Source organism: Dryas octopetala, chromosome 7 (genome assembly GCF_963921425.1).
Source record: "Dryas octopetala chromosome 7, drDryOcto1.1, whole genome shotgun sequence".
NCBI classification, from domain to species: domain Eukaryota; kingdom Viridiplantae; phylum Streptophyta; class Magnoliopsida; order Rosales; family Rosaceae; genus Dryas; species Dryas octopetala.
Window position 1 is genome coordinate 968,256 of NC_141372.1, and position 464,693 is coordinate 1,432,948.

A 464,693-nucleotide genomic window follows, 5' to 3' on the forward strand; every position below is an offset into this window, starting at 1 on the left:
GATGTATGTGTGTTGTCCTACTAGTTGGGTCACTCTCTCGTATGGTACATACACATGTTGTGAACCATCGACAACCTTATTGGCTTATATAATCTTCTTTTTTTAATTAAATGACACACATATATATGTATATAATTCCTGCCGACGTTTTATGTGAAGCTACGGGGTTGGCAGGTAGTTCCTTGATCCTAAGATTCCCAACTATAAACTGAGGAATCCAATAAACTTTTCTTAGGCTCATATTTTGTAGTAAATAATAAGCTATGATGATTTTTTTCCCGTACGTGTTTGGTATACAAGAAAATTTCATTTTTTACGAAAGAAGTTTCATTACTACGACCTACGGTACTCTCGATCTCTTTTATCGATCATGCAATAAGTACTTAAGTAGTTTGCTGACCCCATTACGTACACTACTAAAACATGGTGAAAAAATGACTTTGAATTCGACTAGAGCATGCATTGAAAAGTAAATTGTCGTTTCTTGTGTAACACCACGCAAAAATCAATGGGCTTGCTTATGATATGAGACCACCTGCTTCGAGGGTACGTGAAAAAGTAAAACTATTAAGCAATTATTTGTCGTATACTCGTATATATTAAAAGCTTGCATGGATCTATTAGTTGGCACACCCTGGCCTGATTTATATTTAAAGTTTAATTACCCATTTTGTCATCAAAGCTTGTCTGTGAAGAAATCGAAGGGTGGCTTAATTAGTTCAGATATCCCTTTCGCTGCTGACAAACTGTACTGCTCTGTTTTAACTTTTAACAGAGCATGTCTGTTTTGAATTATGGCAGATAAAAGTATTTTGCAAAAAAAAAAAAATAGTGGAAAATTGTTGGATATGTTTTTAATCAATTTTGCCAATTCAAACAAAATGAGACCAAATCGTGATCCAATTATTTATTGTATTTCAATGATATATTCCTTTAGTTTTATTATGATGGTTGTGTATCACGTTTGAGGCCCAATGATCAGTAATCTTTGATACTGTTGGCTAGGCACATCAATTGATTCAATTCTTCCAATAAATTAATTTATGATATGTAATCTGTTGTGATCTTATATACTCTTTCAATGATGAATAATCCATCTGGGCCATCGGGCCAATTTCATCATTATCATATCATGCTGAATTAGTTGAGAGTTGAGATGTAAAAACAAATATGATAACATTCTGCGTCTGAATATTTTTAGATCAGAGTCTTAATCGACTCTTGTGCTAAGTTTTATCACCTAAACTTTTTATTTGCACCAATTAATTAATCTATTTTCTACTAGCTAGTAGTTCTTGGTGTTTGTATATTCTAAGGACTAAATTACCATAAAAAAGCTCTTAATTCATGAACATCCAAATAATTAGCCATACATGAACCTTTGATTAAATTCAATTGATGTAATTCAATTGGTGACCAAATTAAATTCAAACCTTTGATTCATGAACCTATAAGCACCAGAGACATTCAACCATTCTGTTGTATGAGCAGCAGCCAAGCATATTTTGGACTAAACTAAAGTGCAAGAAGTATTTTTTAAAATTATTTCATGCTTAATTTCAAATATATATGGATGTATTAAAACGTTTCCTACATGATAAGCCATTGTTTTTCTTTTTAATTTCCACTTTGAGAACCTGATCCTAAAGACATATTCCAATCCTCTCACAGCTCAGCTGCATCATTTTCACAAACATATAATATATATATTATACATGTTGATGTTAATTATGTGATATCATAATACACAAAGTCAGCATCTTTGTTTTTTTTTTTCCTTTTGTTTGGTCCCCTTTGCTTTCGCTTTGAAGATTGGTGCTTCAGAATAGGACTGGTATGTTTTGGGCTTTTAGCCTTTTGGGATTAACTAGAAGAGTTGGCGCAATATTTCCACCCAAGCAACAAGGTTCAACTTGATGAAGTAATTAACATAATTATTAAAAGGAAAACCGATTCCAAACGTCTTATCCTTTGCGCTATCTGGATTTCCTGGCGTATCTGGTTTGAATTCTTCTGCATCTCAAGTCTATGACTTGTTCTTTTGGAATTTACCTGCTGAAGTGGTTGTCATTATAGACCTTTTATGACTCTGAATTCATATATTTGGGATACCCAGAAGCAATTGCTTGGGTTGAAAGCATTTCCCTTTTTTTTTTAGTTGGCTCGAAAGAGATCGATTTATGACGGGTTTAAAGACCTCCACGGCTCCACTAATCACTATAGAAACATTAATCTTAAATCTTAAATCTTAATCAATAAAGATATTCGGCTTTAGCCTAATTAATCAAGGCTTATTCACACCATTGCCTCTATAAGATACACTTTTTTTTACTTTGTCCCTTGAAACTTAAATATTCTCTCAGTTTGCCACCTAAACTTCACACAGTTATTGCAAAAGACCCTATACCGTCAACTCTGTCAATTTTTTCGTTAAAAAAGCTAACGTAGCGCTTATATGGCATGAATGAGACCATTTTCTAGCTATGTAAGATCCATATGGACAAAAAAAATTATAAAAAATTGACATGAATTTTATTATTTTTTGGTTTTAAATTTTTTTTTTTTTGTCTACATGTATCTTACATAACTAAAAAAAGATTTCACTCAAGCCATATAGGTCTGTCAGCTATTTTATCGGAAAAATTGACAGAGATGACGGCATAAGGTCTTTTGCAACATCTATGTGAAGTTCATGTGACAATTTGAGAAGATTTAGGGTGCGTTTGGTAACGTTTTACAAAACAGTTTTTCATTTTACAAATTCAAAAAATGACAAAAATGCGTTTGGTTGTCGTGTTGAGAAAACAGTTTTTGAAAAACACAAAATATAATTTCTAGTTTACAGTGTAAATTCAGAAAACGACTAAATGATGTTTTCAGTGAATTTAGAAAATATAGAGAATACAGATACAAATAAAAAAAAATTACAACTGAAAAAAAAATAGAAAAATGAAAAAACATGTGATATGCACCTCCTCCCCACCTAGCCTGACCCACCTCCGGCGGCAGCCTTACCCCTCGCCGCTGCCCACCTCATCCATCTCTCTTCATCTCTCCTCTATTCCTCTATTTATTTCTCTCTCTCTCTACCCATCTCTCAAAATATATACTTTGTAATCTCTCTATAGTTTCCAATTCTCGTTTCAATAAACGGATCAAGACTCCCCGTAACATTCATGGCAGGAAGTTCACGAGCCTTAACAACTCTTACATAGAGAAAATACATCTGTTCAACTAGATCATAAGTGCTTGCAGTCTTGTTTTCATTAATAATACGGTCACCAACAACTCTTTCACCTTCAAGGTAGTCGCGCTGGCCGAAGTGGGTTGGGTTTTATGAAACTTATCTTTTTTTTAACGGATTAATGTCATTTTGCTTCTCAGACTATTACATATGTATCAATTTCCTCCCCAGACTTCTAATTTGGAAAATTAAGGACCCTGACTTTTTCAATTTTGTCAATTAAGGTTATTCCCTCAATTTATACATTTTTCATCTAAAATGTCAAGATGATCAACCAGAATTTAGCGAGAAATAAAAAAGGAAAAATGATGCATAAAGAAAAAATGATAAGATCTAAATGGAAGGGACCATTTTGCCCTCAAAGATTTGGATAAAAAATGTGTAAATTGAAGGAAGAACCTCAATTGGCAAAATTGAAAAAGTCAGAGTCCTTAATTTTCTAAATTAGAAGTATGGGGAGCAAACTAATACAAGTGCAATAGTCTGGGGAGCAAAATGGTATTAATCCCTTTTTTTAATTATATATTTTATGAAATTGGTTAATAATAATTTATAATTAATATATTTTGGGAATATAATTATTTGGTTGTAATAATTGGTTAATATCAAATGTGTTTTCATTATTTTTGTTTTTTATAATTGTTTTTCAATTACGCTACCAGACGTCTTTTTATATTTTGATAATGCAAAATTTAATTTGTCATTTTCATTTTACAATACAGTTTTTAGAAAATTGTTATGTAAAACATTACCAGACAGACCCTTAAGTTTCATGGAGTAAAGTGAGAAAAAGTGTATCTTATAAGGGACAATAGTGTGAGTAGGTCATTAATCAATGATGCCTCTTAAATCATCATGTATTGAAATTTATGTCATATAACGCATGGCATACAACTAGATTTTTTTTTACTTTTTGATGTTTATGAGTTTATCTTTTCACTATTTGGATACAAATTTTCCAACATTAGATGTGATAGTATGTTATACCGTAACCATACCAAAAGCACGTTGTATAAAATTCTCCAAATTAATCATCTTAATTATGAACTACTTAACTGTTAGGCCGTGAACATAAGAAAATTGATTGAAAATGAACTTTGTAATGGAGGGCTTTTAAATTAGATTTTTGGTCCAAAATTTTTGTTCTGGCCCACGATTATGAAGACAAAGTCGGATTGTCAATATAGATCTGAAAGCTAGAGAATGATATAGAAGAGCACATGGGATGCTTAAGGACGACACTATCACCCCATTTACATCAATGCAATGCACATCCCAACCGAAACAAAATGGGGACTAGTTTTTTAGGCAAATGAACCACCCGTTCATCTACAGTTCTACACGATGTTACAAAGCAATAAAACCAGCTACACACACACCATTATTAATGGGACCCTTGGGTACAACATTTGGCTCATGATTTGAGTGGAAGGTTTATCTTAAACATGTGGGTGCCTGATGGAAAGAGGACTGCTTAGAAACCTTAAGGATTGCTTGTTCATTTTTAGAAAACCAGATGGTTCAGATTATGATTTTACTATTTATTAGCCCATCTAATTTTTAATTGCGAGTGAAAATTTTATATAAAGGGTGAAATGAGCCCGCCTCATTATATAATTATGAAGAGAGGGAAAAGTTAGGGTTGTGAAATTCAGAAATTATGTGCAACTTCTTCCATGGCTGCATTTTGTGATTAAATAATATTGAAAAATATTTGAAGACTGATGTTGGTCCACCAATAATCAAGAATGGTGTCTCTTTAATTTTTTGTGTAAACTATTCAAAACCGTTAAATTAGAGCTTAGTTATTTCAAAACCTCCAGCTTTACTAAAGTTAATTCAGAACCCCCTATTAGTTATTTAAACTCTTCTAAAACCCCCTGGTCAACTAACAACCAACTGGATTTGATCCCAAATTTTTTTAATATTCCAATTATAACCCCAGCTGGTCACTTAATCAGTTAATCACATTTCTCTCTCTCTCACATTCTCTTTCTCCTCTGCGTTCTCTCTCTCTCTCTCTCTCTCTCTCTCTCTCTCTCTCTCTCTCTCTCTCTCTCTCTCTCTCTCTCTCCCTCCCTCCCTCCCTCCCTCTCCGCGTAATCAGTTAACCACATCGTTATCGTCCCGGAACAGTGGCCCTTCGGTAGGTGTTTGATTAATTCATTGTTCGTGTTGTTGAATTTCTTAAATTTTGACCTTTGCCCTAATTGAATTGAAATTGAATTAAAATTCCTCTTTATGAATGCAACAGTGAAATTCGGAAGTACCAGAAGAGCACAGAGCTTCTGATCCGCAAGCTGCCGTTCCAACGCCTGGTTCGTGAAATTGCGCAAGACTTCAAGACGGACCTGAGGTTCCAGAGTCACGCTGTTCTTGCTCTTCAGGAGGCTGCAGAGGCATATATGGTGGGTCTGTTCGAGGACACCAACCTTTGCGCCATCCATGCCAAGAGGGTCACCATAATGCCCAAGGACATTCAACTTGCTAGGCGTATCCGTGGTGAACGTGCTTAATTTGTTTTTCTGCTTAGTAATTTTCGTTTTCGGTAATTAGATGATTTAGGCAAAGACATTGTGTAGTTTAGAAAGGAAGAATATGGAAGAAGAAAACCAGAGTAAATTAACGTGGTTCAGCAGCAAGTTTTGCTGCCTACATCCATGGTGCAAAGAGGAGAGTTTCATTCATAAGAACTCAGGAGAAAGACACTCCTGATATAAGAGATACAGAGCTACAACAATCAACTACCTCATTAAAGGCACCTACAACCCAAATAGACTTTATGATTTCCAAGACAGACAATCACCCAACAACACACTAAATATTGCAGCCACCACAATTAAATAAGAGCTGCAGAGAAGACTAATAAATGTAATTCATTTATCAACACTCCCACTCAAGCTGAGCGAAGATGTCAATGCAGCCAAGCTTGGAAAGAATCTCCTGAAATTGATTCAGCGGCAACCCCTTGGTGAATATGTCAGCTAATTGTTCACCACTTCGGACAAACATTGTTTGAATTATGCCAGCCTGAACTTTTTCTCGAACAAAATGGCAATCTACCTCTATGTGCTTTGTTCTTTCATGAAACACAGCGTTAGATGCAATGTGCATAGCAGCTTGATTATCACACAACATCTTCATGGGTTGTAAGGAATTGAATCCCAAATCTTTTAGGAGAGCTTTGATCCAAATTAGTTCACAAGTTGTAGAAGCCATTGCTCTATACTCTGCTTCTGCACTGGAACGTGCAACCACATTCTGTTTTTTACTCTTCCAGGTGACTAGATTCCCACCAACAAAAACACCATATCCAGTAGTGGACTTTCGATCTATTTTACATCCGGCCCAATCGGCATCGCTGTAGCCAACAATCTCAGCACTATTATTCCTCTTCATCAATATTCCTCGACCTGGAGTTCCCTTGCGGTAACAAAGAATGCGATCAATAGCTCTCATATGACATTTTCTAGGAGCATGCATAAATTGGCTGACACGACTAACAGCGTGAGTGATATCAGGGCGAGTGATGGTAAGATAAATAAGTCGACCAACCAGCCTTTGATACCGCCCAATGTCAGTCATCAGATCTCCATCCAAGCCAAGCTTATTATTGTTGTCAATTGGATTACAAACTGGTCTGGCACCAAGCTTTCCAGTTTCTTTTAACAAATCCAAGACATATTTCCTTTGATTCAGAAACAAACCCTTTTTTGAATACGCAACTTCTATTCCGAGAAAGTATTTTAAAGCACCCAAATCTTTAATGGCAAACTTCTTATGAAGAAGAGACTTGAGTGATCTAACCTCTTCCATGTCACTCCCTGTGATAACAATATCGTCAACATAAATCAGTACAGCAGTAGTTGTTCCTAAAGAACTCCTTTTAACAAATAATGAAGAGTCTGCAGCGCTTCTCTGGAAGCCTGGACTCAAGAGAACAGAGCTTAGCTTTGCATACCACGCTCTGGGAGATTGTTTCAAACCGTAAAGAGCCTTATGCAACTTGCAAACCATACCCTTTTGAGATTCTTGTGGATGTCCAAGAGGAATGGTCATGTAAACTTCTTCCTCCAAATCTCCATGTAAAAAAGCATTTTTTACATCCATTTGGAATAAAGGCCAATTATTATTGACTGCAATGGATAAAAGAACCCGAACAGTGTTCATCTTAGCGACTGGGGCAAAGGTCTCTTTGTAATCTACTCCATAGGTCTGTGTAAACCCCTTTGCAACAAGTCGCGCCTTGTGTCTCTCAATTGATCCATCACTTTTATATTTAATCTTGTATACCCATCGACATCCCACTGGCTTCTTTCCTTTCGGCAGCTTGGTAATGGTCCATGTCTTGTTGTTATTAAGAGCTTAAAGCTCTTCTTTCATTGCACTTCTCCATATTGTTTGAGAATTAGCTTCTTGAAAGCTTGAAGGTTCTAAGCCTTTTGAAATATTGCACAGAAAAGCAGAATGAAAATGAGATACATTATTATAATTTAAATATTTTTGAACTGGGTACCTCACAGTATGATAAGTAATGAAGTCCTTGAGCTTCTTTGATTGTTGGGGGACCCTTGATGATCTTCGTGGAGCAAAAGGAGCTGGTGAAACAATAGGAGCAGCTGGTGGAACTAGGAGAAAATCAGTATTTGTCTCATTGTTGGTAGAAACTTCATCAAGAGACATATCTGTTTGTGTGTTTAATGATGCATCTCTTAAAGAAATAGAGTCCTCCGCACCATCAACAATTGGAAGAGGAACTACATTGAACAAGTGCTCCCCCTTAGGTCTAGTCTGCAATTTCTTTTCAAAGTAAGCTTTTCTTCTTCAAAAATAACATCACGAGAAACAACCACCTTCTTTGTTATTGGGTTGTAGCATTTGTACCCCTTTTGCGTACTTGAATATCCAAGGAATACACATTTTGCAGCCCTTGGATCAAATTTATCACGATGCACAGATTGAATATGCACATAACATAAACATCCAAAAACTCTTAAATGAGAGATATCAAGCTTCCTTCCTTTAAGAGTTTCCATAGGTGACTTGAAGTTAAGAACTCGACTGGGCAGCCTATTGATTAAATATGTGGCTGCAAGAATCCCATGTGACCAGTAGCATTTTGGAACATGCTTTTGTAGCATAAGTGATCTTGTTTTTTCTAGAAGATCACGATTTTTTCTTTCTGCGATTCCATTTTGCTGTGGAGTGCCAACACAGCTTGTTTCATGAATAATTCCCTGATCAGTCAAGAAAGTTGAGAGTTGACCTTTCATATATTCAGTCTCATTGTCAGAACGTAAAATTTTAATTTTAGCATCAAACTGATTTGCAACCATTTTACAAAAATCTTTGAAAATTTGAGTAACTTCAGCTTTAGATTTCATCAAGTACAACCATGTGGCTGGAGACCAATCATCAACAAAAATAACAAAATATCTAAATCCATCATAAGAATCCAACGGGGCAGGTCTCCATAAATCTGAATGAATCAACTCAAATGGCTTGTTGGTTCTTGATAAAGAATGCTTGAAAGGCAACCTGGTCTGCTTTGAAAGATGACAAACTTCACAAGAAATAGGATCAGCAGAAAATTTAGGAAAGAGATGAGAAAGGGCAATACTAGAGGGATGGCCCAATCTCTTATGCCACAGATCTCTACCTTGAGGTGCCTTGACTTGAAGAGCATTTGCAAAACTAATGGGTTGATACAGCAAGTAGAGACCATTTATAAAGACCCCTTCACCAATCTTCTGCTTTGTGATGCGATCTTGAAAAATTACATTTTTAGAGGAGAAAATGGCATCACAGTTGTGTGCGGTAGTTAGTTTTCCAACAGATAATAACTGTATAGGAAATGAAGGGAGATAAAGAACTTCAGAGCTAATATTGGAGCCAAAAAAATGAATTTCTCCATGACCTTGAATTGGTACAGTAGCTCCATTAGCCAAAGACGCAGACTGCTTTTGATTTGAAGGTTTAAAATTTTGAAGAGCATCTTTATTACTTGTCATATGATCTGTAGCTCCAGTGTCAATAACCCAAACATTTGATTTTGAAGCAATAGATGCAAAAACACTTAACGAGGCATGAAGAGAACCTGGTTCATAGGTAGAAGCTGTGCCATCAATTGATAAGTTCTCATTTTTGGTGAGTTGTTGAAGTAGTTGTGTGAGCTGTCCGATGAGAACAGAGTGAGACATTGCTTGATTCACTGAAGCTTCAGTTGCTACTTGATTTGCTGCCTTTTCAAGTGAACCTTTGTTGTCTTTTCCACCTTTTGGCTTCAGGTGAGGATAAAGAATCCAGCAACTACCTTTAGTATGTCTGAGTTGCCCACAATGATCACATAGCACAGTCTTTCGTCCCATGAGAAAAACCAATAGAAGAAGACGACACAAATTTATCAATCAGTTCTAAGAACCTGGCTCTGATACCAAGTAGTTTAGAAAGGAAGAATATGGAAGAAGAAAACCAGAGTAAATTAACGTGGTTCAGCAGCAAGTTTTGCTGCCTACATCCATGGTGCAAAGAGGAGAGTTTCATTCATAAGAACTCAGGAGAAAGACACTCCTGATATAAGAGATACAGAGCTACAACAATCAACTACCTCATTAAAGGCACCTACAACCCAAATAGACTTTATGATTTCCAAGACAGACAATCACCCAACAACACACTAAATATTGCAGCCACCACAATTAAATAAGAGCTGCAGAGAAGACTAATAAATGTAATTCATTTATCAACACATTGTTATGCCTTCTGTATAGGAGTACACAGGCTGACTTTTGGGCATGAATCTCATACAATAGATGTAATTTGCTTTATGTTTTGGGCTTATCAGATTGTTGTGTCTGCCTTTTGGAATTTAAATGTGTGATCAAAGTGTTTTTTTATCGATGTGGCCTAGCATATAACCTTGAACCCAATTCTGGAACTGAAAATTGAAGGCAAATTGTAAATTGAATGCGCATGGTTTCAACTTAATTACTGGAATGTCTATTACATTATGGAATTTCAGTACCTGCATGTTCGTTTTCAGTAGGCATTACATGGAATTTATTCCATAGATGACGGATTAGGGAGATACATGAATTAATACTCGTTTACACAATTCGTCCACCTTTCATTTCGACAATTTGGCAACTTTACGTACATTATGAATTTCGTTTGATCTTCCAGCGATTTGGATCCAAATGCCCTCACTTGGAATTTGTTGGTGAACCACGGATAAAATATAGTAGCCAGGAGGTACAAGATTAGCTGAACTAGGTGTCGTAATCTCAATATGAAACTCTGATTTCCCAATGGTACTGACGTTCTCAGAAGCAAGCGCCAATAACCTTTGATTCATTGAGAATGAATGTGTGTGCCATCATCGTTACTGAGACCATATTTTGTGCAATTGTTCCCGTGACTGAAAATTGGATGGCTAATTGTTGTCCATAGTTGAGTGTAGCTTGAGATTGGGGTGAAATGATTTTCGGTCGAGCATTTGTGTATTGAGCTTCCAAATAAGAAGGGTAAAATGCCTCTAAGCTTAATTCTGTCGGAAAACCGTGTTGGTGAACTCGTAATATTCATGAGGATTACTGCCTCTGACAAGTACCCTCCCAACTCTTAGCAATAGCGCTGTGGAATGGTACATCCGTGGTATCGTGGTCGGGTTTTGTAGTTCGAACCATGACCCGATTGCATTATCAGGTCGGTAAATAAGCGGGTTCAAAACAGGGTTCCGCCCACATTCCCACCCGGCTGTCCCTGCTGCTCCACCATTAATGATGAGAACGTTGCCGTTTGGAAGCAATAGCATGATGAGAAGATTTGCTATTTTGGATTTGAAAATGACAGAGCATTGGATTTTGGGGCTGCTCTACTGCTCTAGTGGTGTTGTTCCCTTCCAAATAAATGAAGAATTGAATTTGACAATCTTATATCATGTGATCGAGCACATCATTGCTGGTCTGCGTGCACATGTTTTAAACAAGCAAATTAATAACCTGAAGTACCAACGGGGCCAATATAAATTATATAATTGCTGCTCTGCATGCCTTAAATAAAATTGTTATGATGCAGGGCAAACAGGGCCAACAGGCCCGCAGTTAGGTCTCCTTAGTTACAATCCTTGTCCCATATATGAGGGAATCAAATAAAATTATAGAGAAGTGAAATGTCGTTGTGTGTACAAGAAAAATTTCAAATTTTTTTTTTTTTTTTTGCAATTACGATTCTCCAATGATTGCTGCCAAAATTAGGTAGATTGTTCGGCTTGTGACCCGCGATCAATGACACATTTAATGATCAACAAATCGTGATGGTTGGTGCAATGGTTGGAGATAGTCCTAAATGTGTGATGAAAAACAAATGCATCCACAATATAAATAAAACGATTCAAAATTTTGGTCGTCAAAGTCTAAGTTGGGAACACAAGTCCATAAGTCGTTCCATCTTTTAGACAAAATGGTAGTGCGCTGTGCGCACAACATATAATGTTAGAAGGAACGAAAATATATTGTTAGAAGGAACGAAAGTATGTGACAAAGACCCCCCCATTCGGTAATTTATTGATCATATCTTCCATGCTATCAAACTCTAGGCTCGGTAATAAACTTGTTGAAGAATTTGATGGGTTTTTAGATTGGATTTAACCAATTTATTTATACAAAGTACATGAGAGAAATAAATAGAAAGAAGCATAATTATAGGGCAGGCAAATAATTAGTACACTGATCGATCCTAATCAATTACATAATTACAGTATCAATTAATTGCCTATTCATACAAAGTACATTAGAGAAATAAATAGAAAGAAACCTAAACCCTAAAGTACATTAGAGAAATAAATAGAAAGAAACCTAATTGCTGGGCAATCAACAGAATCAAATAATTAGTAAGTAACTAATCAATCCTAATTTGATAAAAAAAAAAAATCAATCCTAATCAATTACATAATTACAGTATCAATTAATTAATCAATCTATCTATAATGAAGATAATAGAGGAGAAATTTGTGAGTGTTATGGTAATAGAGGGGTTGTTGAGGCATGATTTTTTTTTTTTGGTCATAAAAATACTTCATTCTAAGAGAAAAAAACATACAGCGCTGCAAATTAAGCAGGGGTGCAGGCATGATTTAACAGTAATCTTATGGTCCTTGTTCCTATTTGTGGTTTGGAGTAAAGAAAATAACCCCAGCCCAAGACAGGAGAGACGTATAGTAGATATCAACGTGGAGTGAGCCCATGAAAATAGAAATTGTTTGTTTCGCAGAAGACGAAAATGGGCTTTCTGGAGAAGCCCAGCATATTCGAGCTAGAATACTTTTCAGGTCAATCTTGTCTGTGCTAACAGAGGTTGAAGAAAGCATGAGAAAACTAAGAGAAACCAAGAAAATGAGGCTCTGTATTGATTGAATGATCAAAGTTACAAAAGAGTAAGAGAGCTCGAAACTCATATACAACAGAAGACCAATCTTGCAAAACTAACTAAAACAGAACCACACAATTCTAACAAAGCTATCCACATGTCACGCAGCTATTGAACATCTTCTAACAAATTCATTAATAAGAGAACCAATGAAATGCTGACAGCTGGCTGTACACTTAACATCCCCCCTCAACCTCAGCAAGGGGACCGAGCCCGAGGTTGCAACAATGGTGGTGATGTAGAGAGCTATAAAGTCCCTTAGTGAGAACAGTCAACTTGAGAGAAGTGACAGTACTAGTGAACATGAGGTGCCAACCTGTTCCGAGAACATTTGCTAATCAAAGAACCATCATTCGCATCAAGTTGTTGCAAGGACACAGTGAACCAGATGACTAGTGTGCTCTACTTCTTCAACCTTGCTTTCAATCGACATAACTACACTCCTAACCAACAATCTTTGCACCAGAATAATCACTACCACACAATCAACGACAACTACAACTCCTTTACAACTTCTCAATCAACTACAACTCAGAACACAATCACACGACTTCATCTGCAACTTCAATTTCAAATTCAAATTCAACTACAACTTCAACCACAACCACAACTTCAACTTCAACTTCAACTTCAACTTCAACTTCAACTTCAACTTCAACTTCAACTTCAACTTTTTTTTTATTTTGTGTTTTATTTTTTTACAACTAACAACTTCAACTTTAACACAGAACTCAATCAACTACAACTGCTTTGCACAACAATTAACAACAATCCAACTTCTCAACCACCACACAACGATAATACGTCCACAACAATCCAAGAAGAAGCACACAATCACCATAGCACCAGTCAAAAACAATACACAAGAACACAAAGAATGACCCCCAAGATTCATAATTGAACTCAAAGAACAAAGCACCAAATACACCAAATACACCAAATTAAGGACAGAGATTACCCGATTAACCAGAGAACCTCAAAGAAGCACCAAGAACTCTGATCGAACCCAAGAAGACATCCAAAGCAAACCCACTTCCCAAGACTAACCCATGAATCTGCCTCCCCAGAGCAAGCAAACTCATTTGCGCAGAGGCAGTCAGAGCGCTGACCAAAGTCACTTTGTCAGGCCTCGTAGACCCATCAACCAGCATTTTATCAAACACCTGGAGACCATCCCAGTTGCGATGGTTTAGCAAGTACCCAGAAACAACGGCAGAGTACGAACAAGGAAATAAGACCATTCTGAATGAAAACGTCGTCGTCAAGCCGAGTATAAGAGTCAAAAAGTGAAGCTAATGAACAGAACCAAGAAATTGGGGTTTTCAAATTCGTGAGATTAGGGATTTCATTTTATCAATGCCTAAACAAGAATTATGAGTAGAGAAACCAAGAGACGAATCTAAGGTTTGAAAAACGCAATTGAAGATGTCAGATTTGTAAAGAACAAAGGAGATAGCAAGAAATCATAGAAAAAGAAGACTGTCTGGATACTAAGAAAATAGGAAACTGCTTGCAAAGAAAAAAAAATATAGGTGAAGAGATAGAGACGCAGATGAAGAAAGCATCAAAGATCAGCAATCGAAAGACGCAGCAAACTATCCAAATTCATCTAAGAAGCTTGAAGGATCGTCAATGGCGCTAGCCGATGGCTCTGATACCATGCTAACAGAGGTTGAAGAAAGCATGAGAAAACTAAGAGAAACCAAGAAAATGAGGCTCTGTATTGATTGAATGATCAAAGTTACAAAAGAGTAAGAGAGCTCGAAACTCATATACAACAGAAGACCAATCTTGCAAAACTAACTAAAACAGAACCACACAATTCTAACAAAGCTATCCACATGTCACGCAGCTATTGAACATCTTCTAACAAATTCATTAATAAGAGAACCAATGAAATGCTGACAGCTGGCTGTACACTTAACAGTCTGAACATCAACTCGTGACAATGGACTGCAATCCTAGCCATGCAGCTTTAGCCCATATGAACACACAGACCCGTGATCTAGTAACCCGTGACGCGCTAGCTGCCACCACCCCAGCACACAATTTTGCAAAAACTATGATCTACTCGCACGAGTCTTTATCTTGTTTTGGAGACAAGTTTTATCACTTTTGTTTTCGAAATTGTCAATTATGTTCTAATTTGGTCTTATGATTCAGATGAATATATGACATACATGCACGAGCATCCTGTGCTACTGCATGGAATTTATTCCCATATTGGTTCTACACCATGTGATGTACGTGGTGGGCTTATCTGATTTCGATTTTGGATTTTGTTTACTTCTTCAATCTTAATTATTTTGTACATTAGTGCTTAATTACATGTGCCGTCTTCGATTTTTCTTACGCACAGACAGTCATTAGAATTGGGTATCTGAAAAAGATTGGATTATATATTTTTTCCGTCTTGATTATGATTATTTTTTGGTATCTGAAAAAGATTAGATTTGAAGTTTTCTGTGATAAAATCTTATGGGGGGGTTGGTCCAAAGTATAAAGAGCAGGGATGGAGGGATGGTTTTAACGTGCGAATTGATAGGAAGCAACTTGAGAGAGAATAGTTTTGGAGCCAATTGCTTTAATTTGTTTGTTTCTACAAATTTATAGATGAAATTAGATGCAAATTAACTAGAAAAACAAACAATGAAAGGAATAGATTGTCGATTGGTATAATTGGCATACTGGCCAGCCAGTCAGTCAGTCAGTCAGTCAGTCACTACCCCAGAAAATGTCGAAACAAGTGACATGGCCTGATAGATATAGGCTTGGTGTGCACATAACATATATTTTTAATGTGACATTTTGCTGAAATGGGCTAGGAATTGAAAATGACTCCAATTAGGTCCCATCTTTCTACATTTTAGACGCTAAATCATGAAATACAATTGCTTTGATGTGGAGGGTGATCCGGTGATGCATGACTTACCCATGCAGAAATAAATTCATTGCAACTATAAAACTATTTGGCTTGCGTTGAAGCTTGATTAGTTAGCTTACTAATTAATTCTCTGAACTGTCCGTAGCGGTTCAGTCGTGATGAAAATGATAGCGTGAATTGTACCCAAAATTTTAAAATAAATTGGGCCAAGAAAAAATGAGAAACTGACAGAAACAACGGCAATATTTCATTTGTTTATCGCGATAGAAATGAGTAATGCTATTAAAACCATTCACTACAAGAAAAACATGTTTGGGCGACGAACATATATTCGTCGCCCAAAGCAATTTGGGGCGACGAACAAAAACATTTGTCGCTCAATGTCATAAAGTTTTGGGCGACGAATAGGTCCGTCGCCCAAAAGAGGTTTGGGCGACGAATAACACGTTCCTCGCCCAAAGTTACTTTAAGCGACGAACTTATCTCGTCGCCTAAACTCATGCGACAAACAATTAATTGAGAAATACATTGGGCGAGGAATATACATGTTCGTAAATTGGGCGAGGAATATACATGTTCGTAAATTGGGCGAGGAAAACATAAATTAGGCGAGGAAAACGTAAATTTGTCGTCCAAACATACTTTGGGTGACAAAATATTTCGTCGCCCAAACTCATTTTTGGGTGACGAAATTCTGTTCGTCGCCCAAACTATGTTTGGGCGAGGAATTTGTTCGTCGCCCAAAGGGTCATTCCCTTTTTTTTTTTTGTACAATTATATGTATGTTAATCATACAATGCGATCGTGTTTCCAACGATCCGAACCATTCAATTTTTAATTTCTCATTGAAAGCTCAGCATTGCAAAAAATTAGGATTATTGGAGATGTAAAAGTTATGTAACGGTGCTCAAATGTATGAACGATCAAGAAATTGCTAATACTAATCAATGGAGTAGATGAATTCCGATTTGGGCGATTTTTTGCAGGAATGATGTTTGAGTATAAACGAATAAAATGAATGGCTCCGATGGTTGAAATTACAGTATAGTCTTCACAATTCTTGAATCGACAAAGTTTCAACGAAAAAACTATAGAATTATACTCTTCAAGTGTATTTGTATGTAGTAGATCACTTTTGTATTGTGTTTTTAACGATCCGAACCGATCATTCCTTAGTGCCCCACTCAAAGATCATTCATGCAAAAAATTATCTCAATTGGAGATGTAGAAGTTAGGTTTAGCATTTAGGATGTATGAACGATCTTGATTCTTATAATAATAATCGAATGGGTAGATGAATTCCGATTGAGCCGATTTTTTTCAGGGTTGATCTTTGAGTATGAACATATATGATGAATGGCTCTGATCGTGATAATCACGTTGTGGTCTTCACAATTATTGAAGCTACAAGGTTTTAACGAAAGAGTTAATAAAATTTTATTCTTCAAGTGCAAAAACCCGTTCATTTATATGTACAACCTCATATGTCGATCATGTTTTCAATGATCCGAACCGTTCATTTATTAGTTTCTCACTCAAATATTAATCTTGCAGAAAATTAGGTCAATTGGAGATGTAAACATTTGGTATCAGAGCTCGAATGTAGGAATGATTGTTTTGTAATAATGGTTTGGGCGAGGAACTTCACATTTCGTCGCCCAAAGTGGTTTTGGGCGACGAATTTATAATTTCCTCGCCCAAGATCACTTTGGGCGACGAAATTTGTAGTTCCTCGCCCAAAGTAAGAATACTTTTTTGTTTACAATTTTATATATGTAATAGCATACGATACGATTGTATTTCCAAAGATCATAACCATTCATTTTTTAATTCCCCACTCAAGGATCATCCATGCAAAAAATTAGCTCAATCGGAGATGTAGAAGTTAGGTAACGGTGGTTGAACTTATGAACGATTGTGAATTTTCTAATACGAATCGAAATATGAGATGAATTCTGATTTAGCCGATTTTTTGCATGGATGATCTTCCAGTATAAACGAATAGAATGAACGGTTCCGATCGTTGAAATCACATTGTAGTCTTCACAAATTGTTGAATCGCCAAAATTTCTACCCAAAAGTTAATATAATTATACTCTGCAAGTGTATTTGTATGTAGAAGATCACTTTTGTATTGTGTTTTTAACGATCCGAACCGATCATTCCTTAGTGCCCCACTCAAAGATCATCCATGCAAAAAATTAACTCAATTGGAGATGTAGAAGTCAGGTTTGGCATTTAGGATGTATGAACGATCTTGATTCTTATAATAATAATCGAACGAGTGATGAACTCCGATTGAGCCGATTTTTTCCAGGGTTGATCTTTGAGTATGAACATATATGATGAACGACTATGATTGTTGTAATGACGCTATTGTCTTCACAATTATTGAATCGACAAGGTTTGCACGAAATAGTTAATAGAATTTTATTATTTAAGTGTAAAATCCACTGATTTATATGTAGAATCTTATATGTCGATTGTGTTTTTAACGATCCGAACCGTTCATTTATTAGTTTGTCACTCAAAGATCATTCCTCTAAAATATTAGGTCAATTGGAGATTTAGAAGTTTGGTATTGGAGCTCGAACGTATGAACGATCATAGTTCATACCAAAACTCAACTTTGGGCGACGAATGATGCGTCGCCCAAATTCTGAAATTGTGGCGGGATAAAACGGTGCCCTAAAGTCAACGACTTTGGGCGACGAACATTATTCCGTCGCCCAAAGTATCTTTGGGCGACGAAATAATTAATTCCTCGCCCAAAGTAACTTTGGGCGACGAATTCATGTCCTCGCCCAAAGTCTTTCAATTTAACCCATGTCTGGGTTCATTTCTGCATTTCCCTCGCAGCTCACACTCCCTCTCAGCGCCGTCGCCTCCCTCCTCCTCCCTCCTCCTTCCCCCGAAACCCAAAACCCCCCCCCCCATCGGCAACCCACCCCCCCCCCCCACCGAAACCCACCCCCCCATCGGAGACCCACCCCCTCCCCTGAAAATCCACCCCCGCCGAAACCCACCCCCCACCGAAACCCACCCTCCCCCGAAAACCCACCCCCACCGAAACCCACCCTCTCCGGAAAACCCACCCCCACCGAGACCCACCCCCCCCAACCCGAAACCAGCTCGAACCCCCCCTAAACCCGAAACCAGCTCGAAACCCCCCCTGAAACCGGCTCACCGAAACCCTCAGAGGTTTTTTTTTTTTTTTTTTTCAATTTCTGTTATTTTAATTAAATTTTGTTATTTTTTGTTTTTTATGTTTTTTTATATTGTGGATTTTGCATAAATTGGTTGTGAAATTTCTGATTTTAGTGGTAATTAGTTAATGTTGTGGGTTTATATTTTATGGCCAACCCGACTGCAGCAAGCCCACCCGATTGTGTGTTTTCTGCTCATCAGCTTTAGTTTTTTTTCAGTGGGATCAAGTGCAGGTGGCCAGGGGAATAGTAATACCCAGGGAAATTTTTCAGGTCAGACTTAAGACTCAATCGCTCCTTTAATGTTATTTGACTGGTGTTTTTAATTTTTTGTTCTTAAATTTGTTTATTAGTGTTGAATAAATTAGTTTAATTCTGATCATTGTTCTTAGTTTGCTGATATTTTTTTATGTTAGATAACAAATTAGTTTTCATATAAAATTAGTTAGTTTTATATGTTTTTTAATTATAAAATTTATTAGGTAGTTTGTATGTAGATTAGTTAGTTTGTTAGTTTTTAAATATAAAATTTAGTTTAATTACAAAATGTAGATTAATTAGTTTGAGAAATATAATTTAGTTATAAGGTGAAAGGCGATGGAGTCAGCTCCCAATGATGTAGTTCAGCCATCCTCGAGTACTGGGAGCCCCTCTATGCCACGGAGGGCCCGTCGATCTCACCGCTCTAGTCAGGTCACCGCTTTCGCTTCCGCTTCCGCTTCCGCTTCATTTACTGCGACGTCATCCACTGCGACGAGGGGACCATGTAGTGGGTTGAAGTCCTCTCGAATCGTGCGCAGTACTGGGGCGCGGATTCCAGTCATGTGTGTGCAAAACGGCCGACGACCGTTAGATCCTAACGTTGACAGTTTGTTCTCGCATGATGTGGGGGCTATTATTCGTGCCGAGTGCGCCATGGTTGCAACCACTTGGAAAAAATTTCCGGCAGAGATTCAACACAAAGTGATCCGCTCCATCTCAGTGAGTATATAGCTCAATAATTAATTCAAAACGATAAATTTGATCATTCATAACAATCTAATATTTTTTTCAGGTTAACTTTGACATTCAGATGGATGATCCCCTCACTGTCACGTACATGACAGATTTACTCATCAAGTCCTACAGGCAGTGGAAGCACGAACTACACGTGCATTTCAAGGGATTTTCGTCGGCAGTTGAGGCATTGGCGAACCCCCCTATGGAGTTGGTAGAGCGGTCTGACCAGTGGCGTTTTTTGTGCGATCATTTCATGAGTCCGTCGTTTTTGGTACGTTTTATCATCTTAAGACTTTAAAAAATCGATTATTGTTTTGTTATTCTATTATTGTATACATACACTAACATATTTATAATTTGCTTAATATTTAACAGAAGAAGTCGGTCGCCAACGCCAGAAACCGGAAATGGAAGCCGTTTAACCATCATAGTGGTCCGACGCCCATCTCATATCGAGTGGAGTCGCGACGCCGAGTACGTCATTATTTAATTTAATACATATATATTCTTTAATATTGGTTGGGTCTTTGACAAAATTATTTTCTTTTTCAGCGTGGGTCGCAATTCCCGGAGATAGACACTTTCGGAGATATCTATGTTCATCCCGGTTGTGATGCGGCCAAGGCAAAACATGTTAGTTTTTTATATTTTAATTTTTTCACAATTTTTTATATTTATTTTTCTAATTGGTTACTTGTATATATAATATTTTGAAGGATGAGATGGTGGCCAACTCGAGAATATATTTGGAGAGCTTGGCCGAGCAGCACCCTCCGGGTACTCCGTTGGAGTCGATTCCAGTACCCGATCCCGATGTCGGACTTCGTATTATGATAGACTCACTGGGTGTTAGGCCCGGTAAGGAAATACGCGGCATGGGATATGGGCGGATTCGTGATGTTCGATCCTCGTCTTCGTCTTCATCTTCTTCTCAGCCATCTGCAGTCGTCGCAGGGTTGTCCGCTCAAGTGAAGAAGTTGCAGGAGGACTTACGAGCTGAGAGAGCGGAGAAGGAGGCGTTGTATGCTGCATTGACCAAGGCGATACCTGGGTTTGTCCCGCCACCATCTTCTCATCAACCTCCGTCAGATATGAATGATGATGATGCTACTAGTTTAGAATAGATTGACTATATATTAGGGTTAATTACTACTTTGTATGAATATTTTGATATATAAATTTATGAATTTTGTTTTATATAGTTTTTGAATAAAGAATTTTTTTTTTAAATATTAAATTTAAATAAAAAAACAATTTTTTTTTAAAAAAAAATGTTTGGGTGACGGAATTTTCGTCGCCCAAACATTCTTTGGGCGACGAAAAATTTCGTCCCCCAAATCATGTTCCGGCGAGGAAATTAATTATTTCTCGCCCAAAGCATGTTTGGGCGAGGAATAGCTATGTTCGTCGCCCAAAGTATGTTTGGGCGACGAAGAATTCCGTCGCTTAAACAGGATTTGGACGATGAATAATATACTTTAAGAGATGAAAAAACTCCGTTGCGCAAGGTGTCTTTGGGCGACGAAATTCGCCGGTTCGTCGCCCAAACTCTTGGGCGTCACAGATTGGGCGGCCAAACTCTCGACGAACTGAGTTCGTCGCCCAAACATTTGGGCGACGAAATTAGACTTTGGGAGAGGAACTAGGTTCGTCGCCCAAACCTTTTTTTCTTATAGTGATTTTAACTCATCCACTCATGTACATGTACGTAGGTTCTAAGTGAATTTCATCGCTATTAGAAAGATGGTGCAGAAAATAATCAATGAAGATGATTCAAATACTTATATTCAATAGATATGCATATATACATTATCCGACAACACAAGGAAGTTTCCTTGGTGCCGTGTCACACATTTCGATTTACATACTATTGGTTTTCTTCTTTCTACGACTTCTATACCGTTGGCATCGCATAAGTACGTACATGTACATATAGCTTTTGATGCATCATCTCATTATCAATGTATATAACAACGACAACATCAATTATTCGTGGGTAGCCAAAAAGAAAGAAAATCCAAAACAACAACAGTAGTAATTATTATAAAGTTGAACTATATGTATGGTTTTTCACAATGTTTACATGTTCTATGCGTGTATGCATCGTCTACAAATTTGTCTGGGTTTTTGTACTATAAGTGTAACCTTTTCTTTAATAAAGATGTTCACACGGATCTATATTTTCTCGTAATCAAGCTTATATATATAGTCAATTTTTGGTGGGATTTCATATTGTGAGATGTAGCTGTAAGTTTTCCTTGAATGAACCCAAAAACTGATGTTAATTAGAGCATCCTACCTTGAATACGTACATTGAATTTTCTTCACCCTAGCATGTTCATGTATTTTAATAAATTAATGAGAAAATAATTAAAATTTTAATATCTGATGTAAAGCCCAAGCAGGAAGGAAATTTCCTCCATCGTATGTTAATAAATCGCTTAATTCTCAATTAATTAAAGACGTGTTCAATTAACAACGTGAGAGCAGTATCTCGTAAATATATACTCACAATTTCACAAAAGGTTACATGAACAAATACTCGTGACTTTATTCAGTCTATATTAATACCCCTTGTAATCTTCATATATCATAAAAAAAAAAAATAAGTACAATTGTTTTTGAAAAATAAAAAGAAGAGAACTTGTAATTGAAACTGCATGTGACGAATAATGGTTACAGAAAGAAATTGCAGTATTAATTTCTAGCTAGAATAATTAATGGCTTTTTTGACAGATAATTATGTCTAAATAAATGAAAAAAAGATAGAGAAGGCATCTAATCATCTATCTAGCTATCCCTTTATATTGAGAGTAGTTTTGCTCACCTCCTTTAACTCAGGTGTATGCTCACCTCCCATCTAAAATGCTGTCATGTGTTTAAAAAATTAACCATGAATTAATATATTGTATTTAATTATTTGTGATATTATAATGATGAGAGAGAAAAATAATTTGACAACTCTTTTTTACTTTTATCCTTATCTTTTATTACTCAACTTTTTTCACTTTTTTATTACCTATTAATTTTTATTTTCTCTTTTATTTAATTATTTCTAATAATTTTTGCTTCTTTTTTTTTTTTTTGCTCTTCTCCAGTATGCCTCTAGTATCTAAAAAATCACATGCATTTAATAATTTTTGCTTTTTTTTTTTGCTCTTTTCTAATAAGCCTCCAGTACCCAAAAAACCACATCCAATTTTTTTGGGTCGATTTCTCATGTATACACCTTTTATCTATTTTTTTAATTAATTAAAAAAAATAATCTAACAACACCTTTTTTTTTTTTTGCCTAAGAATTCTTCTTTCTTGTCTCATACATGACCTTTTCAGATCAAACAAATTCTTAGGTCAATCCACGGTGTTGCAGCATTTGAAGAGAGAAGAATAGTTGCAACGACATAATTTTTTTTTTTTTAACTCATGTAACTTTTTTATTGAATTTTCTATGTATGTAAATGAGTTGTTTTAGATTTTTGTTTGGCCAACATTTTAGATTAAACTTTGCAAATGAGTTTTTTGTTCGAATTGCAAATGTGTTGTTAGAATATTTTATTTTTTAATTAATTAAAAAAATAGATAAATGTGTATACAAGAGAAGACCCAAAAAAATGGATGTGATTTTTTGAGTACTAGAGGCGTACTGGAGAAGAGCAAAAAAACAAAAAAAGTAAAAATTATTAGAAATAATTAAATAAAAGAGAAAAGAGAAATTAACGGGTGATAAAAAAAAGTTGAGTAATAAATATTAAGGAAAAAATAAGAAAAGAGTTGTCAAATTATATTTCTCTCTCACCATTATAACATCATAAATAATTAAATACAATAGATTAACTCATGGTTAGTTTTTTAAACAAGTGACAGTATTTTAGATGAGAGGTGAGCATACACCTGAGTTAAAGAGGTGAGCAAAACTGCTCTCCTTTATATTTTCATTTAATTTTGTGACGGCCTCAGAGGATTTGGACCCAAATGCCCTCACTTGGAATCTGCTGATGAACCACATATAGAAGATAATATCCGGAGGGTGCAAGATTACCCGAAGGCGGTGCTGTAAGCTGAACTTGAAACGTCGACTTCCCTAAATTGGTGACCTTCTCGGCAGCCAGTACCAGCAATCTGTGATTCATCGAGAACGAATGTGTTGTGAAAGACGGTGCCACCATTGTCACCCACACCAAATTCTGTGCCAGTGTTCCCGTCACTGAAAATTGAATTGCTAGCTTCTGTCCGTACTTGATCTTTGCTTGAGATTTTGGTGCAACAATTTTGGGACGCAGATTTGCGTTTTGGGGGTCCAAATATGTTGGAGAAAATGCTTCTAATCTTAATTCTGTTGGAAAAACCACTTTAGGGCCGAACTGGTACCCAATATGAGGATTGCTACCACCAACAAGCACTCTCCCATCTCGAAGCAATATTGCTGTGGAATGGTACATCCGTGGTATGGTGCTCGGGTTTTGTTCTTCGAACCTCGACCCGATTGCATTATCGGGTTTGTAAACAACCGGGTTCAAAACTGGGTTCCGACCGAATTCCCACCCGGCAGTCCCCGCTGCTGCACCGTTGATGATCAAGACGTGGCCGTTTGGGAGCAATGTCATGTCACCCATGACTCTAGCAAGGGGCATAGTCTCCACAACCCACTGCGGGTTCGGGTCAGTTATTTTGATCCGAGCGCATGTCTTTAAAGCTTGCACAAAAGTGCCCTTTGCTGCCTGGTCGCGAGACCCTTTCGGAGCTCCACCACAAATCAAAACCTCAGCCACAACAAACCGAGCCTGCAAGTTCTTCAGGGGCAGCAACACTGCGGACCCGGTGCTCGGGTACGACCTCGGGTCGCCACCGGGTATGGCCGGGTACGTCTTGAGGATGCTGTTCTTAACGTAATTGAGCGATATAGCTCGATTGTTAGCGAAAATAAATAAGCTCCCATCGGGCATGAGAAAAACAAAGGGGTACAAATTGTTCTCAATGTTGGGGTCATTGGTCTGCAAAAGGAATGGCAAACTGTACACATTCGAAGACGACTGGCTTTTCGGATAAAACTCGTAGTTGAACTGTCTCCGTCCGCCGATGACAATCTGCCGTCCATCTGGCAGAATATGACTGGTCGCGTACCAACGGCGAGCGGCCAAACCATCCCCAATCTCCTTCCAATCACAACCCGCGCAGGGCTCGAAAATCCTGACCTTGCGGTCGCCGTCGTTGAAACCACCAGTCTGGATAAGACGGCCCTCGGGCGCGACGGCGCCGGAGGAGCACCAGACGTTGGTTTGGACAAAGAGTGGTCGAAAGGAGTTGGTAGCGACGTCGTATTCGGCGGAGTGAGCGGTGCAGTCGACTTTGAGGACTTGTTCGGTGGGGTCGTTGCGGCATTTACCGTTGGGCAGCAAGAGGTTGGATTTGCCGAAGTCGGTGCGGTCGAAGATGACGACTCTGTCGTTGTTGAGGAGTTGCATGTGCATGGCTACTATGCCGATGTTTTGTTGGAGGAGTTTCCATGTGCCGCCACCGGCAGCGTGGGTCAGACTAGAGGGGCCTTGGTACAGAATAAGGAAGTGAGATAAGAAGAGGAATGAGAGAATCAGAGTGGGCTTCATTCTTTCTCTGTGTTTCGGTCTCTTGGTCTCCTTAATTTCTTAATACTTTGTTGCTTTCTTTTGTTTTGCTCTCTGCTGTGGTCTGTGGGTGTGTCTCAAGTGCTACCTGTGCCTCTCTTTAAATCCTGGAACAAAGACACGGAGAGAGAGAGTATCAGAGTACCCACATGCATGTAAACGCGTGGGACGCGGGGCCGGTCAGTGAAAGCGACCGCTGTCGCTAGGGTTTTTTTTTTTTTAAATAGCTCGTTAAAAAGCTAATAAACAAGATATTCAGGCTAATACGATCTAATTTTTTGATTTTCACGCTGATACAATACAATTTTCTAATTTTCAAACTGATAGATAAGATATTCACGCTGATACAATCTAATCTTTTTATTTTTACGCTGATACAATATTACAATCTAATTTTCTAATTGATTTTCACGCTGATAAACAAGATATTTGATCAAAAAATTCCAATTCATTGTAATTTTTGGATTACTTGTCATGCAACCCAAGATTCCTAGGATTACTTATATCGTTAGGTTTCTTGTGTGTTAAATTTTTTCTTGTATCGGTAGTTTTAAGTCCTTTATAAATATGTAATTATTACTCATGCATGCATATTTCTACACCAATTACTTAATTTTAGTTATCAATGTATTTGGTTTAAGTGCCGCACTGACACACAAGTGAGGGAACATAGATTTTACATTGAAAAAATATAGTCTTATTTACATAATAGAAAATTATGATTAAATATCAAATATTAATAGTTTTTCAGTAAAACAACAAAATACTAATTTTTTTAGTTTAGGTATATACTAACCTAGAGCAAAACATTTTGAATTAGGTTACAAATTGGTTTGCTATACAATTGTGACTGTCGAACAGTCATAACTAATTTATAAAAATTCAAAATTTTTAAGGATTTAATGCTTTTGATTTAGGTTTGAGGGATGAAGTCCTATAACCTAGAGATTAAACATTAAAGTAAGCCTTGCAAATATTAAAAAAACAACAAATCAATAAAAAATTTAGGAATATTAGACAGTCACAACTCGCTATAATCATGTTTTTTAAAATTAGTACTTAAATTAAAATTTAGTATTTAAAGTGAAATGACATAAACGTTTTAGTAGTTAAAATGAAAAAACATTACAATTTGGTACTTAAAATCAACGAACCTTTTACATAATAGTTTTTAAGGTGTTGAGCATTTCCACTTATTATTAATTATTTTTCAGTTAAATATTCCAATTTCTTTTATGATATTACACAAAACCCAAAACTAATTACGTACAATAAGTGAATAGGTCTAACACTAACCACTGTATAAGACCATATTTTTGTAATTGGGTTCTTTCTCTCAGCAAAACTGGCTTGGTACATTGGATTCCTCCTTTGTTTTCAGTTATTCATTTTTCTTTTGTTTTTTCGTTAATTTTTTCGTTGGCTGATGAAATCAATTTCGTTTTTGCCTGGTAGGTAAATGGGAAAATTTGATCATTTTAAAGAGTCAAGATTGGATGCAGAACTTGTATTACTGTTGGTCAAAATATCGAAATTCTAGTCCTGAAGAGTGAGAACATTAGTACAACATGTTTGAAATTATAAATATTATCCTTTAGAAATTAGAACTTTACTACTACAGAACCTTGCGTAGTGCAGTGATATTTAGTATTGTAGATTGAAAATAATAATTACATGCAGTGTACGTGGTATATGTATTCGATCGATCAATTGGGAGCTGACGTACTTTTGAGGTCTTTCCAATTGAATCAGTAACATTAAATGCTTATCACGAATTTAAATTATATAGATGGTGACTTGGGAGCGACCTAATCAAGCATGATTAATGGTTCTAACTAACAATAATGTGCCATCAATCAGTTTTATTTTTCTAATTGATTTATTTTTTGTGGACATCTTTTTGATATATATCCATTTTAAGAAGTGAGTGGCGTAACTAAATCTTATTTTGGTCAAAGCTTAATTAAGCTAGCATCCAATGATGAAAACTTTATATTCATAATTTTCTTATACATTAATTCATTTGTTGGTAGATAGTCATGGATTCACTTGCATCATTGGATGCAGTGCTATATATATATATATATATATATTTGTCTTAATTTCCTAAGACATTACTAATGATACGATCAGAGATTCTTTTTATATGTAAATTTAAAACTTTTGTTTTTGTCCAATTGATGTATGTGTGTTGTCCTACTAGTTGGGTCACTCTCTCGTATGGTACATACACATGTTGTGAACCATCGACAACCTCATTGGCTTATATAGTCTTCTTTTTTTAAAGGACACCAGTATTTTCAAAAGCGCGCTTCAGGCGCGTCTCAAGGCGCGAGTCATTGCGAGGCGGCGGCTGATTGCGCTCGACATCGCTCGGACTGTGTAAAATGACTGAAAGGTGACAGCAAGGCGCAGATAGCATACGCCTCACGACGACAAGGCGTTGAAGGCGTGAATGGCGATGCTCTGCGTGATTTTTTTTTCCAAAATCAGTCCTAAAACGATCAGTCAATTACTCCAAGTGATATCAGAAAAGAGGGAGGGAGGGAGGGAGGGAGGGTTAGAGATGAAAGAAAAATAAGTACATGTTCCTTCAGCTCCTGCTTCCATGCAACCATATGAGACATGATTTATTGCCACATCTAGCCTCCATATAGTCATATGTGTTGGTCACATGATCAGTTAGGTTTTATTTCTTACAAATGAACATAGTTACTAAAAGCGACAAGAGAACAAGGAGAAAAGGGGAGCAAAGAAAATATCGGATAGTCTGCAATGCAAATTTTGTGCCAATTGTTCTGGTCCTTTGGTGGTGAAAAGGAAAGTAAGTTTGGCCCTTATTATGGAATTTTATTCAAGTTTACTCAAGGGAAGAACTAATGGATCAATTTTGTTGGTTTGTCAACATCTCCACACAGACCCCCTTCATTATCATCATAATGCAGCCTTGGCGTCATGTAAGCAGTGCATAAATGCATTTTCAGTTTTTTCACAAGAAAAGTCTTCAAGTTTCACCTTTTGTGATGCCCTCGGATCTTATGAATGTTGTTCTTGCTTTTACAAAGAAGATACTTCTTTCTGCATTTTTGATCTAGAACAAGACTACCTATATATGAATGACAATTAATGCTATTTTTTAGCTATATAATTTTTTTTATAATTTTTGTATGCCCGAAAGGCTTATGCTATACGCGTCAAGGCTTACGCCTCGCCTTGCGAGACTGCAAACGCCTCGCGTGACGCTTTTACGTCTGAAAACACTGAAGGACACACATATATGTGTATATAATTCCTGCCGACGTTTAATGTGAAGCTACGGGTTGGCAGGTAGTTCCTTGATCCGAAGATTCCCAACTATAAACTGAGGAATCCAATAAACTTTTCTTAGGCTCATATTTTGTAGTAAATAATAAGTGATGATGATTTTTTTCCAGTGTTTGGCATACAAGAAAATTTCATTTTTTATGAAAGAAGTTTCATTACTACGACCTACGCTACTCTCGATCTCTTTTATCATGCAATAAGTACTTAAGTAGTTTGCTGACCCCATTACGTACACTACTAAAACATGGTGAAAAATTGACTTTGAATTCGACTAGAGCATGCATTGAAAAGTAAATTGTCGTTTCTTCAAAAATCACTGGGCTTGCTTATGATATGAGACCACCTGCTTCGAGGGTACGTGAAAAAGTAAAACTATTAAGCAATTATTTGTCGTATATATTAAAAGCTTGCATGGATCTATTAGTTGGCACACCCTGGCCTGATTTATATTTAAAGTTTAATTACCCATTTTGTCATCAAAGCTTGTCTGTGAAGAAATCGAAGGGTGGCTTAATTAATTCAGATATCCCTTTCTGTTTTGATTTTTTGAATTATGGCAGATAAAAGTATTTTGCAAAAAAAAAAAAAACGAAGTGGAAAATTGTTGGATATGTTTTTAATCAATTTTGCCAATTCAAACAAAATGAGACCAAATCATGATCCAATTATTTATTGTATTTGAATGATATATTCCTTTAGTTTTATTATGATCGTTGTGTATCACGTTTGAGGCCCAATGATCAGTAATCTTTGATACTGTTGGCCAGGCACATCAATTGATTCAATTCTTCCAATAAATTAATTTATGATATGTAATATGTTGTGATCTTATATACTCTTTCAATGATGAATAATCTATCTGGGCCATCGGGCCAATTTCATCATTATCATATCATGCTGAATTAATTAAGACGTAAAAGCAAATATTATAACTGTTTGCGTCTGTATATTCTTAGATAGAGTCTTAATCGACTCTTGTGCTAAGTTTCATCACCTAAACTTTTTCTTTTCACCAATTAATTAATCTATTTTCTACTAGCTAGTAGTTGTTGGTCTTTGTATATTCTAATTAAGGACTAAATTAATTATACATGCATCAACCATAAAAAAGCTCTTAATTCATGAACATCCAAATAATTAGCCATACATGCTTTTTGACCAAATTAAATTCAAACCTTTGATTCATGAACCTATAAGCACCAGAGCCATTCAACCATTCTGTTATATGAGCAGCAGCCAAGCATATTTTGGACTAAACTAAAGTGCAAGAAGTATTTTTTAAAATTACTTCATGCTTAATTTCAAATATATATGGATGTATTAAAACGTTTCCTACATGATAAGCCTGTGTTTTTCTTTTTAATTTCCACTTTGAGAACCTGATCCTATAGACATATTCCAATCCTCTCACAGCTCAGCTGCATCATTTTCACAAACATATAATATATTATACATGTTGATGTTAATTATGTGATTTCCATAATACACAAAGTCAGCATCTTTGTTTTTTTTTTTTCCTTTTGTTTGGTCCCCTTTGCTTTCGCTTTGAAGATTGGTGCTTCAGAATGGGACTGGTATGTTTTGGGTTTTTAGCCTTTTGGGATTAACTAGAAGAGTTGGCGCAATATTTCCACCCAAGCAACAAGGTTCAACTTGATGAAGTAATTAACATAATTATTAATTAGAAAAGGAAAACGGATTCCAAACGTCTTATCCTTTGCGCTCGATCTCTGGATTTCCTGGCTTATCTGGTTTGAATTCTTCTGCATCTCAAGTCTATGACTTGTTCTTTTGGAGTTTTCCTGCTGAGAGTGACTGTCATTATAGACCTTTTATGACTCTGAATTCATATATTTGGGATACCCAGAAGCAATTGCTTGGGTTGAAAGCATTTCCTTTTTTTTTTTTTAGTTGGTTCGAAAGAGATTTATGACGGGTTTAAATACCTCCACGGCTCCACTATAGAAACATTATCTTAATCAATAAAGATATTCGGCTTTAGCCTAATTAATCAATGATGCCTCTTAAATCATCATGTATTTTCTAGTACATGTCTATCACGGAAATTTATGTCATATAACTAGATCTTTTTTGACTTTTTGATGTTTATGAGTTTATCTTTTCACTATTAGGATACAAATTTTTTACCATTAAATGTGATTGTATGTTATGCCATAACCATACCAAAAGCACGTTTGTATAAAATTCTCCAAATTAATCATCTTAATTATGAACTACTTAACTGTTAGGCTGTTAGCGAACATAAGGAAATTGATTGAATATGAACTTTGTAATGGAGGGGTTTTAAATTATTTTTTTGGTCCAAAATTTTTGTTCTCTGGCCCACGATTATGAAGACAAAGTCGGATTGTCAATCATAGATCTGAAAGCTAGAGAATGATATAGAAGAGCACATGGGTAGGAGAATGACGACACTCTATCAACCAATTTACATCAATGCAATGACGTCCCAACCGAAACAAAATGGGGACTAGTTTTTTAGGCAAATGAACCACCCGTTCATCTACAGTTCTACACGATGTTACAAAGCAACAAAACCAGCTAGACAGACACCATTATTAATGGGACCCTGGGGTACAACATTTGGCTCATGATTTGAGTGGAAGGAAGCCAATCTTAAACATTTGGGTGCCTGATGGAAAGAGTACTGCTTAGAAACCTTAAGCATTGCTTGTTCATTTTTAGAAAACCAGATGGTTCAGAACTTCAGATTATGATTTTACCATTTATTAGCCCATCTAATTTTTAATTGCGAGTGAAAATTTTATATAACGGGTGAAATGAGCTTGTCTCATTATATAATTATGAAGAGGGGGAAAAGTTAGGGTTGTGAAATTCAGAAATTATGTGCAACTTCTTCCATGGCTGCATTTTGTGATTAAATCATATTGAAAAATATTTGAAGACTGACGTTGGTCCACCAATAATCAAGAATGGTGGCTCTTTAATTTTTTTAACTTTCAAGTTTCAACCATGGCCGGCCTTGCAAAGAGAGATCACCCTGTCCCAGTATGAGAATTTGGAACTGGGTCTGAAAGCGATGGACCTAATCTACAAGAGTGGGCCTCTTCATGTGGGTCTGAAAGCGAGTTTGACGCTGATGTACAGCATGCACCCATCAATCACACTCGTACACAATCACTGGTCCAAATTTTCGACTTCTATTTTTGTCTTGAGTTTGGTCCAAGTGACAGAAACATTACTGGACAACCTAGCTTAGTTGGGGCTAAGGCTCAGTCAGTTTTTCAACTCAACATAAGCCGAAGCCCGGACCCAGTTATTGGTTTTGATGGTCTAGCGAGGTTTTTTTTTATGTTACTAACTTTCTTCTTAATTTTTATTTCGGCTGAATTTCCTTATTTTCAATGTTAGATAAGCCCAAACCCACAATGAGAATGCTTGGGTCATATGCAATAGGGGTATTAAGCGAGCCCACTTTCATTCATGAAAAATGCTTGGCTCATTGCAATGATCGATCCTAGTTGAGCCTATAGGCTCTAACAGAGGTTCTTATTTCCTCTTCTTCTTCTTTTTTTTCTCTTTCAAATTATTTTCACAGCTTTATAGTTATAACTATACTGATTCTTGATGCTCTTCTAATACAGTACAAGTCAACACAAAATTATGTCCACCCTGGGAAGCCAGTATAATAAAGATCATATAATCAAGTTTGAGGAGGATAGAGTTCCCAAAGTCCCACCGTTGTGTCTTCGGATGCAGAGGCCATTAGCTTACAATCTGCTGAATAAGAGACAGCATTACACTGCAATAAAATGCAAATAATCAGGCCCTCAATAGTGTGTAAAGCATCAAAACCAAAGAGAGTATCTATCCTACACAAAAGCAGGCCTTAGAAAGATGAAGCAGCCCCAAAATGAATAATAATATCTTATACAGTGGAATACAGCTCTTTTGTTTATTTTGTTCTTTGGACTTTTAGAAAAAAAAAATTATATATATATATATATATCTTATAACACTATACCGTTGCGTGGTGATACTTCAATATTGCCAAAGCATTTCCTTTACGATAGTTATATACCCTCACTCTGCCATCAAAGAGGAAAAAGAAAAAACAAAAGACGTAAGAATGCAGATCATGGGAGATTAAAATATGATTTTTCTACAAGGTGACTCGTAAAGAATCACTGCTAGGCCTGTGTTTGCAAGAAATTAAGAGAGTTTCTGAGTTTTTTATTCCCTGTAGTATATGAAACTGGATGATATGCATATGTCCTTGTAAATTAACACTAATAATTATAAAAAAGTACAACATATCATTTAGATCTCAAACTTAAGGCTATGTTCTCAACCTGTGGTCCCAGCCAGCTGTTGCAAAAATTTTGCCATCAGGTCGAATGGAGGTGCCTGATACTCCAGGTCGTTCCAAAATAATTTCTTTCTTGATCACACATGTACCCTAGGCAGTAACAGCAAACAGAAAATCATGGGTATACATTATACATAAAGCTTGTGTGTGTGTGTGAGTGTGTGTGTGTGAGAGAGAGAGAGAGAGTGAGAGAGAGAGTGAGAGAGAGAGGGAGGGAGGTTGAATGATTTCCTTGTTTTGATTCAAAGTATAAAGGCAACATATAAGTGAAGATTATTAGATTGGTGATGCCACCCTTTGCATGAGCTGCCCAGGAATCATCCCAGATAGACTTGGTTGGCTTTCAGCTTACATATTAGCAATCAATTTTTGTAATAATAGCCATTAAATCAAGGAAAAACCCTACAATGATATGAAGAACATTCACATTCTTATGTTAGTTCAACTTGAAGATTTGCATACAGGCCAAGTTAAAGATTTGCATACAGGCCAGTTAAAGATTTGCCTATGAAAGTGTAACATTTTCATCTATATGTTAGTTCAACTTAAACATCTGCCAACCACTTCATAGAGGCAGGGTGATGTAACAAGTTTAGTAGTACAAACTTACAAAGATAAGTAAGTTACCATGGAATGATCCAAACTATACAGCAGAATTTTTTCATCTGCAGCTCCTGAGATACCACCATTGCATGACCCATCAATGCATAGGCTTAGAACTGCAGAAAAATATGCATGATGAATATGCCTTGTTTCAAATGAAAACTGAGAAGAAAAGGAAAGTATATGGGGGTTCTTTGGATTCAGGGTCCCACACCTGGCTCTGAATGAAACTTGACAGAGGTCATTGGAACTCCTGGATTTCTAATATCCCACCAAAGCATGGAACCATCCTCATAACTGCACCATGTAGAAAACACAATCACATTACATAAATCAAACTGATGAAAGATCACAAATTTCGGCTACAAATTTCAATTCTCAAAACCCAACACTGCTTCAATGATTATAACATTTATGCATATGGGTGGTGCACAATCACAAACTTTGAGACATGATGAATATGCTCAGTAACACAGACACACACATACAAAGATAGAGAGAGAAATGATCACCCAATATATCAATTAGTACCAGTGTTTTTTCTAATATATACTAATATAACTTTGCAAACTATAGCAATACCTCCAGTGCAGTCATAGAGATGCTAAATTGGTAAGGTACTGAATTTCATAAAACAAAGAAGATGAGAAAAGAAGAATATACCCAGCCAAGACATTTAGGAACCCCTGTGATTCAGATGGTGAGAATGCTTGAACTGCCATGCACATTCCTGCCAAGAAACAACGGCTCTATGTCAAATAGATGAAAATGACAGGAAAGAATGGACAGAACAGTGATAGTCCAAAAGACGTAGGTTATTACTGAAGTATTAGGAACTGACCTCTTTCCTTGGTAGAAATACCTGAGGAGCCACCAGTGCAGCTTTGAGGTAGTCGTGCGAACCTTTCTGCAGTATTAAGATCCCAAATCTCAACCTTTACACATCAACCACATGAAGATAATGAGCAATTGGGCCTAAAACATGAAAACAAAAGTAAACATAATCAAGATTGCATACAGACCTCGGAAGGCTGTTCCCCTGCTACAGCGACATAGTTAGATCCATCAGCTTGAGTATTTTCTGTTTCAAAAATTTTTGTCTATCATTATTCTAGTTTTCAAATTATCTTAGAGCAATAAACACAAAAACACACTAAAATCCAAACTCCAATACTAATAGATATATCTAAGTATAAGCCCTTGTCTACTAGAAGAAAATAGGTATAGTGCATATACAACTTTGCTAATCAGACTATAAACTTCAACAAACCTTCAAGGGTGCCAGATTGCTCGGGCAATCCTTGAACCTTTTCTCTGCAATCATCCAGAGTATCTGCATCAGTAGTCTCCCTAACCCTTCTCTCATCTTCGCCATGATGCTTAGGCCCGTCAACTCGCTTAGAACACAAATGAGACCTCTTCACCAAGGAAAGCTTACAAAAGTGGTAAGAGTTTGTCTTGATTGTAACAGAGGGACTCCTGCCAAGGTGAGATCAAGGTTCAAGATTGATGAGGCACATGCCAAAATTGAAAAATAAAAAATATGCAGTAGACAACAAAATCTAATAGTTATAGGCTAGAGTCATGAGAATTAGCTAAGAACCTGGATAGACCTCCATCTTCAATATCCCAACACTTAACCGTTCCATCCCTTCCCTGGCTACACCAACATTTTCATGTTGCCATTTCAGCTCAAAAACGAAACCCAATAAACGAATACAAATAGAAAACAAGAAAAAGCACCTGAGAACTTTGTTGGGTCCAATTGAAGAACTACAAGCAACAGAAGCAATCCCATGTGCTGCACTATGCACCCTGCAAATCAATTTTCATTTTTTCTTTTCAAAGCCCAACTTCATAATCGTATTAAAAAATAAATAAAAGAAAAACAACATTCTTATTAATGGAGTACCCAGCTGAGAATATTGTCCGATGCTGGAGAGTGTCCCAAATCCGCAACTCACCGTCAGCAGAACTGAAGCGAAAAGTGCATCAAATTCAATCATATTGGTAATATTAAGAAGGATAATAAACAGGGTAGGCTACATGAGTATTGAAATCGTACCCGGTGAATATGATGGGTTGAGAAGCGTGAAAACAAAGGTCTGTGACGGAGGCACGGTGGCCTCTCAGCACAGCCACTGGGTCCGGTGGCCGTCTCTGCTTGTTCATTGCTTATCCAAGTGAGCAATGAGAATGAGCTTAAAGGGTAAACGGCGCCGTTGCAGCTTTACCGGGAAGTACAAGTATTTTAGCACAGCACTACAGCAGCACACGAACCGACGGGGATGAAAGAATAATAAACCAAAAAAATAAGGGCCTGTTTGAAGTGCCCATAAATTAGGTGTACTAACTTGTTTTTTTTTTTTAAGGGATAAAAAACTTTGATAAACCATATTGTAGAATTTCTATTTTTCATAAAGATATAGGAGAAAGGGGAAAATAAATATATATAACCTTTTTATTTGACAATGATGATTCAAATTTGAGAGCAAAAGCAAAATTCCATTAAGAATGCAAAGGTTACAACATAGAAACCACATCCCAACTAAAGAATACAACCAATCCAGACATTCTCCTATCTAAGAACAAGTAGTTGAACAGTTCATATCAAATTAGGCTAAACGATGTGCTACAAAATTAATTACACTCTTGGGGAACAAAAGCACAAAAAAAATTAGAAAAACAAGGCCAAACCTTTTTGGCATCCTCCATTAAGTGCCCATCGCAAGTTAGATTGTCGTCCAAACCATTGGAGTCTAGAAAATAAATACAAAAAAAAAGTCTAATCTATTAGCCAATTTTCTAGAAAAAATTTGAAACATTGTCATTCTTGTTCTTATATGGACCATGGTTGAGAAGTGGTTCAAGCCCATAAATACAATTTTAATTATTTATAAGTTTAATTTATTAACATAGCACTAGCAGGAGGTTGAGAAATGCTTCAAATTTTTTTTAAAAAAATTCAAACATTGTTGTTCATGCCGTTGTATAGACAACAGATGCAACAAAAGGAAAAATTGTTGAGTGTAACCGATACACCGTTATGTAGTGTAACCAATCCAACATGTAAAGATATTATTTGACGATATATTTATATTAATAGGGTATAATATTAATAATATACACCCGTATTATGACACGTTAGATTTGTTATACCACGTGACGGTATATCGATTACACAACTTACACAAAATAATTTATAAAAAAAAAAAGTGGTTCAAACCCATAAATAGAATTTTAATAATTTATAAGCTATTTCTGAATTATTGACCTAGTGTTGGTGATAGGTTCTTACCATTTATGAAAGATTTCGTCTATTCTTCCTTCTCAATATTTGTAAAAAAAATCAAAACATTGTTATTCTTGTGGTTATATATGGTTGCAACAATAGAAGTGGTTCAAACCCATAAATGAAATTTGAAACATTTATTCTTACAAAAATTGTAGTTATTTATAAATTATCCCTAACTTATTGACCTAAGTACCGACACAAGGTTTCTATTGCTTGCGAAATGTTTTGTTCGTTTTCAATTCAATTTTTTTGAAAAAATTTCAAATATTATACGGATGACGGTTGCGACAACAAAAGTTATTTTAATACATATTAAAATTTTAATCGTTTATAAATTATCTATAACTTTTTGACATAGGATGCGGAAATGTTTTTATTATATGAGTGAAAGGTTTCTATTATTCGCGGGAAAATTCTTATTATTCGCGCGAAAAGTTTTTATCATTTATATATGATTGTTAACTGCCTTTCACAAAAGGGTTTATAAAACAAATACTCATTTATTAGCCACTCTTACATTCAATGGAAGTCCAAACAACATAATTTACCCATTCAGAAGATGGAAAAAAAAATCAGCTAATGATCAAAGCTTATTATTCATTTAGAAATTGGGGTGAGTGGAAAGAAAACAAATTTGGTGGGAATAGAACTCACATAATAAATTAAAATTAAGTGGTTCTCTCACCCCAAAACAAAATTTAAGTGGTTTCAAACGCGATCTCTCCGTAGTCTGTACTCTGTACTGATTCCCAAAAGTTTCGTCTCTCACTCCCCACACACACACGAATCGTGTCGGGCGAAAAAGCCCTCGTCAGTACGTTTCCCTTTCTTTTCTATTTTTCTTTTTATTTCACCATATTTGATTTCTCCCCGCGGCGCACTTGACCTTCGCAATTCCACAACGGGGCGCTAACGTACGCAGCTCACTCCCTTCGACAAATCCATTAACGCCACCGTGTTGGAGCTTCAACGAGCACAGGTCTGACATCCCAATCCTCCATCTTTCTTCCTCTCATTAGGGATTAGTTGCTCTATTAAAAACCCTAGGCAGAATTTGTCTTTAATTCCATTTTTTTCTTTTATTTTTTCAATATTAGATTTTATCGATTGAAGTAGAGAAAGGCCATTGACAGAACGCGCACAAGAGCTTACTCATTGAAGAAACTAACCAGGATTTGATATCGTATTTGTGAATATCTGCGTTTTGATGGGTATTGGGATGGGAATTCTACGTGTGGCTTCAAATTTTCTCTATTGTAGCTGAATTGGTTAAGAACGAGGTGCATGCGAAACATGAGCTTTAATTTGTTGATAATAGAAAAGTGGGAGGTGATGATTGGTTTTCCCGATTGGAGCACCGAAGTTGGGCTAGGGTTACGAAAGGGTGTAATTTCCTGAGAGCTACGGTTAACAAAATGGACGGAGAGGAGAAAAAGTCTGGATTTAAGAAAAGATCAAAGTTAATCGAGGTTAATCTTGATTCAAATGATGATGAGCCAATTGGGTCACTGTTGAAGTTGAAGAGGCAGCGAAACCCTAAGAAGGTTAAGCTTGATAGTGGCGGGGAAAGAGGAAAGAATGTTGAGGCTGAAGGAGAGGATTTTGGGGGGCTGGATGATACCTTGGCAAGTTTGTGGAAAAAGTTGAAGGGTCCTAAAAAAGATTCCGGGACTGGAACTATGAGGGGAAGGAGTTCTGCTTTGGATGTTGTACAATCTTTGGATTGGTCCTCTAATGAGCCTGTGGAGGATGGGGGGTCGGATGAAAAGTCATTGTCAAGGATTATAGATAAAGGTCCAGTCATGGGCGATGATGAATCCGATGTGACGATGGATATAGAGGTAGAAGACAAGCTTAAGGGAAAGGTAAAGAGATCCAAAATTTCAGGGTTTCTGGGATCTGGGGAAGGTTCTAATAGCTCTTTGGATCATCATTCGGAAGATTCATTATCAGCATTTTTCCGGAAGGCACAGTCTGGTTCGATTAAGAAGTCTCGTAACTCTTCGAGTCTTAAAGAGGATGGGTTGAACCTTAGTTCGGAAGGTTTTGCAGGAAACACTATGCCTGTGCCTGTGCATAGACATAGATGTACTTCTGCCTCAAAACTGGCCCATGAAAATCCAGAATCTGAAGGTAGTTTGCTATTTGTTTCTGGTTTAATTCGGTTGGATTCAGCCTCTGATCAGTGCAAGGCAGAGGAAAATCAAAGTTTTGCTGATAAATTTTGTCAAGCTTCTAGCTGCAACAGAGATAATCATGAGACAGTTCGAGGACTTCCTTCTGTTCCTGATGTTTCGGATGAGATGATGAGAATCAGTGATACAAAGCAAAATAGGCCTTACAAAGTTGTTTCAGAAGATCAAGCTCCTAGCTCCTCAACTTCAGGATTTGATTCCAAAGTGATTAACAATGAAGCCATAGTGGATCCTTCTGGTTCAAATGTTCAAGAGGAACCATGTAGCTTCAATCAAGTTAATGATGGAGAAATCAAGCATTTGTCACAAACTCGAACTGTTGTGGATGGATTGAAGCACTGTTCTATGGTAGACTCAAGCACACTAACGAATTATGTAGTAGAAAAGCCTAACTCTATTCCTTATCCCAAAGAGATGGAGGATATGCATGGGGTTAGTGATGGTGACTCCAAAGGAGATTTTACTGATGCCTTTTCCATCCAGTCCAAGGATGTTTTAGCTAGATGCACAACAGCTGCAGACTGTGAAATTTCCCCAGCTGGAAAAGAAATTCGGGTGCCTTATTATAATGATGATCTGCTGAACAAATCATGTGAAAATATGTCCGAGGACAAAAATTTGGTGGTGTCCTCATTGCATCTACCACAGATTTCCTTGGCATGCCGTGTGAAGGTTGAGGATGAGCTTGACACATTGAAGATGGAAGAAACTCGCATTAATTGCAATGGTCTGTCTTCTGATAAAGCATCCAAAGAGAGAAATGTTCCAAATCATGATTGTCTTATCACTAATGATGAGGCTGATGGAGCCTCTCCTCCTTTGTTTATAACTCCAGATGAAAATGAGAGTTGCCCAGAAGACACTTTATCTCTACCTGATGTTGAAAGCAAAGACACTAAGCTATCAGCTGCACAACGTGTGGGGCGCAATGCTAGAAAGCGTAGGCATGGAGACATGGCTTATGAGGGGGATGCTGATTGGGAGATCCTGATAAGTGATCAAGGTTTTCTTGAAAGTCAGCGTCCTGTGGATAGTGACAATTCATTTAGAACAAGAGTGAAGTTTGATTCCTCTTCAAGTATTGGTACAGAGGCTGAAAGTGGTGGGGCTGCAGCAGTGTCTGCTGGGCTTAAAGCTCATGCGGTTGGTCCTGTTGAGAAGATCAAATTCAAGGAGATCTTGAAGCGCAGAGGTGGGCTTCAAGACTATTTGGAATGCAGGTTAGTTATTAATTCTGATACCCGCCTGTAAAATAATGCAGTGTTGTGTTAAGGTAATAGTATGAAGGTCAATTTGTTTTTGCATTATTTGCAGTTGTTTTAGATTTTGTTCCTTATTTAAGTGGTCTTTTCCAATTTTATGAGCTCTGGTCTTTTGTTCTATTTGAATGAAAAACTCATGAAATTTTTTCTGAAGATCCCATATTAATTTCTTGCGGTTTAATTGTCTTTCTTGATAAGCTCTATGTTGTTCAGTAAAATTCTGTTGCTTGGTGCAATACAGGAATCAGATCCTAGCTCTGTGGAGTAAAGATGTTAGTCGAATTTTGCCTCTCACCGACTGCGGGGTAACAGATACTGCTCGCACAGATGAACCATCTCGTGCTTCCCTTATTAGGGATATTTACACATTTCTTGATCTCAGTGTAAGTTTGTAAAGTAATCAATGTATTTTTGTATTTGTTCTCGCGTGCCCTTGTTTCTTGCCTAGATTACTCCTTTTTCAGTAATTTTTGTTCTTGAATTTCCTAAGGGAGGATATTAATAGCTTGCCTCATTTTAAATTTTTAAATGTAAACCAATTTTGACAGGGTTATATAAATGTTGGAATTGCTTCTGAGAAGGATAAAGCAGAACCTGGTTCTAAGCATGACTATAAAATTCTTAGAGAAAAAAATTTCGAGGAAATTTCTGGGGTTTCAGTTGCTGATTCAGAGGATGGAGTTTCCTTTATCATTGGCCAGGTTAAGAGTTCTAAAACTTTGATTGACGCAAAGAGTGGTGTTATATTGAATAATGAAAACTTGACACATGGAGCCACAAAAGACGATGGGCTTGTTACTGCAATGACATTGGAAATATTCAATGCCACAAATCAAGCAGAATGTCAGGCTGATTACCTGGAAAACAGTAGTGGTGATGCAAGGTTTCAAAATAGATTGGACAATATGGATGTTTCAAGTAGCGATCCATCTGGTGAGACATTGGATGGTGGAGCCGTCCCTGCTGCAACTCCAGAGATAAAGAATGAATCACATAGTATTCAATCTGCATCACATGATCATGCAGTGAGGAATAATAATCTGCAATGTGGTCCAGAAGTCAGAAAGGAAATCATTGTCATAGGCGCTGGTCCTGCTGGCTTGACTGCTGCACGCCACTTGCAACGTCAGGGTTTTTCAGTCACTATTCTGGAAGCTAGGAGTAGAATAGGGGGTCGCGTTTATACAGACCGGTCATCTCTATCAGTTCCGGTGGATCTTGGTGCTAGCATTATAACTGGTGTCGAGGCTGATTGGGCAACTGAAAGAAGACCGGATCCTTCCTCATTGGTTTGTGCTCAGTTGGGCCTTGAGTTGACTGTATTAAACAGTGATTGCCCTCTTTATGACATTGCAACAGGTCAAAAAGTTCCTGCAGATCTGGATGAAGCATTAGAAGCAGAGTTCAACAGCCTTCTTGATGATGTGGTATTGCTTGTTGCACAGAAGGGGGAACATGCAACAAGAATGTCTCTCGAGGAAGGTTTAGAATATGCCTTAAAGAGGCGTCGAACGGTACGATCAAGGACTAATTTTGAAGAAAAAGAACTGCATGGCTCAATGGATGGTTTCAGTGATGCCAAAACAAGTATTAATGGTAGAGTTGCTGAGAAAAATTATTCTAAGCAACAGCTTTTGAGTCCTCTTGAGAGGAGGGTTATGGATTGGCATTTTGCTAACTTGGAATATGGTTGTGCTGCTTTGCTTAAGGAAGTATCTCTCCCCCACTGGAACCAAGATGATGTTTATGGTGGCTTTGGAGGAGCTCATTGTATGATTAAAGGAGGTTACAGCACTGTTGTTGAGTCTCTTGGAGAAGGACTTCGCATTCACTTGAATCATGTAGTCACTGATATTTCATATGGCACCAAGGATGCTGGGATGAATAATAACCAGTGTAACAAAGTCAAAGTTTCCACATCAAATGGCAGTGAATTTTTAGGAGATGCTGTCTTGATTACAGTGCCTCTTGGGTGCTTAAAAGCAGAAACAATAAAGTTTTCTCCACCATTACCTCCGTGGAAACATTCGTCTATCCTGCAGCTTGGATTTGGAGTTCTTAATAAAGTAGTTTTGGAATTTCCGAATGTCTTTTGGGATGACAATGTGGATTACTTTGGAGCAACTGCTGAAGAAACAGACCTGAGGGGTCAGTGCTTTATGTTCTGGAATGTCAGGAAAACCGTTGGGGCTCCTGTTCTTATAGCTTTAGTGGTTGGTAAGGCAGCTATAGATGGGCAAAAGATGAGCTCTTCTGATCATGTAGACCATGCGTTAGTGGTTCTTCGTAAATTGTTTGGAGAGGCTTCAGTACCTGATCCAGTTGCATCGGTTGTGACAGATTGGGGTAGGGATCCTTTCAGTTATGGTGCCTACTCTTATGTCGCTGTCGGAGCTTCTGGAGAAGACTATGATATACTAGGGAGACCTGTTGAAAACTGCCTATTTTTTGCTGGTGAAGCTACCTGCAAGGAGCATCCCGACACTGTTGGTGGTGCGATGATGAGTGGGCTCCGGGAGGCAGTGCGTATAATTGACATACTGACTACTGGAAATGATTATACAGCAGAAGTAGAGGCAATGGAGGCTGTACAGAGACAATCAGACTCTGAAAGGGATGAAGTTTGGGAAATAACAAGGAGACTAGATGCAGTTGAACTTTCCAATGTCCTTTACAAGAACAGAGAAACCCTACTTCAGGACATGTTCTTTAATGCAAAAACCACTAAAGGACGGTTGCATCTGGCCAAAGAGCTATTGAATCTTCCTGTTGAAACCTTGAAGTCCTTTGCTGGCACCAAAGAAGGGCTGACCACACTCAACTCATGGATACTGGTATTTTTGCATCCATTCTGCATTATCTATCATTCAATCAATATGAATTTGAAATACGTTCATGTATATGGTCTTGGCTGTTTACAGGATCTGATGTTTGTTTTTTAGACAAATTTTCTGAGGGTATATATTTTGTAATTATAACAGGACTCAATGGGGAAGGCCGGGACTCAACTTTTGCGGCATTGTGTTCGGCTCCTTGTGATTGTTTCAACAGACCTGCTGGCTGTGCGATTGTCTGGTATTGTCTACTCCTTGTTTCTGGATTCAATCTAGTGTATTGCCTTTGTGCATGAATGTTTATATGCATAGTGCACTACATGTGTGCGGGCAGACGTGTGTACTGAAAATAATAATTAAATTGATTTATGCTTGTGAACTGTGTGGTTGTAGGCCATTTCAATTGGATTTTTTGAATTATCTGTACTTCCACTGTCAAACTGAGGCATGCTGAATTAGTATGTGTAGAATTGCAGTGTCTAGTGTTCATGACGTTCGATTAGATATGAAAGTCATATTTCTTAGTGTCAATTGTATATGTACAATGTACACATGTCTGTATACAATACACATGTGAATAATCATCACATATAATTTATAAACTATGTTAGGTAACTTCTTTCTTATTGATAAATGTGATGTTTGAAATGGTTATCATTTTTTTTGGAAAAGAAGTTTAATGGTTCTCATTAAAATGTATTTAAAGTTAGCTAATCTTTCTGTTTGTTGGTTTAGGCATAGGGAAAACTGTGAAAGAAAAAGTTTGTGTACATACTAGCCGTGATATACGTGCAATAGCAAGTCAGCTGGTTAGTGTGTGGCTTGAAGTCTTCCGCAAGGAAAAAGCTTCTAATGGTGGATTAAAGTTGTCAAGGCAAGCAACGGCTGTAGATTCATCGAAGAGAAAACCACTTAGAGATTCATCTTCTGGCAAGCCGCCTCTCCACACATATCATGGTGGTTTGGAGCACAAAGGTAGCTTACAGGATTCTGCATCTACTGGATTGCCTTTGAATGCAAATGTGAAGAAAGTGAATGGCAAAGCTGTTAAACATGAAACAGCAAATTCTTCAAAGTCGGAGATCAATTCATCTCGGTCTCGAGGTTCAACAGGCCGACCAGATACCAAACTAGAGGAGAGGGACTTTACTATGACTGATGAAGAACGAGCTGCCATTGCCGCTGCAGAAGCAGCACGTGCAGCAGCACTTGCAGCTGCTGAGGTTTGTTTCTCTTGGCACTCTTCTCAATGTATACTGCTTTTCTATCTTTTGCGACCTCTCTCTCACTCTCCCCCGTCCCCCTCTGTGTTTGTGATTTTGTTCCGCATGAACTCAGTTATCGTTGTACAACTTGTACATTGTAGGCATATGCATGTTCAGAAGCCAAGAGCAGTACGTTGCTTCAGCTTCCTAAGATTCCCTCGTTTCACAAATTTGCTCGACGGGAGCAGTACGCTCAAATGGAAGAGTTTGATTTTAGGAGGAAGTGGTCTGGTGGTGTTTTGGGTAGACAAGACTGTATATCCGAAATAGATTCAAGGAACTGCAAAGTTAGGGACTGGTCTGTTGATTTCTCTGCTGCCTGTGTCAATCTTGATAGTTCTAGAATGTCAGTCGATAACCTTTCACAGCGTAGCCATCCAAATGAGATTGCTAGTCAATTGAATTTCAGAGAGCACTCAGGAGAGAGTGCTGCTGTTGATAGCAGTATCTATACAAAAGCTTGGGTTGATACAGCTGGTAGTGTCGGGATAAAGGACTATCATGCCATTGATATGTGGCAATCTCAAGCAGCTGCAGCTGACCCTGATTTCTTCCATCCAGCTCCGTATATAAAGGATGAGGAAGATTCAAATACGACTTCAAAGAAACTCAGCTGGAAGCATGAAGGACTAATAAATGAGAGCTCTGTTTCACAAGTTACTGTAAACAAGGAGTCATTAAGAAATCATCATCGAGGAGCAGACCATATTAAACAGGCCGTTGTTGATTATGTTGCATCATTGCTTATGCCCCTTTATAAAGCTAAAAAGATAGATAGAGAGGGATATAAGTCAATCATGAAGAAAAGTGCTACCAAGGTTAGTTATTTTCCATCACTTCTCCTTCTTGTCACACTCATCATGGTTGCAGCTAACACTTTGTTCCGTTTTGTTGAACTGGGGTTTGCAACTATTCCCCTTTCTCTTTTATAGTCTTAAATTTTTATGGGAATTTTAATTTTCAGGTCATGGAGCAGGCCACAGACGCAGAGAAAGCCATGGCTGTTTCTGAGTTTCTTGATTTCAAGCGCAGGAACAAGGTATTCTTCCATTTGTTTGTTATAAGATATCAGGTCTATTTATCCATAGTACTATGCGGATTTTTAAACAAGGTTTCCCATTTATTAGTTTTTAAGCATACATACATGGGCTTTATTGATAACTAAAAAGCGAACTTGCTGGCTGAGATATGAAATATTTTTAAACAGAGATTGGCCTTCTTCACCCAAAAGGGAAAAAATAAAAAGAATAATGGGTGGCACCTTAAACCTTTTATTGAAAGCTTTGTACAACTTATCCTGAAATTTCTTTACTGTACATCAATTTCCTGACAAATGAACAAAGGTTTTTTCTATAATAGCTGTTATTATCTTTTCAAGGTCTTGTAATGTCGGACATTATTTTCTTCTTACCAAGTTTCTCTTCAATGCCTTAAATGTGCAGATTCGTGCCTTTGTGGATAAATTGATTGAGAGGCACATGGCAGTGAAGCCCGTTGTGAAATCTTGATGATCCTGTGGGTTGTTTGACCTGTGCTTTTCTTGCACTTCTGTACAATAAATGCAGAAGTCTGTCTGTTGTTCCTGGATGAATTCACAGCATAAGGGCATGGGGGCACAGATAGCATCGAATCGGTTTCTCTTTCAAACTGCCAATACGCTTTTGATGATTTAGAAGGTACAATGGAAGAAAGGGCATGGTTTGTTGCTCCTCGATCCATATTTGGTGGGCATCTTGAAATGCAATTAGAATTGACCAAGTGTTTGACAGGAATAACCATTTTTGGATGCAAACAGTACTTAAACGAATTAGCTCAAAGCAAGTTGCTTTGTTCATTTCACTAACAGGCATCAACATGGTATGGAGATGATAGCAGGTTGCTCTTGGAAATTGGCTTGTCATCCATCATGGACATATTTTTAAGGCTGGAAAGTTGAGACTTAAGACCCTATTTTTTATTCAGGGATCCTCAATGAGGAGACACTAATTATTCTTGACTTTCTATCATTGTTTTCAATGTGTACAGTGTAGGATTGTGTTAGTGAAAACTAGAATATAGAACAATTTTCCATGGTGGCTAAAGTACTTTGATGTGTTACAATTACTTTTTAGTTTAACATCAATCACTTTGTTCCCCAAGAATTGAGCAAAGGAGTTACATATTGCATTATTAGCAGCCTTCGAGGGCTGCAATTTCTGCTTTCCGGATTTTGTTCTCTTTGACTGTATTCCTTGGGTGGGGAGGTTTTTCTATGCTTGCATGTATACTCTTCTAATTTCAGCCTTCTTTCAGCTTCCAAGTAGTAATTAATTTAAAGCATCTATATAATTGATGTATTACATTGAAATCCAGAAAATAAGTGGAGGTATGGATGTTCATTTTCTACAGGTGATTTATTCAGTTTTAGCTTCAAGTATGGTTGGGATTGCACAGTGAAATGCCGGGTTTCATCTATTGCATGCATGAACACGATCAGAAGCTAATTGAACATCCCTTCTGTTTCATCCATTCTATTGTTTTAAGTTGCTGATTACACCTCTTTTTGGTTGTTGCTAGGCTGGGAAAAGTATTTTTGGCTGTTCCGAGGAAGAGAGGTATGCCCTCTATATCTTCATTTTTTTTATATTCTAATCAATTTTGGTGGAAAAATGCAATTGGTAGAATTCTCTGACCAATCGGTGGCCTGATTTACTTTTAATATGCCTAGCTGTTGGCTCTGATCATGGACTGGAGTTGGAATAGGCCAATAGGACTAATAGACATGCTTATTTAACATTTTTAGGTGTTCTTTTTCCAGGACATTCAGATATAGTTTCTCTTGAATTAGGATTTCAACTCATAATATTTGTGCATGTTGCTTTGACAATTGGCATGAGCTTTTTCTTGAATGGCGTCACCCAGTTAAGTTTTTAGGTAAAAGTTGATATCAATTCCATTTGAGTGATTATTAAGTGGCGGACGACATTACATATATCTTCCACTTTTCCTAGCATTTGAAATTTGTCATTCTATTGAATGCCAATGCTAAATGATTTGAAGATAAACTGTATAGTGTCTTATCAAAAAAGATAACCTATTTAGTGACCATCTGTTAATCTTATACCTCAGTGAGTCTGACTGTTGGAAAAACATATTCATTGCTTTTTTCTTGCATGTAACTCAGAAACTTCTGGTAAACAAAAGAAGTGGCTAAAATTTAAATGTGCTTGCTGTGTTGTTGAAGTTGAAATTTTCTGCAAGTATCATCTCATTCTTCAATTGCTTAATGTTACTTCCTCACTCAAAAACCCTTCATTTGCTCCTCTGCTGGTGTCACAACTAGTGCTGATGGGTGAGTTTTTAGTGTTTTTCTGTACGGATGCTATGCTAGGTTATGATTCATGCCCCAGGGATAATATGCATGGTTATATCCGACAACCTTAGTTTTGAACAATAAAAAAGGTTAATGATTTCATTTGAAATGTGCATCTTAAAAAATTCAAAATTTGAGAAAAGAATGTTAAAAGCTTTTATGGATATTCAATTATGTTTTATATATTCATAGCTTCGTGTGTGTTTCCATTGGATGGGCTGTGCCAAACTAAGTATTCACATCCCCTTAAACCTAAAATGGTGAATCTTGAAGAAGGCTCATGAAAATGGCAAGCCAAGTTTTATGACATGCAGTTGAAAAATATTATGTTTTTTTCCTTTCCACGTTTGAGACCCAAACTCTTACTCGTCCCCAACTTGGTATCTAAACTTTTGTTTTGCTTATAATTTAATTTAATTTTGGATACCAAGTTGAGACGAGTTAAAATTTAGGTACCAAAAATTATAAAATTATTGTTGGGTTGTGGTGTCGGGTGAGTACCGTAAGGTTTTTTTGTCAACTTACTGTGAAAAAAAGAAAAGTAAAAATAGAAGTTGGGCTACGGCCACTGGACTAACAGATGGCCCAATTTTGGATGTAGCCCAGAAATTTTACACACACACTTGGAGCCGCTCGTGACGCCGACGCCCTTTAAAACGGGGGTATAATCGTAATAACGCGAGGTTCCGGTTTGAGGCTGAGATCGAGAGACAGACGCTTAAAGGCATTGATAGGCACCTACTAGCGTTGGCCCTTGGTGAAGAGGAGAAAAACGAGAATCCCCCAAGTCAGATCCGATCATCTTGTCCGTAAATCGAGAAGAATGTCTTCAACGTTCAGCGGCGATGAAACGGCACCGTTCTTTGGGTTCCTTGGCGCTGCTGCTGCACTCGTCTTCTCCTGTACGTTCTGGTTCAGATCTAGGGTTTGGTTTGGTTGATGTGGATGTAGGGATTTGATCGTGTGCGCGGTTTTTGTTTGACAGGTATGGGAGCTGCATACGGAACGGCTAAGAGCGGAGTAGGAGTGGCGTCGATGGGAGTGATGAGGCCGGAGCTGGTGATGAAGTCGATCGTGCCGGTGGTTATGGCTGGAGTGTTGGGTATCTACGGTCTCATCATCGCCGTCATCATCAGTACGGGTATCAACCCTAAGGCCAAATCCTATTACCTCTTTGATGGATACGCGCATCTGTCCTCTGGTCTCGCTTGTGGCCTTGCTGGGCTCTCTGCTGGTATGGCTATTGGCATTGTCGGTGATGCTGGTGTCAGGTATATCTCGCTAGCTCAGAACATTAGCGCATATAATCTCCTTGTTAATCTCCTTGTTAATCTGTTTTTTAATGGTTTGAGAGTCTTGGTATTGGTTGAGGATGTTTTTATTTGATTTGCATTTTTAATAGTTCACTGTATAAAGTTGGAAAATATACCTTTTTTCGTGCAATTATTCTCCTAAATATATGATAAAATCATAAAAGCGCTAATATTGACTACATCCTGAAATTTGTTTAAATTGGGTTCTTGCAGTGGAGTGTCGTTTATTTTGTTTTGTTTGTATTGCTTTTGATGATAGCAATTTGTTGGTGATATGCCTGATCAAAGACTTATTTTTTGAACTTAAATTTTGGGATTAATAGTGAATGGAAACACAGTAAACCAAAACTTCAAATTTGGAATTTGATGTTAGTGAAATAGTGATAAAACAATGGATTGAAGTCGTACTATTTAATTATAATGAGCTGATTTTGAATGGGGTTGTGTTTTTAAGTATTCACATGATATTTTTTCTATTTAGCTTAGGATGCATCTAAACTGTATTCTTATGCAAAAAGCACCGAACTATATTTTCATAATTTACAAGTAAATGGTACTCTTGCCGTGGTTCTTGCCTTTCGTAACAGTCGAATTTTCCGCTGGAGAATGCTTTGGCAAGCAATGTGAAAATTATCCGGAATTGCTTAATTTAGCATGTGATAGAGTTGTACATTTATCTTTGTATAAAGTAACTACTGAATGTATATTTGTACAATGCAGAGCCAATGCCCAACAGCCCAAGCTTTTTGTTGGGATGATCCTCATCCTCATTTTTGCTGAAGCACTTGCTCTGTATGGTCTCATTGTCGGCATCATTCTCTCATCTCGAGCGGGCCAGTCAAGAGCTGACTAAAAGGTGTGTCGGGTGGTTTTGTGGATTGCTGCTATTCATCAAGAACTACTTTAATGTTTTGGAAGTGTACTACAGACTCTTGTTTGGTGTGATCAATGGTCTATCAGATGGATTGGTAGTGTTATGTGCCAATGGTAGAGAATAGAAGTAGCAATTAGTTTTACCTCAGAATAAATGAGTCGTGTTTCATTAGTCCATTCTGTATGAGTATTTAAATTAACATTAATTTGTTCAAAATTATAGTCTGTATCATTGGGTTTGTTTTATTTTTCCTCTGGATTTGCTGGCTGGCCCATATACGGACAGTTTGTACAACTGCTATATCTGTATTTACTGTTAAATTTCTATTTTTCTATCTTCCATTGAATATTTTGAGTTTAGTGCGACAAACAGTTGAGATAGGTCCAGAAATCCATTGAAATAGCTATTTTCTCGACAACGAATCTCTATATGCATGAATTAGTAGGCAAAATTAGCCATGTAAGGCAAGTCTGGCCTAGTAAACGTGAAGTACTTAAGTGCCCCAACAATGCTACGATAATGAATGACTATGCTGTGTAAGTTAAAATTTTTTGCATTTTAGTACCAAAAAAAAATTGATGTTAATTTAAGTTAATTACCGATAAGTCCCCTCAGAACAACCACACTAGAAATAAAAATTCACACTTGACGTATGATACGATATGAGAAATTTTTATTTTCGTTTCTTTAAGAAGGATCGATGGTCTAGGAGACTAGGACGCTCGATTTGGTATTTGTAAACTCAATCCAGATCTGTAATAGTTATCAACCAATAAAATATATTTAGATTTTAAATAAATAAGGTTTCCAAGAATTGCAAACAAAAAATTAAGGTACTACTAAGAAACGAAAATGAAAATGAAAGAGAAACGAAAATGAAAATGAAAGAGAAACGAGAGAGAAAGAAACTGAGAGAAAATAGACTTCCTGTGGTTTTCTTGATTGAATGATACAGTAACAGGATAAGCTATATATGGCCTCAACTTGGCAATCAACTAAACCAGACTTAACAAACATATTTGGCATCACAAACTAATCTAACAGAAATACACGTGACTAATCAAATGAACCTGTTGACTCAGCATATCTGAATCAGCATACACAGCTAACAAAAAGGGAAAAGAAATATTCCTCCCACACTTAGAAATGATGAAGTAATTTACAAAATCTTAGGGGCCGTAGCATGAGCAATGACGAGTAGCTTGGCCCATAAGCATGTGTTTTTTTCTTGGTCAAAGCTCATACGCATTTGTGTCTGGACGCTATATCCCTTATTGTAGGTAGAGAAGAAAATATGTTTGGACTTGGAAATTGGAATTCTTGTCCAATGTTTGAATAGATCCACAATTTTATTCACTCAATTTTCATTTTTTACCCTACTTACTAAAACAGATGATTAGAATTAAGTGTGACTATTAATCAGATAAAGGAATTTGAATTTGAAACATTTCTAATATTATAGAGAAAATTTTCTAACATTGTAAACAAAAATACAAGTACACTAATAGACAATTGTTGATTAAAAAAAAAAACCAATAACTAGTTGATTCATTGGACCCACTAGAACAACTTTTTAATGATAATTTGGAGGTACATTTTATTTCCCAAAAAAAAAAAAGAAGAGATAAATGTCATTTGCTCCTTACACTATTGTTCATTTTTTCAATTGTGGTAATTTTGTGAATTGCTCGCTTTTCATCCAAAGTTTTGTTTACATAAAATCAAATTTTCATCACAAAAAGTTTTTATTGATGGAAAAATAGTAGTCACATGGCTATCACTTGAATTATCTCAATTGACAAAATTGAAAAAATTAAATATCTTAATTTTCTAAATTAGAAATCTAGAGAACAAACTTATACAAGTACAATAATTCAAAAAACAAAATGACATTTATGAAAAAAAAAAAAAAAGATTCCACGGTAAGGACTAGGATCCTCTGCCAGGCAAAGTATACCAGACTATGTGCCTGACTTTTGATCTCAGTCCTTTAATAATATTGTATGGCTGAAATCTTACCACATTTCTAAACTACTTCTTTTCTATTAAATAATATTAAAAAAATTAAAAATAAGAAAAACAAAAAAGCATCAGCCCAACTCATCCCACCGCACCACCTCGGGCTCTCCAACCACCCTCCCCAGTACGGCAGTCCACATATCATGATGGTGTAGGCGGTGTTGCAAGCAGAGTCCCAAGGTCCAACCCAAGGCGGTGGTGCAGCGGCAGCCGGCTAAGGCCGTTTCTGTTTATCATATTTTTTATTTTTTTAATATTATTTAATAAAAAAGAAGTAGTTTAGAAATGTAGCAAGATCTCAGCCACACAAGGGCTTGAGATCAAAAGTCAGGCACATAGTGTGGACCGTGTGGTATTCTTTGCCTGGCAGAGGATCTAGGTCAGGTCCCGTTGGTACTTAGTAGATGTTCTCGGTTCTCATTTACTAATTGGTTTGTGTTTCCTACTGGGTTCTCTCTCGATCTACGTCATTGCCAACGTCTTAATTTGAGTGATGGTCACACCACGGAAGGAACGATTCACATTTTCACACGTGGCCTTTGGTCGCCTTCGAAGTAATTGCAACCGTTGGTGGTGAAAAGAGCGCGCAGAGAAAGCGTCATCTATAAATTAGTAGCGCGTGTCGGTTATTGCTAACAACACGAAAGCGTATGAACCTGCGTCGAATTTCGTCGAGAATGGCCGAAGAAATCAGCAGGTCCGCCGATCTTGGATCCTCCGCCGCCGCTGTTGCTGCTGCTACTTCGCCAAAATCAAAATCGAAATTCTTGTGGCCCTCTGTCCTCCGTTGGATCCCCACCTCCACCGATCAAATCATTGCCGCCGAGAAGCGTCTCCTTTCTCTAGTCAAGTAATCACCTTTCTCTATCTTGTCGCAAAATTGTTAATTGGTTGAATAAGTACTGAAATGGAAACCAGGGATTTTGTTGCCGTTAGTATGACAGTTTTGAAATTTTAATTTTTCCGGAGTTTCTAAATTTCATTCGTAAGTTGAAGTGGCCCAACTTCTCACATTTCCTATGAATTTTGTTTGATCGCACCCTGACGTTTCACTTTCTTCAATTTATTGGATGGTTTGAAAGGTTGAATTTTGAGAAATGATGCAAATTGCTCGAATTTTGCAGGACTCCTTATGTTCAAGAGCGGGTGAATATAGGATCTGGCCCGCCGGGGTCCAAAATCAAGTGGTTTCGATCCGCAAGCAATGAGGATAGGTTCATCAACACGGTTTCGTTTGACAGCAATGGTGATGCTCCTACTCTTGTTATGGTTCACGGATATGGTGCTTCTCAAGGTTTCTTCTATAGAAATTTTGATGCCCTTGCCAAGAAGTTCAGGGTCATAGCCATTGATCAACTAGGGTGAGCAATATTTTCAATCTCTTGCAGTGTTGTTCTCAACTTTGGCTCGCTTTAAGTTCATTCCGTAATGTGCAGCCAACCTTAAATGCATTGAAGTTATCTTTTGGTTTCTTTCCCTTTCTTACAGCTGATGTTGAAAACTGCATAATACGCATAAGTTTCTTGTTATACTTTGTGAAATAATTTGTGACTTTTGTTCTTTTAAAGGTAGATACTGCCTTTTGGGGTCTGTTATTTATGAGAAACGTTTTGTGCTCAAGTTCTTTGTTTAATCTTCTATGCAGTTGGGGTGGATCAAGCAGGCCTGATTTTACATGCAAAAGCACTGAAGGTGATTTTACGCTGTCATTGAATATTAATATTTACACCATAAATGTGGATATTACTTTTTTTTTCAATAAATGTCCATATTACTTATTGTGCCAATTGTCTATGGTTCATTTTTGTAGTTGATATGTAAGTATGGAGAATGTAATTTACTAGAGTAACAATAAATTATAGGGAGACTTCCATTTAGGTTCTTTAATTCTACAACAATTTACTGACTTTACCTTATGGCTTTTAAAATTCTAACTAAAGTCCAATAATAATGTAATCATTTCATGTTACATAATATTGGTCTATTAGTTTTTATTTTTTTCACACATACCAGGCTCCGAGCGCTCGTCGGTCATTTTCAAGTGTTCGGTAGTATATTTTTACTTCTTCCTCAAGCCCTAGTTTGACGGAGTTAAAACCTAACATGCAGCCTCCACAAACCTCCTTTTATACTCTAGGAAGGTATGAAGTGAACCGGTACCTTATACCCTAAAAAAAAAAAATAATAATAATGACATTTCTTTGACAAGACAATGGTCAAAGGGCTTTATTTAGAAAAAATAAGGTTAATTTTACCTAAATTGTTAGAAGGACTAAACTTTAATTTTACCATAAGGTTTTACTTAAATTTTACCTAAATTCTTTGACAAGCCATAAAATTTTTGTCCAAATAAGAAATGTTAGAAGGACTAAACTCTAATTTTACCTAAATTGTCCTTTAATTTTACAATTTACTAACTAAAGCCTTATGGCTTTTAAAATTCTTACTAAAATCCAATAATATTGTAACCATTCCATGTTAAATAATATTGCAATTGGTAATGCAGAAACTGAGGCATGGTTCATTGATTCCTTGGAGGAATGGCGAAAAGCCAAAAACCTCAGCCACTTTGTATTACTTGGGCATTCATTTGGTGGGTATGTTGCAGCTAAGTATGCACTGAAGGTATATCTTATTCCATATTGATCATTGAATCTAAGCATGACGATGGCATTATCTGTATTTGTGATCTCGATCTTATTTATGTAATAGTATCCGGAGCACATTAAGCATTTAATTTTAGTGGGATCTGCTGGGTTCTCATCAGAGTCAGATGCAAAGGCTGAGCGGATTATGCAGTTTAAATCCACATGGAAAGGAGCAATTTTTAACCATTTGTGGGAGTCTAATTTTACTCCCCAGAAGCTAGTCAGGTAGATATATATTTTTACTCTCCTTCACCCTTACTTTTAATCCAACTTGCAAAATGATATTATGCATGGTCCATATTTACATTTCAATAATTGAAGTTATCCTTTTCATGCGTAGTCTCTGGTTATGGATGCCGCATTCTGTTTAGGTTTCTGAGCTGGTATTTGCACACTGAGAACATTTACCTGCACATGATGCAAGCATTACTTGTGCAGTTTCCCCTGTGCATAAAGACATATATCCACAACCATGCACAAACAGAAAATGTTAAGGGTGTAGTTGACATTTCTATATCAAAATTTGCAAAGAGAGTTATCTTTATTATAGTGAAGATGAAGGTGATTTATAAATTTAAAAAATTGGAAAACTTCTCTATGTTTCTGGTGTCATGCTGATGCACACTTCATTTTATGTTTGGTCGATAAGGTTTTAAGGTCTTTGAATCCTTTACCATTATATGTCTTAGAGAGCAATTAATTTTCCTCATTCACACTATGCCTTTGGGGCCATTGGTGCAGGTTGGAATCTGTTCCTTCCAAAAGATTAGGGATGAAACAGAGAAAGAGGTGGTTCATATTATATAAGTTCTTAGATCTTATTTTTTTAACTATTTTTGCAGAGGGTTAGGGCCTTTGGGTCCAAATCTTGTTCGGACTTACACCAATGCTAGATTTCGCGCTTATTCAGAAGAGGCCACACTAACTGAACAGGAATCCCGACTGTTAACAGGTTGCTTAAGATCAAGTTGTTTGTGTATAGCACATTCATATCCTACTTTTAATATATCTGATGGTTTTCTTTTTCAATTGAAGATTATGTGTATCACACTTTAGCAGCCAAAGCTAGTGGAGAGCTCTGCTTAAAATATATATTTTCTTTTGGAGCGTTTGCTCGGATGCCCCTTCTTAACAGGTTTGATAATCCTACTTTACACTTTTGTGTTAAATAAAATTGATTTGGTTAAGTTGCAATGTTAAGGAGACTTCCTTGGTTAGTCCTTGTGAGTTTATCAGAGCCCATGTTGTACCAAATAATTGAACTGTTTGAGATGGTACATGGGTTTATTGCAGGCAGAAGGGAATTAAAGTCTGGATCAAAATGTCAACTGTTAAAACCCTGAGTCGAATCAGATTTATATTACATTCCAATAAAATGTAGTGGAAACTAAGAAACTTATTGTCTTACAAACCTTTCCTAGAACATGATGAACATCAATTATGTTTTTTTTTTCTTTTCTTTTGAGCCAATTTCAGATACGATGTTGTTGAACAAAACCTTAAACAGCCATGCATTTAACTACCTCTGAAGTAAAAAACTTTGGGCTTTTTTTGGGTCCATCTTCAACTCAGAAGAGCTGCAAGTTCGTGAACTGATTACATGTAGCGCTCTTTTTTATACAGTGCATCAGAGTGGAAAGTGCCGACTACTTTTATTTATGGCTATCAAGACTGGATGAACTACCAAGGGGCTCAAGAAGCTTGCAAGCAAATGAAGGTCCCATGTGAGATAGTCAGGGTTCCTGAGGTCACTCTCTCTCTCTCTCTCTCTCTCTCTCTCTCTCTCGTGCATATGATCCATTGGTTTTGATAAATAAAATTTTCTGATAAATAATTGCAGGGCGGGCATTTTGTATTCATAGACAACCCCAACGGTTTCCTTAAAGCTGTTCTTTATGCTTGCCGTAGATTACTTTCACCTGACCCTGACAGTGAATCCTTTCCTGAAGGTTTGACATCTGCCTGAAAAGAATATGTAGTCGTTTTCTCCTTTCCTTTGTACATACTAAACAGTCACATTTTAAAATGGGCAAATTCATCGTTTCATTCTTTGATAGTGTATCTGTGATACTCTTGTATGCATAAATACCTACAGGTAGAGTAGGTCTGTACATTGCTATAGGAAAAACGAGGCAGGTTTACTCTACCACCATTTTTATAAGAACAAACTTCTGCACATGTGGTGTTTGATTTAGCCATACTCATTTGTTGTATTATACAATCGTGATTTCGTAATAGAAGGCATTTTGTAAATGAGGGACTGCTACTAAATGATAACTGAGGTGCCATGAGAGCATGTGTTTGCTAGGTGACATACTGACATTGATATAGAGGTAATACGAAATGGGGTCCTCAGTTATCTGTGGTGGTCTGTATTCTGGATTTGAGATATTGAGCTGGTGTGATTTAAAGATGAAACTTACTTAGTCTCAACTCTCAAGTCGGGTTTCATTCATTCCCCTTAACTCGAATTGGTCCGTGATTTTACAGTTGATACGAGCCTGTGACTATATCTTTTGTACCAGCTTTTGGTTTTTTTGTTTTTTATAGTATCAGCTTTTATTACGGTAGATGAATGTATAAATAGACAGCAGCTTTGTGTGTGAGTAGTAGTTCCCAATTCCCATAAAACCACTGTGGGTCAGCACCCGACCCAATGCAGATGTCAATCAGAGGCCTGACGGGTAAGGCTGTCGTAGGGGGCTGAGTTATGAAATGAAAGCGAGAATGACATGTCTTCATAGTTGAATGGTAGTATATACTACTATATACTGTTGCTTCTGTTCATTTTCATGACCCGATTAAATGCGGTGTCTGGTCTCATTTCTTATTTTATTGGGCAAATACTCAAATCACAAGGACTTTTCCAGTTTACTTTTCACACTCACAACTGTTCACTCATTCACGTACTCTGCAACATACTATTATCATCTGTGATCTTTACTACTCTACTCAGTGATTCAGTCTGATGCAGTGGGACCCAGAAGCATACAATCTCCCGTGCCATCATATTATTGCTTCACAAGTCACAATATATGAACATACCCTTCTTAAAGAAATAAAAAATAAAAAAATTCACATTAAGTGACAATCTGGCCAGTCAGGGACCACGTGCTGGTCAACACTTTGCTAATAAAATCCGACGTGCAAGGCCCAAAGAATATAAGGGGTCCGACACATCCACAGATCCTGACGCCCCCTCACCTTTTCCGATAAACGTCATATTAACGGCTACTTTTCCCACTCTTCCGAACACGCCACGTGGCTTATCCCGATTAAATATTATCTATTTGGCGGGAAATGAATAAAGAATAAACCCTTTTGAGTCCTCATAAGTCATAAGTCATAACTCATAAGTCACTGCCTCATGAGGAAGGTGGAAAACTTTTAGTTTAGCCATGGAGTGGTCCCTCGCCGCCGTCAGGTCAAAGTTATGTAGTTGAGCAAAAGTAGGAAAATGGAATAAACACCAACCAATCGTAGAAATTAGAACTCAATTAATCAAAAGCGTTAATGCGTCTTTTTTGTCACAAAAGAAGAATAATAATAAAAAAATCAGGCTGGTGAAGGCAGTGAAGTTGGATCAGCCGACGATGGGATGTCAGGTCCGACCCGGCAACCTTCAAGCATGAAAACGACGTCGGCTATGGATGGTCTATCAAGCGGTTCAGGAGCTGTGCAAAGAAGCCCCACTTTCACTCCAAGCAAGAACTCTTCCCACTCCGATGACTCGGGGTCTAGCTCAAGTAGCCCAGGCTCGAGCAGCTCTGAAATTTGACCTCTCTGTAACTGCCCTTTGACCCATTTCACAATGTCTTCGTCTTGAGTGAACATCACTGGCTTCCTCCCAGTTAATATCTCCAACAACACAATCCCAAAACTATACACATCGGCTTCTTTTGTTGCTTCCCCTGTTAATGCTGCTTCGGGTGAGACATAGCCTAAGGACCCAATTGGGGTAGAAGATGAGGAGGCTTCTGCTGGTGTGGCTATGGTTAATCGGTCTAGGCCAAATTCGGATAAATGGGCTTCGAAATCAGCGTCGAAAAGAACATTTTGCGGCTTCAAATCGCCGTGTACCATTGAGACAGAGTGCAGGAACGTCAACCCACGAGCAATGCCAAGTGCAATGAGGTGACGCATTGGCCAATTTAGTACATGACCATCTTGGTGAGAGGCCTCTTGGAGTAATGTAGCTAAGTTTCCATTAGGCATGTAATCGTATACAAGAAGCCTCACATCAGGAGGACCTGCATAATAGCCTCGCAAAACTGTCAAGTTCCGATGCTTCACCTTGCCAAGCTCTTCGGCCTCTTTGCGAAAAGCCCCTTCATCAAGAAAACCATCGGGAAGGCGTCGAATTGAAAGCACCATTCCATCTTGGAATGAGGCCTTGAATACCAGTCCATATCTTCCCCTACTCAACACATTTTCCTCATCGAATTGTCTCGTTGCTTCTAATGTCTCTGCATGCGTAATCCTGGTACTGAACATGACTAGTTTTGGCCCTCCATTTTCGCCACTTCCACGACCCCTTTGAGATCCTCCTGAGCTTGCTCGAGCCGGGCTGCTGCGCTTCTTCTCTCCCCCAATTACCATTTCTCTAAGCCTCTTACGCCATCGCAAGAGGCTGTAGACATAGCTACAACAACACAGTGCTAGAAGGCAAGCTCCACCCACAGCCACACCAATTAACAAAATCAACTTGTTCCTTTTTCTCCTTCTCACATCTGCACATTCTCTATTCAATGGTTTCCCACATAAATTCCGGTTCATTGCAAACACAGAAGGATCATTGAACTGAGAACTCAGTGGCTTTGGAATCTGGCCAGCAAGGATGTTGTTAGACAAATTCAAGTACTTCAAGTGAGGGATGAGAGAAATATTTGCAGGGATGGCTCCACTCAACCTGTTGGAGGAAAGATTTAACACTGTAAGGTTCAATAAATTGGGCAAAGAGTTTGGTATGTGGCTTGAAAGTTGATTCCCATCCAAAACCAGAGAAGTCAGAGAAGAGCATTTGTAAATCTCTTCTGGGATTTCACCTGTCAACTTATTATGACCCAAATCAAGCTCTTTCAAATGAGACAGGCCAGAGATAGAACCTGGAATTTTGCCCCCTAATTGATTAGAACGAAGCTCAAGCACTTGAAGATTCCCAATATCTCCAAGCTCTTGTGGGATTGTACCCGAAATACGATTTTCGGACAAAGACAGAACAATTAATGACCCAAGAAATCCGTATGTGGCCGGAATATCACCAGTAAAGGCATTGGAAGAGAGGTTTAGATAAGCTAAACTAATCAAGCTACTAAAACCTTGAGAGACATCCCCAGATAAGCGATTCTCTTGCAAAGCAACCACTTGTAAACTTGGCAACCCAAATATCTCAACCGGCAACTCCCCAAAAAGCTTTTGTTTACTCAAATCCAGTGTGGCAAGCTTCATCAAAGTTCCAATACTTGCAGGAACGCGGCCTGAAAACCCACAATTACTCAAATTCAAAACCTGCAAGCTCCTCAATTCTCCTACATTTTGCAGAACCTCACCCGAAAACTTGTTATGACTCAGGTTTAGACTAGTCAAGTTGCTTAGTTGCATGAGCCCATCTGGAACTTTCCCGGTCAGATTATTATTGCTCAAATTCAACGATTCGAGCTCCGAAAGTGTCCCCATGCTCGACGGAATGGTACCAAAGAACAAATTCCCACCCATAGATAACACCTTCAAGGTCCTCATTCCTCCCAAAAATGCAGGAATTTGACCCGAAAATCGGTTACCTTCAAAATCAAGAACCTGTAACAAACTACATTTCGCAATCTCACTAGGAACTTCACCGCTCAGTGAATTATTTGCCACCCGAAATTCCTCTAACCGGAAAAGACTGCCGATTTCAGCAGGCAATGTACCTAAGAACAAGTTTCCAGAAACATCTAGAAGCTTTATGGTTGTCACGTTTGTCAACCAAGCTGGGAACACGCCGTGAATCTGATTGCCTTGTAGGTCCAAAACCTCCAAAATACTCCAACACCTTATTGTGTTTGGCGGCTCAGCGATGCTCGTGAGCGCATTGAATCCGAGCTCTACAATCCTCAGGGAAGGAGCATTGTTGCCATTGCACAGCACAGACGTGGGGACCGACCCTGACAACTCGTTTCGTGACAGCGAAACCACCTGAAGCTTCGGCATCGCTCCGATCGTCGTCGGAACCAAACCTCTGAGCGCGTTGTCGTCGGCGCTCAAGTGTATGAGCGAGGAACAGTTGGAAATCGCCGAAGGCAGTGTACCGTGCAACCGGTTCGAGTCCAGCCATAGATACTCGAGCATCTGAAGCTCTCCGATGGTCGCCGGAACCCCGCCGGAGAACTGATTGAACGAAAAATTGATGAGCTGGAGCTGCGAGTTGACGGAGAAGTTCGCTGGAATCTCGCCGGCGAATGCGTTCGACGAAAGGTCGACGTACCGGAGGCTCGGCGAAATGTCGCCGGAAATTTTGCCGGAGAGGAAGTTGTGAGCGACATTGAGGATTTGGAGGTTGGTGAGGTTGTTGAGGATCGCCGGCGGGAGGTTACCGGAGAGTGAGTTTCTGTGCAAGTAAACGGCGCGTAGCAGAGCACATTGGGAAAGAGAGGGAGGTATAGAGCCGTTGAAGTTGTTGCTGTGGAGGCTCAGCTTGCGTAACTGGCATAGGTTAGCGAGGTGGTCACTGAGTCGGCCAGCGAGGTGGAGACGAGGCAAGCGGAGCTCGCGAACTCGGTTGTTGTAACAGACAACGCCACGCCAGTCACAGGGAGCTGATGGCGTGGACGAATCCCAGCCGTCCAGGGCGCTAAGAGGGTCGTGGAGATTGAGCTTGAAGGACGTTAACGCTTGGATCTCTGATTGCGTGTCACTACTTGGTCGTTGAGCGCACGTTAAGGTGGTGGTGAAGGAAGCCACTGCGATGAGCACTAAGAATAAAGTAGCCGTTGCCATGAGGGAGGTCGGAGGTACTGGAAAGAAGAAGTGAGAGTGGGTTTTTATTTTTATTTTTCTTGTTTTTGGGATTGTGTTTGTGGTGGCCCTGGTGGGGTTTTTTAGTGTTGGGAGTGGAGTTGGGGAGCGTATGGTGATGATGCATGAAGAAATGGACCGGAAAGAGGTTTTGGCAGAAACGACGCCGTATGCTGCGGCACAGGACCCAGGTCCCAGGTGTGTGTTTCTGTTCCCTTTCCCTCTCACTCTATCTTTCTAAGGATTCTAAACTCATTTATTTGTTTTGGACGGAAAGAAAATGCATCTCAGAGTCTGAAAGGTTCTTTCTGCGCCTTTCTTAACTTGTTCTAATGGGCCAGGGCCCATGGGGTTCAGAGTCACGAACTTTTTCTGAATTTTCATCAATTTTGGAATTTGATAATGTCACCCCACAATTGCCATGTTGACTGGTTTCTGGGAAATTGATTTTTCACTTTATTGTGTCATGGAGGATCATGTTGCATAATGATGCCTTGAGGACTATTATATAAGTAATGGGTTAAGGATAATTGTGTTATCACTTGCTTTAATCACGAAATAGAGGACTGAGCAATGATTTTATAGCTTTTTTCTTTTTTCCTCATTCTACGTAGTGTGTATAGTGTATTGCTAAACTTGTGAAATTATTCTATTAGCAAAATTAGTAAGGGCAATTTTCATGTAAAGCCAAATTTGAAGAAAGATACAAATAGTCAAATATTGGAAACTCCTTAAATATCAGTATTTAAATTTATAAATATATCAATTTTAGTAAACATTGGTGTCAAAAAAGTTGCCTTAGAATACCAATATTCAGAGAAATATTAATCTTAGTTCATATTTAAATATTAATAAATGAAATTACGAATATTCCAATGAATGTATCAATAATATCATGTTTAACAAAAAAGAAAATATTTTCGCACCGTCTAATTTTATGTTATCACTTACCAGTTGATATATATGGGATGTCGATCAATCAACTACTAGCTGCAATCACTTACTTTTGTACTGTGATTGTACAATTACATTAACATAATAGATATACAAAAATAGCAACTAATTATTGAATAGCTTTTTTTATTGTTAACGATGCTAGAGAGGTAATGAGCGAAAGTAACAGTAGTTTCAGCGATAACGAAGAATAGCTTGTATTTTTTTTTTTTTTGGTCGAAACGAAGAATAGGTTGTTGATAATCGACAATCTCTTGAAACAAGACCACACAACACTTAGGTGATCATGTATTACCTTGATTATCTAAGATCCAGTACTTAGTTGGGCGGGCCTGATTCGTGATATAACAATTAAATGGCAAAAAGAATTCCGTTGCCGGGACTTGAACCCGGGTCTTTCGGGTGAGAGCCGAATATCCTGACCAACTAGACTACAACGGATTTGTTGATTGAAGCGACAAAAACCATATATATCAAAGACTACGAGAAAGATCTTACCGAAAAACACCCAAAAAAAGAGACTACGAGATCGAGAAATGTAGGCGTGTGCAAAAATACCGAAAAACCAAGTTTCGAACCAAACTAATCGGATCGGTTTGGTCTAGTCTTTTTTTTTTTTTTTTTTTTCTTTTCGGTATATCAAACCAAACCAATCTGAACTTTGTGGTTTGGTTTTCAATATATAAATTTTTTATTTTCACCGAACCACTATTGATTATATGTATTAATTTTTATATATTAATTGTTCTATATATGATTTTAATACTTATTAATTATAGAATAAACTAGATTAATTTTCATATTGATATATTAATTTTTATATAATAATTGTTTTATAGTTTATATATTTTTGTAATTTCGTTTACTTATTGCTGTTGGTTGATGTGTGTTGAGGCTGTTCTGTTTTGTTTACTCCTTGTTGCGGCTGATGTATTTTTAGGGTTTAATTTAGTCTTTAATTCTTATGGCCGGTATTGTATTTTAATAGGACTAAAAAAAGGTAATAACTTGTCACTTGTTTATTTTGATGGCTATACATTATGTTTTTTATGTTGTGTAACTGGTTGTAACTTGTTACTTGTTTCTTATAATATTTGCAAAAATTCTCATTAAAAAAGAGACGTAAGACAGTAGAAGTCGTATAACCAAATAATACAAAAACAAAGTAAGAAATAAAAATAATAAGTCTTCATATAAGTTATGAAAAATGAGATATGAAATAAATTAGAAAATATGAGCTGTTCACGAACTTTTCGAGCCAAACATACTAAAGCTTAAATTTGGCTTATTTCTTAAACGAGCAAGCTTCTGCTTGACTTATATTTTTTTTCAGATGAGCTTAAACGAACCAAACTCAGTACAAACTCAAAATGTATGGAGCCAATTTACAGCCCTAGATGGAAGACTGTTTAGCCGCGTTAGCGTACACTTTTCGGTTTAATTATCATCTTAAGTTTAAGAATTTCAGCAGTGATTGAACAGTTAAAAACAAAAATAAAAAAGAAAGAAAAAAGGGAAATGAAAGTCTCAAACCCAGAAAGAAGCAAAGGTTTTAAGGCTTATTAAGGCTTAAGCGCACGAACACAGCACACTCTGCAATGGAGACCACCTTGAGACACTTGGGCATTGGCTTCTACACTTCACCAAGACTCGTCCCTTTTCTACACCACCAAAGAAAACCCCATAAGCAGCAGCTTAACCCCACCACCTGCTCCGCCAGCAAATGGGCCGAGCGCCTCCTCGCCGATTTTCAATTCATCGGCGACTCCTCTGCCTCTTCCTCAGACCACCACAAAAACCACCATTCTCTGTCAGCAGCCACCGCCACTCTCGCTCCTCCTTCTCTGCTTCCCCGACTCGCTCCCCCCGAGCGCCACGTGTCCATCCCCATCGACTTCTACCAGGTACTGGGCGCCCAGACGCATTTCCTCGGGGACGGCATAAAGAGAGCTTACGAAGCTAGGGTTTCGAAGCCGCCTCAGTACGGCTTCACCCAAGATGCATTGGTCAGCCGGAGACAGATTCTTCAGGCCGCTTGCGAAACCCTAGCGGACCCTGGGTCCAGAAGAGAGTACAATCAAGGCCTTGTTGAAGACGAAGACGGAACCATCCTCACCCAAGTTCCTTGGGACAAGGTAACTCATTTCACACTCCCACTCTCAAATCTATAATTCACTTGTGTTTATGCTCTATTTGGTTGGTGTGGAAGTTCAAAAATCGAAATTGCTGAGAAGTTAAGAGAATGTCGTGTTGAAGTTTAAATTTTTATTACTTTCATCTACATTACTACTTTTTCTTAGTAACCAAACAGAAAAATATGGTCTTTACTGGTATTGAGCTATTTGTAGGTTCCTGGAGCTCTGTGCGTGCTGCAAGAAGCTGGAAAGACTGAGTTGGTTCTTCAAATTGGGGAGAGTTTGCTAAGGGAGAGGCTGCCCAAGTCGTTCAAGCAAGATGTTGTTTTGGTGATGGCACTTGCTTACGTTGACATGTCAAGAGACGCAATGGCTTTGTCACCACCTGATTTTATTCAGGGTTGTGAAGTGCTTGAGAGGGCTTTGAAGCTCTTGCAGGTAAAGCCCTCATTACCTAGTTCTCTTGGCTCTTCATTTTTCTTAAGTTGTTGAGTTTTAATTTTAATTCTTTAGTTATTGATATGTGGAATGTATATTATTGCACTTCAGACCACTTTAGGGGTTCTGGAATGCAGGAGTTGCTAATGACTGATGAACAGAATCTTCCTGTAAAACTGATTGAATGCTAATAAGAAGCAAATGTTTTAAGGGGCTTTATTTGGAACAGTTTTTCTGAATGTTACTCTGTTTGGAAGGTGGAGTTGTACTATTAACTTTGCTTCTTACATATATGATGATATCATGTGTGATTTTTGTGCACAGTTTTGTTTTTACATAATTTGATGCTTCAGTAAGACTGATCTTGAATGTGTAGGAGGAAGGTGCCAGTAGCCTTGCACCTGATCTTCAAACACAAATTGATGAGACACTAGAAGAGATCACCCCACGCTGCATTTTGGAGCTTCTAGCCTTACCCCTTGGTGATAAGTACCGATCAAGAAGGGAAGAGGGGCTCCATGGTGTTCGCAATATATTGTGGTCTGTTGGAGGAGGGGGAGCAGTTGCTATTGCTGGGGGATTCACTCGGGAAAAGTTCATGAATGAGGCCTTCTTACGTATGACTGCAGCTGAGCAGGTAGCTTCATTGTTTTTGTCAATTTCCTTCCCAGGTCCTTTTATGCTTCCTGCTCAATTGTCTAAATTCTTTCTAATTTTTGTTTTGTTTTTCTAATTTTCTGTTTCTCCTTGAAAGGTTGATTTATTTGTAGCAACACCAAGTAATATCCCTGCAGAAGGCTTTGAAGTTTATGGAGTGGCACTTGCTCTTGTTGCTCAAGCCTTTGTTGGCAAAAAACCTCATCACATTCAAGATGCTGATAACCTATTCCAGAAACTTCAGCAGACTAAGGTAACAGCTCTAGGACATTCTATCAACATCTATACAACCAAAGAGAACAGTGAGGTCGACTTTGCTTTAGAGAGGGGACTCTGTTCACTTCTTCTAGGGGACCTTGATGTGTGTCGCTCATGGTTGGGCCTGGACAGTAATGATTCACCATATAGAAATCCATCCGTTGTAGACTTTGTCTTGGAGAACTTGAAGGATGACGATGACAATGATCTTCCCGGACTTTGTAAGCTATTGGAGACGTGGTTGATGGAGGTGGTATTCCCCAGATTTAGAGACACCAAAGACATAGAGTTCAGGCTAGGAGATTACTATGATGATCCAACAGTCTTGAGATACTTAGAAAGGTTGGATGGAACTAATGGTTCACCCTTAGCTGCAGCTGCAGCCATAGTGAGGATTGGAGCTGAGGCTACTGCAGTTCTTGGTAATGTCAAGGCCAGTGCAATTCAGGCATTGCAGAAGGTATTTCCTCTGGGTCACAGGGATGAGAATATGACACGTCAAGAAGATCATGAGGTGAATTATTCTCTTCTACCTGAAGAAAGTGGAGATCCTCTAGAAGAATCTGATGAAGATGATTCTCTCCATGTAGCTGAGGTTTCTGGAAGAGACGGTTCTGTTGGAATACATGAAGAAGAATTGATTACTGAACAAATCAAAGATGCAAGTGTGAAGATTATGTGTGCTGGTGTGGTAATTGGACTAATGACTTTCTTTGGGTTGAGGTATTTACCTGCTAGGAATGGCTCATCCAATCTACGTAAAGAACTTAGTTCAGTGACTGCATCTGATGTCACAAGTGCAGGTATGATTTTAATCATGCATTACAGCATTTAACAAAGCCTTACTTTCACCTATTAAGGTCTGAAACATGAATATTTTTGGTCTCTTAATGAAACATGTTATTTCACTCAAACCGAAAAAAATTTCTTGTGTTTATGACATGTCTAGTTTCAAAGTGGACATGTTCAATGTGGTGTTTCATGTCATGCAAAAAACTCATTTTCTAGAAACTAATTCATATTATCATGCAGGGTTACCAGGAATTGAAGAATCTGCAGAGGAATTACCCAAAATGGATGCAAGAATTGCAGAATGTCTAGTTCGCAAATGGCAGAGCATTAAATCTCAGGCTTTTGGACCTGATCATTGCGTGGAAAAACTGTCTGAGGTGAGGAATTCCTTAGTTTTTGTGGATGAGATACCATATCCGTGAGCTAGTTACCAGATCTGGATGCTATGTAAACTGTAAAATGTAAATTGATCATTGTCGACCACATCAGAATAGTCCGTTCTCTCCTTTTAAAAACCATCCCGGTGAGTTAGAAGTCCTTATATTGCCATGATTATATATTTTACATCAAGGAGTAGGAAACTGACTTTATAGGACCATATTAACTGAGGCTGTCCATAACTTATTGGAACATTTTGTGATTAAGTTGCAGTAGTTAAGGCATGTCATTGTTTCTGTGATTCTGTGAACTTCCAATTAATCATGGCTTGTCAAGCAGTAATATTTGTGTGTCATTATGCTTGTCCTGACATTGCAAAAACTGCCAGGTTTTGGATGGTGAGATGTTAAAGGTATGGACAGATCGTGCAACCGAGATTGCAGAGCTTAATTGGTTCTATGACTATGCCCTGTTGAACTTGAGCATCGACAGTGTGACTGTATCGCTAGATGGACAGCGTGCTTTGGTGGAAGCAACACTTGAAGAGTCGGCCCACTTAACTGATGTGCTCCATCCAGAGCACAATGCCTCAAACAACAGAACGTACACCACAAGGTACGAGATGTCTTGTTCGAGCTCAGGATGGAAAATCACTGAAGGAGCTGTCCTCCAATCATAAACAATTTGATGTAAAATATGTTGATGCTCACGTGTAAATGCTATCTCCTAGTAAACTCTTGGATCTCTTTTTCCTCTAAATTTTAGTTGGCAAATTATATGAGAAATGGTAATATAATTTTAGAAATAAATGATGTTCAAATTAAACATTATCGAATAAGTTGATATTCAGAATTTTATGATTCAATTGAATAAATATAGAATTACTGTTCCCATGGAAAAATAAAATTTTGGTAAATCCTATTTGAGCCTGAAAAAGTCTGAGTCACTCTTTTAAGTTTTATTCCCCATAACTTCATCCTCCCTTTCTTCCTTTTTTTTGAAAATTTATTTTGTATAATCGATTACTGATATACTCTATGTGTTATAATATGGATAAATGTTATTAATTTTATACTCTATAAATATAAACATGTCATCCAACAATTAGTAAAAGAAAACATTGAAAATAAAAAGAGATAACAAACTAGTAAATAAATGAATAATTTCATTAATTTTTTTTTTGTTTGTTTTTTTTTTCCTACACGCTGTCAAATAATATCACACAAAAAAGTGTCTTGTTGACGGCAAGTAGGCACCTTTCCTAGAGAAATCGACCGTTTCTAACTATAGTAGACTCGTGTTCTTGTACACAAGTACACAATTCTCCGCATCGCCGCCGGAGAGACCCTCTGACTCCTCTGTTTGCTTTGCCTCTATGGCTCTATCTGCCCGCCGACCCCTCTCGCTCCTCTGTGTGCCTCTATATGAACACCAATGATGCCCATATCACATGAACAATACGCCTCCATACTCCAGCTAAAAGTTTAAACTCCATTTTTTTTTCTCCCTTTCCTTCAATTAGCAACATACATCACCATTGGAAGGTATCAGAGAATCATAGTAAAATTGTAGATTGTCCCTTTACAATCAGTATCTCTGAATCACGTGGAAGCTGGACTTAAACTGTATAAGCTGCTAATTAATTGGAGCTGAACTGAGGTGAAGTGAGGTTGAGGCATCACTTATCCCATACAAAAAAAATCTATACGATCCTCCTATGGAGCTGGAGCAAATTCTATAGGGTAGACATGGAGTCTCTCCAGATGGAGGTTTTCTTTATGGGTCGGGATAAGAAGCTGAGTCCAAGTATCTCCTTGGGAGCTTCAAGTGGCTCAACAAACCCAACCAACTTTGCAACAAGGGCAGCACTCTCCCTTATGTGGCCCATGTCCATTGTGCTTGTCCATAGGAAGTTTGCCAACTGTAGGCTCCTCTGCTTGGTGTTCAGCCTAATCCCCCACTTCTGGTAAACCCTTTCTCGTTCCTTTTTTGAGAACCTCTTGTGCACTTTCTTGCTTAACATTTCTCTCTCGCGCTTAAGAGCCTTCATACTGTTTCACATCCAGAATTAAGAAAAAACAGAAACAAGTGTTAAATTAGAGACCTCCCAATTTCAAAGTTAGAGACCCTCCAGTGGAAGTCTGTGAGTCTGTTTTTTAGCCAAAAGTGTTCATAGTTTCATCAGTTCTAGAAGACGATCAAAATATCAACATTTCAAATTTAGGTGTGTGTGTGTGTGTGTGTGTTGTGTTGTATGTCCCTTGTGTGTTTGTGTGTCAAATGAAATCTGAAAGACTACCTTGAAGCTGGTGTGGGAGCTTGACTGTCTTTTACATTACTTCCATTGATGAATGTGTCCTTGAGAATGGACAACCTTCTGAGCTCTACCTCCAAGTACAGAGAGTCGGAGGGGTCACTTTTATAAAGAAGGAAGAAATGGGTTCTATGGACCAATGGCACAAAGCAAGCATCCCAGAGTGCAATTATTAATCCCCTCTGTCTCTCAAATTCTAAGCGCCAATTAGAATTGGTTCTGAAAGCACGTTGCACTGGATCCACACGACCATGTCTCCTCGACGATGCTGCATACATTTTGTCTTCATTTTGTTCCTCAGCAAAATTGAGAAGACTAACGTTATCCTCCAAATCAGACTCTGAGAAGTTTTGGATAACTTTCCAAGCCATGGGAGCACTCAAAACAGAATCTAATTGAGAACTCGTTCTGGATGGCTTTCCAAGTTCGGAAGCAGGCTTTGACTTAAAAAGACTCCACCGAGAGCCTTTTGAAGTTCTAGGCAAGTCTAAAACAATATCCTCTCCACCAGCTGACTGTGTCTCCAAGGGAAGACTGAAAAGAGAATCTTGATCAGAATCTTTTCTGGTTAAATTTCCAAAGTTGACTCCATAGTTTGATTTAGAAATCTTTCGCTGAAAAGCTTCTGGTTTTTTGGTGTCATCTGTGTCCACGAGACAACTCAAAACTGAAGCTGGAAGATCTTCTCTGGATGACCTTCTACTATTGACACCAGGCCTTGATTTGGGAAGCCTGTGTCTAAAGCCTTCAGCAGGTGTTGCGTTCTCGTTTTGTTCTGCCACCTTAGATGGAGAAGCCGAGGGATTCATAAGATTTGCCTTGCAACTTCTACTTCTAGGCAAACCCGAGCTTCCAGCGCTAGCTTCAGACGAACAAGGAGAATGATCCAAAGAGGTGCCAAGACTGACAAGGGTGTTAATTGTCTTTTGCATTTCATTAATTTTTTGCTGCAGTGCTTCAACTTGCTGCGAGGAGGAAGCCGCATCTTCATGCATGGGTACTGTTGTGGTTAAGTTTCCTTCGCTTTCTTTCTTGTCGTCCATGCTGGTTTCCACCATTTGAATGCATGTAATTTCCTTGCAGCTCTCTTCAGATTCTGCATCACATCTTTCTGCAGCATCTTCAGCTTCTGCATGACTTCTTTGTGCAGTATCTTCAGATTCTGCAATATCCTCCAAACCCTGGAACAGATCAAACCCAATACTACTGTCCAGCAGAAAGCTTTCTTCAGAAACCTCAGAAAGTTGTCGGTTGTGCTTGCTGGAAGATTGGTTGTGTGATTCTAGTGACTCTGATCCCGAAATTTCACCCATTCTTGGAACTTGTCCTTCTTCAGCTGACTGTAGCAAATTCTGAACCCGAGATTGAGCAAGATCACGTTGCTGAGTCAATTCTTTTATCTCTCTATCCATCTGCATAAAAAAGGAAAGGAAGGCATGAGCAAACAACTAACTGCAACCAGGATTTTGTTTTCCTGTATTGTAATTTAAATTTTCACCCAACAACACGTTTCAAATGTTGTGCTGCACACTTAATTATCAAATTTAAAAACCGTCCTGCACACAACTTTTAGCAATAACAATAAATTTTCAATTATAAGGCAAAAAGAAAAGAAAAGCAAGCCTTTAAATCACCCAAGTTCCTGCAATGCTCATCCTGCCTAATATCCTGGCACAGGATTGAAGAAACAAAAAGTTCATTGATCACAATCCCCATGATTCTAACCCTCAATGAACTCTAGTCGTACATAATGACCTAATTAAGTTTGCAATTCATAATTAGTCTGGATAAAATATCGAATCAAGAAAATTTTGGCAAACAAGATCTCTGACCAAAATCCAAGAAAATATAACTTTCTTTTCGAAAATTCTTTTTCTTTTTCAGCACAAATTAGCATAATCATATGTATACAATGAGTCATAAAGGTTCATCCCATCACCTGTTCTAACAGACATTCTTTTTCTTTCAGGGAATTTGATTCTAAGCTCTTCAATGCTTTTTCCATTTTAGCCAATTCTTTCTGCAATTGCTTTACCAATGCCTTGTCCGACGTTACTACATTGACCTTTGCATTAGTAGTCACCTCTTTTGCACAACTTGCAAAGAACAGGGTGTTTTTTGATTGCTCAGCATGACTTCTTGCAGGGCTCATAGTGCAAATGATAGCTGTCCTGGCATTGCCTCCCAAAGAGTTTTGCAATATGCGTGTTAGTTTAGATTCTCTGTAAGGTACATGTCCATTTTTCCCCTTGCTGCAACCATCGATGACATCAAATTGATTAAGAAAACAAAAAAGTTTCAATAAACATGAAACTGAGCGCAGATTTTAGAAATAAGCACTCCTCTTGAGTATATGGAAATTATTGAACCTTAATTTGCGAATTACAGTTCCCAGGGTCAGTAAACTTCGATTTATATGGCAACCTTCTTTCAGTCTTGTACCAGTTGATAATGCCTGAGAAACACGCTCACTGCCCGCAAGATCAACAAAATTCTGCACAAAGAGTCTCATTTCATTCCTAAAAACACCATCCTATTAGATCATTGGAAGAAGTTTTTCATCTTTTGCTAAGGCAAGAGAAGTACTTCCATACCACAGTAGCTGCAAGGGTGCCTGAACTTCCAAAGCCTAGATATTCACGAGCAGAACTTTCAACTGTCTGTTAAATCCAAAATGCGAAAGAGAAAAAAAAAAAATGAAAAAGAACTTCTCATGTCAAATAGGAAAGTAACTACTTTAGTAATGACAAGCATACCAGTCGCAAAATTTGATGAGATCTGGAGCTAGTTTCATTCAGAGAGGTCTCTCCTATCTTCCTTTGAGCTGCAAAAAATTAAATACAAATATTTTCCATCTATTGAAAATAGAGCTAACATGGATTCCATGTACTCCAGGGATACATAAGTAATGCATTTACCTTCGCAGACGGAAAGAAGTTCCTGCAGGTGGTTCCGGTCACTCAAAATCTCCTCTGAAAGTTTCTCGATAATAGTCCCTTTCTGTTGGAGTAGTATTATTAAAGATACTTTTGATCATTCAATTGAATTATACGTAAACATGTGTGTGTATGAAAGGAATACACTATTCACCTCTGGATCATCTAGGAGCCTAAGTTGAGCACTAGTATCGGAGCCGAGGAGGTCTCTGACAGCTTCATTATAGATCTCCATGGCAGAGAACTTCAACACAAATTCTTTGTCACTATGCTGAAACACAATAAAGATTCAAACTATGCCAGTGTCAGTAAAAACATAGCCAACTTTATATAAATTGGAATTTAAGATGTTAAATATTGTACTTACTTTCTTGATGTAATCATATATATCTGTAATCGCAAATTCAGTAATTCCTTTCATGGTGTATGTTTTTCCACTGCTTGTTTGTCCATAGGCAAAAATGGTTGCTGGACAGATATTTCAGTAAAAATAAGATTTTTGTTACACTTAAATATCGGAAAACATGAGATTTTTCTACGAATTAGCAGATTACTCACAGTTGATGCCGCTCATGACTGAAAGAGCAACCTCTTTAGCTCCATGCTCGTACACCTGCCTTGTGGAAGAGTCCCACCCAAATACTCTGTCTATCCCAATACAAAGAGAAGGACATTAAAACAGCATTCGGGGTCTTCAAATATTAGAAAAATCATTAATTTCACAAAATGCAATGTCAATTCATAACCAAAACATATGAGTATATGACAATGACTATTTGGTATAGTGGATGACACCTAATCTTCTTTTGTCAGATGAGGTGCTCAAATCTCATGAACAATATACTCGTCTTAATAAGAAAAAAACCAGAAGAACATATATATAAATAGGCATTTGTTTACCAAAAGCATAAGAAGAAGGAGTCATGGTACGGTCAGGTTGGTTGCTGCTGAAGAAGACGGTGTTGCCGAGGCATTCCCATTCGGAAACATCATTCCCGGACACTTCCTTGTCATTCAATGGCCTCACCCTAACCGAAACGAGAATTCTTTCTTCCTTGGGAGACTCCACCATAGCCATTGTCCCAACCAAAACCCAGAACAAACAAACCACGGAAACTTCCGGGCCGCTGATATTTCTCTCCCACACGAATATGGGAGAGACTGCGCTACAACAATCAAAGCATTTGAAGAAGGGACCGTTCACAGATGAATTGAATTTCTTCACCGTTGGCAATTTCGACACCGAAATCTCCCAATGCAGCTTGTATAAAATTTTCAAACTATTGTTGGAATCAACTCGCCGTCTTTTCAGCTCCAAAAGGCTTCCTTTTTCTGATAATTGATGTCCTGTAAGTAAAATCTGAACAATAAAAGGTTCAAACTTGAATTCCAAGAAAGCAATAATCACAGAAAATTCTAAAAAACTTGAGAAATTGTCTCACCCTGTGCAATAATTCTCGGATCAAATGCAAGGCAAATCAGAGAACACAAAAGAAAATATCGCAAAAACAATTATATTTTCTTTTTTCTTTTCAGACGGAACAGCCAAAACGTCCAGATAGATAGTGAGTGCAAACTCAGATTCGTTGATCAGAGATATTTTGGCCGAACCGTGAAAACCAGAGGGCTGTGCCGTTCTGGAAATGAAGGCAAAGTGAGAAGGAATAGCAACGGCGAAAAACCGTTGCTTCCCTCTCTCTTGCTCTTATTTGGATGGATTACTACCGACCTTTGATATACAACCGCCAAATGCTTAAAGGAACGTCTATAACTAAATCCAACTTACTATTTTCACCTCCAACTTACTACATATTAACGCGGTCATTATAGCTTAGATGTCAAAATCTTTGGTTTATTATAATTTGCAATCCAGTCACAGTTGGGCACGTTAAAAATTGCACTAATGATTGGTTAGTCCATTTTAGAGGTCTCTTTAATAAAATAATTTACACAAAGTACCCGATGTTTAAAAAGTCCACTTAATTTTGCAATGGTCGGGTAGTCCAGCTGGTAGAGGCGAAGCTCTAGGGAGTGGGTAAGACGGTGGCTCTTGGGCGCGGGTGACGTGAGTTGCGCGTGGTGGTGTCTCAAAGGTGAAGCTCCGGGGCTTAGTGGTCGGACCAACGCTGAGTTGGAGTTGCAGCAGCTAAGTGATGGCTGAAGTTGGAGTTGTAGAGAAAGAGAGGGTGAAGTCCCAACCACGGTAACCTACCACACCGACCGACACATACCACATTTGAAACTGTCGGTGACTGCCGTTGTAGATAGCGACAGACGGTTACAAAGTTGGCAATACCGTTGGTGGTGGTTTGGTGGTCGATTGTGGTTTGTCGGATCAGTTACTGACATCAACCCAACCCTAATTTTAAGGTTTAACTTGTTAAGTCGCTCAACTCATTAAAAGTGGACCGACTTGTATTAAACATCTTTGTATCCGCCATCTTATCCGTGGACGCTTTCATTTGGGCCTCAAAAAAACACTCAACATAAAAACTTGTATGTTTACATCTGGGGTTTTGTGAAACTAAAATGGATCACATAGTTGGGCTGCAACGAAGCCCGATTGACCCGGCACGTTAATCAGTATCCTAGGCTAGCCAGCTGGACAACAGTCACAACATGTTTCTTTTTGGAAAAGCAGGCGTTACCCTCTCTCCAGGCTCCAGACCATCACCAAAGTACATAATAATAAAAAAGAAAAAACTAAGAAAATGAAACTTGAGAGCCCCATAGGGCCCCACCACCCATCAGCATGACAGCATCATTGATCACTTATTCATTCATGAGGAGTGAGAAACAGATGATAAATAAAAAAATTAAACAAACAATTAAACAAGAGAGAGAAAGAGAGAAAACAAGAGTCGTCTCCCTCTTCTGGTTATCTTTCGGCTTATCCAGCCAGATGGCCCAGATCCAATGAAAACCAACAAAAAGACAGTTGGCTACAGAGCCTACAGTACACAAATGAAAATGAAATTAGAAAGTGAGAAACTCCTCATATTCGTAAGTTCATAACAAGAATAAAAACCCAGATTAATTTATTTAGCCCATACCTTCTCTTTTTGCCTTTTTGGTCCCTCACTTTCCATTTTTACCAATAACATTTTACATTATATTATTAAATCGGTATCACTCGTCTTCTCTTCTCCTCCCTTCTCTTCTTCTTCGTCTTCTTCTTTCCAAACCCTACAGAATTAAGGGAAAGGTATAATGGCAACGAGAGGGAGCAGATCAGAGAAGGTGAAGAGGATTTTCCACCAATTCGATGAAAACCACGACGGAGGGCTCAACAGGGACGAAATGGCCGCGCTTGTCGTGGCCGTAAACCCTAGGGTCAAGTTCAGTGACGAGCAGATCAATGCCATTCTCGACGAGGTGTTTCGGACTTACGGCGACTTCATTGACGGCGAGAAGGGCCTCACCTACGAGGGCCTCTTGCGGACCTACGACGATGGAGCCGGTGACGTGGACCGTGACTTCGACGCGCTCGGTTTGGAGCTCACCTTGGACGAGACCAAAGGGGCTTCTCTGGCCGCTGAGGCCTCCTCGTCGTCGATAGTCGACGAGCGCGTCGTGGCGGAGTCGCAGAAGAAGCAGCGGACGGCGGCCTGGGCGGTGTCGCCGAACCACGGGATCGTCTTCGATGACACGTGGAAGATTGTGGACGATTTGGAGATTCTGGTGAAGCGGTTGAAGGCGAAGCAGGCCAAAGATGGGAAATTGAAAGCGGACAATACCGACGCGTATTCGGACGCCGGTTGGTCTAGAGAATTGGGACCTTCTTCAGAGATTTCGGAGAAAAGGGTATTTTGGGAAGAGTCCGGGCATGACTACGCTCTGTTTGTCAAAGAATTGGGGGTCTTGAGGAGCCGGGCCGACGGAGCAAGGTCACGTGAGCAGGCTTTCGATGGACACATGGCGATTGGGAGGGTTCTGTATGAGCACCAGCTGTTCAAAGAGGCCTTGGTGAGTTTCAAGAGGGCTTGTGAGTTGCAACCTGTGGATGTGAGGCCACATTTCAGAGCTGGGAATTGCTTGTACGTTCTTGGCAAGTATAAAGAAGCCAAAGAGGAGTACTTGTTGGCGCTCGAGGCGGCGGAGGCCGGTGGCAACCAGTGGGCGTATTTGCTTCCACAGATTTATGTGAATCTCGGGATTGCGCTTGAAGGTGAAGGTATGGTTTTAAGTGCTTGTGAGTATTATAGAGAAGCTGCAATTCTTTGTCCAACTCATTTTAGAGCTTTGAAACTTTTGGGTAGTGCTCTTTTTGGTGTTGGAGAATATAGGGCGGCTGTCAAAGCCTTGGAAGAGGCAATTTTTTTGAAAGCAGACTATGCCGATGCGCATTGTGATTTGGCTTCGGCTTTGCATGCGATGGGTGAGGATGAGAGGGCAATTGAGGTCTTTCAGAAAGCCATTGATTTGAAACCTGGTCATGTTGATGCTTTGTACAATTTGGGTGGGCTGTATATGGACTTGGGTAGGTTTCAGAGAGCTTCGGAGATGTATGCTAGGGTTTTAGCTGTTTGGCCGAACCATTGGCGTGCTCAGCTTAACAAGGCTGTGTCCTTGTTGGGAGCTCGGGAAACTGAGGATGCTAAGAAGGCTTTGAAGGAAGCACTGAAAATGACCAACAGGGTCGAATTACATGATGCAATTGCACATCTGAAGCAGCTGCAGAAGAAGAAGGTGAAGGGTAATGGGGGTGCCAATGGGGAGGGTTCTTTTGTAGTTGTGGAAACCACGAAATTTAAGACAGTTGGGGAGAGGACTACATTGAGGCAAGACTTGGCCAATGCACTTGAGATTAGGGCTTTTCAGAGGATTACCAGGTTGGGTCGTTGTGAGGTGGAGCAGCTTCAAAAGGAAATGAGTGATGGTGAAGTACCGGTGTCGTATTCAGGTACTGGTGTTCCCCAGAGGTCCATACGCAAGCCTAACTTGGAAGAAATTCTCCGCAGGTTACTGAATTTCCTAAAGCCTGAGACTTTCCAAGGAGCTGTTAAAGCCATAAACGAGAGGATACTCTCTGTCTTTGATGATACAGGCTCTGGCAGGGTGGACTTGGGCATGTTTTTTGCTGTTCTAGCCCCTATTTGCAGTGGCCCTCCTGAAAAGCGCAAACGAGTTGCATTTGATGCACTTTTGTGGCGTCCTGTGAACGAAGGTGGTGGTAATCAGATAAGAAAAGTCGATGCCACTAGATATATTAAACTGTTGAGAGCTATATATGTCCCTTCCGATGGGGTTAGTGAAATGCTGGAACTCCATGGAGAAACAGATTCTTCAATGGTGTCTTATACAGAGTTTCTTGTCATGTTTGATGACCGAGATTGGGGTTTCGGTATCATGTCTACCCTGTTGAAGCTTGAAACTGGGGACAGGAACCGCCATGGTAACCATGCCTGCTCAGTTTGCCGCTATCCGATTATTGGGTCACGTTTTAAGGAGATAAAATCTCATTTTAGCTTGTGTAATCAATGCTACAGTGAGGGAAAGGTGCCTCCAAGCTATAAGCAGGCAGAATACAAATTCAAAGAATTTGTAAGTGGGACTGAAGCGATGAAAGACAAGTGCAAGTGCTTTACATTGCAATCGCATAATTCATAGCTAGAGTGTTTTTCTGTTTATTCTGTATAATTCCTTCTTGATGTTCTAGTTGTTCAGTGTGAAATATATAGCTCATGACTGTGTTCTGTGGGCATCATGCCCTTGTATAATACATTGTTTCCACAGGTGTCTTTGATGTCTCTCTGCCAATCTCATCTGTATAACTTGCTTCTCTGTTCCTACTCTCTAAGATTTTGTATGATATCATTACAACTCACTGTCCTCATTATAGAGGTGCTTTTTTGTATTCTTTGTTTTTGGGGAGTTTCTTTAACTGCTTAATCCAGATTTGTATTATGCGCTATTGGCTTTGCATGTTGGGTATTGTTGAGTTTGAATTTTATTGGGGTGTTACATAGAGATATAAATTTCATGTGGGGTGTTGTTTACTTTGAATTTATTGGGGTGTTACCTGGAGATATGACTTTCTGCCTTTTGCATTATCTTATTATTTATTATTTTAGGAATTGTGTTGAAAGATGCCTTTATTTGCTGCCCTGTTATGACTTCTGACCATGAATCATTGATATAAAGAATTTTTTACCTGTCAAACTAAAAGGATTGATTAATAATTTGAGACGACAATATTTTAGTCATAGCTTTGTTTATCTTTGTTCCTTGGGATCCCAAAATGAGTTTTACCAAAATGGGATCCCAAGTCTGGCCATGAACATGTAGAAAAATCTCTATAAATTTGCCGCCTGAGATTGCGCCTTACATTCTTGCTACTCTTCGCAGGAAACAGCAAAGAGATGGGTACTGTGAGCAAATTTCCCGGTAAATTTGGAAACACCCTTTTACAGTTACTGTTGAGAACCCAACTTCATTTTTATTTGTACAGGCCCATCTCCCGAATTGGACAAGTCTTGTACCAATGCCCAAATATCCTTCCCTTCACTAACGCCCAAATCCAATATCTTCAACGCAACTAATCTTCACTCTTTAGTGACGTTGCCATGGTTGATTGGATGAAAGATATCTCACACATTTCAAATATGCGAGCAGAGTTGGATGACCCGCAGTGTGGCTCCTCTGCTTCGAAGATGCAACGCCAGGTCCAGGCTCTTGCTCAATCCAAATGTTGCAACTTGTGACATGCCAACTAACTGGTCAAGCTTCTTTCCAGAAACGTAAGTAGAAAAGTGATCAGTTACGCCACAATTAATTGCTACTGTTGGGCTGTTAGGCCTCCAGAGATGTATATAAGGACATATCTGTCAAAAAATATATATACCTACGCCTTCAATTTGTTCCATGAGCGCAGAAACTGTCTTCGAATGCTGTGATTCGTAAGTTTCTTTTGTATTTGGTCTTGGAGAAAAAGAAAATGTATGTTAAGTAGAAGGGCAATTGATTAGGTTTGCCATTCTGTTTAAATCACTAAACGCATGCAAGAAACATGGTAAGTCATGCATCGGGCGTGAAAGGAAGAACCAATTTAATTTGTTTAAACACTACTACTAGTCTACTACTACATAAATATATATTGAAAACACATTTTTTTGAGGTTTAAAATAAAATAAACAAACCTTAAGTACCACAGAATAGATCAGTTTAAGTTTGGATCTGCAGCTAGCTAGCGCAGAATCATCATCATCATCATCATCATCATGCCCACAGTAGCAGGAAGCTCAGCAAATAAGCACATGTTATGCATGACGATGATGATGTCTATTATTATGATGATTGTATTTATGCCCACAAGAGTAACAGCAACGCCATCACCACCATCGTTTCTTCCTTTCCACCTACTGAAAGACCAGGTGCAGCAGGAAGGGAAGAAACACTACTATAAGGCACAGACGACGTCGGAAATTGTTCTGGAAGACTACGGCATTTGGGATCCCACACCCTATTATGGTGGAGGCGATGTGGCTCCCATCCCCCATTGACAACACAACACTATTCTTGTACTTGCCCTATTTTTGCCTATTATAAATGAATAAATAAACTCGTTTCATGCTTTATTGATCAAAAATATAACTATTCGTTAGTGCTTGGCTATGTCGTACTAAATCATGAATCTTTAATCATATGTATATTTATTTGTTTTGGTTCATTAGTCATACACTATGTCTTTCATACGAGTCAATGATGATATGGACTCATCGACTGGTATGACATTGTTCTTACTAGTATTGTTCCTTTAATGATTTAAGAGTGAGGCTATGCACATTAACCTTAGTTGTTGAGTTGACCACTCTAATAAATTTTTTTCAATTTTTTTTTCTATTTTATCCTTTATTGCAAAAACATGATGAAATTACCCACATCTATTCGGTGGTCATTTACCGAAACATCCACCAATGTTATAAGTGTCAAATAAATACAAATATTTCGGCAGATAACTGTCGAATGCCTTTTTCATTTCCATTCGGTGGTTATCTACTGAATAATCCACCAATGTTCAGCAGATAACTGTCGAATAACCATAAATATTTCGATAGATAACTATCGAATGACCCGACGAGCAAAATTGAAATTTTTTGTTCCAAGAGTAAAATTGAAATTTTAAAATAAGGTGGTTAACTCAGCAATTTAGGGTGGTCTGGCCATGATTTAATCAATGATGCTGCACTAGTTCTTTTGCCATTTTCTCCGTTTAAAACCATTCAAAGCAAACAAAATAACCAAATTCTTACTGAAAAGTAAAGGCAAAAATAACCAGATAATGAAATATATTAGAAAATTATAAAAACAAAGTCTATTATCCATGCCCAGTAGCAGATCTTAGCCTCGTGCTACATTAAATATGCTTCTAAGGAGCAACTCAACGCGTATCCCCATCTGTTGAATAAACATCAAAAACCAACCTCTCCAAACATACATTTGAATAAAAAGAGATTTGAAACAATCTCAACATCAATAAACTAATATTCTAGCTGCTCAAATTCAAGGCAATGAGGATTGAGCATACAGCGCCTTGTTTACCGTGGTTGGTTGTAGATTCATATGTAAGTACTTGTTGCTGTTCAAAACTATGCAAGCTCATCCAGTACTCTCTCAAGTCTTACCTACAAGGAAAAAACAAACCAATAAAGATATAAAGCAATTGCATAAAAGAAATAAGGATGTACTTCGAAGAAAAAAAAAATAATAAGGAAGCAATTCAAATTACCAAGAGATACATTTTGATGATCAGCACAATCACATAAGATGAATGGAAGGGGGGGCAGATATAGCAGCAACTCTCTGAGCACTCTGTGCCTCACCCCTGTAAAGTCCCTTCATTTCTTTTTTAGTACGCCGTGCTACACGCCTTTCCTCCTTCACAGCAGCCTGAATGCAGAAATCTTCATGTCATCATCAAAGAACCAGCAAAATTTACCAAAATAACAACAAAAAACAAGGTAGGGTCCCTCAAGTTATCAAATGCCAAAATCAGTGGCTTTGAGATATGTGGATGCAAGTCCTTCACTTACACTGGCAGTTTCTAGATTTTAACTACCATAAGGTGGCATGTTTATCTTTGATCAGTTATAGAATGGAAAGGGAAGATGAATCAATTGGCATGCACAATATAATCAAACAACAAATAGTCAAATAGAAAATAGATACCTTTCGCTCTTTCTTCTCCTCCTTTGACTCCTGACCATGTTGCTTCCTTTTCAGCTGCTCGGTTTTCAGAGCACTCATATCTTTCACCTTCTCTGTAGCAGGTTTTTTATTATGAGGCAAGAAGTCCACAGGCAGCTTCTCTTTTCCTCGAAGGGTTATCACATGATTGGTGGCATTCAAGGATCCAAAAACAGTTTCAGAAAGCTTCTTCTTTCTGGTTCCTCCTGGAGCTTCAATTTTCCCAGGGTGGTTATCAAGATTTGAATATGTAGAAACAATGGTCTCACAGTCCCACACTTCTGATTCATCGCTAGATTCCTCTACAATTACGACTTCATCTTGATCCTCATTCTCATATTTCTCACCATATTCCGCACAGCGTCGAATAATAACACTAGCAGAGTCCACTACCTCTTTCTTATTTAGTCCCTCATTATCATGCAACAAATCTGCAGGAGCCTTATATTTTCCATCAAGTTCTAAGTCATCCTTCACAGGGTCATCAAGGGTGGCATGTTTGAGCTTATCCGTAATGGATTCATCTTCTTCAGCTACATACCCGTAATCATCTTCTTCATCATTATTGCTGGCATATTCCTGACATAGCTGTTTTTTTGGGACAAAAAAGTAAGATAATGGAGACATAAATGAAAAATCGAAGAATACAATCAGCACATCACGAGACTCAAACTATAAAGTGTGTAGAAAACTCACTAAATCAAATTGCTCGTCCAAAAGACGACGAACTCGGGGCTTTTCAACCGCAGAGTCATCTTTTTCTTCCTCCACGCAATTTCTTTGAACTCCATCTGCTTCATTGCTAACAATTTTGTTCTCAGATTGCTCAACAAAATTTGACCCATTATCTACAGGCACATCCTCCTCCGCCTCTCCTTCTTCGTCAAGATTAGCCTTAACCACGAAATCCTCTTCCAAGTCCTCAACATCGGAGCCAAACCGCGAAACATCACTATCATCAAGCAATGCAGAAACTTCTGGATCAACAGCTTTCTGAACCCTCACATTAACCGTATTAGCCGCCACATAAATCGACTTCTCACTAGGAACCTCATTTTCAGAAATGCGCAATCTCGAAGCATCATATGCCTGAAAATCCATACCACACTCTTTTTTATTCTAACTGAAAAATGAAAAAGAAAGAAATTTTCCGTTTTTCTCTTCTCTTTACCTCAATTTTCTCACAATCCAAACACAATGTAAAGTATCAAAAACCAACCTTTACATCGCGCGGAAGCTGATCAAGCTTAGCCTTGGAATTCTCATAGAACGCGGAACCACCACCAGTATTCCTAATCTCCCTCAAATGGAGTAAGTAATTGTAACCGTCATCGGGAAACCCTAGCTCCAGAATCTCCTTCCTCGTCTGCTCCGGCAAAGGATGAGCTGCCGATGTCGCCGCCGAGTTCCCGAAAGCTTGGTGATAGTCCTGGCTGCCGTCGTCGTCCTCCGGCGCATCGGCGAATATCGAATTGGGATCCTCGTTGTATGGGCCGGTGCCGGAGACGCCATCAGGGTTATCTTCCTCCAAAGTCTCGAGGGAGTAGCTGCTGTTGTCGACTCGGACGAAGACCCGGTCGCTGCCAGGTGAGTCGTCGTAGTTTGGATCGGACGAGTCCCGGGCGAGTAACTGGAACGTAGCCGATTTTTTCTTATCTATGAATTTCTTCTTTCTCCCCATTATTATGGAATCAAATAGGTTTGAGAGGAAATCGTGAAGCGGTGTTTGGATTTCGAAGCCTGAAGAAAATGGGAGAGTAGTGTGTAGTTAACACATAAACCCTATCCATGTTTCTGTTTGTAAACCCTGGACGGTAACGGGTCGATCCACATGGCCCAAATTACCAAAGCCCAGGCCCAAGGCTTAAATTGAAAACTCTCAAATTAAAAAGAAAGGCCCAATAACCTTTCGGCCTGGTCTTTGAGATTAAGACCACGTGTCGGTCGCGAGGAGTCTTCAATTTCCCGCGAAAAAAGCCGTTACGGCAAAGTCGGTGTTCTGGTCTTTGAGGAATAGGCGGGAGGAGTAGTTACTGTGCTTAAATAAAGGATCTTGTGGATGACAAGCGGTCGATTGTGATCTCAGTTCATTTCAATACCAGTTCTATGTTATTACTGAATGAGAATCTTTCGTTTGGTTAAATTGAAGCCGTTGTTTCGGTTTGAAAATTCGAACTTTTTGCGTTTTCGATGCTCTGTGAGAGGTGAAGTGGAATCAGCAACCATGGAGACCTCGTTTCTGACGCAGACGCACAGATACGCAGCGGGTGGCCTGTTCGCGCTCGCGCTTCACGAGTCTCAGATCCACCAAACTCGGTCGTCAAGTCATTTCCTCACTCTCGACGAAGAGACCATCGGCGAAGGTGCGAGCGTCGGCGGGAGCACTTCGGTTTCGGACGATCCAAGTCTTTGGATCCACGAGAATTCTGGTTTGCTTTATCCCGTTTTCAGGTACTTTTTGGTTTCGATTCGAACTACTTGATTGAAGTTTTGATTTCTTGAACAGCTCTTTTGCGTGATTTAATTAGTGTCAATCACATTCGAATTCATAGTTTTATTGGTTGAATATTTCAGGTTTTTAGGAGTGGATGTCCAATCCTGGAAGGGGCTAAAGGAAACTGCAGGATCTTCTACACAAAGTAGGCATCACGTAGGAGCGGTGTGTTTGATCGCCTTGAAATTCTTCTTTTGGGGTTTTCTTTATATATCTGATATCAATTACTTGCTTTTAATCTTTAAGAACTTTAAGCCATCACATTATTGCTTTGGTTGCACCAATTTTATCTCTTGGGAGCGATATTAATTTGTTTGTTTTATTTCAGTTCATGGCCTTACTATCAGAGAAAACTGATGGCCCTTCTTCTGAAAAAACAGACAAGGAATTTGCTTTGACAAAAACAGTTGATGTCATGGCTCTTAGTGAGGAAAGCTCTCCTGTGGATCCCAATGAGAATTCTGAATATGAAAGTAAATGTCGCCATAAAGTATCCGATAAAGAGACAAAATTAGTGTCTACAGTAACTGCAATGCCTATTGCGAGCACAAAGAGTCCAAGTTCTGAGACATCCACTGAAGAAAAAGCTGCAAATGAATCTGGACCCCTTGAGGAACCTGTGGAAGAGGGAAGGCTGCTCAGTTATGAGAGGAAAGTAACAGTTCTTTATGCGCTTCTTTCAGCCTGTGTGGCAGACAATGCTGAAGAGGAAAATAAATGTTCCAAAAAAAGGAAGGGTTATGATGCTCGACACCGCGTGGCATTGAGGTTGCTAGCATCATGGCTTGGGGTCGAGTGGCTAAAAATGGTCTGTCTATTTGAAGTAGTTCTTTTTTAGCAAGCTTCCTTTTATATGATAGTTGTGCCTTATATCTTCTATTTGATATTTTGATGAATGCCTGCCCTTTATGCTTCAGAATAAATAAAAGTGTACCCCTAAACACTAACTTCAGCAGTGGTCATTCATTTAAGTGTACATTAATAAGTACATTGAGCCATCTATGAGGAAAATTATATTTTGCAGGAAGCTATGGAGATGATGGTTGCTTGTTCTTTTATGTCTTCAATAAAAGAAGGTGTTAATCAAGAGAAAAAAGAAACGTCAGAAATCTCATGGGATGAAATGAAGCGTGGAGGTCTAATTGGTGCAGCTGCTTTAACAGGAGGAACCTTGATGGCTATCACTGGTGGTATGAGATCTGTCAATTTCAAAATATCAGATATCTCTCCTGCGATACAATTTATGATAGAACCAGTAGTCTTTAATTTGTTGACTTTAATTCTTTTCACAGGTCTAGCTGCTCCTGCAATTGCGCAGGGATTGAGTGCTCTAGCTCCTGCATTGGGTGGTATTGTCCCTGCAATTGGAGCAAGTGGCTTCGCTGCTGCAGCCACTGCCACGGGGTCTGTTACTGGTTCTCTTGCCGTTGCTGCATCATTTGGAGGTGCAAAAGTGGTTTTTTTTTTTTTTTTTCTAATATTCTGTGTTTAGACTTAGGACATGAGATCCTGATGAAATAACTTTAAGCAAAACCTTTTCTTGGCTAAGAACTAAGAAGAATGAACATGAATACTGAAAAGACATGAGGTAGGCAAAACTGTGAATTTAGAGATAGGCTACTTTTGGCACAACTACACAGATAGATGCATAGTCTTGTTATGGGTGCAAACCATATAATCACATCATCAATTCTTAACTTATTAAAAAACAAGAAGGTGGACGTTGGAGTTGATTGTTGTGACACAAGGTTGTAGGCTCAACATTCCTCTCTTGTTCATCCAACAATATTATTGGTCTTCAATCTCACAAAAGATTAATGTGTTTCAATTTTATTACTTAAATTCCTTCATACATTTAATCTATTTTACTCAATTTGATTTCCTCTTTTTCTTTATTTAAACCTTATCACTTTATTAAGGTAATAGAAAACCCTCTGCTCTAACAAAAACAAAAATCACAATTGTTCTCCTTCTCCACAAGTCTCAAGTTGAGCTGAGAATTATATTTTAAATGCGTGTTTTGGAAGATTTTGGATTTGCTTCTGTCCAACATGTTCTGAAGTGTGGTAGCGTCTGCATCAATGCATGTTAGTCATAGGGACACTTTACACTGGACCCTTAAGATTTATCTATTCTATTTGTTTGGTTGTATTTGCTTTGGCCTTTGTGTATCTCAGCGTAGCAGGTGTTTCTTGTATATATGTAATATTACATAACTACTTTTACACATATTCTGAGTTTAGAAGTTGGAAAACCCTGTCCATTGTTAAAGCTTTCAGTCTTTTGAAGTTTGCTCATTTATGGATAAAATTACTTCAATATGCATGATGTGTGTGACGAGAGAGAGAGAGAGAGAGAGAGAGAGAGAGAGAGAGAGAGAGAGAGAGAGATGAGCTTGTATGATGTTTTGAAGTTTCTATATAGCTTGGTCTTGTTCATACATAATTGCAGTGTCAATTAAGGGCAGGGGGTGCTACAATCCAAGGTTTAAAGTATGTGGTTATTTTGAAACCAAATTCAAAAAGACCACTGTTTCATAGGTTCTATCTTAAAAACCTAAAGAGAAAAAAAGGTATGAAGTGGATACTCAGCTACTCATTCTTCGGGAATCTCAGCTGCTGGAGCTGGACTTACGGGGAGCAAAATGGCTAGAAGAACCGGCAACATTGAAGAATTTGAGTTCAAAACAGTTGAAGGAAATCATGATCAAGGAGTGAGTTCATTTTGACATTTTAATAATCCATACTTTATAATTTTTGGGGGGCAGGAGGTGCGAACTGTTACTGATGGAATTCTATTGGCATGATGATATAATGAGAAATAGAGAATTTTTGTTGAGCATGACTTCTTTCTGTATGAATGAAAATGCTGACCAATTTCAGAAAACTCTTTTTCAGCGCCTAGCAGTGGGAATAATGGTTTCTGGACTTGTTTTTGAGAATGAAGATTATATAAGGCCTTGGGAAGGTCACAATGATAACTCAGAGAGGTAAGAAAGACAATAATGCATCATTTCTATTGATTTTCGGATTCTTCACTTGAAAGTATCATTTCTTTTTGAAGCCTTAGATAGGATCTGAATTATTATGACTGGCTAAGTAATTGATATTAATGTAGTGAATGTATAGGTATGCACTGTTGTGGGAGTCTAAGAATTTGATTACATTGAGCACTGCAATTCAAGACTGGCTTACTTCAAGTACTTCCATAACCTTATAAGTACTGTCTGTCACCTTATGTGGACTATTGGCATATTTATGAGTCTATGAACAACATTATTGTAACCTGTTGCAGGAATTGCCTTGGAGTTGATGAAAGAAGGTGCCATGCTGACTGTATTAAACGCACTTGTAGCAGCATTTGCTGTGCCGGCAACATTAGTTACAGCAGCTGATATTATAGATAGCAAATGGGCGATTGCAGTGGACAGGTAATTTTTCATTGGTTGGAAGGGACTTTATGTGGATGGATAATGGAAATATACTGGTTTCCAGTTTCAGTTTCTCATATTATTCATGTATTCAGAAGTGCAATTGTCAAACATGGCAAGCGTGGTGGCTAACTGTTAATGTTTGTTCCACAGAGAGAGAGAGAGAGAGAGAGAGAGAGAGAGAGAGAGAGATCATGTTCAGTCTGCAATAGATTTGATTTGTAGGCCATCTGCTCAGTTAATTACTCTATCAGTCTTTGCTGGTGTGGTTATTTCAAATAGTTACCATATAAAGACTCCGTTGAGGAGAGTAAGACGGCCATCTAAGATTTTACTTTTATTATAATCACGTCAGAAATTGCTTTTGGACTCTTATGAACTTTTTGTTAAGCTGCCAACACTCAATATACATATAACAAACTGCATCCTGATATTTTGAATGAAGTTAATTCATTTAAGGTCCCAAATTCTTCCTGGTCCCTCTCATTTTTTTGCTAGGCCTAAGTCTTCCTTGTGATCATGTTTGATTCGTGACAGTCTTCTTCTCATAATAGCTCAGGTGGCACTTACTTCATGTACTTGAAATTGGTATTTGAGTGTTCATTATGCATGCAGTGGGAGACTGGGAATTTGAAATTTTAGTATCCCCTTTTTCTTGGTCAGATCAGATAAAGCTGGGAAGCTGCTTGCTGAAGTGCTGTTAAATGGACTACAAGGAAACAGGTAGAAGAACCTCATATCATAAAAAGATATGTTCCAGTTCCCCCTAAAACCATCAGATGTATCATTCACTTAAATCCTTCATGTATGGTCAGGCCTGTGACGCTCATAGGATTCTCACTGGGGGCCAGAGTCATTTTCAAATGTCTCCAATGTTTGGCTGAAACAGAAGGGGATAATGGTAATTATCACCATCTGTTTCATCCTATTGTGGACAAGTAGAGTGGCTATCTTATAAAAATAAAAAATTTGGTTTCTGCATTTGTGCAGCTGGTCTGGTAGAAAGGGTTGTTCTTCTTGGAGCACCAGTTTCAATTGAAGATGAAAATTGGAATGATGCTAGAAAGGTAGTTGAATTTATGTTTATTCAATTTTTAAGTGGCTTCCAATGTTAGTTTTGTCTGTGCTGCTAGTAGGTGTGCTCTACTTACCCCCAATTTTTCATTGGTTTCCTATGCAAGTTTTGTCTGTGCTGCTAGTAGGTTTGCTCTACTTACCCCCAATTTTTCATTGGTTTCCTATGCAAGTTGTCTGTGCTGCTACTATTTTTACAAGTAACACCAAACCTATTTCTGGTTCACAGATGGTGTCCGGGAGATTTGTGAATGCTTATTCTATAAATGATTGGACACTGGGAATTGCCTTTCGTGCCAAGTATGGATCATTTATGCGTTTTTTAGTTTTAGCATTATCCGAGAATGGAAGAATAACAATTATATGCTCACTACTGATTCTTCAATACGCAATCGAAGATGTTTATCAGCTTATGGTTTCAATAAAACTGAATTAAGCCCACCACATGAGGGGAGGGGCTTGGTAATTACTAATCATTCAGTTAATTGTCTGAAGAGGATTTCCCACCATCCATATACATAATTGTAGTTATTAATTCATTTGAATGTTCTGGATTAGTGCTACATTTAATCAGATTAAGCTTAAGCTATAAATTTGATAGGACTAAAAGTGGTTTCCCACGTACAGTTTACTTTCTCAAGGTTTAGGTGGAATTCAACCTGTTGATGTTCCTGGGATTGAGAATGTAAGTTCTCTAATTCCCAATCCCTTTTTATATTTGCAGTTGTGGTTAGTACTTGTATTACATTGTTTTTTAAACCAATTATTTTCTCATAATTGGCTTTGCAGGTTGACGTGACGGAAATTATAGAAGGCCACTCTTCTTACCTTTGGAAGGCAAAACAAATCTTGGACCAGATTGAACTCGACTCTTACTACCCTGTTTTCAGAACAACAAATACCAAATCCAAGGAAGAAAATACCAAACCCCAGGAGCAACAAATACCAACAGATTCGGCCAAGAAAGAGAACTAGACTCGTACTATCCTGTTCTCTAATTCCTTATATATTTCTAATCCAATTTTCTTTTCGTATCTCTAGCATTTAGCTGCTTAATATCTGTGAATTTGCAATTAATTGAGAAGGTCTATTGGTTTGTGATGATGAGAAACGACACTCACCTGCAGTTGCAGCCACATCTAATATGGCAGGTCATATTTTTGAGGTAAGTGATTAAGGCTTCTCTAAGAAACGTAACAAGTGCAAAGACAAGATTATAACGGCAGTTAGATGCTAAATTAATTGGTTTAAGAAACAGGACTCTTGGACACCGAACCCTCAGACATCATAACATCATTACCTTTTATTTGTAATTATATTTTTGCATCAATTTGTTGGTTTGTCTCTTGACTCTTGCCTTAGTGGGAAGGCAACAGAGTCACATGCTCTTTGCTCGATCCCCTTTGTGGCCGAGCATTTGGTTCCTAATTTAAATGATCGTTTTTACCACCAAAGCTGCTGGACACTTCAGAAAAAAGGTTCAATTATGGCAAGGCCTAAATTGTTTTCTTGAACCTCTGTTCCATTTTTGTATTTTAACTTTATAAACCATTATAGTCAGTAAATTATTATTCTTATTTACGCATGAAGCATCAGACCGTACTGTATACAAAGTATTTGAACACGATTGGTGAGACTTTAAAGCTTTTTTACTCTGTTTTTGTTCCCAAAACCAAAGCCAAAGCCACAGCAAAACCAGAGATTGCAGATTACTATAATCAAGGTGCTTAATGAGACCAAATTAAATATGTATCTTTCTTTTATGTTGTTTATTTAAGTTAGTTAAAATGGATGAGTTGGAGCATGACGGCAAGTTGGCATCACATGTATTTGTGGGCAAAAGGCATTCCTGTATCCATCTGAAATCTATACCATATATGTGGTATAAGTATTTATCAATATGACCCCACCATACGCTTGATTACTATTGGTACATACCTTCTCCCATTTCGAGACCTTTTTTTTTTTTTGGTCAGTCCCATTTCGAGACTTAAAGGCCAAGCAAAAGGCAATAAGCACAGTAATCACATAGTAGGGCAGGTACTACATGTTTGGTATTAGAGGTTTTGATATGTAGTAATTAATTAAGTAGACAGGCTAAAACAGAGCGAATTTTGGCTTATTTTATCTAATATCGTATGCAATAGAATTAGGAGGGAACCATCAATCATAACTGTCTTAGCAATTCACACCCATCATGACATGAATGGAAGTATAAGTGCCTGTGGCAACAGTTATTGTTGATCCCACTATAGGGACTTGAAATTGTACAGCAATTATGGTGAGCATTTGATCATCGATGGGCTAGTATCATGATTCATCTATATTTGTTGCATATTCGAATCCTCCCAAAATAAGAGCATTAATTGATCCATATTTAGTCCAAAAAAAAAAATGATTGGATATACTTAGTTATATGTAGTCTTCTATAATGTGTCACACAATTTAACCCACATGCAACTCGATCTCTGTGATAATGCAAATTAGCCAAAGCGATGGTCTTAAAGATTGATTAAACAGCTTCTCCAAAAAATAAAAAAATATTGATTAAATAGCTTAATTAATTGTGGTCCCAATAAGGCTAGGATAAAAATACTAGTATAGAGTTAATTTATTGATGAGAATGTGAGACGATGGAGCTGACTAGCTGAGAGGGAAGCATGCAGGGGCGCGCATGCCAAAGTGGGCGAGGGTGGTTGCTTAATTGCGATGGAGGCTGTGCAGAATGAATGCGCAGACCTACTGCTAAGCATCCAGTCTTCCAGCCTGGTGTGTTATAAGTCACTGCAAATTACAAGTGGGGACAAAAGTGAGAAGTAAGGCATCTCGATCCTTCTTTCTTTGCTCTTCAAATTAGTTGAAAACTTGATGATCAAGTGGGGACAAGGTCTAGTTGTCAATACCACGACTCATATCAAATATTCATGGAAGCAGAGTTATATATATGTATATATATATATATATATAATGAAACCATATGCTTACGGCCCAAGTACATATATATATGATATTTCCATCTTAATCTCTGACGTACATCGTCCTATACATGATGGTTACACTAAGAAATTCAATATGGGTTGTCTTGTTTATTTCCATGGCCATTGTTGGTTTGGAAGGTGATGGTAAGTTGGAAAATGATACTTCTAATTATAGTCAAGGCAATGCTAGTTCTTTAGCTCTTGTTGAACTAGTTCCTTCAGGAAATGGAGAAGTAAGAAACAAGAGTTCTTACAATAGTACTACTGAAGTTGTTATCGACAACAAAAACAAAAATTCTTGGATGCATAGAGGAAGAGGAGGTGGTGCTGGCAGTGGTGGAGGAGGAGGAGGTGGTGGAGGTGGCGGTGGAGGCGGTTACGCATGGGGATGGGGTGGTGGTGGAGGTGGAGGAGGAGGAGGAGGAGGAGGAGGAGGAGGTGGAGGAGGGTGGGGATGGGGAGGAGGAGGGGGAGGGAGTGGTTGGTGGAAATGGGGTTGTGGAGGAAAAGGAAGAGGAGGAGGAGGAGGGGGAAGAAGGAGAGGCAGCAATATTAGACATAATGATCATCATGGTGTGAAGGGGAAGGGGAGGTTCAGCGAGGATGACTACAAGCTTGGAGAGTTCGCACAATGCACGCGTAAAGGGCGTTGTGAAGGCATGAGATTGGACTGCCCTCTTCACTGTGGAGGACCTTGCTTCTATGACTGCCAATACATGTGCAAGGCTCACTGCAATCGACCACATCGACATCCATGATTCATTCCTCGATCAAGTCCTGTCATAACAGTCACATTGATTACTGATCGAAGCATATATTAAGAGAGACTGATTTAGTCATTCCTGGTTATTGGATTGGAATTAATGTTCTGTATTTGGCTTCATGTAGTGCTCAAAAGTCAGAATCTTGGTTTTCTTTTCTTTTTTTGTCTATGTGCTCCTCTATTTTTCTTTTCCGAAACAAGGGTTTTAGCACTTGAGGGGTCACCACATTATTATGTAATTGAATCCATAAAAGAAGACTGACCCTGCTACAACAATAATCTTGAGTCTAGCTCATTTGTTAAAATTTAGTCCATTAAGTCAATCTTTGAAGTTGTGATAGTTGATGCACCAGTTCTGTTAATTAATATAGCATTGCAGAATGGGGTCTGCTTCTCAACCTTGACGATTGATGAAAATAGCATTGTTTACCATGTTCTTATTTTTGTCTCTTTTCCTGTTTTGAGTCGAGTCTCATGTTATGTGGTGTGGGTTTTTAACAATATTATATCTGGACATGGTGCCTGATTTAGCTCTTCCTTGTCATCTCCAGATCTTCATGATATGTGACCCTTTAATTGATCTTTTTCCAAACTGAAACTTCTGTTTTTTGTCTTGGATTATTAGTTCATGGTTGCATAGACTTTACCATGTCCTGTTAATCCTAGTAATGATCAAACTCTTAGTTAGACACGGTTGCCCTAATTGGAAAGCATTTCTAGTGTATGGTTGGTTATTAATGCATACTTTGCACCTGTGCTGTGCAAAATAAACACTTCTTAGCTTCAACTTGGTTTTCTAAACAGGGCAATGGGATGGCAAAAAAATAAGATAAGATAAAATAAAAAAGGTGTGCAACTATAACCAGCAGAGGGCCAGATCCAGAACATTCAAAGAATTAATAACAAAAATAATGTATATGGATGGTGGGAATTCCTCTTCTGACAATTCACTGACTGATTAGTGATTATCAAGCGCCACTCATGTCATGGGCTTAACTCAGTTATATTGAAACCATAGGCTGATAAGCATCTTCAATTGCCTCTTGCAAAATGAATAGTGAGCATATAGAATTGTTATTCTTCCATTCTCGGGTAATGCTAAAACTAAACAACACACAAATAATCCATACCTTGCCCGAATTGCAATACTCAATGTCCAATCGTTTATAGAATAACATTCTCAAATCTCCCAGCCACCATCTATGAACCAGAAATAAGTTTAGTGTTACTTGTAAGAATAGTAGCAGCACAGGCAACTTACATAGGAAACCAATTATTATTATTATTATTTTTTAAATCCAACTACCTTTCTAACATCATTCCAATTTTCATCTTCAATTGGAAGTTGGAACATATGCTCCAAGCCGAACAACCCTTTCTACCAGACCAGCTGCAGAAATGCAGAAACCAAATTTTTTTTTTTTTTAATATATAACATAAACCACTCTACTCTTCTACGACAGGATAAAACAGATGGTGATGATTACCATTATCCCCTTCTGTTTCAGCCAAACATTGGAGACATTGGAAAACGTATAGGTTTTGTTCTGTTAATACAAGTAATGATCAGACTCTTCGTTAGAAACAATTGCCCTAATTGGAAAGCATTTCTTGTGTATGGTTGGTTATTAATGCTTACTTTACACCTGTACATTGGAAATTCAACACTTAACTTCTCCAGTTTCAACTTGATTGTCTAAACAGGGCCATAAAGAAGGCAAAAAAAAACACCATACATTTCTAGTGTATGGTGTGTTATAAGTCACTGCAAATTACAAGTGGGGACAAAAGTGAGATTTAAGGCATCTCGATCCCTCTTGCTTTGCTCTTCAAATTAGTTGAAAACTTGATCAAGTAGGGACAAGGTCTAGTTGTCACTTGTCAATACCACAACTTATATCAAATATTCATGGAAGCAGAGTTATCAGTTATATATATAGAGGTGGTGGTGGCCGCGGCGGTGGCAGTGGTGGTGGTGGTAACGGGGGTGGAGGCGGAAGCGGTGGTGGTGGTGGTGGAGGAGGTGGGGGAGGTGGAGGAGGGGGAGGGAATGGTTGGTGGAATTGGGGTTGTGGAGGAAAAGTTCAGTACTCTAATTTTTCATCCAATATAGTAACTAGCTGCTAATGCCTCCGCCATGGGCATGCTGTGGTAGTCTAGGAACTGGTGTCGGCCACAGTGGGAGCACAAATGAGAAGAAGCGACAATTAGTATTAAGTCTGGTCTTTCCTGCAGGTAACTTAAACCACTTACTTGTACGAATGTTGCACACAAACACATCTCCACCGATATTTAGATACAAGATATCCTCATAATTAGGGTCAAAAGCTATCAACTGAACCACCAAATCAATATCATCATCATCATCTGGAAACATGTTTGGGTCTAGTGAATAAACCCTCGTGTGTTTCAAACAAAATTTGCCAGCTCCATCGACGACCATCTGATCATGATCATCTTGTTCTTCTTTCAAGTTGTAAACAGATAGAGTATAGTTAAACCACGACCTGATATCGGCCATCCGCACAAAATCTCCGCACACACCTAAACTCGCAACTGTACTGATCGCACCGTCCTGTCCAGCTATAGCTGGGTCATTAAATTTAACTATATGAAATTTATAATGATCAGTAACATCATCACCATTACTACTACTAGTACTAGAACTGTTAATGTTGTTGATCATGAACGGATCCAACCCAAGAAATCGGTTGCTCTGATCTTCAGCAAACCAATACAACATTCCATTGTAAGCAAAGCTTAAGGTGTGATCGATCCACGTAAATCTTAATGGAGATAATACAACTGACTCTCTCCATTCACCAGTCTCAAAAGAGAAGATCTCCACTTTCAATTTGAAGGAATCATATTTCAAATTATCTTCAAACCGATGAGGAGGAAGAATTCTCACAACCTTGCACTTATAATCAGCATTAACCCGGATGGTATATCCTTTCCAATCGTCTTCCTTATAGCTACAATAGGGAATATCACAGATGAATCCCACTGGTACTGACGCTTTCCATATAGTAGGGGTAGGAGGAAGAGCAACCCATTGCCCGGTGTATGGATTGCAGATGTAGTAATCACGTTGATAGTACTCTGTTGCACAACACAAAACCAAGTCATTATATGTCCCTACCACTTGTGGCTGTTCTTTCAAACCGTGGACAGTCATGAGTCTTTCGAACACCGGACACAAAAATCTAGTAAGGATTTCCTCCCCTTTGGGATTTATCAGAGTGTGTTTTATTGGGGTTTGTTTATCGATTTGGAGACGCAGAAAGAGGCCAATCAAATAAGGATTGGAGATGAGAGTGCACCAACGCTTGGACACACACTTGCATTGAAAAACCAATTTATTGCAAGGAAGTCGACAAAGGATTTCAACCAATACATCGTCAGGGAGAGCATCAATATTAATATTCAACATCGTCAATTTTGATGATCGCCTTCTTGCTGATGGCGATGATCTTTTTGATCTTTTAAAATGGTGAATATGATCAAAATACGGCGCTTCAAGGGGCGACTGGGATCTACTCCTTTCTTTGGCAACAGTATCACCTCTCATGACGGCAGAAACTTGACAAAACTAAGAATCCCCACATCAATATCAAGAAATAGGAAAGAAATCAACTAAGAATCCCAATAACTAAAAAAAGTAGATCATGAAACTATCATACTGAAATAGCATTGACCAAAATTCCCACGTAGAAAGTTCCAATTTTTCAACAAATTTAGCAGAAATTCCTAATTGTTTAACAATCTTAGCAGAAGGTCTCCATTTTTAACAAACTTAGCAGAAAGTCCCAATTTTTAACAAACTTAGCAGAAAGTCCCAATTTTTAACAAACTTAGCAGAAAGTCTCCATTTTTTAACAAATTTAGCAGGAATTCAATCCGATCCCAACTCATAAATAGAAAAAACAATCTGGAAAATAGAGAGAGTACCTGGGATAGAGACGAATGTAATTCACCATCAGGTGTCGGAATATCTAGGACTAAATTTTAATACAAATATGAGAGAGGGGAAGAAGAGGACGGAAGATTTGGAGGAGATATGAGAGTACGAGACGGGAGAGGAGGAGAACAGAAGAACAGGGGATCTGATATGTGTAACATGTTTTAACTATAGTTAACCATGAGAGAGAATGGTTAACTATTGTAAAAGGGCTGAAATCAACTTTGAGAGAAAAACTGAGGGTCTGTTTGGTATAAACTATATATATATTTTAAATATTTTAGTTAAGAAAATATGTTTGGTAGACTAATTTTTAAAAGAATTTTAAGAAAAATTAAAAAACAAACCTCTTTTTTTAAAGGATAAGACATCGTTTTTTTTTTTTTTTACAATTCCTTGTTTCTTTGGTACTATCATTTTAAAAAATTTTAAATTATTTTTAGGCATAAATTCAATTTAGACACATAACTATATAAGCTATTTCAACGGGGTTCATGAACTTTAAAATATTTCAAATATACACCCGATCTATTATCTAAATTGAAAAATGAATTTCTGTCCATTGATTCGTTGAGAGATCAGTTAAATGACAACTTAGTTTTTGCTGATCGGGATTACTTAGCGACGAGACGCTATCTCAGCAAACATTTCCCGCCAAATGAGCGACACGGGCCCACAATTTAATAATAATAGAGAGAGAGAGAGAGTTTGTGGGCTCGTGTCAGGGGTTAGGTGGACCCGTGTCGTTCATTTCCCGCCAAATGAGCGACACAGGTCCATCTAACCCCTGACACGAGTTCACAAACTCATCATCTCTTTCTCGCTCATTGAACACAAGTGAGAGATTTATATTTTAATTTGGAGAAAAACGTGATGTTTTTTGGAGACTAAATGGTCAGGAGACCGTTCGACGAGCGGGAAAGAGGTGATGGGTGTGTGGGGCCGTGTCAAGTGGACATGTGTTGCTCATTTGGCGGGAAATGTATGCTGAGTTGGTGCCACGTCGCCAATTAATCCCCGTTAGCAAAAGTCAAGCTGACATTTAACTGATCTCTCAATAAATTGACGAACGAAATTTCATTTTTCAATTTACATAATAAATCAGGTGTATATTTGAAATATTTGAAAGTTCGTGGACCCCGTTGAAATAACATATATAGTTATGTGTCTAAATTGAATTTATGCCTTATTTTTAAATTTCATACCAAATAAGGTTTTCAAATTTTAAAAATTGATATTGAAAATTCACATTTAAGTAGGATTCCAAACATGCCCGAATCGATTACCAATTGTTGGTGGTGGTGGTGGTGGTTGATGACGTAAAAATTTGGAGACTTCCATATATGAGCGAGAAATTGAGAAGAAAGTAACGTGGAGGAAAAAAAAAAAAAAACTGGTGCTTTGGTAATTAGTGGTGGCTAATATAGCATTATAGCCTATAGGTATGTGGGATGTGTTTTATTTTAACATTTTGATTTTTTTTTCACCTTATTTTACCAATTTGTTTCTCTAAAATGAACTAGCCTTAAGTATAGATAGTTTTAGGTTATTTGAAAATTTAACTTTGCTTCCCCTTCTTTCTTTATATAGAATAAATTTATATAGATATAAATTGAGTTTATTTTTACTCACCACAAAAAAAAAATTGTGGTAAGCATCACCATTATATAATAGATAAATAACATATATAAAAAAAAATAGAAAATTAGGATTAAAGAATTTTTTGGTATAGCATAAAGACCATATAATATTTCAATTGAACTACTAAATTTAAATGTAGTTTTTTAGATTAGGTCACAAATATGTTGACCTTTTTGATTTGAGCCTTTTCTATTTGATATTTTTGTCCTTTGACCCACATATGATAGGTCTTAGTTAAAATTTATAAGATTTTGACAAAATTGCCCTTCAGGCTTTTATATTATCTTGAAAATTTGCTAATGTAGTCTCAACTTCACATTTAGTTGTGACTGTACGATACTCACAACTTCAAATTTAGTTGTGACTGAACGACAGTCACATCTAAGTTGTGAAACAGTCACAGTTAAGTTGTGACTTAATTAAATTTTTTTTTTAGAGAAATTATACTATAATATAGTATAAATATATGTCAAAACAATATTTTTACTCAAAATAATACATAGTATAGTAGTGTGAGTTGTCTCTTTCAATTTACCAAGATAATCACAATTAAGTTGTGACTGGATTGATTTTTTTTTTAATACAATATAATATAAATTAATGTAATATTTGTGATGTAATATTATTTTTATTTTTTTTTATTATAGTGGCATTGATGTAATATTTGTACATTCTAATACCTTTTATTTTATTATTTTGTTTAACTTTTCAACTAGTATCTAATCTAAAAAGTTATTTAATTTTTATAACTAAATTAAAAAATTATTAAAATTTAATAATTAAAATCAATAAACAAAAAAAAAAATTAAATAACATGTATCACTCATCACCACCGTATAATCACAATGCTCAAGCAAGTGAGCAAAAATGAATCGCATATAATCAAGGGTTTAAATTTTGAAAATTTCGCCGAAATTTCGCCGAAATTTTCGATTTGAGGAGTGGGCGAAATCGAAACCTAGTTTTGTTAAATTTTTGGTATAATTTCGGTGAAATTTTTGAAATTTTGCCGAAATTCTCGAAATTTCGCCGGAGTTTTCGCCGGCGACTGCAGGGGGGCGCGGCAGGGGAAATCACAGCCCAGGTGACGAACCCCAGCAGCTCCTCAATCATAGCCATGGCGTCCTCCTCGGAGCAAGAGTTCGTAGCCCAGTACCGAGCCAAGCTCAACCGCTTCCCTCGCTCCCAAATCTTCTGGGACGCCAAGGTCGCCTCTCGCGTCGGCGACAAGCTGGGCCTCCGCCTCAGAGAGATCGGCGTCACCGCCGTCGAGATCGACCTCGCCCAAGAGCTCTCCAGACCGGTCCACCACCGCCTCAGGGTCTTGCCGCTCTTTGACTCCGTCAAACGAGCTGGTGTTGTTGTCGATGGGGCTGAGAAGCTAGGGCTTCGTACAGCCTTGATTGATTAGTTTGATTGGAATGGACGGTGAGGATGGGCAAGTGTAATTGGTTTCGGTGTGAGCCAAGTGACACATGTTTTGTGAGGCCTATAGTTTATTTTAGAGAAAATTTTTCAAAAATGCATTAAAGTTAGTTAAGGATATGAACTATTAGTGAAGGAAAGAAAAGAAAAAGAAAAGAAAAGAAAGAAAAAGGAAAAGAAAAGAAAAGAAAAAAAGAAAAGAGAAAGGAAAAAAAAAGTTTAGAATTGGTTGAGGACTTGAGGTTTGAGATCTTTGTGTAATTAGAAAGAAAAAAAAAATTTGGGATTTCATTTAATTGTTTTTAAATTTTAAATCCTATTACATTTTTATATAAAAATAATTAAAAATATCTTAAAGAGCCTAAACTTTAATATCTTATACCATATCCTAAAGAATATAGAATACACATTATAAAATATATAAAATTTAGTGTATATATTATAGAGTATATAAGATTTAGTATATAGAGTATATATGATTTAGTGTATAAATTAGAGTGCTGCTATTTGCACACCCTTTTTTTCTCTTTGCACACCCTTTTCCTAAAAAAAAAAAAAAAAACCTCAAGGGAAAAGACCCTTATACCCCATCTATTTTTCTTTTTGCACACCCTTCCTAAACAGAAAAAAAAAAAACACACCCCCCATCCCCCATCTCCCCCCCCCCCCCGTACACACTCCCTCACCCACACACCCCATCCCCACCTCTCCTCTCTCCGGCACCACCTCTCCTCTCTCCGGCACCACCCCTCCCCTCCACCAAGCCTCAGCCCCGTCGCACCCTCCCTCCAGCCCACCTCCTTCCCCTCCACCCAGCCCCGGCCCCACTCTCTCTCCTTCCCTCTCTCTTTCTCTGTTAACACACCCGCGCAACACCTTCTGCACCACCCTGCTCGCAGCAGTACCACCATCGGACCTTCCTCGCGCGCAGGCCGTTCGGTAGTCATCCGCCGAAACCGGCGGGTTCGTTCGGTAGCCATCCGTCGAAGCTGTCAGTTTCGTTCGGCAGTCATTTGCCGAAACCATTAGTCCTGGGTCCAGTTCGAGAAGCAGCAGTGGGTCTGGTACCACAAGAACCAGAGCACAACTTAGTATCAGAAGGAGAGCTACCAGGCTTTGGGGGGAGAACTATGATGGTGAAACTGGTTCTTCTTCCAGAGAAGGGGATAATGACTCTTCTGATGGTGATTCAGGTGCAAGGAGGCGCAGTGCGCGCATCCGACGACGGACAACACCGGACAACCAGAACCAGCCATGATTGCAGGTGTTTGTGGGATCGGTGAAATTGTTATTGTGTTAGATGTGAACAGTAAGTTTGCTCCAATTCTGTATTTAGCAGCCTTGAGTAGCTTCCTGATTATTGAATTCTGATCAAGCGTTTCTGTTCTATGACTCAGGTGTAATAGAAAAGAATGAAATGGAAGCTCGTTTGCTTCTGTCCCGGAATCTGTTCCTTTGAGTGTGGAGCAGTGTTGCTTGGTAGTGCTGAGAAATGTTATGCAGAGTGAAGAATTGTAATTTCCTCAAAACTTCAAATTGATCTATATATTTATTTGGCAACCCCTTTACATTTTTGCTTATTTCTGCTGCAATTTGATTGAATTTCCTCGTCTTTGTACTGGTAAAAACTCAAATAAATTCGCAAGCTTGCTTTGTTACGAGTTCGATTAGAAGGACTGCTGTTGAGTCCCCTTACTTTAACAGAGTTCGATTAGAAGGAGAAAGGAGAAAGGGGCTGCCGGGCTTGGAAGGAAAAAAAAACAGAGGGCTGCGTGGGTGGGTGGGTGTGGTCGGGTGAGGGAGATGAAGGGGGGTGTGTGTGTTTTTTTTTGTCTGTTGATGGGGTGTGCAAAAGAGAAAAAATGGAGTTGGGGTGTGTTGGGTGAGGGTGAGTGTGGTCTTTTCCTTTAATTTTTTATTATTTTTTTACAAAAGGGTGTGCAAAAAGAAAAAAAAGGGTGTGCAAATAGTAGCACTCATAAATTATAGAGTATAAAGAATATAATAATTTTATTTATTTATTATATTAATTTTATTTAATAGTATTTGTCTTCAGCGCGCATTATATTCATTACATATCACATGAAATCTACCATATAATTTGGTTTTTTCAATGTTTTTTATCAATGTAGTAGATAATATGTTAAATAAACATATGGTAAAGTTTCATTAAAATTTTTCGTATTTTGATAACAATTTCCGTCGTTTCCGTCGAATTTTTGTCGAAATTTAAAAATCTTCGAAACCCAAAATTTTATTCCTTGCATATAATATAATAGATTAACGTTTTTTTTTTTTTTTTTGGTCGAAAGGATTAACGTTTAATTGAAGCTAAAGAAAAGTAATAGCTGGATGAGATGAGGACGACGTGGCGGTCAATACAGGGAATTAAAAATAATAATTAATAAGCCTCCAAAGTAAGAAAGTCTTGAAGCAGAATTTGAAAAGAATAGAAAGCTGAACCTCAACACGAAATCTACCCCTCTTCTTCAAAGTGCAAACTAGCAGCTAAGCCTAAGCGGCTAAGCTAATTAGGTTCATTGGTTCATGGAAACAATCAGGAAGCTAAGAGATCAGGTTGCTAAACAACAGCAGGTACTCTCTCTCTCACTCGCTCTTCCATTTCAAGAAGAATAAAAGAAGAAGATTTCATGTTTAATTTGAATACTCTTCTGTTTCTGCAATTGAATCTCTGTTAATCTACATATCTATGAGATTGGTCATCAGCTTTGTCATTTTATAAGTGAGCAATCAATGAATTTAGTTCAAGGTAATATATTGTCCGAATTGAATCGAATAGTATTTCTAAAATGTTTAGGGTGGTGGTGGTGGTATGGGTTCAATGTTGTTGTATTTCTGAATTCTGATCAGCAGGTGATATATATTTGTTAATTCATTTTAAGACTGTATAGCAAACTTGGGTCTTTTTTTATATTTGTGGAAAGTAAAGCACCAAATGGAGGCCAAGCTTTTGATTTATTGTTAACACGGTCAGGCTGTTTTCAAACAATTTTCTGGTGGCATATATGGGGGTTCGGATAATTTTGTCGCGGATGAAACAGAACTCCAGCGGCATCAAAAACTTGAGAAGCTGTACATTTCAACTCGTGCCGGCAAGGTTGCTAGTCTTCTCTTCCTTCGTTGTTGTAATTATGACATAGCATTACCTTCGATCTTTACCTGTATCTTGCTTTTGATCTCTTTAACAGCATTACCAAAGGGATATTGTCCGTGGTGTCGAAGGTTATATTGTAATCGGTTCAAGGCAAGTTGAAATAGGTGAGTTGCTTAAGATGTGTTGTCCTTTATTGGGAATTTGGATATAATTTCATGTTAGTTGTATCAGCTAGTATGCATAAAACTTTTTCAACAGGTACAAAGTTATCAGAAGATAGCAGGAAATATGGTGCCGAAAACACTTGCACCAGTGGTAACACATTATCCCGTGCTGCACTGAGTTTTGGAAGGGCCCGTGCCCAAATGGAAAAGGAGTGTGGAATTCTACTGAAAGCCCTTGGCACACAGGTTTAAGTAAAGTTCATACTATGATCATTGTGTGAGTGTGTGTTCTTAGATAATATGCTCAAACATAACCAATGTCATCCTATAGGATTATGTAATAACTTCATTTTCCATGGTTGTCAATTATATTATCTAGGTTGCAGAGCCTTTAAGAGCAATGGTAGTTGGAGCGCCCTTGGAGGATGCTCGACATCTTGCTCAACGATATGCTAGAATGCGACAAGAAGCTGAAGCTCAGGTATTTGCAGTATCTTCTGTTTCCTACCAGTATTGACTACATTGAGTTTATACATTACATGGTGATCGGATTTTGCTGGATAGATATTTTATTTTCCTATACCAATTCTAGTTCTATCTACTTCTGTCCATTGTAGAGATTCACGGTGACGGTTCCAGATTGCATGCTTTTAATTTTTCTTTTCAAATTTGGAATGGTATTTTATGGAAAATGCAAAATCTTAAAATGTTTCCAATGTAAAATAGTCGAGGTTTCTTTATAATTTGGAGCTTGGTTTATAATTTGGAGCTTGGTTTTTTGTTACTCCTACAACTTTCTCTATATATTCTAACTTGCACCCAGATAGGCTATCGATGTTTCCAGACGCCAAGCCAGAGTACGGGAATCTGCAGGTAGTGCTGATATTATCATGAAACTAGAAGCTGCAGAAGCCAAGCTTCAGGAGCTAAAGTATAATGTTGCAATATTGGGAAAAGAAGCAGCTGCAGCAATGTCTGCTGTGGAAGCTCAACAACAGAGGTTGACTCTTCAGCGGCTTCTTGCAATGGTAAGGCACTCCTTCAAGGTTACAAGTTTGAAAGGAATTTAACTTTGTAAGTATTGTCATTTTTGTCCCCATTCAAGGTTGAAGCAGAGCGCAACTATCATCAGAATGTTCTTCAGATACTTGATCAGCTTGAAGGCGAGGTATGAAATATCCTGGCATAGTCCCTGCAAGCGGCCCATGAGCATGACATTTTTTCTTTCTAATTCATTTGGTTGTATATTATTCTAGTGTTTTGCCACTTAGGTAGTGATGCTTGACACTATTTGTTCAACAGATGTTGTCAGAACACCAGCGAATTGAAGCATCACCCAGTCCAGTTGCAGAGAACAGTATGCCTCCGCCACCACCATATGATGAGGTCAACCATGACTTTGCTTCTGAAACCTATGATGAATTAACTGACCTGAGAGACTATTTCTTAGGGGAGGTATTGTTATGTTTATGTGGTTAATGCTAAGTATTAGTCTTTTTGACCCTTTAATTTCTACTAATTGTTTCTTTTCACCTACTGCAGGCTCTGTACACGTTTCAAGCTGTAACTGATGTGGAGTTGAGTTTGTCTTTTGGAGATTATGTTGTTGTGCGAAAGGTTCTGCTACCATTCCTTCTTGCATGCTTGCATCTTATATAGCTTCATATGTGAATGCAATAATATATGCCTGTACCAAAAAGTATGTGATAAAAATAAAAAATCAGCTGTTATACTATAGAAAAAGCTCTAGAGTTTGAATTAATTGGTAAAACTTATGAAAAAGTACTTGCATGAGAAGCTTATGGGAAGTTACAAGGAACTTTGAGTATACCTTTGAGATGCTTATGGGAAGTTCCACTGTATGTATGAAAAAGTACTTAAATGAGAAGCTTATGGGAAGTTCCAATGTATCTATGCATTTTTCTTTTGTGTGTGTCTGCACACGCACATGTTTATGCAATGCATGCATTTGTGTCATGCTTGATCAATTACACAGCTTCAAATCCCCCAAAGTACTTGTGGGAATTAATAATTTGTTATGTCTATTCCTGAGTATTGAACTCTCATGGCAGAATCTGTTTGTTTATATTCTTTATACTCATGAAAGATAGTCAGGAAAGCTTCTTGCTTGTAACGCCACACTAACATTCCAGGGATTTGAAGTTTTGAGTTTTTTATAGTTACGCAGTGTAGCTTTGCTGCTAATAACCTTGCCACACCACTATACTGGGGGGATCTCTTTCATTATTTAATGTTTCATTATTCAGCTGTGCTTGTTTTTTTTTTGTTTTTTTTTTGTTCTTTTGGAAGACAATAAGGTTTATGGCTTCTAAGAATTATGGTTCAAACAAGTTGGCACTTGCATTTTGGTTGCTTGTAATTTTGCAAATGATCCGAAGAAGAATTTTGTTATATTTAAATGTGCTAAAGACAAATTCCGTTTGCATGGAGGAGTTGATCTCCATTATCGTATTCTTCTTTATATTGTAAATGCTTGAGTGTTCTCCATTCATGTTCAGCTTTATTTCTCTCATATTGAGATTAAATATTCTTGCACTTGAGCAGGTGTCAAACAATGGTTGGGCCGAAGGTGAATGTAAGGGCAGAGCAGGTTGGTTTCCATTTAACTACATAGAAAGGCGAGAGCATGTTCATGCTAGCAAGGTGGCTACAGTGTTTTAAATCTTTTGCTTGTTTGTTTATTTGGCTTGTGTATGTGTTTGTGCGCTGAAATGACCTGCCTTTCCAGATTGTCTATTCAATTAGGAGCCAATGTCAGCTCAATCAGCCTTGTACATGAACCAAAATTGTTTGCACTGCTTTAGACCTGCCCTGGTCAATATAATGTTTCATTTACAGTGTAAGAATCATGATCTTCAGTCATTATTTGATGGTTTTCTTTAGTGTAAAAATAAAAAAAATAAAAAATAATCCACTTCCAGGAGTCGAACCCAGATGTATGAAAATTCAGTTAGCGTTGCTACAGCAGGATCCTTGTTCTTTAGATGAGTAAAAATTATATATACACTATCAAGAATTGTGCAATTTCTACCAGGAGAACATGTGGCGAGTTGACATCTAAACAGTTTCGTATGGATTCGTCCGACCATGACTGATCAGAACATGGCCTATGCACCATGTTGGTCGGGAAGATCGAGTTGGCCTACGTGTAATATTAAGCCATGTTCATATTCATGGTTTGAGCGGTCGGTGGTGATTGGTGAGGCTAAAGAGTAAAGATCAGTACATTATGCCCTGACGTGAATCCAAGCAAGGATTGTTAGTCCTTGACTTTGACCCACCATCACCCACCATCACCATTCACCATTCTCATTCACCAGGGTTTTACGAATATCTATATGACGTGCCTATCTGTGCTAACTTCTGTTTGGGACTACTCTACCCCCTCTACCAGTCAAAATATCCCTTTTTATTATGTGGATTTCTTCTAGCTCATGTACGTTTGCCATGACGTTTGCATTTGAAAGCCCTCATCTTGTGCAATAAAGGTTTTAATTACCGACAACTATTGTTGTGCTGGCTGGTGGCTTATACATATTTCATTATTCTGAGGAGAGGAAACCCACCATTCACCAATACCAAGTACTAGAAACCGAAACTCGTTTTGTGATGAAAGCGATGGTGCACTTGCCCCATACGAAGAAAAGTTGTGCCTTGCAGACAAAACAAAACAAGGCCCCCAGGGCCCATCCCTTTTTGCCACTCTGTGCCTGCTTATCTCATTGCCAACGTCGCCATCACATTGCCATCTACTTCTTCATCTCATCTACTTTCAATTCCATTCCACCCAATATTGTCATATGTCGACATGTCCTTTGGACTTTGGACAAGTACCCAGTACTACTACAACTACTCTTGTAACCTTCTTACTAACTATCTATTTTCTCAACTTCTTGGAAACTAGCTACTTTATATGTTGCAATTTTTCACACATTTTCAACAGCCAAATTCCACGTGAAACTCTTGTAACTTTTCCATTTTCATACATATTCCAAGAATTTGAATGAAAATTGAAAAGCAAAAAGCACGCAGCTTCTGAAAATCAGTTGATATTTACAATGATGCTTCTTGCATTCTTCAAGTACAAGGAAAAAGAGAAGGAAGCTGAACCCCAACTGGATTGTTGAAGGCTTCAAGCTCATACAGAAAGTGGGGAAAAAAATTAAAAAAACTGAAAAAAGAAAAAAGTAAAAGAAAATTACATCCGTGAAAAGTAACTTTCAAAATATCTAAAAGGGTTTGGAAGTTGAATTCTAAATTCTATCAAAAAGGTCTTGACCTCTTGGAGCCAATAGATGGAGGACTGATCTGAGGAACTGTGAAGCAATCATCCATCATCCACATTGATCTGTTGTTGGCTGCTTTCATGTTTGCAGCTGCAGCAGCCTCCTTTGTCTCTTTGAACCCAATGAAGTCACCACCCATCTGTGACTGTGACTGGTGCAGAGGAGCTGGTGCTTGAGGGACCCAAATCCCCATATTCTCTGAAGAGAAAGAGCTCAGGTTGCTTTCTAGATCAGCATCCAAAAACGGCAATACCCCATTATCAGCCTGCCATATTCAATCAAAAGAATGCAAGTTTCAGATCCATGTTGTCAATTAATCAATAATATATTGACTAGAATAACAGAACCCAGATTTGTTGATTTCAATAAAACTTAAAACCAATAGAGGTATAAGGTGATCAATTACTGCAAACCTTAGTGAAACCAAATGGAACAGAAGAGAAATCAAGAAAGTCTTCGACGTGCCAACCCGGAAGCGTCTCTATCAAGTACTCTGATATGCTACTCGTCTCATTTGTTATCGAAATCCCACCAGATTTGCTGTTATTGCCAATTGAAGAAGGTGGGTTTGAAACCGCAGGGGAGACAGTAGCTGAAACAGAGTTGTTGATTAAAGGCTGAGGCTTGGGATCAGAAGCGCGTGTTAGAGTGACTGGGGATGAAGATGTGTAAACTGCAGAGGAAGCAGAGAGCTTAACCCCTGTAAACAGGAATCGATTGTGCTTCAGGGTGTGCTCGTTGGCGGTGTGAATCGAAAGGTCACACTCTCTGCATAGAATCGCTCTGTCCTGCTGACAAAACAAGAAAGCTCTTCTCTCCTACGAAGAATAAGAAGAAACCCAGATCAGACAATCAAAGACAAACCAACCCATCAAAGATTAAGCAGTGGAATCACAAATCAAGAAGGGGTTTGTGGGTTATATATGTACCTGACAGATATCGCAGAGAGGGAATTGTTTGGAGGAGGGGTGGATAAGAGAGAAGCGTTGGTGTTTGGAGGCGAGCTTATTGGCGTGGTGGACTCGGTGGTCACAGGTGTCGCAGAGAGCTGCCTCGTCGGCGGTGCAGAACACCGATGCATCGTCCTTGTTACATACATCACACTGGATCTTCATCTGCTGCTTTAACTTCAATTTGGTCTTGATTCTGATACAATCAATATATGACAAGGAGATAGAGGGAGGGAGATGGGGGCTGGACTACTGTGCAGTTGGGTTGAAGCTTTTAGTTTTAGAGACAAGGGAGAAAATAAGGGTAATAAAGAGAATAAATAAAGGAGAGTAAAGTCTGTAAAGAGTAGTGAAGAGCAATAAAATATTGGCAATGAAATCTGGGAAAAATCTGGGGAACCTTTGTGATGAGAACAATATTTTTAGGTGGTTAATTTCTTAAATTGTTACTCGATCAGTGAATATTCAGCAAATTACAGTTACCAAATTTAACTATATATATCTGGGTTGTCAGGTGGAGCACGGGCAGCTTTGTTTTTCATTTGGGCAATTGGGCATGCAATTTTCTGTCGGTTTAATAAATAAAAAAATGGTTGATTGTGGCATTGTGTGTTGATGTGTTCCCACTTCCCACTTCCAAGTAAAGTAAATCACTTTGGATTATTCCTCTTAAACCCATAATCTGGGACCACTCTTGACCCAAACCCATGGCCCCATGCATGCTGGGTTTTGTTTTGTTTGTTTTAAATTGCATGTTGCCAACTGACCTGATGAAATCTAGAACTTGTTTATCGGAACAAGGCAGCCCTCGAACCTGGAACTTGCTAACGTTGCTAGCACTAGCGGGTTACCACCTTCCCCACTAATCCACACACTAAAGTAAACTTGGAAATTCATAGAAATGTGAATACTGAATTAAACAGCTAATTAACAACGCAAATTAAGACCATCATATCCTAGCTAGCTATTTAGTATTAATTTCGTCTTAATTATTCTCTTGTGCATATGTGCGTTTTTGGTTATTCAAAAGGGAAAGGAATAAATTAAGGATATATCATACTCATAACTGATTTCGAAAGTGATCCAATTGCGCTTTTCTTTGAGTTGGCATTGGCATGAAATATATATATATATATATATTTAACTTCAGAACAAGATATGGGTAAATAAAATACAGTATGCTACACTTACCATATTTTTATACCACAATTTCATACTATCTTACATGACATTCATATATTGGACACTAAAAATTAAAAAAAAAAAAAGGAAATACCCTTCTAGTAAAGTAATAACATGAGATACAAATGTGGGAGAAAAAATGTGGGACAACTAGTATTATTGAATAAAATAGCTAGCTACCTAACTGTTTCAGAAACTGAAATCACAGAAATATTAACTAGACTTCATGTAACCAATAATATATGGAAACTAAGCTACACTCAATTATGTATGGACAGTAGCTTAATCCGGCGTAGCTTTTTACGAAATGATGATTATTTTGTCTATGATATGTCTAGTTCTGGTAAAGTGGTAATTAATGTATAATTTATATAGAAGTGAGTACAATATCATATGTGTTGACATGTTGAGGAGCAATGAGATCTAAAATACTCTTATTCTCTCCGCAATTAAGGGTCATGGGACCTCTCACCTCAATTGCGATTGGGGGCCGGATTCATTTATGGGTGGCTTAAAGTGTGCATTTATGAATTCAAGCAAACAGCACTTGTTTAATTATGGCAGGATAAAAGAGCCTAGAGTCTCGGCTGTCTCGAGGGTTGGGTTGCAAATAAGGGTACGTGTAATAATATTGCTTAATAATGGAGATCAGATGTGTTAAGTTGTTAACTAAGACCTCCTAGTGAAAAAGATTTGTGTTTGATCAGCGTCATATTGTGTGCTATATTGTAGAGTAATGCTATTCATATTTTCAGTTTATAATTATTCACTTTTTTATGTATAATTTAAAGTATAAAATGACAAATTAATTAAGAATATGAATATCAACTGTCTAATTCTAGAATGAAAACATTTGATCTATCTATAGCTAAATTCTATACAATATATTTCTAGGAATAGCAGTATGGGCAGATGCCCGATAACCCTACTATACCCTCGATCGTTATTGGTGGGAAGAAAGAATTGGGAGCACGTATATACAATTGCATTGGGTCATGGAATTATGACAAATCAGGATATATGGGCAAAAGAGGACCATAAGCCATTAGATTTAGGGGTAACCAAAATATCTTAATTATATAATATACATATAATGCAGCTTGTTGCCAGCTTGGTCCGACCCTAAATTAATTAGTAGTAATATATCAAAATTCTTTTGGCATTATTTATAGATTTTTCTGCTAGCTTGTTAAAGTTTTGACAAGATGCTATTTATATACGGATAGAATCTTGACCATACGTGTGAGTAAGAGGGTCACAGTCACCCAGCATTCAGTTGGGGACAACAAGAACGATATGCTTGCAGCTTGTTTTACATTTTGCTGGAATTTGAAGCTTTTGTGCTTTATTCATTCAAATGATATATTATTCTTGGAGTATTATATATTACTTTGCCTAAAAATATCTCCAGGATCACTACTAGCTCAATGATGAGGAAAAAAAAAAAAAATCATTTGCTATATATATGATATATATCACAAATTGATTATGGCCAGCAGACAAAGTTTCGGGATTTGAGGTTCTATATATAGGGCCGCTAGCTAAACCAATTAATCTATTGGAGTGTAAATTGCATTTCATTTTAATTTAGGGAAAAATTTTCAAACAGGACACGTACTTTGGGGTCAATCTTAGTTTAGGACACCAGTTTGGGTTTGTGCTAGTTTAGGACACATATTTAGGATTTGTATTAATGTGGGACAATCCGTCACCTCTGTCAAAAATTCCGTTAAAAATAGACATGTGTCATGCACATGACCTATTTTCAAGGGACAAAATGGACAATTCACCATAATATATTAAAATAATTAAAAATAAAACTAAAACAAAAAAGAAAGAAGAACAAGATGGCAGCGCACCCCTTCTCCACCCAGCCCCAACTCACCTCCGGTGGCCATACTTGCCGGCAGTGACCCCACCATCCCCCCTCTCTATCTCACTCTCTCTCTCCCTCCATTTCTCTATTCCTCTCTTTGTCTCTTTTTCTCTGCAGATCGCACCCTCCTTTTTCTCTCTCTATTTCTCTGCACATCGCCCCAACCACCTCTAGCGGTGGCCTTACCCACCGGCGACGACCCACCCTCCCCCCTCTCTCTCTTTCTCTCTTCATCTCCGCACCTCTCTTCATTATGTTCTTCTCAAACCTCTCCACCTTCCTATCAGCCAAACGCCTCGATGTTGTCTGCAAAAACCCAATACACATATACAAGAAATTTATTCTCTTCTTTTGCCAAATTGAAATTGCTCATCTAGTCAGGCAAAAAAAAGAACAAAAAAAAAGCGAAGTGCTTTAATTATTTTCGAGATGAAACTTGCACTCAGATCCACACTTAACCAAACAAAGGTTACAAAACCCAATACATCAATAAGAATCCAAAAAAAAAATCAGTAAGATCTCAATATAAACCCAGATGAGAAGAGGAGAGATTCAATCATTCAAAGATAACCCAAAACCAAATCTTTTCACAAAAATAGCCTACCATAATAGTCAACATAAAACCCCAAACTATGAAAAACCAAAGACTTCATAAGCCCAAAAAGACAACCAAAAAAAAATGTGGTCGGCGAGGTGGTCGGCGTCAGGTGGCTGGGCCATGTGCGCTTGCAGGGGGCGCGAAGGAGAGAGAGAACAGAGGAGAGAGAGAGCGGCGGGCTGGCAAAGGGGACTGGTCTGGGGGGGTTGGCGCCGACGAGAACAGCTCGCCGATGATCTTGGGTTGTCGGGGAAAGTGGCCGGAGGGGCTGGACTTGGGTGGAGCTGGGTGTGTGCAGGGAGTGCTGCCCGAGAGAGAGAGAGAGAGAGAGAAGAGAGGGTGGGTCGTCGCCGGCAGTAAAGCCACCGCCGGAGGTGGTTGGGGCTGAGTGAAAACGGGGGGGGGGGGGGGTGAGATCTGCATCTCCCTCTTCAATCCTTTTTTTTTTGTCTGTGTTTTTTGTGTTTATAGTTTTAAACTTTTTTAATATATTTTTAGTTTTAATCTTGTTTATTTTTAATTATTTTAATATATTATGGTGAATTGTCCATTTTGTCCCTTGAAAATAGGTCATGTGCATGGCACATGTCTATTTTTAACGGAATTCTTGACGGAAGTGACGGATTGTCCCACATTAATACAAATCCTAAATATGTGTCCTAAACTAGCACAAACCCAAACTGGTGTCCTAAACTAAGATTGACCCCAAACTAGGTGTCCTGTTTGAAAATTTTTCCCTTTAATTTATTATCTGTATATGGTTTCCTCTCTTGTGTGACTTGCAATATATAAAGTCACTTTGAACGAAGTGGGCTTGGTGTGTATTCGCTTACAGCTTAATAGTGTGTTCATGAATAATAGGCCCATGCATCATCGATCTGTGGTTCAAATAACTAATTGAAGATAATATAATTAAGAATCCTTGGGACTTTGGGAGAGAGGAATTAATTCATATATGCTGGTTGATCTTTACTGGAAAAAAATGTTATGGTCAACATTAAAATGATTACTTTAAAGCATTACATGCATATGTAGTTATATATATATATATATATACTTATATCTAGACCCCAAAAAAAAGTTATATATACTTATATCTTATATTATATGAATGTGTTTTTATTTTTTATCACGTATATTATATGATGTGAGGGATGTAAAGAAATTAATATCACTTAACAAAAGACAAATAAAACATTTCTGATAAAAATTAATTAATTAATTTTGAGAGGGCATAGGATTATAGGAAGGTGTTGCCGGTACGTATAATGCATGCTACAGTTAAGATATTATGGACGAAAAGCTGTGTTAATATTTGATTCGAATACCTTTCATTTGGACGGGAATTAATGTGGAAAGTGCTGATCGAGCTTGAATTAATTAATTAATATATGAAACAACAAGGTAGCTAGCTAGGCATATTGTCATAAGCTGTACAGATACGGTGCTAGCTGTGAGGATATATATTCTTCTTACAATTATATTAGACATGTTCAATTTGTAAAGTGATCGTGATCATATGTCTATAAAGGCCATGATCGATCTTCTTCTTTTTCTTACATTACATTGATGATAGCTCACAAAAATAAAAATCAAAAAAGAAAGAAAGAAAGAAAATTGATATTGCATGCATATAAACTAATATTATTGGATCAGGAAGGATCGTACTGATAATATATAGGAGCAAGCTGTGAGCATGCATGCATGGATCAGGGCATGGGCGTGGGAGTGGGAGAGGGAGATAGATGATTGAGAACTAGGATGGGCTGAGTGAGACATAGGATTATATGAATATTGGATCGATATATATATATATATAGCTGCATTCAGACAATATATGATCAAGGTATAAGTATATAGCTGGTTCTCTCCGTCTCTCTTTGTCTCTACGTACCCCTCCCAAGGGTCATAGGGTCAAGAGCCAAGCCTCTTTGCCTCTCCCATATCCCAAGAGCTGCTTGGTTACACGTACATATAATTTGTTCAAACTCATGTACGTGTATGAATATTCAGCAGCTAATTATACTATGTTTAATTAAGTTGTTTTTCCATGTCCCCAATTAAGACCCAAGCAATAAATATAAATATATATATTGGTGGTGTATGCTATCATATTTGAGCATTATTAATCCTATCATCATCAATATCGCAGAATATTATATGTTCACAAACAGAGAAAAACTGGCTTAGAGATCGAAACCAGATCATATAGACAAAGTGTGCATGCACTAAAAATGAACACCTTTTGATCGAAATCTGAATCCATTACCATTCATGGCACTTGTGCAGTTGTGGTATATATAATTCCCCATTTGGTAGTGCTCCATCTTAAATATGTTTAAGCTTGTTTAATTTGGGATAATCTTCAATATATCTTGATGAATGATGGTGCAATCAGGACACTGCCTCACACGATCATCATCGTGTTTAATCGATTAATTCGTCTCAATTCTCATTTCTCAAGTATGTATACAGTATATATATGAATGCCGGCATTCCCCAAATTAATTATCTGGCAAATTGATCATCGTACAATTTATGGAACATCATTTGGTTAAGTTTGAGGAAATACCATATTATCATTCATCCAACCCTCACTGTTGATCCTAATTCCTAAGCAATAAAAATTCCCAATAATTTGTTTCTCTTTTTGTTTTTTGATTAGTAATAAATTAGTAGAATCCTTTAAGCACAATGGTTCAATGAACCATTGCCACGTATATAATTGCTGAAGAGAGGGTAATATTGGCAAGATAGCAATTGTTTCAATTTCATATACATTCGTATAGATTTTTACTTCAGTGCACCGTAGCAAATTCCCTCTAGCACAAGCAAACTGGTTTGATTTTGATCAACTGAGTTCGAATCCCAGCAGCTAAATAAAGTTTTTCTCTCACCCATATTTTATTTTGGACCAGATAATGCATGTAAAAGAAAGTTTAGATAATACATTCCATCAATTTTACATCTTTGTTAAAATCCACATTTTGGTGGACTCTGAAGCTCCTTTGCTTGCATCTGAATTATAAAATTTGGTCGTATCTAATTTTTTTATTTTTTTATTTTGTGATGAAGTTATTTTTATTATTATTTTTTCATATGATCCTCAATACCGACAGAGTCGCAATGGAGCACCCTTTTGCTATAGAGTAATTAAGATTTCCGGTGCAACAATTCTTTCCTATTATTTCAGGTATTGCAATTCACATTCAAGAGAATGGCCGATCATGTAAATTTTTTTTTTTCTTTGAAAAAAATGAGAAGGTAAATGCCTTCTTAGAACACAGTCCACCTCCAACAGTAGTCAAATACAACAGAGAAAAAGTGGCTTAACTAGAGAACCAGAAGGTGCAGAAAAAAATTAGCACATTCTGAGCGCATTACCACCTCCATTCATGGCACTTCCGTTATCATACACAGTTGGTGCTCTTGTGTCAACTCTTGTTTTGGGCTAACCATGGTGATGCTGTCCAGATATTGCTTCACACAAGTTTGGTTTGTCTCAAATATGAATGGCATTCCCCTTATCTGCAAATGAACCATTTGTAGAAAATCATCTGTTAACTTTGAGGAAATTAAATACCATTCATCCAAGCGGTACTGCCGATACCTATATACATTTGAACTTAACTACATCCAAGACCAAACACACATATATTGCATATAATGATATAAAACAGCCAAGAAATCTGCAATAAAGCTAGGGAGACCTATGAATCATTTTTAGTAAAAGGAACTGTAGGAAAATACCTCAATCAAGCAACTGGAACTAAGGCTTACACTCTGTCCAGCGGATACTTCCTTGCTATTTACTGAGATTGAACACTTCCCAAGATTTTTCAGATAGAAAGATCCACCTTTGTCCATATTTACCATTGCCTAACAAATGCAGAAAGAACGAATGCCCTTTTTCAGGTTAGCAAGAAGATGTAAACAGCATAATCTGAAGACACCTAAGTTCAGTTCAGCATATGGTCTTTCATTACTGTTGAGATTTAATGGGCTAATATTATATATATATAATCATACATCTGTACTTCCAAACTTTTTTTAAGGAAAAGGGTAGGTAATTGTATGACTGATATGAATAATATGTTCAGGTGGTCAATGGTAATTTACCTGTCGCCGAGAGATTTTATTACCACGCCCTTCTCTTCCCAAGTCAATGTCAACACTAACATCTTCTGTTGCTCTACCCAGTAAAACCTGCAAAGATAGATAATTATATTCACAGCTTCAACCCATATCTAACTTGGACTAATTGGCACCTTTTTCATTAGCTTCCTCTGGTCTATAACTCCATTGAAAAAGATAAGTTCAAAACCCTTATGCTTTAATAAGGGTTGAGCAAGCTTTGAAATTTAGTAAAACAATCAAAATCTACTACTCTTCTTCCTTTCTTTTTCTTTTCAAAAAAAGAAAAAAAAGAAATTCCTGCTCCATAATGGCAAAATTCATGGATCTCCAAATTCAGTTATGGGGTGAAAACCCACTACCAATCCCAAGATATAGAGAAAAGACAAAAGAAGGATCCATATAGCCAACCCCAAATATGTTGGGTATGCATTTATAGAGCAATGGAAATACCTCAGGCTTCTTGATATAATGCTTAGAACGACGCCCATACAAAATGGCAAATGCTCCATGAGCTGCAATGGCTCTTTGCAAATACGAATAGGCACCCTGCTCCAGTCTTATGATTGCCCTCTTAGTATCCTCATTCTGATATTTTGTGACTGCACATAGAGAACAACTCAAAATTACAAGGCATATGATGGAATCATTTTACATATGTTATTTGGACCAAAAATATTAGTCTCATTAAATGAAAAATAGCTTGACAGACTACTACCTTCCTCACTATAATACAAGTCCTGGTCATCTGGATCCAAATCCATATCAAGTATCTGCAGGTGGAACAGAAGTCAGGGAAACTGAAAGATAAATTAAGAAACTGATAAGCAAAACAAACATCACCTAGATGATCGGAATTTTAGGACTCACCATTGCCTCTATATCTGAATAACATGGTACATCATCATCACTCTCAAAAAGCCCCTCTTGATCTGATGTCTGTGGGTTTACTTCTGGTTCTGAGACAGCAATATGTATGGGCATCACTTCTGCATCTAATGATTGATGGTCTCTAATTGTAGCTGATGCATCAAGTTCCTGCTTAGTGCCACTAGTGCTTGTCTGAGGATAGCTTTTAAAGCTATCATAATCAAGATCTGGGTTCTGCATATGAGACTCAGTTGAGTTATAACTGAGACCCTTTGCCAATATACTTTCTTTAATCTCTTCCTTCAGAATTCCAGGTAGAGGATTTGTGCTTTCATTGGCTGAATAAGTTTGACCCGGACCACTACTAACATGACCTGCTTTCGTAGATGCCACATCAGTGGGGTCAGTCTTAGTATTCTCATATTTAACCCCAAAATTACCTAGTGGAGGTTTTAGACCCATTTGTGATCCTTTAATCGGAGAAGATCCATGAGATTCTCCCGGATTTTTTTGTTCTTTCTGCATAAAGCAGGGTCTTGTGTCACTATTTCCTTGATTACCTGGGAAATCCTTAACAGATGATGATATTGGCTTATTTGCTTCTTGAAAATTCCATTTACCTGTAGAGGAAGTTGATGAATGGGGCAAATGATTTGGTAGAAAAATATCATCATTGCATGGAATATCCCAGTCCTCGGTGTTTAATGTGCAACAGATAACTCCATCTCTCAATTCAGGAAATTGAGAGTTTGAAGCTGTTGAAGATGATAGTACCTGAGTCTCTGAATGGCAAGCCATATGTTCACCATTGGGGGACCCCCTATTGCCCCTATTGTCAACTATCACTCCAGGATATGTACTAGATGGATTAATGGGATACATAACTGGAGCAACAGATGTTTCTGGCTCAGTTATATTGGTCATCTGTTCTTGACTAACATCACGATTTGGTGAACTCAACAAAAGTGAGCTCAGGCCATCATAGTAAGACTTATCAATCACATCTTTTCCATCACCACTCATGAACATGAGTTCCTCCTCATTTGTAAAGTTTAAAAGAGTATTGGACAATTCTGCCAAATAACCTTCCGCACTAGCTGGACTCTTGAAATCACCACATGGCATATTGACTTTCACCTCCATACCCAAGTGAGCATCATACCCTGATGTTGTTGTGTTCTTAGCATCCATATCATCAGGAAGGTCAAAAGCATCTCTGGTGCATATATCATTTTCTGTATGGCCAACATCAGCCGGCATAGCTGGTGCTGGATCATCTCTCCACATAGGCATCTCAGGAAGTGCAGATGAGTATTCCAAGTTGTGAAACGATGCACCACTGTCTGAAATAGGTGATTTAAAGACCCGATTCCCTTCAAATTTGGAGCACATATTTCCCTCACCACCATTAATTTGATCAAGTGAATACGGGGGTTTCATACCTAAATCATCAGCATTGAACAGGCTGCAATCTGGCAATTCGTTTAGTTGACTGAATTCCTCAACCTCACATTCATTCCCTGTGACAGGCAGATTGTCTCCAATAATGTGAGGACTTTCATTATGTATATTATTCTGTTCCATTGGAAAATCTTCTTCAGCTGGGTTCTGGAGTCCTGTATTAAAGGTATCAGCAGTAAAAACACCACCAATGTCAGTGCCACCATCCATCAGATTTTGAGGAAAATCATGATGCATAGTATCCATATCTGACCCCTCAAATCCAAAAGGGATTGAGATGGGATCTCCAGTCATGACATTTCCAGATACAGGCTCATCTCCATTTATAGCATAGTTTCCATTACTTGGTGCTACAAGATAATTGAGCTCCATAGAGTTAAATGGCTCAGTACAGATCCTTTTACGCAGAGCATAGTAACTACTGTGAACACTTTCAGCTTTTCTCTTTCCAGCAACACCTTTGTTTTCCTTCAAATTCCCCAACCTATTAAATTTGGATGGGGGAGTTGGATTGGTACACTCAAACTCAATCATGCGAGCACAAGCATCTGCAGAAACAACTGGATTGTATAGGAGAGAATACCACCGGTCTTGCAGTTCTCGAACAGTAAATCTTCGAGAAAATTGCACTGCACCTTTAGCAAGTGACTCCAAGGAAGCACCAGCCTGCAAACAGAATAAAAGAGTACCAAATCCAAATCAAGTTTTCCAGAATAATATACTTGGACACAAAATCTGATAACAGTTCCAAAATTTTTGAAACAAAGTGTGTATTCACGCCTCTATGGAAACTTACACCACAAATTATTTCAGGTCAAAATCAAAACTCTTAAAAATGCCAAATCCTAACTTATTACTGAAAGGGGACAAATTCCACTCTGAGTCTCTGACCCGACACGCTTAATAGAGGCAAATAGTCGTTAATTAGACTAAGATACCCACCTACGTCAGCAGTTGAAACCAGTGGAAACAATGATTCTAGCACAGGAGAAAGTAATTTCACCTGTATTCACCTTCCGTTATCTAAAATTTGTCCAATTTCTTGATTCTATTTCTTGAATTTAGACTTAAATACCCCCAATATACTTGTAACAGATAAACCTGAAACACCCTCTTGTTCAAACAATTCATTCATGCTTTAACACTAAAAACCCAAAATTTCAAAACCCATAAAAACACAAAAAAATAAAAATCAAAGATTGATTATAAGCTGATAAAGGGCTTCAAACATTAAAATTCCAAGACAATGAAGAAAACATCAAAATTTCACCTCAATAGCGTTCTTGAGCAAAATATCATCTTCGGGAATCCAAGAAGAGAGTGGAGAAAGAGCTCCCATGGCTGCACCCCTCGGTTACTCTCTCACTCTACCATAGAAAAAAGCACGAAGAAAGGGAATGAGGCAAGTAGGTGAAGGCCTTGGATTGTTGGAGGGGGTTATAGAGGGTTTTGTGAAACGTCGACAGCGAATTCGGTGGTCTGGGCCTCTCAGGTGGCCGGGGTTACAATGTGAGAAGTTAGGGCACGTGGCACGTGCAACTCCCTCAGCCCTTTCTCGCTTCCTCAGGTGAGTGGGTGAGTGTGTTGGAGTTTAACTGGACTTGCAGGTTGCCGTGGACTCCTGCTCCGTACTTGGGTTGACCGTTGACCCAAGAATCCCTCCAAAATTATATATTGCTCTTTTAGCGTGAAGATTTTACAAAGTGAATCAAATTCTATGATTGAATCTTAGAAATGAAAAATGAGATTCTGTAACATGATCATCATGGGAAAGTTCTATAGATTATGAAGTTAAGCAATTTTAGTGATTTTTCATTTTATTGATTGTTCAAATTATAATCAAATGACAGTTATTATTTATAATGATAACATTACGTGGCATATTAACATAGATGTTATGAATTAAATTAAATTTAATATGTAAATATCAATATTAATAAATATTGTACACGTATTATAATTTGAGTTGATTAATAACACCACATTAAGAATAATTATTTTATATTACTAATCAACTTATGTTATAACATGTATATATTTATTAATACAGTAGTGCTACATATACCATATTTTTATACCATAATTTCATACCACCTTATGTGGCAACTTACATGGCATTCATACATTGGATACTAAAAAATTAAAATAAAAACCCAAAAAGAAAAAGAAAAACTTTGTCCAATAAAGTAATGACACGTCATATGGTATAAAAATGTGGTAAGTATAGCATTATTCTTATTAATATTATATATTAAAAATGTCAATTTATTATATAATACATGTATTAATAATTAATAACACCATTATACAAGAAGTGGTTGTCAACCAATTCAATAGTTACAAATATCTATATATAAAAAAATGACTTATCTAGCCTTTTTTTTTTTTTTTTTGCATTTTTTATTCAATTTAAACAAAAAATGCAAAAGCAATTATTGAGCACAAATGAAAATAAGTAAAAACCCACGTGAATCTTTGTTTTTTTAAAGTTTATGGTATAGTCTTTAGAATTTAGGGTTAAAGCTCTAAAACCTTAAATATAAAGTCATAAAACTTAAACTCTAAATGTTTAAAACTTAAAATAATACTACATCATTTAACAAATTATAATTCTACAAAATATATTATAAAATGCATATGACTCTACACGAGTTACATTCTGCATCATAACAAAATAAAGTGTAATTCTATAAGAGTTATATACGATGTTAGAAAAAGAAAAAAAAAAGGTTTAATTTTAAACCACTCATATATTGTGGCTTAAAAATAAATAGATATTTTACATAAATTTATGAGTGAAACTTATTTTTTTGTGATTTTTTGCTAATTTACTTTAAAAAAAACAAAGGTGCACCAACCCTAGAATGTATTTGACTCCAAGAGTGGTTGCACCAACCCAAAAGATGGAGTCATCGAGATCACCCACTACCTTGGTCTCGCATAGAATTCAGGCAAGTAACTCGATCGATTACAATTACGTACGTTTAACAAAAGCAAACTAGCTTTCATGAAAACGCGAGGCCAAGGTCGGAATATGATCATGAACAACAATGCCCACAAATTTATCAACAGTCATGTTTGCAAAAGCTAAATGCAATGTTTCATGTTTAACATTAATTAATACATATATGGATAACCAAATGTCCAAATGTCTAAATATTTTCCGCGATGTCAATCTGAGAGCTGCTACTCAAACTCAAAGCAAGGCATAAGTGATATCTGATCCTGATGCCCCACTGTGAAGTTCAGGGTGGCTAGACTGCAGCCTTAGAGCAAATATGTGAGACCCTTCACTCCCATTTGAGTAGCCAATATAAGAATCATAATCCCCTCCATTCTCAACTAATCCATAGTGTGGATCATCCCTTGCATCCTTTATTCAAACAAAAATTAAATAAATTAGTTAGGCCAAAGAAGACTATGTATTATATAATATTGGAATTATACTAGAAGAGAATAATTAATAAGCTTTGCAGCACAGTGCATACAAATTCATGGAGTTCCCTGTTCCTCTGTGCTGCACTCCGTACCTGTGATCATGTAAGGAGGAGAAAAACAGAGATTCCAACAGTCCAACATGAATAAACTCCCAAATTAAAGATTCCTTCAGCCTCCAAAATAACTAATTAAAACAATAAGAACAAACATCAATGGACCAAAAGATTACCAAAGGTCCATTGGCATTACCTTCTTCCTCTGAGTATGAATCTGATTAGAGAGCAGCTTAATCTGTCAATATTTCAGATAGATGTAATTTCATGTTAGAAAGATTGTTTCACAAGTCACAACAACACTAGCAAATTAAGTCTGCTAGTCAGGCTATGGCGCGTACACAAACATGCATAACAACAACTATGACTATATACAGTAGGCACTACCACTTATTGCACCCCCTAGCTTGCAGCTGCCACAACTTCCTGTTATATATCTATGTACTCATAGGTAGAAATATACAATCTCAAATAAAATGTAAAAAGATAAAAAAGGAAATGAAAGAAAGAGCGTGCACATGCACAGAAATTAGAAATTAAGAGAAACTCAGATGGGTATTCCTTGCTAACATGAACTAAAAAAGGGAAGGCCGAAATTGCTGTCAGTATCTCAAACAGTATTCATTTCCTTTATTCTCTCAAATGTGGTCTACATCACCCATTTTTTGATAGAGCCATAAAAAGAGGAAAGGCACTTGATAAGTCATCTGATTGAAAAGATACAATAAAAAGAAGACTTAAAATTATACGCTATCATTAATCCCACACAACTTAATTGACAGAAAATAATGAACACATATTCCAAAGAATTAAAGAAGCAAACTCTCATTTACTATTAATACATTGAGAGAAGCAATATATATATGTTGTGCTTTTTTGGTATATATTTTCATTCAAAAAATATCAGATCGGCTATGGATTTACTTGATATCGTTAATCTATCTAGTGTAAGACAACTACTGCCATTGAAAGGGGAGAGCCCATTTTGGTGATCGAAGTGGTTATTTTGGAAAGACGTACAGTATTCACTTATCCATCAAGAACAAGTTTGTGAAGCAACAAATACATGAGAACAAGAACAAGAATAATAAAGAATGGAAAGCAAAGGAGGTGAGGGGCAAGGATATATATACAACGCACCTTGCGGTTACGAATAACCGTGACAGCTTTTTCCATATCTTGCTCAAGACCACGCAGTTGGTGAAAACTCAGATCGCTCAAGCACTCACCCACCCTATGCCTATCAACAGAGCAAGCTAAATATATATATATACTCGGAAATAATAAACAATTTATAATCAGTAAGAAAATAACTTGTTTATATACCTGATCTGCCTCCGAAGATTCCAATTCACCTCCTTCAGCTTCCTCAATTCCTCTTGCATTGCCTGCACGCATAATTACCGGCCACAAATATATATATATATATATATTTATACAGAAACATATATATGCTTATATAAAATAGAGAGCGAGGGAGAGAGTGTGTGAGGGACCTCATAGTGCGAGCTCCAAAGATCGATTCCGAGATTCTTTTGGTACTGATCGAAGAACTGCTTTGTTCTAATAAACAAAAATTTATTATATAAAAATGAAAAAATGCTTATAGCTAGTACTGATCAGAAAAACCTAGGGTTTTGGGGGGGAGAGAGAGAGAGAGATTAATTACGTGGTGGAGGAGCTGATGAATTCATGGACTTTTCCAGAAGCGGAGACCATGATGAGAGAAACCTTGGCATCACAGAGAACGGTGAGCTCCTCGGCCTTCTTGAAGAGGCCGTTCCTTCTCTTGGAGTAGGTGACCTGCCGATTCGTGTCGTTCTCTATCCTCTTGATTTGGATCTTACCCCTCGCCATAATCTCTCTGCTCCCAAACTGATCTCAAACTGATGGAAGCAATTAATTAGATTTAAAAGAAGAAGGTAGAGATCGACTAGAGACTTAATGTGTAGCTAGATACAAGTAGAAGGCCGTTTACCCAAAATGGAAAGGGTTTGGGTGGGTTGCCATTACGTAAAGGAGGAAGTGAGGAACTTTGGACTTGGAAGGAAGGCTAGAAGCCTAGAAGGCTAGGACTGATACACAAACGTGGCGATGTCATTGTTGCTTTGCATGCTAATTGGTTCGCATTTCGATGTAGGGGACCAATACAAACGTTGAGTATTATGTACACATACACACTTTCCGTCCTTGGCCGTCTGTCTATTAAAGAAAGAAAGAAAGAAACCACCGTTTCCGTTCTAATTAATGTAACATGCTACGGGGTTTGATTGAGGGCTTAGATCGAGCATCAGACTGAGACTGAGTACTGTCTGAGAGACTCTGAGATTCTGAGAATCACAGAGAGAGAGAGAGAGAGAGAGAGAGAGAGAGAGAGAGAGAGAGGAAGGGTTTGCTTTAAGTTTCCTTCACGCTAACCCTAATCAGGAACTAAACGAAACTGAGTAAGGTTATGAAAATGTTAATTGTGGAGAAGCGCGCCAGCCTCTCAACATGAAGCGCGCTTTTCATAATTATATATATATATATATTCTTTCTTAAACTATAGTATTTGATATTTTTTCTACAAATCTTTGATATTAATTAGTTATTAATTTAGTAATCTACAATACGTACAATTTTAAAGGTTCCAAATTGAATCTCTTTTCGCAATTTTGCTTTAAAATAAAAAATAAAAAATTATTTGTATTTCATTTAGTGATATGAGGAATATTAATCATATGTGCCTAACTAGTGGTCAAAAAGAAGACACTGTTGCTAGGTGTTTTAATATACCCTGGGTTTTCCATTGCAGGCACTGAGGCATAGGCATAGGCTCATAGCTGTAGAGAATAGCTGTGTTTTGTAAATGTTAACGTTGTTCAAAGTTCAAACCTCCAAGTAAAGTCATTTCAAGTCTCTCACACGTCTAATCATTGTTGACCCGCATCTGAATTTATCACCTAATGGTTCTGGCCCAGTTGTGTATTGGGCCGTGGGCCTTAAGGCCTACTCTTTGCCGATATCCATCATATTTTATCTGATTTTTGGCCACCATGGTTACAACTTACGAGAGCTTTAAGTTAAAAAAGCACACATTGTATTTCTAGAGCAAGTTTGAACGAATACAATAATACATTCTAACAGTCTTGTATTAGTATATTTGTATATTTGATCATATCAATACAATTCTGTTTTTGACAACCATTAGCTGTTCCAAAGTAACTTTTTGTATAAGAGGAGAAAAAGAGCACCCGAATAATAACAGCAATGTACAAATGAATAGACCAGTTGATTTATAAGATGTACAAATGAAAACGGCAGTGTATTACTCGTCCTCTTCACCGAGTAATGCAAATGAAAAAGGGTAGAATTTGTAACCAGCGCCCTCATAAAACTTGTTCTGGAACTCCACCCAATGAAGCCTCAAGGCATGTAAGAATGCACTTAAGGTTTCCATCACTAGTAGCACTCCAACAGTTGCACTTATGAAAACAATTATGCCAATGATTAGAATAACGACATTGTTGAACCTGCAGTAATTCCCAACAGATTGGTTACTCTGCTTATTGGAGATCTTAAAGTTCAACAGCAAAAAGTTGAGTAAAAGTACTTACCCCCAGGCTAGAAGTAGAACCTTGTCATAGAATACACTGGACAACTCTGAATGAGCCAAACTGAACAAAACAAAAAATGGACAAACAAGATGATCATCATGTAATACTGAAAACTGAAAGAAAGTATTGTGCTCAATGAATTCATTTTCAATAATTAAGACCTATATCACCATCTAATCAAATGCAATTATCTGCAATAAAACAACGATTTTTCTACAAGATTAATCCTCTGTTACTGTAAGATGTTATATTTTTCCATCCAAGAGTCACAATTTTTCAGATACGACATATCCAGTAATCCTTACCCATTTCAAATTCCAATCGTGTACCCATGATAATGCATAGTTGAATACTCTAAAATGTATCAACAACTATTTTTGATGTGCAATTATTCACACTCATGCTGTCATGCATCTTAGATGCCTAATTAAGCATGAATCCTACGAAATGGTATTAAGTTGCTAGCTGCCCACCTGAGAGCCCATAAACGTAGATATGAAGCTGTATTAGACACTGCCCCAAGCACAAACTCTATGGTATGTATGAGTTGGTGTACGAAGACCTCACTGAATTCAAAGTCGTCATGACTATGCAATTTGTGATGGTGTTCCTCTTCAAGAGGGTCATCACCAGTTTCACCACCGTGAAGCAGCGCATAGGATTGACCTTGGTGCCTCTGAGGAAACAGGACATCAAGAGATGATAATAGGGCCAAAAGAAAAATAGAAATGCAATCTAGAAATACAGGATATAGGATGCGAGAAACGTATCTTAAAAAAATATAGATAAGAGCATAGTTTCAAGCATACCTCCTCATGTTGCTTTTTCAAGAAATAAGGCTTTGGAAACAGCATCCATGGCACAGCAACAAGAGCTGATAGTAGTAACAGAATCTGGTAATTAACAGGGCAAGTCTTAGATTAGTGTCACTGTTCCACACTGGTTGACATAATTTTGGTATAATGCAAGGAAATAGAATCAAACCTGAAGGAATGTTTGCCCAAAAAAAAGCTGATTTTCACCCAGATCGTCAAAAGGACTCAGGAACATGTATATCATTACATGATACAAATCAGCTTTTGAACCAGTGCACCATTTCACAATAATTAGGAGTGAAAGGTAGCCAAACAGGCTGTTTAAAAATATCATCTGAGGAACAAATTGGTACCTAAAAAACAGAATCAGTTAATACTTATGAATGATGACTTGATAGTCAACATTAAGGAAGTAACTCATAACCAACATTGTTAGTTATGAAGGGAAATGTACTCATCTAATTTCACACCTAAGGTTGGATGTGCATGTGAGATATACGTACAATATCTCAAACAATCATTCTAGAAGCGTTAAACAAAAGTGAGACAGAGAAAGATAACACCATTCCGGCTAACTATTCTATTGATGATGTGTCACATAAATATGCATTGATACAGTAACAAATACAGGATCAAGTTGACCAATATAGCTTACCAGATATTCAGGTTATCCCTAAAGAATTTTGCATTAAAGTAACTCAATATAATGCCAAGATTCATCTGGGCTACTCCAAGTAGGATTGACATCTTCATCTTCAATGAGTTAAGAAAAGGTAACTCAGACCGAGAACCGTGCCATATGGGGTCCACTCCAAATGGGTAAGTGCCACGCACCTTGGTCAAACCCACCGTAGTAGAATCACTGCAACAAAAAGAAAAAGCAAGTGTAATAAACTGAAATGTGATTGACATACCACAAATATGTTTAATTATCTCAGACTGATTGTGCACCTGCAGGATGGGTCGCGACACCCATAGGCAGATGACCCAAATAATTCAAATGGGACTGAAAAAAATTCATTATATATCAATCCAGTGTAGATTGAGAACAGCGCCATCATCATAATAACATAACGGCCACCAAATGTCATTTCTATTATGTCCCCAAGTTTCTGTTGTCAACAAATTGAGTAAGTAGAACCATGCTATAATTACAAGAACCAAAGAGTCCACTGTCTACTGTCAGAAAGCCCTGCAGCATTACCTGACTAGAAAACTTCCTCTCCCTGATTATGAAATATAGCGTTGCCAGCAACAAGCAAATGCCATGGCCCCAATCTCCAAACATTACAGCAAAAAGGAAAGGGAATGTGACGATTGTGTATACACCAGGATTAGCCTCCTGATACTTGGCAACCCTGAGATGATAGTACCGTTAGACACTGGTTAAAAGAGAGAACAAATAGGTACTTTCCCAAACCTCTCATAACAGAACCCCCCTTTCTCTCTCTCCCTCTCTCTCTCTCTCAACCACTAACTCCCATATAGACCGGGTTTCCTATCTCACAATTCTCCTACCAAACCTGCTAGATCTTGTATAGACATAACCTGCAAACTGACTCACCCATATGCATCAACAATTTCTTGAAAAGCAGAAGTGAATTTGTTTGTGCGAAAATAGGTTGGTGGGGATTCCTTTGTATCCAAAACCTGGAATATGGCCCCAACTTGAGAGTTGCTATCCAAGGTTGCCCGCTGCAACGCATTTTGAATCTGTGAAAAATCAAGCCTAAGTTAATTAAAAATTTCTTCAAAGATACATTGCACTTGCAAATGATTCATGCCAAATTTTATGAATGAATATGATTTTCTACATTTTAACAGGAAAGTGCTACAGGATAAAAGAGCAAACCTGATTTGATGCAAATACAGGACACCAACCTTCTGCAACAAAACACTTTTTTGTCACATCAATGCTGAGCATGTTTAGCGTGTGGTAAATGGATTTTTCCTTCTTCACCTGTCAAGTCATTGAAGAATAAAATTCAGTGATGAAACAAAACTAAACTCAGTGATTTTGACCAGATACAGATGTGGATGGCCATGAATGTATCCATACACACATGAAGGAGAAACTGTAGATAGATGCATAAGCTTTGAGAATGTCAAATAAAAGGACTCAAACAAACCAGAAGGTTCCACTGCTCATATTGATGGCCAATTGCCTGTAATAAACTGCTCCGGTGCAACAATCCAGCATCTATAGTGATCTTCAGCTCTGAAAGTTTTCCAGACACCTAGAAATTAAAGTGGTTATAGAATTCAGATTGAACAGTGACTGTAATTAATAACATATTCGCAATCAGACAAAAAAGCATATTACTGGACCCAGTCCACCAATATGACCAAGATAAGCTATCCTAGCTGTGCAAGTTTCTCAAATACACACGATAACCACAAGACAAAAGTTTTCATCTAAACATAATGTAGTTGTAGTATCCTAAAGCTGTTGATTCCACACCGAAATCAGTAAGAAAGAATACCGCATACCTCTGTGATCATCTGAAATTGTTTTCCCAAGTCATCTGTAAATGGGTAACGGTTTGCTCCAAAAGCTTCACATATTTTCAGAATTTTGTTCTTTGCTCTTTCCCCAGAATAGAAGACGATAAATACATTTTTCTCAACCTGTAAGATAATACTTTATCAATTTCTCTAGAAGAAAAACTCATGAAAGAGTTAAACCATCCCGCATGAAGAAATGAAATCTAGGACATATATGTAAGCAATTAACATGCACGCACGCAGAAAAAATACGTCATGCAGAAAGATAAACCATCATATGTGTGTGTGTGCATACATAAAAGTGCATAAGTAAAATAAGAGGAACAAAATTTCAATCCTGAAGATACATTTTTGAGTGGCAAAAAAATTATAGAATAAAAAGAGCATGCAATGCATGCATGCATACCATGCATTCTCACAAGACCTAACCAAAAATATAATTGGAACTGTTATTGAGTATTAACCTTCTCTCCTGAAACAGGATCAACCACAGGGTCATCGACCACAGCTTGCTTCAGAAACACATTACCCCTGGTTGCACGAAACAGAATCCTTTGAAAGGCCATCGACTTTGCTCTTGGAACAAGACCACTAATGAACCCAAGCTTAACATGCTTTGAGGGGTCTGTTGTCATTTCCTACAGCAGATAAAGCCCTATACATCACCCAAATGCAAGGAAAAAACATTCATCTGAAACAAAAAATGAAACAGCAAAAGTACAAAGCTGCACTTGTTCAAGTAATAATGGACTGTCAATGGATCTTTCACCACTTTGCTGCACATCAAATTCTCTCTGCTGAGCTGCAGCACTGGTTTGAGCTGAAATGAAAAACTCGCCAGCCTGAAATGAGTAAAAAAGGCGACATCAGTTTATGGATCAGATGTAGAAAAGCAATGCTATGATAACTGATCTGATTCATTATGCAAGAAATAGCTCTCTTCCAATAGAGAGAGAGAGAGAGAGAGAGAGAGAGAGAGAGAGAGAGAGATCATAATAGGGAGATGAGGCATCAAATTTCTCAGTACCACATCAAACTAAAATGTAAACCTACTGTCATAACTAACAGCAATAGCAGTAAAACAAGCCATACCTTCTGCAGAACAAGTTTATATTCCAATAACTCACTGTAAGTGTGTTGTAATTGGTTGTTGTTCGTGTTAATTTCTAATAGCTCAGCTTCAAGTTCACCAAGTTTAACCTGGAAACATCCGAAAAACACACACACACACCAAAAAGAAAAAAGTTTATTCAATACAGAACATAATAAGCCCAAATACTTAAAATAGTAAATCAACTTCTCAAACTACCTCCAAATGATCAAGATCAATATCAATGCTGCATGTAGACCTTGTTGAGGGTGACAAGCCAGCCTTCTTCATTTGTTCCTTGAAGAATCGTAACCTGCGTGCCATTTCCCCACATCGCTTGATCTGGATGATGCCAGACACAAGCACACACATTACATCACATAAATTCAAAACAAAAATTTCATAATGAACCAAGTTTTTTCGGCAATTACTCACAAAAACACAGAAACCACGGAAATTATGCGCAGATTGCCAATATTGTGTTGAAGCAAACATGCTAGCAATGTAAATATTAAAACTCGCAACTAATTCATTCCTGAAGATATTCCATACGCATTACCTTTTGACCGATCGCATATTGCAAGAAAATCCAAAATTAAATTATTACTTCAAAATAGGAAACGAACTCACCTGAACGGCATAAGTTCGCTGGAACGGGCTCTTTTCCGCATTGAGCTTCAAAATAACAGAGTTTCAAAATTGGAAGGCAATTAAAAAAACAAAAAATGTGAAGGCAACAATGAACAATGCGAGGGGACTCACATCTTTGAATTGAAAAAGGCCGAGATCGCCGAGGTATGAGATGGCGCGGTGAGACGATTCGACGGGAATGATGAGTTGCACCAATTGCATTGGCTCCGACCGCAGCAGATCCATTGTTGGCCAGCATTCCCATGGCGTCCCCATTTTCACTTTAATTTTTGTTATTTGATCTATAAAAAATACAAAATACAAGAGATTTCTAATGTTCTATGTCTAATTTCTTCTATGTTGTTTTAATCTGATTCTGGGGTTCAAAATGCTTCAGATTTCGCACATTTTTCTTTTGTTTTCGTTTACCAGATACCTACCGTTGCCGCCTCGTGTGTCAACGCTTTTTCGCCTTTTTTCTTTTTTTAACTTTTAAACTCACCGCTTCGGCGTCGTTTTGACGCTAACGTGTCATAGGCTGATAGGCTGACAGCAGTTTTGGCTCGCGAAAGCCGTACGCGCGAAATGGCAACGCTCTGTTTTAGGGAGATCAAATGGAACAGCTGCACACCTGGACCTACTTTGTTCGCATGTGATTTTCAACGTCACAATCACGTTATTTTCCCACCTTCCGGAATCCGGATTCAGAAACGTTTTTATTCCGTTTCGTTTTGTGGTTGCCTGATTGGACACACCAAGTTGGGCCATGAATCTTATTGGACCAACTCTCAACTAAGCCGACATATGAACTCTTGAAATCGAATTTTCACAGTTAACTCCAACAATAGGTTCCAGGGCCACTACATTTTTTACTAGTTGCTATATTTTGCAAAGACAACCTCAGATAATCCTTTTACTATCAATATTTCTGAAATATTGTGAGTAAAAAAAAAAACCTACATTTTTTTTTTAAATATTCAGCCAGTCTTAAGTTTTTGTGGTATCGAGAGAACAATACAATAAGGCTTTCAACTCTCTATGTATAACCACTTGATTTTCTTCATAAGTACTCACAAAAATCATAATTCCTCAAAATAAAAATTTTAAATTGTAATATAAGCCAAAAAGTACTTGAGCCAGCTAATGCCCATTTGGTCTAGTGAATGGCATTCAGTCTCCATATATTATATATCAATTCAAAACTCATAAATGCGAGTTAATTAATAAAAATAAAAAATATTATTTGAGCCTAACCCATATAGAGGCCTTAAACATATTGAGTATTGAGGTCCCAAACAGTTATCACTTAACTCTCCCCGTACTGCCCTGAAAATACACCTTGAATTGGGAATTTGGGATTGACAACTAAAGTGCCCCTTGAATTGGGATGGATGTTGTCATAGGCTCATAGCAGCTCTAGTTTTTTCCTTTCTTATTCTAAGTTTTTTCTTTATATGGTGATACAATTGTAAGGGCAAATAACAAATTCAGTCCATATAGTTTGGCTGTTTTTTTTAATTGGGTTCCTATAGTTTCAATTTTGTTCAATTTGATACTTATGGTTTAGGCCAAAAACGGACTTCATGCACAGAAAATTGGGCCCAAAATGGATTTACAGAAAAACACAAAATTATGGGTTATAGGCTGAAGCAGGGATTGGGTTGGGAAATGGGCACGGTAGCAGACAGTATGGCTTTAACATAGAAAATCACAAGGATTGGCACCACACAATACAGTAGCAGAGAAGCAGAGACAGAGAAAGTTGGACCACGTAAAGTAGGTAGGTTAGCATGTAGCATAGCAACAAGGGCAAGACAATCGAAAGAGATGAACAGCAGCAATTCGCATGCGCTTCTGGCCGCAACCTATTAGCGTGGCTAAACGCTCCCACTGGTCTTAGCTGGAGCCTGGAGAGCCTATCTATTAGAAGCAAGCAATTACCCAACATTAATTAATTCCACTGATAATTTCATAAATTCTAGGGTTTTGCCATCCTACGAAGAATATTCAACTATAACTCCAATTCATGCCCACTTCGTGTCACAGAGTAAGCAGACTTGCTTTTACTGATCGAGTCATCAATTATACAAGCAGTTAGAACCTTTGGCTTTAAAGTCTATATATGAGTCACTGTTCAATAATATTAATTCTATTAGACTATAGGTTACTTAATTACTCATGTGACCCAGCAATTTGTCATAAACTTAAAAAAACTTTTAAATATGTACAAGCTTATGCATGCAGTGATCCTTATTCAAACAGAGAGATGCGTGTTTAATAGTAAAAAGTGGAGGTGGGGTATAAATAGGCATATATTCGGGATGGGATAACTCTCACTCCACGAGAGCCTTTGACTCGTGCCCTGATCATCCTGAGCTACCTAGTTTGCATATATATATATATATATATATATATATTATGCACAAAGCCAGAAAATAAGGGTGATTGATTACTAATAATTATTCTTAACCATTTATGATGGTTCACATTAGTACGTACCCTACCATTATAGTTCACAAGCAGTGCTGGACATTACAGTCAGAGAGAAAGACACCCGCAGAATTAAAATCGTGAGACTGAGAAGTGTAGTACGTGAGCCCTTAATTCAACCCCTAGCTAGCTTCAACGTTCTGTACGTGGCGGGATAGCTACATTGCAAAACTTAATGTTTCATTGTCCATTCATGTGTCAATATTATTTTTGAAAGCAATTAATTTGGCTCATCAGAGCTAGCCATGTTCATCTTGAAAATGACACAACAAAGGTTCCAAATACACATGACCTGATGACCGACCCCATACTCATTAGTAGTTCGATCAAGACTTATGCTTGCTCTTGAATATCCCACATTACAACTTAGATACGTATATACATTTATATAGCTGTAATATTTTTTTACAGCTTTTTTAATATATGTATTCCTCTAGGGCTGGATATAAGTATATAACCCATATATTGTCGATCGGATCGCAACCATATATATTAATAATTAGAGATTTCCTCTATATATTGATAGAATATATATAGAATAATGATCACGAGATTGTTATTTATGTGGCAGTCAAATCAGATGGTCTGACTATCCTATATATATATAAAAATAATAAATATCCAGAGTACTTTAAAGTTTAAAGTTAACCATCTGAAACAAACCATTTTCTTAGACCGTTGTTTGACTGTCATTTTGGATTTGGATATTGTTCTATTACATATTTACATATTATATACATGCAATAGCCTTAGATTGGCATTTTATGCATGTAATTCATACCCCACCATGCATGTATATACATGCAATCACCACTTATATATATTGGCATACGATCGAATTAGAATAGTGCACCTTCCGGCCCCCTCCTCATTTTGCTGTGCTAGCTAAAGTAAGGACACTTTTTGAACCCAAAGATGACTTCCCCCTCTAATATAATGTTGAATTAATCCATTAACATTTCTTTGTAAAAAGCTTCTTTCCCCCCTCAGAATACACCTAAAATGTCTAGAACAATTATTTATGACACTACTAGAAGTTTCATTAATTATATAGATTCGAATCTCCATGCACATCATGAGTTCATGTACAAATTAAGGCAACATATCATATATATGTATATAATCTAATTTCCATATATCCTATGATAAATATCATTTCTTTAATTAGTAGATTGTCCCTATCATCAAAAATTTATGTAAGCAAGCGCCCATAATTAACCATGTGCTTTCAGATAATTCCAACTGTACCTTACTATATATTAACAAAATAACAATTACTCAAGCTAGCACATCGATCTTAAGAAAAAAACCCAACTTTTTCTACTTTGTGATACCTAGATAGATACAAAGGCAACCCACATCATCAAGTCAACTGGTTAATTCCGCATTTCTACTCAAACATCTTATAAGCATGCTTTCCTCACCCATTACATATTCGATCGATTTATAGTTCTGTAATTTTATTTCAGTGATCAAGCCAGTACTTCTTTCTCGTAATTAATATACATAATTTTTCTTATGACCAGCTCTAGCTAGCTACATACTTCCACGATACTCCTATATATGATGCCCTATTAAAGGGGTTATTGAATCTTGTCCATGCATATTTCTTATATTATATATATATATATATGACTGGTTGAATTCTAACAAAATCAAACAACAATTCTATCATAATTAAGCTTAATTGACATACAGCAACAACCCATGAGACGTGCAATAAATCAAGTCTCCTAAACCGAAAACAAAAAAAATCATTAAAAAAAATACTGAAGAAGAGGAGTGTGGTGTTTGAATGGGTACATTGAAGATGAGACTGCAAATGTTAAGGGTCAGATAATACAAAACTATGGAAATTTTTCGAAGCTTTATGTTTCTTTCGTAATTACCAAATATATCTAGCAGTCTATGGAAGCCTCATTAAGATCCTATATATCATACATATATCTATGTACGTACTACCGCCATCAGCCTAAACCCTATATCTCATTAATTAGTTGCATATAGCCTAGATATAACATGTATCACATGCACATAGTTTCAGCTGCATTAAACATTATCAGCAAATTGTGTGCAACATTATTATCTGCATCATCATCATGGCCAACCGAAAGCTAGAGAGCTAGGTGCTATAATGCATGGTTGTCACATCCCCGCAAGTCTATTCAAAATGCTAAATTTTGCAGTTTTGCAGGTAAGTAGTTGGCATAAATGCCATTGTAATTTTCCGTTTAAGCAATGACTAATTAATATTTGCGCATACACATGATCATATATACATATACATACAGTCAGAAATTAAAAGAAGAGCTAGCTAGCTAGCTAGAGAAGATGATCAGGTTCCCTTTTTGGACTGGAATGCCTACCTGCCAATTGGCAATGCATGAGATCATACCTAGAAACCCTTTTGCAAATCTGGACCGTCCATCGATCCCTTCCTTGCTTTTTATTTTTATTTTTTTCGATGTTTCCATAAATCTTTTGCATCTGAAATTTAAATTTAAATTTAAAAACATGTTTGGTGAACCAAACACGAAACCTAGATGTTAGTCTCACTTTCATCCGGCAAAGGAACGGAGAAACGGGAAAAAGCGGCTTCGAGTTCACCGCCACCCCGAAAGCGCATTCAATATCAAACCCAGATAAGAAGAGATCGAATTGAAGAGAATATATACTATAAAACTAGTCAACCAAATATAATAAACAAACAATTTAAATATCTGTATATCTATACTGTATATGCGCACATATCCTAATGCATGCTGCAGCTGCAGCACAAACCACACCCAAAAGGGCCAAAACCAAAACACATTAATTAATTAATTAAACAAATGGTACTTTAATTAATTAATTTAGATCATGAATGGGTCATCGATCAGATCAAAATAATATCCACGAATATCAGAATTGAAATTCGAACAAAACCAAACATCCCCATATATCGTCCTCCTCTTCTCCACTACTTCCTAGGCCTTCTTCATTCTACTACTCCAGTACTAGCTAGTGCATGTTAAAGAAACTTGAGACACCATAACAACAAGGACAACAATATTAGATCGAGTAGCTGATCAGCTGACAAATGAAGATAAGATTTGGTAAAATTACGAAAATAAACGACCAACAACGTACACTAGAGTACTGGCCACGAAGGCTTCTATTTCTAAGACCTCGGGGGTGGGTAGATTTGCGTACCAGCCATGAAAGCATTGAGTGGAGTTGGAAACAGTGAAGGGTCAAGCAACGCCTGACTAGATGGGTTGCTGCTGCTACTGTTAATGTTGGTCGTTGTGGCCGTGCCGCCTGCTGTTATTAGATTAAATTGTTGTTGTTGATGATGATGATGATGGTGATGCTGAGCTCCTGATGAGCTTTCGCCTCCCGTCGTGTAATGTCCGTCGAGGCCTTGATCGTAGAGAATTCCCTTGAACACATGGCCTCCGATGTTCACAGCCGTCTGATACGCGTACTGATCATCCGCGTCGTCCATTGCACTTACTCTCACGCACCTGAACACCGCTGGAGAACTCACTTCAGGTGGAAATTGTCCCAGTTCCAACCCTAGTGTGCTCAAAAAATAGACAAATTAAAGAAAGATAGAATTAATTTCTTTCATAATATTGTATATTTAAGTAAAATTAATTAAAAAGCATATATGATGAGTTGTGTGATATAAGAAGTGAATTTCATGCAAGATTTCGTCAGTTTTACTAGCAAACAGTGGTAGAAGGAAAAGAAGAAATTAAAGGAGGAGAGTGGGTGGACTTTCCCACACGCAAACGATCGATTACATGGATTTGATGGGATCAACTGGTACTCATCGATCATGAAAATCCAGATAGATTTTGCTCTCCATCAAGATCTTATGAATACTATTACCATGTTGAGCCATACAGTTTCTTTGGCAATTCTTGTTGGACAGGACTGGTTTATAATCCAAAAATGGGTCGAAATCCATATTTAAATCTTTGGTGGGTGTTTAATTTGTTTAGAGTTGGGTGGATGTGGATTTTACATGTTTGTTTTTATTGTAAAGTACAAGTTCACCTGACGTGGTGGCGTTGGTGGGTAAACGAACGCAGGCAAGCCCTTGATTCTCTCTCTGCCTTTTGGGATTTTCACCTCGAAACTGTTGTAGCTGCTGCTGCTGTTCTTGTTGTTGTTGCAAAGCAGAGAATTGTTCCAGCCTTTCGCGGCGTTTGGCTGCAGGAACCCAAGTGCTCTTGACGTGGGTTTGGCACTGAAACCCTCGGCTCTTACAACAAGTTCGGCATCTCAAGTGAGGACAGTCTTTCTTGGCTTGGTTCCCGCAGTCCTGACAATTCATGCCGCTTCCTAATCCGCCTCCACTACCACCTTGTCTCATCACCGTTAGTCTCAACACCGATGACTCATCCGCAGAGTCCACGTTGGTGTTGTTGTTGCTGTTGGTGTTGTTGTTGTTTATGTTTTCGTCCAAGTTTCTTCGGCTGTAACTAGGATCCACCCCAAACGAATAGTAGTTCAAGTTTTGGTGTGGCTGGTGATGGTACTGCGAAGGCCATATCTCAAACCCTCTGTTGTAGATCTCTTCGTTTCTGTACACAAACAAGTTCCCTCCTGCTCCTCCTGCTGCTGCTGCTGCTCCTCTTTGATCTTCTCCTTCTCCTTCTTTGTTTGTGGTTGCAGCACCCAATTCTCTTCCGCTTCCGTTTAGACAGAAAAACCCAGCCATTTCTTGCACAGAAAAACTGACACTTCCCCAGATGACCTCAATTTGGGGTAAAAATCCATATCAGAATCTTCCTACCAAGAAATTAATGGCCCAGCTTTGGAAATCTTCAAGATCAGTGTGCCTACCGATTTTGATACCCGGGTTTTCCAGGGTCTCAACTCTGTAGAGAACAAAAAGAAAAAGCTTTTGGGTGGTGGGATATTCAAGAAGAAGACTTTACTTCTTTGATCTCGTTCTGCTTCTCTGAGTGAGAGAGAGAGAGAGAGAGAGAGAGAGAGAAATGAATCTAGGTGCAGTGATGTTGTTATGGGGGTTTTGGCAGCTTTTTGAGAGGCAATTGTTGGTTGGGAATATTTTAGGGTAGAAAAGAAAGGAAGATAGAAAGATGGCTTTGCTAGCTTGCTTGCTTGAATTGATGAGTTGGGTTTTCAATATTTCTCTGTCGTAGTAATTCGAAGCAATAATGTCACGGAATTAGAGCCCTGCAACGCCGCCATGGAAACTGCACCCACTCTGCTACTTAACCCCTCTCATTTAAGACAACTACGCCAACTCCCTCCCTCTCTCTCTCTCTCTCTCAAAATAACCTATCTCTCTGTCTGTCACATATGCAAGTTTTCTCTGTGTGTGTGAGAAAGAGAGAGAGAGAGACTGGGACTGTGAGTGAGTGAGTACTGAGAGAGACTGAGTGCGCAAAACGAACCAAAAAAATAAAAATTTGCCACTACCTCCCTATAGTCTTCTTCCAGTTTCAATGAACCTCATCGAGCACGATTAAATCCTAGTCGTTGTATGACCACCACCCAACGGTCCATATTCGTCCACGTGTCGGAGCATCAGCTTTTGCTTATTCGTCAGTGCACCGGAAAACCCGCTAGTACTTTTTCTGACCACATCCCTATAAATAAGATTGTTTTTACCCATTTTCGATCTACCCCCAAAAAAAGAACATGTCTATCGTCCTCAAGCGTTCCATCACAGACGTCTCTATACATGCCATGTGTAATTTAACAAATCACGGATTTAAATGAGGGGTTCTATGAGTGCCTGTGATTGACAACCAACAGCCATCAGAATACGCGTTTAATTATCCGGAGACTTCCTCAAAAATTTAAAAACATTTTTGAGGCCAAAATTTCGAGCTTTACGTAAGTCTAGGGCCCTGCGTATATTTCTCGTCCAATGTTGCCTCGTATTCCACTCAAAATTCTTCGAGTAATCATTTAGTGATTGACTAATTGATACAAATTTGGTTTTTGTACAGTAGTGTTGTTGAATGTTAAGGAGTAATTGTGGTTTTAAGTTTTAACAAAGTCAACATCTTCGATGTTATATTTAACAGAAATTAGGCTAGAGGGGCTGTTCCTATCTACTACTGTAGGACATGCATTCCAGATCAATGTTGGTTATATGCCAGCAGGCAGCAAATCCATTTTTCAAACTTAACCTTGTACTTGTACATTTTTCGATGATGTTCATAACAATGACATTTTTTTTTTTAATCTAAGCTTAGTGACTTTAGGTAGACACACAGGATAAAGCACGCGTTTTCTCTGCTAAACGTTTTTAACATCAAATTTGATTACTATTTGATCCCAAAACATCTACAACTGTTTCGATTTACAATATTTGAAATTACAATAAATTTTTTATTACGAAATAATAAATGTGGAATTAATCTCGGATAAGCCTTTGCATACTCTCATATATACCATATTAATCTCACATCTGTATATGAAGTGGAGACTCTCTCTCACATTTCGTATCTAGGTTTTGCACCAAGGAAAACTCCTATGTGATTAAATCATTTATGATTCTTGCTTTTTCAAACATTGGTGCCACTTGTTTTTCTATCGTACACTGTTTGTACTTTTTGGTGCATGACCTTTTTGGGTTGTAGCGCAAGGTAATTTGTATTTGAATAGTGTTTTTGCACAAAAATATATGCATAAATGAGGCCCAAAGGTAATATGAACAGTTGGTTTTTAAATGTTAAAGGAGCCAATCCTGCATAATGTTGTGTAAATTTATATATACAACAATCACAATCTATTATTTTCATTTTTTCCCTTCATCGATTGAAGAGTTTTCCTTTTCTCTTTCTTTTTATCACTTAAAAAAGTCCTAAAGTTTTATGAAACTTAGAAACCAAGAAAGATAATGCAAACCTATTGAGGTACAATATTTCATGCTAAATACAACAAATATTTTACCCCACCATACAGAACTTTGAAATGATATATTATTCTAAATAAAAAAACAAAGAATAAAAATAAACTGTAACTCATCCAACTAGTCTTTGAAATTTTGGTAGAAAAGCAGCATAAAGCATTTGACCAAAAGGTAGTTTAGTAAGAGAAAATTGGCTTTTCATCAAAGACAATCACGTGAATCCCCCAAATTAGTGCCCACTAATTATTGGATTTCAATTATATATAAACCAAAAAGGTACAGTCTCCGGCGGCCTTAGCCGTAGTCACGCCGTACACTGCCCTTGACTCTGGTGACTGAGGACCAGTTAAACAAAAGCTTCATCCATTTATCTTTATTATGCTCTTTTGAGAATTAAAAAAAAATAGATAAATTAAATTAATAGAAAATTAAGATTAAATACCAAATTATAATAATTTTTTGATATAACATGAAGACCATATAATATTTTAATTGAACTACCAAATTTAAATGTAGTTTTTTAGATTAGGTCACAAACATGTTGATCCATTTGATTTGAGCCTTTTCCATTTGATATTTTTGTCCTTTAGCCCACATATGATGGGTGTTAATTAAAATTTATAAAGTTTTGACAAAATTGCCCTTGAAGATTTTATATTATCTTAAAAATTTACTAATGTAGTCTCAATGTCACATTTAGTTGTGACTGTACGACACTCACATTTAAGTTGTGAGACAGTCACAGTTAAGTTATGACTTAATTGAATTTTTTTTTTATAAATTATATTATAATTAATATTGTATAAATATAGGTCAAAACAATACTTTTACTCAAAATAATACATAGTATAGTGGTGTGAGTTATCTCTTTCAATTTACCAAAACAGTTACAGTTAAGTTGTGACTAGATTGATTTTATTTTATTTTAATAAAATATAGTATAAATTAATGTAATATTATTTTTATTTTTTATTGTAGTGGCATGTGATGTAATATTTGTAAATTTTAATATTTTTTACTTTATTATTTTGTTTGACTTTTCAACTAGTACTTAATCTAAAATACTATTTAATTTTGGTACCTAAATTAAAAGATTATTGAAATTTATTAGTTAAAATCAATGAATCTTTAAATTAATTCCATCCCATATTTTAGTCAAAAAAAAAATCCCCCATAAATAAGGTAAAAAGGTGGCATAGGGACCCCAGGCAAAGTGCCCTTGCTTGCTTTATTGTCAATATTAACTCTCCCTCAAATCAAATTTTTGAGAGAAAATTACATTAATTAGTAGTCATGCTTTAGTGGTATTTTAATATAATGCAATGAGATTGAGCTCAAGTGCTCAACTAATTAGTGAAAGTAGTAATTGAAATTTTAATAAGGGCCTCCTCCTTGGTATGATCAATTTAATTATGATATGGGGGGAAAGAGGAAAAATAAAGATTGAGAAGGGTTTCCGGAAAAGAAAGGAAAATTGGTGGAGAGAGAAAAGGAGGATGAGGGTTTTAATTGGAGATGAATGATGGATTTGTGGAAGTCCCAATTATTGCGTCTGAGTGTTTCACTCTTTTTCTCTCAGTCTCGAGCCCAGTGCTTTCTCCTTCAAGTTGACTCATCCTCTCACTTTGCTCTTTCTCTCTCTAACTCTAACTCTTCTAACTCTATATGCCGGTTGTCAAAAGCTCAGTTTTTACCAAGAAAGGGAAAGCTGTAGGTTCCCTCAAGGCTCAGCCTCATTCATGCTTAAGTGCTTAACCCATGTGGAAAAAGCTTCATTTTTCTAAAATTTTTGTTTTAAGAATACTTGCTACTTTCTTCAATTTATTTTTTATTATTTTTATTTTATAATATAGTTTAATGAACTAAACCGTTTATTTGTTAGATTATTCTTTATAAATAAAAATTATTTGATCTTGTAACTATTACAAATAAATAAACGGTAAGTTTAATTATTTAGAGTAAATATTGCATGAAAATTCTTTTTAACATGCACTTCTAAGTACTTATCAATTGACCGTTGGTCCATCATGGGTAATATCAAGTGCATGAAAATAAATCTTAAAATTCAGATCCAAGATTTTGAGCAACATGTCACTTTATATGTTATGTTGCATCGCATGTTTATCAACGACAACAAGACAATATCTCATGGAAAGGGTCTTGAAGAAAATATGGACAAGTCTATATTATAAAAGGGTAGATATATAGACTTTCAACCGGATTGCATTAAGGTGTGACAAAGAGGTAATCTTAAGTTCTTAACCTATGCCGGTGTCTTTTACTCTATAAATAAGCCCAAAGCTTTACTTTATAGTCTAAACACTTTACTAATAAAGTTGTATTTGCGTATATTTTGCCATATTTATGTATTTGTAACTATATTTTCAAGAAGTAAATATCATTATATCATCACACTTATGTATTTGCAGCTATATTTTCAGGAAGTAAATATTATTATATCATTTGTTATGTTATTTGGTATTCAAAACTTTAAGATTTATTTTGATAATTCTAGTATTACTACAATCATTGTCTTATCTTCCAAACATATGCTGGAAACGAATGTTAAAAGTAATTCTCTTAGATTTTGGTCATTATGATAAGCTGAATCAATATCCATAAGACCATTGCAATCATAAAAGGGCTAATCTTGAACAGTTAATTTGCATGTGTTCCCAAATGAAAAAAGTTACTACCATAATCGCATGACTTTATGAAGAAAGTTAAAAATAATTTGCTAACATATTTACAGTTTTACACCACTACACAGCACACATAACGGGGTAGGGGTACCCAAATAAAAATTGCACGTCCACGAGGACCAGACACGTACAGTGTGTGAATGCATGGGACAAGTTGTGTGACTACTTACTGACTAATGACTAATGAGTAATGACTAATTGACTATCATGTCTTGCAAATATCCATACCATTCCCTACCCTAATTTCTTTCTTGTTATTATTACGGAATACGGAATAATAAAATGTCAATGTCGATGTAAATAATAGTAAAATACAAGCCGAATACGTAATTACGTATGTAATGGTGGGGCCACTGCTACATACTAGTGGTCCCTATAGTACATGTGTAGGGTGGGTCCAATTTGAAATTGGTGTGGGGTCTGAGTGGCAGTGCATGTGCCCACTGCCCGACATCATGAGAATTTAGATTTTTAGACTGAATATTATACACGGTAGGTTCCCCTTTATAAAGCAGATTATCGGTATATTGGCCGCTAAACTGTCATTATGTCTCATGAAAAGTTACACATCATCCTTTTTTGCCAGAGGCTCAGTCTCGGAGCAAAGAGAAACAAAACGAAATAATGCAATAATGCAAAAGCATACACACAGTCACACACACACAGAAAAGAAGGTAAGGAACTGAAGAAAAAAGGGAAGAACAAAAAGGAAGGGGGAGGAATGCCTGCTTCGCTTTTGGAAAATGTATATCGCAATTTTATGAAAACTGAATCAGACAAATTCCACCCAACTTGGATAATTTGACATAGAATGGTTCAATGTTTTGAAATACAGCAAAAAAATTTGTTTCCCTTCTAATTTTGGGTCTGCGTATCTTGGTTCGTAGATGAGTAGTCTAATTATGGAGAAAAATTTAACTATTTTGGATGCATAATGTACATTATGTGTTTTATCTCTTTTATCACGTATTAGATTACCTGGTGACGAATGACAAAGATAAACGCAATAAATATATACATATGTTACATAAAAATTTTACTCCTTATTGAGAAGCTAAACCCGGAGAAAGAGAAGTTGGGCCTAACTAATTTAGCAGGGAAGCCCAGAAAAAAAGACCGTTGGGTCTGGGTAAAAGGGGTCTACAACGGGCCAGCAGGCTAACCTAGAGAAGGAGGAGTTGGGTCTAACCAATATAGCAGACTGGCCCAGTAGAGAAGTCCAGCTCAAGTCCTAGGAGTCAAATTATAAATTCACGACATAAATTTACAACACCAGAGACTAGTATTTGAATAAATTACAACCGATAATAATAGGATAACAGGTTGAACAATCACATAAATATCACACAAGTTCAACATCAGACAACCATGGCATAAACTTATTACCACCATGATATATTTACAAAAGCGCCACTTGCCTAATACTGTAGTTCTTGAATAACATATATGATACCTCTCCTTAATCTAGTGGTTGGATGTATGCATTGCAGCAACAGTTGAGACCATGGAATCCACCCCACAAACATTATGTCCCCTGCAGATCTTGTAATAGCCTTCCTCTCCCCAATTCTGTCCCCATGAATTCTTTACGATCCAGAAAGGCTTCTCCTTGAATCGAATCGGAGCATAACCCGAAGAACCATAGCCCACCAGAAGCACTCCGTGATCCAGACGCTTTCCGCAGATGTAAGGGCATGACACTCCCCTTATGTATGTTTGCATAAACATTGCATTGATCCCAACTGCACCATGCAAAACAAAAGTTTCACTGAATCATTCTAAATTTCTCTTTCCTACCTAATACATTATTTAATTATTGGATCAAAAACAGAGAGCAAAATGTGAGAATTTGGAGGGATGCTAATTAAGTATGTACCTGCAAGAGGGCCATGGTGGACCAAATTTGCAGCAATTTGATCTTCATCGAGGGAAACAACGCTGAAGTTTGATACGGAAGCAACAACTTTGCTCTTGTCAAATTTGCAGGTACCGCGATCAGTCCCAGTGTAAGGATAGTCCTCCTCTCGCTCTAGTCCACCTGCCTTGAGTGTATACTCAAAGGCATTGGTCATCAGCCCACCACTGCAGCCTGAGTCACATGAACCATATTCTTCTGGATCACACTGCAAAAATGTACACGCTAAATCTATGAGTTCCCAATTTTGAGATAAGGCAGCAACCCAACTGTCCCAAACAAACACTGTCTCTACCACTAGTTTCACCATGAATGTTTATCAGTATATGGAGCCCACATGAGATCCATGTGATCTATTTTAATTTAGGGTAAGCAATGGAGAAAACACACACAAACCGCAACCATATGCTTTTGTTTACAATATCCTTATTTTCATCAAAAGTAAAAAATTTAAATGCATGTTGGGATCATAAATGGAAAAACAAAAGCAAGACAATTTATTCCAATTTCCAACCCAACGTTAAATGAATTGAAAGACGGGACTACTGAGTGAAGCAACTGGCTTCAGCCTTCAGGTTTTGCTCGGCTTAATGAGGAAAGTTTAATACTTTAAGCATACAAAAGATCAACTGAATATTGTATTAGCAACATATGTATAACGAATATATTATAAACATATAATAAACATGGAAATTAAATTAGAACAATTAATGGTAATTATGTAAAAGAGTAAAACCTCATGGTCACACTCCACAAGCTGCTGCTCACTGAGACTGACAAGCTCCCCTGTCGCCAAGAAATGAGCTCCTTCCAATGCTCCCGCCGCACTAAATGACCAGCACGACCCACAAGAACCCTAATTTCCCCATATCACACCCCCAAAACAAATTAAATAAACAAATAATCCATGAAAACACATAAAAATCAATAAATAAATATACACCATATTTGAATTAATGTGTACCTGGTCCTTGACCGGCGTGACAGCACCTTTGTCGCGCCAATCGAAGTCAGTGGGCAGATCATTGGTGGGGAGGATCGGAGCCTTGTGAGCATCGTTGGGTAGCCGGAGACGCTTGAGTCCGAGAAACTGCCGGCGGAACTCCGACTGAGTAAGATCGGAGAACTTGGTGACGCCGTGGACCGCGGTGGGGTCGACCAGGCGGTGGCGCCTGGCTCGGCGCAGGTTGGCCTTGAAGACGCCGAACCGGTAGTCGTGCTCCTCCTGAGTCGAGTAGGTCTTCCCAAACGTGGCTTTGAAGCTGGAGAAGTGGCGCTCGGCGTGGAGGAGCGGGTCGTCTTCGGCGGCGTCGGGTACGACTTGGCGGATCAGCGGGTCGCCAACGTCGTTGGGGGTTACGGTGGACGCGAGAGTAGAGGACAGGAGAGAGAGGATGAGGAGGATAGAGTAGATAGTGGGGCGGTCCATTGTTAGTGTAAGGAGCTTGAAGAAAGGAAGGGGTTATATTGGAGAAATGATATGGGGGTTGTATTGGAGAAATGATATGAGATATTTGTGAAATTGGAGTTTATGGTGTGTGAGTGGGCTTCCCAGAAGATTGTAACTTTGGAAACACGTGGTTTGTTTCTATTCCTGCATTTGTCAGCAACTTGTGCTACAAAACAAATACCAGAAAGAGATGGGATGGTTTCCTTGCTAGTTGCTAACTTGCTACTACTACTACTTGTTGCGACTTTTGGGACGCGCTGATTGGTGACTGCTACTCCATTATTGTTACAAGTCTTTATTAACGTAACAACGACTCTCCCTACAAAATAAAAATTCACCCTTTATTTTTTTTCTTAATAATTATTTTATTGGAGAAAAACTTACATGTAATGTAACGAATGTATATATTTACACTCTTATAAAATATTTTCACATATTAGTTATATGACTATGTATTATGAGAAAACGGATATAACAAATGAAGTGGTGTTGCGAAAAAAATAGTATATACTCTAATTACATGCAAATTTTTCTCCTTTAAAAAATATACATTTAGACCAATACTACCAATATCATGAATAATCCAGGATTATAATTCATAATTCAATATTCTTGTTCATTTATGTTGATGCAAATTCTCGTAAGGTAGATGCAACAACTTAGATAAGTTGACCTGGCTGATCAGGTGCTTTGCTGGATGATGAAGTGGATGCTGGTTGAGATCTTCCTGTAGACAAAAACAAGATCAAAGGAGATGGACCGGTGTGGTACCAGCCAAACACACTCCGATGATGAAATCAGTGGTGGTGTTTGATGGTGGATGAGGAAGAACAAAGGAAGAACTTGGGAGAATGGGAAGAACAAGGCAAATGTTCTGGGTTATTCTCAGCAAGTTGGGTAAGCTCTTTTATGAATGGGAATTTTTGTGTAAGTGTTTTGTGGGTAGATGCGTAGTAGTCGTTTTGCACATATGGGTTGATATATATAAGCAAAGGAAAACCTGATGAGTAAGTTACCTGCATTGTGAATGAATGATTGCCAGAGATCCACGCACCTGGCCAGACCTAGTTGCATGCTCAGCTGCTTGCTTCCTCAGCATTTAATGTTGCATTGAATGCTCCATTAAATGCAAGGTTGGAAGGTCCAGGTAGACTGCTCCAACATTCATGAATGCAGACCTGATATTCTATCTGTCAGAAGATTGTGTCAGGTGCATTCAAGTGTGGCGGTTCGTCCCAGCATGGTCTTCCTGGGAATGGCGGCGGAGAGCCGAGCCGAGCCGATATGAACACATGTTCTCATGCGAAGACACGAAGTCCATATGTGGTCGGATCGGACATGGGATTCCAAGCCGAGCCGGTCCATAGATTGGAGTCTTTCCGAGCCCTAACTGGTCGACGCCAGAACTCGGAAGGAAGCCATCTCCTGTGCCGAGCCGAGCCGAGCTGAACCGGGATGATCGTGGGAAGATGGACACTCGATCCCTTGGAAGGTCATCGGTTCGGCTCGGACCCGGTATGGAGATCCGATCCGGGCTGGCAGAGGCGATGCTGGGTGGTGATGACGTGGAGGTCAAAGTTTTGACCACTGAGAGTCAACTCCGAGGTGGATGTTGACCAACCACGTGGCGAGCTGTGATTGGCTGTTCGGATTGATGTGGATTTTCCCACAAACAGGAGTCCCCCAACTTCTGATCCGAGCGGGCAGTGGTGGATTGGAAGTTGAAGTATAAGGACAATCTCAAAGATAGCATGTTGCTTGATCCGAGCCGAACCCTACGAGCCCACATTCCCGAAGATCCGAACACAAGACGACTTGTGATTGGTCAAAATATCTCAGGGACAGGTGAAGGGACGTTTGATTTCTGCATGGGGGAACGTAAGGGTCACCTCGTTATGGGTATTTTTGAATGTTTGACAGGTGTCAAGATCTGGCATGTGAAGCGCCAGAAATGAAGGGCTGAGATCTGAGTTGCATGGGGTATAAAAGTGGTGGTTTTCTCTCTCTTCCCTCACTTTCATCTTCAGACCTTCTCTTCTTCCTCTGCGAAAACCCTTCCTCTCACCGCAGACTTCTTTCTCACACCGTCGCCTTTGGAGTTGTCCGATCTCGAATCCGACCACGTACGGCGGTAGGCGAGGTGGTTCCGAGGGTGTTTGGGGCGGAAACTTTGGGCGGAGGAAAACCAGTAAGTGATTCTCCTCCTTTCTGAGTTTTTGTGTTTTTCGGGTTTTCTGGGTGTGTTCTTGGTGTTCTTGAGAAAAAGAGCTTTTTGATCCAAAAAGCAAGAGAGAGAAAAGTGAGAAAGTGTTTATAATGTCTGAGACTGACTCGAGTGGTCGGCTCGGCTCTGGAGAAGCCTTTCAAGGAGATAGTGAGGCCGAGATGAGCCGAAGCCCATCTGCGAATGAGGCCGAGCCGAGCCGAAGCCCACCTGCGGGTGAGGCGAGTTGGGACGGCTTGTCCGAAGAGTTAGACGAGGCCGGCTCGGCACTGAATCGCAATCCGGGTGGAGAGCGCCGAGCCCGAGGGGATCAGGAAAACCCTGAGATATTGAGTTCCGACTGGGAACAAGGCACGGCCGAAGGAGGTGATGAAGAGCCTCTCGACGTCGAGCCGATCGCCACTATCCCGAGCAGACTCACTTCAGGCTCGGATGAAAGGGATAGGGGTCATGAGGCGTCGACCTCGGCTCAGGGGGTGACGGGAAGTCCGGTCGACCCGGACTTCTATGAGGAACTGGCATGGAAGGCCGATCAGATCCCCAACGAGATGACCGAGTACCATCTCAGGGACTTGAGGAATAGGTACTCAGTCCCCGACTCTGTGCTGATGAGATTACCGACCGAGGGGGAGAAGCCGAGCCGACCCCCGATAGGATGGGTGACCATGTACCCGGAGATGTTTGAGAATGGGGTTCGGCTTCCCCTGCACACCTTCTTGCAGGACTGGCTCGCGACGATCGGCGCGGCGCCGCACCAGCTGAACCCGAACGTATACAGGATCATCCTGTCCATGCACATCTTGTGGCACAAAGTGCACAAGTGTGTGCCACACAAGGATATCCTGTTCTGCAATTACGCGCTGAGGTCGAAGCAGAGCGAGCTCGGATTCTACAACCTCCAGGCGTACTCGGGGCCACTTTTCGGTGGGAATCCCTCCTCCCAGAAGACATGGAAGAAAAGATACTTCTTTGTTTCTGGGGATTGGGAGTTCGCCGATCCGAACAGAACCACCTCGGCTCGGGTCCCCAGAGCTTTTAGAATTCCAGGTGGGTACTGGGAATTTGGGGCCGATCCGAGGACAATTCGTTTACGTCTTGTTAATAATTGCATTTTTTCTTTGTCTAACTCTTTTTGGCTTCGTCTTTGCAGTTAGCTGGGGCAAGTTCAAGCTCCGAGGCGAGCTTAAGGATCAGATCGCCACGATCAGGGACTCACCAGCAGAGTATTTGTCAACCAAGTTTCTGCTCGGGGAGACTCAGATCCGATCGAGCGGGATCTCCTGGTTTGTGCCCAGGTGGAATCCACGAGCCGAGAGGGGAATGGCGCCCACCGAACTGGAGACTCGCCTTAGGAGGAGGGCGGCTCGGAGCGTCCAGAAGAAAGCAGCGGGGCGGCCCCCTGCCGAGCCGGTCCAGGCTCCTGCCCCAGCGGCAGCCCAGCCTAGATCTCCTGCGCCGAGACCGGTTCGGCAAGCAGAGAAGAGGAAGGCTCCCCAGGCTGAGGCCCCGGTGGAGAAGAGGGCTCGGGCCGAGCCCGGCGGTTCTGGTGCCGGAGCATCTGGTTCGGCGCCCCTGAAGGCGGTGGAGGTAGACCCCGGCCTCGAGCCGTTCGTCATGGGCCTCAAGCGCGTGATGACCGCGAGGGTGCAGGAGGGGCTGTGGGCCGATCATGGCGAGCCGGGCTTCAGCCACCAGGCTCTGATCGCATCCCGCCAGGCCATGTTGGTAAGTCTCTTTTACTTCGGATTTCGTCTATTCGCTCGGTTCGGACTAATGATGAATTTGTTTCTCTTGCAGCTCGCCATGAGGCAGTTCGAAGCTGCCAAGGCCGCTGTCGATGCCGAGGCGAAACTGGAGAGGTTTCGGGCACGAATCCTGGAGCTAAAAGAGAAGCTGGCCGAGGCCGAGCGGACAGTCAATGCCGAGCGTGAACGGTCGGAGGGTCTGCAGTCCAGGCTGGCCGGGAAGGAGGAGGAGGTCGGTCGGCTCGGCAAGGAGCTTGCCTCCTCGGAGCAAAATGTGGCGGACTTGAGGCACTATGTCGGCGATCTTCAGCGAGACGTCGAGGCTGCCGAACGGAGGGTCGAAAATGCCGAACTCCGACGTCGAGCTGAAGTGCCGAGCGCCCAGGCACTGGCTGATGCCCATTTTGATGGGTATCAGGAGCTCTTGGAGGCGATCAAATCGAAGAGGCCGGACTGGGATGTCTCATTCCTTGGCGAGTCCGATGACGATGAAGACACCCAGGGAAGTCAACAGGATGAGCTTCCTCCTCCCGATCGCCAAGTCCGCGCCGAAGTCGAGCCGACTCCGGAAGATCCTCCACTGCCTGCACACGAGCCGACCCCGATTCCCCCAGTCCCCGAATCCGATCCCAATGATGAGATGCAGATCGGTGGGGTTGAGGTGGTGCAGCTCGGTGAGGAGACGCCTGAGGAGTCTACCGAGCCGATCCAGGAGGGCCCTGCCGAGCGATCTGCATGATGGCTGATTTTATTTAATTTTTATGTTGTCTTGTTTTTATATTTCTTTCCGAGCCGAGGTGTGGCTCGGGTTTGACTAATTTTGGAACAGATTGTATTTGGTTTTATGTTACTTATTTATCAGTATTTCTTTTTATGATACAAGTTGCTGTCAGTTCGGTTCGGGAATTAAGCTAAAAGACAAAACTAATAACACATGGGCAAGAAAATGATAAAAGTGAAAAACATAATAAAAACCAAGGCATTTTGAGATCGGCTCGGCATGCCGATCGCGATGAAAATGAATGGTAATGATAAATTAGAAATTGTCTTCGGATCAGCTTGATAAGCATAACCAAGATAAGTAAAAATTTAAAGACCCTAGTCATCTCGGATGGGCTCGGCATACCCATTGAGATATTTAGGGATGCAGTTTTTTGAGAAAAATATTCAAACCTACTTTCAGATCGGCTCGGTATGCACGATGAAAGTTTTGGTTGGAGTGTATATTTTTCTTTTAGAAATATCCTGTTGAACGTTAGGACTGTAGGAAGTCACTTCGGCTCAGACAGGGATTTTTATAGACCTGATAAGTCTGTAATATGCCGAGCATCGGGCCGGAAATGGCGCGCCCGCTCGACACATGAGTTTATAGACCTGATGAGTCTGTAATATGCCGAGCATCGGGCCGGAAATGGCGCGCCCGCTCGACACATGAGTTTATAGACCTGATGAGTCTGTAATATGCCGAGCATCGGGCCGGAAATGGCGCGCCCGCTCGACACATGAGTTTATAGACCTGATGAGTCTGTAATATGCCGAGCATCAGGCCGGAAATGGCGCGCCCGCTCGACACATGAGTTTATAGACCTGATGAGTCTGTAATGCACCGAGCGTCGGGCCGAAAATGGCACTTCGGCTCGGCACATGGGTTTACTATTTTTTTCGAAGGAAACACTTAGATCTTTCCTCTTTGTTAGAAGTGTATAGGAGTGGAGTCCCCAGTGTTTGCTTCGAAAAATAAGTAGGAAAATGAGTAGAAATGTGTTCATCCTTTCATTGATTGGAATGGGTGTTAGATCGGACAGTCCCCGATCCTAACTACATTTTTACTGGTAATAAGTCTTCAAGTGTTCAGCGTTCCAGCTATGCTTGAGAGGCTTACCAGCCAGAGTGGCCAAGTTGTAAGTGCCGGGCTTGACTATGCCCGTGATTCTGTATGGTCCGGTCCAGTTTGGATCGAACGAGCTCTCTTTCATGGCAAGGGGATTCTTTTTCATGACGAGATTGCCCAATCCGAAGCTTCTGGGTCTGACCCTTTGATTGTAGTACTTGGCTACCCTCTGTTGGTAGGCGGCTCGGCAGAGATTGGCGTCGGTTCGCCTCTCCTCGATCATGTCCAGGCCGAGCCGAAGTCCGGCGTCATTGGTCTCGGGATTGTACGTGCCGGTCCGGAATGAAGGAGTCCCCATTTCGACCGGGACAACAGCGTCAGTTCCGAACGCCAATGCATAGGGTGTTTCCTTCGTGGAGTTGCGATAGGAAGTTCGGTAGGACCAAAGTACTTCTGGTAGGAGTTCAGGCCAATTTCCCTTAGCATTATCTAGTTTAGTCTTGAGGGTTTTCTTGATGATCTTGTTGATGGCCTCGACCTGTCCGTTCGACTGCGGATGGTAAGGCGCGGTGAAGCGCAAGTTGATGTTCAGACGTGAACAAAAACTCCTGAATTTCTTGCAGTCGAACTGCTTGCCATTGTCCGCAATGATGGTGTGCGGCATGCCGAACCGGCAAATGATGTTCTTCCAGACGAAGGTCTCCATCCGTTCGGCTGTGGTTGTGGCTAGGGGCTCGGCCTCGGCCCATTTGGTGAAGTAGTCGACTGCTACCACTGCCATGGTGACTTGCCCTTTTGCCTTCGGCATAGGGCCGATCAGATCGAGTCCCCACTGCGCGAACGGCCAGGGGCTGGATATGGAGGTCAGCAACTGGGGAGGTTGATGGGGAACCGCGGCAAATTGCTGGCATTTGATACAAGCGCGAGACAGATGATCTGCGTCCTTGTTCAGTGTTGGCCAGAAGTAACCCTGTCTGATCGTCTTGTAGGCGAGGACTCTTCCTCCAGAGTGGTTTCCGCATATCCCCTCGTGGATTTCTCTCAGCACATCCTGACCTTCTTGGGGAGTGACACACCGCAAGTAAGGCAGGGAGAAACTTCTCTTGTAGAGCTGACCATCGATCATGCTGAACCGAGCCGACCTCGTTTTGATAAGACGTGCTTTATCCCTCTCTGGGGGGAGGATCCCGGAGACCAAGTAGCTGATGATCGGCGTCATCCAGTTCGGCTCGGCCTCTGTTTGCATAATTGCGGCCTCGGTTTCGGCGGTGCTAGGTCTGTCCAGGATTTCGACTGGAACATGCCTGGCGGATCCGGTGTCTGTGGCCGAAGCCAGGCGTGCCAAGGCGTCGGCCCTGCAGTTTTCTGCCCTCGGGATTTGAGATATTTTGTATTCGTGGAAGTTCCCAAGTAGCAGACGAGTCTTTTCGAGGTAAGCAGTCATGCTGGGCTCTCGAGTCTCATACTCTCCCAGAATCTGATTGACGATTAGCTGAGAGTCGCTGAAGATGTTTAGTTTGGTCGCGCCGAGCTCTTTTGCCAATCTGAGCCCGGCGATGAGTGCCTCATACTCTGCTTCATTGTTTGATGCTTGAAATCTGAAGCGAAGAGCATACTCCATCACAACTTGTTCTGGGGAGATCAGAACAAGCCCGGCTCCGCTTCCCATGGCGTTGGAAGATCCGTCCACATAGAGGGTCCAGGTGAGGAGATCAACCTGGCCGCGTTCGCCGATTGTGTTCGGATCGGCTGCTGTTGTCATAGCGTCGGTGCGTGGTGGATCCTCCGTCGAGGTGGTCGACTCACAGATGAAGTCCGACATGGCCTGACCTTTGATGGCCGTCCTGGGACGGTAGATGATGTCAAACTCGCCGAGCTCGATTGACCATTTGATGAGCCGACCCGAAGTCTCTGGTTTTGCCAGGATTTGTCTGAGCGGCTGGTCCGTCAAGACAACGATGGAATGAGCCTGGAAGTAGGGCCTTAATTTCCGAGCCGAGCTAACCAGGGCGAGAGCCATCTTCTCGAATTTTGGATACCTGGTCTCGGCATCGGCGAGGGCTCGGCTCGTATAGAAGACGGGGTGTTGTACACCGCCGACCTCTCTCACCAGAACCGAGCTGAGAGCCGAGTCAGAGACAGAGAGGTAGAGGAAAAGTTCTTCACCTTCCTCTGGTTTGGATAAGATGGGAGGTTCCCCCATGTGCCTTTTCAGATCTTGAAAGGCCTGCTCGCATTGGGGGGTCCATTCTATGCTCTTCCCTGCTCCCCTTAAGGCTTTGAAGAAAGGGAGGCACCGGTCAGTAGATTTTGAGATGAACCGGTTCAGGGCGGCAACTCTTCCAGTCAGACTCTGGATTTCCTTGCGTGTCCTTGGGGACTTCATGTTGATCAAAGCCTGGATCTTCTCCGGATTGGCTTCAATCCCCCGTTGGCTGACCAGGTAGCCCAGGAACTTTCCTGACCGAACCCCAAAGACACATTTGGCTGGGTTCAGTCGCATCTGATACTCCTTCAGGACTCCGAACATGTCTGAGAGGTCCTTGACGTGATCGTCCGCCTTGATGCTCTTGACCAGCATGTCATCCACGTAAACCTCTACGGATTTGCCGATGGAAGATCTGAACATGTGGTTGACCAGCCTTTGATAGGTGGCTCCGGCGTTTTTGAGGCCGAAGGGCATGACCTTGTAGCAGTACATGCCGCGATCAGTTATGAAAGATGTGCCTTCCTGGTCGGACTTGTGCATCAGGATCTGGTTGTATCCAGAGTAGGCGTCCATGAAACTGAGGAGCTGATGTCCTGCTGTTGCATCGACGAGCTGATCTATTCTGGGCAAGGGAAAACTATCCTTGGGACAAGCCCTGTTCAGATCGGTGAAGTCCACGCACATCCTCCACTTCCCGTTGTTCTTTTTCACCATGACCACGTTGGCGAGCCAGTCGGGGTAGTTGACCTCCCGGATGAACCCGTTGTTTTGCAACTTGGTTACCTCTTCAGCCATGGCGGCGTATCGAACCGGATCGTATGACCTCCTCTTCTGACGGACCGGTTTGCATCCCGGGTCAGTGTTCAGCCTGTGGGTGATCACGTCAGACGATATGTCTGGCATGTCATCGTAAGACCAGGCGAACACTTCCGCGTTGGCACGGAGGAAGTCAATTATGGCGGAGCGCTGCTCGGGGCTGATCTGAGTCCCCACTCGGACGAGCCGATCCGGTGTCTCGGCCGAGATCGGCACTTCCTCCCAAGCCTCGGCGGGGAGGGGCCGAGAATCTGAGCTCGGCTCGGAAGTGAAGTCGAATGTCTCCGCCCTCGGCCACCTGCCCGAATCGGCGATAGAGTCAAGCTCCTGCGAGTTCGGCAGCTGACCCTTCTGCTTGATCGAAGCGGCGTAGCATGACCGAGCCGAGGACTGGTCTCCCTGAATGACAATGCAGTCGTCGCCCACCGGACATTTGATGAGGAGGTTGGCGTAATGGACGATGCAGTCAAGGTCGACCAGAGCCGGTCTGCCCAGAATGATGTTGTAGGCTGACGGCCGCTTGACGACAATGAAGTACGTCATGCAGGTCTTCTTGATCGGCCCCTTCCCGAGCGAAAGGGGAAGGTAGATGTGTCCGAGGGGTTGAACCACTTCTCCCCCGAACCCGACCAAGGCAGGTGTATCGGTCTCCAGCTTATCCTCGCCGATGCCCATCTGCGCGAACGCAGAGTGGTAGAGGATGTTGACTGAGCTCCCTCCATCGACGAAGGAACGCGCGATGGTTGTTCCGGCCACCTCAGCGACTATGACGACCGGATCATAGTGGGGGAAGATGATCTCGTTTGCCTCGTTCGGCTCAAAGGTGACCGGCGCCCAGTCCTTCCGCTGTCTTTTTGAAGTGCTGGGCTGACCTGCCTGGATCGACAGGGACTCGTGAGCTTGAGCCGCCTGTCTGACATACTCTTTCTGGGATCGGTTAGAGCTTCCCACGAAGGTCGGTCCCCCGCCGATTGATCCGATGGCAGCATCCTGGACCTCGATGGTGTTGGTGGGCTTCTTCGGCGCGGCCTTGGGCACCCTAGGCCCACCGGCCAGGAATTGATTGATCTTACCCGCCCGGGCAAGAGTCTCAATCCCGTCGCGGAGGGCGTAGCAATCACCCGTGACGTGGCCGTGATTGGAATGGTATTTGCAGAAGACGCCCTCCTTGATTTTGTCTGGGGGTGGTCCCTTGATCTCCCTTGCAACTGGGAGTTGGTCCTTGACCTTGGAGTAGATTGTCTCCAGACCGGCGTTGAGGGGAGTGTACTCCGTGTACTGGACAAACTTGGGTCCCTTGCCCAGAAGTTGGCGTGGCTCCTCGGTCCTGGTCTTCTTGGGTTGGACCTGGGGTTTGGGACTTGCGACCTCTCCCTCCTTCCTTTTGGTCGAGGTCGGCCTGGGATTCAGGGCCTCCACCTGAGCGTCCCACTCCTCAGCCCGTGCCCACTTAGTGGCTTCGGCAGAAAGCTCATCGTAAGTGGAGGGAGGATTCCTCATTAAGTGGGAGCGGAGTCCCCCGGCGTGCAGGCCCTGCATGAGGGCATTCTTCGCTGACCTGTCGTCGCAATCGTCGCACTTCGTATATTCGATGTTGAAGCGGATCAGATAGGCCTTGAGGCTTTCCCCTTCCTGCTGTTTGATGAGCGACATATCGTTCAAGTTGTAGAGTCGTTCGGATACAACCCGATATCTCGCCAGGAAGGCCCTCCGGAGATCGGGAAAGGAGTTGATGGAGTTCGGTTGGAGGGTTCGGAACCAACCCCGAGCCGAGCCCTTCAAGGTCGAAGGGAAGATTCTGCACTTCGTGGCTTCAGATGCCTGGCGGGCCTCCATGGCGTATCTGAAGCTGTCAAGATGGTCGTAGGGATCCTTAGTCCCGTCATACTGGTCCATCTTGGGGGGCTTGGTGTCACGAGAGACCTCAGCATCCATAATTCTGCTGGTGTACGGGAGGGGGAGTTCCTCTCCGTTGTCGGCCCTACCAGTGTACCCCCTGGAGACCTCGACATGTCCGAGCCGATCGTGGACGCTTCGGATTTGGTCCTGGACCAAAGTCCGAACAAGATTTTCCACATTGGGTGGGGTCGGCTCGGCCACATTCTCCCCTGAGCGCTCGGCCTGGTTGCCGAGTCTCTCACTCACCGGCTGACGAGTGAGCCTTTTGCTCGCCGGTTGCCGATCGGACATGATCATGGTAGATCCCAGTCGGTCGCTCACTGATCGCCTCCCCGAGTGAGCTCCTGATGGGGAAGGATCCTGGCTGGCGATAGGGCCGAGTCTATTCCGAATCGGGCCCCTGGTTTCAGTTGAACCGGCCGGACTGTTGGCCCCCAATCTTGATTGGGCCGGGGGTCGTCGGTTTGTATTCGGGTCGGCACGGTTTCCGCCCGAGTTCCTGGGGGCATGCTTCCCGAAAGCCGCCTGTTTTTGCTGAAGAAGACGGTGGGCGTTCAGGCATTCGGCCTGTTCGGCCGGGGGCATGTCTTCGAAGCCCGGGAAGACGTAATCAGAATCCTGCCGATCGGTCTGGTCGTTCGGCTCGGCAGGAATGCTTTGCCGAGAAGGAGACGGTGAAAGGACCTCCTGCTCGGTTCGGGTCCGGCGCGATCGGAAACCCGATCCCCCACTGTTCTCGAGCTGAGCACGATGGCGTGCGAGTTCCCCGGCCAGCTCGGCCTGTTTTGCGAGCAGCTCGTTATTCTGCTTCAGGAGTGCATTCTCAGCGGCCAGGTGTCGCTGACTCTCCTTAAGGAGTTTGTGAGCGGCTCGGATTTTGGAGGAACCTTTGGACTTTGGTGTCCTGGGGAGTTGTGCTCCCCTCGTTTTCTCAGGTGTCTCAGGCTGATGTTGTTCATCATTCTGAGACGCTCCTGAAGAAGAACTGGTGTCCCGAAATATGGTAGTCATGATGACTTGCGTGGAGGAAGAGCTTAGCGCTTGCGGTGATGAACACAACGGCTGAAGTCAGCTTCCCACAGACGGCGCCAATCTGTTGATGCAAATTCTCGTAAGGTAGATGCAACAACTTAGATAAGTTGACCTGGCTGATCAGGTGCTTTGCTGGATGATGAAGTGGATGCTGGTTGAGATCTTCCTGTAGACAAAAACAAGATCAAAGGAGATGGACCGGTGTGGTACCAGCCAAACACACTCCGATGATGAAATCAGTGGTGGTGTTTGATGGTGGATGAGGAAGAACAAAGGAAGAACTTGGGAGAATGGGAAGAACAAGGCAAATGTTCTGGGTTATTCTCAGCAAGTTGGGTAAGCTCTTTTATGAATGAGAATTTTTGTGTAAGTGTTTTGTGGGTAGATGCGTAGTAGTCGTTTTGCACATATGGGTTGATATATATAAGCAAAGGAAAACCTGATGAGTAAGTTACCTGCATTGTGAATGAATGATTGCCAGAGATCCACGCACCTGGCCAGACCTAGTTGCATGCTCAGCTGCTTGCTTCCTCAGCATTTAATGTTGCATTGAATGCTCCATTAAATGCAAGGTTGGAAGGTCCAGGTAGACTGCTCCAACATTCATGAATGCAGACCTGATATTCTATCTGTCAGAAGATTGTGTCAGGTGCATTCAAGTGTGGCGGTTCGTCCCAGCATGGTCTTCCTGGGAATGGCGGCGGAGAGCCGAGCCGAGCCGATATGAACACATGTTCTCATGCGAAGACACGAAGTCCATATGTGGTCGGATCGGACATGGGATTCCAAGCCGAGCCGGTCCATAGATTGGAGTCTTTCCGAGCCCTAACTGGTCGACGCCAGAACTCGGAAGGAAGCCATCTCCTGTGCCGAGCCGAGCTGAACCGGGATGATCGTGGGAAGATGGACACTCGATCCCTTGGAAGGTCATCGGTTCGGCTCGGACCCGGTATGGAGATCCGATCCGGGCTGGCAGAGGCGATGCTGGGTGGTGATGACGTGGAGGTCAAAGTTTTGACCACTGAGAGTCAACTCCGAGGTGGATGTTGACCAACCACGTGGCGAGCTGTGATTGGCTGTTCGGATTGATGTGGATTTTCCCACAAACAATTTATCCTTTTATTTACTGTTTATGCATTTATGGCAGACAAAATTTCATTTAAAGCCATTGGTAAGATGGGTCCGGTCCATCTTAATTATTGCAAAACTAGTAAACATTAATCTCCCATAAAATAATATATTAGTCTGCTGTGAACACTCATAGAATATTATATTTGTCTAGTGCATTATGTATAAAATGACAAAGGAAAGTAATATATCTAGACCAAGAGAAAACAAGAAAAAGGACGTCTGGATTGAAAAAACAAAGTCAAAATAGTTTCGAATAAGCAGGGTATTATCTAACAAGGCACTCAATATCTCCTCCATGGATCCATGATATGTTTTTTGGGATGCTCATAAACAAAATGTCCCACAAATCCTTCCTTTGTTTTTTTTTGTTGAAGTAAATTGGCCCTGTTTGTGTGAGGCCAATGGGCCTAGCCCATTCTTTCTTGGCCAGGTGGTCAGGCCCATCTGGTAAAACAAAAAAACCCAGGCGCGGTCGTTTTATTATTGCTTTAGCGCCTTATTCACAGGTAGTGATCTCGCGCGCTCAACCCTATACTAAAACAAACTCTGTATTGTTGCAGTCAGGAAAAGTCAAAAAACCGACAACACCCTTCTATACTGAGCCAATATTGTACCGACACGTACGCAGAATGCGAAGGTTAAAAAGCGGCAGTGCGTGGTATTAAAGCAGAGTCGCAAAGACAGAGAGCGAGAGCGTCCGTCTCTTACATATTTGACTTGCGGTTGCTTTGGGTCTGGTCAAGCTCTCAGTGATTTGCGATGGACGACGAGCGCGGTAATAGTAGCAGCAGCAACAACGTGGATACTGGGAAGGCAGAGAGTCCGGTGTGGCTGATGAAGTGTCCGGTGGTGGTCGCCAAGTCATGGAAAGCTCACTCTCCCTCCGATCCTCACCCCGTCGCCAAAGTCGTCCTCTCCCTCGATCCCCTCCGCGCCGACGACCCCGACTCTTCCCTCGAGGTCAATTTTCTTAATCTGCTGCTGTTACAATTCCATAGTTCTATGCTTAATTTGCTTAACTAGGGCTAGAATTTTCAAGACTTTAGCAGCAGAATTGGTACTTATTTTTCAGCATAACCCTAATTTGTATTGTGCTGTTCACTGCATTGATTGATTGGAGGTCTGTGTTCTTTTAGAACATTAGAATTTAAGCTAATTAGTGATCTTAGGGTTCAGGCATTCTCTTTGAACCAACAACGTTTGGTCTCAAACTGCTTGCTTCTCTTCTCAATTTCAATTCTCCATTGTTTATACTTTCCAAATTTGTAATCAGTTCACAATGGAGATGGCTGGCTCTGAGACTGCAAAGATTCCGAAAAGTTATTCTTTGAATATGTTTAAAGACTTTGTTCCCATGTGCGTTTTTTCTGAGACAAATCAAGGTGAGGATCAGAAATTAGATTTTCTGACGCATGTTTATATGTTTTATTTGTAAATATCTAATATAATTGTTCTTTTTGTTTAATGCACTTGCAGAACTAATCTTTCAACTTTGTGTTGATTTCAAAAATTTGTTCTGTTTCATGACATTGTTTGTGATTTCATGCTATGCCATGCGGATATTATCTTAGGGCTCATGGAGCTGTGCCTAGATGACTAAGAAGCCAGTTTGTTTCAATTGAATAACTGCACATTAGACAAATGCGGAAAATTGGTGTGTTGGGACATAAGATGTATCTCTCTTTTAGATGATTGACTCTATTTCATCAACTAAAACGATTGATATGAATGCAAGGGAATTCAACCACTTGGGCTAACCTGCACAAATCGTATTCACTAATAGCTTTATGCCTTTATCTATCTAGGACCCATTTTCTTGCCCTTTCTCTTGTAGTTGTAGCACCTTTTAGTTTTTTCCCCTTTTAAATTACCACAACTTTTGCCGTCATTTCAGGTAAGGTTGCTATGGAAGGGAAAGTGGAGCACAAGTTTGACATGAAGCCCCATGGTTCAAACATTGAGGAGTATGGGAGGTTGTGCCGTGAAAGGACAGAGAAGTCCAATTTCAAGAATAGACAAGTACAGGTACCCATTTTCTTCCACATGTTTCTGTTATAGCAGCTCTTGTCGTATATGCATGGTAGATTTATTTTTCTCTCTTGTTGCTTTAATTCATTTGAAAGGTGATCGACAATGACCGGGGAGTAAATATGAGGCCCATGCCTGGTATGGTTGGCTTGATTTCATCCACTTCCAAGGTATCAACTTCCTTCCTATTCATTCTTTTTACAAGTAATACCAATAGTGTTAGAAACATCCTGCTTCTCTTCATTATATAGTTTTGTTTTTCTTGCAAGTTCTTTCTTGTTGCTGCCCACCTTCTTATATGTATCTTAGGAACATGTCTCATAAGTGTGGGATAGAAGCACTATACATGCCTCATGGTTTTCAGTTGCCCTAGGAAAAACCATAGATGTCATGAGCCAAAAAGTAAAATGAAATACATATATTACTCGTCTGGTAGAGTCTAGGTGTAATTATATTGATACAAATCTTAGGGTTTGTTTGTCTTTTAAATTTTATGCTATTTAACAAAGAAACTCTTAGTTGTTTACCCAAACATGCTTATCTGCATGCTTAGAAGGAACATAGGAATAATATTTTAAATCATCTATGACAGGATAAGAAGAAACCTGCACCAGTTAAACAATCAGACATGAAAAGGACTAGAAGGGATCGTGGGGAACTGGAGGATATAATGTTCAAGTTATTTGAAAGACAACCAAATTGGGCCTTGAAGCAGCTTGTGCAAGAGACTGATCAACCTGCGGTATGTCTTTTAGCCGTTTGCTTATTATGCGCACTCAGATTTTGTAACTTCTAAGTGATTAGAAAGTTAGAATTAGTTGATGGTTTTATTAATTGCTCAAATTTTTACATAGATGTCATCACAATGTATTAGAAACTGAATAAATATTGCTTTGACTGAGCAATCATTACAATGTTTGGATGTTTTCTCCATCTGCAGCAATTCTTGAAAGAGATACTGAATGACCTGTGTGTGTACAACAAGAGGGGAACCAACCAGGGTACTTATGAGCTTAAGCCGGAGTACAAGAAATCTGTTGAGGACACAACTGCTGACTAAGTTTTTTCCTCTGCTTATGTAAGCATCATCCGTTTTTTCTTTGGAAAACAGAAAGTTAAAGATGAGTCAGCTCGAAGGAAGGGTTTCCCTCTGGTGTTTGGCAACAGAGTATCACCACAAAAAAAAAAACTATAAGCTAAGAAACATGGGAGGCAATAGTCAACTTTTTTTGTTTAATGTTGTGTTTTTTTTCCTTAACCCGCAAAGGTGCAATAAGAATCTTTCTTTGATCTGACTAGAGAGAGAGGGAGAGGAAAAAAAAAGGCTTCCAAGCCTTCCATAAACATAAACTTACTGGAATAGCATATATCATTTTGAATTAGTTTGTACATTAACACCTTCAGCAAGGGCCATGACCATTTTAATGCAACTTTATACATTATTTTTTGGATTATGAATTTATGATGCACTTGAAATCATTCAACCTATTCCTTTGTTCAACATGTTTGAAGTCCTAAACTGTTCCATCCTTCTGTAGCTAGACTCTCTGCCAACATATGGATAGTTTTGAAGTTTTTTCTTAGGGTTAAATATAAAAATGGTCTACGAACTTTATACTGATTCTCAATTTGGTCAGCTAATTATAAAAAGTGTTAATTTGGTCCATGAATTTTTTAAGTTGTACAAAAGTTAACTTTCATCTAAAAATTAACAAAATTAGTCACATGAAAATATAATGAACGGACTAAAATACTCATGAAAATATGGTAACTTGTTGTGTATATGACTAGATTTTATTAAAGTTTTCGATGAAAGTTAACATTTGTACTGTTTTGGTAAAACTTGAAAAGTTCGTGGACTAAATTGATACTTTTTTATAGTTAGTGGGCTAAATTGAGTATCAGTATAAAGTTCGTGGATATTTTTGTATTTAACCATTTTTCTTATTTCACCCATGTAGAGGCCTGACCGTTGAACACCTGGGCCTGAGGACTTGATGTCATTGTCAAAGTGGTAGCTTCTAAACTGAAATCAAGGATGGGCTTCTGATTTTGGTCCAATTTGTTCAACCGAACTTCAATAGTACACGCTCCATTTATAAATTGGGCTAATGTCTGATCATCCAATATTCAAACCGTCGACATCTGTGATTCCAAAGGGGGTCAACATGAAGAAAATCCACGATGCTCCCAATAATTTTCTATATACAAATTTTATTTAATTAATTATTTTCAAGGACAAAAAATTGTCTGTCTTTAATTAGAAATACAGCCAATATAACTACATCCATATTGTAATATGATTCACATGTAAATTTGTATTCTTCCAAAAACAAAAAACAAAAAAGGGGAGGAAATTATATTTTTAAGAATTCCAACTCGATTTGTGTGCAAATTTCTTGAAGTGAAATGTAACACTCTCGACCAAAAATAAAAAGGAATGTAAAACTCAGTGGAAGACTTCAATTATTGCGAGATTTTCGAATGCGACCTGGCTCAGGCAAAGTCATCGTGTATTTTGTCTTAATATATATTAATTGCATGCCATCTTAATCAATTAAGCTTGCGGATCAGCTTGCAATTGCATGTCTGAATCAACCTTTTATTGTATTTTCAACAAATGTATCATGAGTTTGTGTGAATATGTATTGCAATAAGAAACCTAATTGTTTGAAATTTTATAGCAGCCGCAACTACACCAACATATACATCATGCAATTCAAAATTGTATGATGCCCATTGTATATATTTTTCTCGAATATTATCATTGCGTGCATTATTTCTACGCAATAAAATGCATATTCATGTGAACCAAATTTTTAGAATCTTTTGCTTACATAGATCCATCATGCTAGCTCATGCATGTCAGTTCCTCAATCCACGTAATAAATTTCAGTAGCGTGTGATTGTGACAGATAATATAAACCCTAATCGTATCCTTAAATATTAATTAGCTTTTTAAGACTTTTATCATCGCTTATGCTGCCGTGATTAGACTAGTGATCACTACGGTAGTCTAACGACATTTGCAATTTTGCTAATTGATATTAATAAAGATTGATACGAAAAGTATGAACAATAATGTGGCCCGCACTCACTCGCTAATTAATGCATGAACATGATCATGCCTAGGTAGAGATCGATCAGTGACTCAGTGAGAGTGCTGAGCCCTTGTCAAGCACCAAATTGAGACCACTGATTGAGGTAGCCTACATGTCAGTTCGATGAGAACAGGATCTTGAAATTGACCAACTAGGAATCTTGATTGTCACCTTTAATGTGCTCGAAACGATTCCAATACCATCTTCTCAATTAAAGATTAAAGTTGTAGGATATGCATGATCGATCTGATCAAGTCTCAACTGAGCCAGGTACCAACTTGATGATCGAGGCAGGCCAATATATGCCAACTTCATGCAAATGCTAGTGGGTTGGATTGGGATATATACCCCAGCACTGCATGCTTTGGGACCCTTCTTTCTTTCCATTCACAATAATGTTAATGGTGCAATTGAAAGGGAAGGGTAATGGGAACTCTGTCACTCCCATGAACGTGGATGCCAAAAGTGGCAAACAACTCACTTAATGGAGAGAGAGAGAGAGAGAGAGAGAGTACTCCAAGAAATATATGGTTTTAGTTGGGGATACTAGGAGTGGTCTGCTACAGTGTCTTATAAAAATCATAAATATGATCAAACTTACACCCTACGTACAAGAATAAGATGGTAATGACAACTCGTATGTACGTATTGGCAAAATGCGTCTTCTTGCGGCTCAAGAACAATTTCAACTCTACACGTACATTATTTAATAAAAACACAAAATCAGTTCAGAATTCAATCTCTTTCAATATAATTTTAAAAATTTTGTTATTATGAATGCTATTGTACGTACAGTTTACTAAAATTCCAGTGAAGAGTAAGATCAAAACTCATCGATCAAATAATCTGTCACAGTACGCGTAATCACGTACACATCTCCACTTTCTTTAAAGCAATTCTTGGCAATCTCTAAACAAAGTATAAAGGGGGTGTAAACTAAGTTCTGCCTGTTTAATTAATAAACAAATACAATTTCAAGGCTCTCATATCAGGAAAAAAAAAAGCTACTCGTAGTCTAGTAGGATTGATGAAGCATTTATTATGTGGTACAGTTAAATAACAAAAAAAAAATTAGAAAACATGCGTACGAGGGACTAATTTGTCTTATGCACATTGCTCTTAATTAATGCCTTAATTAATCACCATAAAAGATTTAAATTTCCAGTCAAAAAGGAGGAAACCAATTGATCGACTTTGGTGGATATATAGCGAATTAGTTGAAATTCTTTGTCTTAGACTGCTAACTGGACACGCAATTAAGCCATGAAAATGTACATGAATCTATATCTAAACAATAATCATGATGTGTCTCTTAACAAAAGCACGTATAGTGTTGTCGCGGTGGGTGGAAATGTGGAATCACTTTATGTGCCAAAGGCCTAAAAGTGCCAAACAAAAGCAATAAAGAGCCGCTAGTGGGTTTATCTGCTAGCCTATGAATCTACTTAGTGAAAAATGTGAAAAGAACCAAAACCAACCCACATAAAGTTATAGGGATCTTTCCAAACAAGGGATATATTAATTGGTTTGCCTTTATATCTCACCCCGATTTCATTTACCAAACATTTATGGAGATAGAGTTTCATTATTGCATGTTATTGTTGTACTCTAGTGATCCCATACGTTTTGGAAGATTGCATAACAATTCCAGAATCCAGACCCCTATGTATCACTAATTAATTAACTTTCATATTGGTTTAATTTTGTGGATCAGTCAATATAATCTAGCTATTAGATCAACATCAACTTTCATGTTGACATCGATCTATATGGAATCAGAGTACAACTTGATTCAAATCCACTATATGGTAAATCAGAGGGACAGAGTACTTAATTATAATTTAATTCCATAGCTCAAACTATACAAAGGAAAGGAACCAAACCCAAAATTTCAGCAAATCTGAGTGGGACAATCGCCTCGATCCAGTCACTAGCTTGCGAGTTGCGACATCAAATTATCAACACCAATTGTGTTTAATTTGTTGGATCAGCGCTTTAAACAAGTGGCCAAGTGGGTCTAATTTTAGTTGAGCGGCGGTTCAAATATAATATCTGTCTGATAATTTAGATGCCTAGCAAATATATCATATATGTCTGCCTGCATTTTTGAACTTACAAGGTCAAGACGTACAATAGCGTTGGACTAAAGTGAAAGCACAAAAAACATCCAACCATGATAAGGGTAGGGCACATACAATTGAATATCACCCAAAGGCCAAATTTGTTATTCAGATTCATAGTATGAAAACATGTGTAAACATATATTTTTTTGTAGACTATTTAGTCAGTGATCGAACACTTCTCCTTGTTTGATCCGATCAACAACTTGTTGCTTAAAGACCGGAGGGCCATGATCTCGCCTGGAATTAGCTACAATGTGGTTTGTAACGCTCCATCTTACTTCAATTTCATTTGTTGTTGTGTTGCATGGGTCGTCGGCTAAGTGATCCCCATTGTAATGTTGTATTCATACAATGACCCACACGTACCTATGAGTCAATGTGAAGCTTAATCCCCATGTCTATCCAATCAAGCTCAGAACCTGTGTCAGTTGGACCATTTCAAATTAAATTATATACCAAACTAAATGTCGACATTAATTGAGATTCATTTGGAGGACCCTAGGTAGGTAACACTCATGAGAGCGACTTAAACATTAATTGATCAGAATTAGAATTCAGCAGCCGTTGTGATGGGTGTACTTGATTAGAGAGCAAGGTATGTAGCTATGGAAAAAAAAAAAAAAAAAAGTGATCGAGACAAGACTCATCACTCACGTTGTCTCGAAAGTGCTAAACATTTGGTTAAATTGTGTAGAGGCATGAGGAAAACGACTCATTTGCATTCAACCACTTGATTATTCAAATTTTTCTAAGATCTTACTTATTAATTGGTTTGTTCTTCCCATTAACTTATGTGAATTTGTTAATTAAAGTTAATTAAAGTTAATTACAGCTCAAGAAGATCATTAGTACTAATGATATATGTGAATTAATTCAAATCTTCCTTGGTATGGTTGTATGGTTTTCTAGAATTAGAAGATGTACGATATATAAACACCCTAGCTGTCAAGGTGCCACGTGGCCTAGATGCACCACATGTAATGTTGGTGTCACCATGTAGTACACCAAATCAAATGTAGGGTCGAAATCTTATGTTATTACATGGAAATTAAATTAAGGGGGGTGTCCCCAATTCAGATTTTAAAGGAGTTTAATGGATTTTAAAATCTATAGAATTTATCAAAATCCAAAGGAATTGGGTGGAATTCTTATGGAATTTGTTATGTGTAAAAAATGCATTCAAATCCAACCAAATCCATTAAAATCCTTCACTTAATGAAATCCATAACTTTTTGAGGACACCTAGATTTCATTGGAATCTAAAAGTAAAGTAAACAGAAAGTAGGGTCAGATACACAGCCTTATTAGCAAAAGAAAAAAATAAACTAAGTACTTAAAAAAGGAGAGCACGAGCACTATTTCCCCTGCAATAATTGCTAGATCCACTCACATAAATGCAATTTTGGGCAAGTAAAAAGATCCATAAATGCAAAAGGATATTCATATAGTTGATGCATATCCCCCATAATATTCTTTTCCCAAATTTCCATGCTAAGGCAGTATCATACTATCATATTATAGAACCAAAGTCCACTATACTTATCTGGATTCTTGGATCCCCGCCTTGTTTCTTTCGGCTCAAATATGATCCTTGAAGATAATTTATTTTTTTATTTTTTCTCTCTTTATTTTGTCTTTAAAAAATCAAATTTGAGCCTAATACCAATCTTGCAGAGGAGCAAGTAGGGGATCCAATTTCATACTTTATCTACTCTTCCCTACCCCAATATTTTGGGGTCTCTTACTTTGTGCACCAATATACCAAAAAGGGTAAAAAAAAAAAAAAAACGAGAAAACAAAATACATGTGATTTGACCTTTTTCTATGTATTCGGTAAATTATTCCAAAATTCAGATATTTAATTTATTAAAGAAAAATAAAAGAGAGAAAAAAAATCAAATTCTCAAATTCTCAAATGGGGTTTTAGAAGGAGTCAAAGAAGAAGATGGACTGTAGAGCAATGAATGAGAGGTCTACTCCTACTCGACCAAAGACTGGGTTGGAGGATCCTCTCGTGCAATGGAAATCTAATTTAGCTGTCAGGCATGTAATTATGTATGTGACTGGAAAAAGAGTAAAGAGAATGCAGTTTGTAGGGGAAATGCAATTAAGATCACAACTGGCTTGGTCAGGGTGGTGTCCGACCGGTTCATGCAGGCCGGGTCAGTCAGCTCCTGTCCTTCTCTTATTCCCGGCTTTTGCAATTTAATAATTTTTTGGGGTTGGCTTTTGCAATTTAATATAATTACAAGGCCCTGCTGTCAGATAAAAACACCTTTTAATCACCTAAAATATATTCTTCCTGGGCAGGCCAGGCCAGGCCTTCTTCTTTAGAATTTTAGAATGATGGTGGTCTCAATTGAGGGGAGGCAACATGTCTCTTAAAGTGAAGGGGGTTCATATCACAAGTGGCCAGTGCCTAGTGGGAATATCAACTTAGTGGAAACACTTCATTAGGTTTCCTTACAAGGACGCTTAAGGACGCTTTAACTCAATTGATAAAGATTACCTATATATTTAACTAATTAGTTAAAGATCATTTTTTTTCTTAATTGGGTTTATATATATTCCAAAAGGAAAACGCAGAAAAGATGGATTCCTCCTGTTGGCTGCTACTTTTAATTAATGGTGGACCCTCATCTCCAAAAGAAGACTTTTATTGATCCTATGATCTTCTAAATATTAACCATTTGAATCTTGTTTGGCTTTGGGTTTTCATCCCTCAGGTTCAGTAAAGGAAACTATATATGTCAGTTTGTAACTGAATATTAATGGTGTAACCTCTATATATCCATATTGTTTATATTTCCAATCTTGTGCGAGTGCAAAATGGTGTAATTGGATCTTATCCCGGTCCTTGCAATCGAATAACCAAAAAAGCCAAGTTTGAAATATCGCCAAGGGTAGTATTGAGCCTGGCCAAAAACAAAAGGGTAGTTTTGAGAATTAAAAAAACAAAATTTTCAACGTAAATGTTCTGTTTGGTCAATAACCAAAATCAAGTAAGTGTTTTACATTTTGACTTTTCCATAAGATCAAATTCACTGAATAAAATGATACCCGGTTTTTATGAAAACAATATGTTTACCAAGGTCTTTTTTTTTTTTTTTTTTTCTTTGATATTACATAAGACTATTCATGTCAACTCAATTAACACCTTGGTTTTATTTATGTTTCTGGATATACCATGAGACTATTCATGTCAACTTAATTAACACCTTGGTTTTATTTATTTTTCTGGATATAGCATGAGACTATACTTGTCAACTCAATTAACACTTGGTTTTATTTATTTTTCTGGATATAGCATGAGACTATACTTGTCAACTCAATTAACACCTTGGTTTTATTTATTTTTCTGGATATAGCATGTGACTTATACTTGTCAACTCAATTAACACTTGGTTTTATTTATTTTTCTGGATATAGCATGAGACTATACTTGTTAACTCAATTAACACCTTGGTTTTATTTGTGTAAATCGAATAATATGGTAGAAGGGTAAATAAATAATATTAACTAAAAGGGTCCTTTAGTGTCAAGCATTGTAGGCAAGGTAATGCAATATGATAAGATCATATCAAGGATCGATCGATCCTTCTTGTCAATACATGTGTGATAGCTGTACGGCGAATAGAAATTAAAAGGCAAGCATTATAAAAAAATATTGGTATAGGGAAGAGTAACATTATTACGTATATATAGGAATGATGACCATGTATAAAATATATTTATATATTGGGTAGAAAATCTTGGTCCATAAGTAAATCCAAATTAAGTACATGATCAACAATTGTGTAGAACAAATACAAAAAATAAATAAACTGGTTATAGGCATGGTATGGCCGTATGGGGCAGGGGTACCCACACACCCCTCGTGCGCGCGCTATCTATCATCAATGGCGGCTCGGCCTCACCCCGACCCCGAGGGCCTAGCCTCTTAATTATCATCATTAATAGCGTGATGCCAAAACAGAACCCGTTACCCTTTTCCAAATAAATTTCAAAAAATAAAAAAAACAGAAAAATGTAATTTGAATGAATATGTAGGGTGTTGTACAGAGTTGTAGGCTGTAGATATGTAGATCGATAGTGCGATTGGGCGTGTGTCTTGTCAGCTGAGGAAGCAGAATGTATGTGGGAGACAACCCAAAAACATTTGAAGGCCTAACAACAGTTGACGTTACTTCTTTTTAGGGCCCTTTGTGGGACATACCCTCCTCCACACACACTCACTCAGTCACTCCCTCTTCCAAATCTCTATATTTATATCTCTTCATCTTCTCCTAAGTCTTCACCACCACCAATTGTCCCGCTTCATAATCACTTTGTAATACCACATTCATTCTAAATCATCGATATATCGATCATCAGCAATGGCTGATGTTGTAGGAGGCTCAGGCTCTGCCAAGAGAATGTGGTGTTCGGTGCCTGAAAGGCTTCAACTGCATGGGGCCATGCTGGCCTTGCAGTTTGGCTATGCTGGCTTCCATGTCGTCTCCAGATTTGCCCTCAACATGGGCATTAGTAAGCTTGTCTTCCCTGTTTACAGGAACATCATCGCTTTGCTTCTCCTCCTGCCCTTTGCCTATTTCCTAGAGAAGTACCAACCTCTCTCCATCACTAAACTTTAATTAATTATTCCCATTCATTAATTATCTCTTTTAATATTATACTTAATTAATTAACTTGTTTTTCCATCTTATTCTTTGTTCAGGAAGGACAGGCCTGCAATCACGTTAAATTTTCTCCTTCAGTTCTTCTTCCTTGCGCTTATTGGGTATAATAATAAAAACATACATACATATATATATATAGTTGTATTTTTTGAGATTTAATTTAAAAAATCAACTTAATCAATAATATAAATTTATAGTTGAGAACATTTACACATCCATTTTAAAAGAAAGTTAATTGAAGGATCGATCACCGTAATCTTATTATTTCACAGTGATTTTATTTTTTTCTATATTTAATTACAGAATAACAGCAAACCAAGGGTTCTACTTGCTGGGATTAGACAACACATCACCCACCTTTGCTTCCGCCATACAAAACTCCGTCCCAGCCATTACCTTTCTCATGGCAGTCGTACTCCGGTACGTCATTAATACTTAAGCACATCAAATCAAACCCCCTCGTAATTTATTCCATCATTGAAATATATAATTAATGAAAATTATTCCTTAATTACAGCATAGAGCAAGTGAGACTAAACCGAAAGGATGGCATTGCAAAGATGGCCGGAACGATTTTCTGCGTGGCGGGAGCGTCAGTAATCACCCTATACAAGGGCCCCACCATATACAGCCCAACTCCGCCACTCCAGATGATGATGATGAGAATGAGCAGTAGCAGCTCATCATCTCTGTATACGACGTCGTCACTGTCGGTACTTGGCGATGCAAATGGGAAGAGCTGGACCCTGGGGTGCCTGTACCTGATTGGGCATTGCCTGTCGTGGTCCGGCTGGCTCGTCTTGCAAGCCCCGGTTCTGAAGAAGTACCCGGCTCGCCTCTCCGTCACCTCCTACACCTGTTTCTTTGGTATTATTCAGTTCCTCATAATCGCTGCCGTTTTCGAGAGAGACTCTCAGGCTTGGATCTTTCACAACGGTGGTGAAGTCTTCAGCATCTTCTACGCGGTCAGTTCCATCTATCTCCCTGCTCACTCACATTAATTTCTTAATTATAAATCACAAATATAAACGTGAATTATATCTCTTTTTAATTATATATATATATATGAATTAATTATACCACATAACAGTTACTGTTACAATTCTACGTAATAATTACTTGGAGTGATTAAAAGAGTCAGAATACTGGTCAAAGCGGAAGTGTAATATAATATTTGACTGGAGCTAGATTCAGCTAATAACGACCCCCTTCGATGACAAACACATCCAGCCAATTTAGAAGAAACTGATGCTTTGTCAGTTGGAACCCCGTCTTACTTTTTTTTCTTGAAAAAAGAAAATCAACTTTGATTTAATTGATTTTTCCTCTCTAGTATGGTGTGATGCGCCCTTTTTCCTGGTTAGTTAACAAAGGTTGTCAGGACCAAAAATTAAAGTTTCTCGACTCTTTCATTAGAAATAAAAGGATACACAACAACTTGTTCATGTGATCATGAGAACCATGTACTGCTACCTAAAATTTATATATGACTCATATATATATATATATATAAATGAATTATTCTTTTCCCACATACAAGTTGTTATGCAATAATGCAGGGGGGGTGATGGTATTGAAAATGAAATATATCAATGATACGGATCATTCTCTCTCTCTCTCTCTCTCTTTTTTTTTTTTTTCTTTTGTTTTTGGTTATATATAATTTTCTTTGCTAGGATTTTGATTTGGGTATATATTATTTAATGGAAAAATATAAAATGCATGCAGGGAGTGGTTGCATCAGGGATCGCATTCGCTGTACAGATATGGTGCATAGACAGAGGAGGCCCAGTTTTTGTGGCTGTATATCAACCTGTTCAGACTCTGGTTGTCGCTATAATGGCCTCCGTCGCTTTAGGCGAAGAGTTCTACTTGGGAGGGTACGTATTATGTAATTTATGTGGGTCCATTCCATTCCTTCGAATTTTCATTCAACCCCCTACCTAACTACTATTATTCTTCTTAATTCATCCGTCACTCTACAACTCATGCATCAAACTCCATTATTAATTTGTACCCAACAAGTGCATATCAATCTTAATAGTAGGCCCATTAATAAGAAACCTAGCTATAGTCTAGAATATTCACATAATATACATGGTTGAAAATTAGTCCAAATTAATTTAATGATGACCAAAATATATATCCTGACCTTATTACCATTTTGATCCATCATAACTCATACTGTACAGTACCGTTCAAAAAGGCACATCAATAATTACTCATGAACAGAATTTGATGGAATAAATTTAGAAACCAAATAAGCGCATACAGAATCACAGATATCACATTTTGGATTCATCTTTTTTGTTGTGGTCCTTGTGGAATATATAAATATACATATTGATATTGGATGGATATGAACATTGGACAGGATAATTGGGGCGGTGCTGATCATAGTGGGGCTGTACTTAGTGTTGTGGGGTAAATCCGAAGAAAGAAAGTTTGCTCAAACTCAAGCCAACAGGGTTCCAATTCAGTCCACTCCAGATCAACACGCAAACAACAGGAAAAGCCAAACCAAGACGTCCCTCACTCAGCCACTCATCCCTTCCTCCACCGAAAATGTTTGATCGCAATCATCCTAACTTTCAATTAACAACATGCAGTAGTACCCTTGGCCTTTTAAAGAGGAGGACCGGAACGAAAAACAAAAGTACTGCTAGCTCTAGCTATATATATATCAGAAAGCTTTGTGTGTGTATGAATGAAGGTGTTTTTTCTTTCTTTTCTTTTTTTCACTTTTACTCAATCGCTTTCTTAGTAGGACAGAGTGGGAAATCAATGGGAGAGATCTCAGTGGGATGAATATCTATCATGATCTTTGTCAGCTATGTCGGCCCCAGAGCCTCAAAATTTCATATGTGCTTTAATTATATGTTAATTTATGGTTTGATTTACCAAAAAAGATTGCCTACATGCATGCATGCATTAACTGTGAAGCTATATATATCAGATGTTTACATTCCCAAACGCTAATTAAGAAGATACTCATGATCAGCTCACGCCTATATGATCTCGATAAAAAGATCCAATGGTACGTTATAGGTATTTCTAAAGATAGCTACCCATCTAATTAATTAATTAATAAATAAGAAGATGTTATTGAACCTAAGTTTGTTATGAACATTTGTTTTTCAGTTTTCTCACATGTGATGGTGCTTACATGAGTGGTAATTAATATCATGGTTAAGACTCGTGGTGAGAGTGCTTGAGAAGAAAAAAAAAATGATGAAATAGCTTTATCTTTTTCTTTATATTGGGAAGGGGGATTTGAGATCAACCACAATTTCAGATGTATATATATATATATATATATATGTATGTCAGGCTCTTTCTGTTGAGGTATACCTCAACTTATTTATGTTGAGGTATACTTTATTGGGGCCCACACGAGTCGTTTTGTGTCGATCCGAACCGTTCAATTTTTACATCTCCATAGATAGATCATCCTTGCAAAAAATTAGCCAAATCAAAAATCATTTGCCTATCTAACTTTGATCAAATAAATGGACGAACCAAATATTTTCGATGAAACGGTCAATTTGTTTTATCAAAGTTAGATAGGCAAATGATTTCAGATTTGGCTAATTTTTTGCAAGGATAATCTATCAATGAAGATTTAAAAATTGAACGGTTCGGATCGACACAAAACGACTCGTGTGGGCCCTAATAAGGTCATATCTCAACATAAATAAGTTGAGATATACCTCAACAGAAGGAGCCTGTATATATATATATATATATATGAGTAAATACTCTTAATTACTAAAATTAAAAGTCCCTACAATTCACAAAATAGTTGATTTCAAAAATTTTTAATGTGGTAATCTGGCTATATGATTCTTTTGTAGTTAGCGTAGTGACAAAATTCTAGGTAAGATTTAATACTAGATGATTATCGGATCCCAATATCACATCATTAAAGAGCCTTAATCATAAGGCTCCATAATTATAACGTTAGTACCTTTTTCTGAAAGCATGCATTTCTTTTATATTTATAAGCTGCCTTTTACTTATGGTGATGCAAATGGCATATCTATTCATTTCATTTTCCCCCTTTAAGCTTCGTGTAGTGATCGAATTGGTGTTCACGAATCACGATACAATACTTTTGCCAACAAAGATATTTTTCGGGCCTAGACCATGAAAAGACAAGAAGGAAAAACAGAAAAAGTAGTGTTGCTTACTTGCTTGCTAGTATATATAGTAGCTAGTCATGAATTCATGTTGGAATCCAATGCATGCAGGTGTGTGGAAGGTCACAACTTAATGAACATATGACAAATTACCAAACAAAGAAACTATCCACATTGAAAAAGGCATGAGACAATAATGAAGAAACTAATTAATACACATAATTTTAAATTATAGTAGTAAAGAAATTAATTCGCATACACTTTGAAATTCCACACGCACGCTTGACTCCAAATTAACTCAATTCTTTTTCTTTGTCCTCCCCACCAATATCTCTCACAATAGTACTGGCACCGTCCCTACCCTTATAACGCCAAGAAACCCACAAATAAACCAAGAAATTAACCCCATTAATGGCGGTCAATATCCAATAAAAGTAATCGAGCTTGCTCTTATTTAGTTCATTCCTCAACTACCCTTGTCCTTCTCCACCAGTGGTACCCTCCACAATCTTAACCAGCGCAGTACTCAACCAACTCCCAATCCCAATCCCAATCTCACTCAAAAACATGGCACTGCTAATGCTCCTGGTACCATCCGTGGCTTCATCGTAGAAAAACTCCAATTGTCCGACGTAAGTGAAAACCTCAGCACTACCCATGAGAAAGAACTGTGGAAGCAACCAAAACACACTCATGCTTTTAGGGTTTGAGTGTTGGCGGCGTTTGTTTTCTACCAATGCAGCCGACGCCAGGGCGAAGATGGAGACAAAGAGCCCCACGCCCATTCTTTGTAGGGATGTGAGGCCGCGGTGGTGGCCCGTGCGCTTGCGGATGATTGGGACCAAAAATCTTTCGTAGACGGGGACGAGGATGAGGGCATTGATGGCAGCGAAGATGGGGACGGAGCCAGCGGGGATTTCGAAGCTGGCAGAGAGTTTGCGGTCCATGATGGAGGCTTGGCTGACGAAGAAGGTTGAGAGTTGAGAGAATGAGAGGGCAAGAGCAATGGTTGATGCCCATATGGGCAGGACTCTGATGAAGCATTTCAATTCTTCCACTTGGGTCACTGTGCATACCATCCAACGACACTTTCGATTGCCCTCGGGGTCTGTCACCACAGCTGCTTTGTCCAAAAATCTGCACATATATTACATTTAGACATGTAATTAATTTGATCGATCATTGAGATCTAAATAAAACAACTAATTCACACCTGTATTGTGCAGTGTGAGTTAGTTTTCTGGCTCCCAAGATATCAGACTCCTTGGTGTTGACCTCATACAGGTCAGCTTCACGTGCCACCTCAACGCCTCTAGAATGGTTCCTGAGTGATGCCACAATGACCTGAATAAACCTAGTAAAAGGGCTGCCCATAGGCTTTTGATAACGATAGTATGGAACTCCAGCGGCTAAGATGATGATGGAGCAGACCATGGCCACTGTTGGGACTCCGAAACCCCAAGTCCACCCCTTGTGATCTTGTATTTAAACCAGCAGTGTGATGCCCAACAGAGCCCCCATGTTTATAGCAAAGAAGAACCAATTAAAGAATGTGTATTTCTTTTGCACTTCTCTGCTGTCCGCCTCGTCGAATTGATCTGCCCCGAACGAAGAGACGCACGGTTTGATACCGCCGGTTCCGAGGGCTATGAGTCCCAGTGCGCAGTAGAGGAACGCCGTTTGGCCGTCGCTCGCTTTGTTGCATGGTCGTGCCGTGCATGGAGGTGGACGTAGGCTGTCTACGGAGGCTGATACTGTTAACAAGACCATTCCCTACATATATGGAGATCATCACAAGATGGGCTCAAGGCCCAAGATAAATTTAAATCAGATCAACTTATGGGCTTAAGGCCCAATAAATGGGTATTGGGTTCTTACCACTGCGTAGACGCAAGAGAAAATGATGATGGTTTTGAAGCGGCCCAAATAAGCATCAGCTAAAAAAGCTCCAAGAATGGTTAGAACGTATGCAGCTCCAATCCAATCTGTTACATGAGTCGCAGCATTTGGTAGTGATTGTCGCATCTCAAACACTAAGTAAGCCACCATGTTTACAGCAATTGCAAAAAATGCAAGCCTCTCAGCTACCTCATTCACTGCAACCAACGTAATAAAAATTACAATTAATAAATTTGCAGCAATTAATTAGTTTAATGTAATTAATAATCACCTATGATAAACGGAGAGGCCTCCCATCCTCCAGTTGTTGCCTTGTCTGCAACTTTCCCTCGGAAGTCCACACATCCATTGCTTACCAAAGTAGTACTCGATAGGCTTGCTACCTACAAGTTGATGCTAGTTAGAGAAAAATTTGTGGGGTATTACTATGTAGTTCGTAGCATAACATATATAGCTTAGCTTATAATATTGAAGTAACGTTACCTTTTTAGGTTCGTCAATATCATAATCTTGTTCAAATTTTTCCATAGATGGCTGAATGAAGGACTTTTCATATGGGTCACCACCAGCTGATGCTTCAGGTTTCTCCATTGTTAAGGTCGTCTATCAGAACGTTAATGTGCTCTCTGCAACTGCAAGAAGCTATGTAGTTAGCTCGGAGATCTATTCTGTATCTTTACCTGTAGGATATATGTAATTTAAATAAGGTTGGTGTCCTTAGAAAAAGAAAGGTTTTGTGTGTTTGACCTGTATGATTTGGACGTTTTATATGACAGTAAGTTTGAGCTATTTTTAAGTTTCTGTAGGGGGCGGCAGCCGCGGCACAGCCAAAATCTGACTTATTAATCTCCCCAAGTTGGAGGGCTAAGCAAAGTGTTGCATAATAAGGCAAGGTGTTGGTGCTTACAATGATCAAACTGTGTCATACAACAGAAAACAAATGGGAGTTGTAGGAATCAGTCAGACTGCCGCCTAAGTACTTGGTCAAAGTGCAATGGACAAGATTCTCCTACACTGCATCCATATGGCATATAATAATACATATGCATCCTAGATTTTGGGTTACCTAACGTCGCGGCCCAATAGCATGAGTTCACTCTGAAAATACACAAAAATAAGTTTCATGTTGTAGATCACGGCCCAAATGATGTACCCAATAAACATAAACTAGTTGGCTCACATAGCTTTGTACCAATGATTACAATAGGTGCATATTCGATTGCAACAATGAATATGCCATGTGTCCTTATATCATGTGCAAATAATTTTCTAATTGCATGCACAAAATGACAGGCACTTGGTCGTTTTGACTGACCGTTGGCCTACGTGTCCACAACAACAGTTAATCAATCTATGTGTTCTCTCTTAGTCTCTTCAATTATCACCGTGCCGAATGGGTGACACTTAATCACCTAGTGACATGTGTCACCTATTTTTTATAGTACTAATACTCACCACTTTGTGATGAGCAAAAATAAACTCATTTAACTATACTTCTTTGCTTACCATCCGTACACTCCTATTCTCTCTCGCTCTATCTCTCTCTCTGAGTAAGACTGATGTGCTGAGATTTTGAATAAATGAGGTAAAAAACGGGGTATATTCGCATATATAAAGTAATGTATATTCCTAGACCCATATCATACTTCTAATTCGAAAATATAAATACATTTTAATGAGAGATGGATATAATGAAGCATTGGATGAAGAAGATAGAGATGGGAGTGAGGTGGGACTGTGCCGCGCTTGTAGTGGCTATGTTACTGATTGTTGTGGAGGTTTGTGACGGTGGGATTACAAGTAGCTATGTCAGGAACGATGACTTGTCCCGCGATATGCCTTTGGACAGTGATGTGTTCCGAGTGCCTCCTGGATATAATGCCCCTCAGCAGGTCTGTGTCTAAATTCTAGAAACCCTTCTTTTAAATTACTGATTCATAATTTTTTCATCAAGAATTCATTAATAATTTGATTTCTGGGTCATATATATATATAATTGTTGAAGGTTCATATAACACAAGGAGACCATGTGGGGAAGGGTGTGATTGTGTCTTGGGTTACGCCAGATGAACCCGGTTCAAGTACAGTGCTTTACTGGGCAGACAACACCCAGCTCAAAAATCTTGCTGAGGGCATTGTTCTTACTTACAAGTACTTCAATTACACTTCTGGGTACATTCATCATTGCACCATTAACGATTTGGAGGTAAGTACCTGTCATTAGTCCCCTTTAATTCATTCTGTTTGAATCGAATTGTTGAAGGTACAGAGTTTATGACAACTGCAGTTTGACACCAAATACTACTATGAAGTTGGGATTGGGAATACCACGCGACAGTTTTGGTTTATAACCCCTCCTAGTCTTGGTCCTGATGTTGCCTATACTTTTGGTCTCATAGGTAATTCAATTTCATGTATCAAAATTCCTTGTCTTCTTGAATTGGATCATTGAATTGGTACCAAATAAAGACAATTTCATGCATCCAAGTTACTAGTCTTCCACAATCAGTTGTATTGGTTGGTGGTTATGAAGCTTTTGGACCAAATATTTGTGTTTTGTATCATGTTGTCACTCTGGTGTTCATTTTGAGCAGGGGACCTTGGTCAGACACATGATTCAAATCGAACACTTACACATTATGAATTAAACCCAACAAAAGGACAGACGGTATTGTTTGTTGGGGACCTCTCTTATGCAGATGATTATCCGTTTCATGACAATAACAGGTGGGATACATGGGGGAGGTTCATAGAGAGAAATGCTGCTTATCAACCTTGGATATGGACTGCAGGAAATCACGAAATTGATTTTGTTCCTGAACTTGTATGAGCCTTATTTTTGTTTCTTTTCTTGTTCTTGAACTTTTAATTTTGCCAAAAGGTTTTTACTGATAAAGTATTACTTCTAACTGACTCGTTTTAGCACAAATGCTTGCCTCAGTTAGATTGATTCTTCGTATTGACTGGTCCTTTATTCTGCAACAACTCCTACCATGATAAAGCATAAGAAATAATTGCAGTGTCATTGCAGGGTGAAAGTAAACCCTTCAAACCATACGCAAACCGGTTTTTTGTTCCATACAAAGCATCACATAGTACATCTCCTCTTTGGTACTCCATCAAGAGAGCTTCAGCATATATCATAGTTTTGTCCTCTTACTCAGCATATGGTAAGGATGCTTACTTTTCACTTCTGAATCTTCGATTTCATTCGGAACAATTTCAAGGTACTACAGTCTTTGTTTGGTTATGTATGCTTGTATGTGTATAAATTGTAGTTTTATATGCAGGGAAATATACTCCTCAATATAAGTGGCTTGAAAAGGAGCTGCCCAAGGTGAACAGGACTGAGACACCATGGCTTATTGTTCTTATGCATTGTCCGATATATAGTAGTTATATACATCATTATATGGAAGGAGAAAGCATGAGAGTGATGTATGAGCAATGGTTTGTGGAGTATAAAGTAGACCTTGTCTTTGCTGGTCATGTCCATGCCTATGAACGATCTGTAAGTTCACACTTCTTCATACATGATTGGGATAAAGGGAAAAATATTGATCTATATGAGGAAATGAGTGTTAAAACACTGTGCTCTCAAATAGCTAAAAAAAGGGATTTGTCAACAATGGATTCTACAACCAAATATGTTTGCATCACAGGAACGGATTTCGAATATTGCATACAACATTGTGAATGGAGTCTGCACTCCCATAGGTGACCAATCAGCCCCAGTTTACATAACCATTGGAGATGGAGGAAATCTAGAAGGATTGGTTACCGAGTATGTTTAATAATTTTAACATTTGTAGTTTATGATGATTGTTACTATTAGTTTTTATATTTATGAGCAGCCTTTTGTACTGGTTTTTTGTTCTGCAGAATGACAGAACCACAGCCGAGCTACTCAGCATTTCGGGAAGCTAGCTTTGGTCATGGGATTCTGGATATAAAAAACAGAACTCATGCATTTTTTAGTTGGCATCGGAATCAAGATGGGTATGCGGTAGAAGCTGATTCTTTATGGTTACAAAACAGATACTGGAACAGTATTTTGGAAGAGTCATCCCTAGCGGCATTATAATCGCCCAATTGTTAGCCCAAGAGAAATTACTCAAAAAAAGTTTAATTTCACTTCCATTGGACCACGAAGCTACACAAGGTCATCTTTCTGTCATATTCATACCTGATGACATGTAATTTAAAATGTAAAAGAGGTTTCAGGGGAAGAAGGGTGAAGGGGATGATCATGTTTTGGTTGTCATTGTAGAATTATATAACATCTTGCAAAGTTTGACGATGATCAAGAACAAGATAGTAGAGAATGTTTAGAAGACTAAATAAAGATTAAGAGACAACCAGACTTACAGAAACAGAGATAGAGGTAAAATTAAAGTCATTGCTGCGCTGCCTCACTTGTCTTACACTTATGGATAAGTTCATACTTCAAACTCCAACATTGCCTACAACATTGACAATGTTACATTATGAATGGAGTCTGCACTCCCATAAGTGATGTAATTAGGGGGAATTCGTTTTCTACTTTTCTTTTTAGCAAAAAACAAAACAATTGCGTCTGCCGGGAGTCGAACCCGGGTATATTTCTTGGAAGGCAATTATCCTAACCGTTGGACTACAAACACGGTTATGCCAAGAAATTCTCAGTTCAGTTGATATAAAGAAAATTATTCACCTCAACATCTCAAATAGAACCCTTACCGGTTCTTTCTAGATAGAACAATTTCTTGAGCTGGTGAAGTTTGGAGAGGCAGAATTAGAAACATACACATACTCTTAACCTTCTCAAGGTTTGATAAAGAACAAGATAGTAGAGAATGTGTAGAAGACTAAATAAAGATTAAGAGACAACCTGACTTACAGAAACAGAGATAGAGGTAAAATTAAAGTCATTGCTGTGCTGCCTCACTTGTCTTACACTTATGGATAAGTTCAAACTTTAACTCCCAAGTTTAAGAGAATAATTTGCATAGCCACCACTGAAAAAGCAGTCAGTCCTACTGAGAATAGAATAACTTTAATATGTGTACACTGATTGTACTGACACATTCAAATCTACTGATAAAATTCTGTCAGTACTCAAGAATCACACATATCTAAATTTACTGATAGAATCAAGTAACGACACATCTAAATCTACTAATAAAATCCTTTGACAGTATTCAAAAGTAAAAAATTTGTCTGTATTACATACAATATTTGTATGGTAAATTTTTTTTTTTTTTCATAAATAAGATGGCAACTTTGAATTAAAAGTTCGAACCCTCAACTGGGAAAAGGAAACATAGCCGTGGCTAAGCTCATGTGAGCAAGGCTGACGGAAGTTTGATTCTAACAACAAAAGGAAATTTGAAAGCGAATTCACATAATATATTATTTATCTGTGTTTAAATAAAACATTACCTACAACATTGACAATGTTACATTATGAATGGAGTCTGCACTCCCATAAGTGACCAATCAGCCCCAGATTACAAAACCATTGGAGATGGAGGAAATCTAGAAGGATTGGTTACTGATCGAGTAACTAAGTATGCTAATTACAATATTCATATTCATGAGCAGTCTTCTGTATTGATCAAAATTAAGTTGTGAAAATTGCACTGGCCTTTTGTTCTGCAGAATGACACAACCTTTGGAACCAAGATTTGCCCAATTGTTAGCCCAAGTGAAGTTACTTTGGGGTTTCAAAGTAAGGGTGAAGGGGGTTGATCTTGTTGTATGTCATTGTAGAATTATATAACATCTTGCAAAGTTTGACCATCGATGGGTCCATGTAACCGCCAAACAGTATACACACACAAACATACCTATATATATATATATTAACAATTTATGTGAAATTAAATCATATATATTATTCTTCAGATCGATAAAGAAAATAGAAACAGAGAAATCAATTTATTATTCTTGTTCCCCTTGGAGTTGGGTTTCATTCCCCATGTACAGATATTGATAATGGGGCAGGCTAGAGAAACTTATTAATCCATCAATAAAACTAGTGTACTAGTAGCAACAATATCGATCAATTATCAAACTTCTAAATAAAATAATGAAAGCGGCATTGACAAATGGGGCAGGTTCGAGGAGAGCTGCTGACCCGAGCGTCAATACAGTTGGAATGGAATGCATGAGCACATGCCGCGAGAACACGGCAGGAATCGCCATCCATGAAAACCTTGTCGCACATACTACATTGTTGACTCACTAATTGATAACGGAAGTTATTGTAATCTGTCGCCGGCGGCAGTACTTTCTTCAATCCAAATTTTATCCGAAGTTTGTCAACTATGGTCAAGAGCACGAAAGCGTTGTTCACCACATAAAAAGTTAAGTCGCCAATGCTCTTTAAAGTATAGATTTCCTCCCTTTTGGGAATTACCAGAGTGCCTTCTATTGGCGTTTGTTTATCAATTTGGAGACGCAGAAAGCGGCCAATAAAATAAGGATCGGAGATGAGAGTGCACCAACACTTGGACACACACCTACATTGAAAATCCAATTTATTGGTTTTTCAATGCAAGTGTGTGTCCAAGCGTTGGTGCACTCTCATCTCCAATCCTTATTTGATTGGCCGCTTTCTGCGTCTCCAAATCGATAAACAAATGCCAATAAAACACTCCGATAAATCCCAAAGGGGAGGAAATCCTTACTAGATTTTTGTGTCCGGTGTTCGAAAGACTCATGACTGTCAACGGTTTGAAAGAACAGCCACTTGTGGTAGGGACATATAATGACTTGGTTTTGTGTTGTGCAACAGAGTACTATCAACGTGATTACTACATCTGCAATCCATACACCGCGCAATGGGTTGCTCTTCCTCCTACCCCTACTATATGGAAAGCGTCAGTACCAGTGGGATTCATCTGTGATATTCCCTATTGTAGCTATAAGGAAGACGATTGGAAAGGATATACCATCCGGGTTAATGCTGATTATAAGTGCAAGGTTGTGAGAATTCTTCCTCCTCATCCGTTTGAAGATAATTTGAAATATCATTCCTTCAAATTGAAAGTGGAGATCTTCTCTTTTGAGACTGGTGAATGGAGAGAGTCAGTTGTATTATCTCCATTAAGATTTACTTGGATCGATCACACCTTAAGCTTTGCTTACAATGGAATGTTGTATTGGTTTGCTGAAGATCAGAGCAACCGATTTGTTGGGTTGGATCCGTTCATGATCAACAACATTAACAGTTCTAGTACTAGTAGTAGTAATGGTGATGAAGTTACTGATCATTATAAATTTCATATAGTTAAATTTAATGACCCAGCTATAGCTGGACAGGACGGTGCGATCAGTACAGTTGCGAGCTTTGGTGTGTGCGGAGATTTTGTGCGGATGGCCGATATCAGGTCGTGGTTTAACTATACTCTATCTGTTTACAACTTGAAAGAAGAACAAGATGATCATGATCAGATGGTCGTCGATGGAGCTGGCAAATTTTGTTTGAAACACACGAGGTTTTATTCACTGGACCCAAACATGTTTCCAGATGATGATGATGATATTGATTTGGCGGTTCAGTTGATAGCTTTTGACCCCAATTATGAGGATATCTTGTATCTAAATATCGGTGGAGATGTGGTTGTGTGCAACATTGGTACAAGAAAGTGGTTTAAGTTACCTGCAGGAAAGACCAGACTTAATACTAATTGTCGCTTCTTCTCATTTGTGCTCCCACTGTGGCCGACACCAGTTCCTAGACTACGACAGCATGCCCATGGCGGAGGCATTAGCAGCTAGGTACTATATTGGAAGATTTAAAGTACTAAATGTTTATTGATTAATGTTGGATTATATATTTGAGTTATGTTCAGCAATGCACTTGTATTTCTGGTGACTGGATTGTTAGCTTTTATAATTTATTTTGGTCAACTGTTTCTTCCTATTATGTAATGGATCAGCAGCACTTTGAATTTAAATTATTCTGTGTTACCGTTTATTAATTAGAGCTGAAATTTTCAATTTATACATTGAGAGGCTTGAGTAAGTCCAACTGTTATTTAGTTGGATTGGACTTGCAGTAGTTTTGCTGGTACAGTTCGTATTCTGTTTTGGCTTTGTTAATTATTTGTTTCAGATTTCTCGGTGCAGTTGGTGCAATTCCTTGCTCTGGTTCATTTCTGCTTGGAGCTATGCAGCATGCCTAAAGTGATCTGCTTTCCTTTTGGGTTTGTCTAGCTGCAGGTACATTTGGCTTTCTATTAAGACTGAGCCTTGTTTTGGCTGTGTTTAATATATTGATCTCTGGTTTTGCTCTGCTAGTTGCAGTTGCAAACCTTGTTTTTGTTTTTTTAAGCCTTCATTAAGTGTTGAATTTCCAATGGACAGGTGTAAAGTAAGCATTAATAACCAACCATACACTAGAAATGGTTTACAATTAGGGCAATTGTTTCTAACGAAGAGTCTGATCATTACTTGTATTAACAGAACAAAACCTATACGTTTTCAAATGTCTCCAATGTTTGGCTGAAACAGAAGGGGATAATGGTAATCATCACCATCTGTTTTATCCTGTTGTAGAAGAGTAGAGTGGTTTATCTTATATAAAAAAAATAATAATAATAAAAAAAATTGGTTTCTGCATATCTGCAGCTGGTCTGGTAGAAAGGGTTGTTCTGCTTGGAGCATCAGTTCCAATGGAAGATGAAAGTTGGAATGATGTTAGAAAGGTAGTTGGATTTAAAAAAAAAAAAAAAGGTTAATTGGTTTCCTATGTAAGTTGTCTGTGCTGCTACTATAGTACTTATTTCTGGTTCATAGATGGTGGCTGGGAGATTTGAGAATGTTTATTCTATAAACGATTGGACATTAGGTATTGCCTTTCGGGCGAGGTCTGGATTATTTGTGTGTTGTTTAGTTTTAGCATTATCCGAGAATGGAAGAATAACAATTCTATTCTGTCTATTGATTTTGCTAAGAGGCAATTGAAGATGCTTATCAGCCTATGGTTTCAATATATCTGAGTTAAGCCCATGACATGAGTGTCGCTTGATAATCACTAATCACTCAGTTAATTGTCACAAGGGGATTTCCCACCATCCGTATACATTATTTTTGTTATTAATTCTTTGAATGTTCTGGACTTCTGGGTTTGTCCTATGCTGGTTGTAGTTGCACACCTTTCAAACTTGGTTGCCGCCATTTGGATCCAATTTTTTTACGGCTGTTATTTGCACATTTTTATTTAGCACATCCTTCCTAAAAAAAAAAAAATTCAAGAAAAAAGACTTTATACCCCATCTCTTTTTCTTGTGCAAATAACAGCACTCATTTTTTTATTATTAGTTGTTCCAACAATTTAATGAAATGTTAATTACTAATTGTATCATAATGTAAATTGACTGATAAGAACTAATATTTAATTGAAATTTTTTTAAATAATTAACTTAAACTATACTCAACACCATCACTATACCTAATAGTTCTGTATACCCAACATCTCCACTCAATTCTTTAACAAAACCCTAAACTTGACTATAATAATTTTTGTAAAATACTCAGAAGATGTGTTTAGTAGGAAACATCTGTCAATGGTGAAGCTCTATTTATGAGTAAACTGGAAAATCAAATGAGTTTGTGGAAGCTCTATTTGCAAAACATCTGTCTATAACCACACTAGATTAGAATACCATTGTGTGCACATAGAAGACTTTCAATGGCGAAGCAATTCAACCAAAAATTGGAAAACCCTATTTTATGATAGCAAATACCAACAAATATCAGTCCGAAGCCAATCTTTTTAGAGAGTTTATGTTTAGTAAATATGCTACACACTTAAAAGAAAGAAAAGAAGGCACAGCAGCCCATCAGAGTTGGCCTGCCACTGTAGTTAATACACAATTTTAATTCTAACCTATCAAGAACATACCGTACATGTATGTGGGATACTCTCTAATTTTAGTGTTATGCATATTTTTAAGTGCAACGGCAGATCTGATATTTCACAAAAGTTTAGTCTTTTCCTTGGGTGTAACTGTGTAAGGTAAATTCCTTTATCATTTACTAGGTAGTACTTCGTGTTTAATTGTACTCAAAGAACTTCCGCTTTTACTGTATATTTGAGTAGTTATGGCAGCAACAAAAAAATAAAAAAGAATATTTGAGTATTTTGAGTGACTCTCTGTCTCCATTGAATGGCAGCGGCTGGTGGGTAGTGGCTGCTGTTGATGGTGATTTTTGGTGGTGATGGTGTTGGGATTGGGAGGTGGTGGTGATGGTGTTGGGATTGGGTGTGTTTGTTGGGTATAGTAAGTAGAAATTGTTGGATGGTTTAGTTGTTGGTTTTTAGTAAAAGTAGTTTAAGAAAAGATGTTTAGTGTACTAAAGTTTTAAAACTTTTTAAATTGAAGATGAGTGTAAAAAGTGTGTTAGAACTATTGATAAAAAAATTAGGTCCGAATAACAGCACTCTTTAAATTTTATCTTATTTTATCTTTCTTTACTTTTTTTGGTTGAAGCTAAGAAGTGTTTGTTTCCACAGTACAGGTGCAAAGTAAGCATTAATAACCAACCATACACTAGAAATGCTTTCCAATTAGGGCAACCGTGTCTGACAAAACGTTTGATCATTACTTTTCATAGCACCCAATTACTAAAGTAAGAAAGGATTATATTGCATGAACATGCTCCTACTGGACTACGCCAACTGCTGTTTGTAAAAGAGTTAACTTCTCATGGAGAAGCTGCCCTTTCGGTCACAAAAGATAGTTAGATGATGGTGTGAAGTCTATGCAACCATGAACTAGTAAATCCAAGACAAAAGGCAGAAGTTTCAGCCTTTTGGGATGAACTAGTAAAGTCTATTCTATAAACGATTGGTCACTGGGTATTGCCTTTCGGGCAAGGTATGGATCATTTGTGTGTTCTTTATTTTTAGCATTACCCGAGAATGGAAGAATAACAATTCTATGCTCACTATTGATTTTGCAAGAGGCAATTGAAAATGCTTATCAGCCTATGGTTTCAATATAACTGAGTTAAGCCCATGACATGAGTGGCGCTTGATAATCACTAATCAGTCAGTGAATTGTCAGAAGAGAATTTCCCACCATCCATATACATGATTTTTGTAATTAATTCTTTGAATGTTCTGGTTCTGTCCCTCTGCTGGTTGTAGTTGCACACCTTTTTTATTTTCTCTTATTTTTTTGACATCTCATGGCCCTGTTAAAAAAACCAAGTTGAAGCTAAGAAGTGTTTATTTTCCACAGCACCGGTGCAAAGTAAGCATTAATAACCAACCACACACTAGAAATGCTTTCCAATTAGGGCAACTGTGTCTAACGAAGAGTTTGATCATTACTAGGATTAACAGGACATGGTAAAGTCTATGCAACCATGAACTAATAATCCACGACAAAAAACAGAAGTTTCAGTTTGGAAAAATATCAATTAAAGGGTCACATATCATGAAGATCTGGGGATGACAAGGAAGAGCTAAATCAGGCACCATGTCCAGATATAATGTTGTTAAAAACCCACACCACATAACATGAGACTCGACTCAAAACAGGAAAAGAGACAAAAATAAGAACATGGTAAACAATGTTATTGTCATCAATCGCCAAGGTTGAGAAGCAGACCCCATTCTTCATAAGCACATCCTAAGGTGCAACCTGCATCACTGCCAGAAATAAATTAGCAGACTAAAAAATATCTGACCATCACCCTCCCCACCCTCTTTCCTCAATACATGCACACACATTGTGGAAAAAATGTGTGACAATATCATTTTCATAAGCTAAATTCCTTTGAACTGATGTTTTCAATGCAGAATTAACAACTAAGAACATGCACAGCCGGCCTCCTTATGATTCACACTGTGTATGAATGAGCTTGATGTCAACCACTCCAATTTTTGTAATATATCAAACTTATATTATGCCATTTCTAATTTAAGCTCATAACACAATAACACATTCATATACATTCTCAGAATAGTGTTTTATTAATTATTTAAAGTGCAGAATTCACAGATGTTGCTAATATCTTATACAAAACAAAATTGTTTCCAACATGATTAACAGAGTGGCTACAGAATCAGAAAAATACAAAAACTTGTACTTCAACAGCAAATCCCTGTAAAAATTTTCTAGCAATGAGATTTCAATAAAGTCGCTTTTCAACAATTTGTGCATCATCCAACATGTACTGGTGCATCAATAAAATCATGTGTGTATCACATGATTTTTGAAAAAAACTACTAATTATTCCTCTTAAAGATATGGGAAACCTTAGCCATTGGCAAGTCCAAGAGCCGCCAATAGTCATTACCTACATCTCACTTTTTTTTTTTTTTTCCCCATTTAAACTTTTATACACCAAAACTCGACCATTTCAGACTAACCAATGAACATTAAAGCAAGTTTTGTTTAGAGTTTAACAATTTCTTAGTGTCCAGGTAAGTTTTCGATTTAATACAATGGTGGGTTTTGTTAATACAAAAGTTGGTTCAGAACATCTGTGTAGTCCATTCAAACATTATTGCTTTCCAAGATATAAAAAAGTTTACAAAATTTTAACACTACAAGATATTTTCTTCCAATATGAACATAAAACTGACCTGGACAACTTATTTTCTGGAGATCAGTTGATCAAGCATTGCTTGTATTCCAACAAACTGCGACTGCATCTTGTCTTCCATTCCTTCAATTTTCTGCTGGAGTTCTCCAATGGATTCCTTCGTTCCATCATACTCCAATGGACCAGTTTGCTTGGAAATTGTATGATGTGCTGGAAGATAAAAAGAACCACAAGATAATAAAATGGAATGAGGATGGTACTGTTGTTAATATTTCTGACAGAGAAAAATGTGGAACGGAGTTGGTTCCAAAGCTGGGGATCAGAAACTCCGCAATCTATAGAACATTCTACGAAGCTTTGCACTCTCGTGTAAGTATTAAACTGAACTTTTTCAGCGGTTTATTTAACTTTTTTCTCATTGGTTATTCGAAACTTTTCACTTTTTTGATTGGAAGGGTTTCAAGTATTCGAATGGCAGATTCCATTCGTAGAATGTTCTATAGATTGCGGAGTTTCCGATACCCAGCTTTGGAACCAACTCCGTTCCACATTTTTCTCTGTCAGAAATATTAACAACAGTACCATCCTCATTCCATTTTATTATCTTGTGGTTCTTTTTATCTTCCAGCACATCATACAATTTCCAAGCAAACTGGTCCATACTGAAGGTCTTCAAACCTATTGTCTACCACCTCCAGGCTCGTGTTTTAATTGAAATCACATTATATTTATTTTTGACTTCCACCAATCGATCAAATATATCAAGAACTAGATGATTGATTGTTAAAAAGAATGTTAAAGAAACAAATATTCACCCAACAGAAACCTAAAGAAAAAGATTTGTAGTTGTTAGGGTTTACCTAAAGACACCACTATACAATCAATCGGAGGGCAAGAAACCTAAAGAAAGAGATTTGTAGTTGTTAGGGTTTGCCCCCGGTGGCGTCGCCAACAACCATAGCCGAGTCTTGCTGGTCATCGCTACCCCCAATCCCCAGGGTCGGGTCCTCCTACTCGTCGGAAATCGGCATGCCACCAAAAATCGGGGTTCCGGTTTTGGAATCGTGTCCAATCCATTGATCAAAATCATCCGAATTCGGTTGATCGAAAATGATATGGCCGCCTCCGCAGCTCTGGCCTCCACGTGTTTGTTCTCCCGCGAACATTGGAATCGACGCGTCATGGAGATTGGTAGTGTCAATCCCAAAAGGAACGTCATCATCTGACCTGGAGAAGTCGATTCCCTTAATTAAGCCTTCTACGGTATCGTCGCCATCAACTACTTTCTGCTTTTTTTTTCTTTGGGTCAGCGTCATGATCACGCTCAGCCATATCTGTATTTTGTAGCGTTTGGTAACAGAGAAAATTACATGCGGAAAATATCAGGGTCTCTCACTCACTATTCGGCTTCGGTTGCCTTTTATGTTGCGGGTTGAAACCCAGATTCGATATGGCCGGAAATAAACCCGGCCCAACTTCTCTCTCGGCTCAAATCAAGAAAAAGCCTCGCATTTATTTTTGGCTTATTCACACCATTGCTCCCTGTGAGATACACTTTTTTTCACTTTGCCCCCTGAAACTTAAATTCTCTCAGTTTGTCACCTGAACTTCACACAGTTGTTGCAAAAGACTCTATGCCGTCAACTCTGTCAATTTTTCCATTAAAATAGCTGACGTGATACCTATATGGCATGAGTGAGACCATTTTTTAGTTATGTAAGATCCATGTGAACAAAAAAAATAATAAAAAACCATTTTTAAACTAAAAAATAATAAGATCCATGTCAATTTTTTATAATTTTTTTTGTCCACATGGATCTTACATAACTAGAAAAGGGTCTCACCCATGCCATATAGGTGCCACGTCAGCTATTTTAACTGAAAAATTGACAGAGTTGACGACATAGGGTCTTTTGCAACAACTGTGTGAAGTTCAGGTGGCAAACTGAGAGAATTTAAGTTTCAGGGGGCAAAGTGAAAAAAAGTGTATCTCACAAGGGGCAATGATATGAATAAGCCTTTATTTTTTTGGTTGATGAAACCTCCTAAAACATTTGGGAAATTCTAAAAGGACGAATTTTTTTCATTTTCAAATATGTTAGCATTCCCAATGAAATCAATTTATTCTTAAAAAACATGTTTATTGATTTTTTTTATTTCTATTCATCGAAAGTTACATTTTGTTCAATTTTGGCATCTCACCAGTTGGCTCTGAGTTACATTTTGTTCAATTTTGGCATCTCACTGTTGGCTGGCAGTAAACAAGGAGTAAAATTTCGGTTTCGATTAAAATTTTAATTTTGATAAAATTAGACAAAAATAACAAAAATTATTATCAAAATACAAAAATTTTGAATGAAATTTTACTATATATTTATGTAACATATTATCTACTATATTAATAAAAAATATTGAAGAAACCAAATTATATAATAGGTTTCATATGATATAAAGTGAATATAATGCGAGATAGAGACAAATACTGTTAAAAAAATTAAGGCATAAATTCAATTTAGACACATAATTATATATGTCATTTCAACGAGATCTACGAACTTTAAAATATTTCAAATATACACCTAATTTATTATCTAAATTGAAAAATGGACTTCCATCCATCGATTTGTTGAGAGATCAGTTAAATGTCAGTTTGGCTTTTGCTGACGGGGATTCATTGGCGACGTAGCGCCAACTCAGCATACATTTCGTGCCAAATGAGCTACATATGTCCAACGGACACGGGCTCACACACTTATCACCTCTTTTCTGCTCGTCGAACACTCTCTTGACCATTTAGTCTCTCAAAAACATCACTTTTTCCCTTAAATTCGAATATAAATCCCTCACTTGTGTTCAACGAGCGAGAAAGAGATGAGTTTGTGGGCCCGTGTCAGAGGTTAGGTAGACAAGTATCACCGTGTCGCTCATTTGGTGGGAAAAGTTTGCTGAGATGGCGCTACGTCGCTAAGTAATCCCGATCAGTAAAAGCCAAGCTGGCATTTAACTGATCTCTCAACGAATCAATGGACGGAATTCTATTTTTCAATTTAGATAGTAGATCGGGTGTATATTTGAAATATTTTAAAATTCGTGGACCTCGTTAAAATGGCATATATAGTTATGTGTCTAAATTAAATTTATACCAAAAATTAATAATTATATAAATAACACTTCAAATTTATTTATATCACAATATTAAATCATAAATTAAATAAATATTCAATAAAACATATTAGGATTTAGAGTTTAAAAACAATTAAATGAAATCCCAAAAAGCCAAACCAAACTTCAAATGAAACTTTAAAACTTTTTTTTTTTTCTTTCTAATTGCCCAAATGTCACAAATCCTAATCAACTCTAAACCCCCTTTTTTTATTTTTTTATTTTTTCTTTTCTTTTCGTGGACGCCTTTCATCCATATGCCAAAAATTTGAAGCTCCAATATGTGGATAGTTAATCCAGGAAGTACAAGCATGAAGTTGGGGAAAAGGAAGAAACAAAGTCTTTTACTTTCCTTGTCTAAATTAACCTGTATTATTTGACCCAAAAAATTGACTTGTATTTTTTTTTATTCCCATGACTATCGAAATATATGGCTACATTGTTAATCAATGATGATTGGCAACATGAAATTGAATACAACCTACATGATCATGAACAAGTTTGTATAAGGACATAGACCTGCGAATTCATAATTCATACAATTTTGGATAAAAAATGGGTTAATTACCCTTTGGCATTCTAGAGACTAGGGGTCTATCTCAGTACACATGTACTCTTTATCTTTTCAATTTTTTAAATATCAAACTTTAACTTTCCAAAATTTTTTTTTTTGGCCAAGAACAAAAGGATTCCATTCAAAAAAGCCACAAAGGCAGCAACAAAACAAGGGAAGCAAATATCTAGAAAATTCAAACAGAACCAAAATAGAAAGCTACAGCAGATAGAAGAAAAAAACTAAAAAATCAATCCAGAGGAAGTCCATCAGCCACCAAAACTCCAAGCAAGGAAGATGGGGGTGTCTCCACCCAACCCTCTGGGCATAGCTTCCTTCTAGATAGCATAGCAACTGCATTAGCAGCACCATTAGCTTTGCTTGGCACCCAAGACAACCTCACAAAATCAAACTGAGAGGCAAGATGCCAAATCTCCTCCACAATTGGAACAATACGCCAGTCCATCTGTTGACTTGATTTATCACAAGCTTTGATAATTGTTTGAGCATCAGACTCAATTACAACCTTTGTAAGACCAGACTTCTGAGCACATATTAAATCTTCTCTCACTGATAGAGCTTCCACCACAGACACAGAATAAGATAAGCAATGAACATAACTTCCTCCAATGACACAAGCCCTGCTATCCTTTATAACCACCCCAAGACCAGCCTCGTGAGAAGCTTGATCCCAAGATCCATCTGTATTGACTTTCAATTCAGGATCACAAGGGGGAGCCCAATCCACATGATCATTAAAAATGGAGGAGGGAGGCAGAGCAATAGAAGGATTATACATACACTCAAGATATTTAACAAGCTCTTTTAGCAGATAGACCAACCCACACAGGATCTGGAAAAGATTTTTGAAACACAGCCTTACATCTGGCCTTCCAAATATTCCAAATAATAAAACAATTCCAAGAGAGAATATATTCAGAGTCCTTCTTCCAATAATCCAATACCTCCAATAACCAAGAATCAAAAGTAGAAATTGCAGCCTTATCAATCTTGTACTCCAAACAATCAAACCAAACTGCATTAACTCAAGAGCATAATAAGAGCATATGTTCAGTGGTTTCAGCATACTCACCACATAAAGGGCACAAAGCATTAGGAATGATCTTTCTTTTCCACCTAGAAGCCACAACATTTTGCAAAACCTTCCACAAAAACAATTTAATTTTTGGTAGAGACTTGGCCTTCCAAATAATGCTTCAAAGCCTACCATCCACCTGATGAGAAGAATGACTAGAAACCAAATTTGGAATTTCCATATGAGAATGGCGCCAATGATAACCAATTTTGACTATGTAACTACCAGACTTAGAGAAAGGCTAAACAAACCTGTCATGATGAATTCTGGGGCCAATATGGATTTCCTCAATTCTTCTTTGCATCTCATCATCAATATAAAAAGAGACTTGACTAAAATCCCATGTCCAAGAGCTTTGATCAATGAGCTCAGATACTACTTAAGGGACATCAGAGGCACTATGGACAACTTGATCCAAAAGGGGGGAATTAAGACCTGGAATCCAAGTATCCCTCCAAATGTTGACAGAAACCCCATCAATGACTTGCCATCTACCACCAGAAAGAAACAAATCTCTTCCCTCAAGCAAACTGCTCCAGGCCCAAGTAGTCCTTCCACCTTTTTTGGCATATAAGAGACTAGAATTTGGAAAGTATATACCTTTCAAAACCCTAGCCCACAGAGAGTCTAGTTCTTGAAGAAGCCGCCAAGCTTGCTTTGCTAGTAAATTAAGCCAAGTTAAAATCAGCCAAATTCCTAAAGCTCATGCCTCCATTGCACTTTGGTAATCCTAACCTGTCCCAGTTAATCCAGTGGATCTTTCTCTCCTCATCTTTTTGACCCCACCAAAAATTTGACATTAAAGAATTTAACTCATCACATACTGCTTGTGGAAACTTAAAAATGGCCATTGGATATGCAGGGACAGCACAAGGCTTTCAGCAAAACCTCCCTGCCAGCAGAAGATAAGAATAAGCCATGCTTCCAACCTTTGATCTTCTTAGCCAATCTTTCTTTCAGATATGCCAAAGAGTCTTTTTTTTATCTCCCCCAAATGGTTGGTAAACCTAGATACTTTCCAGGATTTAAAGCAGCCTCCATATTCATGATGGAACAAATCTCAGCTCTAACATCATTATTAGTGTTAGGACTGAAAAATAAAGTGGATTTTTCATAGTTAACCAACTGGCTTGAAGCTTCACCGTAGTCTTCCAAGATCTATCTCATTACCATACAATTCACCATAGAGGCTTTAAGGAAGAAAAGGGAATCATCAGGAAAAAATAAGTGAGAAATAATAGGGCCTGACCTACTCAATCTTATTCCTTTCAAACTTCCTCTGGACTGCATCTTGAACCATCTTAGAAAGTACATCTCCCACAAAAAGAAATAAGTAAGGGGATAAAGGGTCCCCCTGCCTCAATCCTCTTGAAGGAAAGAAGAAAGAACCAGGTTTACCATTGATGTGGATAGAAAGAGAAACAGTTTTAACACATTCCATGATTAGATGAACCCATCTTGCATCAAAACCCATTCTCAACATTGTAGCTTCCAGAAAATCCCACTCAACCTGGTCATATGCCTTATTCATATCCACTTTCAAACCTAACTTACCAGTGATACCCTCCCTCTTAATCTTTATATGATGAAAAGCTTCATGTGCAATAAGTATATTATCTTGTATTTGTCTCCTAGCCACAAAAGCACCTTGAAAGGGAGAGACAATCTCAGGCATGAAAGGCTTCAGTCTATTTGCAAGTACCTTGGACAGAATCTTATAAGAAAAGTTGCAACAACCAATTGGTCTAAATTGAGAAAATTCCTCAGGCGCTACAACTTTAAGAATAATCACCACTCTAGTCGTATTCATGGATTGCAGCACATAACCCTCATTATAAAAAGCCTTAACAGCCCTATTAACAACATCTTGCACTATTTCCCAATGTTTTTGATAGAAAATTCCAGAAAAACCATCTGGACCTGGAGCTTTCAGTGCTCCTAAATCAAAGACAGCTACCTTAATTTCCTCAAGAGTGATAGGGGAAAGAAAAGCAGCATTCATACTTTCAGTAACCACAGGAGTCACACAAGAGAGAGAGCTTTATCCAAACTTCGAGGCCCAACTAAGGTAAAAAGCTGCTTAAAATAACTCAAGAAACCACTATGGATATCTTCTTCTTTCTGTAACCAATCCCCATTCAAATCCTTGATGCAGAAAACTTTATTAAACTGTCTTCTTTGAATAGTAGATAGATGAAAAAATTTAGTGTTTTTGTCTCCCTGTTGAAGCCAATCCACTCTTGATCTTTGCTTCCAATACATCTTCTCCCCTTCCCAAAGAAGCTTAATTTTACTTGTAAGAGCATGAATTCTTTCCTTGCACATTTTTTCACAAGGTAGATTCTGCTCCTGAGAAAGCTTTTGCATAAGTAAACGGATCTGTCTCAAATTATTACCACAGTGCTTTTTACTCCAATTTGTCAGATTATGAGCACAAGAACGTAAATTCTTGTCCCATCTAATAGCAGCATGATCAATATGATCTGACAGCCAAGAATCTTCTATCACTTTTTTGCACTCTTCACTTTTAAGCCATTTAGCTTCAAATTTGAAAAGCCATGGAGATCTAATTTCTTTATCACCTTTAACTATTGGTGCATCACTGACTGAACACAACTGCATATTGAATCTCTCCAAGACTCGATTAATATATCCTTATCCTTTTTGAGACAGTCCTAGCAGTCCTCGAGATCGATCCCTAAAGATCTCTATGCCACTAACATAAGCTGCCTCACCCATATCAACCATCTTAAAGTTATTGGCAAGATATTCCTTGGTTTCGTGTAACAAACCAAGATCACTACTAGCTAACAAAATATCATCCACGTACATAACCAAAAAGATAAACTTACTCCCACTGATTTCCAGACATATCACTAATCAACAGTGTTTTCCTTAAATTCAAATGAGGTAATGATATCATTAAACCTTATATACCATTGCCTAGAAGCTTGTTTAAGCCCGTAAATGGATTTCTTTAATTTGCAAGCTAAATTTTCTTTTCCTTTCTTTGCAAACCCTTCAGGTTGCTCCATGTAGATATCTTCATCCAAATTCCCATTCAGAAAAGCGGTTTTCACATCCATTTGATGTAACTCTAAGTCATAATGATCTACAAGTGCTATGATGATTCTAAGTGAGTCCTTTTTAGACACTGGAGTGGACGTCTCTTTATACTCAATGCCTTACTTCTGAGTGAAACCTTTGGCCACAAGTCTAGCCTTATATCGCTCGATATTGCCTTTAGCATTGCGCTTGGTCTTAAAGACCCATTTACAACCGACTTTCTTACAATTATTAGGTAATTCGATGAGATCCCAGACACAATTCTGGTCCATTGATTTCAACTCTTCATTCATGACATCTATCCATTTACCAGATTCATCACTTTCAATGGCTTGTGAAAATGAAACCGGATCTTTCTTAATCCCAATATCATAATCAGATTCCTGTAGATACACCACATAGTCATCTGTAATGGCAACCCTTCTTTCTCTATGAGATCTTCTCAGAACTACCGGTTGTGGTGGTTCTACAACATTTTCAATGACGATATCTTCATGGAGTGGAAATGCATTTTCATTATGTTGTTCATTCACCTCAGGTAGCGGAGCATTCTGAGGAATAACAACATTATCTTGAAGAGGAAAAGGTTGTAGGATATCCACTCTTATTTCTTCAAGATTCACCTTTCGTGATTCTTCACTCCCACTAATTTCGCCATTCTCTAGGAATCTAGCATTGCCAGTTTCAACTATCCTCATACTATGGTTAGGACAATAAAATCTATACCCTTTAGACTTTTCTGGATAACCCATGAAATATCCAGATATTGTTCTTGAGTCTAACTTTTTTCTCATGTGGGTTAAAGATTCTTGCTTCCGTTGGACAACTCCAAACATGTAAATGTCTTAGACTAGGTTTCCTACCAGTCCACAACTCAAAAGGAGTTGTTGGGACTGCCTTACTAGGAACTTTGTTTAAGATATACATTGATGTCTTTAAAGCTTCACTCCACAATGATTTAGGTACAGTAGTAAAACTCATCATACTTCTAACCATGTCTAAAAGCGTACGGTTACGCCTTTTAGCAACTCCATTCTGATGTGGCGTACCTGGCATTGTGTATTGAGCACAAATACCATGCTTTTCAAGGAATTTGGCAAATGGGCCAGGATTTTGTCCTGACTCATCATATCTACCATAAAACTCTCCACCTTTATCTGATCTCACAATTTTAACCTTTCTATCTAATTGTCTCTCGACCTCAGTAATGTACACCTTAAGGATGTCAATGGCTTGAGACTTTTCATGTATTAGATATACATAACCATAACGAGATAGATCATTTATGAAGGTGATAAAGTACCTCTCTCCAGTAAAACATGGAATGGTGAGTGGTCCGCAAATATCTGTATGTATTATCTTAAGAAGCTCAGTGCTTCTTGTGGCACCTTTCTTAGTGTGTTTGGTTTGCTTTCCCTTAATGCAATCCACACACACTTCAAAATCAATGAACTCTAGATTATTCAAAATTCCGTTCTTCACCAATCTCTCAATTCTATCCCTAGAGATATGCCCCAGTCTTCTATGCCACAAGATTGAAGATTTTTCATTAATTAGGCCATGTTTTAAACCAACATTTGAATGCAGGGTTACTAAAGATTGTGCAAACTCATGATTCAAAGAAATTTTATATAAACCATCATATAAAATACCATAACCAACTATAACTGAATTAAACATCAAACTGAGTTTTCTACAACCAAATAAAACTGAATATCCAGCAACATCCAATGTAGATAAAGAAACTAAATTCCTAGAAATCGAAGGTACATAAAAAGTGTTCATAAGATCCATCTGATGACCCGTCTCAAGGAGTAAGCGATAGGTTCCAACAGCTACCACTTCTGCTTTAAGACGGTTCCCCATATAGACAAATCTTTCACTTTCCTTGAGTTTCCGGCTTATAAGGTATCCCTCCATTGAATTTGTTATGTGAGTTGTGGCCCCAGAGTCAATCCACCAAGTATTAGAAGGAACTTCAGCAAGATTTGATTCATAACATACAAAATAAGTATTCATACCTTTCTTTTCGAACCAAGCCTTACGCTTGTTGCAATCTTTCTTCACATGTCCTTTCTTGCCACATAAGTAGCGCGCATTTGACAATGAAGTTACTTCCATGGCCCTGGCTACTTTCCCCAGGTCCATTTCTTTTAATTGGTGGAAATTTCTTTCCTCTTTTCTTAAAACCTCCTTGAGTTACAACCAGCACAGTTTGATGCCCTTCCTGCCTTAATCCCACTTCCTCTTGAATACACATACCAGTCAACTCATTCAAATTCCACTTATCTTTGTGAGTGTTATAGTGGATCTTAAATGGGCCGAACTGAGCAGGAAGTGAGTTGAGAATGAACTGCACCAAAAAAGATTCATCCACCTGCATGCATTTCAAGGGCTCTAAGTTTTGCAGCTTTGTCAGTCATATTAAGGATATGATCCTGAACTCCCTTGTTACCATCATATTTCATAGTAGTTAATTCTGCCATGAGTGTGCCTGCAAGTGACTTATCAGCTGATTTAAAGCGTTATTTCACAGCAGTTAAGTATTCCATTGCACTATCAGTCTGAAGATCGAAGGGATGTCTTGATGTTATTTGCAATAGTCATCCTCATAAACATAAGACTGAGTCTGTTTGATCTCTCCCAGGCTTTCAAAACCTGTTCTGCATCATCATTAGCTTCTTCAGGTCTTTCAACCAAAAGAGCCATGTCAAGATCTAACACACCCAGCGTAAATTGAACCTGCTCATACCATTCAGAAAAGTTTGACCCATTGAGGGTCGGAATGCTAGATGCATGGGAGTGCAAAGAAGTGAGGACATTCACTGTAATAAAAATATCAATGCTCACGTTAAGGCTAAAAGTCTTTAACATAGAATTTTAATATTAATCAAATATAGACAATTGATATCACTATGATAACTCCTTTGGGCGAAACCTTAGTATATCTAGTGTCTACTACAAATATTATCACCTATAAAGGTCTAATGTATTTTATGTCACTTACATAGTTAGACATGTTACCTTTGGGTATCTAAATCTACCTTACTTAATTACATAAATTACATTATCCCATCCAGTTCATAATTAATTGAAGATGACTTCCTTTGGGTTCGTCTCAATCTCCTAATTATGACTGCCATCGAGAATATTATTGTCTTTTATATCATTTTGTAATGATTAATCTTTCATGTAATTTAATATTCATGAAGCTTATTAATTTGGGTCACTTCGGCGACTATCAAACAATAAACTATATGAATACAAAATTAACCAACAATATTCTCTAATAAATTTCATACAATATCAATTCTCTAATGTAGAACACTAACAGTTTAAATAAAAGTATGAAACCATTAATCAATTTGAGATCTAGATGAAATACTGAACAAGAAACCACTCACAGTTTCGATATCATTCTTGTAATTTGTATTGGAAACAAATAAAATGATCAACAATAATTCTAGTTAATTAAAGTTCTACCAAATATCAAATAATTCTAAGATACATTGATTCATAACCATGCTCTAATACCAATTGTTAGAAAATCAATGAATAAAATTATGTGGAACTTCAACACTTGAATACAATATATCTTAAGGATAATGAAGTTAAGATCAGAGTTACATACCGTTGTTGGCCATTGAGAATTGATAGAGACTGATGATTGAAACTTTTTAGACAAATCTTAATCCTGAGACTTCTTCTACTCTCTGACTCTCTTTACACATGTTATTTCTTTTACTGATGGAATAGTTAAGTTACTCAATATGTTCAAGGGTCTGTGTACGTCTATTATAGAGGAGAGTAGAGAGCCACGTAAACTGATAAGAACGTACTATTTAGAAAACCACCCATCATGGACTTTTATCTAAAAGCAGTTATGTGTTTACTGGCTTCCTAAATTTGTGGAGTCCAATATACATGAAAACATGTAGTGGGTAAATGGGTCACCAATGTGAAACTAACATGATCTTGTTGTATGTCATTGTAGAATTATATAGCATCTTATGTACACACTCAAACATGCATATATATATATTAACAATTTATGTGAAATTAAATCATATATATTATTCTTCAGATCGATAAAGAAAATAGAAACAGAGAAATCAATTTATTATTCTTGTTCCCCTTGGAGTTGGGTTTCATTCCCCATGTACAGATATTGATAATGGGGCAGGCTAGAGAAACTTATTAATCCATCAATAAAACTAGTGTACTAGTAGCAACAATATCGATCAATTATCAAAGTTCTAAATAAAATAATGAAAGCGGCATTGACAAATGGGGCAGGTTCGAGGAGAGCTGCTGACCCGAGCGTCAATACAGTTGGAATGGAATGCATGAGCACATGCCGTGAGAACACGGCAGGAATCGCCATCCATGAAAACCTTGTCGCACATACTACATTGTTGACTCACTAATTGATAACGGAAGTTATTGTAATCTGTCGCCGGCGGCAGTACTTTCTTCATTCCAAATTTTATCCGAAGTTTGTCAACTATGGTCAAGAGCACGAAAGCGTTCACCACATAAAAAGTTAAGTCGCCAATGCTCTTAAAAGTAAAGAGCATAAGAGAAATATAGCTCACACCTGGAGATTCACATGCCAGAAAAAACACAGGCAATAGAATAACAACAAATTTGACCACAGAAGTCATCGTCCATTCATAAGAATAATGACCAATACCGAAACATGTCAAACAAGGTTTGAAATTGAAGATCATAGGACGTGCCATGGTTAATCGTGTTTGTTATATGCTGCTTAATTGTATTGGGTTTCATTGTGAAGTTGGTCATTTATATATTGGGTGTTCTCAATCATTTAATGGGAAACTTTGTTAATAGCCTCCATTATATATGCCTTAATTATCTCCACTAATTTGTCTTAATTTTCTCCTTTAATTCCATACATATTGATTTTTCCTTGTAATCAAATCTTATCTTATTTTATCTAGTCGCATAATAATACACACACGTACATTTTGTAATCTTTATCTCAATTAAAAAAAAGAAATTCAATATTATTATATTACGACGTATGAATATATAAATATATGATTATTGTGAAGTTGCCAATTTAATTGGATAGATATGTACATTAATTTGTACACCATTTCGTATAACCAATTCCAGCTGGATATCTAAAACGGAGTCAATCCAAAAAAAAAAAAAACCAAGCTGGAAATTAAGTATTGGTTAATTAATTAAGGTGATTTAGCTAGAAGTCTAGAACCAAAGAAATTAGCAATTAAGCTTAAATCATGGATTACCTCAAAAATAGCTTAAATCATGGATTGATTGAAATAATTAGGCTATAGAGTGATAGGGATATCTTTTTGTACTACACATTTTCCTTGTAATCAAATCTTATCTTATTTTATCTAGTTATATAATAATACACACACATATATTTTGTCATCGTGATCTCAATTAAAATAAAAAAAAAATTCAATTACGTACTATTATTACGACATATGATTATATGAATACTGTGAAGTTGTCAATTTAATTGGATAGACATGTACATTAATTTCTACACCCTTTCATACAAGTATATAACCGATTCTAGTTGAATATCTAAAACCGAGTCGATCCAAAAAAAAAAAAAATGAAGACCAAGCTGGAAATTATGTATTGATTAATTAATTAAGGTGATTTGTCTAGAACCAAAGAAATTAGCAATAAGCTTAAATCATGGATTACCTCAATAAAAACTTAAATTTAAATCATGGATCGATTCGAATAATTAAGCTATCAATGTGAGAGGATATCTTTTTGTACTACAGATTTTAACAAAAGAGAAAATTACATGCGTCTGCCGGGAGTCGAACCCGGGTCTATTGCTTGGAAGGCAATTATCCTAACCGTTGGACTACAAACGCTTTTTATGCTAATCAAGTCTCAGTTTAAATCATATACCATACCATTATCCACTTGAATCATAAACTCATTGAGCACGCAAGGAACTTTTGCAGACCATGAGGCTATTCATCTCAAATAGGACCCTTACTAGTTCTTTGTAACCAGAGCAATATCTTCAGCTGATGAGGTGAAGCCTGGCAGAGGCAGAAACAGACACGTACATACTCTAATCTTCTCAAGGTTTCGTAAGGAACAAGATGGTGGAGAATGTCTTGAAGACTAAAGTGATAAAGATAAAGAGACAAGCTGACTGATTAGCAACAGGGATAGAGATAAAAATTAATGTCACTGCTGTGCTGCCTCACTTGTCTTACACTAATGGATAAGTTCAAATTTCAAGTTTCAAGAGGACAGTCCCAATGAGATAATGAGATAAGAAGAACAATGTAGAGAATACAGTCCTAATGAGATAAGGAGAATTCATGCATCGACACATTCAAATTTATTGATAAAGAGTTGCATACATAAAAAGTACTGACAGAGTTCTATCAATACTTAAAGTTACACTGACACATAATTTATAGATAAATTTCTATCAATGAGTTGCACCATAATCTGCTAATAAACTTCTGTCAGTGTTCAAAAGTAAATACACTGACATTCAAATCTACTGATAAACTTATGTTTATTGACATTCAAATCTACTGATGAAACTTTATCAATATACAGGATCAAAAGTTAAGTTTGTTTATATCTGTCAATCAGTACTAATTGTCTATATACTGTCAGTTATCAGTATACAGAATTAAAACTCAAGTTTGTTTATATCTATCAGTCAGTACTGATTATCTATATACTATCAGTTATCAGTATATATGATCAAAAATTAAGTTTGTTTCTATCTGTCTGATTGTCTATATACTGTCAGTCAGTATTGATTGTCTATATCATCTCAGTAATGCTAACTACTAAGGAATCACCCTACACATCCAAATTTACTAATAAAATCTTTATACATCTAAATCTACTAATAGCATCTTGTCAATATTCAAGAGTTAATAGCATCTTGTCAATATTCAAGAGTCAAACATTCATCAGTATTACATGCAGTGTCTGACGGATCAACTGGGAAAAGGAAGCAGATGAAAACCATGTGAGCTAGAGTTGGGATAGCTTTGCTCCGACGACGTCACCCCAAGGCTGACGGATCGAGGAAGTTTGATTCAAACAAACAAATAGAGCTTTGAAAGCAAATTCACATACTATATTATTATCTGTGTTTAAATGCAAGGCACGTACAACACAAATATGTCACAGTCGACTATAATATTTCTACAGTACTTTCTACACGACTACACCTACGCCTGATACATCATAATGTATAGTACAGTACACCCCAAAACAACTAAATACATTGAAAAAATAAAAGACCATATAATATGATATGACATATATACACAGAAGAACCCATGCGGCACCGCTGCCGATTGACACATACTCCATATATCTATCGTAAATATACATATCATCCTTTATGATTTAACCGTTTCCGTACGTATATATATATAGTACGTATAGCTATACTATATATATGTGGATACTTAATTTATACAACTGAAGTGATTTCCTTCCCCACCAAGTTGTTGCTTGAAGCTTGAATTAGTTTACATGCACCAAGGAGATCGCAAGGCTTCCCAGCTATTATTCCCATCAAGGAAATTGCTGCCAAAAATCTGATCTCCCATCAGAACTGGGAAATCAATGGACATGGCAGCCTCTGCCCATATTGAAGAATCTTCACACACTGGCAGGTTTGTGCTTAAATTCTCCCACGAGTCATTAACACTATTGTCCTCCACTTTGATGTTGTTGTTGTTTTCCTGATGATATGGGTAATTACCATGGGGCTCAAACTCAGCGTTCCCATTAGGATAAGACACCACAGAATTGATCTCATCATGGAGTACTGGTACTGCAAAATCAACATCCTTCACCACCCCACCAGCTGATTCTGGGTTATGATTATTAGTGTTTGAGAAACATGCATTAGTAGTACCTGAATTCTGCAGTGTTTGGGCCATCTGGGTGTTATTGGGCCCATTGGAAGAGGAGATCACTTGATGATGTTGATGTTGATGATCATAGTGAGGGACTAATTGGTCGGGCAAATTGAGCTTTGCCTCCGAACCATAAAGTTTACGAGCAGCAGAATCATAGGCCAAGGCAGCTTCATGGGAGGTGTCAAAAGTCCCAAGCCAGAGACGAGCACCGCGATTGGGTTCACGGATCTCAGCCACCCACTTTCCCCAGGTTCTCTGCCTCACACCTTTGAAAGTGCACATAGCATTTTCTGGACCTCCTTTCCCTCTCATACACCCCTTTCTTGAACTAGCTTGTGCTGATTTTCTCACTTGTTTTCTCTCCCCACCCCCCACATTACTACTACTACGGCTCACATTCTCTGGCTTCAACATTATCGTAATTGAAACAGAGAGAACTCTGGGGAGAAGCTAAGCTAGAAGGAATTTGGGATTGGAATTGGGATTTAGGATTTGGGATTGTGATTTGGATTGAAAGGTGGTAGCTGAAATGGGTGGCCGTATTTATATGACAAGTTAGCTGAATAGGAGGCAGGAAGGAGTAATGAGGCATACCTGAAACGTGGCTTTAGCTGGAGGAGTGTTGATACTTGGCAATTGGCATGGTGAACAAGACAGATCGTGTCAACGGCCAGCCTCACTGTTTGTTTCTCTACTACACACTTGGCCAGGCCCTTTGTTTGCATACTGGCTCAGGTGGCACCCAGGGAGGAGCCACATTCCATATTTGCTTTTTCAATTTCAATTTCAAAAAAAATGAAAATTGTTTGGGTTTAGCCGTTAAGCGGTGATTTGGATAATGGTCATTTACTATTGGGGGCGGTGACCCTGTGAACCGGTTGTAGATAAGAGCAAGGCGTCAGCGGTATTCCCAAACCAGCTTTGCATGACAATTAGCAACGCGAGTCGATACGTGTGCTTTTCCTAAATCCCATGAAATAGCGGGCCTTGGAAGTTGGAACTGAGTGACAAAACAGAATCGATGGATTAAATGCGTCCAGATTCATATGGGACCCACAACCTCACGAGTTTTCCGCACAAAGAAATGAATCTTTCCGACGGATTCCCTCTGCAACTGGCACCTGCCAGTTTCTCAAATCATTGCACACGTTCTCTTGTTTGTTGTTATCCCATCTTCGACGAGCTCTACAGTACACCCATTCATGTCAATGATGTCATACATTCAAATCTAAGTGAAGAAAATCTATGGTGAATAAGTGAAAATGCGATCCCGTCAATATTGAGAAATACAAAGAAAGAGGAAATTACAGATTTAGTCCAATTATTTTATACCTAGTTCAATTTTGGTCCACAATCTTTTTTAAGTTCTGTTTTGGTCCACTAATTGTTTCACTTGTTCAATAAAGGTCCAGATTTGTTTTCTCAAATTTGGCCTGCTTTTTACCCTATCAAATCTCACCCAAATTCAGCAAATATATACTTGTTTTAAAGCTATGCATTTCTTCTTTACAACCATATAAAGATCATTCAAATTGGAGTTCTAAAACTCAAGATAATTGACCCTAAAGTAGGGTACCAAAAACTGCCAATTTTTCAAATTTCACCAAATCTCAATTCTTTTAGATTATAATACTCCAAATTTGTTTTTATGACTAAGAAATGATGAAATATAACTTATACTTCAATTATAATTGAAGAAAACACAACCCAAAAGATTTAAAGTCACAAATCTGGACCTTTATTGAACAAATGAAACAATTAGTGGACCAAAACAGAACTTAAAAAAGATCGTGGACCAAAATTGAACTAGGTATAAAATAAGTGGACCAAATCTGTAATTTCCTCTACAAAGAAAATAAGAAAAAAAGATTACATTTACAGTATAAATCCTAAAATTGAGGTATTTGGATTTCATTCATTAATTGAAACCCCCAGCACAAGAAAAAGGATTACATTTGCCAATTCATTCATTATAGGATTACATTTAGCATGTATGTTCAACCCAAAAACGTCCTAACCTGTCTAATTCAGAGGACCTCATGCAATATGGGTCTCTGTTTTACAAACAACCTCAGGATCTCACATTTTAACCTTTAGCACTTTCTTAGACCTGCCCTTATCTCCTTCAACATCTCATTCACTCTGATGCCTTTCCTGCAAAAACCAACATAATGCAACTTTCATTTAGGCTGATGCTCTTGTTACTGCATAGAATAGAACAAACTACAAAGCAGGGGTAGTTCTGAGTAGCTATTATGAGTTATATATATTAATAATAAACATATCTGTCTGACATAAGCTTAGTACTTTACCATCCGATGATCGACCAAAATGTGGTTTTAACTGAAGGGTTACATCAGACATATGCATATTTTCCACCAAGTAACCATCCCAGGGCAGAATAAAATGCCAGGGAAATTTTTGGGGAAATCCAAAAATTATAAATGTTCCAAATGCTGGAAGATTGATCATTAGTGCAAACAAATTCTTCTGCCCCTCGATGTTTTGACTCCTCCTAATGAAATAGGTAACTGAACTCCCAAAGGGTGAGGAGGGGTTAAGAAGAGTGTAGAGGCTGGAACTTAGGCCTGTGGAAGATGTTAAGTCTTTTACTGTTTCTAAGGCTTTCGTCAGAATAATTGCAGACCCAAAGTCTTGATCTTCTTACGACAAAAAACCTAAGCATTTGTATGTCGCCTAAACCTGAATGAGGACATTAGTTACTAAGTAGATGACATAGTAAACAATCATGTTATGATAAACACATAAATAGGCATTTAGATTATATGTAACTTGAATTTAATTCCCAACGGCAGTAAACTACAAAGAATAATATCAACAATAATTCTGAATTTCTGATAAAAAAAATAGTTTCCACTTTTTTCTTATTCAGAATAAAAATGGGAAGTCCTTTTTTATGTTTGAAAATATAAATTAGTGCATTTTGTAGGTGCACAGTGGAAAACAAAAAGACAAGAAACTTTAGGTGTAGAAGTAAAGCATGTGACAAAGCATCCAAAATAATGGTGGTGAACTTACAGAACACTGACTCCTACAACGGCAAGGGGTCGTGGAAAGTCCTCAATATCTTTATCCTTTTTATCTTTACTGGAAGCTCCTGAAGAGCATATATCTGCATTGCCACCTTCAGAGGGCAACGGTTGAACTGCATCTCTAGTGCTTGTTTCTGGCTCAAGAGATTCCCCATCAGTACCGAGTCTCATTATTTCTTCAGTCAAAGATGGAAGCCTGTCCCTTGCCTGAAATACAGATATATTTCATTTGAAAATGAAACTCAGGGGATGACAGTAATCACAAGGGAAAAAAAAAATCAATGGCACAAACCTCAGGAAGGTCAATTTTATTCAACACCACAATGTATGGTCGTTCAAGGTAATGAGGATTATACATTCGCAATTCCTACAAAAAATAAAACCAGTAGTTAGTACGGATATTTGAACAAAAAAAATTATCTATATTGCACACATGATAAACACTCGAACTGCTTTTTGGCTTCCCCATATCAAAACACAATGAAAGCTAACCAGTAATTACAAGGGGGAAAACTAATTACTGTTAAAGAATCATCATTCACAGGTAAGAAAATTGACATCAACCATCAATAATTTTATGCAACTAGACTGAGAGGGTCTGGTACCAACAGGTATAGATTAACGTTTGAATCAAATACTGCAAATAATTAAGGGACAACATACTTCTTTGACGGTTCTGTAGTCATTTACAGGATTCTCAGCTGCTGCATCAACAACATGGACCAATAGCCGAGTCCTCCTCAGATGCCTCAAAAAATTGCGACCAAGACCCTAAAGGAGGGCAGAGTTCGAATTAAGCAACTTGGAGCTTTAGAATAAGTGAGTAAACAAGACAATAAAATTACCTTCCCAAGATGAGCCCCTTCGATAAGACCAGGCAAATCTGCCAATGTTGCTTCAGAAGAATACATCTGTGCCCCTAAACTTGGGTCACCATCAAGACGTCCAAGGTTTGGCATTAAGGTTGTGAAAGGATAATCAGCAATATCAGGTCTTGCAAGTGTAGTGGCTGCCAAAAGGGTTGATTTTCCAGCATTCGGAAGGCCCTACAACAATGGGAAGAAATATTTTAGAAATCTAAACACCATATTACCACCTTCTATAATAGTCTTGTTCTATAATTTTTTATTCTCAACCCATGAAACGCCAAAATATAATTTGAAAAATAAAAACTCAAAAAGGGATATTTGTTAGTTTAGTCAATTCAAAATGTAATGAAGTAAGCAAGACTTCCTCTTCAATTCAATTTCATATTAACTTGATCAAAAGTTCAAAACATTCATTACTCCATTTCACTACACAAAAACTTAAAATTTTGAGATTGTAAGTTGCAAAATCCCTAGTTAGATTCCCTTTCTCTTGGAAAGTTGCTAACCAGTGTAAGCAACCAGTGACAGAACCATTACCATAATATCCATAGTCAGGAATCAAGCTCAATAGTATCAGGTCTATTAGGACAAGGCAAACCAAGTCTGGAAACCAAGAATCAGGTTGAATAAAGTACATTCTGGTCTGACAGATATTGTGCTCAGTAGTGTCAGGTATCGTCTGCTTTTGAACGACTAAGCACCAAAAATTTCAGTTTCCCAACAGATGAATTAACACCATCACAATAGGGTAATTGAACTTTTATGGGCAGAGATTAAAATAGAAAAAGGACCGTGGAGAAAAAATATATGTACTTTAGTAAATTGAAAACAGGAGGACAATACTTACAACCAAACCAACATCAGCAACAACTCGTAGAATCAACTCCAAACTAACCTCCTCTCCAGGTTGACCAAGAGCTAAAACCTGCAATAATCTAAAAATGAGCACATAAATGCACAAAATCGTATTGTTATTGAGTACATATTATAGTATTCTACTTCTATATTAAGGTATAAAATATTTGTTTGAGCAGGTTCCGAAAAGAGAAAGAGAGATGGAGAAGAAAGATGTGTGTCAAGAAAGGCAATCCACTGACCCAATACTTGCATGCTGATGCATAAACATCACAATTCTGTGAAATAATTACATTTAAACCTACTTTCTTTTACACTTTGAAAACTCCATTTCTAAATATAGGTGGGGAAAAGAGGAAAGAGTAGTAGTCATTAATCAATGTCATGAATCTTGCTGTGAGGATCTATTTCATGACCACTCATGAAACTAGGTTCAAGAATGAAAATGAAGAATAAACAGGTTAAATACTAGATGAAGAAAAAGCACCATCACTTTTACGGTTTTTACCTTATCACTATCATCTCTCATCACATTTGTAGTCAAAGCCATCAACTTTTTCTTACTATGCTCTGGCGTTTCTAACAAGCTAATCTGCCACAAAAGCCAAGAAAAATTACATGTAACCTGCAAAATGACACTGAACATGCAACCTACATAATTCTATCTACTGAAATTTTCACTCCATTTAAGATGTATGATGTCTCACCCCTCCTTGTCCACCCCTTGCAACAAGGACTTCATCACCTGGCTGTGCTAGATCGGCCAACAACTTCCCTCGTTTACGCTTCACTACCGTACCTAACATTAGCACAGATACAGGTATAAGGCAAATGGAAGTGGGCTGAAATTGAAAATATTTAACTTGAAATTCTTCCATGAAATTCCCAATTTACTACATGCACTGCAAGTTGTTATAGAAAACATAACAAGACAACACAACATACAAACCTACAGGCACGGGAATACGCAAAGTTGGGGCAGCAAGTCCATCATGCACTTGCGAGGTCAAGACACCCATTGCATCCACATTCCCACCACGTTTTGCATTGTGCCTGCTTTTGGTGTGAAGTTCCAGCAGTGAATCTTTACCCTCATCTGCATACACCACAACATCACCTCCATGACCACCCACTGGAAGAACAAGAGACCCACCAAAGTCCCTCTTAAACAAGCTTCTCCTCCTCATCTTCTCCTTTTCGTGTTTCCCTTGCGGCTTCCCAGTAGCTCTCTGGTTCGGCATGGTGAGGACTGCACCATGGCCTCCGTCTCCTGCACGAACTGTGATGATGACCTGGTCAAAGTACTTGTGGGGTTCCTTTATTAAGGTATTGGGTTTCAAAGCAGGAGGAGACTCTTTGTCTTTGCCTCTGGTAGTAAGTCGGCAGCTTATTGCGTAGTACCCAATTTTTTTCAAATTGCACGACTCTCGGTCACACCTGTATGTATAACAAGCCATGGAGGTTACTGGGTCAGCATAAAAAAGTGTCTAATTGTTGCAGAGAATACCGCATTTCATTGTTGAGGATTGGTGGAGAAGAATTTACTAGAAGTGATTCGAAATGTAAAGATGGGAAAAACTAATATTACTTCAGAGATTACCTTTCAGGGAAAATGGTGCCGTAAAGCGAGGATTTGTCCCGGAAGAGATACGAAGTTGATGGTGGTTGGGAGATGAGAGATAACATGTCTGAATAGTGAAGCAAACAGCGAGCTACTGAGCGGGCGAGCGAGACAGACAGAAAATACTCAAACGACAGGCTAACAGTCTGCGGGGCTACTGACATTGCTAAGGCTCCCGCTATTCTCACCCCTTTTCTTCTCACCTCACACTCCTCATTTTATAGTAAAAATTACATTTTTATCTTAACAGATAAAGATCAAGAAGAAATGAAGAATATACAAATTATACAATAAATCAATAATACAATTCAAAAATAGAAAATTTTAAGAAAACAATTTTTTTTTTTTTTTTGGTATTAGCCATTAGGGCGGGCCTAAGAAAATGATTTCAAGGTGCTGAACCATATTCAGAGGCGAAACGTAAAAGGGACTAAGAGGGGCCATGACCCTTGCAAACTTTTGAAAAAAAAAAATTGAGCAATAAAAGTTGTGGATACCAATATGTTGAGCATATTGTTGTTTGTAATTACATTTTTTTGTCCCTTCTATAGTTCTATTCTATTATTTTTGTGAACATTACAATCAAATCAAATGTCAAATAACTCAAAACGCACAACATCATTTGAATATTATTGGTAAAGACAACAGTTAATCTGTAATTAGTTAAAGAAAACAGTTAATCTATAATTTAATTTGATTAATAATTCATACATATACTTACATAGAACATGGCCAACGGAAGGAAAAAAAAAATTACAACGCCTCTTGTCAAAATCTGACATTATAATTTAGATAGATTACACAAGTTTACAAGTCAAAATAAGCACCATAACATATGCAAGCCTTGCAACGCATTACATCAACTAAAATACCGAACCTAAACAAAACCAATTGGCACAGAGCTTTTACCCTATCGGAGTTTTATAAATCCCCAGCCAATCAAGATGCTCACAGTATTGAAGACTATTTTCTACACAAGAAATATTCTATGCCGCCCACTCCACATGTGGCAACAAGATGAAAAGCAAACTTGCCATACTGTAAGATATGGAAACTCAACAACAGCAATTGCCCCCAGCCTGTAATACTTCAAGCGTTTCCTCAATTAGCTTCTAAGAAAATCCTTCAAAGAAAATGGTGGAGGTCCATTCTGCAAAATCACATAAAAAAAGGGTGAGGAATTAATGCCATCTTGCATTTCACTACTACTTCTCTTGTAACTAGGAAGTTGTTCATCCCAATTATCTCCAAGTTATTTAAATGGATAATATACATACAGACATATTTTATATGTGTATGTACACACACACAATACCACTAAGTGAAGTGTAATGGATGAGGCTCTAATAGGGTACAGGCCAATCCTAAATAATCTCTTTCTTTCTTATAACCCAAAAGGTTGCATGTTATCTTTCTGCTCAGCAGTCGGCCTTATAGTTGAGGAATCCCCTAACTAAACCAAGTACTACCGTTACTCAGGAAAGATATCAAAATGCAATGATTCAATCTATACTTGTAGCATAAGCAATGTCATTCCAATCACCCCCCTTTCATATGACATACATTGTCAATTTACCTTCAGTTTTTCACTGTGGTACACAGGCTACAAAAGAGACCATGTCCCTTGTAACTTTGTGCCTATACTTCTGACAATGTAGGAGCCAATGAAACCATGTACATGGATAGGTTAGATTTCTGCAATTGCAACAAATAATATAGTAGATAAATTCCCTGTGAAGCCCACCTCAGAAGAACAAATCTTTCTTCCTAACATTGTTTTCAGACAGACCCATTATTTTTCCAACTAAACACACATACAACAGAGAGTAAGATGACACACCAACTAAACACTTTTAGCCATAGACCAAATAATCCAGTGACAGTCATTTATAAAAAGGAAGAGCATGAAAGGCTAACCAAGGTCAGATGAGAAGTGAAAACGGGTTTCATTTTTCCCAACAATGCAGCCTCAAGAATTAAACATTAAGATAAAGACCAACTAACTGCATTTTACCTTGACATTATCTTCACTTATGCATTGTCTAACTACTGTTGTCTGTTGTATTAGCCTTTCCATTGCTACATACTTGGGCAGGTTTGAGTGTGCTGACAATTACCATGATTCATGAAACACAATAAAAAATGAGTAAATTAATGATTGTTTCAAATGATCAATTTACAATCAATGAAACAAATATACGATATTTGCAAGGGAACATAGGAACATAAATGGTACACAGAAGAATGAAGGAACTTGGGTAACAAACCAAGAATCGCTCGATTCAAACTATCTGCAACTTGCTGTCGATAGTCCAAGCTAAGCAAATGAAACATTGGGGACTTCTCCGGTTCTTCATAAGCAAGCAGAGCCATGAAGTCCTAAAGCAATACCAAACTTGAGTTTAATACTATACATACACGCATACAAAATAGAGTCAGACTGTGCATATATATAAGAAATAGTTAAGAGTTTGAGGCATACTTCAAGCTTTTCAACATATATTTCCACCTTCCCAAAGGGGGTCAACTTGGTCTGGGCAAATTCCAAAGCTTCTGTGCTGCCAAAGAAACAAAGAATTAAAAAGCAAGAAATGCATCATACAAGCTTCTAGAGGAGTCATTGTAATTTTGCTCACCATTTCCTAGAGCAAACAAGTTCAACAAAGTGCAGACTCAGAAGGTCGAAATGCAAGTCTTTATTTTTCTCCAGTAAGTCATGTGCCAGCTCTTCTGTCAGTTCAATCGCCTTAAGAGCGTTCCCCTCCACTGCACAATTAAAAATTCCTGAGGACAAAACAAACACACAATGAGCACCATCTGAATCAACCACTCCGACATTATTTCCAAGCAAAATAATTTCATGACCAAAAAAAAAAATGACCCACTTTTTCTTTTCTCCATATCTTCGAGACAGTCAGCAGGCTGCTGCATCCCAGTAGAGGCAACAAATGACTCCACTGTATCTTTATAGCAGTTATGCACAAGGTATGAAAGAACAATACTGTGAATGTCATTGTCATTGATAGCCTGTCAAGTGTCCATAAAACATTAACAAAATAAACATAAAAATTATGCACAATGGAAAACTACATCAATTCACCATCGATATATAGTTCGAGTTCAGTATCAGAAAAAATATTCTTCTTCATATATTCAAGTGCCCCAATGGGCATATGCAATTGGCCCCAATATGGTATCGATGAGTCAGTCAATGACCAAATCAATGTATTTGAACAGTAATTAGGTGTGATTATTGAGTCAATGACCCTAACTTAGAATAATTTGAAAAATAAAAACAAAAAGGAAATAGAAACTTACAACGTGATTGTAGTGACGAGGATCGACGTCCATGATTCACCGGGTTTTGAAAACCTTTGGTACAGACTAGTATGAGGTTGAGGGAAGGGAGGGGTTTATAGTTGGTGGCTTTCGGGTCAAAGAGAGGGGTTTCGGGTCGGACCCAATGAAGGCTTATGTATCGGCAGGCATTCAGAATGAGACACACACAGAGACAGAGTGATCTGATCTCTATCTATCTGTATTATTTAGCTCTAACCGCTACTGCTGTCTCTAGGTTCTTGCACGGCGTGTCCTTAAATAAGGGTCCGGCCTAAAGTTCAAGGCAGTGCCCTCCTTAAGTTTATAATCAATTCTAAATAACATATTAATTTTAATCTTATTTTATGACATTAATTTTAATCTTAATGCTGTAATGGTCAATGTCAAATGAATAAAATCTGACTTTTAATATTTTTATGTTATTTTGCTTCTCTTTTTTCAATATTGAAATATGGTGGATGCATAATTAAAATTTGAAATATCTCCAACATTATAAAGATAAATATCATTAGATCACTGACTATTTAGTATGTTATTTTACTCGTTAAAATTACAATAAACTCGAGTAACGAGGTATGATATTAGGATTGGACTATGAGCATCTTTTTTAAAGGATTCAAACTTTGATTTTTTTTTTTTTCAATAAAGTGAAAGGAATACAAGTTCAAAATAACTAATTAGTGACTAAATTTTGTTTATTAATTGAATATAATCAACATTATTCTTTCAGGAGGAAAGAAAAAGAAAGAGAGAGAGAGGGAGGGAGGGAGGGAGGGAGGGAGGGAGGAGAAGGCGGTTGTCAACGATAGGAGAGGCTGCCGACGACAAGGGTGACGTAGTTGATTAAGTCGAGTTGGGATGGGGTGAGTTTTTTATTTTTAATCATTCAATTTTTTTATTTAGTTAGGAATTTTGAAATAGAGGGTCAAGAAAACAATTATGAGGTTTAAATTTACTTCTCCAAATATTCCAACAACCCGAGATAGTGTCATCTAGATTCAACACAAATGGTAAAAAAATTTCTAAGAATAAAAAAATGGGTTTTTTTTTTTTTTTATATTTAGTACCTAAATTTTGACTATTGTCTTAATGTGGTACCTAAATTTTTATTTGTCTCAATTGAGTACCTAAACTTTTATTTTGTGTCTAATAGATACCCATGTGAATTTATGTTAAAATTGTTAACATAAGTTAGAGACAATATGGTCACTTCAAAAAAATTATATTTTAATTATAATTTTTTGTTTTTTTTGTTTGTTGTGTTTTTTTTATAATGTTAAACATATAAAGAAAATAATTAAAATATAATTTTTTTAGTGACTATATTGCTCTTATCTTTTGTTGACAATTTTAACAAAAATTCATTTTGGTACCTATTAGACACAAAATAAAAGTTTAAGCACTCAATTGGGACAAATAAAAATTTAAGTACTAATTATGAAAAAAAAAAACCCTAAAAAAATTAAGAAGTTGAATTTATGTCCAATGAAATAAAAGATGCTTTATTCGAAAGATAGTATTTACATATAAGTATCATTTTTTTCCTTATTGAGAAATATAAATATCCCTATTGACTTCTTATAAGTTATAGCTTTGCTTGAAGATAGATTAGCATCATCTCATAAATTCATAATAATCCAACAAATCACCATCAAGAGTTCCAATTTCTAAATTGGGAAAGTAAAAAAGAAACACAACCTCACTTGTTACCAAACAATGTCCAGTTTTAACTGGTCAGAGTCTTAGACCCTTGAAGAAATTTGGTCCAATCAGACAGGTCCATACAAATACAAGAAACATGGTTCTCCATATTTCCAGGCACCCAATACAAAGCAACAACCCCTCAAAAACCCAAACCAGCAGCCTCCCTCGAAATGAACCCCTTGTTGCTTTGCCTCTGTCTCCTTCTAACTTTTCTTCTTGTCTCCCACCCTTGTTTCTGTTCGCCTTCACAACCGACCTCTGAACTCTTTGAAGCATGGTGCAAGCGGAATGGCAAGTCGTACTCTTTAGAACAAGAAAAGCTGTACAGGTTCAGTGTGTTTGAGGACAATCTTGCCTTTGTTGCCCAACACAACGATGTGGGCAATTCTTCTTATACCCTTTCTCTCAATGCCTTTGCTGATCTCACTCACCATGAGTTCAAGGCCTCTCGCTTGGGTTTCTCTCCTTCATATCTCAGTCTTAAGCGTCAAGCAGATCAAAAGCCCGGTGTAGTTCGTGATATTCCTTCTTCAATAGATTGGAGGAAGAAAGGGGCAGTGACCAATGTCAAAGATCAAGGGAGTTGTGGTATGCCGATTTTTCTTCTGAATATCTACATATTTCAATTCTTCTTGTCTAATTATTTAATATTAAACTTTGTCTTTAGTTAATTATTAGCTTTAATATCTATAATGGGAATTTTGTCGTGAGCATCATCAATAGTTTTATGTTCGGCTTTTCTTGTTTTTTGGTGACTTTTAGTTTGCCTGAATTTTAGTTTGTTAATGATCTGGGGTTGTCTGGAGCCTTTACAGTTTTTGCTGTATCATTGGCTCATTGAGTGATTGTACAACTCACTGAGGTAAGTTAACTCTGAAGCCAAGAGGTCTACCACTACCAGCCTTCTTTTATCTTGTATTGGGTGTATTTGCATGCTTAATGGAGGTGTGAATTTGGTGTGAATTTAGAGGTAAAGATGCTTGCATCAAACAATCCAAACTAAACTATTGATCCTGATCGAGCATGAATTAGCTTTATGGGAGATAGTAATGGGACTTAGTATGCCTTACTGCAAATTATTTTCCCTGTTACTTTTGGTTCTGATTTCTTAAGGTTCATCTTATGGTTTGCTTGCTTTTTCATCAGCTACATTCTTGGTGCTGATCGGTTCAATTAGTTAATATGCAAAACATTAGACAATGATAAGTAACTTCTGGAGTCATTGCACTCATGTTATATTAGGAGTTAAGCATTTCTAGGAATATTGAAACTATTTCTGTCACTCCCTTAGTGAGTTAGGGATATAATAATTGCATATTGCTCTCTTAACGTAAAATTTGTGAGTAATTGTTTTTTTTGTATTGTATAGGTGCTTGTTGGTCCTTCTCGGCTACTGGTGCCATTGAAGGCATCAACAAGATTGTCACAGGATCACTTATCAGCCTCTCAGAACAAGAGTTGGTTGATTGTGACAGATATTCTGGAAATATCGGCTGTAATGGTGGACTGATGGACAATGCATTTGAATTTATCATGCATAACAACGGGATTGACACTGAGGAGGATTATCCCTATCAAGGTTGGGAAAGCAACTGCAATAAGAAAAAGGTATTAGCTTCTCTTTTCCCCTCTGCCTCCCCCGTCTGCTCAATCCCAATCCTTGGAGAAGACATGTTTTTATGGTCCCTTCAATAACTTTGCAAGAAGTATAATGCTCTGTTTTCTTATTCTGCTAATTTAATTTACATTGTAGTTAAACAGGCATGTTGTGACCATTGATGGTTATACTGATGTGCCTCCAAATGATGAGGAACAACTACTACAAGCTGTGGGAAGTCAACCTGTGAGTGTAGGTGTATCAGGCAGTGAGAGAGCATTTCAGTTGTACTCAAAGGTTTGTCTTAATGGTCTTATTACCTCAATGGCATTAGATTTACCCTTGTCAATCATCATTAACTCACATATTTACTTGTGCGATAGGGGATTTTCACTGGCCCATGTTCAACTTCTTTAGATCATGCTGTATTAATCGTAGGGTATGGTTCGAAAAATGGAGTGGACTACTGGATTGTAAAGAACTCATGGGGGAGCCAGTGGGGAGAGGATGGCTACATGTACATGCTACGCGACCATGACAATCCCGAAGGGGTCTGTGGCATCAACATGTTAGCTTCGTATCCAACAAAGAGTGGGAAGAACCCCCCTCTTCCCCCACCTTCCCCTCCGCCAGGTCCCACCAGATGCGATATCTTGACACAGTGTGCAGCAGGGGAAACCTGCTGTTGTGCGTTGAGGTTTCTCAGGATATGCTTTTCTTGGAGATGCTGTGAGTTAGACTCTGCTGTCTGTTGTAAGGATCACCGTCACTGTTGTCCCCGTGATTATCCCATTTGTGATACAGAAAGGAATCTCTGCCTCAAGGTTTGCATCAATCGGTTTTTTGCTAGACATAATATGAAGCCTGATTGTTTTGATCTTGTCTGGTATGGAGTCACATTGATGTGTACTGAAAACTACATCACTCCCACTGCTTTCACTCCACCACATATCAAATAAATAGACTCTTCTATTATTGAACTTAATTTAGTCCACAAGGTTTTTCACTAATAATGATCTTTGCACAAAAGCTTCATGTACAAACTTTGGTTACTTACTAGTTATATTATTTACTTTTTTCACCGACTTTTTGAGAAATTTCCATCTACTTATTCTATTCATTTTTAAAATAAACTATCTGAATTTGATTCCTTTTAGTTGTAACCATTTTGTAGAATCTAGCTTTATAAATTCAAAACATTTCTTGTCGTTGTTTTTGCTAGGATGATGCAGAGTGGCTGGAGGCTAGTGGGAATTTAACAAGGAAAGCGCTTGAGAGTAGAGGCATTTTTGGGAAGTCAAGCCGGTGGGGCTTTATTGAGGGTTGGATCCAATGAAGTTCTTCTACTGGTGTAAGTATGGTGATCAGTCATTTCTTGCCAGAGGATAAGATTCTGCGCATAACTTGAAAACAAACGAGTCCTGTTGTACACATCAAAATCGATTGAATTTATATTATCATTGATGATCATGTAACGTTATATTGAATATCTTCTCAATACATGAATAAAATCAAGAGCACCTCTCACCAAGCAGAGGGTTGGAGTCATGAGTCTTCCCTTCATGCCATTGCTTACGATAACTTGCTATGCAAGACTACAACGGTTGCAGTCTTGCAGATTAACGCACACACATGAAATCCAATATAAAGTTTAAAAAGTACATGCAAATTGATTCCAGTTTCTATGCAAACATGACTACATGAGTGTTCATATCAACTGGGCCAATGCCTCTAGGTCCTCTTCACCGTGGCCAGACGGATGGTCCTCTAGCCACTTCACCTCCTCCACCAGGTAGGGTGTGACGCGGACAAGGTTGGTCACTCAGATATGCTCTTGGCCTTTGCAGATCAGGTCAATTTCTAAATTGTGAAAAAAAGACTAAAAACAACCTCACTTCTTGGTTCTTACCATGCAATGTCCAATTTTAACTGGTCAGAGTTTCAGACCCTTGAACAAATTTGGTCCAAATCCAATATACAAATACAAGTATTTGTCTCCATATTTGTAGGCACCCAGTACAACCAACAACCCCTCAAAAACCCGAATCTCATAAGCTAAAGTTACACTGTGCAGGTCAATCATCAGATCAGGCAAGTGAGGAGCATGAAGAACCAGAACATCGAAAAGCAGCCAATAAAGGCTTAAATGAACACGTGGCAAGAAAGGACACGTGTCATGATTCTACTGTTAGAGTGAGTTAGTTTTGGTTAGACTGTTAATACCCAGTTAATATTTATTATTTATATCTGGTTAGACTGGTTGTAAGTTGTAACCATTATTCAGAAATTAACGAAATCATTTTTCTTCCAAACACTCATTTTCCCGCTCTCACTTTCTTTCTCATTTCTCTGTGAAATCTCAAATCTCTATACCAGCAGACATGAAACCTTCGTTGCTTTGCGTCTTTCTTTTTCTTCTTGTCTCCCACCCTTGCCTCTCTTGGCCTTCACAAGCCACCTCTGAACTCTTTGAAGCTTGGTGCAAGCAGTATGGCAAGTCGTACTCTTCAGAACAAGAAAAGCAGTACAGGGTCAGTGTGTTTGAGGACAATCTTGCCTTTGTTACCCAACACAACGACATGGGAAATTCTTCTTATACCCTTTCTCTCAATGCCTTTGCTGATCTCACTCACAACGAGTTCAAGGCCTCTCGCTTGGGTTTCTATCCTAACTATCTCAGTCTTGTGCGTAAAGTATCAGATCAAAAACCCAGTGTAGCTCGTGATATTCCTTCTTCAATAGATTGGAGGGAGAAAGGGGCAGTGACCCATGTTAAAGATCAAGGGAATTGTGGTATGTTGATCTTTCTTCTGAATATGTACATATTTTCATTTCTTGTTGTATAATTTATTAAGATTAAAATTTGTCTTTTGGTTAATTATTAGCTTTAATTATTTTGACTATAATGGGAATTTTTTCGGGGGCATCATCAATAGCTTTAGTTTGCTTTTCTTGTTTCTTGGTGATTTAAGTTTGCCTGAATCTTGGTTTGTTAATGATCTGGGGTTTGTATTGAGCTTTACCCTCTTTACAGTTTTTGCTGTAGCACTGGCTTATCCCCAAATAAATGAGAAATTAAGGCAAATTAGTGAGCCATGAATTAATGATTAATTTCCTTCTTCAACCTTTTGTGGCTTGGCTAATTGCATCAAGTCACTTTAGGTTTCTTTACTATAAGAGTACATATTATGGAAATTGGAATGAACTCTGCACTAAAAAAAAAACAAGAAAATGGGAAAGAATCTTGTAACCTTGAAGGCAAGAGGCCTACCACTACCAGTCATCTTCTTTTAATTTGTATTAGGTGTATCTGCATTCTTAACGCAGTGCATGAATTGCCTCTATGGGAGGTGGTAATGGCACTTAGCAATCCCCCACTGGAAATTTTTTTTCCCCTGCTTCTTTTTGGTTTTGATTTCTTAATGTTCATCTTATGGTTTGCTCTCTTTGTCATCTGCTACATTCTTGGTGCTTTCATCAGTTGGTTCAATTAGCTAATATGCAAAACATTAGACTATGATAAAATGTACCATTATCTGATAAGTATCTTCTTGAGTCATTGCAAGCATTTCTAGGAATATTTAAGCTATTATGTCACTCCCCTAGTGATATAATAAGTCTTGTTGTGTTGTATAGGTTCTTGTTGGGCCTTCTCGGCTATTGGTGCCATCGAAGGCATCAACAAGATTGTCAATGGATCACTTATCAGCCTCTCAGAACAGGAGTTGGTTGATTGCAGCAGAGATAAAATAAATAAGGGCTGTAATGGTGGACTGATGGAGAATGCATTTCAATTTGTCATAGATAACCATGGGATTGACACTGAGGAGGATTATCCTTATTATGGTTGGTCCTTCTTTTCCAGCTGCGATGATGAAAAGGTATTTACTTCTTTCTCTTTCTCCCTTTGCTCATTCCAATCCTTGGAGAAGAGATGTTTTAATGGTCCTAACCTTCAATAACTTTGCATGATGTCATCAATTTTCTAGGCCACCAAATGTGGGTCTTGACTATTTTGTAAACGTTTCTATATCGGTTTCCTTTCTCTTTCATACTGTGTTACTTCATTAGTGTAGTTAATATAGCATTTAGAGTGTCATGCTCTGTTTTCTTATACTTTTAATTTTCATTGACCTTTTAGTTAAAGAAGCATGTTGTGACCATCGATGGTTACATTTATGTGCCTGAAGATGAGGAGGAACAACTACTACTAGCTGTGGCACGTCAACCTGTGAGTGTAGGTCTATGTGGCAGTGACAGAGCATTTCAGTTGTACTCAAGGGTTTGTCTCAATTGTCTTGCCTCAATGGCTTTAGATTCACCGTTAATAATCACATTGTACTAACTCTAATAATTTTATTTGTGTAACAGGGGATTTTCAATGGCCCATGTTCGACCTATATAAGTCATGGCATGTTGATCGTAGGTTATGGTTCAGAAGATGGAGTGGACTATTGGATTCTAAAGAATTCATGGGGAAGACAATGGGGAGATAATGGCTACATGTACATGCTACGTGACCATGGCAACCCCCAAGGGCTCTGTGGCGTCAACAGGATGGCTTCGTATCCAACGAAGACGGGGCCAAACCCTCCTCTTCCGCCAGTTCCCACTCCATGCGATATCTTTACATGGTGTGCGGAAGGGGAAACCTGCTGTTGCGCAATGAGCTTTCTCGGAATATGCTTTTCATGGACATGCTGTGAGTTTGAGTTAGAGTCCACCGTCTGTGGTAACGATCACTGTTGTCCCCGTGATGATCCCATTTGTGATACCGAAAGGAACCTCTGCCTCAAGGTTTGTATCAATCCCTTGTTTCTTTTTGTTAAACTTAAGCTTGATTTTATTGATCTTGTCTGGTATGGAGTCACATTGATGTGTATTGAAAACTACCACTCCCACTGCGTGTTAGTTCACTCCACCACATATCAAATAAATAGATTCTTCTATTATTGAACTCAATTTAGTCCATAAGGTTTTTCCCTAATAATTCTTTTTTTTTGGTTGCTAGGATAATGTGGAGTGGCCACAAGCTAGTGGGAATTTAACAAGGAAATCGCTTGAGAGCAGAGGCATTTTTGACAAGTCAAGCCAGTGGGGCTCCTGTATTGAGGGAGGGTTGGATTGAATGAAGTTCTTCCACTGGTAGCTATGGTGAGTCTGAGATGTATTTTTGTCAGAGGATAAGATTGAATATACTGTGTATAAACTAGAAACAAAAGTCCTGCTGCAGTTGCTCGCATCAAAATCGATTCATACTAATTTTTTCAACGATCAAGTCATGTAATATATCTTCTCAACCAATATATGAACAAAAATCAAGAGCACCTACGGTTAGTAGGAGATGAACACACACACATTAAATCCAATATAAGGTTTAAAAAGTATGTGCAAATTGAATCCAGTTTGTATGCAAACATGAGTGTTCATATCAACTGGCCAGGCCAACATCTAATTAATTAGGAATATATCTAATCTCTAGAAATTAAAAAAGAGCAAAATTCAAAATTTTACAGGGGTTGCTAGCTTTACTTCTTTTTATGTAGAATGATCATTTGATTGTAGTGTAAATTGGGCAATTTGGTAAATTATTGATACCTCCTCCCTCAAGAGTCCAAGAGGCTCTGCTCTCCCCGCACCGCAATCACTCACAATTCAGTGAATTTCATGAAGACGGAAAGACGTCTTTGACCGCCGACGCGGCCGTCAAGTAATTGAGCGTGTTCCTCAACGTCTCCTTCTCTCTCTTCAACCTCGCCGCCGTGTCCTCCAATTCCAGCAGAGCCTGCTGCTCACGTGGCGCTCCTTCAAAAGTGCTCCCGACGAAGAACGAAAACGGCGTCGGAAATAGGTTCCTCCGCAGGTCCTGCACCTCCTTCTCCGGCTTCCCGCCGAGCCGGTTCGATAACCGAATCACGTCCTTCATGTACGACTCGACCTCGTTGGCCAATGCCTCCAGGTCCTCCTCGCCGTCGCCGGACGGCCGGTCCTCCAGCCACTTCACCTCCGCCACCAGGTAGGGTTTGGTGCGGACGAGGTCGGTCACTCGGAACCGCTCCTGGCCTTTGCAGATGAGGAAGAATCGGTCGTCGACGAGACGCTCGTGCTTGACGACCTCGCCGACGCAGCCGACGTCCGCCGTGCCGGAAACGGCGTCGCTGTAGATGACTCCGAAGCGGAGATCGGTCTGGAGGAGAGAGTGCATCATCATGCGGTAGCGGAACTCGAAGATCTGCAAAGGCAAGATTGCTCCGGGGAAGAGGACCAGAGGTAAGGGGAAAAGCGGGAGCTCGACGACGTCGTCTGATTTCGGCTGGTTGGTGTGGTGCCTCTCGGAGAAGGAGGAGGCGGAGCATCTGAGAGAGCCCGGTCTTTGGCGGCGGCGGTGATGGCGGAGCCGCGGAGAGAGGAAATTAGGGTTTGGGTTTAAGATGGGATTGGGATTGGGATTGAAGGTGGGTTTATGGGCTAGAGAGGAAGACGATGTGGAGGGAATGAGCTGGGGAAGAGCCATTTTCGGAGGTGTTTGGAAGCAGAGAGAGCAAGTAGCTAGCTAGACTACAGTGCCATTACTAATGAGTGTGTTTGTGTTGAGCGAGTCTGAGTGACAGTGTGAGTGAGTGTGTTGTGTGTGCGCTCCCTCTCTAGTCTTCTAAACGTTTTATCTGATTTTTGGTCGCTCAAAAATATGGAAAATCTGGTGGTTTGTAGGAGGCGAGGGAGATGTGGATAATATGGAGAGAGAATGAAGGCAGTCTCTTAATCAGCTGGGTTTGGGTTTTACTTGTCTTACAAATGGGAATGTTTGGATGATGTGGTTTTAGATTTCCCACGTGGGAGTTGGCTTGGCCCTGCCCTGGTGGTGTTTATTGTTTGGGGTATCATTTCCATCCAAACGCAAAAAATCTTCACCCCCAATTTGATTTGTCCTCAGGTGCATCCGAAAATTTCGATATCGTTATCTTCCAACTCTCGTTTTTAATCTTTTTTACATATATGTTGATACACAAATTTGGATAGGTGGGAGATTTAACAAACACACAATGAACACGTGATGTATAGTAGTTCACAACATGAAAACTCTAGAGAAAATAAGAAATAGGTCTAAAAATAAGAGAGAGAGGAGATGAAGAGAGATATGAGAGCCTCATTTCTATGTGGGGGGGCTGTTCAGACCACCCAAACCTGCTAAATTGACCACCCCATTCAAATTTTATCCCTTTTTGCCCATTTTGCCCCTGCATAAAAAAAAACCCACCCCTCCAATTTCGGCCGGCCACCTCTCCCCGCCGCCGGCGCAACCCACCCCACCCCCTCCCCATGGCCGGCGCGACCCCCCCTCCCCTGGCCCGATCTCCTCTCTCTCTTCCCTCTCTCTGCCATCTTCTCTCTCTCCCCTCTGTCTGCCTCCCTCCCTCACTGGACCACCATGGGTGGCCGGCGCAACCCCACAGACCTCTAGATCGGGGGTGGGGGATGGGTGCGACGGGGGCTGGGGCTGGGGGGTGCGACGGGGGCTGGGCTTGGGGTGAGGGGGTGCGGGCGGGCTGGGGAGGGGTGCGACGGGGGCTGGGCTTGGGGTGAGGGGGTGCGGGCGGGCTGGGGATGGGTGCGACGGCGGCGGGGCTTGGGGTGAGGGGGTGCGGGCGGGCTGGGTAGGGGTGGGCTGGCTGGGGGCGGGCTGGGGAGGGGAGAGGATGGGTGGGGGAGTGGTGGCTGGGTGGGGGAGGAGGAGAGGAGGGGAGATGCGGTGGGGAGGGGTGGGGGTCGCGCCGGCGGTGGAGAGGGGGTGGGGTTGCGCCGGCGGCGGAGAGGGGTGGTTGGCCAAAATCTGGAAAATGGGCATGCAGGGGCAAAATGGGCAAAAATGGGCAAAATTTTAGGGGGGTGGTCAACTCAGCACAATAGGGTGGTCTGAATAGCCCCCCCCCTTTCTATGTGGGTAAAGGTCATTATTTATAGAGGATAGTGAACCATTCTCTTACAATTGCTGAGTGTGAGATTTTTACATAAGTAAGGCCCAACTAAGACTCAATACAACATAGAAGCCCAATACAACATAAAAGCTCAATACAACATAGAGGCCCAAATACACTCTTGTAGATCCCAAGTCCCAACCTTGCAGTCGGTGGGTGTTCGCTCCCTATTAGAATTAATTATGCTCGGTGCACATATATATATTAACAATATAAAATATATTTCTAAAAAATTGAACAGATAAAACAACGTCACAAAAAAGATAGTGTTTTTTTTTAAATTACAATGTGAGAAAATCAAATTTTAGACATATCATAATTCTAATTCATTATCACAATCATCCGTATAAACTACGGACGGGAGCAGCCTTCGAGCTTACCTGTTATTGACACACCCGGTTAAGGCTACTCACCCGGCCACCTTTGTGATGGATCTATAATGTAGCGTTCTTTCCTTCGCAAACACCATGTCGTTTCCGATGTAATTGCCGTTTTGGCAACGGGCTCAAAGCAATCATGTTGTATAGGTTGGAAGATGAATGGTCCCCACACTATGAGGTCCAGTCCATTTAGAAAGCTCGATGAAACTTTACATTAATGGACATTTAGCTCGTACTAGTATCTTCTCTCTCCCTGAAAAAGAAAAGTCCATTATCCTTTTATTGCTCCCTTAGAACATCTTCGACAGACTCTAACAAATTCACTCTTCTTGTAATTTATATGTGGCAATTTGAAAAATAAAATTTGTTACTTTAATTTTTTGTTCAAAGACTCTTCTAACTTTAATTATTTATATTTTTCTATGCACTAATGATTTTTTCGAAATTAAATTATTCAAACAAAAGAAAAGAAAGTTTAATTTATTCAACTTAAAATTTATTATTATAGGAGAGAGAATGTAAATTTTATAAGAATTATAAAGAAAAATTAATGTCATTAATATTTAAAAAGAGGAGAGAGGGTCCTAGATTTTAAAAGAGAGAAATTGAGTTTTAAGTTAAAGATTCATTTTGAAGAGTTTCTTTGAGCCCAAAATAATGTTCTCTCTTCAAAAAATGAAGAATTCTTTATTTGAAAAGTCTATTGGAAATTCTCTTAGAAGTCATTTCGGTTAATAAATTATAAAATCAACGTAGAAATAAATGAAAAATGAAAGCCCATTATCCTCTTATGAATTAGTGGTATTTGTTTCTACACTAATAGAATTATCACAAGTTTGAATTTCCATTCTCTAAATAAAAATATATACAAATATAATATCATTTGTAGTTATCAATTTGGAGTTGATATAAATTTACACTCAGAGTTAAAGTTAAAATAAGGATGACACAGGGAATAAAAACACAATAGGAAAATGATATTTGTCCCAGCTTGTTTTCATAACACTCATATGCAAGACTTTATAAATGAAATAAAAAAACTACAAAATGAAAAAAATAAGCTAGGTCAAATGAATTAATATCAGGTCAAAAGAAAAACAAATATTAAACCACAATAATTAGGGCATTAAGCATTTTTTCCGTATTAACATTTTTATTTCAATTTATTTGAGCTTGAAATAGTTCAGCATTGTATAAGGATCGAATTTGGACTAGATTCCCTAATATAAAAAGAAGGCACGTAACACGTGACCAATTCGTATACTACTACATAGCGCGTGGTTAAGATATGTTTGGGCTTGAATTCAATCTGTTTTGAGGCGGTGAGCTCCATCTACACCGCGGGAATATGTCCATTTGGGCCTCTTTCCAATTTGAAATGGACCTGTTCTCTGACATAATCAGTTAACGTCACTGACATATGGGTATGCGTCACCTAATATGAACGCCGCGTTTAACCCCACCTAATGGCATTTCCGCAATAAACATTGAAAAGTTGACCTCTTGGTTAAGGCCCGCCGTGGCCTTTATATATGTTGAGGTTGAGCGCATCACATTCATCGCAAAAAAATAAAAAAATCCAAGCGCTGAAGCCAAATTTGCGTGAGAATCTCAAACAGTCAAACCTCTGATAGAAAGAAAAGAAGCAAGAAAAAAGATAATGGCGGAAGAGGGCCAAGTGATCGCCGTTCACACTACTCAGGCGTGGGATGAGCATCTCAAGAAGGGAAACGAAAACAAGAAACTGGTATTTCAAATCTTCAATCACTGTTCTTTTTTTTTTTTTTTTTTTTTTTTTTTTGAGGTTTTAGCCTTGTGGGGGATGCTCTAAAGGAGTAAAGGGTTTAGTGGTTGGCTTATTGAGAAAAATTGAATGGCTTTTCATCCTCAGTTCTGTGACATAATACCTTTATATGTTTGTATTCAGCTTCTATGGAGGTTTTCTTATTCAATATATTGGATTTGGGGATGTAAATTTAGGTCAAATTTTTGGGATTAACAACAAGAATTGGGTGTTTTGCAACTTGCAATGTCTAAATAGAAAGAATTTTGTCTTACTCTGCATTATAATCTGTATTATTGTATAAGGCTTAAAAACCTAGGCGTACATTGCATAACCCATTGAAAATACATTAATATTATTGTTATGTGGTGTGTATTTTAATAGCTGGTGGTGGATTTCACGGCTACATGGTGTGGACCGTGCCGTCTTATTGCCCCAATCTTGGCGGAGTTGGCTAGGAAGACCCCCGAGGTCACATTCCTAAAGGTGGACGTGGATGAGCTGAAGTCTGTTGCTGAGGACTGGGCTGTGGAGGCAATGCCCACCTTCATGTTCCTCAAGGAAGGCAAAATTGTTGACAAGGTTGTGGGTGCCAAGAAAGACGAGTTACAGCTCAAAGTAACCAAGCATGCTGCAACTGCTGCTGCTGCTGCTGCTGCTACTGATACTGCTACTGCTACTGCCGCTGCTACTGCTTCTGCTTAACTTGTATGTGATTGGAGAATATGATTATGAACCTCCTCCTGCTGTTTATTGGTTGTTTAAATGTTTCTTTTAGGCCTTGGCCAAAAAAAAAAATGTTTCTTTTAGGCATCTGAATCACTAGGTTGAATGTGTATGTACATCGGTACTTATTGTACCCCCTTATGTTGCCTGATTTTAAGTATGTATGGATGATTTTATTACAATGTTGAGATGGGATGCTTTATATCATACAAATTGGGATGCAGCTTTCATCACAATAAGAAATCTTTTTGGCCTGGCTTGGTGCCTAGGACTTAATTGAATATGTTAAATAACTAGATTTCATGTGTATTCAAGGGTAAGCTTGTAACTTAAGAGAAGATGGACTAACATAAAGGGTTGATATCTAAAACTTATCCCCCTCAATCCCCACAAAAATAGTGGGATTAGTGAAGATAAGTTTTAAATATTAACTCCTTACGAGTCATGATTAATCCATCTTCCATCTTATTCTTTTTGGTTAGAAGACATTATTTGTCTTTTTCCTTTAATACACATTGAATTTAGTTACCATATCCGATCCAATTCTAGGCACAAAGGAGTCTTTTGAGTATTACTCAATTTCTGGTGGACATGTGTCATTCATATGTGGATAAAAAGACCAGGGAATAAGAGACGAAATCGGAGCCATCTAATCAAACCTCGAGGCAAAAGCACTTGCCTATACTTTAACAAACCACTATACACAAGCATATTGTCAATCCAAACACTCTAATTCTGATACAGATTGACCAATAACATTGAAGAATCTTCATCTTCGAGTATACACCCTTTATTTGTACGGATTCTTTGCTTCGTGGCTTGCATCATGTGCAGACAGGACAATGTTTTCTAGGCTGGGAAGCTTTTCACCTCCTCTTACAATATCTTCTATCTCCCCGAATTGGGTTAAGTGGTTGTAATTGTTGTTGAACAAACAGCTTCAACTGATAGCCGCTTCAGTACATTCGGACATGGATCTGTCCCGAAGATGCTGTTGGATACAGCAACCGAGCAACTCTCATGGCCGATACAATTCTGTGGAACATATTAAGAGATAATATTAAGAAAACTGCAAGTAAAACAAAAGAAAAGACTGTAGTTGGGGAAATACCTTCTCTACGATGGCATGAGAGTTTGTGGCATGACATGTTCCCTGCTGGAAAGTCCCACAAGTTCCGGTAGGAGTTCCAAAACTTGCAAACTGAATGCTTGAGATAGACTGCCCCGGTTCACACTGCAGATGAACCTGGGACTGGTGAAGTAATTTAGATTGGTCATGGCTGTTGGTATCAAAATTTTCGGCGTTTGGGTGGTGCTCGTGTAAGTCAGCACAGACAGTTTTCACTGATCTCTTCACCAGGGATATCCTTATTGGATCCCCACCCAGTTCCTCAAAAACTACCAACAAATTTCCTGTTGGCTTTAACCAGGACCGAGGAACATGGTACCTGCAAAGGAAACCCAAAAAATGTTTGAGACCCATGGAACATTTCATCTTTGTCTTGATGCAATTAAAGGGTCCAGATTTTAGAAGTTTAGTGGTTTATATGGTGATACCATCGTTGAGTTGGTAGGCCACAGCCATGTTGGCATTTTGTTGGCCGGAATGTCCCGGCATAACTACATATATTGCAGTCACCGTTGGCATAAGCCATCCAGTATCTTCCTATGCTCTGCCCATTGATCCACACTTGACCCTTTCCCATGCTCCGCATGTCCAAAGCCAGTGGTTCATTTCCTTCAGGTTCATTAAAATAAGCCTGCACATTCCAAGATAACATTTAATTGAGCTTCTAAAGCCTAAAGCCTGTCTAAATTTTATCACCAATAGCTAATAAGTTGTTCCTCCTCTGTCTTGATAATTGATATCCTTACCTTGTACCATTTCAAAGTCTGCTTGGTTCGGGTAGCTAGTGACCCTCGGATCCAGTCAACGGATGAAGCTCCATTTGAAGAGACCAAATTCATTGCTTCTCCATTAAGGCCAACCTGTTTGGAAAGATTTCTCTATGAGATTTTACATCTGTGGGAAAAAAGAAAAAGAGAGAGAGAGAGAGAGAGAGAGTAATAAGTGGCCAAAATATAGAGAGGATGGGGGTTGGCTCACCTTGTAGAACCACTTCTGAAATGTTAAGTCTTTCTTTCCTTGGCCAAGACCATTCAGCAAAACTGGACCTAGGATTCCTGTTTTCCATGTCTCATAATGCAACCCAACATTCTTCATCAAAACAAAAAGGGTTATCACTTGTCAGTAAATGAATTAAGTAATGGGATTCATCATTTAGTGTATGTGTTCAATTTGACAGTTGGGTGCACACTGGTTCAACTTATGCTTATTGCTCGCCATCTTAATATTGGACTGAAAGTTCACATGCGGCATTTAGAATCAATGAGCCATGGGCAGGGCACTAACCGGTAATCCAACAGCTATGCTGAGTAGTGCAATTCTGTTTGTTCCAGCACGGAGGTTGACTGGTCCAGTAAATGTGAATTGCCTCTGCTCCCTTGTTCCAAACGCTGACCCTGTAATAATGTTTTTTATTCCAGTCAAGAAAGATGGAAAAATTGAAGCCTCAATCAAATAGAAGAATAAAATGCTCCCATTCTGTGGGAGAATAAATTTTTTACAGCATACCTGAAAACTGTCCATTGATGAAGACATGGACAGCATGGCCTGCTGACTGCAGAGTAAGAGTAGGCTTATTTCCTCCACGGAGATCCGATGAACTGATGTAAACACTGAATAACATGCAAACCAAAGAAGTCAAAGTATGGCCAATAGACGTATTTGGGAAGAAAAAAATTACAGTACAACTGATTAAGAAATGATTATTCAAATTAATTTACTTGATCAATCAGATAGCAGTATAACTGATTAAGAAATGCTGCTCACTTGGTCATGTACCACAGATAGTCACTAGCATCTCTAGTGACATTTATCTGCTCTAGAAGTCCAACAGCTGTTATACTTGACCTCTCATGTAGAGAAGTAACATCTTCATCATAAGTCTCCCATGAAAACAACCGACTATTGGTTGGGATCATCTGCATCTCTGTAGTTTGAACTCCCACCTTGAATGACAGGACACTTGTATCAGTAACTTGAGAGAGAGAGAGAGAGAGAGAGGTTCAGAAGAATATGCAACTGATCATCTTCGCTTACCTTTGCAGTGTTAAATACTGCATTCCTGCAATCAGGAAGGATGCTAATGGACCACGGAGGCAAATCATAGTGCCTGTTATTAAAAGTCACCCTTGCAGCTGAAGTTGAATGGAAGTTTGAGAGAAAAGCTGCACAACTTCTTGGTCCTGAATTGAATACATAAGCCTGGAAAACAAAAAACAAAAAAAACCATGGTATGTTATGCTTTTTCTGTAAGGTTAATAGAAGGAATTGTCCCACTATTATACATATTGGAGAAGCCAAACCTGCTGATAGGTTCCTAATGAAGTAACAGTAGGATCTGAAGAAACTAAAGCATGTTCACATAGCTTAATAGCCTTATGAAGATCCTTCAGATGACCATATTTAGATTGTCTGATCAAACCTGAAAAGAGTTAAGTGGTTAGTTCCAACTTCCAACTAAGAGCTTAAGTTATAAACCAAAATGCCATGTGTGCCAAGAAATTCTTGAGGAATCATGCATCATTTGTGGACCGTTTAGAATTTGTTTTAAAAATTCAAAGACTTAAGTTTTTACCATATTCATCAATTGGAGCATCATAGTCATAACTGGTAGTAATGAATGGGCCTCCAGCAGTGCGTCCAAAGTTGGTTCCTCCATGATACTGTCATAAACCATAAGCAGTGAAACTCAAAATTTGAGCTGGCACATTTTAGTCTTTAAAACTTGTACTGATTTAACAAGAAACCCAACCATGTAGTAATTAATATATGAGCCACCCTTCTGTATGAAGCGAGCAACTGCAAAGGCCAAATCTTGAACAGGTCGGTGGTGAATTGTGCCTCCAAACTCTGTAAACCTAATCATTTTTGTTGGGTTGACAGATATTAGATCAGTAAATTTGCTTACACTCAGTCAACTTCAGAGCTAGTTATTAATGGTAAAGATGACACTTACCAGCCGCTCCAAGCCTCCGTCCACAGGGTAGGCTTGTAAGGTTTGTTGGGAGTGAAGCCATCGCAGTAGAAACCATTACATGCATTTATCTGTTACCAAGAGATATATATATATATATATATATATATATAAGTACACAAAACCCAGAGATTCAAATGCTAAGAGGAAATGGGGGAATCAAGAAATTTGGTATTTAAAAACTGAAAAGAACAAGATAGCTCACCATAGGGTCTGGGGCATCATCTTCCTTACACATCACCCATGGGACTCCTGTATCCAATCCAACAGCCATTTTGGCAGCCCAATTTATGTAGGCATGACCAACAGCTCCAAGTGCTTTGCTCTCTGGCCCATACTCATTCTCAATCTGCATAATACAAAATTTAAAGTAGAAATTAAAAAAATTGCCTGACCCATCTTTTATTGTCTGGGAAATTATCACCATTTTAGATAAAAGGTGCTCAAAATTCAGCGAAAAATAAAATCAGAGAACTCAAATATATTTCAAGGCCATGCATCAAGAATCAGTACCTGAGAAAGGATTATGGGACCACCTTGTGATGCAAATAGCCTTTCATTTTTCATCATCTGGACAATTTTCTGGGTGAACCCTTGCATTGCCATCTTCAGAAAAAAAAAAAAATACACCCAGAACATGAAGTTTTTAAGTTCAAATCCACATTAGCTCTACAATCTACAGATGTTTTCAGTAGAAATTTTTAGGAAGAACGCAGATGTAGGGCAAGAAATACCTTAAATGGCCCATTATCTGTTCTGAAGCTGATACCAGGGACATATTTCAGCCAAACAGGAAATCCTCTGTAGAGTAAAAATTAAGCACTCAAGTTAAGTTGTTAAATATGGAACTAATAAAAAAATCAGATTGAAGCATTTACTCCGCACTGTAGTAAAACATAATGTATACATGAAGCTTTCAAAATAAAAAATAAAAAATAAAAAAGACAGCAAGGCACCCAAAATTCCACTCTGCACAAACATAAGGTCCAATGCGCAGATGAAGATAGAGCCCTGCCTTCTGAACCGTCTTTATGAATTGTACTAGATCGTACCTCCCCTCAAAATTATACTAAAAAATCAAAATAGAAAAGAATAAAAGTTGAGACACAAAAAAAAGGTAAAAGTTCAAAATTGAAACTTAGTAGAAGTGTACTGCACAGTGGAGATCCAGAATAGTACATTGCCAGGAGAAGGTTCATGGCCATTCCAGAAAACGTAGGTATCAATGACATCCAAACCTCCATCTTTGGCCTTCTGTATTAGACCTTCCCACATCTACACCAAAACCCATTTCATGATCTCAGAAAAATCACCAAGAAATGTCACAAAAAACACGTAAGGACCAGACACATTAGCAGAGAAACAGAGTGAAAGACAGTGAAAGAGAGTGAAATACTTCAGGGGTACTTCTGGGATAGTGAATTGAGCCAGAGATGAGTATTCTTCTCTGGCCATTGATGATAATGGCCTTCTTGTCGTAGCTGACACTGCTGCAATGGATCAGCTCAGAACCCACAAACAAGGTCACCAAGAACAAAGTTAGGAGCTTGGAAACCGAGTGAATTTCCATGTCCCTTTGACTAAGTGGAGGGAAATTTGAAAACAAAGCTTTAGATTGTTGGAAATGTGTGGAAATGCAAAGTGAGAGAAAAGCTCTGAGCTTTCTGATCTACAACTCTGCTGCACTGACAGGCTGACTGCAACCACTGGGCTTTGGTTTGGGTTGCTGCTTAAAATATATAAGTATTAATTATGTAAATATGATAATGTCAGCACAGAAGAGAAAGATCGAGTTTAAACAAGTGCATAAAAATAAATAGTAATAAAGATTGAAAATGTTATTATTAATTATTTGTTCGGAACGAAAAAAGATAAATTAGTTTTGGCTTTTGGACTGTCAGAATATTGATAGTCAAACAAAATCTAAGATTAATTGATTAATTAAATTGTATTAATGTCAGATTAATTGTAATTTTTAATTGAGTAAACATGGATTATTCTTCAAATATCAGTACAGTAATTGGGATGGAGTAGGTTCATGAATCATGATCACATGCCTAGAGACCATGATGAAATCACAAGCTTTTAAAAGCATGTAAAACAAGTACCTCTCTTGCTTTCCATATGCCCCTAATGCATATGTATGTATTTGATCTAAAATGAACCCCATTATTCGATTGTACTCATTGTTTGTCTGCTTGTGCCATCCCAACCATATATAATGCATGGGCGTATGCATAGCAAAGGCTTGTCTGATATCTATGTCCGATGGGTTACTAGCCCATGTGATATGTCTTTAAGCTAGAAAATTTAATTAATTACAATTCCAAACCTATTCTTTTCTTCTTTTGTTTTCAAAACCTTTCTTTTCATTATCATAAAAACCTTAGGCCCTCAACCAAACTATTTATGTTATTAAAACCCAACTGTGGTGGACTGATTGGATGGTGATGACCAACCCTCCTAGGCTCCTAGCCCACACAATTGCATATATGCACCGTCACCTTTCAGATATTAATATTTAGTTAAAATCTTCTTCACCAACTAATTTCCTCTCTCTGTCTCCCACAAATATTCAAATGGTAGAAAGTAGGTTTGATAAGAAATCAGAAAACTAAGGGCTTGTATGGTACCAAATTTGAATAGGATACCAAACTGCCCTAAGACAACCGGCCATTGCTGTTGTGAACTCTTTGAAACTGGTTTACTCCATGTGGAGAAAATTGTCAAATGCTTCTGTGTAATAAAACCCCAAACCATTATTTCTAAGCCTTTTTTTAGACAAGCAGAGTTTCTTCATTTTCACTCTTATTATTTTTATTCATTTAACATGAGAAGGGTGTACCCTTATGTTGAAGGCACCATGGTCCGCGTTTTTTGTGCAAATGGTCCCAAATGAAATCACTTAAGCCTGGCATGTGCTAATTAATGTTTCTTAATTTTACTTGAATTCCAAGCATGAAATCATAGAGGGAAGTGGGAAGAAAACAGTGTTGACTGATGTGTACATGTTTTTCAATTAGAAAACCTTTATTTATGCACAACAATTATGGAAATGACGTCTTTGGCAATGTTTAGTTAACTTATGTCATTATATAATCTTTTAATTAAGTGCAAGTATGAATATATTAAGGAGTAAAAAAGTTTGATTAATTAATCATTTCAAGCCCTTATGAATAAGAAAGATATATATCAATATTTGATACGTACCCTTCAAATCAAACCAATCATCATCACCATTTCATAAAAAAAGGCATGCAGCACTTTGAAATGAATGATATACTATGAAATATCTATCTACACTAAAGAATTAAAAAGGAAGAAAAATAATGATTTATCATAAAAAAAGAAGAAGAAAAAATGACAGAGGGTGGACCAGGGTTTAAACTTTGAAGACACAAATGGGAAAAGTTGCAATCAATTATCCTTATAAGAAACTAGAGAGAGAGGAGGGTGGGTGAATGGGTGATGGGTCCAATTAATTTAAATTCTTTAATATTTTGTATTTTTATTATATGAGGCAATTATGAGTTAGTAGCGCGTAACGGGCCACTATTGATGGGCGTTTGTTTCTTGCGTATAGTTTATCTATGAATTTCGTCCCGCTGGCCACTAACTAGATCTCCGTTCCGTTTACGTCGGTGTGGTGGAAACTGGAAAGCATATATTCAGCTGTCCCAGATTTTGTTTTCTGTTCTAGCCTCTAATCGCACTTTCAGGGACACTCTTCTTTCTACACCTCTCTCTTTTTTCTCTTCTTTTTTTTTTTTTTTAATTTATTAGAGAAAATTACAAGGTTCAGTCTCACATCAGTAGGTTACTGTGTTGTCCCATCATAGACTTTTTAATGGGTGCGTTTTACTTTTGTGTTGGGGCGTGAAGCCCGAATTGGATATGGCCAGAAGTAAACCCCGAACAGAAAGTGGACTCAAATTATGTTTCTGTTGAATTCTAGAAGGCCCAGATTAGGAAAAGCCTCTTAAAGCATTTAAATGAATTATAACCCAGTTGGGCCTGACTATTTTTGTTTTTTTGTTTTTTTATGGAGTATGTTAGCAACTTATAATATGTGCAGAATTTTAATTATAGAGGTTAATTTGAATAGAATTAGTAACATAATGTTATAGTTATGTAGAAAAATTTCTTCCTGACGTGAGCACTGAGCACGATGATGATGCTAGCTAACGATTACAAAAATGATCGATGCTGGGGCTGGGACCCTAGCACCCTGTGGGATGCAAGGTGGATGGAGCATTTTCCACAAGAATTTAGTCTGTGGAGGATCTTGGTAATAGATTACTAAGATTAGGTTCTGTGTAGCTTGCTTTTCCGGTCAATATTGGAGCTTGGAATCATCTTCATATATATCCACAACTACACGTACCTACATAGTTTAAATTTAAATGAAAATTTCCTCTATATAAACCCTACCATGGCATTCATCCTTAATTGCAAGTAGAACAAGTACAACCCTTTCCCTCCACATAGCTAGCTAGTGCTAGTCTCTTGTTCCATCACAATGGTAACTAATTTATAGCTAATCTCTATTTTCTTAGATTCATTTGTAATTTAAGTTAGTTGCATTAATTGTTTATGTTGATTAATTTCAATCTTAATTTGGTATTGCACAATACATGTGATGAGTAAATATTCATGGCAATGCATATATACAGAGCTGTGAAGGGCATGAAAAGAGCCATATCTCAGTGGGGCCATGGGGAGGGCAGTGTGGCGCACGGTGGGACGACGGAGTTTACTGCAGCGTGAGGCAAGTAGTAATCAGTCATGGCAATGCAATTCATTCCATCCAGACTGAGTACGACACAACGGGCTGCTCACTGTGGTCAGAGAAGCATGGCGGTCCTGGTGGTGCTAGAATAGATAAGGTACTTTTCAAGAGGATTCCCTTTTGACTTGAAGAAAAAGGAATTGCATTGGTCATCGAGGCTATCCATTTGACCATTAATTTGACCATTCGATTATCATCATGATTATTTCAGTATTTATTCTTGTCAAAAACATTGGATTGCATTCAACGTTGGGCTCACATGCGATTCTTTTTATTCTTGTCAAAAAGGGATCTTTCTTATAAGTTTTTCCGTCAAAAAATGATCCCTCTTAAGAACAAATTGAACAAATTAATTAATGTTGGGCATGCACACGTATATGTAGATCAAGCTTGATCATGGGGATGATGAATACCTGATATCAATCAGCGGGTACTATGGCAGCATTGTAGAATGCGGTCCATTGATTGTCCGGTCCCTCCTGCTTGAGAGCAACAAGAGATATTATGGGCCGTTTGGTGTTCAACATGGAACTCAATTCACATTCCCAATGACTGGGGGCAAGATTGTGGGCTTCCATGGCCGAAGCGGTTATAACTACCTGGAGTCAATTGGAGTGTATCTCAAGCCTCTAGTCCAAAGAACTTGGGCCCAAAACTCATGCATCAGCAATGCTACTGTTAATGGTACTCTTAATGGTGTTGGTGGGAACGAAGGCTATGACATGGTGGTAGCCGTTGAAAAAAAGTCGGACAATGGACTTGCATCCAATCGAGGAGGTGCCTATAATGCTACTCATGAATATGAAAGGAAGGAGAAGGTACAATGAATTACTTAATTAGCTAGTTTACTGATTTTAATTTAATTGGCTAGCTACTAGCTAGGTATATATATATAATTATATATATTATGATACATTATGTCCAGGTTTATATGAGTGAGGAAGCAGCTGCTGCCAAATTAGGATCCTCATACATGGGGCATGGTGGTAATTACAACGAGGACTATATGAAGATTGTGCCAAACCATGCTTTTAGAGAAAGTGCAGATCAAACTAATAACAAGGTGTCTATGAGCGCTCGAGGAGTGAATTATAATTCAAACATGAGACAGGCTATCAAGGGAAGAGATCAGGATTATGGGTTTCATGAGTATGACCGATCAGCTGGTTACCACGAAGTTGAAACAAATTTTAAGGACAAGGTCAGATTACTACCATCCCAGCTGATTAGCAGTACTAATTAATGTTATTGTTGGAGTTAAGTTTAAATTTCCAATTAATTAACATTAAACATTTGAATATTGTTGGCAGCAGGTGTATGCAAGTGGCCAATTGAATGCTATTGCAAAAGGATCAGCCACCACATATGTGAGACCTGCAGCTGTGTCATATGGGCCTTGGGGTGGTACCAGTAGCAATGGAATGCTGTTTGATGATGGAGTGAACACAGGTATTCGAGAAATTCATTTGTCGCGATCTGGTGTTGTTGTTTCCATGAGAGTTTGCTATGACAAGAATGGCCAAGCCTTCTGGGGAAACAAGAATGGTGGAAGTGGAGGACTTAAACTGGACAAGGTCATTCCTTTACCTAGTTAACTAATTATCTTTCAGAAAAACCAATTAATTAATTGGTGATGAATATTAATTATTTGATTGTAACAGATAACTTTGGATTACCCACAAGAATATGTGACACATATAAATGGATACTATGGTTCAATGATCTTAAGGGGACCAACTGTCATCAAATCCCTCACATTTCACACCAACAAGAAGAAGTATGGTCCCTTTGGAAACGAGCAAGGAATCCCCTTCTCCTCTCCTTCCTCAAATAATAGCATGATTGTTGGTTTTCATGGGAAGAAGGGGTGGTTTGTCGAAAGCATCGGAGTCCATGTCCTAGAAGGAAATAAAGTACCATCAGTGCCTCGCCCTCCTAATAATGATCACTCATTCAACATGAACAGTACTACTACTGATATGAAATACTGTGATCAGGTACTTGCTCAATGCTTATGATGGATGTTATGATTATATATATATATATATATATACCAGAAAATCAAATTAATTTGCATACTATTTCATATATATGTAGCAGGTAATTAGTTCTGGGATGGGGAGAGGACCAAGCAATCCATGTAATCCAGGATTACTTGTCCCAGCTGCTGCTGCAGGTCCATATGGACAGGGGACTTGGGGTGGAGATGGTGGGAAGCCCTGGGATGATGGAGCAATCTTCACCGGGGTCAGGAAGATTGTCTTGGCAAAAGGAGAAGCCATTTACTCACTTCAGATAGAGTACGACCGCAATGGCCAATCTGTATGGTCTGCTAAACATGGAGGGAGCAATGAGGGCACTTGCCATGTGGTACGTACCCAGTACTAATCAATTACTCGTCTTTGAGACATTTTACCAAACAGTTTTTGCTGAGAAAAAAATATAACACTACTTATTAATTGCAATATGTGTACTCACCACTATATTTTTGTTTATTTAACAAAAAAAAAAAAAATGAAAAACAGATCCAATTTGACTACCCACATGAGGTTGTGACTTGCATCAGTGGGTACTATTGTCCTGTTGCTGGAGATGAATGCAAGAGTGTGATAAAGTCTCTGACATTCTATACCAATAGGGGAAGGTATGGGCCATATGGTGAAGAAGCAGGAACCTATTTCACGTCCAGAAAGAGTAGTAGTAGTGCTGACCAAGGCAGAATAATCGGGTTTCATGGAAGGAGTGGTTGCTATTTGTATGCCATTGGAGTCCACATGCAATTCAACAATGTGAATCGAATGATCGAGTGGAACAATTAAGGACCCATCATCAACATGCACAACATGCTTCACAAGACCTGTGCCATGCTCTTCATCTAAACCATCTTTAGCAGGCTAGCTATAGCCTACATAATTGTGATTAGTAAGAAAGTAATTAAAATAAACAAAAAGTAGAGCCAAGTGTGTGGTGTGAAGCATTGGAATGTAATATCATATCAAAGAGTTCTCCAAAGTTATAATAAAATTAATTGTTATATTATACAAGAATCTCTTATCAGGATATGGCAATTATTTTATTTTCTTTATTTATCTTTTCTGGTTTGAAAGATTAACAGAAACCAGCATACAAGCAAACCAGAGCAAAAGCTAAGAGAGAGCAACATCTGTGGACAAAACAAAATTTGAGGTGTGTTTAGTAAACCCATGGACAAAAATTGACGTGAATTGTGATGGGTACAAATTATGGGATGGAAAAACAAGATTCTTAATTGGTATCTTGTACAGCTAGCAAACTAGTACAATTACCAGAAAGAAGAACATTCCTGCTTAAAGTTCTGAAGTATTAAACAATGATTGGGCACTGGCCATGCATGTACCGATGTACGTGTCTATAAGTCTATGAATATTAGAGATTTGCCATTACGTACGTGTATGGGTCTAATTGATTGTGACGTATGTGCCATGCACAAAATCTCTATATATTCGAGAATTCGAATAAAGGACTGCGTAGTTTCTGTGTCTCCCAATTTGAAATCGTTTTTATTGGAATATTGCTCCATACGAAAATGAACATATATATATATATTACTATTTATAGCACTCAGGAAAAATTCCAGTTCGTCAGAAATGCTATCTAGCTAGCCAAAGATAACACTCTTCTCTGTCCTGCAGGACATACAGGATTTGAATAAATTGATTCGTTTACTTTGAACCCTTTCCCTCCATAGTGGAAAACAGAATTAGCTTCTTCCACACAGTTCCAACCTACCTATGTATTTATGATTATCTTAGTCCATGCACCTGAGCACCCTCTGTGTTCGTATAAATTCCTCTGTCACCCTTCTCTTAGTGCAACATTTAATTTCATTCACACCCTCAAATTACTCTGCTCACCTTCACCATCTGGTCCATCTCCTTAATTTGATCACTATTCCAAAATGGTAACTATAATTTTTTTTTTTTGTTTCATTAAGTTTCGATATATAGGCTAATCCCTTTTTCTATGTGCCACAGAGTTTTGATGAATCAGAGAATAAACCCATATCAGTTGGGCCATGGGGAGGACAAAACGGGTTCATTTGGAATGATGGAGTTTACTCAACGGTGAGGCAGTTGGTGATAGCTCATGGAGCTGGCATTGACTGCATTCAGATTGAATATGATGAGAAAGGGAATTCATTTTGGTCACAGAAGCATGGTGGAAATGGAGGCTGGAAAACAGACAAGGTTAGCTAGTCCCAAACCCTCTGTATTTCAATTACCACCATGCCATTACATGACAAGAAAGTTAACTAGTCACATAATCTTGTACAAATTAATTGTGTCTTACTGCAGGTCAAGCTTAATTATCCAGAAGAGTTTTTGACTTCAATTCATGGACATTATGGCAAGATAAGTGAATGGGGGACACTCTCAGTTCGATCACTTACTTTCACGAGCAACAAAAGAGTTTATGGACCGTTTGGAATGGAACAAGGAACCTATTTCTCACTCCCAGCAGTGACTGGGAGTAAGATTGTTGGATTTCATGGCATGTCTGGATGGTATCTTGATTCAATAGGAGCTTACCTAAAGACTCTTGAGAAAGAAAACCACCCCTTGAAACCTTTGGTTCATACTCAGTACAATTATAATATTACTGGTGGCACTGACAACCTTGCTGGCTACTCGGTCATCCAAAACTGTGATGTGTTCTTTGCTATAAGACCCAAGGATGACTACAATACCAATAACCCTGCAGTACCCAACAAGCTCTCAAGTACTAATAGCCCTGCGGTACCCAACAAGCTCTCAAGGCAGTTTTCCAATTCCGGAGAATTAAGTGATGTAGGAACCAAACACAAGGTGAGAAAATTTGTGTTTATAAATCACTTTCTGTTTTTTGTTCTTCAATTTTAGTTGTGGTATATGATGTATTCTTTTCTTGTAACATCAAATGCTTTATTTCAGACGCCTAGTATTGAGGCAGTTCCTTCAAAAGTTGAAGGGGTGGTAACATATGGTCCCTGGGGAGGTACGGGTGGCTTTGCATTTGATGATGGAGCATATTCAGGTATTATCCAAATCAAGTTATCGCGAAATTATGTGGGAGTTGTATATATGAAGGTTCTGTATGATCGCAATAGTGATGCTGTATGGGGAGGCAGACATGGCGGCACTGGAGGATATAAAAGTGACAAGGTGAATTAGTTAACAAAGTACAATTTGCATAACATATTATGCTGTACTTTTTATTTCAATACTACATCAACTTCATTTGCATTGTTCTGCTTTGTGCATTTCTGCAGATACTGTTTGATTATCCGCAAGAAGTCTTGACGCATATAACAGGAACGTTCGGGCCTGTAATGATGATGGGGCCTAATGTGATTAAGTCACTCACTTTCCACACCACGAAAAAGAAGCACGGGCCATATGGAGAAGAACAAGGAACCCCTTTCAGCACCAAGCTCAAGGAAGGCAAAATTGTTGGAATTCATGGGAGGAAGGGTTTGTTCTTAGATGCTCTTGGGGTGCATGCCATAGAAGGGAAGGTAGAGATGACTCAGAAGACTGAGACACCACCCCTGATCGCTAATTCTCCTAATAATTGCACAGAAATCATCCCAATTCCCAAAAAGGAGCCTGCAGGCGCCATTACTGAGATAGTTCATCCCCACTGGTCTAATAAACTAGTACACACAAACAGAGGACCAGTTGAAGAGGTAAGTTTAGTCTGATTCCATTTTTGCATTTATATATATGCTGCATATGTACAAGTAATTCTCTTTTTGCTCAGGTTGCTTGTGGGGTGATAAAAGAACCAGCCCCATGTGGACCAGGACCTTGGGGTGGAGATGAAGGGAGACCTTGGGATGATGGAGTATTTAATGGAATTAGGCAGATTCATTTGACAAGAGCAGCTGAAGGCATTTGCTCAATGCAGATTGAGTATGATCGAAGTGGTCAATTCATTTGGTCCGTTAAGCATGGAGGGAATGGAGGAACTGCCCCACATCGAGTAATGCTTGATAAACATTGATCCATCTTGATCAATTTTCTGCAAAAGTTACTATATATGTATCTACAATTAATTTTGGGATGCATTTATTTTGCAGATAAAGTTGGAGTATCCTCATGAAGTACTCACTTGTATATCTGGGTACTATGGATGCATTAACAAGGATGAGCAACCCAAAATCATAAAGTCTCTAACGTTTTACACAAGTAGAGGCAAGTATGGTCCATTTGGAGAAGAAGTTGGAACATATTTCACTTCAACCACCACTGAAGGCAAGGTGGTGGGCTTCCATGGCAGGAGCAGCTTGTATTTGGATGCCATTGGAGTTCATATGCAGCATTGGCTCGGAAGTACTCAGAAAACCACCAAGTCCTCTCTCTTCAAGAAGTTTTGATCGGTGCATGCATGTCTTAGAAGGTTTTCACAGAGCAGGAAAAATAAATAAGTTTTTGACTTGTCTTAACACTTGCTTGATTAAAGAAGGAAGCCAAACCTGTGTTTTGAATAAAAAGTTTGTACAATTTCTATTCTAGTTCTTTTCCCAGAATAATTCCAGTACTCTTTATAGTTTTGTTGCTTACTTAATTGATGCCCAGAATTCTCAAATTTATATAAATTTTGATTTTGTGTATTACTAGTCTACTACGTCGTGTTATACCCTGGCAGTCAATTGTTTGACCAATGTGCTTTCACACTCGTACGTGGCTAGATATTACTGGCCAACTCTCTTCCTCAATCCCTTGCAATGTTCGGTCCAAAAAAAAAAAACACAATCCATTGCATTGTGGGAAGTGGACGGACACAACTCTGCATTCTTCCAATCTTTGCTTCACCTCACCCTCCAGCCATGAACTGAAAAGAACACACATAAAAAAGGCAATCTTTGTAGTTTCAACTTTCAACAATGGAGAATTTTACTATCCCATGCAAATCAAACCCTCCCATAACTATAATACCATCTAAACTGGGCAACCCATCCGAATTCTCACTAAAACCCACCAAACCCACAATCTCTCTCTCCAGGAAAACCCGCCCAAAAGACACAGACAGCCATTTGAACTACCTCTGCAAGAATGGCAAGTTCAGCGAGGCCATCACGGTTCTTGACTCCATTGCCCAAAGTGGGTCCAAGGTAACACCCACTACTTATATGAATTTACTTCAATCTTGTATTGATATCAATTCTATTCAACTGGGTCGGAAGCTCCATGAGCGTATTAATTTAGTTGAGGAAATAAACCCATTTGTTGAGACTAAGTTGGTGAGTATGTATGCAAAATGTGGGTTTTTGGATGATGCACGTAAGGTGTTTCATGGAATGCGTGAGAGGAATTTGTACACTTGGTCGGCCATGATTGGTGCGTGTCTTAGAGACCAAAGGTGGAAGGAGGTAGTAGAGCTTTTTTTCTTGATGGTGAGAGATGGGGTTTTGCCTGATTACTTTCTGTTCCCTAAGATATTGCAGGCTTGTGGGAATTGTAACAATTTCGAGACCACGAAATTGATACATTCCATGGTGGTCCGGTGTAGTTTGACTAAATCTATTCATGTAAATAATTCGATATTAGTGGTGTATGCAAAGTGTGGAAAGTTGAAGTGGGCAAGGAGGTTGTTTGACAACATGGATGAGAGGGATGGGGTGAGTTGGAATGCAATTATATCTGGTTATTGCCAGAAGGGTGAGAATGAAGAAGCTCGTAGACTGTTTGATGCAATGAGCAAAGAAGGGGTTGAACCAGGTTTGGTAACTTGGAATATATTGATTGCTAGTTATAACCAATTAGGGCATTGTGATGCTGCGATGGAACTGATGTGGAAGATGGAGAGCTTTGGGATAACTCCTGATGTATATACTTGGACTTCTATGATTTCAGGGTTTGCTCAAAACAACAGGAGGAATCATGCATTGGATTTGCTGAAGAAGATGCTTTTGGCAGGGGTAAAACCAAATGGGATTACAATTACTAGTGCTATCTCAGCATGTACAGCTTTAAAATCACTGAAAAAAGGGTTGGAAATATATTCTCTTGCTGTAAAGATGGGTTTCATTGATAACGTACTGGTTGGAAATTCACTCATTGACATGTTTTCAAAGTGTCGGGAACTGGAAGCTGCTCATCAGGTCTTCAATATGATCTCAGAGAAAGATGTCTACACTTGGAACTCAATGATAGGAGGATATTGCCAAGCTAGGTACTGTGGTAAGGCCTATGAACTGTTCATGAAGATGCAGGAATCAGATGTGCATCCTAATGCTGTGACATGGAATCAGATGATCACTGGATACATGCAGAATGGAGATGAGGATGAAGCAATGGATCTCTTCCAAAGGATGGAAAATGATGGGAAAGTTAAGCGGAGTACGGCATCATGGAACTCTCTTGTCGCTGGTTACGTGCAACTTGGGGAAAAAAACAAGGCACTTGGGGTATTCAGGCAGATGCAAGCCTTCTGTGTTATTCCTAACTCAGTTACTATGTTGAGTGTCCTACCTGCTTGTGTGAATTTAGTTGCCATGAAAAAAGTGAAAGAGATCCATGGTAGCGTATTGCGTAGAAATTTGGAGTCTGAAGTCCCTGTTACAAATTCCCTTATAGACACCTATGCCAAATCAGGAAACATAGCGTATTTAAGAATCATCTTTGATAGAATGCCATCCACAGATATCATCACCTGGAACTCAGCAATTTCTGGATATGTCTTACATGGTCGTCCAGATGTTGCACTTGATCTTTTTGATCAGATGAAGAAGTTGGGGCTTAAACCAAATAGAGGTACCTTTGCAAGTATTATATATGCATACAGTCTAGCTGGAATGGTAGAGGAGGGGACACAAGCTTTCTCTAGCATGACTGAAGACTATCAAATTATACCAGGTCTAGAACATTATTCAGCTATGGTGGATCTATATGGCCGTTCTGGTAGGCTTCAAGAAGCAATGGGGTTCATTGTTGATATGCCCATAGAACCAGACTCCTCTGTTTGGGCTGCCTTATTTACAGCATGTAGGATTCATGGGAACCTTGCCTTGGCAATTCGTGCAGGGGAGCATTTAGTTGACTTGGAACCGGGGAATATTCTGATTCAACAGTTAATGTCACAGGCATATGCTTTATCTGGGAAGTCTGAGGAAACTTCAAAATTGAGAAGGTTTGGAAAAGGGAATGTAAGAAAGAAATCTCTTGGTCAGTGCTGGATTGAAGCCAAGAACACAGTGCATACATTTATTGCAGGTGATAGGTTGAAATTAGGCTCAAGCTCTCTATATTTGTGGATACAAAATATAGCAGAACAAGCAAAAAGACCTGATTTTCGTAATGGGCTTTGTGTTGAGGAAGAAGAGGAGGAAACTGGCTGGGTTCACAGTGAAAAACTTGCATTTGCTTTTGCCCTCATTGGCTCCCCTTGTGTACCCCAAACCATTAGGATAGTGAAAAATCTGAGAATGTGTAGAGATTGCCATAGCACAGCGAAATATATATCCATGGCTTTTGGGTGTGATATATATTTGAGTGACTCAAAGGCATTACACCATTTTAGTAATGGGAGTTGTTCTTGTGGGGACTATTGGTAGAGTTGTAGAGGAAAAGCATTAAATGGGGAGGTTATAAGCTGAGTTTCGCTTTCACCTGAAACGTGGCTTTGTTGAAGGGAACAGGGCATCAACCAAAGTAGAGATTCCTTATACAGACTTGATATCCAATCCCAAAAGCTTTGTTATTTGGCAAGCGGTTCTTCATTATCCAGCTTGGTAATTCAGCGCAGTCATCTGATTATATTAAGTACATCATCTTAGATTGATAGATTCTGAAGCAGACGCTCAGCCCTTCCAGAAGCAATGTCAGGACAAGTGAAAATCACGCTTAAGTTGAAGATTATTACACTAATACTGCTTGGAAAAACCGGTTTAAGGCCCCTAACTGTATTTATATGATTTGCAAATTTTGCATCATTGATTTTGTAAAGAAAATATTATAATTGTGATATAAGCTAAGTGGATATATCTTCTTTATGATTTATAGATCTTTAATGTTTATAGCTTCTTCTGTCGGGAATCGGGATATATCCATTTTTACTATTTTTATTTTTAAAATTTTTATTTTTAATTGTGATATAATAAAAACATTAACAAATGAAGCTTAAGCAGGTGCTTATGGATCCTAATTGCACCGTGGATTTGTGCTCCCTCAAAAGCAGGGCACGGGCCCAAACATGGTTGAATCCGTCCTGATAGCCCAAGTTCATTAAGGTGATAGGGCCTCTCGAGCTTAACTTGGTCTGCTCTGTTACTGGGCCAACTTCTCATAAAGGATGAGTTAGCCCAATATCGTCTCGGATTTTCTGAAGTATTTGTGATTCTTTGAGAAATTTTTGTTCTTGTTTTTGTTTTTAAATCATGTGCTTTCCTATATTTCTACAGGTTTTAGGTTTACATATGGTGCCAAGATGGTGGAGCAAGATAAATTATTAAAACTAGAAAGCCTAGAAGGGAATATATATATATATATATATATGAGCAGGCTCCTTCTGTTGAGGTATACCTCAACTTATTTATGTTGAGGTATGAACTTGTTGGGGCCCACACGAGTCGTTTTGTGTCGATCCGAACCGTTCGCAAGGATCATCTTCATTGATAGATCATCCTTGCAAAAAATTAGCCAAATCGGAAACCATTTGCCTATCTAACTTTGATCAAATAAATGGACGAACCAAGTATTTTCGATGAAACCGTCCATTTGTTTTATCAAAGTTAGATAGGCAAATGGTTTCCGATTTGGCTAATTTTTTGCAAGGATGATCTATCAATGAAGATGATCCTTGCGAACGGTTCGGATCGACACAAAACGACTCGTGTGGGCCCCAACAAGTTCATACCTCAACATAAATAAGTTGAGGTATACCTCAACAGAAGGAGCCTGTATATATGAGATCTAGTACTCCATTAATTAGATCAATTGGCTTTCCCTTTTACGAAGGCATACAATTAGCTTGGGAGTGAGAGTGAGGGACCTCCCTTTATAGAGTGGGTACACTACTGGATATTGGATAAGGCTACACGTTTGAATGATAAATATGGCCTTTCGGTATATGATCGATCATGTATATATTTGATTGTGGTTGTGGTGATCACTGATCAGCTCAATAATAACCAAGTTAGCTTACAATTAGGAGTAGTACTGTATATATATACAGGTAGCTAGGGGCTAAACTGAAAGATGAAGTGTCTCACTTAATTAATTTGGTGGACCTAATTAAGTGAATATAGAGTAGGTGTATCAGATTCTAATTGTATGGCATAATTAGTACGTAAAATTATTATATATAAATTAAGACGATGCGATGCGAAAGAGATGAATTAGAATGGAGATGGGACCTAGTTGTGGGAAATTCCAGAACACATGATGTCAGACAAAAACTAAATAATAAATTGGATCTGGCAATGATATGGACCGAGATTCTGAGTTAGATTTTATTTCTGTAGCTTATCTTTTGCATGGGGGAACTCAAATTAACCAAATTTCAACTGAATCATCCATCCATCCATCCATCCATCACCTCAATCCTCATTCATTCAGCCTTCAATTTATTATATGCATCAGGAGGGCCATGAGGTCCATGATGAGGACCATGACCACGTCAAAAACATGCCCAATTAATATATAAAGTGGTCACAGCCTCATCATGCACCTACAGCAATGAATCATCACCAGCTACACCCAACGGTCCCAACGTCGTACGTACAATTTACTGTATAGCATGCATTTTATTCATGCCACCGACTAATTAATTAATGGCCCCATTTGGTTCATTTCAATTCACTACAAGGAAAGCTTAAGATCAGGCTCAAATATTTCAATGTTTACTATATATAGTAGACTAGTAGTATCAACTAGTGATGTGAGTAAATCACATGGCATGGGTATATTTGTTTGTTTTTCTTATGTAGGAAAGAACTGGCTTTCACTCAATTGGCTAGAGCCCATATATATATATATAGTGCTAGTGGTTTGCAGATAATGCTTAGCTGTTATTGCTATATATATATATGGCATTAAATTTCATCCATATCTTATTAGCTGATGATATATATAGATGCATGCATGCATGCATCAGGCAATTACTTATAAGGGCCTCCTTGCATACATGCATGTGTTTTTCATTTCGTCTTGTTGGTTTCTCTCAAAAGGCAATTATAAGTTTTCGAAATGAACTTTACCTTTTCCAATTAATTGCTCTACCAGTTCCAAGTGCAGTGAACTATCATGTACTTATATATTTGATTTAACCTCTCAAACACGACTTTCATGTATGTATTAATTATTTGCGACATTAGAGGAGATCAATCGGATCAAATTTGGTGATCCTATCATGTATGCATGGATTCTAAATTGACTTCATTTCTATCCTTTACAGCTGCATTTTACCAGATATAGGCATGCAATTAATATATATCAAGTAAGATTTGGAATCATCAAGCTAACACAATATTCACTACAAGAAATGTGAGTAAAACACACTTTCATTGGCCGGTGGCATAAAATGAAGTGGCAATTAGGCAATAGGGACTAAAGTGTCTCAATTTTAACAAAAAATGGGTGTCAATTGGACAATAAGAACTAAAGTTCTCAATTGTCACCTCATTTTGTGTCACCAATAAGGAGTGTGCTTTGCTCACATTTCTTGTAGTAATTGCCAATTACACACACCAACAAAAGATTAAGAAATTATATTTTCTTTTAATTACCCCCTAGCTAGCTTCCCTTCCACTAAAATGTTGAGAAATTAAAAAGGAAAGAAAAATGACTTAGTTTTTGCATGATTCTTACAGAAACTACATCTGATATATTTTAATGTGCTGCTACCAAAAAGGACTAATTAATTGAGTTTGCATGCATGGTGGTTGGCAGCTTGCTTAATTATTAGAATATTATATGGGAAAGTGAAAATTGAGAACCAATAATGATAATGATAACAATTGGGAATGAGCTGTTCATGTAATTGAATTCATGATGAAGACCCAAAAAAAAAAATCAACTTTTCTCACTTCAGAGATTGCAGACATACACTCGATCTCTTTGCCTTTTTAAAGCCTAGAAGAATCGATCCCTCTCAACTCATTAGGGGTCTATAGCACATATCTTTGCATGATTTAGCTCCTGTATATTATAATCTTTTTATTTTCTTTTTAAGAAAAAGGAGAATTAAAAAGAAGAATCTAATCTAAGGAACAAATGGTGTCAGATGCAAAAAGAGGGCTGCTGTGGTATACACTAACACAAAGTGAATGTGTTAATGCTTTGTTGAGCAGCTTTTCCTGTAAAGTGACACTTGTGTAGGTCCTTGTAGCCCTTGGCTTTGCAGTTAGAGGGAGAAAACTTTGGCCGTAAAACATGGCCGGGTTTAAAGTTTAAACTCAAAAGCAACTAGCAAGACAAGATGAACGAATCGCATAAAAGCAAATACACAAAATCATCACTTTCTCCTTTTTCAGAACGCATAAAAGAGAACAGAGAGAGAATGTGAGAGAGGCAGAGGCCCACCTATTTCCCAAACGGTAGACCGCAAGAGAAAGTTCCGGTGTTTGGTTTGATGGCTAAATATTAAACTGAAGAGAGAATTTAATTTGTTAAGCACATGCATTTCAACAGTTAATGCGTTAAACACAATTTTTTTTCTCAGGAAGTTAATACCTAGCTTGTGAGCAGTAGAATTTAGTACGTATTGGATACATGATGGGTTGTCCTTAAAAGAAGATTAGAAGATTAAGAGAGGATGGTGGGGAATTATTATGTTTTAAATCGCATATATGCTTATCCATGCTTGATAGAAAATTGCATATCCAAAAAGAAAAACAAGAAAAATCAAATATTATATATATAATGCATGTGTGTAATTGAAAATCCACGTTAAACTATCCCAAACCAGTAGCTAGTATATATATAATCTGGATAAAGTTAGAATATATCATAATATATACTGCATAACAAATGGGTATATTCTCTATACTTGAAATTTGAAAAGAATATCATATTCTAGCAGACCTCAAAAAATAAAGAAAAAAACAGACTAGTGAGGGTATATAGTCATATAGTGGTATAGTACATGCAGTGTTGTCACGATTCCAACCCTACTATACAGTCTATATATATCTAACTAATAATAACTACCACAATAGTAATGCATCGATCACTCACTTCATAGTATGTATAGAAGCTAGATCTTGAAAAATAAAATAAAATAAAAATTATTTTGTAAACTATAAAGTATAATATGGATTTTATTTGTAATGTTGAGATAATGGAGTGTGTCATCCTAGATTGGAATTGCATGGATTGTTATGAACTCAATATCAGTCATGGGTCCTACGTACTATATACGACGCATGCATATTTAATTATTAATGTCAATCTACGTATGCACAGATGCACAGTCCAAATTGGATGCTGAGTTTTGGACTAATAAAACAATTGATGGGCATTAAATTGGTACTAACAAGTTGGTTAGTCTTGGTCCTCTTGGACAGGACTCATGTTGCAATCCAAGTGTGAAGGACATTAGGCACTGTAACCACACCTATTCTTGTCGACAACTTAAAGAAGCTAGGTTTATTAATTTATTGATGATTGTACAGCGCCCGACAGAGACAAAGCTTTATTGTTAAAACTCAAGACTCAATCGATGTTGTGAAAAGGAAAAACCAAGTTTATATTGATTTATAACAATTAAATGGAAGTATTTTCCTCGTATACAACATTGATCTGACAAATCAACTTCCCAGTAGGTCATGAATACTCAAATTCATTTACAACTTCATTTGTATATACTATTAAGTTCCAACTGCATGTTCACACCAAGAATTAAAATGGTTAATGCATATATATATATATATATATATATATGCGTCCCCAGTTCATGTGGGCCGGGCTTGTTTGATGGAAGAAAATGATCGAGATTGATCTATCGATCAATGACTTTATTCTGCATGGTCAATGTCAAGTTGTCCACTCCCTCCAATTCAATTTCGGACTCATTATCTTCCACACACGTTAATTTCGTAGTAGTTGGTAACCACACCAATGTTGTTGTTGATGGTGCATGCAATATTTTCACCATTGGCTGACTATGTATATATGTTTAATAACAGAAGAGTGATCGAGAGGTAATTAATTAAAATGACCATCGATCCACATCAGTAGTGAAATGAGGACAACATATATATATAGACAAGCTATTATTAGGTGGTCCAGGAATTGCTGTATGTGTCTGTCGATAAAGATTGAAGCTAGCTCAAAATATGAACTCATTGATTGGACAATCATTTCATCCATTAAGCCGGTCGATAGGTCCTAGACATGCAAGCTGCATTGTCAAGCAGAATTATTGGAGGTGAGTCCTTCTACCTGGCTATTTAATTACAACAATTTTTCTAACCCAAAAATGTTTTACAACTAAAAACACACATATAAGATCAAGGAAGTTAATTAATTGGTCTAGACATTCAAATAATCCACATCTAGTTTTAAATTGTCCAAAAAAAAACTTACTCTTAGAAGTACTTCAAATTCTCAAAATGTGACTTGACCGTATAATCTCCTTCTATATTTATAAAAGAAGAAAAAAATAATGATAATCTTCTTGTAGCTAGGAAACGAGAATTCTATTCTTATCCAACAAGAGTTCCTAAATTGGAAATTAAGAATTGACTATTCTAGGATAAATCCAAACTTGGGCGCTAAACCCACTTGGGCAATTGAAATTGATATTGTGTAATAGATTTATATCTCACCAACAAATTAATTAAATTTAAAAATTGACTAATAATTTCCAAAAACCCACTTGTTGTTTATGAATAAATTTGAATAGCTAGCTTTGCGAAGCATTTCTGGCAAAGGAGTACACATTGTAATCTAAGGCCTAGATTCTGTGATCGATTATCTTAGAAGTTGAAAATTGATATTTGAGCATGAGAACATGTATATTATTCCTGTTGATCGATGAGGATTGAGTCGTATTGTGCTAAAGACTAAGGGTGCGTTTGGTAAACATGGAAAAGCAGCTTTTTATTACAATTGTGAGGTGACACACAATTAAAGCAGCTAATTGGTGTTTGGTAAATATTAATTAAGTTGCTTTGTATGAAAGTTGGAGGTGAGTGAAAGTAACTATGCAAAGCAGGTCCTCCCCTGCTTTTAAAAGCAGCTGTGAGTTACAAAAAACCGGTCATTTAATGAAATATTTACATTTCCTATTATACCCTCGATCATGTTAGAAAAATTACATGTTATACCTCACATTTTCACGATGTTGTCTTCTCCGCCGTTCTCTCTCACAGTCTCTGCAACTTGAAAGCCTTCAATCGCCATTTTCTTCTCGTCGTCTCCATCGTCTGTTGTCGTCGTCTCCATCGTCTGTTGTCGTCGTCTCCATCGTCTGTTGTCGTCGTCTCCATAGGTTAGTGCTCTATGTTTCTCTCTCTCTGTCAAAATTTCCTAAATTTTTGATTTAGGGTTCATTGAGTGAGGCCAGGCTTGTTGTTTGAATTTTGATTTCTGTTTGGGAATTTCATCTTAGTTAATTAGTGCTTGCTGAAAGTCAGGTACAAATTCAATCAATCCTCCCAAAAAAAAAAACCCCATATCTTGTTTTTTTGAATTAGTGCTTGCATTACAATAGTGAGTGCAGTGTGTTTGTGTTAATAAGCAGCTGCTGTTGCATTGGATGATTAAGAATCTTTCTGGTGCATATGGGTTTTGTGCGAATTGATGATTTATGGGGTTTAGTTTGAGATGTAGAAAGGTTTTACTGCCTCGATCACTTGTTTGAGATTTTGAGGTTTATTTATTTATATCACCCACTCTCTCATCTCTTGCTTGTATAATGGATTGGTTTCTTTAGGATTCTTGTTTAGTACATACAGAGTGTTGAGTTTCTGATTAGTCTAATGGTAGTAACTCCTGTGGATTCAAACAATGACCAGAAAATCTTTTATGAGTAATTTATTTTTACTCAATCACCTAGAATCCTAATTGCTTTCACTTTCTACACATCTCTTATCAATGACTTCAGCACAGTTGAGCTTCTACAATAAATGTTTCTTGACCCTTTGAGCTGTCTTCTGAAATAGAAACCAATCACCCCTGTTATATGGGCAAGGATATTACTTCTTCTAGCAAGTGATTTGGTTGAGGTTTGCAAGTAATCAATAATCAATAATCAAACTCTTCATACAATGTACAGGCATGCTGCTGGAATCCAGTCTCTACTTGATTAGTTTTCAAAATATAATATTAACCCAGCTCCTTTTGTTTTTTGTTTTTTTCTAATTTTTTCCAGGCTGAAGTTACTATTTTAAAGCTAACAGAGGAGAGGAGTTCAAGCATTCAAGAGAGAAAAATTTTACAGGAGCAATTAGTAATTTCTTGAACTCCATCCTTTTCTTTTCTGGTAACTCTTGTTGTTTGTCTAATATCGAGTGTCTGCCAATGTCTGAATTGTTTGTTTGTGTTGGTTATTGCCTCTGTAGGGCTTGGATAAGTTCCACTGTCACAATGATCTGAGCATTTAAGTTTGTTGAATTGATCATCAAGTTTTTATTTTTGCTTTGTTACTGTGTGTATTCAAGTGCACTTTTATTTTTTAACATCTACTATAAATTACCTACTTGGGGTTTTCTTGAAGATGAAATGGTTATGGCTGCTTTTGTTAGTGCCTGAAGAAGAAATGGCTTGAGTGGATTTTTGACTTGGGTGGTAAAGTGATGACCTAGGAGGCATTGATCTTAACTTATTATCTAAGCCGTAGAAGAAGAGAAACTGAAGCACGAACAAAAATCAATACAAATTTATGTCCATTTGATTGCAATCCCTAGGAGGCATTGATTATTGATTATTGATTATTGTCCATTTTTGGATTGCAATCCCTTTTTGGTTCTCTGAACATTTAAAGATTGGTGCTCAAGTAGTCAAGTGGGTGTCTGACTAGTTAAGACACAAGCTTGGTACATCCAGGAACCATTACTCTAATGGCCAAGGCTATAAATTTAGTTAGTGTTCCTCACCTGAATCTGAACCATAAACACAGCCTTAACAGTTAACACACTTAATTGCTTTCCATGATAGAGACTTCCATAATGAGACAGCTCATTATGTTTTTATGACTAATCACTTTAATGCTTGAGTCACTTCCATGATCAGTTTGGTTTATTTTTGGCTATCTTTTGGCTATCTTTTGGCTATCTTTTGGCTATCTTTTGGCTATCTTTTGGTTATGGAACCAAGTACTTATATACAGATGGGAAAGAAGAATGACTCAGGAGTTAAGGCTGTATGGAATGAGCATAATATACCTATATTTTGTGACCTTTGTATCAAGGAGGTTGAGGCAGGACGCCGTCCTACTACTCACTTTGAAAAGGAAGGATGGGAAAGTTTGAGGATCAATTTTGCTAAAGAGACAGGACAAGAATTATCTAAATCGCAATTGAAAAATAAGTGGGATGTACTTAAAGAACAATGGAAATATTGGAAAGAATTAAAAGGGAAGGAAACTGGTCTGGGGTGGAATCCCAAACTTGGTACTGTTGATGCTTCTAACGATTGGTGGCAGAGTAAAATTCAGGTGTGTAAATTTTTCATTTATTATCTTTTTGCTATATAATCATGAATTTGTCTTAAACTGACTTCAGTACATACCACTGCTTTCTTTGATTTGGGATTGATTACTATTACTTATAATGATGCATTTAGACTCAATAAAATGTTTAATTAGTTGATGATATTATGGTTTTAATCGAAAATGGTCCAGCTTAGTTGCATATGGTTTTAATCGAAAATGGTCCAGCATATGTAATCGAAAATGGTCCAGCTTAGTTGCATATGGTTGCATATGGTTTTAATCGATGCATATGGTTTTAATTTATAATTTTGTGATATCTGACATAAAGAGAACTATGAGCAAGACCAAAATAAACTGATCACACCCTTGACATCAATTTTGCAGCGGATATCTATGTATAAATACATAACCTTTTTTTATCCTTGCAAGTTCTGAACCTAATTCATGTAAGATCAATAAATTGTAAATATTTAATAGTAATCTTAAAGGCTCTCATACCACATGTGAAAATCTGAAAACACATAACTACAGTATACACACTCTAAAACAGAATTCAATATGTTTTTCTATATAATCATGAATTCATTGTCTTTTTGCTATATAATCATGACTTTATTGTCTTTTTGCTATATAATCATGACTTTATCTCTTTGATATGCAGAAAAACAAGAAGTATGCACAATTTCGTAAAAATGGCATTAGTCCTGATATGGAGCAGAAACTTGATAGGATTTTTATTTGGATATTAGTATATGTTTGGAACTTGGATTATTACAATTTGTTTGACTATTATTTGGATATTAGTATATGGTTGAAACTTGATTAGTATTATATGTTTAGTTGTTTTTTTTTGTTTTTGGTTCCTATTGTTCATGATGGAAATATGGATTGATGATAAATAAATCTTAAATTTGCAGGTTATTTTATTAGAATATGGACACTTTGGAAGATGAGGAGGAGTTTAACCAAGCTATATGTCTTTGTGTTCGCACTATTGAATATTATTATGAAAAATATATTCATAAAGTTCCTTGTATGGTTTCTTCCCAAACAGGAAATATTTGGTTGAGGGAGCTTTTAGATGGGAATGAACGTCGGTGTCATGATATGTTTAGAATGGATAAATATGTGTTTTCTAAATTGTGTACTGATTTGGAAACTCATTATGGGTTGAAAGGTTCAAGGAGAATGAGTGCTGCTGAGATGTTGGGAATGTTTTTGCACACTTTAGGACATGGGGTAGGAAATAGGTTAATTCAAGAACGGTTTCAACATTCCGGTGAGACCGTAAGTAGATATTTTAGTGTCTTACTTGATTGTGTATGTCTTATGGCAATAGATATCATCAAACCTTTGGAAGATGAGTTTAACGGTACCCCTAAAGAAATATTGAGAGATCCTAGATATATGCCTCATTTTAAGGTAATAATTTGATCTAGTAATTTATGATTTTTCTTGTTAATTAATTATTTATGATTTTTCTTGTTAATTAATTATTTATGATTTTTCTTGTTAATTAATTATTGTTAATTAAGTTACATGTATTGAGAAGTTTATCTTTGCATCATTTGTAGGATTGTATTGGTGCTATTGATGGTGTACATGTACATGCCTCGATACCTCCTCAAGATCAAGTACCATACATTGGCAGGAAAGGGATACCGACTCAAAACATAATGGCTGCATGTAATTTTGACATGCAATTCATATTTGCATGTGCAGGTTGGGAAGGCACTGCACATGATACAAGAGTATTCATGTCAGTTTTACAAAATGATGCTTTAAACTTTCCTAAACCTCCAAATGGTAATATTATACTTTCAATATTATAATGTTGAACTTTCAATTTTATAGTTTAAAATTATAGTATAATTAAACATATAATGTATTTGACAGGTAAATATTATCTTGTGGATGCTGGGTATCCACAAATGATTGGGTATTTGGGACCATATAAGGGTGAACGATATCATCTTCCAGATTTCCGCAGGGGTAGCCAACCAAGAGGTTCTAGAGAGATATTTAACCACGCGCACTCTTCCCTTAGGAGTGTCATTGAGCGTACTTTTGGAGTATGGAAAAGAAGGTGGAAGATTTTAAGGGACATGCCCAATTACTCGTTCACGAAGCAAGTTAAAATTGTCATTGCAACTATGGCACTTCATAACTACATACGAAGGCATGCCAACCGTGATATACATTTTAATGAAAGTGAGGATGACCCAAATGACATCGTAAGTGAGGAGGCAGATCAAATTGAGGATTATCATATTACCCAGGGTTCGGGAGCACAAGAGATGGAGCAACTGAGAAATAACATTGCTACAAGTTTAATTCGTGCATCCATTTAGACGTTTTAATATGTATTTGTTATTATTTCCAATATTTTTAATTCTTATTTTACGTTGAAAAAGATGTCGAATGTTAGTTATAGTTTTTTGTTAGATAATAATATATAGTTATGTTTTCAAATATCAAACAAATGAGAGACATGTGTCAGTTTAGACCTCATACATATTAACATGTAAAATGAAAAACTATTAATTTGTAAAAAAAAAATTGAAAAACAAGCAAAAAACACTTTTTTTTTGCCAAACAAATGAGTAAAAAATATTTTCAACTATAACATGTCAATTTTAGTCATTATAAACATCCAAAGCACTTTTACATGAAAATTTACCAAACAGTATTGCTTTGCTTCACAGCTACTTTTACTTCACAGCACTTTTGAAAACACAATTTACCAAACACTAAACTACTTTGTTTCACAGTTAGTTATACTTCACAGCAGCTTTAATTCACAGCTAATTATTTTTACAGTATTACCAAACACACCCTAAATAGCAAAGGAAGAGAATCTTTATTGGTTGCATAAGCTATAGCAGAGTATAGCAACATCATCGTCGCAGAGTCTGCACCCACGTGATCGTTCCCTTGCTCGCGTCCCCACACAGATCCTCCGTATCCACAGGTGGGCCCCGACACACAGAGAAAGAGAGAGCCTTCCTCTACTCCTCAAAGGGTGGCCTACTGAGTTTTACATACAAACTCTGATCTAGCTGCCCACACGTGTCTCTCAGCCCTCGCACGTGAACAGACATGTGTCCAGAGACCCCACCTACCCCATTAGTCCTTGCATGACTCTTGAGTCCTTGTCCTTTAAATTGAGGACCTGCATGTTATATCCTAGACACAAAACTCAGACACACTCAGGCTCTCTCTCTCCCCATCTGTATCTGTATCAAAATTATACACTGGTGAGAATTCAGATAGATAGATAAACCAAGAAACAGTCCAACAGTTCTGAATTCCTCGTTACCTTCACTTATCTATCTGCACCTAAATATTATATATTTCTATATATTTCTATATCTAATATATATGGTCCAAGTCCTAGACTACTAAGTCCTCTATACACTTGTAATTAAGGCTACGTATGTATAGGTGAAGAAATCAATTTGAAGAAAAGGCAAGAAAGAAATAGAGATCGAATCTGTGCATGTTGCGTAGTAAATCTTTAAAGCGAAACCAGGCTTACGTTAGCTCCACGACTCCCCACAACAGAACGCGGCAGCTGCCACAAGATTTTGTTCCCTCTTTCCCATAATTCTACCTTTTCACTTTCTAACCTTGTTCCTCTCCATCCGCCGTGTCGATCTTGTGTGTGCGCAGTTTAATCTCTTATCCTTCACCCCCTTCACCTTTACCGCCACTTCTCCATTATGTAGCCTATATATAAATCTAACAATCTTCCATACAATAGATTGAGAGAAACTTGAAGGTCCAACAAGAGACACAGACTTCATTAGGTCATGGCCACTAAGCTTGTTTTGATTACATTCGCGATTTGTAGATTGCTTGTTACGGTCGGATTGCCCGTGGACCCCACGGACCTTCTCCGCCTCGTCGTCGACGGTCAGCTCAGCGTCGACCCGTCCGACGTGGACACTGCCTCCAAGGATTTCGGTCTCATGAGCCGAGCCGAATCCTTGGCCGTTTTGCATCCGGCTTCTGCCCAAGACATAGCGCGGCTGGTACGAGCCGCGTATGACTCCGCGCACGGGTTCACCGTGTCGGCTAGAGGGCATGGGCACTCGATCAACGGGCAGGCCCAGACAAGCAATGGGGTGGTGATTGAGATGAGCGGTGGGTCAGGATCATTAGGAAGTCGGGTCGGATCTCCGGTTCAGGCAGGGCGGGTTTCGGAGCGGGGGATGTATATGGATGCTTGGGGTGGGGAGCTGTGGATAGATGTGTTGAGGGCAACGCTGGAGCATGGGTTGGCGCCCAAGTCGTGGACTGACTACTTGTACTTGTCAGTGGGTGGAACTCTTTCCAACGCTGGAATCAGTGGCCAAGCTTTCAACCATGGACCTCAGATTAGTAATGTTCATGAGCTTGACGTTGTTACAGGTAATTCAGTCACACTTTCTTATATGTATATAACTATTCTATATATCATTTTTCTGTAAGCTAGCTAGGTTTTCAAGTCAGTATTTTATATCAACCGTTGAGAAGAAAATGATGATTTTAGTAGATATAATGTGGTGTATTTGTTGTTTGATCATTAAACTAATTAATCTTCGTCTGTATAAACATCCATATAGAAAGACAGTTAATGTGATATTCCTCTGTGGACTGTAGCATATTAATTAATGTATGCCTTCACATGGGCTCTTTTTTGTTATGTCTTCTAAATGATGCAACAATATGATTCTCATCAATCACATTATTAAGTTGTTGTGGGTTGCTGCCAAATTAAAGTGCTTATCCTATATATATTTTGATTAATGCATGATGATTGGTGGTTGTGGGTATGTATGTTCAAATTAAATCTTTGGCAGTATCATGATATCAATATTGCATTAAGGACCTTAATTCTTGGATTAATTGCAGGTAAGGGTGAGCTCATGACATGTTCAGAAGAGCAAAACTTAGAGCTGTTCAACGCTGTTCTTGGTGGGCTAGGGCAATTTGGAATCATCACTAGGGCTAGAATTGCTCTTGAACCAGCACCCCAAAGGGTATCTCTCTCTCTCTGTATATATATATATATATATTAATTTTAAACTTTTCACTTACATATTGTTTCAAATGGGTTTGGCAGTGGGATACATACTTTTGTGCAAAAAAAATTTCTAGTATTTGTTAGCAACAAAACCTAAAAAGCAAGGAATAATGACCTAAAAAGCAAGGGAGGGATGGGGGAGGGATGGGGGATGATGGGTCATGGGTCATGGGTCCACTAAATGGACCTTTTGAAGTTAAACCCATTCAAATGGCTGTTCTATAGCTGGCAATGTTGTTGACGTGTCGTTTAATTCGCCTCTTCAACGTGGTCTCTTTCTCTCTTTTTAGGTGCTTTAATTTGTCTTTATTAAATATTGTTGTTGTGATTCTTGTGAATAGGTGAGGTGGATCCGAGTACTTTATTCGGATTTTTCGGCCTTTACCAAAGACCAAGAATTCCTCATCTCTCTGCATGGGCAACCCACCACCCACAAATTCGACTATGTTGAAGGCTTCGTCATTGTAGATGAGGGCCTCATCAACAACTGGAGGTCCTCTTTCTTCTCGCCTAGTAACCCTGTCAAAATCTCCTCCATTAATAATTCTAATGGGGGTGTCTTATATTGCTTGGAGATCACCAAAAATTACGATCAATCAACTGCTCTTACCATTGATCAGGTACGTACACGTGTACATCGTTAGCCAAAGCTTTATTAATTAATTTCTATTAATACCATGTAATTGCAATCTGTTTCTAGACAATTGGCATTGTAGTGGGGGCTGCTTAATTAGGCCAACAATTAGTAATTTCAGGTATGCAAGTTATGTATATATATAGTATAGACTATAGCGGCCATTATATACCAACCTAGCTACTAAAATTAGAAAGAACGGAAATATTCCAATCTGTTTAGTCCTATAAACCTAATGAAATACGTAACAATACTAAATAAGTCATGATAAAAAGAGTTAAATTCAACTATATATGGGTCTAGTCAGAACTGGTGTCGTGCATGCTAATGCTAAAGCAACACCTTGGAGCAAATACATATTAAACCAATTAAATTAATAGCAAGAGCATGAGTTGGTTGGTTGGGGCTTCAAGACTTTAAGACTAATTAAATTCATTTTTTCCAACCTTGTCATTGTACATATTCAAACCAATGAGAGCTAAGTTTTTCTAGATTGAACAATCTTATGAGTGTCCCACTAAACCTAGATTATATGATTGAGATTAGAGTCTTAAGCGTATAATTCAATAAGCCACTATAAAATGTAACAAGACATACGCAAGAAAACATGGAAGAGATTTGTGATCTATTATCCTATTCAGAATCTAAGATTGAATGCAACCTTTTTGAAAAGAAAAATTATAGTTATATATTACTAAATCTAAGCCGCCCAACCACCCAATTATTCCTCTAGCTAATTAGAAATTAATTAGAATCAAAGTTATCCTGACAAAAGCAACAGTTTGGTAGCAGCTTTCTTTTGTACGTGTACTTTGATTGTATTCTTTAATTAAATTAATACTTGTATTCAATCAAAACGACAATTCAATAATTAAATTTTTAATTGTGAGTTGGGGGTTTTTTCACGCAGGAAGTACAGGCTTTGTTAAAAAAATTGGATTTTGTACCGACATCAGTGTTCACAACCGATCTTCCTTACGTGGATTTTTTGGACCGAGTCCACAAAGCCGAGTTAAAGCTCCGGTCCAAGGGTTTGTGGGAGGTGCCCCACCCATGGCTCAACCTTTTTGTCCCCAAATCAAGGATTTCTGACTTCGATAAAGGGGTTTTCAAGGGCATTTTAGGAAATAAGACAAGCGGACCCATTCTCATCTACCCTATGAACAAAGACAAGTAAGTGACACAGCTGCCAATTAATATATGTAATGTCATCCATCGCTAATGTTCTTTTCGTTGAATGCATGCAAATTACTATAACGACATATATATATATAGCTGTTGCATGCATGCGAGCATTGAATCATATCATATCATATCATATCATATTATATGTATGTATGGCTCATCCAAGCATTAGGTATCGAAAATGTTGATCTTATATCCAAATTAATACATGCATGTGCTAGTGAAATATATAGTGTTGTGGTAATTATGCTATATATATAGACAAATAGAATCTTTCATGAAAGAAACTGCGGACCTGCTCAAAATATGATATACGAAAGTGTATATATATATATATATATATAAAAGGTATAGCTGGGCTAGGCAGCCAAAACACTTGGCCCAGGACCACATGCACAACCACTTCTTTAGCCATGCTCTTTAGGCTTGAGTTGGAAAGCCAATAGAGTCGACGGTGGAGATGATTCAAAGTGGAAAGATTCTCAGTAGATCCACTGATGGGATGTCATCCATGTCTTGTTCCAAGGTAGTTCCATAAACATTGTCGTTGGTTGGTACATACATTACATGGACATGGAAGTATAGAACGACCCATCAACCTCACCCTCACCCTCACCCTCACCCTCTACTGGTAGGGTGGGTCTCAGCTGATTGCTGATTCTCCCTAAACCATCAAATCCCAACAACCATACATTGCACACAATAAAAAAAAAAACACATTGTACATGTAACATGTTTTGCTTATTGGCGTTTAATGGTGGTTTGATTTTGTGCAGGTGGGACCAGAGGAACTCGGTGGTGACACCTGATGAGGATGTGTTTTACCTTGTGGCGTTGCTAAGATCCGCTTTGGATACTGGGGATCAGACCCACACCTTGGAGCACCTCACCAATCAGAACCGTCAGATCCTCAGATTCTGTGATGATGCAGGGATCAAGGTGAAACAGTACCTTCCCCACTACACTACAGAGCAGGAGTGGATGGACCACTTTGGAGATAAGTGGCCCCAATTTTACCACAGGAAGATGGAGTTTGACCCCCGGCGCATTTTAGCCACAGGCCAACGCATATTCAGCCCATCCTCACTTCTTCCTAATCATAGTGATAAATTGTGACCAAAACGTACAAACCAACCACATATAGTCAGTCATAACTTTAGGGAGATGTACATATACTGGCATTGGAAGCAAGTAATTAGTAAAAGGGAGATGGAATTTTTTTAATAATTAAAGGGTTATTAATGTTGCGATAAGAAAGAATGAAAGAAAACAAAAGAGGGTTTTTTTAGGGCGTGGGTGTGGTTGAGGAGGGAATGGTGGGGTCCAGAGGGTCCTCTGCATTTGTCATGTTAATATGTTACGTTGTTGTTCGTTGTATGGCAGTAATGTATGCAGCGCCCGTGATCGTGATCCCGGGTTTCCCGACAGCCCGTCTGGTTTGCCTCTGGGTCTTGACATCTTGTCCGCAACTTCTGGTTTCACTTTCATGACTCCATCCCATCGAAGTTTGGCAAATTACTCTCTTACCCTTTTAGTTTGCTCATCAATGTTATCAACTACAACAGCCTTGTAATTACCAATTAGACGAATCAAATTCAGTATAAAGTGAATTTCAGTCTATAACTCTGCTTCTGCTTCCAAATTTATCACCTAGCACACATGCAAATTCGAATGTAGAAAGGTGAAAGTACACTATTGGAGCAAAATAGTCATGTAAATATTTTGGTGATAAACATGAGATGAAAAAACAATTCGCTCAACAGATACTTTACTCTCGGCTCCACCAGTAAGCATATAAGGTCATTCTCTGTGTGGCTTTCATGGATCTGGATCACTTTCTGAACCAGGTTGCTTCCCAAATTTTCGCAATGCAATTGAGTATATCGTTTTCCTTCTCACTGATGTTCCATCAGCCACTAATTTGACAGCCTATATGCACATAAGAGTTGTCAAACCCCTCTAGCTTCATCATCAAGAAACAGAACAAAAAAATAATAACTAAATAAGGGGCAGAAAGGTGGTCAGGACTCATGATCAGACCCATATGCTGCAATTAAAGTCCATTATAATAAGTTAATTTACTTCCAATAATTTAGTCAGCTATCGGTTCATTGTAAATTTTCCTCCATGAAATGTTCCACTTTGATGTTATACTGTAAACAGTACAAGAGCAAAAGCTCCTAGCAAAACATTGAAAGTGCATTTCAACCACTAGTAGTTCTTATTTCAACATGTCATATTTTGCCAAAACCAGCCACCAATCAATTAGCAAAAACTAAAACAAAACAGCTTTAAAAAGATCTCAAGTACTAAAGACTCGTGATTTCAACTTCAAAGGAGTTATGCACAAGTCTAACGAATATGCAACAATCCCCAGAAATACTAAATTGTGTGAAGAGAACTTAGAATTTGGTATACCCAGAAAGAAGTCATTACCGTAGAAAGACTATGCCCACTGGAGATCAAATTTCTTAACTCATTCTCAAGCTGAGACTCTGATGGAGTTTCAATCGGAGAATTTTCCTTCCCTTCAATTAATACTGTAATTTCACCTCTTGGTTGGTGAGTAGAAAATGCTACTTCTGCTTCCCCCAATGTACCCCGCCAAAACTGATGAAGCAAAAAAATTGAGGACATGTCATAAAATAAGTTATAAGTCAAGATCACAACATGACATTAACAGAACTGCTAATTATATTATGAAAATAGAAATGCAGGAAACTATATCATCAAAAAGCAGACTCGAACAATACTTGTGAAAACATGATATTGCAATTTTTCGTTTGTTAATATAATTCATCACAAATGTAGCAGGGAAAAATTGTGCATATATTCAATAAGCTGGTCACCACTCACCAGTCAACATCACAGTCAATTTTCACCAACCCATCAAAGAAATAGAATAAAGATATAATGGGATATGTCATAAAAAAACCTACCTCTTCATGCATCTTTGTCATTTCACGAGCTATCACGCATTTTCTGCATCACAATTATATATAAAAAGTCATCCAATGATCTATTTGTGAAACCACTAAATCAGTAAATGCACATAAATTCACCCATGCAAGTTCAATTTGTAACTTACCAATAGCGACCTAATAGCAAACTAAGCTTGAACAGAGCGAAAGCTCATACAAACAAGTCTCAAATATATTCCATTCTCCCCATGACTTTCCACATCAGGTTGAAGTGTATGTATGAGCATGCATGCCAATACATGTGGAATGCATATACTAGTAAAATTGCAAGGCTAATTGATTATGCCCCAGATGAAGACTGAGATACTAGTTTCTCCAGCATCTCCTTATCGGAAAATCACCAACAAATAGGTCAACTGTGATCCCCTCCTCACTTTTTCCCCAACTACACAACACCCACAAACTCACGCAGACATTCTCTCTACCCTTCCAATTCCCCTCATAAAAGAATGTTATTGACTGTATTGAATGTCTCTTTCACCTATTCAGGCTACAGCTCTTCACATAGAACCAATCATAGTTTAGTTCCATATTATTTTGAGCAATCTAGGTTACTTGCACATATGTGATCCAGGACTCTTGTATGCGTCTACAAGCTAGTTATAAATCAACATGGCACCTTGTACATTCTTTAAAACCTAGCAATAAATCATATAATAGATTAAATTATCTTTAATGCAAAGAACAGATTTGACATTTTCACCATAACAAGATAAGTCAGCTGAAAAATAATAAATCATTCAATGAGTTAGGGAGGTAAAAAAAACATTTACCTTGTAATACCAAAAAGTGAAGAAGTCTCTTCAAGAAACTGAAGAAGCTTGTGGGGAGGTACAAAGAATATTTGTGTTGTCGCCTCATTTGCTGAAACCGTCAGCCTCTCTCTTCTAGATCCAGCATGTTTAGAGAGAAAACCAACTACAGAAGTACAATTAGTATAGGGTTCTTAAATCCTGAACTACTCACGCCAATTCCACCAAGAAGAATGTAAGCAGCATCTCAATTTCAGGAAGAACTTACTAAATGTAAACTCATCAGTGTACAGGCCAGAGGCAGAGAGAGCAGCCACCAAAGCGGACGGCCCAGGTATAGGAATAACAGGAATATTTTCATTCACACATAGCTTTGCCTGCATCAAGACTTTATATTTATACATGCACCAATTCCATTCTCCACAATAAATGAAAAAGTAGAACCCTCAAGTTCACCACATTATAAACAATGTTTCAAGACACAACTACATTCTACATCTACATACAATATCATAGTAATACCGCTGAGCTACTTCTAAACCATTCTATTGAAGATACATCAAGGAAAAAGAATAGAATTGCTTAAAATATACCCAGTGAGAATGTGCACACCACATGAGGATAGATTTTTAGAAGAGGAATACATGAAGGATAACAAAACCAAGTAACCAACTCATAAAAAGCAGAATGTAGAGAGGGGGAGTCCTCACCAATTCCGTACCAGGATCACTGATGCCTGGCATCCCTGCGTCGGTTATGAGCGCCACAATTCCACCTTCCTTCAATCTCTTTAACACGGTTTGCTCCCTTTGGGATTCATTGAATTTGTGATAGCTCAGCTGTAAATGTAATCTAAGAGAATAAATTAAAATAATTCAAACTTAAAAAAAGGCAATCAAATGAAAACCCAAAAAAACTTCAAACTTACAAGGGGAGTTTTAATATTGTAATGGTGGAGCAACTTCCCAGAATGCCTAGTGTCTTCTGAAAGTATTACATGAGCTGATTTTAAGACACGTAGAGCCCTGCATTGCCAAAATTCACATCACACAAATAAATTATTCACAAAACAAAAAAAAGGAAGAAGTGGGTTTCCATGTGAAATTGAGAGAGTACCGTAAGGTGATATCTTCGAGGTTTCCAATCGGAGTTCCTACTAGATATAGACCGGGTTTAAGAGGACCCTGAAATGGAAATTCAAAACACAATGTTTCAAAAAGAAGCAAAATAATGGTTTCGTTAACAAAAATGGGCAAAACAAAGCTTGGATTACCAACAAGCAATGAAGTGAAAGTGAAATTGAAGAGAAGGTAGTGAAGTGTTACTTGTTTTGACGATGGTTGGGGGATTGAGCCATTGGTGAATTCTAGGGAGATTTCAGAGCTGGAACAGAAAGCAATCAGACCCAATTTATTAGGACAGAAAGAGGGTGACGTCTGCAACGTCTGAGTACGGACCGAGTTAGGGAGTGCGGACCACCGCCAGGAGAAACAAACCGCCGGAGAAGGAAGTCTTCGCGTAAACATTTGTTCCCTCTGGAGGGAAAAGTGAAAACACAACCCGATAGACCGTTTTCGATACGTATACAGATTTTTTTTTTTTTTTTTGGGCAAGTGTGAAGAGATTCATTAAAGAGGCACCAAGCCAGGAAAAAACAACAAAAGGGCCAAGGCCCAAAGAAAAAACAAGAGAAAAACAGCCCAAACAAGAGGCCCAACTCAAGAAGAGAAGGTGCAGGCTGAGCTAAACAAGAAAAAAAGAAAACACGATAACCCTAATCCTGATACAGGGAGGAGCAGCCGCCGCCAAGACCGAATTCTGTCACCAACCACGCGGGTTCGCAGCGAGATGAGCCACAGCCACAAGCGCACTCCAGCCACAAAATAGCAACCAAAACCCAAACTGAAACCCCGACAAAAGCGCAAAAACCCAAACCAAAACTCACTAGGCAAACACCAAGATCCAAACATCACCTTCCAGAACGGCAAACATGGCCCCTGCAAAATGGAACAACACTGAGAGATGGGTATGTAATGGGGTGACGAGGACGAACCGCACGGCACCCACTGAGACAACTCGCCGAATAGGCGGGTAAGGCAGGAGGAAGATCCATTCAGATTTGGGGTTTGAGGAGTGAGAAGGTTGAAGGAGAGAATGGTAATAGAGGTGAAGTACTGAGGAGGAGAGAGAGGGATGATGGTGTAGGCATGGAAATTTAGGGATTCAAAATGTGGTTTGCAGGAGAAAGGATTAGGAGATAAAAGAGAAAGAGTAAAGGGTAAAATAGCTCCCAAAGAAGAGAGAGGAGCTCCCATTAACAGGAGAGCAGCTGAGACAGAACTCAGGGAAGGAACACCCATTTCGGGTGGAAAACAAAGTAAAGAGAGAAGGGGCAGGAGGGAGAGGGACAGAGGAGCACCCCTCTCCTTCCTGAAGCTTGCTGGTGTGTGGAGGAGAGAGAACAGAGGTTTTTTGTTTCACAAGAGCAACTCACGCTTACACACCAGCTTCGATACGTATACAGATAAACACGCAAATTTTAGGAACGCGTTCGGAAGACGCTAATTCATTCAGCACCTTCTTGAATTGTAGTGTTTTAATTGGACCCTGCTCTTGCAGACACGTGTCTTTTTCCAAAATATGCTAGAAATGCTCATACTATTCTCACCCCCAATTCCTATTTTTCAACCATTTATTTTATCACCCACCATCAAATTTTAAAAATTATTAAACCACTCATCCCACATTCCCACCGGCACCCCCCCTATATTTCCAAATTACCCTTATCACTTTTCTTTCACTTTGTCCAACGTATAACTCTGACCCTAGTCCTTAAGAAAATAAAAATAAAAGGGTTAATTTTAGTTCAGTACCTCAAGTTTACTTCAAATTTCAATTTAGTACCCCATGTTTAAAATTTTGCAATGTCATACCTCATCTTTCCAATTTGTTGCAATGACATACCTCCGTCAGTATGGCTCTCTTAAATGCTGATGTGGCACTTATATGACACTCCCACAATGATGACTGGATGTCACGTAGTCTGATAACAGGCCACGTCATGCCACATGACATAAAAATAATTAAAAATCTAAAAACATATATGGCACGTAATTATTAATTTTTTTCTTTCAATTTTTAGATTTTAAATTATTTTTTATGTCATGTGGCATAATGTGTCATGTTGTCAGACCACGTGGTATCTAGTCAGCATTGTGGGAGTGCCACGTAAATTCCACATCAGCATTGAAGAGATTTTTTAACAGTCATACTGACGGAGGTATGACATTGCAACAAATTGGAAAGATGAGGTATGACATTGCAAAATTTTAAACATGAGGTACTAAATTGAAATTTGAAGCAAACTTGAGGTACTGAAATGAAATTAACCCAAAATAAAAACTACCATGGCACAACTCTCAGCCTCCCATAGTAAGCAAAGCTTTGCTTTTGGAAAAATCAATGGCTAACTGATGCTCCCAGAGTTCATTCATGAAGATCAATGAAGCTTATCTTAGTGACTAGACTTCATGCTTTCTCATTTTAAGTTACTCCATAGTCCATACCTTAATGGCATGTTGGCACACATTTGATATGATATTTCTCAAACTAATTAGTCCGAGTGCATCTCTCATTTCCTTAATAGTATTCATGTACTAATTTTAAACAAAATCTTACAAAAGGTAAGTTGAATCATGAATATAGGTTGAGATGGAGAGAAGTAGATGCTCCTTATAATGCTTAATTAAGTGTAGCACCCCACTTGTGTGGGTGTTGTACATGTGATGTGTCAGCTAAATATGATTAGTTGGAAAAGTCCCAAAAGCATTATCCTAATGTGAAACATCTTAAACCTACCTATGCAAGTTCAATTTGTAAGGAAATGAGAAGATCGAGGAGATGATGAAGTTTATAATTGGAGAGATGGGAGAGAAGAAGTGAGAAAGAAAGTATAAAAAGAAGATGAGGTGAGGGAGGCTAGACACTGGTGTTGGGTTCACGTACATGACTGCGCATGTAAAAATTGTTTTCTTACCAAGACCAGGAAAGTGTGAGAAGGCTTTCGGGTACAGCTAAACAAGCTAGCGTGAACACGAACCAGTAATTAACCAACTTGTGAGCCGTGTCCACCCCCTCTCTCCTAAGTCCTAACCAACTTATGAGCGCCGCATATTTGATGTGATTCAGTACTTAAAAAATAAAAACTATCTGCTATTCACCTTCAAAGTTCACTACTAGAACTGATTGTGGACTTAGCAGTTAGCATAACGCTACCTTCTAGCTAGTCCATTTATTGTCAAGTTTCAGGCCAGGCCCATTCAGAAGTCGACAATCTCCAACCCAAGTTTCAGGCTAGTCGATCCATTAATAATAATTCTTTCACTTTTACCGTTAATTTCTTTCTGTTTCTATACTTTTCCACTTCTATCCACTAGTCATCACTTATGATTCCTGAGTAATCTGGAGTATAAGAGAGAATGAGAGAAAAAGAAATTTAGTAGTGACAGGACTCTGGCATACCAATGGAGCAAGAACTGAAGGCCAGATTTTTAATAACCCTCTCAACACTAAAATCAACATTGCAAATGGTAGACTTAAACTTGGAACAAATGCTCCCATCCATTGTCTAGAAAATCCTTTACAAACTTAACTTAATCACCTTCATAACTCTTTCTTGGTTCGTGAAATAGTGACCACATAAATTTCAAATCAAAATCAAACTTAGACTTGAATTGCATTACTGCAAAGCCATATCTGATAATACATCTTCTCCCTCGCTCCTTTAATCCTCTGTGTGATCTGTGATACCTTCACCGATCATGGAACCACTGGCTAAAGGATTCGAGTCCTCTGAAGAGTCCCCAAACTCTTCTTTGTACATTTCTTCTATCATAGGTTTCCACAGCCGAACCCGCGCATTTATGAACCAATTTGAAACCTGAAACAGGCACAATGACGCCCATATTGACATCAAGTTATAAAAGAATCACGGCACAAAATGAATTAGCACCTATAATATATATATATTTAATTGGGACATAGACAAAATTGTTGGGAATTACTTGGTTCTTGGTCAGGCTTGTTTGTGATGCCAACAGTAGCTTCTCAGAGTCATTTGGATAACTGCATGAGAAGCACAAGTAAACACCATATGCATATAGTAGTTTGGATGAGTCACAATAAAAGGGTGGTTAGTTTTGGATTCCTTACGGGTGGAGAAAGTGTTCAAAAAGCCAACTGCGAAGAATTACCACAGAGGTCTCTGGCAGCCCTCGAATTGGTCTCCAAGCTTGGCGTTGGCTCTGGAGAATCCCAAGCTGTTGAAGAGACATTCTTTTGTGTCTACACTCTCTGTCAAACAAGCTAAGTTGTGATAGTCCACTGCTGAGTTTTGGTACATCTTGCAACAACTTTCGTTTTTCAGCATATATATGGGCAACTATGGCATCTCTTAAGCTGCAAAAATGCCTGGACATGGCCTTGAGTGCAAGAGCTGTGTAAGACTTGGCTGCTCCTGCACCTACTACCATCTCAAATGAAGACATCACTTCTTCCATTTGATGGTAGTACCTCTCACTTCTGTCCTCAACCTGAAAATAGCAGAGAAAGCATCAGACAAAACAATTCCAAGATGAAAAAAAAAAAAAAACCAATGAACTAAGCATCAAGATTGTATACACCCGCCTCTTCCAGCAAAGCAATAAGGTTTGCAAGTTTGGCTTGAAATTCATGTTTGTCAGCGAATAGGAGCCCATTGCAGCACAATTCTGTTTTCAATTCAGAAGCAAGACCCATAGCACCTCTCCGACCTCCACCATATAACTTTCCAATATGCTTTTCATTGCTAATGTCAATCTCTTTCCCACCAACATTAACAATCTCTTCTAAGAGGGATTGAGCTGGCTTTAGATATCTTGAATTCCCAATGATAGCAGCTAAAGATTCTGTCCCATACGAAGTGGAACAAGATCGATTTAGTGAGGTTGAAGATGAAGGAAGCGCACTGCCCATGAAAGAGTAGTCATCGCTTACATGTTGATCAACTCCTGGATTACAAGCCTCCCTTGCTTCTTCTCCACACATAAAGTGATTGGGGCTTATGAGGTCTGAATTCATGGACCTCTGCCTATATTGGACAGAAGGGACAAGCATGTGTGAACCAAGGGACAGTGAGAGCCTCTGGGCTTGGTTCTCCATTGCTGCTGCTCCAGGAAGATCCATCAGATGCCTTGTGTGGTTCATATCTGATTCCTCTGCAACTGTATGATGATGAGGAGCTTGAACAAGGTCTATTGACCTCGACATTCTTTCCCCAAGAGAATGAATGCTGGGCAGTACTCCAAGAGACTGAGGGAATATGTTGCTGCTTCGAAAAGAAGACCCATAAGCATCAAGGTGTTGTTGACCAGTAATGGAGTCTGAGATAATGAATTGGTGTAGAATACTTGAAGCTGGATTTGGAGGGGAGTCTTGTGAAACCATTGTAACCAGAATTTAGAAGCTAAAAGCTATCAAAGGGTTTTCAACTTGTCATGAACAATAGCAAGATGTATATGTCAAGTAACAAAGCAATGATCTGGAAATCTATGCAACCGACAGAAATTTAATATGAAGTAGTAAACCATACAGTGGCAAAACAAAGAATGAAAATTCCCTATTTACTGGCTTTGTAAGAAGCTAAAGTTGGGGTTTGCATGTGTGGTAAAATGCTTGACCAGCCCAGATATAAGTAGTAGTTGGGTCATAAAGTAGAAGGGCATCTCAAGATGAGCCTACAGCATTGAAGAAGAAATCTATATGTTAACTTGTTACAAGTGACTGAAATCAAGAATCAAAAAGAAATATCCTAAATTATTAGTCATGAGTTCGATAGGTACAATAATTTCTGACTTTAAGGCTTAAAGCAAAACACATTTGACGAAAAAGAACCTCCTTACATGGTGTAAGTAAATTAGTGAATTTACAGTCATGGCAGAGCTGCAATGACCCATTGAAATTTCAATTCATGATCAACAGAGAGATGAAATAATGAGTTTCAATTGTCAAAATCACAAAGAAGATGGAAGGTTTGAAAGTACGGGACCAGAAGAGATGTGTTGATTAACCTTTGCCACTAAGTAGTCCCACCCCTGAATACTCATTGGCAGAGATGAAGAGAGTGAGTGGGAGAAAGACCTACTACCAAAGCTAAAATGAAATGAAATGAAATTGTGAAACTGAGTTTCTTTAAGAAGCATAGAAATGAATGCGAAAGCAATTTTCAGCAAGCAGCAATCTGTGATTTGAAGCGTACCTTTGTTGAAGTGATGATTCTCTCTCTTTCTCTGAACAGGTCTAAATCCAAGCAGCAGAAAGCTATAACATAGACTTGTGCTAGTTCTTTAAAGAAGCCAAGTTAATTGGCCAAGTTAAAACCACAGAAAGTGACAGGAGAAGATGGTCCCAATTTCCCTGACTATAATACAACAACCAAAAGCAGCAACCCCTCCAGCTTTAACGCCTGCAGTCACATTTCTTTGGGAGACTCAAAAGTATTTTCTTGCAGCTCATCTCTAAACAGTGTAATAGTGTATGTCTCTCTCTCTCTCTCTGGTTTCACAGGACAGGACAACAGCCCTCAGCATGTTAAATTGTTCTATTCACTGGGTTGCTGTTGTCTGTTAAAGGAGGAGAAAAAGTGGGCTCTCTTTTGCACACTCCCAGTTCTAGGATTGTCAGCTTGTGAAGTTGTGAGCCTCTAAGCATAAGAGAATATCTAACTTTTTCCTGTTAGGTGTCGTAATCATACATAGAGAGATGTTGAAAGGACACTGAAATCACAATCTTTCAAGAATGAATAGAAAATAAAAATGGGGTCTTGTGCACTGCTGAGAGAAAGAGTGGAGAGAGAGAGAGAGAGAGAGATGGGTTGTGTTATTAATTGATTGAGGGAGGAATAGGATGAGCTTTGGCTTGGTGTGCTTGATAAGACTAATTCTTGTTTTCTGGGTGTATGTTACTATTTTGGGTTGGTCTGTTGGGATGCTTTAGTAATGATTGCCATCTTTGTTCCTTTGGCCTTCTCCAGTTGTCACTCTCTGATTCTTTATTTGTAACTTTGTTATTTAATATGGACCGGAAAGGCCCACCACCCTCATAGATTAAAGGTGTCTCTGCCTCTGCACTCTCTGCAAAACCTGAACCCATCCCAGTAAATTTCAAAATGGAGAGATTTTCCACCACATTTGTCCTCGTGATCATGCTTTGGGATAACCACCCTCCATCGTCCATCCAAAATATGAAAGGGTTTGGGGGGTAAACGTATGGTAATAATACTCAAAAAGTCCATCAGAAAAATCGAATGCAAACAATAAAATCGCTAATAATAATAATAAAATCCCTCTTTTTTAGTCTGGTATTAAAATTTAGCCTCATAGATCATCAGTATCAAAGTTTTGATACAATACTAGACAACTACCATACTCCAAAAATTTAAACTATTATAGAACATAATACGTACCAATAATGATAGCCAAAATCAGTCAATTCTTGTATCACACTCATTTCCAAATGAGTTTATACATTGATGTCCGACTGGGGAGTACTTATGCGAGTTCAAGTTCCTTATTCAATTGAATGCAAAAGATATTCCTTCATTTTATCTTTACAAATTTTCTTTACAGATATCCCTAGGCTTCCACCAATCTCTGTTATATTACAAGTTGGTATCATACATACACGCATCCACATCTATACCCGTTGCCAGTAGAGCTTCCATCTCTTTGAACTATAAGCAAGCGAATTGGGCACACCTAAAGCAACAAAACAAGCATTCTGCTTTTGGTTCCTTATGTTTTTTGGTAGGAGCAATAATCCTTTTGTTGACGAGACCATTTTCTCAGACTACAAAATCATGTAACAGATGGGTATTGCCAAACCTGTATTGTTGTTGCTGCCCTGGATCCCCATAATGACAATCCAAAGAATCTCCTGCATCATTACCTCTCACATGGGATCCAGGAGATGACGGAAATCCATCGTGTTCTTCACAATGCCGCAACTCCAATGCAAGTGAAACCTCGCTGCCAACTGTAAAATTACCCAACCCTGACATATCATATGTGGCAACAGCATTCTGGTTGGCATCCAGATAAAGACTACCGTTGCCTGCATTAGACCTTTGATCACCTTGTAATTTTTGTGTTCCAGAATTGGTGACATAATCTTCATGAGCACTAAACTTGACAGTCGTCCTTCCTGTTGACCCTTCCATTTTCACAGTGGGATTGTGATCAGACTTCAAGTCAACACTATCAGAAGTTGCTGATATCACGGTTTCCTGCAACTCCTCTCTTCTATCCTCAGATGTTGAGAAATCAACTCTTGCTTCTTTAACCACATTTTCTGGTGAAGATTTCGAATCCATCTCCAAATCACCGAATTCTTCTTTGTACATCTCCTCAATCATGGGCTTCCAAAGACGTACCCTTGCATTAATAAACCAGTTGGCAACCTGATGATGAACAATGTTAGTTATGACACTATGGAAATGAAAGAATGGTCCTTGTATATGACTTCGGACATTTGGTGATATTAATTGGAGGTAAGCTAAGGCTTTGAATGATGAGAAGAAATTACAAGATCAAGTCTGACAATGTGATGGCTCTGAAGAGAAAAGAGCGAGGATCAATGTTTACAATTTTCAACCCACCTTCTTGGATCCGAATTACATCACTCATGCATGTTAAGAAACCATTGCAGAAAAGATGCTGGTGATACAACAGTAAGAAAGCTAGAAGAGATCTTACCTGGTTTCTGGTTAATCCTGTCTGCCTTGCTAGCATAACTTTTTCTGAATCCTTTGGGTAACTGGTGTGACACCAAAAACCATGAAAGAATCAGTGAACCAAAGTGCTTAAGAAATTGACAAGTACAATTTTCAATTAACGGGAAAGAGTTTTAAGGTTCATACGGAAGAAGGAAATGCTCAAACAGCCAAGCACGAAGGATTGTAACAGAGCTTTCCGGAAGTCCCCTTTGAGGCCTCCAAGCATGTTGCATTACACCAAGCTGCTGAAATGCCCTTTGCTGTCTGAGCTGCTGGTCCACGTACCGGAGGCGGGGTATTGCTCCTCCTTGCCCATCTGATGAAGCATCTTGCTCCCCCAGGCTTTTCCGTGTCACTTGAATCTGGCCCTTGATTGCATCACGCAAATTGCGGAAGTGACGGGAAATTGCTTGGAGAGCAAGTGCAGTGTATGGTGTAGCAGCCCCATTCCCAGCCACCTTGTCAAAAAATGACACCACACTTTGCATTTGATGGTAATATTGTTTGTAATTTTTATCCACCTACAATAACAGCATATCAATTACTGACCTTGCAACATAAGTGCAGTTTGGACCAAACAATATGATCAAGTTAAATAGAGAAAAAAATACTATATATTGAAATAAAACAAAGATTTTCTATATAAAGAGATGTAAAGACCAAGTAATTAACAAAAATATTCAGGAATTGGGCTTATTTACCTCATCCAACATGGACAACAGTTTTGTCTTCTTGTTCTGCAAATCCTGCCGTTCTGCTGGTGATAACTCAAGAGAAGAGATGGTACTTGACTCACTCGGATCTGATGACATCCGTAAATATTGATCACGCCCATCAGTCTCTTTGGAACCATCTAAACCAATCTTTTGATGTTTGTTCAATTGAGACTGCTTCAAAGCCTGTCGGACATTTACCACTTCATCAAGCAACTGTTGTGCTGCCTTGAGGTACTTGGAGTTTAAGATGGTGTTTGCAAAACCTAAAGAGTTGTACAAGTATGCTTCAGGATGCATTTCTTTGAGTCCCACTGAGCAAGGAGGATTGCAGAAAGTCTGTGTTTTGATAGTGTCGTGACCACCTCCATATAAGCCAGATGACAAGCTTTCAAAGTTTCTAAACTCCTCATTTTGGTTGTACTCATCACCTTTACAATACATTTCCCCCTTCCCTAGGATTGGAGAAGTGCTCAAAAGTGAAGAGAGACTTGGATTTGGATACTGGTACTGAAATGAAGGCACAGAAACTGCAGCTGGAATTTGTGTGGAAAGGCTAAGAGATAATCCATGATCCTGAATATTCTGTTTACCAACCAAGGAATCCCCAGTAACACAATCTCTGACCGTGTCACTTGTAGGTGGAATAAACATCATTTCATTCCTACGACCATCAGACTCGACACATTTGTGAGGGGAGAAAGAGCTACCAGACAAGACCTCAGAGTAGGATCCAGCGTATGAAGCTTGATTGAGATACATCATCATGTTACCTGACGGTTCAGGATAGGAAGCAAGTTTCTCATCCCCTGAATAGGGGTTCAACAAGTTTTGATTACTTAAATTTGGGAAATATGCAGCCATAGTTTGTTCTTCCCTGTCTTCAAAGCCTTGAGAAATCTGGGATGGAAGGCAAATTACCAGTAATCATAAGAAATTAAATCATAACCAATGGAATTGGTGATACCCATCAAAATCAACTACTGATTCCAAATAAGAAAAGTAAAAAACTCATCAAAAACTCAAGCAAATCACAGTATTCTGAACCAAATTCCCATGGCACCATCATTCTTATAAATAGCTTGCAAACAACATTTTTGCTTGAAAGATTTCAAAACGCTAAAACACCATCAGTGCACGCAATGTCAATAAAAGTGCATAAATACATCTTTAAAATCTTATATCACCAACAGGACGGCCAAAGCTCAGACTTTCAAAGTGTTGCACACAAAATCAACAGTGAGAACATTTCTAAGCATAAGGAAACTAAATCACTCAAACTAAAATAAAATCAAGACACTCGAAAAAAAAAAAGGTCAAGCGTCCATGCCACAAAAATTGAATTGAAGTCAAGCCGACAACAACAACGATCTACCCAAAAAAAGACATGGATACCCTGAAACTCAAACACCCATAAAACCAAAATAAGACCAAAATCAAAACAGCAAGCATGGGACTTTAAAGCCGTGCACAGTAGTGCTATGATAATAACCCAATATTAAACAAATATAAACAAGTCAAGCAGCCAAAGTCCATGACAAAGGGGAGGTGAAATCTGAAATACCTGAGAGCTCTGAGAATGAATTGTGTGGCTCCAGTGGGAATCAAATGAAATAGGAAGGTGTTTGGGAACAAATTTAGGCGAAGTGGGGCGAAGAAGAGTAGACTATGCTCCTAGTCCTCCCTCCCGAACTGGAGACAAACAGCAATCCCAAGAGATATAATTCGCAAACAAGACCAACCTCCTTATCATTGGAACAGCGGAACCAACTACCAACTCAAAGAATAGTATTATATTTATTTGGGATTTAATAATCAAAGAATGCACCTACCTAATGAATATTTTATTCACAATAAAATAGTGTTTTGTGTTTTTAAAATGGGGATATTAGTTTGGCAATATGTGTACGCTAACACGGAAAAAACAAGCCTAGCAGAAAGTTCGTGAAGAAGACTAGAGGAGGCGAATGTGGGTGGTGGCGACTGGTGACTGGTGACTGGTGACTGATGGTGGTTGTTTGCTTAAGTGGGGTTCCAACGCTATTACGCTAACGGCTAACCAGCAACCACCAGTTGGTAAGTTAAGTGGGTGTGTTTGCTTAATTAGTCCATTGTTGAATATTAGGCCAAAGCCCTTGGGCTTTTTTTTGGGCTTTGATAAGCTCTACAGCCTGTATTCGTACACGTAGTAGCCTAGTAGGTGGCAACGTGGAAGTGCCAAACTCACGTGTTATATTTAGTTTAGTTGAGGTTTGTTGCTACTACCTGCTGCCCTCAGTAGCTTGCTTGTCTTTGTCTTATTCTTCAATAACTTCCGTCAACTCCATTCGCTAACGAGGGATTGCACTTCTCCCACCGTTACGCGCCAAATTACTCTTTTCTTTTCTTTTTTCAAACTTATAAAAAACTTGGTTAAAAATTTGATAAAAACTAATTTCATTAAGACTAATAGGTTAGATTTGTGTCACAATTTTGAATTCAAATTATATAACAGTGTTTTGGGTTCATTTATTTATAATAAGTAAAACACCACCATATCATTTAAAATTCTTTACATTCTTTTTATCTTATTAATCAATGATGTAATTTTATAGGTGTTTTTTATTATAAACTCAAAATGAGAAAAACATTTAATTCAAATCTCAGCTAGCCCAAAAGTTGCAGTTCAAACTGTTCACTGAGTGCTCGGTAAAAAACATATTCGAGCTCTTGGTGGCTTTGCCAAATGCTTGCCGACTTGCAGATGCGCCATGCATCTGCAAATAAAAATATGCATCTATATGCACTGAGCTCTCGGTGGAATGACGAGCACTCAGCACTTAGTAGTATAATTTTTTGTTTCCGCGTCCGCATCCATGGACAGATTGGACTGAAACTTAATTTCTAGCTAAATTTTTAGTTAAAAATCTTTCAAAAACTGAGTTTTTGGTGATTTTCATAATACACATCTTTACAAATGCTAGTCAATTATAGCTTGATTGAACATTGAATAGAACTAGGAAATCTCATGAGCTCATGTTTCTAGTGTCGCGGTCACAGGTTTGATAAATCTCCAGTTCGTTTTTCTACTTTTATGGTGTGTTTGGATGGAGGAAAAAGACTCGAAATTTAAACAAAATTCAGCATTTAAGAAATTACATGCTCTAATTTCCTTGTTTGGGTCAATCAATACATAATTTTGTAAATTCTAGGTGGAAAAAAACTTGGGATTTGAAGGCTGTAAATTCCAACTTTAAATTCCACCTAAATTGGTGTCATTTTCAAAATTCTAATTTTTACAAAAGAAAAATAAGTCGTGTCGACCATGTTGACACTACCATCACTGCCGCCAACGTCACCACCACTAACACCACCACCCCCGCCACCACCCTCGCTGCCACTGCCGCCACCACCACCAACACCAACACCAAGACCGCCACCACCGCCATCACCGTCGCCACCACCGCCATCACCGTCACCGCCGCCACCACCATCACCGCCATTTCCAACACCACCACCGCCACCGCCACCACCAACACCCCAATTTTAGCCACCACCATTTCTCCTACCGCTTGTGGGCCATTACCTCTACCAATATGGTCAACTCATCATAAACATCATTTTTATTGTTGCCACCATCACCATCACCATCACTCTTTTGAATTAATGTATCAAAAATTAAAACTACCATAAATTCTGTATTTAAACTCCATTATGTTTACATGTTATCCAAACAAGAGAATTTACATATTCTAGAATTTTAAATCACATCGTTTTAAATTCCGTCATTTGTGAATTCCTTAGTAATTTCAAACTACTTCATCCAAACGCACCATTAGATTCTTCAACACATTAATTTGAATTACTATTTTCTTAACTAATGGAATATTCCATTAGAAGACCAAATTATTTAAACCCCACCAAAAATATAATTCCACCGTATTACTCCATCCAAGCCACCTACCAACAATTTGGTTTAATCAACCGAATCTCTCTTGTCTGGGACCGATAGATTGGTTCATATATATAGGATTCAAAGAATCAAAGTTTCAAACACAAGGAAGCAAGAAAACAATGATTGAGTTAGATAAGTCTGGACATATGCTCTAAGTTTGATTGTTTAATCCAATTTTAGTCCCCACGTTTCATAACTGGTGATTATGATTATAATGTTTTTATTTCATCACGAGTTATTATAAGATTAGATGATCCCATGTTTTGTTGGTGGTAGGTTTTCTATGTATTATAGCAATTATAGTTCAAATTGATTACATGATATCAATGGATTTTTTTTTTAACCAATAATTTCAATGGATTATGAATCTTCAATGTTGTATATTGCAAATAATGTAAAATTTGAAACAAAAGACAAAAAACAAAAAAAGTATGTTGTGTAACGCTTTGCAAGCTTTTCAAATATCCAATGACAAACTTAGTAAATGTGGAGAGTTGTAATTCTAGTAGTTATGATAATTTTAATAGAAAATTATGATTAAATATCAAATTTCAATATTTTTTTGGTATAACATAAAGACTATATATATTTTAATTGAATTACCAAATTTAAATATAGCTTTTTAGATTAGGTCACAAATATGTTAGCCCATTTGATTTGAGTCTTTTCTATTTGACATTTTTATCCTTTGGCCCACAGATGATGCGTGTTAATTAAAATTTATAAGGTTTTAACAAAATTGTCCTTGAGGCTTTTATATCATCTTGAAAATTTGCTAATGTAGTTTCAACTTCACATTTAATTGTGACTATACAACAGTCACAACTTCAAATTTAATTGTGACTGAATGACAGTCACATCTTAGTTATAAGATAGTCACAGTTAAGTTGTGACTTAATTGAATTTTTTTTAGAAAAATTATATTACAATATAGACAATATAATATAAATAGAGATCAAAACAATAATTTTACTCAAAATAATATATAGTATAGTGGTGTGAGTTATTTCTTTCAATTTACCAAGACAGTCACAGTTAAATTGTGACTGAATTGATTTTTTTTAATACAATATAGTATAAATTAATGTAAAATTTGTGATGTAATATTATTTTTATTTTTTTATTGTAGTGGCATGTGATGTAATATTTGTAAATTCTAATACCTTTTACTTTATTAATTTGTTTGACTTTTCAACTAGTACCTAATTTAAAATGCTATTTAATTTTTGTACCTAAACTAAAAAAGTTATTGAAATTTAGTAGTTAAAATTAATAGACATTAATTTTAATTAAGGAGACTTTCATTTAGGTTCTTTAATTTTACAATTTATTGACTAAAGTCTTATGGCTTTTAAAATTATGACTAAAGTCCAATAATATTGTAACAATTTCATATTACGTAATATTGGTCTATTAGTTTCTATTTTTTTCACACATACCAAGCGTCAAGCACTTGGCCGCCATTTTCGAGTGTTCAGTAGTGCATTTTTACTTTTTCTTCAAGTCCTGATTTGTCGGCTTTATATTAGGTGTTAACTCTGAGATTTTGAGCTCAAAGTTAAAACTTAACATGTAGCCTCCACAAACCTCATTCTATACTCTAGGAAGGTATTGACGTAGCGTAGCGTAGCAAGCAAGTAAAAGAGAATAGGGAAAACTAGCGTCAACCCTAAAAAAGAATCTGGAGTGAACCAGAGAAATCTCAAGATTTTCTGATTAAAAATGATAATGATCATGATACAAACAGTCAAAAAGGTTGTTTAAATACTTTCACAACCATAGACGTTCGAAATTCTAAACGGAAATAAAAATGAAAATAAAGTGCAATTTAGGAAATTTATTCAAAAACACTAAATTTCTTATTTGAAGTCCTAAACGAAAGAATTTGACCCTAAAGTGCCTTTTGTTTTGTTGTTCCCTTTGAATCGGTATATCATGGGCGCATTTCTGACACTGGGCCGGTTTGAAGCTTGTTCACTTTCTTGGCCTTCTGGCGATCGAGTTGTTACATTAACCGTTATGCTATTTGTTCTACATCATGTATGAAGTAAACTCATACTCTATACCCTAAAAAAAATAATAATGATATATTTTTTTGACAAGACAATAATCCAATGGTTTTATTTAGAAAAAATAAAACCATAAGGTTTTTTTTTCAAATAAAAAATATTAGAAAGACTAAACTCTAATTTTTCCTTTTACTTATACATTCAACTATTTAATTCTTAAATTTGAATACCTTTTCTATAATATCTCGTTTGATCAAAATTAGTTTAGTGATATTTTTATTATATGTAATGCAAAATCTCTCTTTAGTGCAATATAATGCATGATTATTTATCCATACACCTATATAATGAATTCTTACATATGTGTAAAGACTCAGATTCTCTCTTAGCTCAAACATCGAACGACACATATGCAAAATAATAAAATCTTACAATTAGGAGATTGAGTTATAAGAAGGCTGGCAACAAAAAAAAAAAAAACAAAACTGTATTTGTATATATAGAAAATTTCTGTCACATTGACGCCAATAAGATTGGGAAATTGTAGTGACTATTGTCTATTGCTAAATAAGTTTCCGAAAACAATTTGGAAATATAACAAAAACGAATTTTGTAGTACCAAAAAGGAAAGAAACATTCACAACCAAAAAGAGAAAAGAAAAAGAAACCTTGAATTACATATAAATTTGTCAAAAGGATATGAGCGTGCGTGGCAAAATCGCCGAAGCACCTAAAAAGTACCTTCTAGTTTGGGCGGGAGGGTCCCACGGAGATATTTAAGATGCACGATGGTCGCGCGGGTGATAATAGTTTTTTATTATTGTAGTCCAGAGATTGCGCGACAAGTGAAAACATGATTGCTCTCAAATGCCATTTTGACCAATAATATATACTAAAATAACAATTTCTCAATTTCTTCTGAGAATTCGAGAGAGCAAAGAAAGACTAGCAAACACCACGCCCTTCTTCTTCTCTCTCTCTCTTTCGCACTCACTTGCTTGGGAAGCCATGACTAGCTCCTCTGCCGCTTCACGCAAGGTTCTCTCTCTTTAAAGTCTAAATTCATTAATAAAAATATATTATATACTCTTCTTCATTGCATACTTTTGTAAATGGCTTTATATGTAGGTGTAGCCCCAAATTTATTTATTTTTTTAATTTTGTTTTTAAAATTTTGTTGCTTAGGCTTTAAGCAAGATCGCCTGCAATCGGCTCCAGAAAGAGGTCGTGGAGTGGCAGGTGAATCCTCCAGCCGGATTTAAACATAAAGTCACTGATAATCTTCAAAGGTACTATTTAAATCAATTAGTTTTAATTTTCCTTATTGATGGTTAATATTGTGATTTATATAATTTCCTTTAATTTTTTGTGTAAAGATGGGTAATCGAAGTCAACGGAGCCCCGGGGACTCTATACGCCAATGAAGTTTATCAGCTCCAAGTTGATTTTCCCGAGCATTACCCTATGGAAGCACCACAGGTCCATAATAGATTTCGAATTTAATTTTCTTTATGTTGTTTGGTTCCTGAGAAATTTTTTTCAAAATCAAATTGTATTTAATCCTAATTTTACATTGCCTATTTTTTATTGTTGTAGAGTTGTAGTTGTGTTAGGGTTTCAGATAATTGAAAAAAACAAAACAGTGGTATAAGGGGCATTTATAAATAGAATTGTTCTCTTATATGATTGTGATTTGTAGTTTTCTTATACTCGTTTTGGTATTCCAGGTGATTTTTCTCCCTCCAGCTCCTCTGCATCCCCACATTTATAGCAATGGCCATATCTGTTTAGGTGCTGTTCTTAGTCTTTTAACTTTGTTTTAATGTTTCTCTCTCTTTATTTTCCAAGACTTGCACCTGTTCCTAACTAATGTCTTGGTGTTAATTTTTATATTCTTTGTGCCGTTTGCTGAAGATTGATAATTAGATAGCTACACCATTTAATTCCTTGATTTGACTTGTGTGATCGTAATTTTCAATCCGTCATGATGACTAGTTGTTAAGTTGTTCATCTGTTACATCATAATGTTTACTTACAAATTAGGTAACTTTAAAATAAATGTAATTGGAGTCTATTGAATTGCAGACTTTGCAAGTTTGGCCTTGGAGAATATTGTTCTCTGTTCAACTAAGCTTGAGGCAAACTAATTGTGTCTGCTTTGATCATAGCACTATTTAGAATGTTTCGCTATTTGTTTTGTGATAAAAATTTAATGTGTTCTGTCAAGAGATTTTCTATTCCGGTTAGCTTTGGGAGAAAGTTTAATTCAATGCAGGTCAACCATTACCTGAAAGGATAAATCAGGATTAAGACTAGAGAATTCTTTGTTTTGTTTGCCCACACCGGCAAGCCTTGAGTAGTGAATACTCCTTATATCTTGAGCCAGGCTTGGGTTGGAGATTCTCAAATTCCAAATGTGCCTGGCCTGAAACTTGACAATGAATGAACTTGAAGTTAGTGTGGTGCTCAGTCCACAATCAGGTCAACTGATCAAGTGTTATGCAGAATAGCAGATAGTTTTTATTATTGAATCAGGTCAACTGATCAAGTATAATAATCAAACTGTGAATTTAATATCAAAGGGCTAGGAATACTTAAGAGGTTCTGATGATATGTTATAGTGAAGCATGATTTTTAACTACCAACTTCGTTTTTGGTTACTTTATGAGGCAACACTTGTGAGTCTAAAGGCATGGGTATTGGATAAAATACTCTCGGTGCTCATTCGTTCTGTATCTAGGTGCTCATTCGTTCTGACTTTCTTATTTGGGTTGACCTTTTAAAGTTCAGACTACCATTGTAAAAAAAGAAGAACCCAACTTGCTTTAACAAATATATGAATCACAAACAAAAAGACTATTATGTCCTTTTTCTTATCCATGATTCCTTTGGAATGTGAGGCTAAGGTGAACAGTGTTGTTTTCACAAGCAACGATCAACTCCAGACTTGTTACTTATAATTGTTGTTATCTTTTACATTTTCTTGCTTGTGCAATGGAATGCTTAGTTCTCCAGTAAATTAGGTTATTATACTTGACTACAAGACAGGGTGAGCAGCTTCACTAGTTATTACATGATAGTATAGAAATATTAAATCAGTGCCTTAGTTCTTATGTGATATGAAAAAAGGTTTCCAAAAGTAGTGCATGTTCAAAAGGCGGATTCTAATGTTCAATTTTGTCATTATGATCTAGTTGTTAAGACAATTGAACGGAATTTCCTTGTTCCTCATTCTGCAAGCTATTACATGTGGTATTGTCCAACAAATGACATCCAAAATTATGCTTTTTCTTTTCTCTTAAATTTTCTTTGCAGATATTCTATATGATTCATGGTCCCCGGCCATGACTGTTAGTTCCATCTGTATCAGCATTCTTTCCATGTTATCGAGTTCCACTGTGAAGGTTTGGTTCAATTGTTGAGTTCATGCTTTGATGATTTCACCCCTTGGTGTATTTGTTATAATAATTAATAAACGTGTGACCATCATTTGTGCAGCAATGCCCATCAGATGATGATCGTTATGTGAAGAACTGTAGGAATGGCAGATCTCCAAAGGAGACGAGGTGGTGGTTCCATGATGATAAGGTGTAATGACATGACAAATGTTCATTAACTATGTATAAAAAAAGAAGGTTTTGAATTGTAATACTATTTAATCAATGTTATTGAAAGGGGGGTTGGCAAGGGGCTATGTTTCCCCCACCCCTTTACATATTGGCTGCCATGTTTGATGAAATCCATTGCGGAATTTATTATATTGAGTGAGGTGGGTATCAAAGCGGATGGCATATGTGCAAACATGTCTGAATACAAACAAAGATCATGTCCACCATCTTTGCCTTACCAAACAGATTCGAGAAAAATGACGTTTTGCTTAATCCGTAAATTTCTGCTACCAAACGAAACATTGAAAGGTTAATGGTGAGTTAGCTTGGTAAGATCTGAGAAAATAAGTTAGAACAAAGACGGTCAAAGTTCCATTTGCTTCTAAGGTTATAAAAAAAGAAAAACATGAAAGACTCTACAAAGCGATAATTGAATCAATCTTGGGATTAATAAGTTGTGATTTGGATTTGCTAGACTTCCGAGTTGTCCTTGTAAAGCATTAATGAAAATAAAAAAAATTTTCTTTGATTTGGAGAGAAGACACGTGTCTGCATTCTGCACTAGCTAGTCACATGAAGAAGGCGCTGGTTGGATTAGCGACTTCCAAACGCGATACTAAGAGTAGCGTCTTTTATCTGTATCTGTATGCATAAAGAAAACGGTGTCCTGGGTTGTGTTCTCTCTCCACTAAGAAAAAGAGGGAACCAGTGTTTCCTTCTACGGCGGCTTCCTTCTCATGTTGGTGGTTTGGTCTTGACGCCTTGTGTTCCAGTTCCAGTTCCATCCCTGAAATTCCCCAAACATCGTCGAATCAAGTAAGTAGTAACACTATCTTCAGCAAAGCAAAATTGATGATGACTCCCTGACTCTTTATTGCTTGAAATCTTTTGTCGACTTCCTTGCAATAAATTGGCTTTTCAATGTAAGTGTGTGTCCAAGCGTTGGTGCAATCTAATCTTCAATCCTCATATCATGTCTTCGTTGGCTTGGACTTGATTTTTTGATGAGTCATCAATGGATATGGTTCATGAAATGGTTATATGAATCATATTGCCAACTTCAGGCTGCAATGTTGGCAGATGAAGTATTTCTAGTGAAAGGTCCTTGGTTTTGTGGTTAGTAGTCTGTTTGAATTTTATGATAGCAAAAGTGAAAGAATTAAAATTAATGATAGTAAAATATTTTCCAAAATGGGAAATCCTATGCGTTTCATACCTTCAATAGCAAATCCTATCTATTTCTTTTCTTTCCACTGTAATTTGTCAAACCGAATCTCCCTTGCATCGCGAGTTATTTGATCCTAGTACCAATCCAAGGCTCGACTTTCGAAAGTAATCCATCTCCAAAATTGCAACATCAACAGAAGCTTCAGTTTTGTGGCCGAAATGATGCTTATTATGCTGTTAACTTTATGCCCAATGAACCACATAATAGCAAACCACCAAACCATGCTGCTCATCGTAACAGTGAGCTGGAAGCCCAAACATCCTGTACTCATCGGGGTCTAATCTTCCAAAACACCTGCATTGACATTGAACTACTTCCCAGACTCCTGGACCTCACCATCTGCACAATGGATGGTTCCACACACATTGATGAATTAGCTCAATTGCCATATGGGGAATCCAGTAACTGCATAATTGCAAACTCAGATTTGAAAGTCTCACCAGCAAGACTGACTGCCAAGTTTGCTTGAGCATCTGCCTCAGAATTTAGTTCCTTTAAAGGTATATAAGAACATGTCAGAATGTTATAAGCAGCCTCAATGAACGGTAAATGTGTAGGGTGGGCTTAGAGGGGGTCCTAAGATCCAGACATGAAGGCAACCAATAAAAGGCACGAATTTGACAAGAATTACTATAAAAACCCACAAAAAGTATCATAGAGTACAAAAGATAAACAGAATCAGCTTACTCACCCTAAGAACATGACTAATCTGGAAGGAGAGAAATTTATCCTTCAGTTTCTTCACCTCTTCAAGCAAATCAGACATGTTTTGGTTTTTCACCTTCCATAAACCCTGAACCTGTTCCAGTAACCTTTCTCAATCATACAAATCCAGGACAGAGAAAAAAAGAAAAAAGAAGAAGAAGAGGAAAACACAGTACTGCTGAGCATCAAATCCAACATAAACACCAGACGTAATAAAAGCCCTTTTGAGGTTGGAAATTAATGAATTACAAAACTGAACAGAGTTTTGTTTAAAGCTATAACACACTCTGACAAGATATATAACATTATAAAACTTTCCTTTCGCAAATTCAATCAAGGACAACAAATATGACATCTCAGAACATCTACCAATATGTGCAAATTCAAAACTGTGCACACCAGAGGTCTTGGGGATTGATAAAAACCATTTTAAACCAGCAAAACAAAGAATCAGAGATAACATAAAACACCCGAATCAGGAGAAGATAACAACACCGACAAACCTGCATACAGACGAGCTTGGAGTCACCTTGGACGACAATCCTAGTAAAACCCTTTTTAAGAGCATGCTTTAAACCTAAAATTACAGCTCGGTACTCGGCAACATTATTGGTTGCGACACCCAGACCTTCACGTATTTTACATATCTATAGGAAAAGCATGGTTAGAGTCTAAGAAAGACAAAAGAACTACAGAAAAGATATAGAGACCCCAACAGTAAAATGTATACCAAGCTTCCATCATCAGCTCGCAGCACAGCTCCAGAACCAGCAACTCCAGGATTTCCTTTTGATGCACCATCAAAATGAAGAATACAGGTGCCCTACAAATATAGCTTGACCCCATAAGTCACTAATAACACAGAATTTCGCCACCCCTGATTATATAATAATTAATAAAATATGAGACGAATACTGTGGCAAAGAGCCAGCCCTCCAGTCAAGGGGCCCATAAATCATTAATTAACAAGAAAGTAAGATAAATGCAGCATACATTCCATAATGTGATACAATGGACATATAAAAGTACAAAGAGCAACATAAGTGCAGCAAAAATATGGGGAGGGCCTAGGGGTTTATATAAAAAAGACTTGTTTACTTCAACTTACACGGTCCAAAAGGGGTACTTCAACCACAGCAGAATGATCTATCTTGGCATGCTTTCTCAACGGATCATCAGATATGGACGTTGAACCAACTACTTCCTATAAAGAATTAAAAAAAGTATAAACTAAAAGCATCCAAATCAAAGTTCATCTAACATATCCTCCAAGGCACAGTTATATATTTCAACCTACAACAACATAATATTGTAGTCATATTCTATGGAAAGCAAGACCGTTTATAGTACACAATAAGCCTAACAATTGAATAGTATTCAAGTTCAGAGGTCATTATGATTCTGAACTCACCACATTTTCTGATCCAGACAGTTGATGGGGTCTCTTTTTGAATGCATCCGAAACAGATGTTACACCTTTTGAAGATGTTGGATCCTAAAACATGAAACATGAAAGAAAACATATCTTATTCCCAAACTACTATAAACCCATTTTTATATTAGATAGTATGAAGTTCAAATCTTACTTGAACAGCGCAAGGCATAAGCTTTCCAAAAAGGTCCTCTTTCAAATCTGCAGCTCTGATAGTGTAAATGGCATTCTTAAGTCCACGGGAAACAAGATATTCCTCAGTGTTCTTAGGCAAAGAGCACCCTTTGTACACACTAACAGGAGGATCACATATCTAACACAATTCAAAGAACAAAACTTAAAATTATCAATTTATATCCAATTCAATTCAACCACATTTAATTAAATTAACCCATTAAAAAATAAAAAAGAAAGAAAAATAAGTACATTACCGATGAACCAAGCTGAGCCTGACAATCACTGAAACTGTTATAAACACCAACGATGTCTCCTTTGCGCACTACATAGAAGGCGTCTTTCTCTGGTTCCATAACCGGTTCGGGTTCCGACTTCCTCCGCGACCGAGGCGACGTCGTTTTGCTGCTGCCTTTACTTCGAGACGAGTAGAGCTGAGTACGGAATCTCGTCAGCACTGTTTCTAAGTTGATTGACTTGATCCCAGCATAAAGCTCAAAGTTTCTCCTCCACGAAGAAGGTCCGTACAGAGAACTAGTCCCCACGAAACGACCTGTCGTTCTGAAAATGGCCGCTGTGAACGATGAAGCCTGCGACAAGCAGTTCATTCCACAGCGTTTCTGAAACGACGGCGAAAATGCAAAGCAGAGGTCTTACAGTCTCACTCTTCAGTCTTCAGTTCTTCACAGTTCACATCGTAGAGAGAACGAAAATGGATTTGGGTTTTTGGTGGGTTTATCGGCGGGTCAACCCATTGCAATTGAATATGGGCACGAATCGGATATTTGGGCAAGAGGCAGGTATTTGGGCCATGGCCCATTATTGTTAGAAGATAGAACGCGCGAGATAGCGTCAAAACGACGCATCCTATAACCACATAAACGACCGTTAAATACGATTGGAAGTGGAAAGTTGGAAACTATACAGACTTACAGAGTAGCAGAGTCTCGAGACTCTCAGACTGAATACTACTATGAGCGCATGCTTTTGTTGCTCTCTGATTCGTCCCTCACCTCTAAATCACGACCCTAATCTTTCATGGACTTTCACAGATCCTAATCGGCTAATTTGCTCTCTCGCTCTCAGAAATGATTCCAATACTTCAAGAAGAGTCGTCGTAAGAGCTATACAACACGGCAGCGTTGGTGTTGTGTACCCAGACGACGTGTCGTCGCAGAACCCGCCGTCGATAGATACCAAAGAGAAAGAAAATGAAGATGTTTACGGAGTCATTATCGATGGAGTCGCGGACACCAAACCAGAGGATAAAGCCCCAAGTCCGTCGACTAGAGTTAAGAAGAAGAAGGAAGATGGGGACAGCTCCGACGATAGGTTCAAACTAAGGAACGGAAGGGAGGTTCGTTCGTTTTTCTTTTTTACCGTTATTTTGGGATTATGTTTGATTATTAAGAAAAAAAATAAGAGTTTTTTTTTTTTTTTTTTCCAGGTTTTCGAAGAAAAAGCGTACCTTGTGGGTGTTGAGCACAAACGTAATTCAAAGGATTTATTTGGTGTGGATGAATCACTCAAGGAATTGGCCCAGCTAGCTGATACTGCTGGACTTATGGTTGTTGGTTCCACATTTCAGAAGTAAGTAGTTCACTTTTGGATGCCTCTGTGGTTTTTTGCTAGTATACTTCTTTTCAACTTAGTTGGCATTCTTTTGAACACAAGTTACTAATTGCTATGGATGTTCTAGTTGGAACTCTCTTGTTCAATCCATTCATTAGTTAGTTGACCCTTTTTTTAATGATAGCTGAATAAGATGAAACTGATTCATGAGTATCAAATTATGTGATCTTTAAAAAATCCCTTTTGTTTTAGTATTGTAAATTATTGAGCGAAACTAATGATCTGGACCATTCTCATATACTTCACAAGACTTCAAAAATTGTACCTGTTGGCCACCTAGCTTTAGCCTTTAATTGCTTATGCTATATGTAATGCAGACTCGTTTCTCCACACCCAAGGACATACATTGGATCTGGCAAGGTTGCGGAAATCAAGAGTTCAATTCATGGATTGGGTGTTGAGACTGTCATATTTGATGATGAGCTCTCAGCAGGGTAAGAAACATAATGAGTTTATAGTTATTTCATCCATGTTTATGCTTCCTACAGAGACTGATTTCTATGAGTCACACAATTTTGTTTCACCAAATTTGTAAGACATTTTAGTCTCGGAGTATGATGAGACCTAATCATGCACATTTTGAATTTCTTAAATGGTTCTTTTCTTTTGTATTCAAATGTTACTATTCTAGGCAATTGCGCAATTTGGAAAAGGCTTTTGGTGGGGATGTTAGAGTTTGTGACCGCACTGCCCTCATTCTGGATATTTTTAACCAGCGGGCAGCAACACATGAAGCAGCTTTACAGGTAATTTATTTTTGTGCTTTAATTAGTAGTAATAATGTGTTTCGTTCTACTTGAAAAATGCCAACAGCTTACGTGGTATAGTTGGAAGTACACCTCACTTTTGGGTTCAAGTTGTTCTTGTGTTTTTACCTGTTTCCTTAATAAGAAACTAAAATTTCCAGAATTTTCATTCTGACAATTCTGATGTTTCTAGGTTGCACTGGCACAAATGGAATACCAGTTACCTCGACTAACAAAAATGTGGACTCATCTTGAGCGTCAAGCAGGAGGGCAGGTGAAGGGGATGGGTGAGAAACAAATTGAAGTGGACAAGCGTATCTTACGTACTCAAGTAAGGACCCATAATTGAATCATCAATATTCCAGTAAAATTGCATGATAAAGATGTAATTTGATCTTAATGTGGTTCCTTTCTATAGATTCCAGTCAAGTTATTCAAAAGCTTCTGTTTTGTTCTTTTCTTGTCTCTACATAATTATATATTTATTTTTTGATAAATTAAGAATTGTCTTTGGAAATTGATTTCCCTGCAAACATGCTTGTAATGCTAGATTGGTGTTCTCAAGAAGGAGCTAGAATCTGTTAGAAAGCATAGAAAGCAGTACCGGAATCAACGGCTTTCAGTACCTGTACCAGTAGTATCTTTGGTAAGTAAATACATGGATATTGTGGAATTCACAATTATAGGAATGGTTGTTTCTACCTGTTGTTGATGTTTTACATGTAATGCTTTCGGCAACTAGGTTGGGTACACCAATGCTGGAAAGAGTACTCTTCTAAATCAATTGACTGGAGCCAATGTGCTTGCTGAGGATCGATTATTTGCAACCCTAGATCCAACTACAAGAAGGGTTCAGGTAGGTTGATTGTACTCTGGAAATCTCTTGTTATAGCATGATTATGAGTTATCTACCACCTAAACAACAGAAGAGTCAGAGAAGCAAACTTTTATTTTGATGTAGTATCAAACAGTCCTATAAAAAATGCAGTATCAAACAGGCTTCATGTTGTATTAAAGTTTGATTGACATGCTATACCATCTTGGTTCTTCCACTGACAATGAGCTATTTTCAAGGGCGTACAATCCATAATTTGGATTTTTTGTAATCTGTTAACTTATATAATATCTGTTTCAGAGGAAACATTGGAACCTTTACATTGAGTATATGATCTATCATTATTTTAAGTCTTTCTCTAGTTCATATGCTAGTCTTGTGCTGAAATTTTAATATTTTAAGTCTTAAATAACTTTGTGCAACTTAACTTACACTTGGTGGTAAGATTATATGCTTGTTTCACCTTCTTCCAGATCAAGAATGGGAAAGAGTTTCTTCTCACAGATACTGTTGGTTTCATTCAAAAGCTACCAACTACAGTGGTGAGATACTTTCTCAAATTATTGATGATTCTGGCACCGCTTGTGCAGTTTAATTTCTTGTCTATCTATCTCTCCCCCTTTCATTTTCAACTTTGCTGCAAGAAAAAGGTTTGGATGAATGTTAATCCAATTTCAGAGTCAAGATGATAATTTCTTTCAATTCTTTCCACTAACTGCATCTTACAGGTTGCCGCATTCAGAGCAACACTGGAGGAGATATCAGAGTCATCATTATTGGTGCATGTGGTGGATATCAGGTACAATTTGGCCAAGTATTAAATGTTATCTTATTATATGATATCAGGTACAATTTGGCCATCTATTATGTGGTGATGCATTCTTGAATAAAGACATTGTTAACTTATTAAATGTTATTATCAACTTCAGTCATCCACTGGCTGAGCAACAGATAGATGCTGTGGACAAAGTTTTGTCAGAACTAGATGTGTCCTTAATTCCAAAGTTGATGGTGTGGAACAAGGTACAGTGGACTTTCTTGATGCCTCAGTTATTAATCCAATGTAGTGAAATAGGCAACTCTATTTTTTCATTGTATCCATATTCCATACTAGAAAATTGCTTGCACTTAAGTGCTATCATAAATGTCATGTCTTGGGTTTCATTCTTGTAATGTATGCACAAGATTGATGATACACAGCTACATTTTTCACAGGTTGATAAGGCTAGCAATCCTCAAAACATCAAGTTGGAAGCAGAAAAGAGAGATGATGTAGTTTGCATATCTGCCTTGAATGGCGAGGGCTTAAATGAATTCCTCAGTGCAGTCCAGGAAAGATTGAAGGTACTTGTGCATGTTTCTCTGTTTCTTTTTAATACTTGAGTGGAGTTTGTGCTTCTATATATTAAAAGACAAGATTGTCTTGTGTTTAACAGGACTCTATGGTATGGGTCGAGGCCTTGATCCCATTTGAAAAAGGGGAGCTCCTTAGTACCATACACAAGGTTGGAATGGTGGAGAAAACAGTAAGTATTGGGTGGATGTTGATTTTTTTAATTCTTCTCTACCATTCTCTTCTTCCTTTTTTGTGTTTTTCATTTTTCTTTGTGTGTGTGTGTCAGTTACCTGGTCGTTACAGCTTTCATGCCAGCTCTAGTATCCTTTAGTAGGGTGGTTTGCTTTGCATTAGTTTCTAAACTTTTTCTGTATGTATAGGAATATACAGGGCAAGGGACACTGATCAAGGCACATGTACCCCTACGATTTGCTAGGTTGCTAACACCAATGAGGCAACTGTGCATACCATGATCTCAATTTTCTGAAATGATTATCCATATGATCTGACATTATTCTGTTTCTCATCATACAAGTTTCGTATTTGATTTAACAGGTGAAAATTTGTTTGTTGTTGCGCACACTCAGAACTTTGTAATTATTGTATATATGTTCTTGTATCATTTTGCTGTTGAGTGTAAGATACTCAGAAACTAGGGATCATAGATTATCAGATGTAACTGACAGCATTTCTCTAGTATCTTCTAAATTCGGCCTTCCTCCATTGTAATGAGTATGATTTTCTTCTATATAATAAAAACACTCATTTTGAATGTAGATTGCAGCTTTGATAGAGAAATGATATATATACAACAATATATAAATATATATGTATATATTTAAACTACAATGCTTATCCAGATGCAACTTAAAAGATTCAATCAATATTTACTCCATAGAAAAAAAAGAAAAAAAAAAAAAAAAAGAGATTCAATCAATGAAGTAGTGTACTGCTCGGGAGTAGGGGCCCTGAAACAAATTTCTCCATTTCCATTTTTTTTTTGGCCAATCAAATTTCTCCATTTGAAACAAGTTATTACTTATTAGTGTGTGGGGTAGTTAGATGTGCTTGCAATGCGATGATGCTGATAGCCAAAGACACTGTCCAACTTGAATTTAATCATCGTAATTGAATCAGTCAAACACTGATCTATTTGAAACCAACAATGTGAAAGGAATAATACTTGTCAGAACCTTATACGCTATTTCAAATTGTTGTGTAGTCTACTTGTCCATGCTCTGTAAACTGAAGCTGCAGTAGTATGCGGTTGAAAGTTCAAACTATTCCAGTTTTGTATGTTAACCAATGGCATTTCATAAAGGAAGAGATCACACTACCCATTACATAAGAAGGGTGATGGAGATTTTTAATGGATTAAAGTCATGCAAATTCTAGCCAAAAGCATCAAAAAACAAAAGTCATACAAATTGGTACTCGGAGCAGGTAATACCAGAAACACTTTGGAAACCCAAGTCTCTTTTGAACAGACACACATGCAAGCTAGTTGACATTGTCGTAGCTAGCTCGTGATCCATATTAGGTGTATCAGAGAGGATTTGGTAGGAGAGTGGTTAAGTTGTTCCACCGAGCTATATCTCTATAAATTTAAGTAGAGGCCATGCAGCCAGTAAGCAACACACTGAAACTCGGACTTAATTAAAGAGTCTGATAATCATTTGTATTCAATGGCAGTCTTCAAAGTAGTTTTAGGTCTTGTAGCTATGACATTGGTCTCAGCCACACTGTCTCTAGCTCACCCTGGTTTCAGCTTCGGCTGGGGATGGGGTAGTGGTCAGGGTGGTGGATATGGTGGCGGCGGGGGGTCTTTTGGTCTTTTTCCACAATTCTATCAGTTCTCATGCCCTCAAGCTAATGACATTGTCATATCTGTGTTACAGCAGGCCATTGCAAGGGACCCCAGAATGGCTGCCTCTTTGCTTAGGCTTCACTTCCATGACTGCTTTGTTCAGGTTACTTTTGAAACCAGAATAGCAACACAGTTAAAATGCCTTTTGCTACATAGGTTTCAAAAACTAAGTAGTTTTTGTATACATGTTTCTATACTTGCATATGCATATGGCTTAATGATATGATTTTGTCAGGGCTGTGATGCATCGGTGCTTTTGGACGACAGCGCGACGATAGCCAGTGAAAAGAGGTCAGGTCCAAACCAGAATTCGCTAAGAGGATTTGAAGTGATAGATGAGATCAAGGCCAAGTTGGAAGAAGCATGCCCCCAGACTGTTTCTTGTGCAGACATTCTCGCTCTTGCTGCTCGAGGCTCCACCGTAATAGTAAGCAAATTAATTATGCCCCAAATAATATGGTTTTAAGAGTAATTAAAAGGTTAATCTGCATGCCATTTTACTAAGTGAGCTTGGTGGGTGTGGTGGAACAGAGTGGTGGACCCAATTGGGAGTTGCCACTAGGAAGGAGGGACTCAAGAACTGCTAGTCTAAGTGGCTCAAACACCAACATTCCTGCACCAAACTCTACTCTCCCAACCCTCCTAAACTTCTTCAAGCGTCAAGGTCTTGATGAAGTAGACCTTGTTGCACTCTCAGGTGTGAATTTTACTCTGCTCAATTAAGCTTATTTTGCAAAACACACAGTTAAACTAATAAGAACATTTTCAATTTTCAGGAGGGCACACAATTGGGGTTGCAAGGTGTGTGACATTCAAGCAGAGGCTATACAACCAAAATGGGAACAACCAACCAGATTCAACTCTAGAGACATCCTATTACCTTGGTTTGAAATCGGTTTGCCCAAGATCAGGTGGTGACAACAACATCAGTCCCTTGGACTTTGCCTCCCCTGCAAGATTTGACAACACCTACTTCAAGCTCATACTCTTTAGAAAAGGACTTCTTACTTCAGACCAAGTGCTTCTCACTGGGAACGTGGGCAACACCATGGAGCTGGTAAAGCGCTTTTCAGATGATGAGAGCTTCTTCTTTGATCAATTTGCTAAGTCAATGGTTAAAATGGGCAACATTAGGCCTCTTACTGGATTGAAGGGTGAAGTTAGAAAGAATTGTCGCCGGGTTAATTAAGAAAACTAGTTTTAACTTTTCTATATATATATGCTTAAAAGACTGTTTGGGTTGTAAGTTGTAACCTATGCTACGTTTAATTGTGTTTAGCAATAAATACGAGAGCTTTCTACTAGTAACTTTGGGACTTTGTTGAGCCCCCATTTCTTTCTTAAGTACCCTTTAAACTCAACTTTAATGCAAGGTTCTAGATAACTAAAGCTCTTTTTTCCACTTTCGGCTTTCCTCTTCTCAAATGCAAACAAAGTAAATACATCTTAATCATTGTCCTTTTCTCTCTTGGTGGGTAATGCGATGCCTTTCCAGGAACATACATATTCTGATGTTCATGTACCAAAGTATAATTCTTTTCTTTTCTCCGTTCATAACAAATTACTTTTCACGTGTATGCACTCTTGACTGGGTATGCATGCCAAAGTTCTTTTTGGTTACCTTTGGCTTGCTTCCCCTTTTTAATTTGTTTTATTTCTCTTTCTTTATTCACTATTTAATAAAACAAATTAAGTTGTTACAAATTTGCAATCTAAAACTAAATAATAATGGATAAAGAGGTTCTAAATAGTATATATTTTAATGCAGCAATTTATATTCTTAACGTGAGATACACTCTCAACAGTATACGGAAAAAAATGTTATCTAAATCACATTTCCGATTGTTAATATAGGATACTTATATGCCATAATATTCAACTCCCACCTAATGCAATTAGATAATATGAGCATTGAAACATGATGGCTTTTTTACTCAAATAACACCTGAACTATAGAGGGTGTGCTCAAATACCACCTAAACTTTTTTTTTTTTTTGTTAATTTACCACCTGAACTTTCACATATTGGCCAATGTACTACCTACCGTTACTTTAGTTAAATTTTCTGTTTATTTCAAGAGTATTTTCGTCAATTTATATGATAAAAGCATTTTAAATATTAAAAAAAAAATCTAAGTAAACCCCCTAAAAAAAAAGGTATTTCCATTTTCTATTTTTTACTTTTTAAGTTTTTTTATAATTATATTTTTTAAAAAGTTTTTAAAATAATATTATTTTTTTATTGTATTCAAGGACAAAATGGGAAGTTTAGGAAATTTTTTGATGATTTAATAGAAAAATGGATGTTAGGTGGTAAATTAGCACATATTGATAATTTCAGATGGTAAATTGACAAGAAAAAAAGTTTGGATGGTATGAAAACATATCCCCTGTAGTTCAGGTGTATTTGGGTAAAAAAGCCAAACATGATTTATGCGATATCACCTTAGCATGTAATATTTGAAAGCCATGTACTTTTTATGTAACGAAACCAAATGAAAACCTCAGCGTAAACTTTAAGCCCAAAAGAAAGAAACCAAAATAAGCATGCGTAACTTTTAAGTCCAAAACGTTGTATATATCCGAGTCCAAAGGCAAAGGCCCTGTGGGGTTCACTTCAGTCGTCGAGCCCACACCAGTAGTAATCATAATCAACTGCGAGTCTACGACGGTGAAGCTGTGAAGTTAAATATTCTGAAACAAAAAACAAAACAGAAAAAAAAAAAAAAAAAAGAAGTCTCAGATTTGATCTTCGAAATTGTGCTTGCCGTTGCAGATCGGAAGTTGCAAATCACAGAAACGCGGAACTCATAGGATATGAAATTTATGAAATCAGTAAACGAGTTAGAGATTGATTATTCATGGTGAAGCAGACGAGTGCGTGGATGGGAATGCAGAAGAAGAAATGGTTTTTGGTGGTTTTGGCATTGTTTTCTCTCTCCACCGCCATGGTTTTCTTCATGAGAACTGATTTCGTTTCATGCAACGCAAACAACAGCAGTCGTTTTGAGGAAGGAAGAGATAGAGCCGCTGAGGTGGTCCAGTCGGCGGTTCGGGTCGGTAGCGCCGACCCGAACCCGCTCGAATTCATGAAGTCCAAGCTGGTTCTCTTGGTCTCCCACGAGCTCTCTCTTTCCGGTAACAATCTCATTTTCTTCGCCTTTTTCTGTTTATCTTCTTTTCGTGTTGTTCTTGGAATTCGAAAGAAAAGTGAAAAAAGAAAAGAAAGTGCTTAAAATTGTGTTGGCTTCTCTTTTTCTTTTTATTTTTTTCCTCTTTCTTTTAACTTTTTTTTTTTCTTTTTGTTTTTTATAACGAAAAATCAAACAGGGGGTCCGTTATTACTGATGGAGCTAGCGTTTTTGTTAAGAGGGGTCGGAGCGGAGGTTGTTTGGATAACAATGCAAAAACCAGAGGAGCCTGATGAGGTGATTTACAGTTTGGAGAATAAAATGCTGGACCGAGGAGTACAGGTGTCATCTCTTTCTTCATTTCCAAATTCAATTTTTCAAGCATCACTATAAGATGCTCTTGTGTGCTTTTACGTTCTGACATTGCTTGGTTGCTAAAAAATGCCTCCAGATATGAAAACTTTGTTGATGGGTTTGTTGGCGTTTTACCTTTGGGAAATTAAGAATGTATTATATTTATGAAACAGTATGTTGAGAACGTTCGAAGTAAGTTATTTATCTTTTTTCTGGGAAAAAAAAATATTGATCACAATGTCTGGACTAAATATGAATTCCCCTCCCCCCCCCCCCCCAAATGTTAGTGGTGTTGAATATGATGGGTTGTGAGAACTCTAGCTTTAGTTCTGCTCTGTCAATAATGGGTTGTTGAATTTCTGGGTAGAAGCATCTGTGCTTTTTAAGTACCTGAGATGTTAAGTTTCTATATTATATTACTATGAGGGTATTATTATGAGGAAAGGCTAGCATTTTTTTTGCCCCTATACTGTTGGCCTTCTAATTATGAATTTTCCAATACTTGTTAGGTGTACTCTTCAAAGGGTCGAAAAGCTATAGATACGGCTCTTAAGGCTGATTTGGTTGTTTTAAATACTGCTGTTGCTGGGAAATGGCTGGATGTTGTTCTTAAGGAAAATGTTCCTCGCGCTCTTCCAAAGGTGTTGTGGTGGATTCATGAAATGCGGGGGCATTATTTCAAAGTGGAGCTTGTTAAGCACCTCCCTTTTGTTGCAGGTGCCATGATTGATTCATATGCAACAGCAGAATATTGGAAGAACAGGACTCGCGAGCGTTTGGGGTAAGAAGAATGATATGATATATAACATCACATGCATCATATTATGTTTCCTCACCTTGTTGTAGCAACCTCATGTTATTGTATGCTCTTTTGTGGTTGTAGGATTAAAATGCCTGAAACCTATGTTGTGCACCTTGGAAATAGCAAGGAGCTAATGGAAGTTGCTGAAGATAGTGTATCCAGGAGGGTTCTCTGTGAGCATGTCCGAGAGTCTCTTGGAGTGCGGAATGAAGATCTACTCTTTGGCATCATAAATAGTATGCTTTCTTTGTTGTTGCAATAAGTTTCTATATGTATGTACTTGACTCTTTTTGTTAGAATATAAAAGAATTGTTTATCCATATCATAACAAATTAAACTTTTGCGGGGATTATAAGTTTGAATCCCTGCAACTAAAGCCCTGCAGAGATTATAAGTTTGAATCCCTGCAACTAAAACCTCCCAATTTATGTTGAATTTCATGTGTTTGGCTCTTTAGTGTGGCAGCACGCTCACACATGGAGTGTTAGAATATAACATAATTGTTGACCCATATCCTAACAACTTGCTTTCTGGTCTGATGCCATAGTAGTTAGGTTGGGTCTGAGTCCTTTTCTCTATGAGCTCTTTCTCTAAAATGTTGTCATTGTTTCTGCATCGTAGATTGCTAGAATGAGACCTACTGCATCCTTGTTTTGTATCAATGAGCAAAGATCAATATTTTTGCAAGATGTTTCCAGTTTAGTTCTCCTTTTATGTTTTCACTATTCCAGTTCACATTATAAATATTGGACTTTTATTTTCTGAGCACTATGCATAATATAAATTCAGGTGTTTCACGTGGGAAAGGTCAGGATCTATTTCTTCGTTCTTTTCATGAAAGTCTGCAACTTATCAAGGAGAAGAAATTGCTGGTGCCATCTATGCACGCAGTCATAGTGGGAAGTGATTTTAATAAGCAGACAAAATTTGAAACAGAACTGCGTAACTTTGTAATAGAGAAAAAAATTCAGGATCGTGTTCACTTTTTGAATAAAACCCTGACTGTAGCTCCTTATCTGGCTGCTATCGATGTTCTTGTTCAGAATTCTCAGGTAGATTGCACTTAAATCATGCTAACTTCTGTAAGAGATATCAAATCTTGCTGCACAATCTTTCTTTTCAAATTTCATGGAATAAGTAATGGATCTTTTATTGAAGTTTTGGCTTGTGCATCACACAAGAAGTTTAACATTGTAATCATGTGTAGGCCCGAGGAGAGTGCTTTGGAAGGATAACTATTGAAGCGATGGCCTTTCAGCTGCCTGTACTGGTATGCTTTCTTCATTTTCCGATGTATCATTCACCTGTCTATATGACCGGTGGATAAAAAGTGTTGTAGTTTATTCATATATTTTTACAAAATGTCGTATGCTAGCATGTTATGTATATTATTGTCAACTTTATCTCCTTTCAGCTATACCATAGTTCCCTCAATGATTCCCCTTTGTTTGGTAGATTACATTCCTGGTTGTTGCACATGTGCCCATATGCATTTTTAATTTCATGATCTTATTTTCCAATTAATCAATTTTTTCACTCAGGGCACAGCAGCTGGGGGAACCATGGAGATTGTAGTGAATGGCACAACTGGATTGCTGCATCCTGTTGGTAAAGAAGGTGTGGCATCGCTAACAAATAACATTGTAAAATTGGCCACACATGTAGAAAGGAGGTTGACGATGGGCAAGAAAGGATATGAGAGAGTGAAGGAAAGGTTTATGGAACAGCACATGGCACAAAGGATTGCTTTAGTTTTAAGGGAGGTGTTGCAGAAAGCAAAGAGGAGCCACACCAATTCTTAACTTGCAGTTGCAGGAGCACTATCTGAGTTAGAAATATTTTCCCCCTCCAATTCTTGACGAAGGATGCGTCTCACGATTTTGTAAGTCATTTGTATCATATGTAGCAGGAAATTGGTAAATAGAGAGTGATCTGGATACTAGGAAATCAAGTCTGGAATGGTCAAATACACGAAGTGTTGAACAGTGAAAACAGAGAACCTCTCTCTCCAGTCTCCACTTCACAAAGGAAAATAGAAAAACAAAATCATTAAAATGGATGACTGCAATTTGTAGTCTTTAAAATGGTACTCCCTTGACATCAATGGTATAAATACAGTTTTGTATGATGTAAATTATTAAGGGATGTACAAATGAAAAATAGACAACTTCCTTTCTCTCCTTGTCTCTCATTGCATTTTCAATTTGTTCAATTTTCTTTTGTCTGGTTTGGGGCATCTTTTTTAGATGTAGTGGTCCTCTTGGTCAATTTGTATTTCACCATCCTTGCAATCTTGTAGAACCAGAAAGCGCTGACCAGCTGCAATCCCACTGCCATCGCCTGAAGAACGAAACATGGACAACAAATGAATATGGAAGATACAAAATACTCATGCATAAATGATTAGTGATTCACCATTGTGTTCGTTTACAATCAATCACTTTGATCTTGGTTTAATACCTTTATGATGAACGGATTAGTAGCAGACAGAGTCACGTAAGTTAGATAAGGCCCTCCTACCATCCTTGCAACCGTGAATATAACTGCAAATGAAATCTATACAACAACGATGTGGGATCAATGTGATAGAAAATTGATAATATATACATGTTTAGATGCTGTAATATAATATTTCTGAGTCCTAAATTCCAAAACCAAAACCCAGATAAACAAACTTGACCCTTTATGTTATTGTGGTGTGCCATAATTTAAGTGTGCTAATTAACTTACGTCTGCTGCTAAGTTTAGGTCGGTGTCCCTGTAACCAAGCTCTTTGAGAAGCTCCCTTAAGTGGAGGAAAGGGCTAGACAGCTCTGTTATCCACAATGCTGCTACCATCTCAGACCCACACTAACAAACCAAGAAAAGAACGAATCATAATGAAATGAATAATCTTAATTCAAAATATCACCAAGAGTAGAACTAAACAAAAGTTGTTAATTGCAGCACAAGTGTCTAACAGTTGTTTATTGTTCTAATTAAGAAATAATTAAGCTGCAACAAGAGTAGTACGTTTACCTTTTGGTAGGAAAGGCCTGCTCCAATTCCAACAATGCTGACCAAATGGTGGAAGCAATTGTCAAGGTTGATTTGCTTGTCAAAGAGGGAACAAATGAGATCATAGATGAGATAAGAAAGGCTCACGGCTAGTGCTTTCATCTGCTCATCGCCATTCAAAATCCACCATATAACATTCATTCTATGTATCCAAGTTAAGAAAGAATATGCAAATTAAACAAAAACATATATTAATTCCCATGAATGAAAAATATATATATACCTGCTGAGGAGAAGAAGAATTTGAAGCCTGATGAGGACAAACTGGGCACTTCCAATCTTCCACGGAGAGCGAAGCTAAAGTTACAGCTGTGGTTGCATGAACTGTAGAAACAAGGCGGTTGCAGAATTCAAAGGACCGTTTTGGAAGCATCTTTCTGATGATTACAAAGGCTGTTGTCCATGAAATAACTCCCAACACTACAACACTGGTAATATTATGGTCTAATTCCATCCCTTCTTCTTTTTCTCTTTTTCTTTTTCTTCAATGAAGTTAAACTGATTCTGGTTTCTAGATTTGAAATCAGACAAGGGAAGAAGGAAGTAGAAAATGGATTGAAAATGAAAGGAGTGTTCATGTATATGGTGCAGAAAATATCCTTTTTTAGTTGAACCTCATTTAATTTTCCAAGTTGGATATAGGTGGAAGTTGGTCAGTTGTACCATCATCACTCATAGAGTCATAGACCCAACTTCAATTCAATAGCTATAAGAACTAGTAAGAGATAACTACCTGAAAATAAGTAATAAATTCAGTTTTAATCATGCACGTTTGCTGACATTAAAAAATAACTTAACTTGTTCATCGTATTTGTAGCCATCTTATTTTATTCTGAATTCAATACCATTATGTAATGGTTGTTTTGTACATATGACCTGGAAAGGTTCTTGTTTCAGAATAACGAGTGCACCATAGATTCGCTATTATACATTCTGTTTGGGTGGGTTGGGCCCATTGTCTATGAAGCTTGATGGTCCGTCAGATATTTGTGGGCTTCACATGGCAAGCCCACAAATATGAGCTACTAGACCATTGCAACAATCCGTGGGCGCTTTACTTTTTGTCCACGTCATCCACGGGCCAGTGAGCTCTAGCTACTTAAAAAATTGAGATTCGGAGTTCTGTCCCTGACTCTCTGTTTCACGTTCCGATATTTCGGGATGGAGTTGTGTCAAATATCGGGTCCCCTGTCCTTCAAATTCGATCATCTTCTCCGAAATTCCGTCATTCGAATGACCGGTGCACCGGAGTTAGAATCTCGGAACCGGATGTTTATTGCGGGGATGGGTTTTGTCGGACAGGTGTTGGCGCAAGAGCTCAAGAACCAAGGATGGTATTCTCCGAATTATAACATTTTTGTGAACTCAATTTCAAGTTTAGGGTTTAAATTTGAGGTTAACTCTTGCAATTTATTAGGGCTGTCTCTGGAACTTGCACGAGCATTACAAAGAAGAAGAGACTCGAGGAAGAAAGGGGATTTGATATTCACCTTTTCGATGCAAATGAGCCAGAGTAAGTGAAATTTATTGTTTCCACGAAATAATGCTCAATTTTAGATCATGACACCATTTATATGCTTGGCATTTTATTTTTTTGCTAATTTTGGGCACCCAATATTGCTTATTGTTCAGTGTGACCATCCTAGATGTGATCAAGTACCATACCCACCTGCTTGTCTCCATCCCTCCAGTTCCTGGTGTGGGTGACCCGGTTAGATAACTACTTGTACTTGCCCAATTATGTTAAAAGCTTTTCCAAATTGATTTTGACACTTGATTTTCTAGATGCTACAACATGAAAAACTCTTAAGGACAGCACTTATGGGTGGAAATCTTCAATGGCTTTGTTATTTGTCATCAACTAGTATGTCTTCATTTCAATACGGATACCTGGTGGCCAAGCATTCATATTATATGTTTCCTCTAAACATGCAATTTGTGAAGTGTTGGTTCTATTCGTAGCTTATTTGAACGATTTTTCCGGACATTCTAGCATTGAGGTTTAAGATTTTCTTCAAAGTAGTGCACTTTGAATCTGATATGTGCATCCCTACTCTTCCTTTCATGGAAATAACTTTTTTTCATTTTTATTTTTCTAATGCTCTTAGGTGTATATGGAGATTGTGGTGGTGCATGGGTAGATGAGGAGTAAGTGAGTGTATCTAAATTAAGCACTTGATATGCCACCTGTTTCATAATAAATTGGTATTAATTGTCACTAAAATGATAATTATCATGTGGCAGTTACCCCCCTAACCTCACAAGTGAGAAGGGTAGATTAAGGCTAGCTGCTGAGGAAGGATGGTTAAATTTGGGCCAGAGTCTGGGCGTCTCGACACAAGTATTTCGGCTTGGTGGTATCTATGGTCCTGGTAGAAGGTTGTGATTAATATTATAGCATTATGATAATGTGCTGTCTTTTCTTTTCAATCAAATGGGAAACCTTTACCATTCTCTCATTTGAAATTATCTCAAGTACATGACTATTTGGCTTGGAATTTTCAATGGTTGATTCTGCTTGGTATTTAAAACTAATATCACATTTCTTGTTAGCAAGTCTGCCATTGGAAAAATCATTTTGGTCTGTCTGCTCAAATATAGAAAATTTCTGCTTCTTTCTTATGCTAAAATTTGGGGTTATAAACCATTTTCCACCACAGTGCTGTTGATACAATAATCAAGCAGGAAGCTTTATCGAAAAGTCAGAGAATGAGAGGATATAGGCAGTTCACATCAAGAGTTCATGTTGAGGATATTTGTCAAGCCCTTACAGCCGGTATATGCACATCTTCCTCCAGGTCGGTCTCGAGTTTCAGTTTTTCTGAACTTTGTTCAATTTCCTTTTAAAATTATTTATTCATGTGGATTTTTTTTCTTGGAAAGAGGGAGCAGGAAAAACATAATCTACAAAGCTCTCTCTTGTTTTTTCTATTGTCATGTTTTTTCACTGTCTTGCTTTCTAATGTTTCAGGCGAGTTTATAATATTCTTGATGATGAACCAGCCCCCAGGGAAGCGGTGTTTGAGTATGCAAGGGACTTGGTTGAGAAAAAGTGGCCTGGCTGGAGCAAACAGTCTTCTGAGCAAAAAGAGTCTTCAGTGGTTGCTAAGAAGGAAGGTTTATTGGGTGAGAAGAGAGTTTCCAATGCTCGTATGAAGGAGGAACTAGGTGTGAGGCTTCTTCATCCAAGTTACAGGTCAGGATTGCAAAGCATTATTGACCAAATGGAGAACCCTTTTCAACATAGTGTATTAGGTTCATGAGTAATGGAGCCATCCAATCATTTCTTTTTATTTTCAGAAGGAAAAACACCTAGTTTTCGTTCTCACAAGTAATGTCAAATGTTATGAAGGCCTGTTCTGCTGTAGAGTTTAGTATGAATATAGAAAAATATTATCTGGTACATGAAACGCAATAATCATTCTCATTTTCTTTGTTTTTGTTTTTGTGGAAAAAAGGGGCCCAAGGCCCAATCTCTCGTATTCTTAATTCTTTGATGCATGTGGGCTGTGGGGTCCAAAATCAAAATGGGGATTCTAGAACTTAAAAAAATTAAAATTTTATAATTAAAGACCTTATTGACTTCAGTAATGATTTTTTTTCTTTTTTAGAAACGACTTCAGTGATGATTTAAAAGAAAAGAAGCAAAAAAAAAAAGATAATTTACAAAAAGGAAGCACATATCATACATACTCAAGAAATACTTTCACAGATGCAGCCGTCATTGTGAGGATGGCCGAGTGGTCTAAGGCGCTCGAACCCAAGTTCGGGTCCGCAAGGGCGTTGGTTCAAATCCCAGTCCTGACAATTTTACCACTTTTTTGTATCTACTTCTGCCCTGTCTCACTTATGGTTTAGACTTTAGAACACAGCATTAAAGCTAGAGCGAATTATCTGGCCCAAAATCCCTTTTTCCACCTGGCCCCAAGTGAAAGGTGCAGTTTCAAGAAAGGCTTTGCAGGGGAGTTCCTTGTGCTTGAAATGGGTTCTATCTTGGAAACTTTTCCTCTTCTGTCAGTAAGTTTGTTGTGATAATAATCCCCATCGAGGTAGGTATCCAAAACTCTATGTTTGGACATGTTGTGGTTTTTTGCCTTTAATTCTGCTTCTGTCCTCGAAGCTTTTGAGACTTGTTTCTCTCCGACCATACAAATTGGGCAAGCCGGATCATACTTATCACCCTCCAATGTCATAGTCTCCAAGCACTCAGCGTGGTAAGCATGTCCACACTCCAACACAGCAATCACTGAGATGTCACTGCTGCGTGAGGTTAAGACCTTTGAGCAGACTCCACAAGACTGCAAATCTATGGAAAGAGAACATGATATAGGCAGTGAATCTCCAATTCCTGATGATTTTGCCAAATTCTTCACCTGAAATGCAATTGGAAAGAGGTCAAAGACAATCTAATGACAGAGAGTAAAAGGCTAGAGCATCAAACAACAAAGCATAAAATCTGGTATAGCAATTCCAGTTTCAACTTTGTCAAACTCACATCCTGAGAAAAATTGCTTGCCATGGATAAATCTGCAATGAAAAAAACGGCAATCCAAGATTTAAATTACTTGTGACACCATGGCATGAAATTCATGACATTTCATTTTCCAAAAGTAGAAATACAAATCAAATACAAGGTTTACCTGAAGATGGAGTAGTCAGAGGTTCATCCAATATTCCTTCATGAACAGGGGACTTTTCAGAGGTGGGTGATCCAAAATTCTCCAGTGGGCTTCCTAGATCGGAGGAATTTCCTCTTTGAGAAATTAATGCCCATTTTAACTCCATGTGAGCATTCCTGTCAATCCCATGAGAGGCTCGATATGAAGGAGGATCAATGTCACCATCAACATGTCCTCCATTGTCCCACTGAAAGCTACATGATGGTGAATATATGACATTCCTGCACCATGTTTCTCCTCCAGTTGTGTTGGGGTTGGTTCTTTCCCTTGCAGCAACACAACAAGCAGACCCCATGATCACTCAGATACTGAAAGTCTACTATTTCAGTAGCTAGCAGACCCTATAAAATGCACAAAGAAGAACAAGCACAACACTAGCGTTTTTGGTTTTCAAGAAGAGAAAAAAATCACAATTTGATTGTGAACTGAAAATACTACTTCTCCCTGATAAATTGCAGTACCAGCTCTTATTGAATTATGAAAGAAAAGGGCAACATAAAATTGAAGCATTTACCTACTAGATATGCAATTCATCGATTTAAAAACCACGGCTGCAAAGTTGAAAGTTTAACCGAAATGCCTAGAATTCAAAACTTGCAGAAAAACCAAAAGAGTCGTCAATAATCAGCTCCTCTAGGGTTTCACAGAGAGAGAGGGGAGATTGAGAGGAAAGTTTTCATCTTCGTCGTCTAATGCCAAGAGAGAAATTTTAGAGACCAAGTTAGGCTCTTGTCGCACTCTGAGTCTGTAAGTGCCTGACTCACACTGTGTGAGTCACACCGGTTGAGTCTTTGTGAAAACTGATAAGAATTGCGCGCTCCACGTGGCAGAGAAGAAGGCACTTTTTCGTTATTTGGCGGTAAAATACCGACATTTAGAGAAGGGGGACGGCTGGAAAGCACTCTTGGACTCTAATTGGGCTTTACTAAGCCCAAGATTGGAACGCTCGGCCCACATGCAAAGAATGAATGTGGGCTTTAAATTGGGCTCGGATTAGGAATGTCACTATATCCATCCGCCCAGACCGCCAGCCTTGTCTTTGTCTCTCTGTCTCACTCTTTCGTTCTCTATTCAGATACGGTGTCTCTCGAGTCTAATCTCACCAAGAAGAAATTAGAATCGGAAACCCTAATTTGTTCGAAGTGGAGCATTCGTCGTGGGAAGTGCGGCTCTGGTTCGCAGCTTTGCTGTTGAAGGTAATTGTTTTTCTTCATTTATGACGTGAAATTAGGGCTGGGAGTACTGTTAATCTCATTTCTGTGCTTTTCGTCGACTAATGTTAGGCTACGTTTGATTGATGTTGTTGAAGTGGACTAAATCAAATGCTCCATGATCGCTACGTTGCTTACGGTTCTCTATTTTTTGCCTGTAATAAATAAAATTGAGGGTTTTGTAATTTAGAATTCATTTCAAGTTCTTGTCTAAGTGGTTGCCACTCTTACTATTGTAGCAGTTGTAAACGTTGCTTGATATTCTTCTACATGTAATCACACATTTTATGGTCCATTCTTGGATAAAGTACTGGGTATTAAGCTGAGAGAAGTGTGCATGTTTACATTTATAGGGCAGCATTGTAACTGGATAATAGGGGAATTAGTTTCATTATATGCTCGTGTTTTGCATTTGTTCCTACTGCACTCATCTAATTTCTATGCTTTCCACTTATGAAATTGCTTTTATACTAGGTACTTGGCTATGATTCAAAGTGCATGTACCTTGCCCACTGGGTGTAAACCTGTAAATTTCAGAGTATGTAAGCCATCAATATCTGGTGGCCCTGTCTTGTCCTGCATTCCTCGTTTTCAAACTAAGGGTGCTTTTTCATGCATCAATTCATGGAGATCTCATCAGGAGGGTAAGTCCTGGTTGTATAGAGGACTGTGAATATTCTGGTCCCTTTTTCCCTTTTTTTTTTTTTTCCACCTTTCAGTTCTTTATGCAACTTATTGTTTACTCACACAAACACACATTTGCTTAAATATAATTATCTAAATGCTGGAAAATTGCTTTCAACATCTTTTGCCTTATCATTGCTAATCCGAATTGTGAACACTTGTTTTAATTCAATATTATCTTGATTGTAGTTATGCCACTTCTGCACCCTTGTGCTGCATCAAGCCCATTTTTAAGTGGGGATCATGGTAGCCTGTTACGCACAATCCCCATGTTGCAAAAACGATGCAGATCGCGTATGGCCCCTCGAGCATCTAAGGATGTCCCATACAGTTTTCGGTTCCCTCCAATGCTTAAGAAGCCAAAGTGGTTTTGGAGGACATTAGCATGCCTCCCCTATCTAATGCCCCTACATGAGACATGGATGTATGCTGAGACAGCATATCATCTACACCCTTTCCTGGAAGACTTTGAATTCTTTACATACCCATTCCTTGGAGCCATTGGGAGGTTGCCCAGCTGGTTCTTGATGGCATATTTTTTTGTTGCATATCTTGGAGTGGTGAGGAGAAAGGAATGGCCTCACTTCTTCAGATTTCATGTGGTGATGGGCATGTTGTTGGAGATTGCCTTGCAGGTGATAGGGACTATAAGCCGTTGGATGCCACTTGCTGTCTACTGGGGTAAATTGGGGATGCACTTCTGGACAGCCGTTGCATTTGCTTACCTTTTCACAGTGTTGGAGTGCATACGTTGTGCTCTTGCTGGTATGTATGCTGATATCCCCTTCGTGTGTGATGCTGCATACATTCAAATTCCATATGATTAATAAGTGAACAGAAAGCATAGGAGAAAAGATGGCTGTCTTTCCATCTGTTTGGGCTTTGTTGTATGAGAAACTTGTTAGCAGAAATAGTTTCTATTCAAATAACCTTGTGTAAATGTTTTAATTGGAACAGCTGGGTTTGTGTTGTAGCCGAATTCTCATTCAGATGTTAAGTGCTTCTTTCATTGTTAACTAGTTTTAGTGTTTTTTGGTTTTTCAAAGCTAATTTTATGAAGAAGTGAGGCCCACCGTATGTGGGCCTCATGGTAGAAATCATACTGGCCATTTTCTCTGTTGAGGCCCACCTATACCCATATGAAGAAGAGAAAAAGACTTGGCGTTTTTTTATGTTGCTAAGTGGGTGCTGAAGTGTATTATGTCGTCCCTTCCCCCAACAAATATCGTGCACGTTATTGGAAGGAGATTATAAAACCATTAAAGTTAATGTAATGTGGGATTATATTCTAACTTAAGCGATGTTTCTAGATAGGATGACACTACATACAGTGTCGATGACTTGAATGATGTAAACATTACCTATTAATTTTCGATTGCATCAACATTGGCTCTAAAAAAAAGCAATATAACAAAAGGTGTTTGCGCTCTCTTTTAGTCTTTTAGACTATTTTTATCTAATTAGATTGGCATGTCATTTTAGTCTCACATCATACTCTGTTGCCTTTCATGCTGCAACCCATTTCAATAGCATAAACTCGAAAACTAATAAAATCAAGTGTTTGGTCATCTTCCGTAGATTGAGGGGGTCCAATGTCTTTGTCATCGACATAATTGAATGCGCCAAAGGTTGAATGAAAGGATGTAAATGGTCTTGAAAAGTATGGAGGATTTATTTTACGGATGGATTTTGTTACCATATGTACGTTCGTATGGTGTGGATGCTTTTGCCACTATTGATTCAACGAGTTCACTCATTTTGATCTGTATGACATACAGATAGAATACATGTATGGTACAGATGCTTTTGTCATATAATATACTCAATAGTGTGTCTTCCATCATACGTTCTCTACTCTCTCTCTCTCTCTCTCTCTCTCTCTCTCTCTCTCTCTCATTATGCTTAATATTATAATTGCATGCATGTCATCAGAACTCTGTAGCACAATATTACAATATATGGCATTAGTAACAGACTTTCCTTGCATGTTTTCTTGTTGTAATTTACTCCTTTTTAAATGGAAACAACGATCCAATCATCCAAAACACTCTCTTGCAAGTATATACCATCACCATTCACGCCTTCACGGGCACAACCTTTGCTCAAAACATAAAGCCATTATAATTATAATTGTTATTACTAGCTAGCTTAGCTAGCTCCCCACTGAAACCAAAAGTCTAAGATGGAGAAAATGACTACATTTTCTGAACTCACTGCGTGGCTTTTAATTAATGGCTGGTAACATGCTTTCATCTTCTCCTGGCTACGTTGTTAAATCTTTATTAATTACAAACTTGTTATATAGAGCATTCAAATTAAATACAAACACAGAAAGGCATGACAACTGATTAGTCTGATTTCATCATCCTTTGCTTCCTCTTTTTGATATTCCATTATTAATAAAGATACTGCCTACCTAACCCACTTCCCCTCCTTTTTAGGTTTTGATAATTGGCCATGGTTACCCTGTTTTATCATAACATCCATTTTTAAAATAATTTTTTTCTTACAAGCCCACCCTTGATATGCTAAGTAAATTGCAGTTTTTCCTTGGATTATATTTATTTTTAGCATCATAAGCTTTTGAGATTACAGAAAAGAGTGATCATTTTATATATGTTCGCTCATGGGTTGAAAAATAAGTTATCATTTTAAAATGATATTCAACATGTATCCAAGATGATACGACCTAAATACGGTATAAACCGATTGTCACCTTTAACAAAAAGATTATCTAATTGCTGAGAGCTCTAAAATTTTAAATTTAATAACTAACAATTATCCTTCGTTAAATTGAAAAGGGGAAGCCCCTTCCTGTTTTTTCTTGTTATTTATTTTACTGATTAATAAAATTAGGAGTAAACATCTCATTTAAACACATTTGTTTTTCCTGTATAAAATTTAAATAATTAAAAGAGAAAGAAAAGTGATATTCCATGTCAACCCACGTTAAGGGAGCAGAAGGGTCAACGAAGTACATAACTTGTACTTGTGATCTCTAATTTATATCAGAAAGAAGCTATACTATGAATTTCATTATTTTTCCACACATACATATGTCATTAATTCCATTAACGTTCCTTTTTTTTTTTTCTTTCAACCTCAACTTGCTATTAATTTATTATTCTAATTCCTGAGAAACAGAAGTTAAGCTAAAATGATGGAGATCCCTTGTTATTGGTCACACTGTACTTTACCTTTCATGCACTAAATTGATCCCTCTATTTTATCGTTGATATTCAGCTCTCCAATCAGACATATTTTTGAAGGTGGGGAGGGCACAAATTAAAAATTAAAGAGAACCAAACCACCCACCCCCCATTTGTTGTATTGGTTGGTGGTTGCAAGTTGCAACATTATTTACATGCAATCAAATGGTGGAAATCTTTTAACCTCATCAATCTAAATACATTGAACCTTAAGCCAAAAATCATTGGTCAGATTGGAATTTGGAGCCAGCACTTGGCGCAACAACCGAAACAGGGGAAAGAGGTAGATACCAAGAAATTAAGGGATAAATTATTAATATTTTCCTCCTCTGTCTTCCTCATGCTAAATATATAAATATATGATATAGTAGTTTAACTTATCATAAAATATAAATAAAAAATAAATAAATAAAAAAGAGCATCCAGATTCTACCAAAAAAACAGAGCATCCAGTAATATCAAACTGTAAATTGGAATGACCGAATGAGCCATTTGGGGTTTCTTAATTCTTTTTTTTGGCCATGGGGGTTTCTTAATTCTTAATTATGCAGACACTGACTTGTGCTGATATGCCCTTTTAATATATAACTTATCCTTATTAATGATTTCCTTCTTGGAAGTGCCCCTACTTGATATGAAGCAAGCTATCTCTTTCTTGTTGCCTTAGGAAGGGAACATGGCCCTGTGGGGGCAGGTCTAGATTTTTTCACTTTTTTTTTTTTTTTTTTTTTCTTAAGGGTGAAGGGTTTGTTTGGATTTTTATTTACATAATTTCATCAGTTTAAACATTATTATGGGATACTGACTTTATTTATATATTTTTGAGACATTGTCAACTTAACTCCAGCTTTGTACAAACAAAGATTATTACATAACTTATATATCTGGAATCTTTAACTATTTTAATTCATTAGCGCCATTAATTGTACGTGGATTCAAATTATAATAGCATTGACTTAACAACCAATTAACCAAGAAAGGGGAGTCGTACTAGAATATGATGTTAAGGTTGAGAAAATTCTGAAAATATAATGCAAATAGATTGTCTTTTAAGAAAAAGTACACATAAATTAATTGTATTGTGTTTCTTTTTTTAATTAAGACGAGAGGGAGAGTCAAATTATTGTTGTGACTTGTGATTGCTCACCAACTATGAAAATGGATTCTCTACTTGCTTGATATTGCTTGATTTTCAATTAAATCGCGAATCGAAAATCTAAATGCCTCTTAGAATTTTTAATACAAAGATTTAACTTACACAAGTCAAATAAAAAACAAAAAAGTAAAGAAACTGCTAATATCATCTTCCAACAAAAAATTAAGAACAGTTTGACAAACCAATATCGAGTAAAAAGTTGCCAATCAATACTTGTCGTTAAAAGATAGCATATAACTCCTTGAAAGCAACCAAAAACTCTTATTGTGAACCTCACATTTAGATGTGGTCAAACACCAGAAGAGTGGTCATATAAACATTTTGTTGAGAAATTAATAAGTCAAAAAGTATAATAGAGAGAGAGTGAGTGAGAGGAAGAAAAGCAAAATACTAATAAAGTGATAAGTCACAGAAATAAATATAGAAATATACATATAGCCCTTCACAGTTCACACCATACCCATAATAATGATCTCTTCCCATATACAAACGAAGAACCCACTTATGTGGGTCCCTCTCCATTGGCACCTTTCCATGAGACCATCGATCACATACTCTCATAACAGCGAGTCCTAATATCCTATTGCTTCACCTAACGGGCCTGATATATAAAACTATATATTATATAATCTGATTACAAAGAAAATAAAGAACACCCTGTTCATTGAGAACCAAGAGCATGACACAAACACCACCAATACAAGAACAAGACAAGAAGCACTTGAGGCCATGATGATGATGATGATTCATGAGCTAGTACTGAAGCATGTCTGCAGTGGCCATGATGGGTTGGTTCACATAGAGCAAATTATTCCATGGGTTCATGAAAGTATGATCATGAGCAGCGGTGGTTTGGATTAGGTTACTAGTGGTAACAGAGTCAGGTGTTTCGAAGACCCCAACATTGGTGGTGTTGATGTAATTGAGGATCTCAGTGAGAGAATCGAGTCTTTGGCTGAGCTCCACCATCTGGGCCTTGAGAACTGAGTTCTCAGCCTCAACACTCATGAAGTGCTGGGTGGTGATGTTCATGCTCGTCAAGATTTGGTTGTTCTCCTTCCTCAGCTGTTCCACTTGGTCCGTCAGATCGTCCAGGTGCTGCTGCTTTCGCATCCGGGACCGCCGAGCCGATTCCCGGTTCGATTGCATTCTCTTCCTCTTTCTTTGGTCCATCAGATTCTGCAAGTCCTCTTCAGACCCAGAGTTCTGAAGAAGCTGAGTGGAACCAGAGGAGTTCCCACTAGAGGAAGCCATACTATATACAAATTTTAATTCAAGCCCAGAAAGGAAAAGGCCTAAATACTAAGATTCAGATACTTATATAAACTTAGAGGGACTTAGAAGACGCAGGACCCAAATATACTTAATAATAATAATAATTCAGATGATAATTATAGCTAGATAAGTGAGGCAGAAGTGGAAGCTGATTTATGAAAAAACATAGAACCAGTAGAGGAAGACAACCGAGAAAGACTGAACTAAATGGGTCCTGCGCCTGAGGGAGGAATCTACCATAAACCCGGAACGAAGGATTTCACTAAGAACTGGAGACATCAATCTCAAACATCAAGAACAGGATTGTCAGCATCAAGATTAAATTTCAGGGTTTTTTTAATGGCAGAAAGAAATCTCAGCAATACAAAACCAAAAGGATCAATTGAATATATATGGCCGGTTCTTGGTACAGATTTTCCAAGACCCAACATTCAACAACAAAAACCCAGAAATTAAAGCCCCAAACAAGAGTACCAAAACCAAAATCCAAAGCAAAAAATCAGCCTGAATTTCCTGAAACCAAAAACCAACAGAGCCTCAGCCCTCAGAAAGAGCTATAGCCTAAGATCTATAGAACTATAGAAGGCGAAGAGAAGGGAAGAGGAAGAGGTTTATGATGGTCTGGAGAGGCCATTTTATACAAGGAAAAGGTAAAAAACAAGAAAATGAAAGCAAATATGAAAAATAAAAAATAGGATTAAAAAATAAAAGGGTTAAAACTTAAAAGTAAAAGGCTTTGGAATCTCCTCCAACTCTCTCTCAAATGAGGGAGTTAGTTGGGGGGAGAGGTGATTAGTCATGTGACGTGCAGACGAAATTTCCACAGTCCAGCTGGTGAGCAGAGCAGACAGTATAAAAATTATAAAATTTAATTACCGCTCATTGTAGTTTTTTTAGTTTTTTTCTTTTTACCCCATTTGACCTATCTTTCACCGCCAGTACCAGATTTAACCGTTTTAGTACAGTTGTTAATTCTCACAAGTGGGACCTTTTGTTTTAATGATAAGCAAAGCAACAAGTGGCACCTGAAGGAATCTCAGGGATGGAGGTGGTATAAAACTAGTAGAGCAAGGACAATTCCGTCATTTACGAATAATTTCTGTTGGGGGTGGCAAATATGAAATTTTGGATTTAACAGACTAGTTATTACTTATTAGAATTGTGGCTTTATTTATTTATTTATTTATTTTTTTCGGTACAAAGGAGGGCTAAAGCCCAGTAAAGAAAATTAGCCTAACACAGCTCTAGCAAAAGAGGAACCTGAAGCATCAGCCAACAAAATCGATAAGACCTCAACAGGAGGCACATCAAACCAATAAATCCCCAGCTCCCTTCCAAAGCACAGAGAAGCAAAGCAATTTGCCTTAGCATTTTGCTCCCTATAAACATGGAAGATTGAACAACTATCAAAACCAGAAATAAGAACTTTGCAATTGATGTCTTTTAAATGTCTTTCAATTGATATATATATATCATTATATTGTCAATAGTCTTTTAACAAATTAGTGGTACTCAATCTCTTTTATATATAAAAAAGTTTTAAAGTCAAATTTCATAATCTACGATAATCAATATTTTATAAATATGAAGCACAGTTAAACAAAAATTAATTCATCAATAATTCACAACATGAGATGTTTTATGATATGCTGACGTCAGAAATTTTTATCAGTATTTCTATTTTTATTTTTTAGTAGCCCCAAATATTCCTAGATGCTTCTAGCCTTCTACTGCTTTTATAGAGTATATTTAGAGATCAGAGCACTCTAGATTATTTACAATAGTTACATAATCACTTATATTAATTATTATCTTACATGCACATACAGACACAGTAACCTTGATGCTTTCATTTATGCACAAATAATATTCTACGATAATTTTATTCTTTTTGACGTTGTTCAATTCCTAGACTGGTGCCCAATTGTGGAATAGAGATCATGTATTGAACTCAACAATTAATGAAGAACTGAATCCGGTCATAAAACTTAAATGGCTGAGAAAGTAGCTAGCTAGCTCTTCCAGACTTCTAGTAATTAATTAAATATAAGCAGACCCTTAATTAATTGGAATGCGGTTTAAAAGCTCTGGGTAGGTCATGTCAGAATACGGAGTGTGTCTCATATTAAAAAAATATAATTTTATTTAATAGTTTATAAGAGTTTAAATTTTGAGCTATTTTTTTTATTATTAATTAATTTTAAAATAAATATCTAAATTTTTTTATAGTATCAAAACAGGTTTACCTACATGTGTTAAGTCAAATAATCACACATGTTTCACGTTACATAATATGAGTTATTCACGTGTTTAGTATAAAGTGATGTCATACATATAGGGGCATTTGAGAATATAGAGTGTTGTTTCACGTTAAAAAAGTATAACTTTACTTAATAATTTATAAAAATTTAGATTATTTTTTTCATTATTAATTAATTTTGAAATGAATACTTTAAACCAGCTTCAACCATGGCCTAAATTTGCTTGGTCCAATAATTGCTCTGCAGCTCAGGTACTTGTCTAAAAGTTGAGTCTAATTAAGCAAATTGACAATCACTCGGGCACCCACAAGAATCTAATTGCAGATTCAGTAATGATCATCCCTTTCTTTAAATTTAATTAAAATGAAACAAAGGGTCCCAACTCTCATGGAAGCTCTAGCTAGCTAGCTAGCTCCAAGAAACTTGTACAATAGGTGTTGAATATTGCAGGGCAATAATGGTGTACTGTTTAAGGTGGGCACTAAATGTCAGTTAAAATAATTGTGCAGTAGAAGAGAGTATAACTGTATAAGTACTTTTTTGAGTCTTTGAGACATGAATAAGGAAAAGAAAACTTGGGTGGGGGCTCTTCTTGGGTTTCACAGTGTACCATCCACAGGTTGCTCCTGCGAGTATATGTTGGAGAAAAAGTTAGTATACACTTCTGGCCTTTGGGAGCAAACAAAAGAGAGCACACCAAATAATCTCATTGGCTTATGTTAGACGTCTTATTTTCATGCTTTCTGATACAGAGTGAAGAACTGAAGACCTAACTTTTTAAAATATTTTTCTTAATTTTTTCACTTCCAAAATAAGAAAAGTGTGCTTTAGGCCTTTAGATATTGAGAGGTAGCTATGGAGGGTAGTAGAACATTACACATTTACACATTAGACAGCGCTAGCTAGATAGCTATGGCTCCATTAATACAATAAAGTAAATTAAAGAAAAGTGATGGATGAGAAAGACACAAATCTGATACCCATCTCTTCTGATCTTACAACGATTGCCTCTTTATGATTTACATTATTAATTATAAGGGTAGCTACGTACCTAGAGGCTTAGAGCTAGCTTTCTATTTTTAACCCTGCAACTTGTGTATTTTTACCATGTTAAATTTATATGGACCTGGCAATTATTCCTGACAATGATGACAAATACTAATTTAGAGAGAGAGAGAGATCCTGACAGTGTGTATACGATTGTTAATGCAATTAATACAAGTAGTAAAAGGTGTTGGAGTGATAATGAAATTTACCATAAACATCAAATATCACCTCAATTATTGTTGTTGGAGAGGAAAAGTTTTGTGAGTGTTTACTAGGTTCTGTAAATGTCCATGGTGTTTTTGAAATGATAATGTGGTCCCTCTACGAGATAGGAACATCACAGAAGAAAAAGAAACCCAGAGCTAAAAAATTTGGTAAAAAGTGGAATTAGAGCGAAAGAGCTAGACACAAATTGATACAAGGGTAGTGTAACGACCCGACTCAAATTTTTACTAAAAATTTAAATTTTTATTTAATTATGTTTTTTTTTAAGAGATTTTTTTTAAGGTGTGGAATTGCATTTTAAAGATTTTAAGATTTATTTAGAAAATAAAAAGGGGTTTGATTTAAATTTTTATTTTTGTTTTAATTTGGGATTTGACCCAAAATTGACTTTTAAAATAAATGAGATTTAGATTTTTATTTCGGGTCCGTTGGATAGGTTTTGAACTCACGATTTCATAGACACCCGGCACGCGTCAATCCGAGTTACAGTTTGAAAGATATGGGCGTTTGAAGCGAGGGGTAATTTCGTAAAATGGACAAATTGGGTTTAAAAAAATCAGATTTTTTTAAAAACTTTCTCTCTCTCTCTAAAACCTTCTCTCTCCCTTTTTATTTCTCTCTCTCTCTCTCTCTCTCTCTCTCTCTCTCTCTCTCTCTCTCTCTCTCTCTCTCTCCCGCACTCCCTCACTTCTCCCTCTCTCTCCCCAAGCTCACTCACCTCCCCCACTCTTCTCTCACCGGCGCGGCCAGCTCCGGCCTACTCCCCGGCGACCAGAGGCCAGCGACGAGTCCCTCTCGTCGTCACCGACCCCACAGACCCCCCCCAGTTTTTTCCCTCTTCGTGACTCCCTCTTCTTCCTCCCCCACTGCGCACGATCAGCTCAGCCCAGCCCGATCAATTCCGGCCATTTCCCGACCAGCCCAGGCCACCGGCGAGCCTTCTCGACGCCGACCACCTCTCCCGGCCATTCCTCCAGCCAGCCCAGCTCCCACACGCGCGAAATCAGGGCCACAGGAAGCCTAGCCCGCTGCTTCTCCCTCACCGGATTCCGGCCACCTCTGGCCACCGTTCGAATTGAAATTAGGTGAGTTTTCTTCCTTTATTAGTGGGTTCTAATTCTCTTAAGTTATAGTTGTTTAATTTTGAGTTTAAGTGGAAGTTTGAATTTGGGGAGTGTAGGGCCATTTCGGGTTTTCTTTAATTTTCTGGTTAAAGGGCTATTCTTGTTGTTTTGTTTAACAAATTTCATCCCTAGGAACCTCTAGTGTGGTTTAAGATTGAAGGGTTGATTGGGTTGAGAAATTTTACAATTTTTGGCTAAAAATTGGTGATGGGCAGCCACTTTGTGCGCCACCGAACGTGATTCCGGAACCCCGCACTGCCATTCGTGAATTAAGGATTATTTTGGGCATTTGTGGAGTGGGTTGTTGAGCATGGCTACGTGAGTGTGATTGGAGAGGCCGAAGTTGTCTGTAAGTTTAATTTTGAACGTCGTAAATCGTCGAGTTAGAACGAGTGTTGGGCGTGATGTTAAGTTGAGCACACATCTACGTTTAAGTGTCTTGAGTCAGAACTAATTGTATTTCGTTGATTGTCTATTTTATAGGCGAGACGACCGCGGCTCGAAACGATTCGGCGGAGGATCGGAGCTAGGATTCTCACTGTGAGTGGACTTTTGTTTTAAAAACATTTGTTTACTTTATGGTTGAATTTATTTGCTTATTCCGAGTTTTATTTGAGTATGGATGAAGTTAGAATATTTTGGCATTTGGACTTGTTAAAAATGATTGTGATTTTCAAAGTTTACATTTCCATTAGTTTGATTAATGTTATTACTTTAAGTCTTATTGAATGATTTTTCATACGAGAATTAATTTGGTTTTAAGAGTCGAGAGAGATATACGATTTCAAACTTGATTAATACAAGAGTTTATTGGAAATAAATCGTTTTCAAAGTTTTGAGTAAGCTTGGAGTTGATAGCAAAATGTGTGATGATTTTATTGTGATTCTTCATTTTTAAGAAATTATCTTGCGCGGCATTGAGATATTATGCATGGTTTTATGTATACTAAATTTATTTGAAATAATATACTTTGGCGTATTGATTTAAGTTTTGAAGGAAGGTTTCAATAATATTTTATTTCGATGAGAAAATGATTTTATGATTTGGTTATGAAAGATGGTTTTCAAACCACCTTTGCAGTACCCTCCAGGTTATCAGATTTAATAGGTCTTTGGGACCCATCACGGCACACATATAGGCTTTGGGCCGTGTGTCGGGATGCTTCGCCCTTTGGGGGCTGCTCTGCGTGCGCGTATGACCAGGATTGCCTGCACGTGCTGATTTTATTCGCACGTGTGTATGGCCAGGATATTGTCTGCACGTGTTGGATTCATTCCACGCGTGTGTATGGCCAGGATATTGCATGCCTGTGCGATGCAGAAATTCCGCACAGGTGTATGACCAGGTTATTCAGGGTATATAGCATGGTGGAAAATGAAATTGGTATCTTCAGAATTTAAGTATGGATTTTAAGTGAGAAATATCTTTCGAGTTTTATAATGATTTCAATTTTATTATTATTTTTATGACTTTGTTAATTTAAATAGCTGATTATTGAGAAATGTGTTTTGAGTTATCTTTTCCTTGAGTTTCATGAATTTTATAACATTCTTAAGACTTGTGAAATTGTTTTAAAACTGGGAGATTTCAAAGAGTAACGTGAGGTTTCGAGTTTTATAATGATTTCAATTTTATTATTATTTTTATGACTTTGTTAATTTAAATGGCTGATTATTGAGAAATGTGTTTTGAGTTATCCTTTCCTTGAGTTTCATGAATTTTATAACATTCTTAAGACTTGTGAAATTGTTTTAAAACTGAGAGATTTCAAAGAGTAACGTGAGGTTTTAGAGTTAAACGTGGTTTTTTTTTAAGGATTTTCTGAAACAGAAATTTTACTTATGTTTTTCGTTTTTATTAAACTGTCCACTCACTGAGTTATCTCACGGTTTATCTTGTTTTATTTTAAATTGTCCCCCCAGGTAGTAGCTTTGGTGGAGGTCGAGCCAATCACGTCGAGGCGGTTACATCCCTATTCCTTCTCGGACCAGTAGGCGTCATTTTATTTTTCGGTGTAAAAATTTCTTGTAATAGAATAGCAGCTCTGATAACCACTTTACAAATTTTAAGTTGGATTTCTGTGAAATTGTTGGGTCTGAGACCCTATTTGGTTGTGGTAGAGGTGGTTGCTGTATAGAAGTGCTTTTTTAACAGATTTGAAATTTCTGGGTTAGTTCATTTTCAGGGGAGGTTCTGCCGAATTTTTGGTAAGAATTTCCTTGATTTTGGATTCCCGCAAGACCTCTCCGGGTTTCAGGGTGGAATCTGGGAGCGGTCCTGTCAGGTAGAGCTAAATAGAGTAATCTAGATTTGAGCTTGAAGATTTTCAGATATGGGGATACATTTTAAAACTAATTGGCAATGGAAAAAATGCCTTAAATTTAGATAGGTAATGGAATGAGTAGTCCAAATCCTTATAAATCACTAGCAAGACCTTCACATCTTCAATGTGAGATATCTCTCAACACGCCCCCGTACGTAGACATCATTTAAGTATAATACGTGGACAATTTATATTAGATGACGTGGGAGCACGTATGGCCGTTAGGTGCATCACGTAGATAACCTGCTCTGATACAATGACCACATTACTATTTACTGCACAATGTACAGCAGTATCGATCCCCACGCATTAAAGTCCTTTTGTTACACTACACATGGCGGGGACAACAGTGTACACAGCCTTCTGTTGCTTCAATTTAAATCCAGGAGAGCTACTACTATATGTTTTAATCGCTATGCTTTTTCTATGAAGAATAAATCTATATTCTTTGTTTTTTTTTTTTTTTACTATATTGAAATGAAAAACTTTAATCTTAAGCTCATTCAATTCTCTATCTCAAGTCAGTAAGTCACAACAACATGCAGTAGTAGTCTAGTAGATAGTATTTTTCAATTAAGGGACCCTCTTTTATTAATTATAGAATGAGTGGGAATTAATCTAGACACGCGCCTACAATCTTACGGTGCCAATAGTATATTCTCCTCTTCTATATATATGTCATACTTTTTTTATTTGTTTTTTTAATAAACATTTTAATATGTCATTATTTGGATTTAGATTCTCGGTTTTTAATTTAAAATTTTTAACCATATTATTTTGTGCACAAATTATATAAAAAATTCCATATTTATTCTCAATATTGACATACTCACATCGATTTGTTATATATCCTTTTATTTAAAATGAATGATGAAATCAACTTGTTTTTTTTTTTTTGGGGGCCAAGAACAGAAGGATTCCATTTAAAAAAGCCACAAAGGCAACAACAAAACAAGGGAAGCAAACATCTGAAAAATTCAAACAGACCCAAAATAGAAAGCTACAGCAGATAGAAGAAGAAAATTAAAAAATCAATCCAAGGGAGTCCATCAGCCACCAAAAATCAATCCTTGTGTTTTCTGTTTCTTTTCTTTTTCCTAACCATCTACTAATGTATAAGAAGTTAAGGATCTAAATACAGGTTCCGTTGCTAAAATCTAAAAACTAATAATGATAAATAATAAATAGAGAACATTAATCAATAAGACCATCGTTTACAAAAAAACAATTATATGATGGAGCCATGGGCGGATCCAGGGTGGGGTCAATGGGGTTAATTGACCCCATGAGCCCATAAATCTCTCCTATAAAGAAAATCTTGACCCCATGGCTGCTGCTTGAAGACTTGAAGTTGCAGGGGCAAAAATGGTGAAAGACTGAAAGATGTTTATGAAAATGTATGAAAGAGGCAAAGAGAAAAATAACAACACGTGACTAGCAGCTGAAATTTTTTTTTTTTTTAATTTAGAGAATTTCCAAAATGATGTCGTTTTGGCCGTTAAAAAAAATTAAGAACTTATATCTTCACTATTCAGACAATACAATCCCTTGTTGCATTTGGAGAAAGAACAGAGCCCTAGGCCCCTAACCCAAAAGGCTAACCCAAACCCACTTCGCCTCTGGTCTCAACCACCCAAACCCCATACTTCTACGTACCCTCTTCAATTTTCATAGTTCATATATAGAGAGAGAGAGAGAGAGAGAGAGAGAGAGAGAGAGCAAAAGTGACATTGGTCGATTCGTACTTCGTAGGGACGTGTAGGGTCTACTTCAGCTTTTTGCAAAGGGGTCCCAAATCATTTTTTATTTCGGTAAATTTTTTGGTTTTGTTTTTATGAAAGTCCATGATTTCTGATTGAGATTTCCACATTCTTTCTTTTCTTTTGTTTGTTTGTTTCTTTCTTTTTTCAAGAAAACAAAAATAAATGTTTGCAAATTAAAATTTTGGTTGGCGCGTCGATCTTTTTCCACAATTGTGGGGTTGTTTACTTGTTCAGACTTTGTTTGGCATTTGAGGCAGTTGTGGCTTTCTTTCATCTTTTTTTTTTTTTTTGGGTCTGAAAGAAAACTACCATAAACACAAAGGCAGCAAAGCCATAAAGGCATGCAGTTGTGGCTTTCTTTCATTAGAGAGGAGGTACGTACAACTAGCACAACTAGCAGAGGTGTCTTTAGAAATTAAACTTAAAGTGGGGTCGACTGATCAACTCATTACTGATCACTATATATGACTTCGATCCCTTTTTTCTTGTCCCCCACGCGTAGTACGATCTTAAATGCATTAGCTAGCGGGCCTGCCTTATTTTGTAGATTTCACAGCAGCAACTAAGTATGAAATTTCTTTAAAACCACCTGAAAGTCTTTAATTAACCTGCTACTAATAATCTTACTTTACCAAATCAAATAGCTCTTACTCTAGCTAGTAAATAATATATTAATTTAATTTGCAATTAGTCAATTAAGTCAAGCTAGCCTTCTAGCTGGTAATGGTATACAAATGCCGCAGAATATCAATTCAGTGGCAGTAATAATAATTATATTTGAAGTACCCACGTGGTTTCCATTCATAACTTTATTCTCTTTCAAGGCTCTTCCTTTGTATCTCTCAGATTGAGAAGGTACTAGGGCCTCCTAGCAACGCACATGCATGTGAAAAATGATCAAGTATGGAAGGAGGGTGTACGTTAAAGTTAGATTTTTCAGAGTAAAAAGTAAGATATAATATCTAGTGCTGTCGTCTCACCTTTCTCAATCCTCGATCTTAAAGTAGGGTTACTTCAATTCCCCTTGAAATATTCTTGCAATCGATCTGCCTTCGTTGTGAAGGCAATTAATCATGTAGGTATGTTTTTGCTTGCAAGCATGCATATATATACCTAGCTACCTATATATATATATATTTTGTTATCGCGTTAATTTATTAAATTTCTTATTTACTGAAGAGCTATCTAGCTAGCTTGTTATATATATAATATAATTTTACTATAATAAATAGGCTTTGAAAAAACTGAAAATTAATTAGAGGAATTTTCGAATTATATATTTGTACCGATCAAGATTTGCTTTTGATCATCGTTCAATAGGTATAGATGAATGAGATGGAATCCTATTCGATCTTAATATATATTCTGGTTTGTGCAAAGTACAGGGTTCAAAATAAAGAAAATCCGCAGATGATGAGAATTGGCCAATTGGCCAATTGGCCAAATCCAATCAACAGAAATAAATATATATTGAAGGGTTCATACATGTCCCATTACGTGCAATCGGAATCAGTCAATGAAAATGGTCGATGGGAAGACCCTTTAAAGCTAAATTAATCAGAATACATATATCCATATAGGCACGTGATCTTAAAATATGTAAAAGCACCACAAGATGACAAAAGCATCCAATGCACTTTTGCCTTTAATTAATTAATCAGCATATCCGGCCTAGCTAATCTTAAATATTATATCTGCATGCATTCATGCATGCATCTAATTAATTTTTACTCTATCTGATATTCATATATGCATGCACAAATCACAATATATACTATATATATAGAAGCTTCCCATTCTGCCAATATCCGCCAGTATCATTATGCTACCGTACAAGTACGTGGGTTCTTTCATTTTGAACGACTGCAATGCAAATCTAGCTAGAGTATAGTAAAGAAATGATAAATTTATTTAACGATTTGGCAATTGAAGAATAATATTGTTGGATAATTAATTTAGATATCCATCGCTGCAATTTAAAGAAAAGAAGGCCGGGCATAACAGCTAGTTTGCAGCAGGGTTGGTGGTTTAAACTTGAAAGGTGCCAACAAGTTGGTTTAGTTGGATGTATGTTCCGTCCAGCAGCCGAAAAGCTGTAGCCGTAGAGCAAATTAGTGTTTTAGTGGAGCTGGCCAGTACTGAATAATTAGTTAAACCAAATGTCGCTGCTGCCTAATTTTCATATGGTGCATGTTTTTCAATTTTACAACTATCTGGCCATTTCATCAAAATACACCTTTTAACATATCATTATACGCTCAATCCCCTGAAAAAGGAAAAAGAAAAAGCAAAAAAGAAATATCAGGGAATATGTTTGCTTTCAATTTCTCTGTTTTGTATATGTGCATTTATACTTTTTGGTCCTGGCCTTCTGGGAACACCACCCCGTGAAACTGTGAAAGGCAACAACTTTGCTGGTTCTCTAGTCAGAGGGATGTGGGTCATCGGTTTAAATACGTACGTTGGGGCTACGTTGCTATTTGGGCCCAACAAGATTCTAGCAGGGTTCTTGACATCGTATTGAGCTTTCTTTAAAAGGGATCAGTCCAACCAACACGGACCCCAACCCCGGCCCAAAATGTGAATAAACGCTAAACCCAAAAATGTGAACCATTGTGAAAGTCAGATGAGTTTAGATGTTCAGGCGCTTTTTAGTGATGGGGTTCTAGCAATGTGAATTATGATTAATGGCACATAAAGAGATAAGACATATATGCCTTGCCTGGTGGGTTGGGTACAGTACCACCCTGCAGGTAAAAGTTCCATCACATAAAATTTTGCGAACATATATAAAATAGTCTTTATGATCCTTTAATTACAAACGGAAACAAGTTCCACAGACACATACAACAACACGCATATATACAAAATTAAAGAAGCCAGCTATGATGCAGGGCTCACGGTTCATAGCTCATAACTCATAAGCAAGCTATCAAACCCGCTAACACATGCTGCTGCTTCAAAGATTATTGGGGTGGAGGAGTGGAAGATAAATATAAACGCTAGGCTGCTTAGCTGAAACCATAACAAAGATAACCCTTCCTATTCACACCAAAACACCTGCCAAAGGCCTCTATGCCAAAGCTAGAAAGAAGATAATCAGGACTACACTCCCCCGTTGCTTGTAGCAGCTTCAGGATGGTAAAGAAGCATTTCCTTCCACATCATCTCCCTTATCATCTCTTCTCCTAAATCTTCATCTATGTCGAGATCAATTGGTACCTCGGCTGGAGGGTTACCATTGGGATCATACAATGGCGACATGTAAGGATGTTGGAGTGCTTCAGTCACACTAATCCTCTTTGATGGGTCAAAAACAAGCATCTTTTGCAGTAGATCAATTGCCAAAGGATGGGCATCAGGGTAAAGACGACTGAAGGGGGTCCCAGGAGAATGTGGCAGTGATTTAATGTATTTCTTTGCCTTTGTATTGTCTATAAATAGGAGATCCTCCTCCCTCTGGCTGCCAAGGATGTTGATTATAAGTTTGAGCTGGTTGAGACATTCAGTACCAGGGAAGATAGGTTTCCGACCAAGAAGCTCGGCAAAGATGCATCCAACAGACCATACATCAATAGATATTCCATAGTTGTCACAGCAGAGGAGGAGCTCAGGTGCCCGGTACCAGCGAGTGACAACATACTCGGTCATGAACTGGTCCTTTCCTGTGCTAGTACGTGCCAGCCCAAAATCACATATCTTTAAGTCACAGTTTGCATTGATAAGAAGGTTTCCAGGCTTCAAATCACGATGGAGAATGTTTGCAGAATGGAGATACTTTAAGCCTCGAAGCAGCTGCAAGGACCATTTCTTTAGTACAAGTGAAAAAGATTAAAGGAAAGAAAACTGTTAATCTGTCTTTTAGAGCTTTGATACTGCTAAATTTGGCACCATGTTTCAACTAGTAAAATCAGAACAACGGAGGACAATTTTAATTCCATATAAGCAAAAGAATTAATAAGAACAAATAGGGAAAGAGTTCTTTTCCGGAAAAGAAAAAAGGAAAGGCATGGCGATGCAGAGTAAATGCAAAGGCAATGATACAAATACAATCCATCCATTTCACTTCCCTTTTAAAAACCTTAGTCCAAACCAATCCAAAATTGAAATTCAAGCTGAAGAAAGAAAACACCTTTGTTCACTAGTATGGTTCAAGAATACTAGACTATCCTAGAACAACCCTGTTTCATTACTGGAATTCTAACCTACAATGGAACCATTATTTGAAACTTCTAAGGGAAGGTTCATGTGCTGGTGTGGCCTCGTGTACAAAACTTGAGCACAGAGGCGTAGTCTCCCAAGTTTTATTAAAACCCAAGAATAAAACTGCCAAATGACCTCCCAAAGGTAATACCTTTAAGCCATTCTAAAATGTATCGATATTTCACATAATAAGTAACCATAAAGCCAACATTCCAAGTAGCCAAAAATGCCCGAGAAAGTGAAGTGAATCAACAATATAAGTAGGAGCTGATCACTGGATTAAATTACCAAAACTAGTAACAATTTCACTAACAAAACAAAAATTAAAATAAGCCGACATTATTTAATTTATGTCAACCCACAAAAATGTAGTTCCAGAAGCAGCTATAAAAACACAATTGATGAGAGTACCTGGAAGAGGAAATACTGACAGTGGTCATTAGAAAGTGGTTGGGAAGATTTGATAATCTGGTGGAGATCCGTATCCATGAGCTCATAGACCAAGTACACATCCTTGAAGCTCTGCCTGTGAATGGGCATCATCACATCCTTCAAAGCAATCACATTTTCATGGCGGAGGTGGTGGAGCAGCTTCAGTTCGCGCAGAGTTCTCAGAGCATCTATTCGGTTCTCAAACGCATTGTTGATTTTTTTAATTGCCACTTTCTCGTTGGTCTCTCTGTTCACGGAAGAGCAAACGACGCCGTAGGCTCCTCGGCCAATCGGCTTTATGGGCACGTATTTGGTGTCGATCTCGAACAGCGTCTGCCACATGGAGAAGTAATGCTTTCCTTCCGATCTAATCCCATTCGGAGGCTCAACTGGAGTCGCCATTCCCGTCACATTAAATTCGATTCATACAAAATTGGATTCCTTTATCTGCCAATGTGAATATGTTATCAAAATTAACAAACAAACAATCAAATTAAAATTCGCAACAAAATGACATAGATTTCAAATTACATGACCACGAAGATTACCTTTTTAACTTCCTTCTCTGTCAAACTAATCCACAATTCAAGCCTCAGAAGCTTCGAAAATCGTTTCACACCAAGCCCTAGTTCCAAAGCATCCGGGGATCAATTTCGCGCCAGAATTCCCTTGCTGCTACCGAATCAGAGTCATCGGAGGAGGGCTCTGAAATCGGAATTGGAATTTCGATCTGTTTGTTTATAAAATAGGGAGGTTTTGGTTTGAGAAGCAGAGCAAGAGATTCGTTATCTCGTCGCGATCAGACCACAACGAAGCTACTGACAATTATGCGGGTTTTTTTCTTCTCATTATTTTATTATTTTTTCTTGTTTTGTCTAATGGATGATGGGTCTCACCGGGTTTCGCTCTTGTAACGCTATCGAGAGTACAACTGTACAACGGATATTTTTAAGGGAGATTTCCATTTAAGTTTTTTATTGTTATATTTTACTCACTAAATTCTTAAATTTTTTTTGAGAATTAGGTTATGATTTTTTCTTCAAAGTTTTGCTTGGATGGTGTTTTTATTTATTTTCACTAAGTTATTAAAAAATAAAAATAAAAATAATTTGATCCACTACTATCTGACGGAGCACCAAATACAGTATAATTTAGTCAAACTGTTTATTCGAAATAGTATCAAACGCCTGATAATATTTTGGATTAACAGTCAATATTTTTCAGAATAGATTAATATTATATGACATAAATTAATCAGTACAGTCCGATGTACCAAACGAGTCCAATTATAAACTTTAATAATATTGTAACTATTTCATGGTACATAATATTGGTTCATTAGTTTATTTTTTTCTTTTACGTATATTATGCGTCGAATACAAATATTCGGCGGCTATTGCCGAGTGTTCAGCAATGTATTTTTATTTTTTATTCGAATATTCGATATTGATTTTTTGGATTTTTATTAGATTTTAACTTTAGATATTTTGGGATAGAGTTAAATCTTAATACGCAGCCTCCATAAATCTTTATTCTACATCCTAGAAGAATATGAGGAGAACTCGTACCTTATATTCTCAAAAAAGTTAAAAAATAATGACATATTTCTTTTTAAGTAGCAGTGGTCAAAGAGCTTTATTTAGAAAAAAAAAAAAAAAACACTTATAATGTTTCAGTTCAAAAAAGAAATATAATAAAGACTAAATTCTAATTTTCTATGTTTTTAATCAGAGAGGGAGGGACCCATTTTTGCAGGCCGGTCTTAAACGACCTTCTCGTTTTTTTATGCCTAAACGACCTTACGTACAGTGTCGAACACCAAAACGATTTATGGGCCAAGGCCCATGATTCATTCAAGAGTCACGTGCTGGACTCGTGGGTTTTAAAACGTGGCGCAAAATCCAGAGCCATACCGCCATGCGTTGGTGTCAGTTAAGAGTTGGGACTCGGACACAGAGACAGACAGAGAGAGGCTGAAGGAGTCATCTTCAAGACTGCAATTCGTGTAATCGAAGCGATCACGAGTCGAAGAGCGATGATCTCTCAGTTCTTCGTTCTATCGCAGAGAGGAGACAACATCGTCTTCCGTGACTGTTAGCCTTTCTCTTTGACTTCAATCTCCTCTATTTGCAATTTGCATTTCATCTGGTTCCGCTCGTTTTCAAATTTCAGTGATAAAGTGAGTTTTTAGGTTTTTCTGAATCAAGATTATGAACTTTTTGAAATTGGTGCAGATCGCGGTGAAGTACCGAAGGGAAGCGCGGAGATTTTCTTCCGCAAGGTGAAATTTTGGAAGGAGGATGGAGAAGGGGACGCGCCACCTGTCTTTGTAGGTGGTATTTTATTTTCTTAATGTATAATGATATTAATTAATTTGTCTGCATTTCTGGAAAATTTTCTTTATTCCTTATTTGCTGGAATTTTTTTTTGTGTTGTGTGAAAAGAATGCGGATGGTGTGAATTACTTTCATGTGAAAGATGCTGGATTGTTGTTCGTTGCGACCACGAGAGGCAATGTGGCACCGTCTCTTGTTTTGGAACTTCTGCGTAGGATTGCGAGAGTCATTAAAGATTACCTTGGGGTCCTTAATGAGGATTCGTTGCGAAAAAACTTTGTGCTTGTGTATGAGTTGCTGGACCAAGTCATTGTAAGTATTCCTCAACATGTTGGCTGTAGCAGTATCCAAAATTTGATGACGTGTGTGTGTGTGTGTGTGTGTGTCTAGCTAACCAGTTATCTATAATATGCTAGGATTTTGGTTATGTTCAAACAACTTCGACTGAGGTTTTGAAGTCATATGTATTCAATGAACCAATTGCGGTTGATGCTTCACAGTTACAACCCCTTGGTCCTGCTGCAATTTTTATGGTACTTTCTATGTGATAATTGCATTCTTGTGGAACTGTTTTGTTTGTTATCAACTAAATATTTGGTTTCATTGACTTCTCAAACATGCATGTCTACAACAGGCAAAAAGATTGCCAGTGACAACTATCACAAAATCGGTTGTAGCAAATGAGCCTGGGGGTAGGAAGAGAGAAGAGATTTTTGTAGACATAATCGAGAAAATGAGTGTTACATTCAGTTCCAGTGTAAGTATCGCTTGTGTTTGGCTCAACATTTTTAATTATTTTCCTTTCTTGCAGTATTCCCAGGAAGATTTACCACTTGTAGGATGGCACTCCTTGAAATCTATAAGTAGTATGATTACTGTGATGTTGTTCATGCAGGGATATATACTTACCTCTGAGATTGATGGTACCATTCAATTGAAGAGTTATCTTACAGGCAATCCAGAAATTCGACTTGCTCTTAATGAGGAAGTGAGTATTGGAAGAGGTGGAGGGTCAACCTATGGTAATTCTTTACACCATAAAAAATGCTTTTAGAATGTCATCAGCCTTTTATTCTTGTCATCCTTTCAAGACCATAACAGGCCTTAACTTCCATGTTCTAGTTTAAAAATGAGAAAGAAAGAAAAATATATAGAAGGATAGCAATTTGTCCCATAATCTCTGGTGTTGATCCTTAACTTTTTGGTTTCCTCTTTTCTTTTTAAAGAAAGCACACTTAGTAGCATTTGCTCCATAATCTGATTTTGCGTCCTTTTCCAACAGATTATGGTAATTCATTTGGATCAGGGGCTGTTATACTGGACGATTGTAATTTTCATGAATCTGTACATCTTGATACTTTCGATGTTGACAGGACACTGACACTGGTGAGTGTGATTGAGGCATTGTACTTTCGTACCATATAAATGCATGCAATACTTCTGGCGGGTTGCGACACTATAGCTACTTTTCTCTCAGTGTTAAAGTTAATTTATCGCACCACTGTTTAATAGGTACCAACAGATGGTGAATTTCCTGTCATGAATTACCGCATTACTCAGGAATTCAAGCCTCCCTTTCGTATTAATGCATTAATTGAAGAATCAGGACGCTATAAGGTGAATAAAATTTCCTCCTGTCATAAAATTAGTAACATCTGTTTCTATCTAAAAGTCTGTTATATTCTCTTAGGCTGAAGTGACTATTAAAGTGCGTGCTGAATTTCCCTCGAGCGTTATTGCAGATAAAATTCTTGTGCAGATGCCCCTGCCACCATATACAACTAGGTAATTTTGTTTTTGCTTTGTCACTTCTTTCTGGTGGTGAATAAACAAGACTTGGTACATTTGCATACCTCAGAGCAAAAACTAATGTTACATTTCTTCTAAGTGGTTGAATGTACTTTTCTTTAATTCTGGTGATGAGTATCAAGACAATAGGTTATGTTAACCATATAGAAAAGTATTTAGGGGTCTTATGTGAAAATTGTTGCTTTTTCAAATGATGGTTGAAAGATAGAAAGGATCAACAACAGTGTAGCAATTCCAGATGGACCAGATGGATTAATTTCCTGAATTATTCCCTGTTCTCTTTCTCCCCCTTTAAATGTATTATGTAATTGACCATTGTGTCATATATTACTCACTATTTATTATGTTTCAATTCATAATTGGTGAAAGTTTTTAAACTTAGATGAACTTTATTTAAAGTAGCCTAGATGTTAAGCATTTGATGTGTTATTTTATACTCAGTGCGGATTCATTTATGCATGGCCTGGACAAAATCTTGGCTTGGGGGGGGGGGAATCCCTTATTTTTAAGATCTACCCATCCATATCTACATTGCTGATTATCATGTCTGCTCTGGAATAATTTCAGGGTTAGTTTTGAGTTGGAACCTGGAGCAGTTGGAAACACAACTGATTTTAAGGAAGCTAATAAGAGAATTGAATGGGGTTTAAAGAAGGCAAGGATTCATCTCTTGTCTATGATATTTTTTCTCATTCTTTACCTTGAAGATTTACCATATTTATGTGTCTAATCTGTAGACAGCATTCTTGCCTTCCTTACATCTTCACGTTTAGTATGAGTCTCTTCAACGCCTGAAATAAGTAACAGGTGCTTTCATTGTAGATTGTTGGTGGATCTGAACATACTTTACAAGCAAAGCTGACATTTTCACAGGAATCACATGGTACTAGACTGTTCTGTTTTGATTTTTTCAGTTCAGAAGGTTATATTATTCTTCAATGTTATTATGTGTGAGAAAAAAAAAAAAAAAGAAATTGGTGTCTGAAGGATACTTTTTTATGCACGTATCTTAATGCAGGAAATATTACCAAGGAAGCTGGACCTGTTAGCGTGACCTTCACAATACCCATGTACAATGCTTCAAGGCTTCAGGTAAGATTTTATCTTGACGTTGTAAGGACCTAACCTAATTCAGTCAATTTCTGTGGACCTTTGGTACACACTTAGAGCTTCAAATTCTTTTCAATGGTATGGGAGAATACTCAAGCAGTGGTATATTCATTTTAATACTTAGGAAGGCCCTGGACTCCCTTGCCTCATACATCTACAACTCTTTTCACTTTTCATTGATTTTAAAATGCTTGTTTCTCAATTTGTCTTGATGCAGGTTAAATACTTGCATATAGCAAAGAAGTCGAAGAGCTATAATCCATATCGCTGGGTGAGATATGTGACACACTCGAATTCCTATGTTGCCCGGTTATAATACCTCATCACCCTATTTTCTTATTCTTGTTTTTCCCCCCTTTTCTGCTTTTATCATTTACATTAACCCCAGATCAAATCAAGAACGAATGCAGTTAAACAAAAAAGAGTTTCTTGCTTGTTACTAACACAGACTTTATCTTTGTCCTGTGTGCTATCATGATTGACTCACTAAGCATGCTTTCCGCAATTCAGTAAAACTTGAAATATCTTTTAACATCTAAAGTTCCCACCTGTATTTGAAGTAGGTTTCAATAGTTCAGGCTTTCCCTTCTAGACTGTGAAGTTGTGCATTATGATTTTCAACTTGGAAGTCAGTAGGTCTAGATAGAGTGTAGGCATCTCTTCTTTGAGGGGTGTGGACCATGTCCATGTGGTCTGCTTTATTGATGTTAATTATGATGACATGATGTTGGGAAATGGGTGTGTGATATTTTTACGTTGGCAAAGTAGCATGCCCTTTACTGTAGAATGGGGAACTCGTAGATCTTTGAATTAGGCTAGTAAACTGAATTCTTTGTGTTTAACGGGTAGTTATGTCCCCCTTGTTTTTTGAGGGAAACTTTTGATTGACGATATATAACTCTATAGTTATTTTACTTCGTAAAAAACTTGAAAACAAAGTGTCACTGTTAAATTCTTTAGATAGTTGTTAGCTGGAGATTAGGGCATATATACCGTCAAATTTTGGTGGCGTTGAGGGGAACTAGATTCCATTTCATCCCTGATTGCTGATAGAAGTAGTGAAAAGGAAACTTAGATGGGTATTATCTTTAGGTTATCCTTGGAATAGGCGATTACAAAATGCTCTTATAAGAAAATGCTAATTCCAAATGGCTAATCTTAAATAAAGTAACCAGATGCCACATATAGATTCAGCTAACCTGGACTAAACCATACCCATGAAAAGCTTTTGCCGCTCTTGAATTTCAAATTCTTGATTATCTTTGGCGTGAACAATTTTCTACTAATATTGCTGTAGGAATTCGATGCCAGTTCCATTGCTTTTTCTGTCAAAGCTCTTTAGTTAGCCTCTTTTCCCTTTTCCTAGTGATGAATATGTTATAATTTATACTGCTTTATTTTGACTAATTATTATCAACAACAGGAATCATGTCTAATCATTTCAATAACGAAAACTTAGCTGAAACTGTGAAAATCAACTAAATCTTTATCGTAATATAATACAAGTCTTTTTTCTTTTTTTGGGGTAGCATAAAGCTGGTTAATATTTTTTATTTATTAACCATAAAGACATAATCTGGAATGAATTCTAATTCAACGCGGCACGCAGAGGATATGTTATGAAAAAGATGATGATGCTTTTTAAGTATAAAGGCAGTCGAGTTTGAAATGGGATGTGGATAATGGATTTGGTATATTTTGTATAAAGATTAGAAAGTTTTCACATTGAAATGAGTCTTCACCTCACCACCAACTTATAATAAAGGGATATTTGTTGCGATCATCTTCGGGATTCTGTCATATGCAGAATTTTCTCTCTGCCAGGAATTAGGGGATTGCCCATTATTGTTTATTAGCAGTCTATCTCATGTGGATGTAGCTCGTAGTATCAACCAATTTAGCTGTAAAATGAGACCCAGCCCAATCTCCTGTATTGTTGTACACGTGGGGTTGAGGTGTGTATTTGTTCCATAAAAGAACAATAGAACTGTTTATTACAAAAAAAAAATTTAAAAATCAAATGTTAATTCTCATCAATTGAGAGTTTCTTTTTTCTTTTTAATTTTGGGGAAGGGGTTAGATTGAATTATTGAAATATCTTCAACCGTACCAAAGGTAAAATACAACTACAAAGAAGAAGTGGCTCATGGGACTATGGGAGTGGAACATGAGACGTGGCATATTTTTTTTGTCTATTTTCTTTAGTTTTTTGGGGTGAAGCACGTGGTATCCAAGTGATTGACAAATTGACACCCTGGTAAGTGGTAGCTGATGATGAAGCTCCCCAACCTCCAAACAGGAAGAACAAACAATGCTGCAGCTTAATTGTCTATTCCACCAAAAGTAACTCCCTCAGCTCACATGGTGTAATGTGGCCACACATTACATTTCAATATTCTCTTGAAATTAATTCATGTATGTGGCCACTGGCCAGTTCAGTTAATTGATCTGGAAATATTGTCTGAAGTGATGTATCAAAGGTGGGGCGGCAGTTTTAAACTTTTAATTGCTTTCTAAGTATGCCTTTGGATTTGGGACACACAGAATAGATGTGTCGTGTAGCCAACCAAGTGTTGTCTCTTTTCATTTCCCTTTTCCTTTTGCTCACTGCCACCAATTCAATTGCTAATTTTGGCCCAGTTTCCAAACATGGTTTATTTGTAAAACAAGGTTAAAACTTAAAAAGGGATGGAGGGCAGTGTTGGAATTTTCGTCTTAATCTCAATGACTGGAACTGTAAGCTCTCTCTCACCCAACACGTGCCACCATTCCATGGGCATATTTTTATTTTGGGTCCTCATAACATTTAATATTATGTTATGGGTTAGTGAAGCAGAAATATGGGTCATTATTAAATTAAGAGTTCCATCTTGTTATTTATATCTATTTATGACTTTGTGTGTCATTTTGTTTTTGTGCTTAGAGAGTTCAACTTGTTGGCCCATGTTGCCGCACTTGTTTTTGTGATTTATCATTTTCTCCATGGTAGATATAATAAGCATGCATGTGAGTACTGTAACAGGCCATAATTAACATATGATGAGTAATTAGACTATTAATTGGTTTTATTATTAGCTAGTGCTAGCTTCTGGTGATCATATATAATATATATTGTGGGACCTCAAACAATTACTCAATCACAAATTCACAATTCAAGTTTACATTGTAGTGAATAGTGATAATTAAGTGATTATGTACTCATGACTCATGAGTCATACAAATATAGGACAGAACCTAATTGAAGTAGTCTAGGCTGTTTAATATTCAATGTGATTAGAGTAATTAAATAGTTAATTGGTGTGGGCACATTGTAAGGTCAAGTGGGCATGCCCTCTTCCTAGATAATTCCCTCTTTTAAAGGAATCTCATAGTACCATCCTCATACCCAACCGTAAATATTGTTTCTCCACTCTACTTAATTCGCTACCTCCCCTTCCTTTCTTTGTCTTCCAAATTTCCAATCAACTCTCTCTCTCTCTCTCTCTCTCTCTCTCTCTCTCTCTCTCTCTCTCTCTCTCTCTCTCCTTCAAGGGTTCAAGCCTTGAACACAACCATCGATCAAGCCTTGATGCATATATCATATGAGCAAGTACAAGTAGTGCAAGAGCAAGAGAAAGTAAATATATAATTAGTAGCAATTAATATTGTCCGAGTGCTAGAAATTTAAGATGTTTCCAGAACTACCAGATTGTTTGTATCCAAGTGATCAACCCATATTAATCAGGCCAAGCACACCAACGCCAAAGCATTGCCTCCACCTCTCCAACCTCGATGACCAAAAGTTCCTCAGATTCTCCATCAAATATCTCTTCCTCTTCAAAAAATCTGTCAACTTAGATGTCTTGAAATACGCGCTCTCTAAACTCCTTGTTGACTACTATCCATTAGCTGGGAGGCTGAGGACCAGTAGTACTACTACTGCTGACCATGACCAGAAGCTCGAGGTTGACTGTAATGGAGAAGGTGCTGTCTTTGCTGAGGCTTTCATGGATATCACTGCTGACGACTTTCTCGAGCTTTCCACCAAGCCAAACAGGTCTTGGAGGAAACTCTTGTACAGGGTCGAAGCCCTCACTTTCTTGGATATTCCTCCTCTTGTTGTTCAGGTCAGTTCTTCAGCACTTTCAGATTTTATTTGGTGTCAATCTTTCTAAATAAAAACATATATACAGGTTTTTTTAACAAAATGGATAAACACAAAAGCATATATAATCTTTGGAATTAGCTCAAGTGGTGCGGAGGAGTGGGATGACAAATTAAAATTTTGTTAAAATTAAGATGAGTTAAATAATGTTTATTGAATATGTAACTGAAAATTTGGCATGTCCTCAGTGAAATTGGTGTTCCAATATATTCTGACATTACCATTTATAGGTTAAAAATTATGTATACAGTTCCAAGTTCTTATCTTCTTTGTTTATGGACTTTCTTTTCCAATCATTTATCTGAGGAACACAGGAAGTGATGTTTACGAATCCTAGCTACTTCCCTTGCCAACCCAACAACTTTTCTTGGGCAAGGAAACAAATTTTTTTGTAAAATCCTGCCTTAGTAGTCAAGACAACAAGTCCGTACGTATTTCACTCACCAAATGACCAAAACACAAACAAACGAACAAATAATGTGACCAATATATTTACCTTGGTCCACCCCAGACAGCCTTAGTTTTGTCTTTTCACTTACTTAAGGTGATGCCAAAATTTTCAAATTTTTTCAAACTCTCTCATATTATTATTGTTTTTTAGTTTTTGGTTGAGATCTTTCATATTATTTGAAATCCTATTTGAATTTCCCTTTTTCTTTCGGCTGCAAATAAATAAACACTATTAATAAATACATAATAAAGACACCATTTTTAAAAAGAATCCTAATTAGTTAAATAAAATAAACCAAATAAAGCAAAGAAAACTAGGCTTAGCCATTGTAGTCTAAATGCCCAATACAAGGCAATATTATAGGCAATAGCCATCCCTTTGTTTTCAACTAAACGTTAAAAAGCCGTGAGTGATGCTACACCCTTCGTTCATGTTGCTCCAAGATAATGACCCAAGACTACTCAATGACCCTACTCCTCTGTCATCCTATTATTCCTATACAGTAATGTTACACTTACCATATTTTTATACCATAATTTCATAACATCTTACATGACATTCATATATTGGACACTAAAAAGTAAAAAATAAAATCTAAAAAAGAAAAACGAAATAACCTTCCAGTAAAGTAATGACACATCATATGGGATACAAATGTGGGAAAAAAAATGTGGGACAACTAGCATTATTGATTCCTATATTATGCTATTTTCACTTTGCTAGGTTGGTAACTTCATGCTTTTGTACCTAAAAAAAACCTTCCATGATTATATTTATTATATTGTGTTTGTTTATCTTAGCAAGTGCTAAATAGCGCACATAATAAGAAAGATAAATACATAAAATATATACCTCTATAATAGAGAAGTATTTTACAAATAAATGAGGAGAATGAGAAAATGCCCAATTCTAGAGAACAATTCAGAAAAAGAAAAATTTTAATTTATAAATAATTGATAAGAATAACTTGGTAATTGTAATTTTTTATGGGTGTGACAAGCAAAATGCTAGATGTAAATAGAAGCATCCTTTTCTTTTTCAATTTAATGACCAATAAGCCCCTTTCATGTAATTCACATCTGAATTTACTTATTTTTGTGTTAAAAAAAAAAAACTTTTGAAGGTTACAAATCTCCTTTCTGGTGGCATGATCCTGTGCACCGCAATCAATCACTGTTTATGTGACGGCATCGGCACATCTCAGTTCTTACACGCCTGGGCCCACATAACAGCCAAACCAGATGTTCCCCCACCAATCTCACCCTTCCACGCCCGCCACGTGTTAAAATCCGGGAATCCTCCACAAATAACCTTCCCTCATCCTCAATTTACCATAACAAGCAACCCAAAGGACAACAACAGCCACGTGGACATCCTGAGACTCCTGCAATCTCAGCCGCTGGTCCCCACATCCTTAACCTTCACGCACTCCCACACCCTCCACCTGAAGCGGCAGTGCGTACCCTCGCTAAAATGCACCACCTTCGAAGCACTGGCATCGCACACGTGGCGGTCCTGGGTTAGATCCTTGGATCTATCACCCTCACTCAAAATCAAACTCCTTTTCTCCGTAAATATCCGAAAAAAGCTAATCCCACAAATCCCACAAGCGTATTACGGTAATGGGTTCGTGCTAGGATGCGCCCAGACCACGGTGAAGGACTTGGTGGGTGGTAACCTGCACCACGGTGTGAAATTGGTCCAGCAAGCTAAAGCAGACCTTAGTGACGATTATATACGGTCTATGATCGATTTGTTGGAGGATAAAACGCTAAAAACAGACCTGTCTACGAGCTTGGTGATATCACAGTGGGCCAAGTTAGGGTTAGAGGACTTGGATTTTGGAGAAGGGAAGCCTCTGCATATGGGTCCTCTAACAAGTGATGTTTACTGCTTGTTTTTGCCAGTTATTGGTGATTTAGATGCTGTCAGAGTGCTCGTTTCTGTGCCTGAGAGACTGCTTCACAAATTTGAATATTACATGACTGAATTTTTGAATAAAGAGGAGAGCAATGGAGGTCAAGTTAATGGCTATCATGCAGATTAGAAGTTAATGGACTTTTCTCTTTCTTTCTTTCTTTCTTCCATTCCCAGCCACTGTATAAATATATCATAATGGACTTGGGAGCAACTCACTGTAACATGAGTACTTGCAGACTGACAATGTTTAAATTTGTTTTAATGCAGCAAATTAAAAGAGAAGAAAAGCTTTTAGAAAAAGAAACAAATTAAAGTGCAGTTGAGTGTGTTTTGGGCCACAGGCCACTACATATATATGTCATATATGCCATCCTAGCTTTTTCCTTTTTCTTCCCACATGGTTAAGTTCCTATTTGCTTAATTAAGTATCCTGAATCGAGCACTAAAGTCAACAATAAGATATTAATTAATTCGGGTAGTGGTAAGGCAATGGGCGTTATAATTCCATGTGCGACAACGTGTAAAGACAAATCATAATCTCATCATTCCGTAATTGACAATTAATCTATTTATTTCTTCTTAACTACCACAAATTAGCACAAATTAGCATCATTTTCAGGATCTGATTTATACTATAATTGTTATTAGGATTGTCGGTTGGTGCAGCTCGATATAAGTTAAATGCGAATTGAATGAACTTAATTTAGCTCCATAAAAGTTACTCAATCGATCAATAATCTATGTACAACGTACATATAAGTTGAGTAATTCATCATTAATTAATAGTATTAAGATAAGTAGTCTATTGGCTCTATATATTAGACCTAAACTAAACATTGTGTTGAACCTATAAATAACAACATTAAGAATTTTAAGATAATACTGCTATTGATGCAAAATTAGTAATGGGTTTAGGCTGATTCAAGTCCTTGTCCAAACAATGCATGGGCCTACTATTAATTCACATACCATTTTTGAAAAATATATATACAGGGGCGTAGCCTTAGTTGGCTAACCTGTACGTGTTGTAGTCCATGTGGCTCAATTTTTTTTTTTTTTTTTTCATTTTTTACTTTGTATTTTTATAGTTTAAATGATCTTAGAGCCTGTTTGATATTGCTGTGTGAAAAAACAGCTATGAGGTAAAACAGCTATGAAGTAAAGTCAGCTGTAAAGTAAGGGTAAAGTAAAGCAGCTGAATGTTTGGTAAAATATGTTTTCAAAAGTGCTGTGAGTGCAAAAAACAGTATCAAAGTGTTTGGTAAATGTTAATGTAAAACTGTAAAAGTGCTGTGATTGTGTATAATTACTAAAATAAACATGATGCTAAAAATGTCTTTCACTTATTTGTTTGGTAAAAATAAAATGTGTTTTACTTGTTTTTTAAATTTTTGGCTACAAATTTTTATTAGCATTGATTTTTCTAAGACAACATTATTAAATAACTATGTCTATTATTTTTTTAGGTATATTATAATTTTAATCGTGCAAATAAAATATCATAATTAATTATCACAATATAAAATATAACTAATAATGAACATATTTTTTAATTTAAAATAAACAAATTAAAAATATAAAAATCAATGAGGATATTATAGGTAAAATAAAATATTTATTGTTGCTGTGATTCACTGCAGCTTTCAAAAACACCTAGAAACCTGCTTTCTGTTTTTGTTGTGTGGAGTTGAAAATTGTGGGAAAAAACAGTTTTTAATTTTTTTACCAAACACCAAAACTGTTGTAAGTGATTGAGAATTGTCATCCACAGCAGCTTTTGGGTCTTCCACCGCAATCCCAAACGAGGCCTTAGCCCACCTTAATCTCAATCTCTACTTCAACCTTCATTTTAAGTCTAATTCTCTTTTCTGATTTAGCTCATTTATCATAGTCCCTACTCTTTTAAAAATTTAGCTCACCCAAATTTTAAATCTCGGCTCCGCCTTTATATATATATAGTTTAATTTCTAGCCTAGCATTAGCTTCTGATTCATAGCAAGGTAGGGGACTATGCTATAATAAAGACATAGAGAGAAATTTTCCAACAACAAATATATGACTGATTTGATATCTTAACCTAATAATATGATGACACCTAAATTTTTATATTTTCATCACATAAAAATTTCTCTAATTTTAAGATATAAACTATTTTTGGGATGCCTATAGGTAAGTTTATTTCAAAGACATAATGCATATCCGTAAAGTCATAAATATAAGATTCACATAGCTAGGTCGTCATTATCTAATCAGTATTCGAGAGAAAAAGATGAAAATTAATCATGACTCTTATATATGGATGGGATCGATATGATCATGGGGGGATTTGGAAAGATATACTATATTTAGCTATAAAAATTAACAAACATGCATGGATAGATCCACATGGTCATGCACTCATGCGTGGATTAGAGATAAGTTTTTTTCTTTTTTTCTTTTTTTTGATGAGTAGATCGAGATATAAATTAATATAAGAGTAGCAGAAGATTGAGAAGTAGCTAGTGCTATTAAGGTAGGAGCAGCATTAGGTATATCGGCTAGGATGAGAATCCAAGCCATATATCCAAATTCCTGATTTGCCAACGCGGCAACGCCTTTATTCCAAACTAAAGCGACCAAATTGTTATGCACCCACAATTAAAGAAATATATATAATGGTATATGCATTTTGACTTTGGTCGCATGCACTTAAGTTCTAAAAAATATGCATGCAAATTGCAAAGTAATTAAGATCGAACCTGATTCATTTAATGACCTAGCTAGTACTAGTCCAAACCCCAGATAATGCAAATACACATAATATTATAAGTAGCTAGCAAGTAGCTAGCAAGCAAACATAGAGATGGAGTAGTCCCTTTCCCTTTAATCTATTCATAAAGTAAATGATGGTGGTGTGATCGTAATCTTTCTTTGAGTGCTCAGAGAGATCTACCCCATCATGAGTAAGGCCAGTACGTGTTCAATATCTTTTGGATCGATCGAATTGGACCAATCTGATCCAAGTGTACACTTCACCTAGTTGGAGAAATTACATGATTAATTTATATTTAATATATCATTTCCACAAAAAAATAATTACTTTCATATATTATACTACGAAAGCAATGGTAGCTTCAAATTTTACTTGGCCAATTGCAAGCTTGGCGATAAAGATGTCGGTGTAGTGGACGGTGTTTGATCATTATTCCAAAATAGCAGCATGTAGTGGTATATTTATATATCATTATGAATATACATAGCTAGCGATACATAATAAATAAGTTATTATTAATACTAAGCTAGATAGGCCACTAGGGCACTACTAGATTACTTTATAGACCCACATGAGAAATTTTTATACAGTGCCATCTCAAACAAATCTAGGATCCAAAGGTGACACTTTTATTGGTCCACAATCCACACTTTAAAAGCATGCATATAAATATTTTCTGCTATCGTCAATTTATGTCATGTTGTGTGGTTGGCTTGCTCTCTTAATTAAAAATTATACAATAAGGTCAATGTTATAATATTTATTATATGTGGATCCGGATTTATGAAGTTTCATATTGGCCAAAAATATATTAGTGCCTAATTTTAAACACCCTACTCACTAAAAAAATTTGTCTAAACCCCCACCCATCTATAAACTCTTTCAAAACCCCCTAAAACTTATAATCCTAAATTACCCTTCTGACGCATGCTGACGCGCGCTGACGTATGCTGACGTCACTGTAACTGTATTTTGGTGAAACTGTTTTTTTTTTTTTTTTTTTGAATTGAAGTTTTTGCTAAAACTCAATATTTCACTAAAACTAAAATCAAACACTGAAATTGAATTTCATTACGCTAAAACTGAATTTGAAAAATTCAGTTACACTGAAACTGAATTTCAAAAATTCAGTTACACTGAAACTGAATTTCAAAAATTCAGTTACACTGAAACTGAATTTCAGAAATTCAGTTACACTAAATTGAAGAATTCAGTTATGAATTCACTTACTGAAACTGAATTAAGTGATAAAACAATTACACCTTGACTAAAATGCAATTACACCTTAATTAAAAAACAATTACACCTTTACTAAAACAATTACACTTCACTAAAACAGTTACACCTTTACTGAATTCCGTTTCACTAAAAAGAACACAGCAACCTTATCAAAAAAAAAAAACCAACAATACAACAAGTCATTGAGATGAGAGGAGTAGCCAACAATACAACGTCGTCCGATCACCTCACGCGCGACGAGTACACGACAGTCGCCACTGCCTCGATCTGTTTTTACCTGCAAATTTGATTCATCATATTTCAGAACCATAATTTCATTCAAAGTTCATTTAAAACTCATGTTTCACGAACTGGAACTGTTTCAAGAACTGGAACTGTTTCAAGAACTGAAACTGTTTCACGAACTGAAACTGTTTCACGAACTGAAACTGTTTAATCAATAAATTAAGTAAATTTGTATATACTTATAAATCAATTAAAAAACTCACATTTCTATCCGATTAACATAATTAAGCTAGAACTGAATTTGGGGTGAAACTGAATTTCACAAATTGATTTATAAGTATATACAAATTTACTTAATTTATTGATTAAACAGTTTCAGTTCGTGAAACAGTTTCACGAACTGAAACTGTTTAATTTCAAGAATTTCACAAATTGATTCACAAAATCAATTTCGCAAACTGTACATTTCAAAAATGTTTGTGAATCAATTTCACAATCAGATTTCACAACATTTCACAAATAGTTTACAAACATACTTACAAATCAGTTCACAAATATACTTATAAATCAGATTCACAAGAATTTCAATCTCATTATCTAAATCAAAGAATTGATTTAACAAACATAAAGAACTCAGAGAGATGAGCATTTTCATACCAAAATCTTAACCATGGGTGGTCGGAGCCACCGAATTCCGAGAGTGGCAGCAGCGGAGGTTGGGGTTTTCAAATTAGGGCTTTTGAAATTCGAGGCAATTGAACACAAATTTGTATACCAGTAGAGAGAGAATGTCGAGGGGAGAAGAATGGGACCGGAACCACTTCAATCCGCCGTCGGAATCGCCGGCAATGGCGGCGGTAAGTCTCGGACCTTCTCGGAGTCGATTCGCCGTCCACGGTGGTCAGTTGGAGAATCGGAGACCACCATCACACTCACCACGTCGAGAGGAAGCTTCTGGAAGTGGAGAGCAGCTGCGACGTCGCCGGAATCGCGAAGTCACCGCCGGAGATGACGATCGGACTTCGGGCTGCATTTGGTTTTCTGTGGATTTTATGGGAAAGAAAAGGCCATGAATAGATAGAAGAGGAAGAGGCGAGAAGAACCCAACCGGTCCGACACCTCGTCGCCGCCGGAATTGACGGATCGCCGGCGAGAGAGCTCAGATCTGCTTAGACCCGATCTGGCGTCGACGTTTAGTTTCACGGCACGTGGAGGGCATAGGGAGGAAGAGGAAGGAGAGGCGAGTGTGATGGGACCGGTCTCGCCGGCAACCGTCGCCAGACGGCGGCGCACGCGCCGGCGACAGCAGCGGGGAGAGAGGCAACAGATAGGAGAGACCGAGAGAGAGAGAGAGAGTATTAGTTGGCTGAAAATGAAAATAAAACAAAAGGGGTAAAACTGGAAAATTAAAATATGGGAAGTCAAAGTTGACTGGGTATTAGTTGACTAGGGGGTTTAGGAAAATATTAAGTGTAAGATTGGGGGTTATAAGAGAGTTAGATTTTGGGTGGAGGTTATGAGAGATTTTATCTCTAACTAGGGGGTTTATAATTATTAACATAAAATATATATATGTGGATCCGGATTTGATCTCTACTTGTTTTTATGTGTTTGGTTTTACAGTTTTATTGACTTTTAATCTCAATTTTGTATTACAAAATCCAAAAATTATTATTGTACGTATCTTTGATTTGGATTATCTAACTCTAAATCATAAATATTTTTAAAAAATTAACCATAAATGAAAGAGAATTTTTAATGTTAAAGGCATTACCTTATATTCTAATTTATTTGATATCAACTTATGTGATAGGTAATATATCAATTTTCTTATTGTAAATAACTAAGGTCTAAAGATGACTCATAATCGAATATATCAAAACTCCTACATGTGGGATACAAGGTAATGCCTCTAAGCCGAAGTCCGAACATATATCCGGTCCAATGGGCCCAATTTTGACTCAGAAAATTGAGTTATAGATAGCACAAATATTGAGTTATAAATGTTGAACTTGCTTATTTTTGGGCTTTGAGACCAATCCATGTCTGGATCGCTTCGATTGTTGCAGCCCTTCCTATTATTTTTTCAGTAGCGGTCAGTCCTTGCAAACGACATTTCGTTACACAAGCACAGGCGCACAGCAGACTGAACAGTCAAGTGGTCCCGGGGTGTTGAGACCACGTGTCAGTGTAGCGCGTGGAGGCACGCGAAATGCGTGCTGGCGAAGAAAGGGAGTCAACGTAGATCGAATTCGTTAACAAAATAAAAAACGGATAAATTTTTTTTTTTCTTATCTCAACGGTAACCGGTAGCTAGCGGCTAGGGTTTCCGATTCCGACCTTACAGCGAGCTAAGGCCTTCGGCTGCCTCCGCGTCCTTCTCCTCAATATTTTCGCTTTCTTCTCATTGTTTGCTTTCCGGGAAAGCGTGGAAAATCTATCAATTTCGTAACAGCGTGGTACGAAATTATTGCTCTTTTTGGATTCTAGAGTTTTCAAGCTTTCATCGGGTGCTAAATTCGAATCATCGTTTTTAGGTCAGTGTTGTTCTTACAAATTCTTGATATTTTGAATTTGCATTGTTTCTGAAGATTGTTTTCCTTTTAAGTTTTAAGGGATGACGAATTTTCTGTTGGCCAATAAATTGAAATTATATGTTGGTTTACCTTCCAATTTTGTGCTTCTGTAGGTTATGGAGTAAGTTTAATTTTTTATATTAGACAATAGTATGATCACTTATACATGTTCTTAAGTTTGAAAAGCAATTTTTTTTTTTTTAGGTGATGAATTCTTATCAATTTCAATTTGCCATTATTGTCTTTATGCAGCTTGTTCGTTAAGAGCTGCTAATAATGACTGCTAGTTCATCCATCACATTCCATGTCTAATTTCATCTATTGTACAATGACATTATGGTGAAAAGGTGACAATGGCGAGAAGGGTGCCTGAGAATCTTCCCAAGCAGGGGATTGCGAAGGCTTCAACTTGCATGAGCCTGCCAGAAGAACCTCAGTGCTCTGTGTGCAAGTGGTATTTTACGAGACAGGAAATAGAAGATCATTCTCCATCACGGAGGGATGGCATTAGCCTGAAGAAGGAGTCACAATTGCGGAAAGCATATTGCTCATTTCTTCAAGAGGTCGGGATGAAGCTTAAAGTGTAAGTCTGGGTTATTCGTATGTTGATAGCATCTGTGGTCTAGTAGTGCTCAAAATTGAGGTTTCTCTGACTATATGGCATGTTTAGCTTGTTACTCCGATTGATCGGTTATCTTTTCTCTGCATCTCTTTTCAGTTTTTATACAACTGGTATTTCATTGTTAAAGCTGTGTACTAGCTTTAGCAGGTCAAGTTGATCTTAGGTAATTCTGCAAACCCGGCATTCTCTTAGCTTGAACATCTAAGTGAGTTACTAGCTTGAACATCCAAATGCATTTTCTCTGCGTTCTACTGGTATGTGATATGTCTTTGTTAAAGATGTGTACTTGCTTTCCGTGAGGTTTTGGCAAGACCATTTATATTAGTTACTTTCAATAGTGTCCGTAATGGGTTTTTCAGAATCTCATGAAAGTATAATTTTAGTTGCATTGGGGTGTTATTTACAATGATCCTATTATCCTTGTTATTTTTAATTTTCATTTGGGGGAAAAGATGTCCTTTCTATTGTTTCCCTTTTTCATTTATATCGTGCAACTTCTTACTAATTACTCATCACAATTCCACGGCATGTAATAATCAATGGTAAAGGTGATTGATATTATATATCTTCCAGGCCTCAGCTGACAATAGCATGTGCAATGATGCTGTGCCACCGGTTTTATATGCGTCAATCTCATGCTAAGAATGATTGGCAGGTATAGATTTTGTGTGTGAATATTGTTGAATGAAACTTTTCTTGGCATACCTAATTTGAGCGCTTAAAAACATAGTGTGCCCTGTATAGCTTTCATTTATTTAGATTTAGCAGGATATGCCTTTTTATTTAAGAATTTGGTTATAACTTGTAAGCATTTTACAGAGAATTGCAACTGCAAGCATCTTTCTTGCTTGCAAAGTAGAAGAAACACCACGCTTTCTAAATGATGTTGTTGTTGTGGCATATGAGATGGTGCACAAATTGGATTCTTCTGCCTTACAAAGTATCAGACAAAGAGTATGTAAACACACCCATTTAATGCATTATATGTTTCCTTCTAATCATGGTTCCTTATTTTCCACCTTCTGCATGTAGGATGTTTTCAATAAGCAAAAGGAATTGGTTATAGTTGGCGAGAGACTTCTGTTGTCTACAATTGGTTTTGATCTTGACATTCAGCTTCCGTACAAGATACTTGTTACAGCTCTAAAAAGATTAAATATTTTCCCTGACCTTGCTAAGGTGGCATGGAATTTTGTTAATGATTGGTGAGGATTGTTTTCTTACTTTTCAAAGCTTTGTATAATCCCATTGGACAGTAAAGTTGGATTTTATGTTTGTCATTTGCATGATTGGTCTTTCTTATGAATGAATGTGTAGGCTTCACACATCATTGTGCTTGCAGTACAAGCCCCATTACATTGCAGCTGGTTCAATGTCTCTTGCTGCTGGAATTCAAAAGGTGAAACTACCTACAGAGAAGGGACATGTTTGGTGGCTGGAGTTTGATGTTTCGCCGAAACAGTTAGATGGTTGGTATCGAGTCCTTTCTTTGTCTCTTTCTTTCTGTTTCGTGATTCATATATCATGATCCATGATCATTTTTTCAATGAAGTCATTTTCTGAGTTGTCCTTCACAATCCAAGGCCTGGCCATGTAAGAAACATGGTTAATGTTTTCTTAAATGTAGATTTCCTGATCTAGTATACTTTGCATATGTTCATATTAGGATTTATGAATTTTATTGCAGGTTTCATTCTTTCCCTATGGTTCATATTTGGACTTGTGAGTTCTATTGTCGGTTTCCTCAACTAGTATACTTATTGGTCAGATCTAGTGTCAAATTTGGATCCATAAGTTTATTCTGAGCAGATTTCCCTCTTCAGTGCCTCCCTTCTTTTTATAAATTGGTGCTTGGATTGTATGCTTTATTGTAAAAGGTCTATAACTTTTATGTAATTTCTTTCAGAGGTCATTCAGGGGATGCGTAATATGTTGAAGCCAGACAGAAAACAAGCTCCACCACCCAAAAATGGGAGGGTGATACAATCTGAAACTTTATCTAGAAAGCCAAGTGTTAGTAGGTCGCAATCATGTGTTACAAGTGAATTAACGGTTGATCTCAATTCTAGGCAGGGCGCCTTGGGGGAGGACAGAGGATTAGGAGAATCTGTTATGTCTAATAGCCAAAATCTTGTAGAAGGGGGCAACTCTGTCACTATGAAGGAAGCTTTACCATCTCAGAGAAGTGATAGTGGCAGTGCAAGTGGTATTGTTGAATATGCTGGTGCTCAGATCAAACCAATAAGAGGGGAATTGGATGATCAGAACTCAAGGGGCAAGATTGTTTATGAACATAATAACTGCAGTACTGTTATGTCTAATAGCCAAAACTTGGTAGAAGGGAACAACTCTGTCACTATGAAGAAAGCTTTACCATGTCAGACTAGTGATAGTGGCAGTATAAGTGGGGAATTGGATGATCAGAACTCAAGATGCAAGATTGTTTCTGTTCATAATAACTCTACTAAGATTGATATTAACCGAATTAGAGATACATTGAAGAGGAGGAGAGGTGATAAAGTTGCAAGTAAGAAGTTGGTGGACGCCATGGGTGATGAGATTGACGCTGAAGCCTGGATTCAAAGTGAGCTTGAAAATGGAGTAGAGTTAGAAGATACATCCGCAAAGAAGAAACAGAGGAGGGCAGCGTGAGATTTTGATGTTGAATGGGAGTTTCATGCAATTGCAGTCATTTTCCTTTGTATATTGTTTCAGAGGGTACTTCGGTTGGGATGTGATTCACTAATTTTGTAAGTATTCAAACAGAACTTATATTCTAGTAATTCATTTTTATGATCATATTACTACTATCCTGTAGTAATTCATTTATATTCATTTTATGATGGTAATATCTTTAATTGCTTGTTAACAGTTGCGCAAGTACCATTTGATTGAAGCAACTGTTAGTTTTTACCCTTTATCAGGTGACTTGAATCTCCATGTATTTTCTGCTTACTAATGATAGAGTTCCTCTTGCTCTCCTTTTCTCTTCTGGTCATATTCTCTCATGTAACAACAAATTTCAACTGTTTTTAACTCTCCTACGGAAAAAAAGAAAAGAAACTGTTTTAACTCATTTAAAGCAATCCAATGTTATTCTTGGTTGAAAAAACTAGTCTTCAGACGACATGGTTTTGATGAGTAATCTATCAAAGAAAAAAGAGATCACCCTATCGAAACATCTCTTCTCAGTTCTGTCATGAGAATATAAAAACTGTAGAGGAAAGAGTAACAGTCCCTGTAGGGTATGACTTCTTTTTTTCTTTGGACTGCCTCTTGACGTATAAATATAAGTTTTTAATGAGTAGAAAAGGAATTATGAATGGCATTGTGAGAGACGAACTCAAGTGCTGAGACTATGGATTGGCTAAAACTTGGGTTTCAACTTTCGAAGAAACACAGACCCAAGAAAAAAAAACACAACATTGTATTATGAGAATTCTAGAATAGTGGGCATATATAACCATTGAAATTTGGATTATTATCAAGCATATATTTTATTTTATTTAAAATTGTGCAATCAAATAACTCAAATTTAATGTATATCTTCCTTATATTAACTATATGAATGTTTACCTGTTTCATTAATTTACACTATTTGTTGAAATACAGGCCTCGTCGGGCGCCATATTTACCTTGAATCTTTATGAAGCCTTTGAAAAAGTATGGGCAGGCATGACATTATCAATCAATCAATCTGGTAGGTTCTTAGAAGGCAATTCAATGTAGCAATGTAAAGACATGTCGCCACCATACCAAATGAAGTTAAAACCACATTCAACCTCGCTAGCTAGGTTTAGTGGATTCAAAAGGGGAAAAATTATAGTGCTACAAATACGAAGAGAGATTTGTAGCTAAATATGTGCCACAGCTTTATTATTATTATTTTCTTGAAAAAAAAAAAGAGGAAAAAACCCAAAAACCCTTGTTGATGATTGACTAATATAGTCAGGAAGATGAAGGAATCGCATAGAATAATAAGGAATTAATTATTTATTTATGGTTTGAGTGGGCATAGAAAGCAATGAAAAAAGTATGGCCCCTTAGTGTTAGATTTCATGCCCCTAAGCTTGACAAGCATATATTCTCCTGTTCCTGTTATTTGTCTTCTTCTCAAGACACCTTTAAATAAATCCTGCAACTTTAAGACCTCCTTTTAAGGGCTTTGCCATGTATTTGACTTAAAAGTTCATTTTATAATCAACTAGTGGAAAGCATCACCAAATAATGATCCCTATTAAACAATTGGAGGAGATTAAAGAGGGCATAATAATGAAGTATCTTAATTAATTCACAACTTCAAATATTCCTAGTCCCTAGCTACAATGTGTCTAATTAAACATGAGAGTTATATAATTGTATATGTCAAAGATTCATCCGATATAACTGTATTCTTCTTTATGAAAGAAAAAGAAATATAGTGCTCCCTTTTTAGGGTAGCTAGAAATATCATATATAAAATTTGATGTTTAGCACCACGTCAAGCAATTAAAGTTGTTTAATTAATTAGCATATATAATATTATCCCAAGTTGTATGATCAGCTAGACCTTCATATGATCGATATGGCCTTAGAATCTCTCCAATAGCTATTAGCTAGTGAGGCACTAAGAAAATTAAGATATTGCAAAAGCTTTTTGGGTTTGGAAATTAATAATTTCATTCATTCTGTATATAATATGCATCTAATATTGAAATGTAAAAAGCTGACGGCTTTGGTTAGTGATTAGGATGTGAACTAAGAAGGTTCTAATTCGCTCCATGAGCACTAAACAAGACAATGGAACTAATTTAACACTTCAAAGCACAGCGTTTAATATGTACGTACCAATTATACTTAAAAGTAATATACATCAGACATTATTAATTAATTTATATATTTGTAAAAGTGTAGAATAAAGTAGGATATATTATAATTATATATATTGTATGCGCCAGAGACATAGTGAGCGAGTGTATGACCTTGGCGTTGACTGGCAAGGACTCGGAAAAGAGCTGCTGTTTCTATTTAATTTAATGATAGTGATGGACCCTAAAGCCATTAATAATAGCAACTTGCTTTTAGTGGGTTATGGGACATTTTGTTTGTAAGAAAATTAGGATTAAATAATGTTGAATGGTCAGAACTGCAAATTTGCAGAAAGAGATCAGAGATTTCAGTTTATTGGTCTTAATTAGAATGATTAGAATGATATGTATGAAACATATTTTATTTTATTCGATAAAGATTGAGAGTGAGAATCGAATTCTTATCGTAAATATAAAAATAAAATATCTTATAAGTAGAGTTAAAATTCTTCAAAATACATGATTAATTCGGACGGCTTGAATGAGGTTGCGGTCCTTTTTATTTTTTATTTATAGTTTTTTAGACGAGACTATAATTACTTCATTAATCCTATGCACATGCATTAAACAAGGTAGAAAATATAGAGCTTTCAACCGGAGCTCCATTAGTTTGGTTTTATTTTTTTTTACTAGATGGAGATGTGGATGGGAGCTTTCTTTTCCCACATGTGGATCTTTATGTATCTTCGTCATATTGGAGAATGATTCTAACTTTGATGAGAACATGATATATTACCAAAATTATTGAAATTCCTAATAAACATGATGAACATATTTGGGATTTGCTCTTGGCATGCATTATGTATATATTATAGTTAGTTTGATTAACGATGGACTTAAAATTAACCTTAATTCACATGATAAGTAGTGTGCAATAAACCCTAATGCGCTAGCTATAGCTAGCTATAAAGATATAAATGAAATGGGGGTTGATTTTAATTATACAAATGCATGTACAAGGCACTTGAATTAATGTGCAGTTGTTTTTTAATTGTTTAGACGATCGAATCTTTGAAGAATCATGAAAGTGAAAATAATAATTGAAATTTCTATTGTAAACCAGATGTAGAAGCAACTTTAGTGAAATGCATCTTGGAAGATAGTGAGACTAGGAAGTATGGAAAAGGTGACAAGCTACCAAGTAAAAGAAAGAAAGAAAGAAAGGAAAAGCAAGCTAGCTCTCGATAAAGAAGAAAATAAATTTTTTTTTTTGGAAGAAATAAGTTCATATATAATATATAACCTAATAATAATAGATTGAAAGATGGGTGGGCATGCTAGCTAGCTTGCAGTTGCTGGGAAGGCTAAAAGGTGAAAGAGATAAAAGAAAAGAAAAGAAAAGTGAAGCTTGCCCATACTCTGATCTCACATTCCCCTTTTTCGTCTGACGTGAACTTTTGTGGGGCTGATCAAATTATTACAGGCCGGCCTTCTCTCTGTCATAGACTCATGGAAAATCACAACTTACTCATACTTCAATTTATTTTTAATTAATTTGTTGTTAATCTCCCCCTCTCTAATCATCTAATTACCCAGAATCGATCCTATTGCACTTGAATCTGCTCGACCAAATTCTTCTACCTACCCTCCTATATATTTTTCTTCCCATTGCAAATAGCTTAATTAATTCATATATATCTCAAATATATTGCACCTTACATACACAATTTTTATTTTTATTTTAAATTAAAGGCAGCAGATCGACAAGTGTAGTTATAGACTTATAGCCTTATAGGGTCTACGTACATCAAATGTTCTATTTATTTTGTCCAAGGCAAGATGTTTTTGTGTTCGAGTTTTGTTTGCCACTAGGGGATAATGATTGAACATTAATAAGATTAGATTTTATTCATATCCTTTCAAGCATCATCGATCATAATGCCGATTTTGAAACAAGCTAGATCAACTAGTAACATTACAAACACTACTGCAAAATTCTTCATCAGGCACACCCACCAAACAATGTCAATTAGTCTCAAAGGGCACACTTTACAGTGCCTATTGCTGTTATATTCACGGTTTGTGCGGTTAAAGAAAGAAAATAATAAACTATATATCTCTCTTGAAATTAATCTTAATTAAGAAGATCGACTTGTTCATACTTCTGCAAGTTAATTAGGAGGTTGACCATATATATACATATATGTGAAGAAGGTTACATGAACTTTTTTTCTTTTTTAGAATTGACGTTTAGGTGTTTGGAATTCATTAACAAAGGTATAATTAGCTAGATACTCTAAAATTCACGAGTATTCTATTTATCTGTAGATCTATCTATGCACGAGTGTTTAGTTTGGAAATGATATGATGTGATCTTGATCAATTGTTTTCGTTCTAACCTAATCAGCTTCCAATTCATCCATGCATCAAAAAGTTGCTTTATAAAATGTAAGAGGAATCAGGAAGGAAAAGCTACCTAAAAAGTAGACTAGACCAGCTAGCCATATATATATTGACCAAATATAAGAAGCCACTGTACTCTCGTTGAACTTTTGCCTACATATATATATAGATGAAAATCTCTCTATTAGGCTATTACTCATTAATCATAACTGCTAACAAAATTGATCGTACTGTACTGTGAAACCTTAATTAAATCTCATCGCTAACTAATTAATTTTTCGGATGAATTAATTAAGGATCTTAATTAATTTGATGCTTATCAGGCCAGTGTCCGGGTATAAACACAATTAACTTCACGGTACTATTAATTGGTGTTGTATATACATATACAAATTAATTAACAATATTGTCAAGATAAAAGATAAATATATCAATCCTAGCTAGCTATCTAGCAAGGCTACTTCAAAAGTGCATATAAAGCAATTGACTAGCTAGCTAGGCAGCAGCGACTAGTTCAGTAGTACTTGCGAATTGTGATAGAAATCTGCATGCACGCGCTGTTGAATCTAATATATATTCTATGTATGAATATGATGATAATTAAGGGAATGTGATCGATCGATATCATGCATGACAAGGATTCAATCAAATGCTAAATATGTCGCTGCGTGTGCATCTGAAAGACTGAAACACCAAAAAAGAGAGACACAAGGGTGCAATCATCATCCTCGATCTTATTGTCCTGATCAATCTTAACATAATTAGCAGGCCCAAGACATGTTAATATATGTTCATGCACTTTAATTAATACATGGAATTGATCAAGTTCATGCATCGATCACCAACCAAATTAAGGAGGTTTTACCAACAAGCAAGTAATCACATAAATTCATTTTAAGCAATATTTCCAATGTCATTAATCGTTCATGCCCTTATATATTATTGAATTCCCAACACTTCTTACAATATTTATAGAATTTCCTTGCTTGATTAATGAAAATGAGTAGATCAAAGTTAATGAAGAATTTGATGATTCTAAATTAAGTTGATCAGATTTACTCCTATATATAGAACTCATACATGGTCGATGTCAACCCTATTTTTCTTTATGTAAGCTAGCTAGAAAGGAGGAATTCAAATTTAGAACATTTTCAATCCTGTGGAGAGAAATCTCTAAATCTATTTTTTTGATGATATAAATTAATATGATACAAATTTTGAGCACTCTTCTTTTCACCAAAGGATATTAGCTAAGTCAGCAAAATTCAAACTTGTCATATAAAATGTAAAGAGTAAATGCTCTCCTATTTTGCTAAATATTCACCTAGATACTTTACCTACCATATATGACAAATGGGATATTTAACTGTATATAACATGCTTCGATATGTGGGGTTGAGAGAGAGAGAGAGAGAGAGAAAAAAAGTAGAGAGCGTGGTTGCTATCATTTCTCTTCTGAGCTTGGTTGACAGCCTTGGGATCGAAGGCAGGGGTTTTAATCATGGCGTAGAGGAAGTATAATCATCTGCCTGTAATTGCAGTTAGAGAGTGCAAATTAAAAAGCATTACATTACATATGATGATATGAGAGAGAGAGAGAGATCGAGAGAGCTGTAAAGAAAAATAAACAAATAAAGTCATGAGAGAGAGAGAGGGGTATGGGGTGTGGAGATGAATAACTCATGATCAACCACGCTCTCTCTTTCTTTCTTTTCAAGGCTACTTTAATTAATAGGGGATATAAATTTGAAAGAGTAAAGAGGAAACTGAGAAAAGTGGCTAAAAGCAACAAGGTATGTTTGGGAGTCACCTGAACTGTTTTGAACTGGGTTTTCTTTCTAGCTTTCTTTCTTTGAATTGATCGAGTGAGAGATTCCTCGAGCAAAGCTACTTAATTAATTACCTAATTAATTCTATTGCTTGCTTGCTTGCTTTTCTTATCTTGGGATTTTCAAGCTAGCTAGCTTACTTGCTTTTGAATTAAAAACCATTATATCCATCATTATGGAGTCTGCAAACCTCCATCACCAACATCATCAGCTTCAAGAGAATCTTGCAATTGGGTCTTCTTCTTTAGTTATCCCATCTTGCTATGGAGTTCCAACCAACCATGCTTGGACCCCTACTACCAATTTGTAAGCAGTCCCATCACTCTCTCTCTCTCTCTCTCTCTCTCTCTCTCTCTCTCTCTCTGTACTGAGAGCTAGTTTAATTTCATTCTTTCAATGATAATGAACATATATTTGGCAGTTCATATATATATAGAACTTTAAATTTTGGAATTCCCTAGCTTCTTTTTTTATTTGATGTGTTCCTCAGTCTGAAAACTGAGAACTAGCTAGAAATATTCTTATATATGCTGTTATTTTATCAATTATGAGATGTTTTAAATAGTTCAGCAAGCTAGTTTTTAATCCATTAGATTATAAAAGCTAAAGTTATGAATGAAGTCATAACCTAGCTAGATATATATATGCAGCAGGCCAGGATGAAATGTATATCTAGTAGACTATATATATAGGTAGTATACTGATGATCACTTGCATCAATTAATATGATCCAAAAACATCATCATGTCATAGTGATATACAATATTGATAGCAGTTAATTAATAAGTAATTAAGAAGACACAATATATATATATATTTTCTTTTTGGGAATTAAGGCTAGCTTCCATTTTGAAATTAATTAATTTATGTATTTTAATTAATATATAATTTTCTCTTCTGATGGAATACTGTTAAATATATATTTGTGGAGGAGCAGTAGTACAATTACTGCAGCTGATAACGCATCAAACTCAAGCTTTGATGAAGTACATATCTCAAACTTGAGAGATTCAAGGCAGAAAAGTAGTGATGAGGTACTAGCACTGTCTACTAGTACTAGTTCCATGGTACCAGCTGCAGCAGATAACCATCACTTGGGCTTTCATCACTGGCCACCTACCACTGCTCATGACCTGCAACACCTTGCAAAAATTAAGCGAGAGCTCTCCTCCTCCTCATCATCATCCTCAGATATTTCCTTTCCAAAATTAACACAAATGCTCATGTCCACCAGTACTACTAGTCTCGACGATTACCACTTATTTCCCAGTAGTACTAGTACAAGCAGCTGCGGCCTAATCAATAATATAAAGAACGAGCAAAAAGATCATCAATTGATGAATGATCTCACTGAGAAACTCTTGCTCAGGACCTTGTCCTCATCTGCTCATCATCACCATCATCAAATTTCAGCTGGAGATCATCAATTTTACTCAAACCATCATTGTAATGATCAGCTTGGAGGTCATCGTCACGTGGCGGCGACGCCTAGCAGACCGGGGCAGTTCAGCCAAATTTATCCCAGCATAAACATTTCCAACTTGAACCACTCGTCGTCTTCGTCTACAATCTCAAGCAGCTCCTTAAACTTGGACATGAACTTGCATGCCATGGATGTTTCTGGAAGATTTAGTCAGCCTACTTCATATGAGGGTGATATTGATACCCATGGCATGTACAAGGATAGGCAATATTCGTTTGGTCATCATCAACAGATGCAGCATTCAAACGACCATAGGCTATCATGTGGCAACACTAGTACTAATGTGGGTATTCTTCTTCCTCCTCTTTTTAATTTTCTTCTTATTAGCAGCGAACCTGCATTAACTGTTACCCTAGCCAAACCTTAGATACCAGCATATTATTAGAAATAAATGGCTACCTTCATACTTATGTAATCTTTAAGACCTTGGAATTGATATGTGAGAGCATTACTTTGCAATTAGCACTCAAACATCATGGTAACAATATTTTTTATATATGGGAAACTCATAATGAAATCAGTCATATATTTTCATCACTGCAGAGGCTATCGGAAAAAAAAATAAATAAATGGAAAAGTTTATACACTTTGTTCTAAAAATCTTTATTTAGTTATCGCCCCAAAAGAATATATGACTTTGTCCCTTTTTGGAACATCGGGAGCATAGGTTCAAACTTTATACAATTATACAGTGTGTGTGCATCTCCTTTTTCAGAGAAGTACTCTTTTTCTTTTCTTCGATCTCTTTCGTTGTTTCATCCAAATTAATTAGCACTGACTTTGGTGATGGATCAAACAATTAAGTACTGATCGATATTGTTTGCATTTGGATCAAAGATATCATCATGGTTCGAGAATGATCAAATAACGACGTCGTCGTCTGAAGTGAAGCGACCCGGCAGTTTGATTGGGCCAAAAGTAACTCAAGCAGCTGCTCCAAAGAAATCACGATTGGAGTCACGCAATTCATGCCCACCCTTCAAGGTGACCATGCCCAACCAAGTAATTTATTAATAATTCTTATAATGATTATTTATTAATTAGGGTACTTCATTAATTCTTCATGGTAGCCACTTATACTAGTTAGTTAATTTCCAAAGCATGCACAAATTATTTGCTTGAATGTGTATAAATTAATGTACGTTTTGGAATTAATTAATTACTTTCCACAGGTTAGGAAGGAGAAATTAGGAGATAGAATCGCAGCTCTTCAGCAATTGGTGGCACCCTTTGGCAAGGTACGTACTTACTACGTAATTAATTATTTGTTTCTGCTTAATTTTCACTTTACAATGAAAAACAAAAAGGAAAATCCGAAATTAAAATTTCCTTAACGTCCAATATATAAACATATATTGCAGACAGACACAGCATCCGTACTGATGGAGGCCATCGGATACATCAAATTCCTTCAAAACCAGGTCGAGGTACGTACTTACTTTAACTACTGCCACTTCCACATCATGTTCTTAATTATATATGTCATTTGAATTTTAACCTAATTAAAGTCGACTGAACCATTAATAATGGAATATTAATATTTAGACAGAATTGTAATCTCACATATATTATGATCACGACCAATCAATTAATTTCTAGAAGAAAAATACTTATAATTTATTGAGTCTGCATGCTAGGGTTTCTCTTAAGGCATTCTTTTTAAGTTTTAGTCTCATCTTCTGTGAAGAGTAATTAATGTGATCTCTTTGATCTTGAAGTAGACTTTGCCAGACGTATTTGGCTTGGCTCTTCTTTCTGGTTCCTGCCATGTTTTCTACGATTCATGCATTGTTATTCAAATCATGCATATATATATATGAATGAGTCAATACTTATAATTGAGTCTTGATTTTCACGTACGTATGTGTACGTAATTTGTGCAGACACTAAGCGTCCCCTACATGAAGTCATCACGCAACAAGCAGTCCACCACTACTAAAACAATGCAAGGGGTAAGATCGTTAGATCGAGTTAATTAATGAGATGTGTACGTAATTCCTAAATTAATTTCTTGATTAGTTTATATAACACACTGCTAATCATTTTTCAGGGTGTGACAGAGAACGGAAATGGAGATCAAACAAAGCGAGATCTCAGAAGTAGAGGGCTCTGCCTCGTGCCATTGTCTTGCATGTCTTATGTCACAGGTGACGTCACTGGTGGTGGAACTGTTTGGCCAACACCTAACTTTGGTGGTGGAGGGACTTAATTATCAATAATGCGTTATCTTAATTACATAGCCATATATAATCGGTGAAACCTCCCTCCAGCTTAATGGAGCAAATTTGGTCATCCTGTAAACAGATTCCAGGATGGACCAAGTTTGATCCATTAACATTTATTTATGTACTGCCATTAATTAATTTATAGCATCTTCTAGCAGCTAGCCTCTAGTGGACCTTCTTTCACTTGACTTATGTACTATGCAAATTTATTGATATTCAAAACAACATTTGATTCCAATCCATAATAGTTTAATTAAGCATTTGAACTTGTTTATTTATTTATTAAATGCTAGAAACATATTTTTTATTTTGCATTTGATTGGAATACTATTGTTTTGATTTTCCTGTTTTCTGGCTGTATTTGGTTTGTTTGTTTGCTATGTAAAGGTTGTCGTTTTGGCTCTTTAATGAAACTTCGACTTTCCATGGCCAAAAAAATGGCGCCATATGAATTTAATTTTTTTCAAAAAAAAGCGCCATATGAGTTAAATTTCTGTTTGCCCGGTCCATACCTACGGGGACAAAGTCCATTAGTAAGTCAACCTACATCTAAATGTCCATTCAAGTTTAGGCTCTCCAATTTGGTCCATTCAGCCCGCCGCCTGGCCCATTCTACATGGTTCCACTCAAAATTGTGGTCAAGGCCCATCTTCAATAGACCTAAGTTTTAAAAGAAATTTAGTTTTTTTACAAGTCAACCATCTAGATTATGAACCCGGTTATACTTCACCATTCAAATTAAAAATTGAATCAATCTACCACTTGAATTTAAAATTTTCAATGTCACACCTCCATTCAATTCCATCAACTTTTCTGTCATTTTTCAGAAGTTTTTTCGTCATTTTAAGCCTAATTCTCATCTCCACTACCACCACCAACCACCAACCTCCAGCCACCCCAATCTCTCTCTCTCTCTCTCTCTCTCACTCTCTCTCTCTCTCTCAATCGACGACGACGACAACGGTAATATAGAACCCGAATTAGGGTTCAAATTTGAACTCAAAATCTAGTCCTAGAATATGAGAATGTTGGAGGAGAGCTTCTTAGATCCATGGCGTTTCCAAAAAAAAGAAGGGTTTGATGTGGAGGTAGAAAGGAGGAGGAGAGAGAGAGAGAGAGAGAGAGAGAGAGAGAGAGAGAGAGGAGGAGAGGTTGGGGTGGCTAGAGATTGGTGGCGGTAGAGATGGGGATTAGGATTGGAATGACGAAAAAATCTCTAGAAAATGACTGAATTAGATGGAGGAGAGACATTGCAATTGTTTAAAAATTTAGGTGGCAGACTAATTCAATTTTGAATTTTGGTGGTAAAATGCAAACGAGATCATAATCTATGTAGGTGACTTGTAATAAAGCCTATAAAATTTGAAAAAGTAACAATTTTTTGTTTGCATTAAAGACTTTTATCTCTTTTTTTTTTTTTTTAGATTTACAAATTTTACCATCGAGTAATGCTTAAATTCTCTTTGAGAAATGCTTGAACACTCTTTGAGTAGTGCTCGAACGCTTTTAAAAAGTGTTTGAACACTTTTTGAAAGAAGCTCAAATACTACTTAAGGATCAAATTTTTAAATCTTAAAAAAAAAAAAAAAAAAAAAAAACCTTTAAATGACTCAAATTTAGATTAATTTTTCAAATTTCTCAAGTTTTAAAGTTCTATGTACTCTCGAAGTGTCCATAATTATCCAAAATAAATTCCTTAATTACCATTTCTATCAATCACATTTTTTCTCAAATCAACTCTTCAGTCTTCACCTTGACTTGATAGGTGGGAGGTTGGTTAATACAAAATGACTATGTGCAATGTCAATAATAAAACTCAAATAAAAAGTGTAAATATTAAAACATAGTTGAAGAAGCTAAATTTGAAAGTCAAATTAATGTCCTCTATGATGGCTCTATCCTACGTATCAGATGATATCACTTGAGACAGCCAATCCCCACATGGGCACATAAGAGTTGTGTAAAAAAATGGTAATATCGCTTTATACCGATTTTTTTTTTTTGAGAAGATCATACCGATTAATTATTTAATTGTAAGTGGTCTCTTAATTAATCGTTTAGCTTATATTAAATTAATTATTATTATAAAATCTTAAATTACTCTTGTCTCTTGCGTGACGTTACTCGTGCTCCAATTTCAATTTTCTATATTCCTTATTGATGATCTTTATTTATTTGCAGAGGGCCCCTTTTATAAATTCCCTTTTAATATCGAAAAAGAACTCTTATTTGTTTTCTTTTTTGAAGTAGACCTTTATATATAAACCTGTGGGAGACGAAAACTGGGGGGATTCTGTCATTCTGGCAATATTAAAATGAATGTTCTTAATTTCTTATACTACATTTATTATTATAACTTTGTTTATAAGCTGGCCAGACGCCATTGTTCCATTGAAATGGACATGATTTAAATATAGTATGATAAAAACCATGCTTTTGTGCTCGAATCATCAGCACATGATCATAACACTATAATAAGAGGGTATGCCATAAAGCCAGATCATAGTTATCAAGCCAAGTCATAAGGTACCAATGGTGAATATCAAAGATACGAATATTATTTTTTTATTAATGAACTCTCGTTCATAATGTTTGAATCCAAAATTTATTATTTTAAAAAATTAAAATTTTATTTCAATAAATAAAGAAATTAATAAAAAAATTATACAATTCATATATATGCGTACTCATCCAAATCTTTGATCCATGTTGCCATGCCTCTTTATAAATTATAACCGAAAAATAAAAAAGGAAAGGGAAGGACTTGAACCACGATGGCATCAAGGTGCAAGTGTTAGCAAAAGGAAGAAAAAAGTACCAACTGGAATACACAAACCGATATTTTGAGGAAGAAAACAGAATTTTGATATTTTCTATAGAGAAGCCTTATCCAGATCAACCTGGAGAAAGGGCACACGTGGCAGTCTTTTATGAATCTTGATCTCGTCGACCGCCGGCACTGTTTGCCCCTCAGACCCTGTCATGATGTCATTCTACGCGCGAAGCCGCTACTATCAGTCAGACCGGTATTATCCACTTCGCTTAAATGTCATAAATACCCTTCTACATGGGACCGAGTGATTGACGAATGAGCTTATTTTCCAACGGGGACAGAAGCGTAATTTGAGCAAACACAATTGATTCATGTTGTCCCCCAAGCACTTCAAGTATTTTTAATGTATCTCTCAATCGCTTCATACCAATACAATTATACAAGCAAGAATCTCTTATCTCATTCCTCATCTCTCATCTCTCATCTCTCATTCCTTTTATCCGTTCCTCCTTGTCGATCACTTCTTCAATTTCTCCAAAATCCAAAGAAGCTTCAATTGCTTCTTCCTCTACAAGCTCTCTATTCGATCGCAGACTTTATTCGATTGATTCAGATCTTCGAGAATTCTACATAAATTTCATTCCCATCGTCCATCGCTTTCTTCAGGATTTTAATTGAGTCGGAATTGGATTCCGGAATCCGCTGGAGAATCGGAAACAGAAGCTCCAGAAAACGGAAGGCTTTGTTTAGCTTTGATCAGTGATTAAAAGGCTTCGTCACTTGGATCTTCGTCTTTAAAGGTAGAGAGCTGTTTAAGGTCTTAAGGTCTGATTTTAGGCTCTGATCTGGTTCCATATCTGTGAGACTGTGATTGATGTTCTAACACTTCCAACTGGCTACTACTTGTTGTAACTTGAAAGTGAGAGTGAGTGAGTGACAGTGGATTTCTTTTTTCTTTTAACCATTTTACTTTACTAAATCATGATTAATTATCAAATCATAAACTAATCATCTCAATCGCTCACGTTTTCCGATTTTCTCGGCAACCAAACATAAAATTTCCGTTTTGTTTATGTAATATCCCATAATACGTACAGGCGTCACAAGTTCATGTACGAATTTATAAAATATGCTGAATTTAAATCACTTTCAATTTCTTAAATTTTCTCAGCAACCAAACAGCACATGATCTTTACTTTGTTTTTTTATTGGGTAGATTTTGGAGGAGGTATGATGGGGTGTTTGCAAGGGCCAGTAATTTGCCCCACTGTTCGCGCAAAGCAAGCGGGGTTTTACACTCTGCCAGTGGTAGGCCCTTTGGTAAAGGCTAGGTTTCTTAGAACTGAATTATGGGGATTCAAAGGGATCCCCAAGGCCGGTTTTGTTTCTGCTCCTCAAAATGCACGAAAATGCACAAGAGTGCATTGTACTTTCAGTTCTTCGTCAAATGGCAATGGAAGCATGGCAGAGAATTTCAATGAAAATGATGAAGATTATGTCAACTCTAGTGTACTTGAAGCCGGTATGCTACGCGATCAATTAATTCATTTCTGTAACCTTTAATTCCAGAAATTTTAATTATGAATCCTTAGAACTTGGCGTTTCTGTGAAATTCTTGTATACTGTTATTTCCCATGTGCCGTCAAATGACAAGTTTTTGCCTTTGGTTTTTTGTATAGTTGAGGTGAAGAGTGGAGCTGATGGATTCATGATCAAAATGAGGGATGGTAGGCACTTAAGGTGTGTCCATAACAACCCTCAGGGTGGGCATCTGCCAGATTATGCACCACATCCTGCAATTGTATTGAAGATGGAAGATGGGACTGGTCTTCTTCTCCCAATAATCGTTTGTATGTTAATCTTGAATTAGTCGTTTCTAATTTAGTAGACTTTTACGTTCAGGATTTACCTCAGAAATCCCTGTAACTTTTTATGTCAATTTGAAGCTTTGTTTGCCTTTGATTGCAGTGGAGATGCCTAGTGTGTTGCTCATGGCAGCAGTGCGCAATGTTCCAATTGTATGTTTTCTCTCCCCCATTGTCCTTCCGTTTGAGTTAGGATTTTTGTTTTTCTAGGTTGGTTGAATAGCAATTCTAAAAATCTATACTTCGGTATTTGATTTCCAGGCTAGGCCAACTATGTATCAAGTGGTGAGGGAGATGATTGACAAAATGGGTTATGAGGTATGTATTTGTCGTGTTTTTCTTCTATGACAATATGATAATGTTAGTCTGTTACGCATACATTCTTCATGACCTTTGATTGTATTTTTTTATTGTTTTCAACCTCTGCAGGTCCGACTTGTTAGAGTCACTAAGAGAGTGCATGAGGCATATTTTGCTCAGTTATACCTCAGAAAGGCATATACCACTCAATTCTTCATCTGGCTTCATTATTATTATTATTATTTTATTTTTGGGTGGGAGAAAAAGGGGGGTGGGGAACTGAATTACTTATATCACATCAAATTTCTAAGTGGTTAGTGTATAGTGACACTGTGTTAGATGTGGTGACAGGCGGGTAATGACACAGAGTGTGTCAGCTTCGACCTTCGGCCTTCAGATGCCATCAACATTGCTGTAAGGTGCAAGGTATTCTGATTGTGCTGCTTACAATATCTATTTTTCAAATCTTACAATTAGATTGCTTGGAAACTACCTGCTAAAATCTTTGAACATTTAGAATGTTTAGAAACTACCTGTTGACCAAAGTCTTAATGAATGTTGAACTGAAAGATAAAAAGTTCCTACCAATTTTTTAACATGGTTCTTACGGTCAGTTTGGATGTTCAGTTTCGTGCATGTTTGTATAATTATGTTGTCTTGTCTTGCGAACTCAATGTGCAAAGGCCTTAAAAACTCTTAATAATGGTTTAGTGATCAACTGTAGAATTTTTATATTCTGTGCAGGTTCCCATACAAGTCAACAAGTACCTAGCATACAGTGATGGAATGAGAGTTATTGAATCGGGAAAGCTCTCGACGCAGGCTCCTGGTTCAGATGGATTATTATTTACTGAACTGGATCGGTAAGTTTTGAATGTCTTATAAATGGTTCTTATTTTCTATCTCAAAGGGATCATTTCTGAGTTGAATGTGTGTACAAGTTTGTCGTGGTATGTGTTTTGGATGCTAAAGATTTTATACTGCGTAAAGTACATTTAGTTGGGTTTGGATAAGATTAGTTGGAAGGATATGCAATCTGACTGTGATCAGATGATGTAACTGTTGCCTATGTAATACTTTACATGTTTGTTCAGTCTTTCTGAGATTCATGTTGAAAGGTGTTTCAAATGTTTATACATTCCAATTGGCTAGGAGATAGGTTAATTGATTATTAGAGATTAGTGTCTGCATCATTAATCTGAGCAAGAAACAAACTATCTCTAAATTTATTGTACAGTGAAATAGAGGAATTAATTGAAAGTTTATATGGTTTCAGGCCAAGTGGTCAACCATGTGTTGAAACAAAGGAGTTTAATCTTGTGCGCAACATGCTTATTGCTGCTGTTGAGGAACGCTATAGGGATGCTGGTAAATTTCTTTTCTATGTTTAATAGATTTGTTATTGTCTGTGAAGGGCAATTATCTTTGTGTAAGTGGGAAGTTCTGTGATGTTGCTTTTACTTCTCAGAAGGCAAAAGAAAAAATCAGATGACAGTCAGATGTGCTGGTACTAGCAACTTATGATGGTTTTAAATCATAGCCTAAAACATGATTTGACATTGTGTTGTCTGCCAGTCAATGGGATTAGGTTGTGGCACTCATTTTACGATTACCTTGGTTTTCTTAACATCAGGTGTCATCATTGGATTTAGATGTAATTCATTGGCTTCTAGCATTTCTAGGAAAACATCTATTCATGGGTGATCAAGTGGTTTGTGTTCTCGAATTTTCTCGAGTAGCTCATGGGCATAAGAGAATCCCTTCCTGTGTTAGCATGGTTGAGTGCCCATTAATGTTACAGCTCTTTGGTGGTTGTTTGTCTGTGTGTGGCTAAGCTGTTATGAAATCTCACATTTTTCATACTCTTTTCCAGCTCAGTGGAGGGACAAGCTTCTCCAACTTCGTGCTAAAAGGAACGTGATATAACAGGTAAGAAGCTCACCATCACTCCCAAATTAACTTTGAAACCTTGTTAACTGCAGTTGCAAGACCCCCCCACCCCACATTTACTGCAAATTCTTATTTTTTTGTCTTCTTTTTCTCTTAAACCAAAAGTTGAACTAAGGTGTTTTTTCTTTTTTCAGAATCTGTTCCTAGAGATTTAAAATTGTACATAGACACCATTCTTCGAGGTTGATAAGGTTCCCCACTACAACAGTAGCCCGTCATGCATCTCTGCTCTTTTTATATATCTATGTAAAAAGTTTGTGAATATAATTATATATATATAAAAATATATGTATAGTAGTATAGATAAACCTTCCTGGCAAATTGGCAATGTAATGTTTGGAGGCAGATGGCACTTAATTTGATTCTTATTGGCTAATGTACGCATGGCATGGGTGATTCATTTGCCCAACATTCTTAACATATATCATGTTGCTGCTTGGCATGCTTTACTCTTTTCATTCCTATTCATTTCCCCACTATGGGTTCGTTGAACTTGAACTTGTGTGGTTTTGGAATTGAACGTCCTTCCCCTCCCTCCTTCAGAAATGAAGCAATTAGTTGTGTCTGGCCTGGCATGAATTTGAGAGGCATGGTCAAAGAGGCGAGCGTGGTTCCATGAGATTCATGAAATCAAGTTCAATCCATTCTTTTAGTTAAAAAGTCCACGCTCCTTTATTTTTCGGTGCAAGAACATTATAATTAAAAGCAATTTGAAAAAGGAAGTAAATGGTTGATGTAAAACAAAAAAAGAAAAAGAAAGCAAGGGGAAAATCATAATCAGACCAAGCATTAGATTCAACTACACGCATCATCATTAGCAGAATATAAAGTATCGCGCCGACATTTTCATTAGATATCACTGTTCCAAATTTAGACGATAATTAGCGGTACCAAAAGTTATTAGCATCACCTGATTCATCTCCTCCAAAATGTATCCAATAAGTAAAATAAATATTGATCACAAAGTTAAAATAAAAGCTACATAATAAATTTTATAATAATTCGATTGAACGGAACTGATATTAAGTTTCAACCCCGTCTTTATTTTGATCTCCTCAGAAAGTGACAGAGAAGCCGTGGGAGATGTGGTCGTATTAACCACCGTAACGCCGTTGTCAAATTCCCGCCAAGTCTGACGCGCGTTATTCCGACGTGGCGACTTTCACAGTTGAATTAGAGTGGCGTATTAACGGACGGCATACCCGATAGCATATACCAAAGGTCACCGTGTATTCCTGTGTTAAACCCTTTGTATTTGGCCAATGGCCATACTCAATTAAATTCAATCGGTATTAACCAATTAAATTTGATTTAATTAAACCGTACATTAATACTTGATTACTTGATGCTAACCCTTCATCATAAATCCCCCATTCCAAGGCTCCAACTCCTCTGTCTCAGTCTGAACCTTGTCTAATAAGCTCAGAAGACCCTGAGGCCCTGAAGAACACCAAAGGTCTCTTCGGAAAACCGCCAATTCTGGTCTGAATTTCTCGCATAGAAATTAGAAAATATTGTAAGTAGTTCTTGCTCTCGTCATCGACGCCCACTCTTGAGCTCTCCACAACGTAACCATGTCTGGCCCACTTGACCGATTCGCCAGGCCTTGTGAGTTCATCTTCTTTAATCCTTTCCTATCTTTTCTGTTCTTCTTCGTTTCAATTCTCTTTATATTTCATGTCGTTTAGTCACCCAAGATCTCGTTTACTTGTCTGAGTGCTAGGGTTTCTAGGGTCTTGGATATGGCACTAGTTTATTCCGCATTAAGATTTGAAATTGACTTGCTTAAATGAGGTAATTAAGTATAATCTCTAGAATTAGGACCTGATGGTAATTTGGTTAACGTTGTATAGGTTTTGAGGGGTTCTCTGGTAATGATGAAAGAAAAGAAAGGAAGTCAGATTTTGAGAATTCAGAGGATGACAGAAGGACCAGAATTGGGAACCTGAAGAAGAAAGCAATCAATGCGTCGAGTAAATTCCGGCATTCTCTCAAGAAGAAAAGGAGGAAAAGTAGTAGTGGCCGGCCCACTTCTGTTTCAATTGAGGATGTTCGAGACGTTGAGGAGCTACGGGCTGTGGATGCATTTCGACAGGCACTAATCATGGAAGAATTGCTGCCTTCAAGACATGATGACTATCATATGTTGTTGAGGTGATTGGTTTTTGGCCTTTCTTTTATAGGAAAAGAAAAAAAAGGGTTTTTTCCTGCAAAAAAGATTTGATATGGGAAGTTTGGTTTTTGGCTTTTTTTCTGTTTCCTTGTATGATTTCTTCCTGAGGAGTTATTTTGTTGCAGATTTTTGGTAGCAAGAAAGTTTGATATTGAGAGAGCAAAGCACATGTGGGCTAACATGATTCAATGGAGGAAAGAATTTGGCACTGATACGATTTTGGAGGTAAATTTTTGCATTTTGGTCTGCCTATTTTCGACAATTACATGTAACTTAGTTTTTCTAGCTCGGCAGTGCATAGTTAGGACTTTTATCCTTCAATGAGGTTGATATAGAAATGAAGTCACATGCTTTACTTTTTCTTCTAGGATTTTGAGTTCGGTGAGTTGAATGAAGTTCGCAAGTACTACCCTCAGTTTTATCATGGTGTGGACAAGGAGGGAAGACCTGTTTACATTGAAAGATTGGGGAAGGTTGATCCCAATAAGCTTATGCAAGTGACTACTTTGGAACGATATGTGAGATACCATGTGCAGGAATTTGAAAGGAGTTTTGCCATTAAGTTTCCAGTCTGCTCTATTGCTGCAAAGAGACATATAGATTCAAGCACAACAATTTTAGATGTTCAAGGCGTGGTATGCTGTCAATTGACAATTTATTCTTAAGTTTTTTTGGCATTTTTTTATGTTGGGATAAATGGCTATATTGACATTCCTCCTTTTGTTCCTTCAAATTATATACTTTTCAGGGTTTTAAAAACTTCACCAAGTCTGCACGAGATCTCATCATGCGGCTGCAGAAGATTGATAATGACAATTACCCTGAGGTATGTGGACTAGATATCTAATGTCATTTCCATTTTCAGCAGTGCATTTTTCCTATATATGTGGTAATTGTTCTTAAATCCATATCAAGCATCTCTTCTAATTTATAAATTCATTTTTGTGCAGACACTTTGCCGGATGTTTATAATTAATGCTGGTCCTGGTTTTAGGCTGCTCTGGAATACAATTAAAACATTTCTTGATCCCAGAACAACCACCAAAATTCATGTATGGTTGAATTTGTCCATCAAAGCATTTCATGTTTCTATTGACTGAAGTTATCAATAAGGTCAACTGATATGGCTATTTTTTCAGGTTCTGGGTAACAAGTACCAGAGCAAATTACTTGAAATAATTGATGCAAGGTAATTGATGCTTTTCTTTTTTGATATGCCAGTTGTTTCTTTTTCTGTTGTTTTAACCATTATAACTGTTGAAATATTTTGGCTCTTTTTAGTGAGTTGCCAGAATTTCTGGGTGGTAGCTGTACCTGTTCCAATCAGGGAGGTTGTATGAGGTCTGATAAAGGGCCGTGGAATGATCCAAACATATTAAAGGTTTGGTATTATTGGGATGGCAATAATAAAGTTTTTATTTTCTTTCTCCTTGTCAAGTGTTCTTTATATGGCTTAACGAATGATTTCTGTGTGTAGATGGTACTTAGTGGTGAAGCACAATGTTTCAGACAAATAGTTACAGTTTCAAACAGTGAGGGGAGGGTAATTGCTTGTGATAAGCCACGCTTTCCGATGGTACGGACCATAAGACCATCCTACTACATTATAATGGAAGCTGAGCTTTGTGTCTATTTTCAAAATTGATTTAAAGTTTTTTCCAACGCTATGTTTATATTTTCCATTCAGATAAGAAGTAGTGATACGTCAACTGCGGAATCAGGATCCGAAGTGGAAGAAATTGCTTCACCTAAAGCAACTAGGAGCTATTCACTACCTAAGTTAACTCCTGTTTGTGAAGAAGTAAGTGTCTCTATTTGACAAGCATCTGTCATTTGAAATGATTAGCAGGAAAAATATAGATAGCAAGATGCAAGTACACTCATGGGTGATTTTTAATCTATTCACTCAGTTATTAAAGAAAAAGGGTACAATTCTGAATTGCTTATTTGAAATTTGATGTGGTATTGAATAGACTTGACATGGAAAGACTCTGCTATAAATGTTGATGTCATGTCATTAAAACTTTGAACTCATAGTCAGGATTCTTTAATGCTTGTTTAGGCTAGGGTGGTTGGCAAAGCAAGCAGCATTGGTGTCTTGTCGGAGTACGATGAATATGTTCCCATGGTTGACAAGGCTGTGGATATGGGATGGAAGAACCAAGTCATGCAACAAAATCCACTTGCTTCTGGAGGTTGGAAAGCTAGCTACACTTTTATTGTACTCTGTGACCTAGTGCTAATTTTTCTCGCCAGCCACTTAAAACATATCTCATAGTTAGCAGAGCATATGTTTACAAAAACCATGCTACTATAAGAGCTATGGTTAATTGTCTTTTCCTTTTAATGCCTCCTAACATGGGAGGGTGACAAGAGCTAATTTTCATTTTTTAAAAATTCATTGTTGGTTTTAGTAATAAATTGGAATACATTGCAGGAGCATCTTCACCACGGTCTGTGGAAAAAAAACCAGATGGAGTCGGTGCTCATGTCTGGACTATGCTTGTGGCATTCTTTGTTACCCTTGTTGCTCTCATCCGTTCTGTCGCATTTCAGGTGACTAAGAAACTCCCAAACTCTGTTTCGGATTCTGCTCACAACATTCCTGACCTGACTGCTGAGTCAATTCCGGAGGAGGAGTTCCGGCCCCCTTCACCGGCACCAGGGCTAAGCAGGGCAAAGCTTCTCTCATCTGCTTTGCAGAAGCTTGGTGAACTTGAGGAGAAGATAGGCATGCTACAAGCAAAGCCTTTTGAGATGCCTTATGAAAAAGCAGAGCTACTCAATGCTGCTGTTTGTCGTGTGGATGCATTAGAAGCAGAGTTAATTGCAACTAAAAAGGTAACTATCTCTTTGTGCCAGCCTAGTGACAGTGGTGATTTGTTGCTCATAAGTACCTTTGAAAGATAAGCTGGTTTACCAAAATGGTTGACTCAAACATGGGTGTACAATGTTCACTTGTTACAACCTCAGGTCTAAATATGATTTTTCTTAGGATTTTATGATTTTATGTAATTTGTAATCTGTAGGTGTGCTGTTGCTTCATTGGAAATCCCAGTATATCTATTGACCTTAAACCTTAATGTGTGCACTAAAATACTCACCAAGTTTTGAATTTATATTTTTCTTTGTAAGTCGTTTTAACAAGGGTTGGATGCCCATCTTTTGATATTTGCATATTTTAGTCAATTTTGTGGCGTTACATTTATTGGTATGCATAGTTCATCTTTGTTTTCCTTACATTTTCTGTTATATTGAATCAGTGATGACTTAATTGTGATTGTATTGATTAGGCACTACATGAAGCTTTAATGAGACAGGAAGAACTTCTAGCATATATAGACAGGCAAGAACAGGCCAAGCTTCAGGTAAGTAAAGGTTTTGCTACTTCATCTGCACTTGAAAAGTTTAAGCAATGCAGATTTTCAACTTCTTGCACATGAAACTAAAGTTGTCTGTTTCCGTTTTTGTGAAACAGAAAAAAAAATCTTGCTGGTGGTGAAGACAATACCCGTTTTAGGAGGAGTTGCTTGGTGATATGTTAGTGTTGCTTTGCTTGCTTTTATGTTTGAGATGTATATACAAAATACAAAGTTCGTCTTCCAGAGAGGTGCTACTGTTTCTGTTTAGCCTTGTGCGTAATGTGTTACAAATATTGTAAATAATGAAAAGTATCCCCCACGATATTTGTCAGTGTCTTCTGCATCAAACGTTCTGTGTGTGCCTGCAATGACAGGTCGAGGACAACTTATTTGGATAGTTTTAATTATAATACCGAGAATTTTACACATAATATATGTTAAAATCTTGATGATTAATATGGTATGGTTTGGAATGTATTTGCATCTTCTCCAATATACTTTTTCAATAATAAAGAGAAGATATATATTATATATATAGGTTGAAAATGGCAGTAAAGAGCTTTAAATTGATGGTAAATACTAAATAGCATTAACATACTAGTTGACCATTTTATTTGCCTATTATGCTACCAAGAGTCTCTATGAGATGTGGCTCGCCATATTTCTCTTGCTTTCGAGGAATGTGATAAGACCTTGAAGGGAAACTTGAGCATTATCACTCTTCATTAGCTCTCCAGCAACTTCAGCAGGTGTTGCTTCTACCTCGCCATCTAGCAACTTCTCAATATTTCCAAAAAGTGGGTGTTCTTGAATCAGTAAGTAGTTATATGCTAATGTCTTGAAACCGCTGAAGGTGCAGTAGGACATGTGGAGGTGCCGGTCCATTCGACCTGGTCGCTGCAATGCCGGATCAAGTCGGTCCTTGTGATTCGTCGTGAACACAATGATTCTCTCCTCCCCACAGCTTGACCACAACCCATCAATGAAGTTCAATAGGCCAGACAGGGTCACCTATGAACAAGGTAGGCATCAATCCCATGTTCCATTATAAACCTAAACTGTCTTTGTAAATCGTGACAACAATTTGCAATGCATATCATAGAAAAATCCAAACGGAAGCATATCATAAAAGAAAGTCTAGTTATTATAATATAGGCCAAAAGACACTAATAGTTTGACAAAATTTGTGCTTTCGTCTCCTAGGTTTTTTTTTTGTCAATTTCGTCCCTGTAGTTACTTATCACTTTTTGTTCCAACTGTTAATGTGGGTTCATAACAAAATGTGAAAAATATACGAAAATAAATCCAAAGTGGTAACTGAGGCAAGTTGGAAGAAACTATATACAAGAAAACAAAAAGTACGAGTTAATTAAGTGAAACAGGGAGTGGAGTCTTGATATTTTACCTTATCATCGTCATCAGGTTTTGATTCATTATTCTTGTCTGAATCTCTGTTCTCCAACTCAATTGAACAATCAATATCCTCGATGACCAATATGGATCGACTCCTGGTGCCAATCAACAGCCTTCTCAAGTCAGAATTGCATTGAACCTCCCTCAAATCCAAGTCAAAAATATCAAACTTGAGGTAATTAGCCATGGCTGCAACCAAGCTTGATTTTCCAGTGCCTGGTGGTCCATACAACAAGTACCCACGTTTCCAAGCCTTCCCTATTCTCCTATAATACTCCTTCCTCTCTGTAAACCTATCAAGGTCCTCCATTAGTTCCTTCTTCATCTCCGGGTCCATCGCTATGGTTTCGAAGGTTGCCGGATGATCAAGGTTTATAGACCCCCAATAGTCTGTCCCATGATAGTCAATTGTATGGAGCTTGACCACCTTTCTCTCCTCTTTGATTTGTTTATGTCTCTGCAAAATGTGGGGCAAGTAAGACTTTAACACCATGTCCCTGTGCTTCTTATGGAAGCTAAGCTCCAAGTGCCTTATCTCACTACTGCGATCCTTTTTGTTATTATTGGAGGTTGGCTTTTCGCTGCTCGAACACACCAAAACCCACTTGAATTTAACACCTTTGTACGAATCAACAACTTGTTCATGCTTGTCGATTTTGACTTCCAGCTGCTTCTCCTTTTCGGGCTTATTGACTTTGATTCTGCGCATGGAGGGTGAGAGCTTGGTGCCCAAGTAGACGTTGGCGGCCTCGAACATCTGGTTCGGGGTCAGCTCATCGAACTCATCAACGACGACGGTGAGTTGGTTGGAGAGCTTTTTGAGGCGCGAGAAGAACAAGTCTTGCAAGGTATCGGGGACGAGATCGTTTACAATGGTTCGAAAGAGAACTGCAGAGGCGGCGACTGAGAGAATGGTTTTGGAAGAGGGTATGTTTTCCTGCGAATACCACATCCTCTTTACCGAGGCCGCGAGTGAGGCAGCCGCTGATACAATGGTTTTGGAGGTGGAGGGTATATATTCCTGCGAACCCCACTTTTTTATTTATAATTTAATGGATATTATTGAGATGCGGCTGATCCAATTTTATAGGGTTTGTGTAGGTTTTATAGGGTTTTACTTTCGGGTTTGCTTGGAGAGAAAGAAGATGATACAAGTTATGTCGGTGGTTCGACTGATTAGAATCTACTCTTGGATTTTTAGTTAAACCCACTCAATACTAACCAGACATAGGCCTGACTTGAGACTAGGCCCATTGTCAATTCAGAAAATCTCAAAGCCCAACTTCCATACTTTTATATGCATGACTCATTTTGCTCAAATGACAGCATCAATTAATCACTCTAAGTCGAAGTAAGAACATTGGGTGCGATACCCAGAGCACCCATATGCTTGCTTATATAAAGAGAATGAGAGATCAATATTAGAATTCTAACAAACAGACAAAAAAAAAAACATACAAAATTCTAACAAATATAAATGAAAAAATGTAGCAAGCTCCAAAGACCTCCACAAGAAGGCGCCTAGAGGAAGAGAAGCTTTCTATCCAAAAGAGAGAGAGCCATGCACAAGGCCTCCCTGTTTAGCTATGCTTTCTTTTTTAATCTTCTTCCAATAATCTCTTCTCCATCAATAAAATTCAAGTTTCTTTAAATCTGCCGGCGGTAAGGGTTCTTTTTATTAGAAACCTTTTTTTATCTACAATTTTGTGGTTTATTTGAATCATGTTTTTACACTTCTAAAGTCATATCTTAGAGTTTCTCAAGTCGTGCCTTAGTGTATCTCAAGTCGTTCTTTAGGGCATCCCAAGTCGTTCCTTGAGAATTTCAATTCGTAACTCGAAACATTTTAAATGTTTATACACTTGATGCATTTCAAATTATACCTAGTGACATCCCAAGTCATGTTTTAAAACTTCTAAAATCGTACCTAGAGTTTCTCAAGTCGTACCTTAGGGCATTCTAAGTCGTTCCTTGAGAATTTTAAATGTTTATACTCTTGATGCATTTCAAATTGTACCTAGTGATATCTCAAGTCAAGTTTTGACACTTCTAAAGTCATACTCTAGAGTTTCTCAAGTCGTGTCTTAGAGCGTCTTAAGTCGTTCCTTAGGGCATCCCAAGTCGTTCCTTGATAATTTCAGTTCATAGCTCGAGTCATTTTAAATGTTTATACCCTTGATGCATTTCATATTGTATATAGTGACATCTTAAGTCATGTTTTGATACTTTTAAAGTCATACCCTAGAGTTTCTTAAGTCGTGCCTTAGTGTATCTCAAGTCGTTCCTTAAGGCATCCCAAGTTGTTCCTTGAGAATTTCAGTTTGTAGTTCGAGACATTTTAAATGTTTATACCCTTGATGTATTTCAAATTGTACCTAGTGACATCTCAAGTCATGTTTTGACACTTCTAAAGTCATACCCTAGAGTTTCTCAAGTCATTCATTAGGACATCACAAGTCGTTCATTGATAATTTTAAATGTTTTACCCTTGATGCATTTCAAATTGTACCTAGTGACATCTTAAGTCATGTTTTGATACTTTTAAAGTCATACCCTAGAGTTTCTCAAGTCGTGCCTTAGTGTATCTCAAGTCGTTCCTTAGTGTATCTCAAGTCGTTCCTTAGGGCATCCCAAGTCGTTCCTTGAGAATTTCAGTTTGTAGCTCGAGACATTTTAAATGTTTATACCCTTGATGCATTTCAAATTGTACCTAGTGACATCCCAAGTCATATTTTGACACTTCTAAAGTCATACCCTTAAGTTTCATAAGTTGTGCCTTATTGCATCTCAAGTCGTTTTTTAGGGCATCTCAAGTTGTTCTTTGAGAATTTCAGTTCGTACCTCGAGGCATTTTAAATCTTTAAACCCTTGATGCATTTCAAATTGTACCTAGTGACATTGCAAGTCATGTTTTTGACACTTCTAAAGTCATACCCTAGAGTTTCTCAAGTTGTGCCTTAAGGAATATCAAGTCATTCTTTGAGAATTTCAGTTCGTAGATCGAGGCATTTTAAATGTTTATACCTTTGATGCATTTCAAATTGTATATAGTGACATTCAAAGTCATGTTTTGACACTTTTAAAGTCATACCCTTAAGTTTCTCAAGTCGTGCCTTAGTGCATCTCAAGTCGTTCCTTAGGGCATTTCAAGTCGTTCCTTGAGATTTTCAGTTCATAGCTCGAGGCATTTTAAATATTTATACCTTTGATGCATTTCAAATTATACTTAGTGACATTTTAAGTCATGTTTTGAAACTTCTAAGGTCATACCTTAGAGTTTCTCAAGTTGTGCCTTATGCCATCTTAAGTCGTTCCTTAAAGCATCTCAAGTCGTTTCTTAAGAATTTCAGTTCGTAGCTTGAGACATTTTAAATGTTTATACCCTTAATGCATTTCAAATTGTACCTAGGGATATTTAAGATCATGTTTTGATACTTCTAAAATCGTACACTTATATTCTACAGTTTCTCAAGTCGTGTCTTAGTGTATCTCAAATCGTTCTTTAAGGCATTTCAAGTCGTTCCTTGAGAATTTCAGTTCGTAGCTCGATGCATTTTAAATATTTATACCCTTGATGCATTTCAAATTGCACCTAGTGACATCTTAAGTCATGTTTTCATACTTCTAAAGTCATACCCTAGAGTTTTCCAAGTCGTGCCTTAGAGCATCCAAAGTCGTTCCTTAGGGCATCTCAAGGCGTTCCTTGATAATTTTAAATGTTTATATCCTTGATGCATTTCAAATTGTATTTAGTAATATCTCAAGTCATGTTTTAAGACTTATAAAATCATATCTTAGAGTTTCTAAGAATATTATATAGAGGATGCCCTTGTAATCAGGTCAAGTCAAAATACAAGGGATGTAAGTGTAATTTACAAATTCGTTTATTTCATTGTAAAGGTTTTATTGGTTAGCTAGCTGTCTGAAAGTGAACAAAACGCAAAACGTGACCATCTCTCCTCTTGGGAAGTCTTTTTCTTCCGATCCAAAATGTTGGAAATTAAGGAGCTTTCATTTCATGTTGATATTGAGATCAAGACCGATGCTTACCTTTGATTATCTTATACTTTTCAATCCAATACATCAAATCAAATGTCCATATTACAAACCAACGACCAATCATCATTGATTTTTCGGATATCTTCACACAGTTTTGTGTTTTGTTGAGTTAACTATACACACAAACGTCCTATTAAATTCATTCACCAATGAGAGCATAAATTATAAAAGAAAACATGGTCTTCCTGACAAAGACTTTAGTTATTGACAATGTCAGGCATGCGCATACAACATTTAGATGATGCGAGCACAATTACCTGGCAATGAATACAACAATGACAACTTCGAAAAATAAAACCTGGTTGGTAACCATGATAAGTGTCTACATGAAGGTAAACCATGTATGAAATAACCACATCTACCTGTTTAATTCGTTAAATAAATTTAAAATTCAATAAAAAATAACAGCACAAAATTACCACCCAGTGGCTTTTCATACGTTAAAGTAGCTGCTCAGGGACTTTCTAGACAGCCCTAAACGAGATTTGTTGTTCACCTACACAGCTTAAGCTGCCTACTTCCATGTAAACTATCCCAATCTTACCAAACAGTTCAGAATATGACTGTAAAAATATTGACCAAGGCACTATGGATCACATATAAGATGTAACAAGAACAGCTGAAACACAGTTTGCATCAACAATAGAGCCTTTTTTTCTCTCTTATTTATCATCTCAGCAATGATTGAATTCAACATGAAATACAACTGGGTATTATTAATACATATTTCATAATACATTATGGAACAGTAGTAATTACATAATGGAACAGTAATTGTAACCATCTTCGGCAATCACATACCAAACATCGCATCTTTGGCATGCCTTTGGTGTGTAAGGAACAATGTCTTTCTTCTCATCCTTCTTCTCTTGAGTAGGAGGACCTATACTCACAACTGTAGCAGATTTTCTGAATTTCCTCACCTTTTTAATAATCTTTACTGGATCGGCTTCCCCAGACACTGTCACTGTATTTTTTGACGGGTCGAGGACAATAGAATTTATCCCTTCTACTGTTGCAATTAACTTCATCACCTTTTTCCTGCACTTTGAACATAGCAGGTCCACTGACACTACAGTTTTCTGCAACAAGAAAAAAACAAGGTCAGATTATTTCGTACTTTTGTGCTCAGAAAATATAACAAAACATAGCAGAGAATGTCAGTGAGACGCCTGGCAAAATGGCAGGTTAACAACTAATTACATAGCAGAGAAATAAAACAAATCATGCAAACAAAATAATCTACTGGCAGTACGGAGTATGAGAGATGTAACCTTGGACATGATCCTGATAAAGAACCTACAAGCTATAACTCAGAAAGTAAACTGGCACAAACAACTAATGAAAGAAAGGATGGATCTAGAGATGCTATATATAAAATGTTCTCTCTCACTCTGTTTAGTTTGATTATGTTCTATTTTTATTCTTGGAAAGAAGTCTGGTTGAGTACATAATGACTGTTAGTAGTTGGCTAAAAGTAAATGCCAGTCAGAAGGTTCTTAATTGGATCACCTATTCCGTCCGATATGCAATTAATGCAGAATTTACATGAGCAGGCACACACCAACACCCCACACTAGGCTAAAACACAGCTTTCCAAAATGTCCATCCTGCAGTCTTTATCTATTAAAAAAATTAAACATTTTATAGCAAATTTAAAGAGTTAATTACACTTATACCCTCTAAGGTTTATCGTCTTTTCACATACACTCTTTAAAGTTTTAAAACTGTTACATATAACCCCTATAGTGAGACGAAAATGATAAGAAATTATGCAAAAAAATATGCTAAAGGATTAAATAACTTAATAAGATTATTCATGATGTAAGGTTCAACATGAATACAAATATTTATTTATTTATTTTTTTCTTGCAGGAGGTTATATGCAACAGTTTTAAAACCTCATGGGATGTATGTGTAATTATTGAAACCCCATAGGTGTATGTGAAAAGACGATAAACCTCAAGAGATGTAAGTGTAATTAACTCCAAATTTAAATGATGGCTGTCAGACTCTGAATGTACAACAATTGTAAATAAGTTTGCCCAGCCACCTGTTTGTACACACAGGTGTGTCAGTTTATAGCAAGTTTTACTCGAAGTAAATATGCTGATTGCCTGAATAAACAACTATTTTCAACAAACCAACCAATGTGGTTTTAGCTTAGGATGTCTGCAGCGCAGAAAATTGATGAAATCCTGACATTACAAAATGTCTTGGTCAATTGGAAGAAATGGCATTCAGTTTCTCAATTCAACTTCAGTGGGGTCAGTTGAATGGGCAAAATTGACCTACTTCCGGAACCTATTAACTCCTTTTTTGTCGTACTTGAAACATCAACAAAATAAAAGAGAGAGAGAGAGAGAGAGAACCTATTGACAGCTCAGCAGCTCATTGTTCAGCACATGGTATAGCCAAGCCAGAGCCTTTATATTCCATACATCATCCACTAGGCTGATGAAAATGCCAAAGTCGATCAACCACAGTGCACAAAGTCTTCCATATTGGCCCCACCTCCTGGCCTAGAAACATGTTCCAGCATCAGGCTCATTGGTTCTTCCAAATCATTGGCTCTCTAAATGTTCGTCGTTTGGCAATGCAGTTACAAAAATTAACTCCAAATCATACTTTGTACCTCAACAGTTGTGGGAAATTTCATAAATCACTGCTCAAAGTTAAATTTGCTTGGTTAGATTGTTCAAAACTGTAAGAAGCTTATGCTTACCTGACAAATATTAAAGACTATTATCACATAAATCTACACAATTAATGGAAAAGTAGAAAAAAAAAATATTAAGAAAAATGGAAAACAATTGTAAAAAGACTCTGATAAGAAAAATGTTAACTTTGGCAAACTAGATTACTGTATATGGATTATGCAAGAAATAGCATATTTGAACTAAGATCATTCCTTGATTCTATAAAAAAGTGTTAAGAAAACAAAAGCATTTGAAATTATCAGAACTACAAGTGGGTAATTATACGACAGACATTTCCTAGCCATCACAATTGTAAGCTGAATATATAACTGAGCCAGAGGGGGCATGAATCCACATGGTTGAGTGAGCAAAGAGCCCCTGAACTTCAAAACACAAGTAACACTACAAAAATTAAAAATGAAAATGAAAAAATTAACACAATTTACATCATCAAATAGTAACTGCCCTTTAACATTCAGTTAGAAAACACCATGGTTATCCTGTACTTTTTTTTCTCTTTATTACTACTACAACATGAAGATCCAGCGGTATGAATTAATTAGGCCGTGTGGGCTTTGATGAAATCACACGGAAGTTGGTTGATATGTCACTTTCCTTGTAGAGCCCCAGAAATTCTTTTTCATCAATTCTCCAATTACTTGTTCTTATTACTAACTTTAAAATTAAAATTAAATAAAATTATTACAATCACACTTATTAACAACAACAATTTACAGATATGCAGAAATAGTGGCCAAAAGCCAAGAAGTTTACATCAATACGATTACTAAAAACAACAATAATTTACAGAAAAGTGACTTGCACTTACTCGTAATTTAATAAAGTATCCTCCATAGCATTGTAACTAATATCAATTTGCAGTTTTAAGAGCCTTTGTGCTTGTAGTTTTCTTTCCTCTTTCCTCTGTTTCCACCATTTGATTGTAGCAGCTTACGATCTTTTTGTCCAACTCATAATATTCTTCCATTTTCTTCAAAGATTTCAAATCCAGGTCAATGAAATGCGCCTAGGAAATAGAAACCCAAATAAGATAAATATGTCACAAGGAACAAATTGAATGATGCCCCCACTGGGAATTTCATTAAACTTAGCAAATTAACTCAGTAAGGTAGTGACATAAGTTTTATGTGCTCTAGCTGTTAAGAAATTGCATAGATTACTACAGCTCCAGGAAACATTTAAGATAAAAAATAAAAATAAATGCAAAAGAGCTTCCAAATGCAATGATTGTAAGATGTTATGGTATCATTCAGAATGAAATGTATAAAGGGCTCTCTACCTTGTAATCAAAAGATTGGTTGGTTGATTCTAGGTACACATTATTATATGAAGATTCCGGATTCCCATCTTTCCTCTGTCTAAAACTAATCATCAAACTGCAGTCCTTTGCAGTGGCAGCTATCAAAAAGTCCTTCACAATCTTCATGCTTTCATCCAAAGACAAGGAATGCAAAGAAGAATATCTCTGCAACACTTTGTCTTTACCTGATTCTCTACACACCATGCAAGGCTCAGAAATAATGTCATAATACGCATGAATAGCCCCATCTATGTCAAGATTATCAAGTTTCTGGACCTCAAGGAGTTGATCCATCACTCCAGATTTATACACTGTCTCAGCAACAAGCTGTAGAAAACTCATTGTGCGCAAGCCATCACTTCCCTGAATGACACACTTAAGTGCATCTTCAAATGCTCTCCCAGTTGCAAAATTGGTGCTGTCTGCGGCACCACCCAAGCCCCCAAATATTAGAGAACCATTCAAGAATACACGGAAATTATTCTGTGGGGTTGCGAAGAGATCCTTGATAGCTTTATGTATTCTGTCCTTGGATCCAGAGAACAGATCAAGTGGATCATATTCACTAAATTCTGATACCTGTAACATAGGTTGAGATGTATCCGAGTCAGAATTAAACATTGAAATTTAACATTACTATAGCAGTGCTCTCTTTGCTGAAACCTCTGCACAGAAGTTCTAAGAGCGACACTCTCATTGAATGTATGGAACTCATTTGACCAAAACGAGTTCCAATAAAGTAATTAATTTGACGAGCGAAGAATATAGTAAAACATGCCTCTCCGTCATGCAACTTCAGGGCTTGGTGCATCTTAAAGCGAGTAATACTCCGTTTAATGGCATTTCTTTCATCTATGAACTTTGAAGATGGGAGAAATCCACATTTTGGCTATTTTTGGAAACAATTGAAAATGAAAAGGGAATAATTAATTTCAAATCGAGGGTATTCCTCATGTTAAGGGACAGAAGAAAAAATGTACATGACAAGCATAAATAAAAAAACAAAGGACATAATAGTGGAAATGGACCTTTATCTCTACAGATATACAGGGTGGTTCACCTTCTTTAGTACCTGAAATGAACAAATCAGAATAAACTATCACTCTTTCTGAAATTTAGACTTAAGTAAACACTACTGCTCAAATTATTATGTTCTGGACAGGCAAGAGCTTTATAAAATCTTAAGAAAATAATAATAACAAAAACAAAAACGAAAAATAACATTTAGATAGATAGGTGTGTCTACATTAGTACACATTTCCTAGGATGCAGAACAGACAACTCTAAATGTTTAAGTGCAACACCAATAAAACTTGTAGTTAACAGAGAGACGCTAATTACCATGAGGAAAAAGAGAATGATCAGATATGAGAATCACAGAATCACGTTGCGTATCAACTTTAGCAGCATCAACTCGCCAAGAAGGACGCTGACAAATTACTGTCTTCTCAATTGACTCCAAGAATTCCTTGGAAACAAGGACACGCATCTGCCATATTCAAATTCAAGGTTAGATAACTAAACCATTTTGTAAAGCATTCATGCACGACTTCACAGGAAAACCAAATGTATAAACTATATTGCCACAGTACCATCTCACAAATAACCACTTCTTGGGACAATTATCGGCTTTTAGAAATCTCATCAACAACCATCATTCATTTTATAATTTATACATGTGGAGCAGATCTTTACAGACACTATTAATACCCAAAGATTATGCATAAATGCATTTTGTATGTGTGTGGATAGCTACATACCCCGGAATCAACATATTTGGAGCCCAATAAAGGGCTCATGACGCGCTCCACAAATTTTTGGCTAGCAAGTTCTTTGTTAGAGGAAGCTACAATGTCCTCCAAGCCTTTCCACAAAATGCGTTCATGCGTGGTGAATGCTGTTGGACTGTTGTTGCTCGGTGACCCATTAATTTGAGCTTTCTGCAGGCGCATTACTTTCCCAATCTACATAGAGCAAGGTCCCACCATTTTAAGCTTCAATTATGATCACAGACTACTAAAAATTTTGGTTTTTTTTTCAAAAACTAGAAATAAAAATAAAAACCACACCCTTTGATAAGTGTAATAATCAGCAAATTTTTTTTTTTTTTTTTACATGAGCCCATCAGCACAGTATAATAGCAGCTGAAAAGGTTAACAATTACAATATTTTGTGTGTGTGTTTGTTTAAGATCAAAGTAAGAACATACAAAAGGGGGGGAGGATCCATTGTAAGCGAGAACAAGATTAGCAGCCCCTTCGCCCCTGTAAACCCAATCAGCAGCCTCATTTTTCTGTAAAATGACCTCCATTGCCGAGTCTTTGTGTTGGCTGAGATTCGACAGCTCGCCGTCACTACACAAATGAAGTTTTTCAGTTTTTTTTTTTTCCAAAAAAAAAAAAAAAAAAGAGAATTCTGAATGGACGATCGAAATTAATTTCCAAGTACCTGATTGATGGAAGAAGATTTGGGGTCTGGGCTTCTGTTTGAAACCCTAAGCACCTTGCACACACTGAACCCGAACTCGCAAATAGATGCTTTATAGATAAAAGAAGAGAACGCAAGTCACAGTACAACGTCACAGTGGGAATCTTTCGGTGGACTCATACAGCTCTTAATCGCTTTATCATCAATGGCTTCACCTTCACTTTTTGCGAAATCGAGGTGATTATGATTCTTTTCACACTAATATCTATCACACTTGTCTGCAACTGTGAGAAGCGAACTAAACCCAAAACCCACCCCCAAAATTTACAGAAATAAAATTAAAAATAGGAACAATTGGCAACACCACTACATAACAAGTGGCCATTGGCAAAAGTATTGCACTTCGAGTTCGATCCCACATGTCATCCATACTTATTTCAGGCTTTTTCCCATTTCACGATCCAGTTGGGTGCAGTTGGGCACCCATAGGCCCAATTAATTTTGTTCTAAAATTAGGCCCATATTCTTAAATTGATATATACTAGCCTTTTCACATTCACTTATGCTAGCTAGCTAGTGTGAAAAGATTTTTGTTATTGTGTAAACATTGATATTTGATAAGCATAATCAGTTTAATAGATAATAAAAAATTAATTAAGAAGAGAGAGGCGGCAAACCAATTTCTCATGGACAGAAAAGTAAATTTAAAAAATAAATAACTGACTATTAGATTTAAACCGAAACGATCTCAATCATATATGAACATAAATTATTGTAGTCATTGGAGGTTCGTTTTTTTTTTTTTTTTTTTTTGTCTGAAAGAGATTCCATTAAAGAGAAAAGGAGCAATACAAGAGCTACAGTAGTGAGATAGCAGTTAAGCAATACAGCAGCAAGAAAAAGAAATATATAACAAGCAAGCCCAATCGTCAAGAGAAGAGGGACTTTGCCACTTGCCAATGTCAACCAGAGGGTCAAGCATTACTGGAGGTTCGTTTATGCTCCAAACCATTTAGCTTTCCTCTTTTAGTCTTTTACTTTTAATTTTTGTTAGGTTAAGGCAATGGCTATCAAAATCAATCTACATTATTTGTATTTTCTTTTTGGCCGGGGGAAATACTTCATCAAAGGAAAACAGAAACAAACCAAACAACCTCAAAACGAAACGATAGGAACAGGAAACAAAAAAAGAGCCTACATTGTACGTAGTACGGTTGTACCAATAAGAAAATAGTAAGAAATAGAAAGAAATAAATCGACCTATTTAATTCCAACTGTCCAATCTACCTATATTTTCATCTGCGTCAGTCAGTCTTGCAATTCTTATTTTTGTGCAAAACACTATTGGTGTAATTTAGCCTAGCAATTAATTTGGTGTATTCAATTAGAATTCTAATATATTTAAAAAAAATTGTAAATCCATAGAAATCTAAGTGGATTCAATTTAAAATTTTAAACATTCCATAAAAATATAGGTGTATTTAATTTAGAATTTTAAAGGATCTATAAAAATTTAGGTATATTCAAAAACTCATTTATTTTAAAGAAATTTTATTAAGTGGTGGATTTTGCTGGATTTTGATAGATTTTGTTTAAATAACAAAAGCCATGAGAATTCTAGCATTTTTCAATTGAATTTTGATAAATTCTATATAAGATAATAAGAATCCATGAAATCTACAAAATCTATAATTTCTTTAAAATTTCAATTGAATACACCCCTATTGGTCTGGATATAAAGGATTTGTACTGATCACGTACTAGACTCGAGAGCACCACACATCTTCGATCAACAACTTCAGAGTCTTGAGTACTAGCTGAAGTACTGGTAACTGGGTTGTTGGGTGAGACTTGAGAGAGAAAGATCGATATGGGCGTGACGCAAATCCTTCACATGAACAAAGGCGATGGCGAGACTAGTTATGCTAAAAACTCCAAATTTCAGGTCTATTTGGCTTTCTCTATCTTTTACAATTCCACCATTTTTAATTTCATGCACACACATATATTATGCATTGATTGCATTCCTTAATTTATTTAATTTTGTAGAACAAAATATTATGTACGACAAAGCCAATCATTGAGGAAGCCGTACTAGAATGTTTGTGCTCATCAAATGGGCCAATACAGAGCATGGGCATAGCAGATTTGGGCTGCTCATCCGGGCCCAACACCCTATTACTCATCTCCGAGATCATGGATGTGTTATATGCCAAACGCTGCAGCCTTGGCCTCCTGTCATCAACATCAGAGTTGAGAGTTTTTCTCAACGACCTCTTTAGCAACGATTTCAACACCATTTTTGTGTCATTGCCAGCATTCTACAACAAAATGAAGGAAAATCATGACAAGGGTAGTACTGGAATTGGGCCTGTGTTTATATCTGCTATGCCAGGTTCTTTTTATGGTAGGCTATTTCCCGCCAACAGTTTGCACTTTGTGCACTCTTCTTCAAGTCTTCACTGGCGGTCTCAGGCTCCTCCTGGGCTGTACAGCAAGGCTGGCACAGCCCTAAACAAGGGCAAGATCTACATATCTAAGAGCAGCCCACAGTGCGTATTGGACGCGTACTCGCTGCAATTCCACAACGACTTTTCGCTGTTTCTCAAGTCCCGAGCTGAAGAAATAGTTCATGGAGGACGAATGGTGTTAACCTTCTTGGGCAGGCCATCCTCTGATCCCACAACTCAAGAGAGTTGCTACCCGTGGGAGCTCTACGGCCAAGCATTAATGGCCATGGTTTCAGAGGTACGTACAGAGTGTATCCCACGTCGAGAATGTAAAATCTTACGTACATTACAACATATAATACCTCAAACATGGTCTCTACTTGTATTTGTTATAAGTAGTGAGTTTTACATTTTTCTTTTTCTTTTCCTCATGGCAAGCTTAGTAACATTTTGTATATTGTTTAAGGGTGTTATTGAAGAGGAAAAGGTTGATTCCTTCAACGCTCCATACTATGCTGCAAGTGCAGAGGAAGTGAAATTGGGGGTACAAAAAGAAGGGTCGTTCATAATGCACCGAATGGAAGCGTTCGAAGTTGATTGGGATTGGGAGTGGGATGATGAAGGCATGCTTAACACAGTTGAAATGGCCTTAGCAAGTGGGCAGAGAGTAGCTAAGATGGCAAGAGCTGTGGTAGAACCAATGCTGGAATCTCATTTTGGAAAAGAGATAATGGATCAACTGTTTCGGAGGTTCACAGAGCTCGTCGGCAATCACTTATCAAAGACAAGAACCAAGTATACCTTTTTCGTCATTTCACTCATTAGAAAGGACTGAATTCATTTCCCTTTTTATAAAGGGGTTGGTTGATTATCTAATAAATATAAGTGGAAAAAAATGCAATCAATAATAAAATTTATATTTTTTTTTCCTATTATCCAACAGTATGACATAATATATATATATATATATATTGTGAATTCGAACTATGATTGGTTGTATACAGATTTCAACGGTCTTGTACAATTATTGGTAGGATTTTCTAGTATCCCAACATTCCATCTCCATGTCTTTCCTTTTCCCTGTATCCTTGTTCTTCCATTTTCATCATATGTTTAGTCGAATTCATGTTGAAAATGTGTCTCCCCCTTACCCTTTGGAAATCTAGGTGCTTATGATTCTTTCCACATAGTTAGATCCACATGGCATCCTGACTAATTTCAGGGCTTGGCCCATTTCACAATGATAACGGAGAACAAATGGATTCATAATGGCCCAGAAATTTGGATCCAGTTGGGCACCCAGGGGCCCAAGTTACCATCTTCTTTTTTTTTACAAGGAAAATTCTAAACGCATAGTTGCTAGTTAGCTTTGTTTGTTCGAGCCTTTGCTTTTAACCTCACATGCTCGTTATTATTTGTTTCATAAAACCTCTCAAAATCTCTCATATTGGGTTTAGAAGGCAGACAATTGGGTCATATTCGAATTTTCCTTTCTAAAAATTATGCCCAAACAAAGCCCATATTCTCAAATTGATATATATTACTGTTACTGATTCTCATATATGGACATTAATTGATATATTATTGTAGTTAGTGGAGATTCTTTTATGCTCCAAACCATTTAGCTTTGTTCTTTTAGTCTTTAACGAGTGTATCCAATGTGGATTTCAAATCAATTTGAAATCAAGGTGTATTTAATTTGGATATTAAAAGAATATGTCTAAATCTGATGGTATCAATTAGGATTTTAAAAAAATCTTTCAAAATCTAGTGGTATTAAAAAAGTTATTGATTTTAGTGGAATTCATTAATTGATGAAATTTCACTGCAGTTTCTTACCCAATTACCCTTAGGTAAGATTTTTTTTTTTCTTCATTTCTATTATTCAGTCTCATTCACCACTTTTTTTTTTTGTTTCAATTTCATTTTTCTGAATTATTCGTTTCTTTTATTCTTCTTCTAATTTGTTTTTCTGAATTCATCCACTTCTTATAAATTTACTAGAATCTCCATTGAATATACCTCTTTAATATTGTGTTAGAGAATGGCAAATTGGAAATTGGCAGCATCAAAATTAGTCTACATTGTTGTTTGACCAATAAACAAATTAAAGAAGAGAAACCGAGGTATCTAAGTCCAACTTTCTAATCTACCTACATTTTTCATAAAAATCAAAGGCGGACAATTATAATTTATGGTTCAAAGTTCAAACCGTGGGGTCAAGAGATGCATGTCCACGCATGCATGATCGAATGGCGGTGAAAAATCAGATTTTAAAATTTTCTTCATAAAAATGCTTGCATATATCAAGATTAATATATTAACAGAAGATTTAATATTTGACCAAAGAAAAGAGACTTATTAGGGTGTACTGTAGCTAGGATGGTAAAACTGCAACCGGCCAGTTATAGTCATTAGTCCCTCTACTATAACCATATATGCATATATTATAATATTACATTAATATATTTCTAAACAGAAAAGTATAGGTTGGGTTGATAGACATTCAGATTATTCACTATATTCTGCAGACTGCAGGTGGCTCCAAAATTAATTAATTAATTGAGAAATGCTAACTACTTTTTTATGTTTAATTTATAATATAGTTTCATGATCGAAATATTTTTTTTTAATAACATTATTTAAAAATCATCTCACCGATATTTTATTTTATAATAATTAGATGACTAAATGATTTCGATTTAGTTGATTAATTTGTTTGCAAAAATAATTTTTAAAGGATGTATAATATTAAAAATGAACAATTAATTGGAATTGTAAAACTACACTACTTGACAAGATAAGAGAGAAGATAGAAGATAGAAGGAAAAAATGTACCTTAATTACTTAACTAGGAGTATTTGATCTTTCCAAACAAATAGGCTGGGCAAAGTCCATTAATTGGATCATAATCAAAAGACGTAACAAATAGGTTGGGCACTTGATTAATATAAGTTCATTGCATGTTGCGTGATACTTTCATGAAGGTGACTGTTGCTGCCACTTGCGACAAAAGTTGAAGAACAACACGTTTAAATTAAGTGATCGAGACATGCAAGAGGGGTATGGCTGTATATATGTATCACATGCAGCATATGTAAAATGATGTATATATGCTAATTGCTAGGTACCTGCTGCAATTGAAAGCATGTATCATGTAATGCAAGTGGTTCGATTCCCATTTAATTGAAAGCATGTATCATGTAATACAAGTGGTTCAATTGAAAGCATGTACCACTCATCAAATCAATTGTTTGACTTTCATTTAATTCGGAGAGCAGATCCCTTATCAGTTTTTGGTCAGCTTTTGGTACTCCTTTGGTATCAAGCTAAAATCTTAACCATTGAAGACATAGTAGAGAGAGAAAGAGAAGTTTAATGGCTAAAATTTTAGCTTGATACCAAACAAGTACCAAAAAACTGATAGGAGATATGCTCTCTTTAATTTTCCTTCAGTCGTATGTACGTACCACACTATTTAATATCACGACAAAGTAAAAATAGCGACACATGAAAATGGTTGAGAGAGAGAGAAAATTCCACATTAGAAAAATTCAAAGAGTTATTTAATAATTTATAAAGTTTAAGAATTTTTTCACTCATTGTCACTCAATTTTGAGTTGAAAATTCCAATTTCTTCAAAAATAAGCCCTCATTATTAGAGGAAAAAATTTATTAGAGAGATAATATTACGTATATGTGTACGTGTATTTAAAAAAAAAAGATTATGCAGCAAATATTAATCCCCCCAAAACAAAAGAGAGGTTGGATCCCTTGTTAGTGTAACACAAGGCGTAGTACTAGTACTAGTTATTAATAGCAATTCATTTACAGGCTAATTAATTACCGTTAATACTCCAACTAGCAAAGGACTGAAGTGGGCGAGTGGGGTCTATATATAGTTATATACAGCACGCTACTCTGAGGTTTTCAGTTGTAACATATAATTAGTTTGGACATATAGTTGGATGAGCACCACACATCTTCAATAACTTCAGTAGGTACGTACTTCGTGCTAGCCACACATCTTCAAGATAGCTAATTAGCTATAGCTCTCTTGAGTACTGGGTTTTTGGGTGAAACTTGTGAGAGAAAGATCGACATGGAGGTGATGCAAATACTTCACATGAACAAAGGCGATGGCGAGACTAGTTATGCCAAAAACTCCGAAGTTCAGGTTTATTTGGCTGTTCTCTATATATCTTCTGCAATTCCACCACCATGTTAATTTCACACACGCACCATAATATATGGGTTATGCATTGTTTGCATTAATTCGTTAATTTCATTAAATTTGTAGAACAAAATATTATGTATGGCAAAGCCAGTCGTGGAGGAAGCCGTAGTAGAAATCTTGTGCTCATCAAATGTGCCAATACAGAGCATGGGCATAGCAGATTTGGGTTGCTCATCTGGACCCAACACCCTATTACTCATTTCCGAGATTATGGATGTGTTATATGCCAAATGCTGCAGCCTTGGCCTCCTGTCATCAACATCAGAGTTCAGAGTTTTTCTCAACGACCTCTTTAGCAACGATTTCAACACCATTTTCGTGTCATTGCCAGCATTCTACAACAAATTGAAGGAAAATCATGACAAGGGTGGTACTGGAATTGGGTCTGTCTTTATCTCTGCTGTGCCAGGTTCTTTTTATGGTAGACTATTTCCCACCAACAGTTTGCACTTTGTGCACTCTTCTTCGAGTCTTCACTGGCTCTCTCAGGTTCCTCCTGCCCTGGACAGCAAGGCTACCACTGCCCTAAACAAGGGCAAGATCTACATATCCAAGAGCAGCCCACAGTGCGTATTGGACGCGTACTCGCTGCAATTCCACAACGACTTTTCGCTGTTTCTCAAGTCCCGAGCTGAAGAAATAGTTCATGGAGGACGAATGGTGTTATCGTTTATGGGCAGGCCGTCCTCTGACGCCACAACTCAAGAGAGCTGCTACCAGTGGGAGCTCTTAGCCCGCGCATTAATGACTATGGTTTCAGAGGTACGTAATCAAAGTGTATCTAACATGGTATCAGAACTTATTAATTTACGGGAATTCCTCGGTTTGACTTCTCCAATATTCCTAAATTATGTGTCAATATATGTCTACTTGTTTGCTCGATTTTCACATGTAGGTTGGAGTTGCACGTAAAGAAGGGTATTGACTTAATATATATATATATATATTAATTATTGGCACATTCTCTAAATAGCTTAAATTTTTCCTTCACTCAGACCTCTAACAACTACTTGTATTTATTTTTAAAGGGTGTTATTGAAGAGGAAAAGGTTGATTCCTTCAACGCTCCATACTATGCTCCATGTGCAGAGGAAGTGAAATTGGAGGTACAAAAAGAAGGGTCATTCATGGTGCACCGGTTGGAAGTATTCGAAGTTGATTGGGATGGTGGTGGTGGTGATAATGAAGACATGCATAAGACATTTGAAACGACCGTAGCAAGTGGGCAGCGAGTGGCCAAGACTATAAGAGCGGTAGTAGAATCAATGCTGGAATCTCATTTTGGAAAAGAGATATTGGATGACTTGTTTCGGAGGTACGCAGAGCTCGTGAGCAATCACTTGGCAAAGACAAGAACCATGTACATCAATTTCGTCGTTTCCCTCATTAGAAAGGACTAAACTCATTTCCCTTTTGGCCAAAGGGATTGGTTGATGAATTAAACTTATAGAAGTAGGAATTTAAGATAATTTCTTAATGGGATATATGCATGTAACACTTGCGTGTAGTTGTATTCAATCACGCAGTCAATTAGAGAATAATATATAAATTTCTCTTATCAAATAATCCGACATGATATATTGTCAATCCAAACTATTAGGGTTTACTCCCCTTGTTTTCGTTCTCAATTTCTCGTCGCCAAGCATCGGACATTCGCTGCCTCCGCCTGTTCCCCCCTCCCGGCCTGTCATCTTCGTCTTTTGGCGATGATGGTTGGATCGTGGTTGTCGTCATATCACTGGAAGATGTGCGCTTCGGCTCAGGTGTTCGCACCTCCATCTTCCTTGGTTACGGTTACTCTTTATTTTCTGGAGTCTCTCTGGCTCCTTTGGTGGATGTGGTTCTTGCTCGGTGCTGACACAATGAGATATTGGGGATTCTGTGGGTTCTGCTCACTTTCACCTCACGGTGTTTCTCTGCTTCCAACCACTGGCGGAGTGGCTCTCATGACCCACCTCCTTAGCCTAGGGTTTGGTTTTCTGTTTAGATGGGCTTTACTGTTTGGGCCACTTATTATTTATTTTTTATGTTTTTGGCTTATGGGCCCTTACTTTGTATTCTCAATGCCTTTTGGGCTCTTTTAATGCAATTCTTATTTCGACAAAAAAAAAACTATTAATTGGTTCTATAAAGATTTCGAACAATCTTATACAAATATTGATTTTCCATTTTCTTGGATTCCTTGCTCTTGTATTTTTATCATGTGTTTAGGTGACTCACAATTAATTTCGAATCAATCAATAGTTCATACAACTGTTTTAAGCCGATTTCATTGTTGACAATGTGTCTCTCCCTTACCCCTTGGCAAGTCTCTAACTAGATACAGTACACCCCTTTTATATTTGTGCTATTCTATGAAAGGCATGCATGGTGTACGTGGCCATTCATATATATATGTATATATATATATCATTGTAATTATTATCGATTTGCCTTTTTCTTGAACTCGATCCTTACTCTTATATTTTTATCATGTGTGTAGGCGACTCATGAGTCTCTCGGCCCTTACCCCTTGGCAAGTCTCTAGCTAGATACAGTACCACCCCTTGTATATTTGTACTATTCTAAAAAGGCATGGTGCGGACATTAATATATCTTTGTCCCTCTTATCTACTTAATTCTAAACAAACATCAACCACTTGGATACTTTTGCTGGCAGCATCATGATAACGTTTTAGTGCCAATAACGATAAAAATGAAGCACTGAAGCTTACAAAAAAAAAAAATGAAGCACTGAAGCTCAATCACACTCATGTACGTCAAAAGCTTTCAAAACATTCATAATTATAAAGATAGTGGCACTGCACATATTTGAGGGTCCTAATTAAGCGAATTGTCTGAGCTTAGCTCTACCTTGGGACCTTATTTCAAAAATCACATTAAGGCATGTCGGCCAAACAACCAAACCAATTTCTCGCAACCGTACACGTCTCTCTCTTTGTTACTAATATAAAGTTATAGCTTACAAAACTTAATTTGATATCATTCTGCAGAAGGCATGTAGCTCTCAGAAAGAATTAATGATGCCTTCCCTTTTGCATAACGCAGTGATAGTAGTTTTAGGAGCCTTGCCATTTCTGATTTACCAAATTATGAAATTACTACACCACCCTAAACAAGAATCAAAGGCTGATATTCCTCCAGGCAGCACAGGATTACCATTGATTGGAGAGACCCTGCAGTTCATGGCTGCCATTAACAGTAGCCATGGGTTTTATGAGTTTGTTCGAATGCGCCGTCTCCGGTAACTCCTCCATCTCTTCTTATTTATGACCAACTTGTTCTTCTATACATTACTTTGTTACACTGACCCATAAACAAAGAATTGTTACAATATTTAATGTTTTAGACCTCTTCGTCTATTGACAATTGATTTTGAGTTGAATGTTACCAATGTTGCAGTCACGGAAATTGCTTCAGGACCAACATATTTGGAGAGACCCATGTCTTTGTTTCGAGCACGGAGTCAGCCAAGGCAGTTTTAAACAATGACTTGGGGAAATTCAGTAAGAGATACATAAGGTCTATTGCGGAGCTAGTTGGAAATCAAAGCCTGCTCTGTGCTTCTCACCAACACCACAAACTAATTCGTACCCAACTCAGCAATTTGTTCTCTATGAGTTCTCTTTCAGTGTTCATCAAACAGTTTGATGAACTGGTTGTTGAAGCTCTCAGAGGCTGGGAACATAGAAGCACTGTGGTCATACAAGATGAAGCACTTAAGGTAGATTATAGAATGCAATTTTCTTTCAAGACCATGCTTGATTTGAACCTATGGATCAAAGCCCAAATCAGTTGGTTTAAAATTGTTTTATTTGAAATTTATAACCCAACAAGCAGCATTTCGACCAGGCCTACATCTACCAAAGCTTAATCTGGACTTAATATGGTGTTTAATGTAAATTTTGATCAGATAACTTGCAAAGCTATGTGCAAGATGTTGATAAGCGTGGAAAGCGGGTATGAATTAGAGGTGTTGCAAAGGGAGGTGGCTCGGGTTTGTGAAGCAATGCTTGCATTCCCTTTGAGGCTACCCGGGACTCGATTTTACAAGGGCCTTCAGGTAAAATACCACTCAAATAAAGCCCAATAGCTCATAAATGGGCTTTTCTATTCATCTTATGGGCTCGAAGCCCCAAATTTTCAACACGTAACCAATCCTAAACTGTATGGTTCAGGCCAGAAAGAAAATCATGGGCATAATTGAGAAGGCAATGAGTGAAAGGAGAAAAGGGTTACAAGCTAATAATGTTGAAGATTTTCTGCAAAGACTTTTGACAGAGGATGATAAAGCATGTAATGAAGCAGCAGCAGCAGCCCCTACTGGGCCTGTGCTAACAGATGAAGAGATCCAAGATAATATCTTAACCATGATTATCGCAGGTCAAGATACAACAGCCAGTGCAATCACATGGATGGTCAAATTCTTAGATGAGAACCCAGAGGTGCTTCACACTCTTATGGTAAGTGAAAGCTTGAATTTTGAATTTTCAAAGGTAGTTGATATTTTTTTTTTTGCAACTAGCAAACGACTGTCTCTGTAGTCTGTTGAGTAAATTTTTATTGTTTATTTGTTAGTCTTTTGGTTTGGAAATGTAGTCTTGTATGCTTTTAAATTTTATATAAAGTCAATTAAATATGTGATTATGATGATGCCAGTTGTTGATTGAAACAGAAAGAACAGCTTGACTTGGGGAGAAAAACTTGGTCAAAGTCGTTTCTAACACTGGAAAGAATTAACGAGATGTCGTATGCGTCCAAGGTACTAATCAATCAGTCAGTCATGACTTTTGACCTTTGTGTCATGGGGTTGTATGCTTAATCAATTTCATGTCTTTTTTTGACCAATTAATCAATTTCATGTCTATTCCTGAAGACTTGAACCATTTTTGACAGACTTCAATTAATTAATTAATTGAATAAATAAATGGTATCCATGAATTAGGTGGTAAAAGAATCTCTTAGGATGGCATCAATTGTGCCATGGTTTCCAAGACTAGCTCTCGAGGATTGCCGGATGGAAGGTTCTATTCATTGAATTTTATTTTATAATTCACAAAATTAATCTTGGTTCATATAAATAAATAATATAATATAGTGTATAATTACTTGATTAATTTGTGTTTTGTTTGTGCAGGGTTTAAGATCAAGAGTGGGTGGAATGTGAATATTGATGCTAAATCAGTACACCTTGATCCGACGGTGTACAGTGATCCCAACAGGTTCAATCCCTCGAGGTTTGACGTAAGCACTCACCTCACCTCAATCTTCTTCTTAGTTTGGAGTTGTCAAAACATGTTTAAGTCTAATAAAAAGTTGCACTTTGTGATAATTAAACAGGATGATGAATCAAAAGTACCATACAGCTTCTTAGCTTTTGGGATGGGAGGGAGGACGTGCCTGGGGATGAATATGGCTAAGGCCATGATGCTAGTCTTTCTCCACCGTCTCATTACTACTTACAGGTTACGGCAATATAAATTTTATAATCGTCGATTAATGCAAATTACACGTTAATTTCTTATTAATTAAGTGCTGTTGAATTTAAAATTATTCAGGTGGAAGGTAATTGACACAGAAACCAGCATTGAGAAGTGGACACTTTTTTCAAAATTAAGAAGTGGTTGTCCGGTGATTATTATACCTCTAACAGAAGATGGTAGTCCTGAATCTAATGCTATTGATTAATATCTTTTAGCAATGTGCTTAAAATTACAATCACTACCTTCAGACAAGTGTAATTCTCAAATGAAAGATATCGATGTTCTAATCCATCTTGATTCTTGTCTGCTTGGCCGGCCCATGATATCTGGGAAAGTTTCCAAATTATCTATATACGAATGTTTTGTGTTGTCACCTGTTGTGTGGTTCAAAGTCACATTTATTATATGGAACAAACCAAATCAGCTTGTTTTGGGTAAGCTGAATCCTGTGAACATGGAAGGTATGGTTTCAATAATATGTTGTTATTGAAGTTAATTAGTACAAGTATTGAACAAAAACTCATCCCCTTCCGAATTGGACAGAATGAAAAACCTCTAAAACCTTTCAATAATATACAGCAAACGACAAGGCAAGGACACCATAATTGACTGTAGAATCTCTTATCTGTCCTCCATTTTGGGAATTTTTGATAAAACGATTAGACTATGTATGCCACCACTCTTGGCCTCTTGGGATCACTCAACTAAAAGACAATACAAGGTAGCCACTCACTCCAATTAGGCTAGTAAAAAGACCCACAACACCATTTCGGCAAAATAGACTATATAAATGATCTATAAACGTCTTAAACTTTTGGAGTTGAATAGTTGTCAAATAGTGTCAAATTTTCGGTTTCCACTTTTTGTTTTTTTGAAAGTCTCGTGGCCCCTAAGTCCCTAACCCATTATCATTTTCTTTAGAAGGAATTTCTTCCCATTGTAAAAGCCAAAGTCCTTTAAACCTCACCAATAAACCCAAATGGACGACACCCCCTAAACCTGCATCCATAATATATCAAAATCATTTTGTGGACTATAAAGGGACTCATAATTGGGTATACCACAACGGACATACCTTTAATCAGGTCTTTCCCCTTCTTTCTAATTCACTCATTGCGTTTTTAGAATTTCCTTTTGTTTCTTTTCCTTGTGACATTTTTATTTCACAAAATTAAACTAGTATTTCTCAAGCACATCAATTAATTTTCAGAAGATTAAAATAACAATAATGTTAGGAATTCTAATGTTGCTATAATTTAATTTTGAGTTTTATAACTCTATGGATAGAGAGACACTCCACTTTCCACTAATAAATTAATTTTCTTCTCTCTCTATTTTAAATTTTTAATACATTCTATTCTTTACAGATAATTTTTTTGAAACTAAAATTTCATGTGTATTTAAGGTTCAACAACAACAAAAGGAAAAGGAAAATTTTAAAATAAAATATTTTGTTGTTCCCTCTGCTCTTCCCCTACCCTTGCGAGATCAATGGGCCCGCCATGAATGGTAGGAGTCCAACTTCTTCATCATTTTTTTCTTTTTAATTTAATTTGGTAGAATATATAGCATTTAATTTCCATAGCCTACGCTTGCCATGCATTTTTTTCCCAATTAAGTAACTAATTTCTTAGATTATATGTTGAATCTTCAATCCTTTAATTATGTCTTTATCTTTAAAAAGAGTAAATTGCACCGTTGGTCCAGTTATTTTCACTTTTTTCCCAACTTAGTCCACGATCTTTTTTTTGTATCATTTTAATCCACTTTCTTTTCAAATTGCGCCTAATTAGTCCATTCCGTCTAATATTGGCTAACTGCCGTCAAATGCCCACACGTGACCAACATGTGAGGCCCATAATGGTCTTTTCCTCCCAACAGGAATGCCTAAATCTGAGTTAAGCAAATTGTTATTCATCGTGGTTAATCAGAGGGTTTTGGAGGAGATAAGCAATTTCGCGCCTTTTGCTGGAATTTGGGCATCCGAGGCATCCAATCAGAGGGTTAATCCCATTTTCGGCATTTATCAAGCATGATTCTTGATTTTCGAACGGAGGGAGACAATCCCATCTACAGTAAGTATGGAATTGTCTTAGGTTTCATTTGGTTACTGCAATTACATTTTGTTTTTGGGCATTTAGTTATTGCGAATCTTTTGGGTGGGTTTATGGTATTTGGTTACTGTGGGTTTATGGTATTTGGTTGTGGGTTTATTGTATTTGGTTGCTGTGAATGTTTTGGGTGGGTTTAGGGTATTTGCCAGTGTGACTTTTGTGTCCTTTTCATCTGGAATCTTTTGGGCATTTGGTTACAGCGAGTCTTTTGAGGGAAAAGGATGGAATTGTTTGCCACATCTACATTTTTTAACTGTGGTGTGGTCCTGAATGTTTGTTTTTTCCATAGTTTTATAATATCCGACCCTTAACATGTGTAGTCAGTGTTCCCATTCAAACAACACACTTCTGTTCTTTTGTATTATTATATTGATTTTTATGTTTTCAATTTTGGTTGATGGGTGATGTACTGCTTATATAAGAATTTTGACTGTAAGAATTTTATATTTTTCTTATTTGAGTGTTGAATTTATTCATTAAATGTTTAAGTATATGAATTTAGGAACTCCTATATATCCTCAATCCAAGGTCTATCTTTGGTCCACAACCTAGGATTTATGTGGTTTACATTTGCTTTATGTGGAACCACAAGGACTTTAATAGTTTCACCATCAAATCTAACTCATAATTTCATCACTTGGTTTTTTTGACTATGTTTGCAGGTGATCCTGATGGGCTGACATTAGAAATCCACTATGGTGGTAAGGTTATTGGTGATGGATATAAGGGGGGTTTTGTTTGCTGGCTAGACTACCTTTCAGCAGACCTCTTTTCCTTATTGGACCTTATGAAGGTTGGTGAAGACTTGGGCTATGAGGTGAATAGGAAAAAGATCGAGCCCAATAAATGGAAAGTGTACTACAAGGATCCAGATATTAATGGGCCAGCTGGATTTGTGTATATTGGGTCTGACAGTCAAGTGCTTACAATGATTGCAAAGGTACCAGCATCTAGGGTTGCTGTTGTCTATTACGAAGGGCCAGTTACATCAAGGAATGATGTTGATGCTAGTCAGTCTGCTACTGTGTGGCCAAGCTTGCATGGTGCAGAGTATGAGTTAGGTATAGATGATGTTGATACACTCAACCTTCTAACACAGGCTTCTGTGAATGAACAAGATAATTGTGCAGTGAGTGGATCAAGGGATGGGCCAGATCATGAGGAACATAATGAACAAGGTACTGGTTCAGTGAATGAGCAGCAAGATGATGTGGATGCTGAAGATGGTGATGAAGACAATGAGCAGCAAGATGATGTGGATGCTGATGATGGTGATGAAGACAATGAGCAGCAAGTTGATGTGGATGCTGATGATGGTGATGAAGACTCAGAGTTTGTAGATAGTGACTATGAGTTCTCAGAGGAAGATAGTGATGATGATGTATTTGAGGAGGAGATTGACCCACAAATTGACCCTCTGAATGAAATTAACGATGCTGGTGAAATATCAGATGAATGTGAGAGATCTGATGAGCTTGAGAGTCTCAGTGAGTCATCAACTGATGGTGAAGATGAAAAGAAAGTGAAGAAAAAAATTCCAAAGTTCAAAGTTTTCAATAAAGAGACAGACTTGAAAGATCCACAAATGGAAATAGGACAACACTTCCCAAGCAAAGCTGATGCAATTATGTTCATTAAGGAATGGGGGATCTTAAATGGCCGAAAATTAAAGTTTGTAAAAAATAATAGGATAAGGCTGAATGCAGTTTGTGTTGGCACAAAGGGCTGTCCCTTCGAAGTTAGATGCCACCCACAGAAGGGTGGCTCTGATACATGGGTGATCAAGACCCTACAGATGGAGCACCATTGTTCCACTTCTGGAAAACTGAAGCATGCAGATTACAACTGGATTGCTGAAAAATATCAAGAGAGGTTGAGAGATGACTCTGATTGGGGCTTATTAAGCTTCCAAAATACAGTCAAGAAGGACTTTGGCCTCACTGTCTCAAGGAACAAAGCGTATAGAGCTAAGAAGAAGGCTCGTGGCTTGAATAAGGGATTTTACAAAGAGCAGTATGCAAGAATACATGATTATGCAGCTGAGTTGCAACGAACCAATGTTGGTTCGACAGTGAAGATTGCTTCAAGAAAGACACCTAATGGCCAAAAAGTATTTCAAAGGATTTACATCTGCTTGAAGGGTTGCAAAGATGGGTTTTTAAATGGATGTAGGAGGGTGATTGGCGTTGATGGGACTCATATAAAGGGTCCATATCCTGGTCAAATACTGACAGCAGTTGGTGTAGATCCTAACAATGGATTATTCCCAGTGGCATATGCAGTAGTAGAAATTGAAAATAAGGATTCATGGAAGTGGTTTTTGGATATTTTGATAGATGACTTGAAGATTGACAAGGGGGCAGACTGGGTATTCATGAGTGATAAGCAAAAGGGTCTAGTTCCTGCAATAGAGGAACTCTTACCTGATGTTGAACATCGAATGTGTGTTAGACATCTTCATAAGAACTTCAAAATGACCTATCCAGGGTTGGGGTTAAAGAATGCCTTGTGGGCTGCTGCTAGAGCAACTTGTGTACCATGGTGGAAGGTTGAGATGGAGAAGATGAGGGGATTAAATGACAAAGCTTGGGGATGGCTGAATGCTAAACCTGCAACACAGTGGAGTAGATCACACTTTGGGACTGTGACAAGGTGTGATTTATTGTTAAATAATCTGTGTGAAAGTTTTAACAGTGCTATACTTAACACAAGGGACAAGCCAATACTAGATTTGCTTGAGGGAATTAGACACTATCTCATGCTTAGGATGGCGAACAGGCGAGCAGCTTGTAGAAGTTGGAAGACTAATGTTGGCCCAAGAATCTTGAAGATCATGGAGAAGAGAAAAGCTGACAGTCGAATGCACAGTGTTCAACTTGCAGGAGATAAGCAATTTGAGGTTGAAGCACCTGGTGGGACAAGAATGTGTGTTGATCTTAGGCAAGGGACTTGCAGCTGCAGAAGGTGGGATCTTAGTGGGATTCCTTGCTCCCATGCAATTGCTTGCATTTGGGACGTAGAGGAAAACCCTATTGACTATGTCAATGAGTGTTATAGTAAAAAATCTTACCTAGATGCCTATGATCCTATGATAAGACCCATGCCAAGTATGGATCTTTGGGCAATCACTGCCAATGACAAACTTGAGCCTCCACCATTCAAGAAACAACCTGGGAGGCCAAAAATGGTAAGAACAAAAGGACCAGGTGAAGTCCCAGCCACACATCCTATTCCTGAAAATTCAAATGCAAATCCAATGGCTCCAGCACCACCACTCAAGTTGAGAAGGTTGTGGGTTTCCATTAGATGCAGTAAGTGTGGGGGAGAGAATCATAACACCAGGACATGTAAAAGAGAGATTGGGAGCTCAAGCAACCAACAGGTTTGTTGTTTGTTAAATTGCATGAAGTCTTTTTTTTTCTAATATTAATGTGATTTTCAAACTGTACCATCTGGTCTTATGTGCAACTATGCAGACCGAAGGTCAACATCAACAATCACATGCCCAATCCCAAGCCCAAGCCCAACCAGCAACTGAATCACACCCTTCCCAAGCCCAACAGCCACCTAATAATTCAAGGGTAAACAAGAGATATTAGTTGTGTACTGATTGCTTAATGAAATAAATGTTCATGTTGTTGATTATGCTTGAATTGGCAGATGACAAGAGGGAGAGGGAGAGGGCGAGGAAGAAGCAATGCAAGGGGTAGAGGAAGATCTATATCTGATTCTGATAATGGAGGCAGAGGCAAAGGGAGGAATGGAAAAAGGGGCAGGTTCTGGAAACCCCATGAACATTGACTCAAGATTGGTGTTCGTGCTTCTTGAAAGGATTTTGAACTCTATGTTATGAGTTTTGATTTAAATGTGCATTTTGTTTAGCCTGACATGTGTTTTGAGGCCTTAGAATGTGTGTTTTGATGGAATTGCAGTAAGGATATTTGATGGATACTTATAGCACATGAAATATGGTATTGGCATTTTGGGTCAATTAAATGTTGCATTTGATGTAATTTAGCTTAAGGCCATTTGCTGTAATGTGTTTTGAGGCCTTAAAATGTGTGTTTTGATGGAATTGTACTAAGGATGTTTGATGGATACTTATGACACATGAAATATGGTATTGGCATTTTTGGTCAATTACAATGTGTATATTTGCTGGAAGTAGTTTTGTGTATATTTTCTGGGAGACAAAAATTCAAAAACCATTACATCAAATGTATACATTTGCTGGAGGTAGTTTTGTATATATTTGCTACCCTTCCAGTTGAATATAAAATGTCACTTGCCATTTCATTGAAACCATTAAAGAAATGCACCAAATCTATATTACAAAACACTACCATATCACCACATTTTGCTTCCCTGCACTGAGCTTTCCAAAACAGAGGAGTTGAATACAACCAAAACACTCCTACCATACAAGTTAATTCTTACTGCTTAGTTCCATACAACTACAAAACAAGTTAATTCTTAGTTCCACACAACCTACATCACTTAACACAACTACCTAAAATAGCATACCCACAAGCTATTTTCTATTTCATTACCATCACCATAAAGAAGAAAACCCAAGAGCAAATCAAATAAAGCCGCAGCATCTTCTCCCTTCTCCGATGCAATTGAAGTTGCACTTCTAGTGAATCAATCCTTCTTCGCAATCTCAGCATCACTTGTCTACAACGTGGGCACATCGGAGGGTCCACCCAGTTAAAAAAATTGCATCCTCCATTTCGCTGGAAAAAAAAAAACACAATTTGCTAGCATAAAAAAATACCCATTCCAATACCCATTCGATTTGAATTATTACATTTACCCATTATCCAAATTTCCTTACCCTTGGTATTAAACAGGTCTCAAACTGTCTTCCCGGATTCAAATCCGTCCAACTCGTCCTCACAACGGCAAGCCTTCCGCAATCGCAATAGCTACCTGGTGCATGGGGGCTGTGAGTTGATGATGTCGAGTAGGATGACATAACGAAGGACAAAGAAGTGGAGAGATTTTGAGGTTTTGGTAGCCCTAACTACTGGGTTGAATAGAAGAAAGAGGATGGAAGCCTCAACTTCATTTGGCGGGTGGAAATTCTGCAAATGGCGGGATGAAATAGGTTAAAGGTTAGGGATACTATATATCTGGTAGGAAAAGACCATTATGGGCCTCACATGTTGGTCACGTGTGGGCATTTGACGGCAGTTAGCCAATATTAGACGGAATGGACTAATTAGGCGCAATTTGAAAAGAAAGTGGATTAAAATGATACAAAAAAAAGATCGTGAACTAAGTTGGGAAAAAAGTGAAAATAACTGGACCAACGGTGCAATTTACTCCTTTAAAAATTAATGTTAATTAAATGCATAAGAAGCTCTCCTATCAATTCATCATCCACTTCACTATCTCATGTAGTCATGTTGTACTTTTCCTTTTCATTGTTCTGCTGCCTCTAATTAATATAAGCATGAAAGGCTGTTTAAAATTCGGACAATGACAGAAAGTCATTAAACTAATTATTTGTCATTCAACAAGCATAACCTAATAAAACAACTATAAACATCAATAATTAATATTGACACTTGAAAAGCTAGCATAAAGATTAAAGACTTGGCATTTGGGTATAAATATCTCTAATCAAAGCCAAATGTTGATGTGGGGCCACAATTTTGGTTTTGAGTATGATTTGTTCAATTTCAGGTTGCAACTTGGATTATATTTCTTCTCTTTAGGACGCAATTTAATGTTTATGATGTTGACTTAGCCAATCAAATGCCTCTGCCTCGCCGTTAAACAATAAAGCGCCCTTTAATTGTCAATTGTCAGTTTGTCACCAACTTAACGCAATCTAGCGTCCTAATAAAATCCTATGTATTATTACACTCATAATTTGATAGATTTATTTATTTAAACATACGGTGAAAAATAGGCTATTTTACCAAGCATTGAGGATTATTTAAGGATTAAAAAGTAAATCTTATTTCGAAAAAAGTGAAGTATTGACCTACAAATCTACAATATAGAAAATTTCATGAGTCTTTCAACTTTTTGTAATTAAATTTTAATTGGATGTTTCAACTTCTACACCATGTTTTGATGTAGAATGGAGAGTTCATCCTCTCTTTTTTTTGGTACAAAGAGTTCATCTATTTTCATATGAGGATCGAAGAAGATGAGGGACAAACATATTATAGTGTATGTATGCATATATATATATATAGATTTAAAATGTTGATGGTCGACCCTGAGTTCTTGATGATATTGATAACGATTGAGCTGTGGAAGTGTGGAACGAAGGGACAAGGATATTATTGCTCAAATTAATATATAAAAAGACAACTACATGATAAATAAAATAAATTTTTGTGTTGAACCAGTATTATGGATTCAGATCAATAATGTTGGGGTTTGAACGTTTTTGCTGCTGTCTCCAAATAAAAGAGAGCCAGAGAGATTGTAAAATGCACGCGTGTACTCTTGTGTCCAATTCTATTAATTATTTCCCATAATACAGTATAATAAACATTTTAATTTTATGGATGTGCCTTAAGGTTTAGGGGCTTTGTAGGGATGGAGGGTTGGCCAAACAAAATAATTGAAATGTTTGACTAAAAAAAAGAGTAGCACCGCCACCACACCAGTGAGCACTGAGCAGTGTAGGTGGTGCTAGAGGGCTAGCTAGATTGTTAGAGTGAAGAAGTTTTGGGTGCTAAATGCTAATAAACAAGGAAAGCTCTTTATCCTTTTTGTTGGCTTTTAGTTCCACAATGCAAATATCAAGTGGATAAGAGCAAACTGCTTCATTGTAAAGAAAGAGGACTCCAAATAATAAGTCCTAACAAATACGAAATGTACTCCCACAACCACCACTAGATAACAATTCCTCCTCCCTATCCTTTTTCTTCTATGGGTCTCCTAAACCACTCAAAACAAATGAGACTCATAATGCAAAACATGAAAAATTAAAAACAATTTTCTTTTTGACTTGGAGGAGGAGAATTAGAACTTGAATTTGTTTTCAATAGAATAGAGAGAAATACTATTAAATTCATAATTTCTCTGTAAATAATAAATTTTTAATAATAGAAGGACTTGGAAATGAATTGACATATTTTTAGGAGATGAAACATGATGTAGAAAGGAGGGAGATAGTGGTAACTTTGCTGACATAAATTAGGAACAGAAAAGCGAGTGTAAAGAGATAGACAACTACCCACTGCTTAATGTAAACGTAACCATGACTCATGAGAGACCCAAATGGAAGATATGGGGAAATTACCCATCAATAGTTTAATTATATAGAGTGCCTAAAGTAGACAACAAAAGTGACTTTGTCCATTAAAAGATTACACCCTTTTGAATTTGAATCAGATTCATTAAGAATGGTACATCATTTGTATATTATTAGTGATTATTGATTGCTTGCTATCATGTGCTTGGAAAAGCCATAGAATTTAGCTTGAAAGGAGACTTGACACTTCAATCATATATGTGATCATCAAAACAATTAATTGTGCATTAGGGAAGAAGATTAATGTCTAATTTTTTAGGATTTTTGTTGGTAACCAGATGTCTAATTAATCTTTGTTTTGGGGGGTTTTGAACTTAATTAGTATATGTATATAAGGTGCATAACAAAAATAAAAGAAGAAATGAAAAAGGATGGTGATGCATTGTGAAGGTTGCAAGCTTAGAGCACTAAGATAAAAATTGTGGATAAGAAGCCACAAAGCATGCAAAACAGTTGAGTTGACCACTCGTTTAGTTTTGGTGAATCAAACACAAATCTTAGCATCCTCATCCAGTCATCCAAGCATGCGGGAAAAATGACAAAACCTCACACAAACATTATTAATTGCTACCTTTGACACCCAACCACGAGCTCTGACCAAAGCAAAACTATCTCATCCAAACAATCCAAGGGTTTCCATATTCTCCGGTTGTTTTGTTTTGGGTTTTTGTTGTTTCTTCTTAAAGTTTCCTCATGACACATTAATTGGCCCCAAACTGACGCTCAACTGGACTTGACGTCTTGACCACTGTGTCTGAAAACTAGTCACTGCTTTGTTTCTGATTATAAACACATCAACTACCTCTGTAATTTGAGCGAATCACAAATTCACAATTGACCAAATTTTACCCATTCATGGAACACATATTCTAACTTGGGATAGAACATATTTGTGGATATGTAGAAGAATTTGGTAGGGACTAGGGATCGATGATACACTCTAATATATTCATTGTCAGACTCTCAAGTAAAAGTAATAATGCAAATTGGCATCAAACTTGTAAAAGGAGTTGGAACCATTCTCTCATCTTTTTCAATTCCCTTCCTTCTTTCACAAGAAAATCAAACAAGAAAACACATACACCAATACAATACAACCACTATTTCACACACACACACATATATATATATATATATTCAATTGATTTCTTAATTAAATTATTCTCAAATGATCAATAGAGCACAAACGAGTCAACTCGATGAACCCACAAAATTAAACAATCAAATGCATATCCAAATGCACAAAAACTCGATTAAATCTTATTTACTTGTAGTCGTTGAGATTCGAGACAATACCAATGTGACTCTGTACATCGATCCCTCTGCGCTAAGTGGCAGCTAATTAACCTCGAAAAACAGTGAAAATACTAATTAATTTGTACTCAAATTACTTCCTAATTACTCAATTAACTGAGAGGAGACTCAGTTAATCACTGATCGTCATCATCATAAAAGACTTAATTAGATAAAAGAGCCACGCCGTTGATCTCTGTTCTTCGTTCTTTCCTAAACTCTTCCCTCTGAATCAACTTCTTCGTTGCAATGAAAGCCTCCACTTGCCGGTTGAACTCCTCATCGCTCATTTCATCCACAGCGCTCGATCGCCTCGCTGGCTCTCCGCCGCAACTGGCAGTTTTCCTGTGAATTTCCGTCTCCGATCTCTTCAAGGCACTCTTAGAGTTGTTCACTTTCTTCCTCGTAAAACTCCCCGATTGAGTCCTCCGGTAACGCTGCTTCTCCACCGGAGAGCCCACGTCATCTCTCTCCACATAACCCGTAATTGCACGAATCGGAGGGACCGAACCGTTCATTTCCGTAACCGTTTCGGTTTCATGAACCAGAGGAGATGCTACATTCTCAGAGCATACGATTCGTGCGCTGTTGTCGCCGAACGACTTCTCCACCGGCGTCGTCTCAGTTGCCGGAGAGTCAACTCCGGTGACGATCCTCCGGCGAGACTCGGTGTTAACGACGAACTCGTTGTAGAGATCGGGTCGGGTATGTCCGGTTTTGGAGTCGTTGTTGTTGTTGCCGGTAGGATTTTGGCCGCCGGCGCCGGACAAGACGTAGATGGCGAGAACGATCGCATTGAAGAGGACGAAAACGAAGAGATGGCTGTTGAGGAGTTGGCGGAGAACGACGCCGGAGAATTTGGCGGCGACGGGAAGCCACGTGGAGGAGCGCGAGAGGGCGAAGAGAGGCGCGAGCGCGACGCACGCCTTGAAAAGCCACTTGAGGTTTTGGTGGCGACGGTACCTTCTAATGGCATTGGCTTTCTCGGCCTTGACGTTGTCAAATGTTTGGTTTGAATCCATGTTTTCAAGAAGAGCACAAAGGAATTCGATCGGAATATGTTTTGTTTGAGATGGAGATCGAGGCGCTGAGAGAGAAGCGCAAATCAAGTGGCGTGAGCAGTGAGCAGTGAGGAGTGAGAGGAGAAATGGAAGATTTTCCGGGAAAATTAAATGAGAGCGAGAAAGAGAAAGGAAAGAGTGAGAGAATTCTATGGATTATGTGTGGCTTGGTGTTTGCTCCTCTTTTTCTATTGGAGTCTGTTGAAATGGTGGAAGGGAAACTTGGGCATTGTGAATCATTTCTTGCTCTTTTTATAGAGCTCTGAAAAAAAAAATATTCCATTTGAAAATAATCGTTTTTTTCTAAAAAAAAAATAAATAATCTATGTGGAAAATACTAAAATAGTATGGTATACAATAAGAAGAATCATGAAGAAGGATATTTGTCTATGAATTGGACCAGCTGTGACCCCGTCAAGCATATATGGGTCGGGCCCGGTAGGTTCCACTAATTGCAAATAGCTACACAGTATAGTTAGTATATTGTACATGGCTACGGTGCTACACCTTCTGAACCAAGTGTTTCACTAATATTAAGGATAAAATATGAGAAACAACACATTTACATTTAAGAGTGTTGAAACTGATATTGAGTTGAAGACAATAATAATTCTCGATCAACAAAAATAATAACTCAATTCTAATTTTCACAAAATAAAAAAAAAATCACAAAATTAACTTTTGAATAGATGATCAATGATGTTCCAATAATTAATGAATACTACATTATGTAGTCTAATAAACGGTATTATTGTTTTATATAATAAAGTAATAAATGGTATTAATTTCATCCAATGATGAGTTGCATGCATGGTCGGTCATCGATATGAGGATGGAACCCTTGAAAAGTTGTAAAGGAATCACCGAATCAGTCTTGTGCAGGTAGCGAGTTGGAATCAAGATTGAGCCACATCTTCTTCTTCTTGGTGTTAAATAGAATAAAATGAAACGAATTGAGAGTTGGGACGCTGCAACCAGTCAAGTTTGAGGCCATAAAATATTGAATTGAGGGGAACTTGCACAAACAATATGTTATATGGTTCAAGCAAAACTTAACATTACCGACTGCAATAATATTCAGATTAAAAAAAAAAAAAAACATGATGAATTTGCACAAACATTAATTATCTTATAATATAAATATTTATTAGTTGTATAGCAATCGTTAATTAATTAATTCATTATCTCAGTCCAAAAAAAAAAGGCATTAATTCATTATCTACAAACAAAAGACTGTTTCAACAAAAAAAGAAAAAAAGACTGACAGAGACTGAAAGTTGGGAGTTGGGGACAGGGGATTGGTCGTGGGAGACGATGAAACCCATGAAACAAATTTTTATTTTTGTTTTTGGCAAGAAACCCATGAAACATTGAATTTGATGGATGCATATTGCATAAGAAAAAGTACACCCAGGCACGCATCGCGTAAAGGATTGCCCTCAGCCGTACACCAAAGCAGTTGGGTCCACACTCCAGATTACTAGTTCTAGTAATTGTGGGAACCTCACGTGATTTGTCAAGTGACTCATCCCCTCAGCTGATTCTAACCAACTGCACCAAAACCAACTTCACATAGCTTCCTCTGCAGGAATGGATCCAACTCTCAGACATAATAATTTGCTTAGTTGGATAAATATGCGGACAATTTATACTCATATTGGGTGTCGTAGAGCATGTGTAGCTATGAGGCCTAACACACGTAAGTAAATCTGTTTTGATATCATGAACGAATTTAGATATTCATCTTAAAATTAATTAACAATAAGAGTATGTCAAATCCTTATAAATCATTACGCAATATTATCCTTTTTCAATGTAAGACAACAGTCTACATTCTCACAAGTAGTACATCAATCAACTACCTTTTTCATTTTGCACCACTATTTTAGTGACGAATTTGGGGTCATGTGGAGGCAAGGCAATATGTTATTTATAAAATAAAACAATACTAACAGACACCATATGTGATGTAAACGCATTTTTTACCTTTGAATTTGATGGATCCAATTTTTCTATTCTTAAAACATAGCTTTGAGTCACTATAGCTTTGAGTCACTATATCTAGATGCATACAATGCAGTGTCCGCACACTGTAATCGATCTCCATGAAATGACATTCTTTTTAGAGGGTCTAATCCAAAAAAGAAAAATAAGCATGACTTGATTAATTAGAATCAGAATGAACTTAATTATTACAAGCATTCGGCTTTCATGCCCAAGTAATTAAAGATTAGGTAAAGCCGTGATTGTTAAGAGTATTACTTGGAAGAACTTTACAATTGTAAAAAGGGCTAATAATGAATCTTGTGGGACCAATCCAATCAATTATGTCGAGTGATCACTGATCCTATTCCCTCGAAAACAACATTTTCAGAGGATCATGTTTCTCTGAAATAATTCTGCTTACCACCAATTCCTATTTTTGTTAACTTTCTTTTTGCTGCCACATTTCATTGTGACTTTTACTGCAAAACCCCACACGAAAAAATAAAATAAATAAATGAATTACCTTTTAAGTCCCTGCTGCTGTTGCTTTAGTATGCTATCGGGGTTTTCGAGTTGAGATCGGTCTCTTTGAATGTTCTTTTGTTTTGGGAATTTCGGGCTTGCTAAAATTCTTCTCCAAATTTGGGGGAAAATTTATTAATTTGTATTGCAGTTTCAGTTTTTATTTTTTTTGGTGTTGAATTTGTTTTCTTGTAGGTTTTTCATCTATTTGTGCTTGTGGATTTCGTCTGTTGCGCTGTGGCCTTTGATCTGGGCCTTTCTCTTTGTATGTTGGAATGCCTAAGCCTGTTCGGACCATTGGGCCTTCTGTTTGTTCCTCTTTGTCCTTTCGGATTCCTTTAATGAAGGAAAATTAAAAAAAAACAAAATTGTGCTATATGTCTAGAATAATATTCGTACTGTTAAACTAATTTCTGTGGAAATAATTGATTTGTTTTTTTCTGATAAAGGAAAATAATGGAGTTTTGTTTAGGTGGACAAATGTGGAGGAGAAGAAACGCTTGGTGCTCCAAAACCGACCACGTCGATTAAGATTTTATCAACTTGACCAAAAAGAAACAAAGTATATATATAGATAATTTTGAAAAGCAAAACAAGTCATTGTCTCGTTGGTGGAATCTTTATAACAAAAGCATCAAAGCAGTAATCCTAATGGAGGGGTCTGAAAAAATAAACAACTTAAGGCCTCTTTGGTATTCTATTAAATTTTTTTTTTTCAAAAACAAAAAACCAAGTTTTAGTCAAGAAAACGTGTTTGGTAGACTATTTTCAAAAACAAATTTTTTTAAAATGATAAAATATCGTTTTTTTTTTAACACTTTTTTCTTTCTTGGCTGTCATCATTATTTAAATTTAATAATTGTTTTCAAATTTCACACCAAACAAGTTTTCAAATTTTAAAAATTAATTTTGAAAACTCATATTAAAAAAAAAAAATTGAGTAAGATACCAAACGAGCCCTTAATTTTGTCCAGGAATTGGATTTGCACAGGCTGGTAATGTAAACCATGTAATGACTATACAGTAACATTGAAGAAATCTAGACATTTATTTCAAAATCAATTGATAATAAGAGGAGTAATCCAAATTTTTATAAACTACTATACAATGCCTTACATATTCAATGTGACACATGAATAGTTTGCTCTAATATCATGAAGAAATCTAGATATATATATATATATATATATTCTAAAGTTAATTGACAATGGGAGGAGTACGTAGCCCAAACCCTTATAAGATACTATGCAAGACCTCACATATTCGATATGAGATTTTTCTTTTAACAAACACTACTGTTTCGACCAACTGATTTTTTATAGAAGACTATTGTGTGAGATATTTTTCACTTTTTCTTTTGGGCTTTTAGAAGAATTAAAGTACATGTACTTACTTCTTTTTTTGGCCTTTAATTCCCTCTTTCATATGTGCTATTTATAGTAAAAAACAAGTGTTATTTGGCTCAAATTGATCATTGTGGGTGAGGGAAGCAAGCAGAGATGCCTTATATGCTGGTGATGTACTATGCACAGTACTGTGTTTGGGCCCAAACTTAACGCTCACAAATCACAATTAAGCGTGCCCAGGCTTAATTGGGCCTCACATTAAAATGGGAACCCATACATTGGGCCGGATCGGATTCATCTCTGTACATGGGTGAGGTAAGGTAACAAGGAGTGATAAAGAAAATAGTTTTTTTTTTAAGGTATTCAATTTTAATTTTTAGAATGATTTTTCAATGAAAAAGAAAAACAATGATATTCATTATTCACAAATTTAGTTGATTGTATAAGGGTAGATTATGTATTATATGTCTTAATGGATGTGAATGTTGCGACTGTTTTAATCAGTGTAATTGCGTATATAGATTGACCGATTCCAATAACCTATTACCTATGATGTCTTACAAAACTTTCCTAATTAAGTAACTTATTTATTGTATTAAGTTACTTCTTTAAGTCTTCAGTTATATGTCTGCTCTTTAAAATTAATTGTTAATTAAATACTATAAGCTAGAATCTCTCCTATCAATTCATCATTTCATCGTCAGCTACGTACTTTATGAATTATATATCTGATCGTGTTGTTTTCCTGTTCATTCATAATTGTTCACCTCTAATTAATATATAATTAATATAAGAATAGAAAGTTTATACTGTTTATTTAAGATTCAGGTAGCTAGTGATAGCGAAAATTGTTAAGAATTAATTTATCCTCAACAAATAAGCATACGCTAATATATTAAACAAGTGCATGTGCCTATGATATTGATACTTGTTGATAAAGCATAAAGATATATCTTAAAAGTAAAAACCAGATACGTGCCTTAGTTTTTGCATGTGATGCGCATGAAATTGTTGAAATTAGAGGTTGCAAAGTTGAAACTTCGTTGATTATCCCCTACACTCTCTCTAGAACGCATTACAAATTAAACCTGTGGTGCACGTAACACGAATACATGATATTGACTTGCCCAACCAACTACCTTAGCTCTTCCTTTGTTTGAACTGCTTTTTAGTGGTTAGTTGTCACCAACACGACGTATTATATATCTAGTGGCCTTCTATAAATCCTACATAATTTATTTCCATTTGGATTATGGGGTTTCTTAAATTTGTCCACACTCCACGTACAAGTATCTATCTTCACATATATGCCCACCTAAATAATCCATTGGGAATTATTTGGGATATATTGAAGTTGGCCTTTTTCTCCATAGCATCAATATCAATATGGCGACATTATATTGACCTTAATTATATGCATGCATCTCAATATCATTGGATGAAAGTTTAACCATTTATTAGGTACCACATAACATTATTAATAGAAGTCAGAACACCACTTGATCATCATCGATGCAGAAGTTTAATGAATCATCAAACATTAATATCACACCATTAGCATGTTAGCAAGGGACAACGTACATTAATTAGCATGTACAGGAAGCAAGCCAATATTGGGGTAGGGCTTCCAGCTGGGAAGGTACTAGGGTCCATACCTGCTTGCTTGGCTAGAGTAGGTGGAAAAGTTTCAAGCTTAGCTTTGCATGTACGAACCAATAGGCAAAAGCCACGTCTTGAGTTTCTTGAGTCCAACCCAAACCACCAATATCTCCTTTACTTGACTCCCACCAACAAACCCTTACTCTCGATCTAGTTAATTTCCATCAAAAGTACTGAAAAGAAAGCAGAAAAGTGGCCAGATCGGCCCACTTCTTCAACTTGATAGACAGCAAATTAAGAAACCCTAACTGAAATAATGATGATCGGAAAATTAAGAACTTATCCAGTTGGTCGAGCCCATACTACCATGGAAATTATTAATTAACCATTTATATAGTATTCGCTTAGCGTGTACACCTAGCTAGCAGGAGAAACATTTTTTAATTAATTACAATTTGTAGATCGACGTTTCTCATTATTTAGTGCATGCCAATAAACAAATTTGTTTAAAGAACTTTGTGTTTTCGTTTCTGTTTACAGACAATCATCAACATATATATTCACCACCCTAGCTAGCTATGAACCTATGATCCGGCCCTGTCCTTTTGGCTAATTGATTAATCCAAATTGACCCATATTTATCTATCTTTGGATTTCAAGTTTGGCTGGCCCGTAATAGAATTTAATTTGTATCATTTGATAATATAAAAGAAGAATTAATAGGTCGGCCGGATGATGAGTCTGATGATATTCACTTTCATTAATTGTCACTTGTCAGAATCTGAAGTACTAAAAGAAATGCATGCAAATATATTAATTAGGAATCAATGCATATTCACAGCATGGATATATCATTTATTGAAAGGAGTCAGAATTCGGAACCCTTTATATATTAATCTTCGATTCTTCATATATTCAGATTCGCCTTTTTCGATGACTCCCTTCCAATAGCTAGCTTTCTTCTTCCTTAAGAAAATATCAATTCAATAAGAACAAAACATAAACACACCCCCAAAAACAAGAAGTAGTTATAAAACCTATTTCTGATTTCCCCACAAGTCCCAAAAGAACCCAAAGAAAAACAAATTACAAAAACCTTCTTAATACCTTACTATTTATTATATATTATATGTATTCACTACTATTCCATGACGATCTGCCGAAACGGACTGTTGTTAACAATGAATTCATCTGCTACGCACTGGAATTCCTCGCTGCTTAAATCTTCCAACCTTCTCCCCCGTATGATGACTATGTCTGTGCTCGTATGCTGGATCACTGGTGGTGTGGTATGAGCGGTGACCCCACGGCGAGACTCCGTGTTGCTAAGCAACTCGGAGTAGACACTGTGGGGTCGGGTTGTAGCACGGTGGTCGTGGTTCCCAGAAAGGTACTGGATTCCGAAAATGAGCAAAAAAATGAGCAAGAACACGCGGAAGCGGCTAATAATGTATGTGGAGATGGTAGGGAGAGAGGGAAGCTCGTATGAGAAAGCCAACAGAAGGAATATGAACATTTGCATGAGAAGGTACCAGTACCGTATTACCATAGCTTTCTCATCCTTCACACTATCAAGTCGGTGCGACTCCATATTTTCCAAACACAAAGGAATTAAGTGATCAGAGGAGATAAAAGCAGATATCGAATTCGAAGCTTTTCTGGGAGAGTTGATGATGAATTGATGAGAGTGAGAAATTAAGAGAAATAAACTAGTGTGAGAAAATAGCTAGGGTCTGTCTGTCTGTCTCTTCTGTTGCATTAATGCTAGTGAAACTCGTGTCTTTTTATAAGTTAGTCCAAAATATGATTTAAGTTCCCTTTAAATTTAGTCAATAAATTGACTTTTTTTCTCTTCTTCTTTGAGAAAAACAAGAGAGAGATTATTTATAATGGGTTGATCGATGCTTTTTTTTTTTTTTTGTAAAGGAGCATTCATGCATAGATTTTATTTATATGGGCGGGGCGTCGTGCATAAGTATATTAGATAGCCATGTTAACCTATACAATTCGAAACTCAACATTACCCACTCTGCATTGTAGTTTGATTCGGAATTAACCATTAATATCTAAGTCTCAATCAACAATCATTCTTGCAAAAATTAGACAAAACAAAAAATGTTTAATTATTTGATTAAAGAGTCATCATTTCAATCACACTTAAATGACTTAATAATTTTCAATCTGTCTAATTTTTTTCAAAGATAATCTTTATATAGAGACTTAAAAAATAAATATCTTCGATCGAATTATAATACTGAGTGTGTCTCACAAATCATGTCTCATTATGACTAAAATGAGTAGGGGTGAGTTCGGATCGGTAACCGAACCGAAACCCCTAAACCGAAGACCGAACCGAACCCCTCCAGTAAGCCTCCACGGCAACCGAGACTGAGACCGAAAAGTCGGTAAACCGATGTTCGGTCAACCGAAGAATCCGGTCGGCTCGACTCGGTTATGAGCCTAGACCGAACACATGTTGGGCCATGTTTTAGGCCACATTTTGGGCCATTTTTGGGCCTTGACTCCATTCACTAATTTAGTATAATATATTAATATTATGGTTTAGGGTATTTTTAATTAGTTTATATATATTAAAAAACATATAAATTAAAATTATAGGGGTTTATAAATTTATATATGTTTTATATAAATTATAGAAATGTATTATATAAAATTATAAATTATTTGTTAGAAATGTATAAGAAATGTATTAGAAATGTATAAAAATGAATTATGTAAATGATTTGTTAAATATATTCGGTTCGGTTCGGTTTACCGACGGTTTAAGGATATAGGAACCGGGACTGAGTCCGAACCTCCTGGTTCGGTAGTCAAACCGAACTTCCGGTACGGTTTTATTTCGGTACGGTTTTTTTCGGTATCGGTTGGGCCGGTTTCGGGCTCGACCTCGGTTTTTCGGTCAACCCGACTCAGCCCTAAAAATGAGGCATACATCATAATGTCACATGCCACAAACCACAATTAGATATTTTAATATTTTTCAATTTGTGTAATTATATATAATTCGAAACCTTAGATGCCACGAATTTTTCAGTTTGGTTTTTCAGCTTTTAGCAAGAAAAACATTGATTTATGCTAGAAAAAAAACGAAAAAAACAGAATAAAAACGAATCATGAACTCTCAATCAAGTTAACCTTTGTATGGCCATTTGGTCTAATGGTAGCATCTAATCTCTCTCATTGTAACAGCATATTTTAAATTTAAATATTATGAACAATAATTGATTAATAAAAATAAAAAAAACCACTAGTATGCTTTTTACGCACTCGTGCACACCCACCCACCAAGTTTTATAGTTGGGCTGGTAATGTATGAAAACAAATATATGAGGCCCATGGGCCATCTCCTGATCCGTCACTACCCACCTGGTATATATGTGGTATGATTAGCACAAAGGCCCCATTTTCAAGTACTATCATGTACTTGGTAGGAGGTCCAGACACTTCGAAATACACAGCCAAAACAGTGATGAACAAGATTTGAATTCAACTACATGCAGCCAAATTTGCAGCGTATGCATGCATGTTCATGCTTTTCAGGTGGCCTTGTATGACTTCCTGAGCTGCTCTAATGTATATCTTTAGTTATATTTCAGTTCACATTAATGTAATCTAAAGGAAATGGATCCACCCTTGAATTAATGATGAGCAAAATTGGGTTATGGATGGCATTCATTCACCCTATAAATAACATCATATCATATCTTTCACTTTCAGATCGAAATAAGTAGAAATGGCTAAGCTACTCAGTCATCCACTGTTTTATCCCATCCTCTTTCTCTTCCCTTTTCTCCTCCTTGCATCAACTGGTCTGCCCTATTCGTATTCCCAGTTCTTAATTTCTCCATAATTCATCTTTGTTCTTCCTTTCTTTCATACGCTTTCATGTGTAATTGTGGTGATATGATTCATGCTCAAATTAAGTTCTTACTATGACAAAATTTGTTACATGTGAGATCCAGAGGTGGCAATGGTGGAAGCAAGAATCTGCGAAAGGCGTATAAAACATGGTCAGGGTTTTGTGGGAACTCCGGCAACTGCCACCGTCAATGCAGGAACTGGGAAGGTGCTCTTCATGGAGCTTGCCACGCTCAATTCCCAGGATTTGCATGCTTCTGCTACTTTAGTTGTTGATCAAATTATCAACCACAGCAGCAGCCAGCAATAGATCAAACCTCAAGCTTTGATATCCAGTTATATGTGTAAGCAAAAGCTACAGAGTTAGCCTAGTACCCACCAAATAAGTAAGCAACCATGACACTGGTTAGCTGCAACAACATCATTGATGTTACTTTTGTTGCACATAGTTAAAAATAAGCATAATAATAATAGAGAAGCAGAACTACTACTTCTGTTTGCATGATTCCTTGCTTTTGTAGATAACCCTCAATGGAAATGAGTTTCTTATAAAACTGTATAGGGAAGAAGGAAATGCTTTGAGAGCCACAGTATAACTTCAGCAGCCAAATCGAAGAAATTGGTCTCCCAGTTCTAATTAAGAGGGAGGATAATATCACCATCTTATTAATGAATTCCTTATCCCTCGAACAACATGAACAATATGCCTCCAAGATTTCTCTTCCCATTCAAACAAACAAAACCATGAGCAGGCCATTAAAGAAAGAAGGACCAAAGAATCCTGCAATAAGGAGAATATACATATTCATAAAGGGTCCTAAATCAAATGTCTTCTAGCATAGCTGCTTGACTAAATGATGTTCCTCAGCAGCATCTCCAAGTCTTATATGTACACTACGTCTATACTACATACTCTGATATCAAGAACACTTTGCCTAATTTACTTAAAAGCTAAGCCATACACAGAGGATTGGGGAACTGGCATTGTACACAGATGTCAAGTTAATTTACCTTCAGCTTGTGTAATATATGACTTAACCGAATCAAACACACTAACCCACATTCAGTTTCCCTCAAAATAAGAATTAAAGAAATAAATCGCGTTAAGAAAAATGGGAGTATGCCACTATGCCCAGCTAGCTAGCAATGGACTGAGACCCCAACACAATAAGTGAATGAATGATGAATTTCCAATGCTAAGTGTTGGGTCACAGGTCCACAGTCCAAGTAAAAACAAGGCAGATATTGACATAAGAAACACAGAAACAGGCATTGAATTCTATTCCATTTCAATTTGTTGCTTTACCTAGAAGCTTAAACCCAACAAGCACATAGCTTTTTGTTTTATTTCTTCTTGCCTCCTTTGCCAGCAGCCGATTTGCGCCTGGAGGGGAGCACAATCTCTCCTTTGAGGACAGGGATCTCCATGAGCTGAGTGAGCTCGCCGAACTTCTTCCTGAACTTCTCGACCTGGTCGTCGTCGACGAGGTTCCCCGACCGGTTTCCGAGGTAGAAGGGGTGGTTGCCCGACCACACGTCCACCACGTACTCCTTCTGGGTCCCACCCGTCGTCATCACCAGCTCTCCTTTGCAGTACACCTTCGCGTCCTCGTGGAACTCCGGGTGTATCTCCTTCTTCCTGCACGTCACCACACCCCGCCAATTCCCCAACCCACCACCACAAACCTGAAAACCATAAAATAAATAAATAAATAATAAACCGGTGCTGAATGAATTCAATTGGGTTTTTGGGTAATTTTACCTTCTTGGGAGGGAGGACTGGTGGGCCGGATGTTCCTTGGAGGAATATGTTGGTTAGATTGAGAGCCATTTCTGTGTTTGAGAAAGACAGAGTAGATGAATGGGCGATGAAGATGAGGTTTATGTGGTTCCCAGGACCCAAGTTACTTAATTACCCCTACTTCCTGATGGATAATGATATCGGACTTGGGCTTGGTCTTTGGATTGGGCCAATTTATAAATTCTAGACTTCATGATTACGGGCCACTTTCTGGTTTTTTCGTGAGCCAAGTGGAGAAAATTGGGTCCGATGTTTACAAATGTGGGCCTTAAATCCAATAAGAGAAAATGGGGTGCTCTGTTTCCTCTTCATATTGTAATCGAACACAAGTGACTTTTTAGTGGGTCAGTCGTAACACTGTTACGTGTATAATACGACCTCCAATAATATATTAACATGCAATCTTATTTTAATTTTGAGTTTACAATTTTTTAAAACAAATCTGACATATGGTATAATGTAAACTGAGTGATCGAAATATACGCGTGATACGACTGCCTCATCCAAAACTTTTTCCACTAACAGTTTCATGTGATATTTGTTGCGTAAGCTTCTTCTTGACTCCATTATTCTAATTTTTCTCAGTGGTTTTCTTAGTTGTGAGTTTCAAAAAATTACTATTCTATGTGACGATAATATTATATAACATGCTAAGTTAAAAGAAAAATGTATAATGTTATTCTTAACAATAAAATGATACGATAAAACAATTTTGGATGGATGATTGGAGTTTTACTAACTTCAAAAGGGTGAGTCGCTGTCCCTGTCCCTGACAAGAAACTACCTAAGCTGCCACGTGTACGGCTCAAAACAAACATTACATGACTACTTGAGTCAGCTCGACAAAAGCAAATAGGGGGAGTATTGTGTGTTGGCCCTTTCTGTTTGTTATCACTTGACAACTTATCAAATTATCATATTCGTATAGCTTGCAGAAGATAGTTATCAATTGATCTAATAATGATCATGTGGTCACAATTAATTCACAAAACTACAGAAGCAAAATCTCCAAATTAAGAATGCTTGAGGTTGAGTACTATACTCGAGGAGGAAACTTGTATTATACTTCTGGAAAGGCTACATTTTCCTATATATATATATATATATTCAGGGGTGGATCTACAATGAGGTCAATGGGTCACTTGACCCCATGAACCCATAAATGCTAAGTTTAAGGAAAAATCTTGACCCCATGAATGAAGCTTGGGCGTTGGTGGCAGCCATGGTTGGTAGGGGCAAGATTGCAGATTTGCAGGAAGAACCAGAACAGAGGAAGCAGGGAGCAGGGGCGACGGCCATGGTCAGATTTGCAGGGAGCAGGGGCGACGGCCATGGCTAGTAGGGTCAAGATTGCAGATGCATTCAGACCAGACCTCCTGCGCACAATGACAAAAATGAAGAAACTCGATCACCCAGACCAGACCATCGCCCCAACTTTCCTGAACTGCTGAAGGCGACACGCCGACGCCCCTGCACAGCTGTGCGCTTGTTGCCGTCGCCCCTGCTCCGTTGCTCGCTCAGTCACTCGCATCCGCCCCTGCTGCCTCAACTCGTTGCCTCTTAATCTTGCCCCCACAAGAGTTGAGTTCTGGATCCGCCACTGTATATATTAATCCATCTACAACTTGCTGTAAAATAATGCGTAAGAAGAAGAAAGTTATTAAGAGAGATGTAATATAGGAGCTTCACCGTCAATTTGGGTACATGGGTTATTCTAGAAGATCTTGACCGTTGAAATATTTTATTGGCATTTCATATTTATTTTTAATTAAAATCTAAGGAAAGACACAATTTGGTCTTTATTAATAAGAAAAATTAAGTACTCCTCTCTCCTTAGAAAATCAATCTCAGAAGTCAAATGGAGCTAAGATTTTTATAAGCATTTGATTTTCGAAGTTAACAAAAAAAATAATTGCAGATATTTCCAATGTTGTGTCTCATAAAGTCATAATGAACTTTCGTTTAAAAGCCCATGTGTTTTGTGTTTTATTAATCAAAAAAAGGAGTCGAAATTCCCAATCAGGAAAGGCATAGTCCACTTTAGTTCAGTATATGTGATCGCATCCGATCAGAGCCTGACCACCGTTAGATTGGGTGAGGTGGAGCTAGCGAACGGACAAAGATAGAGATACTGAAATGGAGTGGCTAATATATGACAACCACATGGGGTGGTGCCAGTTGGTTCCCTTTCAAACAAAATATCAGCCATCTTTTTCTCTGCAATGCATAGTCAGCAAAATATGTGTCTCTGGTCGCTTTCACCACTTAACACGACACATACATGGACGGTCATTGCTACGAGTCTGGAGTTATTATGTTTAGTTTTCTTGGACTCTTTTTCTTTTCAAATGTCAAATGTGGGTCAAAAACTGTTTAATAAAATGACAGACAATTTATGAGTAAGAACTATGAATCTTCTTTATCACAACTGCATATATATAAATTTCTAAATCCGCCACTCTCTCTTACCGTCGTTACCGATATAGACCCATTTGCAGAGGTGAGTAGATGCCACATGAGTTTCACAATAACTGACAAACATATGGTAGGACAATGAGAACGTGACACCATTGTTATAGCATAAGTATATAACAATGGTGAACCATCAATCAAACATGGGATAACACCTGTCCCTGTTACTATAACAGGGACAGATAAGTTATTTTCAAAACGAAGAACAGAATAGAAAATGACAATGACCAAACATATTGTTCAGAACTTCAATAATTTCACAATGGTGCATTGGTGCTACACTTCTACTACATAACTTGATACTTATTATCCACAAAATAGGCCAATTGATAAAGGGCTTTTATTTTTGGACAAATAATAAAGACTGCCTTTTGCAGTTTTGCTTGATCCAAAAATTAAGAAAAAAAAAAGGCCCACCTTGATCCGAATAATAAGTTATGATTCTATGTATGATGATGTAGGGCTGCATAATATTAATAATAATAAGAGAAAATGGGCTTTAAAATGGAAAGGCTTTTTTTCACTCAAGGAAGGACTCTTTCACAGTGGCATTACGCATTAGTCATTACTGAGAATTGCTTTTTTATTTTTTATTTTTTTTTCTTTGATCTGATTATTGAGAATTGCTTAGTTGACAACAAGTACATTATTAAAAGTCATATATAGATTGAGATTTTCCTCGTGACCGCTCACGCACTCATACAGTGATACACACATTCACCTTCTACATCATCACCGTCACTCGTCCGGCATTCACTCTCTTCCACCTGCCATTTTTGGTTCACCACAAGCACTTGTCGATCACGCCCCATTTCAGCTCTCCCGAAACTCTTGGTGGTCGTACCAACGTTAGACCAGGGTTTGATCAAAGTTTTCTTCTTTTTTGACATCTGGGGTGCTTCTGATTCTTGCCATTATTAGAATTTTCTGATCCGGGAATTGCTGATTTTGCCTTTGTGATCTGGGTTTTTTTTATTTAGTGACTTGTGATTGGGTGACTTTTGTAAAAAGTGCTTTCTTCGCTTTTCTGTTACATAAAGCTTGTAGGAGAAAACCATTTTCCTAAGATTCCTCAATTTTGCATTTTTGAGGATTAGAATCTCTGGAAAGTAGTCTGCTTTTTTTTGACCATGGATTCCTGTTGTGCGACCTTGAGGGCCAATGCCCATCCAGGGGTTAAAGGGTTTTGGGGTCAGAGTATCAGGGGGAGTCTAAAGAGCAGAGATTTGAGTGCTCTGTTCTTGAAAAGTTCAAAATCTGAAAGCAGAATTAGAAAGCCCAAGTCTAGTGTGTCATGCATTCTTACATCAGATATCAACAAAGAGAGTGTGGTAAGCCGATCCATTGTGCAATTTTTAATAATTGAGAACCCAAAAGCCTTGGGATTTTGATGTGGGTATTGAGTATCACTCTTGCATTTGCACTTTGATTTCAGACATTTCAGGCACCACTAATTGAGACTTCAAAAGCTGACCCCAAAAAGGTCGCTTCTATCATTTTGGGTGGAGGTGCTGGAACTCGCCTTTTTCCTCTCACGAGCAAAAGAGCCAAGCCAGCGGTAAGATATCACTATCGTTTGCTGTTTCATCTAAGTGTTATTCATATTGCAAAATGGTTTCTTGAAGAAACATGGAAATTTATGCATTTGATTGAGTAGAAATTATAGTTAGAAAAGATTCAGACTATCCAATATTAAGGCACTAATATATGGAAGTAAGGAGCTATATAAATTTGGAGTTGAGTTTTACAGTGATGTATCTGATTTGCAGGTTCCCATTGGAGGGTGTTACAGGCTGATTGATATCCCAATGAGTAATTGCATTAACAGTGGCATAAAAAAGATATTCATATTGACGCAATTCAACTCTTTTTCCCTCAACCGCCACCTTGCTCGTACGTATAATTTTGGAGATGGTTTGAATTTTGGAGATGGATTTGTGGAGGTAATGTGATTTCTTCTAGATAAGAAATATGTTAGACCTTTGTAGATATGATAATTTTGTTCTTGCAGAATTCAAAACTCGTCCTTCGGTCATATTTGTTTGCTTGTTGCAATTAATAGTGAAAATGTTTAATGAATCAAGGACTAATATTTGGATCCATCAGGTTTTGGCTGCCACTCAGACACCAGGAGAAGCTGGGAAGAGATGGTTCCAAGGAACAGCTGATGCTGTGAGGCAATTTATATGGGTGTTTGAGGTGAGTGCTTATGACTTTACAACTATTTCTCAAGAATTAGATGGAAATAGACTAAAGGGGCTTTTGGATGATCATGCAGGATGCCAAGAACAAAAATGTTGAGCATATACTGATATTATCCGGTGATCATCTTTACCGGATGGACTATCTGGATTTTGTGCAGGTGTTTATTTGATTCCTACTGATGGATAATTATATTTTATAACCTCTTACAACTCATAAAATCCTTCTTATTGATGGCCGTTATTCTTGCAGAAGCATATTGACACAAATGCTGATATTACAGTTTCATGCATACCCATGGATGAGAGGTACATTTTCGTATTTTTATGCCACAATGCAGGGTTTCAAGGGTTCCTTGCATATGACATATGTTCAAATGTTCAATATGAAAAGTGCAGACTGCCTGATATTAATCCCTATCTTATTTCTACATTGGCATCAGATTCTTGATTTAATTATAGATACACCACAAATGGTATAAATTAACAAAATGACATCTGGATTATACAGAACCAAGAATTCCTGTTTTCTCAGTTTGCATCCTTCAATTTAACTTCTTGCGCATTTTTTTACTTGTATAACATTATATAAAACCCTACTTCCTTTGTTCCATGTTGGAAAAAAACTGACAGATGTTTGTCTTTGTCATGGATCCTAACTGTCTTGCAGCCGTGCATCAGATTATGGACTCATGAAAATTGACAACACAGGACGTATCATCCAATTTGCTGAGAAACCAAAAGGCCCTGACCTAGAAGCAATGGTAGATAAAATTGATTATTTTGGTCATATTTTGTATTTTCCTTCCTCTCTCTGATTTACTATTATCACATGACTTTATAGCTATTATTATCATCCCAGCTGATGCACCTTTTCCCTAATATCGTTTTTTGCTTATGACTCATTTACACATTGCAGCAAGTTGACACCTCTCTTCTAGGGCTTTCTGACATGGATGCTATGAGAAATCCTTATATTGCATCAATGGGTGTTTATGTGTTTAGAACTGATGTCCTACTAAAGCTATTAAGATGGAGCTACCCTTCTTGCAATGATTTTGGCTCTGAGATTATTCCATCAGCTGTGAGGGATCACAATGTCCAGGTGAGATAGCACTTCATACAAAAGTTTCTTTCATCTTTATCTTTTTATTTTAATTTGTCTTCCAATATTAATACGTAAATAATTCCTCAGAGTTTGGCTATAGTTTGTTATTTTTGTTTTGGTCACTAATCTGGTCATTGAATCACTGTGTTGCTGGGTTTTCTGACATGGTCAGGCATATTTATTCAATGACTACTGGGAGGATATTGGAACTGTAAAGTCCTTTTTTGATGCGAATTTGGCCCTCACAGAACAGGTTGGTAAATACCCTTTTTTTACCCTACTAATATTTCAAAACTGTAAACGGACTTTTCAGTCCCTGGCCACTTGGATTTATATGTTCAAACTTAAGGAAGCCCAAGATAAGAATCAAGTTGGGATAAATCTATGGAGATAATTTGTAGAAAAAAAAAAATCTAAGAATCCACCTGAGTAGGAATGGTTAATTCGGAGTTCGAATTCTCTCTCAATCCAGGAAATATTAAGTCATATAATTTAGATAGAAGTTGGTTATGGTTAACTAGTACATGAAGTGTATTTAGGAGTAAGCTAAAACTCCATAGGAGTCTTTTTCGAAAATGGTTTAGCAAACTGATTACATTGTTTCTTTCATGCAGCCTCCAAAGTTTGAATTCAATGATCCAAAGACACCTTTCTACACCTCTCCTAGATTCTTGCCACCTACTAAAGTGGAAAAATGCCGGGTAAGGATGGTAAGCTTAAATTACTTTGTGACATAGGTTGTGCTTTTGTATCTCATGGTCAATTGATTTTTGCAGATTTTGGATGCAATAGTTTCTCATGGATGCTTCTTGCGGGAGTGTAGCGTTCAACACTCTATAGTGGGTGTGCGCTCACGTTTAGAGTACGGTGCAGAGCTGAAGGTAGTGGTTCTCTTTGGTAGCAGGCTTCCAGATAACAATAGTGAATCTTTACTGATTGAATTCTGAGAAGTCAATTGGCCACTTATTTGGAGTTTCAGAATACCACCACCCCTAGCTGTCTGTCTGCATGCACTTGCACAAATTTTAACCAACTTTTAGTGTTGGCAAATACTTGTTAGAAGTGAGCACTGATTATATTTGGTTATGAAAAATCGTTTTCCAGGATACTATGATGATGGGTGCAGACTATTACCAAACTGAATCTGAGATTGCATCTCTGCTAGCTGAAGGAAAGGTTCCAATTGGTGTTGGAGCAAATACAAAAATCTGGTGAAACTTGACTCAACTTAACCTCGCTCTCTCTATTGCATGCCTGCAAGCACTCAACAGACACATATGAAACATTAGGAATAAGAAGAGAATTTACCAATCTTCACTGTTTAACACAATCAGTTATAGATGCCTATAAAGTTTTGAACAGAATTCTTGCTCTGTATGCTGATTTTTCGTATCGACTTTCTTGAAGGAATTGCATAATCGACAAGAATGCCAAAATAGGAAGAGATTGTATCATCACAAATGCTGATGTAAGTACTCCTTTTCTCTTTTTAATATTAAAAACTTCCAATGCTCTTGAAACATAAAAGGAATCTGAAAGATCTTATCCAAACTGCTTTGACTTCTTAGGGAGTTAAAGAAGCAGATAGGCCAGATGAAGGGTTTTACATCAGGTCTGGAATTACAGTCGTACTGAAGAATGCAACTATTAAAGATGGAACTGTTATTTAAATCTATGAATTTTACGACGGGGTACTTGTTAGGATTGAGCCACTGCGGTGCGACTTTAATGAAGTTCGTTTGTGGCTTTAATTTGATGTAGCTGGAACGCTTATTTTATGTAAATTAAATTAACCAAGTTCCTCTGATGTATGTAACTAAACCTGCTAGTTACTTAATAAAATCAATAAAGTGCGGTCTTTTATTTATAACTAATTAAGTATAGATAGAATGCTTATTTATGCGAATTAACCAAGTTCCTCCGACAAACCGTTAAAAAAAAAAAAAAAAAAAAACCTAAGTTCCTCTGATGTATGTAGTTAAACCTGCTAATTAAGTATGTGGGACTGTCAACTTTGCAAAACAGATTAATAAATCACACTACTCGTATACATTTATAATCCTAATCTCCCTTGGATGAACGATACTCATCTCTAAGAGAAAATTCACATGCATATACGATACATTGTCAATTCTGGAACATGCAATAGTTTGCAAGTGTAACTATTCATTTCACATTACTTTATATTCTCTTTTCTCAGTTTCCTGTTGTATCATTGGCCTTATTCCCAGACCACCATTGAGCCCTTCTAATTTCCCTTGCTCGCTTCCACTTCTGAATGTTTCTCAGCCTGGCATACATCTTCCGAATCTTAATGAGCTTTTGAGACTCCTCAGCAATCAAACTAACTGTTGAGGAGCTCTCACTCAACACAACCCCGTACCCGTCATTGAAAGAGTCCATTCCTTCGGCCAGAAGTTGCCAGAATAAGCCACCAACAGCTGCGCCTCCACCCCTAGCTGACGAGTAGATACCCGAGTAAACTGTATTGAAAATCCGGTCACGTTGGTTGGTGGTATAGCCCGACTCTTTCAAAGACCTTCCAAACTCAGCAAAGAGAATTGGCTTCTTTAGGATGTTCTGTGCATCTTGGATATGATTATTGACCCAACTATTCAAGAAAGAGACTTGGTCTTCATAACTTGACCCAGATAACCTGCACATCAATGAAAATCACCCAAATTCATAAACTCATTATCTTATAACTGTAAGGTTTGTTTTAAAGGAAACTTATTTTACGAGTCTTTAGTTCTTTACCATTGGTCAGGATATGAGTGAACAGTGGCAAAGTCAATGCCAGGGATCTGATTATTTGCGATAAAATCTGTTCCTACTTGAAAGTAGTTTGGATTAGTTTGCTGCTTTGATGCTCCATAGAACCCTTCAAGACCAACTTCTAGCAAGTGATTTCCATCAATAGATTTCAAGTAATAAGTCATCTCGGTAATCCAAGCCTGTCAGACAAGCACAAAGGTTAAACCATTCTTTCCCTTGATTTTTTTTTTTTTTTAATTTCTGCTATTGTGCTGGAAGAAACAATTCAGTTTATATTAATTTATGTGTAAGATTAGGCTACAATATTTAAACAGGGACACTACTTGGGTGATGGGTCAACCTGGGGGTACCAAGGACACCCTTCTAGGAATACCCGCTAGGAGTGTCCCAAATATTTTCCTTTAAACACAACATCACTTTCAAACAAATGAGGTCTCCAAGATTTCCAGAACAGAATTTAGTACTAACCCATAAATTTAAATATTAAAATTTAAAATTAAACAAAGGATAAATAGAAAGAAAGAAATGGTTTCCCAAACCTGAATGGTTTTTCCTGATGGGTCGGAAGTGCATCTGGGCTCATTCATAAGCTCCCAAGCCATTATGGTTGGTTCATCCTTGTAAGCAACTCCAGTCAAACTGTTGGTTCTGGTAAGCACAGTCTATTACACAACATCAGAAACGTGTATTAGTAAATATTAGAGCAAACGTAACTCAAAATCAATTTCCATATTTGTATCTGTTACTGAAAATTAGTCTTTGATCACTAAGAACCAACTACGCAATTGGGGAACCTTTCATCTACTCTTTGCCAAAATGGTAATTAATTAATATAAATTATTTCTCACTAGTCACTATCAAAGTATATAATTCTAGAACAGGAAACCAATCCAATTAAAATGGAAGCATTCATCTACCACTATTAAACTACTAATATTATTGACTTTCCCAAAAGCAACACTAACGAAAAAGAAAATGAAAGATTATGGATTTATGAGAGAGATTGATTCTGATTTCTAGGTGATTCACCTTGATATGGTTTTTGTAGTAACCCTTGACAACAGAGTTGGTATAGAAATCATCCTCAGATGTTATAGACTGGCCTTGGTTTCTTGCCCAGTCCACGTACTGTTTTCTGCCCCCGAAGTTCTCATAGTTATTCACCAAACTAATCACTAGCTTTATCCCATGCTTTCTTGCCTCGGATATCACAAAATCCAACCCCTTTGAATTACCAAGACACAAAATTTTCAAAACAAATCAATAAAAGATTTAATATTGTAACAAACCCACAAAGAAAAAATGAATTTAAGGCTAACCTGGAAGGTTTGCTCATTGTAGGAGCCGGGAGAGGACTGTAGAGCCCTATAACCGCCATCGCTGAAAGCCCAAGTTCTTGCTATTGTGAGCCCATTTTTAGTAGCTTCTTGAAAGGCAGATGAAACTTTGTCTCTCTGGGATGGGTCAGAGGCCACATACATCATCCAGTAGGCATTGAACCCATTTGCATAGTAGGGGATTCCATTCAAAACAAGTTGCACTCCTCTGGTTTTCACAAACCCATCTTCTGCTTCCACTTGGTTGAAAAGACCCTGATTTTGGATGAGCACCAGAACAAAAACAACCAGACCCCAATGCTTCATTTTTCTCTCTCTCTTCCTCTTCCTCTGTTGCTCTCTTATAAACACAGTATTTATGGAAGAAAATATAAGTTATATAACTGAACTTAATGCATAATAACTTTCTGGGTGGTTAGCAGTAGTGTGTACTGTATATAGCTGTATTTGCTAAAAGAGTATGTAGTTGCCTAGTTGGGTTTTCTTATGCTGTTGTAATTAAGTTTTTTCACTGATTACCTATTCTTGGATTGAACTTAAATGCACCAAACAAAACTGAAAACCCAATCATGCCCTTGCTTTGTTTCCTAATTTAGTAAAACAATAAGGGGTAGTGTAGTCCCTAACCCATTGTTGATATGCTGATGACTATTTACTTGGTAGAAATCAGCTCCAATGCAATGCATGTTGTTCTGACATCAGCAGGTAAGTCCAATACAATTTTATACATGGTGTTATTCAATTGGGCAGAATATGAGGTAGATAAAAGATGATACCAGACCTTAGGGACTCACCCACTTGCCCTTGCCACAAAGAAACATAGCCATACATATGACACTGTGGCTACTACCTACTGGCTACTGAACCCCTTTTTCTGCTAAACAGGTTTATTAACATATAGTTTTAGTGTTTTACAATTAAGATTTTCAGCCAAAAAAAAAATCACAAACAAGTATATTTATTCTTTCTGTTACATTTTGGCGTTAATGTGTATATGTGACGAGAAAATGGGAAATTAATGATGCAAAAGACCAAAGGTGCCCCTGCCCCTCTCAGTGCCGAAAGTAAAAGCGAAAATCACTTAGCGCACATCACGGCGACGTTTCGTCCTTTAGCACCGTGGTTCAAGGAGGTGCTACCGGTACCCCGCTTTCTACGTCAATGTAAAAGTGTCATGACACCGGGTGTCATCTGGTTATGACAAAATGATTTCACGGATAATAAAATGCCACGTGGAGGTCCAGACGAGGAAGCTTCGCAATTATCTCTTTTTCTTTATGTTTTGTTATCTGAGTTTGAATGGAGACAAAACCCAAGAGTCAAACACACAATTAACTGCGAATGCAGCAATCAGCAATGCGAAGCAAAGAATAAAGAACAGGGAAAAAAAAATATCTTCCACTGGGATTTTTCATATTTCATATTTCACACTTTTTGCTTTCTCTTTCTCTTACAAAATTGGTTCTTCTCCGTTCACACGTCTCTCGTATTATATTCATTATTCACTAGATAACGTTACATCATTACATGATGTTACAACTTGCAACCTTATTTCGTATTCACTATGCAATATGCGATTCTGCAATGCACTAAATCATGTACAAATAATATACTGAATTCTTAAAAATATAAATTCAAAAAATATAAATAATAAAGAAAAATTCGACCAGAGATTGCTCAATTACATAGGAACTCACAATACGGTTTGAAAGTGTCGTGTACATGTGAATCCTGCCCCACTCTTTAAGCCTTTGCCATAAATTTTGTTAGCAATGCATGTGAACCTCTTAATCCAGACACACCTGCCCATATCAATAGGAAGCAGGATCCATAATCGAACATGTGCATTTTTATTTTTCTTATCAGGATTTTAGATACTCATGCTTCTAAAAAGAAAAAAATAATAATAATAACTGGGTTCAGTACTGTTTTTGATTGTTGTAGATATTGTGCAGGTGGAAGAGCTATTCCTGGAGTTGACAACTGAGAGATTTTGAGGACCCTATGGTGCAAGATCATGTACCCCAACTACCCAAATTGTGTAGGGAAGAGATTTATTCAGAGAATTGTCCTTACTACTTTGATGCACAAACAGGGTTAAAACTTAAAAGAAAACGTAGAAATGTTCCTTTAATTACAAATGTCCTTGTAGGGTATTAAGATTGATTCAGAGCATCAGGCTTTTAGACAGAGTCTTTGGGCCAAGGCTTATGTTAGCTCCAATGACTGACACAATCTTTGGGTACAGAGAGGGTATTTTTTGCTTTAATTGAGCTGGGCCAACGCTGTGGGCTGAGGCTCTACACTGAAGGTACCTTTTACATTTTATGGGTCGTCTCTTCAGATAAATAAAGCCTATACTGTAGTGGTCCACACAAATCCAAAGGGCAAAAATTTATCAAAGTGAACATTGTGGTGCGATGAATTCCATGATGACCACATTTTGGAATATGCATGATTTGATTGACACTGGTGTTAAACTACTCACTTTTTATAGGATGCTAACCTCTCTTCACACTTGTGAAAATGACTTTTTTATTACACAAATACTGATATTTTGATAAATATAATTTTTTTAATAGATTTTTTTTCTATTTTTAAATTATAAATATAAACAAACTCAGTTGTTCGATAAAAAAAAAAAATTAAATCTGTGAAATAAGGAGAAATTAATTAAGAAAAGAAAAAGGAGAAGAGAGAGGAGCGTGACTTTGTGAAATTAAGGAGAGAGATGCGGCATTAATTAAGGAGAGAGAGAGACACCAAATTAATTTTTATGGGCAGAAAAGTAAATTTGGAAAATAGATAACCAACCATTAGATTTAAACCGAAACGATTTCAGCCATTCGGATCTGAAAATAAATTTTATGATTTAAAAACCATTTTGTTTTATTATATAGATTTTTTTAAAAAATACTTTTGTTGGATTTAATGCTCTAATGATCCCAATTACCAGAAGAAAATTGCTCTAATAATCCTCATCAAGTTTATTAAATTCCAAAACGCGCAAAAAGATCACATCACGTAAGGAGTTTCTATGTTTGGAAATAATGTTTGGCATGGCAGGTCAGGGCCGAAACTGGTCGTTGAGGAAAAAAAATAAAGTTGATGGCCGGCCTTGACTATAATTACAGTGGTAGATGGTATGGGATCGGTTGGGGTCAAACTTGGTCCTACCGTAGAAAGTTAGAAACACTGTTAAAAAAGATAGCACAAGCTAACACAATATAGATATGTTAAACCACACTTTTATAGTACAATCAAATTCAAACCCAAAACAAAATTAGTGGTTCCACACCAATTTGTAGATAACATGATTTTCTATAATGAATAATAATGAGTCAAATTAATTTCATTCAAACATGAATGACCTAATATTGATACTATAAATATAACTATATTTCACTCCTATAATCCTATTGTATAGATAAATAATTATATTTTTTCCATGTTTGAAAATATGTATGAATCATTGTACAATTCTAAGATTATGTGGAGACCCCAATTTTGAAGGAAAAGAAAATGATTTTATTTAGGTTAGTGAGACGCATATTATGACCCAACCATGAAACTTGGAGTTAATTACACTTATACCCCTTGAGGTTTATCGTCTTTTTACATATACTCTTTGGAGTTTCAAAAATTACACATACACCCCTTGAGATTTCAAAACTATTGTAGATAACCTCCTACAAGAGAAAAAAATAAATAAACAAAAAATAAAATATTTGTATTGAGGTTGGACCTTACACCTTAAGTAATCTTATTAGGCCATTTCACCCCTTAGCATACCTTTTTGTATAATTTCTTATTATTTTTCGTCTCACTATAGGGGGTTATATGCAACAATTTTGAAACCTCAGAGAGTGTAAGTGTAATTAACTCATGAAACTTGAGTGCAATTTATTTATTTTAGACTCTTGGTCTATTTAATTATATCTTTCGTATAATTTGATTAAATTTACTTTTGTTATATATATTTATATATGATAATAATTTATGTGATCATGCACTGTTGCATTTTCTCTCTATTAAGTCAGCCACGTACGTGATGGCTTGTTCCAATATGCTTATTATCACTTGACACCTTTTTGCATGTTTTAATTATTATTTTCATTATTATCTTAAGAGGGATAAGAGTAGAAGTATATGGCATGATGTGTTTTACAATTTTACTTAGCATGAAGTGTTTTTATTTCGTTACATATATTTGACACCTCCCCTATGCTGCTTTTATTTGCTAATATGATCGAGGTGGAACCATTAGATAGTTGGAGTGCTCATTGAGCACTCTATATATCTGGACGAGGGGTATATGCTGGAGGTGACATGCCTATTAATGTTGCTGACAATTTTTCATGTAATTAATGGTTATATGGATGCATGAGACACCTTCACGGCTCCACCTTACCTAGAGCATCATCATCTAGTTACGTACACGTTCTATATATTCTGAAAATAACTTACCTGTCGCTGTTATAGGGACGCTGTTATAGGGACAGGTGTTATCCCCATTAGAGAGAGAGGAAGAGAGAAAGAGAGAGAGAGATAGAGAGAGAAGGGAGGGGGGGAGGGATAACATGTAGCGTACCTGCTGTTGCAGTTCTTCTCATTCGATCTTTCACTCCATGCAAGTCGACACCATATCATGTGATTCATTAATGTTTTTCCTAACAGCTAGGTATTTAGGTACTATACAAATATATATAGGGTGCATGGTTTTATAGAGTTACAAACTTAAAAATGGGCAAAGAGAAAGAGAGACAGAAAAAAGCTTAAAATTTTGAAGAAGTTTTCGAGGTCAAGGTGAGTGTGGTTTATGTAATCTGTTTTAAAACTTCCGTATATTTTTCTATATAGATGAAAATTCACGATATATGCTATTATGGAATTTATGCTCTTTATAAAAAATCTCTCTACTTGAAATCAGGCATATTTTTTTGTGAAATGTTTTTGAGATTTAATTTATATATTTTTTATGTGGTGGTTTTGTTGAAATTGTTCGTGGAACATGAGAACTTCAGTAATTGGTTATCTGAGGGATGAAAGTGTTACACCAGTTACAACAGTTTGTTGAAATGATCAAACACAACTATTCAGATCATCTATTTATAAACACGACAACATACCAGACCAATATAATTAATTTTGTCCTCCAACTCTCTTCCCTCTTTTCTTTCTTAGAGAAACATAAAGTAAAGTTTGTTAGAATTCGAGTTTGTGTGCAAAGACTCAAATTGATAGTTGTATCCTGCAAGATAGACATGCAAGAATCTACTGCACAAGGTGTAGAGGGTGAATTTTCTGTCTTAGGAGATTGCATTTGCAAGTCTCTATCAATCCTAAACAAGTTAGTGATTTCCAATTTCACTCCTACTCTTATCTTATTGCTTCTGGTTGTATTCGATTTCATTGTTGTTGAAATTGTGAACTGAAGTTTTTGTTGGCTTACATACTTGATATATGTGATATAAAATTGCTATTGCAATTGTAGCTTATGCTTGATTACATCTTTAATATAGATAGATATACTATAATGTTGTAGAAGTTGTAATCTGTGTGGGATTACATTATCGATATATATATATACAATAATTGTAGTTGCTTTTACTAATCTTATATTATAATTTGTAGTTAAATCGTTATACTTTATTATTAGTATTGTGATATGATAATGTAGTATATATATTAGTTTTTGTTTGTTTCTAATATATATTATTGTTACTGCAAGTGTTGATTCCAGTTTTTCAATACTACTTATATCTCATATTAATTGATTGTTCGTAACATACCCTACTCACAAAGTTGTGATTTTGCTCACGCCTCTTTTTCATTTTGTTTACAGATGGGCAGGAAAAGGGTTAGGCAAGCTAAGACTATTATGCTGACTTTTGGAATAGACTTGTATAGATTTTGACATATTTATAAAAGAAATTGGTTTTATACTTTTATTCCAAAGGTATTTAGCAATCTAGTCTCATGTTTACTTTACTTATGTGGAATGCATGAAAGATGTGTGTGATTTAGAAAAGGTTAATTTACATTTGATTATGGTCCGGGAGTGACTTTAGTTGAGTAGGTAACTTGGCAATTGGCAACAACTACCACGCATGTGGAGCAACCGTTAGGAGATCACGTGATGACTTGGAAGCTAGACCTGAAAAAATAAAAAGCGCGCGTGGGTGTTAGGCTGTTGCTTGTAGGTGTTAGCTGGGGGTCGTATCACTCCAAGTCAATTAATCATCCCTTATATATATTTATACTTGGTACGTTTGGAACCTAAGCATCAAGCAGATTGTCGATTTTCCTTTTCGGATATTTGCATCCGAATCCTTATATATCTTTGCCTTTTGCTTTTTTACGAATTTATATAAGCATGGGATCCGAGTCCGAAACCGTTTGTGTGACCGGCGCTTCCGGATTTGTCGGGTCATGGCTCGTGATGAGACTGCTAGAGCGCGGTTACACCGTTCGAGCCACCGTGCGAGACCCTAGTCTGTCCATTTTCACCATCTTATAATTGAGTCTAATTAATTGTTAAAACGAATTAGTTAAATTTGTAAATTAACTTGCAATTATTTTGTGATTAACAGCAAATGTGAAGAAGGTGAAGCATCTTCTAGAGTTGCCAAAGGCCGAGACGCACTTGACGCTGTGGAAGGCTGACCTGTCCGAAGAGGGAAGCTTTGATGAAGCCATTAAGGGCTGCACTGGAGTGTTCCATGTCGCCACACCTATGGATTTTGAGTCCAAGGACCCCGAGGTATATATAATTAATGAATTTATCGTCAATTAATTTGCATATGATTAAAAGGAAAAATCTTGTTAATCAGTATTGTAATTAAATAGGGGTGATGGTGGTGGCCGCGGTGAATCCGGCTTAGAGCATTAAGAAGATATGAAATTAGGCAGAGATTAAGACTTTTTTTTTTTTTTTTTTTTCTTTTTCAAACTTGCTATTTCGCTCTGGTTAGCAATAGATGACAGTTTTGGGACCCAGTGTTTGGTGGATTTGCTTGAAAGAGTAGACATCATACAATTAAAAAAGTAAAATACAACCTTGGCCGTCACAGATCAATAATGTGCGATTAAAAATTGTATATTTGACAGTTCTTTACAAGTATTTTGTACAACAATTATTCAGCACGGCCTGCACACAGCACACTCTAATGATAATTAATAGATTAAATTGGTAGAGTTTTTCTTAATTAAACATATTAAGTTCAATAAATAAACATGTTTAATTGATTGGCAGAATGAGGTGATAAAGCCAACAATAAATGGGGTGTTAGACATCATGAAGGCATGCCTGAAAGCAAAGACAGTTCGAAGGCTGGTGTTTACATCCTCAGCAGGAACTGTGAATGTTGAAGAGCACCGAAAGTCATCCTACGACGAAAACAACTGGAGCGATGTCGAATTTTGCCGGAAAGTAAAGATGACTGGTTGGGTAAGTAATTACTAATTAATTAACCAAATCATCTGAATTAGCACACTCGCTCTTAATTATTCTATTCTGGATTGTTCTCTTCTGTTATGTTCAGATGTATTTTGCATCCAAGACCCTAGCTGAGCAAGCTGCATGGAAGTTTGCCAAAGAAAACAACATTGATTTCATTACAATTATCCCAACTCTTGTAATTGGCCCATTTCTCATGCCATCCATGCCACCAAGCCTCATCACTGGACTTTCGCCAATCACTGGCGAGTATTGCTATTTGTACCATCTTAATTGACTGACATTGCCATCACGAATGTCCATTAATTAACATTAGTGTTCCTTAATTAATTGTAACAGGAAATGAAAGTCATTATTGGATTATAAAGCAAGGACAGTTCGTTCACTTGGATGACCTCTGCCTTTCTCATATATACTTGTACGAGCATCCCAAAGCAGAGGGTCGCTACATTTGCTCTTCACATGATGCTACAATTCATGACCTTGCAAAATTGCTGAGAGAAAAATACCCTGAGTACAATGTCCCTACAAAGTAAGCCCGGCCTTCTTACCATTAATTATTAAATTACATTTGAAGCAATTGGTAATTAGCTGAGATTAATTGGAGCAATTGGTGTACTTAATTACGAACAGGTTCAAGAACATTGAGGACAACTTACCAAACATGCATTTTTCTTCAAAGAAGTTGACGGATACAGGGTTTGAGTTCAAGTACAGCTTGGAGGACATGTTTGTAGGGGCTGTTGATACATGCAGAGCAAAGGGCTTGATTCCAGTTCCTACTCCTCAAACTGAAAAGCATGAAAAACACGATGCAGCAGCAGCACCAGCAGCATCTGAAGAAAACAATGTGGTCGATGTCAAAGTCGCCGGCTAAAATCAATATGGATGATGATCAGTGCTAATGTTTACATGGCGCTTTTTGTGTCATGGCTTAATTAATCTATGTTGTTTATTTTGGTCAAATTAATCTATGTTGTTAAAGAGCTTCAAATAAACTGCTGTTGCATTTTGATTATGTGGTTATCTATGTATAAAAGTAATTTCAGATTTAATATATATATTATTATAGACTATAGAGTGCGTGACTCGTTTTCCAGAAAGAAGCTTTTGCTAATGGTTTTGTTGGTCTATCCGATCAAATCTTTTTTGGGTCAAATATTTGATCAAATCAAATGTATGACATATGGACCTATACAGGGTGGTACAGTAAGATGCAGCTAGCGGCTCATTATGATGTTTCCCAAGTCAGAAAAAATTTCCAAATTGGTTTAATTCCTCCTCTCCAGTCTCCAGTGCTAATACTTCCCACGTACTTCGGAAACATTAATTCGGATGCACAACAAGCATTTATTCATGTCCAAAATTCAAAACCCTCTAATTTTATTTTATTTTCCTCCTCAAAGTAGACCCTTAGATGGGTTGGTGGGTGGGAGGGAAGGAGGTCAGTTGAGTTTACTAAATTATAGAGATTGAAAATAGAAAGCTGTGGTGAAGAAAGACAAAAGTGAGAATGTACCCAAAGAAGAAGGAAGGAAAACGGGAGAAATACAGATAAGGCTATAAGAGTAATAAAGAATGTAAATTCATTTCTTCATAAAATAGTAACATTTATGTAATTAATAGATGTAAGAAAAAAAAATTATGGATATCACAAAAAAGAAAAAAAAAAGTAATACAATTTCAAATATAAACGGAAAAGAAAGTTGGTGATGTATTAGACGGTTAGACCATCCCATGAATCAGTAGAGTAATTACATAAATTAGGAAGGTGCTTCTAAGTTCTAATGGTTGCTCCCAATCGGTTTTTAACTTTAGAGCAAATTACATGTAGGTAACTTAAGTATATACCCTTATTCACTTGAGTATCTCAATAAAAAAATGTTACCTTAACTACTGATTTTAAACACTCAGATACCTCCGTCAACTATTCCGTTGGGGAGGCCATTAACTGCATACGTGGCACACTGACAAACCCTTAGAAAAATGCGACGTGGACAAAAAAAAAAAAACTTTTAAAAATAAAATAATTATTTAAAAAAATTAAAAACATAATAATTAAATTAAAAAAACAAAAAAATAAAGAAAAAATGCAGCCCCAGCACCCTTCCCTCCGCCTCCCACCCCTCCCTCCGAGACCCAGCCACCCCTTCGACCCGAGCCACCTTACCGCCAACCCCAGCCACCACTCCGCCGACCCACCCGGCCACCCACCCTTATTTTCCCCGCCCCTCTCCTCTCTCTAACTCTTTCTCTCCTCGAAACCCCAGCCCCGAGGCCTCCTCCCTCGCGTCGGCCACCCAACTCAGTGACCCACCCACCTCCCTCCCCTCTCCGGCCACCAGCTTCACTCTGTTTTTCCTCTTTCTGTCACTCTGTTTTTTTTCCCTCTCTCTGATCTGAACGAGGAGGGTGGAGCTCAGGGAGGGTCGAGGCTGGGGTTTCAGGGAGAGAGAGAAATAGTGAGGCAGGGAGAGATAGGAGAGGGGAGGGCAGAGAGAGGGGGTGGGTGGCTCGGTCGGGGAGAGAGAGAGCGAGGCAGAGAGTGAACGTGAGGGGCGGGGAGAGAGAAAGTGAGGCATATAGAGAGGAGAGGGGTGGGTCGGCGGCAGGGTGGGTGGCTGGGGTTGGGTGGGTATCAGAGGGAGGGGTGTTGGGGCTGCATATTTCTTGATTTTTTTATTGTTTAAATTTAATTATTGTGTTTTTAATTTTTTTTTTGTTTTTTTAAATAACTATTTCATTTTTTAAAGTTTATTTTATTTTTTATTATTTTTTTGTTCATGTGGCATGTTTTAAAGGTATGTCAGTGTGCCACGTAGGCAGTTAATGGCCTCCCCGACGGAATAGTTGACAGAGGTACCTGGGTATGCAAAATCAGTAGTTAAGGTATTTATGAGTAACTTTTTTTTATTGAGCTACTCAAGTAAACAAGGGTGTATACTTGAAGTATTTGCGTGTAATTTGCCCTTAACTTTATAAACTCAACTTTATCCATACTCACTACGTTGGCGTCTAATCAGGCAACACATCTTCTTATCAAACATACGTTTATGTCATATGGGTTGACCATCGTCTTTTTGACTATCCAATGTATTTCCTTTTGAAATTGTTTAATTTATTTATAAAAAAAAGTATCTTTTTTCTCATAAAAATATAGACAAAAAAAATTACAATTCAACATATATTAACTTATAAAGAAGAGTTGGTTATTAAAAAAATAAAGAAAATTAAATATGTATCAAAGTTATAATTGACTAGTAAAGACTAAAGAGAAATAGGTCCTCCCTAAAGAGGTAGAGAGGGCCAAGCATTTCTTTTAATTATTTTTAAATTTTTAGTAATTGTTAACAGGACGGGAATAACTTAATTGTCCATGTGATTGAGACATATTTTAAAATTGTAATAGAAATAAAAAATATCTAAGGTCCATTGACTTTAGGTACCAAATTGTAATGTTTTTTCATTTTAACTACCAAAACATTTATGTCATTTCACTTTAGGTACTATATTTCAGTTTAAGTACCAACTTTAAAAAATATAGTTATATCGAACTGTGACTGTCAAACAGTCATAACTTTTTTATTGATTTGTTATTTTTTCAATATTTACAAGGCTTAAACTTTAATGTTTAGTCTTTGAGTTATAGGATTTCATCCCCTAAACCTAAATCAAAAGTATGAAACCCTTAAAAATTTTGATTTTTTATAAATTTTAAACAGTCACAACTGTGACTGCTCGACAATTACAACTGTAACTATTCGACAGTCACAATTGTATAACAAACTGATTTGTGACCTAATCCAAAATGTCTTACTCTAGGTTAGTATCTAAACTAAAAAAAATTAGTGTCTTACTGCTTTACTGAAAAACTATTGATATTTGGTATTTAATCCTAATTTTCTAAAATATCTATCGCATATACACTACATAAAATAAAAAATTAACTAAATTTGCCCACTTAGAGAGAGAGAGAGAGATAAAGAAAAATAATGGAGAGATATCACTTGTCTCTGTCACAAGAATAGGTAAGTGATTATCTATTAGGACGAGAGAAAGAGAGCAAAGAGCAGTAGAAAGAGAAAAAGATAAAGAGAAACAATGGAGGGATAGAACCTGTCTCTATTACAAATTTACAAAAACATGTAAGTTATTATCTGTGAGGACATGGCATGACAATTAGGCTGTCATATACCTTTGTTTAGAGTCTTTAGACTTTAGGGCCTCGTTTGTTTCACAGGACTGTCTTGGCTTGGATTAGCTGTAGGGACTGGCATGGACTGGCTTGGCATGGATTAAGCTAGCTAAGAACTACCTTTATGTTTGGTGCAGTGCAGGACTAACAACCTGGATAATTAAAATAGTCCTGTCCTATGTTTGGTGCAGTGCAGGACTAACAAGTTGATAATTATTATTAGGTTTTTAAAAACTATTTATAAGTTTGTTTAGAAAATTAGAAAAGTATTTATAAATAATTTTTTTTAATGAAACTATATAGAAAAGTTTGTTGATAAACTTTTTTTTTTTTTAGAAAAGTATCTGGGTCAACTGGGTCAACAGGAGAAGGACCCAACTGGGCTTGATTGGATGATGAAGAAGCAGAGGTCCATTTGATGGTTCTCTCGCTCTCGCCAAACTCTCTCCAAATCCAACCAAGAATCTCTGATGATTCTCTGAGTCCAAAATCAATCGGGAAACCCAGTACACATAGATAGCATCACCGTCTCTCTTTCTTTCAAACACAAAAATCAATTGGAAACCCATTTGCATCAATTATGAATATAATCTCATCATCATCGCCGTTGGTCATCTCTGTCGTCGTCACCTTTGAGATTGAGAATCTTCGCGTGTTCGGTCCTGGCTTGAATCCGTTGGCACCAAACTACTGCATGGCCAATCATTCTCGCTAATTTTCTCGCCCCCTTTCTTTATTGCCCTTTTTCGGTGTTTTCTTTTTTCCTGTGATTTTCCTACAAATCATGTAAATCTTGGGTCTAATCTAAGTCTTGATCGTAAGGTGAGGTGTGTTCTGTTGTAGTTGTTGCATAGAAGAGCTCTACTGGGTTGGGTTTTTTTCGTTGTGTTTGTTCGTATTTGCTCTGGTTCTCATTCCATTCAATTACTACAAATGGGTTTCTTCAGACATGGGCTTCTGGACTTGTCCAGGTTAAGACATAGGTTTCTCACCCTGCCGGAGCTGGGTGGGCGGAGTACGATCTGGGTGGAGGGTGCGATGGGGCCGGAGCTGGGTGGGCGGAGTGCGACTGGGGGGCTGGGTGGGGGGTGCGACTGGGCTGGGGGGTGGGGTGGGGATGTGCTGGGTTGGGGAGGGAGAAGCGAAGGACGGGCTGGGGATGGTTGCAAACGGGTGGGGTGCGTCTTAGCTAGTACAAGCCAAGAAGGTTCTTAGCTAAACCTCCACTTTCTCATGGGTTTCACTAAGCCCATCTAAGAAGGTTCATTTAAGTTAGAGGGGATTCACTAAGCCCCTCTTTTTTTAATCCTACTCTCACCAAACATGGGCTTAGGGTCTTAACTAAGCCAATCCCTACTAAGAAGGTGAAACAAACGGGCCCCTAGAGGGTTGTATAAGTAATTTACTTTTAAGAATATTTTAATAATAAAATTTTACGAGTGCGAGCCCCTATAAAAGCCCGTGTTTGTTTTGGGTGTTGGTTAAAAACCCCTGAAAACTGAAAATACGCTAAGCTCGACTGTTCCCCCCAAAAGCAATGGCGGCGATTTCTTCTCACCTTTTGCTCCGATCAGACAAACCCTCTCTCTCCTTTCCATTTTCCTCTTTCTCCTGCCAGAGTCTCCGGCAATCGCCTCTATTTTCCGGCAAGTTCACCGGCATTTCCTTCTCTTCTCCGGCGAGTCTCCGAAGAATCTCGTGCCAGACCTCCTCTGCTACTTATTCACCTTCGTCCGTGGACAGTGGAACAGGTCAATGCTCGCCTCTAATTCTTAATCAGACTGTTTACTAGCTTAAGTAAGAGATAATCTCTGTTCTTTTGCTTAATACACTTGAATTCAGGGTTTAGGCAGTGTTGAAATAAATAAATAATCTATAAATACAAAATCGCGATAGTTGAGTATCTGAATGAGGGTTTAGGGTTTGGAAATACTCACGGACAATGAAATGGTGATGTTCTTGAATAATGCAGGCATCTAAGCATGTCGTGGCCCTCGTGGGTGAATAGCATCTTTGTTGGAAGATTGGGCTGTTGTGAGAATTAGGGTTTCTGATTGAAAATTAGATATAGGGAAGCTAGAGCGTAGCTGAATAAAACTTTGCTAATATTGATTAGAAGAGATTGTGTGGCCATTTGATTACTATCACATTTCTTTTCAATCATATACGGTTTCTTATTGAAAAGTCATTTTAGAAAATCTCCGATGACTTGTGAATTGGTGCCGTAATATACTTTGAAAACAAATTCTAGCACATGATCTTCTTCAACAGAGACATAACATCTCGTGAAAAAAGAAAGAAAGTAAAAGACCAACAGTCTCAATGGCTCAATAGCCTTAATTATCTTCTGACTCCCCCATTTCCCTGTTTCCTCGTTTTCCAGCCAAAGCAGAACTGAAGGATTTTCTGCACATAAGTGATTTTGACAAATCAACCATTCTAAAGATCTTAGATCGTGCTGTGGAGGTCAAGGCACTACTCAAATCAGGAGAGAAGACATTCCTCCCGTTTAAGGGGAAGACAATGGCTATGATCTTTGCAAAGCCTTCCATGAGAACACGTGTTTCATTTGAGACCGGGTTTTTCAAGCTAGGAGGTCATGCTATATATTTAGGGCCTGATGATATTCAGATGGGCAAGCGGGAGGAAACTCGGGATGTTGCACGTGTTTTGTCTTGCTATAATGACATCATTATGGCACGCGTCTTTGCTCATCAGGTATGCTGGTGAGTTTCTTATGTTTGTATTTATTGAAGGTGATAATAGTGTGCATACCTTGGTTTGAACTTTCATTTATCTGTTTTGGATAGGTTAGAGTATTTGTTATGGGAACTCGTGGAAATTTCCCCTTGAGAGTAAAGTATTTACAAATGCTTTTACTTACCTGTTTTGTTGCAGGACATCCTTGATTTGGCTAAATATGCAACTGTACCTGTTGTCAATGGCCTGACAGACTACAACCATCCCTGCCAAATTATGGCTGATGTTCTCACTATCATTGAACACATTGGTCGGATAGAAGGAACTAAGGTTGGCCAAGTGTTCTTCTTGCTAAATAGGGTTTTTATTTATGATACTATTTCCTGAATGTAGTTTCTCGCGGTAAAATTTTACACAAATTTCAGGTTGTTTATGTTGGAGATGGAAACAACATTGTGCACTCTTGGTTGTTGATGGCTTCTGTTATTCCTTTCCACTTTGTTTGTGCCTGCCCCAAAGGCTTTGAACCAGATAAGAAAACGGTTGAGAAGGCACAACAGGCGGGTATCAGCAAGATTGAGATTACAAATGATCCAAAGGAGGCAGTCAAAGGAGCTGATGTTGTGTACTCAGATGTGTGGGCTAGCATGGGGCAAAAGGAAGAAGCTGCGCATCGCCGTCAAGTTTTTCAAGAATTTCAGGTATATTCTATTTCAAAACCTTTTCAATAACACTATTATTAGATATGTGTGATTTCGACTAGTAAACCTTCATATGAATCTGGTATTCCATATTCAGACGTTGATTATATGTCTCATATTGCATTACATAATCTATATGTTTGTGATGAATGTCATGGAATAAGTTTTATTTTATTTGTTCAGTCATTTGTTAGTGTTGACTATATATATATTTGACTTATATTGCTTACTGTTGTTACAGGTGGATGAAAATCTTATGAAGATAGCTGGCCCGGAAGCTTATTTTATGCATTGCTTACCAGCAGAAAGAGGAGTGGAAGTGACTGACGGAGTGATTGAGGCTCCAAATTCCATTGTGTTTCCACAAGCTGAAAATCGCATGCATGCCCAGAATGCTATAATGCTTCATCTGCTTGGCGTGTAATTGCTTACCAAACTCCACTTCGTTATCAAGCTCAGAGACTAGCTTGTGTAAGAGTTGTTGTCGCAGCAATATATAAGCGTTTCAAGTTTAGTGATACTTTTGAGCTCAAATAGGTCCAGAGTTTTGTGGATTCGGGTCTGTACTCCTAATGTTGTTTGTTTGTAATTCTCTCTAATCTCTATGGCGTGAGAATATGTAAAACTTAATGCGCTGTGGTTAGTTTGAGGTTTTTGGAGCAATTATGGATGTCATTTTTAAATATTGGAAATGGTTAAAAAAGACTTGCCACCAAATCAAATAAGATCTGACCGCCCATACACAAAAATAAATAATTAAAACGAAAGAACAAACAAAAAGGAGGATAAGCTTCTTTTTTTCTTTCTTGCTTCTTTCCAGAACGAGGATAGGCTTAACACTGAACCGACTCGAAAGAGCCCCTGCGCAACTGTTACATGGAGTTACAGCAGTGTATCTACGTAAAGAATGCCTACATCTATTTCCTAATAATAGTATTTATTCCAAGGTGAAATGAATCAACACGATGGCAGGGTGTAAAGTAGGCTTGGGAGGTGATTCTTCGTAGGTGCAATTGTGCAAAAGAACCAGTCTACCGCTCTTCCACATTGAATCTATTCCAAGCCTCCTGGAGATAACAGAGACCATATAAGTGAGATTAAAGATGTTGATGTTCAAAAGAGAACGAGAAGGATCTAAAGAAGTTGAGACTTTTAATTTTAAAAGAAAAAAAGTTCCTGTGAAACTCTCTCTCTCTCTCTCTCACACACACACACACTTATTGTTTCTTCAACTTCATATTTTCAAGGACAGAAGATCAGCAACACACCTTTAGAAGATCAAACACCTTCTCACAAGTGTACTTCTGCTGAATGCTTGCACCCCGTTGCTGTAACTTGTCAGGATGAACAAAGAGAGCCGCTTTTCGGTAAGCTTTCTTTACAGCAACAGCGGTAATGATATCTGTTAGAGGAATTGGCTGCCAACCACTATCAGGCCCAAGGATCTGCCAGTTATAAACATCCAGTTAGAACCAGCTAATGATAGTATCACTGGAGAAACATGAATAGAAAGAAGGCGGGTGGGCACATACATATTGTAGCGTTGAGAGCAGTGCACGCAAATTTCTCTCCTTTCCACTTGACCACCTTTTGACCTCAGCATCAAGAGTTTCTGCTAATCTCTGCCACAAAATTAGATTCACAAGAGTGAGAAGACACTTGTGTTCGGAAAGAAATTACTTACTAAAACAAAATATTACATTTCGCTCAGCTTGCTCTTTCTGTACAAGAAGATCACGCATATTCTTCTCCGCAAGAGCTTTAGCCTGAAAAGACCAGAAAAGTACATGAAGCAAGCTTGTTACATATTAGCACTTTACATCCAAATCCAAGAAAGACTAGGAAACATACTGCACGTTCTGCTGTCCTTTGATTCCTCTCCAACCTAGCTTTACTCCTTTGAGCTGATTCACCATTAGTTCCGCCCTGATTTGATGTGCTTGAAGGGAGTGAGCCTTTAGACTCTGTGTCCTGCAAGAATTTTTATAATCCATTAATTTGTGATGCCACAGGACAAGCTTCTTGATACTTAGGAAGAGTAGAGCATAATAACACAAACACTCACCACAGACGAAACACTCAGCTTTATTCCATTATCTCCAGAAGCACTAGAAAATTTCTCAGAAACAGACCTTTTAGCCTGCCTTCCATCTGTAGAAGCACCAGAAAATTTCTCCGAAACAGACATTTTAGCCTGCTTTCCTGCCTCGAAGGCAGCCTTCTCAGATAATGCTTTTTCTAAGGCACGCTTCCGAGCCTCTGCAGTTGCTCTTTCCACAGCAGCACGTTCAGCTTTTAGTTTGGCTTCCTTTGAAGCCTTCTCTGCTAATGAATTATCATTAGCCTGCACAGAAGTCTTCCCTAACCTTTCTTGGGCCTCAGCCATTACCCTTTGACGAGTTCCAGCAGCTCTTTCTCGGACTTCAACAAATGCCCTTTCACGAGCTTCACGGATTACTCTTTCAACAGCTTTTCTCTCTTTTTGTTTTTCCCTTTCCCTCCCTTTTGCAATATCTTTTTGCATCAAGTGTTCCTTCTCCAGCTCAACTTCCTTTTGTGAACTAACACTAGTTTCACACTCTTCTTGTTTATTCTCCTTTTTCTCTTGTTCCACTTCTTTCTGTGAAGTGTACATTGTTTCACTCTCTTCTGTTGTCAGGGTTGCTCCTTGATTCTCCTCAATTTCTTCCATACTTTGGCTTGTCAGGATTTTTTTATGATTCTCCTTATTTTCTTTAGTAAGCTGGCTCGTCTCCATCTCATTATCCAGTAGCACACTTCTGAGCATATCAGGAAGCTGAGCTGCTTTTGTTTTGTTCCCATTGTCAAACCATCTTTTCCTATTGGAAGACTTGGAATTATTCTTGTTCTCTTCCTGATTCACAGCAACTTCAGCTTCCATAATATCCTCACTGATTTCTCCCAATTCGTCAACTTGCTTTCCTAAATTGCAGGCTACTTCAGGCTCTCTGGCAAGCTGATCATCTTGCTTTTGGCCATGGTTCATGGCACTGCTATTTTCATTTATACCATTTTGGTCAGAAGAATGGGTCTCTATTCCATCTTCCATTTGCTTCAGTATCTCAGCAAGTCTGACACCTGGAGCCAAGCCATCTGTTTCGCATATCTCTTTCTCCTCAATGTCATTCTCTTCTTCAACTGGTTCTGACTGGTTCCCACTCTCCTTCAGTTTAATCAATGTTTCAGAAACTTCTGCTATGCTTATACCAAACCATCTTTTCCTATGAGAAGACCTGGAACTATTCTTGTTCTCTTCCTTATTCACAGTAACTTCAGCTTCCATCATATCCTTATTGACATCTCCCAATTCTTCAACATGCTTTCCTAAATTGCAGACTACTTCAGGCTCTCTGGCAAGCTGGTCATCTTGCTTTTGCCCAAAGCTTATGCCATTTCTATTTACATTTATTCCATTTTTGTCAGAAGAATGGATCTCTGTTGCATCTTCCATTTGCTTCAGTATCTCAGTATGTTTGACACCTGGAGCCAAGTCATCTGTTTCACGGATCTCTTTCTCCTCCACGCCCTTCTCCTCTTCAACCGGTCCTGACTGGTTTCCATTCTCTTTGAGTTCAATCAAAGTATCACTGACTTCTATTATACCCCCATCGTCTTCAGGTGCAGGTACCTTTGGAGTTTCTTCTACATCTTTGTCATACTCCATATGTTTAGTGGATCCCTGTATTTTGTTTAGGTCCTCACTTTCACCCTGCTCATAAAGGTTATCTTCTGCCTCAAAATTGCAGTCCAGGTTCTTAAGATGCCCTTGAGTCACTTTCACCTTCTCATCTTCTGTGCCCAGATCAATCAGTACATGCATTCTCCCAGATTCTACCCACTCAAAACTCTCTTTTTGTTTCTTATCACACTCTTTCTTCTGAGAAGCAGCCCCTTCGAGTATCTTCTCATTTGCTCTGGTGTCATGAAGCTTCTCATTTACTTCAGACTCACTCTCATCTTTAAGGCTCTTCTCAAAATCTTCCTTACCATTAAAGTCATTAAGTGTCTCCTCAATGATTTCTTGTCTGCTATCTTTGTTGATTCTCCTCTCAGTGTCTTCTTCCCTGTGGATATCTTTTTGTTCATTCTCATGCTCTTCCTGCTTGCAAGCTTCCATGCCTATCTTCTCATCTTCAACCCACTCCAGAGCCACCAATTTTCTTTTCACATGTTTGGTGTCCTGTAACTCCTGAGGTTCAAGCCCTTTGTTGTCTCTTTTTTCTTTCTCAAGCTCCCCTGGTTTCTCTTCAAAATTTTCCTTTGCATAGGCTGCTTTAAGATTCCCAATTTCTTCATGCTCTTTGGGAGCTCCCAGTCTCTTCTCATTTTGTTCCAGATCAAAGACCTCTTGAGCTGATGCTAATTCGCTTACGTGTTCTTCACACTCAGCAGATGTCCCTCCAACTGCATTAAATATCATCTCCACCTCTCTATCTTCTTCTTCAGCTTCTTTAAATCTCTCATCACCTAGTTCTGGGATTTCAAAAGCTTCCATGGTTGTTTTTTCCTTTTCCTGCTCATCTTCATCTACAAATTGTATCATTTTTCCAGCATTGTTGGCTTCTTCATGCTCTAATGCTGCAACCTGTTGATCATTCGAGTCAGCAAATTCATAAAACTGTTCTGCGGCTTCTGGTACATCAGGTTCACCCGTGTCAGAAAATTCATAAAACTGTTCTGCTGATTCTGATACATCAGCTTCACCTGTGTCAGCGAATTCATAAAACTGTTCTGCTGCTTCTGATACATCGGCTTCTTCCTGCCTATGATCTGTTTGAGTCGGCTTAGATTCGTTCCGATGTGTTTCCCCTTCAGCTTTCTTAGCACCACTAAGTTTATCTGGATCTTCAAATGCTGCAGTTACTTGTCCTGGCCTAGCAGAAACAAGAACAGGAACTTCGACTTCTTCATGAAATTCCCGAGTCTTCTTCTCTTTAGATATGGTTGCTTTGTCTGCAAATTTACCCCCCTTTTTCGACTCAAGTTTCATACCATTATCAAAGCTCATTTTGGCACGATTTTGGAGACCAACCTTCTTTCTTTCCATCGACTCTTTTGCCATCGTTATCTTAGCTTGAGCCTCCTCTATTGCCTTTCTCAAAGCAGCGGCAGAGGCAGCAGCAACAGAATTTGTGTCTACTTCCTCATCGAAATACGGTGGTGAATGTACATTTCCAGCACCTTCAGAAATATCACTTTTGGAAACCCCAAACATAGAAGTCATTGGTTTCTTAAATTCACCCTTTCCCTCAGACAGTGGGCCTGAAAATGGTGGGATGTTCGAAGGATGAATTCCTTGCCCAATTTCACGTGAATTAAATAACTCATCAATTGAATTGGATCTTTTCCGATTAGATTTGTTTTGAACCTTGACACCTCCTCCAGAAGCCTGTTTGCTGGCATCACCAGCTGGGTGATCTCTTGTGGCTTTCATGTAATCGCCACCCTTGTTGATATTAATGTCAGGGCAAGCATCATTTGCTACTGAGGTTACTGGTTTATCACTTTCAGTCACGCGCAAGGGAGTGCTTTCATCAATCATACACGTATATGCTGGAACAGCGTGTAGCGTTGTCCCACCTGTGAAACTTTTGCTTCTATGGTTGCTTTTATGGTATGACATGCTGAACTTCTTGGCACCATCAAATGATTGATAAGATGCTTCATGTGACAAAACATGATTTTCCTCCAAACATGAAGGATCTGCCTCTTCTGACGGGGACCTTTTTTTCGCTGGTGTCCTATTAAAAGAAAGGAAGAAACACACCAGAAGGTTAATTTTGTAGCTGAACTGATTTATCTTTGATGAGAACTGCTATACTCCACTCGATAAATCGTACATTATGAAGTTGATTAAACAGTGCACTATTGCAGCACAGTATCTATACATTGTGAATTAAACCAATGAACTCTTGATTCTTTACAAGTTAAAATGTCAGGGTCATTTTTCAACATTGAAGCCAATATAGCCTCCCTTTGCTGCTGGCATTGGGATAATTCCACATCATACTCAAAATCTAAACTTGAAACACCAAATACAAACTCCCTTTCTCATTAAAACAGCTACTAATAAAGTTCCAAGCTTCATTTTCACTTTTTAACTAGACATTATTTAAAATGACAGTAATATAAATACCCGAAGAAAATAAAAATTCAAAGAAAAAGGGAGAGTAAATGGACCTTCTTTCCTTGTGCAACCTGTCTCTTTTCTTTGGCTCCTCAAAGAGCTCCCCATAAGGGACTGCGAAATCCGAATCTCCAAAGCCGCCGAAAACTTTGGAGTAGTCGAGCTTCGAACTCCGAACATCCACGGAGGCCTTTTGTTCGTTGAGCTCCGGGACTTCGAGAACCGGAATTGCAGAGCGGCCTCGCGAAGCTTCGGAGCCGCCGAAAATCTCGGTGTAGTCTTCCACTCGGGAGGAGAAAGTCGGAACCACCAACTTAGAGGGAGCAGAGGAGAAAACGCCGTCGTATATAGAGACGCCGTTGGAGAGCTTCTGAGAGAGAGTCACGGACGAAGCTTGGTAATCCATGGACTGACTGGTAGGTGAGGAAAAGGCACTATCTTTATCTACCTCTTCTTCTTCCTCGTCTCAGTGTTCTTTCTCCGCAGAGCGAAATCCACAGAGTCAGACACGAAGAAGAAGAGAGAAGACCGAGGGTGAGACTGAGAGATAAAACAACGAGAAAATATGCGGTAAAACTGTCAGAGTACGGAAGACGTCGGTCGAATCGGCGATTATTATGAGAAGATCGGGAGGGTGACCGGCAGAGCCGGTAAGAGTGAACAGGGAGCTTGACTGTCTCACTTATATCGAAAATTTATTGGCTATTGTGCTGTCGTTTTGCGTCCAAACTCGTCTCTTAAATCTTCGACACGACGACACCGACGTGGTCTTTTTTTTTTTTTATAGCTGTGTTATGTACTTATGTGTGAGTGTGAGTGTGAGTCGTGTGACACAATCTTTGAACCAAGGTCTAATCTTTGGCAGCTTGTAAGAATGTGCATGGATTAAGTTTTTGTATAGGTGTCTGATGTTATTTTTTTGGACCAATTATTTGTTAAAGAGGTTTCGAAATTCACACTCTTCATCTCTAAATTAAAAGAAAAATCAACTTTCTTTTTTGTAAATAGTAATATAGAGTTTATCAACATGATATCTAGAACAAAAAACTCACTTTATCAAATTTTGTTCACTAAATTGTGATACTGTTTCTTTATTCAAGTATACATTTGTTATAAATCTCATTTATTCATACTAAGTACTAAATTAATATGTGTATTGAGGCATAATTTGATTATTAAGTTTGACAAAGCAGTATTCTTGAATATAAATATCTGCAGTGGAATCCATATATTTTAGTTTGTTTAGGTCCACAAGTAGCATGAGAAAGCATTTATTCCAGACAGAGGGACAATGCTTATTGCCTTAGGCTTATTGTATTCTAAAAGGCAACCATTAATGGCTGTATGATGCCTTAAAATTCAGTACTCAATGGAACTCGGACTTTGCTTTTTTTTTTTTTTTTTCTTTTATCCGCTGGAACTCGGACTTTTTGTTAATTTGATCATCATATTGCACAGCAAAAGAAAGATAACGATAGGATGGGTACGAAAGCCTAATAATAACACAGTACTTCCTTATAATTGGTACTCGTTGGAATGTGACAACGGTTTTTTGCATTATAAGCCCTTTGCATGCAATTATTTGAATGTGACTAAAAGTCTAGAACCAACGGTTGTTTGTTCAAGCTCTTACATGCGATAGAGACCACAACTAGCAACCTAACAATCAAACCTATATCTTAGACAAAAATAAAAAATAAAAAATCTATATCTACTACTACTACAAGAGAAGGAGACCAGTTATGGTACGAATATCACAAGATATAATCCAAATTTAACGACTCAAATCTATACCTTTAAGAATAATAAAAGTGAATTCATTGAATTCAAAAATAAAAAATAAAAAATGTATTTGATTCGTATCACATACAATATTTGCATGTTAAATTTCGTAACAAATATAGTAGACTACTAGTAATTTCAGCTACCAACAACCCAGCAATCAAATCTACATCTCATGCAAATTAATAAACCGTTGATTTAATGGGTGGTAAATCTAATTCAAGACTCGAATTTGAGGAGACAAGTCTTTGGCTTTTGCGGAATCTTATGGAAATCTTAGATCAATGATAACTTGAATAATGCAATATACAAAAGCATAAAGCATATGATGCATATGATGATCATGTGATTCTGCTTTTTACTAGCTCTTTTGCTTTTCCTTTAAGTTGGTGACTACTAACTCGGCAGGCAAATCATGTATACGAATTATAGTTGATGGAATATATAAAACCCTGCGCGGAGGAATGTATCTATTTGTGAAGTTGAATAGAAAATTTGAGGGAAAGGAAAAGTGGGACTGTGAAAGAGCAAGAAGCAGGAAAGGTTAACTCTCTGCTTCTTCTTAAGCTGTTTGTTAAAGTACCAAAAAGATAAGGGGGAGCCGATATATTTTCATGCAATAATGTTAAGGGCCCATTTGGCACTGCTTCTTAGAAGCATTTTTATTTAGTAGCGCTTTTGTCAGAAGCGCTTATGTTAAGAAGCATATATAAATTTTTATAAAATTTCTAAGTTGTTTATGCAAAAGCACTTGAAAGTGCTTCTTGAGAAAGCACCTGTCAGGTGCTTCTCAAAAAACCCCTTAAAAGTGCTTTTATAACTCAAAAGCACTTCTAATTATTTTTGCCAAACGCTATCAAAAGCGCTTTCAAATTAGTAAAAGCGCTTTTGACAATTTTAAAAGCAGTGTCAAACGGGTCCTAATTGTGAAAACTTTTTTTCTTGTTTTGTTTATACAATTATTGTAAAAATGTTCAATATATAATATATAATAATGGTCTTGTAGGGTGCATATCTTGATATCCTACAGAATATTCTCTATGATGAATTGCTTTTGATCGCCTCTACGATATTAAACAATTTAAAAGGTTTTTTTTTTTTTTTTTTAGTTTTAAAGCCTACATGGAGGCTCCTCAGCACAAAATGGCCCACACGAACATAATTGATACAAGTAGGCCCATTAGTTGATGAGCTGAGAGTGCAACACAATGCAATTTCTGATATTTTCAATCGTAAAATTATATAATGATATTATACAAATATCTTTTGTATTTTTATTATACATACATGTGAAAAATAAATTAAACACACACAAAAGTACAATAATTTGGATCACATTTACCATAATTTTGTTAATTACTATTGAACAGTTTCAACATTGAAATTGTTAAATCGGTACAATAAAATAAGAGTGTTGTTATTTACATACTCATTTTTCTCTCACTACACACATCTCTCCCTCATTTATTAAATTATAATTTTAACCCCTAAACCAAATGACCTTAATACCCTCACTAAATCCTAGAATAACAAAACCACCCATCACCATCTCTAAGTCCAGACCCACCTCAACCCCACCATCAACGGCGCCGCCCTATTGTCGGCAGTTCAAACCAACGGCCTCTCATTCTCTCTTATTTCTCCTTTCTCTTTCCCTCTTCCTCTCTCCTCTCTCTGGCTTCTCACTCACTCTCTCTCTCTCTCTCTCTCTCTCTCTCTTTCTTTCTTTCTCTCTCTCTCTCTCTCTCTCTCTCACTCTTTCTCCGATCAGATGCAAGGGCCGGCGAACTTGCCGGCCTTAAGATCAGTGGTCGACGACTGACCTCCCCCTTCTCTTTCTCTGCTTCCTTGTCTCTTTCCTTCTCTTTCCTCTATGCCTTTCTCACTCTTATCTCCTATGTCTCTCTCACTCTCTTCGATTTGCTGCAGATCCTGGCCGATCTGGAGGCTGGCAAGGTCGTCGTCGACAGCGGCGGTGCACGGTGGGGTCGAGGTCGGAGGTGGGATCAGACTAGTGTGACTGAGTTGGGTGGATAAAGAGTGACAATGAGAAGCGAGAAAGAGAAAGGGAGATAGGAGTTAGGGAAAAAGGTTGTCGACAGTGGCCGAAGTTGGGTCGAGGGTGGGCGTGGGCTGGCTGGGTTTTAGTTTTTTTTTTTTTTTTTTTTGTGTGTAAATGAGGGTATTTAAAATATTTTAAGGATGTGTTTTGAGAAATTAGAAAAAAAAAAAAAGAGTGTATAGTAAGAGAAAAATATGTGTGCAGATAGTAGCACTCTAAAAGATAAACAAGAAAGACATGCCAAACATTCAACCCTATATTAAACGAACTCTAATTTTAAAGTATGGACTAATTTATCATCATAAAAAAATAGGTGTAAATTTTTAACACCAATAAAAATTAAATGAATTATTTATTAAAGCGAGTTCTAAAGTGAACCTTTTTCTCATCTATTATAATTTCAATGGTGAAAAATTCATCCGAACTAAGGAGTAAGGACCATTTGGAGTGCAATAATTCAACGGACTAGTATATTCAACCACATAAGGCTCAATTACATCTAAAGCCCAATTATGGGATTGAGGCTCAATAATCAAGCTGGGCCTAGGCCCCAAGAGAACTGCATTGTCGTCGTAGAACTCCAACTTTTTATCTTTTTTATCTTTTTCTACTTTTAAGTTTTAACATCTACGAGCCAGAAAAAAAAAAAAAAATACACACAAAAACCCTCTCTCTCTCTCTCTCTCTGCCTCACAGAGTCACTGTCTCACTTGCCTTGAAGAAAAAGAAAAACCCACGATAAAAAACCCAGCGACTCAGACTGAGAGGGGCAGTGCGTCTTTGTGCGAAGAAGAAGAAACGACGCCGTAAAGATGTTCAGGAACCAGTACGACACGGACGTGACGACATGGAGCCCAGCCGGGCGGCTCTTCCAGGTGGAGTACGCCATGGAGGCCGTGAAGCAAGGCTCAGCGGCCATCGGGCTCCGATCCAAGACCCACGTGGTGTTGGCCTGCGTCAACAAGGCCAACTCCGAGCTCTCCTCCCACCAGAAGAAGATTTTCAAGGTCGACGACCACATCGGCGTCGCCATTGCCGGTCTCACCGCCGACGGTCGTGTCCTCTCCCGCTATATGCGATCGGAGTGCATCAACTACAACTACACCTACGAATCGCCGCTTCCTGTTGGACGACTCGTCGTTCAGCTCGCAGATAAGGCCCAGGTGCGTTTACGTATTCAAAGCCCTAATTTTGAATCCGTTTCTGTTGCTCATTTGTATAAATGTTGTTTTTGTTGTGGTTGTTGGATCGGGAAATTGGGGTTAGGGCTTTGGTCGAGGTAGGGCTCGGGGAATTACTTCATTTTCTGGGTGTTTCTTTCAAAATCGAGAGTTAAACAAGGAAAATTTTGGGGTTTAGTTTATTAGAAGTATAGACTAAGTTTCAACTCAACCAAATGACGCTTTTGTCTAATTTGAGGGGAGGATTATTGTGTTCTTATGGGAAAACAAACATTTAAAACCCCTAAGATTGCAAACAAAGCAAATGAGTGGTTGGACTAGGGTTTTAATTTTAGAGTTAGCTACTTGTGTTCTTTTGTGTCAAAAGGTCTCCTTGGGTACCAAATATGCAAAGTTGAAGATTATATATTATTATCTCTTTTACTTTTGTAAATTATTCTCAGTAGCATATGTTAAAGCAAGTTTTGGGGAATGATAGGCGAAGCTATCAGGGTTTAGATTGTGCTGTTAATTATAGACTTTTTAACTGGTTGTGTAGGAATGTGGTATTGTTGGGTTTGGGTTTACAAGATGACTTAATACAAAATGTGTCTTTTGAAGAACTTTTTTCATGACTCTCAATGCATATCATGCTGAATGCTGGTATTTCAGAACTTTTAGGAAATTAGTGACATCCAATATTTGGTTTTTGTTGGTAAATTACCCAGACAAACTGAACTAATTGTAGTGAGAAATGAAAAACGAATTAATGATTTACTGGAAAGGACCTGATTCATCAAGAAATGACACCAAAAGGATAAGTTTGGTAGCCATATACGTTATGGATTTCAATAAAAATATGGATCCATGTAGGAAGGACTTGTAGGAAATGTATGTAGGGAAGTGGTTAGATTGAATACTTAATATGCAATAAGGGTGTCATATTGTATTGTTTGTTTCTGGATCTCATTTCTTTACTAACAAGCTGGCTTGTTATTAGCTTTTGTTACATTTTCTGCTGTTATTTTAGCCATATATTGGTTAACTTTTAGATTTTATGTTTCTGTGTACTTTCAAGAATTACATATGGTGTGTTAATATGACTTATCAAAAAAGTTCTTTTCGTTGTATTGCACACCCTATTCTGAGATAAGAACTCTCTCTCTCTCTCTCTCTCTCTCGGTTTGTCTGTGTCTCTCCCTCACGGTCTCATTCCCTCCCTATACATATATATGTATATATGTATATACATGTGCATACACACATGCACACACACATGTATCTATATCCCAATCATTGAATCTTGTAACCAAATTTTCTTCCAGCATGATAGACAAAGCTTTCCCTATTTCTTAAAAGATATAACTATGTACATATTTGTATGCCTTCGTTTCAAAATTCTACGAAACATGCATGTCATGACATCTTTTCAAATTTCTTAAGCTTTAACTTTGTGATTGTGTACTATAGAAGGTCCATAAGGATACAAGTGGATGGATTCAGTAGAATGGTAAGAATATGTAGTTGACATATTTTGATTATTCAGTGATTGTGATTAAGGAGTTGATTCTCTTCAATTATATCATGTCAAGTTCATCATGATAAGCATGCTAGAGACCTCTGAAGTGAGTTGAAGTTGAACTATTGGCCAACCCTGAGATTCTTCAGGAGTTGTCAATTTCTAATGGTGTTGGGGTGTCAAGGTGCTAACTTGAGGGTGATCTTTCAGTATTTTTAAATGCTGAATCTATTTGCCTCTTGAATGCGACTGATGTGAAGCAAAACTGCTACAAAAAGGGCCACCAAACTTATTTATGTCTCTTCAATATTTTTAACTTTGGTCTTCCTAATCATTTATATTCGTACACGTATACTACTGTTTATTTGTACATGCATTTAGAGACTGTTGCCTCATCTTAGTTATACATCATTGTGGTTTGCAGGTCTGTACCCAACGCTCATGGAAACGACCATATGGTGTTGGACTACTAGTAGGTGGGTTGGATGAATCTGGAGCACACCTATATTACAACTGCCCAAGTGGAAACTACTTTGAATACCAGGCTTTTGCAATAGGGTCTCGCTCACAAGCTGCAAAGACATACTTGGAACGCAGGTTTGAGAAATTCACGGATTCTCCACGGGAGGATCTGATCAAGGATGCCCTCTTTGCAACAAGGGAAACCTTGCAGGGAGAAAAACTGACAAGTTCCATATGCACAGTTGCTGTGGTAGGAGTTGGGGAGCCATTCCATATATTGGATCAGGACACTGTTCAGAAGTTGATTGATGCATTTGAGATTGTGGGGCAGGATGAGCCTCCAGCTGCGGAAGAGGGTGCTGCCGCTGACCAGGGTGCAGCTGCGGAAGAGGGTGCTGCCGCTGACCAGGGTGCTGCTCCTGCTGACCCAGATGTAGCTCCAATGGATATTTGAGGAATGCTAGAAGCAGTTGTCTTTCCATCCCTTTCAAATGAGGTTTTCTAGCATGTGTTTCTTAAGAGTATGGATGGTATTGTGGAAGATAACATTTCTTATTGGACCTTTGCTTTTCCTTTTACTTTTTACTCAAGGTTATGCAATTTACGTGGCCTCATTAGCGCAAACATTTTAACGGTGGCCTCTTGCCTGATCAAATTTTAGTTTAATATTTACCGTTAAGATACAGTTATTCAACTTGGTGGTCATGTTGGAGAGTCCAACCTTCTTATATACTGTTTGTTATGGAATGATTTACTTCTGGATGTACCAGGGCACGTGTGGGCTGCTGACACAGAGGTTGTGTTGAGCTTGTGATAATTTAAATGTTAAAACGAACAAAATCTCCTGAGCTCTGAACTAAAGTGCATCCCGAAATAATGTTGGAATAAATATTTTGTGCATCTGGAGCTATAGAAAGTTTTTGTGTTAGAAGTTAGACCATATGAGCGTTTATATGTAAAAAAATGTTGCATTTCAATAAAAATTCAATCTGATTTAGTATAATTAATTGGTTTGTAGTTTTTTCAAGCCGTAACTCGTAAGCCTATACCCGTTCCGGTGGAGATGGCTTGCTTTCTCCCAATTTAATTGCTATAGGATTAAAATTCAATCCAATGTCAGTTGGATTGGACATTGGTTTTTACCTTTGCCTCACTTTCTCTGCCTTTTCGGCCAAGCTTCACTTTCTAATTTAATCAATCAATTTGACATGTTTACCATCAATTTCAAATTTTATTAGCTTGCAAACTTTGAGAGGACATTGGGTCCCCCATTCGAACAGAAAAGAAAAAATAATGAGAGCACAAGGCTAGTGTGAGAACAATTAAAAATTTCCAAAATCACTGAACATATTAAACCAACACTTAAACTACTAAGGATTGCAACATAAAAAAAAAAAAAAAAAAAAAAAAGCTACGCAGGATTGCAGTGGGACAGTTGCTTCATGCTTTCCCCTAATCTAATCCGCCCCTGCCTTTCCATTGTGAGCAATAGTCAAGTCATCCCCAAAATGCAACCATAGCTGCCATTTGCTTTGAAAAGATAATGTAGTAGCCATGGACTTCTCTGATAAAAATTAAAAATCATTTACGGATATCAGGAAGATGGAGGCCCTTGGTCTGCATCTGCTTGTACATCCATTGCCAATTCTCCGGGGCCACCTCACCCCCAAGAGAGCGAATAACAGATCCACCACTGCATGAACCCACTTTGCAGCATTCCTCCAGAGACAATCCTTTCACCAATCCGTACAAAAACCCACTCGCAAACAGGTCACCTGCTCCCGTGGCATCTACTGCATTGGATTCTCCTATGGCTGGAACTCTAACAATCTGATATCAAGAAAGGAAATTTAGACAATACCCTTGACAAAGGAATATTCATTCCGTTGACAGTCCTTTCATCAATATAACATTGAGCAAAATCTTACTAAGTTACTAACCTCTTTTCCATGCTTTGCAATGCATCCATTAGAGCCTAATGTCACCACAGCCCAGCTGCAGTATTTAGTCAGAAATTCAAGTGCAACCTCATGATCAGCATTTTGGTTGCCCTTACAACCTCTGTAAGATAAATTAAACATCATATACAGTCCAGCCAAAAAAAAAAAGAAAAGAAAAAACAACCAAAATGGTACCTATTGGTAGAAAAAGAAGACACGTTATGACTTAAATATCAAGAAAGTCAACTTTAGGTTCATAAAAAACTGGACAGTTTCACATGCCACAATTACTACCGAATGAAAGTCACCTTAGCAACTCTGTTGCTTCATCCTCATTGGCAAAACAGAGGTCTATGTCCCCCGACTCCAGCAACTGTAGAAGAGGTGATCTAAAGTTGCGAACCATCTGGGTAATGTTAAAGACTATATAAGATTTTATACATATAGACCTGAAATTTGCTGTTAAAAAGGAAAAAAAAGAACTGGTTAAATGTCAAACAGAACGATGTACTTTCAGTTTGCTTGCAAATGAAAACAGAAGATTCTACATGCACTTGCAGCATAATTGAGCAGGAGTTTGAGTTTTTGGAAAGGGACTCGTCGTGTAGCCTTAATCATGTTTACAAAGAGAGAAATATTGTAACAGATTTTTGGTTAGCTTTGGCTTGGACTTTGATCTTGGCTGTACTATCTTAGATAGCCATCCTCCCTACATTACTTAGTTTTCAGTTGAGGATTGTATGGGATTGCTAGACTGCGTGATAGTCTCATTAGTATCTTGTTTGTTGGTTGATTGGGATTTTAACAAAAAAAAAAAGTAGCAGGGATATGGTATTCTGATGAAACAAGTTGTTTAAATTACTCATTCTGGATTCAAAAGAAAATTTGGACAATCCAATGATCCAATGTTCCAACTTCCAAATGAAAGAATCTCAAAGAATATAGTTGTACCTCAAAACTGGCCAGGTCCAAGGACACAAAAAGACCCTCTTGTTTGGCAAACCGTATAGCTGCTTGAATCACTTCCAGATTGATTATACCATACCTCAGTAACAACCACTGGAAAGAAAAGAGATATCAGCAGTTACATCCACAGAGACCTTTTAACTGTTTAACTCATACCATCTATCAGATGCTTCAGGGCTACAAATTTACCAAACATTTCAAGTTCATGGAATGAAAAATATTACTGATTCAAAGGTCTAAGTTTCACCCACCATTATGCCTAAAGTGCATTATGCTATTTATTATACTTTGTTCGAGTAAATTTAACGAAGCAAGGATAGAAGAGACTGACCTTACAACCTTTAAAATCCGCTCCTGTCAAGTCATCTGCCTGGATAACATAATTCTAATAATTCTTTGTAAGCTCATTTGAAGAAGTGGTCAACGATTGACAGCTCAAACACACACCACACACGCACACACACCATACACAGTCATGCAGATATGTATGCATATATGGATACAAATAGAAGTTAGCATGCACCTGAGGCTGAAGTTTCACAGCACTTGAGAGACAGGGACGCATTGTACGATTGCCTAACTCATCAACCAAGCAAACGCACTGTACCATACCAATTACTAACAAAGTTTCAGAAACTACCATCTACAATCTCAATGAGAAAAGGCGAAAATTGGAAATGGGGGAGGCTAACCTGGGCTGTGGGTCCCTTCTTCATCCTCAACCTTGAGAGGTTCACAGCATTAGAGCTCATATTACTGACAAATAACTGACCTTGCTCATCATCCCCGCAGGCACCAATTATTCCACAGGAGACTCCAAACCCTGCACTCAGCCCCCGGATGGTATTGGCTACGCTGCCCCCGGCTATGGTTTTCATGGGTTTGGGATCATCTGGGGATGAGATAATATGGGTCTTCACCTCACTCAAAATGTGCTCAAGCTCTTCAATTGCAACCTACACAACACAAGAAAAAGTAAAGTATTTAGCTTTGAGCACAAAGCAACAATACCCACCACCAAATTCATTCATATTTATATCAATGAATGTACCACTGACTAACCCATGAATTCCAAATTGGCATAAACTACCAAAATTGAGAAGACCCATCACCCAAGTAAGTAGCAAAACAAGAAAAAAGACAGAGAGAAGTTGAAAGTGAAAAGGAGTTACGGGAATGGAGCCACCGCGGTCGCCGGGGAGTTGATCGAGCAAGGACCAATCAACGCGGGCCACGTGGTCAACAAGGGCGGATGCCTGTAGTCCCAGTACCAGAGGAGCCTCCCCACCGTAGTTGATGTTGGAGTTAGAGTTGGTGGGGGTGGACAAGGCTTCTGCTCCCATTTTCGGGCCCTCTGGCTCTGTCTCTGATGTTTAGGAGGACTTTGCTCTCCCTCTCTCACTCACTCACTCACTCTCTTCGCGTCGTGTTAAAGACTCGAAGTATTGTGAATTTATAGACTCTGCAACCCAACCACGAGCCTTGCAGGTCCAGTCCATCCTCAACGGGGCTCCAAGGCTCCACCATTCTTATTTTATTTTGGTTTTTTTTTTCCCTCCCTAAATCTTTAATTAATTTTCTTAAAATTTAGGGTTTTTTTGTAGGTCATTGATTTTAACTATTAAATTTAAATAATTTTTTAGTTTAGGTATCAAAATTAAATAGCATTTTAAATTATGTACTAGTTAAAAAGTCAAACAAAATAATAAAGTAAAAAGTATTAAAATTTACAAATATTACATCACATGCCACTACAATAAAAAAAGAAAAATAATATTACATCACAAATATTACATTAATTTATACTATATTGTATAAAAAAAACATCAATCCAGTCACAACTTAAGTGTGACTGTCTTGGTAAATTGAAAGAGACAACTTACACCACTTGAGTAAAAGTATTATTTTGACCTTTATTTATACTATATTGTAGTATAATTTCTCTAAAAAAAATTCAATTAAGTCACAACTTAACTATGACTGTCTCACAACTTAAATGTGACTGTCGTTCAGTTACAACTAAATTTGAAGTTGTAAGTGTTGTACAGTCACAACTAAATGTGAAGTTGAGACTATATTAGCAAATTTTCAAGATAATATAAAAGTCTCAAAGACAATTTTGTCAGAACCTTATAAATTTTAACTAACACTCATTATATGTGGACCAAAAGATAAAAATGTCAAATGAAAAAGACTCAAATTAAATGGGCCAACATATTTGTGACCTAATCTAAAAAACTACATTTAAATTTGGTAGTTCAATTGAAATATTATATGATTTCCATGCTATATCAAAAAATTATTGGAATTTAGTATTTAATCTTAATTTTCTATTTTTTTGTTTAAGTTCAAAACGAAAAAATACCTTAATCGGCCGCTCACATGCAAAAACATGATGACAAACTGATCCACTTTAATGAGCCGAGCGCTCAACGCAAAAAACACGAAACAAAACAT

The 464,693-nt window shown here is 37.6% G+C and overlaps 67 protein-coding genes, 1 long non-coding RNA gene, 2 other non-coding genes and 3 pseudogenes across 96 annotated transcripts; 38 read left to right on the forward strand and 35 right to left on the reverse strand.

Annotated features, from left to right (window-relative positions):
- Positions 1-5,358: 5,358 nt before the first annotated feature.
- On the forward strand, positions 5,359-5,805 carry LOC147278139 (histone H3.3-like; the record flags this gene model as incomplete). Its single annotated transcript, XM_086250108.1, has 2 exons — positions 5,359-5,390; positions 5,499-5,805. Coding segments are annotated over 2 exons (294 nt in total), but the record flags the coding sequence as incomplete, so codon positions are not given.
- A 17,702-nt stretch (positions 5,806-23,507) lies between these two features.
- Positions 23,508-25,450, reverse strand: LOC147278140 (aldehyde oxidase GLOX1 pseudogene; annotated as a pseudogene).
- A 6,754-nt stretch (positions 25,451-32,204) lies between these two features.
- Positions 32,205-35,923, reverse strand: EMB2757 (Transducin/WD40 repeat-like superfamily protein). Its single transcript, XM_086251895.1, has 13 exons — positions 35,724-35,923; positions 35,571-35,633; positions 35,402-35,473; positions 35,262-35,318; positions 34,929-35,137; positions 34,681-34,739; positions 34,500-34,593; positions 34,322-34,388; positions 33,873-33,955; positions 33,683-33,774; positions 33,039-33,145; positions 32,711-32,774; positions 32,205-32,488 (listed from the first exon to the last, which is right to left on the reverse strand). Exons 1-13 carry the CDS (start codon positions 35,828-35,830, stop codon positions 32,390-32,392), a joined length of 1,173 nt encoding a protein of 390 aa, XP_086108021.1. The 5' UTR covers positions 35,831-35,923; the 3' UTR covers positions 32,205-32,389.
- Positions 35,924-37,695: 1,772 nt separating this feature from the next.
- On the forward strand, positions 37,696-46,705 carry LDL3 (LSD1-like 3). Of its 2 annotated transcripts, XM_086251893.1 has the most exons (9): positions 37,696-37,932; positions 38,051-40,368; positions 40,652-40,793; positions 40,959-43,244; positions 43,392-43,485; positions 43,980-44,467; positions 44,611-45,327; positions 45,474-45,548; positions 45,952-46,705. In XM_086251893.1, the coding sequence occupies exons 2-9, from the start codon at positions 38,369-38,371 to the stop codon at positions 46,015-46,017; spliced, it is 5,868 nt and encodes a 1,955-aa protein (XP_086108019.1). In that variant the 5' UTR covers positions 37,696-37,932; positions 38,051-38,368; the 3' UTR covers positions 46,018-46,705. The 2 variants fall into 2 exon arrangements, with proteins under 2 accessions (XP_086108019.1, XP_086108020.1); XM_086251894.1 differs by having other exon boundaries at positions 37,696-40,368.
- Positions 46,706-48,569: 1,864 nt separating this feature from the next.
- On the forward strand, positions 48,570-50,382 carry LOC147278143 (V-type proton ATPase 16 kDa proteolipid subunit). Its single transcript, XM_086251896.1, has 3 exons — positions 48,570-48,763; positions 48,847-49,132; positions 49,895-50,382. The coding sequence occupies exons 1-3, from the start codon at positions 48,685-48,687 to the stop codon at positions 50,025-50,027; spliced, it is 498 nt and encodes a 165-aa protein (XP_086108022.1). The 5' UTR covers positions 48,570-48,684; the 3' UTR covers positions 50,028-50,382.
- Positions 50,383-52,684: 2,302 nt separating this feature from the next.
- LOC147278144 (alpha/beta-Hydrolases superfamily protein) lies at positions 52,685-56,913 on the forward strand. The gene is made up of 9 exons (XM_086249717.1): positions 52,685-52,917; positions 53,192-53,428; positions 53,713-53,759; positions 54,574-54,692; positions 54,780-54,940; positions 55,558-55,667; positions 55,751-55,850; positions 56,339-56,462; positions 56,556-56,913. Exons 1-9 carry the CDS (start codon positions 52,718-52,720, stop codon positions 56,679-56,681), a joined length of 1,224 nt encoding a protein of 407 aa, XP_086105843.1. The 5' UTR covers positions 52,685-52,717; the 3' UTR covers positions 56,682-56,913.
- Positions 56,914-58,063: 1,150 nt separating this feature from the next.
- On the reverse strand, positions 58,064-62,244 carry LOC147278145 (Leucine-rich receptor-like protein kinase family protein). The gene has a single exon (XM_086249716.1). It carries the CDS (start codon positions 61,688-61,690, stop codon positions 58,271-58,273), a length of 3,420 nt encoding a protein of 1,139 aa, XP_086105842.1. The 5' UTR covers positions 61,691-62,244; the 3' UTR covers positions 58,064-58,270.
- Positions 62,245-63,030: 786 nt separating this feature from the next.
- On the reverse strand, positions 63,031-63,103 carry TRNAE-CUC (transfer RNA glutamic acid (anticodon CUC)). The gene has a single exon. It is a non-coding gene; the product is annotated as a tRNA-Glu (tRNA).
- Positions 63,104-64,197: 1,094 nt separating this feature from the next.
- On the forward strand, positions 64,198-68,117 carry ARC6 (Chaperone DnaJ-domain superfamily protein). The gene is made up of 6 exons (XM_086252446.1): positions 64,198-64,797; positions 65,011-65,235; positions 65,612-65,872; positions 65,990-66,953; positions 67,183-67,319; positions 67,709-68,117. Exons 1-6 carry the CDS (start codon positions 64,261-64,263, stop codon positions 67,997-67,999), a joined length of 2,415 nt encoding a protein of 804 aa, XP_086108572.1. The 5' UTR covers positions 64,198-64,260; the 3' UTR covers positions 68,000-68,117.
- Positions 68,118-68,465: 348 nt separating this feature from the next.
- On the reverse strand, positions 68,466-74,263 carry LOC147278148 (kinesin-like protein KIN-7E). The gene is made up of 12 exons (XM_086250443.1): positions 74,013-74,263; positions 73,471-73,930; positions 73,129-73,218; positions 72,938-73,038; positions 72,725-72,841; positions 72,553-72,634; positions 72,391-72,458; positions 72,229-72,294; positions 72,004-72,128; positions 71,574-71,886; positions 69,620-71,046; positions 68,466-69,371 (listed from the first exon to the last, which is right to left on the reverse strand). The coding sequence occupies exons 2-12, from the start codon at positions 73,646-73,648 to the stop codon at positions 69,056-69,058; spliced, it is 2,883 nt and encodes a 960-aa protein (XP_086106569.1). The 5' UTR covers positions 73,649-73,930; positions 74,013-74,263; the 3' UTR covers positions 68,466-69,055.
- Positions 74,264-75,403: 1,140 nt separating this feature from the next.
- LOC147278149 (putative TPR repeat-containing protein At1g05150) lies at positions 75,404-79,446 on the forward strand. The gene is made up of 3 exons (XM_086251682.1): positions 75,404-78,114; positions 78,919-78,957; positions 79,022-79,446. The coding sequence occupies exons 1-2, from the start codon at positions 75,781-75,783 to the stop codon at positions 78,943-78,945; spliced, it is 2,361 nt and encodes a 786-aa protein (XP_086107808.1). The 5' UTR covers positions 75,404-75,780; the 3' UTR covers positions 78,946-78,957; positions 79,022-79,446.
- A 1,390-nt stretch (positions 79,447-80,836) lies between these two features.
- LOC147278150 (Low temperature viability protein) lies at positions 80,837-83,510 on the reverse strand. Its single transcript, XM_086250929.1, has 5 exons — positions 82,976-83,510; positions 82,453-82,845; positions 81,739-82,344; positions 81,299-81,459; positions 80,837-81,194 (listed from the first exon to the last, which is right to left on the reverse strand). Exons 1-4 carry the CDS (start codon positions 83,435-83,437, stop codon positions 81,328-81,330), a joined length of 1,593 nt encoding a protein of 530 aa, XP_086107055.1. The 5' UTR covers positions 83,438-83,510; the 3' UTR covers positions 80,837-81,194; positions 81,299-81,327.
- Positions 83,511-83,875: 365 nt separating this feature from the next.
- Positions 83,876-89,729, forward strand: LOC147278151 (transmembrane and coiled-coil domain-containing protein STS1-like). Its single transcript, XM_086250116.1, has 15 exons — positions 83,876-84,207; positions 84,331-84,415; positions 84,579-85,058; positions 85,275-85,440; positions 85,543-85,695; positions 86,866-86,963; positions 87,148-87,239; positions 87,379-87,449; positions 87,545-87,680; positions 88,344-88,403; positions 88,496-88,581; positions 88,671-88,747; positions 88,984-89,054; positions 89,382-89,439; positions 89,544-89,729. Exons 1-15 carry the CDS (start codon positions 83,876-83,878, stop codon positions 89,727-89,729), a joined length of 2,151 nt encoding a protein of 716 aa, XP_086106242.1.
- A 2,071-nt stretch (positions 89,730-91,800) lies between these two features.
- Positions 91,801-92,653, forward strand: LOC147278152 (glycine-rich protein). Its single transcript, XM_086250120.1, has one exon. It carries the CDS (start codon positions 91,801-91,803, stop codon positions 92,488-92,490), a length of 690 nt encoding a protein of 229 aa, XP_086106246.1. The 3' UTR covers positions 92,491-92,653.
- A 685-nt stretch (positions 92,654-93,338) lies between these two features.
- LOC147278153 (uncharacterized) lies at positions 93,339-96,589 on the reverse strand. Of its 5 annotated transcripts, XR_015123419.1 has the most exons (4): positions 96,447-96,580; positions 93,802-93,885; positions 93,626-93,695; positions 93,339-93,537 (listed from the first exon to the last, which is right to left on the reverse strand). XR_015123419.1 is itself a non-coding variant. In XM_086251406.1 (2 exons), the coding sequence occupies exon 2, from the start codon at positions 96,064-96,066 to the stop codon at positions 94,612-94,614; it is 1,455 nt and encodes a 484-aa protein (XP_086107532.1). In that variant the 5' UTR covers positions 96,067-96,077; positions 96,447-96,589; the 3' UTR covers positions 94,157-94,611. The 5 variants fall into 5 exon arrangements, 2 of the variants coding, with proteins under 2 accessions (XP_086107532.1, XP_086107531.1); XR_015123417.1 differs by having other exon boundaries at positions 93,339-93,695; XR_015123418.1 differs by lacking the exon at positions 93,802-93,885 and having other exon boundaries at positions 93,339-93,695.
- Positions 96,590-101,962: 5,373 nt separating this feature from the next.
- On the forward strand, positions 101,963-105,698 carry LOC147278154 (SH3 domain-containing protein 2-like). Of its 2 annotated transcripts, XM_086249831.1 has the most exons (10): positions 101,963-102,117; positions 102,518-102,640; positions 102,732-102,801; positions 102,896-103,047; positions 103,181-103,282; positions 103,629-103,829; positions 103,907-103,969; positions 104,104-104,256; positions 104,344-104,418; positions 105,367-105,698. In XM_086249831.1, exons 1-10 carry the CDS (start codon positions 102,070-102,072, stop codon positions 105,481-105,483), a joined length of 1,104 nt encoding a protein of 367 aa, XP_086105957.1. In that variant the 5' UTR covers positions 101,963-102,069; the 3' UTR covers positions 105,484-105,698. The 2 variants fall into 2 exon arrangements, with proteins under 2 accessions (XP_086105957.1, XP_086105958.1); XM_086249832.1 differs by lacking the exon at positions 104,344-104,418.
- Positions 105,699-106,388: 690 nt separating this feature from the next.
- BBX21 (salt tolerance homolog2) lies at positions 106,389-108,623 on the reverse strand. Its single transcript, XM_086250598.1, has 3 exons — positions 108,038-108,623; positions 107,522-107,926; positions 106,389-107,373 (listed from the first exon to the last, which is right to left on the reverse strand). Exons 1-3 carry the CDS (start codon positions 108,221-108,223, stop codon positions 107,086-107,088), a joined length of 879 nt encoding a protein of 292 aa, XP_086106724.1. The 5' UTR covers positions 108,224-108,623; the 3' UTR covers positions 106,389-107,085.
- A 6,295-nt stretch (positions 108,624-114,918) lies between these two features.
- On the reverse strand, positions 114,919-119,728 carry LOC147278156 (uncharacterized). The gene is made up of 7 exons (XM_086250846.1): positions 119,450-119,728; positions 116,719-118,845; positions 116,567-116,621; positions 116,302-116,450; positions 115,834-115,920; positions 115,465-115,593; positions 114,919-115,242 (listed from the first exon to the last, which is right to left on the reverse strand). The coding sequence occupies exons 1-7, from the start codon at positions 119,516-119,518 to the stop codon at positions 115,108-115,110; spliced, it is 2,751 nt and encodes a 916-aa protein (XP_086106972.1). The 5' UTR covers positions 119,519-119,728; the 3' UTR covers positions 114,919-115,107.
- A 1,502-nt stretch (positions 119,729-121,230) lies between these two features.
- AP3 (K-box region and MADS-box transcription factor family protein) lies at positions 121,231-123,592 on the reverse strand. Its single transcript, XM_086249674.1, has 7 exons — positions 123,340-123,592; positions 123,167-123,233; positions 122,997-123,058; positions 122,811-122,910; positions 121,867-121,908; positions 121,668-121,709; positions 121,231-121,552 (listed from the first exon to the last, which is right to left on the reverse strand). The coding sequence occupies exons 1-7, from the start codon at positions 123,525-123,527 to the stop codon at positions 121,376-121,378; spliced, it is 678 nt and encodes a 225-aa protein (XP_086105800.1). The 5' UTR covers positions 123,528-123,592; the 3' UTR covers positions 121,231-121,375.
- Positions 123,593-124,853: 1,261 nt separating this feature from the next.
- On the reverse strand, positions 124,854-130,713 carry LOC147278158 (V-type proton ATPase subunit a3-like). Its single transcript, XM_086250121.1, has 18 exons — positions 130,439-130,713; positions 130,307-130,351; positions 129,896-130,018; positions 129,679-129,786; positions 129,318-129,428; positions 129,051-129,224; positions 128,572-128,709; positions 128,211-128,318; positions 127,934-128,041; positions 127,646-127,794; positions 127,286-127,439; positions 127,033-127,193; positions 126,737-126,943; positions 126,251-126,434; positions 126,076-126,159; positions 125,740-125,942; positions 125,267-125,326; positions 124,854-125,182 (listed from the first exon to the last, which is right to left on the reverse strand). The coding sequence occupies exons 1-18, from the start codon at positions 130,580-130,582 to the stop codon at positions 124,978-124,980; spliced, it is 2,466 nt and encodes an 821-aa protein (XP_086106247.1). The 5' UTR covers positions 130,583-130,713; the 3' UTR covers positions 124,854-124,977.
- A 4,976-nt stretch (positions 130,714-135,689) lies between these two features.
- SRS5 (SHI-related sequence 5) lies at positions 135,690-137,507 on the reverse strand. The gene is made up of 2 exons (XM_086251891.1): positions 136,841-137,507; positions 135,690-136,354 (listed from the first exon to the last, which is right to left on the reverse strand). The coding sequence occupies exons 1-2, from the start codon at positions 137,505-137,507 to the stop codon at positions 135,957-135,959; spliced, it is 1,065 nt and encodes a 354-aa protein (XP_086108017.1). The 3' UTR covers positions 135,690-135,956.
- A 6,154-nt stretch (positions 137,508-143,661) lies between these two features.
- LOC147278160 (putative cysteine protease RD19C) lies at positions 143,662-145,789 on the reverse strand. The gene is made up of 4 exons (XM_086250048.1): positions 145,261-145,789; positions 145,033-145,152; positions 144,258-144,504; positions 143,662-144,123 (listed from the first exon to the last, which is right to left on the reverse strand). The coding sequence occupies exons 1-4, from the start codon at positions 145,723-145,725 to the stop codon at positions 143,846-143,848; spliced, it is 1,110 nt and encodes a 369-aa protein (XP_086106174.1). The 5' UTR covers positions 145,726-145,789; the 3' UTR covers positions 143,662-143,845.
- A 13,513-nt stretch (positions 145,790-159,302) lies between these two features.
- LOC147278161 (Transcription initiation factor IIF, beta subunit) lies at positions 159,303-162,145 on the forward strand. Its single transcript, XM_086250826.1, has 6 exons — positions 159,303-159,593; positions 159,907-160,015; positions 160,528-160,658; positions 160,757-160,831; positions 161,254-161,403; positions 161,602-162,145. Exons 1-6 carry the CDS (start codon positions 159,393-159,395, stop codon positions 161,719-161,721), a joined length of 786 nt encoding a protein of 261 aa, XP_086106952.1. The 5' UTR covers positions 159,303-159,392; the 3' UTR covers positions 161,722-162,145.
- An 8,023-nt stretch (positions 162,146-170,168) lies between these two features.
- On the forward strand, positions 170,169-173,466 carry WAT1 (Walls Are Thin 1). Its single transcript, XM_086249521.1, has 6 exons — positions 170,169-170,488; positions 170,603-170,665; positions 170,868-170,984; positions 171,082-171,529; positions 172,293-172,444; positions 172,939-173,466. The coding sequence occupies exons 1-6, from the start codon at positions 170,262-170,264 to the stop codon at positions 173,135-173,137; spliced, it is 1,206 nt and encodes a 401-aa protein (XP_086105647.1). The 5' UTR covers positions 170,169-170,261; the 3' UTR covers positions 173,138-173,466.
- Positions 173,467-174,996: 1,530 nt separating this feature from the next.
- LOC147278163 (protein NRT1/ PTR FAMILY 8.1-like) lies at positions 174,997-177,193 on the reverse strand (annotated as a pseudogene).
- A 971-nt stretch (positions 177,194-178,164) lies between these two features.
- Positions 178,165-181,179, forward strand: LOC147278164 (purple acid phosphatase 2-like). The gene is made up of 8 exons (XM_086249519.1): positions 178,165-178,494; positions 178,608-178,808; positions 178,890-179,001; positions 179,197-179,426; positions 179,634-179,772; positions 179,893-180,113; positions 180,265-180,386; positions 180,485-181,179. Exons 1-8 carry the CDS (start codon positions 178,285-178,287, stop codon positions 180,684-180,686), a joined length of 1,437 nt encoding a protein of 478 aa, XP_086105645.1. The 5' UTR covers positions 178,165-178,284; the 3' UTR covers positions 180,687-181,179.
- A 6,816-nt stretch (positions 181,180-187,995) lies between these two features.
- On the reverse strand, positions 187,996-190,523 carry LOC147278165 (uncharacterized). The gene is made up of 2 exons (XR_015123518.1): positions 189,189-190,523; positions 187,996-188,241 (listed from the first exon to the last, which is right to left on the reverse strand). It is a non-coding gene; the product is annotated as an uncharacterized LOC147278165 (long non-coding RNA).
- A 12,318-nt stretch (positions 190,524-202,841) lies between these two features.
- TRNAG-UCC (transfer RNA glycine (anticodon UCC)) lies at positions 202,842-202,913 on the reverse strand. Its single transcript has one exon. It is a non-coding gene; the product is annotated as a tRNA-Gly (tRNA).
- Positions 202,914-204,394: 1,481 nt separating this feature from the next.
- Positions 204,395-211,518, reverse strand: LOC147278167 (putative GTP-binding protein OBGC2). The gene is made up of 12 exons (XM_086250124.1): positions 211,331-211,518; positions 210,680-211,167; positions 210,438-210,529; positions 210,239-210,322; positions 209,723-209,800; positions 208,852-209,052; positions 208,670-208,777; positions 208,299-208,373; positions 207,993-208,213; positions 207,054-207,107; positions 206,075-206,138; positions 204,395-205,358 (listed from the first exon to the last, which is right to left on the reverse strand). Exons 1-12 carry the CDS (start codon positions 211,513-211,515, stop codon positions 204,558-204,560), a joined length of 2,451 nt encoding a protein of 816 aa, XP_086106250.1. The 5' UTR covers positions 211,516-211,518; the 3' UTR covers positions 204,395-204,557.
- A 496-nt stretch (positions 211,519-212,014) lies between these two features.
- On the reverse strand, positions 212,015-214,924 carry LOC147278168 (LisH and RanBPM domains containing protein). Of its 2 annotated transcripts, XM_086251278.1 has the most exons (7): positions 214,670-214,924; positions 214,237-214,378; positions 213,988-214,135; positions 213,834-213,909; positions 213,619-213,730; positions 213,366-213,457; positions 212,015-212,501 (listed from the first exon to the last, which is right to left on the reverse strand). In XM_086251278.1, exons 1-7 carry the CDS (start codon positions 214,700-214,702, stop codon positions 212,457-212,459), a joined length of 648 nt encoding a protein of 215 aa, XP_086107404.1. In that variant the 5' UTR covers positions 214,703-214,924; the 3' UTR covers positions 212,015-212,456. The 2 variants fall into 2 exon arrangements, with proteins under 2 accessions (XP_086107404.1, XP_086107405.1); XM_086251279.1 differs by lacking the exon at positions 213,366-213,457.
- Positions 214,925-216,496: 1,572 nt separating this feature from the next.
- On the forward strand, positions 216,497-219,527 carry LOC147278169 (cysteine proteinase COT44-like). The gene is made up of 5 exons (XM_086249698.1): positions 216,497-216,982; positions 217,764-218,002; positions 218,148-218,288; positions 218,375-218,815; positions 219,214-219,527. The coding sequence occupies exons 1-5, from the start codon at positions 216,565-216,567 to the stop codon at positions 219,325-219,327; spliced, it is 1,353 nt and encodes a 450-aa protein (XP_086105824.1). The 5' UTR covers positions 216,497-216,564; the 3' UTR covers positions 219,328-219,527.
- A 553-nt stretch (positions 219,528-220,080) lies between these two features.
- LOC147278170 (cysteine proteinase COT44-like) lies at positions 220,081-223,234 on the forward strand. 3 transcript variants are annotated; one of them, XM_086249697.1, is made up of 6 exons: positions 220,081-220,184; positions 220,368-220,784; positions 221,628-221,872; positions 222,133-222,273; positions 222,363-222,788; positions 223,003-223,234. In XM_086249697.1, the coding sequence occupies exons 2-6, from the start codon at positions 220,373-220,375 to the stop codon at positions 223,117-223,119; spliced, it is 1,341 nt and encodes a 446-aa protein (XP_086105823.1). In that variant the 5' UTR covers positions 220,081-220,184; positions 220,368-220,372; the 3' UTR covers positions 223,120-223,234. The 3 variants fall into 3 exon arrangements, with proteins under 3 accessions (XP_086105823.1, XP_086105820.1, XP_086105822.1); XM_086249694.1 differs by having other exon boundaries at positions 222,363-223,234; XM_086249696.1 differs by having other exon boundaries at positions 220,142-220,184; positions 220,371-220,784; positions 222,363-223,234.
- A 4,679-nt stretch (positions 223,235-227,913) lies between these two features.
- On the forward strand, positions 227,914-229,044 carry LOC147278171 (thioredoxin H-type 2-like). 2 transcript variants are annotated; one of them, XR_015123214.1, is made up of 3 exons: positions 227,914-228,094; positions 228,515-228,908; positions 228,941-229,044. XR_015123214.1 is itself a non-coding variant. In XM_086249464.1 (2 exons), the coding sequence occupies exons 1-2, from the start codon at positions 228,008-228,010 to the stop codon at positions 228,833-228,835; spliced, it is 408 nt and encodes a 135-aa protein (XP_086105590.1). In that variant the 5' UTR covers positions 227,914-228,007; the 3' UTR covers positions 228,836-229,044. The 2 variants fall into 2 exon arrangements, 1 of the variants encoding a protein (XP_086105590.1); XM_086249464.1 differs by having other exon boundaries at positions 228,515-229,044.
- A 381-nt stretch (positions 229,045-229,425) lies between these two features.
- LOC147278172 (beta-galactosidase 3-like) lies at positions 229,426-234,490 on the reverse strand. The gene is made up of 18 exons (XM_086249463.1): positions 234,353-234,490; positions 234,136-234,231; positions 233,691-233,757; positions 233,470-233,562; positions 233,162-233,305; positions 232,939-233,027; positions 232,735-232,840; positions 232,558-232,645; positions 232,286-232,404; positions 232,020-232,184; positions 231,750-231,928; positions 231,492-231,595; positions 231,270-231,379; positions 230,964-231,074; positions 230,732-230,845; positions 230,414-230,616; positions 229,968-230,304; positions 229,426-229,891 (listed from the first exon to the last, which is right to left on the reverse strand). Exons 2-18 carry the CDS (start codon positions 234,198-234,200, stop codon positions 229,763-229,765), a joined length of 2,223 nt encoding a protein of 740 aa, XP_086105589.1. The 5' UTR covers positions 234,201-234,231; positions 234,353-234,490; the 3' UTR covers positions 229,426-229,762.
- Positions 234,491-238,239: 3,749 nt separating this feature from the next.
- Positions 238,240-244,318, forward strand: LOC147278173 (myrosinase-binding protein 2-like). The gene is made up of 12 exons (XM_086250129.1): positions 238,240-238,563; positions 238,671-238,946; positions 239,059-239,319; positions 239,407-239,742; positions 239,843-240,115; positions 240,271-240,561; positions 241,759-241,971; positions 242,080-242,589; positions 242,695-242,925; positions 243,033-243,449; positions 243,524-243,745; positions 243,843-244,318. The coding sequence occupies exons 1-12, from the start codon at positions 238,294-238,296 to the stop codon at positions 244,137-244,139; spliced, it is 3,597 nt and encodes a 1,198-aa protein (XP_086106255.1). The 5' UTR covers positions 238,240-238,293; the 3' UTR covers positions 244,140-244,318.
- A 200-nt stretch (positions 244,319-244,518) lies between these two features.
- On the forward strand, positions 244,519-247,756 carry LOC147278174 (Pentatricopeptide repeat (PPR-like) superfamily protein). The gene has a single exon (XM_086250814.1). It carries the CDS (start codon positions 244,650-244,652, stop codon positions 247,317-247,319), a length of 2,670 nt encoding a protein of 889 aa, XP_086106940.1. The 5' UTR covers positions 244,519-244,649; the 3' UTR covers positions 247,320-247,756.
- Positions 247,757-259,551: 11,795 nt separating this feature from the next.
- Positions 259,552-265,007, forward strand: CKX5 (cytokinin oxidase 5). Its single transcript, XM_086249813.1, has 5 exons — positions 259,552-260,773; positions 261,257-261,384; positions 261,770-262,048; positions 262,973-263,235; positions 264,024-265,007. The coding sequence occupies exons 1-5, from the start codon at positions 260,173-260,175 to the stop codon at positions 264,361-264,363; spliced, it is 1,611 nt and encodes a 536-aa protein (XP_086105939.1). The 5' UTR covers positions 259,552-260,172; the 3' UTR covers positions 264,364-265,007.
- Positions 264,920-269,505, reverse strand: LOC147278176 (Tetrapyrrole (Corrin/Porphyrin) Methylase). The gene is made up of 9 exons (XM_086249815.1): positions 268,306-269,505; positions 268,097-268,164; positions 267,909-268,005; positions 267,691-267,819; positions 267,249-267,357; positions 267,002-267,146; positions 266,187-266,229; positions 265,684-265,857; positions 264,920-265,176 (listed from the first exon to the last, which is right to left on the reverse strand). The coding sequence occupies exons 1-9, from the start codon at positions 268,504-268,506 to the stop codon at positions 265,066-265,068; spliced, it is 1,077 nt and encodes a 358-aa protein (XP_086105941.1). The 5' UTR covers positions 268,507-269,505; the 3' UTR covers positions 264,920-265,065.
- A 2,049-nt stretch (positions 269,506-271,554) lies between these two features.
- BLH11 (BEL1-like homeodomain 11) lies at positions 271,555-274,566 on the reverse strand. Its single transcript, XM_086250372.1, has 5 exons — positions 274,275-274,566; positions 272,666-273,489; positions 272,192-272,571; positions 272,044-272,104; positions 271,555-271,919 (listed from the first exon to the last, which is right to left on the reverse strand). Exons 2-5 carry the CDS (start codon positions 273,461-273,463, stop codon positions 271,764-271,766), a joined length of 1,395 nt encoding a protein of 464 aa, XP_086106498.1. The 5' UTR covers positions 273,464-273,489; positions 274,275-274,566; the 3' UTR covers positions 271,555-271,763.
- Positions 274,567-275,343: 777 nt separating this feature from the next.
- Positions 275,344-279,381, reverse strand: LOC147278178 (BEL1-like homeodomain protein 3). Its single transcript, XM_086250371.1, is given in 6 exon segments — positions 275,344-275,906; positions 275,909-276,473; positions 276,769-276,829; positions 276,933-277,309; positions 277,490-278,401; positions 279,066-279,381. Coding segments are annotated over 5 exon segments (1,914 nt in total). The 5' UTR covers positions 278,366-278,401; positions 279,066-279,381; the 3' UTR covers positions 275,344-275,871.
- Positions 279,382-284,275: 4,894 nt separating this feature from the next.
- On the forward strand, positions 284,276-287,245 carry LOC147278179 (putative ubiquitin-conjugating enzyme E2 18). Its single transcript, XM_086250411.1, has 6 exons — positions 284,276-284,482; positions 284,630-284,733; positions 284,821-284,923; positions 285,172-285,235; positions 286,760-286,848; positions 286,943-287,245. Exons 1-6 carry the CDS (start codon positions 284,453-284,455, stop codon positions 287,036-287,038), a joined length of 486 nt encoding a protein of 161 aa, XP_086106537.1. The 5' UTR covers positions 284,276-284,452; the 3' UTR covers positions 287,039-287,245.
- A 283-nt stretch (positions 287,246-287,528) lies between these two features.
- LOC147278180 (uncharacterized) lies at positions 287,529-291,426 on the reverse strand. 5 transcript variants are annotated; one of them, XR_015123340.1, is made up of 10 exons: positions 290,849-291,426; positions 290,572-290,730; positions 290,397-290,480; positions 290,094-290,189; positions 289,716-289,808; positions 289,489-289,632; positions 288,972-289,079; positions 288,721-288,772; positions 288,269-288,619; positions 287,529-288,117 (listed from the first exon to the last, which is right to left on the reverse strand). XR_015123340.1 is itself a non-coding variant. In XM_086250666.1 (9 exons), the coding sequence occupies exons 1-9, from the start codon at positions 291,197-291,199 to the stop codon at positions 288,591-288,593; spliced, it is 1,116 nt and encodes a 371-aa protein (XP_086106792.1). In that variant the 5' UTR covers positions 291,200-291,426; the 3' UTR covers positions 287,529-288,590. The 5 variants fall into 5 exon arrangements, 3 of the variants coding, with proteins under 3 accessions (XP_086106792.1, XP_086106795.1, XP_086106794.1); XR_015123339.1 differs by having other exon boundaries at positions 287,529-288,177; XM_086250666.1 differs by having other exon boundaries at positions 287,529-288,619.
- An 86-nt stretch (positions 291,427-291,512) lies between these two features.
- On the forward strand, positions 291,513-295,916 carry LOC147278181 (GTP-binding protein, HflX). The gene is made up of 13 exons (XM_086250665.1): positions 291,513-291,948; positions 292,039-292,181; positions 292,541-292,657; positions 292,855-292,969; positions 293,163-293,300; positions 293,520-293,615; positions 293,712-293,825; positions 294,278-294,346; positions 294,533-294,603; positions 294,734-294,827; positions 295,020-295,148; positions 295,241-295,330; positions 295,521-295,916. Exons 1-13 carry the CDS (start codon positions 291,565-291,567, stop codon positions 295,611-295,613), a joined length of 1,653 nt encoding a protein of 550 aa, XP_086106791.1. The 5' UTR covers positions 291,513-291,564; the 3' UTR covers positions 295,614-295,916.
- Positions 295,917-296,825: 909 nt separating this feature from the next.
- Positions 296,826-298,249, forward strand: LOC147278182 (Peroxidase superfamily protein). The gene is made up of 4 exons (XM_086249467.1): positions 296,826-297,110; positions 297,243-297,434; positions 297,539-297,704; positions 297,784-298,249. The coding sequence occupies exons 1-4, from the start codon at positions 296,826-296,828 to the stop codon at positions 298,194-298,196; spliced, it is 1,056 nt and encodes a 351-aa protein (XP_086105593.1). The 3' UTR covers positions 298,197-298,249.
- A 1,391-nt stretch (positions 298,250-299,640) lies between these two features.
- Positions 299,641-303,469, forward strand: LOC147278183 (uncharacterized). 2 transcript variants are annotated; one of them, XM_086249466.1, is made up of 7 exons: positions 299,641-300,144; positions 300,337-300,479; positions 301,001-301,272; positions 301,375-301,529; positions 302,083-302,345; positions 302,501-302,563; positions 302,842-303,013. In XM_086249466.1, the coding sequence occupies exons 1-7, from the start codon at positions 299,868-299,870 to the stop codon at positions 302,866-302,868; spliced, it is 1,200 nt and encodes a 399-aa protein (XP_086105592.1). In that variant the 5' UTR covers positions 299,641-299,867; the 3' UTR covers positions 302,869-303,013. The 2 variants fall into 2 exon arrangements, with proteins under 2 accessions (XP_086105592.1, XP_086105591.1); XM_086249465.1 differs by having other exon boundaries at positions 299,643-300,144; positions 302,835-303,469.
- An 11-nt stretch (positions 303,470-303,480) lies between these two features.
- LOC147278184 (uncharacterized) lies at positions 303,481-304,923 on the reverse strand. Of its 2 annotated transcripts, none has more exons than XM_086249472.1 (5): positions 304,574-304,923; positions 304,312-304,386; positions 304,024-304,143; positions 303,754-303,849; positions 303,481-303,633 (listed from the first exon to the last, which is right to left on the reverse strand). In XM_086249472.1, exons 1-5 carry the CDS (start codon positions 304,802-304,804, stop codon positions 303,502-303,504), a joined length of 654 nt encoding a protein of 217 aa, XP_086105598.1. In that variant the 5' UTR covers positions 304,805-304,923; the 3' UTR covers positions 303,481-303,501. The 2 variants fall into 2 exon arrangements, with proteins under 2 accessions (XP_086105598.1, XP_086105597.1); XM_086249471.1 differs by having other exon boundaries at positions 304,312-304,452; positions 304,574-304,921.
- A 540-nt stretch (positions 304,924-305,463) lies between these two features.
- Positions 305,464-307,784, forward strand: LOC147278185 (NAD(P)-binding Rossmann-fold superfamily protein). 2 transcript variants are annotated; one of them, XM_086249468.1, is made up of 8 exons: positions 305,464-305,684; positions 305,768-305,863; positions 305,983-306,061; positions 306,136-306,214; positions 306,459-306,498; positions 306,595-306,729; positions 307,011-307,148; positions 307,322-307,784. In XM_086249468.1, exons 1-8 carry the CDS (start codon positions 305,512-305,514, stop codon positions 307,611-307,613), a joined length of 1,032 nt encoding a protein of 343 aa, XP_086105594.1. In that variant the 5' UTR covers positions 305,464-305,511; the 3' UTR covers positions 307,614-307,784. The 2 variants fall into 2 exon arrangements, with proteins under 2 accessions (XP_086105594.1, XP_086105595.1); XM_086249469.1 differs by lacking the exons at positions 305,983-306,061; positions 306,136-306,214; positions 306,459-306,498.
- Positions 307,785-308,036: 252 nt separating this feature from the next.
- Positions 308,037-309,563, reverse strand: LOC147278186 (uncharacterized). Its single transcript, XM_086250131.1, has 4 exons — positions 309,544-309,563; positions 308,991-309,295; positions 308,846-308,877; positions 308,037-308,723 (listed from the first exon to the last, which is right to left on the reverse strand). Exons 1-4 carry the CDS (start codon positions 309,561-309,563, stop codon positions 308,241-308,243), a joined length of 840 nt encoding a protein of 279 aa, XP_086106257.1. The 3' UTR covers positions 308,037-308,240.
- Positions 309,564-310,066: 503 nt separating this feature from the next.
- LOC147278187 (protein TIC 20-I, chloroplastic-like) lies at positions 310,067-311,940 on the forward strand. The gene is made up of 3 exons (XM_086250991.1): positions 310,067-310,225; positions 310,715-310,884; positions 311,114-311,940. Exons 2-3 carry the CDS (start codon positions 310,725-310,727, stop codon positions 311,749-311,751), a joined length of 798 nt encoding a protein of 265 aa, XP_086107117.1. The 5' UTR covers positions 310,067-310,225; positions 310,715-310,724; the 3' UTR covers positions 311,752-311,940.
- Positions 311,941-315,677: 3,737 nt separating this feature from the next.
- On the reverse strand, positions 315,678-317,193 carry LOC147278188 (bZIP transcription factor 44 pseudogene; annotated as a pseudogene).
- A 10,863-nt stretch (positions 317,194-328,056) lies between these two features.
- On the reverse strand, positions 328,057-330,810 carry LOC147278189 (mitogen-activated protein kinase homolog NTF3). Its single transcript, XM_086249545.1, has 3 exons — positions 330,492-330,810; positions 329,923-330,390; positions 328,057-329,103 (listed from the first exon to the last, which is right to left on the reverse strand). Exons 2-3 carry the CDS (start codon positions 330,343-330,345, stop codon positions 328,414-328,416), a joined length of 1,113 nt encoding a protein of 370 aa, XP_086105671.1. The 5' UTR covers positions 330,346-330,390; positions 330,492-330,810; the 3' UTR covers positions 328,057-328,413.
- A 1,090-nt stretch (positions 330,811-331,900) lies between these two features.
- On the forward strand, positions 331,901-335,643 carry LOC147278190 (AP-4 complex subunit mu-like). Its single transcript, XM_086250702.1, has 13 exons — positions 331,901-332,036; positions 332,178-332,272; positions 332,388-332,591; positions 332,696-332,812; positions 332,914-333,036; positions 333,175-333,301; positions 333,562-333,665; positions 333,792-333,896; positions 333,970-334,064; positions 334,656-334,743; positions 334,911-334,971; positions 335,107-335,180; positions 335,416-335,643. The coding sequence occupies exons 1-13, from the start codon at positions 331,979-331,981 to the stop codon at positions 335,512-335,514; spliced, it is 1,350 nt and encodes a 449-aa protein (XP_086106828.1). The 5' UTR covers positions 331,901-331,978; the 3' UTR covers positions 335,515-335,643.
- A 3,101-nt stretch (positions 335,644-338,744) lies between these two features.
- Positions 338,745-341,955, forward strand: LOC147278191 (HXXXD-type acyl-transferase family protein). The gene is made up of 2 exons (XM_086251852.1): positions 338,745-339,304; positions 340,917-341,955. The coding sequence occupies exons 1-2, from the start codon at positions 338,867-338,869 to the stop codon at positions 341,838-341,840; spliced, it is 1,362 nt and encodes a 453-aa protein (XP_086107978.1). The 5' UTR covers positions 338,745-338,866; the 3' UTR covers positions 341,841-341,955.
- A 6,289-nt stretch (positions 341,956-348,244) lies between these two features.
- Positions 348,245-352,048, forward strand: CYCT1;3 (cyclin T 1;3). 4 transcript variants are annotated; one of them, XR_015123337.1, is made up of 8 exons: positions 348,245-348,466; positions 348,758-349,088; positions 349,701-349,782; positions 349,947-350,081; positions 350,160-350,332; positions 350,445-350,596; positions 351,034-351,877; positions 352,000-352,048. XR_015123337.1 is itself a non-coding variant. In XM_086250592.1 (7 exons), exons 2-7 carry the CDS (start codon positions 348,859-348,861, stop codon positions 351,777-351,779), a joined length of 1,518 nt encoding a protein of 505 aa, XP_086106718.1. In that variant the 5' UTR covers positions 348,245-348,466; positions 348,853-348,858; the 3' UTR covers positions 351,780-351,962. The 4 variants fall into 4 exon arrangements, 3 of the variants coding, with proteins under 3 accessions (XP_086106718.1, XP_086106717.1, XP_086106719.1); XM_086250592.1 differs by lacking the exon at positions 352,000-352,048 and having other exon boundaries at positions 348,853-349,088; positions 351,034-351,962; XM_086250591.1 differs by lacking the exon at positions 352,000-352,048 and having other exon boundaries at positions 348,246-348,466; positions 351,034-351,962.
- Positions 352,049-358,040: 5,992 nt separating this feature from the next.
- Positions 358,041-362,079, forward strand: LOC147278193 (basic helix-loop-helix (bHLH) DNA-binding superfamily protein). 2 transcript variants are annotated; one of them, XM_086251644.1, is made up of 7 exons: positions 358,041-358,452; positions 359,084-359,912; positions 360,467-360,631; positions 360,802-360,867; positions 360,991-361,056; positions 361,513-361,581; positions 361,680-362,079. In XM_086251644.1, the coding sequence occupies exons 1-7, from the start codon at positions 358,322-358,324 to the stop codon at positions 361,836-361,838; spliced, it is 1,485 nt and encodes a 494-aa protein (XP_086107770.1). In that variant the 5' UTR covers positions 358,041-358,321; the 3' UTR covers positions 361,839-362,079. The 2 variants fall into 2 exon arrangements, with proteins under 2 accessions (XP_086107770.1, XP_086107771.1); XM_086251645.1 differs by having other exon boundaries at positions 358,052-358,452; positions 360,467-360,613.
- A 2,968-nt stretch (positions 362,080-365,047) lies between these two features.
- Positions 365,048-369,162, forward strand: LOC147278194 (bifunctional nuclease 1-like). Its single transcript, XM_086251172.1, has 11 exons — positions 365,048-365,427; positions 365,844-366,149; positions 366,307-366,477; positions 366,596-366,645; positions 366,754-366,810; positions 366,922-366,987; positions 367,144-367,218; positions 367,537-367,655; positions 368,069-368,160; positions 368,666-368,721; positions 368,877-369,162. The coding sequence occupies exons 2-10, from the start codon at positions 365,858-365,860 to the stop codon at positions 368,716-368,718; spliced, it is 975 nt and encodes a 324-aa protein (XP_086107298.1). The 5' UTR covers positions 365,048-365,427; positions 365,844-365,857; the 3' UTR covers positions 368,719-368,721; positions 368,877-369,162.
- A 960-nt stretch (positions 369,163-370,122) lies between these two features.
- LOC147278195 (phosphatidylinositol/phosphatidylcholine transfer protein SFH8-like) lies at positions 370,123-374,611 on the forward strand. Its single transcript, XM_086251170.1, has 14 exons — positions 370,123-370,350; positions 370,596-370,896; positions 371,041-371,140; positions 371,284-371,550; positions 371,664-371,741; positions 371,866-371,967; positions 372,055-372,104; positions 372,197-372,296; positions 372,393-372,491; positions 372,603-372,716; positions 372,978-373,110; positions 373,353-373,756; positions 374,209-374,283; positions 374,394-374,611. Exons 1-14 carry the CDS (start codon positions 370,317-370,319, stop codon positions 374,415-374,417), a joined length of 1,881 nt encoding a protein of 626 aa, XP_086107296.1. The 5' UTR covers positions 370,123-370,316; the 3' UTR covers positions 374,418-374,611.
- A 157-nt stretch (positions 374,612-374,768) lies between these two features.
- On the reverse strand, positions 374,769-376,829 carry LOC147278196 (AAA-ATPase At3g50940-like). Its single transcript, XM_086251171.1, has 2 exons — positions 375,683-376,829; positions 374,769-375,288 (listed from the first exon to the last, which is right to left on the reverse strand). The coding sequence occupies exons 1-2, from the start codon at positions 376,640-376,642 to the stop codon at positions 374,917-374,919; spliced, it is 1,332 nt and encodes a 443-aa protein (XP_086107297.1). The 5' UTR covers positions 376,643-376,829; the 3' UTR covers positions 374,769-374,916.
- A 3,358-nt stretch (positions 376,830-380,187) lies between these two features.
- LOC147278197 (heavy metal-associated isoprenylated plant protein 2-like) lies at positions 380,188-382,101 on the reverse strand. The gene is made up of 2 exons (XM_086251737.1): positions 381,024-382,101; positions 380,188-380,831 (listed from the first exon to the last, which is right to left on the reverse strand). Exons 1-2 carry the CDS (start codon positions 381,030-381,032, stop codon positions 380,505-380,507), a joined length of 336 nt encoding a protein of 111 aa, XP_086107863.1. The 5' UTR covers positions 381,033-382,101; the 3' UTR covers positions 380,188-380,504.
- On the reverse strand, positions 380,692-386,549 carry LOC147278198 (inositol-pentakisphosphate 2-kinase-like). Of its 2 annotated transcripts, XR_015123464.1 has the most exons (10): positions 386,218-386,549; positions 385,979-386,123; positions 385,530-385,733; positions 385,111-385,258; positions 384,798-384,841; positions 384,548-384,658; positions 383,749-384,348; positions 383,278-383,475; positions 382,122-382,414; positions 380,692-380,831 (listed from the first exon to the last, which is right to left on the reverse strand). XR_015123464.1 is itself a non-coding variant. In XM_086251736.1 (8 exons), exons 2-8 carry the CDS (start codon positions 386,078-386,080, stop codon positions 383,320-383,322), a joined length of 1,365 nt encoding a protein of 454 aa, XP_086107862.1. In that variant the 5' UTR covers positions 386,081-386,123; positions 386,218-386,549; the 3' UTR covers positions 383,096-383,319. The 2 variants fall into 2 exon arrangements, 1 of the variants encoding a protein (XP_086107862.1); XM_086251736.1 differs by lacking the exons at positions 380,692-380,831; positions 382,122-382,414 and having other exon boundaries at positions 383,096-383,475.
- Positions 386,550-388,042: 1,493 nt separating this feature from the next.
- Positions 388,043-389,481, forward strand: LOC147278199 (putative jasmonic acid carboxyl methyltransferase 2). Its single transcript, XM_086252280.1, has 3 exons — positions 388,043-388,141; positions 388,246-388,944; positions 389,113-389,481. Exons 1-3 carry the CDS (start codon positions 388,067-388,069, stop codon positions 389,479-389,481), a joined length of 1,143 nt encoding a protein of 380 aa, XP_086108406.1. The 5' UTR covers positions 388,043-388,066.
- A 3,117-nt stretch (positions 389,482-392,598) lies between these two features.
- Positions 392,599-394,988, forward strand: JMT (jasmonic acid carboxyl methyltransferase). The gene is made up of 3 exons (XM_086250520.1): positions 392,599-392,823; positions 392,947-393,645; positions 393,912-394,988. The coding sequence occupies exons 1-3, from the start codon at positions 392,749-392,751 to the stop codon at positions 394,281-394,283; spliced, it is 1,146 nt and encodes a 381-aa protein (XP_086106646.1). The 5' UTR covers positions 392,599-392,748; the 3' UTR covers positions 394,284-394,988.
- Positions 394,989-395,798: 810 nt separating this feature from the next.
- On the forward strand, positions 395,799-398,739 carry CYP722A1 (cytochrome P450, family 722, subfamily A, polypeptide 1). The gene is made up of 9 exons (XM_086251463.1): positions 395,799-396,127; positions 396,286-396,607; positions 396,797-396,946; positions 397,062-397,346; positions 397,559-397,645; positions 397,829-397,907; positions 398,021-398,127; positions 398,224-398,348; positions 398,442-398,739. Exons 1-9 carry the CDS (start codon positions 395,904-395,906, stop codon positions 398,569-398,571), a joined length of 1,509 nt encoding a protein of 502 aa, XP_086107589.1. The 5' UTR covers positions 395,799-395,903; the 3' UTR covers positions 398,572-398,739.
- A 10,264-nt stretch (positions 398,740-409,003) lies between these two features.
- Positions 409,004-410,321, reverse strand: LOC147278202 (uncharacterized). The gene has a single exon (XM_086251918.1). The coding sequence runs from the start codon at positions 410,075-410,077 to the stop codon at positions 409,220-409,222; it is 858 nt and encodes a 285-aa protein (XP_086108044.1). The 5' UTR covers positions 410,078-410,321; the 3' UTR covers positions 409,004-409,219.
- A 9,002-nt stretch (positions 410,322-419,323) lies between these two features.
- PDF1.4 (defensin-like protein) lies at positions 419,324-420,540 on the forward strand. The gene is given in 3 exon segments (XM_086251275.1): positions 419,324-419,399; positions 419,553-419,588; positions 419,591-420,540. Coding segments are annotated over 3 exon segments (246 nt in total). The 3' UTR covers positions 419,725-420,540.
- Positions 420,541-420,676: 136 nt separating this feature from the next.
- Positions 420,677-421,334, reverse strand: EMB2184 (Ribosomal protein L31). The gene is made up of 2 exons (XM_086251274.1): positions 421,211-421,334; positions 420,677-421,134 (listed from the first exon to the last, which is right to left on the reverse strand). The coding sequence occupies exons 1-2, from the start codon at positions 421,277-421,279 to the stop codon at positions 420,793-420,795; spliced, it is 411 nt and encodes a 136-aa protein (XP_086107400.1). The 5' UTR covers positions 421,280-421,334; the 3' UTR covers positions 420,677-420,792.
- Positions 421,335-424,359: 3,025 nt separating this feature from the next.
- Positions 424,360-428,900, forward strand: LOC147278205 (glucose-1-phosphate adenylyltransferase large subunit, chloroplastic/amyloplastic-like). The gene is made up of 14 exons (XM_086251272.1): positions 424,360-425,052; positions 425,157-425,279; positions 425,491-425,664; positions 425,828-425,920; positions 426,000-426,083; positions 426,176-426,231; positions 426,593-426,686; positions 426,842-427,027; positions 427,203-427,283; positions 427,645-427,731; positions 427,807-427,911; positions 428,135-428,241; positions 428,438-428,498; positions 428,599-428,900. Exons 1-14 carry the CDS (start codon positions 424,852-424,854, stop codon positions 428,698-428,700), a joined length of 1,554 nt encoding a protein of 517 aa, XP_086107398.1. The 5' UTR covers positions 424,360-424,851; the 3' UTR covers positions 428,701-428,900.
- Positions 428,873-431,581, reverse strand: LOC147278206 (mannan endo-1,4-beta-mannosidase 7-like). Its single transcript, XM_086251273.1, has 5 exons — positions 431,125-431,581; positions 430,835-431,029; positions 430,345-430,467; positions 429,788-429,984; positions 428,873-429,686 (listed from the first exon to the last, which is right to left on the reverse strand). Exons 1-5 carry the CDS (start codon positions 431,446-431,448, stop codon positions 429,227-429,229), a joined length of 1,299 nt encoding a protein of 432 aa, XP_086107399.1. The 5' UTR covers positions 431,449-431,581; the 3' UTR covers positions 428,873-429,226.
- Positions 431,582-437,414: 5,833 nt separating this feature from the next.
- DFR (dihydroflavonol 4-reductase) lies at positions 437,415-439,677 on the forward strand. The gene is made up of 6 exons (XM_086252437.1): positions 437,415-437,636; positions 437,736-437,905; positions 438,398-438,592; positions 438,687-438,846; positions 438,941-439,133; positions 439,235-439,677. Exons 1-6 carry the CDS (start codon positions 437,519-437,521, stop codon positions 439,476-439,478), a joined length of 1,080 nt encoding a protein of 359 aa, XP_086108563.1. The 5' UTR covers positions 437,415-437,518; the 3' UTR covers positions 439,479-439,677.
- A 4,617-nt stretch (positions 439,678-444,294) lies between these two features.
- On the forward strand, positions 444,295-446,827 carry OTC (ornithine carbamoyltransferase). Its single transcript, XM_086249974.1, has 5 exons — positions 444,295-444,547; positions 445,180-445,514; positions 445,695-445,826; positions 445,922-446,197; positions 446,439-446,827. The coding sequence occupies exons 1-5, from the start codon at positions 444,334-444,336 to the stop codon at positions 446,619-446,621; spliced, it is 1,140 nt and encodes a 379-aa protein (XP_086106100.1). The 5' UTR covers positions 444,295-444,333; the 3' UTR covers positions 446,622-446,827.
- Positions 446,828-446,977: 150 nt separating this feature from the next.
- AUL1 (auxin-like 1 protein) lies at positions 446,978-452,917 on the reverse strand. Of its 2 annotated transcripts, none has more exons than XM_086249973.1 (7): positions 452,417-452,917; positions 448,263-451,959; positions 448,049-448,168; positions 447,898-447,963; positions 447,730-447,819; positions 447,466-447,642; positions 446,978-447,264 (listed from the first exon to the last, which is right to left on the reverse strand). In XM_086249973.1, exons 1-7 carry the CDS (start codon positions 452,749-452,751, stop codon positions 447,229-447,231), a joined length of 4,521 nt encoding a protein of 1,506 aa, XP_086106099.1. In that variant the 5' UTR covers positions 452,752-452,917; the 3' UTR covers positions 446,978-447,228. The 2 variants fall into 2 exon arrangements, with proteins under 2 accessions (XP_086106099.1, XP_086106098.1); XM_086249972.1 differs by having other exon boundaries at positions 452,399-452,917.
- Positions 452,918-456,869: 3,952 nt separating this feature from the next.
- On the forward strand, positions 456,870-460,024 carry LOC147278210 (proteasome subunit alpha type-1-B-like). The gene is made up of 2 exons (XM_086252550.1): positions 456,870-457,352; positions 459,293-460,024. The coding sequence occupies exons 1-2, from the start codon at positions 457,002-457,004 to the stop codon at positions 459,782-459,784; spliced, it is 843 nt and encodes a 280-aa protein (XP_086108676.1). The 5' UTR covers positions 456,870-457,001; the 3' UTR covers positions 459,785-460,024.
- Positions 460,025-460,541: 517 nt separating this feature from the next.
- LOC147278211 (pfkB-like carbohydrate kinase family protein) lies at positions 460,542-463,734 on the reverse strand. 4 transcript variants are annotated; one of them, XM_086250763.1, is made up of 8 exons: positions 463,409-463,734; positions 462,929-463,192; positions 462,760-462,837; positions 462,568-462,621; positions 462,222-462,329; positions 461,579-461,676; positions 461,271-461,391; positions 460,542-461,160 (listed from the first exon to the last, which is right to left on the reverse strand). In XM_086250763.1, exons 1-8 carry the CDS (start codon positions 463,577-463,579, stop codon positions 460,912-460,914), a joined length of 1,143 nt encoding a protein of 380 aa, XP_086106889.1. In that variant the 5' UTR covers positions 463,580-463,734; the 3' UTR covers positions 460,542-460,911. The 4 variants fall into 4 exon arrangements, with proteins under 4 accessions (XP_086106889.1, XP_086106890.1, XP_086106892.1 ...); XM_086250764.1 differs by having other exon boundaries at positions 462,568-462,606; positions 463,409-463,733; XM_086250766.1 differs by lacking the exon at positions 462,222-462,329 and having other exon boundaries at positions 462,568-462,606; positions 463,409-463,733.
- Between the last annotated feature and the right edge of the window lie 959 nt (positions 463,735-464,693).

What these genes read in the sequence shown, in the direction of transcription:
- BLH11 (XM_086250372.1), bottom strand. Translation starts at nt 273,463, where the DNA reads ATGGTTTCACAAGACTCCCCTCCAAATCCAGCTTCAAGTATTCTACAC. An exon ending in TTATTGCTTTGCTGGAAGAG is followed by an intron (nt 272,572 to 272,665) that starts GCGGGTGTATAC and finishes TGCTATTTTCAG; the next exon opens with GTTGAGGACAGAAGTGAGAG. An exon ending in CAAGCCTGACCAAGAACCAA is followed by an intron (nt 271,920 to 272,043) that starts GTAATTCCCAAC and finishes TGCCTGTTTCAG; the next exon opens with GTTTCAAATTGGTTCATAAA.
- LOC147278167 (XM_086250124.1), bottom strand. Translation starts at nt 211,515, where the DNA reads ATGTCAGTAGCCCCGCAGACTGTTAGCCTGTCGTTTGAGTATTTTCTG. An exon ending in GCGTATTCCCGTGCCTGTAG is followed by an intron (nt 210,530 to 210,679) that starts GTTTGTATGTTG and finishes TGCTAATGTTAG; the next exon opens with GTACGGTAGTGAAGCGTAAA. An exon ending in ACTACAGAACCGTCAAAGAA is followed by an intron (nt 208,374 to 208,669) that starts GTATGTTGTCCC and finishes TATTTTTTGTAG; the next exon opens with GAATTGCGAATGTATAATCC.
- LOC147278170 (XM_086249694.1), top strand. Translation starts at nt 220,373, where the DNA reads ATGAAACCTTCGTTGCTTTGCGTCTTTCTTTTTCTTCTTGTCTCCCAC. An exon ending in CCAGCTGCGATGATGAAAAG is followed by an intron (nt 221,873 to 222,132) that starts GTATTTACTTCT and finishes TTGACCTTTTAG; the next exon opens with TTAAAGAAGCATGTTGTGAC. An exon ending in CATTTCAGTTGTACTCAAGG is followed by an intron (nt 222,274 to 222,362) that starts GTTTGTCTCAAT and finishes TTTGTGTAACAG; the next exon opens with GGGATTTTCAATGGCCCATG.
- LOC147278171 (XM_086249464.1), top strand. Translation starts at nt 228,008, where the DNA reads ATGGCGGAAGAGGGCCAAGTGATCGCCGTTCACACTACTCAGGCGTGG. An exon ending in GAAACGAAAACAAGAAACTG is followed by an intron (nt 228,095 to 228,514) that starts GTATTTCAAATC and finishes GTATTTTAATAG; the next exon opens with CTGGTGGTGGATTTCACGGC.
- LOC147278193 (XM_086251644.1), top strand. Translation starts at nt 358,322, where the DNA reads ATGGAGTCTGCAAACCTCCATCACCAACATCATCAGCTTCAAGAGAAT. An exon ending in TGGACCCCTACTACCAATTT is followed by an intron (nt 358,453 to 359,083) that starts GTAAGCAGTCCC and finishes GTGGAGGAGCAG; the next exon opens with TAGTACAATTACTGCAGCTG. An exon ending in AGGTGACCATGCCCAACCAA is followed by an intron (nt 360,632 to 360,801) that starts GTAATTTATTAA and finishes TACTTTCCACAG; the next exon opens with GTTAGGAAGGAGAAATTAGG.
- LOC147278149 (XM_086251682.1), top strand. Translation starts at nt 75,781, where the DNA reads ATGGCAACGAGAGGGAGCAGATCAGAGAAGGTGAAGAGGATTTTCCAC. An exon ending in AATACAAATTCAAAGAATTT is followed by an intron (nt 78,115 to 78,918) that starts GTAAGTGGGACT and finishes TACTCTTCGCAG; the next exon opens with GAAACAGCAAAGAGATGGGT.
- LOC147278154 (XM_086249831.1), top strand. Translation starts at nt 102,070, where the DNA reads ATGGAAACAATCAGGAAGCTAAGAGATCAGGTTGCTAAACAACAGCAG. An exon ending in GACAAGAAGCTGAAGCTCAG is followed by an intron (nt 103,283 to 103,628) that starts GTATTTGCAGTA and finishes GCACCCAGATAG; the next exon opens with GCTATCGATGTTTCCAGACG. An exon ending in GAGACTATTTCTTAGGGGAG is followed by an intron (nt 104,257 to 104,343) that starts GTATTGTTATGT and finishes CACCTACTGCAG; the next exon opens with GCTCTGTACACGTTTCAAGC.
- LOC147278182 (XM_086249467.1), top strand. Translation starts at nt 296,826, where the DNA reads ATGGCAGTCTTCAAAGTAGTTTTAGGTCTTGTAGCTATGACATTGGTC. An exon ending in CTCGAGGCTCCACCGTAATA is followed by an intron (nt 297,435 to 297,538) that starts GTAAGCAAATTA and finishes GTGGTGGAACAG; the next exon opens with AGTGGTGGACCCAATTGGGA. An exon ending in AGACCTTGTTGCACTCTCAG is followed by an intron (nt 297,705 to 297,783) that starts GTGTGAATTTTA and finishes TTCAATTTTCAG; the next exon opens with GAGGGCACACAATTGGGGTT.
- LOC147278168 (XM_086251278.1), bottom strand. Translation starts at nt 214,702, where the DNA reads ATGGACGTCGATCCTCGTCACTACAATCACGTT. An exon ending in TATATGTTGAAAAGCTTGAA is followed by an intron (nt 213,731 to 213,833) that starts GTATGCCTCAAA and finishes GTATTGCTTTAG; the next exon opens with GACTTCATGGCTCTGCTTGC. An exon ending in TAAGTGAAGATAATGTCAAG is followed by an intron (nt 212,502 to 213,365) that starts GTAAAATGCAGT and finishes GTGATTTTGCAG; the next exon opens with AATGGACCTCCACCATTTTC.
- EMB2757 (XM_086251895.1), bottom strand. Translation starts at nt 35,830, where the DNA reads ATGAACAAGCAGAGACGGCCACCGGACCCAGTGGCTGTGCTGAGAGGC. An exon ending in ATAGTTTGGATCATTCCATG is followed by an intron (nt 33,146 to 33,682) that starts GTAACTTACTTA and finishes GTTACTGCCTAG; the next exon opens with GGTACATGTGTGATCAAGAA. An exon ending in TGAAGTATCACCACGCAACG is followed by an intron (nt 32,489 to 32,710) that starts GTATAGTGTTAT and finishes ATTTTATTGCAG; the next exon opens with TGTAATGCTGTCTCTTATTC.
- LOC147278151 (XM_086250116.1), top strand. Translation starts at nt 83,876, where the DNA reads ATGAGAATCTTTCGTTTGGTTAAATTGAAGCCGTTGTTTCGGTTTGAA. An exon ending in GTAGGCATCACGTAGGAGCG is followed by an intron (nt 84,416 to 84,578) that starts GTGTGTTTGATC and finishes GTTTTATTTCAG; the next exon opens with TTCATGGCCTTACTATCAGA. An exon ending in AAGGAAATCATGATCAAGGA is followed by an intron (nt 86,964 to 87,147) that starts GTGAGTTCATTT and finishes ACTCTTTTTCAG; the next exon opens with CGCCTAGCAGTGGGAATAAT.
- LOC147278143 (XM_086251896.1), top strand. Translation starts at nt 48,685, where the DNA reads ATGTCTTCAACGTTCAGCGGCGATGAAACGGCACCGTTCTTTGGGTTC. An exon ending in TGCTGCACTCGTCTTCTCCT is followed by an intron (nt 48,764 to 48,846) that starts GTACGTTCTGGT and finishes TTTGTTTGACAG; the next exon opens with GTATGGGAGCTGCATACGGA. An exon ending in GTCGGTGATGCTGGTGTCAG is followed by an intron (nt 49,133 to 49,894) that starts GTATATCTCGCT and finishes TGTACAATGCAG; the next exon opens with AGCCAATGCCCAACAGCCCA.
- LOC147278205 (XM_086251272.1), top strand. Translation starts at nt 424,852, where the DNA reads ATGGATTCCTGTTGTGCGACCTTGAGGGCCAATGCCCATCCAGGGGTT. An exon ending in ATTTGGCCCTCACAGAACAG is followed by an intron (nt 427,284 to 427,644) that starts GTTGGTAAATAC and finishes TCTTTCATGCAG; the next exon opens with CCTCCAAAGTTTGAATTCAA. An exon ending in GGAGCAAATACAAAAATCTG is followed by an intron (nt 428,242 to 428,437) that starts GTGAAACTTGAC and finishes ACTTTCTTGAAG; the next exon opens with GAATTGCATAATCGACAAGA.
- AP3 (XM_086249674.1), bottom strand. Translation starts at nt 123,527, where the DNA reads ATGGCGAGGGGTAAGATCCAAATCAAGAGGATAGAGAACGACACGAAT. An exon ending in TTCATACTCAGAGGAAGAAG is followed by an intron (nt 121,710 to 121,866) that starts GTAATGCCAATG and finishes ACATGATCACAG; the next exon opens with GTACGGAGTGCAGCACAGAG. An exon ending in ACAGGGAACTCCATGAATTT is followed by an intron (nt 121,553 to 121,667) that starts GTATGCACTGTG and finishes GTTTGAATAAAG; the next exon opens with GATGCAAGGGATGATCCACA.
- LOC147278196 (XM_086251171.1), bottom strand. Translation starts at nt 376,642, where the DNA reads ATGTGGTATTCGCAGGAAAACATACCCTCTTCCAAAACCATTCTCTCA. An exon ending in AACCTGATGACGATGATAAG is followed by an intron (nt 375,289 to 375,682) that starts GTAAAATATCAA and finishes CCTTGTTCATAG; the next exon opens with GTGACCCTGTCTGGCCTATT.
- LOC147278181 (XM_086250665.1), top strand. Translation starts at nt 291,565, where the DNA reads ATGAGCGCATGCTTTTGTTGCTCTCTGATTCGTCCCTCACCTCTAAAT. An exon ending in CACATGAAGCAGCTTTACAG is followed by an intron (nt 292,970 to 293,162) that starts GTAATTTATTTT and finishes TGATGTTTCTAG; the next exon opens with GTTGCACTGGCACAAATGGA. An exon ending in AGCGTATCTTACGTACTCAA is followed by an intron (nt 293,301 to 293,519) that starts GTAAGGACCCAT and finishes TTGTAATGCTAG; the next exon opens with ATTGGTGTTCTCAAGAAGGA.
- LOC147278189 (XM_086249545.1), bottom strand. Translation starts at nt 330,345, where the DNA reads ATGGCGACTCCAGTTGAGCCTCCGAATGGGATTAGATCGGAAGGAAAG. An exon ending in GTCAGTATTTCCTCTTCCAG is followed by an intron (nt 329,104 to 329,922) that starts GTACTCTCATCA and finishes TGGTCCTTGCAG; the next exon opens with CTGCTTCGAGGCTTAAAGTA.
- LOC147278211 (XM_086250763.1), bottom strand. Translation starts at nt 463,579, where the DNA reads ATGGGAGCAGAAGCCTTGTCCACCCCCACCAACTCTAACTCCAACATC. An exon ending in CGGATTTTAAAGGTTGTAAG is followed by an intron (nt 462,330 to 462,567) that starts GTCAGTCTCTTC and finishes TTTTCTTTCCAG; the next exon opens with TGGTTGTTACTGAGGTATGG. An exon ending in GAAGCAACAGAGTTGCTAAG is followed by an intron (nt 461,392 to 461,578) that starts GTGACTTTCATT and finishes TTTATCTTACAG; the next exon opens with AGGTTGTAAGGGCAACCAAA.
- LOC147278174 (XM_086250814.1), top strand. Translation starts at nt 244,650, where the DNA reads ATGGAGAATTTTACTATCCCATGCAAATCAAACCCTCCCATAACTATA.
- LOC147278187 (XM_086250991.1), top strand. Translation starts at nt 310,725, where the DNA reads ATGATTCAAAGTGCATGTACCTTGCCCACTGGGTGTAAACCTGTAAAT. An exon ending in ATGGAGATCTCATCAGGAGG is followed by an intron (nt 310,885 to 311,113) that starts GTAAGTCCTGGT and finishes TCTTGATTGTAG; the next exon opens with TTATGCCACTTCTGCACCCT.
- LOC147278176 (XM_086249815.1), bottom strand. Translation starts at nt 268,506, where the DNA reads ATGTTTACGCGAAGACTTCCTTCTCCGGCGGTTTGTTTCTCCTGGCGG. An exon ending in GTGATCCTGGTACGGAATTG is followed by an intron (nt 267,358 to 267,690) that starts GTGAGGACTCCC and finishes GTCTTGATGCAG; the next exon opens with GCAAAGCTATGTGTGAATGA. An exon ending in TCACTTTTTGGTATTACAAG is followed by an intron (nt 266,230 to 267,001) that starts GTAAATGTTTTT and finishes ATTGTGATGCAG; the next exon opens with AAAATGCGTGATAGCTCGTG.
- LOC147278190 (XM_086250702.1), top strand. Translation starts at nt 331,979, where the DNA reads ATGATCTCTCAGTTCTTCGTTCTATCGCAGAGAGGAGACAACATCGTC. An exon ending in CAACATCGTCTTCCGTGACT is followed by an intron (nt 332,037 to 332,177) that starts GTTAGCCTTTCT and finishes AAATTGGTGCAG; the next exon opens with ATCGCGGTGAAGTACCGAAG. An exon ending in AAGAATCAGGACGCTATAAG is followed by an intron (nt 333,897 to 333,969) that starts GTGAATAAAATT and finishes ATATTCTCTTAG; the next exon opens with GCTGAAGTGACTATTAAAGT.
- LOC147278156 (XM_086250846.1), bottom strand. Translation starts at nt 119,518, where the DNA reads ATGGGAGCTCTTTCTCCACTCTCTTCTTGGATTCCCGAAGATGATATT. An exon ending in TGCTCAAGAACGCTATTGAG is followed by an intron (nt 118,846 to 119,449) that starts GTGAAATTTTGA and finishes TTCTGTTTGCAG; the next exon opens with GCTGGTGCTTCCTTGGAGTC. An exon ending in ATTATATCAAGAAGCCTGAG is followed by an intron (nt 115,921 to 116,301) that starts GTATTTCCATTG and finishes CTATCTTTGCAG; the next exon opens with GTTTTACTGGGTAGAGCAAC.
- LOC147278183 (XM_086249465.1), top strand. Translation starts at nt 299,868, where the DNA reads ATGGTGAAGCAGACGAGTGCGTGGATGGGAATGCAGAAGAAGAAATGG. An exon ending in AGGACTCGCGAGCGTTTGGG is followed by an intron (nt 301,273 to 301,374) that starts GTAAGAAGAATG and finishes TTGTGGTTGTAG; the next exon opens with GATTAAAATGCCTGAAACCT. An exon ending in TTCTTGTTCAGAATTCTCAG is followed by an intron (nt 302,346 to 302,500) that starts GTAGATTGCACT and finishes AATCATGTGTAG; the next exon opens with GCCCGAGGAGAGTGCTTTGG.
- LDL3 (XM_086251894.1), top strand. Translation starts at nt 38,369, where the DNA reads ATGGACGGAGAGGAGAAAAAGTCTGGATTTAAGAAAAGATCAAAGTTA. An exon ending in CACTCAACTCATGGATACTG is followed by an intron (nt 43,245 to 43,391) that starts GTATTTTTGCAT and finishes TAATTATAACAG; the next exon opens with GACTCAATGGGGAAGGCCGG. An exon ending in ATTTCAAGCGCAGGAACAAG is followed by an intron (nt 45,549 to 45,951) that starts GTATTCTTCCAT and finishes TTAAATGTGCAG; the next exon opens with ATTCGTGCCTTTGTGGATAA.
- CYP722A1 (XM_086251463.1), top strand. Translation starts at nt 395,904, where the DNA reads ATGATGCCTTCCCTTTTGCATAACGCAGTGATAGTAGTTTTAGGAGCC. An exon ending in AGATGTCGTATGCGTCCAAG is followed by an intron (nt 397,646 to 397,828) that starts GTACTAATCAAT and finishes TCCATGAATTAG; the next exon opens with GTGGTAAAAGAATCTCTTAG. An exon ending in CGAGGATTGCCGGATGGAAG is followed by an intron (nt 397,908 to 398,020) that starts GTTCTATTCATT and finishes TTGTTTGTGCAG; the next exon opens with GGTTTAAGATCAAGAGTGGG.
- LOC147278184 (XM_086249471.1), bottom strand. Translation starts at nt 304,804, where the DNA reads ATGGAATTAGACCATAATATTACCAGTGTTGTAGTGTTGGGAGTTATT. An exon ending in CAGGCCTTTCCTACCAAAAG is followed by an intron (nt 304,144 to 304,311) that starts GTAAACGTACTA and finishes TTGGTTTGTTAG; the next exon opens with TGTGGGTCTGAGATGGTAGC. An exon ending in CTAATCCGTTCATCATAAAG is followed by an intron (nt 303,634 to 303,753) that starts GTATTAAACCAA and finishes TTCGTTCTTCAG; the next exon opens with GCGATGGCAGTGGGATTGCA.
- CKX5 (XM_086249813.1), top strand. Translation starts at nt 260,173, where the DNA reads ATGGCCACTAAGCTTGTTTTGATTACATTCGCGATTTGTAGATTGCTT. An exon ending in TTGAACCAGCACCCCAAAGG is followed by an intron (nt 261,385 to 261,769) that starts GTATCTCTCTCT and finishes TCTTGTGAATAG; the next exon opens with GTGAGGTGGATCCGAGTACT. An exon ending in TACCCTATGAACAAAGACAA is followed by an intron (nt 263,236 to 264,023) that starts GTAAGTGACACA and finishes GATTTTGTGCAG; the next exon opens with GTGGGACCAGAGGAACTCGG.
- WAT1 (XM_086249521.1), top strand. Translation starts at nt 170,262, where the DNA reads ATGGCTGATGTTGTAGGAGGCTCAGGCTCTGCCAAGAGAATGTGGTGT. An exon ending in TCTTCAGCATCTTCTACGCG is followed by an intron (nt 171,530 to 172,292) that starts GTCAGTTCCATC and finishes AAATGCATGCAG; the next exon opens with GGAGTGGTTGCATCAGGGAT. An exon ending in GAAGAGTTCTACTTGGGAGG is followed by an intron (nt 172,445 to 172,938) that starts GTACGTATTATG and finishes AACATTGGACAG; the next exon opens with GATAATTGGGGCGGTGCTGA.
- LOC147278144 (XM_086249717.1), top strand. Translation starts at nt 52,718, where the DNA reads ATGAACCTGCGTCGAATTTCGTCGAGAATGGCCGAAGAAATCAGCAGG. An exon ending in CGGATGCCCCTTCTTAACAG is followed by an intron (nt 55,851 to 56,338) that starts GTTTGATAATCC and finishes TTTTTTATACAG; the next exon opens with TGCATCAGAGTGGAAAGTGC. An exon ending in AGATAGTCAGGGTTCCTGAG is followed by an intron (nt 56,463 to 56,555) that starts GTCACTCTCTCT and finishes AAATAATTGCAG; the next exon opens with GGCGGGCATTTTGTATTCAT.
- EMB2184 (XM_086251274.1), bottom strand. Translation starts at nt 421,279, where the DNA reads ATGGCTCTCAATCTAACCAACATATTCCTCCAAGGAACATCCGGCCCA. An exon ending in CAGTCCTCCCTCCCAAGAAG is followed by an intron (nt 421,135 to 421,210) that starts GTAAAATTACCC and finishes TATGGTTTTCAG; the next exon opens with GTTTGTGGTGGTGGGTTGGG.
- ARC6 (XM_086252446.1), top strand. Translation starts at nt 64,261, where the DNA reads ATGGAGACCACCTTGAGACACTTGGGCATTGGCTTCTACACTTCACCA. An exon ending in CCCAAGTTCCTTGGGACAAG is followed by an intron (nt 64,798 to 65,010) that starts GTAACTCATTTC and finishes AGCTATTTGTAG; the next exon opens with GTTCCTGGAGCTCTGTGCGT. An exon ending in ATCTGATGTCACAAGTGCAG is followed by an intron (nt 66,954 to 67,182) that starts GTATGATTTTAA and finishes ATTATCATGCAG; the next exon opens with GGTTACCAGGAATTGAAGAA.
- LOC147278173 (XM_086250129.1), top strand. Translation starts at nt 238,294, where the DNA reads ATGACTGGGGGCAAGATTGTGGGCTTCCATGGCCGAAGCGGTTATAAC. An exon ending in GAATGATCGAGTGGAACAAT is followed by an intron (nt 240,562 to 241,758) that starts TAAGGACCCATC and finishes TATGTGCCACAG; the next exon opens with AGTTTTGATGAATCAGAGAA. An exon ending in ATGTAGGAACCAAACACAAG is followed by an intron (nt 242,590 to 242,694) that starts GTGAGAAAATTT and finishes GCTTTATTTCAG; the next exon opens with ACGCCTAGTATTGAGGCAGT.
- LOC147278160 (XM_086250048.1), bottom strand. Translation starts at nt 145,725, where the DNA reads ATGGACCGCCCCACTATCTACTCTATCCTCCTCATCCTCTCTCTCCTG. An exon ending in TTGTGGAGTGTGACCATGAG is followed by an intron (nt 144,505 to 145,032) that starts GTTTTACTCTTT and finishes ACATTTTTGCAG; the next exon opens with TGTGATCCAGAAGAATATGG. An exon ending in CCACCATGGCCCTCTTGCAG is followed by an intron (nt 144,124 to 144,257) that starts GTACATACTTAA and finishes TGCATGGTGCAG; the next exon opens with TTGGGATCAATGCAATGTTT.
- LOC147278210 (XM_086252550.1), top strand. Translation starts at nt 457,002, where the DNA reads ATGTTCAGGAACCAGTACGACACGGACGTGACGACATGGAGCCCAGCC. An exon ending in AGCTCGCAGATAAGGCCCAG is followed by an intron (nt 457,353 to 459,292) that starts GTGCGTTTACGT and finishes TGTGGTTTGCAG; the next exon opens with GTCTGTACCCAACGCTCATG.
- LOC147278191 (XM_086251852.1), top strand. Translation starts at nt 338,867, where the DNA reads ATGTTTCCAGAACTACCAGATTGTTTGTATCCAAGTGATCAACCCATA. An exon ending in TTCCTCCTCTTGTTGTTCAG is followed by an intron (nt 339,305 to 340,916) that starts GTCAGTTCTTCA and finishes AAACTTTTGAAG; the next exon opens with GTTACAAATCTCCTTTCTGG.
- LOC147278150 (XM_086250929.1), bottom strand. Translation starts at nt 83,437, where the DNA reads ATGGGGAGAAAGAAGAAATTCATAGATAAGAAAAAATCGGCTACGTTC. An exon ending in TGGACGAGCAATTTGATTTA is followed by an intron (nt 82,345 to 82,452) that starts GTGAGTTTTCTA and finishes CCAAAAAAACAG; the next exon opens with CTATGTCAGGAATATGCCAG. An exon ending in AGGAGAAGAAAGAGCGAAAG is followed by an intron (nt 81,460 to 81,738) that starts GTATCTATTTTC and finishes TTCTGCATTCAG; the next exon opens with GCTGCTGTGAAGGAGGAAAG.
- DFR (XM_086252437.1), top strand. Translation starts at nt 437,519, where the DNA reads ATGGGATCCGAGTCCGAAACCGTTTGTGTGACCGGCGCTTCCGGATTT. An exon ending in AGCCACCGTGCGAGACCCTA is followed by an intron (nt 437,637 to 437,735) that starts GTCTGTCCATTT and finishes TGTGATTAACAG; the next exon opens with CAAATGTGAAGAAGGTGAAG. An exon ending in TGGACTTTCGCCAATCACTG is followed by an intron (nt 438,847 to 438,940) that starts GCGAGTATTGCT and finishes TAATTGTAACAG; the next exon opens with GAAATGAAAGTCATTATTGG.
- OTC (XM_086249974.1), top strand. Translation starts at nt 444,334, where the DNA reads ATGGCGGCGATTTCTTCTCACCTTTTGCTCCGATCAGACAAACCCTCT. An exon ending in CACGCGTCTTTGCTCATCAG is followed by an intron (nt 445,515 to 445,694) that starts GTATGCTGGTGA and finishes GTTTTGTTGCAG; the next exon opens with GACATCCTTGATTTGGCTAA. An exon ending in AAGTTTTTCAAGAATTTCAG is followed by an intron (nt 446,198 to 446,438) that starts GTATATTCTATT and finishes CTGTTGTTACAG; the next exon opens with GTGGATGAAAATCTTATGAA.
- LOC147278161 (XM_086250826.1), top strand. Translation starts at nt 159,393, where the DNA reads ATGGACGACGAGCGCGGTAATAGTAGCAGCAGCAACAACGTGGATACT. An exon ending in TTTTTCTGAGACAAATCAAG is followed by an intron (nt 160,016 to 160,527) that starts GTGAGGATCAGA and finishes CCGTCATTTCAG; the next exon opens with GTAAGGTTGCTATGGAAGGG. An exon ending in AAGAGACTGATCAACCTGCG is followed by an intron (nt 161,404 to 161,601) that starts GTATGTCTTTTA and finishes CTCCATCTGCAG; the next exon opens with CAATTCTTGAAAGAGATACT.
- BBX21 (XM_086250598.1), bottom strand. Translation starts at nt 108,223, where the DNA reads ATGAAGATCCAGTGTGATGTATGTAACAAGGACGATGCATCGGTGTTC. An exon ending in CTCTCTGCGATATCTGTCAG is followed by an intron (nt 107,927 to 108,037) that starts GTACATATATAA and finishes TATTCTTCGTAG; the next exon opens with GAGAGAAGAGCTTTCTTGTT. An exon ending in TTCCATTTGGTTTCACTAAG is followed by an intron (nt 107,374 to 107,521) that starts GTTTGCAGTAAT and finishes TGAATATGGCAG; the next exon opens with GCTGATAATGGGGTATTGCC.
- LOC147278180 (XM_086250666.1), bottom strand. Translation starts at nt 291,199, where the DNA reads ATGAACTGCTTGTCGCAGGCTTCATCGTTCACAGCGGCCATTTTCAGA. An exon ending in CCAAGCTCGTCTGTATGCAG is followed by an intron (nt 289,080 to 289,488) that starts GTTTGTCGGTGT and finishes TTACTGGAACAG; the next exon opens with GTTCAGGGTTTATGGAAGGT. An exon ending in AGATTAGTCATGTTCTTAGG is followed by an intron (nt 288,773 to 288,971) that starts GTGAGTAAGCTG and finishes ATACCTTTAAAG; the next exon opens with GAACTAAATTCTGAGGCAGA.
- LOC147278199 (XM_086252280.1), top strand. Translation starts at nt 388,067, where the DNA reads ATGGGCGTGACGCAAATCCTTCACATGAACAAAGGCGATGGCGAGACT. An exon ending in CTAAAAACTCCAAATTTCAG is followed by an intron (nt 388,142 to 388,245) that starts GTCTATTTGGCT and finishes TTAATTTTGTAG; the next exon opens with AACAAAATATTATGTACGAC. An exon ending in TAATGGCCATGGTTTCAGAG is followed by an intron (nt 388,945 to 389,112) that starts GTACGTACAGAG and finishes ATATTGTTTAAG; the next exon opens with GGTGTTATTGAAGAGGAAAA.
- JMT (XM_086250520.1), top strand. Translation starts at nt 392,749, where the DNA reads ATGGAGGTGATGCAAATACTTCACATGAACAAAGGCGATGGCGAGACT. An exon ending in CCAAAAACTCCGAAGTTCAG is followed by an intron (nt 392,824 to 392,946) that starts GTTTATTTGGCT and finishes TTAAATTTGTAG; the next exon opens with AACAAAATATTATGTATGGC. An exon ending in TAATGACTATGGTTTCAGAG is followed by an intron (nt 393,646 to 393,911) that starts GTACGTAATCAA and finishes TTATTTTTAAAG; the next exon opens with GGTGTTATTGAAGAGGAAAA.
- LOC147278152 (XM_086250120.1), top strand. Translation starts at nt 91,801, where the DNA reads ATGATGGTTACACTAAGAAATTCAATATGGGTTGTCTTGTTTATTTCC.
- LOC147278194 (XM_086251172.1), top strand. Translation starts at nt 365,858, where the DNA reads ATGATGGGGTGTTTGCAAGGGCCAGTAATTTGCCCCACTGTTCGCGCA. An exon ending in TTGACAAAATGGGTTATGAG is followed by an intron (nt 366,811 to 366,921) that starts GTATGTATTTGT and finishes CAACCTCTGCAG; the next exon opens with GTCCGACTTGTTAGAGTCAC. An exon ending in ACATTGCTGTAAGGTGCAAG is followed by an intron (nt 367,219 to 367,536) that starts GTATTCTGATTG and finishes TATTCTGTGCAG; the next exon opens with GTTCCCATACAAGTCAACAA.
- LOC147278186 (XM_086250131.1), bottom strand. Translation starts at nt 309,563, where the DNA reads ATGAATTGCATATCTAGTAG. An exon ending in TCTGACTACTCCATCTTCAG is followed by an intron (nt 308,878 to 308,990) that starts GTAAACCTTGTA and finishes TTTTCATTGCAG; the next exon opens with ATTTATCCATGGCAAGCAAT. An exon ending in CAAGCAATTTTTCTCAGGAT is followed by an intron (nt 308,724 to 308,845) that starts GTGAGTTTGACA and finishes ATTGCATTTCAG; the next exon opens with GTGAAGAATTTGGCAAAATC.
- LOC147278153 (XM_086251406.1), bottom strand. Translation starts at nt 96,066, where the DNA reads ATGAGAGGTGATACTGTTGCCAAAGAAAGGAGTAGATCCCAGTCGCCC.
- LOC147278169 (XM_086249698.1), top strand. Translation starts at nt 216,565, where the DNA reads ATGAACCCCTTGTTGCTTTGCCTCTGTCTCCTTCTAACTTTTCTTCTT. An exon ending in CATTTCAGTTGTACTCAAAG is followed by an intron (nt 218,289 to 218,374) that starts GTTTGTCTTAAT and finishes CTTGTGCGATAG; the next exon opens with GGGATTTTCACTGGCCCATG. An exon ending in AAAGGAATCTCTGCCTCAAG is followed by an intron (nt 218,816 to 219,213) that starts GTTTGCATCAAT and finishes TGTTTTTGCTAG; the next exon opens with GATGATGCAGAGTGGCTGGA.
- LOC147278164 (XM_086249519.1), top strand. Translation starts at nt 178,285, where the DNA reads ATGGATATAATGAAGCATTGGATGAAGAAGATAGAGATGGGAGTGAGG. An exon ending in GATATAATGCCCCTCAGCAG is followed by an intron (nt 178,495 to 178,607) that starts GTCTGTGTCTAA and finishes TAATTGTTGAAG; the next exon opens with GTTCATATAACACAAGGAGA. An exon ending in CTAGAAGGATTGGTTACCGA is followed by an intron (nt 180,387 to 180,484) that starts GTATGTTTAATA and finishes TTTGTTCTGCAG; the next exon opens with AATGACAGAACCACAGCCGA.
- LOC147278202 (XM_086251918.1), bottom strand. Translation starts at nt 410,077, where the DNA reads ATGGATTCAAACCAAACATTTGACAACGTCAAGGCCGAGAAAGCCAAT.
- LOC147278179 (XM_086250411.1), top strand. Translation starts at nt 284,453, where the DNA reads ATGACTAGCTCCTCTGCCGCTTCACGCAAG. An exon ending in GTCACTGATAATCTTCAAAG is followed by an intron (nt 284,734 to 284,820) that starts GTACTATTTAAA and finishes TTTTGTGTAAAG; the next exon opens with ATGGGTAATCGAAGTCAACG. An exon ending in CAATGGCCATATCTGTTTAG is followed by an intron (nt 285,236 to 286,759) that starts GTGCTGTTCTTA and finishes TTTTCTTTGCAG; the next exon opens with ATATTCTATATGATTCATGG.
- LOC147278148 (XM_086250443.1), bottom strand. Translation starts at nt 73,648, where the DNA reads ATGGCTATGGTGGAGTCTCCCAAGGAAGAAAGAATTCTCGTTTCGGTT. An exon ending in AAGAATGTCTGTTAGAACAG is followed by an intron (nt 71,047 to 71,573) that starts GTGATGGGATGA and finishes TTTTTTATGCAG; the next exon opens with ATGGATAGAGAGATAAAAGA. An exon ending in GCTCCCACACCAGCTTCAAG is followed by an intron (nt 69,372 to 69,619) that starts GTAGTCTTTCAG and finishes GATGTGAAACAG; the next exon opens with TATGAAGGCTCTTAAGCGCG.
- SRS5 (XM_086251891.1), bottom strand. Translation starts at nt 137,507, where the DNA reads ATGGCTGGGTTTTTCTGTCTAAACGGAAGCGGAAGAGAATTGGGTGCT. An exon ending in CACCAACGCCACCACGTCAG is followed by an intron (nt 136,355 to 136,840) that starts GTGAACTTGTAC and finishes TGAGCACACTAG; the next exon opens with GGTTGGAACTGGGACAATTT.
- LOC147278145 (XM_086249716.1), bottom strand. Translation starts at nt 61,690, where the DNA reads ATGGCAACGGCTACTTTATTCTTAGTGCTCATCGCAGTGGCTTCCTTC.
- LOC147278206 (XM_086251273.1), bottom strand. Translation starts at nt 431,448, where the DNA reads ATGAAGCATTGGGGTCTGGTTGTTTTTGTTCTGGTGCTCATCCAAAAT. An exon ending in CATCAGGAAAAACCATTCAG is followed by an intron (nt 429,985 to 430,344) that starts GTTTGGGAAACC and finishes CTTGTCTGACAG; the next exon opens with GCTTGGATTACCGAGATGAC. An exon ending in CACTCATATCCTGACCAATG is followed by an intron (nt 429,687 to 429,787) that starts GTAAAGAACTAA and finishes ATTGATGTGCAG; the next exon opens with GTTATCTGGGTCAAGTTATG.
- LOC147278185 (XM_086249468.1), top strand. Translation starts at nt 305,512, where the DNA reads ATGGAGTTGTGTCAAATATCGGGTCCCCTGTCCTTCAAATTCGATCAT. An exon ending in TTCGATGCAAATGAGCCAGA is followed by an intron (nt 305,864 to 305,982) that starts GTAAGTGAAATT and finishes CTTATTGTTCAG; the next exon opens with TGTGACCATCCTAGATGTGA. An exon ending in TTCCTGGTGTGGGTGACCCG is followed by an intron (nt 306,062 to 306,135) that starts GTTAGATAACTA and finishes TTGATTTTCTAG; the next exon opens with ATGCTACAACATGAAAAACT.
- LOC147278158 (XM_086250121.1), bottom strand. Translation starts at nt 130,582, where the DNA reads ATGGGGACGCCATGGGAATGCTGGCCAACAATGGATCTGCTGCGGTCG. An exon ending in GCCTTTTTCAATTCAAAGAT is followed by an intron (nt 130,352 to 130,438) that starts GTGAGTCCCCTC and finishes GTTATTTTGAAG; the next exon opens with CTCAATGCGGAAAAGAGCCC. An exon ending in ATGAGCAGTGGAACCTTCTG is followed by an intron (nt 128,042 to 128,210) that starts GTTTGTTTGAGT and finishes ATGACTTGACAG; the next exon opens with GTGAAGAAGGAAAAATCCAT.
- AUL1 (XM_086249972.1), bottom strand. Translation starts at nt 452,751, where the DNA reads ATGGATTACCAAGCTTCGTCCGTGACTCTCTCTCAGAAGCTCTCCAAC. An exon ending in AAGAGCAAGCTGAGCGAAAT is followed by an intron (nt 447,820 to 447,897) that starts GTAATATTTTGT and finishes ATTTTGTGGCAG; the next exon opens with AGATTAGCAGAAACTCTTGA. An exon ending in AGGTGTTTGATCTTCTAAAG is followed by an intron (nt 447,265 to 447,465) that starts GTGTGTTGCTGA and finishes TGTTATCTCCAG; the next exon opens with GAGGCTTGGAATAGATTCAA.
- LOC147278198 (XM_086251736.1), bottom strand. Translation starts at nt 386,080, where the DNA reads ATGGAGGTCATTTTACAGAAAAATGAGGCTGCTGATTGGGTTTACAGG. An exon ending in TCATTCTCTTTTTCCTCATG is followed by an intron (nt 384,842 to 385,110) that starts GTAATTAGCGTC and finishes TGTTCATTTCAG; the next exon opens with GTACTAAAGAAGGTGAACCA. An exon ending in GTATATCTGTAGAGATAAAG is followed by an intron (nt 384,659 to 384,797) that starts GTCCATTTCCAC and finishes TTCCAAAAATAG; the next exon opens with CCAAAATGTGGATTTCTCCC.
- LOC147278172 (XM_086249463.1), bottom strand. Translation starts at nt 234,200, where the DNA reads ATGGAGGTTTGGATGTCATTGATACCTACGTTTTCTGGAATGGCCATG. An exon ending in GTCCCATAATCCTTTCTCAG is followed by an intron (nt 233,306 to 233,469) that starts GTACTGATTCTT and finishes TGTATTATGCAG; the next exon opens with ATTGAGAATGAGTATGGGCC. An exon ending in CATTAGGAACCTATCAGCAG is followed by an intron (nt 232,185 to 232,285) that starts GTTTGGCTTCTC and finishes TTTGTTTTCCAG; the next exon opens with GCTTATGTATTCAATTCAGG.
- LOC147278195 (XM_086251170.1), top strand. Translation starts at nt 370,317, where the DNA reads ATGTCTGGCCCACTTGACCGATTCGCCAGGCCTT. An exon ending in CTTGAAATAATTGATGCAAG is followed by an intron (nt 372,105 to 372,196) that starts GTAATTGATGCT and finishes GGCTCTTTTTAG; the next exon opens with TGAGTTGCCAGAATTTCTGG. An exon ending in AGTTAATTGCAACTAAAAAG is followed by an intron (nt 373,757 to 374,208) that starts GTAACTATCTCT and finishes TGTATTGATTAG; the next exon opens with GCACTACATGAAGCTTTAAT.